Genomic DNA, 503099 nt, shown 5'->3' on the forward strand with positions numbered 1-503099 from the left:
TTATTTTAATTATATAATCATCTCATCTTATTTTTATACTTTTTGTTTTGTTCATTTATATATACATCAAATTATTTATGTATTTATTTTTTTAATTATTTAATTATTTATAAATTTATTCATTCATTTATTTAATAACTGATTCGTTTTGTTTACTTGTTCATTCATTTCTTTATTCATATATACATCTAATTATTTTATGAATAGAGTTTCTTGTAAGCTTCTTTTTATTCTTATTATTCTTTTTATTTTTTTCTTTATTTACTTAATTATTTAATATTTATTCATTCTTTTATTCGTTCATTTATCCATTGATATATTTGTACACTTTTTATTTTGTTCATTTATATATATCATCAAATTACTTATATATTGATATTTTTAGGATTTATTTATATGAATGATGTTTATTCTTTCAATTGTTATAATGATTTATTTCTTGACTTTTTTTATTATAGATTATAAATATTGTTTTATTCATTTATATACATTAATTTACCAACTTATTTATTTTCTATAATACATTTATTTATTAATTTATTCATTCATTCTTTTATTTGATAAGTTTTTGTAAAGTTTCTTATGATTTCTTAATTCATATATGCATATATGTATGCATTCATTATTATTTGTTATATTTATTTGTTCATTCTTATTCTTTCATTTTATTTATTGATGTATTTATTAAGACAAGCATTCTTTTATTTAAAATTATAATATTTTATAAAAATATATATTTGTATCTCATCATATGTATATTTTTTGATTTACATAAAGATCTGAAATGAATGAAGAAATAGATGTAGAAATAAATAAATAAAAAAATAATTGAAAAATTAAATAAATGAAAATATAAATTAAAAAATCAAAAAATAAATATAGAAATAAATAAATAGAAGAATAAATAAATAATTGAAAATATAAATGAAAAATAAATCAAAAAATAAATGTAAAAGTAAATATAAATAACTGAAAATACAAATTAAAAAATAAATCAATAAATTAAAAAATAAATATTTTCATAATAAAAGAAATGATTATGTAAATGATTAAATAAATAAAGAAATAAAGAAATAAAAATTAACTAAAAACGAAGATGAATAAAGAATATATAATATATCACAGTAATATTATAAACATTAATATAGAATAAATTTTATAAGATTGAAAATTATTTATTATGTAAAAAAATTTGAAATTACAAAGTTGTAAAATCGATCTGCTCGCCGACAAAGTTCGATAAGAAATGATCGTTCCGTCGCGACATGTCTTGTATTTATAGGACGCAGAGATTTACGGAATATATACGTCCTTTGCCGATTGTTCTAAATTCATTTTTCGAATATAATAATCAATAATTTGTCAATTTTTACATTTTTTATTGTTAATTTATATATCTAATAATTTATTACAATATTAAATGTAATAATTAATTCATATTTTTACGAACCAAAGTTAAACTTATTGTTTTACGATATTAATTTTTGATTTATAATTGTGTTGAAATATTCTTAGTACTATTTCATATAAAAAATAATTATTATAATAATTTAGAAATTTTTATTATTAATTTATGAATTCTATATTAAAAATAATTATAGAGCAATTATGAATTTCCAGTAATCGAAAATTTAAAAATTTTTATTGTTAATTTATGAATTTAATAATTTTTTTACAATAAAAAATATAAAAATTATATTTTTGCAAATTAAAATTAAATTATTTTCGATTTATAACTATGTAAACATATTATATAATATATCATATAAAAGCCATTTTATGTAAAAAATAGTAACAATATATTAATATGATCAATTGAAAATAATACAATAATACAATTCTAAAAATTTACAACATGAAAAATGAAAAGAAATTTTTGATAAGATATAAATATTTATATAATTAAATTAATTTTAACAAATCGTTAAACTAGATTTTTTAATTTAATAAAAATTATTATTATTTAAAAATGTCGAAATAATTTGTTTCAGAATTTTAATTTTAATTTAATATAAAGTTAGAAATCTTTAAATATAAATGTATGAATTAAAAGTTAGAAATTACATAAAATTAAAAATTAAAGTTTAAAATAAAATAAAAATTAAAATGATAACTAATAAATTAATTAAAAAAAATTAAATTTAGATAAAAATTGAATGCCATGAGTTCTCTGTGAAAATATGATATTATTATTTCAAGATCAGAATTTCTTTTATTTAATATTAATCTTTTAATTGAAGTTAGATTAGGTTCTCTTAGAATGCTTTTATTGATTCATGTTGTGAAAAATAATTTTTCTATTAGAATATATATTATTTAATTATTTATTCGTTTATACATTATTAATTTATTCATTTATCTAATGATTTACATATAAATTTCTTAATTATGTTCATTTATATATTCACCAAATTGTTTCTTTATTTTTTTGTTTATTTAGAAATATATTTATTCATTCATTTGATTTGTTTTGTAGCTATCTTTAATAGTGATCACTTAGATCTGTATCACATTGTTTATTTATTTATCTTTTATTATTTTTTATCTGGTGACTTATTTATAAACATTTTATTTTATCATATATACTTTGTGTTATTATCTTACTTATATATGCATTTATTTATTTATTTTCCTTCATTTATTTAGTTTTTTATATATTTGTTCACTTATTTATCTACTGATTTATTTCTATTTTGTTTTGTTTTATTAATAAATTTATTTACTTACTGTAAATCTGTAAGTACTGTAATATTTGTTAATTATTTATTCATATACATCTGTTTATTTATTTATATATTATTTTGTTACAAATTTATTTATAGACGTTTTTATTTTATTCATTTATGTATGCATCAATTATTTATTTTATTTCTTTTAGTTTTTTAGTTTTTAACATATTAGTATATAATCATCATAATAAGCATATAATATTTTATAATATTTGTAATAAGTGTATAAAAAAAGTAAGTTTTAGTTAAATATATAAATAAATATATAAATAATTACATAAATAAAATAATTACAAAAATATTTTAAGAAATTAATATTAATATAAAAAATTATTAAGATGGTATTAATATAAGCAATAATATATATAAGTAAATAAAATAAAAGAGATTATTAATAAATTAGATAAATGAATGAATAAATATAATGAAATAAATAAAATAAATAATAAAATAACTGAAAGAGTAAATAAAAAATAATTTTATTAATATATAAATGTACAAAATTATGAGATTTATAATTAAATCAGAAAAATAAATCAATAAATATATAAATACATAATTAGATAAAAAACTAAATAATTAAATAAATATAAATAACAAAATAAAAATAAATAAATACTTTAATAGACATATAAATAAGTAAAACAAAGAAAATTATATAAAAATTTAAACTTAGCAAATTATAAAAATTAAAGAAAAAATGTGTATGTAATTAGGTAAATAAAAGAGTAAATAAATAAATGAATAAATAAATTTGCATGTAGATAAACAAAAGAAAAAATTTTAGAATTTAAAGGAATCTACAAGTGAATTACAGAATAAAAAATCTAGATAAATCACTGATCAAAAAAAAAGAATAAATATATAATTTAATTTAAAATTATAAAATTACATATAAAATTATAAATATATAATTTAAAATTTAACAAAATTAAGAAGTCTATAAATCAAATGAATGAATAAGTATATATACAACTAAATCAATCAAATGACAAATAAATAAATAAATAAATTTATAAAATTTAAATAAATAAGATATAAAAGTTTACAAATAACAACAAGTAAGTTATTATCTAATTATATTTAAATCATTAAAGTAATATAAAATAATAAATATATAATAAATAAATAATAAGTAATAAATAATAAATAAATAATAATAAATAAATAAATAAATTTATGAAATATATAAGGAAAGTCTACAATAAAGCCTACAAATTAATCATCACTTAAATAAATTTATAAATAATTACATAAATAGATAAATAATTTGAGATATAATATAAATGAACAAAAGAAATTTAGAAAGAAGATACTACACAAATTAATAAATATGTGAGTAATTAAATTAAGTAATAAAATTATAGAGTAGGGGTATAATAATATTAATTAATTAAATAAATAAACAAATTGAAATATATAATATATTTCAATGAATAAAATGATATCATTTATAAAAAAGTCAAGAAATAAATCATTAAAACAATTAAAAAAATAAATTATATATACAAATAAATAAATCATTTATAAAGATAAATTCTAAAAATATAAATATATAAATAATATGATGTATATATAAGAGAACAAAATAAAAAATATACAAATACATCATTAAATAAATGAATGAATGAAAGAATGAATAAATATTACATAATTAAGTAAAGAAAAAAATACAAAAAAATAATATATATATCAAAGAAACTTTCAAAAAATTCTATATTATTTCATAAAATAATTAGATGTATACATAAGTAAAGAAATGAATGAGCAAGTAAACAAAATGAAGTTATTAAATAAATGAATCAATAAATATATAAATAATTAAATTACAAAAAAAAGTAAATATATAAATAATTTGATGTATATATAAATGAAGAAAACAAATAAATGATACAATAAGTAAATAAATTTATGTATATATAATTAAATAAAACAAAACAAAATAGAAATAAATCAGTAGATAAATAAGTGAACAAATATATAAAAAACTAAATAAATGAAGGAAAATAAATAAATAAATGCATATATAAGTAAGATAATAACACAAAGTATATATGATAAAATAAAATGTTTATAAATAAGTCACCAGATAAAAAATAATAAAAGATAAATAAATAAACAATGTGATACAGATCTAAGTGATCACTATTAAAGATAGCTACAAAACAAATCAAATGAATGAATAAATATATTTCTAAATAAACAAAAAAATAAAGAAACAATTTGGTGAATATATAAATGAACATAATTAAGAAATTTATATGTAAATCATTAGATAAATGAATAAATTAATAATGTATAAACGAATAAATAATTAAATAATATATATTCTAATAGAAAAATTATTTTTCACAACATGAATCAATAAAAGCATTCTAAGAGAACCTAATCTAACTTCAATTAAAAGATTAATATTAAATAAAAGAAATTCTGATCTTGAAATAATAATATCATATTTTCACAGAGAACTCATGGCATTCAATTTTTATCTAAATTTAATTTTTTTTAATTAATTTATTAGTTATCATTTTAATTTTTATTTTATTTTAAACTTTAATTTTTAATTTTATGTAATTTCTAACTTTTAATTCATACATTTATATTTAAAGATTTCTAACTTTATATTAAATTAAAATTAAAATTCTGAAACAAATTATTTCGACATTTTTAAATAATAATAATTTTTATTAAATTAAAAAATCTAGTTTAACGATTTGTTAAAATTAATTTAATTATATAAATATTTATATCTTATCAAAAATTTCTTTTCATTTTTCATGTTGTAAATTTTTAGAATTGTATTATTGTATTATTTTCAATTGATCATATTAATATATTGTTACTATTTTTTACATAAAATGGCTTTTATATGATATATTATATAATATGTTTACATAGTTATAAATCGAAAATAATTTAATTTTAATTTGCAAAAATATAATTTTTATATTTTTTATTGTAAAAAAATTATTAAATTCATAAATTAACAATAAAAATTTTTAAATTTTCGATTACTGGAAATTCATAATTGCTCTATAATTATTTTTAATATAGAATTCATAAATTAATAATAAAAATTTCTAAATTATTATAATAATTATTTTTTATATGAAATAGTACTAAGAATATTTCAACACAATTATAAATCAAAAATTAATATCGTAAAACAATAAGTTTAACTTTGGTTCGTAAAAATATGAATTAATTATTACATTTAATATTGTAATAAATTATTAGATATATAAATTAACAATAAAAAATGTAAAAATTGACAAATTATTGATTATTATATTCGAAAAATGAATTTAGAACAATCGGCAAAGGACGTATATATTCCGTAAATCTCTGCGTCCTATAAATACAAGACATGTCGCGACGGAACGATCATTTCTTATCGAACTTTGTCGGCGAGCAGATCGATTTTACAACTTTGTAATTTCAAATTTTTTTACATAATAAATAATTTTCAATCTTATAAAATTTATTCTATATTAATGTTTATAATATTACTGTGATATATTATATATTCTTTATTCATCTTCGTTTTTAGTTAATTTTTATTTCTTTATTTCTTTATTTATTTAATCATTTACATAATCATTTCTTTTATTATGAAAATATTTATTTTTTAATTTATTGATTTATTTTTTAATTTGTATTTTCAGTTATTTATATTTACTTTTACATTTATTTTTTGATTTATTTTTTCATTTATATTTTCAATTATTTATTTATTCTTCTATTTATTTATTTCTATATTTATTTTTTGATTTTTTAATTTATATTTTCATTTATTTAATTTTTCAATTATTTTTTTATTTATTTATTTCTACATCTATTTCTTCATTCATTTCAGATCTTTATGTAAATCAAAAAATATACATATGATGAGATACAAATATATATTTTTATAAAATATTATAATTTTAAATAAAAGAATGCTTGTCTTAATAAATACATCAATAAATAAAATGAAAGAATAAGAATGAACAAATAAATATAACAAATAATAATGAATGCATACATATATGCATATATGAATTAAGAAATCATAAGAAACTTTACAAAAACTTATCAAATAAAAGAATGAATGAATAAATTAATAAATAAATGTATTATAGAAAATAAATAAGTTGGTAAATTAATGTATATAAATGAATAAAACAATATTTATAATCTATAATAAAAAAAGTCAAGAAATAAATCATTATAACAATTGAAAGAATAAACATCATTCATATAAATAAATCCTAAAAATATCAATATATAAGTAATTTGATGATATATATAAATGAACAAAATAAAAAGTGTACAAATATATCAATGGATAAATGAACGAATAAAAGAATGAATAAATATTAAATAATTAAGTAAATAAAGAAAAAAATAAAAAGAATAATAAGAATAAAAAGAAGCTTACAAGAAACTCTATTCATAAAATAATTAGATGTATATATGAATAAAGAAATGAATGAACAAGTAAACAAAACGAATCAGTTATTAAATAAATGAATGAATAAATTTATAAATAATTAAATAATTAAAAAAATAAATACATAAATAATTTGATGTATATATAAATGAACAAAACAAAAAGTATAAAAATAAGATGAGATGATTATATAATTAAAATAATAAATATATATATAATTCTTAGTTTTTCACTTATGTATGTATCAAATTTTATATATATTTATTACTTTAGTTATATATATATATATAGTTATTGATATATTTATTCATCTATTTGACTAGGTTATTTCTATACATTTTGTTTTATTTATTTACATATTCATCAAATTATTTATATATTTATTCTTTCAGTTATATAATTATATTTATAATTTATTTGTAAATTTTTTGGTCATTTATATACACATTACATAAACTCATTTATTCATTCTTTTAATTGCTTTTATGTTTATTCATTCATTCATCTAATGATTAATTTTTAAATCTTTATATTTTGTGTATTTATGTATTTCACAAATTTATTTATTTATTTGCTCATTGCTTCATTTATTCAATTTTTTTATACATTTATTTAGTGACCTATTTATAGATTTTTTGTTTTATTCATTTATATATTTTTGACATTTATACATGCATCCAATTATTTATTTATTTATCTTTTATTTATTTACTTATTCATATATTTATTCATTCTTTTATATATTAATTTTGTCTGTTGATTTATTTAGATTTGTCCATTTGTTTTATTCATTTATATCTGCAAAATAATCTTCAAATAATGTATATATTTTTTATTTGAATTTAATAATTTATATTTATTTGATTTTAGATTTAAAGACTTTTTTTGTATGTTTCTTTATTTTGTTCACTTATATGTACATCAGCATATTTATATGAATCTTTTCATGTACTTAATTATTTATTCATTTCTTTATTCATTTATGATTTATATTTAGACTTTTATGTAGATTTATTAATTATAAAATATTATAATTAAAATACATGATATATAAATAACTAAATAAATGAAACAAAGAGCAAATAATTTGATGCATTGTACAATTGTATAAAAATGATACTAATAAATCTAAGAAGTCTATAAATAAATTATTAGCAAGTGAATGAATAAATATATGTGTATATATATACATGTATATATATATATATATATATATATATATATATACACATGTATATATAACTAAATCAATAAAGTAATAAATAAATAAATAAATAACTTTATAAAATATATAAATAAACAAAAATCTATATTAAAGTATACAAATAAATGAATGAATAAATCTATAAGTAATTAAATAAATAAATAATTTGAGGTATATTATAAGTGAATAAAAAATTGTTTAAAAAAATTTTTAAACAAGACATTACATAAAATGAATTATTAAATATATGACTAATTGAATAAAAAAAAGATATAGGGTAGAGATATAACAATGTTAATTAAATAAACAAATTGAAATGTATAATATATTTAAATGAATAAAACAAAAAACTTTATTAGGAAAATTGTTAAAGAATGTTATTGAAAAAAGACAAGAATGAATAAAAATATAAATATATATAAATATATAATATATAATATATATTATATATAAATATATATAATATATATTATATATTATATATATTATATATATAATATATATATAATATATATTATATATATATTATATATATAAATATATTATATAATATTATATTATATATTATATATATAAATATATATATATATATATATAAAATATATAATATATAAATATAAATATGTAAATAGATCATAAAAAAATACAAATAAATAAATAATTTCATGTAAAAAAATCCATAAATAAATCATTGTATAAATATATCGATAATAATCGATAAATCGATCAATAAATAAATTATATATTGAAAAATGTACAAATAAAAAAAATAATATAAATAATTAATTAAAATAAATTTAATAATAAATTAATAATATATATTTTTAATATTATTAATTAAAATAATTAAAATATATTGTGCAATATTTTAATTATTTCTATACGATTTCGATTATCGAAATAATCGAAATATCGACTTTCGTCAGCAGCCAATGAGAGAGCTTCTTAGTGAATTTTGGCGCGGAGCGTCAGTCTTTTGTGGAAAGTGAACAAGTGAGGACGTGTGATCGCTGCCGGCTTGGAAAATTCTACTGCGCAGTAAGTAATTTTGATTGAATTTTGCTATCAAATTTATAAATTATTGTTATTTTCGTTTATTTAATCATCCTTTTATTATTTTAAGTATCGAAATTAATTGATTTTTTGAGTTTTTTTTGTATTTTCGATCATTGAATACCGGTAGTTCGTGCTTCGTCCTTCGTCCTTCGTTCTTCAGGCGAGATTCGAATAGACTTGTTGCTTCATTTTGATATAGTTTTTCTACACATTTGTTTTATTTTTGTTGATTTTGATTGCCATTTGAAAAAATTATCAATTTTCGGGATAATTTGAAAGAAAAAATGACTTGTAATATGTATATATTACGATGATTTATGACTAATTTTGATGTTTCATATTTTTTGATTAATAAATTTATTAGAATAAATTAATTTAGAATAGATTTCTATAATTTTTTGATCCATATTGGAAAAAAAACGAAACGAAGGCAATTTTATTTCATATTCATATTCGGTTATTATATATTATATATATTACATATTAGATCATATTTCGTTTCTAAATGCGTCTCTTTGTAATATTTATGTACTTTTTTCTGTTTTGTTATGGTCAAGGGTAATTAGATGTTTTCATAACATAGCTTTTCTAAGAAATTACGTATTCGTATTTTTCCCACGCTCGACATGTTTCGACAGGCTTCGACAGGTTTCGACAGGTTTCGACAGGCGACGCGCGCATCTCTCCCCCCTCCCCCTTCTCCCCCGCGAAAATTCGTTAACCGAAATTGTGCTACGTCATTGTGTATCCATATTTTTCTCTATTCGTTTATTTGACGATTACAGTGCTAATTAATTCACGTTGTACCTTTTCAAGATGAAATTTGTGTTTGATAATTGCTTTATTTTTATTTGTGACCGATTAATTTTATAGATTTCATGTGTATATTTGAAAATTTTCGTTTTCTTTTGTACAGATTATTACTTGATATATTGGTCGGGAAAGCGAGAAAAATTCCAACATGGATGCCATTATACTTCTTCAAAGAGAAGCTTGATTTTCTGCTCGTGTATTGTATGTATTTATTCTATATTTATTCGATCGTTATTGTATGTTATACTTTATCATTACATAAAAGTATATTTTATCCTATATGTATAATGAACATTCACCATAATTATTAATAGTTTTGCATTAATGATATATATTTTAAATCTTTTTATTCATAAAAAATTGATTTATAATCAATTTTTAATAATAATCGATTTATAGTTTTAATAAAATTGTTTCGAAACAATTGTTCGATAGAAAAAAAGAAATATTTTGTTTCTTTTTGCATAGATTTCCCCCCTCCCCAATTACTAATACAGCTTTATTTCCAGAGAATTTTTGTGATCGCGCGCAATGCGATCGGTAGATTCAGTGTTTGCTTCGTAATAGTTTTCTAATATTTAGAGCACAATAGCTCTAATTAATTTATTATAATTATTCGCGAAACTAGAGTCAGTGTTTGTTCGTCGTTTCTATTTGAAATCGACGCGTTAGTAGTTTTTTATTTTTATTTTTTTATTTTTTTAAATATTCGTTTTCGGTACAGGGTAGAGTCAGTGTTCCTTGAGGAATAGAGCGGTCATCCATCACGCGAAGAGGTAATTGTTTATTCATATTAAAATTTTAAATTTAATAGACATTTTTTTTTAACTATTTCAATATTTTTATATCATCAATGTTGTATTCTTAAATACTTTTAATTACATGTAATATTTTATATTTTTTTTTAAAGATGTCAAAGAGTCTTCATTTCTCATGGATTTCTGTGTTAAACAATATTTGTGATCGCGCGCAATGCGATCGATAGATTCAGTGTTTGCTTCGTAATAGTTTTTTAATATTTAGAGCACAATAGCTCTAATTAATTTACTATAATTATTCGCGAAACTAGAATCAGTGTTTATTCGCCGCTTCTATTTGAAATCGACGCGTTAGTAGTTTTTTATTTTTATTTTTTTTATTTTTTTAAATATTCGTTTTCGGTACAGGGTAGAATCAGTGTTCCTTGAGGAATAAGGCGGTCATCCATCACGCGAAGAGGTAATTGTTTTTATATATTTTCTATTTTCTTCAACTTTTTCGAATAATCAGAATTTTAATAGTAGTATTTCATGTTTGGTTACAGTTTTCCCTTCCTCGTGATGACTACTTGGTGATGACATCTTGGACCACGACAATGCAGATTCTTCGCATCTATTGGTGAGTCGCATGCATTTATGTTCCTCCGGTCATTCAATCATGTCGTAGGATGAAAGGTCCGTATCGACACGGATGACTGGTTGTATACGTAGAATTTTGCACGAGCACAGTGACCACGGGTATTTATTATTACTCGTGAATAGTAACATTTTTCTTGTATTTCATTTATTAGATTAGGATAGATCTTCTTGCATATCGCGTTTTTGAAAAGATGATATTGATAATTAATTTTATACTAAATCACACAATAATATATAATTATTAATATATAGAGTTAATATATAATGGTATGAATAATTAATTTGATTAATCTGTGATCGAAATTTATATTTTCTTTATGATTATTTGTAAAATGAATGAATATATTTATGAATATTACAAATATTATTTATGAATAAAAATTAAGATTCAAATAAGTGAGAAATAATGAAATGAATTCAAAATTGTAAAGAAGTCGGATACCCTCCGACTTCACTACAATAAAAATATCAATTATTATAAAATACAATTAATAGTGCATATTATCGATTTGGTATAGTTTTCAATATGGTAATACACAATTTATATAATAATTTTATTTTCCATTTCATCGTAATATTTAATTATTTGATTTTTGTTATAAATTTAAGTATGATTCTAAATATAAAAATATTTATTTTTTCCGTAAAAGAATGTATGTGAAATATTATGTGCAAGAAGATATTTCGCGACAGGTAGATTTCTGAATCTAAACAAGAAATTTTTTATACTAGTTTTATGTTTTCGAAACCATGTTTTGATAAAGAAATCACCTGAGGTTATTTTCATTCAAATTCTTTTTAAAGTCAATTATTTTCTATTATTTCTTAATTGTCATACGTAAATTTAATATAATGAATTCAATAATATATCAAAAATAAATTTCTTCTTTATTATTTCAATATTTTTGCTTTTTAAAATTAATAAGAATTCATAAAATTTACAAAGAGAATTTATTAAAGTTTGAAATAAAATGAGCGAATCTAAAATAAGAAAACATTAGTCCGTTAGATATACTAATAACTTTTTTTAGCTCAGGATTTTCAGGTTTAATCCTTTCCATGTTCTTTGCCAGGATCTCACTCACGTGCCCAGGTGTTACTTGGGTGAGAGAGAGGCGAAGGGCATGATGATTTTAGTTCATAAGCTAATAAAAATTTTTTAGCGATTGACGATGCGTTAGTGTATCGTGCACGATGTATTTTCCACATTTTGTGTGTGTGGTTAGGCTGTGGAATTGCGTCGTTTAATATATTATTCCATATAATTCGAAATATTTAACATATTTATGATTAATCTCGTTACAATTTTCAACAATAACTTATCCACAATATTAGATTTTTTACTTTAAAATTATAACAAATTTGACGACCGTAATATTCTTTTATTAACAAATATTAATAATTAAAATTGAGATATATACATATTTTCATGACATTTCACGCAATGATCGCTAGCCATCGTCAATCGATTTCAGGAAAATGGTACGTAAAGTTAGAGTGTGCAAGTAGTATGCCAAGCTCGGGTGTCGGAGGCGTCCCGGGACGTTTTCCCTAGTGTAGGATTTTGCGCCCGAGTATTATGTGTGAGAATCGTTGAATGAGTGTGTTGGTATGCCTGTTTTGCTATTTTTTAAATATAGGGTTAGGTAGGATAGGTAGTATACTTCTGGTATGTATGTTAATTATAAGTAGGTAGGGCCGGGCAGGTTGTCACAGTCTCTGATCGGGTAGGCGCGCTTTTCGCGTGACAATCTGTTTCAGGAAATAAAATTTGAAGAATCGAGAGTGAAGCCGGTTGAAACGAATGGAGCATGCCACTCGTTTTTGGCTTTGCTCATCGATTTTTCGAATTTCCGCGGTCGTGGTCGCGAAAGATTTCGAAACGAACGTTGAGCTCGAGATTCTGCACGCGTACGATGGACGATCATCAAGATCGTTAATCGTTCATGTGCACTCAGTTTCCGCGATTTAGACTTTTTTTTTTCTTTTTTTTTTCTTTGACTTACGATTAGTGAATCTCGAGCCTAGATTTAAGTTTCAGCGGGCATTGCGCCCGAAGGAGGAAGACCGAAGAGGCCCGACAAACTGTCACGAAGAGGGCTGCAACGAATGGCTTCTCATTTTTTGGTTCTTATTTGGGTTCAAAGAATGGGAAGTCATTGTTACTATTTTGTCACTGTGCTCGTTTTAGTAATATGTAGTAATTGTTGTTGTATCGTCTGGCCGTTTGCATGCCGGTCCATCATTAAGATCCAGTCATCATGGGCATCGCGTTTTTTATTAGTGTTGCGTTAAGATGAGAATCGCGTTTTGCATTAGTGTTGCGTTAAAATGAGAATCGCGTTTGCATTAATGTTGCGTTAAAATGAGAATCGCGTTTGCATTAGTGTTGCGTTAAAATGAGAATCGCGTTTGAATTAGTGTTGCGTTAAGATGAGAATCGTGTTTGCATTAGTGTTGCGTTAAAATGAGAATCGCGTTTGCATTAGTGTTGCGTTAAAATGAGAATCGCGTTTGCATTAGTGTTGCGTTAAGATGAGAATCGCGTTTGCATTAGTGTTGCGTTAAGATGAGAATCGCGTTTGCATTAGTGTTGCGTTAAAATGAGAATCGCGTTTGTATCAGTGTTGCGTTAAAATGAGAATCGCGTTTTTCATTAGTGTTGCGTTAAGATGAGAATCGCGTTTGTTCAAGTAGTGTTGCGAATATTGAATGCCCAAATTTCTTTCACTGGAATTGTGAAAGAGTTCAACGTTCCTGTTCCTGAATCACCTTAAGTAGCTAAAGAAGCTAGCTACAAGGGTGATTATACAATGGTCATTAAGGATCATTGGATTTTTTTTATCATTCTTTATTAGTGTTGCGTTGTTTAAATTTGAGTGCATAGAGTAATGTTGCATAAATAATTGATTATTTCCATATTTTTTTTTATTTATTTATTTTTTTTAAATATAAATTAATTAATATTGCAAGTATAAAAAAGCACTCATCGCGGTTGATTTAAAATATTTTTTATTTCATAAAAAAATATATTATTTTATTAGTGTTGCGGTACAAATTGAATATTCCACTCACGGTTTGTTTGTTGATTCATATCGAGTGGAAAATATTTTCATTTTAGTAGTCCTTTTGGCTACTACATTCTTTTCTTTTTCAGCACCCCTTATAACATTTGCGTTCATTGCAAAAAATATTGCTATAATATTTGTTTTTCTGTTTGATTTAACGACTAGTCATTAAAATTTCGAATTAAAATTGTTTTTATGAAATTTCTCGAAGTCAATAATGATGAATGTTCATTATATTTATCATTTTATACCATTATTTCACGAATTTTTAAGAAATTACAATGTTTGGAATATTTTTTATACTGTTATACTAATCGTTTATTTGAGTTTGTTTCAGATCATATCAATTCTAGGAGAGCAGTTATTTACTTCAAGAAAATTTTGCATCATCGATTAATAAATAATTATGTTACTAATTATTTATAATTTTATTTGTTTCAGGATCTATTATGAAATCAATTAATCATCACTCACCATATTTTACATAATGTTTCTCTTTATTTTTTTCGATTATGTTTATTTTTAAATAGAAGGGGCCCCTAAACAAATCTTTTAGATAGATTTTTCTGTAGATAGGTAGTTCCTTCCTTCCTTCCTTTAGAATAGAGAGAAATGCATTTGGATTCTGTGTTGATAGGAATGATGTGATAAGGTGTGATTCTGTAATGAATTGGAAAAGTATAACTGTATTTTGTTAGATTCTGTGGATAGGTAGGGATGATGTGGTAGGGTGTGAGTCTATTGAATTGGAAAGGTATAACTGTATTTTATAAAATTAAATTCTATGTAGGTAGGGACAGTGTGATAGGGTGTGAGTCTGTAATGAATTGGAAAGGTATAATTGTATTTTATAAAATTTAAATTCTATGGTAGGTAGGGACCATATGAGTCTGTAATGATTGGAAAGAAAGTGTATTTTATAAAATTTTGTACTAATCTTTTATAGTCTTATTTGTTTCAGAGACCAGAGTGTAAATAATCAACAATGGATGTTTATATTTTATATTATCCTTAATCTTAATTGTATTAAGATTTTTATGAAAGTAGTCTTCCTAAATCTTTAAATTAGGAAGGTACTACTTTTAGAGTGAAATGAACGAATGAAAGTGATTGAAATAAGGATTTAGCTAATATATAGGTAGGAACTGAAGAGAACAAGAAGTTTATATGAAACTTGATTTTGAAGATTATGAAAATTTTTATATTGAAAAATTTTAAAAAGTAGTAAGTAGATTGCTTATAAAATTGCTTGTAGAATTGCTTGTAGAATTGCTTGTAGATTTGCTGCTTTAGAAAGTAGAATATATTTGTAAATACATGCTTAATTATAATGCTTAATGGTGGTAATGGTGATACTAAAAATGGTGATGGTTAATAAAATAAGTACAATTCTCTGTGAAATACATTGTACTTTTTTTTTTGCTTTTAAACTTCGTAATATATTAATATATTAATATTTTATATATTTATACTCATAATAATATAAAATATTGATGTATGTACGAAGTAATGTATTTGTGTTTCATGTAGAGTTGTATTAAGATTAAAATTTAATTCAATTTTTACTTTCAGATTTAGCTTTTCGGTTTTCCTTGAGATTCCTTTTGCTGTTTGTTTTGTACAACGATCAAGAATTGAACGTTTTGCAAATTTACATCAAAAGGAATATTTATCATTGATTTTAAATAAATTTTTGCATAATGGAGGGTGGATGGGACCGTGCGGATAGGGTGGGTCTCCAATTCGCAGCAACCTCCAAGTTGGTGAGACCTGGAAATCATTATTATTTACTACATAATTTATTTTTGTATCCTCGATACAAGTATAAAATTTATAGTAAATAATATGAGCTAATTGGCTGCGTTCGCGATTTCAATTTTTAATTTTTTACGTACATATTATATCATAAAATTTCGGTTTTTATTACAAAGATGATTCGAATAGTAGGAAGTATCGAAGTAGGAAGTATTGAAACTTTGAGCATTTGTTCTTCTTTTTAACAAATATTCTAATTTGCTAGAAAAAAATTGTTTCTATACGTAATTCGTTATGCTCTATAGTAATAACATATGTATGCTATGCATCGCATTTTTATTCATGATATCCGAAATTGAACAAATTTACATTTTTGCCATATTGTTCGGAAAATGAGTGTCTCATAACGAACTGTTTAGCTCGCAAATTATACGAAGTGTGCCGCGAGTGTTTGTATATACGCGCGGCGTTTCTAGCTTCCCCATGTTTGCATTTTCAGTCTGAATTATGCGTCGCTTCGTTATCAATTACATTTTACCGCAGTCATGCCTCGAGATACATACAATATCAGTCAAATGGAGAAAACAACGTGAATACCGAATGATCGTGGTCAAATCATTCATCTTAACAAGTTATGATCTTATTTATTACGTTACTATGTATCGAATCTATTGTATTTATTCAAAATTAAATTTGGAATTTATTTACGATATCATAAGCAGCCTACGGAAAGAGGGTATAGGCGTATAATTTTTTGTATTATTATTTCATTTATTCTACATTCTGCTTGTACAATATCAAATACGTTTTACTGAATATGCATTTTCCATAAATATAATAAATTCTTTCCTTTTTTCAATAAGCTTTCCTCTAAAATGGAATGAAAATATATTTTCTTAATTTAATAGAAATATCAAGAAAATTTAATAGAAGAATCAAGAAAATGATTCGAATAAAAATGTAAAACAGTAATAATTAGACAAGCTGTATTCAAATGTGTTGTCATTCTAATCATATGGATTGAAAGTTAATTCTTGTCGAACAAGTAAAATAAGATAATCATCATGAGACGAATGGTAATTTTGACGAGATTAATCATTAATTGGATATTACTTGGATATTATATATATTTGCCACAAACAAGAATAAAATAGTTACCAGTCAAATGAAATAAAGTCCTGATCAGATAGATAGAATAAGAATCATTGTCAGATAAGTAGTACGAGTCAATCATTTCTATCGATCATAAGAGAGGATTAAAAGATATAATGAAACGATATACAATGTGCATAGGAATCGTGTTGTAACATTAAGCATTGTTCATCGCACAAACAACTCAATCCATCAATCGAATTCAACAATTCGGAAATAAAATGCGAATTATTTTAATTTCCCCGTCCACCGATAGTTGCAAAACATTCGACAAAGGGTAAAACGCCAATATAAATCCGGTATCCGAGCGATGCGCGCGTTCTAAATTGCACATAAATCGCATTCATTATTGGGAGAAAACAGAGTATGTTGAATGGTGAGGGGAATGAAGGGCGCGCGAAAAGAAATTTTATCGGTAGTGTTCATCGGTAACCGTTAAACGGCTGACTCGTTGCAACCCGTGTAGCCCGTCATCGAGCCCCTATCGCCCCTTTATCCGTGCCTCATTAACGAGATTCGATGATAGATAAAATTCTGAGGCCGTGTCGTGACTCGTGTCAAAGCACGTGAAACATTTAACGCACGTCGAAATGAAATATCGTTTTCAGCGACTAATATGCTCGGCCCAAAAACCCTTGTTTAATATTCGTATGGGAATATACGATCGTGGTAAAACGGTAATACTGAAACATTGCCATTATTTGGACATTGAATATTATCAACGGTCGAAAAACAAATGGACATGGCATTTTCGTTTCATATTTAAGCAACGTATTGAATGAAATCGTGGAGAAATACGCGTAAAGTATACGGTGGAGGAGAATTTATGTATATTATTCTTTTTTATGATGGTATTTGATATTCGAAAATTGTTTTTATTTTTTTTTTTTTCGTGAATTTTATGCTCGATTCATTCCTTTCAGTAATTTAAAATAATTTAGGACTTAATTTTGAAATATTTTGAATTTATTTTGAATTTATTTGGATGTAACATTATTTTTTCGCGATGTGATTTCGAAATAATTATTCATTGAAATAGGATATATACCGATACGATTGTTTAATATACGTTTTGTGCTTTTCTTAACGATTCCCGTGCGTGTCACATCACTTTTTTGTAGATTGCCGCCATTCGAGCGTCGATTCTTCCGCGCCATTTCTCGATTACAGCTGCTAGTTCGCGTTGGATACATGAGGCGAACATTTTCTCCTCGATACCCCAGGCTTATACATATATTACATGGAAAATTCATTACAGAAACAGTTCGTTGATCAGGAATGGATGGAATATTGGCAGGTACTTTCTCGCATCAACGATTCGATAATTACGTCATAAATAACGTTTCTGTTTCATATTAGACGAAGCGAAACCCGTTTAATATTTTAATAACGAAATAACATCTATGGCTCGTCTACTTGCTCGTTTAATTTAATAATTACAAAAACTGATTTCACAATAACAATATGGTATTCTCTTTTTTTATTTTTATTATTCTTTTTTTCATTTTTTTCCTTTCATAATATCGAGATTATTAATCGTCAAATGTACGGAAGATTAGTAATGATAAATAATTAATCGTTCAATAACGATCTGCGGAATTAAATGTAACACAGGTTATAACAATCATTTCTGAATAGAATTATTGCCGATTCAATTATATGAAATATTGAAGAGGATGATTAACGAATATTCAAATTCAAAATATTCGTATGATTTAACATCCGTGAGAATGTAATTGTGCCATGTATCTGGTACGTGAATCCGGTTTGGTTAACACGATAAATGAATTGATTACAAAATATAGAAAATCTTTCTGATTCGTTCCAACTTTAATTCGTTCCATTAATGGAGATTTACAGATCGAAAAACTGATCCGTAATATAATATTTATTAATACCTGTAATCAGAAATTTTTTAATTCAAGAGTGCAATTTTTAAGAATTCTTTATAAATTTATTAAAATTTATCACACTCGTGATTACACTTGTGTAACGAGTTTGCGGGACATCAATGTTCGAAAGAAACGTCGGTAAAAAAACCCCAGATGGCTCTGATTTGCACGACCTTGGGCAAAATACCATAGACGTATCAGCAGCCGAATATTATTTGCAGCCTAACAGGCTGACGTTGCACGTGCACGTGCTCGAATTATGCCCAGCTGGAGGGCCGCCGCTGTGGATGATATAATGCCGATGATTAATTACATCGATGGAAGTGCGAGCAAAAATAATGGGCTGGCTCATGGGGGAGGATTTGCGTGGCATCGCACTTTCGATGTTGCGCCCTGTGTTCACGTCGATTTTAACGAAAAAAGGGACATTAATAATTATTCAAGTACAGCGTCAGTTGGAGATCTCATTTGATATCAGCGATGAGCTCGATTTTATTGTTCGATTCGATGGAGGAGAAGATATATGTTTCGTTAGTGAAGACGTTTAGTTGAACGGACGATGATGTATAATTAGGTTTATAATTATCGTAGTCGGTGATTATAAGGATGTTATATGGATACGAATTTGTTATTTGGACATTTGGAACGTCTGTTTATTCAAGTATCGCTGAATCGCGTGCACTTAATTGTATCTTTCTTAGATCTATACATGAATATAGAATGAATGGAAGAAACGAGTAGTTCGCGTTTCTGAATTTCTTTTCTTTATTCAGGTTGATTTGGTATTATTATGATTTTAGTCATCCGGATAACGAATAAAATAAATTGCAATGAGAAAATTATATTTTTGGATCGGGAAAAATATTATATAATGATTAACGTAGATTTATTTATCAATAATGGTATTTAATTTATTTTCTAACGACGGAAGAAACAAATTCAAAAAATTTTATCTTGATTGGAGAATAATGATATATTCATCTGAAAAAGGAAACATGTTTTTTCTTAAACATTTAAAAGAAAAAGATTTCTTTAAAAGATGATTTGATTAAGTTAGTATTTTTAGTTGATCTATTCAATTTGTTCTAAAAGCTTGCTAATTTTAAGCAACGATTCTAAATTAAGATATTCTTTCGAAAGAGAAATTTTGATTTTAACGTCAAGCAAATAGAAAATTGACAAATTGTAAATAGTTAGAGATTTGACGTTCGATGAAATATAAAATCATTAATATTTATTTAGTTAGTTGAAAACTAGTTAGATGTACCATATAAATACCATTACAGGCATTATTTTAGAGAGTGAGTATTAACTAGATTGGACAAAGTTAAAATCGATCTATCAAACTGAGATGATAAGTTGATCATGGAAGTCCAGCTTAAATTAATTGTCTCGTAACTTAATTAACCGCTATTGATCTTTCAGCGTAAAACGATTTTCGTTAGCCTATATTTCAACCGATTTGATTGCTTTTAGATTAAACAGTAATTCAGTTTTATTACATCATTTAAGCAGATCTCAAACAATTTTCAGATAAAAGTATTTGAGCGACTCTATCTAATTTTTCCTTATTTCAAATATTTTCTATGCAGTGGATGTGTAATATGATGTACACATATAAATTAAGTTTCTTTTAATTTTCTCAAAAGAAGAAGAAGAAAAAGAAAAAAGGAACGCAGTTTTTACAAGAGCTTTTCTAGAAATTCACAAAAATTAAAATACTTTCCTCGATATTTCTAAGCTACAACAACTTATAAACTAAATTAGTGCCAACTTTTATAAGAAAAATAAAGTTGTGCAATTTATAAGATTAAACTTCCTTGAGATCTTTCCAAACAAAGGAAAAGAGATTCAAACGACAAAAATAAATATATCCACCAAAGTAATAAAATAAAACAATATTCAATAGATATTTAACAATATTCAATAGATATCGCGAGGATAGAAATTTTTAGTGTGATTCATATCTACATACGTCAAAGGATATTTATGATAGAGTATATCAATGCGACCGTGAGCTGATACATAGCCACCGCAACAAGATTGTGCATGGTACGTATAAATCAATCGATTGGAAAATAGAAAATAAATTATAAGAAAATATTTGAACGCCAAGAAAAATAAAAAGAAGTCTTTGATAAGCAAGAAACGTTTGATAAAACTAATAAATAAGTATTTTCATTACAAATCCCTCGATAATATCATTTCTTCTCGACGCATTAACACATTCACTGCCCAACTGTGGAATTATTGTCGAATTGCATGACAAACATATACGAATGTGATTTAATATCGTACTATCTACGCTCTTCGACACAGAGATTCACGCCATAAAAGCGAGTTGAACGAAACTTGGTTTCAATGTATTATAACAGTTTAGTCTAGAAAGCTATAAATGGCGCGCGCCTAACATTTTTTCTGATGGCAGCGAAAATTCTCTCGCGAATTCCATTGTCACGGGCTGCTATTGGGATGTAATTGTACCGGTGTAAATAGCAAGCAAAGGCAATCAATGGACAATTCAACGAACGGTAGCGTGGGCGCATTGACATACGATGTCACCACCGCAGCTATCTGTCGACCTACCAATTCCATCACGCTTAACCAACGATTCGTTGCCCCATACGCTGCGAGTATTTCACTCGGTGGTCAGCTTGGCTAGACACCCATTCCCTCCTCCCAACTCTATTTCCCCACACCTGAAAAGCCCAGGTAATTGTATACACCCTGGTTACCGTGTGATCGTCCCTATTATAACTGCGACGCGTGCTCGTGTTATCAATGCCACCGGTTATCCGACGCACGCACCTGCGCCCTACGAGAGAGATACCACCGAGGATTCTCCTCTAAACGGTTGCAGCGCCCTCCGTTCTTTCCGTCCCCCAACGGTCTTCCATTCTCGAGTTTTCTTCCATCTTATATATTATTTCGCGCGAGGCGTTGTTCGTGTAATTTCCCGTTAAGCGAGGAAACGGAAGTAATCGATCGGGGGATGCATTTTGTCAGTTACGTGATCGATGGTGTAATTTGTGAGGCGTGAAACGAGAATAGGAGATGAATTTGTGAAAGAGGGATACTGCTCTTTTCTTGGCTTTCGATATATTTGAAACGATCGTTTCGAACGATCTTCTTTTGAATAATTGAAACTTTGTAGGTTATTTGAAGATTGCTCGAAGATCGCGCGAAACATGGAGGTGAACGATATTACACGTATTGCAAGTTACATTTATAACTTCGTAAAGTTTATTTACAAAAAATTTAATTCGTTTTAATTTCAGACTTGCCATTACCAGTTTGTAACTTATAATAACAATAAATCGTAAAATTCTGCTTAACTTAAGTCGGTCTGACATGCAATGTCTGATAAATCTATTGTTCAAGCAAGTAACGTAGACCAGCAATTGATCAAAAACCTATAGTATAGATGCCTCATTTATCAGACACGGGGTAGTAGCGTAAGCCGGTCATTGATCACTCGCTGTGAGAAATTGTGAAAACGAAAAGTTGAATAGCTGTCTCTGGATAGGAAACGCGGTAAAGAACTATAATGAACGCAATTCATCTTTTCCTCTATATCCATTCGAATACCTTGGCAATAGGCGCATAGTCGAAAATGCTAGTAGTACACATGTGTCGACAACCTCATAAACAGGCGTCGTGAGTGCGTGGGCATGAAATTCCTTTCTCCTTTCCGGCTCCGGCTAGAGCGTGCTCGGAATAAAAAGGTATACACGGAACGGAAAACACGTGGTAATGGAGAAGTTGAATTATCGCACGTTCGCGGTTCGAATGGATTTCCAATCTGAAAACAGGCTCGCGAGAGGATTTCCCGCGTAATTTTTAAGCAGCAAATGAATTCGAAAAGCCCAGACGAGTGCTATTCGTTCAGAACGGCAGAGATTCTTTCTGTGATGTTCTCGAAAACGTGTTCGTTTCTATTTCTCCAACGTGCCGCACCAGGCCTCATACTCACCATCCACTTCGCTCGAATATTTTCTCTTTCGTTTCGAGACCGTTTCGCTCGCGGCGTGAAATTAAATTCCCCCTCGTCGATGATATTAGCAAAATGTTAGCGAAAAATCGATTCGAGAGCAAGAACACACCGTGCACAACCGCCATCGAGTTTGAATAAACTCGGTTCCTCCCTGTAAATTCCCTTCTTCTTCTTCTTTTCGAAATGAGAATTTATTACGCGATATTAAACTTAATTTTCGAAACAATTTTCAGGGATATTAAATGCACACAGGCGTAGAGTGTACACGTAAGATAGATAAATATCATAAATCGCGGATCTACCGTGGAACGATGTGATAACGATTCGTAATATCGCGGTTCAATCGATCGAAGAAAACGAATCGAGTGATGATCGGAGCGGTGATGATTTATGAAAAGCAACTTTGTAGCGAGTTGTTACTATCGTTTGCTTAAGTGCATCCATGCTTCCGTGAATTGCAATACGAATTGAAGAAAGAGAAGACGATTGAATCGAAGTTCAATCGAGAGAATGGTAATTGTAAATTACATTGTGATATGAAACAAAGCTGAAAAAACTTCATAAAATTATTTCCGTGAACTTTATGAAGAACATGATTGTTGACAATAAACTATTTGCTTCCTGGAGGAATTTGTTCTGATGGAATTATTTTAATGAACTGAGAAAGAAAGATAAGGAGATGTTTGATGTTTCAAAAGATAATAAATAATAATAATACTTTTGAACAAAGTGAAATTTTAGTTGATAAAAATAAACCATTTTAAAGTATTTGCAAAATTTGGAAAACTACAAAGTTGCTTTTTTTCTTAAATAATGAAAAATATTATCGATTGTCGAATTAATTATATTTTAATAATCTAATGAATAATTGATTATTATTCATTAGATTATTAAAATTAATTATTGATATATATATATATTTATTCTTTTATCTTTTTGTACGTGGAATAATTTTCCTTAAATTCTACTATTGGATATAATTAACGGTTTACAAATTTTAAGTGATTTTATTATTATTCTTCGTATCGTGACTATGGTAAAATACCGTAAAATTTAAAACTTAAATTTATTATAACTTAAATTAACAATTTTAGTCACGTTTTATGGGGCTGCATATTAACTTTGTGCATTTAATGAAGCATATTATTTTCATCTGTTTTTTCCAGTGGACAAATATTGCAAGCTTATAGCGTAATCCTATATTTACATGTTTTTTTTTATTACTGCCATTTTTATTACTGTATTTAATTTTGCAAATGCAAATATTAGTTGGTTGCAATTAAATATACAGTTCGTAAAGTTAATTCACGTATATAAAATTTGTAATATTATTTGTAATGAAAATTTTCCATTTGATCAATTTCTTCAAATTTCATCATTTAATGGTTCATATTCATATAAATTAAAAATCGTAATATTATAAATACGCAACGTGTAATATTCTATATCATTTGATATTTCACTTTAATTTCGATAAATCAATAAAAAAAATATATTTTTCTAAAATAATAATTCTCTCTCTAAAAAAAAAAAGAACGAGAACATCTCTTTTTACCATGCAAAAAAACAAACGTTATCTTTATTGAGAAACAAATAGCGACAACTCCGTATAAATAATAATAATTTCTAACCCTGTACTACAAAGAATACTTGAATTCATAGATGTCTGGCACGGAAAAAGAAAAAAAAATATCATTCACGTTACAGCGTACACGGAATAAAGCTTATTTCTTCATTCATCCAAGCGTAACATCAGTTCTCTCGTTCTACTGCTCCTCTTATTTCCCTCTCCGTTCCTCATTCTGTTCCCATTCTTTTCAGTTTCCTTCCTGCAGCTGCGTGGTCGCGGAACACGCAAAACCTCGCATTAAACTAAAGCTTTATGGCCACGATATGGTCGAGGGTTGCATCCTTGACAGTTTAACCACTTTTCAGTACACAGACAGACGGGGGGAGAGAGAAGCCGGAGGCGGAAGCGATGCTTGTTACTACGCAATCGTGGCAAGCGGCTCTTCTTTCCTCGTGCTACGTGTGTAGTTTTGTTCTAGTCTCGGTTAATGCCGCTTTTCAATAGGGAACAAGACTATCGTACTTAGACAGCCAGAGATCTCACTTCAGAGCGCAACAGAAACAGGTCGCGGTCCCTTCTCCATTTTTTTTCTTTCTCTTCTCCCTTCTTTCCTCTTGAAGTATGTTTTACCTGGCTCGTGAAACGACTTTCCTCCTTCGCCTCGCGTCTGGGATGAAAGTTTCCCGATGGGAGCGCACTCCTGCTGCGAAGTTTTTTGCGAGCGCTAGTATGATTATCGCTGCTTGATAACTCGCTGCTTAATTAGAATTTAACACGGATATATGCTCTTTTGGGGATTCTAACGATTTGATTTGTTCTAATTGCTTTGGAATTTGTTTCGAAACGTTCCATATTACGATTGCGTGAGCGAGATAACGATAAATCGAGAAGAATGTAAGATAGAGTTACGTACACGTGTATGTAGAAAGATGATATATATATAAAGGTAATATATGTGATATGTATCTTAACTATAATGATATATAGTGTGCAATACAATCGTGTAATTTTAAAAATATTCGTTCGTTGTATTAAAAAAATAATTAAGCGTTGATAGATATAAATTCGGATATAATTGAGATATAAATTCTTTGTACAATGGGGAAGTAACATCGGCAATTTAAAAAAAAAAGATATAAGTGCAATTAAAATTGATGAGATACCACCAGATTCGGTTTTGGGATAAAGGGATTAAAAAAAGGACAATTTATTATTATTTTTATTAAGCAATTTATGAATGACAATTTAATGAATTAATCATCGAAATTTTTATTTTTTTATTTTTTTTTATTCACGCGTATGCACACTCGTTCGTGACAATTGGTTCAACAGATGCGATCAAAATCTCGAATGAGATGAATTTTGTTTTCCAGTTACCCGTTTCTCATTAAAATATATTGCCACATTAATATCCCTTGCTAAATTGGACACCGATACGAAGTTAATCAAAATCGTTTTTATCGCTTGACCAACCAAAAGCATCATCGACAAGTTAAATGGGAACCGCAGAAAATTTAGTAGGACGTTTCTGGGTTAATGAGCACTTGCATATCTCGCGATCGAGAAACGCTATTTTCTGGGATGCATTATAACGAAATATCCGAAAATAGCTGATGTAAAAGTTAACGCGTGACAAAGTTGTTATTATATCATGCGTGACATTTTAATTAATTTAAAATAGCGCATGCAACAATTTAATACTTATCTTTCGTTTTGAATTATATGCTTAATATAAAATTATATATCATAATATTTTTAACGTAAAATTGTAACATAATAACCACAAGATTTAACGATAGAATAACGAAGTTAAATGGTAACAATTTTTAAAAATTGAATTTAAAAAGTTAACTGAAACTAAGAACAATGAAACAATATGAAGAATCACATATGGCGTATCATCATTAAATCACTATACACGTTCAACTCCACAATTTTGTTTTTAATTTCCAACTCTTTCATGTATAATAAATTAAAAACGCGACATTTTCTACATAAAAATATAAAAAGGAAGAGTAGATCTTAAAGGAGGAACTCGATATTCAAGCAAGACTATCGTCTAACCCTTTGACTCGTCGAACGATAGATAAGTCACGGACAAACGAAAATCCAGCCGAGTACACCGAATGTCGAATAGATTCCGCATCATCGCATTGAAATTCAGCTGTCGTGCCACATCGCGCCACCAAGACTATTGCCCCCCTTCACTTCGCGTCGAGCTTTGAGATTGGAATGCTGGGTGGGAGGGGAGGAAGAAGTCACGACGTTGCAACGAACAAGTAGTTTTTCTCTGTAGCTAGCCAGCCGTGCGCTAAAGAGAGGCCGTTTGAATCTTCTCGTTGAAGAGGGAAGCGAAGCGAAGGCAAAGCGACGTGGACGACGTGGACAGGAAGCGGGGAAACAGGCAGAAAAGGATATCGGTTCCCGTTGAGAACTTCTTAATGCAGTTCTGCCGGATATACTCGAGTGGAGCTACGCCTCGGCAAAACCCAAAAGGTAACCGGAAGTTCTATTTCATCGTAGCTCGTGGAGCGTGCCATGCAAACTTCTTTGCTCAGGCAAAAGCTCTCAAAGTGTTATCGATGGTGCCGTCGGCTCCCGTACTTCTCGCCGGCCAACAGATACAGAAACTGCTGCGATATTCGAGACAAGCATCGATACGCTAAAACAATTTTTCAGGCGCTATAATTCAATGCTTCCATAATGTCACGCTTGCTATGTATTTACCTTACAGATGAGTTGATTCGGGAATTATAGGAAAATTAATTATCCCGAGTTATATCATCTTAATCGACTTATGAAAGTACTGTTCTACTGGATAGGATAGAATGAAACTACGAAGAGTAAGATAGAAATTTGAGATTTTAGTTCAGACTGCATTGCATTGTCTGTTACTTATATCTGTTGAATAGCAAGAAAATTGATCGTATATAATTTTTCTTATGAACGATATTTAATGAGTCAAGTATAGTCTTTTCTTAAAAGAGATACGTAGATACACTATTCTTATTACAAAATACAAAAGATGGCAAAAAGATGCTGGATTCCATTTGCGGGAAAAAAATAATTTAGCAGAAAGAAGATCAATGTTGTTAATAGCTGTTAGTTAATAATGTTAGATCGTTATGTAGTTATCCGATAGAAAGCGAACTTTTTAATATGATTAAAATGCGATTCCTAATCGAACGCTTCAGATCATTTCCTCGATGCGATGCTTCGCTCAGCATGACGTAAATATCGATGGGATTTAGCCCAGTTTTATGCTTCATCTGGCCTATACGAAGATAAGGTGAGAAGTCGATATCCTGGCGATTGGAAGAACATATTTCGGGATCGAATTGGAATTTCGGATCATTCGGAAGAATTTGGAATAACAAATTGCTGTATTAATTTCAAAAATGAGATTTTCAATAGATATTGATTTTTCTTCGTGAAATTGCAATGTTGAAAAATATTATGAAAATCTTTTGCTTTGCTAGAGTAACAAATTGCTAGAATATTTCTGAAATTAAGTTTATTTTATATTTCGTGTATTATTTGTCAAATATAATCAAGAAATTAAAATGACAAAAAAATAGAAAAAACAGAAAAAAAAACTTTGTATGCTTTCGTGTATCTACTTTTCCGTATTTTAAAATTAAGATTGAAAGAAGAATACATATATAATGATCATAAAAGTTTTATTTTTTTCTCTGTAAACGTAATTATTTCATTAATGAACTATGATGAATATTTTTACCGTTTCTTTAAAGAACAATATTAATTTCAATTAAAATCTTTTTTCTGCAAATCTCTTATCTCTTTATCTAACCAAAATATAAATTAGAAAACAATACGGATATAAAGAAATTGATCGATATTCGAATAATAACGAAACTAAAGGAAAGAGAAACAAACTTCCGAATCAATTATCTTTCACGACACTGTAAATACTTGCACACCTCCATTTCACTGAAATCTCTTGAATCACAATTAGAGACAATTCTCGTCGCCTGCAAACAAGGCATGTAGTCATTTATAAGGAAAAAAGAAGGACAACGGGCCGCATTCTACGGTCATTTTCTCGCAATTACATTCAGACCAGTTAGCGGACGGTTGCCGCAGCCATTGTCTGCCGTGTGTTCCGGCATGCCACGCTAGAAAGTTTGAGACAACGTTAAAGGAACCACTCCTCGATGAAAGCGTCGACTTCTTTATTGCTTGTCAACCAAGCGGACTCCCGTTGCTTTTGTCTCCGTAATAAAGTATTAAGAAATGGAAGATCTGATAAGGTCATTTCTACAAAAGTTGTTCCGTCTGACGGTAGATTTTCGAAGACGATGATTGGAAATGGACGATTCGGTGAAAAAAATAAGAATTTGAGAGAAATTACTGAATGAATTTTACCGAAATATAGATATAAAACGTATCGAATTGAAATTTGTAACATTCTTTAATTTAACATTGATTTATAAATTAATACTATTCGTATGCTAGTATTAAAAATTGAATAAGTAGCATTTTTTAATCATATTACATAATAGAATGATGAAACAATAATGTTTCATCAGAAAGAAATTCTATTTAAAAACGTTTTAAAATCGGTGTCGTCGAAGTGGGTGCCTCTCCAGTTGCCATAGAGTAAAATCAGGACGAAGTAACGACCAAATCGGAAGGAGAAACGAAGTTTTCAACAGAAAAGGACTCGATTTAAATGAGATCTTATCCACCGTGATGCTATTGATCACGTGCGGCCAACAGGATTCTTCGGAAGACGATTCGTGATTCCTTTTGATCAAACCGACTTGGCTAAGTTTTAACCACGAATCAAGATACCAACTTCTCCATCTATCGACTAACTCAACTTTTTCCCCCTTACAGTTTATAAATATGTGATCGATAACCGTGGTATCGCGCAATTAAATTTTCTATAGTTCTTGTTCCAAGAATTTTTCTCATTTCTCTCATTCCATCTGTCTCGCCTCTTTCGAATACTAAAAAGAAGGGAAAAAGTCAAATACGCGCCGATGGAATTTCCACTGAAAAATTTGAAACTTTTCCGCATAATTACCGAGAAAAAAGACAATCGTGGAGATTGAACTGCTCGATGTAAATGAAACGACGACGAATTCTAAAAAACATTTGTACCGATAAAATTTCTGGAAATGTTCTTACAAATTGTTAAAAATAATCATTAATCGATATTCAAAGTGCGCCGATATTTTATCATTTTAGGAATGGGAGGAAATATGGTAGAATTAGAATTAAAAAAATTTATTGCTACTTGATTAACTATATAATAATTAACTATAATGAATTATACTGTGAAAGCAATGGCAAATATTATAATCCAATTAATATCAATAGAAAGAGTGAGAAATATTGATTTCTCAACCTGTTATAAAAAATAATAATTGTAGACAAGAAATGAAAAATGATATTTCGTTGGATTTTTTTCGATAACTTTTTTTCTTATCTCTAATAATAACGAAAACAATTTATTTAGATATTTGATATCCTATATACATATCATATTACGTATAAAATAAATTTAACAAAAGTGCATAGGAAAAAAGGAAAAAGGAAAAAGAGGAGCAAAATATTTTCAACAAAGTGTTATTCTCGTATACGCAAAGTCAGCAACAAGAAGAGAAAGAAATAAGAAAGCGTGAAATCCTGGAGCTGTCGCTCGTCCGGAAATAAAACTTATCCGAAAGCAGGAGTGAAGCCATCGAGAGGATCGCTTCGTGAGCGTTTGATAGGAAGGAGCGAGGAGGGTGGGATTAACGAAAAGAAAATCGATGAGACGAGGTTATCGGTGATGGGGAGGATGATGCAAAAACGAAGATTGGTTAGAAGGGAGCAGTGGAGCAAGGCTCGAAAGCTCAGAAGGATTGGAAGCGAGGTGTAACATCGAGGATCTGAGAAAGTTGGATCGCAAGCAACCGGATCAGGTTGGAAAAGTGTTTAGGGTCGCGGGTTATGCTCGGATGCACCGGCAAATGAGATCGAGTGAAAACTCGGCGCGAGCCCCCGTGGATCGAAGCGATCTCTCCCTCCCCCCGAATGTATCACCCCGGTGTAGAAGCGCGTGATTAATGGCCCTCTCATGGAAAAGAATCTCGTTTACGTCGTAGAAAGACGTGATAGAGCCAACCCTGTCGGCTTACAATTGATTCAACCTCTTGGAATACGTGTTTTTCTGATCGACCGCCGGAAGTTCTTTTCTTGAACCTCTTACGCTGGAAAATTGCTGATGCTCGTCAGGAACACAATTGATGGATACATTCGATATTTATTATCTTTTCTTCTTTTTTTTGCTCTTCTTTATATTTTATATAATTTAAGCTAATTTATTACAATTTAAATACATTATTGAAATACATTATTTTCAGCAATTTCATTTCAAAAAATATAATTTATTTTGATTAATACGTTTAAATTTTGAATGGAAAATCTTTCGATCAAGTTTCTATCTCGTTATAAGATATGTTATCAAGGTTAATTAAATGAAAACCATATGCCAAAAACATAATTTAAGCCTATCTCAAATCACAGATATATGATGCATGGGATGAAAAATATTCTTAAAAATTTATACTTTTAAAATTTAAGATAAGATATTAGATAAGAATATATTAATCTCGATTGTATGAGATTATTGAACAATGTTTCTGTAAGCTGTAAGATAATTCCTGTAAAAATTCACTATGACATCTCGCCGCCACAACGACTCATAATAACCATTATCGCGGCTTAATATCTGAAACTTGAGAAACCTCATAGTCTTCATAATCACATCATCAATCTCTCTTCTCTACTTGAACCGAATCAATCTCTTCCCCCTCACTCTCCCTTGAAAAAGAGCTATACACCGTGGAAGGAACTCTTATCAAAATAAATTCCAGCCGGGCTCCATCTTTTCTCGGTGGTGGCGCTTTACAAAATTCAAGGAACACCATCCCCGTTGCAATATTAATCTTTCAATCTCCCGGACGTGGCTGCCGCTGCGGAACCATGCGGCAAAGTGCGCAACTCAATTATCAACCACGCTCCATGCCAAAAAGTTTTCGCCTCGTCATTGATCAAATAAAAGTTTGATGCCGTGAAAACGTTTGATAAAGAGTGCGGACGAAAAATAAGAACGGCCCTTTCGGCTATCCCCAAAAGATGGAACGATGCGCCTGTATCTGTGATAAAAGGGGGATGGAGACAGCGGACGAATCAAGATACCGGTGAACATGATAGAGGAGCGTGTCCCAAAGTAGAAACCGGCAGGGCCACCTCGTTCTTCGTTCAGGAGACGAAGATGAATGGTATCAGGTTGAATCCCGACAGAATCCATCCACCTTCGACTTACCGGCCGCCACCACGAGCCATCTTCTCCTCCCCCTTCTTCCTTTATTTCTCTCTCGTCGTCGACTACTTCTTCTTACTTCTGTCAGGTCGTCCCAACGATTACCTTCGCCAGGCAAATTTTTATCCTCGTTCTTTTTATTTTTCTTATTTTCCCTTGTCGTCCTTATCACGCAGTTCATCGATGAATTAAGAAGATCGAACGTCGAGCAACGTTTCTAGGTTGATTTTTAATTTTTGAATTGATGGTATTATTGGAAGAGGAGGATAAAGGAAGCTTAGATTCAAGATGATAGAAGATTTGATTAAGAGCGTTCGGATTCGAGTAATTTTGGAAATTGATATTTTATAGTATAAAGGATTCAATGGAAAATTGGAGTCCAATCGAAGAAATGAGTATGCGTATAATGGAAATGATACAAAAAGATTATTTTTAAAAATATGGAATATTATAAGGACATTTTTGGAAACTCGTTTCCAAATGGATAAGTTTTAGACAAATTTTATTATGAATTTTTAAATTCTCATGAATACGTATAGTCTCTTCAGTTTAAAATTCGTACTACTTTTTCCTTCTTTGAAGTTTTCAATTATTAAATAAGAGAATAAGTGAAATTATAAGAAGATATAGATCGAAAATAAATATCAAAATATTAAGCTAATATTACAAGAATTTTAATAATATAATAAAATTATTATAGCAAGATATTTGTTACCGAATTTTATACTATAAATGTTTATAGTATCGTCCAACTTATTTTCCATACAATTACGTAGAAACGAGATATCAAGAAGGAATTTCCGTGGAACGTCATCGTGGAATTTACTTACAGGAAAAACTGGAAGGATGTTCAGTTGATCGGGGAATGCAAATCTCGGGGGGCTTTTTAATTAGCTGCCGTCCCCGTTTAAACGCGGCCTAAGTTGTTCCATGACAGGATCCGAGATTCAAGTCGAAATTGAATTTCGCCAAAGAATGAGAAGAGTTCTTCGGGAAATCGAATCAGGGCCAGATCTCCTGACACCTCGTTAGGTGGAAAATTCCATCGAATATCAACGAGAGAATGGAAACGTTCCCTCGATATAACGTTATTTTCGTTGAATGTAATTTAATTTAAATATATCTGATTCTCATATAAATATTATTAGCGAATCAATGATCTTCGAATTCTCTAATTTTAATCTAATTTCAAGCGATATAATTTCGAGCAAATATCGATTTCTTCGACGTGTATCAATTGGTATTATTATAGATCTTGTCAATTTTCTGCTAAGAAAATTTAATAAATTGACAGTGGAAGATTTCATCTTTTGTAATTTTACTTATAATTGATGTATTTCAAAAGCTGTTAAAGAAAAGGTTGTTTTCTAGGAAAAGTTAAAGTTTGTCTTTAAATTTATAAACTTCAACTTTATTTTACATTAGAAATAATCCGAAATTGAAGAATACTCTTTTTTCTACCGCGAATAAATAATTTTGTTACGATTATTGTCGAAAAAATTGATTATTCGCGCCATCTACAAAGAGATAGAACTTGTAAAAATCGTTAGAATAAAAGGAGAATCGAATGAAATGATGGGAAGGGATCGTTTGCTTGTCCACGACAACACGATCGAAACGGAACGAGATGATTCTCGGGGGAGAGACGGTTGGTCAAATCAGTTTTCACTGTCTTTTATTATGTTGGCCTTCAGTACACGGCCAGACACGAGACAATATACTTGATTGCTGAGTTCTACGAACCGGATTTCGAATTGTTTGGCGTTGAAAATTAAATAAGCGAATTCGCGACTACTTGAGAATTTTAGTTCATATGGTAATTTGGTGAATTCTCTAAACTTTTCTTTCCCCTAAGAACGTTCAATCTCAGTGGAATTAATAAATAAATTATTGAAACTGAACAATTTTTATGGAAATAAAATGAATTCGAATAAATTTTGATAATTATTAATGTATTATCTTTCAATCTGGATAACTTTTAACAGTGTTGTGAAAGTTTTATCGAATTTATTATTTTTATATTCTCTTAATAATTCTTTCAGTAAATTAGTTTTAGTTAAACTCAAGTTTTATTTTTGTATAGTTTGATAAATTTATCGCTGTATTGATAATTTTTTTTACATTATCTATAAATGTTTTATTCTAAAAGTGAAGTTTTAAATGAAAGGATTTCCTTCCATTTATATCCAAAATCCTAAATGTTATCAATTTAATGATATATCAACAAGAAACAATCTTCAGTCAGGAAATCGGATATTCAACGTTTTATGCGTGACATCGTCCCATAAAACGAACCGAAATCGATACCTTCAGAAACACCCTACGATATCTCGCCTAGTTCCTTCAAAATCCAATTAAGGTTTAAGAGCTCCCAATCTAACCATTTCAGAGATTGATACAATAACAATTTCAATTCATTTCCGTAAATCTCTAAATCTGTATGTCTATAAATATAATAACCAAATCGTCACGAACCAATCAATGATCGAATTGAGATGCAAATTTTTGTTTTGGAGTTTTTCATTTTGAATTCTTCGATTCCTTTTATGAGATGAAAAATTATGGATATTAATGGATATAACTTTTTAAAATGAAATATTTAATTTATTAATTCCATAATTAATTAATTCTTTCATATATTTGACGTTAAATAAATTTAAATTTTAATTAATTATTAAATAAATTGAATAACAAATATATTTCTTTTCAATGAAAAAAATCTCAAATATATTATATTTTCTTTACAGAAATTTCGCAAAAAAAAAAAAAAAATGTTTACCATAGACAAAATTAATAAAAATAAACTTTTTCTTTATTTGTGAATAAATTTGATGTTGAAATGATTAAAAAGATTAAATAATTACAGAAAGTAATTATTTAAATTGAAATTCAATTCATATTCTTCCGTAATAAAAAATAGAGAAACTACTAATATTAAACAATAAATATACAATTGGAAGAATTTCAAATGAGTTTAAACAGTTCGATTAAAATTTATATACAAGAATATGTGATAAATTAAAATATATAGAAGATGATAATAAAAAAATTATAAAAAACCATAAATAAAACGAAACAATACATGACTTATTTGGTGTAACCATAAAAAAAATCATTTAAGAAATAAAAAGATAAACTTTCACATATTTTATCAATGATATTATCGATGTACATCATAAGAGGAGAGGAGCAACGAAAAGTTCGATAAAATCAGCGGAATCCTTTCCAGAAACGAGGTCATTCGAACGAAATCGAACTTCTATATCTGCTGATTTTCCTATGCGATTTATTTCTTCGATTTCTTGTAAATCGACATATTATCTCCAATAATACCAAATACCGTGAAGTGAGCAAGAAAAGTTGTTATTCGATCTACTTATTTACATTGCTATACATATTTTAAAATATACAAAATAAAGTACAATGAAATAATCATACTATATATTTCACAAAAATTAATGCAACAACAATTGCAAAAAGATAATATAAACGAAATATTCTTTTAATTATTATAATAGAATCACGAAATTCATAAATTTCCGTTTAGATATACGGAAGTTGAAATTGAAATTCATGGTTTACTGCTATCTCTTCTGAGCAATTGCTTCGACACGATATTACGTTTCGCCTGGAGAACTTTGGATTTAAATGACTAGAAATTTCATATATTGATCCTGATTTCCTGCAACTGTCCATGTCGTATATCATATACCTGTTATCTACGTTACAATGTATTATAAAGCAAAAAATTGAGATGAATTAAAAGTCTCTGTGATTTAAATGGTTCCCGTATATCATTTCCTTTAGATAAATTGAGATCGATATTATAGTCTTTATCACCAACAAAAAAAATATTAAATTGTAATAAATTTGTGGTTCTTTGTAAGAATATTAAAATATCGATAATTTAAAAAACGTTTAAACGAAATTATAATTTTTGTTGTATCATTAGAGAATTATTTATTTTCTAAGTGCGACATTTATTTCTTCTTTATAGTTGCTTTTAATTAATTTATTAAAATAATATTTATCCCTATTAAACGTATGATATTATTTCATTTGTTAATAGAAATAGATTACACTAATATAATATTAAATTCGATACTTTTAGATTTAAAGAAAATACATTTTTGTTTTTTAGTAATTTAATTAAAATAAAAACGTAAATAATTCGAAAAATTTTAGCATAAACTAGTAAATGAGTTTTACAACATACATCAACATGTGTTAATACAATAGCTGCATGCATTAAGTAAACGAAGTATTCACTTTCATTGAGCATAATTACACGTGAAAGCTCCATTCATTCGCACATTTGCGAACTGTTTAATTTTTCTGCGCGTTGCTGTTTAGGAAGAAAAATAAGAAGTATTCAAAAAAGAAGATGTGTACATATATGAATAATATTTTCAATGGAAATTGATAAAAAAAAACAAGATAAAAAGATAAATAAAAATAGAAAATCAGATCAACAAGTTTAAAATATATTGAAATCAGAAAGCAATTTAGAAATTTTACGTCATAATAAAATTTAAAGTAATATAAATCTTAAATATAAATTTTTCATCTCGAATAACTCATCTTCAAAGAGTTTCAATCTTCGTAAAAACTTCTTAAACAACTCACAATAATTATAGTTTTATTTCTATTTAAATAGCAGTAAATTTAAAAATCTATCTTCTCTTGGATAAGATTCTTCAAGAAGTGAAATTTTACGATTGTACTTTTTTTAAGAGCACGTAAATAGCATCTCGCGTTTAATCTTGCTTTAAACGTAGACTATAAAGTTTTTGTTATCAAATCTAAAAGGAAACGTCCTAGTAATATGAATAAATAGTGAACGTTGTAAAGAAGTAAAAGATATTCACGCTTGCATTATTTGTTATGAGATCACTTAATTTCATTTTATGAAAATTTTTTCCATCTTTTATTTTACTAAAGTTACTGGATTTATTCTGCAGTATTTGTTCACCGATGAAATTAAATAAATAGAATTCTATATGTATGATATAAATACGTATTTAATTTTAAATAATGATTGTTCGGATATGGGATAATTTAAAAATATTTAACTTCTTTGAAAAATTCAATAGTATGGGCGTGAATCACGAGATTTTATTAAAGTTAAGTTACTCTTAAAGAGTTCGTTTTATCCCATCCTTTTCTTAAGCCCTGTTAAAAGAAGACCCATTAATCAGCACATTCTTTGTCAGCGCCAATTGCTCGTCTTTCTACAATCTTTTGTCAAAAGTTGTATACAATTTCATTGCTTTTAGTATCATTACAATATATTTTAACAAAATTTAAAAAGCCATCGTTAGAAGTTTTTGATTAAAAAATATTAAACATAAATGTAAAATAATACGAATCAATAATAATAATTATTTTTCACTTTATATTCTTATATTCAAATTTAAGAATCATAGTCGTGTAGATTATATACACAAATTCATATTTAAAAGAAAGGATAGCTGTCTTTGTGTATTTTTATATTTTCCAAATATTTCATTCGAAACATATATTCTATTCAAATCATTATATTATAATTCTCATATACAAGTAATATTTCTATTTTAATAATGGAATACGATTTTGGTTATCACAAAATCAACGAAGTCATTGAATGATAATGTTTCTTGGATAAAACCAAGGCATTTATTTTTATTTATTTTTAAAATAATTTAATGATTTATGATATGATATGAAAAACTGATTATGTGAATACTTTTGCCACATACATTCTCATTTATTCACAAATCGACTTTTACGGTGGTTTATTCTTTTCAAGTGAGCCAAAGTGAGCAAACCACTGCGAAACAGTTAATGATCCAAATAAAAGTAAGAAATCGGGACAAAGAGTGGAGAGTTGAAAAAAACAGCATGCCCATCCGGAAATAAAAGAAATGAAATGCCCATGGTACGCGTTACGCGGCAAAAACAAAGGGTCGCAATTTTCACGGGCTCTTTATTAAAACCGCTAAGTCCGTTTCGGTATAATGAAATTAAAAGTAAACGTCGCTCACAATTTATTCTTGCGAGTGTTGCGGCTTTCAGTTTGAATTTTCATGTTCGAAATAGACAGTGATGTATCTATGGAAAAATCGCTTTGACCAATCTGGTTTTATCCGTTCGAAATAATATAACAGCGATAGAATCTCATCGACGACACGATTGATGATTGGAGAATTAGAGAAGTAAGAAAGAAGAGTATATATTTGGAAGAAGAATAGGAAAATTTGAAATAATTTGATCATATTAAGAAAAAAATAATTAGCATTTAAAATTTAATTCAATTGAAATATATTCGAATGTTGTACAATATGAATGAAAATTTTATCTTGGATCAAAAATTGAAATCTATAATAATTATCAACGTAAAAAATGTGCACTCTTTCTATAAACTAATTAAAATAATTAAAAATAAAATAAAAAATGTATATTTTCTAAGGTAGATTGGAAAATAAAGGAAATCAAATATTCGATTTAAATAAAGTGCAAAATAAAAACTCTAAAGCTTTACAATAATTTAAAAAAAAAGATTATTATATATACGAATATAGTATATTAGAAGATTAAATTTTACTTTTATCAAATTCTTCATTATTTTTATCTTATTATATTACTTTTATTTATTAGTTATAATTCAAAGTTTTAAAGTATCGACGTGATATTATGAGCAATAGCAAGGTACACTATGAATATCAACACGATACGTGTACGTCAATAATCGAGGCGCCGAATACATTAAAAGGTCTGCTACCTGTGTCGATTCAGCTAACCATCGAGCTTGCGTGCACGCGTTAAAACTTTGTACGTATAATATTTTGGATCTAATCATAAGATAATTTAGATTTCCATGAGATTATTTTTAAAAAACAGATTTTCATAAACATAATATACAAAAAATTCTGGAAAAATTCTAAGGAAAATTCTAGGAATCTAAAAAAATTTCCAATTTGCTCCAAATCAATCAGCAATTCTCAATTTACATCCATTCCTTTCCTTTTTGTATTTCTTTTTTTTATATTCTTCAAAATTATTGTTATTTTCATTTTCTAAATATAATTTTTCATAATTTGATCGAGTATTTTACAATACTCTGAATTTCATAAATTTCAAAGCTTGAATTAGAATCTTTTTAAGAATCCTCTATCCTAAATTCCACAATTTTTAAACTTGTGGAAATCTCTAATTTGAGAGATAGTTCCTCTCTTAATTCTTAAAATTCTCTAATATCTTCACACGGTGGTCAAATCCTTCCAACGTAACGAAATCCTGCTTAAAATTTAAAATTAATTAAGTCAATTTCCACTAATTCTTTTCATTCTAATTCATCACCTTTTCACCATGTTCCATGGCTGACAATAAAGTTCGAAAAGAAAAGGAATCCTCCGCCACAGACAAGACTTCAAATAGTTTCCCGGGAGTTACATTCCATTCTAAATTTTCAAATTACCGGATTATCTGGATGGAAAGTAGCTGGCGTGGCAGGTATTCGGATCGCTTAACGTCGACTTGCGGTTTTAAGCTCGATTATGTCGACGCCTCCTTCGAAGCGTTGGCTCCTTTTAAATAAAGAAGAAGAAGAATCACGTTCCTAGACAAAACGAATGGCTGAAATTCCATCATGATGGAACCTTGAGCTTCTTCGAGCGATATTTTATTCACCATGAAGAGAATAATCACCGAGAGTTGAACGAGATGAGGTTGTCACTCGCTCGAAATGGAAATCTTTAATAATTTCGCGTTCGTGTGTTTTAGGGATAATTTTACGTTGGATCCGCGATGTGAATGATTACAACTTAGCGTCATACAGTGTGATTTTACATAATGGATTGTATCGTCCCGTAAGTAATGTGATTTTTCATGAATTTAAAACAATGATATCGAATACGACAGGGGTTTTATAAAAAAAGATAATAGAAATATTTTGTATTTTGTAAGTTTTGTTTCAAATACTTTGTCACATTTTCTTTATTTTTTTTTAAAGACATTTAATCGTAATTTTTTAGACAAAGTAAAAATAATATGTTTGTGATAAAGTAATGATCATTTTAAATGATCGTTTTATTTTCTTTATTTTTACAATTACTTATAGTGATATTATAAATTATAACTTGAAATAAATAATTGATTATATGAATTGACAAGAATAATATAATATTTAATGCTTTTAAAGTATTCAAGTTCAAGACATTAATAATTATTTTATATAAAATTTATTCGTTTGTATTATAATTTTATCCATAATTGTTGAAAATCTGATAGATCTAGTGATTTTTATTTCCATTGTATAATTAAAAAAATATCCGCTATGAGACTTTTCCACTTTTCTATTAAAATATGTATTTTATTTTTACTAAAAGGATCAAAAATTTTTTCAAAAAAAAAAAACAAATCATTACAAATTTCAATTAAAATGATCAGTTACACGTTAATTTAACAAAGAAAGATATAAGAAAGATTAGAAAGATTTAACTTTCACAACACTAATTAATCCGAATTCCAATAAAAAAAAAGATAACTACGTCGTTTAAATCAGTTTAAAATAGTAGATATCTCATTAATCATAAACCATTTCAGATAAAACGTTGAATACCGATCGGACCATAAAAGATTAACGTAATCGGATCTCTCTGACGTTCGCTTCGCTTAATACCGCTTACACAATTTCCATCGATCCGGTAAGCCAAGTGGTAAAAAAAAAAAAAAAAAAAAATGCCCAAGAAACGGTCAATCGCGAACAGTAACTTCCATAAACCCTGCGTAACGATCGACTAACTGAAACGTCTCTGTAACAGGCGTGAGATAACGCGGTCGATCGAGAAACGATATCGTCGTAAGAACCCTGGTCAACGTGTAAAAAGCGAAACACTTTCGAGAGAGGGGCGGGGGAGTCAATGTTATGTCATTCGATTGTGCTCAGATCGATACGATCTCGGCACACCACTGAATCGTCGTTTCGTTCCAGTGATCGTGGAAAGCGTGAAATCGTTCGTGCCGCACGTTTCGCGATTTGTTCGACTTATCGATCGAGTTATGCTGAGAATTAAAGAAATTGAAAGAATATTTAATTCTTTGTTAATGATATGGAAGGAAAGAAAATAATTGGGAAATCTTGTCGAGTAACTTTTTTATAGATTTGAGAATAAATTAAATGTGCGTGTGTATATGGTTTTGAAGGGAATGTCCGAAAAAGACGAAGTTGAAAGGATTTTAATTCTAATTATTAATGGAATAAAAAGAAAAACTGGGAAATTCTATTGAATAACTTTTTTTTTTATAATTGGAGGTTATCGTTAGCAACGTGGATTTGGAAAGGAATTCCTCTGGCGTGGTTTTGGTTGCGAAAATTCGTCGGGATTTCTGGGAATTTGCACGTATTAAAATTCGTGGTGAACTGGGTCGCTTATTACAGTTAATGGCCAATTTTAATTACACATTGATGCTTTGTTCGTGGTATAATTGTTAAAAGTGTCGAGTAGAATATTTACGAGCGTGTAATCAATCTACGATTATTTTATTAATTGTGGAATATATTTAAATTGATATATTAATTGCATTTGATTATTAATTTACGATACTTTACTTCTAATTACGATTTGTAATTCGTTTAAAAAGTGATTAATAAAACAAGACATTTAGATCGATTTCGATTTTGAGTTTGTGTAAAAAGAAATATAAATTATTTTTCAAATAACTAAATTTTGCATTAGCCTTTATGATCAAAACATATTAAAATATATAATAATTTCAATTTTCTCTTAAATTATACAGGAGGATTAATATTTTAACACGTAACAAATTTTTTTAAAGATTATTGGAGAAAAAGATTGAACGCTCTTTTTTCGAATTTCTGTAATACATTGAACATGACATTAATTTATAACGTATTTTTGACAACCATTTAACTAAGATTCAATTAACATTCAGCTCTAAAAGCTTGCTTCCACTTCGAATTATGTAGCAACCACGCGACATCAATCAAAAATGTTAAAATGGATCGTTTCATCTCTTCAATTCCTACTCAAAAAGCTTGAAATTAATTCCATTAATAAACTCTCGAGAATTCGCCGCACCTGTGTCTCCTTTTTCCAATGGAAATGCATCGATTTTTCGAAGCAGCCGTACCAAAATCTATTATCTCATAGAAGACTTGGAAATCGTTGCGAAATCCCTTCGATCTCCGGCATCTGCCGCCGATATCCCTTCTGCGGAAGAAAATTCGCAACAGAGCCGAGTGGGAGGAGATGGATAAAGCAGCCTCTGCCCAAGTTTACCAACAAACGACATCGATATCGATATCGAGAGTATCGGAACCATGAGGCGTGGGCCGGTCGTCGCGTTGCTTCTTCTCGTCTGTTGCGGTTCGCTCGAGGCTCGAGGTCGCGACGACACCGGCTTCGTGAATGTTGAATCGATGCGTCGAGATGTCCGCGAAATGGCGTTCCAGGATTTACTCGGCGAGGGAAGCTCGCCGGAAGAACAACAAGTTCCTAAAAAGCGCATGAGAAATGCTTCCGGTATGTTATCTCACGTCGAATTTTGTTATTCACGAATAACAAAGGGGTGCATGTGGATTGCAATTTTTAAATTTTTGAATTGTTAATACTAAAAGATGAGTAGATGAAAAGTTGTATTTCATTGAAAATTATTTATTCAAAGCAGTTGTTGGTTTTGAAATAATATAAATTAATTGCAGGAATTCTTCAAAATCTCGAAATCCAATGTTATTGGTAAGTTGAAAGTATTTGAAGAGTAAAGTGTTCAATTCACGAGTGTTGATATGTACGATATTCGAAAGATTTTTACGATATTTGTAAGAGAATTTTTAAAAATTATACTAAAATTTTTTGAATCGACGATCAAGATTGCATCCTCTTTTGAATTCATAATTAAAGAATATAGATTATTATTAATTTATTTATTTTTATTTTTAGAAATAAAATAATTGTTTCAAGATTTGTGTATTAATAATATAAATATAAAGTAAGATAAATTAAGATTTCTCTTAATTAAAACATTCTAAATAGATACTTAAATATTTAAAACTATTACTTCCATTATTAAGCTAATTTGAGCAATTTAAAATAATTTGAAAGATTTAACGCAAAAAAGATCTCTCGTTTAACAAAAACATCGCTGTTTCTACTTCCAAATTATATTGAATCAGCAGAAGCAAAGAAAGCAAGAGTATTAACAAATTAAAAGAGACAAAAAAGTAAAAGAGATCTCATGAGAACGAGGTTTAAGCAGCCTCTCGAGGCGTTGCAGTGTCATGAACGATAACAAGCACGAATAATACGGTGGTTTTAGGCAAATCAGACGAGGGAGGATACTACAAGACGTACGGTAGCGACGCCGAGGGCGAGAAGGGTTACGAGAAGGCAACCTATAGCAAGGGCAATCATGGCTATAAGACCCTCGACACCTTCCACAAGCAGGACGGCGACAAGTACGCATTCGAGAAGCATGTTGCCTACGGCAAAGCGCATGCTGACAAGAAAAGTAGCCACGACGAGGCAGCCTCTCGTTCCTGGAAAGCGGGTGATCACGAGGGTGCAGGTACGATGAAACTGTACAACCTGAAGCACGTAATTGCGCGAAAACTATAGAGCACAAAGGATGAAGTTAGCTTCTTATCAATTTACCAAACAAGAGGATAGGAATTTGTAACTCTTGATTTTGTAATACATGACGATAATTCACAACGAGGTTTGATCGAACTAATTATGTTGCTCAAATTTAATTCAACAATTTTTTTTATGCCACTGCTGTGAATGATAAGTGGCATGTATATGATAAGACAACACATTTTTCTGTAGGATGTATATAGGAAGTTTATATTATTATATTTTATCGAGAAATTAATTTAGAAAAGAGCTTTTAACAGCTTTTGAATCAATAATAATCAAATTGTAGGAGATAAATACTACTGCTAAATTAGTTCCAAACATGATGGATCTGTGCACAAGATTGAGCAGACTTTATTTGAAATAATAAATTATTTTGTTGTATCAATTTATTATTTTAAAAACAGCATAATATTTCGTTTCAAAATGACTTCTCGAATAAAATAATCTTATAATATATTATGTATATACATGCTTAAATTCTACGTTAAATAATTAAATACGTAAAATAATTAATCAAATGCCATTTAATTAGTCGAAAATCAAGAGATAAAGAGAAACAAACATATTTCAACGATACAATAATGCAATAATTTTATTAACGCGATAATTTGAATCAATTTAGTCATGATAGTACCAAATTGGAATAAATTTCGAGGTCGGAAAACTTTCTTCTTTATCAATAATTTTCATATAAAATATCGATGCCATTAGTCGTACGGCATACTCTAATGAACGTCGATCGCAAGTTTTCCCTCGTAAACTTAGTGGCTCGAGTATCGATCCCCAATAAAGCTACACCATCGAGATAACGATATTAACTGAATGCATTTGTGCGCTCATTTTATCCTAATTTTAACTACGACACCTAACCATTTTGTTGATTACTTCATATAGAAATATATCATTACTTACAGCTATCGATTACTTTGATGCGAATACAAATTTTATTATTTCTACAAATTATTTCCCATTTTATAACGATTATTTCAATTTCAATTTTACAATTATATTAGATGATCAGAAATTTTGGAATTATTTTTCCAATTATAATTCCATTGAATCTTTTAATTTTGTTATTGCTTGAAAAAGCATAGCTAAACATAGTCAATAATCATTTCAACTTAAATATTTATATTTTTCGAGCTCGCAAAAATTCTAAACTTAACTTTCGATTAAATTCGTGGATGTGATAATAATTCTGAAATCTTTTTAAATCACAATTAATTATGGATACATTTTAGTTATAAATAAGATGTAATGTTTATTTTTAAAATTACATCTGTTTTATGTATTCATATTTTTATATTCACTTAGACTCATCTACATTTTACAAGTTTTACAATTCAAAATAGCGAATTAGATTGATCATATTGATTCAACTTATGTTATCCCAAATTTCTATATTAATTGCATTACAAATTATAAATTTTCTTAGGCACTATCGTTGATACTCATTATGCAATCGATGAGGGTGATCACGAGGCCGAAGCCAACGATCACAGCGGTTATACTCGCGAAGATGGCGCTCACTATACGGATCATGAACCAGAATCTTCGAGTTACGGACACAGTGAAAGCTACACGGACGGAGACGGTGAGCATGGTTCTTACGAAAGCCACAGCTCCTACTCGAAAAGCTCTGGTGATGAATACGGAAACGATGGAAGCCATTACTACTAATCCTTTGCCAAATGGTTGGTTAAATCTATCTATCTAGTTATCTGATCTTCTAATACGGATAAAAATTGGATATAAAAATATCCAATTTGAAAACTTAAAATAGTATTAATGAATTATATTTTTATAATTTAAGAATTTGAATGATATGCAATGAACTGTTTTATAATTTAAAAGTTTGATAAAAAGGAAATATTCTTTTCTTTACAATAATATTTCATAGAAATGGCCAGATCTTTTCAATAAATTTCTAAAATTTCATTTATTTTAGAAATTATATCTTCTTAAAGTGCATAAAAATTGACTTTCTTTATTTTGTATCTAATAAGATGCCTAATTTTTTGTATACGTGATAAAGATGATAAGAAACACAAGAAAATACTAAATATAAGTACAAACGTATCGTAATTATATTTTATAAAAATATAATATATTTGTGAAACATTTTCGATTCTAGAAGCCTAAAGGAACGCAAAATTCGGTATGCAAAAATATTGATCGGAAGATTATTTATTCACAAGCAATTGCAGTTTATTTTAGATGAAGAAAGACGGAAATAGAGTAAAACAAATTTGCATTTCTATCACATCTCTGTATCTCTGTCTCGTTTCAACTAACATTAGCTTCGATAATTTTAATAGATAAGTCTCAATCGACATTTTTGTATATCAATTCTTGTTTATTTTAATTTCTAGAATCGATCCTGTTTCGAATATATTAACACTCTGTATACGTGCAATTTTCACGAACGGAAAATTTACAATGATAACAGGGCAAATTAAAGGAAAAATTGAAGCTTGAAATTCAAGGCATGATATTTTAACAGCAATTACGGGCTAAAATTGTTCAACTTGATGAATCGTGAAAGCGAAAAAATTATACAAATTGGACGAACAAAGTACGAACGAGAAAAGGGCAACGCATGTGCAGCGTCCAATCCCGTGTCATCAATTAAAGATTAATCAATTAAATCCGAACGATTACGAGTACAATCAAATCAAAAATGGAACAGTTTTCAACTTCGTTTCAAAAGCATTCGATGACAGCAATATTCATTGTTTTACTTATAAATGAATATTTCATATTTCATACTACAATCGTGTTGCACAATATTGTTATTAAACATTCCGTAACAAATACATATTCGTTTATTTATAACATTATTTAAAAACTATTGGTTTACTTTTATTCGATTAAACGAAGATTTGAAATACATTGTTCAAACAATGAATTTCAACGTTACATATATTTTCTTATAACATGAAAACTATCATTCATTATATATTATATAAGAAACAATTAAAACTTAATAACAAATATCACTGAAAATTAAAAATTATTTACAGTTAAAACATTTCAACGATTTTGAATAAACTTCGTAATCGCGCCACGTTATTACAATGTTGTTATTCGTATATTTTAATTCAGCATCTTGTAAAATTCTTACTTCCTTTCGTGTTTATCGAATGCTTCCAATTGTTGCTTCGCAATACACCGATATCAATTATTATTAGAAGTGCATTGAATGGTTACCCACGCGTTCCCCCTTAATCGTTATGTAACGAACGCTGTGTGTAATTTTGATGGCGTGCGAAGGTGGCGAACTGTTATTACGAAATTTAATGATATTACGCTTGTACTGCATTGATGAGTCGATCTAAATTGCAATTGGTCATCGGTCACTGTTGTTCGTCGGTTGCTCGTTACAATAACGTTGCCGTATCCGGCCTCGATTATGAGCCAGACAATTTGTTCAAGATGTGTATCGTGTTATTAAATGATGGATAGTTACAGGAAAATGAACTAACTAGAAAAGTATTCAACCAAGAAAATATTTTACGTCGTCGGTTAATATTCAACGTTGATAGATGAGGATAAAGTGGAGTGGAAAACAGAAAAATTAATTTTCGAAATGAAAATCAAATATAAAATCAATTCAACGTATGAAATCTTCCGTGTAAATTCTTTTTCTTTTCTCTGGTACGAAGTGGAAGAATATTTTTTTACCGTCCGAATGACGAAATAAAAACTTATACGCAAAATGGCACACTGAAACTGAACATAAAGAATCATTTCTCCATAGAAGTGACATATCAAAAATAGAAGATTTATAAATTAATTATTTGAAATATCAACAAATAAATAATAATAAAATATTCCGATATATCATCCAAAAACATGATTCTTATTTTTCTTTTCAAAACGTTTCAATTTCGATTATTAAAAAAAATTATCTTACGAGTGAACAACAACTCGCTTCCAGAAAGAAATTATCGACGCTCGGACGACTTAACTCGTTCCCTCCAAGTTTAACAAAGTTAAACTCGCGAATTTTATGCGAACGGTAGAGAAAACACGAGGTACAAGTCGGTGGCACGCTATTAGCGTTGTCTGTTTCCTCCCCACGAAGAAGCAACGAGAAGACCCGTTTGTTAAAAATTACGACCGGTCACGCGAGCATCCGGCTGAAGGGGACGAGCGACGTTTGACGCGTGGCTGGTGGCGGGGGGATTCGCGGTGGCCGTGGATTTGCAATTATTTATAACGAGGAAACTTTCGGGACAGCCGGCAATCGGTTCGTTAATTGCGCGAGATAATTATTGTTAAACGCTGCACGCGCGTGACAAAGAATGATTCCCGTTGTTGTCGTGGATTCGGCTAATTCGAAGTATTCGCTCGCGAGGACGATCGAAATTCGTCCAACTTTTAAAGGCTTTAAAAGCCGAGCACGTTCGTTTATTAATTTCTCAATCGAGGATTTCGATGAATATGAAACAAGCGGGGGAAATCAATTTTAAAACGATCATGTCTTACCTTTTGTCTTTAGATGGTAATGAGAATAATTATTGGGAAAGAAGAAATGATTTGTTTTAGTTGAAGTTTTTGAAGCTCGAATATATGTCGTTTCCTGCAATATCTGATTGAGACTATAACTTTGAATATTGAATTCTTATTTGTTAAAATTGTTATTCGACTCATTTTTTTCATTGTATACATAATGAATAGACAGAGAACAGAAATATTCAAACTATAATAAGCATTATGACATTTAAGGAATAAGGGAAATCTCTATTTCAATCGCATCCATAAAAGTTTTATTTTATATAAATATTCGCAAGCTGTCAATCAGAATATCAAATTTTCTGGAACATTTATCAAAGTTGTTCCGATTATTCGCGGATCACGGTTTGTCAATAAATCCCAAAAGTACCATTTAAAATTACCTTTCTCTCTCTTTCTCTCTCATTTCACTCTTCATTAAAATTCACAACTTCGAAAAAGACACAACTTTGGGTATTGCGCTATTCCACGAAAATTCCTATCACGTGTGAAATTCAAGCATCCTTCTCCCGTGCCCAATAAACAAGCCACCCTCTGGTTCAGCTCGTTTTCAAACTGGCACGCAATCCGTGTTCAAGTGCACTTAATCCGAATCGCATCGTGTGCCTCGGGACTCGAATTGTCGAATGTCAATGTTAGTTACCCTTCTTCTCGATCTAGAAAACAAAGAGAGAGGGGGAGAAGAGGGAGGAGGAGAGGGAGAGGGAGAGCATTGTATCCATAGAGAGCGCAAATTAGAAAACAATTTCATTAGCTGTCCAATGGACAACGCGAGTGCCATTGTTCGTGGCCTATAGTTCGATTGGTCGATTGCTCGAATGAAATAGTATCGAAGAATGGTTGCATTGTGGTGGCATTGAGGGAAAAAGAGAGAAAGAATATATCGTGATCGATTCGACTTGAATGCAAAGTAATTTCAGTGAGAGGAATGAAAAGAAAAGAATGGTGGTTACGTTGAGCCATCAACTGATTGCGACAGGGTGGCGCTCTCATCTTACCAGAACAGCTTCAACTCGGTGCAATTAAGTAAATCTATAGGAAAGAAAATTAAAAGCAACGTCATCCCGAACTATTACTTGCGTTTTTTTTTGCCAAAGTTGTTTTCCGCTTGAAAAAGGATTAAGGGCAAAATTTATCAAAGCGAATTTTTTCCTCCAATTATGATGCACAATTTGGAACAATTTTTACACGTCTAAATTATTTCCATAATTCTGTAATAATTTTACAGATAATATGCGCTGTCATCAAAACGAGCATCATTATTTATACCATTTTACACTTTTTCTTTTACAATTTAATACATTAAAAAGTCAAGAATGGATTAAATGCTTGTAATATATTAAATGGATAATTTCGAAGACATTAACGCGAATAATTTTAAAATCAATTCTCATTTCACTTCCCTTAACAAAGAAGGGAAAAAAGGAACTACGAGAGAAATGAAAAATCTGAGCAGCGTGAGAAAGAGAAGCGGAGAGCATCGGGTCGAAATGTTTTCGAGTTAGCTGCGTCACTCGAAGCCTTAATTTAATAGTCAGCGGCCTGTTCTTTTCCAAACGAAGGGAAGGAGAGGGGAAAGTGGATACTCTTCAGCGGCGATCCACCACCGCCGCCCTTGGATCTGCTTACAAAGCAATCTCTCCATCTGGGAAGGTCCAAAGGGAACGCCACCTAATCTAATCTCCGTTACGACGATGCCGAGTCCAAATCGAAGTTGGCAGAGCTTCCGGTATCCGGTTTTCTCCCGATCTCTAAAGGAGCCTTCACGATGGGAGCCTGGGCAGTAACCAATCTTTATCTTGATTATGCAGCGCCAACGCCGGAGGAGCCAATCTCTAGCCGAACAGGCTGCCAAATAAGGTCGTAAAGAGGCCGAATCTATCGATCACCGTTTCAAACTGCAAATTCGGCGCGGCTGATTTGCAATGGAGATTGAGAGAAGCCGAGAACGACGACGATGCGCCCCATTCACGAATAAGTAGCTGAGAAAAGAAACTCGACTCTTGTATCGGGCGTGGAGAGGAAAAACGAACCGTTGACTGATTATTCCTGAACACTTCGCGAGGTGGAATCTTGACAAATCAAATGAACAGATAATGTAAAAGCACGGATTCAAATCGATTCGTTGAAGCGAGAAGTCATTCGTTAATTGCTTCATTGTCGATTAAATTGAGGTGAATTTTAAATTGTTATTTATCTACTCGCGACTTAATACGTCGAATTTTTATTACGTTTAAAAATTTTGAATTGAATGATTTTTGATTGAATCTATTTGTATATTTATATATTCCTGAATATTTCAAACATTTTTCTTTTTCGAATAATTGAGAGAAACATTCAAAGCATTTCTATTATTGATATATTTGATGAAATTATTTCAAAGGATATTTGATATTAAGAAATTAAAGAATAATTGAAAAATGGAATAATTTAGCGATTTCCTTTAAATGAAATTTATAAATCGGTCGAAAAATATTAGTATCAGTTTTTTTCTTTTTTCATTTTATCCAATTTGCATGCACCTTCGAAAACAATTGGAAAAGAAATAGCTTATACGGAGGATAAGTACACATTACAAAATTATACAGCAGTGTGGAGTTTTCTTAACTTGGCGACGACCAACTCGCCAACTTCCAGCAACTTCGTAACCTAGAAATTCTGGAACCGAATAACACCGGCAAAATCTCATCCCTTTCTAACAATAACTTTGTCGATCGATTGAGTAGAATTCGCAAGATTCCTTCGACTTTCAGATATATATCAATTCTAAAGATATGTGCTACGTAGTAGCACGAAGCGAATATCTTAAAGATTCAGTGTCGTCTGGATGAAATTTTACAAGGTCGTACCGTAATAAAATCGTCAGCAAAATTTTATAATAAATGGAAATGGAATAAATGGATTAAATGGAGGAACAGTTGGAAGAACGATCGATGATATATCATGTATAAATCGCCAACGTCTGTGAAATTCCATAAATTGGATTTATAATTTTCATGAATTGGCATGATTCGATTAACAACGATATTAGAAGATTTTATGTGGTGGCAGTAATTATATGTTTGATTGTAATAATGTGGGAGAAATTAATTTAATTTTATTTTGATTTCTGCAATTAGATTTTGCATTTAACCGTTCTTCACGCTATAACTACTGCAAGAAACGATTCAAAGTTGTTACAAATTTCTTTAGAACATAGCAAATTAAAGCTTAATTTTCATAATATGTGTAATGGACATATTCACTATCCAAAAATTCTTATAGAATAGTATATTAACATCCATGCTTTTTCAAGATGATTTAAATGCACAGAGATAGAGATATAATGAATTTATGTATACATAGAAAAAGGAAAGCATGTCCAACAAACAAATTGTACAAGATTTTAATTTTTAAGTCTTCACAAATTTTTCTACTAAAATAACGTGATATCAAGAATTGAAAATTCTGATTTTATTTTCTATAAACCTTATGTAACTTTACTTTCACTTCATACTACGTGCAACAAAAAGATTTTACACGAATTTAAATAAAAATCTTCAAAACAAGCATAATTCTATAGAAAACAGATCGATCATATACCTTCTCAACGAATAAATCCATCACCGACTTACTCCCAATTCTTCGAATTACACACGACATTTAACGCCATTTCCTTCTTCCATCGTTCCCAACTTCTGCATTTAAATTATACTCCTACTTTTATTCTTCGATTCTTTTCTCGATCATTTCCGTGATGTTTGATTGCATCACTTCCAACCATTTTTTCTAACCCCGAAAAACACTGGATCGTTTCATTACGAGTTCGAGAAAGTGTGAAAGGTACGCCCCGCGCGGCGGAAGCGTTGCGGTCGCATGAATGAAAGCGGAATCGAAGGAAACGGTCGGAAACCCCTCGAAGGAGCGATCGAACCGTGGATATTTAAGTGTGACGGTGGCTACGCGATCATCAGTCGAAGCTGGATCTGGAGATGCTGCGTTTCGCGCCAGTAATTCTATTATTGTTTCAAACATGCGTTGCTCGGGAATTGGTCAGCATTCGGGATCGTCGAGACATCCAGGATGCCACCTCGATGCCCATCGCCTCGAACGTCGAGTCGAAGACTGACCTAGTGCCAGCTGCCTCCGGACACCAAGGTCATCGTCACGAGTCCGGAGGGGGGCAGAGCCACCATTCTGATCACCACGAGGAACACGGCGAGGAGGGTGAGAAAGGGTACAAGAGCCATCACCATCACGACAAGATCGACAAGGGTGAGCACGACAAACATCATCATTCGGGTCATCACGAGGAACACGGTGGCCAAAAGAAGGGGCACCACGATGAGCACGAGAAGTACGGGGAACACCACGAAGGTGAGAAAGGGCACAAGGCTGGCAAGTTTGGGGAGAAGAAGGGGCACAAGAAAGGTCACAAGACGAAAGGGTATCACAACAAGTTCCACAAGGACGAGTATCACAAGGAGCACAAGTTTTACGATGATTATCATAAAGGGGGTCATCATAAGAAGCACGGTGACTTCCACGGGCATCACGAGAAGAAGGAAGGGCAGCATAAGAAAGGTGGTCATCATCATTCCGGATATCACGAGGATCATCGTGGTAAAAAGGGTCATCGTGACAAGGGACACATCGATGAGGAGCACAAAGGTCATCATGGGAAACATGGACATGATGAGCATTACAGTCATCATGATTCTTATGGAAAGAAAGGTGATCATCATTCTGGGAAGAAATATGGATACAATAAAGGACACAAAGGTTGAAGAAGAATCGATTAAGAACGATTTTGGATTCTTTCAGATTATCGTCTTGTTTTCAGTTTAAGAATAGACATGTTGTACTCTATTCTTGTGAATCGACGATTTAAAAAAATTGCGATTTGTTAATTAACAGTTTTCATACGAAAAAGGAAGTCAATTTTAGATAAAACGAATTTTATATTATATTACAATATAATATAAAATTATTATATTGTAAAATTTGATATTAAGTTAACTGTCTTCAATGATGATTATTATTACTTTATACATAGCTTATATCTCCGTAATACAATGTGAAATTACACGCTTAACGGAACGTTATTTACGCCATTCGTTATTCATGCTACACTCGTTTAATACCTTAAATATTTCACAGCCGTCAGTCTTAAGTTTTTCCAAAGTGACGGCGAAATAATGTATTGCGATACGATGTATATATATATATATATATATATATATATATATATATATATTGTATTGTGTAAATACATTATGTAAATACGCGCACGGATATAGTGGCTGCACGCGCGAGAAAAAACATCGATATGACGTGCCTCATTGCTCTCTTTTTCACTTTATCCACGGCGTGCTGCGAATAAGTTTCTTCGTTGCACATATTTGTCTCATAATATAGCCATTAATCAAATCGAGAGGATGTGCTCCTTCCTTTAAAAATTTGATCTTTCATCGTATGATTCAATCGAATCGTACTTACACGATGTAATTCTACAAAAATATTACAATGATCAAATTATTATTATGACTATTATAATAGTAATCAATTATATTTATTGAATAAACATAATATATTTTAAATATAAAACATTTAGTTTTTGTATAAAATATAAAAAAATCAATTTAAAAGCAAACGTGTAAATGTAATTATTATTATGAGCACGTTTATACAAACAATCTCATAATAGATATTCGCAATTTTTCATGGAAGTAATTGAAAGTTTTATACAAGATGTCTTTTCTTGATTCATTTGACGATTATATCGAACGAAATAACACAGTGTAATAACTTCAGTTACGAATAACTCCTAAGAGGTTAGCCTTCGTCTAACACATCCTATTGATTTCCCTTCGTTGTTTATTCACGTATATATTCATGTCGAAGACATCGCTGCTCGCGCGAATATTTCCATCGGGAAATTCTTTCTATTTACCCATCCACACGGTCCGTCCCGTATAATCCCACACCTTCGAAAAGTTGATTCACATCGGGACCAATATCGGGTACGGTATGTAACGCGAGTGAGTATGAAACATGCCGTCATCGCGTTGTGTGCTCGCGCAAGGAAGCGCCTACGGTAATAACGAGAACGAAAAACAATGTGCTCGGCTCGAAATTGGACCTACAATCGAAAAAAGCACACCGGAGTGTGTCCGGGCCGTTCGGGATTTTAATCAAACGCGATCGCGCCCGCCTGTAATCCGGACAATTTCGCTATTTATGCGAGCGCGTCCCCGATACGTTGGAAAATTGTTTCATGTAATGCAATAAAGGCTTTTCCATCACGGATCCGTCCCGCACGCTCGAAAAATTTCATTCCGGGCTGTCGCGAGTTTAAATCGCCGATGAAACGAGCCGAGTGGCAAACAATTAAATTGTATCGTAAGGAAATTTCATTGGATTCTGGAAGATAAAAGAATTTTTATTTTTTAATGGATTTTTAAACTTTTGAATATGTGTTTTTGGAGATATATACTTTTGTGTCTTAACAGCATAGCTGTCGTAACTGACAGAATAAAACAGCTATTTTCTTTGTGTTCATTGATATATTAGGTCATTGGATTCATCATGATTTCTATGCTGTGACGATAAAGAATAGATATAGTCTTGAAATTTTTATATTTATATATCATATTATAATTGTAGGTAATGAAGAGAAAATTTAAAATAGTCGAATTCGAATAAGTTATCAGAATTTTTCATCTATATTGAAGTTCCTTTATAAAAATTATTCATATTTCATGATATTAAAAAGATATATAACATATTAAAAGAAGAATCGATTTGTTAATCGATTATACAAAGATAAAAAAATATAGATAGATATTATTCCGTATATCAATTTTATAAATTATGTTTAAATTCAAGAACATTTTTCTTTTTAATTAAACTATTTCTTCCCATACATTGACTGCCCATTGGTCAGACTTTTGAAATAATAAAGGAATGAAAACGTTCGGAGAACATAAATGCTTATCCCGAGCACTTTAATCCGGCTGGCTTATATCGTCAAGGGCTCTCTCCCACGAACCTATCGTGCAATTTTCAATGGAAACAAGAGAGACTTGTAACTATATACGAATTTATTATTTCATCGGATGATGAACATTTTATCAAAGGATTAATCGTCCAATATGGAATTATTTTGTTATTACGCTCCCTATTTCGTGTTCATAATTATTATTTATACGGAACTTCCATTCCATTCCATTCCATTCTCTTCAGAATATCGTATTTCGACGATCGTAACAAGAATCAGAGAGCCGTCCCTCTTTTTAATTTCAAACATTTCACGTGTGCTTTAACTCTGAAACGTATTAAAACGAAAACTGTAATTTTCAGTTAAAATTATATTTTACTCGGAGATTGAACAGGATGGACGTACCAACCGGTTGGTTTTTCAGTAAACGAAACAAATTGCTCGGTAATGTTGATTTTTCGAATGAGAACGAATTCCGACACATCTTTGCCAGACTATCACAAGTGTATTTTAATTTTTGTTCTTTGTTGCTCATACGCGATTTAATTCAATTTTAAGCTCGAGGAAAAGTAAACAGAGAGAGTTGTTGTACTTCGGTTTGTAAATGAAAACACGAATATTCTATGTTTACCGTGGAAAATCTGTGAAATTGAACGATTTAAAGAATTCCCTAAAAAAAAAAAAAAAAAAAAAAAAAGAAGAGGAAACGAGATATATCGGATTTATATTTAAAAATGATTCAAACTACGTATTACACATTTGTATGCAAATAGCTTTTTTATGTATTCCGATTTCTGTACATTCTTGTTGCGCTTAGGAAAAATTTCAAAATTTACTTTACACTTGTCTTTATTGAATCTATATCTACGAGAGTGTATACGATTTTAAATAATGATACTTAAGAATATTTAAAATATTATATGATTTAAAGAAAAAGTACGAAATGAAATAATTATAAGACAAATTTAAGATTTCGTTATTTAAATATTTTCTTATTCAAAACGAAACTTAAATATAAATATTCATTGATTGTTAATACTTAAATTATTTAAAAATTAAAACTTTTAATAATATTCTTTTGTAATAATCATTCTTTTAATAATTAACTTTTGTCTTTTAATTGTATTTTAATGAATAGACTATGAATTTATATTTATACAAATTTAAATTTTTATAAATACATAATACATAATACAGAAATAGAATTGAAATCCAATAATATTGAAATCTTCGTTTCATTATCTAAGTCATTCATCATCGATCTTTTGTATGCCTCGTCATCGATGAGGTCTCCTTTAAAGTCTATGATCTAAATTTTCGTATTCCAGACGTGGCTTTTCATCGTATTCACTTGGAATTTACACGTCCCGTTTAATTTAAACGCTTTTCATTGTCCTCGACTCGCATACTAAGTCCTCGTTACTTGCTACTTGCGTGCCGGTGTAAACTCTATTAACAGCTTCGTTCACGACTCGATTTCATTAAAATAAAACCGGTTACCAGTGAAACGCTACCACGTTTCTAACCATTCCTCTAAGAATTATCCGTTGGCTACTAATTGAACGTATCTATCGTTTGCAATAATAATAGTATCTTAGGGTATCTTGAGGTATCATATGTAAATTTTAGTCTGATGCATTGATAAAATTTTTTGATGAGAAAAAAAATCTTATTTCTTGAATAAAAATATTTAAATCGATGATCAATATATAAAATATTTGCAGTGAAAGTATCAATGGTTTTTTTATTTATCGATTGGGATTATCTTCTGAATTATAGCGATTTAAACTTTTTCTAATTTCAATACCAAGTTTAATCAAATTTTTAAAGTAAGTTTTTCAATCTGATCAACTTTCGCATAAACTAATCATCAATGTATAATAATAACCGGTTTCTATGTTAAATGTAATGTAAATTTAATAGTTTTCATTGGATGCACCCAAATGCATAGTTGATTAATTTTCAATAGCATTTCCTATATGCATGAAAACAAGAATTAGAGTAATTGGAGCTATTACTCTAATAATAACTTCTGCATATATTGATCAACTAAATATGTTACAACGCTACAAAATTCAGGTTAAATTACGCAATTATCAGAAAAGAACTGTAATATATGACACGGCTCAATCTATCCGAATACGTAGAATAATTCAAATAATTGGATTTAAACAGCACATTTACTCGTTAACTGAAATTTGAGGATGAATTGTTTGAAGTGTTCGCATAAACGAAATAATATTATTTTAATAAAATCATTTAGGTGATGATGATGAGAAGCGAGCAAAAGTAAAATATAAACAATCATTATATTAATAAAAAATTTCGTTTCGACAAATGGATCTTATAACGAGCAAGATTATTCGATAATTATTCTTTTATCTTTCTCTGAGTAAAATCTAAAACAAACGGTAAACAAATTTGTGGACATTTTTCACGCATCCCTGGAACATAATTCAATCCGTAATCAGTCGGCAAAGAAAAACTTTTGCGAGGAAAAGCGTAGCATAAATAAAAACTAACTGAAATCAAACAGGACTCTATATATGGGGATAATTCTACTTCCAGTTTTAGAGAAAATGTTTCCGCTTTAACTAACGTTTTATAAATTGAGCGAGAAAGTTATTTCAATTTGATATAAATGAATCGCCAACAACCGCATATAACGAAAATACAGTAGGATTAATAATCCAGCGATATTTATGTCTCCTATTTATGATTTCGTCAGTTATGATGGAATAGTTAATTTAGTTGCCAAAAGTGTTTTGGCAGAACTATCTAAAATTAATTATATTAATTTCAAAATTAATCATGTAACGAACGGCGATGGCTGCTATTAGATATATGAAATTTGTCAAAGCTTTTAGAAACAATTTATATTCATTACTTGTATATATGACTGAAAACTAATAATATGTAAATTTACTAATTAATAATAATACTTAATAACGTATCAAACGTACATAAATGAATTTGATGAAATTCTTAATTAACTTTCACAAGAATTTCTAATAATTAATTCTATAATTTTTCAATCTAATCTAAATTTCAAATATCGGGTCTTCGAATAAGAAATCTTTTAAAGATCTTCGCCACTTAAAAATTCAACTTATTCCCGTGAAATATATTCCGGCAAATATATCTCCTTTCTTGAAGAATTCTCGAAATCCAATCAATTTGGATTCGTGGCCGCGGTCGAGGAGCATCCCGGAAGCGGGGAGGAAATACGAATGACGTCGAGCGACTGTAATTAAATGTAGTAATTTCGCAACGGGAACGTCTTCGTCTTGGTCGAAGAAAAAGATAAATTGCCGATGTGCCGTTGATCGATCCCGTGGAACCGGGGCGAAATCCTTTAAGTGAAAAAGAAAGCTTCTAATCGAATGCGATCGAATTTACTCGAAGAAGAGTCTGTCGTAGTTTCCTTGTTTCCGGTCGGCCAGCAAAAACTCGACTGCACCGCCATCGAAAGAAAACACACAGTGTGAGTTGACAGTGACGTGGAGCGGAACAATGAAACGATACAATAGATCCTGTCCTAGTGAGATATATTTCTTGAATAAGACGTGAATTAAAAGCAAAAAAAAATGTACGGATACAACAATATTTCTTTTCAATAATGCAATAAGCTTTAATGCAATAAGAAAAACGATATTCTTGTTTCAATACGTACAATTTCCTTTATAATTCTTTGCGCATTCTTCGAATCCATACTCCTTAAAGCATGATTCTCTGAATTCTCTCTTGCAATTTAAATATATAAATCAGAATTGCATCATCATCTCGTTAAATTATTACGCATTTACCTTTTACATTTGAACGTTGCTAATTGATGCAACGAGTGGAATAAGCACGAACGGAAATACGAGAAAGGGAGAAAGAAGAGATCAGGGGATAAAATCGAAAAAGGGGGAAAAAGAAAAAAGACGATTTCAATGTCCCTATCGAGAATATTTAACCGGAGAGGAAAACCGATAAATTGCAGGAATCCCGTTGCACCGAATTCGAGAAACGTGGCGGTTGACGATGAAAAATCCTGTCCCGCAGAAATTGCTCCGTACGAGTGGCTCGTTGGCGAGACGCGGATAATTTTTCTTTTTGTTCGTATCATGCCGACAACAGCCTCTCCATGAGGACGAATGAATCGGCGACGCTGCTCGAGAGTGCTCATTAATTTGGTCGAACGACAGGATTATCATGCGATCGATCAAAAAGAGAAAAAAAGAAAAAAAAGAAAAGAAAAAAAGAAAGTACCAGCGCGAAATAGATTCGCTTCTCGCCTCTTTAACAGGCCGCTTCCGCAGCGCGTACATCCTAAGAGAGAGAGAGAGAGAGAAAGAGGAAGATAGAAAGAGAGAGGAGCGTACACGGCATGGCACAGTAGCTCGAGATCCACGACCGTTTCCTCTTTTTCTTTTATGAGTCGCGCGACCACTTCAATTAGATTAATTAAGCCAGCCACGCGTATATGCATCACGGGATAAAACAATGCTCGGCGGTGTTGGTGGCGAAGCGTAGGGCTCACAGTGGCGGAATTGTCACACGCCAGAGAATTTCAAGTAGATCCGCTCGCTTGTATGCAATCTCCGGCCGAGAATGGGCAAGCGTGATCGTGTGGCTTGGTGCAACATCCAGGCCGCCCTAAAAGAAGCGTATAAAGCTTCGTTAATCCGTGTCCGGTGCACCGGAATCCAGTCTAGATAGACCCACAAATGGCCATGGCAATTTCATTTGCAGAGGGTGGAATCGTTAATCAAACCCCGCTGCTAGATGCCTGGCCGACTGTTCTCTTCGTGCGCTCGTCGTCCGCGTTTTTTTTTCTCTCAATGTGTGTGTGTGTGTACGTTTGTGCATACACGTGTACACGTGTTTTAGGTGAGATATGCGTGGCGTGATAAAATGAAAATGCCGCGAAGAAAATGATGAGGGAGGGGGAAATGTGTGTACGTATATGCTTGTTGCGAGCGTGTTGTGTTGTGTGTATAAAGTTTCGCGTTTCAAAGTTGCTTTGAGCATTTATATCTTTATATTTTTATACATTCTCGTCACGCGGAACGTGAAAATTTATTAGGACGCGTTGAAATTTTAAGCATACTTGTGGAATATATACGCGTAAGATGCCGACGTGTTGAATAATTTAATGTCCTGTTCAAGTTTTAATTGAATTTATATTCGTCGTGCTATGTGGTTTTATTATAATCTCTATTTGATATGTTATCAAAAATTCAATGTAAACATTTCAATTGGTTGAACGTTTTATTAGATTGTCTTAAAGCTTGTAACGTATTTTCATGATGAATATTTTCATAAATATTATAAAAACAAATACAAAAGTTGGTATACAAAAAATATTTATTAATAAATAATTTAAGTTTGCATTGTTGTTGTAGCCTATAATAACATACTAATGAAATATCGATTTTTATGAAAAATAATAATAAAGAAAAGAAGAAATCTAATGTTCCATACTATATTCCCACTTGTTTTCATAGTCACGAAAGTCCTTTTCGCCATGACGATAATCCATATAATAATAATCCTCGTGATCCTCGTCGTCACTGGGTCCTTTACGATCTCTATGATGATACCCTTTTTTCGTAATGATCTCTCTTACCATGATCCTGCTTTTGTTCATTATAATCGTGACGATCTTCGTTGTAATATCAACCGTCCTCCCATTCATGATCATAGTGATAACCACCATTGCGTTCTTCGAAGTCAGAATCATAATCCTTATCGTAGAAATCCTTGTATTTTTTTATACTCGTCTAACTTTTTTCACTTCGTGATGACCATGAGTATCGTACCCTTTCCTACAATGGCCATTCTCCTCGAAATTTTCACTCTCCTCGCCTCCCTTTCCTTCGTGATATTCATCGATAATAATTGTCATCGAGATGATCATCCTTTTCTCCACCATCATCTTAGTCGTCATAATATACGTAACGCTTGTCCAAGTCATGGTGGCCTTTGTTAGCTTTCCCATCGCCATACCAGTGTTCGTAATCATTATCGATGTAATTACCAGCATTGTTTTCGTGAACAGTGTAACGATCACTTCCATCATCTTCTCTGTATCGATAGGAACGAAAGGTATCGACCGGTTCGAGGATCTCGTAATTGATACTAGCCGTGAAACTAGGCGCCAAAATAGCCAGTAGTATCAATATCGGTGGAGCTTCACGTACGGCAAACGTATCGGTTTTCTTTAATCTCTTTGGCCGGCTTCCTATTTTTCGAAAAGGGCACAAATGTGTATTTTGTAAAGTTGGATAGCTGATGGGAAAAGTACATATTGATTCGCGATTAGCAGCCTCGTATTTTTCTTACGCGAAGTGATCCATTGTTTGAAACGAAGGAAAGGACTCGTTTCTTCTATTTTATGGATTGAATAAATTTAAGAAACGAAAGAGAGAGAGACTCGATAATATAATAGAAGAATTTTTTACGATTCGACATGAGTTTGAAACTTTGATAAATTACAATGTATTAAATTATTTGTTACTTTTTGTACTTCAATCTTGCTGTTATTCTTGAGGACGAATTAACGTGAAAATAAATAGATATATTGCAAATTGTGACAGATTATAGATTTCTTTTATCGTTTGACAGCTATTTATGGAAGGATCTATATCGATAGATATAAATTAATCTATTAATTCTGGAATCCAAATTGCTTTACACTGTTTCCGTTACTATGTCGTAGTAGTTGTAACTGAAGTATGATTTCATTACGAGGAATGTATAGTCATTGAAACTGTTCACGTACAAATCTATTGATTCCCATATCTTGAAACTTACGTTCTGCAATATATAGAGAGGAATCGAAAGATGATGTAAGCTTCATCTTTCGAAGAAAATCAATTTATGAGAATAAAAGAACACAATTTTCTTTGATAAAATTAAAAAGAATGCAGGATTTCAAAGGTATAAAATTTTCTAAAAAATATAAAAGAATATATTTCAACGAATAAAAATAATATTTAATTATTGGGGGATAATTTTATTATTAAAATAAAACATGACAAACTTTAAATTTCAATGTCTAAAATTAATCAACGATAGAAAAAACAAATTAAGCAACAAAATAAATAAATTTTATTGTGTTTGCTGCATTTAATGGTGATGTCCACCACCTCCACTCGAATATCCATGCTTCTTGCCTCCATGATGCTCTTCCTTTTTGCCATAATCCTCGTGATGCGAATGATGTTCATCGTGCCCATGCTTTCCATGGTAACCCTTATGGTCCTCGTCATAATGTCCCTTATCGAAATGACCTTTCTTTCCATGATGATCTTCATGATGGCCGGAATGGTGATGGCCGCCCTTCTTATGATGGCCTTCTTTACTCTCATGGTGTCCATGGTGATTTCCGTGTTTCTCGTGATGACCACCCTTATGGTAATCATCATAGAACTTGTGCTCTTTATGGTATTCATCCTTGTGAGCTTTATGATGATAGCCATGAGTCTTTTCACCCTTCTTGTGACCCTTTTTATGCCCATACTTTGAACCCTTGTGCCCATCTTCGTGTTCATGATGGTGTCCATGTTCTTCATGCTCGTCAAAATGTCCCTTCTTGTGACCTCCATGTTCTTCATGATGACCTTCATCATGATCCTTACCGTAATGACCATGATCACCCTTGTCGTGATGATGATAATGCTTGTACCTCTTTTCACCCTTTTCCCCATGCTCGTCATGGTGATGTCCATGATTTTCATGGCCACCACCCTCTTCATGATGATGACCATGATGAGTAGCTGCCATATCGAGATCCCTTCTGTTTTTCAACTCCCTAGCTGTGGACTGAGAGACGATTGTGCAAATCACGGCTAGGCCGAGGCACAGCCACAAACTCTTCGCCATATTAGATCCTTTGTATACCAACGAGTGCTATCGTCGACTGATCACGTCGCTTTAAAGCAATGCTTATATACCTACCGTCATAGTGGCGTTTTATACGTAATCGCTTTCGTTCGTTCGCTTGTTGATAGTAAACAGTAGTATCGAGAGTTGCTCAAAATTTTATTCCTTCACTCTTCATTTCTTCGATATCAATTTTATTTATAGTTATTGTTCGTTACTCCATTTTCAATTTTTTATTCGTTTTTATTCTATACTTTTTAGTTTGTACGTTTCCTTTTTATCTATTTATTTATTCTCTATTAATATCTCAATGTAAAACGTTCAATGTTAATACTCTTTTCTTCTTTTATTTTACGTCTATACTTTACTCCTATTTTAGCTCATAATTAATTTATCTTGCTTTTATAAGATTTTTTATGACATTTTTTAGAAAAAGATACTTTAATACGATTTAATAATATTTAAAGAAAAAATTTGTTCTTTTTTATTCAAAAACTTTGTCTCACTAGTGATTCATATAATCATTTTTTGGATTTTAATAAATATAAATGAAGATATTTCTTTCAAAAGAAGAGCTTACGATCAATTACATTTTAATCATTATGTAATATGAATATGATATAAAATTTAGAAGTCTTAAATCTTTGAATATCATCGGGAATATAAAAAATAAAAAATATATTAAATGATTCGTTATTACTTTCGAATAATAATAAAAGATAAGAAATATTTCTTTATTCATATTATTGGTATAAATTCGAGAAAAATAAAGATGTTGAAAGATGAATAAAGATAGGGATACACTTTTTCTAAATAAATAAGAATAATCGGATATTTTCAGCCTACAAAGCAATTAACTGTGAAATAAATTAATGTTATTTGCTCGTAACGTGGAAAGTACAGAGTCAAATCAAGCATCGCTAACGCGGCAATCCCGATAAAAAGCCAATCAATTTGTAGACGGCTGAATAACAGTAGAACGTTTATTACAAAACAGCCGGTAATACGAAAATATTATTTTCACCGTTCACCGAACTTCTTTCTGCAACAATAGTTTCTCGCTTTCGTTCCCGATTCAGTATTGGGCAGAAGTTATTTCAATTAACGAACGGAAAAGATATATGAATCAAATTTAAATCGAAATTTTCCAAACAACCGGATAAATTCCTTTCTTTGAATTTTAAATTTTAAATGTAATAAATTTTATTACCATATAGCATATCTAAATAAAAAGATCAATAGAATGTCCTAGTATAAATTAGTATAAAAAGGATTGACAAGTTTATAAATGCATTAGATTGTATCAATACTATATAAATTCAAACTGTATCCTGATCTCTTAAATATTTTAGAATCTATTACACATTGAAATTGAATATAATAAACGTATGAAATTAGTTCATCAAAATGAAATTTGTTTCAATGGTATTGCTGATCGATTCGACTATTACCTGAACTTTCTTTACCTTCGTTACATTTCTCTTGTTATTAACCATTTTACGTTCTACGAATTGAAAATGAAGGTAACGAGGGAATGAATTTCAGTATAAATTTAAAGTGTTCGGTCAGATATGGCGATTACATTAATCGCGAGATAAAGAGATCAACCGTGTCGAAGAATTTCTTAAAAGGAGCCATAATCGTTCTATCTATTTTGCGGTCGATGAGCAACAAAAGTATGTTCCTGTTAATAAATCCAATTTTATTTATTTTCTTCTACCTCACTGTTAGATTTACGATCATGTATCGATGAATATTTAAAATCAATGAATCGACTTGAGATAAAAATTATTAAATATAACGAAATAATTTTTGTGGCCACAAATATTTAATCTAAAATCCAGATTTCCTTAGAAAATCGATCATTACGAAAAGACACATTGTCTACGCAACAAAAAGCGAAAATGGAAACGAGAAACATAATGTTTACATGGAGATATTTCGCCTGTTAAGTTTGAGCAACCGATTTCGAGCAGGTTGCATAACGGCGTCGGATCGATCGAAATCGACGAATCGCCAAGCCTAAGCGTGTTAAGGAGACGTTACTTTCGCAACTTTCCTAAAGAAGCAGGAACCATTGCTTCCTTAATATCGATTATTCCCCGTTCGATATATAATCCGGGAGTGATGGCCGGATTAATCATACCGAACACAGCGTCTGAGTCGAACGTTTCGATATCACCATCGATCGAATCCCTACCACCCTACCCCCACCACCATGAAGTCTCGACTCGCGATTTCTCTACTGTTGGCGTTTGTCTTCTGTCAGTTCGGCTCGATCGTTGCACGAGAGATCGATAAGAGATCGTACGATGACCTAGCTGTGGCGGCGACTCATCATCATCACGAGGAGGGCGGTGGCGAGGAGCACCACTCCGATCACCATAGCAAGCACGGTGACCACGGTGACAAGGGTTACAAATCGTCTCATCATCACGAGAAAGGGGAGAAGGGACATCACGACAAGGATCATCACAGCGGTCATTACGACGAGGACGAGGGTCACAAGAAGAGCCATCATCACGACGATGGTTATTACGCGGAGCATCATAAGGGGGAGAAGGGGGAGAAGGGTCACAAATTCCACGAGGAGGGGCATTATGGGAAGGGGCACAAAACGAAAGGGCATCATGAGATTCATAAATTGGACGAGTTCAAGAAAGACAAGGAATTCTTCGATGAACACCACGATTCTGGACACCACGAGGATCACGGTGGTCATCATCACGAACACGGGCACAAGAAGGGTGGACATTTCAAGAAAGGGCATCACGATCATGGGGAGCACGAGGATCATTATGGGAAGAAGGGACACTTCGAGAAGGGACACCATCATCACGATGATAAAGGGCATAAGAGCGAAGGTGGACACGAGGAACATCATTCTCATCATTCTCATCATGGCAAGAAAGGGGGGCACGATGATCACAAATCATGGGGATTTAAGAAAGGGCATTAAGGATGATTTTTATCGATTGTTATATTTGTTGAACACACTGTTGAGAGTTAACGTTGATCTTTGTATCTGATCGAAAATAAATGTATTTTTGGAAACAATTTTTTTATGTTTCCTACTTTTGTTTGTTGTTCGATATTTTGGAATCAAATATTTTGTAACAAATCAAATATTATATAAGCAAAATATAAACTAAATATTATGATATCTGAGTCTTTCAGATATTTATTGCAAGATAAATATAAAATAGTTTAATATAAAATATTTACAATACAGTCTAAATAGTTAATGTATTGATAAAATATTTAGATTTCTACGATGAACAAATGAACAGAATATATCAATCAATATCTTTATAAAATATTTTTTTGAAATGTTTCAAAAAAATAGCAAAATATATGACAGATGTTGAAATTGATTATTTCTCAATTTTCTTCTCTACGACGCATTACAAAATATTGTCAGTATTGATTTATAACAATTTTTGCAATTTATTTTTTTGCGTTAGATACATTGCGGTATACTAGTCCTAAAAAAATTAGGTCAATAACACTTTCTGGAAGAGTTACTTCATTCTATTAGGTAACAAAGTTTTCACTTCACAACAATTTAAATTTTCAATTGCTTTTTATTTACCCTTATTAAATAACACTCAGTTTTATCTTAATTATGAAGGAATCAATAATTAATATGAAAACTTCAATTATATACAACTACTAATTATATATATATATATATATATATATATATATGTTATATATGTATGTTAACTATATCAAAGTATACTAATATATAATCAGGATAAGATTAATGAAATTTAAAAATTTAACAGAATTTTCATAAAATTTCAGATGTTACTACGATAATTAACGATTTTTTCTATTAAATTCGTGCGCTTTGTCAGATTTCGAATCTTTTGCGACATTATAATCCTCGTGTTCCTCATAATGGGATTTTTCGCTTTCTTCTGCCTGGTGACCTTGATCCTCGATTACATGGTGTCCCTTATCGTAATGTCCTTTCTTTCCGCGATTCTGATAATCATTCTCAAAAGAATGATGTCCTTCTTTCTTAAAACCACCCTCGTCGATCTTGTAACCTTTGTCGAATTCTTCGTATTCACCGAAATCACCCTTCTTGTGGTCATCGTCGTAGAAGTCCGTTTCCTTCTTGTATTCGTCCTTGTGATAGACATTGTGGAAACCATTAGTTTTGTGCCCCTTCTTATGGTAAGACGAGTGACCGTAATTCTTGCCCTTTTTGCCTTTCCCTGCCTTCTCGTGAGAACCGTGATTTTCAGCTTCGTCGACGTGTCCCTTCTTGTCTTCACTTCTGTTCTTATAGTATCCTGAATAGACATTTAAGAGCAATTGCTCGAGCGTAGATCGATTAAAAGGATACGATATAATTTTACTTCTATAATTTTAGAAAGAAAATTTTATTTTATTAACACGTTACGAAGAAAGTTGAACACTGTTCTCAGATTAACAAGCATTATTCCTACAATTGATCAAAGTAATTATATTAAATGGATAGACGATTCAAAATCATGAATGAAAATAATTTTCCAATAATTATCACGTATTTAAAAAAATCTTACCTTCTCGATGTTCATCATTATTGCTACCACGTCCCCCTTTGCTAAACTCCTTCCAAGCCTCGTATCCCTTCTCCCCTTTCTCTCCATGCTCCGAACACCTCTCCCTCTTTCCAGTCTCGAACGAACCACTCTCATCACCAGAGGAGATTTCACCAACCTCCTCGTCTTCGTAACCCCCAAACAGTTTCACTGATCCACCAGATCCATCGTGAATCTCCTCATCGTCGACACTATCGTCTTCCTCTTCATCCTTCTCCTCATTCCCCTCTTCCTCCTCCTCCTCTTCCGCGTCATCTCTCTCGTTCAAAGTTATTTTTCCATCAACATGATACAAATCCCCCGCTACTCGACGTTCCAACGATTGCTCGTTACCGTAATTGGCAATTCCTTGATAACTCGGAACACCGTTCGCGATCGCATACGGATGCAGAAGCGGATTCGTCTCCGTTACATCGTGTGCAACAGGTGTAGCTGCCTCGACAACGTATTGCACGGCGGCCGGCGCATGATAGTACCGTCCACTTCCGTGATTGGTATACCGCACGTAGTAAACCGGAAGTCCTTGTTGCTGATTGTACACGTAACGAGTAGTCGCTGACCTATCTAGATCCTCGGCGATCATCTTGTTCACCAACGTTGTCATACGTTGCTCCGTGGCTGCGCCACTTTGACGTGAACACAGAAGAAACACGCACGCGAGAAACGTAGCTCTCGAAAACATAGTTACGCAACGGATTTAGAGCTTGGAGGAATTGGTCGCGGTAATCGGTGGTGGATTGGTATGCAAACCGGTGTGTTCGTGAATCGACGGTTTCGCCTTATATATATACCATACACGCGAGAAACGTGATTCGTCGGGAATAAGGGATCGTGGAGCGGAACCGAGAGTATTCCACGGCCGAGCACGATAATTCAAGTACACCGTGTTATTGACGTTTATGCTCGGCCTGTTCACCGACCATTCTAGGGAATCGTGGGTGATTTGCGTAATGCATCACCACGCGGCTGGACCGAGCACTCACCAATTGATCACCGATCCTTTCGGCTGATTTTGATCGCGATTCTCGAGTATGGGAGGTAAGACGAATGTCGAAGGGTAATAATGGGTGTGATTTCAAGAATTTCTAAAGTCAATATTTAGTGTGAGAGATTGTTTTTGAATCATTGATATTCCAAGGATAGGATTTAAAGGATTTAGAGTGTTAATGTTAAATAAATGATAATGGTATGTTTAAATTTATTGATAGTTGGAAATTGAAAACTTGAAAACTTTCGCAGGAAAGATTGTTAAACATAAGTGAACAAAATGTGAAATGTAGTTTATGGAGAGTTTAAGTTTTTACTTGGAGACTGTTTATACACGGTATTTCGTGTAAATTTATTTGATAGGCGTGAAGAGGAAATTGTGGCGATTTCAGCAGCAATTATTTATTACTTGATTGGTATTACAAAGTCGAACGAGGAATTTTAATATATTTTTAATAAAAAGTTGGAACTAATTTTAACGACATACAAAACACGATGAGTCTAATTAAAATTTATATGCCATCCAAGTTTATATACCATAAGAAAGATTATTATTATATAATGAAATTCTAGTAGTATAGCGATACACAGTATTGATCATTTAATTGAAACTTTAACAATAATATTTTACAATTCTAAATAATACTTATTCATAATATTTTATAAATTAAAATTATCTTTAGCTCAAATTAATGAATTTAATTGATGAACTTTTAAAAATCAAGAGCAAAGTTTAAATAATTAAATACCTTTATTAAGCAATAATTTAATATCTATTATTAAATTCGAAGGTTTGTAAAATTAATTTTCAGAGATATTCTAAACGAGAGAAACCACAATTCTTACGAAAGGCAAAGGAAAGTGTCGCGAACACCTATCGTTTCTCAAATCCCACCACACCTGTCAAGGCTAGCTCAGTTTCTCTAAAGTCGCAAAGGAACATCAAATACAAGATTAATCGAGATCTTGGAAGTTTGATCAACGATACGACTACATAAAGCCACGCAAAGTGAAAATTTCATCACGACATTTTCGAGCCTGTCCTTTCAGATATATTACTTCGTCGATAATCCTGGGCGAGAGGCAATCGTGTCCAATCACTAGAGTGGGTCGTATGACGTATAAAAGAGCTCGATTGTGCCGCGATTACAGTAGAATTGAACGCGTTTCTGTGAACCAACATACCTGTGCCTAAAAGTATCTTGCCTATCCGAAATGTGTACAATTTAAATTCAATTTTCAAATTTTGGAAAGGAAAGGAAAGAGATTAAACCATCGGTGTTGTGACGAAGAAAAATGAGAATCTTCAGAAGAGGATGGTACACAGTTCACGCAATATTCTGCGTGTATTTCACAGTTACGATTGCTCGAGCCGACAATCTACATCCAGATAATTGGGAGACACATGAGACGAGACAAGCTTTCACAGAAATAGTTGATGATGAACCATCCGTTGAAATGAACTTCCAGAAGAAGCTGATCCCCATAAAGGAACCTCGAAAGAATCTTCGAATATTTGCACTGCCTTTGGAACCGGATGCTGAAATGTTGCCCCTCTATTATACGAGTGTCAAACCTCCTGGAGTCGATCATATGGAACTGAAATACGCCGAATCTCAAGTTTCTCAAATTGTGCCTAAAGTCGAAAAGGCTGATGATAGTCGACGAGTGGCCAAGAAATCGAAAAGTGAGGGTAACGAAGAAGGATATCGTGAAGTATCTTCGTTTGAAAAGGGTCAGAAAGGGGATAGTTTGAGGAAGAAGACGAGGACTCAGCGCGTTGAAACTGGTGGAAAGAAAGAGGTTCAGCATAATCGAGGAAGCAATTCGGGACAAAAAATAAAACGGACTAAAGGTAAGAAAGGAGATAATTATCGGGTGAAAAGCAATGATCACGTGAATCGTAAAGCGACTGGTTACTTAAACATTTATCACAAAGACGAATACAAGAGAGATCATGATTTTTACGACAATGATGATCAGGGAGGTCATTCGAAGAAACATGGACGATATAACGAGAAGCATGTCGCCATCGAGGGTAGATACAAGAAGGGTGGTGCTCACGATTCTGATGATGTCAATGAAGCGAAACATCAGAAGCAGGGAAACTCCCAGACGAGTGGTAAAACCAGAGATTATGAGATTCACCATGGATAGATAGTTTAAAAACTTTCAGGGATTCAGAAAGCAGAGAAATAAAAATGGTAAAAACTTTGGCTTCGATTAGATGAAAATGTGTTAATTCTTATGTAAGTAATTTGGTAATATAATATGTCTGGAAAGATAATGTATAGTGTATTTATTGTAATAAATTAGAATTATTTTTTAATCAATTATTGTTTCGTGAACAATTTTTTATTTATTATTTCGTTTGTTTAGGCAGTAATTGATATCATGATATCATAATTCTATAAATAGCTGATTTTATAAGAAGAAAATGTGTATTTAATTAGAAAGGTTAAGTATTAATGTAATAATATATAAAAAGTAATATTATTCCAGAAATTTTTATTTCAGAAATTAATATCAGTATAAATGTAATATAAATGTTGATACATTTAATATATATAAAATATTCCTCTTGTTTTATATTATATTTTATATTTCATATTTCGATGATTATTTTAAATTGTTCAGAAATATGTTTCCAGCAATACGCACTTGATGAATATATTTCATTTCATATATTTTATTAATTTTTCCATTTTCTTCATCACATTTTATCCAGGACACTTAAAACGAGACGGATGACATTTATTTTTTACAACAATGTGCAATGTCAAATTAAAAATCAACTTTTCTCGCAATTTTATTTTCCCTTCTTTTCGTTCAATACAAATTTTCTAAGATTATTTAGCAATATCGAGAAACAAATTCTTGGAACTTTTCCATTTCACGTCATAATTAATCACGTACTTATTCAAAATCACTTATTACAACCCCCTTGTATCATACACTAAACAACCGCAGTCTAACATCCATATCACCGTCCAATCGATATCCCATCAACCACATATCCCTCCAAAAACTCTTGAAAGGCGAGATTCATCGTTAAAAATTCCCAATAACAAAAGCCTCGGCACAAATCGTACGATAGATATCAATTTTCTTTCGTTAAACAACATGTACTTCGTCGTCAAAGGAAAAATCAATTCCCTGGTCTACATCTCGTTTATATTCGCTAGCCCCGTGTTTTCGTCCATTTTTCTACACCCCCTACTCGAGCCACGAACCTTTTCATCGTGGTTCAGAATTTTCTCATTTCGAGTGTCATCGATTCGACAAGGAGAAGCGTGAAATCCAAAAATATACTCTCGTATTCGCCTGCAGTTCATCAGAAACGCTATTGTTCCGTTACTTTTTCTCTTTTTTCTTTTTTTTTTTTCTCTTTCCCTTACCGCTTTTATTTATACGATGGGCAACCGATAATTCGACCGTGCACGGGATCGTTTCGCGCGTCAGCAAGCGAAGCCTCCGCTTGATTAATGGATATTAATAATGCTCGGCATTGTTGCGCCGATAAATTGCAATCTTTCAGCGTATCGGGTGAAATGAGAATAAAAGACGGTAATTGATGCAAACACGTCTGCCCGCTTTGTAACGTACGTATACGTGTTCCTCTCGTTATACCCTTATTCGAGCACGACGGTGCATAGCCTTCGTGTATTCGCGTGCGTCTCTAGAACGGATAGAAAAATTTATCTTCCTCCAGCATGTGTGCTTTTATTTATAGTACGGTGAACGTTTTATGGATATTTGTTGGAAATGTAGTTGAATAAATTGTTATACGTATTCTTATGTATATTTATGGTAATATTCGTAATACGTATATTTACAATGAAGAAAATGTAATGCTGATACATTTGCAATTTTTGTGATTCGAAATTTTTAGACAGAGATTAACTTATTTGTATAATTAATCAAAAAAAAATTCATATAAATTCAAATATTTTTTCTTTTTAATGAAACCAAGAATTCAATTGCAACAATCTTTTAAAATTAAACTTAATGTCTTGAATCAACCTGTCTTGAATAAAATTTTGAAAAATTAGAAATATTAGTTATTGATATGTAAAAAAATCGTTAATTATCATGTTTTAAAGTATGTGTCAATATCTTTTAATATATTAATACTTTTAACTTATATTTTATATCAACTTTTGTGATTTTTTTTTTAGTCTTTAGTCCATCACTCCAAATTTTCTGCTTGAATACTCTAGTAGGAACTCAATATATCAGATGAAACTCGGTGTGAGTAATACATAAATCAGTTGGTCTATTAGCTACTATGTCATTTTGTGCAACGATGAATGAATAGAACGGTGTTTGAATTATTATTTTACGTTCTTTCAAAATCTATAGCCTCTTCGCATACATTTACATATATAGATGTTTCATTATATCACGTATTGCAAAGCATACATTCGAAGTAAAGTAGCTAAGTACACGAAAGATTTCATAATGATAATAGATTTCAATCGATAAATTTCTCCTATAATATAATAATACTTCTGTTTCTATATTCCTGTCCAATTAACAAAGTATATAAATTATCTAAGCTTATTATTAATAATAAATGTCAAATATTGAAGAAGAATATTAATTTGGCCTTAGAAAATAATACATATTTGAAACAACTAATCTCGAATGATTTCGAGCGCCCTCTTTGATGCTGCACAATTCACGCTGCCTATTTATTTCGATAATAATCAAACAATTCCAAAGTAATCGAATTAATTTGAGACAAATATTTCATCATGATGTTAACATAGTATTGTGCGGTAACATAGTATTAACTATTGTTTGCGAGAATTTTGTCTCATCGATAATAATAAGTTACACTTGATTTTTTCGGCTGACATTTTAGAACATCGTATGCGAATCTGCGTAACGTAGAGAACACAAGATCGAGAATACGCAAGTAATATAATTTGAATTGATTACAAGTAAGCTAGGGATAATTTTAAAAATAAGCACATTGAAAGAAAATATTATTTTTATCGGGAAAAAAGTATTATTAAACATAATGAAATGGCTGCGACACTGTTAAAAATATACGGAAGTTTGATTCTCAAATATCCGAATCACGTTTCGAAATGCAATACAATTGGAAAAAGAAAAATAAATTTTCATACTACAGCAAAAAATTTCGAAGTGAAATGCGACGTAAGTACATTTTTTGCTACTATAAATTTAATTTGTAATATGTTTGTATTTATAACCTACAGAAAAATGTAATTACATCGTTGACGTTTGGATCTAAAATTGCAAAACGTAATTATTTTTTAAAATCATAATTTAAATGTTTTCAATGTTAAATTGATTATTACTGACAATTTTTATAATTAAACATTTTACTTAAACATCATTTTTATTGAAATATCGATTTTTATGAGATTTTATGCACATAAATTTTAACATATTAATCATAAAAATGAAAATATATTTTGAAATTGATTTTACACGCACTTCTAATAAATAATTTATACATATATTTAAATATAAAGTCATAAATGTTTATAGATTATCTAAAAAGTAAAATCATTTATCTAAAAAATTCTGATTTTAATAAAAATTTATAATATATGCAGAGCATAATGGATTATGAAATCAATCATCGATCCAAATTTTAGCATTATTTTGCATCTTGAATATAATTTTATTAAAAAAAAATATTTTTCATAATAAACAATGATAAAACACTTATCGCTATAATTCAATTTATTTAAATATTCATATATATATATATTTATATATATATATATATATATATACATTTCATATATATTTATTCTATCTTACATTATTACAAAATCGTACTTAAAAAAACGAAGAATTAATGTAAGAATTAAATTTATCTTCTTAAAAATGGTATTCAAAATGAAATAAAAATTGCTCTATATGTCAATACGCTTTATATACGCCAAAATTTTTAGAAAATAGAAAAACAGAATTTTCATTGGTAATAATTAGAAACTTTCATGCACAGATCTATATTCCTCCTATGTAAATTGTTCGATAACATTTTTCCAGGATAGACCATTTTTTAGAACTCGTTTAGCTCTACCACCCGATTACGAGAACGTAGTAGATTTTATGTGCGAAGCGTACTACAAATACGAACCGTTAATCATTAATATCGGTTTGGCGGGCACAGAAGCGCCACCTATTTGGAGAACTATGATGTTTGATCAAGTAAGAGGGGGATACTCGATTATTGCCGAGGATCGAGACAACTGCATCATTGGCGCTGCCTTAAATTGCGTAGTAGATTCTAGCGATGCAGAAAAAATGTACTGTTTAGCAAAATGTTGCTCAGAAGGTCCGATGCGCGATCTCATCGAATTTTTCGGTTTCGTTTCGGAGGCGCCCAAACTTTGGGAACGATTTTGCGTTATGACAATCTTCGAACAAGCTAGTCTAGCAGTAAAGAAAGATTTTCAATCATTGGGGATCGGAAAAAGATTGATCCAGGAAAGTTGGCACTTGGCACGCGATTGTGGTTTCCGGTTATTCAGGATGGATTGTAACAACAGGTGAGTCGAATTTCATGACGCGTTTGAAATTTACGACTGTAATAACGGTCGTGAGTTGAATTTTACTTTCGACACGTTTGAAATTTCATGTATTTCTTCAATTGAAATTGAATTAAAAAAGAAATATTTTATTTTATCGTTTTATAATGTTATTTAATACTTTTATTTTTACTTTTCTTTTTTAGATAATATAACTTAACTGTATTATTGACTTTAAACAGGAAATAAGTCTCGTCTTGTATAATATATTTGGAGTGGAATTAAATGATAACTTAATCTAATAAAATTTTCTCGTGTCTACAGTTTTTGTTCAAGAATATGTCAAGGGTATCGGTGGGAAATGATTTGGCATATACCATTCAGTCAATACACGAAAAACGGTAAAGTTGTATTTAAATGCGTGAAGGAACCGCATACGGTGTGCCGAGTATTTATCGATCGATTACAATATTGTAAAACTTACTGCCCTCCTTATAAAGAATGTAAATCACCTATACCTCCTCCAGAGAAGTTCTAAAAAAAACTGAAATATATATTTATTACATCCTTATAATTTTTCGTTACTAAAATTGTACGTATAAATTAGAGAATAAAAAAAAATATCTTTATACATATAAAAAAGAATATTTTAAATAATATATTATATTTTAGATATTTACTTTAAAAGTACTTTGAATGTTAAACTTCTTCTTAACAAAAATCATACTTATATATTCAATATCCTAAAAATCATTACTTTTTAAACATTTAACAAATTTATCGTTAGATTTTCATTTAAACGAAATTAGTCAACAGATATTTCTTCTCTCAACCATCCATTCAATTACTCAATTATCAGCGCAATTGGTATCGCATATATACTATTCTCCACCTTATACAGTTTCCATCTTCTTACTATTTTTATCCTTCTGCTCTTCAATCGTATTCCATTTCCCTTCCCTTCCCTTGCAAATCGTTGCAAAGCTCGCGAAACTACCGATTACTCTTAAACTCACTTCGCTCATTCTCATTTCAGCCGCAACGAATTCGCCGTTGTTCGACGACCCTTCGTTCGTGCGAAAGTTCGCCAATCGAAGAGGAATGGAAGCGGTGCGGTAACATTCAAATGAAATTCTCGATATTTGACTTGTAAGCTTGGTCTCGTCATGGAACCGGGGGATGAAGGAGGGGAAGGTTTCGACTTTCACGGACGATGGAATTACAAATGCCTAGAGAGGGAGGGAGAGTGGGGAGGGGAAGTGTTTTCCAGTCGGATTCCGGTCGCTCCCTAAGTTCGATTCGCGGGATGGAAACTCGACATCGACTCGAAACGTCAATCGAAACGTCACGACGGCGGAAGTTGAGGAATAATCGTCGTCGAACATGGATGTAACGAGGTTCCGCCGCAGAATGAAACCGATCTCTGCCCCTCGTAAATCCCCGTTTCGTGTATTTTTAGTCGACAGGTTGGAAAGTGGGTGGCAAATTGCCGGTCGAATTGATATATCGCCGGTTGACTTGATTCATTTGTAAAACAATTTTGGACAGACGGCCGATCGTCCATTATCGGTTCTGTTATTGCCAGAATTCGGAAACGAATAAGCAACCGATTCTATGATTTAACTATGGGAATCGATGTGAGATCGTTATTCAATGAGAGATTGCGTGAAATCCTAAAAAAGTTCTAAAGGAGGTAAGATTTATAAAGTTTTCGGGATAAAATTACGCAAGAATGTTTTAGGTAGAAATGTTTCCCTGTTGTCTCATTTTACTTCGATTATTATTAGTGTCACTCTTGTATTTATTTGGAACGAATGGTTTGAATTGAATGAAACTCTGTATCGAAATAGATTTTAGTTACTTGTAAAAATATATTTTTTCACACAATTGGTAATTATTGAATTGAAAGGATCTTTGTTTGGGGAATTTTTTCAATTTTATAAATTTGCACGAAGCAATCGTGAGATTGGTTTTTTTTAAAAATGGTTTTTTAAAAATGGTTCTATAGATTTTTGGAAATTGGTTGTCGATCTATCTGTCCTTAGATGAAAAATCATTGTAGAATACTCCCCATTTCTTCGGTTTAAAAAGTGAAAAAAGAAATAATTTCGTGGACAATTTTTTTATTTTATATATAAAAAGAAATCATACGGAATGAAAGAAAGAAATTTTACATATTGTAAAATACATCCTTCGATGCGAATAACTATCTTTTCCTCCAAACAAAAGCATATAACAGATACATATTGTTTTCGCAGTCGCCTGAATAAACAGAGCACACATCTATTCATAATAAACAAGAACAAAATACCATACAAACATACGCTACGTAGAATCTTATCTCGTAGAGTATTAAGTCCCGTGCGAGCTTCCGGTCGGATGTTAAGCCAATATGTAACCGGAGGCTCTGTATATGTCGAGCGGTTTAAACGGGAGAATCGCTTTTACTCGTTGCAAAATAAAAATATAGAAAGAATTAAACGAAACGTTTCACAAAGGAATAATAACAAAAACATCTTGCTTTGTTGACACGATTAAATCGACAAACACTTTGAAATCTTTGTTAAGCAATCATCGTAGCGCTTCGAGCAGCGAATCTTATCGATGATAAAACAATCTTTTTTAAACAAAGTTTAAACAATTTTGAAAAATTGGTGTAAATTAATCTCATTCACAATCAGAATGTTATTAATTCCGATTAAACATTCCTCTATTTTTATTTTCTACAAAGCCAAGCCAGATAACAATTAATCTATCTATCGCTTTTTTGGCATGAAATTTATTTCTTCGATTCTTGACACGATAACGCGTCCACATTGTGTTTCACATTTTTATAAAGGGATCGACACATATTCAAGATTACTGTTAAAAAAGATTGAAAATATTACATATTTTAAATATTATTTTTAATCTAATTCATCCTTTCTGAAAACACATACGATTATACGATATCTACTAATATTATCAATGATACGCAAGTCTATTATTAAATGTAAAAAATAATTTGTGATAAAAATGATAAAAGATCGAACGTTGATTTTCCAAATTATTATGTCAAGCTGATTAAATAGTTATTAAATATTAAACAGAAATACTCTTTAAACTTAATCGTATGTGAAAATACGATTACATTAGCTATATATATACACATATATATTACACATATTGCACATAACGAGATACATTGTAAATGGATATCGTAATTTATATATAGATCAATTAATTATTTATTATAATTATATATTAGAATATGTTATACATTGAAAGTTCGCGAAGATAATGGCATGGAATTCCGATAAAAAATACACATGATAAATTTCAACGATTAAATTAAATTATTTTTTATCACACTTATCCAATTTTATTTCACTTTACTTAAAATAGATATAATTAATTCTAATTGTATAACATTAAAAAAATCATTATATTTTTTCCTTCATATTGCTTATCTTTCATTTAAATATCCATTTATGACAATTTGAACTTAATTAATGTACTTGCCGCATTTTCTCTTCATAGTCTTCGCACGACGTCTACCACGAAAAGGTAATATGTCAAATCCGTTAATAGTTCCATTAACTTCAATCTACTTCGAATACTGCTTACTCAACTTTTACTCGAGCCATAAAACTTTTCATACTTCGTAACTACCTTATAGATATCACGATTTGCTATGACGAACATATACTGATCAAAAGAATTGATATTGTTTCTCTCACGATTATATTTCGAAACAGATGACGAAAAAATTAAAAATATTCTAAATAGATTCTATATTCCATTCTAAGTACTTTTGCGTTGCATCTCAATAGTTCTTCGCTTACAATTCTCAAAGAGAATTACTATAGCTATTTTCGTCATTCGTTTATTTCAACATCGATCAAATTATCATATTCTATAAGAATTCTTTCTATTCAAGTCAAAATAAGTACGATTACTCGTTTCATAGCGACAAAATCGTAATTTCCATTCCTTTCAATTTCCCTCTTTTATCTTACACGTGGACTTTGAAAATCGCTTAAATGTTATAAAAGATTTTCACGACTTGAAGAAAGCAAGAGAAAAAATCCAATCTTTATATCGTAATCATATATTATGCATTTGATCGGCAAACATTTTTATCAGTAAGATCGAAATAATCGACAAGAAAAAAAATGTGACCATTTATCTGGAAACACTTAGCCAGATGCGTAGAAATTGAAATCCCGTTTAACGTAGGTAAAAATCTCGTCGATGCAGAAGAATGACAAACGTGCTTCGCCGCCTACTCGATATTATCCCGGAGGGAAAATTGCTTCGAAGGAATTCAAAGCGGCGACAAATCGTCGTGTCGACGGCGGGGAGCTTTCGACGGTGTGGAAGTGTGGTTTTTCTAGTCTGGTGTCGAATTCTATCGATTTGATTCAGTCTTGAAGGGTCTTCGGGAGCGCCGCCTCTCCACTCGTCTGGAAAAAATCGCGTTTGCCCCGGGATCCGCTTTAATCTTCTCCTGTTTCGAATGACAATCAAGACTGGTGAAATTTTAGTAAATGTAACTGGAGAAAAATCGTTCTATCAAAGAAATTAAGACAACTGTATCTTCGAGCAATGATTTATTCTCTGTCAATATCGATCGAATTTTTATTTCTTGGATAACAATCTGTTCAATAAAGTGACAGTTGGTCATAAAAATTTACATATATTTATTGCAAGGAAATTTGTTTCAATCTCGAAAAATCTAATTTCAATAGGAAAATTTCTTTGAAAATTAGATTTGTTTATTTCGCGATTCAAATTCAGTTTACGAGTTATATAGTATGAGTAATATGTGTGTCACAAATTACGGATGCAAACAAATCAATTTATTAGTGTTGCTCTATTATACCGCTCTTTTACACAATTTCTGTGCAATTTCTGAATATTCTGTTCGTGGATGAGATGAAATATAGGGTCAAATTTGTGCATATAGAGAATGGATAATGTTCAATTGATCAATTTAATTTTGATAATTCTGATAATATCACTCATAAATATTCAGACATTTTTCGAGATTTTTAAATTTGTGAAAATATTTCGACGTTTTCGAAAGACTTTTAACATTCAGATTATTGAATTATTAGAATATCCTACTTTCCCTAAAAGATGAAAAAAAAAAACACATAAATACAAGTCAAATAATTCACGTCTCTCAATTCACAAGTATAAGTCTGAAGAATTCTCACTTATATTTATTTTATCCAACGATTATTCAAATAATTATATATTAAAATATTATATCCAGTCTCATAAGGAGAACGAGACGTATATCGATGAAGAGAAAGAGAGAAAGAGAGTTGCTCTAAATGCTAACGAATCCAACCGAAGATGTTCCAATCTAATACGAGGGCCGGAATATGATCCACATGGTGTTCATTCTTAGTCGATACACGCGTGCTTGGCACGTAAGCGTATGCATTAAATGCGTTTCCAGTGTATGTCGAATCAAAATCAAATCGAGTTTGGAACGTGGTCGGATGAGTGGTGGAGTTAAGGAGAGACAGGGTGGATCCTCGAACCGAGACGACGACGACGACGACGACGTCGACCCCCTAACTCACCTCGAAGTTTCTCAACTGTAATTCCGACTCGATAGTTGCCACGGTATTACGGAACTGCGCGCACCGCCCTAACTCCATTAATCATTACGGCTTTGAGATCGGCACAAGATCGTTTTTGAGAGGAGGGCACCGTACGAACAGTCGCCACGACTCGAATCCTAATCTATCTTGGATGGTATACTTACTGCCGACGTCGATCTTACTTCTGCGTGGAAATACAGGGACGGTTGTCTTGAGTTACGATCGCAAGCTGGATCCCTCCTTCCGGTTGACTTGAGATGGCGAATCGGGAATAGGGAGCGCTCTAATGTCGATGGCGGTATTTAAAGTTTTATCAGGATCGAATCTTGACAGGGACAATTGACTTTTATCGGCCAGTGTTGAAATGTAGTTTAGAATTAAAAAAAGTACGAATTTTTATTTATTTTTTTCATGCGAGTATATATAGAGAATATAACATAATCTTTTGAAAATTAATTAATATACATATGTATATATTCAGGATGAATTATATTACAAGTATAGAAAAAAAATGACACTAAACATTAAGCAGAAATTTTTATTTCATATTATTTCTTTCATAAACATACGTAACAAAGCTACGAATAGATTCTCAATATGGAAAAAGATATCTCCACAAGATTCTATATCTCTTCTCGAGCATGGAAGAACAGACGCAGTTTGACATTTGTCGAGGAGCTTCCATGCACTTGAGCACACCGAGTGAACGAGCTTAATCTGCATAATTCTAACTACCAGTGTAGCGGGTCGTCCTGTATTTCGAGAAACACGCGCGTCTAGTGTCCATAATTCCACTAATATCGGGAATTGTTTGGCGAATTGAAATAGTTCGCCACCACCGGTTTCTCCTTTAGCCGTGACCATACGTGCAGGCGTCGAGTCGTCGTTGTCGTATTCTCATTTGGGAGAAATTCTACCTTTGAAATTGTTTCACGTAGAATCATCGTTGTCGACATCTTCGTTGTCGAATTAAAAGGTTTCCGGAATGGAATTCGCGTTAATCCCGTTGCATACGTTATTCGCAAAAATTAATTTTCCTTTAACGAACGTTTTAATGCCAATATACATGTTTGTAATTGACGTAGAATAAATGTATGGTTGAAAATTAACGATTTATGTTTTACGTGAAAATTTATTTATTTATTGGTCTGTAAGAGGATTTCCATCGTATCGATAAATGATTAAAATTTTTTGTGAAATAAAAAAAGAAATAATAATTTTTTAAAATCCGTGTAATTTCCAAATGAAATTCTCGTAATTTGTAATTGGTGAATTTATTATAAAAATTATTCGTAACAATTTTTCGTAATAATAATAAATTTAATTTATAGATATTATTTGTTTGTATTTATATATAGATATTTGACATGAATGCAATAACAATTATTATTACTTTGCATTGTAAATAGTTGAATTTGTACACGATACACTTCTCAATTTGTGATTATATAGTATTTATATAGTTTCATTAAACTCGGTTGATACATATCTAATTATTCCAAATCTCTAGCTGCATTTGACTGTAATGTGTTCAAAGATAAATATGTTACAGGATCGCGATGTAAATTGCAAAACGAACATCTGTTAAATGCTTCCTATTGGATATACTGGCAAAATTTCGTCTGTAACAAGAAATATTAACTTTACCAACTGTCAGCTTCCAAAGCCATAACACATTAAATTGTTACAAATTCTATCGCTTAATTTCAATCTATCATTTTCGATATAACGTTTAAACGTTAAACATTACTTTAAAAAAAAAATCTCGTTTTAGATAATTATGGGAGAAAGTTTCAAAAAAGGAGGCGAATCGCGATACGCAAATTATAAAAGTTTAATTATAACGCCACGAACGGTACATTTTCAAATTTCCAAAATGTGTTCCATGCTCCCATTCCGTAATTCAATCACGTAACATTTATCAAAGCTAAAGACCACCGACCACGCGATGAAACATCACATCAACGATGAACGTGCATACCTAGCCCTCGACCACCAGGTTGACTACCACCTATTCCCGCCAATCGAGCGAGCAATATGGCTAACCAGCAATTGGAGAAGTTCGGCCACCGTTTGCTTCAAAAGGCCGTATCGTTGTCGCGTTGAACCAACGTGCTACGAACAGGCCTTGATAATTAGGGTTCTGTTGATGGCAACGTGCACGTCCATTTGGCAGATGAACCTAACTCACCGTGCAAGGATCCATTAACACGTATACTCGAGCCAAGGAACGTAGAGTACTGTCTGGCTAATATATAGAACGCGGGCACACGTGCAATCGGAGGGACATTGCGGGTGAGTCGTATACAGTAAAACGAAGCTACCGAACCCTCTTGTATTCTACGAACGCTACCAGCAACAATTAGGCGAGCCCTTTGCCATCGTGCTGGACACGCATACCTGCATCAATGCATGGTATGCATATGTTGCCCGTTGCAATTGTGATGTGTACATATCTGCGGGCCCAGTAACTCTCTACTGTCCCGGCTTATGTTACGACGGTATGCCACGTATGTTTCGGCTTCGAATCACCACCGTAAATCGCCTTATTTATGCGCCTCGTTATTAATGACCGAGCACGGATTTCCACGATTCTTTAATTGTATCGGTGAATCATGGTGCTCGACGCGGAACTTAAGCAATTGGTTGATCGGATGATTGGTTTGAAGAAATAAAATTATAATGGACAGAGTAGATAAGTATGATGAAAAATAAATTTGGTTCTTCTCTGTGTAATGATTTTATAAATTAAAAAAACGGAATCGTATAAGTAGGATATAATGAGATACGTGAAATTCTGAATAGAAACTCGGTCGACAATAATAAAATTTATACAAAAAATAGTAATTAAATAAGGAATTATGAAAATTGTATCGTTAATGTGGAATTGTTATAAAGTTTAATTTTAGAAAAAAATAAGATAAATAATTATGTCAATTCATTAAAAAATTGCATAATTCATAAAGAAAATTGAAAAAATTGAAATATTTCATTTTACTATAAAAACAGTTAATCAATTCAAGTTTTTTTAGTGAATAGTATTTCGTGTAACAATAATGATAATAGTATGAACAAGAAAAACGTCACTGATACGAGTATTTATCTTAATAAATACACAAACAATTTGATGAAGAAAGATCATGTCTTGAATCATATCTGATCTCATATTGGATGTTGAAAAGCTTACATACTAGTTTTCATTTTAGCTTCGCATATATGATATCTTTCTTCATTCTGTTGACCCAGAAACATCTTTTTCACTTGTTTAGCTACGACACCGCATGAATCTACTCACTGAGTATATTCTTGAATCGAAATATCACGGTTTATGACACTCTAATGATAGTAAATGACAGAAACTGGAATGAAACGACATGTATCCACAATCACCTGTATAATTTTAGATCAACAAATTACATTCAAAATATTTCTGAATGAAAACAAGATCTGGGTTTTCCTTTGAGAGAGAAAATAATGTTTTAAAAATAGGATAAATCGTATATTGATTCTAAATTTTACATTAATACATTTAAATGAAAGATATTTATAATTCTGAAATTTGTAAAATTCTTTATTTGCAACGATTATGATTTTATGATATATTATTAATTAAGAAATGATATATATAAATGATTATTATATTCATTTATTTCTTACTTTTTTCCAAGAAAAGTATATGACGTAATAATCATAGTAAAATGAATCAAACGATATCGAATTCTAAAAATTAGAATTGAGGAAACCACGAATCTTTTAGTCAAGAAAGAACGAACTTTAAAATTTCAGAACTATCGTTACGAATAATTAATGAGATTTTGAAGTCCATTATTTTATAATCGTGAATAAATTTTCGTATCCTAGAATCGTAAATTTTAAAATTTTTTCGTAATAGCATCATAAAAATTTTGTAACATAGAATTCTACAAATGGACAGTGGCTGGTTCTACAGTTTCGTGATTGTGCGATGAAAGATCTCTGATTTAAGATAGTTCTGAACAAGTTCCCCAACTTCACGGTCATAGTGTTTGCAGCCTCAAGGTCTCAACTTTCAAGGAGAAATTCAATAGTATTTCAAGTTCCAGATTCAAAAGCGTAAACTTATATAAAGTATTCATTTTAAACTTCATTCTCGCTTATACGGTACGTTGAATTCTCTTTCTCGAGACGATTTGCTTCTTGAGAAAGCGACCAGGGAAAAATTCGATCCCCCTTATCCATACAATTTCACGCACAATTAATATTTATGTCGCAGCATGGTTTTTCCCTCGTAATTCATCAATCGCGTAAGATTTGAATCGATCAAGTTTCAAAGTAGAAAACGATAAAAATAACTCAGAAACATAACACCTATATTAAAAACTTGATAAAGAAAATACAAAGAAAATGAAGCAAGTAAAGTTGATGTAATAGAATTGATTTATAATCTTTTTCAATTATTTTGAATCTTGATTTTCTTTAAGACAATATATCTTGTAATAATGAGGTATTATGAAAAGAAGAATCCAATGATACTTGTATGAAAACTTTGAATTTAAATTAAATCAGATGATGAATGAAAAATATAACCAAAGATCAACCAAATGTACCAAATTATAATTCATTTAATTGTTAATCATAACGATAGTTTTGTTAATTGAAAACAAATATTCGGACAATTAAAACTTGTTGAAGAAATATTAAACAGAAATTCAGTGATTGAAAAAGTATCGATGCGTTAAATGATATAATCGAATAAATCCATTATTACACATCATCAAAGAAATATAATATTCTCGTGTGAACTTAAATGAAATATAATAGAGAAAATCTGCATAAAATCATCAACATATTTACATTTCTTTCGATGCTCTAACGAATGGTGATCATCTTGCGTATAATTTAGCTCATTCCGATATTTCGTATCAATGGCATCCTCGTTGACGTTCAATCCAGTTATCACTTCCGCGACTTAAGCTTTTGCGCGCTCCACCCGAAAATTGAATCGGAAAATTCGTTTGGTTATCTAGGTGGGAAAACTGAAAATGCTCTATGATGCTTCTTCATGCCAAAGGCACGATACATGACATACGTGACACGTTGTCTCTCATGATACTGTCAATTTCCTAGACAATTTTTCCTCGCCGTCAAACGTCCATCGTGGCCGGTCAAGCTTCGTTTATCCGCATTCAACCAAGTGAAATTTCATTTACCTTTTGCCTCGCGGTCTATGCAATTTGATTTAACGTTTATACTTTCGTGGAGACACTTCCTCGATTGTTTAATGTTTAAAATTGATGATATAATTTTATTTGAACAAGGGAAACATTTATTAATTAATATAATTTCAATTGAAATTTTTTGGGATAATAAATTGATCCGATTTTCTCAGATTCTTTACTTCCTCGAACTACTTTATTTTCAAAATATTTGTAATTTATTTTTTTTATATAATAAAGAATTTATTATTTTAGAAACATATAGGTTTTAAAGTTAATCTTGAAATAGAATATTTATTGATATTTATTTTGGATAAATAAAAACTTCATAACATGGCGTATAAAGTATACAACCATAATGATTTTAATTCAAAATAAATAAATTTACAATAAAATTCAGAACTTTACATAATTGCAATAAAGAAACTAGATATTTTATTTAATTAAACGCTAGTTATGTAATAAAATTATGCACAGTAAGCTAAACGCGGACAAATTGTGAACAGTAAGTAAACTAAACAGTAAGCTAAATATGCGGGCATCTGTTTACTGCCAACAAATTCAACCATCCTCATAGTGTAATTTCTTAAACTTTATCCACCATCAAACAAGATGAAAATACAAAACAAATAAAATTAAATTAATTACATCACACTTTAAAAATATATATATATGTAATATAAATGTATATATATGTAAGTCAACGATAAGAATGATTATTTTAACGAGATCCAATTAAACAAATTGAAATTTAACCAATTATTATTGTATGCTGAAAAGATAAAGATACTTTACTTAACAAGAACGATAGATTAAAATAATTTAAACTTATCCTTTTTATCTATATCCTAAAATAATCATTTATAAAATTACTATATGAATAGAGGAATTATTTGTTTTAATCTATTTTATTTATTTATTGCATTCAAATATAAATTAAATAAATATAATATAAATTATAATGAATATGAAAAAAAATAAAGACAAGCATTCTACGTAAAAAAGATCAGAATAATCCAATCTTGCAATATCACTCTCTTTCAAGACGTATAAATGGTTTTCAAATTTGCTGATGTTAATATACCAATTACAAATGATTGATACAATATAATGATATTTAAACGTATCACGTTCACAATATAATTCATAAGGCAGTGGATATTCTTGGTACACTTCGATTCGCCTCTGGTCGGTTTCCATTAATGTCAACAATGGATGCAGCGTTTATTATATTTGTCCCCGACATTTCTGTCCGTGCACAACCCACCGCTTACGAGTATAATATAATTCAATGTGCAGAGCTTGCTGAAAATTCGCCGAGCCACACTCGCTGACCCTCTCCGTGTATACGGTAAGCATGTCGACATAATGATTGCGGGTTCGTTGAATTTCGACCATGTCAGACATTGTTCAATAGGGATGTTTCGAGAAATTCTGGACGAACTTCGGGAATATTGATATTACAAATGATACGAGCACAATCAACAACGGTTGGATAAATTCTTGTAGAATTGATTTAATAATTAATAAACATTGTAAGAAAGAATGAAGCAAATGTATTGATAATAATACAAATTTAATATACGAATAATATTAATTAAATTATTCGTAAATTGTAAGAAATTTTCGATCATAACGTTATGACGAGATTCTTATCGTTATTTTTTCATCTATGTCTATATTTGTGTATAAATTAGTTTTATTATTTATATAATAAGCTTGCTAAATTTACAAAGAAAACTGTAACAGGAAACATTGATTGCCCCTTTAATGTTTTCACAACATAGTTGAAATACTTGCACATAAATCTAGGAAATGGACGAATACAACGTTACAATCTTTCCTTTATCACCAACAAAAACGCATTTCCATGAACTCAAGTACTTATCCTAAATTTATACCACGTGCTCGTACATTATATATAAGCCAAGTCAGAGATAAGCCAAGGATCACATTATATCGTGCAAATGTCCCCAAACGTAAAAGACAATGGTATCTCGTGGCAGCGGTTTTATATATCGATCTAACAGCACCGCGGAGATTATATGGGCTCTAGCTGCAATTTGCAGATCGATAGATTTTAACGCACTTGGCAGACCTCTCGTCGAAATTGGAATGTTTCCAGCGGAAACGATCCAGGAACGTTAGTCCGCTACGTAATTGGTATTCTTGACGCAGAAATTCATTTACGGAGTCAACGAGCGTGAAAGGGAGTACGGAAAGATATTTTTAATAAAAGAATCCCTGCTCCGCGCTGTGCAAACGATAAATTTCTCGTCGCCCCTTTTTCCTCCCATTTCCTCCCTTTCTTCTGCTTCTTTTTTTCCCCCTCCCCTCCCTCTCCCTTTGTTTTTATTTCAAATTCTCCGCCAACACGTTCATTCCACATTCGCATCTCGCGAAAATGGCGAGGCCACCGATCGTGAAAGGTAATTCAACCGAACGTGCAGAAATTTGCACGCGCGGGAAATCTGCCCGGTTCTTCGCGTAATTACGTTATTCGAAAAGTTCGTATCCGAGTGAAATAAGGATCCACTGCAAATTTGCCCACCGCTCGAGGGTTCCGCTTCACTTTCCCAGTTTGCTTTCCCGGTGGTTGCACTCAAAATAATTTTTAGAAGTGAGGAAAATAAGAGGAAGCGAGGAAAAAGGAGGGGAATACGGTCTACGGTTACCGCTCTCCGGGAATCAAATTGTTTCCTTTGTTCTGCTTTCCGCGTAATATGGAAGCATCGATGGAGGAATATTTTTATAGGCGGGTGTGATCGTTATTGCGAAATTAATTGAAATTTCAAGATGATTGTGGCGCTGGAAAATAATTGATTTTTTTCTAAAGTTGTGCTTTGAATCACGAGTATAAAAAATACTAATATTTCTCATGGATCTTTATATATTATATGAAATAGTGAAATGGTATATATGGTGAGGAAGCGCGGATCCGTTGTATCTATAGATCAGTATTAATTTTATTGATCGCTTCTAAGCTCTTCTCTAACGTGTCATCTATCTGTACGATAATAGGTTTAAAAATTTCTGATAACACTATTTCTAAAACTAACATACACGATATAGGTAGCTATAACTCATCAACACGCGTCAGATTAGATAAACTGAACAGAATTTATTCAAAGTTTCTTCGTGACGTTTATGCATGGCTGTCACTCTAAATCTTTCGTTGTACGTATAAAACTCGGATATAATGTTAGAATAAAAATCTGTATCTATTTGTCACAAAAGTTTTATAAAGTACACGCTATTTTTTGAACTATAAATAAACGATATCGAATGGAATTGTTAAGGATTACAGATTTTTTAAATACTTTAACAATTTATATTCAAACAGAAAAATACTCAACATCATTTGACAAATATTCCAATGACTAAATTAATTCAAAACCGCTATTTTTTTTTATCAGGCGATTAAAAGATGGAACGTAGTTCTAGTTTATATTCCTCGTAAATCAAAGAAAGAATAAATAAAACAAAAATTTCAGCAAGAAATTTGATAACTAGTAGAACCTTAAATGATATGTTCTCCAATAAGGAAATCCAAAGTGGTTGAATAAAGACTAATGACGAATTTGCTCACCACTTCAACGAGATGGAGCCAGGATTTCCCGCCATTTTTCCGCTCGAGTTCACTTTCGGATCGCGGAATACGCCGACAAATAGGTATAATTACAGTTGATATGGGATTTATCTTTGCCTACGCTAATGTAATGGCAAATATTTACGAGTCGTCGGGATTTAGAGTGAATGTTCTTCCGTGGAAGATGCAGAGGGTCTGTCTACGCTTCCTCAAGGCCTATTTATGCACCTTCTCGTTACAGTAGTATTTTAATGAAAATTCTCTGAACTTGTTCGCTCGCCGCAAAAACCGCACTCCATTTATTTTCGCGGCTTTTCCACATCTATTTTTATTCGTTTCATTCCTTTGCTTTTGTGTTTGCCTCTTCTCGTTCGCATCACCCCGCGAAAAAGATGAAGGAAAACCGGGGAAGAAACGCGAAGGTTTATTTATTTTTTTCATCCCGTACCATATTTGCCTTCTTCTCTTCATTTTGATCTCTAAACCTTCGCCTTGAATTTGTTCAGAGATTATAAGATCGCACTGTGTATTTATATAAGATGTTTCATTTAAATCGACTCACCTAAATATCTAAACTATTGATGATATTAAATTGTATGGAGATACAGTTTATTTAGAAAGGAATAAGTAATATCTTTGTCTTTTTTTTTAAATAAAATCGCAATTGTTTTAAATATATATTTAAATAAATATTAAAACTGTCAGTTTACAAATTATTTTTATTTTAATTCTGTAAAAATCCACTTCATTCATGCACAAAGATAAATTTCACAAAGTAAAAACATCCACGAATATTTCTCCAGATATTCATATATATATTTGAATAGAATTTTGAACATTTTGGCGGACAATCCTACTCACTGGTCACAGTTGCCTACGTGGAATCGCAATTGTTCGTGCTACACAGGGCAGAAACGTTTGCGTCTTGGAAATAAGTTGGAATAAATCACGTAGGAAGGATAGAAGGGTATGGGGGAGGAAAGATACGAGGGTTGGGTTAAAAATCTCGCGATCTCGCTTCGCCGACTTGCAAAGGGTGCTTTATAGTCGGCGGAAGGTAAGGGTAAATTTATAGCGCTGTCTGCGTAAACCGGCGCGCCACGTTGCTGTAACACGTGTCGAATTTTCAGGGAGGTCACGGGTGTCGGCGCGTTGATAACGGGCGCCGGCTGGCCCCGTAATTTTCAACAGGTCGCCGATAATGCCGCTATTTAGAACGGTGCGATGTACGTACCCGTTTTAATTTTAAATTCGACTCGGTGCGAAAGCTATTAATCCGGCTTTTTCATTTTATCTGGATAAATTCTTTCGATTTAACGCTTAATGAAAATTATTAGTGAGTAGATAAGCAGCAGAATATCCAAATTCACTTCTATTCTTCTTTCATTCTTATCTCATCGTTATTCATTGAATAAATTCGAATATTCAATCATTCTCACTTGTGCTCTCTCCCCCTATATTCATATTCTATTTCTTTCTTTTCAAGGCACAACGTGATAATGATTAGCGGTGGGGATTCATCCGACTGATTGGAAAGTTTGGCGTTCATCCTCTTCGCTGAATAGTAGTCGGCGAACGTGTAATCAAGAATCCTTTCACGTGAATTGATATAGAGTACTAGGTATCCGATGTTCGTGTTGTATGCAAATCCACCATTGATTATTTCAATTCATCGATTCATGAATTCTCCTTTCCTCGATGACAAATAGAATCCGGGAAGAAGATGGTAATTTATACACAAGTGTGTCCCTCGAATCGAATTATTCGTTATAGATTGCGTAGAAAATCCATAAAGTATACAGAATTGATAGAATTGCTTGTGTAATCTCTAATAATTATCCGAATCTAATTATCACAAGGCAATCCTGTATATTCCAAATCGAAACAAAAATTGTAACAATTCCACAATATTGACAGAAATTGCGTGATATACCGTCCTATTAATCTTGGCAGGGTTGAATTAGCTCCTAAACCTGATTGCTTGTTATCAAGGGAGCATCAAACGGACGATCGTGGAGGTATCGTGATTCGAGTCGTCCTGTTTATCCATGGAAATTGTAAATTGCACCGTTCCGGGAGAATACGGCGCAGATTGGCCGAAGAAGATGGTAATGCACCCGCTGAATTTCCATCGTAGAAGATGAACGTGGATATCTGCGCTAGGAGTGGCCCGTGTGCGTTTCCAACTGGACGTCCATTTCAATTTGACGGCATATTCAGCGAGCTAGTGCTAGGGCAAATGGATCGTTTCCTTTATAGTATCACGCGACTCCGATTCCGCAATTTTCAGTCGGTTTAGCAGAATCTCGTCTCTAACTGCAAATAGATTCTATATAATTTGTCTCGACGTATTGTTGGATTCGATGTAGATTTTTTTAAAGGATTTATTGAACAACGAAAGAGAGATATCTGTATTTTCTTTTCAATTTTTATTGGATTGATAATTATATTGTTTGTATTAATTTTATCAAGCGTTTATTAAGAGGAACGAGTATTGCTTGTTGAAAATTGTTGTGAAACATTTAAATTCGAAGATACTAATATGAAAAAGATAGAAAGCAATGGTTATCTAAATAATCATCTTTGATCAATATTATTTTAATCGAAACTTCGGAGATTCCAAGTTTTCATTAAGAAATCAGCAGCCATTTCGCTTGCAACAATCTAATAAACTTCAAACAAGTATAGAAGAACTTTGGAATAAAAAATTTTACTAACTCTTAAGTTAACACGAACAACTTTCCAATATTAAAATCAAAGATAGAACAAAACGTTAAGAGCAACTACAACACAACTTAACAATTGAACGTTTCCAAAGTTTCCATCCCGTAGTCTTCGTATCCCAAGAAAAATCAACCTCGCCACTCGCTAGTTTCCCCTAGGCTCTACATTACCATTAGATCCATAGTGAAGGCAAGTGATTTTAAATCAACCGGTGTATACTCAGTCGGTAATACACCGGTTGCAGCCTTTCTTGGCGTGCACTTTATCAAATTCTATAGCGTTATAAGCCACGCGGTACACAGCTATGCGTCCTCGGGGAAATAAACTTGGCTCCCCATGAAAGTTCTGCTTTCGGTGGAGAAGAATCTCGAGTTTTAAATAAATTAAGCCTTCGTTTCCAAGGGTTGGACGAGACCGGGACTCGGTTGTTTCAGCTGAGAACCAAGAACCGGACTGAATAATATATGCCGCGAGGCAACCGAAGGGAGGAAAGCTGGATTGCTAGTAGTGGAATATCATGACGGGTGAACATCGAACGGAAAGAAAAAGAAAAAGAAAGAAGAAAGAAGAAAAAAGAGCAGTTAAATGCACTCTTGATAAACGTGCACCGTTCCTCTGCTGCCCTTTCATCACTCTCGAACGTCACGAATCAGACGTTTAGACAAGTTGAGTGGCGGAGAGAAAGCCTCACGGACGGCAAGAAGAAAGAAAAAGGGCGTACGAAACGGAAGAGAAAGCGGACAAGAAGCAAGAATCCAAGCTGTGACGAGGAGGAGAACTCTCTGAACTTTCTCAATTAAAAGTTAATTACCTTTCGGCTAAGACCACAGAATTTCAATCGGTAGGAGAATAATTGTTCCCCGCGTTTGAACTACTACCGAAGTAATTAACAATGTAAACATTTACTTTTGATTCGCGTCCCTTTTTCGTTTTCTTTTTTTTATTTTATTAATTCTTTTCGTTTCTTTCTTCTCTCTCTCTTTCTCTCTCTCTCTCTCTCTCTCTCTCTCTCTTTCTCTCTCTTTTAAGAGAAAGCCGTGTCCTTAGAAAAGAAAAAATTTTTGATGAACGATATTCGTGCCGAAGATATTTATACAATCAATATTTAATTCGATAAGCATATTTTCAATGGAATAAAAAATATACAGAAGATCTCGATGATCATAATATGAAATTCTCTATGAAAAAATTTAAATCGGAGCACATACACAGATAAATCATTCCACATTGGTCGTCTACGGTCGACCACAAAGCCTCTTTTGGATTGAACGCGGTGCACAGGATGTAATTCGGGGACAGACGGTTCTACCAGCGATCATTTTGATGGGAGACATTTAATTAATAGCCACGGGATTCTGAACACCTTAATTATAACGCGATTAATTATGTAATCGTTGGAAAGCGAGGCTGATTCACGCTGGAATTAATCTCCCGTGTAACCCGACCTCGCCTTCTTCGTCTCCCCTTTTATCTTTCCTCCTCTTGTTCCTCTTCCACCCCTATTCGTCTCGATTCCCCTTTCCCTTCCTTCTTTTTCTTTTTTTCTTTTCTTTCTTCTTTTTCTTTTTTTTTTTTTTTTTCGTCAGACGAAAATGGGTCTCTCGAGGGAAACGAGCCCTTTACATTTCTCATTCGACGAGATTTTTCGACCACGGTCCAAGTTTGTACCAGGGGATGACTGGTCGGACATAAAAAAGGAACGCTGGAAAGATTGCGAAATCACGAGGTGTCAGCCGCCACATTGGTTAGATTTCGCGTTCGTATACTTTTTCTATATATTTCCCATCCCTTATTCTTCCACCCCATTTCTGTCACTTGCATCGCGATTCGATGTTGAACGAATATTTGCAAAGCTTCGCCAAGTGAAATTCTATCTGGGCGAGGACGGGTTTAAGGACACGTCTCGTCTGTAATTTTCTGAGAACCGTGTGTGTACGGAATTCCGTATGAGAGTGTAACGCGTGCCACGCTCGTTCCCTTCTTTGGCGATATCCATCCTTCTTTACGTCGCCAAGATTTAAGATCTATAGATTCTATGCTACGTTTTCAAAGCGCTTCCGTGTTCTGCATTCTGTTATTTCGTTGTTTGCGAAAGACACGAATGACACGAGCCATTTTTGTGAAGCGCCATATGAAAAAGTAGTAAAATCGAAGTTTGTTTCTAATTCTAACGCGAGAATTTTATTATGGATAACATGGAAGAATAATTGCAATTATGAGGATGGATTATAAGGCAAATTTCCATCGATCCAATGACAAAAAACCAGACACGGTGCTGCTCTAACGAACTGCATGAATCATAAAAAAAAAAACTTGGTAAAAAGCAAAATTGTTGAAGCGTAAGTTTTATAAGTCACCATTTCCTGTCAAGATTCCAAATCGAACGGAGGGGATGGCGAAGAAAGTTCGATACAGATGGGGAGGGTAAGGCGCCAACAATGGAAAGCTGGGTACACAGACGAGGAAGAAACTGGGTAGGGAAGGTGGAAGAAAAGGGGGAAAAGTCGTAGAGGAAGGCGAGAACGAAGGTTTAAGTAGGATTCTTACGTCAGTCGGATTCCACTTGAAGTAGCAAAGAGAAAAGGTCGAATGGAATCGAGCGGATCGGTGTGGGGAACGACAGAGGGGTGGTTCAGATCCGGTGGGCGGTTAGAGGAAGAGCAAACAAATCGACGTGCAACTGCGTTTCTTGATTTCATCCGGGCTCTTCTCATTGTTGCCCGTCATTCTGTCCTCCTTGTCTGCACTGTTTTCAAGACTGGATTCATAACGTTCTTATTACAGATTTTTCCCAAGGAATGTCATATCTTATATAACATAGATCTTCATTAATGTTGGTAATAATGGTATACGAAGAAACATTTATGAACTATGAATTTTGCATAAAATTGGAAGAAAATTAAGGATTCAAATGTGAAAAAAAAAATTGAAACCTAAATTATAAGTTAAATTATAAATATAAATATAAAAGAATATAATTTATTATTGTTTATCTGATTTTGGATATATTGATATTAATTTAAACGTAAACAGATTAATAAAGATTCTTTTTTATAAAGAATTATCAGCAAAATTAACTAATATAATATATGATTTTATTTTAAAATACGAACTTGATTTTCATATATTCTCATTCAATTACAGGATTATTTTATGTCAAATTATTATCACTTTGAAACTAATTAATATTTATTATTTTCTTTTATATTTATAATTTAAATCATAAAGGAAAATATATTCTTTCGCATGAAATTTGTTTATTTTAATTATTACAAAAAGAATCTTTATCTTATTTTTAGAGTGTAATATGTAACTAAATATAAAGATATATTTAAAAATTAGAATTAAAAATATTAAAAACTCAGGAATTAAAACTTGTTTTAAAATTCATAAGTAAATTATTCTGTTTCTAAATTAAACTTTTAAAGCAAAGAATACCAATGAAGATTTAATTTTCTCATAAATTGTCGAGTTACAAATAAAGCAGCTAAAGGAGTAACTGCTCTTCTGATGCAGTGATGTTGTTTCCAAATTATTCGTCAACATGATTAAATGCAAGGTTGTCATGTACTTGCGCATTACCAATTCATCAGCGTCTCCAGCATTCTGATCCACACATGTGTATCGTAAAAATTGACCTTTCACGTGTCGCTTAAAAATTTCAACTTGCAGAAGCGTGAACATTGAAAAAGGAAAGTTTAATTTTGGAACAATTTACAGGTAGTCAGGCAGAAAGAGAGAAGGTTCTGACATTTTTTTTTATTTATTATTTTTTCTGTTGCAAGTTCCCCACCTGGCAAATTCACTGGATTTGATGTACAACCGACTTTTATTCAAAAAAGGAATCAATGTTCGATATACATTCCGTGCTAGCGAAATTTTAATTAACAAATTCAATAATGATTTTCAAAGAGACAAGGAGAAATTAAATCCATGAATTTAATTAAAAATATTTGGTCACTAAAATAAAATAAGAATGCAAAATAAGAAATACAAGTATTGAATGATTTACAATTAAATAATTAAATAACTTTTATAATTAAAACAACTGAAATTGTTTAAATATCGATTAATGCACGTATAAATTATATTTAATTAAATTAGATATTAAATATCTATATAATAATATTAATAATTGATTATTAAAATATTAACTATTTGAAACTAGAAACAATATCTTCTATATTTACATGACTTAATAGCATTATTATTCTATTGTTCTATTGTTTTTAAAATTGTTTTTCCATGCAATATTTTATACACATTTTTATTGTATACAGTGTATAAATAAAATAAAAAAATTGCTTAGTCAATCATTTTGTAATACATTTTGTAATTGAGATTATATAAACCATAAACAAATATTGATTTTCGAGGCATTATCTAATTATTATATAAATTACACATGGAAAAATTTATCTAGTACATGATCCAGAGGAAATATTTAACTTCTTCCAAGTTATTTACAATTTCATTATCTCTTAAAGACAAATAATCGTTATCTTCAAGTAATACAAATAATTTGAGTCGATGATTATCATTCCATATAAAATCAATAATTGATGATACTTATAGTTATAAATTTCATTAACAAATAACACTTTTTTTTTAACACTCTCAGCCTCAAAATTATAATCTTCATTTCTCACGAACAAACAAAATTTTAATTATCAACGGATTAATGATCGAAGACTGTAATAATATAGATATTCAACGAGCGCCGTTCCAAGAGCAACGAACGTTCGAGATTAGCCATAGAAAAATATGTCGGAATATGGAAAACAGAATGGAAATAATGAAAAACAAAAAAAAATCGGTAGAAAGCAAATCTAGAGGGACTACTCGTAGGTACTATATTCTCACAATTATTCTCCGGTGGTCGGTGAAAATGAGAAAGAAAAAAGGTAAAAATAAGGCAGGTGGGTGGAGAGTAGGGATAAAACTCTATAGGAGAATTCGAAGAGAAACTCCCACTCCCAAGGGGGTGGCCGGTGAATTGGGGTGGCGGCGCGGCTCACGGTGAGCACTTTTGTTAATTAAATGCCGTTGTTCGGTTCAGACCGGCTCTTTTAATCGAGTTATCGTTTAAACAGCGCTCACTGGGCAAAAGAGTCCCTTAAGCGGGTCGTGTTTAAAAAGCAGCCCTTGCGTAAACATATCAAGCTACTGCCGTCTACTCTTAATTAGAGCCAATTCCTTCCGCTATGAAACATCGTTGTTTCGCGTTCGAGGAATTTATATGTTTGTATTAGAGATGTATCAATAGAAAACATCGGTATGACGTTTGAATAAATAAATGATTGAAATAAGGTGTATCAGCGATAAATGTGTTTGAACGAAAATTCTTTTTACATTTAATATCTTCTATTTTAGCTATTTACGCTTCAGAAATATCTGTTAAACACGGATACAAGTTATTTTTAGACACTATATTTCTTAACCTTGCACTTTAAGATTGATTTTTTAATGTTATATCATATCAATATTAATTTTTACATATTATTAGATAAATAAAAATATTTTTTTAATAGATTAAAATAAAACAAAATGTAAATATCTTATTCTTGTTATCTCGATGATTGCTTCAAAAAATATTAAATTAAAATCAAGTAATTATATCATAAATTAATCAAATATTACAAATCTAAATGAATTCTTAATTAACAGTGAGTGTAATTAGTTTGTAGATGGTTGTAACGGTAGAAATCGGGATGAATCATTGACCGATGTTACTGATTTTATAATGACCATTAGGAACGAATATCACAAATGAATATCAGAAACTTTCCATGACATGTAATCACTTGTTAATTAGTTTTCTATAAATTAAAATTTGTTGTAGGAAATCAATTTCATGGTCTAGAGGAAGATAAATTATTATTGCAATCTGTTCATTTATATCGAAAGAGTATGTTATAATTTGAAAATTTATATTTTATTGGCAGTAATTATTTGACAATATTTTGAGAATATTCTGTTACATATTTTAAATTAATTTGTCATTTCATTATCAGTCCAATCATTTATTTTTCAAAAATCCAAGCTTTATATCTTTCCTTTCTTCTTCAATATCTCGGCTTATAGTCTGTAGATTACAAATATAAAAATCTCAACATTTAATCAAAATTACTTCACAAAGTTTCGTAAGCCATTTTCAATTCTTCGGTTTATTCTTTTAAAATAAAAATAACATTTTTTTTTTCTTTTTTTATCTTTCTGTCTATCACATTGCTTTTTCATGAACGATACTGATGTACATCAAGAGAAATATAATGATTCTTATCAGTAGCAATAAATCTTGCTGAAACAACAGAAATATTATCTGAATCTAGTTACTATTATTCAATGAAATAAAGTTCAATCTTTAATAATTAAAATAAAATATAATATAAATTATATAATAAAATAAAATATCATGCTATTAGAATAATAATTATAGAATGTTACAGTATACAGAATATTGTCAATCAAAATTAATAATAATATTAAAAATTTTATTTTCCATATATAAATCTCCAAACAGAAAAATTAATCAAATTTTTCTTACTTTTATTTAATATGAATTAAAATCAAAAATAATAAATATTTTTCATATTTTCTGTTAACAAATGGAATTAATCTGCATTAAAATTTTTCTTACTTCCCGAAACAACGAAGAAATATTAAACTGCTAAAATTTTGTCTTCTCAATTGGAACGATTATCACGTGGAATTTTAATTAATAATTACAAATCGTTCGCGTGCTTCGAGGCCGCGTTTCTAACTATCCCGCCAAGTATTTAGCGATAGAGAGATGTACACCGGTGAATCGCGAACTTCGTGTTTGGAATTTAATTCCGCGACGATTCATTGTGTTTGCTCGAAACGTGTCGCATTATTTATGATATAAAGATGACTCTGCGAAAACCGTGAATATACGATGTGAAATTTATGAACAGTAAAATAATAACACGAGATAATATCGTTAATATATGTAGCTTTTAGTAGATTCCAAGATAATCCTTTTTATAGGAAATACGAGTGTATGATAATTAATTTTATTTTTCAAATATTTGTGATTATATAACACAATCTTTTTCTGAGACAAACAGTATAATAAATAAATATAGGGAGAAAACAAAAATATAAGAACGAACGATAATAATCTTTCTCTTCGAATGTGTTTGCAGAAAAAAAAATAGAGAAATTCCCATATTTTATCCAATTGTTTTATATCTAAATGATCTTACCCCACACCCGTTGTCCATATTTTCTAACAGTTTCTATCTCTGTTTCAGACGAAATCTCGAAACTTTTCTCATTAGGGTGTATATACCGACGAATTACACGTAGAATCGAATTTCGTGTCAGGTTATCTATTAACCTGATTCGACGCTCGGATTAATGCCCCCCGTCGCTCGATGAATTTCGACTTCCGAACAAAAACAGAGCGACGGCGCCTCGAACGTCGTCCAACATCTCGCTCTCCCTTTAGTCGTGTTATAACTAACACGGGAACATCTTGGAAGATGGAAACCGATGCGCTATACAACCTCGGCGAGACCAATGCCGCCCCACGTACGAACTAGGTCAGTACCGACACCTTGAAAGCATTTAAACTTGCTCCTAACAAGGTCTCTCGAGGATCCCCTCCTCCCAACCCACTTGTCCGCTTCCCCGTCCTATATGTCTGATTCGAGAAACTTCGGCCAAGGTGGATACAGGATACCAGACAACGGAACGATGTTTCGAACTGATTGCAAACTAATATCCCGTTCGATTCTGGCAGGGCGTGCGCTACATTGATACGAGGTAACGGACCTAGTGCTATCTAATTTCAACGGCGGCACGCCTGGTCATGCTGAAATATCGAGTATTGGAGTTGTATTGCAGTTGTTCCTCCCTTTATTCCGTCTGTTTTTCCTTTATCGAACCGTGTCTTCCTAAAGATTTAAAGGACAGGATATTGTAAACTATTTGTCTTTGATTCCCTTTTTTTTCTTCCCTTTTTTTATATAATTTTAGATAGAGATGATTTATATTGTCCTCTTGAATTTGCTGGGATAATTATTCTTATAATTCTGCGTTTAATGAGAGGGAAGGATTAATTTCTTTTAAATTATTTGAAAAATAGTCGTAATACTCTAATTGTTTTTTATAATATGATATATTTTCAACGTGTTGCAAAAAGAGTTTAAGATTTATCCAGAATTTAAGACTCTCCATAGCTAATAAATTAACATTAACATCCTGTTAATTAACACGAACATGACTATCGAGTGAAAGAAAAAGAAAATAAATGGAACTCCTATTATACTATATAATATAATTACTTATCTCCCAATTTTCCAACGGAGTTCCACCGTATCCATCGATAACTTATTGAAGAAAATTCCTCCACTTTAACACAATTCAACTCGGTTCTCACCAGCGCGGAAAGTTGGCACTCGACGAGCTCGAAAAATCGGCGGGCCGCTCCCGTTACCGTTAAAAACCAGGCTTTTCTCATTCGGCCACTCGAAGTGAACAATTTGGACGGTTGTAAACGGGCCGCATTCATCGAAAGAAGAACGAAACTCCGTTAACTCGAGCGAATCAACTCGAGCCTCTTAAACTTTGCGCCGGTTTGCCGCGAGATCTCCGTGAAATTACCAGGCCACCGATATTTCTCCCAGGAGAATTTTCCTCAGTGGCTGAAATTGAAGGACCGAGCCAGAGAATCGACCAACCGGTTATGGAGACTGTTCGTCCGTTGATAATCCATATTTATCGGTCTGCGCCGGATCGGACATTGTTACCACGATACTTGATAGAGAGGCTAATTATGGTTTCCGCTATGAGGGCGCTAAATCTTTTAAATCTTGTGATGTCGTTTGAGGAAAGACGTGAATTAAAAAAGAGATCTTCATGCAGGATGAAAAAGATAAGATTATGTGATTTTTTTCTGAATGAATATATTTAAACAGGATTAGGATTATTAATTGAAAAATTTGAAAATGTTAATTTGTAATAATAATACAGAGCAAGTAATACAAAGCAATAATAAATGTGAATAGTTTAATCTTTTGTAAATGAAATATTATTTGCTTTTAATATAAAAAATAGTGATTTTGGTATATTACTTGGTAAAATAAAATATTTCGTTATAGCTATCCAACAGGGAGCACAAGTATAATTATTAGCAGCTTGCAAAATTTCCAAGAGCCAGAAAGAAACAGAACGAGAATTCTATCCTTGAATTGTATCACAAGTCTTGGCACGACCTCCCTCTCATCCCTTTTTTATCTCGTTTACGCTACTTTCTATTCCAGAGGAAGGCAGAAACCTCGAGTTTTCATTTCTCTTCTCTCGACTTTTTGCTCTTTCTTTTAAGACCGATCCCACGCGCAGTCTTTCGCGTTTAATAGCGCGCGCACAGTCATAGAATTCCTGGTTAGATCCATAACACGTGTGTGCATGTGTACGTGCGTGTCTACTACTAGATCACACAAGCCGGCCGAGGCTATTAATTCGATTGCCAATCGACTCGGTCTTGCTTGCCTCTACGAAGAGGGGGGCACACGTCCGGTTCGAGTGGATTTTTCATTTACCAGCACTACTTGCTGGCCACGATGCACCTGCATAATTAATCACCCTGACCAAAGAAGAAATGCCCTCCTCTCTTCCCCTCCCCTGAAGAAAACCACGTGCACAGATGTTACGACGCGATTCTGACGTCGTGACATATCGATCCTGGTTAATTACATTCTTCCGAGCTAAGGTAACCAATGAATCCGAGAAATTTGTTTTTTGGTCGTACTACGTAGGAGGATACATCTGCAGATTGGAATTCTAGGAGTGGATTTCAATAGATGCTTTTTGTTCGTAAAAAAGAAGGAGAGATAGATTGGATGGTTTTGGAAAATCGTTTTTCAATTAATTTGTACAAAGGGATAAATTTTTATGTTATATTGCCTATGTTTGGCTTACGACATCTGGCTACTATAATTATATCATTAGTATCATTAAAGATCAGAAGTAATTTTTTAAGAATTTTTATTAGATCGATGAGAAAGTTACACAAAAGTTAATCAAAAAATTTTCAGTTAACGATAAATTGTTAAAGGAATGAAAATTAACAAAAGATTCTATATTCCACGAAAAATCAAAGGTTAATTTTTTTAAATTTTGTAAATATTCTTTAAAAAAAAAATATCAAAAATCTTATGTGAAAAATTAATTAAAGAATAAAAAGTACTTTTTCTTTAGATCTACGATAGATAGATTGAATAAATCTATATTTAATAAAACAAATAAAGTAAATTTCAAAAGAAAATTGATATGGATACATTCGTGCGTTTATTAATAAAATTTAAACCGAACTTCTGACTAATGAAAACGTTTTTACATATAAAGCTATACACATGGAAAAATATCAGTCGTTAATATTACAGAAGGGAATACGTTCGAACACAGGGCAATAAAGAATCATGTGTTATAGCGAGCCAGTGTTACTTACTTAATGGGTTGTGTGTTAACGAACGTGCCTTCTGTCCAGTGCAAAACCGAATCCGCTTTTCCAGATAATAAATCACCAGAATCGCGACTGTGGCCGCTACTTGCGCCAACAACGCTAAAACGAATGGCGTCCTTTAATAAAGGGAACAACGCTAACATTCAGGGAAGGCAAATGATAACGTTTCGCATGATTTGTATCCAGACCTTCTAAACTTTCGCCCTTTGGCGCAATTGTTTGAAATCGAGTCCACCAGAAAACTCCACCGTTCTATAGATCATGTACTATCGCTGGAAAAAAAATATTATGAATGGAAAAATACGGAAATATTATTCAAAAATACGAATTTCAGAATATAGGAATTACAAATTATAGTATTCTCTTAAGATCTTTTTTGTTACGATTGTAAATTTTACAAGCATTTTGAAAATTTAATTACGAAATATTGCAATTAATTTTTCAAAATCAATTTTTGAAAATTTATAAAAATCTATATATTTTTTATTCGATACACAAAGTATTCCAAATTTTTTCCTACATCAATTTTCAAATACATTTTTAATAAATCAATATAAATTGTACGATTTTGAATTGCTTGAATATAAATATTTTATTTATGAAAATATAATAGTGTATCTAAAATAACATAAAAAAAAGATGTATTAAAATATTTATATTAATATGTAATTATTATAAGAAGCAACAAAAATTTGAAAAAATTTCAGTTTCTCTTGAAGCTTAAAACAAATATTTAAATTCAAATAATGAGAAATAATAAAATATTGATAAAATGATTTCAGCCTTAAACACAAATAACTTAATTTACTATAATAATAGCTGCTCGAGTTAAATAATTCGATTAATCTAAACAAGGCTTTATGATCAAGAGTTACTTGTTTAATCAATAACAAAACAACATTCAATGGACAGTATTAATTTGTTCCAAACACGCATACACATTAACTTAATCGCACAATCGAATTTCACGAACACGTACCCCTGAGAGAATGGCAACTCTTGGTTTGCAGCATTGAAACGGATGTAAATGAGAAAGTTCGTATCTTTAATTATTAAGAACTTTTAGAATAAGCGTGGACAAATACCCGTGCACGATTTTTTCTTCCGGAAATTTGTTTCCACGCGAACGTTTCCGCGAACTTTCATAATCAGATCGGGGAACTTTGTCGAGAAGTTGAAAACGGCATAGACGGACGAGCTTCTTGTCGAACTCCCTTTATCGTCGTGGATGGAAAACGAATTCGTGGATTCTTCTCTACACCACCCATCCACCGTTCTATCCCTTCATTTCCTGTACACCTGTTAGCCCTACGTCTACGTGTGTATATTTCGTTTCAATACCACGCAGCGCACGCAGAGGAACTAATGCCGGCAGCGAAACGCATACTTCCGCCCGCTTTGAAGTTAGATTACGCGTTGCTCGTGGCAAGGTTAACCCGTTTGATCTCCTGAGAACGTAGAATTGCAGCTAATATACAAAAGAGGCAGAAACGATTCTCCGGTAACCATTGTGAGAGGTTCTCTCACCGGTGCCCATACCCTTGTCAGACTTTGCCTCTTTTATTACGTATTCACCGATGCGTTTCGTAATTTTTCGAGCACTGGGTACCATGCTATCGAATGATGTGATATCCACAGTGGTTTTAAAAAGTATTGGCGCATTCCTTAAATAACTTTTTCAAGTTCTCTGATCTCTCAAAAAGATTCGAGTCATTAAATTCAATTTCAAAGTTATCGTGTTTTTTAAAAGATGCGCCGATACTTTTTTGGAGCTATTGTATTTGTATTCTCATACAGATTGTGAGGTAAAGGAAAAATGATGAAATGAGAAATAAATGTGTGGAAATATTATCATATAAATATGGAAGGAGCTGATTGATACGTATTTTTATTTAAAAAAATATATAAGTATTTTTAAGATACATTTAATTAAATTTTTTATGGATTATAATATGAAAAAGAATCCGTTATTCTTTTTTCCATCTGTTTTCTTGTGCATATTTACGGTATAAAATATAATTTTTTATCAAAATAGACGAAAGTGATTTTACGAAATCTTTTGAAATTCTTGGAAATCAACAGGAATTTTATTTGTAACGGATTTTTAATACAGATATTTTTTAAAAAATGGAACATGAAGAATTTCAGCGCAAAAAAGAAGAGAAAGAGAAGAAAAATATACGTTAAATGAATAATACATAAATATATAACTTGTACAAAGTTTGCTCGACGAATCGTGAAATAACGAGTTTCGAAAGTACATCAAAGGAACACGGAAATCGGTCTTTTCGAATGACCTTTAAATTGCATTTCTTCCTAGGTAACTCACATAAAAGGTAGCTTCGAAACTTTGCGACTTCTTTGCTTGGCCTTTTTATCCAGGCATTTCGAAAGAACTATCTCTTTGCAATTTCTACGCACGACTTTCGCATTAATTCTGGCTGTGTCGAAGTTTATATCGTTGGCCATTCATTTTGTAAATCGGTAATCGGCACATAAATGTTCATCAAGTAACCATCTTTCATTTACATTTTTCAAAATGGCTTCTTTTTTAATAAGGATTCGAAGAAATGTACAATTCAAATATTCCATAAGTATTCATGAAAAAATTAATCAAAATTATTTCATCGAATGTTATCTTTATTTTTCTCAATCTACGAATAAAGTATCTTTATTTTGAGATAACGTACCGCCAAGCTATTTGAACTATTTATATAAAAACTCACCTAATCTGAAAATTTTGATTTTAATGAAGATTTACATATATGTTGAACATAATAAGTTATATAGGGTAATTCTTCTTTTAAAAGTATTTCTTTTTTGACAGAAAAATCTCTTTAAGGGGATGAAATTCTTAAAGTTTCAGTAACCTTTTAAAAGTTTGAATGCAAATTCCTTCTGAAAATATTTTGTACAACAAGATTACAGTAAATTTGATTTATATTTCATATTTTTTAAATAATTTTATGCTGCACTTGTTTATATTTTCAAGAATAAAAGTAATGGTTCATTTTAACTTCTCAAACTGATACTTTATTAAAAAAGAAACATTTCTATAATTACTATAATCTCGATATATTATATATTATGATACGTATATATATTGCAATAATATTTTCATAAATTTCGCGATTATTTCGTAATCTCTCCTCATCGTTTCGAATTTCTTATCACTCCTCGCAACAATTTCAAAGGCATTACGACACCACTCTCTAAATTTCAATAACAGTTTTAATCCACGCTAACTTCCTTAGAATTATTTAAAAACAAAAAAAAAACACGAAACGATGCTGTCACTCGAGAAAAATAGGAGATTAAATTAAACCGGAGAACAAATAAGAGCAGGGGGAGGGAAAATGAGAGAAAGAAGCTCGAGAAAATTTCACAGAGAAATGAAGACTTGAATCCTGACGTTACAACCCCGTTCCAAGGAACGAATTAAACTCGAAGATTTACCCGACACTCTTTACCCTTCGCGACCACCTTAACTCCGAGACTCTGGGACCCCCTCTTCTTCTTTTTCTCGAGCGGAAACATCAGTTGGGGAGGCGAAACGTGACAGAAAGGGGCGTTTTATGCGTTCATTAGTCACACGGGGCCAGATTGAATTCCTCGTCAGCCTTTCTTACGAGCTTAAATCGTGGTGCACGCTTAAGGGAAGTTTTTCCATCTGGCGAATTTTTACGATAGGATATCCGTAACGTCTGATATTCTATTTGAAGAGGATTTCGGATCGGTTAGGCTGACCGTGGAGGATCGAACAATGACGAGGTTATCGCGGACAACGCTCGGAGATCATCCATTATCCCGGTGGAGGGTGTGCAACGGCTAGGTTAGAATGAACGAGCGCCGATGGAGAGATAATTTGTCAGTTTAAAGATCTAATTTGTAGCTGGGGTTGGTTTATGAGCTGATTCGGTTCGTGCTGCGCTCAACGTGGCTGACACGAACGTTTTCATTGACGTGGGTGGTGAGGGAATGTTTTCATTCAATATTCCCCGTTTTCAGAATGACGCGTATGTGTGAAAATTGAAAGAATTTTAAACGGTGGATGTTTGTTTTCGAGCAATGGTGAATTAGAGAGAAGTAGGTGGTTTTTAGGTACATACATTAAATTTGATTTTAGATTTAGTCAAACAAAACATTTATTATTTGAAAATTCAATTTTTTTTGTCGAATTATTTATAGATTCATATTTCTGATTTTCAAGTATATCGATAACAGTAATTATCCATGTTTCCATGAATTTAAATATACGCAAATTCATTATATAAATGAATGAGAATTAATTATATTTAAAACTGGCTTTGCATCGACCAAAGAATATGATCATTTACAAATAAAAACCGATTTTATTATTGAATTACGTTTACCTTTACCTTCGCAATAAACAATTCGAATATACAAAATATAAAATAAAAAAACGGTATTTTCATGAGAACTCGGTTTAACATATAATAATCAATATAACGTTTCATCGCGGTATAACTTTTTAACACGAGGAAGAGAACGCATAGCTTCAATTTTCTCTAGAATTCGTAAATATCAAGTTTCGAAGCCGTGTAGCCGAGCGGTGCATGCGAAACGAATCGCGTGCGCCGGACGATTTTTTTTTAATTAAATTCGTTACAAGGCCAGCACGCGGCTATCGTGCGAGGAAAAATTTTTCATCGCGTCACGACGTTCATAAATCATCGGCCGGACGCGTCGACGTGCGATTGTGAAAGGTTAAAATATGTATCGGTACATACACAGGAATCTTAAATTGTTCCATACGCAATGACGTCCCCGACTGAATTCTCTGTCGGTGCTGTACCGCGGCTATGATTTATTATCAAAGCATACGGGTGCTTCGCGTAATTTATGCACGCTGTCCAACCACCACCACTGCCACAGCCCATTCGTTCCACAAATCTGCCAGCAATTTCACGGAACAGTTCGACGCCGACTTGCAAAACGATCGTCCTCTGAGCTCGGCCTGAAGGAAGCATTCAACTTTCAATCCGCGCGGTTCCGGAAACCACGTGCTCCGCTAATTGATTCGTGCATCCCTAGTGCATGCATTTTGATCCTTGTTACTTCTACATCTATATCATGAATGTGGACTATTCATTTATCATAATTCATTATTGGATACTTAACGGAAGAGAACATTTTCATGGTTAGATAAGATTGCACGTAATACTGTATAATATGGATCATAAGCGCGAAATGAAAATTTATTACACATATTCTGTATATATTTATTATCTTTTTGTTTACAAGATTTGGCTTACGGCTAATAATGGATGAAGGTAAGTTTGATTGTAAAACTTGTATATTGCTTTAATCCTTATAAGGCAGAAAAAATACATGTATGAGTCTTGTATAAATTAATATTGATTTTAAATTATTTTTAAAATAGAGAAAAAAAGAGAAAATTACGAAAACTAGAAAAAATCAAATAATAGAAACAATTAACATAATTGTTATAACAAGCATTTGCATATTTTACATATTCCATGTAAATATCTAAATATTTCATTTTTTTTTATATTTTGACACATGTTTAACTACTCGTTAATATCTAATCATGCGTGAAATTATTTCTTTTAATATTCATAAAAAAGAAAGACTGTGATTAAACAATTATTTAAGGTTTTTAAAATTAATTAATCTTATAAGAATAAAAAAATCTAGGATATCAAAAAAAGCGGAGAAGACATAAATATCTCTTTCATTTTTTTTTTTTTTCATTTATCCTATCATCAATTTCGTTATCAACTCGACTCAACTTTAATTTCTCGATATAACTCTCTTCAATTCTTCATTCATCCCACTATCCTTCGAGAGAAAAATAATGTTGCGCAGCATCTTCGCAAATCTCTTTGATTCAAGGCAAACATTCTTAAAACTCTGGACTGATAACAAATCGCTCCCTCCCCCTTTCTCCTGCGAAGCACGAAAGTAAGAATCAACTCCGAGGAGGGGACATTTCGCCCCTTTGCAAATTACCATTCCCCCGGTGTGCCGTGGGGGAAGCTGGTCCGCCCTTTTGTTAAGGATTACAAGCTTTTTGTCCGCGAAAAGGAATCCTCTTTCCCAAATTAACTTCTTCGTCTGGGAGGGCCATTATCGTCGCGGGACTCTGTCTCCTTTATGTCTGCGCGCTCCCTTTCTTTCACCCGGTGGTTTTGGCAACAACCTCGCCGTAAATTCACCGTATAATTCTTCCAGACTCAGCGTTAACCTATATAACGCACGATTTATTATGGCGTATAACGGAGTGTCCTCCGACATTTCGCATGAATTCACCAGTGTGCGTTCTCCAAGGAATCTATTCTCTTGCCAAGTGTGAATTCGGGCTGGAAATTTCAGCAGAGTAGGAGTGGATAAAAGGGTGTTGCACGCAATGATTCCTGGTGTAATGGAAGGTATTATCCTTTGTGACCGGCTATTCGTTATTAGCCGCAGTTTGGCTTTTTCGATGTATACGCATCTATTCCACTGGATAGATTTGTATCAACTTATTCGAAAGGAAGTTTAAGAATAAGAAATAAATTTCTGCTTCGTATGTTGTAATTAATTTTTATATGCTACATAAAAATCTCAAAACTGATCGTGTGTCTAAATTAATTAGAATAAAATTAATTAAATAAAAATTTAGATATATCGCTGATAAAAGAAAGCAGTAATGTTATTATAATTATGTTATTATAATTGTTTGGAATATCACAGAAACAGATTGGAATAAATATTTCAATATTTTAAAGAGAAATGGCCAATTTTAATATACATATATCTGTCACGTATAAATTAAAATGAAATATATGATTGAAATATTTTCTATATATCCACGATATGTATTAAAATTTAATAAAGTGCCAATCACTCAAAAAACTATTTTTACAAATTTTTCAATAAATATTTTAATCGAGATTACAGCATTCAAATATAAAACGCATCACGTGACGAAAATCAACCGATACAAATCTTGAAATATCAAATGATTAAAAAAAAAACCGCAATTTATTTCCTGCCCGCTAATAATAGCACAATTTATCTAGCTTTCGGAGCTTAATATTTGCGCAATATTCACCGCATGATGATTATTTATCCGCGTGTATAATTTGAGCATGGTAATGAAATTTTTTTAAAAACGGTCAAGGGTAGAGGGTCATCGCAACGTTCACACGGCGAAATATAAATCGCGTGAAATTATCACGAATTCCCTGCCCTGTGTAAATTTCGCCCGGCCAAATAACAGGAAACATTAACGGAAATTTATCCACTCATTTACACTCGACGTAACTCATCGACAATTTAAGAGGTCGTTACGGTTTCACCCTCTTTCGGCCCCGACACCGGTGGAAATAAACTAAATGTAGCTTAAACAAACGAACGTGGCCACGATAAAGCCTGCCGCCCTGTAAAAGTGCGATGTGAAACGAGAAGTTGTCGGTTTTTTCCCTTAATTCTGTCTACCAGAGGGGAGAGAGGTTTTCGCGTATTTATCGCGGTTCACCCTCGTTCACCGTCAAATGCACACACGAGCGGGTAGCCGACGACGAGCGACGAGAAACGGCCGACGACGATATATTTTTGACAGTGTCGGCCATTTACCAGTTGTACCACCCCGTATCTCGATTAACAACGGCCGCACACCCCTCGAAAAAGCACCGTGTTCCTTCTGCGTGGGTGTCGCGAAATTTATCGCGTTAGCTGGTGTTAATTTTGAACCTGCGTTTCGTTAGATTTTTTTTTCTTCTTCCGATTTGGGAAGAATAAAAGGGAGGGGCGTGGATCGATTGGAACGGTGATCACTTTGGAACGAAACGATTGGATAGGAGGTAAATCGAGATACGTGAATTGGAATACAGATGGAATGAGTATTTTGCCTATAGTGTGTGGTCATTGGAAGAATGAAAGAAAGTAGTAATGGTAATCTGTAGTTATTATATTATTACTCGTTGTTTCAATTATCAGAGTTTTCGTGGCAAATTCTTGGATAAATTGAAACGAGTGTAGAGAAGTATGATAAGATTTAAAGTCATTTTTAATAAAATAATAGGTAAAATTCATTAGAAGTATCGTTTTTAAAAAGAATATGATAATTATTTGCGTAAATTTTCGTGACAATAAAGGGAGATTTGTCAAGAAGCAATATATTACTTTTATAAAGATCTGAATCATGATGATCCATGATTATATTACTGATAAGAGAATGTAATATTATTTTTTAATTGTTTTCTAAAAATTTATGGGTATAAATTATTACGGAAAACATTGTTCCATAATATTTGAATATCTGATGTTAATTATTTTCGTCCGATAAATTCGTCCGATGTTCTCTTTGTTATTTCTTGCAGAAAAATTTGTGTATAAGATTAATGTTTCTGTTTAGAATTGGAACAAAAGTTTCTTTGTATTCCTCGTATAAATTACTAAAATCGTTGATAAGAATACGTTGCAGTGAATTTGTCGACATTCGGTGGAAACTTCAAGATTCTGGTCAGGTTCGTTTCCCTGATTTGATTTGAAATGCAAATGACAGTAAAACGACGGGTCTCTCATTAGAAGCCTGTACTTTTTTCTTCTTGCCGTAGCAGCGTTTTTCTCAACATGCAGAGGCCACGTTTTCAAGCAAAGGAAAATAGTATACATTGAGTTTTCTCAAATTTCGCTGACGAAGGATGTCTCATTAAGGTCTCGATCAGTAAAATCAAAATGCGCCATGCATATACAGCGAGAATAAATATACGCAGAGTAAATATTGAAATCACGATGAATTAATAAAGAGTCGAATTAAAGGCATTTGGGGGAAAAAATAGGACATTTTAAATGTTTATTCTATCAGAAATCGAAAAATATTTTAATCGTTGCTGTATTTTAAATATTAAAAGAGATTGTAGCAAAATAATATGTTGTATCTTCTCTTTTTTTTTTAAATAATTTAATTCAAATAAATTAATTTAGTTTCGTAATAGAAATTAATACATCTGATTATAAATTACTTTCTGTACATAATTCGTAAATTATAAGTTCTTCTGTAAACTTAAAATTTCATCATTCAATTACATTAATTCGATAATTACCATTTCATACCAATATTATTATTAATTATTAAAATAATCTATTGTCAAAATACAAAGAATTTTTACCTTTAACGGGTGATTCGATTAAAGTTTCATTAATTAGCGTTGCTATTCGACCAAAAGTTCGTTCCTCTCTTGATTTACGTATAATTCAATTTTATAATGAGACATGAACGAGGAATTCGCGAACACGTTCCTCATTAGGCGATCTCCAACCGAATTCTTTGAAGGATTTTTCTTTCTCTCATGAAAATTCGCGAAATTAATTCTTTTTCGTATCTATTGATGTCTAATTTTCTCACAAATGGTAGGTTATGGAAATATTTTATTAATTCCATATTATTCATGCAATGGAATGATTAGCATAAAATATTCATTATTATAAGATTTAAAATAAAAATTTTCTTACATATTATTCGTCTAAAGAAATTTTAAGTTTTATGAAGCTTAAAAATATGTTGAATTACAAATATTTTAAAATTCAAGTTCTGACGAATACTGACAAAAAATTAATTTGATAAATTAAAATATACCTTACTCATAAATCTTGCACTAATATCTTTTCCGCAATAAGTCATTGAATCAAGATGAAAGTTCAAAAATTTGATATATCGAAAGTTGAGGAATAAACTTATCCATGATTCACGAAAATGCGAACATACACAGTTTCTAAAATTCATGAAGTCCTCTTGATACAAGTCCCTCGCAACATCATAGACTATCCAGCTCGTGCCTTAATACGTTCGATCGTGCTTTTCGCGTAAATTTCAACGAAAATCAATCTCGAAGAACACTCGACATAGATGGGAGAAGATCGAATTCAGTCCCGGGATGATCGCTTTTGTTCTGAGCACCAAAATCCTATTTGAGTACGATCTCCTTAATCCGGAATCTCTCGAAAGAGATTACAGGGATAATTTTGTCGAATTGATCTTAATCAGCTTTTCCTCTGCTGCGAACCGATGTCGAGAAACTCGAGGAACCGTCTAACCTCTTCTGGTACGCGTGTCAAGAGGTAGACACACTTTTAATAAAACGTTCCATCTCGTTCGTGGTTTCGCAACCGATCGTTTCTTCTCCAACTTTCGACCAGAGGACGCCAGCTTCGAGCCGCTGTGATAAATCGAAGATTCATGAAATAGGTAAAAATAGAATCTCTGATTTTGAAATTTTCTCGAAATTCCATTCTCGCGATGTTTAACGATAAAAAATCGTAGGGATATGTTAAAAAGTCGAATCGTATTCAGGATGTGAGTTTGATGGCAATGACGGATAATAAACGTCAATGTTTGTTAACATGTTAATATTTATACGAGTGAAATTAATCAAAGATGAAATGGTTAAATCTTTAATGAAAGAATTTTAGTATTTTTAGATTTTTAGATTGAAAATGTTATTGATATTAATGAATATAGATGAAAATATGATTTATTATATTTGATATTTTGTAATAGTTGCAAGAAAAAAAAGAAAGTTAAGATGAGAGGATAAAAAGAACAATATTTAATATCATTAGAATTTAAATGGACAATCAGAGTTTCATTTTTTTAATTTCTCTTCAAAATTTATTTTTTTGTGGATAAATTATATGTACATTTTTAAAAAAATATAAATTATTAGACAAACCATCGTGATTAATTTCATATTTAATAAAAATACAATTGTTTTACGTTTATTTTGAAATAAAAATTTATTATTTTATTCATTCATTATATTTATTACAGAAGTAATATTTGAATTAAATATCGCCATAACTTTTATGATGGCATAACTCTTAAATTCCCTTGAAAACTAAATTCTACCAGATTTTCAAACTTCCTTAGCCTTTCATCTACGTAATCTACATTCCTCTTAAAATATATTTCATTTAGAAAATATTTTACAAAGACAAGATTTTCGTTTCACAAATGAGATTTCTCGCCCATGGAATCATTTATATTGAATTATTTCTTAAATTTCTTTAAATTTAATGACAAATTAAGTAAAATTGATTATATTCATATGTTCTTTTTCATTTCATTTTTTCTCTATTTTCAATACAATTTTATCAATTATTTGTTTAAAATTTATCAAATAGCTGATAGTATTTTTTTTAAATAAAATAACTAACTTTAAAAAGATAAAATTGATTCATACTCTCTCTTTATATCAATAATATCAAACTGCATCTGTCTATCTTGTAATTATTATTATACATTTCTTTTTTTCATAGTAAATATGTAATTTATATATTTTTTGAACCATTGACACGAAAATTTACTGAAATTATAAATAGTCTTCAAAAGTTCTATTATCTATGAATCAATTAGATAAAATTTATTTAAATATTATTATCAATATAGTTATCGAAATGATGACAATTTTTCATAATATCGAATTCCATCCAATCGAAATGATTCTCTCCAAAAAGGTATCGATTTTTACATTTACGTTTTTCTTTTCAACTCTACGATCAATCACTATCGCATAGTCCACTGAAAACAGTATCCACAAACGATACTGTTCCTGAAACCAACTCAATTCTACGTTTCGGCGAATCATCGATTCCGTTCGTTCACGGTAGACGAGCTGATCGAGATTAATCGTATCCCACCTATCTGGATAACCATTCCTTCTCTGATTGACGATACCGATTAATGCAGAAGATCGTCAAATGCTTACAATAAACTGCTCTTGATGCATTCGCATATATGTATGCACGTTCTCGTGCACATTCTTATTAATTGATAATATGGTATATTGACATGTCGTTCTCTTATCGATCCTATGTATCTTCTAATTTGAAATTACATCGAAAATCTTTGGAGTTTTTTGAAAATTCTTCTGGAATAGTGTTATTAATTATAAAATTTCACGATTCAAATGAAATGATAATTAATTTAAAAATAATTGAAAAACTGTTCCAAAGCGAATAGCATCCCTATTATGGATTACATTTTTTTGAATTTTCTTTTGTAGCCATCTGTCACAAAAGTACGTGAACAAGCACCGTGAAACGTACAAATGTTCAGCGTAACAAGTATTATTTTAATTACATCCGGTATTAATAATAGCTAGACCGGATAAAAGAATATTTCACACGGTAATGATCCAACTACGCGTTTACAGATATCATTAAATTTTCATTAACGATTAATGATTCGTGGCACATCTCGTCGTATTCAATTACAAGGGAGTTTTATTCGCGGAACGAAATTCGTAGGATATTATTATATCTTTTGGACACTGACATCGCGGACGAACATTCGACGACAATGTTCCTCACTTAAACGTCCCTATAATGTCTTGATATTTCCCAGACCAGAGAATTTCCCTCGTGAATTTTATTAAAAAACGTTCGTTACGCGAATGGAAGGTAAACGTTCCTCGTGGAATTCTACGTGGAATGCAATGGAAAATTCTATACTTTTAAAGAGCAAAAGCTGATGCTGGCGACTTCACTATGGATAATTTCTGAATCCTTGTAAGGAGATGATACAAATACAGGGAATATTGTGTGTGTTTTTTATTTTATTCTTGGAGAACGAATGAATATTTAAAATTTACACATAATACTAATATTTAAAAATGCACATGATATATAAAAAAATATTCAGAATACGATTCGCATTATATAAAAAATAAAATAAGTTTCTATTTAAGCTATCTTTTTTTAAATCATATTCATTATAAATTTTATTTTGCATAAATATCTATAATCTATTAAAAATCATAATTTATTAAAAATTTTTTTCACTTCTTCAAAAAATATCATCGAAAAGAGTCATATTGAAACAAAATTTTTATAGGATTAAAATTTTATCCATTCGTTTTGAAAAAAACTTTAAAAACTAAAAAAAATGTGTTATTATTATTTGTTCAAAAGTATATTTAGATTTCAGTTAATAAATAATGTTGATTTTTAATTTGTAAAATATTGATTTTTATTATGAAAGTATACTTATGATTATGATATTAATATTTTTAAACATGAAATTTGCAATATTTCTTCAAATATTTAATAATATTAATTCATTTATATAAAGGATTCTTGTTCCTCTTTTCGTGGAATTTCTTTCTCTCTCTCTCTCTCTCTCTCACTCTCATTCTCTACCTTATTTCATATTCTAATTTTCTTTTTTACAATGCTTCAAACTTAATCATACGATTATGTAGGATGTTCCATCAGATCTCAGTTATTTGTAACGAAAGAGAAAAAAATATTATAAAAAGAAAGAGAGAAATATTGTGGGATATATTTATTAGGATTATTCTTTCTGAAATATTTAAAATAACTTATTTTTTTTTAAAAATATATTTTTTCTGTTATGCCCTATAATAATTATTAAAATATATTTAAATATATTTATATTGTACTTAAATTATTTAATAAAGTAGTTTATTTATTTATTTTAAAATACAATAACAAACAAAAGTTAACATTTGTTTTATAAAAAATACAATTATAATTAATAATTTCAATTATTTTTATGAAAAATTTTGATTTTTATTTCGTTATTAATATAATTATAAATTAAATTTATAAAAATAAATTGTCATAATATTTTATTGTAAAATATATTTTTTCAATTTTTCAAATTAGAAAATTAACATAAAATCTCAAAGAAACGCAAAAAAAAAATCGAAGAAAAAAGAAATGAATTTTTTTTTCGTTTAATAATATATTATTACATGAAATTGCAAGTTTAAAATGAGTTACTTATGAAGATAAGGAAAATTTATAAACATCGAACTTTCATAAAGAATGATCGCTAATTATTTCTGATAAAAAAAAATTTTCATATTTTTTTTATATATTTTATTCACATATTCATTTTACATAAAATTCATAATGCAAAATTAAAAACAGAAATAAAAATAAGGACTGATAAATTTATGATTGTTTAAAAATTAATTTTTTTTTAATAAATATAAAGTTCAGAAGAAAAAAAAATATAGAATTTTTGAAAAAAAATATAAAACTTGTATAAAAAAAAATTTGTATATTTGAAATAATATTTTATTGTTATTTTTAAAAATATTCTAAATTTGGCTTATAATTATAATGTAATTAATTAAAATTTCTATAATTAAAATAACTAAAATTATTAATTATTATCGTATTTTTCTTAAGATAAGATTATTTTAGTTTACATTAGATTACTTTAGTATACATTACTTACTAGTTTACGTTTCTGCTTATCACTGTAATTAATTCTTAAGTTTCATGATATTCTGTTTCATTCAACATATTCTGATTGTATGTGTATTTATTGCTTATTATAATGATTGATAAATATTTAATATTTTTCAATATTTATTGGTTATGATAGATTAATTATTTTTACTTTTAATTATTTTTTTCACATTCATAAATCATTTTATGATTATCTTTAAAAAAAGATTAAATCTTTAAAAAAAATTCATAATTAATACTTTCATTAATAAATATTTAATGAAAGATTGATAAAATTGACTTTATAAATTATGTTAAATTTTTAAAGATTGATACAACAAAACGACGATTATTGTATTTATACATTCGTTACTTTATTTATCTGTATCTTTCGTGAAAACATGTTACAGAAGCTCGCATTTTACCATGAAAATATTATTATTTTCCTACGTCTCGCACGACGACGCGACGGTTTTACATAGCTTCCCAGAATTGCCATCAACTCTGCCACGAACGAGTGTCTCGTTTTTACGTTCTTCGTGTACATTTTATGGAGCGACATACCAAGCAAATTAAATTTTTCGGATGCTCCTCGGCATTTTACATTCGACAGTTCTTGACTTCTTATCTTATTTTTTTCCTACAGTTTTTCTTGTAATGAGAGAAATAATAGTTGTTAAAATTATTGGAAAGATTTACACAGACAGAATTAAAATATTTTATAAACAAGAATAATAATAATAATTTGTTCTAAAGTATTGTTCTTTTCCATGAAATCTTTATATACATTAAAATATTATATCATGCTCTTTTTACGAAAGATGTTAATACCTTGATAATGAGAGGTATTAAAATTTTTGTCAGTTTCTTTTTATATATATATAAAAATTCCTATTAAATTTTATATTTTTTTTTGATATTAATATTCCTCTCAAATTGTACATTTTTTCTTGTATTAACATTTCTGTCAAATTATAAAAATTTTGATGGATTTAAAATGTGTTATAAAAGATTATATCTTCAATTACTTTTTACTATTTATTTTACATGTAATATATAGTTAGTTTTTGAGATATTTGTAAAAGATTTTTAATACTATTATGTTGAAATCTATTTATACAAGCGAAAACCATTATCGCCACTTATCAACAATCTAATCAACAATCTAAACATCAAAATAATTCCTAATATAAGGATGAACTGAACAACGGAAAAAATAATAGATTACTAATTGTGAAAATGATATCATAATATATTTCAAATCAATCGAATCAACGAAGGAGCAGCGTATCGACAAAGAAAAAAAGACAAGGGAGAAAGAAAAGGACGTAAGACAAACATAGAAAAGGAAACAAGAATGGGAAAAATTCTAATTCCATTGAATCGTTCTCAGGAATCGTTGCGTTAGCTATCTAGATGTCCGATTTTAATCCGTTAGATGCCATTTCCTTGTACTCACGTCAACTGTGGACCAATGAAGTATGGACGGGATAAATGTTCGCCACTCGGAGCGCCATTCACCGCCACCGGCTAGGCATCTTCAAGGGCCCTCTTAGCCTATTCCGGATTCCATCGAGATTCCTGGTGTGCGTATATACACAGCGACGTGTGTTCCATCCGCGTATTCGATAAACGACACGCCAGAAGCGGTCGATCCGTCGGCCAGATTGCAGCGAATTCCGGCTTCGCGTTGATTCGCATTGATTTATATTCCGTTCTCGTAGATCTCGAAGTTTATCCCTGAAAAAAAAAAAAGAAAAATAGAAATAGAGTGGAAGAGGTGAGAGAAGAAACGGGGAGAAGATGAGAGAAGGAAGAAAGGGATAAAGTGGAAATTCTCAGGGGGGCTGACGGCTCCGTGAAAATGGTGACCGTTCGAGTGTGCATACAACGTGTACATGGGTTCCAACGGCAAGTCGCGCATGAAAATTTCAACGGCGACAATCACCAAGCAAAGCGGCGAAGCACGCTGTCCCCGATCCCCGATAATACACACTTCCGTGCGTATCTCATTAAAGTTGGCGGTGTGAAACACGCGCAGCAGAAAGGAAAAACAGGAATCGAGGCGGGCAACCGTGAAACGCACCGTTGTTGGCCCGACGACGACGCGTAATCGAATTTTTTCTACGCTCTTCTTCTCTTATCCGTTATTTTCTCTCTTTCTCTTGTGATTTTCGTATTTTCTTTCTCTCGTTTCTGGTTACCGTTGCTCTTGTTAATGTTTCTTTTGTTCAAAAGTCGAGACCATCTTATAAAGAGTTAGCTTCTAATGGGTTAAAAATTAAAATTTCAAACAAAATTATATTAAATAATAACTTCGTTTAAAATGCTCGAATAACATTTATTCGTGATTATTATAGTTGGCTCGGAATAATCTTGGCTTTAAATTATTAATGAATTATTCGAGTAGCTTATTGAAGCAACTTTATTCTTAGATTCAACCATTAAAATTTTGTCCATCTCTGCTCCATTCTTATTAGAAGATTAAAAATTCCGTTAAAGAAATTTTGATTCTGATCAATTTTGGATTCAATAAACGATGTATTATAAAGGAGGAAAGAAGTCATAAATAAAAATAAAAAAGATATAACAAAATATATTTAAAAAAAAATATATTTTTCATTGATCGAAACTATATAGAGAGATGACATAAGATTTATTCTATTATGCTTGAGAATTCACTTTTGCTCATGAAATTATTGTAATCTAATTTATTGTAATTAATTCTTTTGGATGAATTGTAAAAAATTTTATATGAGAAAATATAAACGATGCTAATCAATGCAAATAGTTGATAACAATATATAAAGCCTTTATAAATATTCGCTTGACCTTCTCATTTTCATAATTTTTTCAAATAAATGTAAACTAATGTATAAGATTAAGATAATCAAGATTGTAATTTATTTCGCATCATTGCTATGTCTTTCATTCGTTCAAGGCAAAAATTATTCATTCATCGCACAAAATATCTTTTCGTGTCGGAAACACAGACCGACAAATCGACGTACATCTGATCCCTCTCGAATAATTTCGTATTCAACTCTCATATATCGATTTTAACCTTGTACAACGCGAAACAAACGCAATCGAACTTCGCGTATCGGAACAACCAAATTTCAATACGAGTTGCACGAAATCACGTTTGATATAGGACGAGAAAGTTTTTACATGGGCACATAGTTTGTCAATACAAATCGCAGTGTAAATTTGACATACGATTTATGACAAACAGAGAAACGTGAATACATTGTTTCACTGTAACAAATTTGCGAGGGATTAACGTCACAGACTATTGTTCCCTTTGTTATAAACTCGATACAATATCTCGAATCGTTTTAAAGCTTTGATTTTGTCTATCTGGTATCTTGATATATCGATTAATTAATAGGTAAATAATTATAATTAATTTTTGGATTTGATTTAATTTAATGTATAGACTTTAGGTTATTGAAATCATCGTACGATAAATTTTTTTCATTATCATTATACGACAAGAGGATTAATTGGCATTTGGAAAAAATTATTTACGATTGAACGAATATAATATTAGTAAATATTTCAGAAAAGTTTTGCATTTTTTATTTTATATTTTCTCAATTTTTTTTCTTTTTTCCTTAAATTTAAAAAGAGATGTAATTTCGTTCATTTTTATATTTGACTAATTAAACTTGATTAAGTGAAAAATTTAAGCTTTTAAAAAAATTAATAATTATATAGATATAAATATCTTAAACAATTTTAAAAGTTAAAACTCTTAAGAAGTAAACTCGTAAATATTATATAATATTCTAAATAATAAAATTTAATTTACAATAATTTTTTTTCCTAAAATTTGTTTTATTTTAAATTGTTTTAACATTGAAAAATATTATAAAATTAGTATTATAGCAATAAAATAATAAAATTATATTGATATCAGTTTTAAATTTTGCATAATTCTAGAAGAATTTAGCTCTTAAAATTTTTTTTAGAAAATCCTAATTTTATAATAAACATTCATTTGTATTATTTTATTTTTACGTTTATTGATAAAAACTTTTATCATTTTATTATTTTATCATTTTATTAATTTGCCTAATTAATTAATTTATATAATTCTTGTCAGTTGTCAATTAACAAGTATGATTATTGTATTGATTTTTTGTGTTTTGACATGACTCTTCGACGTTTCATTAATCTGTGCAAGTTTATTTTCACGTTCTATATGTTTTCATATAAATTTTCTAAATATTGTGGATGATTAACTGACTACCTAATATAATTTGAACGTATATGAAATATGAAATATGAAACTGTTAATATTTGGTAATTGTGATGGATGATTTATCAAAATATTAAAGAAATAATGTTGAGATTGATAATTAAAAATGAAAACGTCAAATATAACATCATCATTCTATCATCATTCTATATAATCAATAAAATCTAACATGATCATATTTAATACATAATTTTGAAATATTTTACAAGGTTTGAAATGAATTATTTATAATGTTACTTTTATCATATTTATATCATTTTATTTCAATTGAATAATAATTGTAATGAAGAGAAGATAAAAACATATATAATTTATAATTAAATTTAATGTTTAAATTTATCACAATTATCTTTCTCAGTAAATGTCATTTTATTTAAGTAAACAGAAATATCAATATGATATGAATTAATTCCATAACAATTGAATTAATTATATTAATATGTATACTTACACATAATAATAAGTTTCGTACCATATGTTTTATAACAATTACATTATAAATTAATGATGTAACGTAGAGTAGTATACAATTGATTTTATTTATAAAATAGTACAGATTTTTTTTTTGTTTTTTGTTTTTTTGTTTTTTGCACTCGAGTCACACACTATTGATCACGAATCAAATACTCTTTCCAATTAAACATTTATATATTTCAAGCAATCATACAGTGATTACGATATTTTATTTTTATTGGTATAACGATGATTATATAATCAAAAGAGTTGTCAACAATATTATGATTGACTTATTAATCGATAATCAATATTTATTCGATACATACACACATACACACATTCAAATATTCATAGATTTAAGATGAAACTTAAAATTTATTAAAATTTATTTTCAATTAAAAGATTTTCAAATTCGTTAAATGAGAAAATTGCGTTCTATTTAATAATAGAATTTTATATTTTTCATTTAATATGAGAAGATTATTGAAATCAAAAATCGAATGATGATGAAAATTCTGATATAACGATTAACTTGATTGATACAAGAAAAAGAAATCTTCATGACTATCGATGATTTTTTAAAGATAATTTGTATGTCTGGAAATAAGAGTACTGTTATCGAAGTCAACAGAGACAAAGGTTTTTCTTAATTATGGTACCTGCATGAGACAATATGACAGTTATCAGCTCGAACTAATCGAAAACAAGTTACGAATTTATAAAATAATTCCATTCGTAGTATATTCTCTTTGAATTCGCATAGAGAATTTAATATTTCTTGATAATTGATATTATTCATTTTTTTCATTTAGAGATAATATATATTGGAAATAATATATATATATATATATTGTGAGAATTCAAAAGTACGAATATTTAATTTTATATTTCAATTATGTGATAAAATATCATAAATAATTTTATTACTTTTGTGAAAAATTATTGTTGCTTCTTTCCATATTATCATGCTTGAACTGAGAATATTAACGTTGAGAACTTTTAACTTGCCAAATTATATTTTACGCAATTTAATGCTAATTATTTCTATGTCGAAGTTATAAATAATATCCGAAGTTCCTTGTTATTTATTTTTTAAATTTTCGATTAAATTTTATTTTTATGAATGAATGAATTGAATATTTTACATAACTCAATAAAAATGGTTCATTTGATTTGGTAATTATTTGAGATAAAAATGACCTTACTCGATATCCATATGAAATAATCATTGATTTTTAAAAATAGTTGCAAGGGAAAATAATTGAAAAAAATGAAACTTTAATTATAACTAATGTTTCTCTTATAATTCTTTTTCTTTTTGTAAGGCAATTTGAACTTTGTTTTTAAAATTGAGATACATATTTATTAAAAAAAATTTATATTTTATCCTAAATATTTCAAATATCCAGAAATATAAATATTTCTATGCAAATATATCTACAGAATAATACACAATTTAATAAAAACATTTATTTAAAATTACAGAGAAAATATTAGCATGAGATTTGAAGAAATTTCACGGATAATTCATTAATTCGTTAGATGAAAGAAGAATCATATTGTGCCAATCGAGAAAATATCTTTGACAGAATAGCTTTCATACATATTTGAATTGTAATTTCGTGTCGTTTCGTGTTGAACACCAAAGATAATGTCTATACGTCTATCTGGTCGCGTTTACCAATTGTTCCTGTTGATTCGTGAGAGTCACGCAGCTGGCAGTGCCGTTGTGGTACTAGCATTTTTATTGCTACGACTGATAACTTCACCGATATACACTTTAATAAGAAAGGGATTAGAGAGTTCAAGCAATTTCAGAAAACTTTCTTCCAATATTCGACAAGTACAACAATGATAATATCCTTTGCATAAGTAAGAAGAAAATAACATTTTATTAAAATCTTCCTCAAAAAATTTCAAATCTGAGAACTAAAATCTTTCTAAGAATAATTGTTTAAGAACGTTTATCTTTTATTACGAAATTATGCATGATCGTAAAATTATTCACCACAAAATTAAACATATCTTCATTTCGTCTCGATTTTATTTTCGTCACAAGCTCCTTATTCCTTAGAGAGGATTTACCTAAGAACAACAAAGACACAAGAAATATCGAATGCGTACGATTTCTCATAGCAGAGCATCGTTCGTGTGTGCTTCACAGTATACGCGCAAACGTGCAATTTCTTCGACGAGATGGAAGAAATCGATGGCACTTTGGCAACCAAGTCGAGCATTGTGCGATCGTGCAAGACAGGCTTAGCGATGCATTGCACATCTTACGGGTGTATGTGCGTACATAGGGAACGTATACGCAATTTCCTAGCCCTGAATTCAACCAACTGTCTAACAATTCCGCCAAGCGAAAAGAGATAGTATCAGTTTGAGTTCATTGTTATTAAGTGTTTGTCTTCAAAGGATTCGTACGAGCATTTGTTTCTATGTATATATATATATATACATATATACGTATATATGTTATTTCTAGAAATAATATAAAATAGAATTAAAGTTTCTTTTTCTTTTTATTTTATGTGCACTAAACGTTTCTGAGTCTCTTCTTTAAAGCATTCAAAAAGCAAGCAAATTGGAAAGTAATCGAATAGAATCACAGACGAGATATCTTTTTTTGAATAGAATCTGTTCATGAATTGAATCTGAAACGAGATATGACTTTCAATAGCTGCGATCATTAAGAGATATTAAATGATTGATGCCGTTCGTCAAGCATATACAGAATATCCGTTTCAACCACAATTTTTTAAAGTTTTCCATTAATCTTATAAGAAAGTTTGTCCCAAAAAAATTCGATCAATAATCAATTTGTAACAAATTGTACCGATCTTAAATTATAAAAATGTGGAAAAATCAACAACAAACGATATACGTATCGGTAAAAGTAACCAAACCTTTCATCTCTTTCATTTCGCAACGATAGTTAACGATATCCATCGAGGTCCAAGCAAAGAATCGTCGTAGAACTTTCTAGAAACTCGCCGATCGCGAATCGTTTCGCTAAAAAGAATCCAATTTTGGTGTTCCCGCGTGAAAAGCTGTCGAGGTTTCTCGGTCTCTTTCGCGAACTTTGAAGGAAATTGAATTCCAATCCGTGAGCCCGCCTGCTGGGCAATTATCGATGATTTAACCAGAGGCGGGCTGCGCGCCCATGGGGCCGATTAAAGAAACTTGACAAACGTGGACGCAGAAAATTGTTCCGCTTCGAGTTACGTTGCGACAGGCCGTCGTGGGATTTCACACTTTCCTGGTTTTGCGGTGAAACGAAAACCGCCGTTCTGCGGCCTCGTGACCGAGGAAACGGAGGAGAACCGCGTTGAAAAAATAGTAATCGGTGGTTATTTACCGTTGATGAACGTTTTTCACCCGAAACGGTTCATTGCTTGCCACGCGACATTGGTGACTCTTACTTTCGAACGAATTTCACTGTTCCATTGATGGAGAACGACGAAGAAGATAAAATCGAGTAAAACTTATTTAGTCTCGAGAGGAATGTCTTATGATGAATATGAATCTGATCTAGGTAGACTACGTGACTATAGAATTTCAATTTCAATAATCTTTATAAAATTATATACAAAATATATTTAAATGTAATATATGTCTTAAGCTAATTTAACTTAATCCAATTTAAATCAAACAAATCTAGAAGTTTATATTGATGAATAAATTAGAATGAATTTATTAAAGAAATGTTGTAGTTTTTGTACTTTGATGTAATATTATATCTTGGACGTAAATATTCATATAATTTCAGAGCAATATTGGATTATATTTAATTTTAATCGTATTTCAATTTAAAGTCAAATAAAAATTCAATTGCTAGATCGGATCGGATTAAAGTAATATGTACGTGTCTCACTCAAATCTAATCTGAATTTATTTCAAACTCAAGACAATCCGAATTTAATTTTTTATTTTAAATGATTCTATTCTATTCTCTACTCTAATCCAAAACTATCTTAAATCTTAAAAATACGAAATATAGTATCGAAAATATTTATGTATATATGATGTAAAATTATTCATATACCATAATTCCTTTTTTTTACGCAATTTTTTTTTTAAATTTTATATTTCACGTTAAGAACAAAGGTTAATGATTTGCGACCATGATAAGTTGAATTTCATTTTCTCAACAACTTCGATACTCTTAATTGTTTTTCTTTAATGCATTTTCAACAATTTATGAACAGATATTGATAACATATTCCAACTATGAACTCAGTAAAATAATTACATATAAATAATTATACCAATTTAAATTCTAAATATAAGCCGATATCGTTTCAATATTTTACGTAAATTAGTGATAAAATTATATGATATTCTGTGTATAATTGTTGTGCTCCAGAAAACAACTTTAATCAATATTTTCGATGTCAATGATGTCATCATTTTCTGTTGGCCATGAATTCCATATTGTAACTATCAATATTTGTAATTATTAAAGTTCTATTAATTTTCAAATTTATTTTACTTATTATTTATTTATATTCTTCGATTAGTTGCAAGAAAAAATAGTATTTTTTTAATTAAAAAATAGTATTGGCAGTGGTATGTAGATACTTTGAATCTATCTATCTATTATATATGCATCTTCTTTTCTTTTTTCAGTAATTATTCAGTAATAATTCTCATTTTGATAATTTTTAAATTTATTATAAAAAGGATAACAAGAATAACATTATTCTTTACATGCTATTGTCATGCAGCCTTATTTTTCGAGATATTTCTAAATTCTTATATATAGAATTATTTTATATTAATCTTATATTAATAATTCTTATATATAGAATTTTTCTTATATGCATATATGTGTCTGCCTAAGTATCTGCGTAAGAATGTAATTAGCACTTATCGTCTATTTAATATAATCAGCAATATTTAAAAAGAGTAAGATAAAAGTTCAACATACAAGAATTTCATTTATAGTTAATAAAAATAATCTTATATAATATAAAGAAGATACACTAAACATTATTTTTATTTTAAAAATTTCTATCATATATTAAAAAAATATATATATATTATATGATTATATATAAATCAAAGAATAATTTATTTTTACATAATCAATATTAATCTAAATCGCTTTTAATCATTATATAATCTTATTAAAAGTTTAGAAACAGCAACGTACTGAAACAATACGTATTATTTAAAGTTAAATATATTAATAAATCATTAATGATAATTTTTCTCTATAATGTAATGATAATAAGTATTATTTTAACGGTAAAATGTATTGCATATCAATGTTATCAACAACGTATTATGTGTAATATACTTTGTGATATATAGTCCATATCTAATACTTGAAACAGTTTACCTTAAAACAAAAAGCATGATGCGTAACAACGTGTATCTATTTTTCGTTCTATACATCTTCTGTATTGTAAGTTATTCGCAATGTTACAAAATTTTGGCCATTATTTCGACATCATCCTACAGCCATCAGATTCCGTATCGACCATTATGGCTCGAATTGCACGCGCGTGGTCACGAGATTGTATTGGTCACCACGAATCCTATACCTAATATCAACTTACCAAATTTCACTCAGATCGATGTAAGTCAATTTCATACTAATTTAAAAATAATAGATTTCATCAAGTTACGAATTAAAGAAATGGATTGGATAAAAGTTATAGATGATTATTTAATTCCTATATTCGATAACCAGATACTTGAGATATTCGAATCCACAGAAATGAAAAAGTTATATGCTTCGAATAATAATGTAACATTCGATATCTTTTTAACAGAGTTTATTTATGTGTCACCTATATATGCTTTTGCGCATAGATTTAACGCTTCTCTAATAGGTATTTATTTAATATCTTAATTATTTAATAAATTTATAATAAATATAAAAATTTGAATTTGAAAACTAAAAAACAATGATAAACGATTTCGATTGATCACGTCTTGCATGATTGTAGGATTATGTTCGTTAGGATTACATAGCTTTAATGAAATGATACTTGGAGGATTGATTTTACCTTCTCATGAATATACTTGGGAAATGGAAGAAGACACGGGAATAAATTTGCCATTCTTCAAACGATTGTACAATTTTATAAAAATATGGTATTTCCAGTATTATATAACTACCAAAATATCTAAATATCAAAAAATGGCGGAGAAATATCTTGGACCATTACCACCTTTGTTGGACATTATGAGCAACACTAGTATGGTTTTTATTAATCAGGCTGATGTTATAACACCAGCACGACCGAAACTTCCTAATATGATCACTTTCAACTCTTTCCACATAATTAAGAATCTACCTTCTTTGCCAAAGGTACGTCTTCTTCAATAAAAATTTTATTTTATTATATTTGTATAATTAATAGATTTAGAGGATTCATGAAATATAGATTGGAAATACCAAAATTGTAGAATTATCGTATCATATTTTTATATATTCTATATAAATGTACTAAAACTTATTTATTTTTGTAGGATATACAAAAATTTCTAGATGAAGCGAAACAAGGATTTATCTATTTTAGTCTCGGTTCCAACGTAAACAGTTCAACATTGCCAGAAGAAATTAAATGCATATTTCTCGACGTTTTTCGTAAACTGCCATACAAAATTATATGGAAGTATGAACAGAATTTAAACGAGAAATTTAAAAATATTTACACAGGGAAGTGGCTACCTCAGCAAACGATTCTTGGTATAATCCTATCTTTATAAAATAAAAAATATTTTTTAGGCGATACATATCTAATATAATTGTACATATTATTTCGCAGCTCATCCAAATATTAAATTGTTTATTTATCAAGGAGGTGTACAAAGCACCGAGGAAGCTATTGAATACGGAGTGCCAGTTATTGGTTTCCCAATATTCGGGGATCAAACTTATCAAATAAGAAGAATGGAAACTCTTGGCATTGGAAAATATTTAAAAATTGCAACTTTCACGAGAGAACAACTTGAAAACACTATTAATGAAATCATAATTAATAAAGAGTAAGTATACATTAAGTGTGCGAATACATTTGCAAAAGTGGATTTGAAAAACTTGAGAGATGATATTAAAAGAAAGAGAAGTCGATTAATAATGATATAATTCAATGATAAAATTACAATTTAGATGTAACGTATAGGTAAATAAGTAAATAATAAATATAGGTAATAATGTCAAAGATGGGATGATGAAAATGATAAAAAGGAAAAATTCTTCGTTGAGGAATCTCCTCTCCTGATAATTGTTTTCAATATAGTTTTTGATGAAAAATAATCTTAAAAACAAATGTCGAAAATTTTATTTTTAAATGTATAATATTCGTAACCTAAGATCAAGCTATATCTAAATCATGAAAAGAGTTTAAATTACAAGATAATTATTATATTGAATATCATTTAGTTATGTAAGAATTCATTGAAATTATTTCCTGTGATAAAATACTTTCGCTTTCGTAACGTTATTATGTTTCTTTCCAGATATAAAGAGAGAATACTTAATATTCGAAATCAAATTAGGGATATACCTTATGATGGTGTGAAACATCTTGCTTGGTGGACAGAATATGTAGTAAGAACGAAAGGCGCGCCACATCTTCGCTCTACACTAATTCTAGAACCTTGGTATCAACGATTTGACATAGACGTTATAATATTTTTGACAATAATAACATTTATTATCGTTTTAATTGTTCTTAATATAATTATTAAATATTTCATATATTTTTGTAAAATGCTGCAAATTTCTATAAATCAAAAACAGAAAATTAATTAATCAAATATAAAATATATGTTAAATAAATTAATTTTATTATTAGTTCAATTCAATAATCATGAATCATTATGAAACATTTTGATGATAAGATTTTTCTTCTAATCATAATTTAAAAAATTAATTTATTAATTTATCTCTGAAAAGAAGCAACTTATCAAGCGATTCAATTTCGTGAATTATATATATATATTGTTTATTTCCTGCTATAATGATATAGTTTAAAAAGCACAATTTTAGAAAAAACAATTTTAAATTATAATAAATATAATAATTATAAGATAATATAAAAACATCACATCAAAATATTAGATTGAAATTTTACAATTTATAAACTCATTTACAAAATTTTTGCTTTTTTTTTAGTTAAAATTATTATTTAGAAACTTAAATTCTTAAATTGTATCGTGCAGCAAATAAATTATTATGCTAGAAATAAATTTTGCTAGATGATTAATTGAATAAATAAAAAAATATTAATTCAAAATGAATTGTATTGATAAATAAATTTTTAGGAAACTAATTATAAATATAAATATTTATTTATAAGTGAAGAAATAACAATGAAATTAAAAAAAATTCAACAATAAATTTTCTAATAAAGAAATTTCTTGGAAAATATATAAAAAAAGATAGAGTTTAATAATTTCATAGAATTGGATAAACAAATAGATATACTTATCAATGATATTCTATTGTTTTATTTACAGAATTGTTGGTAAAAACATCTGCGAACGATAACTTAGTTTTTTTTAGTTTAATTTTTAAATTTGAAAGCGAATTATATATATATATATATATCACATATTACATTTCAATAATTTTTAACTTTTAGTTTAAATATATTGTGTATATATGTTTTATATATTATTGTTTGTCGATTATACTTACTCTATAATCTTTTATTTTTAAATAAAATTTTGATTATCAAATTATAAGTGCAATAAAATAAATAAATAAAAAATCAATTTTGAAAAAGAATTTTGTTGAGATATGCTGAATATGTAGCGAGTTATATAAATTCTATATGACTTTGTATATGAAACAGACTGCTCATAGCATATAGATTTAAAATTAAAATTCATATTGAATTTATGCAGTTAGATAGATAAATGAATGCATTATCAAATAAACTTTAAAAAATAGTGATAACATATCTAATCGTTCATGTTATTTTAAACCTATTTTAACGTTAAAAATTTAAACGTAATATAATGCTTAATTTTTTTTTCTTTATGTAGTTAGTTTGTTTTAAATCGTTCAACATGAAGTATAAGAACGGGATTATAATATTCACGCTGTGTTTCATAAATATTATAGATCAGTTAAATGGTGCCAGAATCTTAGCTGTATTACATGTACCAATATACAGTCATCATGTTCCATTTCAACCATTATGGAAAGAATTGATCAAACGTGGCCATGAATTGGTGCTTATAACGAATAAACCTATTTCTATAAATTCAACGAATTTCAAACAGATTAAATTTAATTTCGAACTCAATACATACATACCAAATTATATCGAACTACGTATGAATCGCAAATCTTTTATATCATTTATGAAAGACGATGTATTTGTCATATCTCTATATATAGTAACTAAAATATTTGAACATCCGGAAGTTAAAAAACTTTACGCTCCAGATAGTAAAGAAAAGTTCGATTTAATAATGATACAGATGCTTAGTGCACCAGCTTTATATGCGTTTGCTGAGAGATTTAATGCTCCTATTATAGGTAATTCTTTTACATATTTATTAAAGTTATTAAATAAATTGTCTAATAAGATTAGATAAATTTGAATATAATTATTATAGAAAAATTTTAAAAATAAACGCAAAAATTAATATACAAAAATTTATAAATAAGATCAGATAATTCTGTATATCGGGGAATAAAAGTACTTTTTTGACAAATAAATTGTTATCGGTAAATAATAAATAGTTTCTTTTGTAAGTGCAAAAAATTTATGAAGATGAAACTTGTTTTAAATGAAACTCAATCCAATTACAAAAAAAACTGTTCAAAACTGTTCTAAAATTATTATTTAATCGAAGTAGTTTCAATCATCATTTTTTTTCTTATTTTATTCTTATTTTCTCCAATTTACTCTCTTTAATTAATAAATTTTCGATCACGATTAATAATTATCTATAATTATCTATTAAAGAATATAATATCAAAGAACATAAATTTCGCATAATTGTAGGATTAAGCGCATTTAGATTGATGACGATTGAGACTTATATATTAGGAAATTTCGTGTTACCCTCTCACGAGAACACATGGGAAATGGAATCGAACACAGGAACTAATTTGTCATTTTGGCAGAGATTGAAAAATTTTTATATCATATGGAATTTCATTTACACAATGAATTATAAGTGTTTCCCTGCTCATCAACAGTTAGCCGAAAAGTATTTTGGCCCATCTTTATCTTCGGTTAAAGATATTATGAAAAATACCAGTCTTGTATTTGTTAATGAAAATCAAATTATATCGTATGCACGACCAGAACTACCGAACATAATCAAGTTTCATTCAATTCATGTTACTGATCGTTCGGAATCTATACCACAGGTATGATTTTATGAACTTTCATTATGATTTCTTATTACTTGAAATTGGAAATATATTTATAAATATATTTATAAAAATTACAATTAAAATGTACAATTAGTTAAAAGAGTATTCGATCATTTCTATTTCTTTATAATCGATTGATTTCTATTTCTAAAAACTAAATTATTATGCATTCGTATTTTATCTAAAATATCAGTGTAAATTTTTATTAAAAACAGAATTTGCAACCAAATTATTTAAATAGTAATAAAAGAATTAAAAATTTTAATAATAGGTATAATGTACTATTTTATACTTTTTTTTATTATATCATATTCATAATATTCATATATAATGTTATATATAATTTTTACAATGATTATAATGCATTTGATTTTCAATTTTTTTTTCATTCTTTCATTCTTTTTCACATTGCTAAATTTTATTTTAATTAATTTAATCTTCTCACATCTTCTCTTTAAGTCAATTTAAATATATTATTTCATGGTTCTTTAATGATTTAATGAACGCCGCATTGATTTATATCATTTATTTTATTACAAACAATTGATCTTTTGTTACAGGATCTAAAAGAATTTATTGATAATGCAACAAATGGCTTCATCTATTTTTCAATGGGTCACACTGTGAATTTTTCAATTATTTCAAACAATATTCAAGAAATCTTTTACGATGTATTTGAAAAATTGCCTTACAAGATCGTATGGAAATATGAGATAGAACCATTACGAAAAATTAAAAATGCTTATATTACAAAATGGTTGCCTCAAAAAAGTGTGCTCGGTAATATCTTTTATCCATAGAAAAATATTTTATGATCTGAAATATTTTGAATGATCCATATTAGTATAATATTCGTTTTTTCACAGCTCATCCAAATCTCAAGCTTTATATTTATCAAGGAGGATTGCAAAGTACTCAAGAAGCTATACATAATGCAGTACCACTTCTTGGTATACCAATATTTTCCGATCAGGAAAATCAAGTAAAAATAGCAATAAATCATGGTATTGCAAAAGGTTTAAACATTGAAACTTTGACGAGAGATGAATTGGAATCTGCTATTCGAGAAATGATTAATAATAAACAGTAAGTACTAAAAACAAAAAATATTTGAAGAATTAATAATAGATTAAAAATGATTGACAAAAATTGTTTTATCAAATTACAAATTTAAATAATTCAAAATCAACATTTTTACATTAAGACTTGATGCTTATATAATAGATTTGCATTGTATTTGCATTATGTAAAAAACTATGAAATGTAATGTAAAAAAATATGAAAAACTATAAAAAAACTCACTTAAGTAGATATCCTGTAATTAAATAGATATCCTAATCTATTTTAATATATAATATACGTATATTTTTCTAAAATTTAATATTTATATTTTAATATTTTGAATGATGATTTTTTAACTTTTGCAATCAGCAAAAAAAAAATGCAAAAATATTTCAGTTTTACAGAATATATATGAATAGCATATAAATATTTATCGATATATTCATAATTTTTCTATTTCTAAATTCACATTCATTTATTTATAAATTAATAATTCGTTAAAACTGTAATAGACATTTTATTTTATATTTACTATACTTTAAAACTTACTTTACTTTTACTTTAAAACTTATAATTAATTCTTCAATTTTATGGTGGTTGTTTCAGATATAAGAAAAATATAATAAATCTTCGAAAGCTTATGAATGATTTGCCATATGATTCATTGAATATTCTTATTTGGTGGACAGAGTACGTGATTCGACATAAAGGTGCTCCGTATTTTCGGAGCAATTTGGCTTGGCAATCGTGGTATCAATATTGCGATAACGATATTATAGTATTTTTAAGTTTCACAGTATTTTTAATTGTTTATATTATAATTAAAATCATTAGAAAGTTTGTTTTATACATGCATAAACTTTCTATGGATCAGAAGAAGAAGAGAAATTAATTCATTTCTCCATTTGATATAAAATATTAAAATTAAATAAACGATTTCATAATAGTAAATGTATTGTTCGTAACATAATTTTTTTTTGGATTAGGAATATATTTGGATGTTTATTTAACAATCACAAATAATATGTTCAAAGTTTCAAAGTATTAAACAGTATATATAGATTTCGAATATATATATTTAGAAAATTTGAATTTAGTAAATAAAAAAATGAAATGAGAAAAGGAAGATATTTTTGATTTTTTATTTTAAAATGTTATTATACAAAATTGTAAAAGTTTAAAAAGTAATCATTTAATTTCGAATATTAATATATATCAGTGGAATAATATCATATAAATGAAATCGAGTAAGAAATTCCATTTTAATGAATTGATGATTGAAATGAAAAAGAATAATAAAAATCTAAAATTAGCCATTTTTAAATAATTTGAAAATATAAAATATAATATCGAATTCTTAACAAGATTTATAATTTCATTGAAAATAATATTAAAGTAAATTAATGAAATTTCTTTTTTCTCTGGTTTTATATTTTTTAAATTTTTCCACTAAAAATTCTAAAAGAGAAAAATACTAACGTGAAACATTTTTATATTTTATCGCTATCGAACAAAATGAAAGAAACCTCTTCATCGTGGAAAAAAATAATAATCAAAAATCTATGGAGAAGAACATTTTCCTTTCCTCTTCGAGTGCCATCCGCTCATGAAACCTACCTACTTCAAAGAACTTCCTTATTTCTGCGTTTGATAACGCGCTTTTCGAATTTCTCGAAAGGCTGAAAGTAAAGGCAAACGTTAAGAATCGCGATATTGTCGAACAAATGGCTCGAGACTGTTTGTCAGAAAAATGTATCGAAATCAACTCGAGTAACTGTGAAGGAGAGAAAAAAGAAAGAAACGAAAGGAGAAACGTGCAAACTGCTTCGCCATTGTTTCATACGATTTTCTCGCGTATATTGTTTCATTTGTCGCCTCCACGATCTTTTTACAATTACACAATCCTGCCATCTTTCTGATATTTCTCGATTATCGTATATTTTTTATCGATTATCGTTTAGATACGATATGAAAAAAAGTTTAGTTTCCTCTTTTATCGAATCATTGAGTATTGCTATCGATTTTTATTGCAAAGATTTCTTTCTTTTTAGAATTGTCAATTTCAATACTGTACAATACTGTTTAGAAGCGTGAAATATTTTAATAAAATTTGTTAAAAAGTATATATTAAGTATATATTAACGAAAGATGAATAAATTTTTTAGCCAACTGAATTATTTTAGAGAGATTTTAATTTTGACTTTGATTTTGAAGAAATTAATATAATAAAATAATTTTGATTTTAAGAAAGATTTACAGAATATAATAGTTTTAAAAGATTTTGATAAGAAACGAAGCTATGAAAAAATAGTAAAACTTTACAAAAAATGTATTATGTATTATTTATGCATCTATTATAATATCTATCATTTATCAATATGTATTATAATATCAATCATTTTACTATTACCAGAATTAAAATATAATATACATAATATAGTAATATTTATAATAGTAACATAGTAACTTAATAACATATTATTTAATTTAATGACATATAATATAATAATGTATATGTATCATATATATTTGTTTTTTCAACATTAAACTTAATCTCATCATTTCTAAAATGATAATATAAATATAATTGAAAAAAACATACTTTATTTAATTATATAATTATTTTTAAATATTTAAATATAGTATATATAGTATATCATAAAAATTAAATGTAATATATCATAACAATTGAATTAAAGGCAATTAAGATGATGATAATAAATTATTAATATGAAATCATAAAGATATCTATTTTTTTCTATTTATTTATTATATTATTTTTTTTTAATACTTATCTTATATATATAAACAATAAAATTTATCTATTTTATTTGTCTTCGTTTATTTCATAATTTTTTGATAATAAAACAAATAACATAAAAATCTAATATATACTATGTATTAATTAATTACATATATAAAAATATTATTGGAATACAAATCTGCGTCAAAAAAATTAATAGTATATATCAGAATTTTTTTCAATAATCTTTCTTCTTAATTAATTACACAGTACAATAGAAACAGAAGAGAATAAAATAATAATCAATAAATTCTATGAGCTTCAAGAAAGTTCTAAAATAATATATTTTCATAACTCAGCAATAATTTGTTACTATTTGAATATTTAAAATTCGATTTACAAAAATAAAAATATATTATCATCTTAATTGTTAAATCTAATGTATCTAAATACTTATTGTTAAATAATATCTCTAATCATTGTATCTCTATTATACATTATATTCATTGTTATTAATGAACAAAAGATCTTCGTTATTATTTTAAAAAGCATAATTGTTTACATCGTTAAAAACTAGGAAAAACTCACTTCACGAATATTACGAAAAGGATTAATGTGGACGCGTGGAATATTTAACGCCAGCAATCTCTTTTCATCTTCCTACGTACCGTATTCCTTTTATTTTTTTCCTCGCTAATTTCTCTTTATTTTCGTCGGTCCACGCTTCCGTTACCCTTTTTTCGAATCGTTTACCAATTCTTTTTCCTCTTTCTCGTTGATATAATTAACCGGATATAGCACCACTCGTCCCAAGTGCTCTAAATTTTCTCAGTTCCGAATAGACTACGGATAGCTAATCCCTCACGTGGGGATTCAAAAGCACAGATTTCCAGTCTCTCTGCATATATTACACATACATTCTGCTTAATATTTACTCAGGGAACAAGGATTTTCTTGAAGATCCGACTTTAGGCTCGGTTGACTTTATCCTGTCCGATTTTTAAGATTTTTAAAGTAAAGTAAGTATAAAAATGTGCAATAATAAAATAAAAATAAAGTATAAATATTATTTGATAGTATAAATATATTTTTTTTTTCAGATAATCGTTATTTTTAAATGGAGTCATATATAATCCGCCTGAAAATCTTAAAATTTTTATACATTATAATTTATTTATGTGCTCGAAGAAAAAAAAGAAAATTGAAAAAATTAGATAAAAAATATTATTAAATTAATAATAAGAATAAAATTAGATAAAAATTAATATCATAAATAGATATTAATTTTAGACAAGAAAAATATATTAAATATGATTAATGATAAATGATAATATTGATAATTTTACTAAGAATATCAATTAAAATTCATGAATTCATAACAAGAAAAATTGTATAATATAAGTTGTGTTATTAACAGTAACTTTTAAAAATGTTATTAATAATTCATTATAATTATAATTAATTATATTTTATTATTTTTTTGTAGATAAATCAAGATGATTCAGGACGTGTCAATTTTTCCAGCAGCTATAACTTTTTCCCACCAGGAAGCAGACTTTTTCAATATACGTGTCCTATTAGAATCATAGTAGTCGACATATACAATGCCAAAACGTTCTCTAAAAATTAAAATATTATTAATTTTTGTAATTAATTTAATATTTTCTAACAGAACATGCATTTACACGTTAATTTTATTATCAAACAAAGTATCTTAAAATTAAAGAAATATATGACTACCTATCTCTGATTTAGTATCTTCATAAGAAAAAAAACTTTCAAAACTTTAAAAAAATTCTGACTGAATAAACTAAATAATTATTAATTTAATTTCACGATATAAAGTTAATTCTAACAATTCTAAGATATTTTATAATATAAAAATATTCAAATAAGGCATAATTAATATAAAATTACTTACCGATATCCCTTGGACCATTCAAAATTGTCCAAAAGGGACCACAAGAAATATCCTTGTACATTCACTTTATCATCATAAATGGCGAGAAGCATCTGTTTTAAATATTCTCGATAGTAATAGATTCTATCATCATCGTTGAGTGTTCCAAAATCGGAAACACCGTTCTCCGTGATATACATTGGAGGATTTCCATAATATGTTGCCAAATATTTCAGACTAATCCGGAAACCTTCAGGTACAACCTGGAACCAATGATTATTGTAACGTTTGATTAATATAGAGGTCTTTCTATCATCGCAAATATTTTTTTATTTATATATGTTTTTATATTTAAATGTTATAACTCGAATTTGATAAATTTTTCTTCCATTAATTCGTTTGATTTTTTTTTTTAGTATCAATATCATACGTGAATTATGTGAACGATTCAAATTTCAAATATAAAATTTATAAGAATTTATAATGTAAATACATACTTTTAACCAATCTGATGCTGATGACTTCCAAAAATTATCCGTGAACATTTTCACTCCTTGATCATTTTCTTGAGATGGCAATTGTCCCATAGAACCAAATGTAACTAACCTTGAAGTATAATGATTCACAGCCAAGAAGTCAGAAGTTCCTCTGTATAAAAAGAATTAATACACGATTTAAAATATTTTCTTGCATCAAATATCATATTCCTTGCATGATTATCTAAATAGCACATAAAAATATCTTAATGTAGTCTTGCAAATATCTTAAAAATATTATCTTATGTTATAAATCAGAAATTTAAAAAATTTTATTATATATTCGTTATAATTAAAATATTAAATAATTTAAATTAAATTATGGAATTATTGAGTTACTCATAATTATGAAATATATTGATCGTATCTTTTAACAATAAATTATTAGTCACGATTAGTCAATAATGTATCATAAGATATTTTGTATCGTAAGATAAAATCATCATTTTTATGAAAACTTTAACTTTAATAAAATAAATTATTCAATACCGTATGTATTCAATCCAATCTGGTTCAAACGTAGGTAAACGAGATTTCATGAAGCCTTGCTCCAAGCTTTTGTTACCCACCATGTCCTTCATCAATTTTGGGTAATCACCTTCCTTCGAGTAAATTGGATGCAGACACCAGCCGACATTGAACTGGAAAGCAACTTCCACAGCACGCGTATCTGTCAAATTCCTAGGTATGTAACCCATTATATTGATCAAAAAACCAACTTGACCATTATAATTCTTTTTAAATTCTTTTTCATAAATTCTGTAAGCTCTTGCATGCGCCTTGATTATATTATGCATACACAAGTATTCGCCGATACCGTGAAATTTTTTACCAGGCGCGTATATGCCGGACGAATAGCCATTCTGACATACGCTCTTTGGTTCGTTTATCGTAATGAATCGTTTCACTTTCGAACCGAATTCATGAAACACAATTCTCGCATAATCGCCGAACCAATCGACCATATTTGAGTTCAACCAACCACCTGTCTCTTCCAAATTTTGCGGATGATCCCAGTGATAAAGCGTCATCATAGGCTCGATATTATTTGCCAACAATTCATCGATTAGATTATGATAATATTGAATACCATCTTTACTGATATTGTTTGCGAAGCCAGTTGGTAGAATTCGTGGCCAGCTAACAGAGAAACGATACGATTTAAACTGTAAGGTAAGAAGATTTGATTTATTATTGACTTTTATTAATATTTCATGATTAATAGTAATGAATGAGTTTTAAATAATCAATGATTTTTTTTATTAGATTTTCAATGATCAAGATAATTTTTTTAAAATTGAATCGTACAATTCTTAATATAATTAATGATATTGTATATACGAAAGTAGTGCAATTCTTATAAATTTAATTCTTTTATTTGAACAATTCTACTATTCAATTATGTGAGATTACATTGGAAATTGTATATAACTAAGGATTAGAAATATTTAAATCACGCAATCTCTCGATATATTTGAGGAAACTTCGTTATGTATATCAGTCTGTTCTAACATGTCATGCAGGTAAGGAATGACATTTTGACACATGTAATTCTGTGAATTCTTAAATTATTTAAAGCGTATATTTATAGAGATAAAAATCATTTCTCTATATAATATTTGGAAATTAAGAATTAATTAAGTATTTCTATATTATATATAGTTATAATTAATCACAAGAAAAAAGAAGAATAAAGTATAAAATATATTTTTCTAGCAAAAAATCAAACGAAAAAATTATAACAATGAAAGTTTTAAGTTGAGATTTTTTTTAAATTAAATTACCAAGAAAAGAAAAAGAAATTAATTAATAAATGGAATAAAATATTTAACCGATATATTAGTTTCGAAATGATCTGATTGGATTTAAAAATAATTTTAATCAATAAAAACATCAACATATAAAATTATTCTAGATGAAATTAAAATTATTTTCCATATCATGATCTTTTATAAAACTAGGAATTGTTCTGTCAATCATTTCAAGTTAAATAAAATATTCTCTCATATTTTGAATTCTAATTCTCTGCAATAAATATTATCTTTCAATATATTATCTCATAAAGTGGAATTGAATGAAAATCAAATATACTTATCTTATATAATAAAGCTATAGTATCATTAAATTCTATATAACTATTTAAATATTTATAGTTTAGATATTGTTATAGTACGTAAATAATAATATGTTAAAATATATTTACTCCAATTTTCTTCAAAAGAGCGACATCTTCCTTGTATTTATAATAAGAGTTCGCAGCAATATCTCCCGTATCATTATTATAAACACGATGATCCTGATAATGGACGAATCGATCCCAAATACTTTCTCCTTTATCTACATTTTCAAGACAAAATGAGAAATATTAGAAAAACTAACAGATTTAAAAATGAAAATTAAAATTATAATTGCATACCGCTCACATTCCAAGCTCCTTCTATTTGATATGCGGCTGTCGCAGCTCCCAAAAGAAAATTAGGAGGAAATCGTAAATAATCTATATTAATATTATTAGCAACTTCACCACTTGCAGATCTAAAAAGAATCTATCTTTGAAAAATCATTATCATACGTTGAACATATAGAATAATTAAATTTAATTTGCTCTAAGTTTCATATTTTAAAAAAATATACGAAGAAGAAAATTACTTTAAGAAAACAGGAATTGTAATTAATTTTTTCAATATAAGTATTTATATTCTATAACAATTAATATAATTGGAAATTATAAATATTTATTATTTATATTTACATTATTTTTACATTATATAATTGGAATAAAAAATAATCATAATAATGAATTAAGATAAAAATGATCTTAAAATGATAAAATTATAATTAAATTTTTATCACCATTATTGAGATATTTGTTGTTTCAAATATGTAATAAAAAAGATATTTATACATCTTTTAATTTCACTTTATTTTATAATAATGATCAAAAAGAAAAAATTAATCACTTATGATATTAGAAATACAATAATGTATCGAAAGAGTTAATATAAATTATATCAAAAAAAAAATAAAATACTCACATTACAAGTAGAAAAAATATAATTCCTAGTGAAGACGTAGCGAACATATTTGCTTCGAAACTATGATATAAATACACTGATTATAATTAAAATTGTCACATATATATATAATTTTTATATGTTATCAATGTGATAATATAATACCTGGAATATTTCTGTCCTCGAGTTTTTATCAACATGATATTGTCTAAAATTTTAAAAGTAATTAAAAGCTTACAAATTATCGTTATTACGATATTATCAAAATCATTTGTTATCGATTTATTGATTAGTTTAAAACTTTTATAATATTTTTCTATAACGTACATTGTATTAGTACACAATATAGTATTCTAAATGTACAAATATTTTCAAACAAGAAAAGTTAAATATCGTACAAACAAGTATAAGGATGACATATAAGAATAATTTTTATTATTGAAAAAAATAAGAAAAAAAAATAGACTAAAATTTTTTAAAATTTTATTTCAAAATTATTTTTCATCGTATATACGTTTTAACTGATATTAGAGCTACAATCTTACTTCTTCAATTTTCCAAGGATTACGAAACAAAACTTTCTCAATATCCATACCGAATAAGGATTACAAACTTGAAACTATTCGTCTATTCCATATCACAATCTTCATTATTGCTATGCTCTCTGTCGAATAAATTAAAGGTGGAACAATCATAATAAGGACAAATGAAAAGTAGCAATAGATACAAATAAAACGAGCGAATACATTTAAGAAGCCTTCCGCCGAGGTTCGTCGTTTCCGTCTTCAAAATACCTCGGTAAAATCTTTCCAGCGGGAAATTCGTATCCTGACAGGTAATCTCCGCGAAACATTCGGCTCTAAGGTTATATAAGCCGGATAGAAAAATACGCAGAGAGGTACGAAAACTTTGTTGCACCTACCTCCCCTTTTCTCCATTTTGTTTCTTCGATAACCCGATACGAAATACGCTGGTACGCTAGATGTAGCATGGCATACCGGTAAGACGCAGTTTTACGACAGTTTGCGAAGAAAGTGGATCAAAAAGTATTCGCCCTTACAGGATAGGGAACATTATACGACTGAAAATCGAGATTGAGTCGGATATAATTCTATCATGCGAATATACTTTCTAGTGAATGTTGCATGTTACATGTTAAATTGCATATGTTTAGGATATGTTATATATTCAACTAACGTTTTCCAGATCTTTAATTTAAATAAAGATACCGAGATAAAGATAAACAGCAACGGCCACTTTTGCACGCCATGAACCATTGTGGAAGCGAGCGCAAAGACTCTGATTCTGCGATGTGATCTCGCGAGGAGTCATCCTTCGAAACGCGACCATTGATCCCTTCAATTCCCTTTCAGTATGCATTTTCACGAAAAGCAAGGATTGGAGTTGAGTTAGAGAGAAGAAGAGAATAAAAATAGAAGACTAGACAGATAGAATTGACAATACAGTTTACATAAAAAAACAGTTAGAATTATTATAGTTAGCTACAAAAAGTTAAAGTATCATCGTTCGTTCACTTAGAGCCCATAATATAAATGTTCTACGGAAATAAATGGTTCCTCGAACAATAATATCAGTTTAGGCATCACATTTATGCAATATTCAAAGTCGTTTAACACTGTCGTTTAACGCGTTCTTCATTAAAATTTAAAAAAGTAGGATTCTTTGTTTAGTGTTTAATTAACAATTTATTAAAACAATGGATAAGCCCTTCATAAATATGAGTAGAAAACGATCAATTGAAGAAGAGCATCGCACTTTTCAAAAAAATTGGGAATTACAATTTTTATATACATAATATATTATAAAAATATAATATATTATAATATAATATTTTTATATTTATTGTTTTGAAATTAAATACAGATATTGTATAGATTTTTTTTTCTCATACGAAATATTCCAACAAATTAATAATTAAAATCAGTTATTATTAATTGCAAATATAATCAGATAATTACAATGTAGAAAATGATAAAATAAATACATAAAACTAGATAAATAAATTGGATGTTAAGATTGCATTCTAAAAATAAGATACTGTGGTTGAATGATTAAAAGTAAAAATGAATATTTCAATATCACATTACAGTCACAACGAACACGTTCATTGAATATTACGACGATGAATATTTGAAATAACTTTTAAAGTGTAACACAGCTTCCACGTTACTTTCAGTAGAATTCGTAAGACGCAACATTTTTAAGAAGAAAAATTATTAATGCTCTGGTAAGTTTGTCTAAAGTTAGTAAAACGTGAAGTTTTCCAAGTTACGTGAGTTTTTAAAAGGAAATTTCACCGTTAAAACGATTCAAAAGATGCTCTCTTTTTTCATTTGTAAAGATATTTTCAAATATTGTAAAAAAAAAAATTGAATTGAATTTTGATTGATGCATCTTATGTTTAATTCTTTTTTTTATATATATTTATTAATATTATCGTTAACTAATGATTAATTTTTAACCGATGTATTTATCATATATCATAAATATAAATAAATTTAATAACATTAACAAATCATTAAAATTATTTTTAATGTTTTTGAATAAAGTATGCAAAAGTATTTTCTCAATATTTAACAATGATATTTTTAATTTATGTTAAAAACAAATTTAAGTTTGATAATATTTTGGGGGGCAGGAGGAATCTCTTAAATTTCACAACACGATTCATATAAAAAAAATGAATCGACACCATTACTGATTAATCTTTATAAATCATAACACAAATGATAAGAAATTTTTTTAATATCTTATGTAAATATGTTTGCAAATAAAATTCTTAAGAGTTAATATTGAATTTTGTAGAGAATAATTTATGAATATTAAATTTAAATAATTTTATTCTTGGCTTATTAATATAATCTGTGATATCTCACAATCATGATTGTTTTATCTTTTAAGAATAAAATTAATTATTGTTCATGAATACGAATTTAAACAAATATAATTAGTTTGATATAATTAAATATATGTTTACAAGCATCTTGTCTAATAATTGCGTATAAATTGATAACGTAACGATAAAAGTCCATTTAATTTCTATGTTAAAATAAAAAATATTTTTCGTTTGAAATCTCTTTTTATAGTTTCTATTTTAACATTTGATAGCAATCAAGAAACACATATTCATTACATTTGTAATTTGAAATCAAAAAATTTTATTATTAGAAATTAATTTTAAATTATTTGTAATTTTAAATATTTCAATAGACTTACAATTAGTTATGTTATAGTAACTGTTGATGATTGGCTATAGAAACAGAACTGATTAATTTCATCTCGATGATTCCCTTTATATATGTTTTTATATGTATATGTTAATAGATATATTTCTCTAATAATTTTTTATTCAAATACATTCTTAGTTGTTGAATTGTTTTTTATTTCTGCATGATAATAAATTATACTGTGTTTTCTATGTTGTAAAGAATTTAATCTGAAAATAATATATTTTTTTAAGATTATTTTATTTAATTATCAATTATTAAATATAGAGCGATACTTATAATAATGATTTAAAAACAAAAAAAGATTAAATTTAAATTTTTTACATATCTTATTATTGCTTTATACTAATATGCTTAACTAAGTTTGGAACAGAAATCTTGTTCTTTATTAAATATAATATTCAATAACTATATGTGTATCAAGATATAGATTCAGTTGATAACATATATTTCTTTGTCATTGAATTTTTAAATATTTGATATGTTAATCAGTAGTCGAAACATAACTAAAGATAAACTTTGCCATTATAACTCGATTTCGAAAATCTCAAATTTCACATACCGTCTATTCTTTTTTTTTTTTAATAAATCCATAATAATATTTCATGACATTCATTTAAAAAAAAATCTATTTCAAAGGAGTTAACAACAATATCTAGCACCTATTTCGACCCCTGATTTCCATCGAGATAAATCGAAATTCGTTTGAAAAACTCATACCATCCAAGAATCAAAGGACTCGTAACAACTGGTCCGATCGTGACCGGAAGAAACGAGCTGTGGAAAAGAGACGAAGGAAGCATACATCAAAAAGTATATTCCCCTCGACACAACTTTTCGTTCTTTGTCCGCGCCCAACCCAATAGAGGGGGGATACTTATTGGTGTACCAGAGAGTCAAGGATGTGCGTCAGAGGGTGGACAGCAGCACCATGTTACGACGAAAGGGCGGAAAGGCGGGGGCGATGGAACGGAGCGAGAATCTGGTATAACGTGGCCACCTCCTTTATCAAAGAGGTCTTGGCAGTTTGCCACGTCGCACCGCATAATGAAGCAGCACATTGGGCTTTGGTTATAGCGGCGCCGTGGCTTGTGTTTTGCCTTCCGTGGAATGGTTTATTGTGTCGCGGGGACCTAAACCCACCCCAACCAGACTATTCCTCCTCGAGACTGCTCCACGTCCACGATACACTCGCACTGGCATTCGTTGGCCGTTGAACAAACCACGTGGAACAAAGAAGGCACGGTAAGCGGTAATAGGCATTATTACGTTTCTACGAGCATTCGTTCCAATTGAAATCCTATCGAACGGCGGTGTTAATCGCGAGAATACCGTCTCGTGTGCGCTAATTGAAAGGGACCAAATTATAATTTTTCATGATGACATGCGTGCGTATTTAAAGTGTCTATTAAATCGGAAATTAAAGTTAACCTGTCCGGCTATATAAGTTTATTTCTCTTTTTATATATATTTTTTCCATTTTTGGAGCGAGTAATTAATCTTTTTGTATAGTGAATTGAAAAAAATGATATTTTTAATGTGAGTATTTTTATGATAATTCTTGAATGATTATGATAACATATATATATCTATTAATAAGTATTATTGATCAAATTTAAAATTTATATTGCTTCGAAATAGAAGACTATCATAAATTCAACAAATTTTATAAAACCACGGTTCATAAAAAAATTTAATATAATTTAATATAATAAATTTGTCTCGAACTTCATAAAATTATTCTTTTGTATCAGTTATTATGAGTAAGATGTTATCTTAGTAAAGCATTTCCACGATATTTCACAGTGCTCCGTTCCAGGAAATAAGTGGATGCATTTTAATGCTTCGCGTTACATTCTTAATTTTTTAATTCTCCCATAAAACATCGTTCCTTTATTTCTTTGATAATCCGATTGGCCACGACATCGTTAACGAAAGATACATACGATTATTATAACAAGATGTTTTTATAAGGACAAGAGAAAAGGAATATATTTTAACTCAACGGATTTGCTTTAATCATACCTTGTTAGTGAACTACTAACTGCACACGCACGCTTTTCCCAGTACGTTCAATTTAACCGGGGAAATCTGCAATGTCCGCTGAAACTTAACGACTTCTGTTCGGGTATACTCTCGTATCATCTTTACGGAAATTTCAATTTTTAGCTCGTTACATTCTCTCGGCTTTTTGTTCGTGACAATTCCATTTTATCCGTGCCGAACATTCGAACATTGTCAAGCATATCGATTAATCGACATACTTGAAAAATCGAACCGAATATACACGGTGCAACATTTGCAACAATGGAAACATAATGGAATTTTACTTATATCAGTGCTCTTCGACGTTTATCGAATTTTTTATATACAGCCAAATAAACTAGTGTCTCACTCTTTTCTCATAATAATATAAAAATATATTTATATGTTTTTATTCTTAGGAGAAAAAGAAAAGAAAAAAATATTAATGTCTATATTAAGAAATATTGAAAATGCAAAATAGTTCATATTCAATTTTTATTGTCATAAATTATAGAATATTTCTTTGTGTTTTTACAAAATTATATTGAAAGAGCATTTTAATTATTAAAGCATTTTCTATATAAATAATTGTAAATAAAAATAAATTTAAACAACATCTTTTTACAATTTTTATTATATTATTATCAAAAATAAGAAAGAATTGATTTATACGAATCAATCATGTAAGTAGATTTTTCATAATATTTTTGATTTAACGAATTTCTTTTATATTTTATTATATTTTTTGACTGATAAAAATTTAATTTTATTTCTTTTAATTTCTTCTTTTTTATAATGGATATTAAAAACCGTATTTATCAAAGCGAAGAACGCATCTATGATGTTTAACATCTTTAATTTCATCAACATCTTTAAAAGAAAAGATAGTTAAGATACTCTAACTGAAGTCGATGATAAAATAACTGTCTTTTTCAAGGTATCTGAGAGTGAAATTTACGTTCTTTTCTGTTAAAATTCGATGTAGCACATTATTGAAATTTTGACCAACAAAAAATAATTTATTCTGAAAATCTAAATTATTTTTTCTGCAATCTTTTCTTCTATTACTTCAATAAGAAATGATAGTTATATTCTATTTTATCATTGAAAAATATTCATTTTTTTTATAACATTTTATTAAAATATAATATATGAATAAAATGAATGTTATATTATCATTAGACACAAGAAAAAATTCCACGCTTCAGATCAATGCTTTAGATAATCTCATATCTTAATCGAATCAATTGTTTTGAAGATTGTTCAAAGATGTGTTCAAAGATTTCGTTAATTTTAATGATTATTTAGATTTTATATCTATTTTATTATATAATAATAACAATAAATATCAATTATTGTGTTTGTTTTGTTTGCCTTCTAGAATCGATCAATCATTGAAAAGATATATATATTAATATCTTCTATCTCTTACAATTAGATTATACTTCATCCTTCGATATAAAATTCTTTAAATTTATGTGATTCTCCTTATCGGAGAAAATATTTAAGAATAAAAATTTGAAATCAAAGTACAGTTGTTTATTGGCGCCATTGAATAATTTTTGATTAATTTATTACTCTTATTTATAAATTGTGATTAAGAGCTGTCAGTATTGATTGTAAAATATATTATTATTTAGAATAATCTCGAAAATGAAATAATAAGCTTATCGGAAATATGCCGAGTATTAATGATGAGATTAATTATAACGATGAGTCAATATTTTAGTTGGTAAGTGTGTAACATTCAATATTCAAAGTGAAGATAAATTTATTTTACAAATAAAGGTCACAGATATTTAATAACTTAATTCATGATTTTTTCTCAATCGAACGGGCATTTTCCTTTATCGCATTGATCGCATGAATTTAGAATATCGTGTTTCGGTATATTACAAATTGGAATATAGTAACAAACTTTTTAATGAGAATCTACATTTAAACAGCTTGTAATACGAGTACAATATAAATTAACACAGCACGGTGAAATTTCGTTCTAGATAATCTAGAAATAGAATTTTAACTATATTTTCCATGTTCCAATTAGTTTATAACTTCCTTCAACCTAATACGATCGTAATTTCAGATAGTCTTAATCTCTTTATCCTTATCATTTTTTATTAAAAAACGTGTCCTCCTTACGAAAAGTGATTAAAGTTGCGAACACCACAGTAAATTTAGGAAAATAAAATTTCAAACAACGTGTATTACCTTCTACTCTCTTCTGCTGTCACATAATATTCATTTCATATATTTTTTCATATAAATAATTTACATACCATAACTACACTTTATTATTTGCATCTGTCCAACAATTCACTCGAAACTTAATTCGAAAGATTATCCCAATTTATTAAATCTAATTAATCAATAACAAAACGTTAACACTTAAACGCGATTTTATCCACTGCATATAACCTTCACACTTTCTCGGTTGGCATAAATAAAAGCAGAATTCATATTCTCGGCTCACATGTTTCGCGTTGGCTGTTCGGTTATTAGGTTTGCAGTACCGCTACCGCTACTTGTTTAATGGCAGTGTGCAATATGTGAATACCAAATAGGAGGCGTGTAACATAGATTAGCACGCAGCATGCTAATAAATTTAACGATACCAGTTCTACGTACTACCATGCTTGACGTAATTAAACGACGGATATTGCCCACCCGCAATTGATATCGGTTTCCAACCTGATCATCGATCGAAATTTCTGGAGCCTCGTCAAATGTGACGTCCCAAAATAACGAGATTAAAAAATGTACCAACCATGAATTGAATTTTGTTAGAATTACGCATATTTCAAATATATCAACTTACAGAGAAAATTAAATCACTCGAACAATTGTTATTAGTCTTGTTATCTATTATTTATCAGTTTAGTTACATTTTTTATTTCAATCGATTCGCCGAACACTCGTTCATGAGAGAATAACTAAGAATCGGAATATTCGGCCATGAAATTAGGAAGAAATATATTCACGAACGCACTCTCTCTCTCTCTCTCTCTCTCTCTTCCAAATGACAAATCGAGGGAGAATTTCGAGAAATTCTTGACGAAACTCTTGTCTCGCATCGCCAGCATTTTATCGAACTAGACTTTTTTATAAGTTTCTTTTCGTTCCACGAATTTCCTAGTTTTCAACGAAAGCACATGCCGGGGATAAAACCGCGGCTCTCAATGGGAATTTGATTACAAGCGATGAATTATTGATGATCGATAGGGCCGTGGAAAATAAGAACACGGGTTGTTGTTATCGAACTTTCATTCTTTTCTTTGTTGTTGTTTTGCGTTCGGGAAAAAACTTCTGCGTTTTTATGTTTTTTTTTTTTCGTTTCTTTTTTACCCTTTTTTTTGAAACCTGCTCATTTTTTGCTTGCGGTAAAATTTTATCGAAGTTTTAAAAAATTGAATCTTATAGAAATAAAATGATCACCGTTTGGAATAATCAAAGAATTATATATTTCAATGAGATGTATAAAATTTTTATAAATTATTAGAAATTAAGTCGTTTAATTTTTGGTAGATTTGATTATGCATAATTTAACTTTTAAAAAATCAAACAATAATAATATATAATTACAAAAATGCAATATTAAAAACAGTATAAATAAGTTATCGATTATTTTGAAGTTATAAAAATTATAATACATAAAATTCATTATTTAAAAGATATACAAAAGTTATACAAAAGTAAATATAATACAAAAGTTCATTATTTAAAAGATATCTATTATTTTATCATAAATATTCCAATTTTATAGAATTTAAAAAAAAATTATAAAATCTAATTAAAAAAAGAAATAATGAATCTTTAGAATTTTATAGTAATAATATCAAAAATTCGATAATGAAAGAAAAAAAAATTAGAAATAGAATATCGTTTTAATGCAACATTGGCTTTTATTGTTGAAAAGTTATTATTAATATTAATTATTATTTTTATTTTTGGTTCATATATTAACAATAATTGTTATATGCATATATATATATATATTATATTTGAAATTATATTTTCTTTTAGTATCTGTTCAATCAAATAAATTATATTATTATTGCTAATTACAATTATATCTATACTCAAACAAATTGAACCAAATAATGGAAATAAATGAAAGGTTTGAAATGTGAATTTTATCAGTAATTTGTATGATCAAATTTGTATTGGAGATTTATTAATGTTTATTTATACATTGTTTTTCCATTACTAGAAATTATGCAGATGATCAATCATCGATAAGATATAATTTTTTTAACGTACTCGATTAAATATATATAGATATTTATGCCAATTTAAAATACATAAACAAATAAAATTTATAATTTATTATATAATAATAATATTAACAAATGTTTTTTTTATCGAAACGATAACGAAATTCGATTCAAATAGTCTGAAGTTTATCAATAATCCTTGTTATGTAAGTGATAATTACTATGCTTTTTTTTTAAACGAAACAAAATATTCGAATGGATTTTTAAAACATTTATTTTTAATTTTCAACAAATAATAATAAAAAATGAAACAAATAAAAAATAATAAGATTTTATTTGATATATTTTGGAAGATGTTGAAAAATAGTTTTTTCGAATATTTTCTGTATAATGTATTATTAAAGTTTAAATAATGAAATATATTTTTACAGAAAAATAAATATTATAGGGATTTGCAACCGAATCAAAATCGCTTTGTATATATATATATAAATCTATAGCACTTCCAATATCAATTATTGTTGTAGATCATTAAAATTTGGTTGACTAATTATCATTGTATCTCCTATATAATCTTGATTTCGAAATTCAAAGTGAAATTTATATTTTTTAATTTCAAATAATTGATAGTATTTATTATAAATGATATCGAATTAAAAAAAATTTTTTTAATATTATATTTATATATTATAAAATTTAAGAAATGATAAATCAAGATGTTATGATAATAAAGAATTCTCATTGTATGTCAAATGCGTACATTGTATACAATGAATAGACATATCCACAATATGTGAATAAGAGATAATGTTATTGTTTTTCCCGAAGTCTTCCCAGAGATGGATTAGAAACATTTGCCAGTTTGTGTTGAAACATGATAACAACTATTTAAGTATTATTCCATATAATATATCGGGTATGTATAATTGAACTTTCAAATCGTTCTAATAATCTATACAACGATAAGATTTCGTATCTTGAGGGGCATCGACTTTTGTTGTTTTCAATCAAAAGTTAAATGTCATTTTCTATTACCATGTCATAAAAATAAATCGAAATATAAACGATAAAAATGAATTAATATCTTTTTAATGTTAATAATTTTTTTATATTAGAAAATATAGAAAAATATATATATTTTACCATACATATGAAAAATATCTAATTTGCCAAATCGAACGATATTCAATTCTTATGTGATTTTTATTGTGAAAATCTCATTATAATTCGATTTTTATTGGTAATAGAAAATTTATTCAAAAAGTTATTTTTCATAAATATATTTGAAATCAACATTAAAAATAATGTAAAAATATATTTTTTTAGAATGTTTTCTTTAAAATAATTACTGATTTTCATTTGAATATTTTTTTAAAAACAATATTATAGAAATAAATTTACATATTGATTACTTTTCAAAATTATAGAAAAATATTCTCAATCTTCATTTAATAGAAATTTATGTAGAAGCAAATTTGAAAAACACCGATAATAGGATTCTTAGAAAAGAATGATCCATATTTTATATATTTAGAATATATTGTACATTTTTATCCATTTTTATCATTGTTAGAAAAAAAATTCTGAAACAACAATTCTAAGCAGATAAAAATAGATTAAATCTTTCATAGTTGACGTGGATTTCGCTAAGAAGAGCTTCTTACTGGTTGGAAATAAGAACAGGATTTGGACGTAGATTATCTTGAAACGTGACTCGAGTTTTTTGAAACGAGTTTGTAGCGAAAAGAAATAAAGTTCAAAATAGAGCATGGATATTTCTGAAGTAAAACGTTAAAAATATAAAACAGATCAAAATAGAGATTTCTATATAAATAAAAACACTTCCATTGAATATTCTTAATAATTGCATGAAGTTAATTCAACTTAATTCGAAATTATTAGGCAAAGGAATTAAAAATTCTTGTTCTTGTTTTATATTTTCCAGCGATAAATATACACTGATGGGAATAAAATTGGAAAATTTTATCTCTATTTGAAATTTTCAAACAAGATAACATTGTTTCAGCAAAAATATGTCATGCACAAAATTTTATTTGAAGAAGAAACAAATTATTTTTATTATTATTATTTGAAAATTATTCGAATAAGAACCTATTCGAATAGCTTCCAACTCTGATTACAACGAGTCGTTCGAATTCGATCGATATTTCTTTGTTCCATCGTATCGGAATTTATTAAAATGCAAAAAGATTTCAGTAGATAGTATGCGTTCAATGAATACACGAACGTGTTCTATCCATTTTCCACCACTTCCACTTCCCGCCATCTCATCCCGCCCCGGGTCCGAATTGAGGTTGGATTCGCTTTAAGTTTCACAGAGGTAAGTAAGTATACACTGATGGGAATAAAAGTGGAAAACTCTTCCCCTTTCAAAAGCACAAGAGATTATATCAAGAAAGATGTCGATACTTTATTTTTCCAGCGATATTGCGATATCCAGCTTGAGCAACAAAGGAACCGGGTCCCACTGGGACCGAGAATCCTCAGGGATTTCTACACCAGGAACAAAGAACGATCGATCGGCCGGTTTCGCCCTGAGTTTCCGTTTTAGATACAGGAGAGGCCAATATGGAAGACCAATAAGATGGCAGTTACCGCTGCTTTTGGCCACAAATTAAAAACGATCCGGTTTCCCTTGATCTTTTTTCCCTTTTCCCTTCGTTTACTAGGGCTGAGGCTCGTTGGTCACACGTGTCTTTTTCAATTTTCGATCATCCAACCAATCCAGGTTTTTCTCGTTTATGACCAACGACGCTTAATCGAAAATCGATAAAATTAACAATATGTGAGCAATATGTATTTCAAAAGAAAGAGAAATTAAACATATACACGAGATGCAGAAATGTTTGATAAGCTCGTGTCCTTGAATAGATGACTTTACGATGATAAAATGAAATTCAAACAAGAATGCGTAATTTAAAGCTGTTTGCTAGATATGCAATATCATGAAAATAGAAAGAATTAACATTCAAATATTTTAATAAATTTCTACATGTCATTATTACATTGCAAGAAAATGATAAATCATGATTCTAGAAATTGACTATATCACATGATGTGTTACATGGGATAATTGTTTGATAAAAAAATAAAATTATCATAAATTAAATTCTAAATTGCTAAACGAATACACGTGTATTTATGTGTAATGCAACATTTATTTGTTTATGCAATATTATATTTTGCAATATACATGATGTAAATATACTTTTGAATATTATCATCATTTATGATCATTACACTATTAACTTTGTATTTATAAAATTTTTATAATTTCATAGTTTATAGTTTTTAAATATAAAATTAAATTCTGTGCTATACAATACTTAATTATTTAATTTAAATTCAAAATAAAAAATTTCTTTCGTAAATTAATATTAATTTTTTTCATTATGTTCTCAAATTTTGCAAATATTTTATTATTTCACCATTTTTTCTTTGAATCACTCGATTAAAGCATATCCTGTCATTAAAACGTATCGCAAAAATCTACCAGTTAAATTAATTTCCTACGATACAATTGTGTTTCCAATTCTAAAATTCAATAATACCTTTATAACGGAAAATAACCATAAATACGCGACGCGTCTGTCAAATTTTCGCCAAACGAAAATTCACTTACGTATCTCGTCGCAATTCCTACCACGACATACTCAAAATTTACATTTCAAACTTCAATACGGTATAACCCATCCACCGTTGATAATAAGATAAACCAGTCGTCTGACTCGCGGCCATTCATGGCAGACCATCGATTTTCGCAGACTTCCCGGCAAAACGATTAAGTTTCGTGCTTTTGATCGACCATTTGCTGATAGGTTTTTCAAATTTGCCACGCGTATACGTGTGCGTCGAAATCGCCAACCCGCGGGGCAATAAATCTCAACGCACCATTCATCGATTTAACTTTCTTCATATAAAAAGAATTAACTCCCTTAGCCGCTGGCGATTTTTTCAATTTTGCATAAAAAAAATGCAAGCCATTATTTTATAGATTTCTACATATCATTAATATAACGATTTTAATTTTTCAAAGAAAAATCTTTAATCTTTTTTTATTCTTTAAAATTTAATAATATATATTAATAATATATAAAATAATAATAATAATAATAACAAAAGCTTCAAAAAATGAGAATTCTTTTGAAAAATATCTTCTAAAATAAAATAAACGTAATTTAACAGAGTCAAGGACTAAAAGATTAACAAAAGGATTTTTTTTAATAAAAAAGATTTAATTAACTTTATTATAGATAAAAAAAATATGAGATAGAATAGAAATATGAGATATAAAAATTTTGAACTGTATATAATATTGGTAATTTTGACAATTGAATATTAGAAATAATAATTTAATATTTCAAATATTATGAATAAAACACTTTTCCATAGCAAATATTGTTGATAGCTATCTTTTTTTTATTTAATAGTCGTTCGTTTTGATTATAATAGAAAATTTCTATGTATTTTGATTAAAGTTAATTTAATATGTAATTTTTTGAACAAAAACAGAAAAAAATAAATTATAATATAATAATTATAATATGTTTATTTGTTTTAGTATATTAATGAAGATTTGAAGTGTTCGTATATTTTATTATAATATAATAAATGAAATGGCAAATTGATAGAAATATGAGATCATTGACTGATAACAATATAATTAAAATCTTTGAAAAAATTTTGAATATGAATTATGTATCCATTATGATTGTGTAAATCCAAAAATTTATATACAATTTATAAAATTTATTTACAATTTATATAAGCCTTACATATGATTATTACAAACAAAATAAGTTGTTTGTTTAATTGTTTTTTTATATTTATTATGCTTGTAAAAATTAATAAAATCTTTGTATTAATTCCTTAAACTTCATTCATTAATTTCATAATTTATTTTTTTTTTAAATTCTTACAACTCATATTGTTCAAGAATTATAAGCTACATTCGTAATTTAGATTTAAATAGTATAAATATATGGATGGCTATGGATAGACAGACAAAGAAATCATTTGAAATATCATTTATCTATTATGTAATCATTCAACAAATTGCTTTTCGTAATGAACTATTAAAAGAATTATAATTAAAAGAATTATAATTAAAAGAATTATAATATTCATCAATTCTTTAAATATTGAAATAAACATAAAATATAATATATATGATAAAAATGTCAGTTATGATTTATTTGTCAAATTATAAATAGTAAAATATTAACTTAGTTATTAACAATATTATTATATCGTAGTGTCATAACTTTTCTATGATACACAAAGGCCTGTCAATAATAATAATTATTAAATAAAAATTATTATCATCATCGAGAGCATAATAATTTCAATAATTCGACAAAAACGATATAATAATTCTAACTAGTTTTTTATTTATGGAATTATTTGTTTTTTAATATTGACACTAATTTGATATTGTGAAGATAACTTGATTTTAAGTTATCTTTTGTTTTTTATTCGTAGAAATCTGTGATATCTTATAAAGATACACAAGAAGCTTAATAATTATATAAAACAAAATTGAAACAATAATACATGTCACTATCGCCAAGAATACTACAATGTCCATATCAAAACGTTGATACCAAGGTTCTAAAGCTAATGTAGAGCGAAGATGTGGGGCACCTTTTGTTCGTACTACATATTCCGTCCACCAAGCGAGATGTTTCACGGTATCGTAAGGTGTATCTTTAATTTGATCTCGAATAATAAGTATTCTTTCTTTATATCTAAAAAGAAAACATAAAAATATCAAAATTATAATTAATACATTTATAATATTTATATCTAAAAAAATATTCAAAATTTTTTTATAACTTTCATTAATTTAAAATTTTTTCCTTAAGCTTTTAACCGGACAAATACTTTAAATCTCTACAGATCAAAAATGAAATGAGATTATAAATTAAAGACTTAAATATTAAAATTAAAGAAGAATATGTATTTTCTAAAAATTTAATTATTAATAACTGAATATCGTTATTTAATTTAACTTAATTTAATCTCATTTAATTATAATTTTGATTCGTTTAAAAAGTTAATTAAATTAAAAAAAGTTAATTTGTTCAACAATTTCTCATAATGTTAATTTACTTTTTGAATGGATTAATAAAACTTAAAAATTGTGTATAATATTTCTGTAATTGGGATTAAAAAAGAAAGATTAGATAAATATTTGCTAAAACTTGAGAAAATCATTATCAAAAATTTCATTATCATTTCTTCGTTATTAATAATATCTAAAATTGGAATATCATATAATGGAAAAATTACATTTTTAATTTCTTAATTTTTATTTTTAAATTTATATTTTTAAATAATAAGAATAAAAATTCTTAAGCTGAATTCTATTGCTCAGATCTATAACTTAATATTAATATGTACTTACTTCTTATTATTTATTAATTCATAAATAGCATTTTTAAGTTGATCTTCCGTAAATGTCGTAATTTCTAAATATTTTCCAATACCAAGAGCTTCCATTCTTCTTACTTGGTAATCTTGATCTGCTAATATTGGAAAACCAAGAACTGGTACTGCGAAGCGAATAGTTTCTTCACTACTTTGTACGCCTCCTTGATAAATAAATAACTTAATTTTCGGATGAGCTGTAAAACAACAGAGATAGATAAATATTTTCTGTATAGAAATAATATTTAGGGAATAAATATTTTATACTAAATAAAGATTATACCAAGAATACTTTGTTGAGGCAACCATTTTCCGATGTAAACATTTTTTGGTTTCTCAGATAAATCTTCTTCGTATTTCCATATAACTTTGTACGGTAATTTTGCGAAAACATTACAAAATATACGTTTAATTTCTTTTGGCATAGTAGAACTTCTTGCGTTACTACCGAGACTGAAATAGATGAAACCTTCTTTTGCATCGTCTAAAAATTTTTGTAAATTCTGTAATAAAAATAATTCAAATAAAAAACTATATACATTTGTGCAAAAATCTAGATTTTCGATTAATGATAATAATTAACTTTTTTGTAGTTCTGTATCTATACGTATATAGTTGTTAATAATAAATTGTTAATAATTTATGATACAAATGAGATCTTAGGCTTTAAAATACAAAATAATAAATAATTTTTGAAATTTTATTTTCGAATAAATCAAATTTGAAAATTTTTCAAATACAAGTAAAATTAACTAATTTCCCACGTAATTTCTTTCCTCATTATTCTTAATTTTCATAGAATCTCTTTAATTTGTATCATTTGTATCTATTTGTATCATAAATTATTTTATATAAACATTTATGATTTTCTATATATTTCTATATAAGTTATGCTAATTACAATTATATAACTTATCTCATCTATAAATTGTATAATATTTATAAATTAATATATATTATTATAAATTATAAATTCTTATAAATTTTTCAAACATACATATTCAATAATAATCAAATTTCTATTAAATAAAATCTACCTTCGGCAAAGGATCTGGATTTTCAGATACGTGAAAAGAACTGAATCTAACTATATTTGGAAGTATTGGTCGTCCCGGTGTTAAAACATCGGCTTCATTAATAAAAATCATGCTAACATTCTTCATAATATCTATCAAAGGCGGCAAAGGCCCAAAATATTGCTCTGCCAATTTCTGCTCCTTGGGGAATATATTGAAATTCAGATGTAACAGTAAACGCCATGTTTTCACAAAATTATGCAACCTTTTATAAAACGGTAAATTTATGCCTGTATTTCCTTCATTTTCCCATAAGTATTCATGAGAAGGAAGTACTGCTCCTCCAAGTACAAAATCATTTATACTAAGCAATCCTAACGAACTTAACCCTACGATCATGCAAAACATGATTATTTTTTTTAACTTTCAAACCATTCACAATTAATTAAAAAATATTAAATATTGAATAAATACCTATTAACGAAGCGTTAAATCTGTAGGCAAAGGCGTACATAGCCGGCATATAGAGAAATTCCGTTAAGAAGACATCGAATTTTATATTGCTATCCGGTGCATATAGTTTTTGTATTTCTGTGGAATTAAATACTTGAACCTCGAAGGAAGAACACAAAGATAATAAATATTTTTCTAGTGTTTCTATCCAATCAACTTTTTCGAATCGCAGCTTGACAAAGTCTATGGCTCTTAAAGAATTGTAATTCACACTTATATCGATTTGAGTGAAATTCGGCGAGTTAATATTCTCTATAGGATTCGTAGTAACCAACACAATTTCGTGACCACGTGCGTGCAATTCGAGCCATAACGGTTGATACGGAATTTGATGACTGTAAGATGGTGTCGAAATAATGGCCAAGATCTTGTAGCACTCTGATTGATTCACAATGCATAAAATGCACGAAATGAAAAATAGTTTTGTAACGTTGCGTTTCATGCTTCTCGTGTTCGAAGAACAAACTGACTCGTTGAACGGTTACGTGTCTATTAAAACGGATATCACAATATTACCATCAATTTATATAATAGGAACGACAATCATATATCTATATATACTATAATTTGAAACAAAAATAGTGTTATCGTTTAATTATAGTTTAAATTTATTATCTTAAATAACCTTCATTATCTCAAATAATATGTATATGATAAGTTTGTTTGAATATGAATTTGGATATGAAACATATTTCTATATTTTTTACAGGTATAAATATATTTCGTGCTCAAATACTAATAGAGATCGATTCAGTGAATATTATGAATTCTATAGTGAAAAGTAGTAATTTTGAAAATAGAAAAGACAAATTAAAAATATTTTTATTATAGATTTTTTAGAATCACTGTTATTTTCGGGTATTTTTATATTTTTAAACGTGAAAATACTAAATTTTTTGACACGAAAAAGAATAACAGAAATTAGATGTTTAATTAAAGCTTATGAATTTAAAGAGATTAGTTAAGAATTTACTAAAACTATTTATTAAAGTTATAAAGAAAAATCTTTTCATGCATTGCATGTATGATTTGCATCTTTTATAATTAATTTCTCAAATAGAATTTGAAATAAAACTTATAAACTTATATTATAATTTATATTATTATATCTTCGTATTTAATTATTCTTTTTTTTTCATGATTAAATTTATTTTTTTTCTTTTTATCAATTAAAATATTTATTTTTCTTATAATTCTTAGATATTTTTTTAATTCAATTTTCTCCTCAAATATTAATGATGAAATGGCAATATCAAGAAGTATGATAGTGCAAAAAATGATTATGAAATGCGAATGTAATATTAAAGAATTAATTACAGATTATTATAAAGTATAATATATATAATCATTGTGTAATATCCATTACACAATATATATAGTATCTATAGTTATATAATTTTCTTTGTTTAATTTATAAGTCATAATAAAAAATTATTTTATTTTAATTATTTTTCATTTTCACTAATAGATATCATAATATAATGATATATATTATAAGTGACAAAAAAATGTAATAGATAATATGGAGTTTTATTATAATTTTAAAATATTAACATGAGTCATCTTTTTGACATGAAATATGTCATTAAATTCTCATTTATTCATTTCTAAAAGGAAAATAATTATTTTTCATTATTTGATTTATTATAATTCATTTTCGAAAATCGAAAAATAATTAATTACATTGTATTTAAAATTTAATTTTGCAAAATGGCTTGGAAAATAAAGAAATAAGGAAATTTTATTTTTTATTTTCGATTTATTTTTTTTATATGGAATCATTTTCTGCACCATCATTTACAGAATATATATTCTTAATAAAAAATCTTCTAATGTATCTTAATAAAATATTATATTTAATTTGATATTATATTAAAATTTGTATCCATATTTATCAATTTATATTATATCATATATTAGTATCAAATTAATATCTATTCATATTTATTTAGTACTTTTATATATTTATTTATTTAGTATCATTTTTCAGCAAGTACAATAAATATGTATTTTTTTATATTTTAAATTGTTAGCTATATATTTTCTCCAATTATTTTGATTGGAAATAATAACAAAAAGTGATGGAAATAGAGAATGACAATAGATGAAAATTTTTAACTTGGAAAAACAGTTTTGTCCAGATTTAAAAGTGAAAATTTGTTCATATCTGTTCGATATATGATTATATTTCCTTTAAAACATATTTGCCATTAAAAAGTTAGAACTTTTTGACCTTCATGTAATTTAAATATAATTTAAACAATAAGAGATAAATATAATAATTAGAGATAATTATAATAATGTAGGTTTACAACAGTCATTTATTTTAAAAAAAAAATTATTTATTTTTTGTTACATTGTAATTCTAAATGTATATATATATATATATTATACAAAAATTGAATAATACAGATAGTCAATAATAATTTCTTATAAATATGACAATATAAAATAAATATTTTTAATTAAAATAATTTAATAAAATAATTTAAAAAATAATTTAATAAAATATAATTTATGATAAAAAAAAATGAATAATCATTCTCGATATATCTACCCTGAATAAATTATTTTCATGAGAAAAATATATGATCCAGACTTATCCACTAAGTGCACTATCTTGTTCTCCTTATTCTTATCTAAATATAAAATTCTTCTTATGTAAATATAAAATTATTCTTATCTAAAGCCAAAGTATCGTTTCCATTTGCAAGAAGAAAAAAGATACACAGATAATTTATATCTATATAAATTTTTACTGCAAAAATTCGAGATTTATAAATGCAATAGAATGACATTGCTAAAATATTATGTACTGCTAATATGTTAACATTATTTTTTATTAGAGATATTTTTATAACTTATATTATTATCTCTTTTTCATCAAAATATCTTCAAATAATAATTTTTATATAATAAATGAAAATGAAAAATAAATATGAGATAATTTCCAATTTTTTTAATAATATATTTTATTTAAAATTTGTTAGTATTAATGACAAATTAATTTTAATAAAAAAATACATTACAAAATTAAAATCTCTGTTAATATTTTTTTGAAATTGCCATTCAAAATTACATTCAAAAAAATTAAAAAAAGTATTAAAACTTTGATTTCATTGCTTTAAAAAGATTTTTCATCGATAAATAAATTACTCATAGAGAACTCATTATGCATTATATACATAAAAAACATTTGTACATATAATGTATATAATGTTTCGAATTAGATGAATTTCCTTGTAAGATTCATTAGTAATTATAAATCGAATATCGAATGTTTGATCATAATTAAATTTCAAATAAAAATTAAAATAAAATTAGATCAACATTATAATTACATCTCTTCTTTTTTGAACAACAAAAATAATTGAATGGAATTTTTTTATGTTAGAATATTTATTCCATTAAAACAATCAAAATTACAATTGTTCTGTATGATGGCATAGCGCTAAAAAAGAAAGATTATTGGCAAAACTGCGATAAAGGCGAAGACTTTTTCTAAGTTGGCGTATTACAAACGAAAGGAAGTAAGAGTTAGAGGAAGATTTATGTCAATCCAGATACGCGGCAACAAACAACGGGGGACAAGTAATCAAATTTTACCGTAAGATGACGGCAAACACGTCGGGTATTTGTCGAACACTTGACAGAACCTCTCTGGTACGATAGTTTTCCGCGGTTGTATGTCTGTGATACGCGCGTCTCTGATTGTGCCTCGGTTAAAAGTGAGTGACAGTAATCGCCACCCAACTGCACTGACGAGTCTAAACTTTTATAAGATCGACGCTATGAAAACATTCGTTACCCTTTTAGACAGTAAAGGATTCCTGGAGGAAAGGCAACGAGACGACGAATGTTTCATTCGAGCCAAGTTATTCAACACGGTTTGTGGATTTATGATAGTGAAATGGAATAAGGAATGATGATTCACGTAAGAAACGTGAAAATATTGTCAGATTAATAGAATTTTATCGAACGAGTGAAGAATATTTAAGAATAAGAAATATTATTGATAGATATATTTAGATTGGAACTAGTTAACAAATCTATTGCAAAAAATATATTAGTATATTATATGTTATGTTTTTATTCTTATTTTATTATTTTTTTTCTTTGTTTGTAAAAAAGAGATGTAGAAGATTTCAATAACTTTTTATATAATAAATAACAAAATAAAAATAGATCTTACATAATAGATGTCATCAAAGTGAACGTTGCATTGTTTGCATCGATGTAGCATTGGAATTATTGAATTGATTGAATCAATGAAGCTCATGCACTTGTTACTACTTTTAGAAGACTGAATCTCGCGTACTTGTTGCTATTTTATTATTTTTTCACTACAACAAGTCTTTGTTTGATATCTTGTAACGATTTTTCTATATTAATCATTGAACAATGTATGTAGATATTATAATAACATGAAGTCTAATATTGTATGAAATGTTGCATTAATATCATTAAATGATAAAGAATCCCAAGTAGGAAAATAGAATAATGGAAAATGAAAAAGTAAATGATATAAATGTTATAAATGAATGATGAATGATATAAATGATATAAATAATATAAATGTCTCTATTTATTTTTCAGATGATCTTATAAAAAATACAGAAAGTTTCTTCTTTATCGTCACATCGATTAATAAATTTATATATTTCGTATCCGGATCAGAGACAAAAATTTCAAAGTAATAATGCATAATCACTGAATCAAGTTTGAAAGTAACGCGTCCCATCAATTGATATTCTCATAAACCAAAATCCACTCGGATGATCATCATTCCAGTGGCAAATTCACGCGTCGAAAGTACGTCGTTATGTGGATAACGTTATTCGGAACAAGGGCAGGGAGGAGGAGAGGAGCAAGTCGATCGTAAGTTTCAAGCCGGTTCGGCAGTTTTGTATCTGGAATGGATGGTTAATCGCTCATTTTCATAATTTTCATTTGCATTTATATCCCCTTATTATTCCAGGACTGAAGTTTCAACCGCGCGTAATGAGATTATTCTGTTCTGCCGGGATGTCAACGCACGCCTAGCTACCGTTGGGCTGACGTGAAACCTGCGCTGAACTTCCGGTTGAAACTTTTACCGGTTAATATTCAGTAAAAGGGGGAAGAAAGAGAGAGAACGAAAAGAGTTATGCGCGACAATATGACGCGTGATAAAAATATTAACGAAAACGGGAAACAATTCCTTCCTCTATAATTTTATTTCATTTTTTTCACCATTTTGTCCTTTTTGCTCCTCTCGCAAAATAATTTTCCGATTAAACATTTTTAAACGTTTTAAACTATCATAATATATAAATTTATTTATATTATTTTCTTCCTTTGTTTATTTCGTTGTGTTTCGTTAGTGTTTCGCGTTCTTAAATCTTAACTCTATTCACTTTATCACTTTTGTTCAATCTAGTGATACGTATTGTTGTTTTAATTAGAATGAGACATCTAAAAAATCGTAGAAATTTTTTTAAAAGAAATTCTTTGAAACTATATCTTTTTCCTTTTTTTCTTTTATCTAATGTATATGTTCAATAAAAGTCTATATATGCATGTAAATATATCACATGCCTATGCAAAAAATGTGAAAAATTTGTAAAAAAAACAATATTATCTAAATTGTAGTAAAAGATAAAAATAATATGAATTACTATTGATATTAATTGTGTAAAGACATACATATATAGAATTATATAATGCCGAATTATAATAGGTTAGTAAAATAAAAAAAAAAAGAAGTTTTATTGCGAAATCGATTAAGTGTCATCAACGTTTCCGTATCATTACAATGCCAACGACAATGCTTTGACTTTTGACACCGTTCTATTCTCGAGTCATGTCCAATAAAAAAGATTCAATGAAAAGGAAACACGAACCGATACAAAAGCAGAAAACTGTTTGAAGTCAGAGCTCCCTCTACCTATCATCGTGTCTCTCTCACACTCTCTCTCCCTCCCTCTCTCTCTCCCTCTCTCTCTTTCTCGATGAGTTAGGAGCCGGCGGACAAAGCGCAAAGATAGAAGACGAATTTTTTCAGCCTCCTTCGCGTGTCGCACGAATCTCTCCTCTCCCGCCTATCGTCGATTCGTTTTCCTTTTATCACGCCAGCTGTTTATGTTTTCGCAACAGCGCGTTCAACGTAGACTACGTCCTCATTTACTTTGGAAATTTACACAGAGAGGACAAGAAGGGACGTGGGGGAGGGCGTGCGAGTGGTTTTTTATTGGAACGTTCTATAAAGCCATTTTGCATTCTTCTTCCAAGAACAGCTACCGATTTTCCTTCCCTCCGTTCTCGCGTCTACGCAATATACCACTCTCTTTGTCTCTCCTCTTTCTCTATCTCTTTCCCCCATCTTCTATCTCCGCTCCAATCTTTCTATCCCCCTTCGCCACTGCTGTTTCCTTCTTTTTCTTCATCTATGAACGTATCCTGACTGCTTCTACTTACATGGTCCCTCCTGTTCGCCCAAGCATTGAGCAAATTACTTCCCGAGTGGCTTCTCTGACTTGGTTGCAGGCTTCCCCTCCGCGGGAACTGGCACGCCGTTCTTCTTCTCGCTCGACACTCCGCCATCTATTGTTCCAACACGGCGGGAAAACTTCCTCCTTGGAAATCTGGATATATATCGGCCGTTATTAATCTTGACATCTTGACGAGAAGAATTTTCTCGAAGTTTTCATCAACCGGTTATTACCGTGAAAGTTCTTAATAAAATCTTGGCCAGCCAGGAATATCGGAAATGTATTTATTCCTGTCGACGTGAGGGAACGAATATTCGATTCAAGCTCAATGTACAGGTTCCTTCTATTTCCTCGTGTGCCGAGGAAACGCGAAGGAACATCTTGGGGATTGATCGCACGACTGTCGAGCTAATTTTGTCAAACGTGCGACTCGTGAGAAGTTGAGGAACATGGAGGAAGAATAAATTTAGATTCTGAATCGTTATCTATCGTTATAGATCGGAAATACAATTGAAGTAATGAGTGATTCTTGTTTTTTAATGATAGATAAAAATTAAATGCAGAATTAAAAATTAAAGATGGAACTTTGTGTAGGAATCGAAATGTTTTATATGTCGATAATGTGATTCGTTTAATTCGAATGGAGAAAAAAAGAAAGCAGTTTTTGAGTATTTTGAGCAGTTCATTAAAGAGATCGATGGAAAAAATAATAAAAATGTCAGGATTAGAATTATTTATTGAGATTAAAATAATACACAATAGAAATAAATGTATGTCATGCAATATATTTTTCTTAATAAGTTGATATATTTTTAAATAAAGTTGAAATTTGTTTCGTAACTTTTTATTTTACGGTCAATATTTTAAGTAACATGGCCTTCTTTAGCTGTTTTTATTGAACGTCAATCATTAGTCAAAGTGTGAAAAGTTCATACGTCGGTAGTCGTTTGAGAAATACTATATTAATATACGTTGAAACGAAATTAGAAAGAAGGAACGATGTAACAGATATTTTCATGAGACGAAACCAATTTAATTTAATCATCAATTATATTTTTATATATAAATATAAAAATATATAAAAATAATAGAAATTTAAAAAAAAATAATATTACAATTCATTCAAAATTTTTATAAAATACAAAAAATAAAATTGAAGATAGAAATTTAAATTGTTATACCAATACTGTTTGATTAAATAACTAATTAAAATTGTCGAAACAAGAAATTTCTAAAAAAATTCAAAATTAATTGTTTTCAATAAAAGATATCTCTTTCATATTTATTTCAATGTGCAATTTCAAAAATGCAATATTAATTTCAAAAAAAAAAATAAATAACAATTAAAATAACTCCTAAATATAAAAATTCATGTATAACTTTATATTACGTATATATTTAAAATGATTTCTGTTATTATGAAAGTTTATACATAAATCCTCGAGTCGATTATGAACAATCTACTAATAATAATTTTGTCTCCTGAAAGAAAGTCGAACATTATCTAGAAGAATTCCTTGCTCTCACGCAATGTACGTACATATACATCCGTAGATATGAAATTCTTTTTACGTAAGCAGATATGAATATCGATTCTATTATAAATCATTAAGAACAGTCATAACAGCAATATACTTCGAAGATCGATCGTTTTATTCAATCTCTATACGTCTCATAAATAAATATATATCTTTTAGTTGTATAAAAATTTGTCTATTTTAAGAGCTAAAGAAAGAACGTTCCTATTCCATCAATTTCCAAGTTTTCCCTTCCCTAACTATACTGAATGCATGTTCGAATTCTAATTGTTCACAATAATTTAGTTATAGCATTTTCTTTACTACTAATGATTCAATGAAATTCCTTTTATCGTTATCTTTATTAAATTAAATTTTAAATTTTCAATTAAATTAATTTAATCAATTACATTCTTTATCCTTATACTTATACTTCATTCAATGAAATATGTAAATATGTATAAATAAATAATATATTATTAATAAATAATATATATCTATATGAACTTTGATAATTTGATAAATTATTAATTCTTCAATAAAAATAAATATTATTTATTCTTTATATCTTCTTTATATCTATTAATTAGACCAGAATTAGAAAACTACGTTTTCACGATTTCAAGGAACTACGTAATAAACATTCGTTGAAAACGCACATCACCACGTCATAATAAGGGCTATAAGTCTTGTCTAGGAAAAAGGCAATACGACGAACACAATATTGAACGTCGCATAAATATTTGATTCGACAAAGTGGCGTGTATCAAGGAATTCCTTCTATTTCTTCTAAGAACGTATTGATTCGAAAGAGGTCATCTTTTCGAAGGACTCGACCACAACCTATACTTCATGTAAATATAACTCTGTCAGTCAAATCGTTTTCTACTGAATTAAAGATGACAATTTCCCTTTATATGACACCGAAAGATTTTATCCATGGACTTTCGTTTGATTAACAATACGTATCATCAAACTTAATCTCTTTTCGCGGAATTTTACTTGTCTTTAATTATGAATTATATAATATATTTGCGAAGAAAGAGAATGAATTCATCATGAAAATCTAAAATAAGACATTTAGACATGGAAAATATATAATTTCTTACAAATAAATTTTTAAAAAATATTTCAATAATTTTTTAAATTTTGTATTATTTGATATATAAAATCCATCGAAAATTAATATGTATATATATATATATGTATATAACTTTATACATGTATATTTATTTTCTATATTTTTATATATATATATCCATATGTATATATCCATACATATGTGTCCATTATATTTCATATTTAAAAGATACCACTGATTCATGATAAAAAATTGAAATAAACGATATTTGATTTTATCTACAATGAAAAAGATATTTTTTGTATACTTTATAAACAAAAATTAAATTTATTAATTTAAATACAGAATAATATTTTACAGGCATAGATAAATAATTTTTATAAAACATTGATTTTCAAATAAATATAGATTAATATAATATATATTGATAAAATATTATTGATAAATAAAAATTATTTAAAAATTAACAAAAAAGAATTTAGAATTTTTAATTTTTGAGAAAAGTAAATTAACAAATTTGATTTCTGCAAAAATTTTAATTTTTTTTTTGTTCTCTTTTAAAATGAATTCAAATGTATAATAACTTATATAAAATAATTCATTCGCATATATTTTTATTATATCACTCATGATGAAAAATATTGTGAATTAAAAAAATTCTTCAAAAGTTATTAATTCTATCTTTTATTGCTTCAGTAAAAATTTATAATAAAGTTGTAATTTTAATATTAATTTTTATATATTTGAAATTGTAAATGAATAGCATAATAAAGGTAAATTAATATTGGTGATATATAAAATTGTTTTACAAACAGTAACGAAATATTAATGAAAACAATATTACGTTATAAATGATTATTACATGCTTTTATTATCACTCTATATAAATTACAAATATAATAAAAATATATTAATCTATAACTATGAAAATATATATTTTTTTTTAATTTTCTATATGTAAATGTACTGAAATAAAACAATTCCAGCCAACAGTAATCATAAAGCAGTGTCATTTTCGAGATGGCATAATACATATGAAGTAATGGTATGTATTTTCATTCATAATTGTTAAATATTGTTATTTTCTGGCAAATGAAACAGGAAGACCGTAATGACCAACGGAATAACTTTTAGATCAATACAAGGTAATTTTTAAGCTTCTAACGATTTGCTGTTTGTTATTTTATCTTGTAATATATTTTTATACGATTATAAAAGAAAATTACCGTGATTATTTATTTATTTTATTATCAAACAAACTTTATAGCAATTTACAAACATTATTTCTAATTATACGCAAGTACTTGTAAAAAAATAAGCAATTTTTATAGGCAATTAATAAACAACAAATAACTAATCATTATAAAAATGGAATTAAAAATTTTCTCGTTATTTCCAATTTGTTATTAAATTATTTTATTTCATAAATTGAACTTAAAGTAAATTAAAAAATATATATATATTTTTAATAATAAATATCCTATTTTTTGAAATATAAAAATAAAGTGTATATAATGAAAATATTAACTAAATATTTAAAGAAGAATTAAAGATTAATTAATGAAATAATTTGAGATATTCTCTACAAATTCATATTAATACAAAATTTCCATTTCACATATGTATATTATTGTCAAAACGTATATGTATATAAATTATTCAATTTTTTTTTATCGAAAACGTATGCTTTATCTTTAAATATTAACACTTGCTTGTTCGTTTTTCAATTTATTATGTGAAATTGATCGAATGGTAAACATTAAACTCATAGAATATTAAACAAAACACATAATATTAGTTTTCCAATCAGATGGATTATATCATGAAAACGTAAATACTTTTTTTTGCTATAGAAAATTTGTTTAAAGTTAAACGGGAAATGTATAAAAAATTATCAAAAATCATATCTTGCAATATTAAAAATTTTTCAAATATTTCTATAAAAAAAATAATGAGTAATATTTTATAATCAATTAATTGATTTATTCTGTTATGATATTAGAATAACAAATTCTATTATTAGAGTAAATGATTTAAAAAAAAATTCTTGATCTAAATATTGTAAAAATATATCAATTATTATATTTACTATTATAATAATGTTAGATGCATAAATTAAGAATAAAAATTTAAAAATTGTATAAGTTATAATGCATATTATTATATTAAATTAATTTGTGGATTAGTATGTATGATTCATATCATTCTGATATTTCTTAGAAAAGACAGAGTAAAATAAAGTAAAAATTGACAAACTAGCGTCATCTCTTAGTATTAATTTGAATTCTATAAGGATATATTGTCAAAAATACTCAAAAGATAGCACTGATCTTTAATTCTTACTTTTTTATTTTATCTATCTTTTTAGAAATGTTTTTTGTATTCAACAAATGACACTATATTGTTTCAATTCTTATTCTATCTTTATCTTTTTCCTTTATTTACTTTTTTCATTATTTCCTTTGCTTTTTTACTTTCTTTATTTATATTAGTTTTATTTGAGGCACAGAGATGGCTCTAGTTGTTCAATTATTATTCTATTTTTATCTTTCTTCTTTTATTTGTTTTCCTTATTTATATTAGTTTCATTTGCGGTACAGAGATGGCTCTAGTTGTTCAATTCTTATCCTATTTCTATTTTTCTCCTTTATTTACTTTCTTTATTTATATTAGTTTTATTTATGACTCAAAGATGGCTCTAGTTGTTCAATTTCTTTTCCTATTTCTATCTTTTTCCTTTTATTTGCTTTCCTTATTTATATTAGTTTCATTTATTGCTCAGAGATGGCGATAGTTGTTCAATTTTTATTCTATTTCTATCTTTCTCCTTTTATTTGTTTTCCTTATTTATATTAGTTTTATTTATGACTCAGAGATGGCTCTAGTTGTTCAATTTCTTTTCCTGTTTCTATCTTTTTCCTTTTATTTGCTTTCCTTATTTATATTAGTTTCATTTATTGCTCAGAGATGGCGATAGTTGTTCAATTTTTATTCTATTTTTGTCCTTTTCTCATTATTTGCTTTCTTTGTTTATATATAATTTTTAGCACATAACCATAGTCGAGATGTGAATCGATTGTGAATCGATTTATCGAATAAGGACTTGTAGTTTTTATAAAGGGTTACAAAATATTAATTCGTAAATTATTTTTATAACTCAAAAGTGTTTTAATAAAATATATTTAGTGATATTATTTAATGATACTATTTATATTTCATTTTATTTAATTTTTTAATTTGTAGTGACTTCATATATAAATAATATCTTCAAGTATAAGACAAAAAATACATTAATATTAAATTCATTCTATATTCGTTTATCTTATTTAATAAATATTTTATCCAATATTTTTTTATTATTAAAAATTCAGAGAGGAGTTTCATATTTTATTATATCTAACATATATTTTATTATATCTAACCTATATTTCACATTCAATCATCAATTAAAATTTTCCTTTTCAATTTAATAGGTTAATATAGATTAATATTAGGTTAATATCGTTATATATTTTGATTATATTTATTCAAATATTTTATTATAACATTTTATTTTAAAAATAACAATACACATTATACAAATTTTATACTTATTATAAATAGAAAAATAGTGTGTGTAATATTGTACATATTTTATTTATATTTACATACATTGTTTTATTACTTTTTTATTATGAATTTTTTTTGGTAATTGACTTGATTCATTAGTAATATTTTCTATGAAAATAAAATCTTAATATTAGTTATGTATAAATGACATAAAATAAATTCTTATATTTTATTTGTAACAAAATATAAATATTTTACCTTCAACACTTAAGTTTTGAAGTTCCTTTTGAAGTTCATCAACATTAAAACTTAGTTCTGTATTTGGTACAGGAGGGAAAATATTTTCATCATATTTCATTAGTTCTGCCAATTCCTCTTCTAAGTCAACATTTGAATCATTTACCAAAGATTCTGATAACATAACTTGTACATCTTTTTGATCTTCTATAGCCTGTAGTTTACAATAATATAAATATTGCAATATAAAATAAATAATTGTATAGTTGCGACTTACTTCTGCAAGATCATCCATAATATTTTTAACATTAGATTCTGATAAACCACTTTCATTAAGTTTTTTTAATACATGTGATCCTGTTTTGTAAGCTGATAACACAGCATTATTTGTATTTGTAGTTTGAATACTTGTTATAAGACTTTGAATGTTGTCAAGAGTTTGTATTCGATTTTCAATACTTTTTTCTAATTCTTTTTTTTTTCTTAAATATGTTTTTGCTACTTGTCGTAATCCTTTAATTAAATATGATTTAGCTTCATTAATAATATTAATTTTTTCTTTTTCCATAAGTTCTATTTCCTTTATAAGACCATTTTCTTGTTTAATTAATTTGTATAATCCTTCCTCAATTTCAGTTATACCATCTGATGAATGTGTAGCAATTTTAATCAATAATTCATTTTCATTTTCACTACTTTTAAGAACTATTTTTTTTTCACGTCTTAACCACATCAAGATTAACATTACTGTATTATCTGATATATTTTGGTCTATTTCAGATCTGTAACATTTTATCAGCTCAGAAAATGATATAAGAATATTGTCTTTTCTTTTTTCTAAAATAGAAAACAAAATATCTCCAAATTCTTTAATAATTTGTAAGTTTATGTATCTAGTTTCTTTATTAATTTCATTGTTAACAACATAACTTTTAACTTTTGAAAATGACCATGTAAGTGGTTTTTTCACAAGTATGTCAATTGACCATGCTGTCCATGATTCACAAGGTTCTTTCAAAAATTCAGTTTCTAAAATTATTTCATTATTCCTACAATATATATATGTTATAATATTAGAATAATTTTCTTTTATCTATCTTTTTATTATTTATAAGAGTAATATTACCGAAGAAGTTCTTCAACAACAGTTATTAAACAAAGAGGTGTACAACCTTTCCTTTTAAAGGCATTATTTAAGTCTGCAATAGAAAAACTACTTTTCCTAGTATATTTTAACCATTCATATATTAAATTTTGCCAAAATTTATATTTTGATATCCAATCTTGTGAATTTACTGATTTATTTCGAAAAGGAGAAAATAAAGCACTGATTCTTTCTTCTTCATTCCAACATTTAGGCATTTTTTCAGGAGGAAGTGGCAAATTATTATCTACATGTTTAATCTCCATAGTCATTTTTTAAAAATATTTTTGTTATATTTTTATGTTAGATTATATTTTTACATATCACTGAAAACATAATTAAATAATACCATATCTATTATATAAGACTAAAATACTTTTTAGATTTGTTAAATATTGATACTTTTTTAATAAAAGATGTTTTTTTTCAAAGAAATGTCATTACCTTGTTACAAAAATAGCACAAGTAAAATCATTTGCAATTATAGACTTACTCATATACATCAAATTTAAAATTTAAAATATATTTGTATTTTTAAATTACGAAATAAATTTGTTTCAACTTCATTTAAAATAAATTAAAATTAAATATAATGTAATTGTATTTTTACGTCAAAGAAATCGAGTTTATACTGTATACGTAATTATAAATATATAATATACTATAAATATATATATATGTAATTATAATTTATGCAAGATGAATCAAATTTATTTTTTAAATTGATATAAAACTATTTTTTTTAATATTAGTTTTTTGTTAAAAAATATATCAAACTTTTTAAATTAAAATAAAAAAAATTCAATTGATAAATAATTTCTAATACAAAAATTCATAAGTTTCATGAAAATAGACAATTATCGTTGAATGCTGTCTTATTTAAAATGATTTTTTCAGAATATCAATAATTATTTTAAAATTATCAATCAATATCTAAAAAATAATTTTTTAAATTATTAAATTAATACATAACTGATTTGCAAACTGATATTTATTATTATTTGTTAAAATCAAAATTGTATAAATTTATGTAAGCGACACTTTATAATATCGACTTATAGAGATCGCTTTAATAAGAATACTTTAGTCAGGTTTTTGAGATCTTGAACGTTTGAGGTTAAATTTTCCATTTTTAATTATTTATAACACGTGTTATATAAAATTTTAAAAACGTAAGGAATAATATTTACAAATATTTTTAGAAGATATAATATATATATATATAAATTTAATGTAAGTATTATTTGAAAAATTAATTATGTAAAATTTTATCTTTTCTAATATCGTATATTTTTAAATCCTAACCTTTAACGTGATACAAAATTATATTATTATCAAATAATATATATATATATTTTTTAAATTCTATTTATTAAATAATTTAATAATTTTATTTTTAAGACTTAAATTATAATTTTACATTTATATTTTAATATACATATATGTATAGTTATAGAAGATAAGATGGCAAAATCAATCCGAAGTAAATGGAAGAGAAAATGTAGAGCAATTAAAAGGGAACGTTATGGAGCAAAAGAATTAGAAAGATTAAAAAAAACATTGGGTATTAATGAAAATGGAACACAAGATGTTGAAATGTCAGATATATCAAATATTGCTACAGGTAAGATATTTTTTTTCTTAATATATTAATATGTTATTATATTATTAATATATTTTTTAATGTTAATTATTTTATTATTATTATTATTTTTAAGTTGTTGATGCCAAAACAATAAAGGAAAATACAAAAGCAAATGATAATGTAACAAATGTTGAAGAAATGGATACCGACAATGGTGGTAGAATATATAATAAAAAAACAATGCTAGATCAATATGGAAATTATCCAATATGGATGAGTAAACGAAAAATTGCAAAACACAAAAAAGGTAGAGCAAAATCACAGAAAGCAAACTCAAGGTCACACAAAAGATTAACTAGGAAACAAAAAAAAGCAGCAAAACAAAAATCTTCCATGTGAAATTAATTAATTATATCAATCAATATAATTTTTTTATATAAATCATAATTTGGGTTTGTTTTTCATTTTATTATAAAGCTGAATACAAATGATCACAAAAGTTGTTTAAGTTACATTTCAATTGTAAAGTCTACTACATTCTAAAATATCATATAAGCTAAAGAAATGGCAGTGATAGTACAATTTTATTTTCTTACATAAATATTACATCTATGGGCAATGCCCAACATTTTTAACACTCTTCTGTTTCGTTATAGTGATATTAAAAATTCAATAAACCATTGTTCATTGCTGATTTGCAATGTAATCTTAAACGATTTTCCAGTTCCATTACTTTATTCGTTAGATGTTGCATTTTCCTTGTCTCTAATTCATACTCTCTTAATTTGCTTCTCATTTCATATATTTCTTGTTGCATAATTTGCTGTAAAATGTTATAGCTTTAAACAATATATATTTTATAAATTATTATACAAGTATATTTTATATACTAACCACATTTTCAATGGCTCTTTTCATCTCATTAATACTTTCAACAACTGATGCAACTTTGACACTCATTTCTGTTGTTTCAGTATCTCTTTTCCTTCCTGTTGCAAATTGCTAAAAATATAATATAAATTTTATTTATAGTTTGTAAATTTTTAATTAATTAATTAAAAAATTAATTTTAATATGTTAGAAAATCTAGGAATGCATAGAATTATCTATGCATCTTCCTATTCAAAATTATTGAACTATTCAAGAATTTAGATAGTCAATTTATATTCACAATAATTAAAATAAAATTGTAAGATAAGAAAAAACCTGCTACTCCGTCTTTTTATTTTCAAACAAAAATGCTTTTTTTTTACAATTCAAATAATACATGATGATTATACATACTTTTTCGAGCTTGGTGAGCCTTTTTAAAATAAATTCATATTCCTGATCGAGATCTCCATCAACTACTTCATTTTCTATATCTGCAATAAAACACTATTATATTATTGTTTAATTATGAAATATAAAATTCTTGTATTTATGCAAATAATGAAAATAAAAGAAAGGAAAAAATCTGTAATTATGAACCATGTGGTGAGATTAATGGATGTCTTGTTGTTGTTATTCGCGGAAAGTCATTCTCCAAGTCTCGAGCTTCAAATGCAGTATCTTCTGTGTCTAAAAAAAATATATATTTGTGATTAAAGCAATCTGATCCAAGAGTAAACTTAAAGACTAACTATCTTAAAGATAGTTCTTTCAAGTTTCTGTGAAAAATATTTATTACTATATTCAGTAAAGACATCATTGTGATGCATCATTGTGATAAATGGGATTTTATTTGATTTTTCAAAAAAAAAAGTTCTAATAAATTTACTTAATAATTGCTTTGTTGTAAAAGCATTCTTCTCTTATAGTTTTGATTTTATTTTATAAAACTAAATGTTTTATTTTAATTATCTATATTTTACATTCTTTATTCAATGGAAAAAATTATTATTTTCTTATATAAATTTTTAGAACATTCATTAAGTTTAATAATTTCTGATATATATTCATCACATTGACATTCTGAATTTCGCAATATCCTAATCATATTTTAAACTAAAACTCATTCAAGCTTAAAATTTATGTCACTGTACCATGTTTCATTCCGTTTTCCAAGACAATTTTGACCGATGTTGAATTTGAATACCATTGACAGCCATTTTAAATATATCTCAGAGTCGAACTTTGTGTAAATAGCATTGAAACTCAAGATTAATGAGAATAGATGCAACGAAATATTATCGTTTCTTCAATAAAAATAGTATGATTTTTACCTTCTAAAATTCTAAAAACTAGAATTGAGCAAAATAACAAGAAGCTATTAAAAAATTTATTCATTGGTGTTACTAACGTGTATAATAAAATTTCATGGACAGCATTTAAATATTTTCAAAATTGATAATTCTTCTTTTTCTGAATACTCTTATTAGTCACTATCGAGATTTCAAAAACGAATTCATCTTTGGAAGAATAAAACTTCTTCAACTCACCGTTCTTTCGACAAGATTGGCCGTCTTTTTGTAATTGAAAACCAGGTCTGCAATAGCACTCATAAATTCCGGGTAGGTTTCTGCAAAGTTGATCACAGGGCTTCTCTGTCACGCATTCGTCGATATCTGTAACGTTGGTGGACAAGTTATGTTAATTCATGCAAAAATTAATTGCATAAACGTGACAGCTGCATGATAGTAGCTGATCCATCACGAAATCTTTCTGTTTCCAATCAAGAATATTGCGCAAATTCACCACAATGTAACGTTTCATTAATCAAACAAATGTTTCAAAATATATTCGATAATTTTATTATAAAAATTATTATAAGAAATTTATTAGTCATTGAATTAGTGAATGATAAAAGATAAGGATTAGTGATATTATTTAAATAAATTGTTTATTGATTAATATAATAAGTTAATATGAGAAACTGAAAGATTTGCTTTTTTATGAAGCAAGAAGTTTAAAACTCAATATAAATAACTTTTATTTCATTACATGTTTTAATTATAATTTAAAGTATATTTTGGAAAGCGAAATAGAAAAAAATTTTTTTTTATTTATCATATTTAATGTTTCATTTAATCATTGTTTAATTGATATTTATAATTGATATTTTAAATAAATTTTATATATATTAAATATTCCATATATTTTTATAATATAACGAAAAAAACAAAAAATTAATTTTTAACAAGAAATTAATCACTTATCAAATTTCTAATCCTTTAAATCATTCTATTTAAATCATTCTTTCTTTTTTTTTCTTTTTTGGTGTAAAAAAAATATTTTTTAAAGTAGAATATTTCTTAAAGAAATGCATAATTAGCTCGTAAAACCCAGGAAGATCTTATCTTATAATTGAACAACGCGCTATAGCTATTGTAAATTTCAAGGATATCTTCTTGGAAGGGTTAAAACCTCTCGTAAAGGATTTTTTTATTGAATCAAAAACGTTTCACTAACACGACTTACCTCGCCCCGGTAATTAGAACATCCGCATAGCTTAATGAAATCGCTCGTAAATCTATCGAAAGCAGCCCAGCTGCCGGATACCACAATACGTTCGGCATGGTATTCGCACAATGCTATCGACCTGCGTATCGGTCTACGTCAATTTAATTACGCTTAACGATCTCGGCTACGAGGACGTGCTTCTACCTCGAATATCGATCACATATATTTTACGATTTAACGGCGCTCGTTGTTTGCCTCGTTAATTTTGCGGAGGTTCGTTTGCTTCTACAGTATTCGAGCCTAGCCTAGATAAAGAGCAACGAACGAATTGTTGATCACTATTTGAAATTTGGAATTTGAATTTGAGAGTGGAGTGAATAGAAAATGTTTTGTGTCAACGAACTTTAAATTTACAGTACATAAGTTTCTACGCATGATACATTTGAATAGCGATAAGTAAATACAGTCAATAATTGTACTTTTTCTCTAAAAAAAAAAGATGAACGAAGAGAAAAGAAATATTTTTCATTGTTAACAGAAATGTATATTTAAGTATGTATTACTTAACATGATTACTCAAATTCTTAAATTTGTCGTAACGTAAAGAAGAATTTATTTTTTTCATTTTGTTAATAAATCCATAAAAATGATTTCTAATTAAATTTTTCTTTATTTCAGATATATCTATAATAAAAGCACAATAGGATAATTTTTTGTGAATTTTAAAAAATTTTTATGTAATATGTATCTCTTGCAAATTTGAATGCATTTATTATTTGACATTTTATATCGCTGCACGTGATTGAATGATATAATTGAGTTGATATTTACATATTTACATTAAATGTACATTATTACATGAAATTTAATAAAACATAATTATTAAAAAGTCAATGAAGTCATTAATAATATTAAAAAGCGTTAAAATAGCTTTGATTAATTATAAAATTCGAATCGATAATTTAGAATTGACTTTTTTTTTTTATTACATATACCTGTCTGACACTGGTTGCCTGTAAATCCTTTGGGACACGTGCACTTGCCAGGAGAGGTACACACACCTCTGTTTAAGCATGGAGAAGGGCAAATAGCTAAAAGGTAATTAAATTTAGATTACATGATATATAATTATTTATTATTTAATAAATAGATATTTATTATTACAGCACTTTTTACCTTTACCTTTAAAATGTATATATAGTAATATTTTAATAATTATATATTATATATTATATATATTATATATAAAATAAAAGAACTTTATTAATAATAAAAAGAAATTATTGTGCTTATGACAATTTACTTACGTTTATTGCATCCAAAACTCAAGTGAGTTGCCTGTGTCCATCCAGGGCAGCATAAGAAAATGGAAGGTGTCTCAATATTAAATATATTAAGATATCTAAAAACAATTAAATACAATTGTTTAATGTACAATTTTCGGACATTATTATAATAAATAATATTTTTTTTATATTTATTATATTTTATATCTTAAAATTATAAATTTAATTCTTAGAAAAGGGTAACATTCTTATAATTAAATTTACTAGAATAAATTCTGTGTAAAATTTTTTTTCTATTAAATTGTTTAAATGTTTTAATTATTTCAAAATTAAAACATAGTTAATGATTTTAATATAGTTTTAATTATTTTGAGTATATGCAAAATATTAAATTTTAGAAGAAAATTTGGGATTTTAAAAATATTTAATGATAAATATTTCATTTTAAAAAATATTCACGTTACCTAACTTTTCGATGATGATGAGTAACAGAACTGGGGACCGATCTGGTGCAAACTCGTCTTCTAAAACATAAAAAAATGAACAATGTATTGATATGAAAACATATTTTACATACAAAAAGGAAATGCACATTTGTTACTCCACAAAGATCCTCTTTGATATATTTTATATATATTAGGTAAATATTCTCAGCTTTACATTTGTTATTGAAATTTATACCATCTATACACACTCATTGTCAAATGAACATTCGTTGACAAGATGAAATGAATCGATTGTTTTAATAGCAATCACAATCCGAAATCCGAAACTTTATTTACATCGCGTCATATACAGAATATAACATCTACATGAGATCCTAATCCTTAGTATTTATCCTATTTTTTTTTTTTAAAGATACAAAACATATTCTACTACATTAAAAACAAAATTTAATAAAAATATATCAACATATATAGATTAATTATCACATACATATAATTATAATTAATATCTTAATTTTTTTGATTGCTTTTCTTCCCATTCTTTTATTTATTTCAAATTTTTCATTTATATTAACTTCAAAAACATAATATTAATAATTTTCATTAATTTATCATCTCGTTACTCTTATCTTTATTCTTAATCTTCTCATTACATTCGAAACACTGAAGACAAATATTACAACATCGAATCTCTATGAGAAGAAGATCCCAGACGATCCTGTCCATTGAAATCGTTGTTTTCTCTTGGCGATTCAGTGTCTTGGGTAGAAATTGCACAAATGAGAGAAGACGGGTCGATTCATTGCGCATGGACGCGCAAGGATCTCGCATAATTGGGCGACGAGAGGTGATTCCATGCGGTGAAACCACTTCGTCATCGTTGGACTCGCAAGAAAATTGCATCTCGGCCTGTCCCTGTCATGTACGTTGAAACGCGACACGACATTTACTGTCGCAACATCGACCACTTGCTTCTCAACGCGAGACGTTTGCTTTTCTTGCCCTGTGCGCCATTTTGTTCATGGAGAACACATGCCAAGGGCGCGAAGAAATCGTACGAACATAGGTTACTTATTGATATGTGTTAAAATTGTCTTGGAGCGATAAGAAGTCTTAATTCAGAAATGAATATCTTGATTACATATTAATTTTCGTTTTTTTTTATTGGCGATAAATTATGCATTATTTAATTACAGGAAGAAGTAAATTGTGTACATGTTCGAAATATTTATATTGTCAATCAAAACTTAAAAATCAGTTAAATTAGTTTCATGTGTTACTTGAAGATGAAATAAAAAAAATGATTAATGAGATGCTACTTTAAGTTAAGTAAAGAGAAAATAAATTATATTTTTGTTAATATAGCTGCAATTTCTTAGAAAGAATAATATAAAAAAATTTTTAATAATAAATTTTAACAAAGAATATCTAGATTCAGATAGTCATTGATAAAATCTAAAATATAATTATCAAAAAACAATTATTTTCTTTCTCTAAGATTCTTACATTCTTTGTTTTGCAGGTGTGCAGAACAAAATGAGATCTTTAACAAGGACAAGGATACTGGTAAAATCATCTATTAAGGACGAGTGCCGTATTTGCCTACAAATTATCTGTGCCTGTAAAGATTAAAGGGATTAGCGCGACAAGTGATTCAGATTAGTGAATCGTGTGAGTTCCGTCAGACAGGTAGTGTGTCTGACATTATCTCATGCCCCTTGAATCTATTTCACGCAGTAATAGAATAAAATTTGCACATGACATATATTGTTTCTGTTAAAAACATTTCTTCAAAGAATTCATGAAATTCATATATAATTCTACAAAAGTGATTCTAATTTATATAATAAAAGCACAAAGAAAATTTAAAAATTTAAAGGAAAACAAAATAAAAGTTCTTTTATTTCTTAAACTCAATTTAAATTATAAAGAAAATAAAAAAATAAGAAATAATTTATGTCATAAGGAAGATATAAACATACTTTTATTAAATTTTTAGATTTCTCAAGGAAGAAGAAATAGAAATTTCTTCTTCGATATAAATACAAAAATAAACGAATAGAAATACTTTTATATTTTTTTTAAGCTCCTTGAGTTCTTAGAGCATTCGATATTCCAAGATCAAGCTAATAAATTATGGATGCCTTCGAACGCCCACGTGGATAATACTCTATTTAACTTTGGACGACGCGATAAGTTTCCGAGCAACGGTCGATGATCGCGATGTATTCGCGACAGTACAGATCATTGTAATTCGCAAAAATGTATGTTTTCGCTGTCGAGACGAGGTACACATCAAATCGTTTCCATTCTGAGAAAAATACTTTGGAACACGTAGAGACGGAGATTCAGATACGGTTCGGAGGACATTCGCGTGGGAATACTGGTTCGTGTGCTTCGGGTGGCCATACTGAACGTCGTACTGATAACGTCCAACATGGTCGATCCACGACATTGAACGAGAGAAACAAACAAGTTGAATGCACATTCGCGAACGATTTCTGAAAATAACATGTAATAAATGTACGGTTTACGGATTACGTTGATTTTCTGCTAATGAAACGATTGGTACTACTGGTTTCTGAAAATATCACTTCTCTGTCCAGTAACATATTATATGAATTATTTTCTAAAAACTTGTTCAGAACGAAAAAAAAAAGAAAAAAAGAAAAAGAAAAAAATGCAACTTTGAAGTTTTTCTATTATAAATTATAAACATGATATCATAGTATGACTTTTTGTGCATAATAATCACTGTGGTTTAAAATATCTTTAAAAAATAAATTTAAGTTAATATTCTTATGAAATGAATCCAGAATTCAAGATCATTTTATGATCATAACGTAATAAATTATTAAATTCATCTTGACATTATTCTTTCAAATCAAAAATACATGATAATTTAATGAAATTATTTAGTGAAATAATTAATTTTCGTTCAAAATATTTCTTCATAAAATTAGCGAAAAAGTTTGAAAAATTGTGACACCCTATATAACTTTGTAACTCCAAAGCATTTCGCTTTTCATTGCGCAGGTCTTAAGTTCATCTAGTGCGAGTATTTCTAACGTGTTCTAGGAACTTTCTCCGTTAGCGAAGAACCAGCCAAGGAAGAGAAAAATGGTGAAGAAATATACGAAGGAGTCGCGTGTAATAAAATTAACGTCGATTAGCGATGTCGAGCGGACGAAGGCGCCGTCGCGTGATACTGCTCGAAAGCTTCTTCGAGGTGATAAATTTTCAATGAATTACCACATATCGACGGCTCGCGTGTCTGTGACTCTCTCTTTTAGATACACTTCCGAAACCTTAACGATGATCTCGCATGTTTTCTGCATCTAGTTGCACCACAGGAGAATAGAGTTATAGTGGTCATTCGTTATTATCCTTGTTCGATTGATTATCTATTGCTCACGACCGATATTTTCACGAGGATAGGTGAATAACATTCCATGAAATCGATTTTTTTCTACATTATTAATATATTACACAAAATGGTAAAAATATCAAAAGTGAAAGGAAGATTGAAAATATTATATGTAAGATCGAATCTATATATTATCCATAGACATTTTTCTTTTAAATAATCATTTTTGAAATATTAATATAAAAATTAAATATTAACTTTCCATATCTTTAAATTCATTTGAATTCAGATAAAACATTAATATTATTATTTCTATTGTTATTGAAATGAAAAGAGATATTAATAATTAATAATTTTAATTTTTTTTTGAAGATTTAGAACATTGAACTTTAAAATAGATAAAATGAATTTAAGGATATTAAAAATAAGTATATTATATAGTATATATTAAAAATAAACTAAACATTAGATACTAGATATGATACTAGAAAATACAGTAGATTGCACTAATTAAGTTAGTTAATTCACACGTTGTCTTTATAAAACCAATCATAGATACATTATAGATACAATATTGTTAGTTTCGAGAATAAAACAAATAAAATTAATTTTACGAGAATTACGAAAAACACGCCAATAATACATCGGATACATTAATCGGAATGCTATATATATATATATATATATATATATATATATATATACCAAGTTAGTATCAATTAATTTCGTATCTTCGATCGATTTCTAATTGAATCATAAATATTCAGTCCCACTTTCCCCTAGTAATACTCGTAAACTTCGCGCGCAATCACAGATATACAAAGTAAATTTTCAGAGCAAAAAGCGTTATCATCACATGCTAGTAAAATGTCTCGTTGTCGTGCGATGTCGTGATCGTGATGACACGCTTTGCACGTTCATTGTGATGTCACCAACAATGATAAGCATCGGCATTTTATTATACGATCTTATGAACTTTACACTATTCTTGTCGACGGAAGTGTACGACTCATGTTTCACAATTTCAATTTTCAATGAGTACAATAATTGCAACAAGTATATAAACATCCGAGAAAGATTCATTTGTTTGTTTCGAATGAGTAGATTTGAAATCAATTCAATCGATATTCTACATCTACATAGTGAAAGAATATTCCAATGAATATTAGTAAAAAAATTACTTGTTTAGTTTAATTTTTATTAAATAAAACAATATGATTTAAAGATATTTTTAATGAAATTTTATATAATATGATGAATATAAATAAATTGTAATTAATTAATAAGAAATAGATATATATTTCATGATTTTTTGAAAATCGGTATTTTTTTAATATAGACAGATCAATAAGATATACACAATTCGAAAAAAATTTGTTTGAAACAGTTTTCAAAAGAATTTTTCTACAAAATGATAGCCGGTCATTGCCATTTCAAAGAGTAATGATCGATCAAGCAAGTATCACAGTCTCCAAGTTCGCGACACTTTATATTTCATCGTTACTTGCATACGTCATTCACATTATCCAGCCAAGTCTCGTCAATTAATCACGAGGAAATCTGTTCTTGATAGCTTTCTAAAGACTAAAAGACTCGTTATCGTCACTCCTTAATGAATACTCGGCAACTACGTGATTTATTCAGCTTGTTAAATTATTGTTTTACAAAAACGAAATAAAAAAAGAGAACTCTTAATCAAAGTTACCTTTATTTTGATTCAATTTATAAACTTACAGCATGGATGTCTATTCAGATTAAATAGCATGATCGACACATTCCTTCAATATTGATTTTTACATTGATAACAAATATTATCCGCTTGGTTTATGTAAGATTTCATCACAACGATGCAATTTTATCGACAAGTTATTTCAAAATGATCAGTTTCTCAAAAATTCAAGCCATTTCTTAATAGATGAGTGGATAATCATACACGATGCAATAATACCGTTCTTCCGTTTCTTTTGTCTCTTTTTCTGATGGAACACGCGCGCGCAAATCGGAAAAATAAAGCAATATGGAACGTATGTCGTGCCCTGTCCAGCATGCAAATGCGATAATAATTCCACGGTGTCAATTAACATCGTGCGAGAAGTGAATCACAACATACAGATGCCATAGGAAAGGTTACTCGTTGAAGGGGCTCACTTGGCAAACGACGAGTAATGTTACGACTATCCAGTTAATGATTTGCAGTATATATATATATATATATACTTATGATGGCTCTCGCATAGTCAATTCAGTATACATGGCTTCTTGAATTAGATTTTGATTGGTAGATTCATAAATAAATAAATTGAATACCTTTGCATAATTGGATTAATATTATTCTATCATTTACAAGTTTCAAGTTACTTTAATAAATGTATTTGTGCGTAAAAGCAACAAGTTTGATAGTAAAAGAAATGAAGTTTCAAAAGTACATTTTATAAACTATTGATTAATTGAATTATTGATTAATTGTAAAAATATAAAATTGTGATAATTTATAATTTGTCAATAATGTTAAATGTTAGTTGTTAAGTATTTTTTATAAATAATTATATTATTAATTATTGATTATTCAAGTAATTAAATACTTCAATATTTTATTATTATCCCAAAATATAAATTTACATGTATATGTATATATGTATTAACTTATCAGTATTCACTTATTGTTAGATATCTTTTTCAAAATTCATACGTTACATATTGATTCTCAACCCTTCTATGCATCTATAATAACGTCATTCTTGTATTTGCAAATGATGAAGAGAAAGTAATACTGTCGAGCAACGTCATCAGAAAATAATTTCTATTGGACGTGCACATGTGGCCGAAATATTCTTAACAGCTTCTTCTCATCCTCTTTGCTGCACACTCTCGTTGCAGTGTGGAGACGACGATATTTTTTCTCTCGGTTAACTACACCCGCGATGCATAGCGATGGTTTATCATAAAAGCAAAGGAGTTATTTTCGAGGCTGACAAATGGGTTCAATGTCCTCTCGTTGAATATTTTTCCCTGGTCCCCTTCGACGCAGCAGAAAGAAAAGAGAGTAGTCTTTTTATCGGGCAGTCAAATTTTAAGGATATTGAGCGTGGTGCTCGTTAGTAACGGAGTCGTGCCAACCGTTTCTTTTTCCTCTACCATCCGCCATCGGCTAAACAATCTCACTCCCTTGTATATATTAACGAGAGTTTGCGAAGCGTCAATGTTGAGCCTCATCCAAACAATCTTGTTTGATTTATTCACAATGATTTCGAAAATTTATTTTCTCGGAATTGTTCATAAAATAATTTTTGCAATTTGTTTTTTCCTTTCAACTATTTATTATTAATTATATTGTTATATCCCTATAATTTTTTTTCATTTTTATAAATAGTTTATGTTTAAGAATATTTTTTTAAATAGATTGTTTGTTCTTTATCAATTCTTATTTTTTATTTCAGAAAAAAGATTTTAAAGTAATAGAAAATTTGAATCAGAAATCATGTGTAATAATTCTTTTATATTTTTGTAAATTTAAAATATTTTTTAAATGTAGATAGAAAAAAGTGAATCATTAGTCACAAATTTTATATTAAAATTTAAAAATTTACAAAAATAAATGTTTTCTTTTAAATTTTATATTCTATATAAATATATACATATATAACATATGAAAAAACAATAAAAAGAAAAGAAAATATATTATTCTTTAAGTATTATTGATAATTCAATAATATTTTACTATAATGCATTTCTAACATAGATATTTCATTTTAACGTTATAGCACGTTATATAATCTTCATAAAATTTGCAAATCGAATAATGTTTGCAAAATCGAATCGAAAAATTGTACGGTTTGCAACGTGCTAAATTTTCCGCGAAATTCAAGATCACATAGCATTTCGTGACTTCTTGAGCTATGCTTTACATAAATTACCAATGTCTTCGATCGTATCGACATTGCCTTCTTCTAGTAAAATGATCTTATCCTCGATATATGATATAAAATTATCCTAATCGGTCAATCGCCTGTCGTTGTTTGCGATCGATTCCTCCAATTTTTCAACACAGAATACACAATATTGCGACGGAAGCCGCAGGCTAATAGTGCGAACCAACGAGACTTCCAAACTACAAAATTACTTGATGACAGGTTACCAGTTCCCGAAGAAGTAATTACGCGCCTACGCGGTGCCAATAAGTGCCATGCTACCGCTCATCATTCTGCACGTGTATCTCCATCGTTATGCGTCTCTGCAACTTATCATTTTACCACAATGATAAATCTTTTCAAATATAATATTAAAATTATTCAGTTTTGCTATTATATTTCATTCAATTTTTTATTTTAAGTTTTAAAAGTTTAAAAAATTAAAAAGATTCAGAGAAATTAAAATAAATTGATATTTTTGAATCTAGCAATTATAAAGAATAGTAATTATGTATTAAAGCCTTATCTTTAATATGAAATACACACACACACACACACACACACATACACACACACACACACATTAATAATACGTAGCAAATAATGAATAATATTGTTAAAAATATTGAAAAATTACGATATGAATTAAATTGCAATAATATTATTAAACATTTTAGGAAAAAAAAATATAATAAAATCGATTTGCGATTGTGATGAAATCGAATATTTCAATATTTATTGTTAACATGTGTGTTAACATTGTTAAATACAGAAGTTAAATATTTTAAAATTATTATTTAAATATTTTAAGTATTCTTTTAAATTTATTTTCTCATATTTGATATTTATTATATTTTAAATAAATATCAGATTTAAATTTATAGAAATTTATAAAAATTGAAAACATAATCTATGCTTCATAAATAATTTTACAAATATTCTCAGAATATCGTATAATTTTTTTAGTAAATCATTTTCATTTATGGCAGATTACGTAATTGTTATATCTAGCTTTCACTTATTCGATTGTAAAACCCGTATTCACACATCGAATGCTATAAGGTTTTCTTATGTTATGAATTATCTTATGCTTTCGAGGTACTACAATGATATATTACTGGAACTGTCATACTGTGTATAGAATACGAGTACTCTTACTTCGTGGTATATTTTCTCTGACTTTACACAACATTACAAATTTTTCATCATTATTCTATTATCAAATAAAATCTAAATATCTCTATCGTTCGTTAGAATTGTATTTACGTTATGACATATCCTACCATTATTTGCTTTCAATCTATTACTATTTCCTCAATAATATTTTAGAAAAATGGGATAAACTATTCGATTTAGAAAGTCTTGATTATTTATTGACTTATAAGTCATTTTATTGCTTTAACTTTCGAAAATAATATTTGATGTTATTTGCACGTGATAGTCATCTTATAACGAATATAAAATTTAAATATATTTAAATATATTCAAATTTAAAAAGTTCATCAAATTCATCATTGTTAAATAATAAATACAATAATACATAATATAATAAAATTAAATTCAGTCTATAAAAATAATTAATCGAGCATTAATAAAAATTTCTTTCTAATAAATGGATATTAGACTCTTCTCTCCACGATTTTTTCTCAACGAGTAAAATAAGAGGCACCGTTAAACTATCGCGCTGCTATCAATTTCTGCGAATGCGCCGATTGCAAATCGTCAGGCACACACCGCGGAATTATCATTTAATGGGACCTCGCAATAACGCGAACCGTACAGGAAGGAAAGAAAAGGAATCGTCATGAATTATTCAAGCAATCGCAGGAACGTGGAGCAATAGCGCGGTATCGTGCGATCGATACCGCATCGTTCGAACACTTGGCAACGATAAGTCCATTTATGCTGGCTATAAACCGACTCCGGGAATTTTCAAGAAGATCCATCCAAGAAACGACCTTACGGGGCCACGAATTCCTACCGTGCCACCAAACTGCCCAAGCTGCTTTTTTTTTATTTTTTTTTATTTTCCTAATGCCATTTATGGTGGAATAACCATCAGGTTCGACCACCCCAGGGATCAAAGAATACTATTGGCCTCAACCTTGCTACTCGCGTCATCCACGCCCACCATTTCTGCTCGTAGTTCTCACTTCTTCGCTGTGAACAACAACGGACGAAAAAAGTCATCGCTAATGGATTTAAGCGGAGCACCTACCATCCTTCTTCCCGATCGACCCTCCATTCTTTACCTTCTTACAGGAACTTGTTGGGCCTGGTTCATCGGTCACTTTTTATTGGGTATCTTTATCGAGGAATCTTGTACTTTTTGTGACAGGATATAAATCTAAAAAGCTTATTAGAGAAGATCAGGTTTTAGAAGAAGAATTAGAAGTGATATTTAATCTTGGATGAGAATTGATAAGTGTATTTTACTGTTAGTATGGATTTATGATTTAGATTAGACATTGAGACCTATTATCTATTATATCTTTTTTATATTTTATTTTATTTATATTGTTTTGAATATTTTTTAAAAGACAGTATAATTTGCAGTGATTATAATAAAGATTATATATATATATTATAATATATATTATATTATATATATTATAGCAAAAAATGGTGTAAATTATTAAATTTTAAAAGAAAAAATTTATAAAATAAACATATCATTCTATAAACGTCGATTATGCTTCATTTTCTATTAATGAATTTTGTGCTATAATATTGAATGTACCTTGCTTATTTCTTTTACATACCATCTGTCGTTGATCTCCGATAGATCATACAATCGCTATAGAAATTGATGCGAAATGCCAGCACGTTCGCAAAATTGTATGTTCGTGATTGCCTTTTGATCGATGAGCATGTAACGTTCACGATCCACGTACTCTTCTAACTACCGATTATACAATTTTATCATGATAAATTTAAAGGCTTATGAGCTTATTAAACGCTGTAAATTTATTCAAGCATTGAATTTTAATATTAGTAATCGTGCGAATTTTATTTTTTCTTCAATAACCAAAATATATGTTATTTTATGAAGCAAAATCGATCGTTTCATAAACATTTTTATTTAATATTTATTTAATAATGTAGTAGAGTATTCAAATTTTTTCATAATATTGCTTTAATAATACATAATACACATTATTAAAGAAATTGCTATTTTAAATAAAGGTATGAAATAAAATAAATATTGATAATAATATTATCATTATATCTTCAAGTGATTTCAAATAATTTAACAAAATTCTATATTACTATCTCTTATTACTATCTCTACAATTATTTATATAGCTTTTACAAACTTTCTCATACAAAAGTATGTATAATTGTGTGTACTTTTATATAAGTGTATATTTTTATCATCTTGGTGCTAAAAGTTATATTAGTTCTCTCAATCGAAAGTCATAATTCTTAGTCTTCTTAGTTCTTTAAAACATAATTACTTATCTATCTTTGAAACATAATAATTGTATCAATTATTTATACATCATATTATATTGATACAAAAATATTAGTAATTGCAAAAAAAAATCAAATTATTTTAATATAAAAGGATATTCTTCGTATAATTTTAAAAATATTCATCATAATTTTATGCAGATAATTTTGTACTAATTCATATAATATCTTCAATATTACCATAAAATTTTGCATATAAATAAACAATTAAATGATCTAAGCTTTGTTAAACAATTTAAATAACATCAAAGCCTAGTCAGAATCCCTTCGCACGAGTTGAATGGCCGGCGCTGTTATGTTTATCTCAGTTCAGTACGCGCTAACAGAAACGAAAAGAAAGTAAAAGGAGATCCCGCCAGAACGTACGTGTAAAAGACGTGCTCTATTTGCATCCGTGGAATGTCATTTCGCGTTGTTCCTTCTTTCTACTTGTTTTGTGGCGAGTCGCGACACGAAACCCTCCCTGAAGGCATTTAAGAGTCTTGCGATGTTCCATTAAGAGGAATGACTGAATCATTTACGAATTCTTTTTGAAAGAAGGACTTGGGCATCTTATAGATGAATATGTGAAGCTACTTGAAAAAACAGAATAATTAAATAATTTATTAAACATTTTGTTATATATTAATAAATATCTGATTTTTAAAGATCCGGGCTAATGATACAACTTAAAAATTATGATTATAGTGAAAAAAAATTTGAATGTTTTTGGTTTGATCATAAGAATCTCTAATATTTTAATGCTTTTTTTTAAAGATTAAACCAATGTTTTTTTCTGTTTTAATATTTTAGAATTCTAATATACCAAAACTTTAATATTTAAAAATTTCAAGATTCCACTATCGTGAAAATTTTAATTTTTGTTGTGGAATTGTTTCGTTTATGAGTCAAAGAGGAGAAAATGAACCGTGTATTCCTTCATAAAAAAATGAAGCTCGCTCAAGAGGAAGATACATGACAAAATATGGAACATGGAATCGATAAGAACAATGTACTCTGCTTATTTTGACCTTGATTTGAATTCTCTCAAATGGGCCATGCTAAAAGAAGACATTGTTGCTGTCGGGCAGAATGCCACGCAGCTCGGCGACTTCCTTGAGATTAGAAGCTGAATCGCTGGAGGAGCGGTATTTGACATTTCGCTCAGCTTCCTAACCATCAAGTAAGAAAGAATATACCCCCGAGACGTTTCATTTTTAAACCTCGAGGAATGGTTTTCACGCACGTACGGGGCTTGATATTTTTTTGAGAACCAGACCAACTCGGTAATTGAATATGAATTACGTGCAATGCGTGACCATGTGCGAATGTTTCTACTCTCACGTATGATAGATACGAAGTTTTTTCCAATCGAACTTATAACTCTGAATTAAAACTTTCGTGTAGGTGTATGTAATTTTATGTGAAAAATTTTATGGGATATATAGAATAACGTGAGAAAGATATCGAAGAATATAAAAGATGTAATAAATAATTATTAAAGTTAATAAATTAATTTATTTTAAATTAAAATTAATAAAGATATGTATCTTATGATACATATTATAATTGAATATGTATTATTCAATTTATAAAACCATAAATAGGAGAAAATAAAAGAGAATAAAAAGAGAACATAAAGAACAAATAGAAATTAGGATCTACCATTTAAAATACATCACCAATTAAAATTCCATCCGAGAGATCTGATTCAAAACTTTTGTCCAATTACACCGGGATTAAATCGGATACAATTGCACTGTAAATCCAATCTAATGTGTTTAGAAAACATTGAAACGTAAGGATGAAAAACAAGGAAGGAAGTGGACGGAATCAGATACTATCACCTCGTGAATCGCTAGCTGGTAGAATTTATTTCGCGTATGGCGCCGTAAAGCAAGTGAAAATAGTGGCGAAATTCAATAGATAAAGGAGTATTATCGTCGTATGCTATTTATTCTCTCTGATCATTCCTCGGCAAATGACCGTACAGAAAACTTATCGCGTTAAAGTGCCGCGTGATTTTGATATATATAGTATCTTTCATAATTATTTTAAGAGAGATTATAGCAACAGATTGTAAATAGCAATATTTTAGATCTCAAAGAAGGTATTTCTTTAACAATTAATTTAGAATTGTATCAAAAAATCAATATTTTTAAAATTTTATTCCTAGAATTTTTTTGCATTTTAATTAATTCTATTTCTTCCAGGAAATAAAAAATAAAGGTAAATGTTGCTTTAAAAGAATTAATTCTTTGAATCTCTTTTTTCAAAATTCCTTTATAGATATATATTCAATGAAATATATCCAATCTATTATAAATTATTTCCAAAACAAAAAGATAGTGTCACTTTATTTTTAAATAATTGAAGCATCATAAGTTCAATGAGCAGCAATTTCTATATTAATATATTTTCTATCTTATTCATAGTAACATGTAAAAAGAAAAATTGTTGTATCGCAGTCATGTTGCGAATTTATCTTCCGGCTGACGTTCCATTAACTTTTACCACTGCTCTGGTTTCCCTGGCACGCGCCAACCCACGATTTTGTTAAGAATAGAGCCGATTAATTACCAAATATTCGAAATACTAAAGCCGGTTAGTCCACTTAACAAATGCGCCAGGCAGATCGCCAAATGGAACCAAATAACTGAGCTTTTAAAACGAAAATTCTCGTCGTTACTTGGTATACTGGTAACACAAGATTGAAATATATCATTTTTAGTTATTTAAATAGTTTCATGTGAGAAATAATAAATAGAGAAATATTTGAAACAGAAAGGAAAATGATACAAAATTTTTTTTTTTAGAAGAAACTTAAATATTTTTCATTATATTGAAAATTTTAACTTGTTTCAAATAGATAATATTGTATTATTTTTTATTTACTTTTAATTTGGAAAAAATTATACTGTCAGTTTTCATTTTTATTTTTTTCATAAAATTCAGACATCTGTATGAAATGAATTTTGAACCAATATATAATTAAGATAATATAGTTAAGATCTGTCCTCAGAAGAAAATATTTAAGTATAAAAATATTTATATATTTATATTAGTGTCTATAAAAATTTATTAAAATATATTCAAGATTGAAAAAAATTTGATATATAAATTTTTAAATAATTGATTAGATACATGTGTCAAAAATGATTAACCAGCCAGTTTGGCTCACATATTTGTTTGTTTAGTTGCGGTTCAATAACCATGCTAACTATTAATCTCTTCGCCACGAAAGTATCCACAGGGGGAATGTTGCTACGCCAATTGCAGAGTAACGATTATGAAACTGCAAAAGCGGATACGTGACGAATGCAAGCAGTCGTGCATTAACGTTGTAGTCTAGTATATTAGATGCTTTTCTTTTAAAGAAATTTGCACTATATTACATTTGAAATATGATTATAATGATTGTACGACTAGATACAGGATTAGGATTAAAGTGTCTCCTTAACATACAATGTTTTAATCTTGATATATCATTAAATAAACATATTAACTTTTGCTTAATAATTTATGTCAATTTATGTCAACACGATAATTTTCTATTCTAAGCTATTATTCTTCTAATTCAAAATATTTGATTTTTTAGCAAATAAGAATTGAATAATAATAATAAAAATATAAAGACAAATCAAAAAGGACCGATAATTAATAATATTATGATTAAAATTATATTATATGATTGAGTGATTATTAATGCATTTTAAATAATATTTTTATTTATATTTATTATATATTTTCTATAATCATAGTTCTTTTTAATTTCACAAAAATTTCTATCAAACTCCTGTTTTTTCAAAATGATTAAAACTAAATCCTTCTGAAATATGACATAACGTAATATGCTATGAAACTGTGCAACAACAATAATGACTTGACAAACTTTCAGAAGATTCTTTTTAAACCATATCAACTGTTTTTTCTCTGTCACAGTATTGGAAAATGGTAATTTTTGTGTTGCAGAAGAACAGTGTCGATTCGAGGGACAAAACAAATACTCTTCTTGTTTGACAACAACATGCAATGTGTATAACAGTTGCATCTATTTCTGCGGCTCCATCCATTTGTCAATCGATCAATCTGTACGTCGTAAACCAACATAAGAGACGATGGATAATATAGGCAATGTAAACTGTGCAATCATTCCAAGATGTGACATAGCAGGATTATTATCTGGGGTACTTGGAACTGCTCATATATTCATTATTCATATCTCCTCTTATCGACGCCCATCGATCACTCGTGTAAAATGATCAATGCAATGAACGATAGTTTTACAAAGAGTTAGTGAACCTATTTGTGGAAGATGTTCTAACAAATGCCGTTTTCTTTAAAAATATTTCAATCAATTATTCGATAAGGCAATATACTTTTGAAAAGAAAATTCGATTGTGAATAAACGATAATTCAATGCTTACTATATTTACTTATCGATGAATATTTTATTAAATACAATATCTAATGATTATATATCTAATTATAAAAATTATATGCTCTTTTAGATTTATATCTATTTAATTCAAAACGATTAAAAATAAAAGAAGAACAAAAAAATATTAGGAAAAATTTATGAAATAAAATCAATAATTCTTACTGACGTACAATCGTATTCTGTATCCTTCATTCCATTGATTTCAACTTGTATCGTCAATCCAATAAGAAGTCCATCAACAATAATGCTTCGAAGTCAATTCAACTTCGTCTATTCATCAGATTAATGTATCCGACTTCGAATTTTATTTCTGTATTCTCGATCGAATCACACCGTTGATTTTCGTTGTCTGAATTGCGTTTTAAATGTTATTATAGCAACAGAAATGAAAAAATTTCGCTTGATGATAATCGATCGATCGTTGTTTATTTCTTTGATTTGGTAGATAGGTTATACGAAAGTTTTTCGCTCTTCTGACTTCTGGTCTTGTGTCTATATAGATACAATAAAATTCTATTTATTTAAACGTTTAGTTAATTAATCAATTATTAAAACGTTGTTTATAACATTAAAACAATAAGCATTTATAGGATATTTTAATAAATCTTTAAATATAACAATAACTTTAAATATAACAATTAAATAAATATTTTTTTCAAATAATAAGACTTTATATTTTATTGAATGAATTCAATTGATGGGAGTTGATGTAATCAAGTATGAATTAAAATTTCGTTCTAATAAATGATCTTCAGGTAAATGGAGTCCCGCTATAATTCGATTGAGAGAATGCAGCATACAGAGAATAAAAGGAGAAAAATGAAGGAGCATTCAACAGTAAGCGCGTGCTAAATTATCACATTCAGGTTAAATAGTAATGAGGGAACCGGTATACTATTTCTTTTAGCGTGCGTGGAACGAAGGAGTTTTGTTTCGCATGGACAAAGATGCTCGCATTTACGTGAAACCGATGGATCATAAATATTTTCATAAATTTTTATCTTGATGTAGTAATTACTGAAATAATGAGATATTATCAGAGATTTGTAAAATTTTGAAAAAGATTTTTCAATCATGAGATGTTTTTAAATATTTTAGAAATAATTTCAAAAGATTTTCTTAAATTTTTTTCTAAACTAAATGGAATTAATTAATTTATAATATAGAATAAGTTATTAATAAGTAAATAATTAAATATCTATATTATACTTGTTATTATACGAACAAATTTTTATTTTTATTGAAATAAATTTTAAACAAATTTATAAAATCAGATTTACGTAAAATTTCAAAGATATAAGTGATAAAAATAAATTGTGAACTTAAAATATTGATATAATTACAACATTAAGAATAGATTTCAGATCAATTTCTTTTCTAGATCGTGACTTTTAAGAGTAAGAGTCCAATTTTATTAATAGTTATAGAAATTATATTGAAATTAACCAATTTGATATTATAATTTTAATTTATATAAATTAATAATTTTTAAAGTAATGCATTTTAAATTAATTTTTTTATAGTTTCTTTATGCGTTTCAATCATATTAATTAATTTATTTATTAATTACAGTAACATTATTGATATTCTAAGACCTTGTACTACGTTTAAAAAATCTTTTTTTTTGAAATATTATATTTCATTTATTTAATAAGTTCCATTATTTCGTTCTTAAGAAAACAATTTGTGATTATACGCATATCTCCTAATATGGTTGATTCTCATTCAACACTTTTCAGAACTCTCATTACCTTACTAGCAATTTATACCTTACTGAATATATTATTTCTTCAAAAAGATAAAGTTATTTTTCAGGTATGCGTTGCAAATTATTTTTTTGAAAATATCGTCAATTTTTTTATTTTTTTTCTGTATCAAATAGCTTTTTTTAATCATAAAATTAAATTTTTTATTTAACCAAATATTTAGCATTAAAAAATTATCATTATAAAATTTCTTTACATTTTTCAAATATTAAACTTGATTATTTATTTCTTTTGAATCATTATTTAATATTTAACAAATATTTTATATAATATTTAGTAAACTATATGTTAATAAAAAGTCACACTCAAATTTTTTCTTGAGCAAATACAAAAAATCGAATATATATTACTCGCATATGTAACAAAAATATTGTGTCAATATTTTAAGCATCATATATATTTCTCTTTAAACTTCCAAAATCAATATTTAGCAAATACCACCAAACTCTATTCGTATCTAACGGATACATGCAACTTTTCTCTTACCTAAACTAAATTCTAAACTTTCCATATTACCATTAAACACACCAAAAACTGAAATGTAAGTTAGTTCCAGTCAGTGCAGCTTCGAAAATTCATTTATGTCATTTTGAAGGTTAATTCAATTAACAAAGTTACACCAGTTCTCTTGCAAATTCATCCATACGTTAAATCACTTTCGCGTTCACCTCAAAAAGAACCATCGAGATCGTAGCCAGTAAATCACCAAAGTGCATGCACGTTCCGCCATTAACTGCCTCTTAATTTACCAAAAAGTCGAGTTGACGCAACGTTAGTGACGTTAATGATCGCGTTACCGACATTACGGCCAATCTTTCTACGTGTTTTCTGCACGAAACACATAACTGGCATCGATTATTGTTCACGATAAAGATTTCCACAGATGATCGATACGATGATCGTTTTCTTCTAGCGAATATTATGCACGAGTAATCACGCGATTTAATTGGCATTCTTCAGTTTCGCTCGAAGCGACGCGAAACCAATATTATCATGCGGAAACCTTTAAGGCTAGCCGAAGGGGAGCCGCCATCGTCGTATACCAACAATTCCAATAATTGCACGTGACAGAGGAACGCGTTACGCGCGAGATAATTAATCGGCCGATTAATTAAAACCGGTCAACGAGATTGCCGATTCTTTTGATGAAAGATTAGTATCTATGTATGTGTTAGAAATAAATTCAGTAGAGAAAGTAGATCTAGAATTATCTGAGCGAACTTGCAAAGGTTACTTTAGAAATATGAGTTTTCGATTATGATGAAATTTGTAATAATTGGTAATATTGATAAATCTATATATAAAAAGAATAATCGTAATTTAAATTCTTATCATAGATCAGCCAAATATAAATAAAATGTACGTAATGTTTGATACAGTTTGAATAGAAAAGCACAAGTTAGGTTAGATTTTTCGATAAAATCTTTAGCAATATTGCATTCTCTAATTATCATAATTCATAAATTATCATAATTTTTATAATTTTAGAAATTACTTCTCTTGTGAAATTTATCTTTAAAATTGTCGCGTTATGTATCAATATGTTTGAATTCATGAATTTATAATTTATGTATAACACGATTAGGGTGAGAGAATTAACATTAGTGGGGAAAATTGGAATTCTGGTAATTGCGAATCGATATTTAGCAATCAAATTGCATTTAATTAACGATTCTATTAGTTTGATTGCTCAATATCAATATATTATTATGTATTTCATCTTGTTTATCTCAATAATTTGTTAATAAGACAAGAAGTTATTCGAAACTCTTGTAGAAAAGATATCGTATCTAGACAGGTACTATAAAATAATTATTAAAATATGTTAAATTTCAATGCAAATTAAAGTATTACTGGTTTTTATCTCGTAATAGTAGTTCTTTTTATAAAATGCTGACTATAAATTTATTTGATTTCATATGAATTCATACTTTTGTTTTTTTGTCATCTATGAAAAATGTTTGCTCCATTTTCTACTATCTCGAATATTCATAAGATTCTTGAAAAACACTTTTTCAATCGAATTTTATTCAGTTTTGAACAAATTGAACAAATTTAACAAAAAATAGTAATAATTAAATATCTTTCAATGATAATTTCAAATCAATATTTATTGTTTCTCTAATTATTAGTATCTTAATATTATCATTTCTAAATATTTTATTCGTATGTATTTTGTACTTAATAAATTATTTATTTTCCAGAAACTGCAACAATATTTCCAGCAAGGAAACGTATCCTGATATTCCTACTAAATAGATAAGCGCAATAAAAAATCGCCCACTCTCTACTAGCGAATGTACAAAACTGTGTAACCTTCAACCGAAGAAATAATCTCCTGGATGAATCATGGGGAAGATATTTAAGGTGGAAACTGTAGATAAAATACTTGGTATTTTACTTTATACCAAATACAACATCGTAAAAGTAATTTCTGGCTTCTCCTTATGAAATTCTAGGTCCTATTATAAATTAAAACTACATATATCATATGCTATCATATTCTCTTATCACCAACGATACGATTAAAATTTTACGTCCAAAACGATTTGGCAAATAAAACGATCATAAATTAATTAATCTTCCATTCACCATTTTACAGTTTCAACATTCAAAATAACTACAAATTTTGAAATTATACGTTCGAAAGTTCGAAAGAAGTAAAGAAAAGGAAGAACATTTTTTTAATTGATAAGCAATTAAAACGATTAAAAATTGAAACGAAAATCGAGTATGGATCACGAATCGATAATAACCGGACGATAAAATTCCGAGAAAGATTACGGACTGGCACTATAAATTATCGTTCCGCGCGCGTCCACTCATTTAAACGCGTGAGTTGCGCTTTGTCCGCCGGATCGTAAAGTTTTCCGCTCGAATTTAACTCCGATTCTTCTCGCTGGCTCGATGCCGGACACCTACGTCCGCGGGTTCGAGGGTGGCGATACACGGTTTTATGCAAAGAGGTGAGTGAAGTTAGCCTCTCTTGAAGCAGGAAGTAGGTGGATCGAGCGAGAAAATTGATCTCTTTCGATCGATTAAGAGAAAATTTAGCGAACCGTTTTACGTGTGACTTTCGTTTCGTCCGACACAATGGGGAATACAGACCCATTTTATTGCGCAATCCGGTGAAATGTACTTCTTGACCTGCTTCATATTCGCAATACAAAGTACATTTGCTTATGATCGATGCTGACTTCGCATCCATATGCTGATTTTATTATATATTTTAAAACGGAAGCTAGAGAAAGACTTTTTTTTTTCTTGTATCGGAGAAGAATAAATTATGAGTATATATTTTTTACGATTATAAGAATGAATTATTTTTAGACTTTAATTAATTTATTCGAGTTCTCCTTTAACCCAGTTATATTGTACGGATTGTTAACCCTATTATAATTTTAGAATGTTAATATTTTTATAATGAAGATTTGGACGAAGTTTCCATTTATTGCAAGAATAAGTATGATTATGGATTAATATATAATAAATTATTAAATAAAGGTAAATTAAAATAATATTATATAATAAAAATAATGACTTGAAGTAAGTCGTTTTAACGAACGTTTATATTAGAAGAATATTGGAGCACTAATTATGATTTCAAATTATACAAAATAATTATCAATTATCTCAAATTAATCCCTATAATGACAATTATCAATTACAAATCAATCTATCTCAACAAATCTACAATTTAAATATATTCTTTCAGAATTTCTAACATCAATTTGCTGTTTATAATATTTTTCTTATTTAGAATAATGAATGAATCGTAAATACAAAACTATTAAAAACTATTCATCGAAACATGAATAAATTTCTAAAACCTTACTCACCCAGGATGATGCTTGGTATAAGTAGCCGCAGTGGTAGTGCGATGCTGATAGCCCTGAGTGACCGCTTCCCTCTGCTGGTGACGATGATTGTTGTGATAACCGGCATAAACGATGGCCCTGCTGCCACTGTACTCCCCAACCGCGCTGAATTTCTCCGGTTTCGAGGTTCGTTGCTCGTGGATACGCTGTTCCACGCGATTCCTGGATCCACCGATTATCGACGGTGCGATCGTGGAGCTGCTTCTCATGGGAAACATATCGTTCCTACTCCAATTTCTCGCCGCGCTCTGTTGAAAACTCCTATCATCATGACGATCATGACGAGCTCGAACAAATTTTTCGTGGAACCAGACCGGCCAGATGAGTCTATGATTGGTGAGATCTCGATGATCGTTGTTAGATGAGTGCTCGATCGAAAAGATCGCGACGGGTAGAGCGAGAAACGCGCACATCAGAAGGTTTTTCGATATGAAAGCCATCTCTGGGCCAGCCTGTGATTTCTTTGACGATGTCTGATGGTTATAGGTTACAGCCGCGACAAATGGATCACATTCTCGATTATTTTGATCGAGGCTAGGTTCGACTGCAACGTGCCGCAGTGGATACGTCGAACAAGCACGATGGACATCCGGTGCGAAATCGTTCGAAGGCAACCGAGAGCACTACTGAACGAGACACACGGAGTAGGCCCCACGTGCTTGAACAACTCGTACCAACCCCACCATCCTTCTTTCTTTCTCTCTTTCTCCTCGTATCCTCGTTCCGCCCCTCGTCCTCTCTCGCACCCATTTCTCGTTCCTTTCTTGTACTGCTCGGTTAGGCCTCTTTCTTCGTCCCGCTTTGTCCGTTTCCTTTCTACCTGTCTGCTCTCCTGATACACCGCCAACCGCTCGACTAACCACCTACATATCCTTGCACGCGTTCGACAAGAAGGCTTAGAATAGAGAGACAACTGGCCTGTGTTGTTTGTTCCTCAGGATAGATGGGACGACCGGGCGAACCGATTGCGAAACTCGAAGGGTACGCTTGTTGTGATAGCATTTTTCATTTTTTCTTTACTCTTTGTTGATTCATGCTATTGAGTTTTGCGCTAAGACGCTTATTGTAATAATAAAATACGAGATGAGAGGATGATAGCTATGGATGTCAGGATGGATTATACTTACAATTAGAAGAGGATTTTCTAAATATTGATTTAGAAACTAGATTGATCAACTTTATATTTTCTTTGAAAATTTCTTAAATTTAATACTACGTGTTAAATTCTTCAAAAATCAAATTGATAAAGATAATAAATTTGGTTTTTTTTTCGTCATTTTGGAATATCTTGAATAATACAGACCTGTGTAAATTATCTGCAGATGTTGTAGGCGAACTGTTATATCCTATTTTATTATTCGAGATACATACCTGCGCATTATTGTCTCTAAGTCTATTACGATACGTATACGATAAAAATAAGATTTTATAAGGAGACAAAAAAAATTGATTTCAACTTGATTTTATATTTTATTTTATGATAGTTATCTTGAATATTTTTAAATATTCAGATATTTTTTAATATTTCTATGCAACTTCATATTTGAAAAAATACTATGCAAAAATAAATGAAGAAACATTCAAAATCTAAATTTACATAAAAATAGGGATGGAATTGAAATGAAGGTAGCAATATACTTTTATATATATACATACAAGCAGAGTTTTCAGATGCTTTCAGGTTCATGCGGAAGATTGCACGAAATGCTTGCAACATCTACATACTTTGGCGAATCTTAAATACTATACTTGTCTTCTTTACAAAATATCAGAAATTGTACAAATAATTCAGAACTTTGTATACTACTATTCAACGAAGAAATTTTAATTTTAATTTTATGAAGTCATAAAAATTTAATGCGTTAGAATAAAATATAAGTTTTTAAAATATTGTTTATTTTCAATTCATTAATTAATCAATTATTGAAAAAATATTTCTCATACCATTTTTGTTCATTGAGAAGATTCATTTTTCATAATATTTTCTCAACTGTAAGATTTTTATGTGAAATTGTTAATTGAATTTATTTTCTTTCAATACATCCTTATTTAGCATAGCAAAAGCATCAATAACTCCTCTCTCCTTCCTTCCTCGTAAAAACTCTAGACTAAATAAAAGCCAGAGGAAAGATTTACCAAGCATTCAAATCGAATACCAACATATCTTCCTTTGTTCCAGAAGTAGGCGAGCTTCTGCATAGCGTGCAATCAACGCTGCATCGAGCAACGCTGCTAAACCGTTCCCAGCTTGGAACTCATCTGCACAACCATGTTATTTCAACCGTCCAATAAATCAACAATTTCCTCCAACGCCAATTTCCTGAAAACGAAAAATCAAAAGGGTACAGTGAACCGAACGATCGTGTTTCACAAACGTTTATTGCATTCTTCCACTACTGACTCGCGATCGATTTCGAGATCCCAAGAAACTAGAAGTTCTCCTTATTTACGATGTAATAAACGTTAGCTCTCTTGTTTAAAAGGTGTCATAGATTCTTTCGAGACGAATGTAGGTCGTGAGTCACTAATCGCGAACGGTTGAAAATGAGGCGAGGAAAAGCGCGAATCCAGCTGTGATCGTGTATTCAATTTGTCAGCCCAATCGATTTTGTATCCGGATAATAAAGGAACTGAAAGTAATAATACTAAGGTTGATGCACTCTTGTACCGCGTTTACACGCATAATTGCGACATGGTAATGAATAGATGCTCGATTATCTGGCGCATATAGAAGACAATGGTTATAAAGATACTCGTAATTACTTGTGATTTAATGTCAAGCACATTAAACCGGTCTGTTTCTTGATCTTTTACTTGTTAATCTCTTCTACCTGCTTCTGATCCCTGATATCTAGCTGTGCGATGTTGAAAGGATACAGGTTTTTTATCTTCTTTGATATTTGGAAATTAATTTTTTTTTGTGTTTAGGTTTTTTTATATTTTTTCAATATAATTTTTGTATAATTATAAATTAATAAATAATAATAGTTTTGGAAATTAGATCATTGATTATGAATCGTTTTGATTCTCTGTGATAAATGAGTTTTAATAACATAAATTTCATTCTTTCTTCATTAAAATAGATCGTAACATGATATTATTATTGTTTAATTTTTTAAAAATGTTATTCTTAGTAAGTCAAATTCTAAATATATTTGATACAATATTGAATATATAATTAATCTTCGATATATATATATATTATAATAAAAACATTTATTTCTTTTTAATCTTAATAATTTATTAATGAATTATACATTTCCATGTTTGGGAATGCTATAATATATAGAGACAAGTTTAAGAACGATGATTAATATTGAAAAAAAATACGACATTGAAACTCTTAAAGACATGCATATAAATATATGAAATCATCATAACCAAAAATGGACGATCTCGATAAGAACAACTTCAACGTGATATTCTTGTAATTAAAGTTTGTACAAAAAAGAGCAACAGATTATCGACAGAATACAGTGTGAATGCAGGTAGTTAAATCGTCCTTTCTCTATCGTTGCCTGATCGCAATCAAACCTTTATTCCATCGATCAAACTTTTCTCTCAGACTTGATTTAAATTAGACCCACAGTACTGTATGTCGATCTGTCTTTCAACGAAATTGAAATCAGAGATTAGAAACAAACTACTCGAAACTGCTGTGATTCATGATCGTTCTTGGAAAATCAGTTTCATTCCTCAATTCAAGAATTCAATTTCATTTCACTTTATTACGAGATTTTCCACGGATATATCTATTCTATCTAATTTACAGATATGTATAATTCTCTTCAATATTTTCTCTTTAATTATTTGAAATTTCTAAAGCTTTAAATGGAGCAGAACTTTATGTATCTATTTTTCTTTTTAATATTCTATAAATTTAAAATAAAAGGTAAATCAATAATATATTTATATTCATATTATTTTCATGAAAATTATTGAATCTATTTATTTCAGAATAATCTCTAAGCAATGTTTTATAATTAAATATTTTTCCCATATATCTTTATTAATATCTTTATTATTTTTAATCACTACATATAATTATGTATAATATATATGCTTAAGATAAAGATATAAATAATTATCGATAATTGTTAATATTTAAATATAAAATAATATCTAGGAATTATTTTGACAAAAAGAGCAAACATAATCTTATAATCATTCAATAACAAAAAATATTTAAATAATATTTTAATTTATTATAGTAATATCAAAAGAATATTATGTTTTCAGATAACAGTAATATAAAATAGAGTCATTAGAAAAATTTTAAATACAATAATAAAATCAGAGACATATACAAAATTTCTTCATAAAATCTATATCTATACTCTGTTAATGATGAATTAAAAAAAAATTGTACAATTCCAAGACTTTTTACATTTATATTACATTTATAATATATAAAAAAAAATATTTAATATAATAAAATTTCTCTATAAAACTTATTCGAACTTAAGTTAGCTCAAATTCTTTAAGTAATTAAGTTTCCTGATTCGTCAAGAAATTATGCTTAACATCATAACAAATTCATAAGTACACGAAGAATATAAAAAAAACAATTAGTACTTATTCAAATTATAAAAATTTTTGTATAAAAATCACTCTAGAAATAATCATATAATGATTTGTTAAACAATCATTTATTAAACATTATTCCAAATAAAAATAAATGTGATTTAAATTACGATCGAGAAAAAATCCAATCAGCTTATCATAAACATTTGCCACCAGAATAAATTTTAAATAATCATGTCCAAAGAGGGCATAAGCTAGTATTAATATCGAACACGTGCTCCTACGATCCTCCGTTACGGTACAAAGCTCTCGAATTGATACGTTAGAAAAAGCGGATTAGAAAATCGAGCAAAACGATCAGCCTGAACCGGTCGTGTACCCGTTTCCATTTGTCACAATGAATTATTCACAGTTCCAGAAAAATATTCGAACGCAAGGGCATCCGGCATTCACGGAACAAAGGGTTGTGAAACGACGTGTTCTCCTTCTATCCTCGGGCCTCTCTATATTCTCGTTGTCCCGGTGACACTCGGCCCAGCCCGCTTCTTCTTCTTCTTCTTCTTCGTCTCCTCCTATTCCATGTGAGCGAGATGATTTCTTGCGAGTTGGCTCGCAATCGCGTTGTTAAAGGAAGATAGAATCGCTGGATATCTTGCGGTAAAGATAACATCTGCGGGAGCCGCGAGAGATTTGCGGTAGACAGTGGCTTCAGCCTCCAACTGCCTACGCATCTTCCAGCTGCACCGGCTGGTCCACCTGCATTGCAGCATTGCACTGGTTCAATGTCGGTGCTACGTTGACCGCGTGTAACGATCGGAATGTTGCTTGTCGAAAATTCGTGTCCAAGGAACCGTGTGATGGATACAACAAATAACGAGAGAAGTATTCTCGAACGTGATGTATCGAATTTGCAATTTTATCGAATCTCGTAGTTTTGAAAGAATTATATTTAGAAATGAAAAACGATTGAATATCGAGAAATATTTTATCGTTCATTAGATTGGGTTTCGTATGGATTCTGCATATTTCAACGAATCGTTCAGTGTCGATTTTATACTTTGAAAGAATGATATTATGAATTATTGAAAAATTTAAGGAAAAAAATATTTAATATTGAATAATATGATAATTTCGCTGAATTGGAATTTTATATCTCTAAAAAATAAAAAATATCTCTGAAATATTTGAATTTAAAAGAGAATAATTTATCGCATTATATGTTTAATTTTGCCAAGGTTAAAGTTAAGTGATATGCTATAAGAGGTTAGATTTAGAAGAAGAATAGAACGAAACTTTTTAATATCGTACCACGGGTATGTGTTCCTGGAAGTATTAAGTCGAAAAGTTTTCAGACGAGTTGAAACTTTCTTAATTGTAAACCTATTAAGTCAATCTCGTTTAAGTTGCTCTTTAAGTTTTATCCTTATTGGGGAGATTAAAGGTCAAATAAAATCGTTAAAACTGTTACAATAACAGGAGTTTCAAGTGATTCCCTACATGGGGCAGATACTTCATGAAAAATCTTCTCTATGTAATAAATTCTATATAATAAATTTTAAAATTAAAATTGCAATAATAAATACTTGAATAAACTTGAAGAATCAAATTTAGAAGTAAAATAATTGTAGAAATTTAATGATAGAATTTTTCAAAATATTTTTCTTATAAACTACTTAACAAATTTAGAATCAAATAATGTCACAACGATAATTTCCATATTTCATATTCATATCTACATTCATATTCATATTCATAATTCTACAAGAATTTTCATACACAAGAATGGATCGTTTCTTATTCCTCAAAAATAAATCGTTTCGTTTCAAGCCAAACGATTCAGTAGTAGATGACTGGTGTATTACAATTTAACCGAATATTTCGAAGGTGCACATGCGAAAGGGATTCCTGTGCAATTTCTGCATCGACTGCGACTGCACCAAGGTCAGTTGTGGTGCGATCACAGCGAGGTCTGTCACTTTTTTTGTTCCTTGCCAAGTACTTGTCTTCGGAAGCGGCTCACAGCGAGATAATTGCGCGCATCATCGTCGCGTTATTGGCCATTACGAGCACGAGGCACAAAATGCGGGAGCATATCCAAGGCGATAAATCACCATGATAGTGTAATATTCAACCGTGCGACATTTTCATTTCGTTTCCATTTGTGTCGATCGGTGAAGATCCTCTTCGAGTAACAGCATCGAACCCCCTTTTTCCTTGGAATCTGCAATGCAAATCGACTTCCTGGGAAGATGTAATCATCGATGCCTGTTCACTCCTCTCGAGGGAGCAGGTTTTCGAGAGGAATTTTCGAGGTAACAGCGATACCATGAATTTGACTACCTGCATTCGAGCATGGTACTTTCACTGAACAATTCGAAGAGATTATTAAGAGTAATTACCAGCTGTTTTTATGATTGATGAATATGGAGTTTTATTATGTTTTCGGATATTTTGATTGTCCAATAAAGTGAGATTAATGGAAGGGAAAGTTTTGATGAGATAGAATAGCGCTGATAAACATCTGAATTATAGTTATGTTGACACCTCAAAGTGTTACGAATAGAACACAAAGTACATATTTCATGATTTATTATTCGACTAATAGAAGATGAAAACCGGTTGATCATATTTTTTCTTGTTCTATACTTTAATCAAAATTTATATTTGAAATAAAATAATTCATATAAATATTATGTAGTTTTTTTATGAAACTAGATTTTAGGAAAAGTTATACTATCAAAATATAAAAAAATGCTCGTTAAGTGTTATTAACATTTTTAAAAATATAAATCCTTAGTAAATAATAATATTAGTATAAACGATTTAAATCTAAATTTTATTCTATTGAATGAAAATATATAGATTTATACATACATAAAATTATATTTCTATCCTTATATAAACCAATATTTTAAAATTTAACATACATTTTTAATATATTAATAAAAATATTTTTTTAATCAAATAAACATAATTTTTTGAAATTAAAATGATTTTAAATATTTTCAGTATATATAATCTGTATATGTAATCTTCAAAATGAGAATACAATTGTCCAATATTCATAACTTGCGCTCATTTCGTTCATAAAATACAATATTTAAATTCTCTGAGTAATAATGTCGTTAATTCTGAAATCGGTGCTCAAGATGAATGAAATCTGCATGGTACGAGAACGTTAAGAGAACACGTGGCAAGGCCAAAAGTCGATCTGTAAGCCATTCTTTCGTCAGTGCAAAGATCGAACGATAAGCTTCGTTATCGTGTCATCGAATGTTCACTCATTAATCATCGTTTGCATGTATTTTCTTTCACCGCTTATTTTTTCTTCTGACAGCTCGACCGGTTCCATACTTCATCCGAACACAATGAAATTTTTACGAGAATATACGAGCGAATAATATGAAAAATGATCATTAATCGTTGCACGTCAAGATATATTTTTAACAAAGCAATTTTGACATTGGAATATTACTTTAATCAACAATAATATCGATAAATATTTTTTTATTCCTATTTAAATTTATATTTCAATGTAAAAAATTTCTGATATTATTTATCTTTCGATTTTAATAATTTTTGAATAATGAAATTTCGATACTTGATCTATGTATCAATAACAAATGTAACAAATTATGTTACAGTCGAATTTAATAATTTTTTAATTAGAAAATACAAGTTTTAAAAATTTTATTTTAATATTAATATTTGAATAATATTCTCTACTTTGGATCATATTCTCATATAATAATTTCACACTGGAAAATTTTAAAAATCAGATAATATCACTCTAATGATTTCACTTTTATCATTTTCCATTTCTCAGTTGTAATAGTACATGTGTAGAACACAATTTCGAATAATTTACGACCAATTCTCTTATTTTTGAATAATTTGTTGTTCATCTCGTTCATCTCGCGCACCTTTTGGAAAAATCCAACGATCGCTGTAGTATTGTGAAAAATCGATGTTGTCAGCGGGATAACTTGTTCCGTGAGATCTTCAGCCGACTTTATCGCAGAAAATGCAGCGGAAAAATCGGTGATCAAAGGCGCGGTAACATCGTCGCGCGGGATACACAACGACATACATTACGGCTATGGAAAAATTTGTCTTGCACAAGGGAGTAATGTTGTGGAAGAAATTAATGACCGCGGTAAATTGTCGAGGTTGCAAAGACTCGGTAAACTTTAACCTTTATCTTGGAGAAAACGTTGCGTTCGGCAAGGGCGATGCGTAAAAGGGGTTAATCGGACGAATATAATTTTTCGTGCGCATTACATCAGCGACATCGCGTTGATGCGCTCCTCTCTGACATCGTGTATGTACAGCTTTCTTCCATGTTTTATGCCGGGACATATTTAAAAAATCTCGAGTCAATTTTTAATGAGCGGCCGCGTGTGAATACACGCAAGATGTCCGGCAGACGGGTTTCAGTATGTTTAAAAATAAGCAAACGTATCCTGTTGAGTGATATCAAAAACGTGTGTATTCTTCTTGATGGATATCATGTATTTTTGCACGTTTATATATACGTTTATATGCATATTTACATGATGAGTACACTACAAGTTTTATAAATATTAGACAAAGTAAAAATACTTTGATACAAAGAATAAAAATAAGTAATATTATTTTCATTGCAACGATCAGTGACGCGATATTAGCGCCACGTGGCTATTATCTGTTATATCAATATTCTTATATTAATTTATCTATTTATACATTTCTTTAATTATTTGTTATTTTCGTTTTCAAATATCCAAATTATGATATTTTTCTATAAATATGTCAAAAACATATTTTATTAATTTTTAACATAAAAATATCAATTGTTATATTGTTAATTGAGAAATTTTTTGAAAAAAATTTCTTAATTAACTATTCTTTTTTTGTAATGGTATTTTAGGTGTTTCTTTTCTTGTGATAGTATTCATTTTGCTTCCTGGATGACCAAATGATACAAGAACAATGTCTCCATTGCAGCGATGCTTTGAGTGAAATTTCACTGAATCGAGCGACGTCTATTACTATCATTCAAACTGCTTTATTGTGCTGCCAATTCTCTACTGAGATTCCGTTCATCCTTAAATTTAAACTTTTCAATTGTTTTGTTCAACGATTGTTTCTTTTACAATGAGTAAAAAAGAATATGGCTCGTAAGGAACAAAGAATGCTACAAAAATCTTACAAGAGCATGAATTTAAAAATTTTGTAAAAACAATATATTTTACAATTTCCATTAATTTTGTCTTCTTATATTTTCTTCTTTTACGAAACAGAAATTCATTTTTAAATTATTCCAAAAGAAAAAATGTATAAGAATAAAAAGACTTCTCGGATAATTATAATTTTTTTTATAATTCTTGTCAATTCTATCAATATTTTCCTTTTTCTCGAAGCGGAACTAATTTTCCAGATATTATAAAGCTTCGAGTGTGCTTTTGTATTTCGATAATATCTTCGAAACAAACATCATACGAATAATTGTATAAAATTCGGCAAAGTTTCACTCGGATAATGCAATTTGCGAGTAGTACATTGAACAAACAGCCTCGCACACCGACCACATATCAGGTTCTGACCTACTGACACGATCCAGTGACGTCACGGGAGCGCATGGGAAAATTTAGGAAGGAGCGAAAAGATTATAGTCGACTAGAAGTTAACCCATTCTTAGTCGAGAGAATCGTTTTTTGTGTGTGATGTATCGAAATTCCTTACCGTGTCTTCGACAAGCGACAAACGATATCCGTCCAAGCGAGGGAAAGAAAAAAAATCGATGAAATTTACAATTTATTATCAAAACTGTGAAATAATTCGTGTGAATATGCTCTCGTTAGTAATTTGTAGCTATAGGATTTCTTCGATCTATATCGTGTTCTTTTTTTTTCTTTTTTTTTTTTCTTTTGAACTTTTTACTGGTATCGATTTTAGTGTAGCGTATCATGTTTTGCGGTGAAACTCGATGGAAACGAAACGTTCACATACGGATGGGTAAAAATTGGTAACACAAATATTCGGTTACTACTTCATTCCTTGATGAAAAACAAATGTTTTTGCTCTTTGCAAAACATTGCGTACAATATATCAAGATTAACCACACATTTAAAAATACATGTTATATTTAGTTTCTACTCACCTTCGTTACATGAAAATTTCTATTCTATTTAATAATAAACTTCAACCCTTTAAATTGTCCTTTATCAAGTTAAGAATAATTCTTGAATAATTCTTGTCCATCATATTTGCTATAATTATTTACATTATTCACGATACACTTTCCAACGTCAAAATCAATTTTTTTTATAAAATTCTAACCTAAATAATCAATCCAATCATTGCCTGGAAATCGTGTTAAAATTATAACCAGGGATTATCGTTCATTCGAAAAAAAAATTACCTAACCATGAACTGCATCGTCTGAAAAGACACAAGAGTACGTTGCTCGAACAAAAAAAAAAAAGAAAAAAGAAAAAAAACCCGATTGCTCAGTCGAAGCGCGATATAAAGTCCGATATAACGCTTCGACAACGGTTCGAGTATCGACGAGCGACAAATTTTCTTTCGTCTCGCAACGCTCGATCGATTCACGGTTTGATATCGATCGTCGTTCAAATCGTTGCGCCACCACCACCGTTCTGAACGTAAGGCCTCACCCTCGAGGATCGATCGATAGCTTGAATCGAGAATCGGTGAACGTCACCCGGGTCATCCGCGAGCCGCTCCATCCTTTGTCTAAATTTTCTTTTCCCCCCCGGCACCCTTCATCTGTCATTTGACCCCAACATTTTTTTTTTCCGTATCACTTTCTATTAATTTTAAAAAAAGATCGAGCCGCGTGCAAAAGCCACGACCCTGCCGCGTATCCGGAGCTCATTCGCGGCGATCGTTGCATAGGGAAATTCACGGTCAAAGGATATGAAAAGTCGCCGAGCCGGACGTGTCTCCGTCTGCGAGGGTGACGTGTCCCACGAGCTTCTTCTTGGTTAGAAAACGGCGCACGATCAAGATCCCAGGTGGATCCATTCTACCGCCACGAAAACCACGGCCGTACACGACATCCACTGCGTCGGCAGTGGAGGACAGATTCCGCGGTGGAGATCCAGACGGGAAACCCGGTGGAAAGATTGGAGAGACACGTCAAGGTATTTACATGATTTACATTTCGGATTCTGTTTCTGCTTTTATTAATATCGATTAGATTGGGGTTGATAAAGGGTCTATTGATCTCAAAGTTATTGTGAATGTATTGTAAGTTTATTGTGAATAGAAGATTCGTAAGATTTTGTAAAATGTAGTATCAAATTTACGTGAGTTTTATTTTTGGTTTTTGATAATATTAGAAATAATGAAGGTTAGAAAGAAGATGTTCTTGAATTTTTTTTAACCTCTTAAGAGACGGGAAGGATAATTTGTTTTTGTGTGTCGTTTAAAGTATAAAAATGATATTTCAAGAGAATTTGAATTTGTTGAATAAAAATTATGTATAAAAATTGTGATATTTTAGAAGAAAAAAATTGACAAGCCTTCGAATATATTTCATTCAAATACATTCAATAGTATCAAGTAAGATAGAGAATATTGAAATACTTTAAAATGTTTGAAAGATAATATATGATGATTATATCTGTGTATTTTTTGAAATCATTTTCTAACTAAACATATATATGTCAATATTGTATAAAAGGTTAACATAGAGGTTCTTAACCTTTTAATGATCAGAGAACGGTTTTGATTATAAAATAAATTTAAGAAATACGAAAATTCGAAGAATTGTATTAAATAAAAATTATTGTTGAACGTAACAAAGTGCAAGTATATCTGAAAGGAATAAAAAATGCCGAAATTTGTGCATCACTGTTTCCTAGGGAATGTGAAAGTCATGCCTTTAGGTAGAAAGTTTCGAAATGAAGATAAAAAAGAGCGAAAACGCTTCAACTACCAAGGCATGACATAGTTTTACAGCTTTGATCGAGCACTGGCCTTGGTTCAAAATATTTAAGCAGATACGTAGTAAAGTTACTTTATGGATATGCATGTCACTTGCAAAGATATGATAAAAGCAAGAGTTTGAAAAAAACCACCCCTGGACATAACGAATGAATATCGAAAATGACGTGTGATAAATTTGCTTGATTATTCAAAATCAAAGAATACACGTGTAATTCAATCGTAAAAGTATTTTAACATTTTAAATAAGTGTTTACATTATAAAATTATTATAACATGTATTTAAATATATTATGAAAATAATCATATTTCTGTCTGAAGAAAAATTAAAGTTAATTTTGCTAAAAATATCTGCATGTTTTTAATTATAAAAATAAAAATTAATCGTTTTTATTAGTTTTAATATTTAATTAAATAGTATTTAATTTTTAAATATTATTTATTATATAAAATAATTGTAAATAGCATTATTCCATAGGCTACATTTAAATATTTTTTAATATTCAGATTTGAAGAATACATGAATGACTTTTTAATAAGGTTTTATAATTATCTAAAGCAATAATATTTTTTCTGGAATGATATTTTATTTATTTTATTTTAAGATTATAAATAATTTTAAAATTTTAACAAAAATAAATATAAATTAACATAAATATAAATACATTATTAAACAATTATTTATTACATTTGTATACATTGATAAAAATGAATTTTTATTCACACAAAAATTTGATTCATCATTTTTTTTTTAGATATATAAAAATTCACGTATAACGCACCATTAACCTTTCCATCTCATTACTAATATACGACGAACTATATATAATATTTCACAAGAGGTATCCTACTGTTTCCTTTCACTTCTTCACCCACTTCTCTCCATCCATACTGCAATTGCTCCCTCGATATCCCCTACATTTCGAAGCATTCGATCCATTTTGTTCAACATAAACATTACCTAAGTACATACCGGTAATCTCAGTAACCCCGTTCTCATGATCAAAGCCACAGAATCGTGTGCCACGATACCATAAGTGGTGTACCTCTAATAAAACACGAAACTGGCCTCTAAGGTTCCCCAAGCACACGTATTTACCCCCTCCCCCGTTTCCATTTTCCATCGTCGGAACATTAAAAGCCGGCACGATAATGGAAATACCGGACGTTGATGTATCTTAATAAGATAACACCGTTTATGCTCGTTATTTATTGCCTATTAATCGGCGTGGAACCAAAGGACCATAGGCGTGTGCACCATTTAAGGTGTTCCCCTCGAGGCGGCTTGGAGAGGATCGCCGACGTCGCCTCGAAGTCACGTCGTCGTTTCGAGCGCCGATATATCAGCCGATCAAGGAAGCCTCGAGACGTTTCGCTTCGCAATTTACCAGCCGCACCGTATTTTTCCACGCGTCGCTATCGAGACGTGTCTCACGGTAGCCTTGACATCGGCCCGCCGCCTTTATCTCGAATGTATCTACTCGCTGCTACTTGACCTTCCCGTATTTTCAGCTTTCCCTTCGATCCGATATCTCAAATCTTCCACCCTCCGATAGAACGGAAGGTGTCCATTGCAATCGCCTTTCTCTTTCTTCTTTTCTTCTCGTTTCTTGCTTTTTCTACTTCGTTCTTTGGCAATTCTGGAACAGATGTTCACGATTGTTCTTCGCCGAAGAGCAATGAAGGTAGGTATTCGAAAGAAGATCGTAGGGAGAAGATGGTAGGTTTTAGGAATGGAAGTTTTTACGAGCTTTGAGAGAAATTGAATTTGCTAGGGTTGATGGTTTTCAACTCCGCCTTTGCGGTTTATGGCATCTCCGTTTCGTGTTTACAGTCGATACTTTTGATTAAAGCGGAAGCGACAGTAATACTTCGTTTCCAATTTTGTTTTTCTTATCACATATCTTCTTAAATTTTCGTTGAAGTTTTTTTTTAAAAAATTATTAAGAATCTTTGGCTGTAATTGAGATATGTTAATTAAATTAAATAATAATTAATACTTATAATTATATTCTTTAATTTAATTTTTATAACTTAATTTTTAAGAATAATGATTTAGCAAAAACTTTCAAACTGATTATTTTAATTTTAATGTTATGAATATTTTAATTTTAAATGTTTTTTTTTATTAACAAAATATAATAAAAAAAGTTAAATATTATTTTTATGTATATAAATGAAATAATTGAAATTGATTTTTATACAGCAAAGATAAAGGCAAACGATTCATAGATTTAGCTTAAAATTTAAAAATAATCACACGTTTTACGGTTATCGCACTTAAATTCTGCATATTCAATTATACATGCACGGATTATGCACGCGAATTTTTCTTTCCACTGCACTATTCCACCTACAGTCATTTCCAGTTAATCGCTACATGTTTTACACGTGCTTGAACACATAACTGAACACAGTGTACTGATATGTATTCCAGTTGTCCTCCGCATTCTTTATCTCTCGTATTTTCTTAATCCACGAATTATTCTTTTTATCATTCATGCTCCGTCTACGTTCATTTTCAATTAACTACGGCACATTTAATAAATTAACGATCGAGTTACGAATTTAATCGTCATTTGTATCCTTCACGTCTTTAATGTTGCTACTTCATACATATTAATTTATTCTTGGACCTCGACATTCTTTTTCGAATTTTTTTTTTTTTTACCCTTTTCATTCCATTCATTTCTTTTTCCAGTAATTTGAAATATATAGATATACTACAAATGCTGCATTATGAATTATTTTATACTTCATTTTGACTCGAAAACATTCAAATTTTTTCAATCTACTTAATTATTATTTAATCTAAAAATCATTAACACATATTTAAGACATATACAGATATTTATACGCATCGTTAACTAAGAAATTTATTTCTATTCCCATTTCATTCAATTTCATTTCCATATTACATATCAATACTTCTAGTACTCTTTATTCAGCCTGTCATCCACAGCGTTCTAGTACTCTACTAGATTCAGACTACATGTAAGTTAACTGGCACATTGGTGTATGTTAATTTATATCCTGGCCTCGGACATTGCGTTTTTCAAATTTTCCCTCGCTCGTTTCCCTCGACTGTTCCAGACACGTGATATATCTTAGGCTCGCGTAGGCAGTAGGTAGTCACAAAAGCTCCCGATCCAGGCTGTCCTCCGCATCGCCTCGGTTCTTTATGGTCGACCCTTTTCCCGCTCTGAAAGACCGAACTCGTTACGCGGCCGTGTAACGAAACGCAGCCGCTCTTTCATCGCCGTCGACCACTATTTGTCAAGTTCTCCTCGTTGGAAAGGCCATTAACGTTCCTCCTTTTCCTTTCGCAATGCCGGCCCTTTGTTCTTATCTACTTGACTATAACAATAAGAAGTATCTAGTCATATTTAGCCAGTTCGCATTACTAATTCTTATCGACTAGCAACTTTCTTGGTGACTGGTCACTTTCAGCTTTTTAGCTCGTGAAACAATGTCTCCTTTTAAATGATGTGATCTGTAAAACTTGCTCCGTGTCCTGAAGAACTCTTTTCGACGATATATTGCCGTTCCTTCTTTTTACGTAATGGAAAACAATGCCTTCGATAAATTAAATTTTTTCGCGCATTCCATTTACGTCACTCGATCGTGGAACAAAGTTTCCATTGAATCGTTTTTCTCTACGTTGGAATTGAATTTTTATAGATCAACAAATCGATCTAGTTTTTTCGGATATAAATCTTGACTGGTTTATACTTGTTGCAGGCAGAATTATAGTTTCCTTTGATTCTTATAAAATTTGTTCATAAATTTCGTTCTTCTTAAAGATATTATTATCTTTAATTGCATTGAACTGTTAAAAAAATTAAATCAAAATTTCAAATTTTAATAATCAGAAAATTTATTCTACTTAAATTTTTACTTTTCAAGATTCAGATCATGAGTTATTTATGTAATATTAATACATAATAATATAATATAACGTAAAGATGATGAAATAAATTACCATTATTGTAACTAAAATATCCTGTTAATGAACTATAACTTTTAAATTATTTTTTTAACATGGGATATCTTACTTACTCTTTACACTTATTTCAATTCAATCTGTTTAACCAAAACACGTCTTTTTATAGCAGGTTCAACTACCGTTCGCATTAAGTCACCATTCACGGCCATTCTATGTTTCGGCCAGTCGATCGACCCCTAAGTTTCAGGCAGCGCGCCAGCAACTGGATCTATAAGGTCAGTCTTAACGTAAAAACGCGCGGTGGCTGGCTAATGCAGAATTCTCTATGGCGGTAGTCTTTGCCAAATGGGTCAATGTGTGTGTGTGTGTGTATGTATGCGTAGAAGGAAAATAAACGAAGGGAAAACGTGGTAAAACTCTACGTGGACAATGATTTCCACGTCATTCGGGGGAATCGTAGAACTCGGCCTATTATCGCGATTTATACCATTTCTTCTTTCTAAACGAATTATCGTGGATTTAGCAGTGGATAGCCTTGAAGAAGCACGAGGGTCATAGAATCGATCTACTCGTGTTCTTCTTTCTTTTTCTCTTCCTTTCGTAACTTTGCTATTTCTATCTCGACTCTCTTTCTCTCGACATATTTTTTTTTCTTTTTCATCTTGGTCGGAAATTGTTGGTTTGAGAGAAAATAAGAATGGTCAGAGGGGAGAAACGAAAGGTATTGACCTTTACCCCTTTAGTCCTCTTTGCAGTGGTCAGTCGAAGAGTATATATGAACATGTGATTCAGGTTAAAAGAGTATTTAATCGTGTGTCACAATTCTTTTCAACAAAATTTATTTTTATTTTTTATAAAATATTATTATAATTTACAAAAAAAAAGCATTTTTATAAGATATTTTCATGTTTTTGTTTTTGTTCTCAAATTAATTGAGAAAAAATAGAAAAATCTTTAATTTTTTGGTAAATTAATTTTTTAAATTAATCTAATGTTTTTATTTATATTATTATTCTACATCTTAAAAATGAAAGAAACACACATATCAAATTAATGTCTAATTCTGATTACTTTCTTTGTTCTTCTATAGAAATAGCAAAAAGAACGAATTAATTACAATTGACGAAAATTCTTTGGTACATAGATCGTTAGAAAAACAGAAAGAGTTTTTCTCTCTCAGCAGAATGCTTTCCCTCGACGGTTGCAATTTATTCACTAATTGCTGTGCAGCCTGCTGATGTACCAGTAATTTGATTAAGAAAAATTGCGACCCGTCAAATGTTTTTCATTCGGTTTTTCATGGTCGGTTCGGCACTCCCTTCGTTATCGCTCGAATAAATCCGTGACTTCAATTAACGTCGTACACGCCCACGCACCCACTGCTTCTTAATTGGCAAATGATTTTTTGCTACGGAGAACGCCAGCTTGGGCTTAACCCGTAATTCTACATTTTCAGTGGGGATTTTCCATTTATCACGTCCATATAGCAAAAAATTGGTAAAATTTGATAGAATTGAAAAATTGATTTAATGAAATCGAATGCTGATTGCGTTGAATAAAAATTTAAATTAATATTAATTGGAATTAATATGTGGATTGGAAATATATGCACATATATTTTATATAATATGTGGACAGTAAAATATATAGATGGAAAGTCTTTATTTTTTTGAGAGCTTTTAAAGACTTTTTATATTTTTTTTATTATGATATATTTTAATGTAACTGGAATTTCCGGATATAGAATTTGTCCATTGTAAAATATATCGCATCTTAGCTTTACCAAGACTTACTTTAATATTTGTTCAGACACATTATATTGGTAAAATATTAGAGCTTGAAATTCGTAAGAATTATATGATCTCGAATTACAAAAATCTCAAATTCTTTATATATTTTATTTATTTTTATTCGATTATTATAATAAATTCCATTACCGAATTTGTGGCTTATATTAGTAATGTCTTTTTCATTTAAATGATTATTTTTATTATTTCAAAACTAATAAAGAACAATAGTGAAAAATGGCTAATTTCGGATCTGAGTACCAATGTGAAAAAATATATTTCTACAAGTTTTACAAAATATATTTCTACAAGTTTTAATATTGATTATCGTTCGATTTAATATTAATCCCAAGAAATTTTTTACTGGTAATCAGAACCAAAATTGGCCAATTTCTAGCACTATTCTTTCTATTTCCCTAGATGTTATTTCTCTGGTCAAGGGAGCCAGCTCCTGGTCCAAGAGCCGGCCCCTGGTTTGCGTGGTTCGCCACAGCCCTGGTTCTCTGGCGTTGTCGACGAAGCGTTGCCAAAGCGATCCTAGCCGTATCACCGTTAAGATTATTGAAGAAACGAAATCTTCTACCGTTAACGGCCTCAAAAGCCTCGTCCACGGCGACGCTCACGAAGCAACATCAAAGACACAGAACGGAAAATTCTATATTGCAACGGAAACGGATAAGAACGAAAGTAAAACGATTGTGCACCGGTGACGGACCACATGTGACCAGCTCGACGTTTTCGATCCAAAGCCAGCAAATTCATTATAGAATGACCAGAAGCGGCAAAATATACGGGAAATATCCGAACAAGGTCACCACGCCGGTGATCACCGGCCAGGGAAACCATTGAAACGCGACCACTCCATTTTCTCCGATTGTTTAACGCGGACAGTTCTCGTTTTTTGCGCGACCGTGGCCGTTCTCGTGTTAATCGCCGCCGTTTCTCGTGGTCCGAATTTCAACTCGATAAACCACGTGTGCATGTACGAAACGTATCCTGGGTTTGTTGCTATAAAGTCATTTCGTCAAACTCACGTGTATTTTTGTTCGAATGTTTGGCGAGTTGCCGTGTATCGGGGGTCGCTGTAATGGATTTGATGCGGTTGATCAAATTGCTTTTAAAAAAAACGTATATCTTTTGTGAAATACTGTGAAACAAATTGAATCAAAGTGGAAGTTTGGGAATATTTTAGCGTGAAACAATTGTAGAAAGTTTACTTTGATTCGGTGTGAAGTGAACCATGGAATTTTTGTAGAGGTTAGTTTCCGATTTAACTGGCACGATGGTTTCTTCTACGAGCGGGTGATTAAATCAATGGGTCGAAAAGTTTTGCATTGAGTTTGATAGAAAGACAAAAGTGCATTTTAACAAAAGAATAAATGCGAAGTAGGTCAGAAGCAAGTTAAGGAAATTTGTGGGAAGGTAAGTTTTTATAATGGGATATCTCAAATTGCGTTTTTGCTATAATAATATTTTTACAGAACTTATATATTAATCTAGAAATAATCAACAATTAATATTAGATACACAAGAAATTTTCATTTCCACACAATTAATTACCACACAAAACAATCGAAACAAAAATATATAATTTTTTATAGTTATAATATTTTCGGGAAAATATATTAAAACAAATCAAAAATCATGATTATCTGATAGTCTGTGATTAAAATGTAAAATTTTTCTACTTCCAATATCGTTCTGCCGACACTCCTTTTAATTAAGATTTTTATCACCCAGCATTAATCATGAAAACAGAGTGTTCGATTTAAGTCACATCAAAGGATTTAAGCAATGACTATTAGTCTTCTGGCTTCTTCCTGATATCCTCGACACACTTTCAAGTGTCGAGGTCGTTTGACAGAGACCTTCGTCGGGGTCACCATTGTATCCAAGATCCACGACGACCGCGAAGCGTCGTTTTGGACTCATGATCTCTCTCTCTCTCTCTCTCTTTCTTTCTCTCCTCCTCCCAAGAGGAGCAGATCAATAAGTGTTAGGTGCGTTTCAACGGCTTAGGATATCCTTCATATCCCGCGATAAGGTTTACATCTTGCGCAACCGTTCATTGACTGACCGTTCTAGGTCGCTTTACAATTTATAGAAATTCTACTTATACGATTTAAGCAATATGTAGATTTTACGTTTTAATATTCGTAATATCACTTTTTATGAAGTTTAGTGAATGAAATTTTGAATGACAATAGATTGAATTTTGATTAACAATAGATGAAGCTTTAAAATTTTAAATAATAATTTGTCTGCTGAAAAGAAAAGTTCAAATTCTGATAAAAAAAGTTAAAAATATTTATAAGAAAAAAAATTATTTGTATTAAATTCATAAAATTTTAAACCTTTCTTAAATTTAGCTTAATGCAAAAAAAAAATATTTTTATCTAATACTTCTGTATAATGTATCATAAATTACCAATACACAAAACGCAAAATTAAAATAAAATTTTATGACGTTCAATTAATCTTAGGTTTAATGATAAATAAAAGAAATAGTGAAATATAAGTAATAATCAAGATTTCAACATTTTAAATTCATTTTAAATATTATTCGTATTAAAATAAACAATTTTATTGTAATGGATAAATTCTACCATAAATTCCAAGTAATATTTTTCTAATTAAAAATTATATTTTCTCTTCAATAAAATGAAGAAGGAAAAAAATAATTTAATAATTTATGAAATTTCATTGTTCAATTAAAAAAGCATTTAAAGAATCATCTATTTTTTTTAATAATAGTCTTCTTCCACCGACTAGATTTGCGCGCAAAAGTTTCCTCTAAATCGTTCGACTTCGTTGTATCGTTGCATATGAGTTGCCACACAAATTCAAGCAACAATGAAACGGTCGTGCAAGTTTCTAATCAGAGATGTACCAATTTGACACAATGGCCACCGGTTTCAGAATGAGCGTATCGCGTTTCAGAATGAAACGTAACTGTGCCAAATTTAATGATTCAACGCCCTATTGCGTCAGTTAACAACGCCATCTGGCCGTGATGCGTCGCTGCTGAGTTTCGGGGGATCCCCGAGGAACACTTCTTAACCATGTTCTCGATCGACAGAGATGGAATTATAAATAGAACCCGTGTCTGAGGGTAGACAATGGAGGCATCCGCAGAGTGGATGTATATACATGGAAGCTTCTACAAAAATAGAACGATAACACGAATTTAAAGAGTTCCATTCGACGGTGCAGTTGCACCCAGCGCGTCGTCCTTAGATGCTAATCTTCTGAGGTTGCTTAATGAAAAAAATAAGATTATTTTCGTCCATGCACGTATGTTTTAGAAGTGGACGTTTATTTTAATTATAGCAATCTTATGATTTAACGTAATCAAAATTAATATCTTCGAATGATGTTATGAGGTACGTTTTGAAAATGTTTTATATTTAATTAATTTTGTCATATGAGTATTAATTTTTTCGATAAAACAAGATTAATAAATATGGTAGGTCAATTTGTCAAAAGAATGTTTCTTCAATGATTTTGAGATATATTATTTTACATATCCAATTTTTTTTTGTACATCTTAGTCGACACAATATTTTAGTTTTAATTTTCAAAAATTATATAATTATAGTATTAATTTTCAAAAATATTTTAATAATAATTATTTATAAAAAATTCTTTCTTAATAAGATTTATCAAGAAATGATCAATTCATCAAATCTATTTCAATCTAATCATTTTTTTTTACTGTATCTTTATATTTCAATACAGTTTTACAATTTCCATTTCATTTATTTTTATGTAATTTCTTGGATACAATTTTTGAAAGAATTTTTCACAAAAAAAAGTAGAAAATACATTGCCAAGCTCTCATAATCGATCATAAGATGATATTACGTTGATGTCCTTCGCAAACAGGCAAAAAAATATCTGCGTCATGTCAAATAATGTAATTTCATAGATGTTGATTAAAATTTTCGTTCTACGCAAAAAAAACTTCGTTCATCATTATTGCAATATCGCCGAAGGCCTCTTGCGAATCGTGCATGTGAATTTACTGTTTTTTAATCAAGAGCACGAAAATAGCACTAGGGAAGACTTAATCAGCCTGTCTAACGTGAGTGGATGAAAGGAGGTTCTATCTGATTTGAATAGAACGACGCTGGGATGAGGCTTCGGTAAGGTCACCCGGCAAGATCTTGTCTATACTGAATTACACGATCGTCAATTCCACGTCATGAATACACTATATCGACCAAATAATACTGACTCATCGAAAAGTAATTCTCTGTTTATATATTGTTCTATATAACGACGTTAGTAGAATTATCCACTTTTGGCACGTGTACTTAATAAGATTAGATCATCTTAAAATAATTATCTTAAAATAAATATTTCAATCAAATTCAATAATTTCTTTAAAAAATTATATATAAATTATTAATCTCCTAATAAATTAGTAAATATATGCTTGATTTTTTCAGATATTTAAGAATATATATAATATTTCTTATTTTATCTGTATTATTTAATATTTTTAAATATATTTCAAATAAATATAATAAATGAAAGAATAAAATATACAAATATGTAGAATTATATTTTGCATCTCAATAAAAATTAACATTCATTATTTTCAAAAGGATTAAAGGATTAATTAATAATTTTTACAAATTACAAAAATAAAAATCAAATTATAAAAATGAAATTTATCAATTTTAATTTGATAATTCTGATATTGGATAGTGATAAATAAGAATTGAAAAATAAAATCAATGAATATAGTCTTGTCTACCTGGGTGGTTTGCAACATGACAAAAATAATTGAATCAGCATATATCTAGTCCAGTACACGTACCTCGCGTTCCTGTTATCTCGACGAAGTGCATCTTACAAAGTGGTTTCACTTTATCATTGGCTCTCACTCGCGTGTTTCGCATCGGTTATTTATGTCCAACGATGAGCGAAGAGAAACCTTCGTCGAGGTCGCTCTCGCGCGTCGAATTTTCAATTAGATTTGCATAATGACCGTTTAAAAGATACTCTAGCTAGCTTGCTAAGGTGAAAATTGAATTTACACAAGCAGTTACGTTCTCACTTTTGCAAATTGCAATATCTCTCACGATAGAAAATCGATTATATAAAGAATGGGAAGAAATGATTTATTATGATTAAAATATAATAACATTTTCATTTTTTAACAAAAGAAAAAATGATAAAGAAGATATTTAGAAAAATATGTAGTTTTAATGTACGTTTATAAAAAGAGTAATGTATATATAGAATCATTAAAAAATCAGTAATCGATAGCAACTTCATTATTTCCTCTTTCTAATATTGATAACGAATGAATGTTATAAATTATTCATTTGATAGTCAGAAATGCACAATGAACTATAAAATTTCATGAATAGTTTACCAATGTAACAATTTCGAATTTGAAAACTGAAAATGTTTAATCAGAAAGCAAATTTAGTCGAATAAATACTCATAAAACCGTGACAATATTATTAAATAAGTTCGAGTAAATTTATAATGTAAATTTCATCCGTATATGCTCGTTTAAGAATCATTAAAATCAGCCATTATATCATCGATAATAATAAAAATTGAAAACAATAGATTATTTTAATCATAAATATATAGGAAAAGAGATCAGAAGATCCAACTTAAATACTATAATATATAATCAATCAAGTTCCAAATTTTTATCTATATAATAGACTGATAAATCACGCGATCAAAATATTTTAATAGATAGTAGTTTCAAATTTCCTATTATACCATTTTCTTTCACTCTGTTTCGATTTACAGATAGATATGCTCAAAGTACAGATCGTACAAATGGGATTGTTACGTCGTGCAATTGCAGCAGTATTAAATCCTTCGAGATTCCGGATAAAGGTTGTTTTCCATACGATCATCATCATACTACACCAGTCAATAGATTGTTATTTACGGGTTATGGAGTGTTATGTAATACCGACAAGAGTCAGGTTCAGGTGGAAAGGTCGTTTCCATGTACCTCACTTTTCACTCACCGGAACAATTAAATGTAGAATATCGCAGGAATCGCGTTTTCGATTTAAGCTGACATACGACGATATACGGCTTCGATTTTTCGGTGTCCTTTAGAAGTATCCTTTAGTTTCAGTAAGTTAATTAAAATTTCATTATTTTCAATCTTTGATATTGCATCTTACTGTGAATAATTAATTCACATCATTCTATTATGACAATTTATTTCTTTTTATATGAATATATTATTTATAGCAAATTTTTTAAATTGATTTATTTATTTTAATGATATATCTTAGATACTATCGCAGGTAAATGTACAGATGTTCATGTATTAATAGAAAATTTAAATATATAAAACATTTTATAAGATTTGTATATAATATGTAAAAATATAAAAATATTATAAGAAAATCATACATTGTTATTTAATATAGCATAGTATTCAATAAATGAGTGAAATCTCTATTTAAATTCTATTTATTTCAATCATGAGTTTCATATTTATTTGTATATGATACAGATTATTGTAGATAATATCAGATTCAGAGAGAAAATTCAGAATTAAAAGGAATTTTTAATGTGATAAATATAATTATTGAAATAAAAAAAATATATCAAATATCATTTATTAGAGTGATTACGAACTTATTCGTTTTCCTATATTAATTTAGCATATGTACATACATATATTACTTAGATTTATTGCTAAATAAATAAAACGATCTAAGCGAATTCAACATATGTATTTATATCATTCATGGATAATGAACGACAAAATTGATGAATGTTGTGTTCACTAAGTCATTGATATCGCTATCTGGCAGAAATATGTGGAGAAGTTCTCGGTCAGTCGAATGCAAACGAAGTTATTATGGATAATTTGCATAATGGGATTTTAATCTGTAGACATGTCGAGGATCGAGCTTGGTGACACCTTATTGGTGCATAAAAGCATGCAAAGTATTAATCACCTGTTCTCCGAACGGACAGCTGTTCAATGAAAAACATAAATTTCCATTTGCTTCTAATAAATCAAGCTATTATTTCAACTGTACTTATATCGTATTTTCTCGTAAAATAATACCTCTAAATCAACAAGTTTCACTTAAGAATTTTCCTCAAAATTAAATAACATCTTCCAATCATTTTTTCTATGATAGTTGACTCATCACACTTGCAATAAATCTTCATCTTTATTTCTCTTTTCTCTCCCTTATATTAATCTGCTCATTATAGATATTTGAAAATTTCCAAAAATACCCGAGCTGAATGACTCTCGACATCGTTTCCACGTCGTCCACTAGAAAAACGAGATAATAAGCGAGTAAAGATGTATGACGCAGCTGCGACACGAAGCAGTTTTGCGATTGAAATCGTGAAAGGCGGGCGACTTCCCGCTTCGGCGTGGAGTGACGAAACAGCCCCGTTGACCGACATTGCCAGAGCACGTGTCGAGCGCGTCGACAACCGACCAACGTTCCAGGCCAGCGATGAAATTCAAGAAAAAAGGGAAAGTGAGAGGAAAAAAAGCTTCCCAGGAAATCGGGGAAGGGAGAATACGGGGGAGGCGCGAGAATTGGCCGAAAATCGTGTGGATTTTCGGGTGTTTCGGGGATGATGTGCGAGGAGGAACGACTTTGTTCGTGCAGGGCGCCGTGGCGTCGCGCCGACAGGCTTCGAGCCAATGCGCTGTGAAAATGCCCGGGTGGGAAAGGGTGGATCGGGGGTGGCGCGCAAGCGTCGTCGTGGTATCGACGCTTCGACTCCCGGGCCGAGGGAAAGAAGCGGATTCAGACGGTAGTAGTAAAGCCTAGCTCGGGTCGGCCGAGCGCAAATGTGCGCTCTACGTGGTGACAGCCGCGTCTCGTTCGAGCTGCTCTCATCTAAGATCTCGTTGTCAGATCACGAAGAGCGTGGTTCTGAGGTTCAACGTTCGATCGTTGAATAAGGGGGAGAGATGTGTCTGGCGTGATGGGCGAACGAAGAAACCGTGAAGGGTAGAGAAACGTCTCTACCAGAAGTGTGAACATCCCCTTGGTTTCAGTGTGTGCCTCCATCGTTCTGTTTCTATCTCGTTCGTTCGGCCCGTCTCTCTCTCGTTCTGTGCCTCTGCCTGCCTGTTCTCACTGTTCTCTCGCTGTGTTTTCTGTCCTGGTCACACACACACACACATATACATATACACACACAAACGTGTCTGTACTTCTTTTTCACACTTTCTGGTCGTCATCATCTCTGTTTCGAGATTGAGGTGGTAAAAGTGGCGCGAGCACGGGCAGACCCAGCCGAAGACTGGCAGCGTCCAAGGCACTGGCGGAGCTGGTGCACGAGATCAGGATGAAATCGAGGAGGTACGTGGCTCGATGGTCTCTTCAGCCGATTAATGCACAAATATCGGCCAAAGATGGCAGTGGCTAGGTCGCGAATCACGTTATCATTCATATCGCGACAATGTTAAATGGACCAGATATACATTACATTCGCCACTCTCTTTCTCTAACGCTCTTTCTCTCGCTCCTCATTCATGTGCTGCCGCTTCTTCATGTTCCGACTGTTCACCCTGTGCTTGTGCTAGCAGACAGCCTATGTCGCGCGCGTGATACCCTTCTGTCCACAGTGTTCTCGATCGAAGGTTTCGTTTGCTTCAGAATTACACGATTCCGTACTTTTCCTCGCGCTAAATCGTCCAAAATCTCGAAATTGCTCGATAGTGGAACGGCGGGAACGCGGAGAAGGTTAAGTCTCATTTGCATTTTTCAAGATCACCTCACCAATATTCATCCTTTCGATTTCATTATTCAATAGATACGGGGAAAGGAGATGGAATGATCGAATAATGAAATCATTTATCTGTGATCAAACGTGAATGAATATCGAGATAGAGATTCCATAGATACAATGCGTATTTTCTTTTTATGTTCCTCCTCGTTGTTGTTGCGTTTTCATCATGTCTCTCTCTCTCTCTTTCTCTTTCTTTTTAATACTCTTTAACAGTCTTGTTCTATCCCCTCTTACTCCTCTATTTTACTCCTTTCCATCTCTCTTTACACCCGCTTCCTCCACTTCCTCTAACTGAACTCTTTCATCCCCCTTTTCACAGTGTGGGCCACGTTCGGCTTCCTTTGATACATATTCGCACACATTCTTCCATGCACACACACTCACATACACACACAACGCGCGCGCGCACACACATCTGTTCGAAAATTGATGTCACGAGGCGAGGGGAGAGCGGAAAATACATAGATACACGTACATCGACGCCGGATGTACATTGACTCGGCTCCTATCTGTGTGCTCCCGTCAGCTTATCACGACATGCGCATCATTGGGCAAATATTCGGTTAACTAAACAAGGCAAACTACCCACGCCTCCACTCCCTCTCGTTATACACGTATCCATGTACCGTGTGCCATGCTTATATCGCGGTGTGACGCTAGTTACACATAGAAAAGCCAGCATCGCAACACGACCAATGTTTTTGCGAACCCTGGTTTGTTCCTGCTCTGGCGATAATTGAAGAGCATCGCCAGAAATATACCATCGACGCGTTTTTTCCCTTTTCTTTTTTTTTTTCCACTACCTTCCATCCGTTTTCCGTTCATTCGCCCCTTCTCGGTGCTCGTTTTGTCATCCACGTAAACTCGCATCGTTGAACAAGTTCACGAATGAACGATAACTGACAGATTTGACGTTCCTCGAATGTGATCGTTCAACTGGAAATTAAATAATAGGCAAAAAAAAAAAGAGATATTGTGTTGAGCATGATATAGAGCAATTGATATTCGCATGACGATAATTAAATGGCCTTCGAATTCTTAAAAAAATGTTTTCTTGTCGATACGCTTATAATTCTTTGAAAGCATAAAAAGAATTTTAAACAAATCGATTAGTTATTTAAATTTTTCAAGGGAATGAAAAATATTTTATCATATCAGTTGCAATAATTTTTAAACATTTATATTTCAAAGAGTTGAAACAATCGTGATTAGGTTTCATAGGAAGTATTATAGAGAGCTCTCGAAATAATTTGTTTTCTTTGTTTATTTTTCTTTATATTTTCTCATTATTCATTCGTTCTAACCGATATTTGAGATTGAAATGCGACAAAATTGCCGGCACGCGATCAAAAAACAATTATCGAACACTTTTAATTCAATACTTCTTCGTTCATTTAAGTTTTCCTTTCTTTTCTACCTTTATTCTTTTTTCTCGGTTTCTTTCAAACGAACGAAAACGATTCATTCGGTATTTTTATCGCTCGCTAGAGCCAGATACCTGATTATGCGCCGGTTGGAACGCGTCCATAAGAATAAAGAATATCGATGAAGCGAATGAAATCCCTTGGTCCGGAAACTTTTCTCATTAATTGAGCCACTGTGTAAAAGCCGCCCTATGGAGGGCGTAATAACTTTTGCTATATAGAGCAAAATTCAGAAAACGGGACGGTAGCGATAACGTGATTTAAAGGTTTAATAAAGTCAGCCACGTAGATTAATTCGCTTTTGGACGGCGCGTGCACGAAAATGATTTGTGTGGCTTGATCAAAATCGCCTTGGGAATTGATTGGATTTCATTCTGTGTAAATTGTCCATTATCGTACGCCCATTGAATATTTTTCCATTTCGAAACATTCAAAATGTAGAATGTTCGATAAAAATATTCAGAATTTCTGATAAAAAAATTGTTGATTTTTCTTTTTTTCTTTCTTTCTCCTTTATTGAGTTATTAGGTTTGCAACAAAAAAGCGAAAAATTTCCATTTTCTGTTCTTTAAATATTTTTATATCTCTAAATGAAAGATAGTGAGAACATTTATAAGTTTCGAATATAGTACAGTGAAATTGTTTCTTCATCTTTCTTTGTTCGTTTTTCTTATTGTATTTGCAAAACTGCAAAGTTTTCAAACTTGTAGGTCGAAAAGTATCGAGTAAATGGTAAAAATACTTCCTCGCAAATAGTACTACATTTAGTCGATATTATTACCTTCAATGAAAATTAATGGTTTACGTAATTTTCTTGACTTCTTGTTATCTAATCGATCAGTTAATAATATAATCGCAACTTACAATATGATTAGAGAAAATTATAAATTCTATATATAAAGTGTAGATAATAAAATCATGTTAATATATCTTTAATCTTTTCTAAATTTTATTATAAATTTTGTTATTTATATTTTATTCAATATATACTTAATTCATAACATATTTCTTCGCCTTCATTATAATCAATAAACAATTGAAAATAAAATAAAATTGAATCGGTAAGATAGTCTATCAATTTCTATCAAGCTTTAAAAAAACGAAATTTCATATATTTTAATTCAATATAATAAAAATTATTTTGTATTGAGATAATTATCAACTATAATATCAAAAAAATAAAATAAATCCAATTAAATAATTATATTGCATATCTTGTTAACAATCTCCAAAGAAATAGTACCCTTCTACTTAACAACTTGTCCACTGACTTTTGCTTGTCTTTTCTTCTGAGCTATTTTCATTGAGATTCTCATTAATCTTGAAAATCTAAAGCAGTAAGTAAAGAATTCTTTTTACCTGTTCCTTTTAGTTTGCTTTTGTGTACCGTGTTCTATCAGCAAACTGGAAATAATAATTCCTTTGAAAAATAACGTTTGTAATCAAGATAGTGTAAAGATTTTCTAACGATAAGAATAACGTCATAATCAGAAAAATCACGCATAGAAAAAAAATCTAAATTTAATTTATTTTTGAACTTTATATTTAATAATTCTCTCTGTGCAATAAATAATGTATAAAAATATAATGCAATGAAATTTTTCATAATGAGTCGAAATGACAGAATAATTATCTCTTTTTTCTTTTTTGTGTGTATATATCTGTATAGAACTTCGTTTTCCACACGATTTACTTTGAAACGACGTCGAGTGCACACGTACTCGGCCAAGGTATGATTTAAAGAATCTTGCTTCAGAACGAACCAGGTCTCGTTTTTCATTCATCTCGTGGAATTTGTTGAAAAATTCCGCGTCTATTTTTACGTATCAAACTGTATTTATAGAATTTGAAGACGTAATGCAAACGTGGACCGAGTTTTGCAAACGTTCCAACCATTTTCTCTCTTAATTGGGTACACTTTCTTTACTGTTCTCAGTTAAAAGAATACTATTCTTCGCGAGACAAGTTTCGCCATTTCTCGTAACAAGCATGCTCGACAAGTTTTCAAATTTAAATCCCGTCGAAAACGGAACTCTCTTTGCGAAATAACATTATTCTCGGTTTAATTATAGTTTCTATTCATATTTCTTATTTGGAATACTATATAAGATGGAAACAATGTATTTTGGCATTTTCTTTATCACTTTAAGAGATTTTTTTCTATATCTTTTTTTTTCTTCCTTAAATTTTCATGATTTACCTTCAAGTTTTATAAATATCATCTTATAATCCATTTTCAGCGTTATACATAATTTAATATCTCTCATAATTATGCTAATTATTAGATAAAGATTGTAAAAGAGTTGAAGGTAACTTCGAATATCTCATTAAAATGAAATATATGTAGAAAAATCATTATCTCGAAGGTTCTTCAAAATCGATGACACAAATTTTTAATCAGCATATTAACAAAAATAATTAGTAAAAATATTTTCATGTTATTTATTATATATTAAATCAAATTTATGCAATTCTAGAAATTTATTACTATTTATTAAATATTTCTATTATCTTTAATATTAATATATTTTTATTATTAATTAATGGTATTATTTTCGATATTATTATCAATATAGTTCAGATATTTAAATAATATGATACAAAATAATGTGAATAATTAATTTTCCATCTATTATTATCGTTCAAACATAAAAATATGGAAAAAAGATCTTTTCGTGATCGTGTCACGTGCCATTGAAGACCGTTGACGATAAGACATTTACAAGGTAACAAGGGAAACGACAAAAGTAAATCTTTACGTGATTTTTAAATCCGAGGTCGAGACTTCATTAAGCCCTGAATTTTTATATAAGAGACTTGACCATCACCGAATTAATGTGTCAATGCGCAGAAATCTGCTTAACTCGAGCTTTCATCAACAAGATTTTCGTTTGATTCCAATCGCGAATTAATCAATCATTATCTTATTGGCATTTTATCAATAATATTCTATGGATATAGACTGTCTATTTTGAAAATAGCAATAATTTTCATATTCAGGGTTAACTATAGATCATTTTATTTCAGTTCAAAACTAATCTGATAAAGAGCATGATAACAGAATGAAAGAAGCATTGAAAACATGAACTATTTACACTTTTTATTATCGTATAAAATCGTATTTATAGACTTGAATATATTTTATTTAAATTTTTATCAACTTTAATTCTTCGTTAATTAAGCATTAATTGGACAGAATTAAAAAGAATTTTTGTTGGATATAGAATGGATAAAAAATTATTGTTTCTTAATTTCGAGTATTCCATAAAATTGAAATAAAAGAAGAAAGTTAAAAAAAATTAAAATTTAAAAAATTTTGTAATTTTCGAAGAGTTTCGAATTTTTATTACCTTCTATTTTTAGAATTTAAATTAAATAAAATTTTAAATTAAAAACAAAGAAAGATGTAAAGTTTTAATTACTTTTTTTTTTAACTCTTTTTAGTATCTTAGAATTTATAATTATAGATGGGAAATTTCATTTCTAAATATTTTTATTACTATTTCAATTGTTATCGAAAAAATTTAATGGATAAATAAAGAATTTAATGAGAAATGTCTCAAAAGTTTTGGAATTCTAAAATATTTAAAAAACTAGATAAAAAAAAAACCATGAAGAAATATTATATTATAAAGTGTTCATATAAAAATTCATCGTAAATAAATTAACCTTTTAATTTTTTATTCTATATTGACTAATACTACTAATATTGAATTTTACCAATCTTTATTCATAAAACTGACAATTTTGTTAACAAAATATTTGATTGACGTTCACTTTCTACGATCAACATTATGAAATATTATGCAACACGAACGTTTGCTTTACGTCAATTTGATTGACTATATCAGAGAATATTCTGCATAGTGTAGAACGATGCTCGAGGGGATGATTGTCTCGCGAAGAACGCATTCTCGCTATCGCAATGTCTTCTCTGTCTGTATGCACTCATGGTTTACGAGGTGAGGTTAACGATCGTCACGTTAGTACTTGAAACGAAAGATTGCTTTAACGACGTTTATCTTACGATGGGGAATACGAGCAGTGGATACGATGATTTTCTATAGCGTGTATAAGAATAAGGCTTTTAATTGGAACAAGAGTGTCTTCGTTACGTATATTTTTAGAATCTTGCGAAGACTGTAATATCGAGGATAATTTAATGACGTTTATCTTGAGATTGCAGATTGTTAGTATAAACCAGACTTGATAGATTTTAATTGACATAAAGATAATGAATAACGATTTGAGAAAATGGATTGTTTCGATTATATTATGATAATATTTTTATGTCATTTTATATTTATATATTAATATTATGGAAATGATATCCTTGATGAAAGATAAAATATCCTTAAATTGGAGTTAAATATATCAAATAAATATTATATTTCAAATGAATATTTCAAATATTTTATTTCAAAAATTGCAAAAACAGCTTTATTTTAAATGAACGTTATAAATTAAATAATTTTTACATTTGAATTAATTTACTTTGAAATAAAATTTTTAATCTTGTGATTATTTATTCACTATTTATTCACTAATTCTATTATAATTTTTTAAATTACTTTTAAGAATACATAAAAAACATACTAAGATATAAATATACTAAGATAATATGTAAACTTTCCTTGTCAAACATCTGCAAATAACATTCAAACATGCAAATACTCTGCCGTTCTTCAAAATAACAAACACTTCTTTTCGTATTAAATATTTCCAACTCAAGTCACGCGATGATAATTTGAAAAAGAAATTAATACTATACCATTTAAACAAACACCTTCAAACAACAACAACAATATTCTTTCACGATTCTTCTATTCGAATTATTTATTTCGTATTCGATAATTGATCGACCAAATATTCCAAACAAAATATATAGAAGTTCCTCTTTAATTCGGCGATAGTTAGCTACGTGATGCTTCATAAAACAGGCCTCCATTCAGGATCGACTCGGCTGAATTATGAATGACGGTCGATAGCTAGAGGGAGAACGCGTGTACTGGCCATGCGAGTTTCACCTGGCTTATGTGGCTCTTGTAAGAATGTGTATGAAAAAAAGAACGACTATTGATGCCCAACTTTCACTGCTTTTCACCCTTTCTCGTATTCGAACAATCTATTCTCTTGGATTCAATTCATGTGCTACACCTCCAAAATACACCAATTCTATATATTTGAAATCGAGATGTATGCGTATATAAAAAATGGTGAGTGAATAAAATTTTCCAGTGTAAACATGGAAAAGCTGATGTGAGATATGAAACGACATCATGTATCAATGTCCATGATTGTAAAAAGGATTGTAACGCTTTTACTGGTTTGAAAGGGATCGTAAACAGTTTATTTAGTTATACTTGATTTTAGAATCCAAGTCTTTTATATCGTTTGAAATATAGTACGTGATATTTTATAGAGTGATTTCCTTTCTTTTTTTTCAATAAAGAACTCCGTCAAATCTAATTTATTAATGGATTATTGGAATATAATTCGAATATAATCGAAGATTGGAAAGAATTTTTATTTTATTCGTCGTTTATTAAACTTATCGGTTATTCCTACCCCCTTTTTTGCCAGTGTGCTGATTGCCCGATTGTTTTGATTCTGCGATGCTTGAAATACATCGAATAATTACACTTTCTTATGCATTCAATTAATAAACCCGATATCCGATACCGATTTTAACTTCGATGGATTTTATTCGTTTCAAAGAAATTGCCGTATATAAATATTCATTTCTTTTCCTCCTACGTATCCAACTTTCGAAATCAATTTTCTAACTAATCAAATCATTTCATTAAATATATATATTAAGTATATATAAACTACTTCTTTTAATGGTTAAAAAAAAACAAATATAAAAGCATCGAATTTCTTCATCAAAATTCTTCATTCTTCAGCTCCTCGTTTATACCTTTGATTCTTATGCATCGGTCACTTCATCACGCCATCATCGTTCTTGCAGTCATCGTCTGGTCCTCTCACCAGTTCAGCATCTCGTGATACTCCTATAAATTAAAACGAGACGTCAGCGAATTCTACTCTCTGCTTCCAGCAATATAGCTGTATTGATTCTCCATCAAGATCGTCGAAATTACGAGGTCGTTAGAGAAGGTATGTTCGCATAAAGATCTCGGACAAAGTTTATCGTTGCTGGTGGAGGATTGACAGCCTCCGGCAGGGCAAGTCTCGAGGCGAAGGATCTCGAGGAAGTGGAGGAGTGAACCAGGTGCGAGCTACCAGGAGAGCCTGGCACCTGGCTGTTTAGTGGCTGTTGATAAAGGGGGGGTGACGGGTAACAGCACCTAAGGGCGGGTGGGGGGATGCAGCTCGAAAGGGTGGCGGCATGGAGGAGCCCTCGCTGGAGGCTCTCATGCAGGCGGGCCTCATCTTCGTGGTCAGTGTCGCCATCATCCTCTCGAATCTCCTCATCATCGCCACCTACCTTAATTTCCGTGGTAAGTACTTTAACATCTCGATATTCTTGGTAATTTTTCCGAAAATTATTTATTTCTCTTAGATAAAAAGAGATTGCATTCTATTTTTGGAATTTAATTGGAAAATCAATAAATATTCTTAAATTATATATGTTATTATTGATTTTTAACATATATATATGCATCAAGATATAGATAGATTTTCTTTCCATAATTTTCGTTCCTTAAAAAATATTTTTCTTTTTCTTTTATAAACAGTGTATGTAATTTTGTATCTTCGTACTTTTTTCTATTTCATACTTTTCCAAATTATTACATTTTTAATTTCAAAATCTTTTTACAAATTTATATTAATCATTATTATAATTAATATTCATTAATATGATATTCATAATTAATATTCAAATTCATTATCTTGAAATATAATATTATTTTTTTTTTTAATTTCCTGACTCTGTCACCACAGAGCAGTGAAAAAGCAACGAATACTGTAACATTCGGTGAAATGTGGTTCACACTCGAGATAAATACAAATGAGCATCACACCGCACAGGTCCCTCCGAGGTGATAAACTACTACTTGCTGTCTCTCGCGTCGGCGGACCTTCTTTGTGGTCTGCTGGTGGTTCCGCTTTCGGTGTATCCGGCGCTGGTACGAAGATGGGTCTACGGGGACATCGTGTGTCGTCTCGTTGGCTATTTGGAAGTTACTCTCTGGGCGGTATCCGTTTACACCTTCATGTGGATCTCCGTCGATCGATATTTGGCTATCAGGTACGTTTCAATTTCTTTCATTCTTTTTTATAGAAAAGCTATGTTCAAAAGTTTTTGGATATTTATTATATTTTTTCAAGAAAGATGAGAAATAAAATTAAACCGGTTCAAGTAGAATTTGAAAAGAACATTCAATGAACAACATGAATGTAAAACATTTTTGTTTTATTTAAAATACATTAAATAATGTATACGATGATGATAAAATAAACGTTTCTTTAATATTATTTATAATCTAATAACGCCCTATAGCAATATAAAACATCTTATTAATTTAACATATGTTCAACATATAGAGTAATAAAATAAATCCAAGTTGGAGCGATAATCAATATCAAGATATTAGGTAAATCGAAATCTCAACAATCTTCGTCAAACTTTCTAATTCATTCTATATCTTCATCGATCAACAACTTATACATACACACACTCACATATATACACATATATACACATGTATATACATACACGAATGATCCATTATTCACTAGAACTTCAACTCTATATCCTTGACTCTTTATTTCTCCATGTATTATAAACTAAATCATAACCCTCAACTTTTTCCAACGTTCAAGTCCAACGTCAACCAATATACACGACGAATGGAATTAAAATTGAATCTCAATCCTGGAAATTGACTGGAATTTGAATTTTTAAGTCGAGTTCATGATTAAAGTATCGATTCGACAGGAAACCATTGCGTTACGAGACCGTGCAGACGAAGACCCGATGCCAGTGCTGGATGGTCTTCACGTGGATCAGCGTGGCGATGATGTGCTGCCCGCCCCTCCTAGGTTTCCAAAAGCCGATTTTCGACCGGGAGGCGTTCATCTGCATGCTCGACTGGGGCAACATGGCTGCTTACACCATCACACTGTCGATCCTCGTGCTAGGCCCATCGGTCATCACCATCGTCTACACCTACTGCTACATCTTCACTATGATGAGGCGGCTAAGATCCGGCGTACTGATACACGACAAGGAGTACGCGACCGCGCTCTCGGAAAACCTGAGTAATCCGAGTCACATCATGTCCTTTGTCCTGGTGATGGCTTTCTGGGTGTCCTGGGCACCGTATGCCGGTCTCCGGATATACGCTGTGGTTAATGGACCGCCGCAGGTAATTTAAATGTCACGCTCTTTTTGTGAATATGCAAGGAAGTATCTGGGAAAGATCAGTTTTTATATGTTAATACGAGAAATCGTATTTATTCTCTTTGAAAAGTACATTTCGTATAAAAATTTCATAACACATTGGTTCAAAGAATATATTTTCTATTTAAAATCAAAAATCGTATTATTCGTGGATTAAATATGAAAACTTATATATAATCAGATACAAACTTAATATTATTGGTTTCCTTTCTTTATTATAATATTTTTTTAATCAATTATATAGCAAAGAACTTTTTATATATATTGAAATGTAAATATTTAATGATTAATAAGTTATACGTTATCCGATTTGCATTATATCACGACTGAATGCTCATAAAATTTGCACAAATGTCGAGGTAAATCTTGATAAAACATTTATTTGTAATAAATCAATAAATTTAAATATACAATAAAAATAAACTAAAGTAACTTTATTCAACAGTTAAATTAGAGAATGTGAGAATCATTCTTAAATATTAAATATTTTAAAAATATAAATTTTTCAAAATAATGGAACAAATGATAACTACGACATATAATATCATCAAATATTTCAATTTATTCGCATAATATTATCGTCATGTTCCAGGTACCGTTTCTTCATTTCGCGGTAGTATGGCTGGGAGTGACGAACAGTTTCTGGAAGGCGGTAGTCCTCGGAACCCTGAGCCCGCAGTTTCGATTGGCGGCTCGCGTGCTCTGTCTGACGTTGTGCTGCCGGCATAGACGACTTCCGCCCGAGCTGCTCGGCCTCGACGACGACGATTAAACGCCAAACGCCTACGAGAACAAGAGGGGAAACGCTTTCCTTTTGCGCGCGAGCGTTTTACAACACGCGCCTCATTCCTAGAGCATCGCTTTTCATCTCACGGTATTCGAGATCGTTTCTTGCATCCGCCACCGTTCTCTCGGAGTCTTCTTCGAGGGCTGAGACTGAGATTCTTTGTTCCGAAAGGTGCTACCACGACGTCCATGACAAACAAACGATCGATGCAGTAGGATTTCCAAAATGTGGGGTAAATTTTAGGAAAATTATTTATAAAATAGGAATTCTTGTCGACGAATTGTTCGATAAACGAACGATCGAAGATTAAAGAAAGGAATTCCTTTTTTCTTTTTTTGACCGTTGCCATTTGAAAACTTCATCTTCACTCTATCTTCAATACATCTATTATATATCTATAGATTGATGCATATAAAATATCGTTTTTTTTCTTTTTTATTTTTATGTCGAATTTTATATCGAATAGAATAATCAGATAACTGGCAGAATTTTAATTTCGCTTTATTTCCAAAATAATTTGTAAAATGTCAGTTCTAATAATTATGCAAAAGCGTACAAGTTGTTCTAAAATAACTTATTAATTGAAACGATTATCTGATAAAAATAGAGGGTAATAAATAATTTGTAAAAATATTTCCTTCAAATATTTCTATATATATTTCCAGTTTTTTGTTTTAAATTTAAATACAATGATAAAAAAGAAATTAATATATTACTCTGAAGAAGTGATATTTCATATATAAGCATCAATTTAATATTTATCATTTCAATTGAAACTGTTATCATTCTCACTAAATGGAAAACGAATTTTCAGCTAAGCATGATTTCAGCCAAGTATAATAAAATAAATTTCTCTCTAAAATGAATGAACAGTCAGACACCATAATAATAATAAACTTCGAAAAAACTAAAGATTTTTATCAACGGAATTATCTTTTATCATTAAACGTGTTCGATTCAATCCGAATTGTACATTGACGCGTGTTAATAAAAAATCTAATAAAAAGAGAAAAGAAATTAAGAAACCGGACAGAAAAGAGAATTAAAAAGAATAGATTTATCGTTTCTTCAAACTATTCATATCACCTATAAAGAAATCGCGTAATTTTTTTTATACAATTTCAATTTAAATAATCAATTATACGTATATTTATATACAAGCGTTTATTATTAAAAAAAATTACTTTAATTCGATAAAACGCGAAGAAAGAAGCATGAAGTACAGTTCAAAGAAATCGAAGCTCAGCTTGACGAAGATTCTCGATAGGAACACCATCTTCGTTAGCGAATACGTCGATCTAATTCCCTTTCGACGACGTTTTCACTCGACATGAATCGCTATAATTGATTAAATCGCGGCGACGCTCTGTTTATTTCCCTTTTTTTTTTGCTTTTTCTTCTTTTTTCGCGAAACGCTCTCGAGAGAAAAATCGACGAAACGCGGAGAGCTCGCGCGTTCCTCTCCTCTCCGTCGTTTCGTGAGAGCGTTCCCGACGGAAATTGATCGTTGCCTACATTAAATGTATCTACGTGGTAAGATCAAGCTCAAAACAAATATCTTAGCCAGTCGAGATAAAAAAAAAAAAAGAAAGAAAAAGAAAAAAAAGTAACGTATAAATATATAATCGGGGGACGAACGATTTGCTTGCGATCACGTTAATGTGATTACATGGATATCGATCGAAAAAAAAGGTGTATGAAAGAAGAATGATAAAAACAGGACGCAAAAATAATAAGAGAATACTAGGTCAATTAACGGAGATGCCTCTACGGAATGCGACGCCGCGTCTATCTGCGCGCCAGTAGAATGCCCAATGTGAAACTGAGAACTCGAGGATGGGGTTCCGATCGCCATGGTTATACGCTTTTTTTTTTAATAACGCGCTTCCTCCTCTACTCGGCCACTCGATCGGAATTCTTTCCGCTCTCTCTCTTTCTAATTTTTAATCAACAACGAGTGACAGGTTTATTTTGTCTATTTCTTTATTCTAACTTTTTTAACTTTTTGTTTGAGGAATAATGATATTGTGAATAAAATAATGATATTGTGAATAGAATTGCTTGTACATTTATGAAAATTTATATTTGATTGGAAATGTATAATGTTTTTAGTATGCAAAGTATTTGGATTATAGGATCATTCAATGAATGAAAGAAATCTTTAATCTATTTAAATTTCATTTATTTAATTATATTTATAAAAATCCATAGTCTGCTTCTTAGAATTTTTGAAAAGTTAAATAATATTTTTCATAATTATTGTTTTTTTTTAAATTTTATTTATAACACATTAGTTATAACATATTAGTTCTTTAGAAAAAAAGGAAAAATTGAAAGATAGTTACTTCTACAAAGATAAAAGATATTTAAATATTTAATATTTAATATTTGATTTAGATTGCTTAAGATTATAAGCAATTAATTTTCTCTAATTATTTTCCTTATTCATCAAAAAAATTCACATTTTTTTTTTATTAATATTAATCCTAATATTCTTTTGTACAACAAACAGTTTAAATAAATTTATTGAATTTTTCTTTTATAAATTTGTATATAAGTGAATATTTCTATAATTTTATAATGTTTTTCAACAATTTTTCTTTTAATAAAATTACCTCTATTTAAGAGAGAGTAATTTCTCTCTATTAAAAGAAAAACTATGAATCGAAAACATTTTATAATTTAATTCTAGATATGCTTCTAAAAAAAAAAAAATTTATAAATATAAGATTCTATATATTGTTAAATATTAAAGTTAGATACAAATAAAAAATTTTTATCATATAAGATCAAATTCTAATCAAAATAATTATTAAACTTTCACCATTATTGTGTCAAGAAACATCGACCGATAACGATAAAAGCTAATTGAATAAAGATTAATTGAATAAAAAAGTACAAATTCATTTAAGAACTGCTTTCGACATTTATTGTCATTAACTATTTTGAGAGTGAAAGTCACTATCGGACAATCACTTCCAATGCAGTGTCCATTTACGAAAAATATTTTCGAGAGTTTTACTCTCAAATGTATTCGCACTCTAAGAAATTATGAAAGAGCCATAGATGAAAAAAATAATAAATTTCGTTGTAAATTTACTGGACGAAGGATCGCTGATAAAGTCGAATCACTTCGTGATACTCTATTATTCCATAAATTTTCTCTCGAAACTTCGTATCGTATTCGAGATAGGAATTTAATTTAAAGATCTTCTTATTCGAGTTTTTATTCAAATCGACAAGAAACGCGATATAAAACGGGCAAAAACTTGGAGAAAACATTTTCCGTGGGTGGAGAGAAAGCAACGGCTATTAATAAAACGTACGGTTCATTTATAAACCGGACCGTTTCTGTAGCAAATAAACTCAGCTGTTCAAGTAGCGCAGTTACGAATGTTGCATGGCTAACGCTTTTATGTAACGAAACTCTGCATGACGTTTCCGTGACGGAGATATTTATGCCTTGCTCTAAACGTTGTACGCATTCTATGTAATTGTCGATGAAAAGATGCGTGTAATTAAGTGTTCCGTTGGGGAAAATGTCGGTGATTCTGTGACAGCTTCAGTGAAATCAAGTTGTATTATATGAAATGAAGGATTCGTTACAATAACGACTCATGTTGATTTTTGTTTTTTTTCTTTTTTCTGTTCAAAAGAACAAATGATTAAATTAAACTTTAATAACTTTAATTTTTGTTCAAAAGATATAAAATTATATATTATTTCACAATTTTTTAGCGATATTAATTTTAAAAATGAAATGAAAAATATATAAAATTGAAATGAATATTTTTTAAAAATAATATTTCAATGGTAAGTATACTTTAATTAATAAATTCCCCTTTGATAAAAAGTAGAAATTTATTTAAATTGAAAAAGACAAATATTTTATATATTACGGCTTAATAAATGTAACTATTTGATGGATTAAATAATTGGGAAAAAATATAATAAATTGATATAGTCTGGGAAAAATTGATATAGGATACTTGCTTAAAAATAAATAGAATAATTTATCTTAACTATTTATGAGAGATAAATACTTATGCTGTTATTTAATTACATTTATCTGAAATAAATAATAAAATAGATCTAGAAATTTGAAACACTTGTAAAAAATAATGTGTCACGTGAAAGTTAAACTCTTTCATCGATTTGTGTATACGTTGTTCTCAAGGTTTAGAACGTTCTCAGAAGCAGACATAATATTGATTGAAATATAGGTTTTTGTTACGCATTTGATTGTACGACGAAAAAGAAAAAGAATTGTGTGTTGAGCCAGATATTTACATATCGTATATTAAGTACGAAATAATCTAAATTTTTTATAGAAATTTTTCGCAGAAAACAAATTATCTTAAATAATATTTAATATTTTATACATGTACAACACGATCAAATCTTAGAATACTTCTACAATTGTACATATATTATTATTTTTGAAAATTTAAATTAATTGAAAATAAATTCTATCCTGTTTTTTGTAAAATATTACTTTAAAATAATTCTAATAATACAAACAACTTTTGATTCCTCGAACAACGAAAAAAAATATTTAAAAAATGATTTTTTGATAATAGAAAAATTTGAAAAAAGTTTCATTTAGTTAAGAAAGAAAAGAAAAATGAAGAAAAAGAGAGAGAGAGAGAGAGAGAGAGAGAGAGAGAGAGAGAGAGAGAGAAGGATGGAGGAAAAAAGAGAAAGAAAAGTTCAGGAAAATATTGTTCCCGTTACGCTCCAAAATGCAATGCTCATACGCAAGCAGATGAGCGAGATCCTGAGATTTCTTGGATGATGAACATTAACCCTTTAAAAAGAAATCCAATACGCAAATCGGTGTCTAGAAAGTCTCAGCTTCTACTCTATTTTTTACTCTAGACTTCGTGTTTTATTAAACTATAAGGCTCTTCTGATAAAATAAAAAGGACTACGAATACCATTAGATGCGCGACGGTAAATTTATCGTGCCATTTTGATATACCAAGCTATTAAATTAAAGGGTTAAGGTGCCCGGAGGTGCTCTGAAAACGCTGATATTAAGAAACGTCGAAACATTTTCTCGATAATTTATACGAAATGCGAAATATCACGATAGCGGCCATTATTCAATGGAAAAATAAATGGATTTAAAATAACGAGGGAACGGATTTTGTCGATGTTTTGTGATGTTACGATGTTTTAACTATAGAACTGAATCAAAAAAAAGTTTTTTGACTATGTTATAGTTGAAGCATTAGCTATGTAAAACAATACCCCGACTAAAAAAAGAAAAAGCAAAAAAATAAAATCTTTATTGATTGACGACTTGTTATTAAACAATTGTTTGGCAGATTTTAACGACAGTTGTACGATTTTTATCGTATTAATAATTTGCTACGAACGAACAACATGTCGTGCGAATTGTTTGCCAATGCGACGAGCCATGGTATCGATATTTACAATTTTCTTGTGTACATGAAACATTTCTTTTTTTTAATATTAATGACGAGATACAATTTAATAAATAATACTCGTCAAATTCAATCTTTGGAGAAACGAAACTTCGATATTTTTTCTTTTCTTATCGAGAAAAATAATATTTAATTTGAATAATTTAAAGACATAATTAGAAAATATCATTGTTCGTCGTATCGTCCAATAATTCCAATATCTGTTTTCTATATTTTTTCATCTGTATATTAATACTCTCTATAAACAATGTCCTAAATAATAAAAATTTCGCAAGTTTTTTAGCCGGGGTTCATCGTGGCACATAAGTGGATTAAAAAACGAAAAAAAAAAAAATACGCTATGATTTTGCTCCGAATGTCTCTTCATGTGTGTATGTACATATTAGATCGCGTGTGACGCGGTTCTTTCGTCCAAATCCGTCGTTGCAAAACTTTAAACTTTTATGATGCAACGTCTCGGATGCACGCTGACATAAGAGTAACTGCATCAAGCAAGGAAATTGATTTGGATAAATGTTTCGTGGATTAAATAATTCTATTTCCTGCTGAATTCGTTTGAATAGAATGATTTAGTAAAATCAGAATTTTTATATACTTGAATGAGATACGCAACGAGGAAATTATTTCATTCTTGAAAACATGAAGAGGAGTCATTTAATCTTATTTCATTCATAAAAATTATATCGATTGTGCAATAATTGGCCCATTCAGAAATCAAATTGATATCAACTCCGTATTTGTGAAAATTTCTTAATTTTAAAATCATTAAAAATATGAATGATACACGTTTAATTTTTCAAAGGTAAATAAATTAAAATGAATAAGATTGGCCAACTTTTGTTTATACATGATCCAATCGAATAACTTTGATACGATAATTTATCTTTTAGAATCTAGGTACATTTACATTGTCTTCGAAAGTTCAATGCAAAATGTTTAAATTCATTTAAGGATCATCATCCAGCCTTTATTTTTATAATGAAATAATTAAATAATATCTATATTTTCTTTAAACGATATTACATCGATCGAGATAATTCCTTCAGTTATTCTATTTGATGAAAATTATAAAAATAAATTATAGAATCTTCAAAGATTGAAATGATTCTTCTTCGATGTAAACTCGAAATCTAACTTATACTGATATTTTGATTGAAATAATTATTTCAATAACTATATATTCAATCATTTATTCAACATATGTGTACGAAACATTCTTCCATCGTTTTTAAATAACAAACATCTTTTTGAAACGCGAGCTTTCAACAATTTGAAACGCGTCCTTCCCTGCAGCCAGAATTCAATTACTCCGTCACGCCACACAAAAGGCGAAGGAGTGGTCGCTTAAAAGGGAACACCGTTCGAAATACCAGCTTCCGGTCTTGTTCCATCAAAGCGAGAAAGAGAGAGAGAGAGAAAGAGTTCCACTTGTGTCAGCGTGCATCCGCGAAACCGCCAAACCGAGCAGTATTAAATTCCTCAGCGATAACGAGATTCTAAATACTTTAAAGTCGCTCAAGAAAAAAAGAAAAAAAAAATGAAAGAACTGGAACGAAGCAGAAGGAAGAAGGGATAAAGTAAAACGAAATTGAAGCGAAACAAAAGAATGAAAAGAGAAGGTAAAAAGAAAAAGAGAAAAGAATGGTATAACCCAGTACCTGCGTTGAGAAAGAAAAATCGAAGCGTTGCTTCCCTTTGTGTTTTCTTTTCTCGTTGTACACTATATTTATTTTCTCGTCTTGCAGACGCAACGTGGATAAAAATAACACGAAGAAACAAAATGGCAAAGGAAGGGATGGGATTATGATAGGGGATAGGAACGGAGGATACGCGAGATATGGTCCCTGGCAGTTTTCCGGGCGGCCTCCATTATTAACGATTAATTACATTTTTGTACCTAGCTGCTAGTTTTGTACTAGTTTTGTAACGTACCTCACCACCGGACGTGCTGTTATTGCATATTTTAAGCGGTTGTTAAAATGGAAGGTTGATCGATCACCCACATGGATGCCCGGCGTTCATAACGTGGTTGTACACGATCGATGATCGTAGCGATGCTAAACCGGCACGGCCTCGTGTGATAAACACGACATTGAAATTATCGCGAAAAATTTTCGTGGCTCAACGATTTTGACAAGTTTTTTTTTCAAGCGTGGACCATCCGATCGATGCATTCCTTCGAATGGATTTATCCATTCTGAGTACAGGAAGGAAGAGATTGATGAAAATTGTTTTCTCTCATCGAAAATCGTTTTTCGAAATGTAAATTATAATTTCTCTTTCGTTCGAAATAAATTGGAACAGGATATTTTATCGATCTAATCGATATCGTGATTATCACATCAGGCATATGGTTGTAAAGTACAATAGCAATCTCGAGGTTCCACCTGTAAGATCGAGAGTACTTTAAAGAGTTATTTCAGCGCTGCAAATAAAACATCTTTAAAAATAAAAATGAAAAAAAAGATAAAAAAAGGAAAGTCTTGTTAATCAATATCCATATATTATTACGATAATATATATATATTATCGTAAGTAACTATGTTTATCAATACGAGAAATGTTGTATTTGATCGCTGAAATGCTCGAATCGCGCGCAAGCAATCAAAAAAATGAAAAAAAAAAGAAAAAAACAGGAATATAAAACTCGCAAGAAGATCGTTGTTAGGATGCAAGCATGCGTTTTATTCACGCTTTACCTATTGTCTATCGCAATGCTTAGAATTAAGATCGAATCTCCAAACGCGGTGTACCATCGATACGCTCTGAATATACAAAGATTAAAAAAAAAAAGAGAAAAAGATCCCGAAAATTCGTGCGTGGATGTTTGACGAAGCGTTAATCGCGTGCTTTCATCCTGCATGCGTTGAAAAACTTGCAAGAAAAGGGAACTCGGATCATGGTGGACTACGATTCTTGGTTGTCCGAGCGAAATGACGGGTGTACTAGATACGAAATTCGACGATAACGGTACAATATTAACGATTATTGTCCTAGCGCAATAGAATAGTAAGATGATATTCCAATAATAAACGGCGAGATCGTAGATATCGCAAATTTCACTCGATATACGACTCGATACGATGCTTTGTATTCATTTACCTCAAATATCCTTAAACAGATATGATATAATTATTAATATAACTATTAATATATTGTTCCATATGATGGAAATTTGTACACGTTACGTGTTTATACGTTTGTTTCTTTTTGTTCTTTTTTTTAATAAAAATGAAGTGTCAATTGAAATTAATTATTATCTATCTTTTGGATTTAAATGAAATTGCATGATACTATTTATTTCTTCTAATATCTTGTATATATAATTTTAATTTTATAATATATATTATATTTTATAAATGTTACAAATGTGGAGAAAAACAAATTTTAAAAGATTTTGGTTTATTTCCTTTTTATTTTATAATTTTAGAAATAAAATGGTTTTTTACTTTTTATATTTTTTAATAATTTTCTACCATAAAAATACTTATAAAAATATTCAGTAACAGAATCGATCCTATTTGAAGCGATTGTTTATTAAAACAATTGTATTATTCAATAATTTAAATTCTATTTCAATTGATTTTCATAATTGATTTCATAATTGAAATATTCACTTTCTGATATAATGTTAAAGAGATTCTATTTCCATAATTACATACAATCGTTTTCGATTCATTATAAGCATTATATTCCAATAATAAACAAAAGAAAAAGAAGAAGCAAAAATTTAAATAAAAATAAAAGATTTATTAAAATACATTTTCTTAACGTCTTTAATCTTCTATAGAAAACTTGAATTACTGAAGGACAGAAGAAAAAGTTCAGAAATAAAAAAAGATTTCATATAACGATCGTTTAAATTAAATATCCCCATAGATATTTCAAAATTTTTTCAAATTTTTTTCCAAGGGCGATCAAAATTGGGGAAGAGTATTGTTCGCCGAGAGTTAAATATTATTTAACACGGAGCAAAAATAAGTTAGATGCAATTTGCATGAGATCCGCAACAGAAGAATTAAACATTATTGGATACGGTTCTTCTACGAACGCTTGTGACCTCTTTCGCATTCATGACCCCTTTTTTTCCAGACATTAACCAAGAAATGTAGGTCGTGCGATGACGAAGGAGCCTACGTGTTACATAAATGCGCTTTAACCCCTGTATTCGAGGAGAATGCGCGTCGTAAATATGGCCGTGAGTTCTCAAGTGTGTCCGTCCTGACACTGAGTGGTACTACTTGCACAGCGCGCCAGTTATTAGTCAATACGCTGACATTAGTCGATACACACAGCCGGTGGTGGTCCAGAGCCGGCGACGCGAGGCTGGAAAAGGGTCAAAAACCCCTTCCATTGAACGGGTTCCTGGAAACGATACTTGCTGGCAAACTTTTGAATTGTTGCCAGTCTCCTTCATTGTTCTCATGGACCAATCGATAGCATTTTATTGCCAATGTGTGCAAATCTTCGACATCATTCGGTGATTTTCTTCTCGTTGCTTCTTTTTTTTTTCACATTGGGATGCATGTTTAATTCTCTTTAGACGAATTGTTTTATTTCGTATTTTTATTTGTGGTAATGAGAATGGAAATAGAGAGATGAAACGGTACTGATTTTTTGGATGGGTTGAAAATTGATTGATATTTTTTGATTGGGATGTTTTCTTTGAAATTCTACTCGTTTATTAAAACAAGAAAATATTATCAGGATATCAGGATAGTTTTTAGCATACAATGAATTGAAATAAAATTAGCAGAAGATGAGAATTATATGAAGATTCAAACAGTAAAATTTAGAGAAATTGTAATCGATATTTAAAGTTAAATGAAAGATAAAAGAAAAAGAAAAATGATAATTATTAAAAATAACGATACATATCTTTAGAATGAAGAAGATGGTGAAAAAATTTTCAATATAATCGCCTTCAGAATTGTATTATAATTCTAATATAAAGATTGTTCAAGGAAAATTTGGACAAAAAATTTTTTTTCATATTTATAATTTTAAAACAAGAAAATATAATTGGAAAAAAGAATTTTTACCAAGAATTTAAAGAAGAAAAATTTAAAAGCTTATGATGACAGCAAAAATTTTTTATAAAATTTTATATTAGGAGAATATAATTTAAACGAAGGTAATATATTAAAATTTTTGTAGAATTAAATACATTTATTTGTTTCATACTTATTTTTTATATATTTATTTTTTTAAACTATCAAATATTCAATAAGAACTTTTTATATTATAGTTACTTCTGTTTTATATATTAATTTCTTTAAATTGCATTTTTTCCGTTAAAATTATTGAAAAAAACATAAAAGTATACATATATAAAATATATATGATAATAATAATAATAATATAATAATAAATTATAAAAGAATAAACTTTATTTTATTTATTTATTATTTTATTTAGTATTAACTGGTTGCGCCATCTTTTCGGAAAATGCTGAAACTTGTCATAAATTGTTAATAATACTAAAGCGAATTTTTAATTGGTGGCGCCATCTCTCCGAAAAATAACAAACAGAAAGTTCAATATTCTTCGAAGAGATGGCACCACTAATCAAAGCCACTTAATTATAATAAAAGGTAGTGGCGCCATCTCTTCGAAAACTGTTGAACTTCATATTTGGAATTTTCCAAGAGATGGCGCCACAAAATAAAAACACTTAGTAATGATTTAAGGTGGTGGCGCCATCTCTTTGAAAACTGCTGAACTTCATGTTTGAAACTTTCCAAGAGATGGCGCCACAAAACAAAGATACATATGATTTAAAGTGGTGGCGCCATCTCTTCGAAAACTGTTGAACTTTATATTTAGAATTTTCTAAGAGATGGCGCCACAAAACAAAGACACTTAGTAATGATTTAAGGTGGTGGCGCCATCTCTTTGAAAACTGCTGAACTTCATGTTTGAAACTTTCCAAGAGATGGCGCCACAAAACAAAGATACATATGATTTAAAGTGGTGGCGCCATCTCTTCGAAAAACGTTGAACTTTATATTTAGAATTTTCCAAGAGATGGCGCCACAAAACAAAGACACTTAGTAACGGTTTAAGGTGGTGGCGCCATCTCTTTGAAAATCGTTGAACTTCTTATTTAATATTATCCAAGAGATGGCGCCACCAATAAAATAGTGAATAATTGCGCCATCTCTTAGAGAAATGTTGAACTTTGTATTTAGCACTTTCCGAGAGATGGCGCCACGTATCAACGACATTTTGGGATGAGTGTGAGCAGTGGCGCCATCTCTTCGAAAAATGTGAAACCTTCTATTTTGTACGTTCCAAGAGATGGCGCCACAAGTCAAAAACTATGAAAACTTTACTGTCGATAAGTTTTTTCGCAATTTATGATAAGTTTGAGGACTTTTCGAAGAGATGGCGCTAGCAGTTAAATATAATAAAAATTAAAATAATTAAAAAAATACAAGATGGAAAAAAAAGAAAAATAATTTAAATTTGCGCATCCTACATATATTTAATATGTATTTTTGTATTTTTATATGTTATATACCTTATATACTTTGTATATCTTATATATATATATATTATTATGTATAAAGTATATATAAAAGTATATATAAAATATATATAAGTATAAAAATAAAATATAAAAAAATATATATAAGTATATCCTTATATTTTCATATGTTATGTCTATTTTATACTTATTGTTATATTCTTACATGCACGTATTTACATTTATTATATCCATATTATTAAATACATGCATGTGTACGTTTCCTAATCATTATTCCTCTACTTATCATGGTAATAATTCAATAAAATCATTCATTTACAACAAACAGATACATCAGACTCGACCTTCTCTAAATTTTTTCTTTCATTTCTTAATACAACCATACTTATTCTTCTTGGCCAGCAACCAATAGTCCGACATACTTTATGCTTCCCTACTTTATATTTCCCTATTAATACATGCATATAAAAACTAATACATATAAAAACTGCGGGAGGGAGTGGAAACAAAGGGGTAGCGGAGAAGAGAGACAGGGAAGCATTATTGGCCAAAAGACTGGGTAACAGAGTTAATGTCGCATTACGGCATGAACTGTATAAGGACGTGGATTGTTTTAAACGGTACAAGGGAGAAAAATTAGTGGAGAAGGAATTGGTGAAAATGACGGAAACCATACAGGAAGCCAAAGTAAGCAAAAGGATAAACCTTGAATAATCTCAAATAGGACTTTTGAGCAGAATTAATAATCTCTAAAAGTCAGGAACGATTAAACGAATAAGTGATTAATACGATAACGAGTGGTTGCTAAGGAGATGGTAAATAAGGATACCATTTTACACGAACGAATTTACCAAAAGCTGTTCAGGATAACTATCCTTAGATCTTGATTAGATAACGAGCACTATATTCCACGTTTTCTCCAAGTTTTCACCGGTTGCTTCACGCGAGATTCATTTTAAACTTGAAGACTCGTGTGATTTTGACTTTATCGTATCGGCCGATCGATTCTCCGCGTTCTTGCACGTAAGGAATGGTGCACTCTCATATGCAAATGCGGGATAAGCTCGTGTCGTTGTTCGAACAGCGGATGTAACAAATATTCTTAATGTACCTATAAATGTTATTCGAATATCGACACGGCGATAACGATACGGCTTTCTCGATCTTCGTGTTAAGAGGATATTCGCGTGCTCGTTGACTAATACGATACGAATCATATTCAATACCGGTTTAATCGATGTTATGCTTGAATAACCATCAATAAGTTTTATTTTTCTATAACGATATGAATCATTCGATATTTACGTAATCGATGACGTGGTGCATGCATTTTTCATAATTCGTAATATTTAGATCTGGAAGAAAAATGAAATTATTGACAAATGACAGCGATACAGTAAAAGGTATGTATGTATTCGTGATATACAATGATTGATTTATATCTGTGATATTTTTATTGATGTTTTAGAATGCTGGATAGTTTAATGTAATCTAATATAATAGTTGAAAATAATTTTTTAATTTGCAGAGCGTTGTTCTTTGACAAATATATTTTAACAGATGTATTTATGGATATTTATCATAATTTAATAATAATGAATATGTATGTGTCTCGATTTTTCATTATGATGAATGATATGAATGTATTATGACATATTTAAGAGCTGTATATAAAAAATTGATCAGTTCCATTAAAATAGATACATATTGTTATTTAAAACTTGATATTATGAAATATCTGGTTCAATTATATAAAATAAAATTATCTGATGATTCAATTATAAAATAAAATCATGTGTATTACAAGTAGATGCTTACCAAATCAACATTTTACATATATTATTAATTTAATTATTATTTTTTTACAGATCCATACAAAAAATTTAAGTGAATTTTTTTATAATCAAATTTCACACATATCTACGTACATATTTTAAATACAATCTAAAAAGCAAAAGAATAACATGCAACATCGATCGTATACATAAAAAATAATGAACAAAACAAAAAAAAATTATGTAAATCTAACCAAATATTAATTTCGAGTAAAGACAATATTCAGAAATATCAATTATATATCAAACAAGATTATATGTAAAATAATATATAAAAAAAAAATAAATTTTAAATTAAAATATATAATTTCTAATAAGATTTTATTCTTAGTATTATACTTAATAATACTTAATAATAATCTTACAATCTTTATAGAAGATGTTACTTTGGGATGTATTATTAATCTCAAAAATGTTGAATACTTTCACAATCATCAATTCACTTACAATATTATTAGAATAATCAACACTTACAATCACAACATTTTTTTATCGTATAAGCATGAATAACACATTACAAAATTAATGTCGATTTTAAAAAAGAATCACACAGTAAATATAATCTCACTGTCAATCATTTCTGCCAATATTCCATCGATACACCATTATATAACTTGTGAGAACTGATGTTGGAGCTTAATGCTACAACAACGAAAGAAGAATACACACGTTGTGGTATCAATATCGACTACACTGGTGGCAGAATCGCGCGGAAATTCCCACACGACACGAACGATGCATAGAAAGGTGGTGCCAGACACGAATTCGTGGCACTGGATATTCGCTTACTGCTTACAAATCATTTCGAGTCCAATCGTTCCAATCGTTGGTAAAACGTTATTCGTTCGTTTATCGAGAAATTATATCTCTTTCTTTTTCTCTCTCTTTCTCTCTCTCTGTGTCTCGGTTCAATTTGTTCAATCATGTTCGTGCAAGCTCCTGCTCTGATGGTTCAACAAAGATCTGAGAATTCTGAAGAAGATAGTGAGGAAGAAGGAACCGGTGATGTTCTCCAGGTTGATCGTTCTTTCGCTTTTTAAATTTCTTTTATTTTTTTATTATTCGAAGCACTAAGGCAAGTGAATTTTAAAATGGAATGATGCGGTGATGAAAGTGGTAATAAGTAGAATAATGTAATAATAAAAAGAATAATACTAAAAAACATAATAATAATAATTAAGGAAATCTTGTTGTTGCATAAATCGTATCGTACTTTCAATAGACCGGAAAAATATATTCTTAATGTCTGACCAATGATGGCAAAACCACTGAATTCGTTATTACAGCAAAATAATTCAATATCATTGGTAATTTCTTTCATAGAAACGTCGAGAGGAATGCGAAAGGAAGGCGAGACGTGGGGAAATGGACCCCCGATTAGAATTCGCTTTCCAACTTTTGATGGATGCTACACAGCTATCACGTCACGAAGTCATGGATCACGTCTTCGAAGGAGATATGCTCGACGAAATCAATCAACTGTTCTTGCCACACATGAGATCCACTCTTCTCTGGTATTATCAGGAAGTGGAGGAACCTGAAACGTTACGTCCTACAGAAACGGTTCGATTTTCAATCGTTATATTTTTTGAATGAAAATAATAAACTTACTAGATAATAAAATTTACTGATTGAGTAAACTTTCAAAACTAGATACAAAGTAAAGCTTCGAGTTCTAGGCCAAGTCCAAATGCAGTTGTACCAAAAGTGAAAGAACAAAAAGAAACGAAAGAACCAGAAAAAAAGAAATTATTTCTTACCGATGGGTGGCAAGTTCCTTGTACAGGAATATGCATTTATATGTTCAGGTATTTTCTACAGTATTTAAACAGTTGAATGTTAATTGGAAATTATTTACTGCGTGAGAAAATATTTTAAAATTCAATCACTTTGAATTTTTAATTATTCAATAGGTGAACATACATAGTATATATAAAAGTTATGGTAAAAAAATATTAATTTAAAATATATTTTAACAATTAAATTTGAAGTATGAAGAAGAGACAGAATGAAACTTGAAACTTCTTTTAGATTAAACGTGTCGAAACAATTGCCCGAGGAAGGTTTCCAGAAAGATCTTTATACTGGTGTAATAGATACCAAGAAAGTGGAAATAATAACAGCAATACAAAGAATAGTAGAACATGTCTTTATGGATGCACTTGCTCATCCTAGTTCCGACAAAGAGGACGATTGTCCAATGATTAAAAATCTTTTATTACCAGGTTTAAGATCTTTCTGCAGCGCTCTGAAAGGTAATAATAGAATTATAGGTAATTGATGTAAATTATATTTTAAAAATTCTTATAGTATGCGAACAGGTGGCTCAGGAGGGACGTGTATTCGACGATTGCGAAGCTTTAATGGGGGAAGTACATAACTTCGAAGAAGCAAAAGCGTTTATGGCAAAAGATAACGCTATAAATATTGTAGAAAAAAGAGTAAAATCGTGGATTAAATTATTGAAAAATTTCATGGTGGAAAGTAAACAGATGAAACGAGAAAATGACAATTCTGGTCCACAACAGGAATTGGAATATTGGAAAAGAAGAGGTGCTCAGTTTAGTCAATTAGTCAACAAACTTCAGGTTTTATCTTCGTATTCTTGTTTATTATTCTATCAATTTTTATTAACTAAATTTTAATTCGTTCTATTAATATTTAGGATCATGAAATACGAATGTCTCTTCTCTGTTTGCAAGTTGCACGCTCGAAGTTAATAAAAGATTGGGTTGACGTTGAGGACGAAGTCACTTATTGTTACAACGAAGCTAAAGATAATGCAAAATTCATACAGGCATTAGAAAAATGTTGTCATTGTTTATATTTGGACGATCCAGTAAGATAGTATTGTTAATTGTTCAAAAAAAAAAAAATAATTACAACTGAGTCTTTGAACATACATTATATCTTTAATCATATATTTTAATCACATAAAGAACTATAACATTGTTTACTGATTAGTACGAAAGAAAATTATTTATATTAAATAAAACGAATCACGCAATTATATATTTTTCAGGTAAAAATGAGAGATTCTCTCGTGTCATTGTTACAAACAGTCCGTTTAATATACAGCGTTTCAAGATACTATAACACTTCAGAACGAACTAGTTCATTAATGATAAAGATTACAAATCAAATGATTATAGCTTGTCGAGATTACGTCACAAATAGAAGTCGTGAAACTGTTTGGAGTCAAGATCGAGCAGTTGCACGATCAAAGTTGAAGCATTGTTTGAGACTAAACAAGTACATATCTATAATATGTATAATTCACTTATGAAAAGATAAAAAATTATTTTAATTCTTATTATCAAAAAAAAAAAATTATTGGAATTTTATATTTTTTAATTTTCTTTACGAATACGAATTACTTAAGATTATCTTTTAATATTTTGTTTTGATCTGAAATCTGTGCCTTTTTTTAAATATAGAAAATTAATGTTATCATTTTTTCCAGAGCTTACAGAGAAACTTACAGATTAGTTCGATGTTCTCCAGCAATAACCGAAGAAGAATTCTCATTCTCAGAGACTCACGTGTTTGGAAGATTCGATTCCTTTTGCGATAGGATAAGAAAAATTTTAACCATGTTCGAATTGATACAAGATTATAAAAGTCTTTTCGAAAGAAGAATGGAGGGCCTTTTATTAGGAGAAGGTATATCATTTAACGTTAAATACTTTTCCTCTTCTTTTATCCCCAATTTATTTAAATTATCTTTCTTATTTCAATAGCATTAGATGATGCAATAAGAACTTTCGAAGAAGCTGAAAAAGTTGCTACCACCAAAGATTACGATTATCTCGATCCAAGAAATACTGAATTTGACACGGACTACAATGACTTCATGACAAAAACTGATACTTTGAAACAGAACATCGGTAATATCATTGAAAAAAATTATGCAGATGTTTGGGAAACTCTTCAGGGTATACGATTTTTAACTCGATTCGAAAAAGTAAAGTGGCGTATTATAGTTGATTAATAATGCACGAATAATTGTACATACAATATTTGTAAAACGGCACAAGATTTTTTTAATTTTTGAATTCCTAAATTCCTCAATTATTAAATTTTCCTCAATATTCTGGATTCTTGAATTTTCATAATTTAAAATTTTGAATTCTAGAATTCTAGAATTTTGATATTGTTGATCTTTTAAATATTTAATTTTTTTTTCAAATTTATAAATCTCAATTCTAATTTTTAAATTATCAAATTGTCAAACGTATATAATTTTTCCTTATTTAATATTTTTAAGGTTAGTGAAAAAGTACCTTTGACGAAGTTAGATGAAAAATACAACATAGTAGTAAAATACTGCGATAGAGAAGTGGACAGAATATTGAAATTATTCAAAAGACAAAGAGATGATCCACCATTACCAAGGCATATGCCAGCCATTGCTGGAAGATTAACCTGGGCAAATTCTTTAAAGTAAATAAAAAAAAAATTATCTTTATTATAAATCATTTAAATGAAATTTATTCTTTGTGTATTATTTTTTCAAAATATTCTTTACTCAGAATACACTTGGATGAGCTAGCTACATCAGTCTCTAATCACCCAGTATTGAAGACACTTCCACTCAGTATGGAATTAGAAAAAAGATATAATTATGCCATCAGCATATTGAATCAATACAAGTCAGATATATCTGAAGTTTGGACTCATCAAAATTCCTGGGTCATCGAGGATTGTCTAAAACAGTAAATTTATTATTATCCATCTGTATTGAATTTAATCGAAAACTTTATTTTATTTTAATTATCCAGATTTCTGCTGACCATAGACGAAAAGTCCGGAAAAATCAAAGTTAACTTAGAAGAAAGAGTCTCTCTTCTGATTCGAGAAGCTGATTGCTTAGCTAAATTGAATCTCCAAATTCCTATTGTCGCATTAACAATTTTAGCAAAAAAAAACTATTTCACATTGATCACAAATTCTCTTCAATCGATGATCGAGGAGTTGGTTTTCACATCAAGACGCGTGAAATTGGAAGTGAGACCATTGCTATTACCGCATTTGGTGCGAGTTGTATCATTGCTGGAACCTGGTTTAACTTCTTTAAATTGGACCAATCCAAAATGGAAGGAGTTTTATGAGAATACCAAAGAGCAGATTAAGGAATTTGATATACTTATTACAAGAGTTCATGATGTATATGATAATAGGTATCAATTTTTATTTTATTGTATACATTCAATAAAATTAAAGAATATATATTTTTCAACAAAATATTATAATTAATTATTTTACTTGATATCACAAATTTCTAATGATTAACAAATTCTTATGAAATTGAATAAAGATTTTCTTCGTTCCTTCCAAGAATTTTACAGGTGCTAACTGCTATGCAAAAGATTACTTTGCATTCTATATCAGAATCTGATCAACCATGGACGATAGAGGAATTCGTAGAGAAAACCGAAGAAATATGCAGACTCGCAGCGGTAGATTTGTATCGTAAGAGTATGATGGTGGAAGAGGCAGTAGAGGAAGTGCTGGATCTTGTTAAGAATGCCACAGAAAATTTCAAAGACGCCGCTAATTCCAATCAATTAGAGTTTGTTAATATCGAAGGTGAATTATTAATTTCCTGAATCAACGATAATCTACGATTCCTTTTCCTTTTTCAATTAAAATATGACAAACCTCATTTTTCGAATCGTTAATTTTCAATGGAATGAGCTTACAGAAAATGAAGAGATGATCGATCAAACTGTCCAACAAGATTGGTCTTTAGTTTGGAATCTATTTGACAATCCTCATCAATTATTAGCTACCCCTGGTAGCTTGCCAAAGGGAATGCAAGACATGGTCCGAAATGCCGTATCCGAAATGAGAAGATATTACTCCAGAAAAGTCGTAGACGTTCTGATAAAAGTCATCAGAGGTTCGTTAGACGCCATTAGGAAGCGATTCATTCGAGAAATCGATCCAGGTGTTTTTCTATTCGACAAAATGTAGAAACATCTTCAAGTTTAGCGAACGATCGTGTAAATAAATAAATAATTCCTTAAACAGACGAGATACCGAACCCAATATTTCTACTTCATGCAACGTTAATGATACCGGTGGTGACTGTGAAACCTAGCTTAGACGATGTACAGGAAGTTTTAACTTTAATTGGCAAAATCATCGCTGGTGTTGCGAGAGGTGTATCGCAATGGAATTCTAGAGTTAACAAGGTAAGGTTTCTTGAAAATTCTTATCCGATCTTTTTGCTATCGAGAATGAGATATCGAAACAATATCGTTCATAAGACATTATTTAATTCAATTTTTATTCAAATTTGGATCCAGAAATATCCAGAGTTCTAATGAAAAGAATATCTATTAAAAAGAATTATTCGTTGCTTGACAGGTATAAATTAAATCTAACTCGTTACTTTGTTATTGACAATATTTTTTGATAATTCAGAGTACGTGGAATCAAATTTATTCGAAGAAAAATTTCGCAGACATCGTGATGCGTGCTCAAATGCAAGCAGCAAAGAAGAAGCAAGAGCAAGAAGATCCAAGAACGAGAAGGCGAAGATTATTTAAAATCATTTCTGAGGAAAAACCGATTTTTCCTGTCCAAAAGCAGAACTTTCACGCGATGGTAATGGATAATAAAGAAGTGATGAAACTATTATCAATATTGAACACTTGTATGCAAGAATTCAAGCCGGTAAATAAATGAACTTAAATAAAGGATAATGATAAAATTTTATCGAATTATCTTCGTTTCAATGTAAATCCATAGGATCTTGCCGAATTTATCGATAGATGGAAACCATATAAATTTTTATGGAAAAATGAGAAAAGTATGCGAGAATTGTTACAAATTTCTTTGCCTGAGTTTGAAGCTACACTTCGAAAACACAGTGAACTTGAAGATCTCTTAGCCACCGAACCTGATATGATCATTTTTGGAAGATCAATTGCTGTCTCCACGGAGAAACTGAAATATGGCCTTTACACGGAAATTAAAGGTAAAATAAAATTAATTTTAATCACATTGAATTAATAATTATAACAAATAACGATATGCATAATATCTAAATATAAATAATATATAAATAATATAAATAATAATATAAATGTCCACAGCATGTACCCACAAAATTGGCCAAGCCATGAAAAAGAAATATCGCCGAGAAATGGAATACGTTTATGCCTTAATGAACGAAATGGATCGCAAATTAGATCGTCAGATACGCGATCTGGACGATATACGTCTTATCATGGACACATTAAAGAAGATTCGTGAGCAAGAGGTTGACATGGAACTAAAAATCGATCCGATCGAGGAAGCCTTCAATATAGTCACGAGATACGAAGTGCCAGTGGATCAAGAATGTCTCGAGCAGGTCGACAATTTGAGATACACGTGGCAACAATTGCTCGCAAGGGCACAAGAAACTCACGTATTGTTGTTGAAGTTGCAACCACAATTCGAGGAAGATCTTAGAATCAATCTCGAGAATTTTCGTATCGATAACAAGACGTATTGCGAGGAATACAGATCCTCTGGGCCTATGCAACCTGGTCTCAGTCCGAGAGAAGCCTCGGATAGACAGATTTTGTTTCAAAATAGATTTGATGGAATGTGGAGGAAATTACAGACTTATCAGAGCGGGGAAGAACTGTTCGGTCTGCCCACAACTGATTATCCTGAACTTTCGCAAATAAGAAAGGAGTTAAATTTGCTTCAGAAATTGTATAAATTGTACAATGATGTTATTGATAGAGTGAACAGTTACTATGATATTCCATGGAGCGAGGTAAAGCATTTTCCCTCTATTTTTCCTCTAATAAAAATTTCAGTTTCATATTATAGAACATTTATAATGCAATCTAGGTCAATATCGAGGATATAAACAACGAATTAATGGAGTTTCAAAATCGATGTCGCAAGTTACCGAAAGGTCTGAAAGAATGGCCCGCATTCTTTGCATTGAAAAAAACCATCGACGATTTTAACGACATGTGTCCTCTCTTGGAATTAATGGCCAACAAAGCCATGAAACCTCGTCACTGGCACAGAATCATAGAAGTGACGGATTATTCGTTCGATCTTGAAAGCGAGGGTTTCTGCTTGAAAAATATTCTGGAGGCGCCGTTGTTGAAATACAAAGAAGACATCGAGGATATTTGCATCTCTGCTATGAAAGAAAAAGATATCGAGGCCAAATTAAGAACTGTGGTGAACGAATGGTCGTCCCACGAGTTGACGTTTATGACGTTTAACAACAGAGGAGAATTATTATTGAGAGGAGACACCACTGCTGAAACGATCGGCCAACTCGAGGACAGTTTGATGGTGCTTGGTTCGTTGATGTCGAATAGATACAATGCACCGTTTCGTAAGCAAATACAACAATGGCTTACGGATCTATCGAACACGAATGAAATTTTAGAAAGATGGCTATTAGTACAGAATATGTGGGTTTATCTGGAAGCTGTGTTCGTTGGCGGTGATATAGCGAAGCAATTGCCCAAAGAGGCGAAAAGATTTGGTAAGATAGATAAAAGCTGGCAGAAAATCATGCAAAGGGCACACGAGACTCCAGGAGTGGTGCCATGCTGTGTAGGCGATGATTTACTTAAACAGCTTTTACCTCATCTGCAAGAACAGTTGGAATTATGTCAGAAATCTCTTAGTGGGTAAGTTTTTTATTAATGGAATTTAAATTTAATATAATATAATGATTTAATATAAGAAAATATTGTTGCAATAATTAAAACGTGTTTGCAGATACTTAGAAAAGAAACGTATGATGTTTCCAAGATTTTTCTTTGTATCAGATCCCGCTTTATTGGAGATACTTGGTCAAGCATCTGATTCTCACACAATACAGAATCATCTACTATCTATTTTTGATAATACACGTTACGTGAAGTTTCATGATATCGAATATAACAAAATGATCGCCATTATTTCATCCGAAGGTGAAACAATTTTGGTAAGTATTTTAATAGAAAATTAAACGATTAATATTTATTTATCAATGAAATATATTAACAATGAAAAATAATATATTGATCAATATTTAAAATTATAGCTCGAAAAGGCTGTAAGGGCGGAAGGTTCAGTGGAAACATGGCTAATGCAACTCTTGCACACATCGCAACAATCTTTGCACTCGATAATCCGACAGAGTTATTTCATGATTAATGATATGAATTTCAATCTTCTTAGTTATTTGGATAAAATGCCTGCACAGATTGGTTTACTAGGAATACAAATGATCTGGACCAGGGATAGTGAAATGGCTTTGGCTCAAGCTCGTGCGGATAAAAAGATCATGGCAGAAACGAATAACAGATTTCTGGATTTACTGAATACATTAATCGATCAAACTACCAGAGATCTTGCGAAAATTGAAAGAACAAAATTCGAAACTTTGATCACTATTCACGTGCACCAACGTGATATTTTTGATATATTAGTAAGTTAATATTAAAAGAATAATTTTTTTATTAATAATACATAAATTGTATTTTCTTATAATATATAATATATCCATATAGTGCCGTTTGAATGTACGATCGATAAACGATTTCGAATGGTTGAAGCAATGCAGATTTTATTTCAAAGAAGATCTCGATAAAACATCGATCTGTATAACAGATGTAAATTTTACGTATCAAAATGAATATTTAGGATGCACTGAACGACTCGTGATTACTCCGCTAACAGATAGGTAACTGTATCGAGAAAACTTATCTAATTAATGAATCAATATAAACGAATTGTTCTCAAATTTATATGCCATTATTCCACAGATGTTACATAACTTTAGCTCAAGCATTATCTATGTCTATGGGTGGTTCGCCTTGCGGCCCAGCTGGAACAGGCAAAACAGAGACTGTCAAAGATATGGGAAAAACCTTGGCCAAATACGTAGTGGTGTTCAATTGTTCGGATCAAATGGATTATAGAGGATTGGGAAGAATATATAAGGGATTGGCACAAAGTGGTTCTTGGGGTTGTTTTGACGAGTTCAACAGAATCGAATTGCCGGTTTTGTCTGTTGCTGCTCAACAAGTTGCAGTCGTTTTGGCTGCGAAAAAGGAGAAAAAGAAGCAATTTATTTTTACCGATGGAGATCTGATAGACATGTGTCCTGAACTTGGAATATTTATAACAATGGTAAAAGGAACGATATAAGCATTATATATATAATAGTATTATATATATTAATTTTAACAAAATATGCATCAATGCAATTTATTTGATTCTTATACCAAATATTTAATTTAATTTTTATGCGAATTTTTAGTTCTTTTAAATATCAAAAATTATTGAAATTATTTTACTTTTATTACTATACGTTTCAAAATTCTCTAATCTATTAAAATATAAAAATTAAATTTTAATTAAAATGAATGGTTACAGAATCCAGGATACGCTGGCAGGAAAGAACTTCCAGAGAATCTAAAGATACAATTCCGTACCGTCGCCATGATGGTACCTGACAGACAAATCATTATTCGGGTAAAATTGGCCAGTTGTGGTTTCCTGGAAAACATCACGCTTGCTCGCAAATTTTACACTTTGTACAAACTCTGTGAAGAACAACTTACAAAACAGGTAATTATTTATCTGTTTATTATAACATATCTTAATTACTTAAAAATAAATAAATAAATCGAACATATTATTCGTTCTATTTAGGTACACTACGATTTCGGTCTAAGAAATATACTATCTGTTCTAAGAACATTAGGAGCGGCAAAAAGAGTGAATTCGAAAGATTCTGAGAGCACCATTGTTATGCGTGTTTTAAGAGATATGAATCTTTCGAAACTCATAGGTAAATATTTATAATATATGTATATTTTATAGTATTCGTATCTGTTAAAAAACTTACAAAATTTTTCTAATTTCAGATGAGGACGAACCATTATTTATCTCATTGGTAGCTGATCTCTTTCCAAATCAAGCTCTTGAAAAGACTTCTTATCCAGAATTGGAAGCTGCTATTAATCAGCAAGTAGAAGAAGCTGGATTGATATATCATCCACCATGGGTGCTAAAATTGATACAATTATATGAGACACAAAGAGTGAGGCATGGAATAATGACTCTAGGTCCAACTGGTGCAGGAAAAACCACTTGTATACACATTTTGATGAAAGCTCTAACGCAATGCGGTAATTTTCATAGGTAATAAAATAATTTAATACAAATGAAATTCAATTTCTCTTAAATTCAAAAACTCAGTCGCTCAAAAATCGCTTTTCCAGAGAAATGAGAATGAATCCGAAGAGTATAACAGCAGCGCAAATGTTTGGACGATTGGACGTGGCAACCAATGATTGGACAGATGGAATATTTTCAGCTTTGTGGCGTAAAACGTTGAAATTAAAAGAAGGAGAACACGTATGGTTGGTTCTCGATGGACCTGTTGATAGTATCTGGATCGAGAATTTAAATTCCGTATTGGATGACAATAAAACTCTGACTCTTGCAAATGGCGATCGATTATCGATGTCATCTAATTGCAAAATCATCTTCGAGCCTCACAATATCGATAATGCAAGTCCGGCAACAGTATCCCGTAACGGAATGGTGTACATGAGTTCATCAGGACTGGATTGGAATCCTGTGGTGACTGCTTGGTTGAACAATCGAACACCTTTGGAACAAGAAGTGTTCGGTCAGTGTTTCGAGAAATCTTTTGCACAGGTAAAAAGAATTAATTTTTATTTTTTATATATTTTTTCTCAAATACCTTCATTTTAAAAAATTATTTTTATTCAGATTGTTAGTAACGAAACAATTTTTAAAATATCAAATTATAATAATGATATACGATAATATTCATAATAATATATAACATTTTTATAGATCTATTCATGGAGTACTCAAGCATTATTATTGACCATAGATGTTTTACAATGCAATATAGTTCGACAAATGCTGTGCCTTCTTGAAGGTTTAATTCCACCGAAAACAACCATAGAAGAAGAGGAAAATGAGGAAACTGAAGAAGAAAAGAGACAACCGATGACGGTTGAACACCTGAAACGTTTTTACGTTTTCGCTTTAGTATGGGGCATAGGAGCATTATTGGAAACATCAGACAGACAAAAATATGACGTCTATCTCCGACAAAATTTCGAAAGTTTAAATTTGCCAACGTCGGAAGAATATCCTGAAGCTAAGGTATTCGATTTTTATGTCACTGAAAAGGGTAAATGGGATACATGGACAAGTATGGTAACCAATTACGTCTACTCTGAATATTCAACGTTCGATTATAGCAACATATTGGTTCCCATCCCTGATAACGTTAGAATAACATACCTAATCGATTTAATTGGTCGCCAAGATAAAGCAGTTTTGCTTATAGGCGAACAAGGATCGGCTAAAACTGTGATGATGAAGTCTTATATGAAAAAAGCGAATGCTGAAACCACATTGAGTAGATCATTCAATTTCAGCTCGGCCACAAGTCCGTATCAATTTCAGAAAACTATCGAAAGTTACATAGAAAAACGTCTAGGTAACATGTTTGGTCCACCAGGGGGGAAAAAAATGTTGGTCTTCATCGATGACATAAATTTACCGCAAATCAACGAGTGGGGTGATCAAGTCACCAATGAAATCGTTCGACAGACGATGGACATGAAGGGATTTTACTCTCTGGAGAAACCTGGAGACTTCACTGTCGTTGTAGACATAACATTTCTGGCAGCCATGTGTCAACCAGGTGGTGGAAGAAACGATATTCCCCAAAGATTAAAGAGACAATTTTGCATCTTCAATTGTACGTTACCTGATGAAGCTTCCATTGATCGAATTTTTAGCGTACTTTCAGAAGGTCATTATAACTCTAAAAGAGGATTTTCAATGGAAGTTAAGAATCTCGTGAAAAAGATGGTTCCTATAACGAGAATACTTTGGGAGAGAACCAGAACAACATTATTGCCTACACCGGCAAAGTTTCATTATATATTCAATCTAAGAGATTTGTCAAGAGTTTGGCAAGGTATGCTTGGTACGCTATCTACAGTTATCGACAAGGAAAGCGTCCTCATGTTGTTGTGGAAACACGAATGCAATCGCGTATTCGGTGATAGACTCACTTTACAAGCCGATAAAAATTGGTTTAATGAAGAGGTTTTGAAAGTTGTGAATGAAATGTTGGGAGAAGGCTATTGTAAAATGCTTGACAAAGATCCTGCATTTGTGGATTTCATGAGGTAAGTGTAGTATATTAAGAATCAATATGAAATTTTTTTCTACTTCTTTCACGATCAACTTTAGAGACGCTCCAGAACCAACTGGTGAAGAAGGAGAGGATACTGACGTGGAGTTACCGAAAGTGTATGAACCGGTTTATGACGAGCAGATTCTCAGGGAAAGATTAGAAATGTTTCTTTCACAATTCAACGAAATGCAAAGAGGGTCTGGGATGGATTTGGTTTTCTTCCCTGATGCCATGTTACACTTGGTCAAAATTTCCAGAGTCATTAGACATCCGAAAGGGAATGTAATGTTGGTGGGAGTTGGAGGATCTGGCAAGCAAAGTCTTACGAAATTATCATCCTTCATCGCCGGTTATAAAACATTTCAAATCACTTTAACAAGATCTTACAACGTGGCAAACTTCTTAGAAGATCTAAGATATTTATATCGAACGTGTGGAGCTCAAGGAAAGGGTACCACATTTATATTCACCGATTTGGATATTAAAGAGGAAGGCTTCTTGGAATATTTAAACAATATTCTAAGCTCTGGAATTATCAGCAATTTGTTCACTCGTGACGAACAACAAGAAATCATTTCAGAATTGACGCCTATCCTGAGACGTGAAAATCCAAAACGAACAATCAACAACGAACTTGTAATGGATTTCTTCCTTCAGAGAACTTGCCAAAATCTACATGTTGTACTCTGTTTCTCTCCTGTTGGGGAGAAATTTAGAAATCGTGCTCAACGTTTCCCAGCTCTTATATCCGGATGCACCATTGACTGGTTCCAACCATGGCCTAAAGACGCTCTGATCCTAGTCGCTAAACATTTTCTGCACGATTTTAACATAGTTTGTACCAACGAGGTTAAAGTTGAATTGGTGAACGCTTTAGGCTCTATACAAGACATCGTTTCTATGACATCTACGGAATATTTCCAACGATTCCGTCGCGCCACTCATGTCACGCCAAAATCATATTTGAATTTCATCGGTGGTTACAAGAATATTTACCAGAGCAAGCAATACGAATTAGGGGAAGGAGCTAAGAGAATGGATACCGGTTTAGCGAAATTGGAGGAAGCTTCGATATCGGTGGAAATTTTAAAAAGAGATCTCGATGTGATGGAAAAAGAGCTCGTACAAGCATCTGAGAAAGCAGAAACGGTCCTCTTGGAAGTGACAGAAAGAGCAATGCAGGCAGAGGCTTTCAAGAATCAGGTGCAAAAAGTGAAAGAGAAAGCTGAACAATTGGTAGCTTGCATAGCAGAGGAGAAAGCATTAGCTGAACAAAAATTAGAGGCTGCTAAACCAGCATTGGAAGAAGCAGAGGCTGCTTTGAACACTATTAAACCGGCTCATATTGCTACCGTGAGAAAATTGGGCAGGCCTCCTCATCTTATCATGAGAATTATGGATTGTGTGTTAATTCTATTTCAACGCAAAATTGGGCCTGTTATTCCGGATATGGCTGCACCATGCCCAAAACCTTCTTGGGCAGAATCTTTAAAATTAATGGCCAGCACCACGTTTCTACTTCAATTGCAAAATTATCCGAAAGATATAATAAATAACGAGATGGTCGAACTGCTTCAACCTTACTTTAATATGGAAGATTATAATATGGAAACTGCCAGACGAGTTTGCGGTGATGTGGCGGGTTTATTATCTTGGACAAAGGCTATGGCTTTCTTTCATTCGGTGAACAAGGAGGTTCTCCCATTGAAGGCTAATTTAGCATTACAGGAAGTAAGACTCAAGATGGCAATGGAGGATTTGGCGAACGCCGAAAGAGAATTATCTGAAAGAGAAATGGCTCTACAAGCGGTTAAAGAACAATACGACTCGGCTGTTTCAGAGAAACAAAGATTGACAGAAGCTGCAAACGTGTGCCTTAGGAAAATGACAGCCGCGACTGCGTTGATCAATGGGTTAGGTGGTGAGAAGATACGCTGGACCGAACAAAGCAGCGAATTCAAAATTCAATTAGGACGATTGGTTGGGGATGTTTTATTAGCTACGGGTTTCTTGTCTTATTGTGGACCTTACAATCAACAATATAGAGCTAGTTTGGTGTCTTCTTGGATGAACATTTTGGCAACCAAATCTATTCCATTCACTGATAATCTAAATATCACGAATATGCTCGTGGACAGTGGAACAATGTCGGAATGGACGCTTCAAGGATTACCTAATGATGAATTGTCGGTGCAAAACGCGCTTATTGTGACTAAATCATCCTCTTATCCTTTATTAGTAGATCCTCAAAATCAAGGAAAAATGTGGATAAAGAACAAAGAAAGTATGAACGAGTTACAGATCACATCCCTTAATCATAAATATTTCAGAACTCATCTTGAGGACAGTCTCTCTCTAGGCAGACCGTTATTGATAGAAGACATTGCAGAAGAGCTGGATCCAGTTCTCGATAACGTGTTGGAAAAAAATTTCATTAAATCTGGTTCCATCGAGAAGGTGATCGTCGGTGACAAAGAATGCGACGTGATGCCAGGTTTTATGTTATACATCACTACGAAATTACCAAATCCTGCGTACAGTCCAGAAATTTCGGCAAAGACATCGATAATTGATTTTACTGTCACGATGTTAGGGTTAGAAGATCAATTACTCGGCAGAGTGATCCTTATGGAAAAATCAGATCTGGAGGCCGAAAGAGTGGCCTTGTTCGAATCTGTGATGACGAATCAACGATCGATGAAGGAATTGGAAAGTACGTTGTTACATCGTCTCACGTCTTCTGAAGGCTCTCTAGTGGACGACGAAGCACTTATAAATGTGCTCAGGGAAACTAAGGTAACTGCAGAGTCGGTGAACGAGAAATTAAGAGTGTCCGCGTTAACGGAAAAGAAGATCATGTTAGCCCGTGAAGAATTCCGTGCCGTTGCATCAAGAGGATCTATCTTATATTTTCTTATTGTAGAAATGAGCAACGTGAACGTAATGTATCAAAATTCGTTGAAACAATTTTTGACTATATTTGATAATTCCATTACCAAATCTGTGAAGAATTCTATTACTAGCGAACGAATAAACATAATTCTCCGACATCTTACGTACGAAGTATGGGCCTTTACTTTGAGGAGTTTATACGAACGGCACAAATCGTTGTTCACCTTAATGCTAGCGATGAAAATAGACTGTCATCGTGGTACAATTTCTCATACAGAATTCAATGCTTTCATAAAAGGTGGTGCATCCTTGGATTTAAATGCAGTTATCCCGAAACCGTTTAAATGGATTCTCGATATAACTTGGTTAAATTTGGTCGAGATTAGTAAATTGAACATATTTTCGGATATACTGACGAAAATTGAACTTGCTGAAAAAGAATGGCGAATATGGTACGAGAAAGAGAGACCCGAAGAAGAAGAACTTCCTTGTGGATATCAAAAGAAACTTGACGTGTTCAGAAAGTTGCTTTTAATTAGATCATGGAGTCCAGACAGAACATTATCTCAGGCAAAAAAATACGTGACTGAATCATTAGGAAGAGAATATGGGGAAACTAAGATATTGGATCTAGAAGCTACTTGGTTAGAATCTGAAGTTAGAACACCGCTTATATGTATACTTTCGATTGGGTCGGATCCTAGCCCACAGATTACAGTACTTGCAAAACAAAAATCTATTCGTAAGCAAATTAATAAAATATAATTTAATTGAAAATAAAATTGAGTTATTCTCGAAATAATGTAATTTTTATTTAAGAATTACGATCAGTCTCCATGGGTCAAGGCCAAGAATTTCATGCTCGAAAATTTATTTCCGATGCTATGAATACCGGAAATTGGGTATTGCTGCAAAATGTTCATTTGTCTCTTCCATTTTGTACCGAAGTCATGGATGCTTTAGTTGAAACAGAAACTGTGCACGAAGCATTTAGGCTTTGGATGACTACAGAAGTCCATTCGCAATTTCCTATCGGTTTATTACAGGTTCTCATCTATATCTCTTATATCTTGTAATTTATAAAAATATAATCACATGTAATGCCATTATTCCAGATGGCTATTAAATTTACAAACGAACCACCGCAAGGTATTAGAGCCAGCTTAAAGAGAACTTACCAGGGTATGACACAAGATACATTGGATTATAGCACACAATCGCAATGGCCACCTTTATTGTATGCTGTTGCATTTCTACATACAGTAGTACAGGAACGTAGAAAGTTTGGACCTCTTGGCTGGAATATACCTTATGAATTTAATCAGGCTGATTTTTCTGCTTCTGTTCAATTTATACAAAATCACTTGGATGATATGGATCCGAAAAGGGGTGTATCATGGCCAACTGTTTGCTATATGCTAGGAGAGGTTTGATTATTTTATTAATATTATAAACCTTTATTGAAAATGTAATTTATTTTAAATAATATTAAATCTAAAATAACAAATATCATAGGAATAAAATTTAATATTTTAATATTTATTTATAAATATCAGGTTCAATACGGTGGCAGAGTCACCGATGATTTCGATAAACGATTGTTAACTACATTTACTCATGTTTGGTTTTGCGATGTATTATTACGACCTGGTTTCGAGTTTTATCGTGGATACAAAGTACCACAAACCAAGAATCTTCAAGGATACTTGGATTATATTGATGGTTTGCCTGCAATGGATACACCGGAAGTTTTTGGTTTACATCCGAACGCGGACATTACTTATCAAATAAACACGGCAAAAGGAATACTTGACACAATTTTGAGCGTTCAACCCAAAGAAGGAGGTGCGCAAGGAGGTGAAACGAGAGAGAACGTCGTATATAAACTTGCCACAGACATGTTGGCCAAATTACCGAAACAATACAATTCGTTCGAAGTGAAAGAAGCGCTTCAACGAATGGGAGCCCTGTTACCGATGAATATATTTTTAAGACAAGAAATCGACAGGTATAATTTTTCATGGCATTTTTCGTCATCTTTCTTTTAAAGTTTCTTTCTTCATTAATTTTATAAATTTACAGAATAAGTAAAGTTATTAAAGAAGTGCGCAATACTTTAACAGATTTAAAATTAGCTATCGAAGGTACCATTGTGATGAGTCAAGGTTTGCGTAAGTCACTAGATGCAATGTACGATGCTCGTATTCCAGAGAAATGGTTAAAAATATCCTGGGAATCGGCAACATTGGGATTTTGGTATACGGAACTTTTGGAACGAGATTATCAATTCAGATTATGGTGCATTTATGGCAGACCTAAAGTCTTTTGGATGACTGGTTTCTTCAATCCTCAAGGATTTCTAACTGCTATGCGACAAGTTAGATAAATATGTTTCAATTTAATCTATTTTTTCTAATTTAATTTAATTTCTTTAATGTGATATAATATAATGTTTCATTATATAATATTTATCAATTGAAAAGAATATTATTTATATTTTAAATAATAAATTTGAATATTTTGCAGGAAGTGACTCGAGCGCATAAAGGATGGGCTCTTGATTCTGTAGTGTTGCAAAATTTGATCACAAGATTTAATAAAGAAGATATAAAGAATCAACCTCAGGAAGGAGTTTACGTTCATGGTCTATTTTTGGAAGGAGCCTCGCTCGATCGTAAAACAAGCAAATTAGTAGAAAGTAAACCGAAAGTTTTATATGAACAAATGCCAGTAATTTATATTTATGCCATAAATACAACTGCAGGAAAAGATCCAAAACTTTATGAATGTCCTATATATAGAAAACCGCAAAGAACAGATTCGAAATATATCGGATCCATAGATTTCGAAACTGATCATAATCCTCGACATTGGACATTACGAGGTGTAGCTCTTTTGTGTGACATAAAATAAAATAAAATGTCTCAACTATGATATTATTTTTTCTTTTTCTATTATTTTCTTATTTTATCTATTTTATGTATTAAATGACAAAAATGTTATATACAACTAATAGGTTTAATGAGTTCAAACATTTTTTTCTTTTCTAATATGCATATTTATCAATCCTATGATCATTGACATTTTTTTTTAAATTTATTGTGATTTTATGAAAAACATAGCAATTGATTATAATAAAAGATTAATTTTCAATCTTTAAAAATACAAATAGTTCATTTATAGAATAAATATTAATTTATTGACTTTTGATTTTTATCTATATTACATTTTATTACAATACTTTTTCTTCGATTTTATATATAATTTATAAATATTATAAATTTATTGTTATTTTAAAATATAAAATATTCACAGTATGAAAAAGCAAATTAAAAAACGATAATCTTTTTTTAAATTTAATCTAGATTTCTTTATAAATAATTATTTATATATAGAAAAAAAATATTATTTCCTGTAAATAAAAATTAAATTGTTATAAAATATTGAATAAAAATCTATACAATTATAAAAATAATTAATTTTTAAATAATATAAGTAATATGTGATTTTAAAATATTGATCAAATTGAAATTTTAATAAATAAATTATTAAATATTATATATTATAAATATTATATAATATTATATAATATTTTAATAATACATTATATTATATATAGAAATATTACTATAGAAAACAATTTTCGTTTGCTAATAAAAAAGAATATTACCTTTATTTTTTGTTCCATTCTAATATCTTCTATACATAAATATACATTTTCTATACATATCTTCTATACATAAATATAAATATATTAAATAAAAAGAAAAAAAAAATAATATAAAATTTATTTGAAATATCATTATTTTTTACATCTACTTTTTTTTTTTTTGCATTTTTTGTATTGGAATGGAGATTTAAAATTCTGTAACAAAAAAAGCAGAGTACAATAAGTAAACCGATCTTTCATATCTTTCATATTATAATATATTAATCTTAGTAATTTTTCATATTATATTAATTTTAAAATAAAATAAACAATATTTCATGAAAATTATATTAAACACAAATCTATCAAATTTATATGTATATATTTAAAATAAAGTAATTTTATATTATATAAAATTATATTTTTAAAAATTTTTATTATAAAAAATAGAAATCTTTGGATAGAAAAATTTTAAATCTATATTTGAAAAATATGTTTATTTAAAAAAAAAATGTTTGAAAAATAGATATAATATCTAGATGTATTTATATTTTAAAGTTTTTCAGTATAAAGTCAAAGTAAAAAAATAATTAATATTTTCAAATATTTCAGTATAAAACAAAAATTCTGTAATTTTCTCCTAATAAACAAATTTGTTTCAAAATTTGTTTCAAAATATGTAACAAAATATTTTTATTAAATATAATATATGCATAAAATTCATCTGTTTTATTTTTTGACACAGTAATTCTACTATGTCAAAAAAACTACTGTAGTATCTATCATTTTTTGTAATGCACGTAATTTAGTTTCACTTTTTGTTTCTCCTAAAGCAAGTTCTACAATACTAGGACATGTATTTATTCTCATAGCTACAATGATATTTTCTGAAGATGGAATACATAGAGATGTAAAATCTAAACCAATATCTATCAATATATCTTCAAATTTTTTTATTAAATGTTCTATACATTCTTCAGAAACATGATTTTGATTTGATGGAATAACAGATAAAATTCTTTCAATTATTTCTTTACGTGTTTCATCATCATATTGAGACTTAAATTGAATATGATATTCTGATAACTTAACACCTAAATTAACTTTTTTAGCTGCAGGTAATTTTGAAAGTTTAGTATATTGAGCTTTAGCAATTTTATTAGAATTTTCCATTTCCTGATCAATATTTTGTTTTTTTTTGTCAGATATATTATTTAAATCAGGTACTAAATCACTTAATTTATCTAACATTTTTTTAGCAGCTTCCTGTTTAGCTTGCTTTTTTGTTTTTGCAATACCAATTTCTTTAAGAGTTGCTACTTCACACTCAATAGTAAAAATCTTTGCATGTGGAGGTCCAACATCACTAATTTGCTGATACTTAGGATCTTGTAAATTGTTTTCAACACACAAATCCTATAATAATTATTAATATTATTTATATTATTATATATTGATATTATTTTATATTGCAATGAATCAAGAATATTTAGATAGATAAATATGACTTACTTGTAAAGCACCAACTGCATTAACAAATGGTATATCTGGTGGAATTCTTGGTATTTCAGGAATTGTTGGTGGTAAAGGTGTTCTTACAGGTGATTGAGCTGGTGATGCTGGTAATTGTAAATAACCTCTATGTGTTGCAATAATTTCTAGCATTGCTTTTGCAGCTTCATGTTTTGCATCTTTCTTAGAACGTCCAATACCAGAAGCAATAAGATCATCACATTTTACTTGATACGCAAAAACATTCATATGTGAACCTCCTCCATCATGTATAAGTTCATAATTAGGTGTTATCTTATTTTTTATCATCATTTCTTGTAAAATAGATACTGGTGTTTTATTCATTTTAAATACAGATTTCTTAATTTTATCTTTATATCATTAATATCAGTTTTATAATCCTTTTCTTAATTAATATTATTATAATTTTGTATTAAATTAAATTTATAATTTTTACTATTATATTTATGTATACATTATATTATCTGTAAAGAATAAAAAAACTCATAATAAATATATTGATAAATATGTAAAAATAGAAAAATATTTTTTATAAAATATTTAAATTTGTAATATATTTCATCAAAAACGATTATAATTCAAAATAAACAAAATAAACAATCATTTATAATCATTATAATACATATAATGAATATATTAATAATTTAATTATAACAATAACCAATATTGTAAGAAAAACAAATCAAGATTAATTATAAATATATATAAAAATGATATAACTCTTCACAAATTATGTTATATAATTTTATATTTCATAATATATTCTACAATATTTTATTTAATAAATTGTATTTATAAAAATGTTCAATTTTTTTTTTTTTTTCTAATAATATAGAATAATATAGAATATTTACCTCATCTTGGAAAAAGATCTTGGGAAGGAAAGATATCTTTCAGTTAAATTATAAGATTTATTATTATTTCAGAAAATAACTTATCTCAAAAAAAAGTGTTTATTCACTTTATAAATAGGGGAAGAATAGGACAGAAGTCCAAAAGTTCACTTTTGAACTTTATGATTTGTTTACAACATTAAAAAAAAAATTTACTTCAATTCATACTAATAAACATACGAAAAATTCAAAACTAGTTTTTATAAATATTATTATTATATGCATATTTTATTATTTTAAAAATCTACATTTTTAATATAAATTATAAATATTAATATAAAATCTATTAAAATACTTTGTTATAAAACATATAATTGATTATTATTGACATCACTATTTTGTTTCGATACCAAGATATATGAGACAAATTTTAGTGAAATTTAAAATGTTTTTAAAATATTAAAGATAAATATTTTAATAATATTTAAATATTATATTTTTAATATAAATATAAATATATTTTTAATTATAATTAAGATTAATAATTAATATAGATTAATAAATTAGTTTTATTTTAATTTATCTTTATTTAATATTTTTTATAATATAAACTATTATATTTTTATAATATATATTATTATATATTGAAAAATATAAATATATTATATGTACATACGAAATATTAATAACATATTAATAACACATTATATATTCTTTCTTTAAATTTTGATTTAAATTGATATATTATAATTTTACAAAACATATTGCTGTTATTTATTATACTATTGTATGGTATACTATACCGGTTTCTAACCTCGTCAAATTGTGTTAATATGAAACGTTAGTAAGAATTTTTGATCTCATCGTATCGTGTTAATAAACATTAATTTTAACATCGATTGGAGTGAAATTTTATCATTGTTATAATTAATATATATAATTAATATATTTCTATCAAATGTGTACAAATACGTTATAAAGAAGATTACAAAAACAATTTATGTTAAATATTCAAACAATGATAAATTTAAATTTTTCAAGAATTTGGATTATAGAATTTAATGCTTTATATTATTTAAGAAATTATAGAAATGTTTTAATATCATCTAAATTAACAAATATACATAATAATTTTTTATTTAATTTAAATAATGTAAATAAATTTTCTACTGCAAATGTATTATTAAAAAACAAAGATCGTTATAAAGATAAAAAAAAAGTGATACATATTAATCTTGATGAAATACGTAATATTATAAAAGTAGATCATATGATATCACGGTTTGATGGCACAATTGAAAAATATAAAGATCAAATGATAAAAAACCTACCTTTACGCACAAGAATAGGTGCTATAGAAGAATTAACTATAACATTTGAAGATGAAGAACATAATCTTGAAGAGCTTGTAGAAATTAATCGTAAACCTAATATGATAATATTAAATGTATCTGCATTTCCACAAATAATTCCAAATATTTTAGAAACTTTATCAAAATCTCAAATGAATTTAAATCCACAACAAGAGGGTACAATTATTTATATTCCAATACCTAAGTAAGTTTTCTTAATATTAAATATATAATTTATTGTTTTTATTTAATAGTGACTTAATAATTTTGTTTAATATAAAAATATATTAATTTAATATATTAATGTTATAAAATTTAATAGAATTACAAAAGAACATAGAGAAGTTTTAACAAAAATGGCAAAACAATATTTTAATAAATGCAAAGATATTATTAGTGACATAAGAAATGAATATGTTAAAGAATTGAAAAATTATGAAAATGCACCAAAAGATTTAATTTTTAAAGCTGAAGATTATATAAATGCGACACAAAAAGAGTATGTAAAAAAAGCAGAACAATTATTAAAATCAAAACAAAAAGAACTTTTAGGAGAATAATTTTAATTTTAATATTTTGTTTGCATAAACATATATAAATATCAGATCATATTATATAATCATATATTGTTTTGATGTTGCATTTTTTGTTTTGATGAAAACTCTAAAATGTAATATATATATATATATATATAAAATAAATATTATGTATAATATAATAATATTATTATTATTATTGATTGGGTTTTTATTATATTTTACATTATATTAATAATAATTTATATTAATATATTAATATATTAATATAATTAATATAATAATTTATATTATATTAATTAATTAAAATTATATATAATTAATAATTGAATAATTATAAAACAGAAATTCTATAATAACATTTCATAATTATAATTATACATTATATATATAATTAAAAAGAGCTTTGCAAAGAGTTTTTGTAGCAGTTTCTAAAATTTCTTTTTTATGAAAACTTATACTAAGTCGTAGGAAATTATGAGAGTTTTCTAAATATGAAAATCGTATCCCTGGTATGGCAGATACTTTAAATGTTTCTTGACACCATTCAATGAAATTACTACCTTTTATATCTATAAGTTAAAAAAAATTTTCTTTTAATATAAAAAATTTATTTATTTATTAATTAAGTAATTAAGTAATTTAAAAATATGCTACCAAAAGGAAGATGAATCCATACAAAATAACCACCTTTTGGTCTTTTATATGAACAGCCTTGTGGTAAACAATGATCCAATATATTACATAATACAGATAATCGTTCCTATAAAATATAAATTCATTCATTTATCTATTTTTTTTAAATACAAATGTTTAGATTTTTTTTAAATATTTATATTTAGTTTTAGAATTTATTTAAATTTATTAAATATGCATATATATTGATTAATAATCTTTAAATTCTAATTATGAAGTAAAAAATTAACTGTTCAAAGAAATTAATAATAATTTAATTCACTTTATGAAACGTACCTTATATATTTGTATTAATTTATCAAGGTAATTATCTTGCATATTCAATTGTAATAAACTTGTGACAATACCGGATATATAATGATTAACAGCACCACCGCTGCATAAAATTCCTCTATAAAATGTTAATTTATAAAAATCAAATAATATATTAATTCTTAAAAAATTTATCAAATAATATCAAAAATATTTTTTACAATTATAGTTTTCTTAACAGTTTATCAATTAATATTTAACAACTAAATCTTTGTAATGTATTTCTTTATATGTATTTTGAAAATAATGTGATTATAAATCACTTATCATTTTTAAAATCATTTTTAAATTCTAAATAATTAAGTTCTCAATATCTGATTATTAAATTTTAAGTTACTAATCATTGTTAAGTTATCTACATATTTTTCTTCATTCGCATATTTTTCGCAATATAAATAAATATCTGTTATAAATAATTCCTATACTAGATTTAAATTCGCTGTTAATTTAATGGTTCATTTAAATTTCAATATGTTATATATACATCTTAATATTAATAATTAAAGAAATGAAAAGAATAATAGAAAAAAAATATTATATTTACGATTGTCTAAAAATCTTGGCAATTCGTGGACTACATTCCATCCATCCAAAACGAAGACCAGGAGAAAAAATTTTTGAGAATGTCCCATTAGATATAATATTGCCATCTCGATATTCAGAATCTGTTGGTTGGTCATAAAAAAATAATCGATGTGGTGGCAAACCATCTTCATAATACAATAAGTTGTATACATCATCACAGGCGATTATTATAGAATTTTTTCGTGCTATTTCAACGAGACGTTTACAATTTTCTGTTTAAAAAAAAAGTAAATAAAAAGATCTTTTAAATTTTTAACAAAATAGTAAATTATAGAAATTTTTAATTTACCAACAGATAAAGTTGATCCAGTTGGATTATGAAAAGTGGGTATTGTATAAAACATAGCCCAGAATATTTTTTGTTCATTTGTTAAAAAATTATCACATTTCTGTTCCATAACTATTTTTTCAAATGCATTAACATCTACCATATCGTTTTTCATTGGTACTATATTAAAAATGATAAAGATATATATATATAGTATATAAATAATTATTAAAAACTTTAATAAGAATTTCATATAATGCATTTTAAATGTATTTAGTATATAATTAGTATGATTTGAATTACATTTTCTACATTCTATGTATAAATAAAGATTAATAAGATTTATTAACATCAATTAAATTTATAACATAAATGGGAAAAATCTGGAAAACATACCTGTGATTATTTTCATTAATGGAAATTGTTTAAAAGCATCTAAGGCTATCATATAAGTGACTTCCTCTACAAAAATTATTCCATTTGGAGCGATAATAGTATTCAATAGAAGTTGCAGACCATGTGAAGCTCCACATGTTAAAATTAAATTTTCACGTTTCACAGGATCACCATAACGTCTAGTTAAAAATTTTGCTAATTCTTCACGACATTCCCATAAGCCTGCTGTAATGCCATATTGAAACAAATAATATTTTCCTTCTTTCTTTTCTTCTTCCTAAAATGAAATATTTTTTCAATATAACCATTAAAATCATTAGTAATAAATTAACACGTATTGTAATAAAATTATATATTTTTAACTTTTTACCAATCGATGATCTGTTGCTTTTTTCATCATTTCTGCACAATATTGAAGTAGGTCAGGACCGGGAGCACCAACTGATAAATTCGTTGTTTCATCTTTGTAAACATTAAATGTAGAATCGTTGTCAAAAAGATGTCTTCGATATGGATCACTTATTGTTTCCATTGTTAGAAATTGAGTTTTTTGTAATAAATAATTCAATTAAGTTTTATTAAAAGCTTCATATAAATAAGCAAAGAATTAATTTAAAGAATATCTTTTTTTCATCGTTTTATTTATTTAATTTATAAATTCGATTCGTAAATTATTAAATTGTATAAAAACAGACGAAATATAGTTTATGTAAGTCTTATCTGCATGATTGTGCGTAATTGGCGATAATAAACGAAAAGATGGAGAGTGGGAACATTACAACGTAATAAAATCATTCGTCTACGAGGAATTACAAGAATTGTGTCATTGAGTGGGGGAAAAGCGGTCATTTAAACATTTCAAATATTGCTTAACATTAATTTGTTTTAATTTGTTCGCATTACTTCATTGAAATATTTAGCAACTTGATTCGCAAATGAAAATTTGATACATTTTCTTTAAAATTTCCTGAAATAAATAAAAAGCCATAATATAAGACGTTTTATTAATTAATAATTTTTTTCCGCAATTTATTGTAAATTTTAAACAAATTTATTTATTTATATATATCAAAAAAGATATAAAATATAATACATAATAATAATATAATAATAATAAATATGAAATATTGGTGCAAAAAAAGAAACAAACTATGAACTCTCGTAAGAATGATGATGGTTCTTTATTACAATAACTTCTTTACGATATATAATGATATTATAAAGTTTTATAAGTTCTATGTCCACAACCGAATGGCAAATGCAATTCCTTGCAACTATTTTATCCCGGCTATCGAACGGTATTGTACAATTTCAAATTTACGCTTGCAGTTATCACTGCTGATTTTACACAGAATCGTAAGGACAGGAATAATGTCGGGAGAGGCATATGGGAGAAAGACACGTTTTCTCATTCTTTTTTTTTTCTTTTTCTCGCGATACACGTTGATCCGTTCGGCAACACAATTATTGATACAAATATAATATATTACAGGAAAAAAAAGTCAACGTAATCATTAATAATGCTTAACGCAATGTACATTCTTTTTTATTCTATCATTCTTTACGTAAGAGCATGCATTCCGCGTGCGACGAGATTAAAAATTCGTGCAATTTTATTATTATCAAAAATATATCGTAAAATATATAATTAAATAATTTTTTTTTTTAAATTGATCCCAGTTTTATCACAGAATCTCGAGCATTGTTAAAAATTTGATCTTCGCTATACCATCATGAATGAGATCGTAAATCTCGTGCACGCTTAAACATGTTATTTTAACTAATCGAATACAAATGCCTCGATGTATTCATTTTTCGTAGGTTTTTTTTTCTTAAATTTCAAATTTGAACACGATCATATAATACGATTTCTCTAAAAACAAAATGTGTGCGCCATTTTTTATTATTTTTTCTTTCTTTTTTTTTTTTTTCTTTCGCGCGTTCCCTGTACACAACATGGCACATCCTAATCCTATGATTACGCGGCACAGCATAACCCCGTATATAATTCGCATATCGGCGCTGCGCTTAGTTTATTTCGTTTATTTTCTCTTTCGTACATCCCATTTTCGAAATGAAAAAGAAGACATACAGCTTACTTATTTTACTCAAGTACTTTCCGTTTTCTACGTAATGTAGAATATCTTACGCACTAATCACTAATCTATGTACAGACGCGTTTCTACGAATAAAAATCGAGATAATTTCGTGCGCTCACGGCCGAGGCCAATTTCATTGGTCCCATGTATAAAAGGCGATGGCATAAAAAAATATAGAGCATCGTTAAAACATTTTATTAAGTAGAGCCGCAAGACAAGAATCTCGGGAAACAAGCGTCCATTTCTTTCATTGTCCTTTTGAATACTTCTATGAATCCCTGGATTCCGATTGATCTTCGTGTTGCGACTCAAGAAACTCGTTACTATTTAGGCAGTAAATTAGGACAATTCGTTACTCGTACTGTCGTAGCTTACTGCAATATATATATATATATATATATATATATAGAAAAAGAAGAAAAGAGAAAGCAGGAGAGGATAAACGATCGAAATGTTTCTTTTGTCCTCCGAGTAAAGTAGTTCTTTGAGTAATAGTAAAACGTTTCTTATCACAGTCAAGGAGCGAACTGATATTCCGCACCACGAAGAGGCTTTAATTTTCATCAGATCTTTAATTTAATTTCTGAAGAGCCCCGTGTGCAATTTTTGACAGCTCATGCATAATCAATCACGTGAAATATACAATTCAAACAAAAGAACGAAAGAGAAGAATACAGGATACTTGTATGCAATAATTTTATTCTTTCGACAGACAAATATTCACGTCCGCGCGTTTGAAACAATTTTCTATATTTCAACACGTTAATATTATTAAAATAAAAAAAAAAAAACTTCAACAGATATAAAAAGATTAAATAAAGCGAAATCGCGCGAATGTGGTCCATCAAAGTTAATTGAAAATCGAAGACAGAGATAGGAAAGAAACAATTATTTATGCCATTTACTTGCACATCGTTTCCCTAAACTTTTAATAGTCTTATACAAGTGGTAGATAGTACTTTTTCTTTTCTTTATTTACAAGCCACGGTAAATGGCACATTAAGATTATCTTTGCACTACTTGTTCATCGCACGCACGCTTTTTAATAGTTCATAGACGCGCGTTACACGCATCTTTTATTCGCTAGTCAGCTCGTTGAAAAATGAAGTTAGCACAGTTTCATACGTTTTACATCTAATCACAATCAAACACGGCACTTTAGAGTACAAAGTGTCCTTTGTAAGTACACTGTGAAGAAGTTTCCTCAAGAATGAGGAGCCGGATACATTCGTATTTACGCCATTTCATGTATTCATCTGTTACGTTCGAAATCGAGACACTCGATCAACAGACGATTGAACAGTATCCTGGCTTTCGAATTCAAGCCTGATACTATAACGTTACAGTTCATGTCTAACGTCGTTTCACTTGAAATCAAACGGTCGTTTCGTTCTTCCTAAGGGGTTTCAACGGTTGTAGTTCACGTTCCAAGCGATCGAAATCGTTGTAATACTCATGATCGGATTCTTCTTCGGAACTCCTTTGTCTCACTTGAGATCCAAAAGTTCCATTGGTTAAAACCTTTTCCAGATCAGGTGTCGGAATGCCTATCGTTTGCGGAGTTAGTGGTCCTTCGTCCTGAGACATTATGTACTCTGGATTATCCAACGATGTTTTTCCTTGAATGGTGAGGAATTCAGGATACTTTCGGTAACCGTTGTTTACTCGCTTTGGTTCCATTTCTGGAAATGACAACAATAAGAATTATCATTTATATTCTAAGAGTTTTGCATTCGAGATGATTTGAAAAAGATTTCCTGCTTACCCGTAGGTTTCGAGTCCCCTATGAGATCCATGTATTGCGTTGTATTCGTTGGCAATTGCGGCGATGGCATCAAATAATCGTCTTCGTCCAATGGCAAATCGAGCTTTAGATTACCTACTTGAGCTTGCTGATGAGCAGAATTCACTTCACCGTCGAAACAATCATCTGTCACATCGCAATCTATGTACATAATAATAGAATATTTAATATTCCATATATCCCATATTTATTTGTGTCGTTATTTATATCGAAATAATATTAATTCTATTATATTCTTGAAAAATTAATATTTTTAATATTAATTTTAATTATCTATCATTGTATACATCCACAAGTTGCCATTATGTTGTGTAACACATTAGCATTTATAATCGTTGCTCCATAATTTTTAAATTACATAAAAATTAATGATCACAATTCTTTCTGACACAAGAATTTCATTCATGGAGATATTAATTATTAATTCTTATTTGTAAATAATAATATTAACGTTTATACGATGCATTATGACATTAATGAAATATTTAAGAAGAAAATTAAAATTCTAAGTAAATAGTACATCAATTCACCTCTGACATCGATCATTTTCAACGGATCCGAACAATATCTCGAAGCTGTACTATCCGATCCCACGACATGTCCACAATGGCCGTTCGGAGGCGTGTAATGCCCGTGTTGTGCGGAATTTCCTGGTTCGTGCGATGATACATTTCCGTTCCTGTGATTCGCGCCATACCTCAACAACTCCCTGTCCCAATTTTGTTGATTCTGGGGCGTGGGAGAGTCGGCGGCTAATGGTTTTCCATTTGGCCAGCAAGGTTTCACAGGCGTGTTTGGCGGAGAGCCGGAAGTACTGGATGCAGAAAGTCCTGGTGGAATCGGAGCCCTGGATTTTGGCTGCAGATACTCGTCAGCGTCTACTAAAGCCTCGGGGCCGTCCATAGCTGATGCAAGATTTCGTATCATCTCCTTTTCGTCCTAAATAAATTATTGGAACATTAAAAGATTATTTAAAATTAATTTTTCATTTGCAAATTTTATTGTAAAATTAAAGAACAAGTTTTAATATTGTACAATTAAAATTTATCTATCTATGAAGTCACTAACCTGCAGTGTATACGAAGGTAGTCTCATATATTTATCGCCTTTGATAGCAAGATATCGGCCAGGATCTCTAGACATCTTCGCAAAGTCTTCCGCCAATTCTTTAAAACTAGGCCTCGATTCGGCGTCCAACATCCAACATTTGATCATGATCATATACACGTCAATTGTACAAATCGCCGGTTGGGGTAATCTTTCGCCTTTCTCCAATAATTCTGGCACGTTTCGAGCAGGCACGTTTTCGTACGGTCTACCACCATAAGTAAGAACTTCCCAGATAGTCACGCCAAAAGCCCAAACATCCGACTTGTGGGTGAACACCCGGTGTTGAATACACTCCAATGCCAGCCATTTGATTGGCATCTTGCCACCGGCAGCCTTGTATTGTTCCTCGTTGATGTCCAACAATTTGGCCAATCCAAAGTCGGTGATCTTAACGCAATTAGGCGTTTGCACAAGAACGTTTCGAGCTGCAAGATCTCTGTGAACCAATCTTCTCTCTTCCAAATAGGCCATCCCTCTGGCAATCTGTGTACACCAATTTAGCAACGCTTTCGAGCCAATTTTATCTTTGAATCTGCGCACGAAGTCGAGGAGGCAGCCTAAAGGCATCAATTGGGTCACCAACATCATTTGTGACGTCATGCAAACGGCCAGTAATTGAAGTAAGTTCGGATGTTCCACGCTGGCCATGATGTACGCCTCGTCTAAGAATTCTTTCGAAGTGTTCGCTCCCGTACCATCGTGCAAAACTTTTATAGCCACTGGAATCTTCACGTTCTCTCCTTCCGGTACCCAAACACCTTTGTAAACATTTCCAAAAGCACCGTATCCTAAAATCCCACCCTTTCTCATTTCTTCTTCCTTTATTATACGTAATTTGGCTAAATTTGGCTTCACGCCAGTTGGGCGAAGAGGCTCGTTGTCGTCCAAACCAGTTAATGCCATTGTCATTTTCACGGTGTTTTCTTTGGCTTTTGCTCGTACACGCCAGAAATACATGATGATGGCCGCCACCACTAGAAACGCTAAAGCAAATACTGCGACACCTGCCAAGATGGCCGGTTGAAGTTCGTTTTCTATCAAACCAGCGGTTTCAAGCGAACAATATGGTTCGCTGTCTGGATTGAAGATTTTATGAGGATATTCGGGAGTACACGTTTCGGTGCAGTTGAAAGATGTAGTATTCCCATCTGTATCTTCATTCTAAAATAATAAAAAAGAAAATATTTAAACTTAGATAATTAGATTTTAAATATTGTACGATACTTGATGAATATCATTTGCCAAGAAGCAAATAAAAGTCTTAAGATATTTGAAGAATCATTCTATTTTAATTTATTTGAATCAATCTACTGAATATTACTGATATTATCGAATAAATTTTATTTTGTAAATCAAGAATGAAGTATATCGAAGAATGAAGTATACGTACAATATAGATCTTATAATTTCGACATTTATAACATTGATTAGGGCCTGGTCCAAAACACCCTCGACACTCGCTGAAGCACGGTATACAAAGTTTATTGGCGTCTGCAAAATAATCCGCGGGACATTCGTCTTCACACTGTTCACCCCTCTTGTATTTTGTACATTCTTGGCAGACATGTTCGTGGAAACCGTATCCCGTGCACTTCTTACAACGAGAGTGACATTTGCGACAAACAGCCTTGCCTGCTAATGGCTTCAATGGCCCCTGCTCTAGAGGACTCACCCATTCGTAATAATATCCTGTAAAATAAAATTATTACATTATAATTTTCATTCAAGATGTACTGAATTTTATTAGGAGCAAATTTTGAAAAGAAATATTCCATCTTAATTTATATACATTGATATTATACACGTTTATCTCCATTATTCGTAACAACGTGAAAAAATGTTATAAAATAATCAAGAAGTACCTATACTTAGGAACTATTTAATCAATTTTGTCATCCGTTATTCGATGTTCGAAATTCGAGATCGTAATTGAATTGCATAGATTTGAAATAAATTAATAGCAATTCCTTAAAAAATTATGGATTCGAATATTAAAGTACAAGATTCGAAACACATTAATAACGGAATAAGTATAGAAATGACGACAAACCAAACAAACCGATTCTTGAAAATCAAGTTACGATTTGAAGTGTACAGTTAAGTGTACTAGAATTTCAGCTCGATAAGAAGCTTGTCCTCATTGAAATGAAATAAATGCTTGGTCACCTACCGTCAGGACAGGACTCCTTTTTTTGCAGACATCCTTCAGGTACATGGTCGTTGAGGATCGCCTTATCGCAACTGTGGCATCCATTAGGGCCTATGTTGTTTTCAGGTCCCTCGCAACCACCCACGCAGTTCCCGTGACAGCTTTTGCACACACCGTTGTCATTATATTTCGAGGCCGGGCACTCTGGCACGCAAAATGGACCGTCTCGCGCGTGTTTGCATTTCTTACAGTGATCCGTGTTCGGCCCTATGCAAGAACCATCGCACTCCTCGTGGCACACTTTGCAGGTCTTCTCATCCGCCTGGTAGATTCTGGAAAATGGTAATAAAAATGATTGTTTTTCTTTTCGATAAGAGGCCAGGATAATAAAAAGTGTAAAAAGAGAGCAAAAAGCGTGTAGCGAAAGAAATGAAAGTCTTCCCAGGTATTTTGCAGTTTACCTTCGATCCACAATCTGAGGTAGGCAAATTTAACATAGAGAAGTAACCCGTGTTATTTACGTTACGATACAATTGATACCAGTTTCTCGAGTGAATTTTTATTCTTACCCTGGCGCGGTACAATCTTGAAGGCAATCGTTTCCTAAAATAAAGTTCTTGCAGGATAAACACTGTGCCGGGCCGGGCCCCCAACAACCTTCGTCGGAACATTGCTCGTCGCACACCAGCCCATCTTTTACTGTAAAAGGTATTTATATAATATATTGTATTATAAATTTATATAACATCACTATTAACTATATTATTTTTTTAGCTTTATCGTTTTATGTTAACATATATACATATTATTATGCAGATACATAAAAATTTTCATAATACAAATATGAATAATCCATTCACGTATTAAATGTTATTTTTCTTGTTTGATAAGTCGAATAGTTAAAAAAAAAAATTGGAAATTGTCAAATAATGTACTCACTACATTCGTTTTCGTTCCGATTATTGGACAACAAACTCTCGTGTTCCGACGACTTCTTGATCCTGGTCCAATTGATACTTTGCGCGTAGCATAGATTCTTGTTCTCCAGAATGGCTATCGAGCCGGAATAAATTTTCTTGAGTGAGCTAAGCCCGAACGAGACCAACGACGTTTTCACAACGTACAACGACGCAAAGTACTCGGTCAAAGTTCTTCCGCCTATCACCTCCAAATTCCGAAAATACGATAAATTCTTGAAATCCTTGTGATCACCTTGAATATTTAAAAACCCGGTGATCTCCTTCAAGGTACTGAACACCTCCAACTTGTCCGGATGCATTTTCTCGTATCGTTTGCCGAAACTGAAATTCCTATACACGTGTTGGAATCCTTGAAAACTTTGGTCTAGAATTGTGATGGATCCCTCGATGATGGTGCAATCCTTGAAGCTGTCGATATTCCCGGAATGCACTTTCTCGACACCTTTGCAGGTTTTCGGGCAAGGTCCGTCGCAGGGCACGCATTCACCGTTCAACGCCTTCTTTTTGGGTGGGCAAGATCTTACGCAAGCCCCGTTGTCTTTCAGAAGGTGTTCCGGACATCTTCTCACGCAGGTTGCGCCATACGCGTACTTGCCGTCAGGATTAGGCTCCCACGAATACGTCGTAGGATTGTATCTGGAAGAAATGATCGTCGTAATCCTCGAGTCGTAATGTCCAGAATCGTAAAGCTTTGGAGGGGGGCGAGAGTTTTCAACTTTTAACGCGATTTCGCATCCGGGAAATCGGTATTGGTAAGCAGGAAAGATTTATCGATGATAAGGATATTGTTGTAAAACGCGGTATAGTGTTCGAAACGTGCGGTAAACCCGAGTAATGTTCGAATATCAACCGGGTTTCATAGACCATTCTTACGTTTCTAGTTCTTGATTACTCATTCCGATATATAATCCATGAAATATTATATTATTGTGATGTACGATATTGTTAGACTTGCAAAACGATTCTGTGATCTGGAGGTATTGGTTTTTATTAATTGCGTGGGTGTAGCGAGCGAATTTTATTATTTCAATTGTGCAAGGGTGGAATGACATTTATAATCGAACCAACGATTGATCTTTTACGTAGATAAACTTTTTTCATATAAAAATTTATGTGCATTTTCCAATATATTTCTTCATATTTCATCAATATCTGTATATATTGTGAATCGGTAATTGTAACTAAAATTTTAACAAGTTACAAGACAATCCTCGATGTCCTAATTATATATTTTAATTATCTATTACTTTCCCTTAGAATATTTATCACATTCTGTATACGTACCAAAGGATTTATAACGAGTTATTATTACTATTTTAAGAAATTCACGAACGATTTGTCAATCAAAATTGAAACCCGATCGCGACCCAGATTCGAATTCGTGCGTAAGAGGGAGGGGTGCAATGAAATATGGATCATTCTACTTACTTTTGCATGGGCGGGCATTCCTGCGTGCACACACCGTCATCGAAGAAGTTCTTGCAGGCGATACAGTCGCTCTGTTTCGGGCCTGTGCAGCCACCGGCGCAAAAAAGATGGCAACACTCCCGCGGATTGGGCCCGAAGCACCTGCCCTGCCAGCACTGAGGCGAACAGTTTGTCTTCGAGTACTTCTGACAGTTCTCAGGCCCCTCGCCCCAGCAGCCTTGCTCGCAGCTCTTATCGCAGGGTGTACAGGCGCGTTCCGGCGACGTAAAATTGTACACGTAGGAGTACATTGCACTCGGCCCTGTGATTATTTCCTCCCAGTTGATCGTGCGGATGTGGCACAGGTTGTAGTTGTTGTACATGCCCACACTGCCGTTGAGGATATCTGGCAACGACACGCATGATTTAGTTTACGCTCGATCATGAAATTCGAAGTGTATTTTTTTTTAATAACAATGGTAAATAATATTTTGTGAAATTGGTAAAATTGATTGAATTTATTGGAATTAAATAATGCTTATAATTAATCTTGTATGCCTGTACTTATTATATTTTAAAACTTTGGATATTGAGTCTTGTTTATAGAAAATAAGAAATTAATAAAATGAACTTACCTCTGAGGGCTGGCATCTCCAAGTTCTGCATCTGACACATCGTGACGAATAGGGCGAACTCGATGTCATGAATGGTGAGTTTGAACAGTGTTCTTCCTCGTATGATCTGCAATCGCGGCAAAACGATCTTCTTGACGTCCACGTGGCTGATGAGCACGTAACCTGTGACCTCCCGTATATACTGGAGGAAACTGAGGTCGAATGTCTCGTTCTGGAGCCATGTGATCTCCAAATTGCCGTCAACGTAAGTACAGTTGGTGTACCGGTCTCGAAGATTCCGGTAGTGGTGTTGTTTGTTGGACGGAACAGAGAGGCGGCCATTGGTTCCAATGCAAACTGTAACAAAAAAGAAATAAGTATTTAATATATATTTCAATGAGAAAAATATAATTTATGTACACAGTTATAATATTTTTAATCGAAATAGTAAACTCTTTCATTGGAAAATATTATTTTAAGTATTTATCTAAATTAAAAAATTACTTGAAATTAATTATGCCTTTTTATTTAATGAGTATTACAGAGTTTTATTATGTAAACAATTGTAAAAGTGTTTCTCATTTTAACACAAATACTTAATTTCTTTTAAAGAATAAAATATACAAAATAAATTAGATCTATTAAAACATAATTAACACTTTACACATAATTAACACTAATTATTATTTACACTCATTAAATATTTGAAGTGAATTTCTCTGAAGAAAATTCTTCTGTGGAAAAAATATATTCTTTGTTTTCAATTCTTATTTCTTTTTAATTGAACATTCACACAATTTCACAAATCATATCATGTTTAATATTTACGAAATCCTTTTAATCTCAACGTTAAACAGTTAACGTTCTTCACAATTTATACGCGTTTGAACAAGGTACTCAAATGTCATCGTTTGAGAAACACGTGTTTGAAAATATAATAAAACTTACACGGTCCATCGCACTATGTTGTAGAATTATCGACACAACTACGGTGACATTTCGTAAATGACTGAGATATAGAGACTGGTCGCACGACTTCCGTACGTCAACGACCCTCTCCGTTCATAGAATCACGGAGTGGAACGGTGGCTGAGGTCGCCACCCACATCGTCGAAAGCGCTTCCACGATCTATAGATAGCTTTCTAAACTTTGAAACCGTGCCAGTGGGCGAATCACTTCCATAACACGCGTGCACGTTTGATTTCGTTGTGCAACTACCATTACTTGTGAAAGATTCTACTTATGATTAAATAGATATTATATCTGGTATATATATATATACTTTTTTCCACATATTTGTTTTGTCATTGAAATTTTATTTTTTAATTTCAGTGAAATGTGAAGAAACTCGAAAGGATCAAGTGACAACAAACCCCATATAATTTAAAATTCGTGATTTATGTCGAATATAAAAAACTTTCTACAAGATTAAATTAGAAATTATCGATTCTTCAATCATAACACGTATGAATTTTAATTTTTATTTTCTACGCAATTTTAAATCATCCTCAAATATCTTCAATATTCTTAATTCTCAAAAATCCAGGATTATTAACTAACTTCTCTTCGTTATTCAACAGGATCCAAATTAAATACCAAAAATAAATCCAAGAATCAATCCTAAGTTTAATTTTATCCACTCCATTCCAAATTCTCCCTCTAAATAATTTCCCAAACACCCGATCACCAAAAAACCCTAATAACCTTAATTATCAATCGCGCCGCTGATCGCGCGGCCAATTTCCGCCCGATATCATTCATAACTTCGTTAATAAGCGGAACATCGGGAACGGGCCGAGAGCAAGACCGTGGCCGAAACGAGCGTGGCAAAAACCGATCTCCGATCGACAGACGTCCGAACGAAGATCCGCCCTTCCTCTCGAACTTCTTCATCTGTTTACGTCTTTGTCCCGACGTGGCGATGAAATTCGGCCCTGGGAGCCGGGGATGGAATCGCGTCGCCCGCGTCGCGGCGCATACTCGCACGTATCGCCCCCCGTCCTCGGGAATTCGGTTTTGCTGCGTAACGCGGATCGCAAACGAACGCGACGCTGCGTTCCATCGGCGGTCTTAATCTGGCCGGCCGATCGGAATCATGCGAAAATAATTGCGCAACGACATCCTTCTTGCGAATCTCGGTTGGCCACCGCGCGTAGAAGAAGACACGCCGGATACGGGATGGACACGGGGCTAGCTAAAAGAGGGAGAGAGAGGAGAGACATGGAAGAAGCGTCGGAACAACCGGACCCTCGGTATTTCGTAGCGGCCAGATGCTGCGACATTGTGGACGAATGCAGAACGGCGCCACAAACTTTGAGAATGCGGATCGGACGTGGATCTGCATCGCTGCGGGATTCTTGTCGGCCAATAAGCCTCGCGGACCACGCGTTTCCTCCGCCTCGATCGCTTCGAAGATTAATGTCCTAATCGTTGTCCGAGATAAGAAGCGGCAACTTTGTTTCTTGCGAGCGAGGCACGAGGGTTAAGCTACCGATCGCTACGTAAGGAGGAACGTTCTAGCTCGGGCAAGAAGTTCATTAGGGTTATTAAATTAAATTTGTTCGGCACAGGTTTATGCTACTTTGTTCCGTTTCGCGACTCGTTAGAAAATTTTGGGAACGGGTCGGGGTTGTTTTTTATTCGCTGCTCGTAGGAAGATACGTGGGAATCCCTTTTTAGTTATAAGGAATATGTGATTTAACTTTTTAGAAACTTAGATTTAGATGAATCAATTTAATGCTTAAATTTCGAATATTAAGGATCATTGAAATATTTTTCTTAGTATTCTCGATTAAAAAGTCATTCTTTCTAATAATGAAATAGAAATTCGGATTCGAATTCTCTTGATCTAGGGAATGAATTCGCGTTTGCATCTTGAAACATCCTTTTGTTCGCATAATCACGATACTAATTAGCGATCCTCTTCTTCAGATGTCAATTTTATTGACTCGATTGTTAGTCGCAATACTGGTTATATTCGCGGGACTCGCAATCAGTTGCGTGTAAAACTAGTCGGAGGGCGACTTCCGCTAACTGGAGGCGCCGTCGGCTTCCTTTTCAGGCAACGCCACGTTCTGAACTCTCGTAGATCTCCCTGACTCGTCCCTTCCTCTACTCGTTTGCTATTTTACAGCAGAATCCTTCCTTTTCCACTTGTGTTTCCCTTTTATATTCCGCACGACGTGCGCGTCTCTCCTCGTCCCACTTTGCTCCGTGAAACGGCCGTACGATGGAAATTCTTACAGCAGGAGGAATATAAGGAGCACTGGTCCGAACCCTCCGGGGACGTGTCGATCTCTTTTCTTCTCCCTCGTTTCTTCGGAACTTTTCATCGGCGCCGTGCGATCACGTTCTGCGCTCCGAGCCGTAAAATCAACCTGATTTCCGAGAACTTTGCAAACTGTTCGAATCGAGTATTTAAATTTTCTTTACGTAATCTTTTCTTAAATCAGCCAAAAATTGATTTTAAATGATGATTTCTAATGAAACTTATGTTAGAAAAAGAAGAATATATTAAACGTAAAGATTGATTGAAAATGATATCCCCACTAAAAAAGAACAAGTCAAACAAAAATGTGTGAATTATACTTGAGACTAATTATAAATCCTAAACAAACAAACAAGTATCAAATATTCACCTTACATCCTCACACTAAATAATCGACAAATTTTTCCACCATAAAAGTCTCTTTCAACAACCACTTCCAAGGATGCGAAGTACTCTACGAAAAACCTCCAACTCCTCGTAAAAGGTGACTCTTCACACTGTTGCCCACGCAACAGAAGCATGCTCGGGGGAACGAAGATCTTTCACGAGGTTGCAAGGTAACTGAATTACGAGACAGCCGATGCAACCACCGTCGCGTCGGTGGTTCCCGAGCCGCGTCAAACAGAAAGTTACGGCGAGGCCGCGATGAGAGAAAAAAGAAAGAAAGAAGTATTAAAAGAGAGAGGGGAGAGGAAAAGAGCAAAAAAGAGGAGAGATACGCGCGAGATAACCGGGAGAGGCGAATGGTCGAGGTCCCCCGTTCAGTCGGGGAGGAGAAAAGTGGTAGTTGGAGCCGTGAAGAAGTGTCGGTCGAGGTCGGCCAGGCAACACGTTCTCCTTCGTTTTCGGGCCTGGGACCAGGCCACGAAATTCATCGGCGAATTTCGAGCCCCGTGGGGCTGCGGAAACGTGGCAATTATCTTCGACAACGGGGTTACGAAAATTACCGGCCGAACTCCTCTGAGCTGAGATTAAAATTCTCCTAAATTTACGACGCCTGCGCGCTTCTGAAAGACAATGGCGACCCGGTATCGATTATGGGGCGCGAATTCTCCTATGGTTCGTCCAATTATTCCTGCCTGCTTCTAGGAACTATCGTTAGGGTGTCGATTTTCACGCGCCTCTCGTGTATTTAAGTTGACGTTTATGGGAGGAGATGAGGCGAAATTGATAGCGGTTTCCTTTAATTTTACGACGCTGGAACAAGATTCTTAAGTGATAATAATGTAAAAAGTTTCTTTTTTTTTATGTATACAAGGTATTTCCTTTAATTTTGTCATGTTGAAACTTGAATCTTAAGATATTTCATATAAAAAGTATCTAAATTTACGGGTAAAATAAGTAGAAAGATAATTCATAGAATGGAAAAAATCAAAAATCTAGTAAACTGTAGTAAATTGTTATGGCATTTTTTTCATAAATGATCAAATGTACAAGAATATGAGTGTAATTTTAAATCGTATCTCTTTCTCTTTTTTTTTCTTTATGTAATTCGTAATTTATTTCACGATATGAAGATGAAGTCATTTTCAAATAATTAAAAAGAAACACGTAATGTAGAACACGATTTTAATTTTAAAAAGTAATATTTTATCAATCGTGTGATATAGTCCTGTTTTCGTTATTAACTAGGTCATGCGACAAACTCAAAATATAAATCAAATTTTATCGATTTTCCATATATCGCGAAATTAATTACTTCTTTTATCTTTAATACTGCATAAAATTTACATAATTTATTTACTAAAGAGAAATTTCAAAATTGCAACGTTTCATATTACAAATTATTAAAAAAAAGATATTTTATTAACATTAAAATTACCTATAATACGTATTTAAATGATTAAAACAATATTAAATATAAAATATAAAATATATATGTATCCATAAATTTAATTGCATAATGCGATTCGTGAATATCGTAACTCTCAAGCCTCCTATATTTTCGAACACTTTCCACAATTACATTATTACAAAATATCGATACAAACCAATCAACATTATCCATCGAATGATACAAATATCAATATTCCAATCTTTAAAATCAATTCTTCGCCGATCGTTAAAACCTCTCGCTTACAAACTTCTCCGCTGCTAATCGTTCACGACTGGTACACCTCATCCTTGCTCAATTCCTCGCAAGTTTCGCGACCACCCCTCGGCCATTCCCCGACCGAACTCTCGGATCACGCAAACGAGTCTCCCGCGCGATGCATAATGTATCATCGGCGGATCACCACCGTCGACGACCCGCGAGGATCGCCGGCGAAGAAAGCCATCGCCACGTGGACTCGCCAATGAGTGAATCTGTGAGTGAATCGGCAAAAAGCGGCGAGCCACCGGCGGGTACGGGGAGGGAGGGGGCACCACGCGAAGGAAACGAGCCGACGACGTTGAACGGCCACGAAACCGAAATCCCGCGGCGAGATGGTTTCTTTTGCGGGTTTGAAAGAATGGCGCGGCTCCAGCGACCACCTTCTAGGAGGCGAGCGTCGATTTTTATGCGCCACTTTAGGACGCCATTAAACGGGCAAAGTAATACGAAATAACCGCACGCCGATGGCAGCGGCGGCGGCGCCGTCGCCGCCGTTTATTTCGCCTCGTAAACATCGATACGCGCCGTGCAGCCTCTTCTTCTCGATTCTTCCCCGCCGATTCGACTCCCATCCGGCCCCGGCCATGCCCCCTCGAAATAAAGACAGGGTATCGTAAACGCGAGAAATAACCATTGGAGCTTTGGTTCCTTCTGAGACAAAGGGTGGAGGAAGAGAGATGTAGGATGATTTATCTCTAGCTCTATAATAGAAGGATGGTAATGCTATATCGTTATAGAGTAAGTCAAGTGTGTATATTTACGATTTGGTATTACGGGTTTATATTTAGTGGTTTGCTTCAACAATATGTATTGGGGTGTTAATGTGTATTTTGTGGGACAATTTGAAAAAAAAATTTACGATTATTTTTTGACAGAAATAATTAGTCTATAAGAGAAGCTAATAATAATTTTAGACTTTCTAAAAAAGAAAAAATTAACGTTTCCGATCCTGTGGATATCTTTGAACACTCCCTTGAATATTCTAAGGGCTAACAGAGCAAGAAGATCGCCCTGCAGAAGAATAAGTACCACGATTGAGAAGATGGGAGACGGTTGGAAGCTCGAAGGAGAAACAATAATTTAGGAACACCCGTCCAGGCGAGAGGCCGGACGCCGAGGAACAATGGGCTCCTTCCACCTCGAAGGTGAAACTCGTCGTACCGCACCGAACACTGATTCTCTAATAAAAGTCACCGTGTAAACACGAGTTGCCATCCTCAGTCCTGCTCGAGAAGCGTTACGAGCATTGACTCTTGACACCCAGCCATAAGGGTTGAATAAAGAGTATCCCGCTTTGTTGTCGCTTTATTCGAACCTCCATTACTCGAGGATTAATGCATACACCTTTGTGACTTTTCTTTATTCTTCGAATCGCATGAACGCGAGATGAAGCTGTTTTTACTAAAGGTTATATTGCGTATCTTTTTATTAGAAGATGATCGAAATCGTGGATGAGAAATATGACATTAGACTTCTGATTTTACGACATGATTTTTATAAAAACGTCTTCATAATTTTTGAGAGATTTGTATATTTCTTTCAAATGAAAATTACACAGGTTGATAAGATCCTTTAAGCTCTCGATCGATAATTTAGATTATTCTGATTATAATTCCAATCTCTCGACGTAACGCAAAGTAAATTATATCCAATGTAAAGAGATCTTGCATTCATGTAAATCGCAGATTCTGATCTGTAATCGGAGCGCACACTATCAAAGATTTATCGCGCGTTAAAACGGAGCATCGGGGCGAGATTATTCAATAAAACCAACCGCAGAAAATAAACACGTTAACGTGTGACATATGCGTTTAAACTCCTATACGCGATGTTAATTACGACTAAAAAAAAAAAAAAGCTCGTTAGAATTTCCAACGTGGCGTCGCAAAGTTACAAAATAAATGGCGAGATTGAAAGAATCGCTCGGCTCCCGTGGTTTCTTTGCCCGCGACAAAAACGGGTTTGCGTGTAAGCGAAAAGCAATTAATCATCGATACGAGTTCCCGGTTTGCGTGTAATCCGCCGGTTCACCGTGAGCCACACATTCGTAATCGGCCCGCAAAAAGGCAAAGATTTCGCTATGGAAAAAAGGGAGCAAAATGAAACAGGAACAAAAATACTCGAACTTCGTATCCTGGCGCATATTTATGCGGGCCCATTACCTCGACCACACTTCTAAATATCACTTCTCAACAAACACGCCACGCTATGGGAATAATGTAACACGTTGTACGTATATGGCAATACCATTTTGTATTACGGTTCTATTTTCGCGCCGAATTGACCACGATTCAAATAACTTTCGTTCGGATCGGTGCTTCGAACACCGTCGATTGTTCGTTTCGCGATAAGGGAAATAGAATAAAAACCGGTTCGAGATATTCAGTGGTTCCGATAAATTCGACGTTGCTTCTTACGTTGCAGGAATGAAGTATATCGCAAGTAATTGTAAATTATTTCGAGTGAAAGAAAAAAAAAGAAAGAAAAGGAAGGTAATAGTATTGAATAGATTCGAATATATATTTACAGAAAAATATAGATCATATCCTACATTTCATTAGAAGTTTGTAAAAAATATTTTTCAGGGGGAATATCTTGAAAAGAATAAAACGATTAAGTAAAACAGTTATTAATAAATTGGATCAAGGATATCATATTTACATTACAGCAATATAATGTTTCTTTCGAGGGCACATGAAGTTGATCTTATTTAATTACGAAGGATAATCGGTATATCACTCGTCAATTTCAAATGGATAGGAGATTTTCTTTAATTTTCTTTCCTTTGTGCGATCTTTATTAACAATTTTCTTCTTTTTGATTTCTTTCCTCTTTTATTTCTCGATCGTGCCGCGGAAAATTATAGCAAATAGCGTACTAAGTGAACGACGAACCGCTTCGTCATTCTGGATCGAAGTGAAGTTACAGCCACCATGACCTTGCACGAGCCTCGATCCTGGCGCGGAATTGAAGAGCGAAAAGAAGGCCGATGTAGAGTGGCTGTGTTGCGAGTTCGAGCTCCAAGATATACATATAAGTGGTTCGTATACGTTATAAACCGTGGCATAACCATCTTAGGGCGTAACATTAATAGCTTTATGGTTTATTGCTTTCGAGTCTGCGGTTAAGCTCCTCTCCACTCCCTCCTATGTACAGAGAATGCTAAGATGACGCCTTGTTTTTAATCTTGTTGTATTTCTCGATCGAAAATTCGATCCTTGATCTATCGAGGAGTATAGAGATATATTATCAATATTTTAGTACAGTGATTATTGGTAACGACAAGAGAAATAACTCGATTGTTGATTAACTGAGAAGCATAATAAATATTATATGATAATGAGATAAAATAAATTGCTCGTATGTTGAATTAAGAGAGTAAAGAAACTCAGATATTAATTATTTATCAAAAAAATACTCTCAAAGTTCACAAAGTTATTCTTAAAATGCATATATGTTTATTTCTTATGATAAATTTTTCAGTTTCTACTTTTTTTTTAGATACATAAATATAAAATTAAATTAAAAAAAGGTAATATAACTTATCGAGTAATTTGTTCAATAAAATGTTACAATAAAAAAAACTTTATCTATCATTTATTTAAATTTCATTCATTTGCAATTAAAAATATTTCATACTAAAATCTATATAACAAGTAGAATTTTTTCTAATATATCTGTTTGATAAAATATTTAAATTCAATTAATTTCAAGGTTTAATTGTGTCGATAGTCATTGGATATTTTTTTCGATCCTCTGTTTGAATCTCATTTGCAATAATACGCAAAAACAGCTTTTCCTGTTATGATCTTTGCATAATTTAAATACACATCAATTAACTACAAATTGCAAAGATCATTTTAATTGCAAATTTATAGCCATCTTAATTCTCATTTTTCCTCTTTGTTTTTCTGATTCTTGATTTTTAATTTCAATTTTATCAACAGTGTAAAAAAATATTACACACATTGTTAAGTAAATGAGTTTGCATTTAATCTTAACGACGCACGTTATTTTTATTATTTTTAGTTTCACGTGAAGTAAAAGAGATCTAACAGGTGTTTCGCCTCGTGATCTCACATTGTCATTACGTAAATTGCACAAATTGTCAATACTTTTAATTGATATACTTTATTCTTTTACTAAAAATTCTTTAACAAATTCATTATGAATGCAATAATTAGAAATTGAAGAGAATACAAATTTAAATTCTCTAATGATACGTTTTCAATAGCGAAGAGAAATATTTGACGCATAATTCATAATCGATTACATAATTAATTTTTTTTTGTTATGTAAAATTGATTTTAAATTGAATATGTACAATTAGATATAAATTAAATTTTATATAAGATTATAATAAAAAGAAAATTTTATAATACTCTACGGTATTTCTTTAGAAATACTTTAGAAATGCAATTCACTCTTATGTAAACAAAAATTAATTTGAAAGAGCAATTGTGATAATCGTGAAAATAAATTTATGCATATCATCACATTAGTCTTCAAGTCGCAATAACATTGAAGAAGAATTAAATTTCGTAATAAATATTAATTTAGAAAATATATTATTCCATCATTATTAATTTACTTATTAGATGCATTTTTATTATGAGAAAATCAATCTTAATATAGTTTAATATTAATTGTATATTAATTTCATAGCAATTCACGTTTAAAATATTGATAATGAGACTGAACGAACGAGTAGATACAAGATTTCATAAAAGAAATAATACTTTTTTAAACAAATTGAAAATTAAATTCAATCCTTTCACAATAAATTTCTTTGTATTCTAAAATTTTTTCATTTCTCATAAGTTTTATTTCAACTTATACTAAAAAAAAAAAAAATAATTTCAATTAATCAATTTATTAATATTCAATATTATTGATACAAAAATGGAATTTAATCCAACAAATTATTACTTTTACGAGGCATCACTAATCACAGTAAAGCGCGCGAAATTTGAATTCTCTGAAAAACATGGCGGCATCGTTCGAAAAGAAACATCTTCTCTATATCCATCCACAGGATAATACGCCCAGGGCAGAGGCGAGAAAGTAACGACGAATCAAAATGAAGTACGGGGGGCAACAACTTGGACGAGGAACGAACGACTGCATGTGGAATGCGCTTTGTTCGAGTCTCTCTGTTGGATCCGTGGCACGAATGTTCTTCGCCTCTCGTTCCATCGTTTCTCTTCCTTACCTAAGGCGGTGAGGTTGTTTCTCGATCTTTCTCGTTCTCATCTCACCTCGGCAACCTCAGCAGCCGTCATCAGGCAGAACGTTGCACGAGGGCACGCGAACTCGCGTTTGCCCTCTGAGAGTATTAACTTTCAACCTCCACTCGTACATATCATCTTTCCCATCACTGTCTTTCCTCCGTGAATTGAGTCCTTGCTTTTGCTCGTGTCATTGCTGAATATATTATCTTTGACATAGATACTCGAGGAAATGTCCTGATTCTTTCTTACATCATATTTGTAATTTTATATAATAAAATAACTATTTTATATCTTCTTCTTTTCGGTAGAAAAAATTGATGAAAAAGTGAAGACTAAATTTAATGTCGATGACTAAAAGTTTTAAGAGATTTTGTTTTCAGGGGAACTGAAAACAAGGATATAAGGATATATAGGAGATTAATGAATATTTAAATATTGAAGGGGATAGTTATTTTTTCAAAATAATTTTATCGTTAATACTAATAACGTTACATAAATTTTCTTTTGAGATGGAAGATATCGAAGAGAAGTAAAAAGAGAAAAATTGGAAAGAGCTTCAAAAAAACAAAAAACAGATAAGGGAAACTAAATTTGCGATCAATACGTTGAAGTTAAGAACAGTGGCCCGTGTTAACGATAAAAATAGATACATATCTAACTTTATTTCATGGTCGAAGGTCATATATGAACCGCTTGAAATATTATGATTTATGGTCAAGGTCATTGCATTCGATCTTCTTTGAATTGTCGAAAATATAATTGATTTAGGCCCGTAATTTTCATCATCCAAGTAATATAAACGACATGAAAATAAATTTATGCCTTATTCTGTCTTTTTTAGTTGTTAGAAGAACAGCTTTGTTAACTATGACCGCAGGCTTTCGTATTATATGGAATTTTGCGCAATGTTCATAAATCAAGTTTATGTATGTCATATATGTCAGAATATTATAAAAGAATGCTAAGTTATATAACTAAATAATTTATTAACAATATTATTGTGTCGTTTTTCAGAATAGGAAGGGGAACAATAACAATATTACAAATTATTACATATGTACTATAATTCCGTAAATAAATCTTCAAGAACTTCCATCATATATATTTGTTAGACAATCTATTAACTGAACTATTCTATATTGCCTACAGCTATTCATTAGTGGTGTAACGGTAGCATTAATGATTTTGATAATATCCCTTCACTATTGGCTATTTCGCAATAAGCGAGAAACTTTTCTAAAGCATTTAACACATTATTCCCAATAAAAAACGATACATAAATCTCATTTCAAATATATAATATATTCTGTACATATCGAAACAAAAAATTCGGCACGCATAATTTACAATATTTAATATGTAATAATTAAGCATGACTGTTATAAGGGAAAATTAGAGGGAAGATAGACATTTCTATCGTTATCAATTACAATCAAACATCTCTCATTATTGGTCAAGATTAATGGAATATGATTAGATTGTAGGAAATATCCATCCAGCATCGACTGAATAGTGAAAGCAGCTTTCACCCCTTCAAGGATCGTGGAATCCTGAATTATCGATACTCCGGATCGTAAATCATTTCGTTGGCGGTCTGAATCGTGGATTCGTAATGGCCGACGTATAACTCGCGCCTTGGATAACAATCTCTTTTCTCCCTTTCGAGCGGTTTCGCCAGTTGCGACGCGAGGGGAGATTTTAATATACGACCGAGGTTGAGATCGTGGTGTAAACCGACCGACTCGTACCTATGGAATCCCTGAACCGCAGATAAACACGTAGATACGAAAACTCGACACGTTTGCTCTCGGTTCGCTCGCGAAGAACGCGATCCTTCGTATAGGGATTTTCGTCGGGATATTTTAATTGCTATGACGAATGTTTGCTAACAAATCGCATGGAATATATGCCCGTTTCCAACGTAGCTAAACTTCAATTTGCTTCAAGTTATAAATTGATTTTACTTTGTTCCTTTGTAAATACGTAAACATATTAAAAAAATAAATGTTTATTTTGAAAAAGCTATGGTATATTTCATAAGTGTTATTGATTCTAAGGAAGAACGTACATCGACGTAGAACAATTCAATTGTGTGCTGTGCCGCCTGTTACAAATTTTGCTATGAGGAATGTAAAGTAAACGTAAAATTAAACAGCATAAAATGAAAGAGAAATAATCATAAATTGCAAAAAGATGCAATTAACAGTAACAAATAAAATATAAATTACGTAAATTGCTTCACTCTGTTGAATAATTTCAAACATCATTTCTCAAATTCGTGACGAAAAATTTTTCTCGAGGCCTCGATGCGGTCCGAGACGCATCTCGGTCCCGTTACATTATACCATCGCTTTTTCTTCTTGGCCGATCGCGGGGGTATCCGGTTCGCTGCGTTCCTCGATCGAGGCGAACGTTTGACATTTAACACGCGGCGCATCGAGTCGAGGCGCCTACAAAGGGAATCGGTCTGTGGTGGATCCAGAATACGAGGTCTCGCGATCGATCCATCCCGCGTGAATCGCGTCGACCACCCTTGAAGAGACGTAGATCTTCTTCCATCTCTCTCTCTCTCTCCCCCCCTCCTTCATTCTTTCTCAAGAATTCTTTCTCGATATCGCTACGTGCATCGATCTAAACGCGATCGAGGCGCCATTGATGGGCCAACGCGAACTAATTTCTTCCGTATTTCGATCGAGATCGTTCAAGGTTAACCGCGTGTTTTTCCGCGAAACGACGATCGATCGATGATCCTAGCGATTTTGCATGTGGGCGTATATACCTCGCTTCGTTTCTCTCGATCACCGCAATAAGCGAATCGATTTGACCCCGGGCTGATACACTTTAATATCTCTTCTTACCCTTTTGAATCCATAATTCGTATCTCTTGCCCGCTTCGTGATGCATAATATGATACAGTAGGTCCTCGAGTTATGCATCTCGTGATCGTAGATTTCGTTCAGCTTTGGGGCGTTGTTCTAGTTTAATAAAGGTTTCGAGAGGCTTTGCCAGCTTTATGGAATTTTTGAATTAACATCACTGTGGAAATAAGAGTTTTGAATTCAATATGGAAGTTTATTAAGTGTTTATTTTATTTATTTCATTATCGAACGATTTAATGGGAACAATGTTGGTTATCGCTTGTTAATAATGTTGGAAATTGAAAATAACTTGTTTTATTGTAATTATATATATCCACAAACATACAGTAAAGTAGTTCGTAATTGAACGAAGGTGGATAAAGATAAAGTAGGTCTCAAGATTCTCAGATTCATCAAGATTACATTTTACGTAATATTGACGAAGCTTTCTCCAAAGAATCAAACAAAATAGAAAATTTATTCATAGTAAACACCCACGCTTGACACATTTGTTTCTCGAATCCGGTGATAATTGCAACATTAGATGACGAGATGACTATGATTTATCAGTTCAATCATTTGTATTGAAATAATGTTTTTGACACGCGATAGATCTAGATGCTGCGCTTAAATATGTTGTTGATGATGGATGATATTTGTTGTGAAGAAATTATTCTGCCTATTTCGATTTATGCTGCAACAAAATCTTTTATGTTTTCAATATTTTCTAACATTTTTAATTAAATATTTTTTTGAAAATACCCTTTGATAAATAAAAACAAATTTCCAATTAATTTGCCCACCAATCCAAGGCTTATTAAATATTAAAATTCTTTTCTAAAATATAATTATAATATTTAAGTTTCTCTAGTAGAAATATTTTATTCGCAATATATTTTGAAATTTTTTTTAATTGTTATACGAAATTATATTTTCATTATTATCCCATTTTTTTTAGAAATATTATAATTCAAAATCAATGCTCCTTTTTTCGCCACACAAAATATCAAGATCATTATTATTCAAAATGCATGGATAATCATCAAACTTCTTCAATTCTTAAATCAAATAAAAATTGAAAGAAAGAAGTAATATTACAACAATAACAAATGAAACATTAATTAATAACATTTGAAACCAGTCATATCAAACTAAAAAAAAAAAAGAAAACATTGATTTCGAAACTCCACCTTCAACATCTAGCCTCCACCTCCACCTTTACGACATCTAGATATATTCAAATCGGGTCACCACGGTTAAAAATGAGAAGCGAATTAAAAATAGGCATAAGCTAATCAAGCGAAAACTCAATAAACCTCTTTTCAATCCGGAAAACCTAGTTTATTGGAGACTGGTAACCAGCAGGAGCTGAAACGTGGCGAGTTATTGCTCAATTGAATACAGGATCGCGCAATAACAATTCGCTCACATAATGCAACGGCACGACTACCGGCGACGAGATTCTCTTTATCTCTTCGCACGCCTCGTTATCCCCGCGTCATCTGTCGTTAATGCTTTTGCCACTAGCGGGTTGATTGTAAAAACGAATGTACCGTGACTATGCACCTGCCACGTCCGAAGACGATCGACACGACTTTTATCGACACGCTTTATCTCGACACGGTCTCCGACAATCGATTTAAGCTGGAGCACGCTTCGAATCGTGCGTCTCGAGCTAAGCTCCAAAAACTAAAAAAATCGAAAATGATTCGACGTGTGAATTGTGAAGATCTGAGCTAAACCGCAGAAAAAAAAATCGATTCCATACGTATATATATATATGTAGTAGCTAGACAAAGATATCATTATATTTCTTTTTATATCACTTATTTTCATTTTAGAACGTAATTTCACACGTCTATAAAAATTAAATGTGGAAAATAAAGATATCTATTGTAAATAGTTTTTACAATTTATATTTTAATATTTTCACAATTGCGAATCCTTTGTACACCGAGAGAATAAAAATTACTTTTATTCTTAAAAAGTGCATTCTGGAGATGTATTACTTAGAATACTAATCCTGGCAAAAAAGAAGATAAATTCGAAGATATTTGAGTAAAAATATGATAAAATAAGACTCGTTACGAGTATTAATTACGGCAGAATAGAAGAAGATTCGACAAAGCGTTGCAAATAGATTCACCGATTGCGAGGGAACAGGTTTTGAATGCGCAAAGGGCCGCTCGGTGCTATACGCCGGCTATTGTTCGATCCATCGAACTCGACGCCCCACGAATCGTTCTCCATTTCTTCCCGCTGTTCTGGATTTATGTTCGTTTCGATTACCACTGGGTAAAGTATTCTTTTCGCGCTGGAAACGAAGAGATTGCACGCGAGAGATTGCGATCGGCTATTTTCTCGCCTGTGCTTTATTCCTGTTTGCGGCTCATGGGTTCATGGACAGGAGTTCAGAATAGATTTTTTTTTTCATTCATCATCCACGTGATGTTTGAAATCGTTCAATGATATCATTCCTATAATATAATTCTGCATCGTGGAATTCATTTTATTCGTAAACAATTTGTTTCTAAATATCTAAGTTTTAACCAATTATTATCAAAAATACAAAATTATTTATCATAAAATCCTTACTAAATCGATCATTGACGAGTTCCTTCAATAATAATCAAAATTAAGAATAAAATACTCTCATCATCCAAACAGGATACAATTGATTAAACGTCAGAAATAATATTGCAACATTGCCTTCGATGTTATAATAATTGTCAACAAAATTTCCCAAAATTCTCTTCGAGAATCTGCATCAATCGTAAATATAATCCTTCCTCTATATCATCGAACTTCGTCCACAAGGAACGTCCTCTTCTACGAATAAATTTTCTTCTTTCGTTCGTGCCCTGTTTGGCAAAGGAAGGAGAAATAATTTGTCAAATATGTTTCGCGGGCAAGAAGAAAGCGGACCGCCACAGGTATCTCAACTCGTTCGGCGCAAGAAACAACGCCCTGCATCGTGTGAATTCTTGTATCCTAGCGCTGGATGCAAACCCAAACGTTGGAATTCCGTTTCCGCGGTGGAGGACATCTGTCGACCTTGCTGACTTTACTCGCGACCGTTATCCACGGAATGCAAGCGGCGGATTTCAAGCCGCGATTACCCAGCAATTAAAGTCCTCGAGACACGCGAGGATATCGGTGGTAAGAACACGAGATTGATATAAATGGCGTCCATGATGCGACAAGAAAATAGATTTCCCACGTGAGCCATTTTCTTCTACTTTCCCGGCAATCAGGATTTCAAAGTTATGGAATAAACGGAGGGACAGTTTAATAAAATAGAAATTTTCGGGATGATTATTGAACGATTGAATGAGGATTTTTTGGTGTGATTAAAAGTAAAGTGTGAAGAGGAATGTATGGTCAGTTAGGATTTGAAATGGTGGACGTGATTCGTTCGAAGTTAGAGTTAAAAGAGAATGTAAAATAGAAAAAAAAAACGTGAAGTTATTATGATATACCCATTATAATTGTAAAATTATCTATGATTGTATTATTATATCTGTTAATTGTATAAGTTAATAGAATTGTTAAATGTCAACTTTTATATCATGTTTTTTAAATTCACGCGGTATTAAAACTAGAAAGTAAATTTAATCAAGTAAATAATATCCATGCATTTTTAATTTAATCAAATGAATGATGAATATCGAAAATTCGAAAACCAATGCAATCTTCGATCTTACAATTAGCGTAAGAAAGATTAAAAAATCAAAAGGAGATAAATCTATGATATTATGGTCTCTTTTAAACATTCCATACACCACCTACGTACAATATCTCTTTCCCCTTCACCAGCTCAATCTCTTTATGGTTCTTCTCGATCGATGAAAAATCCACCCACTCCAATCTCTCACCCTCACTATCATCCACCCACCCATTTTCGTAGCTAGATCTAAGGGGGGACCCTAATGGATTACCGTGTTCCTCATCCATCAAACGGTCAAATGACTTTTCGAGCTCCCCATTTTTCGATCGTGAATACTCTTCAATGAATAGTCTTCACGAAAAATTTCCAAACGTTCCAAACGTGAAAAAGATGGATCGGTAAATATTAAATTCTACTATAATGTTAAAACTAACCATTAGATATTATACAAAGATAAATGGCGTGAGCATCATAAGTAATTCTAAAAAAATTAAATTGTAACTTTCAAAACTGGTTCAAAAGTGTGTAACAAGAAACACGAACGTGTGTATCTCAAACTAATAATATCTGTACAAAAACATGGAGTGGAATTTATCAAACAAGAAACTTCCTAATTACTTCAACTTCGCGCAAAATAGCAAAAAGGTAATAAGCTCTTGATCGAACATTTCTCAAAAAACAAACTCAATCGTATTATCGTGGAATGAAGCTTTTCAAAGTTTCATAATTTCTTCACGATTCCCTCCCGATCGATCGAAAGGAAACAATATCGTTCCCCGGATTTAATCGTTCCGCTGACATCCGCAGTCCATTTAAAAGGAAAAAGGAAACGAATCGTGACGCGTAACGAATGGGCTATTTTATCCATTATTAGTGCTCGCCTGTGGAAGCACCTGTTACGCGATCCTTCAGGGCTGTCCACCGTTTCGTGCCTTGTTTACCTCCCCCGAGGGGATTGCGAAGAAAAATGATTGATAAAGGCTTGTCTCTCATCCGGGAGACGTGGAATTCAGGTTTAATTGAATCGATATCGTAGAACAGTTTACGCAACAATCGGGCGCGTTCGACATGGCGATTCAATTAGTCGATTCGTCGTCAACTTACGCGTGTCGCGACACCGGTTGAATGGTTTGGATACCAGGAGACGAATAGCGGTTAAATAATGGAGAAATAAGTTACCAGAGCCGCGACGTTTATTACCGCGTACAGAAATACCTCGATCCTGTAATCGATGAGATTAAACTTTGAATGGCATTTATGCGATGGCCGGTTGAAACCGCTCGATGCCGGTTTAAATATAATAGCGATTATCTCCGGCATTTATTGCGCCCGTGAAGCGGTTGGAATTTCTGACGGAGCCTCGATAACCGACTTGACCGGTTGCAAGCCGATGATCTCTGGTCGGCCGATATTGTTTTGAATAGAATTATAAAAAAAAAAAGAGAGACTACGAGATTCAATCCTCTCCTCTCCTCTCGTGATTTTGATTTTTTTTCATTCTCACAATTTTGAGAAATCGTGTAAATTGGAATTAAGTTATTTCACCATGAATATCGTGCTTTGTAAATTTTAAATTTGAAGGACAATTTCTGCGATTTCGTCGCAAATATCCTTCTGAACGGAGCGAAACAATGAGGGATGGATCCTCTAGAATCTCCCTTGAGAACGAGAGAGAGGAAAAAAAAGAAAAAATAAAAGGAACGCTTTCTACTGTCTTCTGAACCTGTCCCGATCTCTTCGAATCCCTACGTCGGGCGCAATCCCACGAGTACATAAATATCTGCCTAGCATATTGAACGGTCATATTTCATGGGGAGGCAAAAAAAGCGAACGTCCCTCGGAAATTCAACGTCTCAATCCGTCTCTGGGATCTCGTCAATATTCCGAGCGGTCAATTAAGGCATGCCTCCCAGATGTCCCTTTCCGATCCAGCACATACACGTCGATAGAGTTGTTGCCCGGTGTAGCAGACATTACACATAGGATAGCGTTTGTGCTAACTGTGACAAGGATAACTCGGGTGAAGCACCCAGAAAGAGATCGGAAAGTAATCGATGAGTTTAGGGGTGAAATTCCTGGAAATGAGAGATTTGGATAAATGTACAAGATGATTAATATGAACAGGATGGTGATCCAAATAAATGGTATAGAAGGAAGTGATCACGTGATTTGGTAATTAAGAGAGAAACTTGTTTTTATCGTGTGAGAAATCTATTTAGGAATGAAGCTTTTAAGTTAAAAAAAAAACGAACGTGGTAGAGATAATTTTGGCATCTATAATTAAAAGTGACAAAATAAGTGTTCCAGAGAAATACTGATTAAACTAACAAGTGGTAACTGATAAAAGAGGAACTTGTTTTAAATGAGATAGACATTCAGGGATGAAGATGTTCGAATGAGAAATAAAATTAAATTAAATATGATTTGAAAAAAAATGAAAGTAGGGTAAATTCTCGATTGAACAAGGAAGCGAGTCAATTTTTAAAAAATATACAGTGATAATTTATCACGAAAATTTCATCGATATGAAGCTATTCTTTCTCAACGATCGATCTCTCGTGAAATTTATCGCTCTTTCTGCCAACGTTTTTTTTTTTCGAAGAATTCAATTTCGACAAATTACTTATATAAGCAGTAATCTCTCACGAGAGATTAAATTAAACAAAGTTATTCATTCTTATCTAAACATCACAACTTTATAAAAACAAGAAAACGAATGAATTACGATATAAAATACGGTAACGTCCGCAATAAAAGCCTCTCAAACAAAACTTATCTACACGAAATTCTAATAGGTAATTCACGCAACGGGAAGGGTCATAAATCGACAGATATAAAATACGTAAATCCGAATATCGAGTCTCTCGATAGCTCTCTATAATGTATATACATAAGTAACGTGGTGAAGTAGCGTGGCATCGTTAGCAAACACATGTTTCTTCTTCCAAAAACGATATGCGGTTTCAAGCGGGTAATCCGGAAGATCGGAGATACGTACGAAGGCGACTACTTAAAGGGAAAGTCGTGTGGCTCGAACTGATAGAATTAATCCTTGCCGATCAAAGACGGGCCGCCATTATAAAAAAGGCCACGAATTTCGTTAATGTAAAAGCGAACGTGACCGAAAGCGCACGAAATCGGCACTGTTCGCAAAAAGATTCCGATCAGCGTGACCGTGACTGCTTTTTATCGAACGATGTCCAAAACGACGTCTTCGTTAACTTCCAAAATTGCATTCATGGGGGGAAGAGGAAAAAGAGCGGATGGTTTGGAGTAAGATTTCGCTCGTTGTTTGTATTACACGTTATAACGGATTCACTAGACTGAATATAAATATTTGGGGTACAAAATAAAATCGCGTATTCGATATATTATTTAACTCTCTTAAATGCTAATAACTATCATTATAAGTTCACGAATAATTTATGTCCTATTTCCATTTTCTCGTATCGAGGATTATAAATATCTCAGTGTTATTTGTAATTATTGTTTCCTTTCGTAGATAAATAATATTGTTATACATTAGGGTAAACAGATAATGGGATACCCCAGAAATAAAATAAATAATAGCGGGAATACAAATTAAAAATTTTGGTAACCGTACCATAACATAAAAAAGAAATCTTTGAAATTCTGAATGAGAATAAGCAACACGAAACTTCAATTAAATAATCAGCAGTTTTGTAATTCCAAATATATTTGACAGGTTATATGATAACTCATCCACGTCAATCGGTGTGAACATTTCAATTTGCTAGAAACCCTGTTCCCACACTCGTCAGAAGATGAACGGTGAGTCCGCCATGTTAATTGACACTTTATTTCTCGGTTGTGATTCGCGCTAAAAGCTTGCAACGATAAAGTGGAACGATTAACTCTGCACGGAATACAATCTGACGAAAAATGCCCCGAGTCGTTCGAATATCGTACGGCAATAACATGTCGAACGTATCTTCTCGGCCGAAATAAAAAATGATTAAAGAAAATCGAGGGGAGGCTGCACACTAGCGACACCACGTAAGTTATCGTCCCCTAATGGTCACCGAGCGTATCAACCTTGCCTTATCATGTTAATGGAAACCTTTATGGAGACCACTTTAGGTGATATCTCTCAAAATTGCGGCACACCGAGGGATCTTGGGTGGTTATCTTTGTAAAGAGTTGCGTCTTTACGTTCTGGGCCGAGCACCGATTTTTTTCTTTTTTTTTTTTTTAATTCAAGCATTCGACACGTCCAATGGAAATCAGTATTTATTGCTTTTTCACCGTGCTTAACTAATTATGATGTTAAACGGAGAAAGCATATTATGATTCTATTAATCTGTGTTGTTGCAGGTGATTAAGTTGGTATTAGTTGCTAATGCTATTTTGGAGGAGAAATTACGTTTACATATGCTATTATAAGAAGAATGGAAAATGTAAATTTCTATAATTAATCCTCTTTATAACATTTCATAATAAAGAAGATCCTCGTTAATTTTTGTTCTTTTATGGAGAAGAAGAGAAAGATTCTTGTCTTATTAAATATCTTTTTTTTTTTTTTTTTTTTTAATAGTTCAATGATTCATTATTCACTATTGCACACAATTTGTATGGATATTATATTATAGAAAAAATATACTCACTAATCATGTTGAAATTTATAATAAGAATTAAACAAGTGCGCGTTGTTATGATTGTTATACTCTTTAATTTCTAACTCCTAAAATATCTTCACATTTAAATTTTATTCTCTACGACATGAAAGTCACTTATAATTTATATTACAAACAGGTAATCAACTATATTACGAACAAATAACAATATACGTGTAATCAGATTTATATCTCATTAATATTAAAAAATATTTGTCAAGCTTGTCTGTTTTTAATAGTCAGAAAAACAAAAAATTTAAATAACCGATTGTTATAAAATATATAACCGTATAAATTTATTTTTCTCGTACTAAGATCTTTCTTCTTCGTTAAATCCAACAATCATTTCATAAACGACATTTCTCAACGTTACAAAGCATCCTCAACGTCGAGACTCCGTTCCCGTTCATAAATTCGGTCGTATATCACGCGAAGAGGATCACACGTGTGGTCCAGAAAAGTGTGCAGTCAATAACTAGAGGGGCGCAATAAAATTAAAGGGAAAAAAATATCTTGTCAAGACTTGGGTCGCAAGTGGGTCAAGCATCGACACCTCGAAGAATCGAGGGGGAGGAATCAAGAGGAATCTCTTGTTACACGCGCCGGTGCACCTACACGTCCCCAAAAGCGGTATAAATATTTCCTAGTGGAGGCCATGCTAGAACGGCGGGATTTAAAGAGTTTTCTCCTGGTCGAGTGGGAAGAACGGTACTTTCCAGGTACTTCGAGTAAAAGGGGCCCTTCGACCGGCCGAGCAGCCACCCACGCGGCTGTAAACCTGGCGTAACTTTACTTTCTACTTTTCTAGCCGGCCTCGGTGATGTACACGCGACTAGGAAGAGTTACACGCCAGGATTCAATTCGAAAAGGCATCGTGTACACGCGTCTTCATTTTATTTCGATACGATCGGTGTTCCCAGGATAATATTTACGATAATTTTATTATCGATATTATATTTGTATATAAGATACGTAATATAAAACCATATTTCTAAAGTTTGATAATACAATAACGATTGTTGATGAATTATATTTAAATAAAATTGGATGTTCGATTTTTTCTTTTAACAGCGTTTCAATTTATTCGAAAATCAATAAAGTAATCTCTAGGAAAGTTAGACAAACTAATTAATTACGAACATAGAGAATGTTTCTGATTACTGATTCTTAATTATGCAAATGAGTTGAATGGAAAAAACACTTTGTATAAATTATTTCTGAATTATACCCACTTTGCATTTCACATTACGTATACATATATTTTAATACAATTCTCCTTTCAAAAATTATTCATCCAATATTATTATATATATTTTCTAATATAATTAAAAAATAACGTGTGTTTAATTCTCTTCTTATATTTTTTTAACGTCAACCAAGTATACGTATACTTGAAAATATACACGAAACGATGTATAATGATTTTTTTTTTATATATATAAATCTGCGAGCAGCTATTTAAGGAGCGAACAACAGTTCTGAAAGAGGTGAAACTCACTTTTTCCTTTGACAAATTCGGAGTTGAGATCCGCTGACACATCGTAGCTACCGGCGACGATCAATAGAAGAAATGTCACGCCGAGGAGGTTGCAGGTCGACAGCGTTCGCGGCCTGTGTCGGTGTTCGAACATGATGAGCTCTCATGCCCTCTACGAACCCATGGACCTTGCCAAGGTGATCTCGACAATGATTCCCACTTCTTCGTCCTCTCTTCGATAGTAACGAGCAACGAGAAGATCGGAAGAGTCTCGAGGTAGCGTTTCCGCTGCTGCCATCGCTGTCTCTTCACCGCCTTACTTGCATGGCTCGTCTCACAGCACCGTTTCACGTCTATAATTTAAATAACATATCATTAGAATTACATAAGCTTTTAACATGCTGATGCATTAATCAAAGAAGGACTTAATTCGAACTATCATACTATCATACTATTTCTTTACATGCTACTTTTGTCACAGACATTTAGGCCATTTTCCAATTCGACGTCCTCTCGATTAAAACGAAACCGTTGCCATTGCATATTCGTACATCACGATTTTCCCGCGCCGTGTTCAGCTTCCCAAGATCGATTCCCATAATCGGGCAGCGTTCCTCGATTTGGAAATAGAGCATACCGATCACGAAAAAAAAAAAAAAAAGAAAAAAGAAAAACGTCAATTCGCCTTTTACGCTACCAATTGTTTTGTCGTCGCCTCGGCCAAAGGGTTCACCTTCTTCCTCGGCCAAAGGGTCTCGCGGATTGTTTCAAACAGATCGAGGGAGGAAAGAGAGCAACAAGAGAGGAAGAAAACAGGAATGAGACGAGGAGGAAGAAACGCAGAAGGATAAAGAAGAGGAAGGAGAAGAGAGACAATGCGGCAAACAGCAGGTGTCTGCTCTTCCCTCGCCCCTTTCCCTACCACTATTTCCCTCTTCCTTCATCTTCCTACCGGCCATGACACGATCTCATCCCGGAGACCCATCTCACGGCTCCTTCTTTGTTCTTTCGCACTCCCCGCGGAGTGGCGAACACGGGTTGCCTTATTCGGCCGCGACGACCAACGATCAACTTAAACAAATGACGTCGACTAGGGTTTCGTCGAGTTCCACCTTCCAACCAGCAGCCTGATTACCCTCCCCCATCCTCCTCGCTCCTCGCCTACTCTCACCCCTTTCTGTCGCTCGCCTATTAATTACGGTTCATCCTCGGACGAGCGTGTCGATCGTGATTGTCGAGCATTCCTCGTGCTTATTGCCTCGCTCTTCGTTTCTTGCAGCGAGCTTCTCCCCTTTCTAACTCCCCGCCCCCTTTGTCTCCCCCTCTGGTGAACGCGACTGTCGATCGTGGTACCAGGCTGTCTGCCGGTGAGAAAAGACGTGGGACGCCTTCGAAGCTCAGGTCTCGAAACACGAGTTGGTAACGAAGTTAAGTTGGAAAAAATCTGGTGTGATGTATTTAATATTCATCAGGGAGATCGTGACACACGATCTAGATTCATTGGCGAGTGTAACGAACGAGGAATTAAATTTAAAAAGAGGTAAATTAATTTTAAGACTGAATAATCTGGATGATAGATTTAAAATTTTTAAGTTTCGGAGAAAGTTCAATCGATCGTCCTGTGATTGAAGAACCGTGGTCTTTTTCTCTCCACGTCGAAGCAAGAATAATGATATAATCGTAAAAATGAATTGCAATTGTATCGTTCATATAACACTTTTAACGAGATATCTTTTCGATATCTTTATTATTTGATGAAATTCTAATCGTAAAGAATGGAAATAATAAATTGGCCGTAACTATAGCTACAGAATGCATCCTCTTCTATACGTATATACATAGAAATTTTAGCCTAAGGCTCGTGAAAGCGGATCGTATCGATCAAACATCTGCGATCATCACCTATCTCTCAAGATCAGGGTTAAAGACTTATGTCAATTTCATCTTTGTGAAACGTACATACATTTTTACAAACATTTTCAATCTCTTCTTTTCTTCATCGAAACAGGTTCGTTATGTTCGATAAACTTATCGAACCTCAATACCGCCCTCTTTGTAACAACGTTTGAGCCAGCCATTACGAAATAATCGTAACAATACGCCACGGAGAAAGGATTAAGGACTCCCTGTACACCGTCCATTGAATTAATAATATAACAGGATCTTTGTGGCTCTTTGAGAAGAATGTTTCGTCCATTCACCGCGATACCGTTCGAATTGTTAATACGTGTCCATTTTGGTAAAAATCGCGCGAACAAATTACGTGGAACGAACCGGTTTTGTCCGCTGGTTGGACAGAATAACTCTGCGGTTAATAGACGGACACGTTATTACCGACTAATTGCACGTTTTGTCCCGATTGTTAATGAGTTCGAGAGCATTTTGATTGATCGCTCGTTGAACTTCGACTGCTTTCCTACCATTATATGCAACGCCACGTTCCATTGTTTGCTCCTCCCTGAGAAAACTTTTCGCATTGAATGCAAGCAAGGCTTATTGGATAGGCCCTTCTTTTTAAGGAGTCTCCTTCGTTTAGAGCCATACAAAAACTTAAGCAGAAATCCGTGGTGTTCTTGTTCTTATTGGTCCGTTTGAAAGGGTTACACTTGGTGCAACCTCGGAGTTGTCTCGTTAAGTAAGGAGATCTGGAAACTCGTTGGTGAACGAGATTGAGGATAAAGCGAGTTCGTAACGATGCGTTCTTTGCCAAAGTTCGAAGAAGGAAGAGAAAGTTTGAGCAATTATGCCTCTCCAAGATTTGTATCCCGAAGATTCATGCTTGGTTCGCAATTGAGTTCAAAGGTTTCACACGAGAACTTTCCTTATACGAGCATTTAATCTTTAACTAATAGGAAATACGTTTTTAAAATTGCGTTATTAAATCATCGTTTAGTCAATTTTTGTGTTGCATTAAAATTTATATATTTTTAACTTCTTCCATATACTTATTTATAATAATTTCATAAATTGATTTATGTAATGTGATTTATGTAACGATGATTATTCTTTACATTTCTGGTTTGTTTGTACACTCGATATATAATTATTCTTGATTTTTGATAACTTATTTATCCGATCAGTTTGCTCTTATTGATTGTTATCGATTTGTTCGATCATTTTCATATATCCAACTGTTTATGATCACATTTTTAATTATTTACTTGATTTTGTTGTAGCTTTACATTCCAAATTTTCACGTCTCATCCCCTCTTCCATATCCTCTTCAAATTCATATCAATAGTATCTAATATTAAATCATATAAATATAGATAAAAAAAAATTAAAGTACTAAATCTCTAATATATTTAAAATTATCTTTACGCAAAATACAGACACAAAGGGATTTCGATTCTGTATTTCGTTACACTCTTCAAATATACGTTATCTCCACAAAGTGTCTCGGCTCAAGTCTCAAGTGAAGAGAAATAAAAAAAATCAACAGTGCAACGGTTCGACATGTTCGATCGCCGTTATCATAGATTGACATCGAAAGAATCGATAAAAATTTCTCCTCCTTTTTTTCCGGCCAGCTTGAGCAAAGTGCATTTGTCACTGTTACATCGACCGAATTGACACGTCGATCCTTTTCACGGTGACTAATCAACGGGGTGTGTCTCCTTGGCTTAGTCTCTCGATTCGCGGGTGCATATCGCAAATGGAAATGCACGTGGCCGTTTATCGCGATACCGTGAGCCTTTCTCTTGTAATTACTCGAAAGAGAAAAGGCTTTGATATACGCGTCCCGAATTTTAGCGTTTCTGTTCTCTCCGCGAGAAATTGCTCGTTTTAACGAGGCAATTCGACTCTCGACTGATCGATGAAAGTAAAAAAAACACGCTCTCGATATTTTTCTTTTTGTTCAACAGAGATTACGAGCACCTCTCAATACAGCCAATGGATGTACCGATACGTTATCATTTGATTTATCCAGGCTATTTCTCTTGATATTTTTTACAGATAAAAAAATGTATTACAACAAATATATGATAGTTGTTCCGCTTAAGAAATTTTAAATATTTAAAACAAACCCATAAACATTGATAAATTACAAATTGATATGAATGTCACGATCCATCAAGATGGCAAGCTGGATTAATATCAACAAGAAATGATATCACGAGGAAAATAAACCATTCGTACCGAATTTCCCATCCAAACTTTAAAATCTTCAAATCGCAGTATTCGAAATATTATCTATCTACTCCATCATCCCGATATTCTAAGCTTCATTTCCTTCGCACGGCAAATACCATCCGGACAAATGTTATTGACGAATGGATGCAAGTTGGACGCACCATTCGATAATAAACGCCGATAAGGCACGAGCGTAGGGCGTAGGCGGCGATAACGCGCTCCCCTACAATACGAGATCGCCGATAGAAGGAAGATCGCGTATCCCAAGAGTAAAAAAGAGAAAAAAAAAGTTGTGAAATTTTCTCCAAGTGGCGGGGAGAAAGAAGAACCCTCCGGAGAAGTTCAGTGGAATACCGAGTGCCGCGGATGCCGGAGCTGGGTTGGCAAAATGACGACGGGGGGGAGAGAGAAAAAAAAGAAAAAAAGAAAGAAAGAAAGGAAGGAAGGAAAGGGGAGGAAGAGTCGAAGGCAGGGCCCGGCATACGGCCAACGTCGGTTGTATTTATCGACGCAAGTCGTCCACCTATGTTTCTCTCGAGGCTGCTCCTCGGTCGTCCTCCTTTATCTAAAGCCTGGACCCTCGGCCTTTCTTCCCTCGGTCGCGAGAGGTAGAGTGAAACCGGGCCGAGAGCAGCATAAAAGCGGCGTCTTTTGAGGGGAGGAATCGTGGCAAAAAAAGGGCCGGGGAACACGGCGAGCAACCGTGTTAACTGCGCTGCTTATGCATTCATATCCTTGTCTCGCGACAACCTGCTGATTGTTTCCACAAAACGCGACAAACCCCCTTGTGTACCCGTGTCCAGGCCGGTTTTTCGGTGGCTGGCCACGCTGGACACGCTAGCTGCCGCCCCAGACGCGACGCTGCGCCGGCAAAAAGGATCAATTTGTATGCGGGTGAACGCTTCGACACTCGCTTTCTCTTCCCCCCTCGCTCTCTCTCTCTCTCTCTTTCTCTCTTCCTATTTCTCTTTTTCGATGCATTGTCGAAGAGAGTCGTGTAACGTCTGTATGACAATGGGCTGGTCATGGAGAGCAACGGCTACTCGAGAAACGAAAGATCGATGAGGAAATGGCGACACCGAGCGAAATGATGATATTAGAATGATCGTAGAAGGAATCGTATATTTGAAATATTTGAAACTTTTGTTCTTAAGAGTCTGTGCCAATTGTATCCTATTTACAAATCAGGAAAAAAGGATTCATTTCTAACACGTATTACGGATTAAAGAGCTACTATCTAACAGACAGAAGATAAAGTTTAAGATATCTGTTTTCAATACAACTATTTCCCGGACCAAGATGTACCAATTCATTTTTGAACGATCAAAGGCGAAAGGATAAATCAAAGATGGTCATTACATCGTTAAAAATTAATCATTGGCTCGATTTGATCAATAGCGACTTTAAGATCTTCTACGTGACGCGATTAAATAGAAGAAAGAAAGAAAAAAACTAATCGTGTTGTTTCTATGTCGCCTTTAATGGGGCAAAAGCGTGGAATACCAAGGGTGTATGTACCGTGACGTTTGTCGAAACGTCGAGCGGACAGGGACCGCGGCGCCAGCCGTGGCAATAAACGAGCGTAAAGTACGGCCAAGCGATTAACATAAATTAACGTTATTTACCCGCGTGTAATATTTCTTCGTGAGCGTATCGCGTGCGTGATTTATCGTAACGAGGGATCGCGCGTTGCCGGGAGAGCTGGCTCCCTTCTCGCACGAAGAAAACAAAGAGAAAAGGTAGAAAACTGCCAGATGAAATATGGCGGCAGCCTCTACCCGCGTTAGAATCTCTCCGTAAAGCCAGAGCTAACGGTACAACTACTCCTTTCCACTCTGCTCCATTCCGAGTCTATCGTTTCTTTAAAAATTGCAGCGCCAAGTATACAAATTGGTCCACTTTGGGGAGGATGGCGAGCAGAAAAGTATTGGGTTCGCTTCTATCTCTTCCTATTTATCGCATCGAATCGAAACGTTGGTTTATCCCATTTTCTCGAATGGACGATTAACACGCGATTAACAATATGGAAGAGATTCTTCCGATCGCAGACGAACACCAGATAAACGACGAAAAATTTAATCCCCCGTGGGATCCGCCAAGTTCTGACGGTAGAAGACACGACGAGGAGAACGAGGCGGCAACTCGAAACGCGACACCGTGGAGGACCCCACCCAGGTGTGCAACGAAATGGATTGCGCCGGTCGAAGGTAGTCGAATCGATCGTCAATCAAGTCCCGAGACGGAGCCGATAATTGACCGAAGAAGAGGGAGCACGCGGCCCAGAAGAAACGATCGGAAAAAATTAAGGAGACGCGAATAACAGACGGGCGGCGAGGATGATGAAGAAGAATAAAGTGAGCCGGATCGGGGAAAAAGAGGTGGAAGAAGAGGAGGGAGGTCCTCTGGGTTGAAGAAAGAAAAAGAGAAGGAATAAAAGTAGCGGAGTAACGGTATAGATGGACGTGAGCGCGATTCCGATTCTTTCGACCAACGTGGTTAAGGTATCTCGACGATGCCCAATCCGAGATACCTTCCACCGTCCACCTCCCCCATGGATGGGGGATCCCATCGGCGCACAACCCCCCTCCCCCGTTTCTCTTTCTCTTTCTCCTCGGTGTACACGTCTTTCGTGGTATCTGGCCGCGAAACGAGCTTTGATTTAGAACACGGGGCACAGTTTGCCGCGGTCGGCCTCTGTTGTCCCGGCAAAAACGGTCTCTGCTTAACCAACTGAGAGGGAACCGCCGGTCCCAGCTCCGGCTCACTTTCCCACTGGGCCGTATATGGCTCAACATTTTATCTTCTATGGCCCTCGTAGCGAGGGATTGCATGATCAAACGCCATAAAGGCGAACCCCGACCGGACTCACGACCCTCCCCCTTGTATCGCGATCCATCGCGGGCCCGACGGCCCACCAAAGCTTTTCGATGCAAATCCGTGCACCACCACCACCACCACTACCATCGAGCAATTGCGCGTTATGCAATTTATGCTAACTCGAGATAGCCGAGATTTATAATGCTGTCGGCTATTTACGGATTGGAAGGTTTTTGCTCTGATAATAGCGTGGAAAGTTGAAAAAGAGTTGCCTTTGGAAACCGAAGAGAAAATTCTCGAAGAGAGAAAACCGAAGAAAACTCGAAATTGAACTAATTCAATACTATTTGACAATTTTCGATTAAAGAATCACGAAGACAATCTGCATTTCGAGCATATTTTAATATTCAACGAGTTTCGACCAGTTTCCATCCGAGATAATAATAAGGTAAGGATCGTAATGTCACGTCAGGAAACCGTGAAACCATTTGTTAAAAATTTGCAAACTTCTTATTTGTCGGAATTGTCCTGTTCCTGTTGAATTGGATCGTGACTTCGTGACGATTTTCTACGAATCGAGATGGCACGGGATGGAGAGTCGGAGGAAAGCTAAGAAAGGGAAGAAAAGGAAGGATTGAAAATTCTCTGGTGGATCACGATTACAGCCTCGTTCCTCTTAGGGAGACCTGGTTGCTTGCCTCTGCATCGCGATGGAATTTCAAGGCACGAAGTGAGTTCTCCTCCTTGCGCTTCGACCTCTGCACCTCGTGCAAGCCCCAGATCGTGACTTCGACCGTTCACGATGCCGTGGCCCTTCGTGTTGCACGTATCTTCCATCGCGAATCTTCGCGAGAACCGGTCAATCTCGAAGAAAGACTTTCGAATTTTCGAAAATCATCGAACGGAATTGAATTCTCTTCCCGGTTGGAGGCAACAGCGAGTGATCGAGAAATCGACGAATCTTTGATTTCAGGAACATTACCATGCATCAATAATTTTCTTTGAATCAGTTGCTTTGATTTTTATTGTTTTTAAATTAATATGTGAACATTCCTGAAATACGTATTTTTATTCTTCAGAAAATTAGTAAATTATTTCTAATCTTCCTAAAGACATTGATTTATTAATTGTTTTCTTCGTAAATGCATTATTTTTTTTAAATTAAGAATAAAATTGCGAATTTAATATTCATAGAGTTAGGTTTTTTTTCATAGTTTTATTTTTTTCTATCTGGAATGAGATTATACATTATCGTATAAATATAAATTCTACTTGTAAATTATCAATTATTTAATCAAATAATTGTATTCTACCAAATATGGATACTTTTAATTCTCTTTAATTATTCAATATAAGAAAAAGATGGTATGCGTGGCAATAAGTTATATAAATACCACAACGTGAAGGTTATTCAAAATGATCTGTGAAGAATGGCGAAGGAACATCTCAGACTGAGGACCGGTAATTAGTCAAATGAGCAAACGTTCCGACCACCTGTAGCGAAGAACTTGGAGTTCGAATGATTGCTCGACTTGTGAAACAGCACGCGATAAAGTAACGTAATGATAGTAATCATTATTACTTCGTCGCAGGTAAGATATATATAAATTGCTTTCCTGAAAAAAATTTATCATGACTAATTATTAGGTTGCGATTAAATTATTGAAATTTTATAATTGGAGATCGTTAAGAATTTTTTTTTGTCAATCTTAAACAATATTCTCATAAGAAATTTATTATAAAATAAATTAATTCTATTCAAAATTAAATTCGTAAACTGAATTTCGCGTCGTTCGTGTCGAACTGTTACAGTGATGTAACATGAACTATTTCATACGATAAAAATTTATGATTGATTTGTCGTTGTAACCTTCTTTCGTTCTTATCAATGTGAAATATAAACACTTAAAAAACGTCAAACGTTATATATTTGGATTTTTAGTACAAGAATTATCGAAAGCAATAATTTTATGAAATTTTGTCGAAAGATATAAAATATTAATTTTACAGCAAATATATATTTTTATGATAATAATATTATTCTTATTAAAAAAATTTTTTAATTAAAAAAGAATAAATAGATTAATTTAAAAAGAATCGCAAAAATTACTTTATTTTTTTGATGGATTATAAATCTTCATCTTCGTAATAAATTTTATGGTATTTAATTCGGTAAAAGATCGATGAATTGACAAATTTGTATTGAAAAATCGATTCTTTCTTTTCCTCCTATATCTGAAATATTTAACTAATTTTAATAAAATTTTCCATTTCTGTGTCACTTATTTATTTTACAAAAATCGAGAAAAGAAAAGAATGATTTATCATGGATTATTTATTACGTGATTTGCTTGTCAGGATTAAGGTAAATATTCGCGAGAATTTTTTTAGTGCGATTTTTATGCTGAAAAGTGCAAATATGTAACGTGCGATGGTGGATTTTTACGTCAACATATGAATCAGTTGACTTTGCGATAACTTTCAGACAAGCTCTGTTATATATAATACAAGGGTTCTGAAACGCTCACGTAGTTTGCCTGTTTTGCTTGTGAATTGTTTTATGGGAATCAGAAAAAATGTACAGTTTGATTTCCCAAATATTCTGCAATTTTGAAAATGATATATCTAACACTAAATAAAATAATTCGAAAATTTAAAGATTGCTACTAATAACTCTTTCAAATTTGAAAAAAATTATCACATATCATGCATACAAAACAAAAAGTTAAAATTAAATTATCCATTTGAGATTTTTTTATTTCTTTACATTAAAAGATTAAAATGAAATAATTTTTTGTACGTACAGTTATATAAAATTTTATATAATATTGTCATATTATCATGACAAAATGACAATATTGATAAATATATGAAGAAAAATATTCTACGTATTCATATGTTTATTCGCGCCAATAAAATCATTCTCTTTTTAAGTGATCAATATCATAGACCTATCATAACCTACTTCCCTCAATTTTTTATCCTTTTATCTTCAAAAAACAATATACAATATATAAAAATATAAAATAACAATATATATATATAAAATCATTTTAAAATCAGTTTTAACGGATCGTTTCAATCGTTTCAAATCGATCTCTGCGACTTGAACCACGAAATACGTAGAAGCGACGAAAATGAAAGGGTAGAGAAGATCGTGAAGATAAAGCAGACATCGAGATTCGTTGCATTGTACCACGTGGAAGATGTCGGCGTGACTTCCAATACCAATCCTCAAGATTCTTATCCGAGCGATCTACTCCCAAGGGTTGAATTAAAAGTGCCGCCAGTGCCATTTTTCGAACCTTATTTACTGTGTTTCAGTTGCAAACAAAAGGGTTGCCAGTACCGTGTTATCCCTCGTTTTCGTAAATATTTAAAAAAAAAAAATAGATTTCGCATCGAAGAAAAATATATTATTATGGTATATTTATAGATAACCGCTTAATCTCTGTATCCTCTGTACTAAAGTATTTAAATTATTTCTAACCGAGAATCGGCAAATTGGCAAATTCGTATATTGGGGATAAAAAAAAGGTGATGTTCGTATTACAAAAATAATATCTCTATAATATTATTTTAATATGATGTAATAATATGAATGTACATAATTACTTGACTTGAAGTGATTCGAGAAACAAGATCGAGATGTAAATTCCTTTGTTTGATAGGATTATCCGTATAACCCATTTGACATTTTAACATGGTATGTCGTGACTGCTAGGAAGATCACATCAACATTTCTAATTTTTGTCTTGATTCTTTCTCAAAATTACGAGTAATTATTTTAATTTCACCAACCAGATCCTGAATTTTTGAAAAATCGAAATTATATTAATAAACTGAACTATATAAAATATTATTAACGTTTAAACATAATCATTACATGAACAAAATGAATCGTTTGAAATATGTATTTGGTATTAACGTTACCCGACGTATTCCATCCAGTAAGATTTCCATAATTATTACTATTACTCTAAGATTATACAAATTTAAAAAAAGAAAAATTATTTATTGGAGATTCGTTTGCAAGATTATTAAAATTTTTTTCAAAATCTTCAATAAATAATTTTCCACGAATTTCTCTCATATTTTTAAATTATTCTCCTTTGTTTCAATTATATATATATATATATATCTGCATTAACACGAAATTATTACGTTCATAGATGTCCCGATGTTAATCGAACGAGACGCCGGAATATGCAAGAGGCAACGTTCAGAAATTTGTTATTTGAAATCTCGAAGTCGTTTGTTACAATTCCGATCGAAAAAGATCACCGAATCCATCAGAAACCTTCATTACCTGGACCGTACAAAGACCGGAACAATGCCTATGCAACAATATAAAAAAATATCTGAGAGAATCTTTCCGATGGAATCGATTCAGAAACGGCAGAGCTCGATGTGCCGAATAAAGAAATCCTTCAAACGTAACAACATCCTGCGAAGCATCGAAAAACAGATAACGAAAGACGGAAAAATTGTGAAAGCCCAATTTCAAAATGAAATCGACGAATTGAACGACAGAGAAGCTCGATCGTACGCGCAGATGATAGCCAACTACAACGAAGTTATTTACGGATCGAACTCGAGGCTCCAGAAGGACAATATAAACTCAATGGGAATGATTATCCACAGAAGTCCATTCAGTACCGCGTCCGTAGTTTTATTAAAATTGAAAACGAAACAGGACGAGGGCAAGAGAGAGAAGATCTCCTCCACTTGTTTGAACGGCTCTTGCTCCAGCCACAGCAATATTGGCAAATTGATCAAAGAATCGACCAGTTCTCGTCACTATTCTCAATACAATAACAACAAGAATTCGATGAGTCACGGCAACGAGCTTCAACGATCTTCCTCGTACGCGGCTATGATCGAAAGATACAGCAACGCGATGAAAATTGGGAACGATTATTACGGCTGGATTGGGAATTTGATGCCTAAGCGAACCGTGTCCACGAATCTCGAGGAAATTCCTGTTTCGATCGAAGCGAAGAAAACCGATAAGCCCGAATTCCCGATAATAGACGAAAAGACAAAGATAAAGGACGAACAGGATCAGTGGTTGTCGAAAGTGGACGACGTGATAAGGAACCTGAAACGAATCACCGAAAAGACGGAGTCGATGGACGAGAAGTTGAAGAAGAAAGAGATGACAACGCAGGTGAACGAGCGCGCCAAGTGGTTGGACAGGGTGATGGACGCGCACAAGAAGAGCATCGAGGAGAGAAAATCGATGGAGGAGAAAGATTCGATAATAACGAGTTCGAACGAGACGAATCGCCACAACGAAATGCTCGAGAACGGTAACACGTGGAAGACCGTGTTGACGAAAAATTCGTCGAAGCAACCCCCGAGATTTCCATTCGAGAAACCTTCCTCCACCCCCATAGTGGATTACATCAAACGGGGGCCGGTGAGCTCGGGAAGCCCGACGAATACGACGGGGAGCACATCGAAAACACCGTCCCAAACCCCGACATCGGTTATAACGGGCACGACCAAAGAGCCCCAAATCGAACTGAGAATGACGCCTTCGCAGAACGAGTCTGTCGTGTCCATCAACGTCGACGAGCAGGCGGCAAAAACTGTGGGGAGTAGCGCCAAGGAGCAACTCTCGGTTGTAATATTGTCGAAGAAGAATACAGCCGGGAAGATGGAGATGAGCAACACGAGCCAGCAGAACACCGATTTCGGCTCGATGCAAATATCTATCAGCGAGAACACGATCCCCGTCAAGCAAATCGAATTTTCCATCAACGGGAAACCTGTTTCGGAGTTGAAGAGTATCGTTGCAAGGGCGGACAAGCTTGACGTTTTCAGCTCGATGGACAAGGTCGAGATAAGAATCCCGTCGAAAGATCGGGCGACCGTGTTGAAGGAGCAATCGAGAACGATCGCGGCGACATCGAAACCAGTGCTGAACCTGCAGATAGCCGCGAAATTTAACGATCCACGGGTCCAACAGCCCAGAGGCGCGGATATAAAGAAGGACACCCCGTCACCGGTCTCGCCGGCCAACCCTTCCCCACCCTTGCCGCCCCCCGTCAAACCGCCTAGACCGCAGAATCTTTTCGACACTATTGACATTAAGAAAGGTGGGACGATGAAAGAGGAGGCGAGGAAGGACGAACCTTCGATAAAAGGATTGGAAACGTTAGATATCATGGATGTTAATAAGAGCGAAAATATCAGCACGCCGCCACCGACCCACCAACAAATCGAAACATTATCCGTGCCCGGTATTCATGGTTCAGTAGCAAAAGAAGAAAATGTTTTAACCGTGAGAAATATTCCATTAAATTTAAATCCTAACGAGGCTATCTTTCAGAAAGGATCCGTACCGCAAGAAAATTGCCCCTCGCAACTCCCCCCTTCGATGAATAAGGAGAATTTGAGCAACAAAGCACAGCAAGAAAATAAAATCCCTTCAAGTGTCATTCCCTGGTGGTCCTCGGAGGATTCGTTCAAGAACATCAAGAAGAAGGATAATAACCCGAGTAGGAAGACTGCTGTGTCTTTGGAGGGTACGTTGCCATTGGTGCAGACAGAGGAGGATCACGCGTTGCAAAAGGAGAGTATAAGCAGCGACGTTACATCGAGGGACAAGCACGATTCCATCGATTCGAAAAGAATCAACAATCCAGGCGACGATACGAAGAAACCGTCCATCATCGAAACCGAGCCGATAGTTAATTATCTCGAGGAGGGTGGCAAGAGGTGCGCGCCGATCAAGCTCGAGGGTGCAAAGGCATCGCCAAGGAATGCCAAGAACAGCGGGAGGATAGTAAAGAGATCGAAGCTTCGCGTCAAGCATAAGAATTATCGCAGGAAAGCGCCGTTGCCGGTGAAAAAAGAATCGGAGGCTTCGAGTTCGATGTGTTCGGTGTGCTCGCCGAAAATCCTTAAATACGTCCAGGTCGTCCCGCGGGAGGCGAAGATGGAGAAGAAATCCGAGACGAAAACGAATTTAATCGATCAGAAAACTGGCCACGAGGTGGATAAATTGAAGTTGAACGAAGAGAAGAAAACAGAGACGAAAATCGTGAAGTCTATAATACTCGTGGGGGACGATACCCACGTTGAAAAGGCAAATGTACAGAATTCAAACACGGTATTCAAAAAGGAGAACGCATTAGGCAAAAGTAGCGCTAACAAATCTGCTGATGTTTCAGCAAAATCATCGTCGCCTGCAGGCAAAGTCGATTATGATGGGAAGAAAGAAGGCCGCCAAGGGACGGAGGGAACAACAGCAAAGGACCAAGCGGACAAATTGGTCAACGAAGACCAGCGTATTAAAGAGATTCTGAAGTCCATGAAACCGATAGAGAAGAGGAAGGACGGCACGTTGATTGATTATGGCGTGACAGTGCCGTCGAGGAAGCCGTCGTCGAACGCAACGAGCACCAAAATTGACCTGTTATCGAAACAATCGGTGTCATCCTCGGAGAAGATCATCGAACCGACGAAAATTTTTTCCACCAAGAAGCAGGCAACATTGATAGAATCGACCAATTTAGGGGAGCAGCTGAAAATCATGGAGGCAGAAAGGACACATTCGGTAAAGAAAATAACAAAATTAGACGATTCTAAAGTTGAAATAAAAAAACCTGAATTAAAGGTGGAAGCTGAGGTTGCAGCGAATCAAAATAAGGCAAAAGAATCATTGGTTAATGCGAAGAGAGATGATAATTTTGAGGCACAAAAGAATGCCACTGCGAATCTTCATAATTTAAAACAAGCCGGCAACACCTCTGCTACGGATCTGTTCATGGAACCACAAAAAATAAGGATAACAGGGGCAGCACCTTTGAAAGGGACTCTTTCCAATCACGAATTAGAAAATTTTAAGAAAGTTAACGATCCAACGAATGTTAAATCGGAGAACGTATTCCCTGCAAGTTCCATCGCGTCGAAAAATAGCGAGAAAAAAGAGTCGAAAGATGTTTTAAAATTAATAGATGAGAAGAAAATGTCGATAGAATTATTGAACATGACCGCATCCTCTTCCCCTAATAAAGTCGAGAATACAACAACGAACAAGGTCGATATTTTCCCATTAATGGGAACCATTAATCCTGTTCCAGAAACGAAATCAAGCAACGAAACAGTGAAAAATGATTCGCTTATAAAAGAATACGCCATTCCATTGAAAAAGAATGCGGATAAAACTGGCGCCGCGCCGTTAGAAGGCACTATTCAACATTCGAACAACTTTGCCAACATGAACGAGAAGAAAGCAAATTCGAACGAGGGAAAGAACGATTTGCCCAAAATGGATATATTAAAGAAATCCTCAGACGGAGGAGGAGGTAACGCGGGATCAAATCCTGTCCCCGTAGGGCCTGCTGGATTTGTGCAATCGAGTATATATACACCTACGACGTGTAAGCAAAGAAATTGGGATTATAATAATAAATATAACCAAGAATACATGACATATAACGAAATGAAGAGACCAGAAAAAGATATGCTGTATTCATCGTGGTTACAACGTTTTAAGGATCGATTTAACAATAAAATAATTTGAAGTTCGGTATCATTTACCAATCAGTTTCAAAATTGTTCATTCGGCGAAGTTTCTAAATCGTTTAGTCTCGAAACCATTTTAGTCTAAAAAAAAGAAAAAAGTTTAAAACATTGCGATATTTGATACAGTATACGTTTTCGCTTTTTATTTTGTACTTGCTTGTATTTTTGAGTTCATATTATTTTGTGATACGCAATATTTAATAACAATCATTATTATTACTACTGAAACACTGTAAATGTAAAAGTAATGAAATTGAAAATATCAAAGAAAGATCTATCACTTCTATTGTATTAATTCCTTCATTTCCAAAAGAAATAAGCGAACCACCCACGAGCGAATCGTTTGATCTCTCCAAAGAAAAAAAAAAAAAACTAACGCATCGCCTCTCTTGCTTGATCAAAGATAACCATAAAAAAGAAAAAGAAAGCATCGAGAATACCATCGCGCGTATATTCCATCGATCACTTTTACTCGCCAGTCAGCTCGAGTCAGCTCGAATGTCGTTCAACACGCGAAGAACATATGTGCTCGATCTCGTGCTCGATCCACGTGCAATTTAACCGTATGTATTACTCGCGTAAACAACTCCCTTGGATGGTTAACGGATAGTGACATGGCATGAGTTTTCAATGCTGAGTTGCGCAACAGTGATCGGCCAGGGCTGTCCGTTTTACAAGAGAGAGAGAGAGAGAGAGTCGCAGGATTGGGTAATTAAAATTCTCATTAAAGGCAGCGGCGGCATCTTGAAACGCAGCACGGACAATGGGGGCCTGGATCGAGGCCGCGGGCCCTAAGGGTAAAATGGAGCCGTGGCCGGAGGAGTGGAGAAAGGGGAGGGTCAAGAGGGAGCGGGCCGGTGAGAGGCAGAATGGAACGGAGCTAACAGGCCATGAAGAAAGAGGAAACCCGTGCCGAAGTCTCGTTTACAATCGAGGTATCTGGAGGAGCCGAAACGCGGAGCAGCCCCTTCGGATTGGGCTTGTTCTTCTGCACCTCATAAAATACCTGACGCGTTCGCGCACGTATGTAGCGGATGTTGTTTCGTGGATTCGTGATGTTTCTTCAACAGGTGCGTTTAAATTTCAACCGTGTGTTTCGTCCATTATTTTCCACGACGATTGTTCCGCCTAAGTCGACGAGAGGAATCGAATTATCATTGGGACGTTTCTAACTTATTTTCTAATTTTGATTCGATTAAAAATTGTAGGCTGATTATCTTTTACTATTACCTCACGTATGATGCTTAAGATGAATAACTACGTTTTCAAATAAATAATTATTTCTTGGCTCGATACAAGTAAATAGATAGTTGAATGCAATTGAAAAAGAATGATTACGAGCTAACCTTGCAAACTACTCCAAACCACGCGTTGCAAACGCAATTCGTCCGCCTCTGATCGTTCAATATCGTTCATCCCATAATTGCAAAATCTGCAAAGTTTCCACACACGGTATTCCGCGATCGAATTCCAGCCTGGGGCAGGAATGATTGGAAAGGTAGGGCCTGCAATCAGTCGAGGGCCACGTACGTATGCGCGTTGTTTCGCGTTTGATTAAAGCACACCATTGCCATTTCAATCGCCGGCTGTTCGAAGCAATCGGCGCATCGGGCGCGATACCGGTCATTATTCGAATCGGCCGCCCAATTTTGGCCGTGCAACGCCACGAATCGCATTGGGTGGAGCAGCCATCATCGAGGGCGCCGTTGGTCCGTGCCACGTCCTGAAACCCGTCATTACACACGCGTTTACTGCGCGCATAATCCCGTTCTGGCAGGTTGCCAGTCATTCGATGTAATGCGCCCGGACAGGCCGAGGTTGAGCCGAAGCTTTATCGATGCTTACACACCCGTGTGCGCCCGGTTCAAACGGTGGTTTCGTGCCCGTTCACGATCAACGACAACGCGATCCTCCTCGACGTTCAACGGATAGAGACGAGCATTCCTCACCGTGTACGTGAAATCGAATCAATTCTCCCTGCAGCTTCTTGAGTAGCTGTCACGATAACGCGAGGGATACGGGCCAATGGAGAAGCATTTTTATCATTCATTCGAGTTGCGGTTGGACGAAGATTGGCCTGGCTTGCGGTCGGAACAGAATGAAGTTCGGCCAGAGATCTAAACGCTTAGATACCGATCTAAGACCAAATAATCGTTAATGATAAACACGAACTTTTACGAATAAAATTTCATTACGATTCAATACTGGAGACGTATTAAAATCCCAGAAGAAGAGAATTAACACCTGCAGAATCGTTCTTTTTCTTCTTCTTCCATTATTCAAACGGTCCAATCACGCGGGATGCGCCGCCACTTAACAGTAATGACAAAGCTCGGTTAATAACAATAGCGAATGCTCGCCAGTCGAGTCATGTACGAGTATATTCACCTCTTGTTCGGTATTCACAAATGAATCCCTATTGCGAAACGTATGGTTGGCCATCAACAATAAGAGGTCCAAAGTCACAGACGATAAGGCGTGCTGATTATCAAGAGCAGCCCGGCATCGTACATTCAGGAATGTAGATGAGGTCCAGCCTCCTTTCGCCCCGTATTCATCACGGCCCTGAGCGTCCTTCTCCCTCCTACTCCCTCTTCCTCTCTTCCCCGATCCTCTTCCCCCTCCCACCTATTCTTATCCCTCTCCTTTCGCGTCGCAACGAAAACTGATCCGACCCCACCAGCAGCCCCGAGTTCATCCCTGGGGGAACTGTTTTTTGATTTATCGCGGCGTTGCTCGTGGCCTGTTATAAATATCCGGGAACAACTTTCCCCTCTTCTCTCCTCTCCAGAGGAAGAGATGCCCCGCTGACTTTTCCCGCACGCCCTTGAGCATATCCTCGAAAGGTAAAGCTTCCAGGTTCGCCTCGTATTCAAAGAATCGCGCCGGTAGAAAGGAAGATCGATCATCCGACGTCGAGCTTTTTCGGGCAAGCGTTTGAATTCCTCGAGCGACGAGGGTCGTTGGAAAGTGATCGTTCGACCCGTCTGAGAAACTGAGATAGTTCGAATTTCAACGTGGAAACAACGAATGTAAAATTTTCCTTCTTTTGGAATTATGAGAAAGGGAAGAATCGTTAATCTTTAATCTCTGTTTAATCTTGTTGTTTAATCTTTGATTCTTTTAATTTTCTTTTTCTTCGCGAAACCACGATTTCAATTAAATCCGTTATCTCTCGCCTCAAAAGGCGATCATTCTCAACAACGTTTCCTTTCTTTCAGACAATTCAGGAACGTGTGTATACATGCTCATTAATTTCTTTCAGGTAAAAAACATCAGTCTCGTTCCACGTGTCGATGCCGTTCCCTTCGATTATTTTAGTCAAGAGAGGAAACCGCACGCTCAACGGTTTCCACGCGAGAGAATCCGCGCGCACGAGATTCAGAGAGCTCGAGTTGCAAGGTCGACAAGGCCTCCCCACCACCGACTCGATTCTGCGCTTCCAACCATTCTTTGTTTGTTTTAATTATGCACCGTGCCACCTCGTCAGCTTTTGTTTTATTCAATTTTCATCCTTTGTCGACCCTTTCTTGTCTTCTCGCAATACCCAGCTTCCAAGTTTCATCGAAATTTATCATTTCTGACGTTCTCTCGCATTCTCATTTTTTTTTTCTATCTAATCCGTCAATCGGAATCCGGTAGCGCATCGTTTCCCCGTGAAGAAAATGTCTCCAGACACACATCGTTCCATAAATTATTAACGAGGATATCGACTCAGCCTTGAAGAATCGTCAGGGACTTTCCTTATTACCACGTGTATGTTGCCGATTTAATAAATTGGATCTGACGTTCCTCGAATATTTATCTCGCATCGATTATTCTTGTTACAACGAATTATTGCGAAATAAAATTCTTTGAGGATAGTAACGATATAATATATATAATAAAGTAATTTCTATTTACAATAAGACTTAATAATATTTATTCGAACAATATTCTCCACAGATCTATCTTCCATCCACACACAACACACTTCTAATCAATCATTTCTCGTATAAGAAAAAAATTCCAAAAGAAACAAAGCGAAAAAAGAGTCAGATTTTCAAGCGAAGCTTATTACGTCGTTTACTTTCCAAGAATCATTGGCAAGAAACAGGCGGCGAGATCCATATGCCGTGTATCGAGAAAGCAATGCGACAAATAATATAATACCTCGCCAATATTTGCACGTACTGTGCAAACAACACGAAGCAGGTCGTATTCCACGATCTTCCACGAGCTCGAACAACCGATCGATCACGCGTGCTTTTTACGAGGCTTTTATTAATCGAAGATTATAATCCTGCTCGACGGTCTGGCGAGATTTCTTCAATCTCCCCCTCCCCTTTCTCGCGTCTTTTCTCCCCAACCCTTCCCTCTCCCCCTGCCTCGTCCTTAATCCTCTCCCATTTCTGCGGCACGGGATTAATTATTTTTCTGCGTTCCAACTTGGTGGGATCGAGATGAGTTCACGGTCGTCCCCGTCGATCTTTCAGCGATACCTGCTCCCTCCACACGAGTAAATAATCCCCTTGGCATTCTCGAAACGCGAATATTCAGCCACGAAGAGGGACATCTCGGGACGTGCCTCGTGTTATTTCGCGGTCCAGCAGAGTGCTCGGCAAATCCCCGCCCGATTTCCGTGTATCCTCCTCCGAGAATTTAATCCGATTGAACGGATACTCGAGGGGGAAGGTATGCGACGAGAAGGTGAATAAAAATGGCACGGTCGTGAAGGGCGATACTGGGGGAATAATGTCGCGAAATCGCGAGACTCCGTAAGTAGGAATAATCCTCTTACGATCCGTGGAATGCCGGATCTTCTCCCTTCCTTTTTTCTTTCTCGCAAACACGAGAACGTTCCAACGTTTTTAAGACGGAAAATTATAGAAACATCAAATTGCCGTAACGCTGATCGCTATCTGTGGAACGAGCTTAATCCAGAAAGGGAGAGGGAGGGCTGTGCTCGTTCTTTAATGGGTTGGATGGCGGGTTTGTTGTTAAGATGAAATTGTTATCGGGCAAAGGGAAACGGGAAAGTTGCGCGGATTTAATGGCCGATGTTTGCGTGGAACCGATTATTCACGGGGTTTTAATGAGCGTGCGCCGCGGCTGAGTTGGGATTGTTTGGCCGCTGTTGGGCGAAAGCGGATGATAATTTAAGCAATAAACGGGGGAGGGGAAAGATGCCATGATTGCGGAATGCAGCGAACTATAGAATTATGCACGTTCATGAGCGTATAAAAAAGAATTTAATCCGTGGAACGGATTTTATTGAAGGCATGAGAGATATAAAAGTTTAATTTTTGTTGATTTGTTTCTATTTACATATTCTTATTATTATTCTATTTAAAGATTCTATATGTAGATACGAATTCTCTTTTACTTGTATTTATTTCCTTGAATTGTAAGAAATCGTAAATATAACGAACTTTCACCAATGAAGATTGAATTATAAGATCCTCGGATATAATGTTTCAGCACTACTTTAAGTCATCCTATTCGTTGATTAAAAACAAAAATCAATCAAATCAAATCAATTTTCTAAATCGCGGAACCCTTATTCATTAAGCAATCTCGAAACTGGAAGAAACTGGAAGGCGCACATCTTCGACAAGTCGATTCAAATGCGCTAATTGAGCACGCATTGATACGTCGCCTCTCGGTAAATCGATTACTTTATTGCAAGAATACACGAACCTCCCTCGCTTCTCTGGTGTACGAAGAGAGGGGGAGGCTGTTGCGCATCGTGTCGTCGATATATTAGCGTAATTCGCCCCGTTCACCACGGGGTAATGGGGTAATTGCTTTGTAAGCCTTGGAGACCGCCTGTGTCCCGCTTGTCTCGACCTGTTTATACGTTTTGCGGCCTCTACTCGCCGCAAACCGACGACAAGCATCGATAGATACTGCTCGAAATGCTTTACACCCGGTAGTCACGATAAAAGCCGCTCCAGTTTTTCCTCGTTGCTCCCTTTGCTTCGTTAAGCAAGCAGGGGAAACCTGATAGGACGTGTAAGTCGTGTATCTAAACCGGCTCGAACATCTTCGAAAAATAAATTTTTAATCGGACTTTTAATCGCGCGGAAACATTTCCGATAAAAAGGAGGGAATTTTGCCCGATGACTTTATGTTTGCCGTCGATGGAACTTGAGTTTAAACGGTTTCAGATAAGATTCGATAGGTTTTCAAGAATTTTTCGAGAATGATTCAGATAAACATTGAATCGGAGAAGTTGCTATCTTTTAAAATATATAAGTATGAACGTATCTTTCGTATAATATATAAACTTCGTTCCCTCTAATATTTATACTGCACAAATGATTCTAAATTAAAAATTCGGCTCCCTCACAGAAAAACCAGTAAAATAACGACCAATTATCCAAAAACCATATAATTTCAATTATTTTACATCGCAACGAATGAACGACAATTCCTCGTTCTTATTAAAATACGATAAAGTTTAAAAGCAACAAGGGCTGTCCTTTCCAATCCTAGAACCAGATCCTATCATTCTCAAAACCACAAAAATCCGGTTACAACGATGCCTCGAATAAACCTGACGTAGGCCAGAAATGGCGCTCATTTTTCCACGGTTCGTTTGTCCGACACGGAGAACCGTTCGCCGAAGTGGCGGCGGCCGCTTCTACGGAGACAAATGGAGCGAGTAAAGGGTCCGTTTCCGACTTGGCTCGAGATTCCACGGTGTCCAGCGTGTCTCTGCTGGAGGCTGCCGAGTGCGAAGTAACGAATCGACTATTGTCGCGTCACGTGCAGTCGCGCTGTCTGTCCGCACCGCGTTTCTCGCCGTGGACGAGGCTGATGCCGCGTGATCTCGCCGACAGGAACGGACAGGAGAATACTGAAATTGGCAAGCTAGTTTCCTAGGCTTTAAGGAGAGCTTTACCCTGGGGAGAGTCGCGTGAGAAATTCTCGTGTTCCTCCCATTTTTTTCGTGTATCGAGGATGGGGACGAATATGGTTCGATACGTCGAGGATGCACGAAGAACCAAACATTTTTGGATCTTTGTACGACTTAATTTGTGCATCTTTCAATCATTTTTCGTATAAGTAACGTATATATAAATAAATATTAGGATATTATTATAGATTCAGAGGATTATTAATTACATTAATATGATCTTGGTTCCATCTATTTAACTTTTTTTATTAGAATTTAAATAAACATATATATGTATCCATATTTTCAAGTTTTTAAAAAAGTCTATATTTATAATATAAAAATAATAATTCATTAATTTCAATAAAGAAATACAGTTATATATATATTAATTTTTGAACGAGTTGCAATGTATCTACAGATACAATTCCCCCATAAGGAGAGATGTATTTTTATAAAAGTAGATGGTAAAAAATATAACCATATAAATAATACAACAGTATTATCTCAAACATGAACTACAGACCGGTTTGAAAGGTTGGCCGGTAAACTATATCGATCTTCTCGAGGGGTTAATAGGGGCAATAATTATGATCGATTCTCGCCTCGCAGTGTTCGCGATGGTATCGATCATCACTTGTTTTTACCGTGATGCTCTTTCTATCGTCGGTTCCCCTTACCTTGCTCGATTCTTTTTTTCACACTCGTTCTGCGTTTACACGCGTTCCTCTACGTCAAAATATAATCAAACCTCCATTAAAGTTCCAATCGTCCCGTTCAGGGATCCCGTATCTGTAATGAGAATCGAAATTCCTTCCCTTTCCGCTCTTTTTCTTCCTTCCCTTCCCTCGTAGAACGCGTGATCGTCGATTAATAACGCGCCAACGTCTATTTATCAATCGTACATCGATGTTCCATCCATGTTTTCAAACATCAAACTCTTCTCTTCGATACTCTTTTCTTTCGTCGATCATTTTCAGATCGTCTGAATATTTGTTTTCTTAGATTTTAATTTAGATTTGATTTTTTTTAGATTTTTTAATACAGATTATGCTATATTGACGAGACCAATTGATAAAACGAGGAGAATACTCGACAGCATAATCGAATAGAAAATTGACTGCGTCGAAAATGCAATTTCCAATTGCATTCGATCAACCGTGATCCGTTCAAAGATCGATCAATCTTTTTTTTTGATCGAAGAGTGAAAGGTAATAAGAAATCATTGTGACAAAAGTATCTCTTCCTTTTTTTTTAAACGATATTATTATGTCCATGCTTGGATACACTTGATGTCGCGCATAAAGAACAAAGTACCATTGTTCAGTAATAATAAATTGCGGCTTGTTCAATCAAAATTTCATGCACTCATCCTGAAAATTGTATTTTAACAAAAAATTTAACTAAAACTATTATTTTCTTTTTCTTTTCTTCTTTTAATATCTATTCATTATTCATTTTATCGTTCGACGACCATAAAGAAAAAGAGAAAATGTGATATAAAATGTATCAATCATTTTCATTGGACGGATATCGATTAAATATCTTGTCGATACGCATATTCAGATTTCCTGTCCTACGAATATATCCTCTATCGTGGATTCTAACCTCGAATTGCTTCATTAACGCTCTCCATTCAAGGCAGATCGATCAGGATTCGCAGCGTGAGAACTCACAATCAACTGCGATCCCTCGTTCCACGACATGCAAAAACCTTGATTCGATATTTCTAATTATTATTCACTGCATTCGTCGTTTTAAATGAGCCATAATTAACGAGAGTATCTCGTATCTAGTATCTCTTACTGTTACTAGAGTTTTATTCGACTTAAAATTACGAATAGAAACTATGTTAAGTTTCACTTGCTCGTTTCTTCGTTATTTCAACGACTGATATTTTCTGTGCGTAATTTTTGTACGTAATTTTTCCTTTTATTGTTTTGGTACACCGCATTCATCGTTGGCCAATATTAATTAATTTGATCTAATATCGTCTAATTGGTAGTTATTTCATCATCGGATCGTTTTCTCTTTCGAATTCCTCTTTCGTTACTCACCACAATTAAATACCATCGACAAGAGTATTGAAAATATTTCCGAAAATTCTTTATACCTGCATCACACATTGCTACAATTCCCGATAATTCAACGTTACTCAACGCTTGACACGATCCTTCAACAACGTTCAATTCCAGCGAATCGTCCGTCAATTAACCGAACGAAAAAAAGAAACGCAATCCGATTCAAAACTGCAATCCACGGAGTTGGAAAGATCAATGGAACGCGGAATATCGGCGAGCGTAATCACAGAAGCAGAGGAAAAAGAAATGTCAGACGCTCTCGGTCCCCTGATTAGATCATCAAGAATCGTCCGTCGAGGAGTCGGCAAATGGCGACGCAGCGGGCAATGAAATGCAATTTATTCAGGTTAGGGATCACTCCCCGCGAAGATACAATTCGCCTGACGCGTAGAACACCCAGAAGCAACTGTGGACCGATGGGAAGAGAGAGGGGGAGGCTGGATGCGCGCGCCCCGAGAGCTCGTTATACGAGGGCAATGAGAATGCGACGGAACTGCGAGCGCAGCTCCACCGCCGGACCACCCTGTTCGATACCGGAGAAGAGGGATCGAAGGACAATGTTTCACTTGAATTTACTATCGACCCTGTATTCCGCGTACCCGGTCGGCTTTCTTGCGACGAACGTTTAACCCGTGGTCAGCTGGAATAATCGAGGTCGAAGGGACAGAGGGCCGCATCGGCCCGTTTCGCGGTCGAAAGATGGTTTCGAAGTTTAAGCAGTTTCACGGTGATTTTGGTGTTTGTGTGAAAAGTGATCGTGCTTTGATTAGAAAAGTCGAGAAGAGGTTAAAAAGTGAATTTTTGAGGTTAGGTCGAGGTCTCGATCTGAAGCAAATACGCGTTGAAAAGCTGTTTGTTCTTCAGAATAGTGTATTATTAATTTTGCATTGTAATACAGATGTTAATGCGCCACTGCGATGGTGAAGAGAGAGTAGAGAAAGTTTTCAATGTTGGAGGAGGATTGGTGGGAGAGTTCCGGTGAACTGTTCCGTCATCTCAGCGTTAAGAAAGTGCCTACTAATACAAATATATTGCACTTGGTTAAGTTAAACGTACTTTTGAAAGTCGTTTTAGTATACGTAATGAAGTTTGTAATATACCTCGTTGGAATTTTCCTTGGAAGAACTAAAAATACTTTCCACACTACAATAATAACCTCATTTGTAACCAAGTATGGTACTGAAGGTCGTGTATCGTCATGTATAGCCTATAGATTTTCAACAAAGAAACATCAACTTCCTATAATTTCTCTTCAATCTCAGTCAATGTAACTTCGATCGGAAAATCTGCACGTACAACATACTTGGTGCAACGTACTTGGCATTAAAACGAGTCGCGCGTAGAGCCATGTGCAATAGCCGACGTGTGTCGTTTACGTTAAAAGCACAAATGACGTAATACTTTGCATACATAGATCCGCTTTTCGATTTTCACTGTTAACATCCCCTTTATCACGAAGTATCGCACTTTCTTTCGCACTTTCTTTCCTATAAACTTACTGTCCCTTTGTCAAAACTCTTGCGTCACTTCACATCCCATTCCACCAACGCACTTCCGATCGGTGGAAAAAGAAAAAGAAAAGAAAAAGAACACGTCAATCGGGGTGGGGAATGCATCAAAGCCGTAACGATTGCGTTAAAGCCGATATCCGTTCTATTATCGAGGTCATGTCCGCGCGGATAGAGACGATAATAGTAGTTACGCGGACAACGATAATTATGCACCGGACTTTTCTCCGTTCTTTCGCTCCATCTAAGTCGAGTCAGCTGACTGCGTGACCGATGATGTCACCGTTGCAGCGTACTCTCCTCGACGAGTTCTCCAGAGGAGCGACACCCACTTGGCCTAACACCTACTTGCAGTGCAACGTCACGACTCGAGTACTCCTCTCTTCTTTTTGCAATCTTGTCTCTCCCATCTTTCCTCTTCCTCCGTCGTTTCCTCTTCTGCTCTGCCGTTTCCCTCTCTTCCTCTCTTTTCCCCACCCCGTCTTTCCACGCGCGTCTTTCTCTTTCTCCCACGCGTAAAAACGGTCGTGAGCCTCTCTGCGGTTGTACACCCGACGAGAGCTTATTAGAACACCACGTAGCTAGGATCCGTAAACGGCAGGATTCGCCCACGTGGCCAGCGCCTTGAAAGGCATATCTGTCTGTCTGTTTTCAAGTCTCCTCGAGTCATTAGCGGGGTTCCCTCTCCCCCGGGTATCGGAGCCAGCGGGGAAGACAGGCCTCTTTGTTCTGGGGGGGGGATCAAAGTGACGAGCGACATATCCCTCCACGCAATGAAGTCGTAGATACCCGCTGCGATTTAGGATGGTTCAACGGGATCGATCGTTCAAATTTATATCGCTCTGCCTTCCGTGACTCGTTTTATTATCCCCCGTCCAATTGTAAAATTCAACGACTTGTAACGGTCTAGCGACGATTGATCTCGCCCACTTGATACATCGATGTATACATGCTCAATATTTGGAGCAGAGAGATCGTCTCGAATTTTTAATTCTTCCTACGATAATTGCGTTTTATTATTGCTCCTAAGATCGTTAAAGAAGATTAGAAGTTCAAAAAATTAGCCCTCCCCTCCGACCTCGAAAGACTCCCTACACTTATTCCACCATTTTCGCGGGGGCAAAAAGCAACACGGCTACAAATCCCGACACATTCGGCGCCGCGTCCGGCTGCGAGAAGACGAAGAAGAGAATAAGGAGGAAACGGTGGGCGACGATCGTTTTCTTCTCAACTCCGTTGAAATATATCGCGACGAAGGTTCGCCACTTTTTCCCCGGATGGATTTCGTCCCCGAGCCGATTTGCCGCGGCATTTGCCGCGATCCGCCGAAATATATCGGGGTGTCCAACGTATAATAAGACACGGTTGAACGTCGCCGCGAACACCTTGGACACATGTCACACGGGCAAACCCGGCTCCTTGTTGCTCGTTCCACGGGCCGCGTCTACGTCCGCCACTCGTCAATTAGAAGCGACATCGTTCCCGACACGAAAAACCTGGCCGGGCTAGTACCTCGAATCGGGGCCGTGGGGATTCGGGAGAATGACATTAACATACCGATCATACGGGCGAGTGGGAGAGAGACGGAGGGAACGGATAGGAGGCGGGCGGCAAGAAACGAGCCTCTGGGGCCCGAGACCTATCCAGCGCCGCCAGCTTTCGAGAAAACCGGTGAATTCCGTGCGGTTCCCCAGAATCGATCGAACTTCGCGCCTCGGGCCACGACGACGGGCCTTTGGAAGTAATTAAGGAAGACGACTTGATCCTGATTTGTCGTCTTCATTCAGGGGAGCCCCTTGATTACCCCCTCGAAATCTGTCCATCGGATTTTTTACGCTTCAGGGACACTCGACGCGTTCCGCGACGGAGGAAATCGAGTTTTATATGGATGGATGGAGAACAAGGATATTCGATACGAGGATAATCTGGAGTGTCCGAGTTGGAATTTATTTATTTGTTATTTCGTTTGTGAATGAAGGGAGTTGAATGAATGGGAGAGTCGAAACGCAGTGGGCATTATTATGCGAAGTGGTTATGGTATTATGAATCGTAAATAACACCGTGAATGTCGTGAGTCTAATTATATATCGCTGGATAATATTCGTACGTAATGGTAATACTTCTTTGACTTCTCTAAAAATCCTCAATCTCTAAATTATCTCGCACTGAGTATAATCACAAACACACTCTTAACCGAACCAACAATTAAACATATCGCGTGTAATTATATTAATCACGATAAATATAATATTCATCCTACGACGGGTGTGCCTTTGCATGTCAATTTCGATAACCGTTTACTATCGAATACCACACTTTGGTAAATTTCAAAAATTAAAACAAGTTAAATAGTCGTCCACTACCCCTAAATAGATGCAACAACAGCACTGGAAAGTGGTGCGAACGAGGGAGTAACCTTCGATCTTGTCGATGACCCGCGACATGTCTAGGAGAGCGTACTCGGAACAATGGACCGGTGACAGAGTCTGGGACCACTTGGAAGGGTGAAAAACGTCGGTCAATTATGCAAGGCGCCGCGACTGTTTCCCCGTACAATAGAGGCTTGCAGCGTCGGGGAAGCAGGACGTCGAATGTCGTGGGATACACGAGGAACTGTACATACAGGGTGGGCGTCAAGGACTCTCGAGGAGAGACGATGGACCGGTACTGCGACCATATGTGGACACCGTGTAGAGAGGAACACGCTCACACACTTCTAGACGCGGCTAATAATGATTTACGAAGTCGAAATGCCAATTTTTTCCATCCTGCTATCGCGTGCGATGGTAAAAGAGATACGAAATTTTTGTTAATTTAAATTTATTCTTCGTCAAGAGGAAGAAATGGTCTTTTTTTATCTAGCAACAACTCCTTAATTTATAAAAAGGATCTAAAATGAGGGTCTCGATGAAATACTGTATAAAGTATTTGAAAGAAAGAAAAAACATTTTAGAAGCCGCGTATTATTACAATAGCAATAATAATAATCCGACAAATATCTCGACTAATCCCATCCCAAAGATTTTACAACCACTTCCTCCTTACTTATTCTAGACATATCGCTTCGCCTACCCTTGATTAATGCAGCCAACGTATCAGAAGCGATCGCTTCTCGAAACCCGTGCTCGTAAAATCCCGTATTTTCCAACATACGTATTCGTGGAAACCGAGGTTGGCCAACGTTAACAGTGAGATTCCAACAAACTCTCTTTTCCTCCTCCTCCTCCTCCTCCGTTCTGCTAATTGATCGTAACTGGAACCGTGCTCGCGATGGTGCGCGATCTAGCTGGCACATCGAGCGCGAATAGGAAAATAAAGAGGAGGAAAATTAAAAAGTGGCGCGCGTATGGCGGGGGTATGCGTGTAGACGTTCGAATACTCGTTTGTCGAGTCCGTGTCCCGGCTGGCAAGACGGATACCGTGTTCCTAGGGAGTTCAGGTTCCCCGGTGCAGCGCGTGCCAATGTAAGCGACTGTTTCGCGGCCCTGCACCGATCAATCGTCGGGTTTTACACTGTTGGGAGGCAAACTGGTTTCGCAGGGACGTATTTGCGTTAATAGGACGCCCGTGCCTACTACCACCACGTTACGCGACACGCTAAACGAAAAATTCGTTCTGGAAAAATCGGACTGTTGTGGCGTAATTTTTTTCTCTCTTCTTTTTAGGAGCAGCTTGTCGTTTCTCGAACGTCTTCTAGATATTTGAAATGTTCGCTTGGATTATTCTGAGAATCGGCGCTGTTGATAAATATAATTGGATCGTGATTGCGAGAAAAAAAAACATGTCGAACAGGTTGGTGGTTTCATATACATAAATCTTGTATTTATTTTTAATTAAGTATTTTCTTTTTGTACCTCCTTTGATATTTATAAGTTGTATCGATGCTCCAAGTATCCTATATTTCTTCTTTTCCTTCTTATTTTTCTTTATACGTGGAGGAGAAAACGTAAGATATTTTACCAAATTACACGTAACCAATCACATAACGCTGTTGCATGACGATCCACTCTAAAAATCCATTCTTGTCCTCCTCATTATCTTAAAAATATTGACGGTAACGTTACTCCAAAAAAACCTGCTTCACCCTTTAAATTCAATGTAAGAAAGAATGCAGAACTTCCAATCGAAGCGTCAAATATATTATCAAGTAAGTAATCGCACCCTAATTTATGGAGCAAAAAGCACACGATAAATACGTGTACTGGGCAGGAACAAAGTGTTAATCGACTACGTCACAAATCACTCCGCCAGAATTAAACCATTCGCGTGCACCGACTTAATAATCGAATTAATAATAACAATCTCGATAAAACAGCGTGGGTGTCCGAAAGGGCGATGTCGATGGCATCGATTAGCGACGAGACGAGCGTATCACGAGGTTAACGTAATCGTCTAATAACAGTTTCACCGGATTGCTACCGCAATCACGTTGCAACGACACGCAAGATCAATTATCGGATGATCGAACACGCCGGGTATATTTTGCATTGGTTCCCTTCTCGTGTCTCATTTGCGTAAGCGAGCGTGGCACGTAGGCCTGTGGGCTCGCGTTGCAATCATAAAAACCGAGTATAATCGGCGTAATTACCAGCCAATGAACGGTTCGTAGCTCCTAGCTGGTGGGTAATATCTGTACCTACCCATCGGCCCCCTCTGGCTCGCCTTTCATTTCGACCGACCCACGTAAGCTACGCACGCGTTCTCGCAAAAAAAAGAAAAAAATAAATAAAAAGTGAAACGATTTTCTCGATCGATCGTCACGAAACGTATCGAGGTTCACGTACACGCGCGCGTGTAATTGCGCGCACGAAATCGAGTCGTGGTTGGAGATATTTCGAGAAAGATCCGGTTGGGGAATAACGAGTATTTGGAAGGGAAAGTGTCGTCTTTCCAGGAAATTCCCAATTTTCTGCGCGATGATTTCGATTTAGATATTTTTATTATTATTATCGTAAAGATATACTCGATATAGTGTTTCACTTTCAAACGATTCTTCGTTCCAAAAGGCGAGAATATTGAAATTCCTGTAAGAATTGCTCGTTTGAAAAATCACAGGTGAATTATTTGGAAAAAATTGGAAATAGGATCAATTACGGTACATCGTTGCCGATCCTCTGAAATACTCGTATATCGAATTCCATTTTTTTTTCTGGATCAGAATTGCCTTCAATTGCGAGAAAATTACGAAAGCAAGAAAAAGAAAGCAACCGATCATCAGGCATGAATAAGGGAGGCATGTAAACTGGAGCGGAGTGTATATCGTGCTCCGATAGAGCCACATTAGCGGAAAAATACTCGGACGTATAAGATTCTTCTCTGCAACCGGACTTGGGCGCGCGTCCTCCAAGGCTGGAATCGCGGTCTACGTGCATGCAACTCGTCCAGAGGTTGGGGATTCTAGTCGTGGCGAGCCCTCGTAATCTTTAGCCCCCGAGGTCAGCACGAGCTCGTCCGGAGATCCTCCGTAGATAGAGAAGCCCCCCCTGAGAAACTCGTGTCGGTATGTTGCACGAAGCCAACCCCTCTGCTATATTGGTGGATAGATAGCCGACAGTGGCTGGTCCAGAGGCCGCATATTATGCGGCCAAAGTCGTGCTCCGGCTAAAGACAAAAGCCCTGAATGCTGCGTCGTGATATCAACGAATAGCACGAGACCAGTTCTATAATTTTCGAAGTGGAATTCTTTCCTTCTGGAGAAAAGTATGGCGAGAATTTTTAAAGAGGCTCTCAATTTTATTATCATTCGATCGAAAGAACGAACGGTTGGATAATTTTAGAATATCGTAAGTTTTTAAAAACTTGTTTGGTTGTTCAACTTTTTCCAACTCTGAATCAGAATTGCTTTTGTCATGCTGATAAAGAAATGGAGGATGGAAAAAAAACTTTGAAAGCAAACTTACTGTCACGATCAAGGTTTTTTAATTACCCTTAACTTTAATTGCTTCGAGAGCAACATATTGGTTCGCGCGGATTTATAAACGTTCCGTCCGATCTCAGATATACTTCGAACCTTTCGTTTCGTTACAAGTTGCGTGTTTATCCAAGCCTCTCGTTGAAGATTAACATTTAGATGGTGACAGTGGAAGTGAAGCACTCGTGTACGTACTCGTAACATCCGTGATAACAGATAAGAACGTTGTCCAACAAAGGCTCGTGAGTTTTACCAGGCGCGAATATCAACTAATAAAAATTCTTCTCGATATCTTACGTCATACGTTCCTCAACGTACGAACGAGATATCTTCTTGCAAACATTTCCAAATTTCACGTCAAACAAAAACACCGGATTCCTTCCCCTCCTCTTTCTTACTCTCTCTCTCTCTTTCTGAGACCGCAATTACACAGAATTGTTTCCCGCTTACGTAAAACGTAATCCTCTCCGTCACGATCGAACGCAATCGGCCAACAATCTCCGTTCCAAAAGCGAATCCACCGTTCGAAATCGTGGAAGAAACCTGGTCTAAGCTCGATTATCTCGCGCCCATCTCAGAGGATCGGTACGATACGAATGGAGGCGCAACATATTTGTGATGCAATCACGGATCTCCATAATCCTCTCCACAAGAGAACTTGCACAGCTCGCGGGAAACCGCGTGTACACTTTTCGCAGGATCATGCAACTCGCGTGCATCCTGTGCCGCGTATCGGTATAGGCTCCGTCCAACCGCGACTTTAGCATTGGTTTAACCTCATTCCTGCGACGGTGACGTCACATTTGCCTTTCCCTCGACTGCTGGACCTTCCAGCATCTCCCGTGATGTGCAATCACCCATCTATCGACTATTATAGACGCGCGCAGTGATTTATTCGTCCCGGTGAACGATCTGCGAGCGAGAAACGTTTCGAACTCTGTTTAAACGCACACGATGCTCCTCCCCCTCTCCACCTTTGCCCTGCTAACTGAGCGAGAAACACGAAAACCGATCACGAACGAGCGAGTTTGCCGCGGTATGTGGCCGCCGTGAAAGTAAAGCCGATTGTGAAATTTAATGGGCTATGATTCGACTCGCGATTTTCGAGTAAGGTGCAATTATATTTTGATCCTTTTGCTTCTGTAAAATTAATAATATTGCTACACAGATTGTTTCCCTTGTATTGAAATTTGATTACTTGCATTTGATTCGATCTTTGAGTAGAAAAATGAATTTTTGTTATTTAAATAATCGTTGAACAATATTCTACGAGAATGTAAAACTTGTAACGAAACGCATAATTGGAAATGTATAGATTGAGCTTGGGAAAAAGAGAAGAGTGAGAATCTTTGTCCTTCGACAGGATATTTTTGTAATTTGTAATAATAATTATTGTAATTTTGAAGTAATTTTGATTAATTAGAAATATCGCAATTTTTTTCCAGTAGTTATACGAGAGAAGGATCATCAATTGGCTTGTTTCCCTTTCTTGTCAACGATAATCCGTCTTCGACGCCGCGGAATTATTAATAATTGCTCTATCAAACAGTCATTGGGATGAGCGATGATCGTCACTAGTTGATTTCGTAATTGCAAGGAACAATGCTATTGCATTCAAGAAATTTATTTCATTCGATGGAAATTGTAAAAATTATACGTTTTCGCTTCGTCGAACGAACCAATAATTCCATCAATTTATATCTCTATTTAAGGTTTCCAACATAATATTAGATTTAACAATCTTGCAGATTGCGAAAGAATAAAAACGTGATGCCTTTAATAAACTTTTATTTTTTAGCCGTCATTAATGCTCGATAAATTACTCATCTTATTTATTATTAAATTACATCTATAAGAAAATATTAAACATTTCATACACAAAATTTCATCGCTGTGAATTATCGATCAATATATTGTTTCGTTGATATAACGAAAATTTTTATTTCTCTTACAAATAGATTTAAACATTTAGTTGTATAATAAATTGAAGACTACAATAAATGCTTCAGAATTATTTCAGATTTTTTTTAAAGTGCAAAACGATGAGAAATCATGAATGAATGATCCACAGTTATTATGTTAACTATAAAAACTATAAGAATAGAGAATAGAAGCTTCGAACGAAAAGAAAAAGCAAAGCTTATTTCTTTAAAGCAATATACGCGTGCATGCATGTACGTATTCTCTTCTTTCTTCCAAGTAAAGCAGGGTATTCCTCAGGCATCCCCCTTCTTTACCCTTTAACTAAGATGTTAAGACCCTTTGTATGGGCTTTAAACTGTCCCATCGATGTTTCAAAGGCTACAAGCTGCTCTCGACTCTTGCACATTGTATCTATTGGAAAATGTATATCCCCGATCATAAGCCTTCTTCAAACATTCGATTGTCTATTCTCAAAAGTACAGTTTCGAGTTCTAACCTAACCTAACTCACTTCAAACTTACAACCACTTATTTACTTTTCACGGAATATCGCGTAATCACTACCGATATTTGTTAAAACTTTTGAATTTTTAAACCCGATTATATTTCTTCAAAAAATAAAATATCCTATTAAAGATAGGGATGTATTGTGTTAAACAGATTTTTCCCAGCGTCAATACTGATAAACTTGTCATTATCAATTTACAACCGCGTAAAATTATGCAAGCGTAATTACGATAATGTTTATCGAACAATCAGCTCGCGCGCAAACAGTAAACTGTAGAAATATTTGAGCCAGATTCGCCGCGATAACGCGGCCATTATCGCGCCTACGAAGCGCGACGTAATGCGTTACGGTTAGGGCACTGCGTCCTAACTGGAAACTGTCCGCTGGAAACTGGTCGATGTGACAAATTACACGATATCAAAGGATCGAGGCGGGCTGGAAAAGAGGTATGGGCTTGCGCAATATATTTATCACCGACAGTAAGCCCTGTCTTTCCGTAGAAAGTAATGGGTGACGGTGGCGCGCGAAAACCCTCAACTAACAATGGCACGTCGCATCGATTATTCAAACAATCGGCTGCCACGGAAACGCGAATTCAGAAAAGAAAAAAGAGGAGGGAATTTCGTGTGGGCAGTCTAGGATCTCATTCCAAGTTTTCTTAGCATATATATTCAAAGACTTTTTTTTATAATATTTCTTTTGAAAAAATATAGGTTCAAGTAGAATCGTCCGTGCAATTTTTGAAATAATAATTTTAGATCGTGCGATGATTTATACTAGAAGTTTATCTAATTCTTAAAAACAGTTTCTCGATAGCGTCACGTAACGATCTTTTCGTCAATAGAATGTAAGAGAAGGAACGCTGCAGAAATAGATAATTAAATCGAGGAACAATTCCTTAAAAAAAGGAATACGTGTAATCTATTCCATGTATCGTTATGCGCCCAAAAGTTTGAAGATTTCTTTCCATTAATCGTAATTCAATTATGAAAAGAATGCTGTTTCGATATTAGACGATAGTCCACTGCATTAGAGATACGTTTAATCCTATTCTGATTATATGGATGACATTCTAATGTCATTCCTCGTCATGTCTTCCCCTTTCTCATTTTTCTTTTTTTCTTTCTTTGAAACGACACGACCGGATTATCGTGAACCTCTGTTTCAAGAGTAGGCGCGTCCTTAGAGGAGGATACGTATAATATATATATATTTTTTTCTCTCTCTCGCTCTTTCACGGGAACGTTGAACGCATCCTACATCATACTCGGCCGAGTGGACTTATCCATATGTACGCATAACCATAAAGCGACATCCCAAACGTGGTATTCCGACATCGAATGATGCGGGGAAGTCGAAGGCATTCGTTATCGTGACGAACGTTCGCACACCGGCAACCTAATCCGGCTTCGTTTAGTCCATTTCAACAAATTATGCGGCTGCTTTTCTTCACTTTGTCCAGGATGGAATAAATTTGTAACGGATAAAACATGGAAATCATCCCTATTTTATGATTTCCAAACGAACCGGAATACATTTGTGCGTCTCTGGGAAAACGAACTCTATCGATGTTTACATCGATCCGTAACTGTAGTTGAATTATCGATACACATATCCTCGAGTTTAACGAACTCTGTCATTTATTATTGGTATTGTACACTTGCACTGTTCGAGCAATTCGATATATGCGAACAATTTTGAAAAAGAATTTTACTTTTCTACATCTTTTTGCACAGAGCTACGAGCAGAGTTACTTTACGTACGATTTATTGATTTATTCGATGCGAACGGATGTCAAAGCAAGGATGATTCGAAAAGTGACAAACAGTCGGGGGAGGGGGAGGATGAAAAAGTTGGGTCCAAGATTTCCCCGTGGCTTTGAAAACGTAAGCCACCTTAATGGTGGTTACGGTGCAGTGGCAGATGTCACATGCTCGCCAGCCGGATGTTTTTCAAACGGGCGTTTTGCCGCCAACGCAAGCCGACAGCTTCTTACCCCGGCGTTCAAGTCTCTCCGACTTACTAACGATCCCGCAAACATTAGGCGGCCGAGATCCCGGCAAGACCGCGAAGAAGAAATTCCAGGCTTGTGCAATCCGCGTGCTAGTGGGCTGGATATCGATACACAGTTTCTTACCAATCATCGATCGATTGAATATGTACCTAAAGTACGCGGTGTGTGCAACGACGACTACACGCGAAGCAATTGGAACGCGGTATTACACCGAGAGGAACGAAACGGTGCTTGGATAACGAAAAGAGAAATTTATCGAGTCCAAGTGGCTCGAAAGATATGCGCAAATAGAAAATCCAAACGGTGGAACGAAGGTATGACCAAGGCCAAACGTGTTTATCGAAACACGTCGTCCATCGAGACGTGTGTTAGTTATCCCAAGGTGTGTCCTGATCGGATCGCCGAAAGATCGCGACGCGTAATCGGAGCTCGAGTGTTAATTCGGATCAAAGGGAAGACCGATTTCGATCGCGGCCTATCGAAGCGCGAGGGATCGTGCTTTTTCCCGGCCACGGTGTCAAAATGATCAAGAGCGATCGGTCGAGTTGGGCCGGCAAAAACCTATATATCTGGTCACGTAGCGATCCGCGACAAGGTACAAATGGTTTCGCGGATCTGTTTACGTTCATGGCCAGAATTTATGGGACGAACGTGCGTAGCGGCGCGTACGTGAAAGTCTAAACTCGCGTGATTTCGTGGAAGAAACACGGGGTCGGTTCGCCCCTTTATAAATCTTTTGCCTGAAAAGCGGACCCCCGGTATGTGACAGTTTTTACAGAAAACGCGCGCGCGTCTCGTTGTCGCCGCGTTTTCGGCGGCGGCGCGTTTCGATTGACGTCGCTCGAGGATCAACCGGCCGTGTTGCACGAGGGAAGAATGTACACAAGAAACGTTAAGGCGTGTCGATCTACCGAGGAGAGACCGTCTCTCGACGTTTCTCCACAAACTTTCGCCGCTGCCGCGTGAACGCGCGATGGAGCTACGAGTCGGAATAGACAACTCGTGCTCCCCGTCCGATAGAATTGAAGAGACGACTCGAACCCAACGAAAATGGTTAAAGGAAGATGATATTCAACGCGCAAAAAAGATCGAGATGCCTTTTGCATGCGTACAGAGCCTTGTATTTCGGTATCGGTCGAACAATTCGGGGATTTCCCTTCCTCGATTATGCGTAGTAACTCTATGTATGTTGTAAAGTCACTCACCGTCTACTACTTGTCAGTTCATCGTTCGACGAAATAAAATCCAAGGCGAGGAACATTCGAAACGTTGCGCGTTTCGAAACGAAACGTTCACTTTTCGAAGCGAGTAAACTCGTGTCTTGCAAGTTTTCGTCGACCATATGTACCGGTGAAAACACACTCAACATCTGAAGCTAATTCGTTCCGTAACGTATTTCGCACTTTCTTCCTCGTATCTCGGCGATCTTCAGGGGGAAAGGAAAACTCGCGCGTCCTCATCCACGTGGTGATCCTGTTTGCGATCGAGGCGAAACGAACGATTTCGGCCGACAGCCAGGTAACTGGCGGAGGCAGAGATCGAAACGTGCCCAAACGATCATCGACTTAACGTCACGCGAGACGTTCCGACACGCGTGAGGGTACGCAACGGGCGTCTCCAGACAGGCGCGTCCGTGAGATCAACTGATCGAGCAGGCACGCGAGATCGAGTTTACGCAGCTGATAAGAGGTGCACGCGCGCACGCGTTATCACTGTCAAACACGTTGACGACGCATTCTGCGCCGTTCTGGCATCGTTTTCTTCCACGAACTCCGTTCTCCCCTCCCCCTCCCTCGTTGCTCTTGCCTCGTTGCCGAGATCGGGCGGGGAAACGGATTCCTTCGTCCACATAAAATCCGAAAGTTTATCGTCACCGTTCCGGCCAACCTGTTTCCACTGACAACAATACTCCTCCCCTCCCCTGTCAACCTTCTCCCCCTGTCAACGTGTCCAACACTCCGTCCGTTTCGAGGCGACCACGCGATTCCTTCCTTCGCTCCGAGGAGGAATCCACCCACGAGCGATGATATCCCTCGCGCGAAAATCGTCCAATTGCGCAAGCAGCCGAGAACCGATTCGATTTTCACGATTTTACGGATCACACGCTTGTTTCACGGGTCACTCGCGGTTCCACGATACATCACATAAGCACACAAGCACACACACATCGAGAGAGAGAAAGAGCGCACGCGCTGAATAACACGAGAAAGGAAGAGGCGGCTTTCACGAGAATTCCTGCCGATCTTTCGAGGCCTCCTCTTCGGTCCGCGCGTCTCACCTTGCGGAGAGCGAGTCTCCAGGTCGGCCATGCAACGACGCACAGGTCCACGCTGGGCATGAGCCTCTCCTTGCCTCTCCTGCACCTTCGGGCCTCTCCCTTTCCACCTTCTACCACCACCACCGGCCACGTTGCTCGGTACCGCCACTACCACCGTCGGGCACCGGAGTCGCCACCACCGGAGTGCCACTCCACCTTCTCCTTCGCTGCCGTCAGACTTCCTCGCCTCTCTCGCCACCCCTCTCCACCCGACCAGAAGACAACTCTCGTGCCCTCTCCTCGCCCCTCTCTCTCGCTCTTTCTCGTCCTCTCTCCGCGGCCCCTCGCCGCTTCTCTCGCCATGCCTTACCTTGCCTCGCCACTCGCCTTCCTTCTTCCTTCACCTCCTCCAACTTTTCGTCCTTCTTCGTGGATCATTCGGTTTCTCTACTTTACTCCTCTAGCCAGGTAGAGCGGCTGCTAGAGGTATCTCTACGCGCGCACGTACCTCTCTCTCGGCCCCCTTTGTCCAGCTACGCTGGAACGCTTCTTCGTTCCAGGATCTCCCCCTCGTTGTGCACCTGAGGGTTGCTCGCGCAATACGCGAGGGAAAAAAACATGTGTTTCCCAAACAACGAGTGAGAGAGAAAGAGATAGCTTTTAGAAAGCCACGGTGTGACAAAATTGGAGCGCGCCGGATATCGCGGCGATTTATTTAGATCTCGTAAAAAGTGGATTTAGCACGCGAGTGTTCCTTTTGTGCTGTACGTCCGTAGGGATTCAAGGGGAATTTCAGAAGTGGTATCTTATCGGCTATCGTAGATAATGTAAAGTTTTTAAAACTCGGGAAGTAGCGGGAATCGGGAAGAAATTGCATCGGGAATTCCACGAACTATTACGATTGATTAATCGGAAACATTTAATATGGGCATTGTGAAATATGTCACGTCGTTCTAGGTTTTGTTAATTTCAGGCTAAATTGAACGTGAAACGTTCGAGATATCGTTTATGTGGTTTGGAGATTTGGTGAGAATGTATGTTATATCTTTTATAATAAGGTTATAAAGATTACGATCAGAGTAAAGTGGAAAACGTGTAAATCAATACCTTCGTTCACAAAAACTGTATACATAAATATTATGGAGTATGCTATTGATCCTTTCCTGTAATTTGATCAAATGCGTTTGTTGCCGATATGTAAACATTTCTAAGGTAAGATCGTTTGAAAGAACATGGATCGTTATAATATATCTCGATTGCTTAACTTAATAATAAAATATTCACAATTTTATAAAAATATAAATTTTAATATATGTGTCTCTCGCGTATTACGCTTTGTAAAAAACTTTATATCCAAGCATCAAGCATATACACTTGTATACAAAGATATCGATTGAAGTTTACTTTTATTCAAATTACAAATAATTTAAAATTCCTTTCAATCCTTTTATAAACACACACGGAGAAATCTTGGATACAATACAAAAATTACAAAATCGAATAGGCGATCGAAAAAGTGATTTAAAAAATTTCTTTACCTTCGACGAACCATTAGAACGTAATAGAAATAATCAACCGTTTAATCGAGATTGCCGAAGTGAAAAGATTTATATCCTTGTTGGACAAAGTGAGTTTTCACCGTTTGTTTGTATAATAAACACGAAAACACTCGCTCCTGCTATACCAAATGAAGCAGCATTGGCGGTAAGCACTCGCAAGAATGTGGAATCTCGTTACGTAAAAGCCACCTTAGCCAGGCGTGAAAATACATCGCGTTCGGTTTCCAAGAAGAATCCACGATTGCCACCGGTTTCCAGGGAACCGGAGGGATTTTTTTTTTAAAAAATTTGCGTTCATTTGTTCCACGAACCACGCGAAAACGTTTTACCATAAATATGTAATAATGCAAGTACTTTGACGATGGAGGAACGATGGGTCCAACGCCGCTTCTTCTGCAGAGGTTATGCCTTTAAGCGTAAACGCTTTGTGCCGGTAAATGGCGAAAAAAAAAAAGGGACGTTTCGCGGAACCAAAGGTCGAACTGACACGCCAGATCGACGCGAGTGTAACGGAAATTTGTCGAGGCGGGAAACGTTAAATGTATGTTTGCCTCTTGCAATTATTATTACACATGTTTTGCAGTTCTCTTTAATAATATTATATAAATATTGGACGCTCTTGTTATGATGCGTAATATAATTATATATTATCATTGTGTAATTCATTGATCCTCGATTTTAAAAATAGGAAATGATCCACTTGCAATTAATTCCATGTATACTCGGAAAGTAACGAATTATCATTAACAGGATTACCTTAATGCGTTATCGCGAACGTATTAAAGTCTCAATTGTCTGTTTGAACAACTCTAGATAAAATTCTCGTTTAAGCCAGACACTTCAACTAAACGTTAATCACTCGTATCTATCGAAGACGATCTTTCGTTCTCACGAGTATCTTTCAAAATCACCCCTGCATTGAATTCTTTTTCCAAGAAAAACTTGGAAAAAAATCGCTTTAGATCGTCTAGATAGAGAAAGCCACGATGATACAGCTACGCTTCTCCCCACAGACTTTTCGAACACAGAGGTCTTTTGGCAGGTGTTTGTCGATGCTTCGTTTCGATCCTTCGATGCCTGACCCACGAACAACAACCATCTCGAATTCATCCTAAACATTTTTTCCTCGTACACTGACAGGACCTCGTCGCATTGTTCTCTTCTCTAGTGGTTTGACTATCACCGTGCTATTGTTTGCCGTTCTTCGACCTCACCCCCTGCGCCAAGGATCCCCGTTGTGAAACACGGCCAGTAACACTCGTAAGAACAATAATGTGAAAATTTGGTTTGGACGTGTCCATTTCGATCCCATTTGTCATTGTTCGAAAGTCGTTTGTCCGGATGAAAGGCGACTCAAGCCTTTTCCTTAAATAATAATTTTGGGATTAATGAATTTGGAATTAACGACAGTAGGATTAGTAACCCTCTTAATTTTTATGCTAATAAGAAAAATGGGATCTTTCGAGGTATCGCGATATTTTAAATTTTAAAAGCAATAGCTTTCTCGAAGAAGAAAAATGGGAAAGGCAATTAGGATTAATTGTTATCATAGAATGGATTATATATTTAAATATAGATATAGTTTAGAATAGAATTTGGGGATGAATTTTAAGTAGTTTTCCACATCGATGTAATGATGCATTTTATTTTAAATTTTTTTCTTAAAATTTTATATTTGGAGAATATTAAACAGATTGTGTTAAGAATAGTAAAAAGCTGTATATACAGCTGGTAGTCTATTATCAGGTCGTTAAAATATAAAATCAATTATTGTTATTTTAATATTTAATTATTATTGTATTATAATAATCAATGTTTTATAAAAGTTCTTTTTAAATTCAAGAAATTTATTGTTAAATATGATATTACATATGTGTAAAGATATTTTTGAAAAAAATGGAAATGAATGGAGATTTCTTTATTTCTTAAAATCGACCAAATTTTTCTCGAATCGAAAGTACTTTCAAATATAAATAAATGAATTCATAGTCTGATCATATTCCTTTTTTAACAAAATAATTTAGATTTATCTATAATCTTTAGATTTTAAAAAAGATTTGAAAAAAACAACCAATCGTTTCAAACTTGCAAGCAATTCACTTTTCACGTTCATGCTAATTGTCAAACGCTCATCTCAGAATAATAATGGCACAGGTAACAACAGGTGGCTTCATGAGCGCGTGGGCCTAAATTTAGCCGCGACATAACCTCTCCTACTCTCTTTCCATGTGACTTCCCCTCTCTGGTCATCGAATTTGTTCTCTTTCTGTCCAACTCTCTTTTACTCTCTCTCTCTCTTTCTCTCTCATTTCGCTTAAACCAACTCGCTCGAGCATGACAATATGATGACGAAATTATATGACATGGATAGAAAAATTCGCTCCAATTGACACGGACGAACTAATTTAACTTGGAATTTAATTTCGTCCAGAGTCTTGTTACTTTAATAAATACAACGCCCTATATAAATCTGTGATCGATCGATCGATCGATGTATATTAAAAACGAGAGAAGAAAATATTCGATATTATCTCTCCAATCGCATCTTTAAATATATCCAAGAATCCACGTTTTTAATTTCTAGTAATCGTCGAATCCCTTGTCCAAACGCGTGCGTACATAAAATTGCAAAAAAAAAAAAAAAAAATACCACAGGATCGGGTCAACGAAGAAAGTGGCCCGAGGGTAGAGATCGTTTCGTGGAATTTCAGGGATATCCGCAACGAGGATCAGGGCCATAATTCCGATGGTAAGGACGACGATGACGGCCATAAGGAAGCGCGAGATCAATCTCTATGGCCGGCGTATGCGGACCTCAAGCGAGACAGGGCCAAGCTCGTATCTCGCGCTTCGACGCGCGATTTACAGCTGCCGCGTTGCTTTATTCGCCAACCTGTTCCCTCTTCTCGCTTCTCTTCACTCCTTGCTCGAACCCGAACGAACCAACGAACGAACGAAGGAAGGCTCTCTCGCATTCCTGCCGCAACGTCGACCGCGTTGCCGGTACGCGAATCAGATAAAAGTGGCACTGGAAAGTATATACGCCGCGACCTCCGCCGCGACTTTGAAGAATCGTCCTGCATCCCGGGAGGAATCGTGCGGCTGTGCTCGCGTGACCATCACCTCTGGTGCATTATGGATGGCTCGAATTTTTTTTTTTAGAGTTTCGATCACGGGGTTTTTAATTTTTCTTTTTTTAGAATTTCAATCGATATCTCTGTCGACGATCTGGATTGTTCAGAGCCGAAAAAGAAAGGTTTGGGAAGGCGGGCTAGAATCTTCGAGCTTCGTTATTAATTGGAATAGGCGAGATTTAAAGGCGTGGTGGTTAATAACCAAGTTCTTCTTTCTTGTATATTCTTCTTTTTGATTGCTTTTTTTTCATTTTTTTAATTTATCGATCGAATTAATTATGAGAATATTATATGATTTATGTTGGCACAATCTTTTATTTTTGTTGATACGTAGATATTTTTTTTTTTAAATTTACAAATTCTTCGTTTAATATAGTGATGTTTTTAACATTTTCATCGAAAGACGCGTAATTTTTTGTTACTTTATTGCCAGTCAATCACCTAATGTCAATTAGATATGTGATGTGATTCAAGAATTTTCAGAATTCACATTTATTTCTCGCGTATTTATCATTAGTATTTTAGAGGTATTAAGAGGTAAGGCTCTTAAATACCAGACAACGAATGTATTATGAATTTACATATCAAATTGCTAGCATAGATATCAAAAGTTTCTCGTTCAACTCTCTAATCGCATAACTCTTAAGAAAGCGAATAACTTTTACCAATAGCAAGTATTGTATCAAGCGTAATCATATCTCAATAGTTAGAAAATTTCGAACAAACATAGAACTACACGGAAATTATTCAATTCAATCAGTAAAAAAATCAATTTCCTTACAACATAAAATATTCACGATTAATCTCCATTATCAAGAATCAAGATCAACGTTCTTCCTTAAAATTCGTCCGTAACTAAATAATCAAACTTTTCTCTCTCTCTCTCCCTTTATAGAAAAAAACAAATCTCTCGTTGCAGCCTATCAGATTCCAGCATCGTTCCTTCCATTAGAAAAAAATACCGCTTCTCTCATTACAATCCTGACGTTTACTCATCGTCGAGGCACCACGACGCGACGCAAGGGAACGAAAAAGTGGCGAAGCACCCTCGAGCACAATCTCGCACCATGAACCTCTCTCCGTTCGTGCGGCCAACTCTCCCCATGAGAGTTCCGAGTATACCACGGGCAGAGAGTGTCGACCATAACGCTGGCCAGAAGAGAATACCGGTTCGGAAAGCACAGTGGCGCCGCTACCCGAGGAATTCGCGTTTGGAAAAAATCGCGGCGCACGACGAGATTTGAATAAGTAGTCCCTTGCAATCTTATGTCACAGAACTCATACCTCGCTCCCCGTTTCGTTCCTCGAATTCCCAACAGCCACGCGAATTTTTCTTCTCTGTTACATACGCGGCCATACGCTTCCTCTTTTGCTCGATTTCTTCCGAGGGATCCTCGATGATTCAGATAGCGTTCAGAAAAAAAAAGAAAACGTTCACACGAGAAATGTTCGTTCGTGAAAGGAAGTTAACGAACTATTAATAAGCTGCAAGTATTTTCTTGATTTTTAATCTTAGATTTTCATTTGCAATTAAGATTAAAAATTTTCCTATATTTATCGGACAAAGTTTTATATTTTTTCAATATTCATCAAATATTCCTCACCAAGAATTTCTTATTATTCGGTAATTCTTATGGAAAAATTTGATTGATTTTTCAGGAATAGATCAAAAATGAACACCCTTTTTACGCGACTTCAAAGTTGAACCACTTGAGTCGTAGAAACGCTATATCTAACGTACGGAAAGAGCGATCCAAAGGACCGATCGATAAGGAGGAACTCGGCTCGTTCGCGAAGATGGAGCGTCGGTTCCAAGAACTCGTTAATAATAATCCTCGGCGAAATTATTTATTTAGTCCATTTGCGGATTCGCGTCTGTCTTGGTACTACGTGACCACGCCACGATAATGAATCCCTGGTATACGTAAGTTGAGTTACAACAGCTTACGAATATACCTGGCTACAGGGTTGTGCAAAAGATGCGCCGCGAGGATAACGCGGGATCCTTTTATTTTCTACGCTTCGTTCCCTCTTCCGTACGTTTCGTTCGTTCCTCCGCCAATAACGCGCTCGCGCGACCGCCTTCTTGTTCTTCCTCTCCTGTCTATACCACCCTTTTGTCCCAGCCTTCGTATTTTACTTTCGTGCTAGCTGGAAGAGCCATTGTTCATCGCGTAGAGAATCGAACGAACACGTTGTCCTTCGCCAAGAGTCTCCTCGAAGGGAGTTTCCTCGAACATTTCGTGGTCACCCCTAATGAGGGGCGAGAGAACGACGTTCAAGTCGAGACAACGTACTTTTCTTTAATGATTTTCTATTTTTTTTTCTTTTTCTTTTTTTTTTAGACACGCGGCAGATGAGTTTTGTAATAATTTCCGTTTCTCTGTTGCGGTTTTAAAAAGGAAAGAGTGACGAGAATGATTGAGAATCATGAGAATATATAATTTTGGATATTACTATTCTTCGAGGAATCCTTTCGATCTATTTTATTTAACTGAAATTTTGTAGTAATTCTGAAAACATTTAGAATCATAAATAAAATCCTTGTTTCGTTATTTAATGTACGTTTTTAAATTAATTATCAATAAACTCGAGGATATTAGAGTTAAATGATATTTTTTTTTTAAATGTAATTTATGTAATTACATTTTACCATTTATAAGTTCAGAATTGGAAATAAAAAAATACGTGACAAATTATCCTCTTTTTCTGTCGCGAAGAATAATTTAAAATTATAAGAGTAACGGTGTTCCACGATACTTCCAAGAACCGTCGAGGCGTTATTAAAGCATTTCTAGGAAATATCGAGCTATAATTTCAATTTTTAGCGCCATTCTTCGTGTCAGCTGCGTCGATGCATGTCAGCGATGGCGCTCGCCAATGTTCAAGGATGATGGAAAATGAGGCGAGTAGCCGTCGACCCGTCAAACTCGTCAACAAGAAAAGACCTTGCGGCACGACAAATCCTTCTTTGCCTCGTCCTCTGCCATACGCCTCCTACGAATCGTCCCACGGTCGCCAATATTTGCGGAAACGTAAAGAAATCGGTAAACACGAGCGTCTGTTCTCTCTGTCGGCCCCCTGGCCATTCGAGCAAGGAAACAAATCGTATTGGCTGGTTAAATGCACCAACTTGTGATGGCTCAATATTTTAATCACGATTCATAACTATCTGACGTTTTACTTGAATTACTTTTTTAATCTTATTAATAAAATTACTAGAAAATGATCGAAATTTAAATAAATCTACATAAATACGAATATATCGTATTCACATATTTATTATCAACAGATGATTATTCAATTATCCATGTAAAATATTCATGAAGTTTACTTAGTTTCGTGTGAAAAATACATGCACGTAATAACGTGCTATTATTTAAATCGTGACAAAAAGTATCGTGTCGTTCTCAATTTAATCACTGCATGAAAGTACGAGAGAGAGGAAGCAACCATTACAAAAGATCGTTGACTAATCGGTGCAGAAGCTGGAAGAGTAGCAGATACAGGGATTAGACGGCGCGTTTAAGAATGTGGATGTGGTTAACGGGTCGATAAGAAGCGCGACTCTTTTCAATTACGCCTGCGGAATCGACATTCCGCGGACCAAGCTTCAGCCATATTGTCGGCCAAGGATTTAAAAATCAGCTGGAACTTGAATAAGCCGACCGATAATAGCTGGCATTCCTCTGAAAATCGCACGGCTCTTTCGTCGAGCGTAAAGAAATAAAAATAAGGGAAAAGAGGGGAAGAAGATGAAAAAGAAAAGGAGCCGGTGCCGTGCCACGTTAACTTTAAGATTTTAACTATTATTCGTTGACACGTGTCAATAAACATTCTATGTTATTATGCGTTGATAAAGCGATTTCACGATGCTTCGAATGGGTGGTGTTTAAAATAACGCGGAGAAATATCCGTCGCCTTGGAAGAATGTTGATCTTGAAGAGAGAGAAAGAGAGAGAAAGAAAAAAAGACGGTCTGAATAGATTGAAAAGAATATACATGTGTACACGTATCTACAATGTATTTTCTGAAGAACTGTTGCAGCGGTTGACTGGAGGAGGTTAAAAAGGAATATGCAAATATGTACATCTACCGCATATCTAAAATGTGTTTCTGATTTCCCTAACAAACTATTGTATCGAAGATCGAAGAGAAAAAGAGTACATGCGAGGTATATTTAACGTATAATGTGGAAGTGTGAAATTTTTTGTACCGTTAACTTAACGAGAAAAGTATTTTTTAAAAACTTTTCTTCCCCGTTTTTGTATTCTCCTCTTAATCCCATTTCCAAATTCGAGAGACAGTTTCCTTTATTCACGTCAGGAAGAAAGCCAGAAAGCTAAATCGGATCAAATAGCGAAAAATATCGAATGAGACCTATCGAATGATTTCCAGACGAGAATATCTTACGTTAAACGTAAGATAAAGAAAGTTATCGAACCGGCACCGTCTCTCGATTAATTAGCAGCGCGAATCCACGAAATAATAACGAATATCATTGATTCTCTCTACGTTTATTTATTTATTTATTTCCCCCCCCTCATCGCTATTTCGAGGTTGGTATATATACGCCCAGCCTCTGTCGATCTCGATCCGTTTTTTCGCCGATCCGGCCAATTTCTTGACACATGTTCGGCCGTGCAACGCTGAATCACAGGGAGCAGCTTTTTATGGGAAAGCCGCGAGCTCGGTTTAAAAGTCAGCGAGCTAGCTACTTTCACCCGGTTCGCGTTGAAAAACAGCCGGGGCCCGAATTTTTTTGGGAATTAACCGGAGCAAAAGTCAGCATACGTCTCGAGATTACGACGTGCGGCGAGTAAAATCCGCTCTGGATCAAAACATTAGCCTTTCTTCTGTCCCCTCGCTCCATTCGCAAGAACCGAATCGCAGGAATAACAGGTTGGTACACCTGCCATCCTAACCAGGAATTCGTGTAATTTTTTATCCATCCACCTCGTCCATCGTATCCTTATCGCGTCTATTAAATCCGTCACAGTGATTTCACTTCTCCGCTCTCTCTCTCTCTCTCTCTCTCTCTCTCTCTCTCTCTCTCTCTCTCTCTCTCCTTTTTTTCGACCTACGTCTTTCTTCCCTGCTCTCGTTTCGGTTCCATCATTCCCAATCGATACGATCGAAAAGCGACACTACATGTTGAGCAAACTCGACGTCTCGTGGGTTCCACGGTTTCCGCCACGGTGGCTCGATCCGCTGACTTTTCAGGAACCGTCACTCCACATCCCTGGAGGAGTCTCGGCACTTTTGTAGTGACGAAGAGAGGCACGGAGGGTACATCACCTTCGCGTGTTTACCTCTTCGCCAACCGGTTCTTTCCCTCCCTCTTCCCCCGCCCCTCCCCCTCGTGTCGACTATCCTTCCTCTCCCTTCCACACGGCCGCCTGTGTATATACCTGTGTACAACCTCGCGTAGAATCTATCCTTCCCTCCCTTTCCCTCCTACACCTTTTCTCCACCTATCTTCGCTCCGTTTTCTCGCTCCTTCTCAAACTTCGTTCCACGAACGTTTCTCCCTCCTCGTCCATCCTCGGTGATCAGACTCCTCTCCTCTCCTCGTTCTCCTCGCTTGTTCTTCAGAACCGCGGTATTCAAATGACCTCGGATGATGAATATCCCCGTCTCTCTCGGCCTGCCGGTAATTGCCGCTATTCCTGTCCTTATTTTTGCCCGCGGTTGCGTTACTCCTCGAAGGTGCAGAGGAGCGTACACGCTCACGCAGTGGTCGGCTCCTTTCTTCCCTCTTCTTTCGCGTGTACACCTCTTCTTACCTTTTTACCTCCGCTCGGTGCCCCGCTTGCACAATGCCTCGTGCCTCTCGGCATATAAGCCGGCTCTCTTATCTTAGGGAATTTCGTAAGGGGTATGCGGGATAAATTGCGCGGGAACCGATCCTCTGCGAACCGAGTCGACCCTTCCTCCCCTTCCTCCTTCTTCAGGGATCGTGGAGGTGTGAAGGATCGAGAACTGTAATCTGCTGATTATGTATTATGTTTCTTGTTTATTGCTGTTCCGTCCATCCTCACAATGGATTTTTGGAGAGGGTTAATCCGGGAAAAAATTGTACGATTGGTTTTATATTATTCATGTTGTTTTCTTTCTTTTTTTTTCTTAATTTTATTTTTGAAAACTGTTTCATCGTTGAATCGAGGATATTTATGTATTTATTAAGAGATTTATAAGACGAAGAAATGAGATATTTGAATATAATATTTGAATTATATTATATCAAATATATGAAGATATAAATTTTAACGTCGAGGAATTATTAATCTTTTGATTCTTAACGCCTAAAATATCGCACTGAAACCTAATTTTCATCAATTCCAGAACCTTAGAACCAAGGTCTTCGCGAAATAACGTAATAGGAGTGCGATTAAGCTAATTAGAATGTCTCAACGCGGAAGATCCTTGATGAAAACGCATATTGGGATTACACGTATCGTTTTTAAATAGAAAAATTGGTATTATTCTATTATAATCTTGATCTTAAAATATATTTCTTCAAATATGTGCAATTTTAATAAAAATGGTTCGATATGATCGTTACGTACGGGGAATAACGTAACAATTAGAGTTTTTAGAAAATTATTCTCAGTGTTTTTCCTCTACAATTCTCGTATTAATCTTTTCTAATCGGCCATGTTCCCCACTTAGCGCAATAATTAATGTTTTCGCGCGTTATTACGCAAGTGTACACTATATACAACGGAATATGCGGCTTGAAATCGAAGAAACTAAAAATAAAGAAACTATAAATTTCTATCCACGAATCTGGTTACGTAAACAATTAATGAAGCGTGTAGTTGAAATAATATCGTATCTCTTGATGAATTTATGATTAGGAAACGCCCGTAATGAAATGTAAATTAGAAAAATTTTTAGTAGGAGATTGATCTGCAATTCCAAATGAAATTTATCTATATCGTTTGTCGAAATGAATTTTCTGAATTCTTTTTCACTGAATTTAACCAATATAAAATTGTTAAACGGTTTAATTTTAAAACGATATTTTACAATTTTCCATTTTCCCGTGTTAAATTTTCTCCTCGAAATAAAGATGCAAATGTACGTATAGATTATTAGCTTTTCACGTAAATGATAAAAATAAATAACGCAATCTCCTGACATTTTAATATAACAACGCACATGCAATTTTTTTTATTAATATTTGCAATATTCTTTCACGGATCGAATGTGCTTTTTAATTTTCTCGAGAGGAACTCTTTCCCCTTTCAAACTGTACATTTTCTTTTAATAATACTTGTATCAGAATGTACCAATACAACTTTTTCGTTGTGTCTCTTCAGTTTCAAGAGAATGAAAGTTCACTTGCTCGATTCCAGAGTGCAAGTGGCACGTATAAACGTTTAACCTTTTCGTTGTCGAGAATGTTATCAAGATTCCTTCGTATCGTCGTATCGTCTATCGAAGTAAAGTTCGATTCACTTCCCTATTGCATTCTCATGAGGTGAATACTCGAGAACACTCGAGTATGCATTTTCGAATGCATCGCCAACCATGCACTTTCGCTGACTATCTTCTTAATAACTCTTGAATCGAATAATTATCCAACAAATTTCTTCCAGGAACGGAAATGAAGAATGAACGAAATGTAATTAAATGAAATTTTACCTCTAAATGGCTGTAATTAAATCTCTCTCTCTCTCTTTTTTTTTATAAAAGAGAAACAATATATTCCTTTCGACAAACTATATCGAATCACACATTTATCAGCTTTATTAAAAGCTCACGATTTCGATCAAAGGACGAACATTCGCCTTTAATCAATTCGTGTTTTATCGACTCGTGTTTCTCTCGTTTGCATACTCATATTATAGAACGTGGCGTAGCATCACTTTTGAAACGACTTGTAGCATACATGTAGGAACATGCACGAGTAGCTACGGGGCAAACAGCAATCATACCCATAAAGTTCCCGTGATCCCTTCGTGCCAGGGCCTCGCATGCTGAATAACAGCAACTATTAGTGGTCTGTCGGTCATTACAATCTGTCAGTCGAGCGTACACTCGTGTAAGCGCTTGCAGGTAACCTTGACGAATGAAACTATCGGCCAGCACGTGCACTTTTATCCTACGGAGCCGTAAATACCTTGGATCGGGGGAGGGAAAGAAAGAAAAAATTGGTTTCCCTGTTAGCCGAGGAGAAAACCGTATCGAATTCTCAACGATTTGATATATCATAGCTTGCTTAATATTTTACGAGTTCTTGCCGAGGGAAAGAACGTTTTAAGCATAATTTACCAAGTTAATAGAGGTTGGGCATGACTTATGTTGACTTCTGTTATTCCTGGAACTGATACTTTACAGCTCTTATTTCGCGCACCACGCTCTCCAATAATAATCCAGCTTACGGATTTAAATCATCCCCTGCAAAAAGTTGAATAAGTTGTCAGATAAGTTTAGAATTCGGTATTCTCAAATCTTAATACATCTTCGACAATCTTCAGAGTCTTTGAGAGGTCTTCAGCCTCGAACTTTGAATCGAGCAACACTATTCCACGGCGTAAGTGGCATTGCCACGATGAGATGAATCTTGATACGAGGCAGCTTCCAGCGAATCGGTTTTGCGCCAGGAACCGCTGACTCAACTCTCTGGCTGGGAGAGGTCTAGCCGAGTTCGCCCACATGAGACCCGGTTCTCTCGTGTGCCTAGGCGTACAATTGGCCGGCAACGCGCCACACAACCATCCACAACGATTAGGCAATAGTCGCCGTTTTATAATTGTTCCTCCATCGGCATGCGCCGATACAAGGCCCGCAGTTTCGACACGCATTCGTCTTATATACCTACGTTCGCGCGGCTCACCGATAAATCTCGCTATAATTTTGCTCCAAACGATTGATACCGTTCAAGGATCTCGCTATCGTTAATTCGAGATTGGAATTACTTAGATCGAATTAGGAGTTAGAATATGCAGAAGGAATAAACTGTTTTGAAAGTTTATTCATAACTCCATAAATTTCGAAGCTCGAAATTTGTATTATTTGTGCAACGATTAATAACTCGCTCCCATATCCTTATTCCCAATGTTCGAATAATAATAAAAAATTAAGGGAGATATTTATTTAAATATCGAATAAAAATTTAGCGAGTAAACCCGTTGTTGAAACAAAATACGGAGATAGCATAAATCAGAGGGGGGGGTCGATATCGTAGCTTCGTGCTCACGTTTTCTACATTCCTGCACCATAGTGGAGAGTAAACTACGCGCGTATCGGGGAAGACGCGTGTATGTACGCTATCCAAATATATATGGGGGACGATAGGTGATATAAAGTGGTAATGTCGCGAGCAACGTGAAACATAGGCCGATTGGGCCGGTTTAAACCGCGCCTTATCGCTGCCTGCACTCGGCATACATCCACAATGCGACACCCTATTCTCGTTCGTCGTTCCTCTCTACGGGCTTCTCTACGGTTTCTGCGGGATTAAGTTTATATATCCTTCGCTCGCGTATATAGAATACATGTATGTATATATATCGAGACTTATTCCTCGAGCTGGCGTAGAAGAATGACTGATCTCGTGACCAATGTCATCGAGACGTTACCGTCAACCGTTGGATTTATAGTCGGGTTCTCCCTGTTCGATGGCGCTATCGGGAGCACGGCAAATCGTGGGCTTACACGATTGTGGCTGGTGACGGTGTGGCGTTGTACGCGGTTCGACTCGATATGGAAATATTATTCTTGTAGCCGGTTGAAATACTTGCTTTTGAAATATTATTGTTTTGATTTGTAGAACTGTCCTAAACGGAGTATTATTGTTTACACTTTCCGAAGAGCAATTAATTTCGTTGATGTATTTCGTTGAACGAGATGTGCGAATGATTGGTGTAAAATAAAAATTATTCTACAGAGTTTTTTTTATATTTGCTCCGAATTTTCGCAACGATTTATCGTAAATATTGTAAATAATTCTGAGAAACGAGTTTCCAAATTCTAGACAAGTTTGAAGAGAATTTTGATCGAAAGGAGACAAAGGTTTCCTTAGCATGTCATTTTTGTGTCTCGAGAATAAAATATTAAGATGTTGTAACGAAGGTTGAATCTCTTTTTTTTATTATATATGTGGAATTTATGGTATATCGATTTCATAAAAAATATCTCTTTATTAATATTTCCTCGAACTTACTTTCACATCCGATAACTTTTTTACAAGTGTGTTATTTACTCGTGCGATAGTTTAGCCCGTTATTGCTGTTTTTCGAACGCAATCGGAAAATAACTGTCTGGAGGTAACGAAGCTGTCTGTTCTGCGATAGGCAGCACGTGGGCGGCCTTTCCATTCAATGATGTTTTACGTTCGGCCCATTATCTTTTCGCTTTCTAAATTTTTACTCGATAATGCACTCCATCTTTTCACACGTTGAAAACTCTGCTCATTATTTCCATTTTTATTTCTTAATTTCTACATGAACATCTCGAGTTTTCATCTTGTAATAATTGTAGCAATAAACTTGTATATTTTTTAAGCAATAAATTAAGCGAATATCTCTGTTCGTGCAAGAAATTCTAGAACGAAAATCGTATTTGTATAACAAATTAATTTGTATGAATGAAAGAGATGGATGTTTAGTAAAGATTTCTTAAACTCGTAGAAATAAACGTGATCGTATCGAGTTTTCCTCACTCCGATATCAATACACACATCAATATTTGATCTTGATAAAACGCATAGCCAAGATAATGCGTTATTTTAATGCGCAATCTAGAAACCTGAAATCCTTCACGAATCGATTATCTCAAAACTATAGATTTATTCGTGATCTCATTCAAATATATATATAAAATTTTCTTAAATTTCCTTTCTCAATAAACGACGCGTAGTATTATCGTACTGCAATTGACTTGCCTTTTATACCATCAAGAAAAAAAGCTGTTTTACGCTTCATTTGTTCAAAAATTTAAACACTTTACTAATTAATCTTAAGAAAAATATCCAGGAATCATAGAATTATCCCGAAGAATGCATATCTCTCTCTCTCTCTTCAGAGAAGTATAATAATAAAAAAGAAAAGAGACAAATCAAAAACCTCGACCAATATCCCCACGAAATGTCAAGGTGGAGGACGAATCTTCCCCTATCGCTTCCTCGCACGATTTACATATTTCCGGCGCCTGCGGATCGAACGTGACGAATATCAGTGAGCCGATTTACGCCGCAGTTCGCGGGAATAATGCGGCCCGCTACACCTGGCGATAAACCATTTGTGTGTAATTCGATTATCTGCGACGGTTATTGCATGGGGTTGTGAGCGGACCAATCGGGCTCCCACCGCTCCTTATCGCGCCGGTTATCGATGTTTCCAACCGTATGCTCAACTCAAATATTGCGAATCGCTGGTACGCCAGAGTCAATAGCAGGCCGTTTACCTCGAGAGCCGTGGCGTAAATCGCTCGAATCGCGTTTTCCCCGGTAAACAAGATCCGGTGGAGACTGGCCATTACGCAGTTGCGATCGTATAACGCGAATCGAGATTATGGTTATCGTGGCGAGTCCTTGAGCTAGTATCGAAGCTTGACCTCGATTCCGGAAAAAAAAATCTGAGCGCGATGATAGAGGAGAGTTTGAGAGATTCGTGGATTCTTTTTTCAGGATGATCACAGGTTTCGTGTGTACGTTTCCACGAACGAGATTCGGAGAAGAGAAGAATAAGTATAATTTCATGGTATGTTTGCTTCTTCGGTGTTTCTTGGTTATCCGAGTTATTATCGGTTCTTGAGCGAGATCTGGAAAATATTTTGCAACGAAAGGTCTACGATCGATAGGATTTGCTTTTTTTATTCGTGATGAAAGAATTATTATTCTCTATTCTGCGGGAATTTTATTCGAGTTAATTAAAATTCTGAACCGAATATACATCCAATTTCTTCTTTTTTCTTTTTTGAAAGTAATAAGTTGTTACCGTTCTTGTCTAAAATTCGATCCGCTGATTCAAAATAGTCTCTAAATATTTTTCAAATTTTATTTATTTTATTTCAATCAGTCTTTCGAGATTATCAAGATTTTTATTTAATTGTAACTTCTTCGAATATAAGAGTGATATTTTTATCATATCTTTAGCTTTATGAAGTGACGAGTTTTTCTGAATTTAGAACGGTCAGAGTGAGTTATCGTCGAAATTTAAGATACTTTATCTAAAACTAGACGGTTAATAAAGTGACTCCAGCAGCTATTTGCTCTTGCCATTAATTCAAAGTTCTATCTTTAACATAGGGACGGCGAAAAACCATGGCAAACAAAACTCGTTTCTTCAAGATACAACGTTTCAAATTATCAAGTTCAGCTAAATAAAGTCGACAAGCTCAGCGTCCCTGCTTATAATTTGATATTTTTGTTGCTCCAACCAGTGTTCTTCAAACAGAGCAAATCCACGGAAGGAATCTCATAGAACGAATAAAAAACAAATAGACAAACCTTAATAAATGGTAAACTTTACACATTTACTAGAGAAAGAAACTGAAATAATGTGCCTGTTTAATTCCTTTACGACTTAATTATTTAATCGTAATAAATAAATAAATATGCAAATAATTTACAATAAGAGCAATAACGCTATATATATCTCATTTCTGAAAACATTCTTCTCCAACAATCCATGAAAAACTCTCTGCATCGAGCGAAATAATTAGATCAAACTAAAATTTTCACGTCCCAAATACAATGAATCGGATAACTAAAAAAAGCCAAAAAAATTAACAACCCTTAATAAGAAACATCGAGAACAACCTTCTTCCTTCTCAACCAACCAGTATCACGATAATGTAATTAAAAAAAAGGAAAAGAGTTGATAAATTTCTACAAAACATCACACCTTTCCTCGAATAACGAATCCTTACGCAACGTACAGGCCGCTCTCTTTCCCCGATCCCCTACACAAACGTTCACGAACCAGTTTACACCCGTTCCCCCTATTCATCCTAATCTCCGTGGACAGTGGTTTCAACGCGAATCAACGCGACGGAGACATGGAAAAGGCAACGGCGAGCGAGCGTATAGGTGAACGCGCATAGGTAGGAACACCGTAGGTAATTTAAAAATGAGAATTACGAGGCATAGCGCCGCTCGTAACCCTCGAGCCATGGAATGTCAACGGTAACTACCGTCGTACGTAGGAATAATATCGACTTCTTTACGGGTCGTTGTAACAGTACAAGGGCCCCGTGAGCTTCGCTCCCCGCCGTGAATCGTCGTGAAGAGAATGTCGGCTCTCCCCTCCTCCCCCTCCCCCGGGCCTGTCCCGCGGTATATACCTACGCAACCGTGCCAGATGGAGAAAACAAATATAGTGTGATCGCTTAACTGTTGCTGTCTAAAGTGACTTTCGTCGGGGCACGGCCGAGTCACGTGTTCGAATATTGTGTAAGGGTGGGGAGGGGAAGGGGAGGATTGTTCGGGGAACGGGGCCACGGACAAGTCGCGAGGGTGTCGGGGATGATGTATACGTAATAATAATTTCAGCGATGTGAATTTGGGCTGAATATTTTCGAGGCGCGTTTACGGTTCGTAAATAATATCCTTTTTATGGACGATAGTCTTCTAGAGATTTGACATACGGTACACGGATTTTAAATAGTTCGGTTTTGGTATAAATATTTAAAAGAAAGAGTATTTTGCGATAAATAATAAATCGAGGAGATGGAGACTGTGCTACTGCAGAGTTAAGATGGAATTAATTATGAAGGAGAAGATATGTTTTAGACTTTTTTTTTTAGAAAATATGCTGAAAAGATTTTTTCGAGTATTATTTCATATACGTGTAATGTAATATGATCTTATATGATGGTGCTTTTTTTTATTTTAAAAGGTTTAAAAAGGAATCGTTTACTTTACTAGAAATCTACAATTTTAATAATGTTATTATAAGTATATTCTTAGCAAAGCATTATCCGTAAGAATTTTAATTTGTCTTGTACATTATTACATTTGTCATGATAACAAGTTATAAAAAAATACAAAAAATTATTTAGCAATTTCTTCTATTTATCGAGAAATTTCACGGTAAAATTTATGCTTTGCGATTTTAACGATAATAGCCATTTAAAGATTAATAAGAAGGCAATCTGAAACGATTGTTTATTCGATGCAAATCGATTCGATATGAGTGTAATTCAAACGTATTTTCTTATCATTACGTATTCAAATATATAATGAAATTACTTAATTTTTATTTAAACTTACTTCGGAATTGTGATTCGATCGAGCGAAATAAAATTCGAATTGGTCCAATAATTTTGCATAAATCGTTCGATTGAGTAACCTTTCGTTACGAAATCATATATTTGTAACGAAGAGCGATAAATTATTCGAGGAATCGTGCGTGCTACGCGAACCGTATTCTTTATAGCGAGAATGTTTATATCGATCTTCTACACCCCGACCAACATTTATTCATTGAAATATTCCCTTGCCCAAGATTGTTTTAACGTTCCGGCCTCGACGTTTTGTTTACAGCTTGTTAAGCTCGGTAATAGCGATTACGATCCACGTGGTAGTGAAAAAGCGCATACAAAGCAGGGATACACACTCCGCCACGATTACTTCAGCGTGAACGATACGTGAGACTCATGAAAACATAACCTTAGAGCTCATTCATGGCTTTCGTTGAATTCGCAGCCCAAACAGTCGAATGTACGACTGCCATTCATCATGCTCACTCAATTCGGCTTACGATTTTGATCGTCTATAAACCTTGTACGTAGGAATGTTTGTACGCAGAGAATTCGACTGCGAATCAACCATTAAAAACTGCTTCGCCTCTTTCGCGTTCTATCACACGTTCCTCAAAAATTAAAACGCTCAATTTTTAAGGGGGATTTGAGTGAATTTTCACAATTATTCCTTTAATAGCAATTGGAAGAATGATCGTATATAGATATTAAAATCAGTGAAATATCGAGAATTGGGATCACGTTATATTTTTACTCTTCATATTCCATTGTCTTGTAAAGATTAAAATATCCAACTTTGACCCTCGATCGGTATCGCGACAAAAGTAATTACGAAGAGGCGCGGGTCTGCATAACAATAATATCTCCGATCGAGCGATTCAACGTGAAGAATACAGTAGCCTTTGAATAATAATTTGCATGACTGCATCAGTCTTGCATTATTACCCTATCGAGTTACGTATCCTTGTATAACGCAACCGAGTTGAACCGCACGGGATAAGGGGATTCATGGCCGAGCATTAAAATTGCAAATTACGTACAAGGGTGTTGACAGAGTGTTCCTGCTTTTTAGCGTCCCTTTCTTCTTCGCGTCTCGTCTCCTCCTTTTTTTTTCGCGACAGTTCGCGGTAAGACGTTGCCCGGACAGAATCGGCGATCGCCTTTAAAATTATGTAACGTTTGCAGGAAACGAAATCCATTTACCGATAAATGGACGCGATTACAAATCCATGGAAATGAATAAATTAATTTCGCTTTTGCAATCGAATTAATCGAGTCTCCTTATATTATTGTTGCTATTATTGCTATTATATATATGTTAAATAAATGGTGATTCGAAACGACAAATTTGAAATTTAAATTTAATTCGATGGCATAGGAAGTATTAACAGGATTATTAAAATTTAATGTTTCCTCTCTTAACTATATTTAACGAGACGATCAGATTATGAATTTTGAAATCTTCCATAGTGTAAGCCCGTTTCGACTTGAGCAAAATTTCACTTTTCAATATTTTCGATACTGTGATTCAAAAAATCTTGTATGTCTATTTTTGGATTTTAAAATAGTGATATCAGTTAATCGATTTCTTTCGAGGTTAAATAAAATCGATACTTTTTTCTTAAATGATGAAACTGTGATGTTCATATCTTTCAGATTCTTTTCACAGAGATCCATCCCCTTCCCAAGATCCCCTTCTCCAAAGAGGACTTAGCATTCCTCTAACTAAATCCATTGCAACGTGGACGTAATTCGAGTTCGAAGAAGCGGGGGTTTCGCACGTGCAAAACTTTTTCACAGTTCGCACGTCTCAAACTCTTGGCTTCGAATCCAGCAACTTTTAGCGGGCGTCGACTAATCATTGAGCGCTGCACTCGCGACTTTGACAGTTGCCAGCATTGTTAGCCGGCGCAGAACGATAATTACCAAGCTCCGTAACGATCGGTATAGGCCAGCCATTATCGTTTCAAAACGGATTCTCGCTCCTCTCGCTTTTCTTTCGCCTCGACGTTCTTGGCACGAACAACTCTTTCAGTTTCTCTTCCTTTCTATATATATATATATCTTCTTCTTTTGTTGGGTTGAACCGTTTCGAGCTGCCAGTTTGCGTGGTGGTTCTCACCTTGACTTGTAGCCGTTCTTGGAAAAACAACGAGACCAACGATCACGGGGATCTGCTCGTACGGAGGAGGAATACTGAATATTTTTGCAAATACCAGGGGCAATCTGGCTGTGTTCGATTTATTGCCGGGGAATAATTCAGGAGTCAGGCTGACATTTCGTGATTGACTGAGTTTCAACTGATCGTTCCGCGAAACCTTTGAGATCGTAAAGCGGATATTCATGAGCTTCTTGAGAGCAATCGATGAGAAGATACGACTGTTTTGCCAGGTTTTTGCCGCCAATACGCTTTCTAAAAGGCGAAAATCGCTTTCTTTCACATACGAAATCGCGGTTAAACAGTGGGTTTTTTTTTTTATATTAAATCGAGACTTATCTTTGAATTATAAATATGGCGATAAAAGTCGTTGTCTCGTAAATTTCATAAAGAAGAAATTCTTTTTTGACCTAAAAATTCGTATGATTGTGCGTCCTGGTTACTTAATTATTCAAACTGTACCAAGATTGTACGATATTTTATGTTTATCCGCGGAATAAATTCAAAATGATCGAATTAAAGCGATTGGAGAGATACTTTGAAAGAAAGGATTTTCAAAGTATGGAGTTACGTAAAAAAATTTCATGATTATCAAGCGTTACTGAAAAAATATCGACGAAACGATAAAATGCTAGCAGGATGAACGATTATGTTTGTCTTTCATCAAATCGATTTTCCAAATAAACAATAAATCATTGAAAAAAAAGGAAACAACGAAATGTATTGTTTCTTCTTATAAGATAAGATACGTAATATAAAAACGAAAAGAAATCTAAATACGAATCAAACTTTTCATTGTTGTATCGTGTATAAATAGTATGATATCGAAGAATTTTCAAGATATTTTCAAGATATTTTTCATTCAATTCTTCTTTATGCATGCCTTTTTTTCAAAATAAATTATCAATTATTTCACGAACGAATATTTTATATAATAAGTTTTGATATGTATTCTGGAAATTCTAAATTCTAGAAAGACAAGACAAATGCAAAAATCTCGATTAAAATTTATTTGTTAAATTATAACTCAAAATTTGCATTGAATAAAGGATATTCTCTCACTTTATAATAAATGTTTCGATCGACATTTTGTATACTAATTTTTGTGTTTGTTACATCTTGTAGAATACACTACTATCTTGTAACAATTAAAATTACAGATACATAGATAGATAGAGTGAAAGAAAAAAAGATTTAACGTAATATCATGTAGATATCGTATCATAAATAAAAGATATTTTGAATTGAGGACTTTGAAGTAAAAAAACGGCACATTATTTTTCACAAATTTTGAGTTATTGAGTGTAATGTATCGTAAAAAAATATTCTGCATCATTTGAGTTGTAAGTTTTATGCAGATCGGATAAAAAATGAGTGATTTATTGCAGATTTTCAACCTGCTTCTATTTATACTGTTTTGTATAATATAAATACGAAGAATAACGTTGTTTTTTTCGATGTAATAACGCCTACTCAAGCACAACTAACAATCACAGAATATATCTGGGACATAAAACATTCAACATTTCTATCGTTTTAACTATCAAGTAGAAAGGATTATTATCCCACTTTAGATTCGTGGCAAGCGAACCTAGAATACAAAAACTTAAAGAGAAAACAGTGTAGCAGACAACAATTCTAGTATAAAATTGATCTCTGATATATGTAATCGAATTTATTCGAACTTACGACAACGTAAAAGCAATCACGAAAAACATATGCAGGATGTTTCATACATTTCTACAACAAAAATGCAAAAGTGAAACTAAGTGAACACAATAAAAGAAAATATTTTGTTTTAATAAATGCTTCATTATTAAATTACAAACAAATTTTATACAACCGAATATATACATATGTAATATTGAATTACGAATATTTAATTAAATTTCTCCTCAAAAAAGTGTTGTAAAATGAGATTTCATATTCTTTAATATAAAATTTGTTGCATTGATGTCTAGCTATAATTTAATTTTATCAACAAACTAGGATTTTTTTCATTTCTATTTAAATATAATTAAATGCCTCTGATATTTTGCCGAAATATATATCCTGTATTTTTTCCATCAGCAAAGTAACGAAACAAAATTCGAATATGGATAATCGTCCGCGTAACGATCAATCGTGATCGTAAATCAGGTGACAGACAGCGTTTGCCAAGATTCCGGATCTGTTTGGGATATGGGATCGACAAAAGTGCCCCGTGAAACGAGGTCGATCCGATAAATCGTTCGCTCGAGAAGAACAATACGCGAAATTGGTGTTGTGAATCAAGGAAGCATCGAGCGAATGGATTAGTGAAACTTTCCATATTGCCAAATACCTCACGAGTGATCTCATAAATTGCGATATTCTGAATTAGTAACGTTTTTTGATTTTGAAATTAAAAAAAAAATTATTGATAATATAAAATATCATGGTGCATAATAATATATTCAAATACGAAGCAATTTTATGAGATATGTGAAGACTTTTCTGAATTGTTATAATAGATAGAGGATGGTTAATGTATTCGTGGAGAGTAAATAATATATTCTTTACAAGATAAATTCTAAAAGTATAAAAATTATTTATTAAATTATAAGCAATCGAAGTTTCCTTGCTTCATCTAAATATCATTTCTAAATATAACTTCGTATAAATTTAATAATATAATAATAATTTCCAGAATAACGTTGTTTCTTTTTTACCCGGAATTGATATTCGATCTAAAATCTTCTATCTATCGTGCATATATGCGATACTCTATTATTTACTACGACGTTATTTTTTATTTTTCTTATCAATTATAGTCTTTTATCACGACGAACGTACGTATTCGTGTTTAATTTGTTGATATTCTCAATAATCGATAGAATCTCTAAACATTGGCCATTAAACTGCGCACATACTCGCTTCTTATCAACAACCATTCGAATAAAAACCACTCGTGAAAACTTTACAGCGAACGAAATAAATTTTCATGCAGCTACAAATACAAAACAAATAAGCTGAAGAAATAATAGAGAAGGAGAGAAAGAAGAAAAAAGATCTTCACTCACCGGTAGTCGCCGTCTCATCCATCTTCGTTTTCTTCGAAATCTTTCCTCCTCCCAATTCGTTTCCCGGATTGGTGAAATTTAATTTCTCAGGCGGTGCACGAGAGAAAAGGCGGATTTCCTTTCTTTTTGATCGTGACAGTGTCCTCGAGGATAAATTGCGCGCTCGTCTCGTCACGGATAGACAATAGGGCCAGAGGCGTGGAACGTGTGTCGCGAGTAAAATGCCTGAAAATTGCTCCCCCGGGGTGACATTAGACTCGAGCCGCCACGAATGTGCGTGACAGGGCACGTCGTTTAACGTGTAATTTGTTTGGCTGATCGAGGACAAACGGGCCCAGAGGGATTGCAGTTACATCACGCGTAATTCCAATTTTTCCACAATTATTATTTTTAATTTAAAATTTTTTTCGTCAAGACTATGGTATGAAACATTGCGAAAGCGTTACTTGACGTGGTAATGATTTTTATATTGTTCGAAAAATATTGAATATTTATAAAACTTTAAAAAACTTTTCTCGTATGATCTACGATAAAGAGATAATTTTTATATTACGATTCGCTCGAAGAATTTATCGGGAAGAAATAGGAAATTTTGTTTTCATCAGAAAGAAAAAAGTTAAGATATAAAATTGTTCGCCTCGCAACGATCATACCGATTTCAATAATAACAGGTAAAGCAAAATATCTCACTGTCACGATCAATCTCATCTCTCTCGTCGATCTGAAATCAAGCTTCGAGTATAGTACGTTCCAAAACAGATCGCTTCTCACGACCCGTATCCTTAAAACGAAATCAAGCTGCTCGCAGTTCAATTACGCGCGAGCCATAAAACCGTTCCTTATCGGGTTCGTTCACGCTAAAAAAGGAAACCGTGTTCACAACAATACCCCGCAATCGCTTGATTCCGCCGGTGAGATTGCACCGTTAAAAGATTACTTCTGAAAATTGCCACTTTCCTTCTACGTGACGATTATCGAGATAAAAACGCACGAACAGACGTAAACATTGGAAAATAAATCCGGAATAACATATTGGGGAGGTAATCGTCCTCGTTAAATTATGAAATTCGTCGATATTTCGACGATGAAATACAATAGAAGCTTGAAACCAGGATTTAGAAAAAGTCTGATCATTGGAAGAGCGAGAGAAAGTGAGGCACTTTGAAACGAAGGAGAAGGGAATGACAGGTGTTCGATTTTATTGTATCGTTTGCCTCATCTCTGCTTCACCCTCGCAATAAGATCCATCAAAATTCGGAATTTCGAGAATTTTGACAAACGCTGGTCCAAATGTTCATTTCCAAATAAATACTCAAACAATTTTTTCAAAAATGTACTCGAAATATTTCCAATCGTTACCGAGATCCCCGATTAAAATAAAAGGGGTGGACACACACTAAACGCCGCTTAATCACTTTGATCCTTTCCAAAACTCCAGTTTCTTCCTTCCCAAATATCCAGAATATTTCGAACCGCGGTGAATCGTTCCGAGATCCACGATTAAAATGAAAATCCCCGAGCGCGGTTCGAACGCGGGGCATCTGCAGCCTCTCCAGGATAATTATTTACGTCAGATAGGATCTCGACTGGGGTTCCGCGGCGGGAAACAAAAGAATCCAAACGTAGGGAAAGGATAGGAGAGAGGGAGAGGGAGAGAAGGGGTTGGGGAGGGAGAGAATTCCGAGGACAGGGCCCACGCCGCGTTTCACGTTTCCCCGTGGACGACGGAGGATCCAAAGGATCCTCAGAGCCTAGAACGTTCGACAGACGCACTTTTTTTACCCCCCTCCCTCGATACGGTTTTAGAGATATGAGACAATAGCCAAGAGAATCCTCTCTATGACGGCGAACACGAACCCGACCACGACTTTTATGGCTCGCGCTCATCTCTCGTTATTATTCCTCCTTCTGATAATACGTTATGGAGTTTATATTATACACGGTTGAAATATAAACACTCGACCAGGTTGACGCGAATATTCGCTCGAAATCGCCAACGAAATCATCTGTAAGAGCAGAAATTATTATTAGGTATTATTTAATGAAATATTAGCCTGGGAATGAGGCGCATCCTCGAAGGGAGGAATGTGAACCGCGCATGCGATCGCAATTAATGAAGAATTATTCCTTCGAGAGGGGCACGCGCGTGCTTTTATACTCCGCGATGCGTGGATGGGCTGTAAAATCGCGTCCTGGATATATAAGCTGGTGGATATAAATGCTTGGCAGGGGCCAGACGCTGTAAACAACGTTGATACAAACGAGCTTGATAATTGAGGCGGCTCTTCCTTCCATTACTCTGTGTACATGTATACACCGCGTCGTAATTCCTCGAGTAACCTATTCCTAGAACCAGGGATAACCTCGAATGTTGATTATGTTCTTCGTAAAACGTGTTTATGGATCGTGTGCATCGAAAATGAATTGAATGCATCGTTAGTTTGGGACATATCGTTGCTCGAGATTCCTCTCAAGTGAAATTTGATGGGTTCATTGAAATCATCGACACAGATTTCGACAGAATATATCATATTAACGTTAGTTTCGATAATATTGATCCAATATCCATGATGATTAATACTATTGATTAATCTAATCTATTTTATCAATATATTCGTACATTAAAAATAGTATGAATTATGATGTATTGAAATCCACACGATGATCTCAATTTCTTTCAAACGATTATTGACAACGAAAATTTATAAAATACGTTATCTTCTTAATATTCTGAAATACTCTTATCTTATAAGTTGTAAAAGAGAAGAGGGAGGAGGACGTTGAAAGGAAGACTCGATTCGTTTGTTCGACGATTACCTCAAGATAGAACGATATCCATAACAGGATCGAGTTTGTTTCTTAAATTTGCTGGTCGAACGGTCGCGATGCTTCTAGGCCGATAACCGGTGTGCAGTTTTATCGGTGAGGAACGTTAGCCTACTACGGAAAGAGTGTCGACATGCAAAGTGAGAGTGCTCTTATTCCGGAATATCCAGTATTTCCAGTATCAACCACTGGCGCCGTTCGATCGATTATAAATTCTGAACGTGGCAGATTATATATATATAAACTTTTTGATCGCTTAATTACTTCTAATATCCAAAGTTTAACGAGCAAAGCATTCCAGTTGCGATAAAAGAAAGGAAAATTTATATTTTCTTGGTAATTGTCGTATAATATTTGTTTTGAATTTTAATGATTCTTGATTTTGAAAAATAACCGACCGTGTAAGGGAAATCAAAAGATAATTGAGGATAGGATTCGAGTTAAATCTCTGATAAGAGAATGTGATAGGTTTATATAATATCGTAATTATATAGTAAAGGAAAATGCGTGAAATGAAGCTGAGGTAGATTATAAAAGTAAACAAAAGAAATTATTCTTTTCCTATTCGTAATTATTATATTAGAAAATTCAACATACATTTAGATTAGAATTAATAGAAATCAAGCCAGTTCATAATATCTAGTGAATTAATATAAAATACTTTATAATAAAAGATTCCATTGGAATATAAATAGAAAAATTAATCTAAATTCACGGTTGAATCGTATAAGAAAAATTAAGGTAAAAGAATTCTCTCTTTCGACTTATCCTCTCTTCGTAACAATTCTTTTCCATTCACAAGAAGCTTCATCAGCGAATCGACAGATAGATATACACTTTTCTCGCACAATTTCTCAAATTTCTCAAAACAAACATACGTGACGGAAAGAAAAATCGTTGTGCAAAACTGTCCATCAGGCGCGAACACGTCGTGAAGGGAAGGTGTCGACAGGAGGAGGTTTCAAAGCGAAGGAACCTGGTCGAAAAGTAGAATCCGTGTCCAGGACAAAGGAGAGCGGCGGCTATCGCGAGGAGAGGGAGAGGTCCTCGAGTTCTCAGCGTGTGGCGTTGTATCCTCGGGTTGTAAAACAACTTGTAAAACGTGCGCTCGAGATGCGTTCTGTCAGCTCTGGTTCTGACCCTATCTACACGGCAAATCTATAGAAGAGTCGGTGAAAAACACGACAAATCGCGCCACCAATTCGAATTATGACACCAAGCCACGCGTAAATTATGTACAAACAAAGAAGATTTGCATGAATTATCCTCGTCTCGAAGGAAACTTCGGATAAAATTGTTTCGAATCGATTTATCATTTATTTTTTTCAAAAAATCGTTAATTATATGTCGTATACCTGCGTGAAATAAACGTTCTTACTTTACACAAATTTCTTTACACTCTATATTCTTGTGTTTTCGCATATCACCAGAATGCTAGAATGTTATCACAAAAAGAATATCGAAGAGAAATTATGAAAAAAGTTTCTAAAATTCCACGAAGGCGATAGAGTTCAAAAACCTTTTAAAGACCGAGGGTAATTTTATACAATTAAAAAATAGCGAAGAAGAAGAAGAATCGTTCGTCGAAGTTGCTACGTATTATCTATCCGCGTCCAATGTATCGATCAATCTTCGCGCTTGTAACCATCGGCCGAGGCCAGGGACGTGCTATTAAAATTATACAAACTCATTTTTCAAGGGGTCCCTCGACGGCCGCGGGCAATCGCTCGCTTCGAGCGGTATTCACTTAAGAATCGGGCCGTTTAACAACGTGGTATAAAATTGCCGGGAGAAAAATGAATTAAGTGCAGACGCATGTCGCGCCTGACGGTGGACAGTTTTCCATTTACATAAATGCGAAGCGGAGCGCGTTATTTTAACGCGCTCTATAAACCGGCATGCAAATTGATTTACAGAGTCTCGAAGCCTTTCGTAGAAACGTTGATATTCAACCGTTGCTAAGTTGAACCGTGCTAAGATCGCTGAATCACCCGTTACTTTTGATTTAGATAGCATTGTAACCTTTAAAGTCTCTCAATCTATGAATTCTAACTGTCCGCGATAAGACTAACTTGGAACGTTTTGTGTAGGTAATACAGTTCCCCATAACAGATATACCGTGGAAAATTAAGTTGAATCAAATACGACAAAATTTATATATTTTATCCCCTTTTACTACGTATTTTTACACGAAATTTAGAGCTCAAGTTTCAAACGCCAAGAATCCGCAATAAAAATAAAGATTTTTATTATATCTCTAATAAAATATAAATCTTTTATCCTCGACAGTATCATTGGGCGTCGCAACCTTCCGATAAATTATTTGAAAAAATGTATATCTATATTAACAGATATCCTCTAGTTTCTTTAACAATCTATAATTTTGAAAGAAACTCGAGATAATAATTTGACGACGACGAAACTTAAAAAAAGAAGAAAGAAAAGTCACCGAAACGAAACACTGGACAAATTATCATCCCTCCCCATCTTCGTCCAAAAATCGTATCTCTCTCTTTCCCCCGGCCAAAGAGAAGCGCCTATCAAACATACAGCTCCACGAAGGAGTAGAAAAACGACACCCCCTCCATCCTGCTACCCCGACAGGGTCAAGATAATTCGTTAAAATGGAATCGCGTCAATCTGAGCCTGACACGTGTATCCCCCTGTTAATCTACCCTCCCGATCTAAGCCCCCTCCCCCTCCCTATTACACAGGCAAACGGACCACTCTTCTCCTGCCCCGAGTAGACTCGTTCCAACCATTTATACATACGCGGAGGCACAGCCGTTCCACGAAACGGCGCGACGACCACCGGCCCGTTTTGTTTTTAAGCGCCGGATTTTTGGGGCCCGGGCTAACGAACACCCGATCCTTATCTCGCGGGCCTCTCGAGCCTTGTGCATTACCGTCCTTCCTTGAGGTCAGTCTCTCGGGATCCGGTCCGAGTTGGACGCGTGAACTTACCTGGAACAAAAGAAGAAAAAGATAGAAGGAGCGAGTTTAGCCGAGGAATAATCGCGAGGGCACCCGTGGCCTAATTTAATTGCTTGTTAGCAAGCTCGTTTTCGGGCGAAAGTACGAGTGATAATAGGGCTACTTGTGTTTTTTTGGAAGGAAGGGGGAAATTAATGGTCACTAACATAAGTGAAAATGTAAATATCAGCCAAAAATTTAGAAAAATTTCTTTTATCTTTTTCGTGCACGTGACCTATTGATTTTTGATTTTTCAAGTGCTGGTGCAGACATTAGTTATTATAACTGTTTGATCGCAATTTCATCGAAATTACACAGAGCGCTCCATTAAAATCCTATCTCGTTAAATTCAAACCGTCTTAGACATCCAATTGATCTTAGATTGTTATGCATCGATCAATGGCCCATTCTCCTCTCAGGTGTCTACACGAGACATTAACATTTACATTAACCATTCATTTATCTGCCCACAAACTTTGGTTACATTAATTTTCGTCCCACCCATCAGGACGTCCCAACCAACCCCTCGGATTAGCGAAATAATTTATTGCACTTTCTCTGTACGATGCCACCTACACTGAACCTCTCTCGATCGAGGAAACTCAAATCGCATTCCTCGGTTTATTCGCTATCTACCTTCATGACGCGTGATAATATTTATTATCTCGGAATTTTGCTTGAATTACGATGGAGGAGATTGACGAAAATTCCATTCTTTCTTCTTCTTCTTCTTTTTTTCACTCATCAATTTGGTTCGATTGCACGGCGTCAATGTAGCATCCATGCGCGATATTCATACCGTTAATGATTTAATATTATCGAGAAAAATAATATCACAGCCTGGTAAATAATTGCTTGAACGTTGATATTCCGTGTACTGGCCATAAAATTTAAGACGGCACGTGGTGATAAATCTTTGCTGTTAAGTATACGAAGTGCAGCCTGTCCGACAGCTTCTCTTGGCTGCAATATTTTATTCAAATTTTAAGTTATTGCCCGCAAGAAAGCCGTACGCTATATTTCCCGATCTTCTTCGTTCGATCGTCAATGTTTCGTTCGAAAAATGACTCCTCTTCCTCCTCCTCCTCCTCTTTGGGAGAAGTCAGCATAAAATTCAACGACCATCCAAAACGTCGAAAAATCCAAAATCTTTAGGAATATCGAATGAATATCCGTGGCTAAATCCGTGGAAAAAATTAAAAAACTCTACAAATTCTTCGGCTAATTTTTTTTCAAAATCCTTCTTAATCTTCTGAAAGATTATACGTGGTCAAAAAGAAAAGAAAATCCAAGGATCCCTCGAATGAGTTTGAGTGGAGGATAATGCTCGATTCGCGGTCACGCTCATCCTTGGGACGTAGGATCGTATTTCTAAGTGTTTAAGGCGAGTTTAGAAACGCTTGTTTCGCGCTACAGTCTGGACATTAAAGATATTAACTATCGTAAGGACCTCCTGCTAGCGGCCGTGAGCGAAAGATTCCGGATATTTCGGTCACTGCCTTTTTTTACGTCCTTGCTATCTCCTTTTGCTAATGGATCCTAAATGCGCACTCTGGCGCAGCCTCTTCTTCCAATTTGCACGGCCACGCTATTCGTTCCTATGCTTCTAGACAGATATACTTGGAAATGATTGGTCGAATCGATAAATAAAATTTTGGCCATCGTAACTGAGATAAAATTAAGTTTATGAAAAGATTTATAATTATAATGATTTTGATAATCTATTTCTAGAGAGGATTGTTTTATATTGTATAAAAATCGAAATATTTTTAAATAATTTCGAGAAGATACGAAGATATCTAAACTTTTCAAACTTTTCGACCACATATAAGGTAGTGGTAATAAAACAATTTGCAAATATAAAACCGCTATTATTCTAAACGTAAAAGTTTATCTTTACGTCTCGTGCCTTGGGTTAAGATCTCTTTAAATTCGAAATATGGAGCCCTTTCACGCGATATCGCGGAAGGATGTTCACGATGAAAGGGACATTGCGATTAACAGTTCAAATAATTTAAAAGGATTATTGATCGGTCAAAGATTATTTTAGAGTCGAGCGATAAATATCGCGAAGTTTATTTAAATGCTTTTACGAGCGCATCGATGTTTTGCTGATTTTTCGAACGGCACCGAGCCGATAACGAGTGAAAGGAAGGATTTCAATACTGCACTCGTAAGAACAGTTTAGAAATTCGAGATCGAGTAAAGGAAAAAAATTCCAGCGGATAATTACGCGAGGATATTATCTGGAACAGTTAATATTATGATACGAAGATATTTGTAACGGGGTTGAAAAATTTTCCAGAAATTTATCGTCCGTATAGAGTATATTTTTCCTAACATTTTTATTACGGTATTTCCAACGATATCCATTTCATATTTTTAATTAAGAAATCTTTATAACGCGAAGAATTCTTCTACCGAATACGTAATCCGGCTGGAATTATTAAAACGCGATGTCGTAACGCGATCGATCGCAGAAAATCATTTCATCGGAAATGATATTTGATTGTAATTAAGAGATTATTTCGATCAATATTCCAACTAGTGGAAAAATTCATTTCCACTATCGAACGTAAACATAAATGTTTATCAACGAAAATGTTCCTCTTATCAGAGAGACGCCACGCCACCAGTAGAAATACAACTTTCGTCGAAGTTTTGTTATCGAAAACGCGGAGAGGACAACTATTAATCGTGATGAACACTTACTACCTATCTACTATCGTTCTCGTAAAAACCATCGCTCTTCTGCCCTTCCTCTGTCCCCCTTCTCTTTGTCCACCTCTGCCTCCCCAGCCAAAGTGCATCAGATCGAGACGTGGAGTTATAATTGCCTACTCGGCAAGTCCGACATTCCACGTGCGTTAAAGTTATCGCGATTGAATCGCCGCGTACGCCATAATGCTCCTTCTTCTTGGCCCTTCTTCTTCTTTCTTTTCCTTCTCCGCTCGTTCTTCCTCTCTCGCGCGTTCCTCTCTACCCTTCAACCGTTTTCTTGGTCTTCTTTTTTTTGAACGGTGTATTGCCTGAATCCGTGGCACCAACGAAAAGAAACTGGCGATATCGAGGAAGATCTGGATCGGGACGATCTATCGCTGAGAAACTCGGTGCATACACCCTGGTATTATATCCTCGTGCTACGTCCTCGAGCTTGCGTGATGTAAGGTGCGCAGGATCGATAAGAAAGGCGCTTACTTAATTTCAGAATTATCGCACGGCGCATCCATCTTCGCCCGGTTGACATAATTTGAGGTTTAAACGTTGCCTTATTCGGAATTGGAGAGTAACAGGTTTTTAGATTGTCGTTCAAGATTTAACATTTATGGAAAATATTCCTCATTCTTCGCGGCAATCTTTATATTTTCTCACTGCTTTTTCATTTTCACGAATATAACTCTTTGCATATCTTTTCCAACATTTGTTACTTAATCGTGTTATTTCTCGCGATTCGAAGAATACCAATGGTCGTCGAGCGAATTTTTTTACAAATTATTCCAAGTTACATGAGCTTTGGTTGTGAATGAACGCAATCCTATTTATATTTATTCCTATTGAAAGCAACGTTTAAAAATAACCACTTTCCTATTTCAATTTCAAATAAAATTTATCTGGTCAAATCTACGAGGTTTCTCGCTATCTCACACGGATCGCCGTGCGATTCGAATTCGCTTCGTGCGAATACACTTGGAATCGAGCACCCACGACGAGGAGGGTCGTCGAAAGGCCAGGCCTCTAATTAGAATAATTAACGAAGCGGCTCGTCGCGGATGATCGTTCGGCGACCATTACCCCCGTTCCGTGGTCCCCTTCGTCGTCGGTATTTTCATAAGCACGCGCCTCGACCTTGCTGGAATCCATCCGTGGTCGTCGAAATATCACTTTAAAAGGATTCCTCGGCCGGTTTCAGCTGCGGCGGATAAATAAACGCCGCGAGGGGGAAAAGGATTAAAAGGAAGGAACGGAAAGGGAATCGGTGTCGAGGAGCGAGCAGTGCCGCATTCTGGCATCGTGTCGCATGCAAATATCCTCCGAGAACTGTTTGTTCCAGGTGGCACGCACGCCGATTGCCTTTCCTTTTCGCCTCGTCTTCTTTTTTTCGTTTCACGCGAGGGGTAGGTCGAGCTTAAAGTATTAACAGACGTCCCTTGAGCGACAGAAATTAGCCTCGTAGCCCCTTCCTCCCTTCGGATGAGTTTACGACTCGGATCCAGCGCTCGAGGATCCACGGTCTTTTTTTCTTTTCCTTTTTATCGAAATTACGTAAGTAATGGGTATCGCGATTGACATTTTCGTTGCGTGACAAAGTGATAAATGTGTTATAGAAATATTTAAAAGAACGACCATGAATGCATTAAAACATATCGTTTTTTCGGAGTGTCGACTGGCACGATGAAACGAAAATTTAAGCATCGTCTGCTGAATGCATAAACATAGTTCGACCGAACGATCCTGGATCATCTACGTAAAAATCCGATTTATACGCGGCTTCTCCCCTTCTGACAAATACGAGATCAGAATCGATCACATGCAAATCGCCTTATGCTTTCCTCGAAAAACGATTTCATTGTGAATTCACTCTCACGCATCCTTTTCAATATTTTTAAATTCGTTAACCATTTCGAATTTATCCCAGGGGATATATAACTTGAGACAAAATAGAATTACTCGTCGAACGTAACAAATTCAATAGCGAGATGCGGTTGCTAATAATATACGAATCGTTGAAATTGATCGAAAACCAACTTGGATAGACCAGAGAAGATCTCGGTAATAATTCGATGGCGTGCAAGCAAGCCGAGATATCGCGTGACTCAGCCATTGTCCTGAAAAGTACGGATCGTATTGACCTGCCATCGGCCACCGCTGACCTTCGCTGAGCATCGACAGCCATTAGATTGCATCCCGCGCAAAAAGAAAAATCCATCTCTTAAAAGCAATGCTTCTTCTCGTGATTAGCGCTTTTGTCGGTATCCTTTGTATCGTTGCAATCGATCTTCCGAGGGGATAATAAAACATTCATACGAATCCAATGAGTTGGCCGAATTCGATGATTAATATACGGATCTTAATTAAAATTCTTGCCCTGAGTTAACTTATTACGAATCCCTTAACTCTGAGGTGCTAATGAAAGAAAGGGGGGAAAGGATTTGATAAGATTTTGGGTCGTTATATCTTATAGTTATGCTCGATTGTCAAACTATTCTAAAAGCGGAATAGTATCGTTATATTGGGCTCAATAACGAGTAACATTCCCCGGTGATATCGCCTTAAGGCTTCACGTGCATAAAACCGTGCAGTTTTCCAATAGTATTTATAGGAAAGTGCATAAATTATACGGCAGTCGGCGATATTCGTGTGCGGTATGTTATGCGAGCTTGTTGAGACGTATTGGTAGTTGAAGAGTGAATAACTCGAATTGCTTCGTTTCATTAGACACAGATACGCTTGTCCTTTGAGTTATATTGACCGTATTGTGCGTTATAAATTTGTAACTTCTAATTACATGTTCAATTATAGGGAATAACTGGGATAATTTCCGCATTGATCATAAATTTCAGGGATATAAAACTTGGGTTTAATTATATTAAGTGTGAACGAATTATCAGGGTTTCTAAATTCCTAATATTTATTACAGTGTTTGAAAATTGTGCATAGGGGAGAATTGCGAAAGAAGGATTTATTTTTCAAACAGGCAGAATCGTAAGCTAAAAACGTCTATTAGCTAAGAGTCTCATATGTTTTGAATGTTAATTTTTCGATTCCAAATTATTAATACGTAGTTCAATTTAAAATTATTATTTTATTTATCAAGCGGCCAATAATTTTTCAACGCAAACATTCATTTAATTATCTTCTCTTACAAATTCATTTATTTTACGATGTTTAATACGTGACTTTCAGACGATCTTCATTTTTATCTTCCTCTTATTTTTTTTTCTCTCATTTTCCTCAATACAATAATTCTACTCTATTTTTTCCCGATGATTACATCTAACCTACGCTATATAGTATATATATATATATATATATATATATATATATATATATATATATATATATATATATAATAGAATTTCTAAGAAAAATATTTTTCCTAGCCGCACAAAGAATCCAAATTTCCATTATATTATCCAAACAACATGAAAACTGTTATATACGTATCGTGTATGCAAATCAAAACCTCTCGCCATGCAATTTTCCCAGCACAATCGCGGGGCTTAACCTTATCAAATGGTAATACGACCACGCGAGAGATTAACCGTGTGCTTGTGTATCCGCTCGAGAGATTGCGCGGCGGCGGCGGCGGCAACAGCAGCGGCAGCTCGTAAGCTTTTCTTTCGACCGCAACAACAATGGCTATGGATCACCCGGTATAGCAGCTGTGGCTCGCGAGCGTCTCGGACAGCCTTGGGCCCGTGGTTATGATGTTCTTGTTATTAATTTGTTTTGCGCGCTACCCGCAACACGTCGTGCGGAAACCAGTTTCTCAAGACGTATAGGATTACCAAACGGCACGACCTGAAGAACCCAACGACAGCTTTCGGAGGAGGAGGAGTGACGTTACCACGACGAAAGCTCGTGAAGTCGGTTTTAAACTCGTCTCGGATCGATCGAGAAGTCGGTTCCGAATTTTCGAACGCGAATTTCATTCGGAATAAAAAAAGGAAGGAGGAATTATAGAGATATATGAACGTATTAGCATTCTGTGTCAAACAAGCGGATGGATCCTTTCTTGGAAGGGAAGAGTAGAAAAGGGAAAAAAGGAGGAGAGCGTTAATTCGACGAATCGGAAAGAATAGTTCCGCGTGTCACGGCGGCCATGTTGGCGATAATGGCGGCGCGAATTTCGAGCGAACCTTATTGACGTAACCGTAACTAATTTGTGAATTGACATTTCTAAGCGAAAGAACGGTTGGACAAATGCGTCTTTTAATACGAAAGATTTCCAACTTGAGATTCTTTTTTTCTCTCTCTATGCGGCGTGTGTGACGGGTATAGATGCGCCGTTTCGACGCGGTTCTTATTTAAAATGGAATATAGAGCGTTGTGAGAGAAGGATAGAGAGAGGAAGAGCCGAGAGAGGTACGAAAGAAATAGCTGTCAGCTTTGTCAGTCGCCGATACCGTTATCTCTCTAGGTCTACCTGTTCTTACTTAGTCATATACACAATACGCAGCCACAGGCACGTGAAAAGGGGGAATGGAGGAGTGGAGGGGGAGAAAGGAAATTATTTAGACTTAAGGTAATGCGGGAGACAACGGGAGATGTTAGAAAGTCTGTCACGGGTCGAGGTAGGAGTTTTGACGCGGCGAACGTGTTGCTTTGATTCCTTTCGAAAGAGGAGGAAGAAATTTCGTCGGTCGTTACGTAAAACGTAGCGTAACTGCCGTTTAATAGAATGCATAACGAATCTGATTATACATGCCATGCTTTTTGTAACAGAGCAGGCATTGTGCGAGAAAAATGATCGTTTGTGAAAGAAAAGATTTTTGAGGAAGAGGAATAAGCTTCGCCTTTCCTGTGCGTCCTAAAACAAAAATTAATTGCAAAACTTTATTTTTTAATTGTTGCAATTTTTTTCATAAAATACGTACCGTTATGACGAATATTATAATTTCACGCGAACGATACAACGTTTTGTAACGTTTCATGAATAGAAATCGCGATTAATAACGAAAAAAGAAACCGCGATCGATTAAGAACAGAAATCGACAAATGGAAATAAGTACCGAATGAAATACAATTTTGTCGTGAAATAAAAAGTAATTGGCAAGTTTTCCTAGAAAGTTGATTATCGATGCACAATTTTACTTTGACAAAAATTTCGATCGAAACGTTTACCACGAAAAAGGTAATTCAACGGTTTCAAAGAAACAAGGAATCAAGAACGGTACCCAACCTCGTTTCGAAAAGTGTTATTCGCGGCTGGCTGGCCGAGTGCCACCACTTGCGTCAAGGAATGCGTTCACCTGGAGGTCACTGATCGGCCGAATCGCGTCTCGATCTTTCTAGCCGACTGCTGGCGATCAGAAGAGTAGTCTCTCTCTCTACGAGGCGATTATAAGGAGGGGGGAGGAGGAGAGAGGCGCGCCGATCGCAAAAACCTTAAAAGGTTTAAAGACTACAAATTCAGGCCGTGATACACGAGGGAGGGCCCGGTCTTGAGTCATTATTTATGAATTTGGTGCGCCGAAAAAGGCTGCCCCGAAGGAGATCCCTTGGCCTGGGTACGGGCACCAGGCCGAGATACGAGAAAGCCAAGAGAGGCGCTCTACGGATTTCAAATCGATCCGCAAACCGGATAAAATATTTTATGGAGAACGTGCTTTAATGGCCCTTACGACGAAGGGGCCTCCGTGCCCGCATTGATTTGTGGTTACGGAGGACGACAGACCTTATCGATTGGCCCCGTGTCCCTCGTCAGCCGATCCGTTTCCACAGAGATTGCGATATCGCGGAGCTCCGGCCGTGAAACTTGCAAGAATTTCGGAATTTCAACCGCTCGTTGAATCGCGGTATCGGGCGAGTGTATAATGCTTTAACGAGATTAAAATACTTTTTTGGACTTATTTTGCATCGCAACGATACAATTTTCATTCGTAATTGGATACTTGCGCGAATTCAATTTTGAATTATTTGGATTGAATATTTTTTTCATCTTATTTCTCATAGAAATGTACAAAGATTATAAGCTCTCTTTAAACGTTTTTCTCTTTGTTCCAATCTTGAAAAAAATTTAGACACTTTTACTATAAGAGTGCAATGATCTCCTTGCTTTCAGATCTTGCATACCTTCTTACGAATTAATTTATCGCGGTGTTCGATAATTGTTAATTGCAGAAAAGAGCGGAATTATTTATTAATTGAAATTCTGTGGAGTGCAATCTGGGCGCGAAGGAAGGAATATTATGGATCGTCGTTTATACTTATTCGACCAAGTGGCGACGGCAACACGGCCATTCTACGTATTACGTATGCTCGATCTGAATTATGAAAGCAATTAATATGGACCAGTAGCCGATACAACGCGGAGAACCGGTACGTTGTCGTAGATATGCGAGAGCCTTGTTTCCCGCCCAACGATACACGCGACCAGCCTATGTGCATACGTGGCGACCTCTCGATGGATAGACTCTCCGAGAGCCGTGCTTTTCTCGTGGTAGGTGTCGTTTCGTTCAAAAAAGAGAAACGCCCTCTATATCCCGTATTTATGAAGAAGGATCGAGCGTTAACAACACCCGCTTGAAATCGCGCCTTGTTCCTCCTCGACACACAATAAGTGGAGTTGAGGTTATATGGATTTTATAATACGTTCAACGAGTCGAATCGAGTAGGATTGGTCACGTGGTGTGTATGCTGGAGATTCGAGTTATTGGTTGGCGATTATAAATTAACGATTTTTAATTACTGGTTCTGGAAAAACGGTAATGGTAGAATTTTAGTTTAACAAACAGATTTGATCTTTTTATTTAGAAGGTAATTGCTAGTAGTGTTAAAGACTTTTTCTTTTTCGATATTTCGTCTAGTTTCTCCTAGATTTTGATTCCATTCGAGATCCAATGCTATTTTTACATCGAGCTTATTAACTTTTTTTATGGATTTATCAATACACACTTTTTATCTAATTAGATTACATAGTTCTATCTAAAGATTAATCTAAAATTACGAAACTCCTGTAACGTGATTAAAAGACTTAACATTTGACATGTTTTTACATTAAAGACTATAGCTCACGATGTGTCCCTCAAAAACGATTAACAAAATATTCAGAATATTTTTTTTCCACAAAAGACTGGATAAATTAATTCCACGACACGCCATCGATCGGTCGAATTAACATATGCTTTCCCCGCCAGTGTTTAACCACGCATGAGATAATTGACACAGGATAAAAGACAGACATCCCGTAGACCTGTCACTTGGAAATTAAGTGTCATTCTATTTGGACTCGAACCTATATCTTGCTCATCTACGACCCGGCCTCCTGGATTGATTAATTTCAGATTAAATCGTTTCCCGACGTGTTTCGAAAAAGAAAAAAAAAATTCGAATATCGTGGCTAACAAGAAAGGTTAGCCTCTCGAAAGTGTCACACAAGGTTTATACAAAACGCGTCGGTAACACCCCGTCGATCGTAGGAAACGGGCAGCACGCGTTCGACGCCCACGTAAAAAGGCGGAGGAACGTTACGGTGCACCTTAAATTAAATCGAGAGCCTGTGGCGTTACGGTGGCGTAATATCATCCGCCTCGCGAGTGTCTCGTAAACTATTATTGCCGTGGACAAAATGATACCGTAACGACCAGAGACTGGCTTCCGGTTAAATCTCTATACCTTCCGGAGGAGGAGTTATCTTACCGAATGAAAGTTCAATCTGTTTCTTCAGAGATTGACAAGAGTTTTGATATTTTAATATTTTATGAATATTATTAAAAGGAATATCGCTTAATTTATTTGCGATAATCGTATAATCATTTGCTACGAAGTTTTAATTGTTAAATGATTTTCAATTAATACCATGAAATACTCAGATTTAAAAATAGATTATCGATCCAGCCATATTAGGCTTTACGGAGCCTGGTGCATTAACGCAATTGCAACTGTCACTTCTAATTACTTGTTTATCGGATAATTCCTATTAGGGAAAATGGAATTTCTAATTCGATACGCTGAAGAATGTTAATTTCTTGTGTCCCAGAATGTTGGTTAATATTGTTTAAGAACACATCTTTGTAATCGGTATAATGAATTCTACGATATATGCCATAGAAATTTTGTCTTGTTTTATATTGAAAAAAAAAAAGGAATAAACGAAGAAAAAAAAAATAATGTTAAAACTAATTAAAGAACAAAAACTTATATTTGACAACTCGCAAATATTCCATATTCTTTCATCTAATACTAATACGTAATACGTATCTGTGTATGTATGTTAATGATAATAAAATGGTAATAAGTATGTAAGTTAATATCGAAGTTTGTAGAGCAAATAATATTTCAATTAAATAAATTTAAACAAGAATACAGCGCAAAAAATTCCAGCCATATGAAATATTTCGAGCACTCTTTTTGAGAAACGATAAATTTTCGATATTTTGTCGATTAATCGAACCGCCATTCCAGAAGTAAAGCCAGATAATATCTGGATCGGAATGAATTTCGCATCTAGCTCGTTAGTCCAGACGTCTGTCGAGAACACCGGACCCTGTTCGAGGTCAATGGACTTTCGATGATTCTTCAGAGGTCTCTAATGGAGATTTATTATTCTTCGAAGATCGTGAACGTTTCGGTAAAACGTTGATGATACATATTGCTCCAGATCTTTTAAATTGCGAAGAAATTCCATCATTTGGTATTTAAATAAAAAGCGATCCAATAATGTCTTAATAATTAATTATATTTAAAATATACGTACCGACGAATCTTTAAATTTTGATTTCGAATTCAACGCGACTATTTTTTTTTCTTTTTTAAAGAAATTTCATCTTCATATATTTAATATTATTTAAATAATTGGAAAACTTCAAGTTCATTGTGAATATCTCGTGTCTTCATTCTTTCGAGGATAGATCTTACGAGAGAAGACATATTTCAAAATTTGTGAGATTACCTTGCAGTTATCTTTCGAGACTCGAGGTGTCTGCCAAATATTAGCACAGCCGGTGCAGCTGTCTTATGTCGGATCACGCTAATATTTTTTTTCTTTCTTTCCGATCAATGCGATTTTTAAAATTTCAAAAAACGACTTGAGCGATCCAGTATTTTCGAAATACAATAATATAATTTATTTGATTCAATGTGATTTGTGAAAGGGTCCAAAAAAAAATTTGAAGACACGTTGATAACATGGCGCCGAAAGAAGAAGAGAAAGAAGATTAGATAAACTTAACATTTTTAACTTATGTAACCCGGAAAAGTAGAAGAAAATATTCAATAACTAATATCGTGGATTTACTTTGATTATCTTACTTATTTATCACTTCACTGCTTTCGATATACAAACACAAATTCTGAAGAGAAATATTACCTCTCTAGATTTAATCTGGTATTTCGTAAAATTTATATTTATATACGTAATTCATTTTATAAAAATTTCTACTTTTTTATAAACTAAAGCAGAATCTCTTACGAACGTATATCCAGTAAAATCTTATTATTGAATATATAAAATGCACATAAAATGGTATATAAAATTTCTAACATGAATGCGGATGAAACGTACACTCGCATTAAAATGAAAAGTGTACAGTAATTAAATTTGAGCTGACGGTAAACACGATCGGTTATGTATCTGGGCGTAATTAATCGATGAGCTGGAACGTCGAGATAAAAATCTCGATGAAAAACCAAAGGAGGTTTGATGCAGAGAATTTCGAAAGAGTTTGGTACCGTTAGAAGGCATTAATTTGCCGGTGAAATCGATTACAGTTGGGAAATCCATATCGTGGCAGCGTCAATCAAACAGCCCTGCTTTTATCGTCTTTATGAACCCACGCGTAGCTAGCTTGTCCCTTTCTATCACAAATTAAAATGTTCCTAAGATCGTGCTCCATCGTGCTTCGTTCTTTACAATCGAAAGCGTTAAGCGTTTATATATCCTATGATGCAAATGATACCGTATCTTGCTTCTTCCATTTGGATAATAATAATTGAATGTGCTCGATTGTCATTTGTAGATGTCCACAGTGATAAATATTTATATACGTTTTGAGAGACGGAATATTAATCTTAAAATTTTTAATCAAAATTAAATTATATAACATAAATTATACAAAGATACGATAAATAAAAGATCAAATTTATATTTTTAATACATTTAAGTTAAAAAATCTTTTAGAAATTGGAAGTGGAATTTGATATCTAGATTGAAATAAAATTTTTAAAATTCGTTTCCTATTCGTAATAATAAAAATGAGCGATTTAATTGAATCGATGTTTATCTCAAGATGAAAAATATAATATAAAAATCAAAGGAATTTTAAATGATTTATTCTCATCTATCCAATAAGATACCAAACGAATAAATTTGCTTTTTCGTATCAACATGATATTAAATCAAAATTACGATATAGATCAGAGATTATACGTGGTATTTATGCCAATTAGCTTGCCACTCGTGCAAATAGCGAACAAGTTTAAATATTAAACTACAAATATTAGCTCAAATAGAAAATTAACTGATTTTTAAATTATTCTCTACAAATCTGATAAATAATAAAACTTAACAAGCTTGTATACTTATAGAGCGTGTAATATGTGTAAAATATTTACTCGTAACAACTAAAAATAAGGAAAACTATTTCTATAATAATATCTTTTTTTTTTAATTCGTTTAAAAGAAGGTTTTGCATCGTATAATTTTATTACTTCTTTCATCATTCAATTTCTAAAATATAATAAACGAAATAAAACAAAACTTTCGTATTTTTCCTACATTCCTACATCTTCCAAAAGAAATTTATTTTTTTTTTTTTGCATTTATTTAATTTGCATAACGCGACAATCGAATCGAATCAAAGACCATTGTTTGCTACATTCTTTTAAATTTTTTTTTTTTTACTCTGGCACAATAAACGCCGCCTCGATTTGCATGGAGCCGCTACAACACGGAAATTGTGCAAGTGCAATTTAATAGAAACGCTATCGGTCGTGGACAGGGAAAAGTGGACGGCTATTAGTCGGCGAAACCGGACACTGGACCGATCGTTTTCTGCCCGAGAGACCGAATGCGCACACCGATCTTCGAGAGACGAAGAAAACAGAAATCGAATCAAGTCACGTTTCGTGGGGCCAATAAACACCGTTCGCGTATCGTACGTGGAGAGAAACTGGGAACAATGTGCATAGGTGCAACGATAATCCAGTTTCGTTGTCCACCACGTCGTAATTAATTGTCTTTCGAGACCGTTATTCCTCCCGTGTTTCCTCCGTGCGTGGCGCGTGCCCCGGAAATTGGGGATTAATTGCTCGAGAAGCGTTCAGCTTCGTGGTACACATCGATAATACGACGCCGCACTGGTCGTCGATCAAAATTGATTCTGGGCCCGGGTTCCCAGATTCCCCAATTCCCATCTCCCACCCTGTAATTTGCACGGTGCACACGGCTACTGCTTCCGGTTGTATGCATGATGCATGCATGCCGATCCGACGTAGTTAAAGGCCTTCGATGCGTGTCCTTAACGGTATAATTTTAGGGCGCGTTACGCGGTAAATTCGAAGTATTTTATAAATGTATGGATATTTATAATGCTTTAAGCGAGTGGTTGGTTAAATCATCGAACAAGTTTCTTCAAGAACGCGTAACATTCTGAATTTGCGATGCGTACGAAGATATTACATAGGTATTCGATCAATTATGATAATAATTAAGTGATTCCAATAATGATTATAACGCTCCAAATTTGTAAAAGAGTCGAGATCAAAATTAATCTATCGCGAAGATTAAATTTAACGCAAATTATGATTTATTATTTATGATTATCCGAATCAATTATTATAGAATTTTAATATTCCACGTTTGCATTATATTTCCGCGTTAAAATCAAACCAAAATTTTCTTTCCTGCGAACATCCACCAAATGTCGATGTCGATAGATTCACATTTTTTCGCGAACGGTGAATTTCTGGGGCATTTGTGATTCTTGCACTTCGTTAGGAGGGCCCAGGGGCCGGCAGCCGTGCCAAGAATAATACATTAATGCGGTGTACCGACCGCGTAGGGGCCTTAAAAGTCCAAATTCGGCCGTAATGCCGCAGTTTGGAGTTTAAAGATCACAGGGGCCCCCCGAAATTCTCCTGGAAATGCATGGAAACATTCGACGCCGAGGACGAAGGAAGGAAGGGGTCGTGACATGGCCGATTCCGAGCTGTGATATGCTCGCGGCGCTTTCGGCGGCTCGCTAAATTTGGTAAGACGACTTGCTAATCGCGAGCGATACTTCTTGCACGCTGGTTTTCAGGTAGCCTAATTTGCGTCGTATACATAGCCCTGTCTCCTTCCAACCACCGTTTCGTCTCGTTCCCTCGCCCAGATTGAATTACACGGGCCCGGGACTCGTCCATTTTTGGACGGTCAACGACGATTCGTAATGGACGTGTAACATAGATTAGTGGTGATGTACGGCTTCTCGGTGAAATATTTATATCTCTCTTTAAAAGACGTCCACTCGTCTCTCCGGTTCATCGTATATATTCTTGTGGACAGTATGACAGTAGTGGCTTCTGGATGGATCTCGCATACCGATACAAGAGATGGTGGATTATTAGCGAATATTAATTTTGAAGATTCGCGGATGGATAAGGGATACGAAGATTCGAAGTAGCTGATGATTAGGTATTTTTATTTATTTTTTTTTTTTTTTCCATAATATTTGGAATCTGAAACCTCTTTTTAAAAGTTCGTAAGAGTATTTTGGGATAATTAATAGCCATAAAAGTGGACTTTATGCTTGTTTTCTTTTTTTTTCGACTCTTTTTAAAAGAAATATCGATTAAGAGAATAATAATAATTGAAAAACACACGGATTTCTCGGCGAAATGAAAAATGACCGATAATTAAATACAATTTAAAAAACAAATCTCAAGAACTTAAGAATAATTTGCTTATCTAATCTCTTTTCTTTTTTTCAACAGCATCAAATTTGGACTCGAAAAATAAAAATATTTAATAAGGGAATATTAATTAAATTCGTCGGAAAGATATGGATATTGGCATTAAAACGTTGAATCGTGACACTATTTCAAGAAAGGTTTCTAGGTTGAATCGAGAAAATAATTTTTCTAGTAGAAAAAGATTGGAATCGATCGTTCCTTGGGCAAACTCGTCAGGCAGGAACATTCCAGTTTCGCAGCACAGGATAGCTAGGTACATACAATGTGCAAACATTCTGTGCGGCTTGCCACGTTTCTACGAAAGCATTTCCCTCCTCTGTATCCCGGCCTCTTGTTCAGGTAAGAGGTAAGTAAACGAGTTCCATTGCCCGGTCGGCTTTTCAAGAGGGAGTAACGAACAGGAGAGCCTCTTTTACACCCCGAGTCGTAAAACTTTGGGCCTGTCGGCTCACGAATCGTTAATCGAGCCGACTGGCGTCCTCTGTTAACGCTTACGTCCGACAAATTGTTAACGTTGTCGAGGAATGTAAATTTAGAGAAACAATCGACGATAAATAAATTTGGAACGCGGTTTCATTAGGGACTGAACGCAACATTGATTTTTATGTGAAAAGTAATAGGTAAAGGAATGCCCATTTCTCAGAAATTGTAAATTGAAATTTGAAATATAGAAAAATTTTTCTCTTTCACGAAGATGAATAGCTATATCCCATACAAAAGAAATTTATTAAATTTATAATTTACGATAATGTATATATATATACACATTCGTTTTCCGTTGTGAAAAACATTGTCGTATAATTCGCAATAATCCTTTATAAACGATATCAAGAAATATCAATTTTTAAAACTTTCCTCTTCTTTTCACGATTCTAAACATCGTTCGCTTTTATTGTTAAAAAATAATTGTAAAGAGCAATTTTAACTCACATATATACATACATATATATCACATATATACATATATATATCTCAATTTAAAAAAAAAAAAGAATCCCTTTCAACAAAGAACCTCACGAAATTCCACAGACACATGGACGAGCCAACGAGCGCCCAGCTCGTCAGAAAAACGAAAATCTCGCAAAAGATGGGCGACAAGCCGACCGATTGATTTCTCCTAACGAGGATCGGTACGAGTTTTGCCGATTTACGAAGTGTTGGGGCTCGGCTCAGTTATCATCATAAATAGTCCTGTCCGGATACGAATCGTCGTTGTTCCGGCGCGACTTCTGCGCCTTAACGAGCACACACTGTGAAACTGGAAAGAAATCTCGACGAGGAACGACGAAGAGGCATTTCGAGGAGGAGGAAGTGCGAGGAAGATCGAGGGATACGATCTCGAAAGAGAGGAGGAGGAGACGGAGAGGATTCTTCTTCGTTGTTCGAGTTGCGCACGCGACTTAACCGGGCAAAGAGAGAAAAGGGCCCAAGACACGCGGATATATGCGATCCATGACAGCTAAGCGGATAACTAACAACTCCAATTCCAACCGTCCATCGTGGACGAGGTAGCCGTTTCGCTCCCCTCTCGTTTCGTTGTTGTCCGATTTTCTGGTTTCGCGCGAGTACGGTTAACAGCACGGACGAGGCTTTCGAAAACTGGCCATTAGAGGCAATTAGGCATGCATCATAGGCTGTGACGTCGGATGGCCTTACATGGCCAGAAGTCATTGGCTGTCGTAATGGTATACGAGCTGGGGGAGCTACATCCTCGTCGGGCGTTGATACGCATCCTGGTCGAGCGAGAAGGAATCGATGTTCTATCGATGATTGCTGTTACTGTTTTCTCTCTTCTCTTTTTAGTATTCGTTTTTTAATTTCTTTTTTCTTCCTTTCGTTGAGATACAAGAGACAGATCTCCTTTTCATTGTATAGAATATTCTATTTGGTACAATGATGTTGGTCAATGATGATAGAGAAAAATTGTTTTATTTAAGATTTGAAGGAAGAAAAAAAAATAATTGTAAGGATAAATACCGCAGGTATATAAATTGAGCAGGTTGTATCGAGTGATTAATGGAAGGCTAAGTCATGCAATGTTTCGCTCAAGGATACCTCTTTTTCAAATTTCCGCAGCGAACAAATGTTTGAAATTCCTGGCATTTTGATGTCGCAAACGTGTGATATGATCGTTCAAATTTCTCTTTTCACGCACAGCATATTTCTTTCTATTTCTTTTCAATTACCGTATTTGTCCCTTGAAACGAAATATACGACCTTGGGCAAAGTGTCGAGAGATTCGTCAGAAACTTTCACTCGTTCTTCGACTGTCCCCTCACCACATTATTTTTCTACAGAACACCTTCACGATCTGCACCTTTCCGTCCAAACCGATCCAAACCTCTTTGAACCTCCTCTTCAAATAAAACGTTACACTCTTCTTCCAATCCATATCACGAAGAAATTCCAATTTCGTGCATACTTTTCCTTATACATATATAATAATCCGTCCGTAATAAAAAGTCAGAAAAGTCAGGGCGAAACAAAGATGAAATTTACCCGATTCCATCCATTTTCCAAGAACTTTCAATTATTCTACAAAACGAGCGACCATTAGACAAGATGGTTGAAAAGGAAAAGGACAGTGAAATGTCGCTGCATCCCAACTGACATTTGAAAGTTAATTATCTCGTCCGTGTGCCGGCAGCAACAGCATCCGTATCCTCGTTTCGCGACGCTATCAGCATCGTCGCGGTGTCGGCAAGAAACAGCCGTATAATTAATTCGAAGGATTGTTCATAAATCGAATACATTATTTAAGAGTGGCATCGGTTGGAAACGGCCGAGGTGGCCATAGATACCGCTAACGGGTCTCCCCGTTCTCGTAGAATGCGGAGTACCAAGTTTCCCTCTCCGTCCGATAGGTGATGCTGGACCTGGAGCCCGATCCTCAGGAAGGCCGTCGACCCCATGCCGGTTGTAGTAGACGCGCGCAACGGACGCGTGCGGAGAGGCCATGCACCAACAGAATAAGCAGTAAAAAGATTCCTCTCTCTCTCCCTCTTTCTTCGCCTTTCCTCGCTCCGTGTTTGAACTCTTCTCGTTCACTCGGATAGCCATAAATCTAATATAGATCCAGATGATTTTAAGGAATCAAGTCTCACTCGTGATCACGTCGAAGAATCAAATTAAAGCTTCGTCGAATCGTTTAATATATTCGTTTATTGAGAAGTTTATGAAATCTTGTTTATAATAATGATCTCGTTCATTTTTTTTTTTTTCAATATTTGTAGGTATCTTGGAAATTTTATCTTGTCTTTCGAGGAATTCTTGGTATATTGTGAAACAGGTAGGTAACGATTGTTTTTTATATTACAAATTCTTTTGTTAAGGTATATTTTATGTGTGTATAATAATACGTCGTCGTCTCATTTATCTAGAAAGATATTTCTTAGATATAATTTATATGGAATTTAGATATTTTCGTTGGGATATATTTTTTTTATAATGAATTTTTATTATTTCTGGAGATAGTTCAATATTTGCCTCAATCGAAGTAAAACGGTCGAAGCAAAACGAGGCATCCGTCTGGTAATATATTGGAATGTGAAGTGTCTGTTTGCGAACGTGGATTAAATCAAATAAAGTAGAAATTAATGAGCTATTGTTTACTTCGAAGACTTGTCAAATATTTGAACAACGTTCAAAACCCCGGAAATATTCATAGCTCATATTCTGTTATTTATTAGACTCGTCAGAAATATCCGTTACTTTGTCTCATTTCGTAAATATGGAGAATAGTGTTATTTCTTGGATAAAAAAATTTCTTCGTGTCTTTTAAGTATCATGGTGAAATTTCTGTATAGGCAATTGTTATTTCGAAATTTTTCTTTTTTTACTAAAAACATTAATTCACGCTTACAGTACCGATTTGAACCTTGGACATTTTGCTTGATTGGTCATGGGTAATAAAATGAATATTTCTGTTTGTCCCGATTTTTACGACACAAAAGCGTAATAATTTTTTTAGTTACGTCAGATAATTCATACTCGCAAAAAAAGACGTCATTTTACCAAAGATAAATATTGTACAGTTTCGGCCTAAAATGTTTTAAACTAATTTTCGAAAGTATACAAGAGAACTTAAAATTAAATTTATTAAAATCAAATCTTTAACATATTCTCCGGAAAGAATATATAATCTAAAAATTTGAAACGATAATAATAATTTCATAAATAATATCATTAAACGTTATACGATTTCATGAATTTTATTTATAAAAATCCTTTTTTTTACGTGTTCTTTATAAATAAAAAATAGTTATAATTTATATTTTTATGATTTTTTCCGATTCGTTTTATCGATCTTCTTCGAGAACTAATTCGTATCCCTCTATTGTCGAAGGTAAGAACTTCTTTAACGATGAAGAAATCGTTATAGTCGATGCAACTCCCTCTACTTATCGATTGTTAATAGAGTTACCGAGCACAGGTTTCTACTTTACCATACGAAAGGGTTATCCACAGAATTTCTAGTGAATTTTTTAAGAATTCTTGGATCTTGTACCTGTTTTACCGACAAACCGAAAAAAGGATCTACAGTAGTGAAGTAGGGTGTATCTCAAGGAGGTGAAAGTGAAAGGTCCATTGCTCAATTATTTTCGAGCCCGGTATACTCGGAATATCAATGAAAAATAACCGTTAAAGCGTAAAACTAATATCATACAAATTACTTTAAGTAAAAAATAAAATTGAAACCGCACGACACTCCTTATGTTTAGAAACTTACGATATCTTTCCTGATCGAAAGTTTTCCTTATCTTATCGATCAAAATTTGTTGAGAAAACGTGCTTTTATCATTACTTAACTTAACAAATTCATCGATAAATTGGATCTCTCAAAAATCGATCAAAAAAAGTCTTTTAAATTATCCGTTTATCTCCGTATCCGATTCTGAATTTTAATTGTTGATTATAAATCATTGATCCAGAAGGAACAGTGGTAAGAGTTCCAAGTCTTACGTTTATGCGAGCGAAGGTAGGGCGTCACGGATGAGGGAGTACGACTAGAAGGAAGAAAGGCGACGAACATACACGGCGCCGAGTTTCAGAGTTCGTTTCGGTCGTCATGCGAGGACATAAGAAAAACATGGCGACCTCATTGTCTTGGACTCATAAAGGCGACGATCGAGTCCCGTTCTTGGATAAGATACGGCCGTCTTGAACGGGTTAACTTTATCAGCGTTGCTCGCATAAACAAAGTGGAATGTTGTTACAGCACGTCAAATAGACGAATAGACGTTTCGTGTATCATATTTGTGCGCCAAAACACGATGGAACCTATTTCCCAAACGAACCGTGTCAAGAACAAGTCAATTCTGAATGACAAAATTAGGAGCACGATGATATGTGAAATAAGGATTGTTCTTTATGTCGTAACTCGATGATGTAATTGTAAAGTTTCATTGATAAATATCGAGCAATTTCATTCATTCCTAGTTATCATAAACCATATGTTAATCGATTTCACATTCTCCATTATTTTCTCTTGAAAATTGTTTGAAAATTTACAAGATGATTTAGGAATCATATAATAGAAGCACTTGTAAGGAAAAAAGTCAAACGTGCGTGAAATATTATCTCTAAAATACGATCTAAAATACAAAAATGATGTACAGCACGTCGTACAATAATCACTGGAAATTCGATTAACTTCTACGCGTTGGTAATTCGAATATTTCCAACGAGATAACTAATGCTAACTCGGCGCATTTAATCGAAACCGACACCTGTTTATCAATTAAACACCGCAGCAAAATATGATCAGCAGTTGGCTATGGATTGTCCAGAAAAATCGGCGAATATATTCGTCTCTGTACGTGTATCTTTTTTTTTTTCCAACAATTTTTCGACGCAACAGTAGGTAATTCGATGCCGATGAATGAGAAAATCTTTCACACTTTTATGTACGGTCGTTCATTTCGTTATTTCCACGTTCTAGCTGGCTCGTTTCGTTCACGATCCCGCTTTCGAGAGCGAGGCTCGTTCTCGCCATTGTTCCAACAAATTATGCATATTAATTCCCCGCATCTTGTACACCGAACTACTGTATAAGCGTGAAATGTTCTCAGGATCGACCCAGATGTCTCGATAGATGATCGCCAATACCCGTTAAGATGTATTTAATAATTCAGAAGGAATCCGTTTGCGCATGAGAAATTCGAACGCGTTCCTGGCACGAATATACTAATTTCGTTCCATCAGTTACACACACGTTGTTGCATTACAACGTTACTGTTATCTCTTGCACGATTGAACGGATAATAAACTCACGCATCGCCAAACTTGAGCATCACGATCAAAGAATTCATAATAAAAAGAAAAATGAACTTAGATAAATATCAAACATAAGAGATCCACAATTTCGCGATTTAATTATATATAGATCTTTTATAAATATGTAATATCGTATAATGAACATTCCAAAAACTAATTAAAACACTATGTAGCGTATTATTTCTTTGTTCGGTCAGAAACAAAAGAAAAGATCGATACGTTTTATCATTTTTTAAAATTGTCTCGTTCTTTTACTTTGACTCAGATCTTACCTACGTTAATAATAAACTAGAAACAACTCTTATATCGCAACTTTCCACCTACAAAACACCTTTCCATCTTATAAAACACAAGGTGAAGTTATTCGGGGCGAAGCGAACCAGTATTCTCGAAAAAGGAGAAGAAAGGGGAAATTACCGGATGGTACGCTAGTTAAACTCTGCAAAGAGACACATTTTATGTGGAGCACGCTCGCGTGTTCTAAAATCTCCGATATCTCCAAAGAGAAGAGCGGGCAGGAAACGATTTCGATCCCCGAAGGCTGCAACCCGACAAGAGAAAACATCCGTGCCCTCCTTTAAACGGATCGTGCATTTTCCGGCCTCGAAAAATCTTCCAACTAGTTTTTTTTCCCAGGAGACGACTCTTAGCTGTCTGTCTCGCGTCGCCTCCTCCTCGTCCTTCGTGTTTCGCACGACCAAAACCTACCGATCGACGAAATACGCGTGTATACCTCGAGGGCCATCTGCTCGTCCCATACACGCGGCAGGTTCGCTCAGAAAGTGGGCGTGCTTCCTTTCCACCTCCCCCCTTCGCATCTTACGAATAATAATGAACGAAAAAAAAGAAGAAGAAGAAGAAGAAGAAAGAAAAAAAAGGAAGGAAAGGGGAAAAAACTGCACGTTACCGGGTTCGACGAGGTTGCAAAGCTTCTCGTGCGAGAGAATTACCTACCAAGACCCTTGTTTCGCGAGGCCTGATATCGAATGACACTTTCTTCCCATGCAAGTGTCGCTCATTCATCCAGAAGATCGACAACGGAAGCAGAATCCTTTCTCCGATAACTACTCCCCTTCCCAAACACCTTCCCTTCCTTCCGTATCCTCTGCTGCAACGAGGGCCGATTCGAACGACTAGATAAGATTTCCGCTCGATTATCCGCACGCGCCAATCGGAAATTGCACGGAACCGAAAGAGATTAGGGAGGGGGGATGCTCTCGAGTCACGTGAGAGAAAACGGAGAGGAGGCGCAGATCGGATCGCAGGTTTTTTTTCTCCCGGGTGCAGGAAATCTCGAGAATGTTTCATCGAACGATTATTTTGTATTTCGTGTTGCTACGGGAGGATGCAGATTAAATGGCGAGTAATACAGTTTCGATGTCGCGTGATTCAATGGGGTATCGGTTTTACGAGTGGATACGAACAAATGATAAGAAATACGAGGAATTAATCGATTATTCGCAATCCCTGATTCGATTAAATTCGTTCGAATCGGTTATGGGTCGATTGTGTCGGACTTGGTAGACGTCGGGTGTCGAATCTCGTGCGCAGCGCGTCGTGTTCACCAGGGTAGAACGGAGTACAATTTTTTTCTCTTTGTGCTATTTATAACTCTTGACAAAAGTTTCAAGTTTAAATCGTTCAAATTCGATCGATAAAATTTTTCTTTCGCGTTATTATTTATTTTCATCCGCTCAAAATAAACAATATTCCTTTCTATTTAACGTTAAATTTGATTAAAAAATTCCTAAAGATTCACTCGGAATATTCTTTATCTGTTTATTTTATTATATATTTACTTTAGGATAACGATGTAAAAAATCAAGTTTCTTTCACTATTACGAAATAAACTCCACTTGCGATGCTTACAGCCATCTTGTCGATTGATAATCGAATGATCGGTTAATATTTTCACCCTTATCGGATCGAGCAGAATGTTGCGTTATTTCCAGAATTGTCGTACGAATTTGTGTTACAATTTCGACGGTCGAAACGTAACGTAACGTTGTATATTGTTAATTAATTCGACGACGAGTCACGATTTTATGTTTATTAATGGTGGAAACATTTCGAAACTGAGAGTGCTCCCCGCACTACACGCTGCACCAACGTTTCCTTTCGACTAGCCTTGTATTTTACGCGTTCCTCTTTTAACCCTGATCGATACCGCGATCGATACTGTAAATACACATTGTCTTGGCTCTGGTAAACCGTGAGATGTTTGGAAAATACAGTTAACTTTGCTAACTGTCGAACGTTGCACGAGCAGAGGGAACGATCTCGTATAAAAACTGATAGGAATCACGATCGGGATCCGATCGTCGAACGAAGTTGTTTTGAAACTTTCCACCGCATAATATAATGTAAAGTTAAACAAAGTCGATGAAAATTTAGGCGAGAGGCTTGAAATGGCCGCTCGGATGATTTAAATAATTTAAATATTTATTCATGAATTAATACTCTTACGGAACGTGAACACGAATATATTTGGTAAAAAAGAGTTTAGCAAGGAAATCGAAGAGACTTTGGTTCAAAATTCAAAGGGCGAAATTCCTTGGTAATCGCACATTCTTCGATTTACCTTAATAAGTCTCCCATCTAATTGAACGTGATGGAATCTACTGCGCCTACGATCTTTGTCTACGATATTTGAATTTCTATCATTTTTCCTAGTAGAAAAAAAATTGTTTTCTATGAGTTTAACGTATAATTAAAGTTATTTTGAGAGAAAGCGAAAAATAATCGTATCAAGATATAAAGATTGAATATATCGACAGAAAAATGACCGATTCATGCCGATGGGAATAAATTAACATAGATGAATAAGAACCAATATTAATTTTATTAAAAATAGAATCTGCATACTTTCAATCGTTTCAAAATGTTTGTAGTCGACGAGAAGAATTTCGAAGCCCTTCTTTTCTTATTCCCCGTTATTTAATTTTCAATTACAAATTTAAACAAATAAATCTGATATAACCACTTCAATTACAATCGCACAAACTATAAAACTATTCTATAAAATAATAATGACTTGTCAAATCTTTCTTTTTTTTACGATCTCCATTTTATTTCAATTCTTCACCATACCTTAATACGAAACCAAAGAATTCCCCGTTCAATTAAATCCACGATTGCATTTTGCCATCGAGAGAGCAATCACACCTTTCTTGCAGAGATTACACGGTATTTAAAAAAAAACAAATGAGCGATGCCGAGATTCACTACGGTTTAAACGGATTTAAACGCGAAATCGCGTCGTTATATTTCTCACCCGGTTTTCTCTCGATTCAATCGATTCTCGACATCCCGTGTCCCTCTTTCTTCTCCTTCTTCTTTTCTTTTCTTCTCTCTTTTTTTTTTTTTCTCCTCCAACTCGCACCGCGCGAATGTATACATAAAGTCGCGGTTCATAGCGCATCTGGTTTGAATTACGGTTCATACTTTTTATGGGTCGCAGGATGATATCCTACGTTCGTCTACAGATCGTTACGCTATGGTAACGCGGTTGTATATATCCAGAAGTTTATGTACTCTTCTCCCTCTAACGCTTCCTCGGCTTGCCGTCATCATCATCATCATCATCGCCATTATCGAGCAACACGTAAAATTTCGTCGATGGAATCGTTACTATTTCGATTTATTACATCTTGGAGATTACGCTTTCTTGGCAACGCGGAGAGAAATTGAATATTTTAAGCGCGTGGTTATTTTTCTGCAACATTTAAAACGTAAAAATCATTATGAAACGATGAGAAATTGTTTGTCGAAGTGGCGAGGTACTTGGTTATTCTTGTGATGATTTCTTTCGATGCGATGCGCAACGTTACTGAAATTGTTTCAAGGACATTATAATTGTTCCATTTACGTACGATTCTTGTTTCACGGTTGATAAAATGAATTTTTTTTATATAGAATAAGTAATTCTTGATTCTTTTTATATGTATATATATAAGTATAAATTCATAATATATTTTTCATATTATATATGTGTTGTTTGATTTAATTTGATTTAAACTCTTGATTTCTAATCGATCTTTTTCTCCTACACACGTACATCTTATGATCAATTGTATTTATTATATTAAATTCAAACGAAAATTCAAACGATTATTGTTCAATAAAGTTTCTCTTATTACAATTTACTCTTCTGTTTATTAAATACGAAGCAATCACATTCTACAGCGTTTCACATTGTGGAATGCAGCAAACAAGCGGCTATAATTACACTATGCCTGCAACCGTTCACGAGTAATTGCTCCTTGTTTGCATATTGAACAATGCTTAATAATCATTTTAAGGTGCCACTAAATTCTTTGATTGTGTCATCGAGGCTAAACGAAATAAACTAGGAAGAACTCTAAGAACGTATACTTTTACAGAAATGTAAACGAGCACCTTGTTATAATAAAATATTCTTATAACAAAATTTATTACAAGAAAAAAATCTCACATAAGAGATACTTTGTTTCCACGATTATTAAAAAACACATAGATCCTTTCGATAAAATTAATAATGATCCTTCTATCCGCGTAGAAACAATTTATTCATAAATAATTTTCAAAATTCTTCTTCTTCGTCGATCGATACAACAATGGAAACGTTAAACGTTGGAAATTGGGGGAAGAATAATCGCTTCTTATAACCGATAATCGAATAATCCCGGAGATAAATAGTCGGATTGACGCACGACAAAGAGGGGGGAAATGGAGGATACGTTTTTTGGTCGGGGCGTAGCAAAGCGAAACCAGTTAAAACCAGAAGGGTCAGTGTCGGGAAGGAGAAGAAGTCGATCAATCGGAGCGTGCGTGGCGCGAATTCACGGAATCTTTTGAATTCTTTGTCGGCTCTCTGGGAACTCGAGACCCTCGAGCCATCAAGGCAGCTTTGTGAGAAGGACGAAGGAAACGACGACGACGGCGACGGCTCCACCAGAAAGGAGAAGAAGGAGGACGAGGACGTGAAACGCGAGATGGCATGAGAACACCTTCGTGAAAGAAGGAGTCTGGGACCAATAAAGGATCATCATCACGCGTTCCTGTTGCTTCTTTCATATTTATTCCACTTCTCGCGAAAGCACTGTAATTGCTGTTTCGTGCGAAATCGAATTGAATTGGTTTCGCTTGAAATTGATCCTGAACGAAGATTTTATATATATATATTTAAAACTACGAATAATTGATTAAAATAGCACAATGAAAATTTAAGTTTTAATTTTATTGAAGATAGAAAATATGAAAGAAACATAAATTTTCTTGGATTATTTCCATTATAACATTGCATTCATTTATATTATAACTTATACTTTCAAATCATTGTAATGATATACCTATTCCTTTGTCATAAATCATTCATATGCAACACTTTGTCCATTAAAGGCAAACTCATTCGCTTCTACGAAAAAGCTAGCATCATCCTTGGCGTCTATCAATCTGCATTCATTATATTGTAAATGCGTTTACATCTAATATCAAAAGTATCGATATACTTTTATCAATCGAAAGATTATTGTTTTAACAATTACGATCCTTACGAAAGAATCATAGATCACGTTCTAAAATAATATTTATGATAATAAACAGCACGATCCTTTGTTACCGTCGAATCAAACTCGTCACTCCGTCATCGTTAAAATTCAAATTTCGTTATTATAAAACGTAAACACAGTCCGTAAGCAGCATCGATTTTTTTCGCAACGCACTCTCAGCATCTGCGATCGAATACACTCCACTTTACGCAACCCCGATTCGTCCAGATGTTATCTGGATGGCTGCGATTGTGCGCAAAATTGAAAACTCGGGGTCGAGAGAGAAATGTCATCGCATTAGAACGGACACTCGCGTTTAACGGTGTTGATTGAACGACAAAGACACCGGTGGCGAGCACGTTCTACCCTCGCTTTTATGCTAATTGCGCCTGGCCCCGGAAAAAGGCAACGAGACTGCAACCGTCGGGATTCGATTGCGTGGACCTCGACTGATTTACGTATCCTTGAACAAAGTGAAACAGCGTGGTGCTTTCACGAGACACCTGGTAACTCGTTCTATCGTGTCACTGCTATTTTTCCAATTATAAAATAAATATCGATTGTACCGATCAGTGACTATGCTACATTCAAAAATTATTATATCGTTGAAATTATTAATTAAAATTTCAAAAGCCTTCAAAATTATATTATTAATAAATCTCTTTTAAACGGATATATCTTGATAATTTGTTTTCCCTTGGAATAATAAAATTCCAAATAATAAATATTTACCAAGTATAATACCTATAAATTATTTAATCATTGGACGAAGAGAAAACTTAAAATTTCTACGTTACATTAACGACTAAAAAGATCGGCGTACTTACTTATTATTACTTTAGATTAATTGATTAATAAGAATTAAAAGAAAGGTGGCGATAAATTAATCGCTGTATAGTTTCCCATTGTCCAACTCCATAAATTTTTAACTAGCTAAAACAGCTACTATTTACAACGTAATATCGTAATGAAAAAAAGGTTAATTTCACATGTACAGGGCGGTTCACAAAAGACTCCGATAATGAACGAATCGCTTTATAGCATTTTACCATTCTACACTGATAATACTGTGAAATTGCGCTTGTACATAAATTCCTCTTTCAAATTTACCGCGAACTCATCGCGCAATCGTGTCTCGCGCGTAAACGTTATATCGAACCTTAATGGCGTAGCGTGTAAATACACGCCTCGACTTTCTATGATTGCCGTTTCCTCTTCAAACATTCCCCCGATCGTTACATGCTCCCGGATAATATAAACTTTTCCAACTCCAACATCACGAGATGAATCGCGCATTATGGACAATCGGTCCATTAGCGCCATCCAGCGTTCACGATTTAATTCTCGATCGTTCGTTTCCACTTGCTCGGTCGGAAATTCGCTTCGAGAAAGACAGGAGAATACGAATTCGCCGCAGAACCTGTTCACTCGACGCGGAATATGTCTTAGACACTGTCGGAATATCGCAAGAGAGGATGTCGTTACGTAAGGGACGGAGCTCGTGCCTTGTAAAACACTTCTTATACGAAGGAAAAAGAAACGTAATGGATTCTCGTAACGGAACGCGGACAGAGTGGATCGTGAAAATACAGCGTGACTCGTCCCTTCGATTTTTGCTTATTACCTGACGCACTTGGGGAATTGGATTATCATCGTGCACGAGAAATTGATTTTGCAAAGAAGTTGTGTTCTTTTGTATATGTGTGTGTATGCAAGTCGAATATCTGTGTATTTTTACAAATGATAACACGATGACTCGAGAAAATAAAGTTTTATGAGCGAAGAAAGAGTTTTTATCTTTTTTCGAAAGTGTAATTTACGATGAATAGATTTAAATTTTCCTTTGTGAAATATTTATCGTGTATAATTATACGATATAATTGTTACGTGTAATTATAGTGCAGAAAAATTATCTTTTTTATCATTATTATTATTATTATTTGTATAAAATATTTATACAAAATTTTGGTAAGGATATATATGAATATTTCTTGCTTATAATTCTCGATTCATTGTCGATGATTAGATCTATTTCTTTTTTAATTCTAATTTTTCTCTTCCTTTAATTAATAAACTTCATATAAATTTATAAAATATAATTGAATAATGAAAATTATATCGTAATGGTTAATTTACTATTTATAAATACACGTGATCCATATCAATCTTCTTTGGAACATAATTAATTACAACGTATTATTACACGTAGATTAATTTCTTTCAATTTGCGCGATTAAAAATTTATTCAAAGTTATTTCAAAGTTGCAAAAGAAATATAATACGGGGGTAATCTCATCGATCTCATCTGTGAGCAGAAACTTTACGACGGAGGAATAACGAGTAATAGGGCAATAAACTATCCATCTCGTATCTCGTTCCATCGTCGTTCCTTAAATCGTCTCGCAATGGCGGTTGTCGTGGTTCCATTTGCTTAAATTCCGACAGTATTATTTTTTTCCAGAATTATTTTCTTCCAATTTTCGCCTTCACGCTTTTACGTTTACACGTTTACGAGCAATGGTTAATTGAAGGCCGGCAAAACTTGCTGGCAATGATTATGACGCACGTCCGCGAAAACATGCTAATGACACCGTGATGACAATTAAAATCCACGGAAGATAGTTCCGTAAAACGTAGCGTGCCTCGTTAACGCGAACATATGTCCTCTTCGGGGTAGTATAGGAGTTATAGTCGAACGTATACAGGAGAATCATTAGATTTATGGCCGAGAACTTTGGCACAAGATTAAGTTAATAACACTAGGAATAGTTGATTGTACTGTTGATTGTCTACTACTGCACGTGAGGACACGGGTCCGAGATGATTTGATACCGCGTTTGCGACGATGTAATGCGATTTGGTTTATAACTTAGTAGTACAGCAGGATGTAATAAAATCTAAAATTGTAATCTAAATTTTTGTACTATTATATTTAAAAATAGGATTGAAAAATGCAGTGAATAATTTTTTAAATAATTTAAATAAATCGTCCAGAGAAAAAAATTGCTTCGTTATGTTCTACGTATTTATAAAGTTTCGAAGAAGGAAATTGTTAATTTTTCGAACAAATTTTTTACTTTTATGAGTACGTTTCAACTCAATCGCGTGACACGTGTAAAATGACGATCCTGCATTTCGTTGGTTCGTTCAGAATCGACTGGAATCGAAGGATTTCAAACATCTGCATCCTGCAGGAGATTGTGAATGATCTGAGAACGGTCTCGACGACTTTCACTTCGATTCTGGTTCGAAGTGGAGCGGACGTAGCAAGTGGTTTCGCGTGTACAGATATTAGCCTTTGATTTCCTATATTTTCAGTCACGTTATTGCTTTCGAATATTACTTTTGCGCACTTATTATTGTCAAGGCAAGGACTGGAAGAAAATTTTTCACTTGTAAAAAAAAATTTATGGACGTCGGTTAATTATTAAGCCATTTTTCACTTCTAAATTATATTTGTGTAATTACTTTGCTATATTAAAATATATACACACACACACATATATATATATAATTTTATTTCCTGAAGTAATTGCATATATACAGTTACAAATTTTATTCAAAAAATTATATATATATATATATATATATATATATATATATATATATATATATATATATAATTATTATATTATTATATTTTTATTATTGAAATACGAAATTATATAAAATAATAACTACTATGGAAAGTATAGAATTATAAAACTAGAAGAAAATTATGAAATATGTTTTACGTAATAAAAATGCTATATAATTATTGTAATAAATATATCGGATAAATTGATAAGTATAAAATAGAATTTATTAATTTTATTATCCTGCTTCCTTTATTATCTCAAGCTCGAAATGAAGCATAGCCAGCCAAAGGCTATTAAATTAACCCCAGGAAATATAATTAATTATCCAACACAATTTCTACTTACAATCGATTTTATCGTAAGTCAAAAAAATATCCAAAGTCTGTCTCATTAATTACAGAGTAAAATGTTTCGAGAGATGTTTCGTAAAAAAAAAAAAAAAAACGGAACGACGAGTCGAAACGAAATCTACTAATTTTCAACTGGCGTGTACGATTCACGGTCGAGGATCTCAGGTATTCTCAGGTTCGGCAGATATACCTACACGAAATATATGTGTATAGAAATCCCTTCCCATCTAAGTCGTACGATCGTGGTTAACCGGTCGGTTTACATGTGTACAGGTTATTCGAGGCGTGGGCGAGCCAGAACGGAGTGAGCAAAAAAAAAAAGAAAAAGAAAAAGAAAGGAAGAACCCTGAACGGGTTAAAAGATATCAATCGGAGGGGGAGGCAACCCGATGGCGTTTCGTGAAACGCGAACGTCACGTGCAATTAAACCCCCATAAAGCTAAATTATTTATTCATTACTCGCTCTTTATTCTCTTTGCAATGAAGGATTTCTAATGCGCCATCGACGTAAATAGCGAAATAGAATTATTTAATCAGAAAAAATAATAAATATTTTTTTTAATAAAGCTGTGTCTCTTAAATAAAAATTTAAATTTAAGCTTAACGAATTATTAATTACAAAATTCTCTTATTATTCAATAATAATTAAGATACATAAAATAATATACTCGATACCCTATTTATACTTGTTTTGATTTACTAAAATATTACAAGACTTATGCTTAAAAGACATTGCACAATACCTATTAACGATTTATCAAACTGGATTATCTCCCGATATTTATTGCCAACAACGAACGTTTTCCTGCTCTAAATCAATCACGTAACACAATCAAGACTCCTTAGAATTTCTCAGAGTGGAAAAAATACCGTCACGAAACATTATGGAATACAGTAAGGTACAAAAGTTGGAATATTGATGAAGGAGAAGACGAATCGAATTCGATCGCACGCTATCGATGCGTTTGATAACGCAAACGTGTTTCAAATAACGTAAATGTAAAAAAAGAAAAAAAGAAAAGAAATTATACAAGCATAGAAAAATTCGATGTTAAGGACAGGCGTTATTTTCTCGGAATCCTTGTCTCTCGCTTGCCAACCGATCGTTTCTTGATCTCGACACGTTTACTTGCCAGTACGACTCCGATCGTAGTAGCGTGTATTTTCAGTAGCACGCGAGAATACTAAGTACTTGTGCATCGAGAATTCCTGATATAGAGACCGAACGTTTAAACGTGTATCGCCTTCGTTGTCGATTTCCAGAAAAAACGGCGGCAAACACGGTCTTTGCTAACGTTTCGCACGACTCAACCTATCTGAAGGATTCTTTGCAACGCGCCAAGATACGTACAGGTGATAAATCCGACGGAGGAAGCTTGGTTTTCTCGTAAATATCGAACGTTTTTAAAATGGATTATTTCTTAGAGAATATTCTCTACTTTGTTCTTTCTTCCTTTCTTTCGATCGATGGATTTGTTTCAGTTGAGAGTTTTATTTTATATAGTAGGAACTTTTAAGAAAATGAAGGAAATTTTTATACGGGATGATGAAATGGATTGTCTGAAAATAGATCACAGTAACCGCAGAATTTATATCTTGATTACGTATATAAAATAGGAAGTTTATGCGTTTGCAAAATGTTTATTTTAATCGTATTATTAGATATGAGATGATTGATGTTTTCGAATACGATATATAAACTTGCAAAACATAAAAATCATTTGAACTTTAAACCTGATTGATTCTGATAAGTCGAATTTTTTACTCGAATTGTTATCGATATGCATTTTAAAAGAACGAAAGAATAAAACCAATATCGAATGTACATGGATTGTAGGATTAATAAAATAATCTTCGTAACATAATTTCAAAACGATACTTGGAAAAGAAACAATTATATTAGATATATCGAGAGAGCCAGGGTGGAATTTCGTAAGCGGCTTGAAACACGGTATGAATCGGCCAGTGAGAACATGTTGAAGGACGCACGCTGGACATACCCAGAGCAATATATCTCGTGGAACATCATTATGGAAACGGAAACAGTTTTATCTTCTCGGGAAGAATCGTATAAAGCGGGTCGTGTATGCGGTGCGGTTTTTATCATCAATGGAAAACAATCAAGAATGAGAGAGGGCTGAGGAAACTACGTCAGCAAAATAATCCGTTGAACAATCCGTTTATAACTCTTCGAACGCCTAATTGCTTGATATTTAAAAAAATTAAATCTCAAAATAATCGATCAGAAGCTTAATAATTTAAAAAAAGCAACACCAAAAAGATTCATTTTCTACTTTTATACCAAAATACTTGATGTAATAATAAATAGAATATATTCGTCATACCACGATAAAAACAAGTGTTAACGAAGATACGAAGTAACATCTTACTTACGTAGCAAAACATCGGTTCGCAATTTTATTCGATACGCTCGAACAGAAGTGAAACGATAAAACACAGGACCGTTTAAGAGTCCAATAAATTAAGATAAATACACGCAGGAGCGAAAAAAAGAACGTAAGATCGATCCCCGATCAATCGAACGATTGGGGGCACGGTTGGGGTCGGTGTGAGAAAAAAATCCGATATGCTTCGACGAAGACCCGCATCTCTGGACAATCTCGCGTCAACTATATGGGCCACTTATGGAATTCTGAACGGCAATTAAGATACTTCCTTAATTAACGGCCAACACTGGCCGCGGTCAGTTACTTGGAGTAAGGACGACGATTGAATTAGTACCGCTGCTCGGTTATGCTCCGTAAAGTGCAACGTTGAAAAAAAAAAAAAAAATAAAAGATAACGGGGGGCCAAGCGGCGAGGAAATAATTAGCTGAAATCCATGCGGTTTACTCTGCGGTTTAGATTTACGATCAACGATTTACGTGCGATTGAAAATTATCTTTAACAAGCGCGAATAATAAAGTTTGAACGTTTCTATCGTACGTTACAATTTCCTCCATTTTTTCGTATATATATGTAGATTTGTTTATAAGTTTTCAGTCTTCTTCTCAGTGAGCATGTGAAGTTAAAGACTTCAATCCGGCGGATTGCTGAAACGAATGATGCCAACGTCGAAATTACATAGAAATCGACTCGCGTGCGCGGTTATGCAATGAGGTAAGAGTGAAAATGCATCGACACAAAACGATTTCAGTTTCTGATATAGAAACCTCGTATTGTCTTCTGAAAAATTTACCAACTTGTTCGCGCGAGAATTTCCGTACAACGAGGTAATTAGGTACCGATAATGATTAAACGAATTTTACATCTCGGCGTAATATATAATCGTGCAGCTAATGAATATAAAATAAGCGGAAAAAAAAGAAAAAAATACAGATTTAAATCGAAAATAATATAAAAAAAAACGCGTTAGTCATGGTCCGTAGTTGGAAAGATTCGAAAGAATCACGTGTACATATATATACCGTTATTGACTATTGTTTCGGATAAAATCGAATTTTAACGAGATTCTGAAAATTAATTACAATTCGTTGCCTCTAATAAAGATGGGGGTTTCATGTGATCGCGGGTGGTATCGAAGATTATCTTTGATCGAACACCGCGCGCCCGATTAAGAAATACTCGAGGATATATAATAGCTTTGCCCACGACCCCTATAAATCACGAAGATTGTCAATTAACAACCTGTAATGAACGTAGAAATCGGAGAGCCATCATTTTATTTAACGATTTCAATGTGAATGATTATTTACGAAACTGGACTACCTCGTTAATGAAACGACCAAGTTCGTAACGTGAAATATATATATACGAATGGCATTAATATTCCCTTCTTCTTTTCGTGAAATTTCATCTCAATCCTTAATTCAACGCATATAATACGAGATGATCGATTAATTAAAATCTTGTATCGAAACTTTTGATTCTGAAAAATGAAGATACACGATATATTTATCAAGTACGAAGATTTGATAATTTCTAATTTTATTATACATTCATCGGTATTATTAATCCAAGACTACGAATTAAAAAACTGTTTACAAATCATTCGTATCGTAGATAATATTTATCTCGAGAAATGTGTAATGTAAAAGTGTCTAATTCGACCATAAGATAACCATGATAAACGAATAGAATTGTTTTATCGATCCATTGTCGGGCGTTTTACAACAAACAAATAATCGTATTTATCTTGGAAAAGTGATTCGACAAGCCGAGAAAGATGGAGAAGAAATGCTTCGACTGTCGTTGACATTCAAGGAAAGTGCCTCGAAGCACGTTACCCCCGTAATATCGTGTCATTAATTTCATCGCTACAGTTTGGGCCATAATGTGTACCTGTCCTCGTTAAGTATGCGTAAAGAGTGCGTGGGTCGTGTACCGGCTAAAGCGTCTCGCGCATGACAATCAATGTGTAAAGCGAGCTTAATGGATTCGTGTACCCCGTTTAAATCGTCTTCCACGTCCACGTGAACTTTCGAGCTTCTCACCGACTCCAGCTCATCTTACAGATTAGATTCTCTCTATCGGCGAAAAAACTCATTAACAATATAAAAAAGAAGAAAGGAATACTTTATAATTAATTTTTCCATCGCTCGAAAGAAAGATACTTGACCTTTAACATCTACGTCACGGGTAATAAGCGGCAAGGAAAATGCATTTGGTACAAACAATGTTAACGAACTAAGCAATTTTCTCACACGGCTCTACTGGATTTTCCAGCCACGTTCCAGGGTAAAACTCTTCTTCTTTGCATTCCTTGACATGCAAGATAACTTCAGGCTCGACTATTGAATATCACGATCTTTCTTCTAATATCATTCTACACGATATATTTCTCGATTTTATAATTTATCATTCGCGTTCCAAATATCATTGCGATTATTGAAAATCACATTTCACAAGAAAACAGTTTCTCATCCGACTGGACGATTATAGTGGCAACTTTGAAATTACCATCCGTCACCGTGTGAACAAGGCCTAAGGTGAGCTAGCGGCAATCGCTCGGTTCCCAACGAGCAAGAAATTCCGTTACAGGGCCGTATCCATCCAGGAGTTGTCGCTTCCGTTTTCAGGTCGGCGTGCATATACGAAACGTGTTCCACCGTCGAAAATGCGATACGTATGCACTTCCGTCTTATTCAGAAAAAGGCCGGTTTATTTCGTCCCGAGTAATTATCCGCACGCGATTTTCGGGTTACGCCTTTATGACACTTTAATTTCGATTATGGTACACCCTTCTTTGTCACGGGCACGTACGGTCGTTGCTTCTGAAAAATATCATTATCTTCTTCGGATTGTTAACGATAACGATGACACGAATACGTGACTGAAATGGGAGTAACAAGGAAGAAGAGTAATTTTAAACGAGCGCATAAGCGGTGAATATGAAATGGCCTCTTCTTTAGCTCGTAAAAGGTATAGAATTGCGACCTCTCCTCTTTTCCAATCTGGGTAATCGAATACTCGTTCTTTTTTCCTTTTTTTTTCCACCCCGAAACGAGCCCTTTTTCGATTACGTAAAATACGAGATGTCGATGGAAACTTGTTACATCGAAATTGTGTAAACCCCGGTGGTTGCTGATTTCTCTTTCGAGGTTTGGCGTATACCTCGTGGATCGTGCTCTTTTCTTTCTCAGAAACCTTCAGGACGTGGGAAGCGAAAGGCAGGGGCTTCGAAGTATGTTGCACATGTGCCAAGAAATGGGTGGCGCCCAACCATGTGGCGAGAAGAGCATTGTAAAGAGGAGACGTGACATTTCGAAAGGATAATTAGAGAATATTTGCAAGAAGAATCGTATCTATCTGTGAAATTAATTTTAAAATTTCTCGCTCGTCATGAAAAAATTCATTGTCGTGATATCTCTTTTTCTTGCACCGTTTAATTATAAGGTTAATTATGTGTACGGCATCGCGGACAATGTTGCAATAATATTTTTCCCCATTAACATTCCGCTACGAGTTAAACTGCATACTTAATGGCCGCTACCCTATTCAGAATTTTTTTCGTCCAGCCTTCATCATCAGTTTATCCTTTTTCATTCTATTCCACGACCAACTTCCCACTGCTCGAATATAATACTTTGCTCACTTCCCACACGAGATGCACACAATGTGCTTTTTACATGTGCATGTATGATGTTGAAAAAAAAATTGCTTTGCCTTCTACTTTGTCTCGATAATGACAAGCAACGCGCAATATTTTAAAAAGTAATCGCTATTTTTCAATCTTCCGCGTATCTCTGCGAGGAAAGATACTCGAGGAAAATAACAGGATTAGCTTCCCTCCGCAAAAGTATCCATTTTCCTTCCAGGCCAGGTACTGCACTAATTAACGTTTCTTTGAAATGGGATAATAATTTTCATGCTCGGCTTTTCTTTCCTCGGCCTGGGTCTCCCCTCAAACGATCATCGCGCGGAACACGGTGATTGTCAAGGATTTTCCCGACGCCAGTATCCACTGTTCTTTATTCTGCAACAGTCGATCTCGTTGCATGCAACATTTATCGAGCGCGGCTTCATCGGGCGAGGAATTTCAATCGATTTAATTTTAAAACAAGAGAGGCGCAATAAGAGAGAAATCTTGAAGTTTAAACGATAAACGTGAAGGGAATAATTTGAATAATTTGAAGTTGAATCCGTATTTGCATCCTTGTGCATCCGTAAGATCAAAGATTTAATTCAGACAACGAAGTTGAGAAATCCTCCGAGGAGAAATAAATTATTCAACGTGTATGTACATGTTTATGTACGGTGAGAGAGAGTGAAAAAAGAACGGTATATATAACACGATAGGTAGTAAACTAATAGAATGTAAAGAAGGGACTAGAACTTTACACATGTCGATTTTGTCGTTCCCTACAAAGGCGCGTGACCCGTAACTGATTAGTGTTACGCATGGTTACTCTTGGTATTTCGTCTGGCCTCTGTACGCATCTATAATCGAGGCAAATTCATCACTCGCACTTCCAATGTTTTACGAAAAAGCTGCGTAAATATTGACTATACAATAAAAGAAGAATTGATAATTTTTCTCTGCACACAATTTCCAAAATTACACTCGAATCGTCACGATAATTCTAAAAATAAAACAAAAATTCCCATTCTCGAACGAACAAAGATCTTTATAAGAAAATTTACGAGATTAGAAATAGAAATGAAAAGAAATAATTTTATTAATTAAATATTCTGCTTCTATTTAAACAACGTGTACATCTCGTCCTGACCTATACCTCATTTCCCCTAAACCTTGCAAACGAAAACGATAACTGATTTTAAGAAATGGTATTAAGTAAATGAGGGACCGCACTCCGTCTGGAGTTATAATTTGGGAGGAGTGGCGAAGATAAAGAGGGGAAGGGGAAGGATCAGATCAGAAGGTCAGGATCGTCCTCGTGGTTCGCAAAGAAGGCGCACCACTCTTCCACGAACTCTCGACAAGCGAAATGTTCACTGTCTTCTTCACGCTGTAGTCTCGGTTGGTGGAGCGCAAAACAACTTCAAGCGCTCGCCAACTTCGTTCAACCATCTCGCTCGAATAACGGAGAACGGTACTTGGATCGAGCATTGGAATTATCGTCCTGCCCTCGCCACGTTCTTGGCCGACTTGGTCTTCGAATCAGACGGAGGAAAAAGAATCCTGCCAGGAACTTTTTTTTGCCACAGTATATAGCCGGGATAACGATCGATTGTCCGCCATTGCAACGAAGAAATTGCATTCACTGTAGCGAGTTTCTTGTCGCTGATATTTGCCATCGTGGAATACCTGATCTCGAGTAAAGTCCGCTTTGCGGAGTAACAGGCTTCTATCATTGAGGGTGCAATGGAAAATACAGATGGAACGAATAATATCGAAATCATAAAAAGAAACGTTATAGATGGATGTGATTTTGTAAGGAGAATGATATTCCTAGATGCTTCAGCGTGGAATAGACTTGAAAATTTGTTGCATGAATATCTTATTTCATGCAAAATAAAATTGAGAGAAATCAAATAAATGTATGGCTCGAATGAACGATTCTCTTGTAATTTCTTTAAAATTAGACAATATTTAAAAGATGAAACATTTGAAAATTATATATTGAATGAATCAAGTCAATCATAGATCTATATCTCTATTCCAATATCCTTCAAAAGTTTTTTAAAATAAGATTCGCATCATGGAACTCTCCATATGGAGCCACGCCTCAATTTTTCACGTTGATTATTCCACAACTGTTCCAAGCTCGATCGGTGTACCAGAATGAAACGAAAACTTCACTTGTTGCTCAAAAATGTTGCGCAGCGCCAAGCTGAAAGAGAAATACGAGGATCGTTTTCAATTAAAGAATTCCTCTGGCGGATCCAACGATTACGTACAGTGGATCGTTTTGCCAACATCGTACAATTCCAAAGGGAATCGACTCCTTTTGCTCCCGTGCCACAGTTGTTCGAAGGTAAGCACGACTGTCAACTTTGCGATCACGAGGCAAATGATTAATGCACCACGAACAAAGGAACGAACAGAGAAAGCCAGGTTGTTCGTCACCGTGTTTGCCGCGGTTGTTATCTACCGATAGAATGCCAGACCGCCTACCATTGATTTTCCTCCGCAGAATTATCAGCCGAGAGTGATTACACTATCGTGGGTGGTCGTCCAAGGTGCGAGTAGTCTTAGTCTCATTATAATTCTTTCATATTCAGAAAGAGAGAGCGAAAGAGGAAGCGAATAGATTCGATTCGCTTAATTAATTAAAGACGATAAATTATTCCGAGTTCCTTTTTTCCCTTTTCTTCCCTCAATTACGAGTTACTATCTCTCCAATGAAACGTTCGTTTAAATCAATTCCCTTGGAGATTGATTTGACAGTTTAGTTCCGATTTAATTACCACACCACCTTCCCGAGAAGAGGGAACGGACGAGTTTCGGAGAGTTATCGTGTTGCGAGATCGGCGTCCAAAGTCCTGGCCGTAAATTACACAGCAGAAAATTAATGAGAGACGGCCGTCGGGGCGATACAGGCAGATGCGAGGTGTATCGGGGAGCAGCTTGAAATCGGAAATCTTGACCTAGGCCACCGGTGGAAAAGTCGGGAAGAATACGGCACAACCTGGTGGCAAGCATGGTCCATATTTCAAGAGTTTACCCAAGTTGGGGATGGGGATGCTGTTGGTTCATCACCTGCTCATCATCATCATTGAGCGTGGGATGATGCACCCAGGTCCAAAGGGCGTCCAAAAGAAATGGGCGAGTGAAAAGGGAGAGGATAACACGACGGACGGTTCCCTCTCCTTTATTAACGAATGGATGTGTGAATATAAAGATCGTGCGTCGTTTCTCTCGTTCTATCTCGCCAAGTATCTATCGTTGATGTGCGTTCACCGCTGCGATTCACCAGATTTTCACGTCCTTTGACGCGAGGGGGTGGTTCAAGATTCAATGGTTCGTTCGACTGCAGACAGTGTGTTTGAGTTGCGGATAGATACACGTCGACATCTGCGCAATTTTTCTTCACGGATTAGATATCCGAGCGATGCCTATCACATTTGGCGGATTCGAATTTCCAAACATGCATGTCAGTTCTGAAAATTAACCGTCGAGTCGAGACTTTGTTTTTGCGATTACGTTATAGAACGAATTGTTACTCGAATTTTGTTATTCGTAGCCTCGCCTACGACGTACGATAACGTTATCTCGTAATCTTATTTGTTTGCTTTGATACAATACTTCAAATTACGCTGCGAAATGTACTCCAAGTATTGTTAAGAAGAAGCTCGATTGTACGAGAGAAAAAAAATGACATCTATTATTCATCGAATAATTAATAATTAATTCCGATCAGATTCGAGCGAATAATTGAATTGGAAGAATCGTAGAGAATAATATTATTTTCGTTCGATCGAACGATCATAATTTTCGATAAGATTGAAAACTAACTCTTTACGATCTTTATGAAATAAAAAATTTTTACTTCTCACATTCCCGATTTATTTTCCCACTTTATTAAAATATATTCTCGTCTGTGCAATAATTACGGATTATGTATAATTCACGGATTATCACAAACTCTTTCCCATTTTTCTTATCGCGCCATTACTATGAATATAACATGGTATCCGTGATGCAATTACTTCGGTATGTTATATCGTTTACTACAGTACTCACGTAAGAAGTTAAATAGCGGTATAAGCAGGGAAGTAGTTAATCTTTCGCCGTGGTACGTACAACAGTTCGAACACGGATCGCGTTAAAACGAATCTCTCCAGCTCCCATGGATCACGACACGAGGAAGTAATCGAAGACGCTGGCAAGCTGGCGAGATGGCTTTTTTCTCAGACTCTTTCTGGGCCATACGCGTCATAAGTTTCCTTAAAACATCGGGAAGAAGCGAGTTGGCCAGCTGCCGGTGTGTCCATGGGACGCCACGCGGGCATGTGAAAAAAGAGGAGGAGAGGCGAAATCCTTAGAACAGGACGTGCTCCTCTCGAGAAAGCCTCCGCTTCCGGGTTCACCTCTGTATTAGATATTCATGCTCATTTCCTACGGGGCAGCTGCCACTTTTTCTCTCCCCCTCTCGAACGAGAAGGGAACTTAATTTTTAAGACAACCAACGTGCGCGCCAACGTCCGTCCAGCCGCAACAACAACCTGCTCCAACACCCACCCGTATGCCTGTGCCGTTTATCGTTGATTCGTATATCTATCCGTGGTCATAGGGAAAGTGGCGAAACAGGTTCGACAGAGGTGGAAGGGTTACGCGTGCTGGTGTTGATCGATAATGAACATCGACTCGTGAGAAATTCGAGTTCGAACAACTTGAAAAGAAATCTACCTTGTTTCAGCGTTTATTATACGGCTAGTGTTTTTATGAGTAACAGTAATGTACGTATGAAATAACGAGGGAAAGGGGAATTTGTCGTGGGAAAAAAAGAAGAATTTTGGGATATTTGTGAATTTTTCCTCTTTGTAAGATGGATAAATTTAATTTTTCTTCCACGTAAAAGTATGCACTCGTGTGCTATATGTTGTATAGTTGTGAATAGTCGTGGTGATTAATAATAGGGAGAAATGTTATGTTAAGTTGAATTATGGATCTGATTGTAACGAATCTTACGTTTGAAATTGGACGAGGATCGTTTTTCACGAGCTCCTCGATTGTTCCCGACGAAACGTTATAGGGAAAATTTTGTTGATTTTTATTAAAGCGCCAACGATAAAATGACTCGAAACACGAGATTTACAATCGCAAAACAATCCGAATGTTCTTTATGACATGTGTCAGATAAGAGCAGAAAAGAAACGCGTTGAATTTCAATACATGCTTTATCGTAGCCCCAACTGCATAACGTAAAGGTGAACGATGTTAAGTAAATTGATATATCAATGAAGAATCAATGAATCGTAATTATGAATGAACACGCGTGTTTCTCGTATTCTTCAGTGTAGTATTTCCCTTTTTTGTTAAATAATATCGATACGATATAATCGAAACATCGTATTTCTCTTTTATATAAGAATAACCAGAAAACGGATCTTCAGGAACGAAATGATCCCATTAGAAATGAAATTCTTCAACGTGGAGATTTTTCACGTGAGTTTTTAGGGAGAGGCTGGTGTTCCCATGATAGAAAGGGTGCTGTGTAAATCGTCGAGGGAGGTTGAATATCTCGGTAGACCTGTCCTAATATTTACGAAACTGAAGTGCCCTTTCACTTTGCTCCCTCGTCTTTCCCCAAACAGGACACCGCGAAGAAGAAGCTGGAGACCATTTTGACTGTGTACGCGCCTTTTGTATTCGTTGTACATCGCTAGACAACCACTTAGCCTGTTAGGAGCAGCAATTTGTGGGGATTTTTGGAACGGTGCCCTTAAATGGCGCTTGGAATTGGAAACCGGGCTTAAACCGTTCGATGGATAAAGATACTTGCAAGCAAAGTAAAATATTGGTGGTAGTTGATGGATAAATATTTTTTAACTCTATTTCTCAATATTGCTGACTGATTATTAATAATAATAATAATAAGTATTTACTTGGTTTAAAATTTAATATTTTTACATGCCGTGTGTTCGTGCAAGTGAAAAAATAAATTCACTTTTTTCTTATTATCAATTAATTCGAATAACCATCAATTACAGACCGGAATTTTGATAGTTGATGAAATTAAAGCGATGTAATTCGCTAACGAACAACATCGGATTTTAAATACTAAAGGGGCGAAATGTGATTAAATCTTGTTCCCACCGACGATACAAAGCTACCACAAAAGGTGCAAACTACATCGGTAGCGTTATAAGCTACCGTGATATGTAAACTGATATTTATAAATCCTTACTATACAGCATCGGATAAATAATCGGTTTAAGAAATTAAAAAATATCAGTTTCTTTCAAAAAATATCGCCAAGCGAATTAGATGAAAATAATTTCAAAGATTTGAAATAATAACGATGATAATCGAAGGTAATTAGATCTCTTTTTTCTTATTTTTATTAACGCAAAATTTCAGACTAATGCAGCCAATTTTCGAGAATATGCGCGTATCGTTCTGAAACGCGAGGTAAATAATTATTCATTACATATATATACATATATCTGTGTATACGACCGACAAACACGTATAGATAATATTACACCAATACTAATCGAGAGAGTAGTGTGAACGAGGCATTCCAACAACGCTTACGTTTATGGCATGCTATTCTATTAGTATCAAACGACCATTGCAAACTACCTCTATTATTGGAAATTGCGGTAGAACGAGAAATTTCCTCAATGAATTTTTTTAAGAATATTGAATTACGAGCGCAACAAGTGCGCACACCGCAATTATTTTCCAATCTTAAAACTAGAAATATTAAAATTATCAAAATAGCAGGTTTCGTTATTTTTGTTTTTTTTTTTTTTGCAATATACTGAAAATATATGCTGCCGACAAAATTAATATTAATTTTTTTTGTCGAGTCATAATTACACGAATTCGTTTAATTGTAATTATGTTTTCAAGTATCAAACTCGATAGATTCATGATCGTCTTGTTGGAATAATTTATCGAAAACAATGGATGTACGTGCATCACGAAGGGGTAAGTATAATTCTTCTCTTTTTTTCTTCTTCTCCTTTTATCCTAGACTTTGTATTTTCGTAGCACTTTGTGTACTCGAAGTATAGGAATATCAGAGTGACGAGTACCATTAGTCAATATACACGATAGGCAACGAGTCAAGGGAATACATGAATACTTTATCCAGTACGTGCTGCTTTTCCAATCTACCTCTCTTCTTTCTTTCTTTCTTTCTTTCTTTCTTTCTAGACACGAACCGTTCGCCTGTTCGTGGAACTCGTCAAGTTCCATCGGCAACATGCGTGCTGCGTGTGCGGGGATTTTTTGAACGGAGCCTTGATATACGCACTCTAGAAAGCATCTTGTCTCAAGGGGACACGAGGAAGCGAGAAGAAACCGCGAAATGGATCGTAAAAGTGCACAAAAAAAAAATGATACAAGGTCTACGGTTCGCTCTCAAGGTCTCTTATCATTTGCCAATTAACGATCGTGCTTTTTTTAAAGAAAATTTCTAATCATAAATTAATTCAACAAGAAATTAATAATTTTAAGATATAATCGAGTTTTATAAAAACATTCAATTTAAAATTTTAATTCAATTTAAATATAAAATCGAAGTAGTGGTGTAAAATTTTTTTTACATTCACAATGTTCTCAAGAGGGGTGTATTACGTACATCCTGGCTGAAAAAGGTTCTTTACGCGAACCAACAAACCATTTGGCTTGTCGGCATTCACTAGCAGCCGTTCTGACTTGAAGTGGTCCATGCATGCCTTTTTCTACGGGGCCAAGTTGCCGGTGCAGGACAATTCAACACTCTTTTGTTCGTTCTTGTGTACAAAGCAGCCTCGATACTACGCAGATTGCATTGACCGTGTGCCTATCTTTCGTCTGGAGGAGAAATCTCTCGTGTCATCGTGATCGAAGGAAGAGGGAACGAGAATTTCGAGGGTGGAAGAATGCCTCGTAACTATAATAGGCATCGAGGAGGTGATCGTTGCGTGTCACGCGCTTCTTCCACCTTTCTTCCATCTACTCTTTTCATCGCGAACGATGATGGTCTGTTCGAAAGAAACAGACTCGTTCCATCAAACGATTATTATTCAAAACTTTCTTTTTTTCCTTTAGGAAAAAATATTTTAATACTTTCCCACGAGCAGAATAAATAAATTAATTCGAAACTATTTAAAAATAGGACCGCTCAAATCGATGAGTCAAATAATTCAACAAAAGTTTCTTCAACTTTTTTTAAGGTTACATAGATCAACCGAGGTTTCGTGTACCCTTTTTTTCCCCCTTCCCCCGTGGTCGTTAATGGCATTTTAGATTTTAAAAGGGGGAGGAGGAAGGGTACGATATATTACGTACCGGCAGAGATGGATAAAGAAGCGCGAGAAAAGAAAGATCGGAGAAAAACAGAGCGTAAACGTGACGGGAAGACACGGGATGTCAGCGTGTCTTTCTTTTCCCATAACGGGATCGGTAAGAAGAGGTTTGGATTGATTTACGCATTCAACGCCTCCGTCTACCTTATCCCATGTGTCTAATTAAGAATCGTGCCATATAACTGGCGAGAATATTTTATCATCTTCATATATTATAACGTAAAATAATTACTTCCATATTCGACTCACTACACAGAGTATCTAAAATTCATTAATATATACAGGCGAAACGCCAATAACATTCTGATCGACTTTGCCACGTTATTACACAGCCAATTTTCCGCTGCCGTATCTCGAACAGGCAATCAAGTTCGATGTAATTTCACGCATGTTCACATGGCACATTACCGAGCCGCGCGCGTCAAAAAGGAAGGTTATAGGCGTCTCTGAACTTGTATACACCCGCGAAAAAATGCTCGACAAGAAGCTCGACATATGCCTCTACACAGTGCGCGGCTACCAAGTGTGCCAACCATACGCACATGGCCGGCGAAACTAACTTTTTTCCTTCTTTTACGACACGATGTCCTCTCCTGCGGCGCGAAACGAGCTTTGCATGCGGTTGCGTTTTCGCTAAGCCGTGTGTCAGGGGTCAGTAAAGAAAAAAAGAAAGAAAGAAAAAAAAAATTAAATTACTCAATCAAAGGAAGTCGTGGAAAAGATCCTTTCCATCCTTCTTGATCCGTCATCAATCTTATCAAAAGGAAATTCTTGTAAAATTTAACGTCGATCGCCAATGGAACTCGTGTAATTCGCTCGTGTATTTACCGCATATCGCAGAGTCGTATAAAGCAGAGGTAAAGGTATCCCGTAGAAACGAAACCGAAGAGTATCTTATTCCTCGCGCATACACGACGTTGAGCCAACACGGTGTTCCTTAACCGCGATTGTGTCGACGAGAAGCAAGTGTATATATATCGCCGCTTCTTCTGCCACTTCCATCTCAGTGGCGTTCCCACACCAAGACCGCTACCAGAGTGTAACGTTATATCTTCGCCGCGCTATGGTGGTTCTTTCACTATGGCGAACCAACTCGTATCTCGCACGCGCACTACTCTATACCGTATGGGTGGTCGAAGTGTCACAATCCCGCCGCTCCTTTCTTCAACTGCTCAAGGTGATTTGCGACGAGGAATAAAGGGAAATAATTTGCTAGAAGCTAATAACGAAACAACATTCCATTCCCAAAATCGAGAAATTATCCATCAAAATTTTCTCTCCTTTTGAGACACACGACTTCAATGTTGCCAAAAAAGATGTTTTTCTCGGTAGAGAACAAGATTCCTCCTCCGAAGATTGTTCATCTTATCTTTTTACGACCCTCAAAGTTTCTAAAACACGAAACGTAAGGTGCATGCAAACTAACTATATAACCGGCGATCTAGCCCTCCTTCTTTCTTTCTTTCTTTCTTTTTTTCCTCTCCTCGTGTCTCTTGAAGGCGAGTCCCCGTCTCAAGTTCAGTGCCACCTACAAACAGGCTCGCAGGTTAGTCTCGGTTCTCCTGCTGCTTGCCTCTCCACCTCCATCAGCCGCGCAGCAGGGCCACGCCGATTCGTACCACGACTACGACGCAACAATGCGGTACCTGAGTGTCGTGGACCCTCGGGTAACTTAACCCCCGGTGCCTTTCATCCCTCCTGGACCCCCTGTCTCGCCTACCGCCGCCACACCATCCGAGATTCTCTGAAGTCCAGATAACAATGGCCAGCCAGATTTTCTTTATACTCATTCTTCGTAGGATGCGCCATTTTCTTCGTGCACATGCCGTATCATACCGGTGTATGGGGATGTCCCGAAGGTGCAAAAGAGACTCTCGTCGCCAAGTTTCGGAGAGGAAGTGGGATTCTTGTTCTTCCAACCATGTGACTTTTCGAATATTTCTTTATTTTGGAAGAGAATATTACCGGATCGAAAATATTGTACAGAAAATATGGAAATTGATGTTTAAATTTATTATCATATACGAATGTTTCGTTTCTATATCGCCTATCAAAGCTTAAACGATTAAATAAGTTCGAAATTAAATGTCGAATTACTTTAATTATTTTCACGAAACGATATTTTTCCTCGATGCTCGGATCTATAATTTATAATTTGCTTCCTCGACCACAATCGGAGCAATCTTAAGCTCACGAGGATCGTTGAGAAAAACTAAAAGATTTCTATCGATCTGCAAAGAACAGAAGAAAAATATACATGCACGATTCGCTCGATCGAATGCGATCGATATCGATTGGCTGGCGATCCGAAGACTGTACACGAAGGCGAAGATGCGAAGGAATGGGAGCTCGAGTTCACTTGTTCATCCAGTCTGACCGACGGGGGACGGTTGGACGTTCACCCCGAGCGAAGGGAACGCGAGTTCGCGAGATATCGAGTCCCGGTTTGGAGCAGCGCTAAGTCCCCGGAGACATATCTGGGCTGTTTTCTTCGGGACTGGTTGCCTCATTTGGTATAGAAGAGAGCCACTTTGCGAGCGCGGCCTCGTCTTACGGCGTATCGAAGCCGCGGGACGAGCGGATGTGACTCGTTCTTCATCCTTTCGGTACAAGTCGCAATTTTACACGAGCTTGTCGACCGACAGGAAAACATCACCTTACATGGCCGAGCAATACGATTCTTTTGTCGATTGCGATCCCCAGGAGCCAAGGGCTCGTGGAAGAGTCCAAGTATTTCATACCGATCCCTATACAGTTATTATTATAACTAACGGATGATTGCTGATCCCGAGGAAGTTGGATCGAAGAGGAATTCTACTGTTATTTTTCAATTATTCCTTTTTTAAGTTTTAATTCCTTTTGTATATTAGTTCTTTCTTTTGCACTTTGATTCTTGAACTTTTCTTCTGGATTGTCAATTGTATACTTAATTGCATTACTTTACTTATTTATAATTAATTTTTCTTACTGTCGTTTATAATAAACTTCACCTCTGCCCCGACGAATTACTAATTACTAATTATCGTTGGATTTTTACAACGAACAATCGATAGAACACAGTGAAACGTTTAACCGTAAATGTTAAAACATAATATAAATTTAGGTGAAAGCCCGTCACTTTTCCCTTCGAGAAACTTTTTCCTCTCGTTTTCATTAGCACGCAATAAAGTACAATATGGTATATGACAAGAACCGTTTGAATTGCAAATAAACGAAAGCTGTTGAGGGAAAATTTAAAGAGAGATCTGGTCGACTATGTTCCCCCCCCATGTTTCATCTATCACGAGAGAAACTCACGATCATCGATTTCTGGAATATATTCCGTTTATACGAATGTGAGAAAAAGGCGAAGAAACGGAAAAATAAAGAAGATACGCTCCCCGTTCTATCGTAACGCTACGATACCCCTTTCCTACTGGGAATCGGATGTCGCCTTTACTCGCGTGACGAGAAACTAGAAGAACACGTGAGAAAAACGCGAAACCACGATTTATTCCCTCGTATTACCCTTGCGACTTTTTTCTATTATAACAAAAGACACATTCTATTCCATACACACGAACATTCGTTTCCACGAATAAAATATCCACGAAATAAACGAAACAAAAAGCTAGAGATCGATAAATAATTTCTCACAGAATCCTCCATTCTATTCCAATCTGATTCGCGGAATAGACAGACCTGAAAATAAAAAAGAAAGCTATATTATTCCGAGCTATATTGATCCTCGAAGATCGGAGGAATAAATTGGAAAGAAAGAGGAAGGGAGGCGAAAGCGGAGAGGAGAAAAGAAAAAAATGGGAAGAAGTGGAAGAAGAGACGAAAGAGAGGAAGAGGACCGGGGGGCCTCGTAGCGTGCAATCTTCGCCCATTGAAGACGCGCTGGGAAACTGCACGGTTATTATGCCTGAATGGAACAGGGGACGGGATGCGAAGGACGGGAAGGAATGTCGAAGGTAGCAGAGAGGATGGACGCGAAACGTACGCGTTGCTCCTGCCCAAGGGGGAGGTTCTTGCTTCGCGACCGCGGCACGCAACCTGGAGCCGTGTGGTGGGGTTGTCCACGACCGAGTTCCCCACCACGAGCTGCTCGAAAACGTTTCAGGAACACCGTGTTTGAAGATCGGGTGACGGTTTCTCGGTGGCGCGAGATGGTCGTTGCGATTTTACGAACGCGCCATCTCGATATCCTTGCCTCGCCGGTTTTATGAACTCACTCAACAGGTTGCTCTTTGATAACTGGTTGCCCGAGGTGTCGTTATTCAGGCTTTCACAGGCCCTATTAAACGTTGTTTCGAGAGGTAATTCCGTCGCTAAATAGTATTATTTCGAGAAATAATCCTTCAGAGAGAAAGAGAGGAACAATGACGACGGAGCAAGTTTGAACATTTATTGCAATTCATTGTTTTATCTTATCGCTCTCGATTTTGCCACGCGTTCGTTCGAGCTTATCAATGATAAAGAGTTTAGAAAAGTTATGAAATTCGCAGAAGGATTTATTATTTGGTTAATTTTTTTTCTTTCGTGTAACGTTTTATCGAGGCCAGCGCCACGATTTCGTTTCGAGCGCATACGTGAAAGAAGTTTTCTTAGGCTTCAGGATCTTGCTCTTCCATCCGCGACCGTGTGTGCGCATGTATGTACTTATATGTGCGTATCTGGAGACAGGATGCTGTCGAGTCGATCGTCGAAGCAGCTGGAACGCCTCCATTCAGAGAGACAGTATCGTACGAGCCGCGTACAAAACACGCTTGATAAGAAGCACCTATACACGGTTATAAGACGTTTAAAGAACCGCTCCGAATGTCATGAAAGATATCTTAGGTATACGATAGAAATGGAGTAATAATTCGATAATGTATCTGATGTTATCCGATACGAACAACTATTTTTCGAATCGATAAACAAAGATCGATTACAGACGTGTTGTTTGATAACACTTGCCGATTATTTTACGTTTTCCAAGTTATTTTCGATTTACGACGCGAACATCATAATAATACAATACATCAAATACGAATTAATACGTGGATGTAACAAAATTTATTCGTTTTTCCGTTATTAAATCATACAAATTTTTTACTTCGTTAAATTATCCTGTTTGCGATATTATTATTATTTCTTCTTTTTTTATTATGTACAAAATATGATAAACAGTTTCATTAGAATGATAGATATGAAACTTCGCTTCGTATCGTGTTACAAAATTCACGTTTTAAAAAATTCCATTACCGAGCAATCTTAACACGATCCCGAACACCCGATCGAAGAATTAGACGAGTTTATCGATTTTTCTGACGCATTCTCTCCAAGACAACGTCTTGCTACAAGCAAGAAACATCATCGCGGCATTGAATTCCGGGCCAATACGAGCGCCCCCCTCATCAACCTCAATTAAACTCCACCGTCTCGCACTTATACTCACTTCGCACCCGAGACGCACTGAGTGTTGCTGGTGTTAAGTCACTATGTATTATTGGTCGAGCCGAGTTCGCCTCAACAAGGTTGTTCTGCAGACTTGGAATCGTCAAAGGAATCCTTGTTACGGCACAGTTTTCTTTTTCCTCGCAAAAAATTCGTTACGAATAAGGGAACAATCGTTCGTCCTTGATTCCACGTGCTTAAGTTATTTAAAACAATTGATTCAAGCTTGATCTTATATTATCGCCAAATATACGTACTTTCTTCATCTCCTTCCCAACACGCGATCCACTGAACTTTAATACACGCTTGTATACGGCTGCGTGGAGTAGAAAGTTTCTTGTTTACATTTCGTACGTTGTAATTATAAAATCGCGAGCTATTGTACCGTCGACACCGCAAATTTCTCAACACGGCCTCCTCGATCTAACAGTACCTGTTAAACGACGGTCACTCGATTCCCGGCACCAAGAACAAAGGCGACATGGCATTTCAGTTTTATAAATCTTCCACGAAACGACTAACGTTTCCCAAGCCTTTTTCTTCCTTCAGTTCGAAATAAGAGGAGAGTTAGAAAAAGGAAAGAAAGAAAGAAAAAAGATGCGAGTTAGCATCTCCCATTCTCTCGGTGATTACGAGAATGTGCACCGTGATTGATCCCTTTAGCCTCGTCGAGTGGCGACATTTAAACTGTCACGATCAGCGACCAACTAAGAATCCGTTGTAAGATCTTTTCCTGTTAGTGACCCTCAGCAGTGTGACCATGAGACTCCTCGAGGCTCGTATGATTCAAATTTCACGCCGGGCATGACGTTGAATATCCCCGTTAGGATTATACCATCGATAAAAGCAATGTCGTTGAACTTCAATGCTCTCGATCGTGAAAAAAAAAAAAGAAAAGAAAAGAAAAGAAAAGAGAAAAAATGGTTGGATCCTCGATTCGACGTGGACCGTTTCAAAACGTTGCACGATGAATGCACGAAGCGGCGTGCGCAGGTCTTTGAACTTGCTCCTTACGAGCAACGAGAGAGTCGATTTCGAGCGTGTACCAACGTTCCTTTGCACGGCGAGCGTGCGTTTCGGAAGAGGCTTTATATCATTTTCTCACGTCCCGAGCGCAACACAGAAAAGAAGATAAGATCTGACAGCGAGCGAGTATCGAAAACCGCAAAATCTTTCACGCAAGATTGAATATCGAATGACGACGTAAGTAAAAGCAGCTGAGGGGAGAGAGGAGAGAGAGAGAGAAAAAATAAAAGATCTTTTTTTGCAGTATGATACGTTACGAGCGAATTTATGATATTTTCAATTATTTTTCTCAACCAAAGATTATGGTAATCGAGTATATTTTTAATATTTTTTTCGTTTGACAATTTCATTCGTGACTCGAAATAAAATAAAAGTTTTTTCTCGATAACCGAATAAAATAAATACGTGTTTCGTCGTTGAAGCATGAAATTTATAACGAAATTTTTTAACCTGATTATATACGGTGTGCGTATTCACTGAATGAGGAAATTTTTCATCGAACAGGAAAATTGTGTTTTTTTTTTATGCAACGGATGACGCATATTCCAATATAATTACAACGAAAACAGAAAATATTAAGACGTTAATAGGATTTACTTGGAAAGAAAACCGGAAATCAATTAGAAATCTCAGTCATTCTACTTACAATCCGTGATAATAACTGAGCGAAAGGCTACAATTTTGCGCTATTTCTCAATATTCTTAATTTTATTACGGACGTTATATATTGAAAAACACACGAAATGAATGAATTTCACCAAACGTTAATATCGTTTTTGAAATATTTAATTTGAGAATACAGACAGTTCGAAACGTTACATTGAGAAAACGATTTTGCGAACAAGACGATACAAGAGGTTTTTTCTTTTTTCCATTCATAAACCGGAATGCGAAGGAAATTTCTCATTTGCATCACTCTTTAACACGGTACAAATCACGGTTCTCGTAATATTAAACTCAACAACATCGTAACTTTCACGTATAGTTGCAGTAGTCAGGTCGTTTCGAGATTCCTACGTAGAACGAAAAGCAATATGAATGGATGAGAGGTAGGCAGTCACCGTTAAAACCCTCGCAGCAGGATGCATCTTTTGCCCGTAAGCTAAATAGACTGCATTTCACCGGGAATTTCTCAACCGTGTTGCCAGATTTTCGTATCCATCCATTTTGAAATATTAAAATTTACAAATTTTGAAATAATCACCCACAGAGATTACGAAATTAAGGATTCCCTCTCTACGCGAATATTAAATTTTCCTGCGAACAAATAATTATTTACAATACTTTTGTTACACGCGTAACAAAATGGTGGCGTTTATGAATATATTCATAGAGTCAGAGACGAACACGAAGTCAGAATAATCGTGGAATGTCGATGGAGCACAATTGGCTTTTTGTGCGCGCTTAGATTCGGCGGGTGTATCATTTCATTAACCCATTAAACAATTACGGTTAAGCCCAGTACACTTAGGCTCGTGTCTACAACCAACTGTGAATGCGTTCCTTGTAATTGAACTACGTTAGTTCGGTCTCTTTCTTGGTTTACCAGACACGTGGGTCTGATGCCCTTACCAGAGATTGATAATGGAGTTCCCACTGATTCTAAACAACCATTCCATGCGATCTGCCTATATAATTAACACATTATTTTTAATGCTTTCTGATTAGATATATGTATATATATACGTACAGACGATAATATCCTTATACTTCATCGTTTAATCCATTCCACATTCTGATTGTTGATTGAAATATGTAAAAATATGTATACCGATCATCGAAGGATGATAATAATTTTATATAATAAGCCTGTTCTCACGTTGGTTTTAATAGCAATGAAATTTCTGGTAAAGCAACGGTAATAAATTTGCAATAACGTTCGTTACGAAATGATTACGATTGTATATGTGTATAGCGGAAATGCGGCTTGGCTAGCACGAAGTAACATAGAGAAACAAGTATATCGTTAGAACGCGAGACAGTGTACTAAGTAAAGCGTGGTTGATGCACGAGGTGAATGCATTGTCGCTCGACCCTGATTGCTTCTGCTGCCGCCGCAGCACCAGCAGAGATAGCTCAATTGTTGAACATCCATTGCTACTAAAGTTCATTCACAGTAAGTCAAGACCGTTACTGTTTTTCAAGGAATGTAATATAGGCCGGATCAATTAACGCGAGCCTGGAGCAATTGATTCTTTACAAGTTATCGAAGCCAAACGTGCAACGATCAACGCACACTTTTACATCGATCATAATTCATACGATATAATATTGAAATTTTTCTCAGCGTAAGAAAATAACCAAGATATTTATTGCAAAATCAATGGAACATGCATCGATTGATTCGTCAACAAGAATGATTCTTGTCTAATTACAATCACCAAATCATGACTATACAATCGAATTGATTATCTCATGGAATATAATTACATATAACGTCTGTAAAAGCCATGGAATGAAGATTTGGAACAAAAACGAATCACGTTTGGATTATTTTTTTTATCCTGAGAAAAAAGTCGAAAATCATTTGGAAATCTTTAATGAAAACTCTTCTTTTTCGAGATAATGGAATCACAGGGGACGTATTGCAAGCATCACGATGGTCGAATCACTTGGAAACATCATCGCGCAAGATGATTCGCGAGGTGATGCGTCATCGGTTGCGATCGTCATCGACATCGGTTCAAGTGGTATTGACCCGAACTCGTTCCCTTGCATCCAGGCGACTCGTTACCAATTCGTGGGAACGCCATGGGTATCCAGTACTAATTTTCCACCCGGCGATCCCGTTCACGTGAACGTTTGGCAGAATAATTATTTCCCCGAGGAGACACGCGTAAAAAAGTTCCGTGTAAACGAGTTTAACAAGTGTGAACCGCACTCGGCTAAACCGAAGGAGAAAAATTTCATCTCGAGTATTAGTTGGAAACATGAATTGGCAATGTTGCTAAATGGTAGAGTGAAAGGATATTTGTCGTATCCGGTTAAAACGCGCGAGTAATCGAAATAAGATTCCTTTTAGAATTTTACGAGTCAAATCAAGAGATAAGACAATTTGAATTCAATGAGCTAATGTTAAATCGAAAGAGAACAAATTTTACTGCAAAAGATATTAAAATAGTCGGAATATTTTTAATAAAATTAATAAAATTAATTGTTAGTCAATAGATATGATATGATATGATATGATATTTCGAGAAAACGTTTTTTCCTATTTTATATAGAATATTAATAACAATTACTCGCTCGAGCGTTATTGATTCTAAAACTAGAAAGAAGAGAAAACGAAAAGAAAAACTTGAAGCATTAAAACGTCAATACGTTATTTAAAATGTATGAAAATGAAAAGAGAATTTTGCCAACGTTCGTTACTTTTTCACCGAATGCAAAACATTAACCAGAATATTTTTCTCGATCGCCTCGTGATCGATTGCATATTTCTGATTCGCGATCATTTCATAGCTGCCGCGAAATTGTAGCGTTCGATTCGAGTCTCGACTTCATGGTTGGCTGGCTACCGCTCCTCTATGTCTTTCTTTCGCATGCTAAAGAGAGAAAAGAGAGGAGAAACGTTGCGTCAAAAACGCGAGGGAACGCGTTCTTGCCTCTTCCGCAGGTTGCTACTCGGCTTTTTTACTCGACCAATACTCGACCGAAGAATTCAATGAGGAATCGGCGCATCACGTTTGATTTTCCCGCCATATTTGGTTATTCCACGTTGTATTCCACGTTATTCCTTTATCTGATTATATTATCGTTTTCTACAGTATCGTCGATTGATCGATATAATAGCATATCGAGAGAGATAAAAATTAATCGAAAGATAAATATCATCGTATATAATAATCTATTTCAATAACAGCGAATCTTTGATTAAATGATTTTAATTACACGCTTGAATTAAACGAACATAAAAATCAGTGATATCTGAAAGAAACGAAGAGTAATAATCAAATCTATGAATATGACGAATAAACGTTTCACGATAAATTTTTAATCATGTGATGTGTAAGCGAAATCATGACGTTATTGATACACATTGATCGAAAAATCAATTCTTAACTCTTAGATAGTCGCCCAAGAATTTTTTTATTCGTTAAATAACTTGTTTTAAATAGTTATTTTTTTTAAATAACCTACTACTTATATAACACATAATTTTAGTAAAAAAAAATTCTAAAATATAATATGGATAAAAGATCCAATATTCGCCATCGATCACCGTTTAAGAGTTAATTAAAATCTATAATGTGGACTCACTGGACATTATACGAATGGATAAGAAATAAATCGTTTGATACGACAAAGAGTCTTGAGAAAGCACCTGGCAATAAGTTCGCGATTCTTAAGGAATGGTATTCACGGTTTAACAAAAGTTCCAAACGAGACACGTCGTACCATTGGCCTCATTCTTGGCCGAGCGCTCTGGGTGAACCGATCTTATTAAGGTTTAATTAGCCATTTAACAAGATATATTTAACTCACGGTTTACACAGCGGCTACATGACGAAAAGTGAAAGAATCTGAGGTCATTAAATGGTCGATGCATTAATTACGATACAGTTTATGGAGAAACAAAACGTTCACTTTTTTCCCCTTGTTGTTGTATTTTTAATTATCAATTAAAAAGCATATTTATTATGCTAGAGAATGTGAAAGAAAGAGAGGAAAAATTAGAACAAATTAGAAAAAAAATCACTTCTAAATGTTCTTACTACAGATTTCGTATTTGCTTATTTGTGAAGTTAAATTTGATGTTTTGCTTACATAAAGAATTTATCTTCTTTTTTATGTTTATGTAAGACAGTTTCAGGTGAAACAAGTAATCTAATTAATGTTGATTTTAAAACGGAAATAAATTTTATTTTTGCTAATAAAAAATAATTTAAAACATACCTAAAGTTTTAATTTTGAATCATTTATATGAATTATTTATAATATAAAAATAATAAAATCTGTCATAATAATTTTCTATATATCTCCAAATAATTATTGATTGCAAGTGATTTGTAATAAGAAAGTTAAGTTAAAAGTTATGTTTTATCTATCTATAAATAAAAATTCGCATTGCAGAATCATAAATTAGTGATTATAACATTTTATATTCATTAAATATAATTCAACTATAAATTATATTATAATGATTCAACTGAATAATTAATTTAATATAATTTATAAATTTATAAAACATATATAAATTAAAATGATTTATTAAGTAATAGTCATGTATATTAAAATTAAATAAAACATGCAATTATTTAAAGTTTCCTTTATCGTGTATTCGATAGAAAATATTCTCACGATATAACAATCAATTCTCATTTCGAAATTTCATTTTTTCTCAGTTTAAAGAAAAATAAACAATTGACTAACCTCTTTCCTCGATGACGTCTGCCTCGACGATGTATATCAGCATGAGGAGTATGCAAACCCCAAGGATCTTGGCTGGTCCCATCTTTTATCCAGGGCCTTTCAATCCAGGGAGAATTCCTCAGGCACCTTCACAATAAAGATCGACGCATATCCACTACACCAACACCGCACACTTTATAATATCGCACTATATATCACTTAAAATTTTTTTGGAAGCCCCTGAACGTTTAACGATTAACAGGGCGGTTGAATATAGTTTCACATCGAGAACGAAGTGTCACCAAGTCGTAGCAAGTTCCTTATTGCGATATCAAAGGTTTAAAATTTCACTAGAATCTACTCGTCAGGCCTCTGTATCAGTCCATTTGAGACGATTCAGTCTACATTATATTACAGATATTTTCAATTTCGCGAATTCCACAGAATTTCAATTCACGGGAGAATCAGAAAAGCACGAGCCATTAATTCAAATGTTTCGAACGCATGCGCGCGTTGCCACTCCGTTTTCACTCAATTTGTTTTGCAACAATGCCGGTTACACATCGAAGAAAAAGAATATCTTGAATTCTGTGATTTCACTGATTTAATGTACCAAATTCACTCGCGATTTGTTCGATAAAAATACACCAATTCGATAAGAATTAACGACAATACACGACAAACTTGGAGTCAATGTAAGAAGGCGATCGACCACCTTCTCAGGCGTCTCTCGGTGGACAGCCTTACTCCCACGCTGGCCGAATCAAGAATACGCGCGCCTTGTCAAAGACGAGTTATAATTCCGTTCGATGTCGACAGGTGGCAGTAACATTGAGACTCGACGAACGTTTACGAACATTGCCGATGATCAACGAAGCGATAAGCGGCATCACCGAAGCTATCTGATTAAATTTTTAAATATAAAATTACAAAAAAAAAAAAAAACAATATTTCATAAAATCGTTGTCATGTGTCTATAGGAATCATAATTATAAATATACATATCAGATTTATATTATTTGATGAACGATAAAATTAATGTAGAATTAATTGTATAAGATTTATTATTTATACTTGAAATTATTTAAAAACCATAAATTATCTCTTAAGAGATAAATGCAGGTCATTGTCCATTGAAACAGGTAAGATATGTCGGCATATACGGCCCTATCGATTCTTTGAAAACAGTAGTCGTTTGATCGTCGCAAAAATCATCGAGAGACTGGTTTCTGTCGCCGAGGCACGCACTTAGAGTACGTGCGCAAATGCAACTGCGTATCGAAGAGAAAACTTGATACAGAAAAGATGCGATCAGCAATGAAAAGAAGAAATATATTATTAAATATTATAATTTTTTATCGATTAATTTAAAATAATACATTCTTTTTTTATAAAAATAAGCAGCAAGAAATAATTTTTGTAATATAAATTTTTGTATATATTTCTCCTTTATATACACATCCATACACGTACATAACCTCCTCCCTCCCTCCAATATATTTCAAATATTATCAAAAATATTATATTATATACTCTTGAATTATTAATCGATTTATTAAAAAAAAAAAAATAGTTTTTTCAAATTTATCATGTTAAGTATATTTACTGAAAAGTTTAAATTTAAATTATTCTATAAAAATAAAAAAATTTCGATTATCGTCATGATTTATATCGAACAATATTCGATAGATTCGATTTTTGTAAATTTCGATAATTAGTAGGATGTTTGGCAGCACTATCCAAACAATCATTTATGAAAGAAACGTATCGTATATATGTATTATGTACAAGTGAATTTACATAATTTTGTGCATATTTATATTAAATTTATGTTTAGCAGATATAAATTTAATGATTTTAAAAAACATCAAATGTAAGTTCTATAATTTTATATTCTATAATTGTAATATATCAGTTTGAATTCCAACCACAAAATTGTAAACGAAATTTATATCCAGAACGAATAGAAAATATATTTTTTGATGAAAGAAGAAACAAATTATATATGGGAGTGTTTTTACTCATGCATCTTTCAACTGATGTAAATACAAATAAAGTACTCCTGTAACAAGTTCTTACCGATATATATATATTATATATATAACACGATGCAAATAAGTTTAACATTTATATGTAACATAATTTTGACAATTGAAAAACGTATATGTAGACATATCTTTCATTTTTTTTGTTTATATCATATATGTCACATAATAGCATCTTATTATTCAAATATTTATTACAATAATTCAAATATAATTTGTTAACCTTTAAATTGTGACATGTATATTATTTTTATTGATGTAATTTTTTATGAACTATCAATATTTATCATCATCAATATCATTTTTATGATTTAATTCGATTTCAATATTTATCATCATTAATATCTTTATGATATCTTTATGGATGACTTTAAATATATTTAATTTATGATTTTTATTATGACATAACATAAGAAAAACAAACAAATTCATTTTATTTGATTGTGATTGAACTTACTTCATTATAATTGAAGTATTTATATTAGTTATATCATAATTATATTTATATTAATTATTTTGTAGATTTTAACTTTATAAAATTATTCGCAAATGTCTTTATCGTGAATTTCTTTTTCTATAAACTTTTTTTCTGATAAATCGTTATACCAGATCTTTCTGACGCACTGGTTTCCAGATGAGATCCGGGAGTCATAATGCGTGTTTTTTTGACAGTTTTTTTCTTGTATAAAAGAAGCTCAAAGGAATATGTTTATTGTCAAAGATATATGATGATAGCAAAAGGTATACCTATAAAAAAAAATTGTTTTCGTTCTTTGCATCCAAGTGAAATATTTTTCATTAATTTTTATATATTCATGTTACATAATAATGATTTCAAAGTAATAAGAAATGGATTTTATGATCTAGTCACCGTATGATCACCATATGTTTTAGTTCTTACAGAACTAAATTTTATATCCAATTCACTAAATTTTCAAAACATTTATAAATGTTACAAACACATATTAATAAAGAAATAATTCATTTTTTTTCTAATTTTTTATAATTACAAAAATCATTAATTTTTTAAAATAAAACAATAATTTTTCAAACAATAACTGAAATTAAAAATAAAGTAAATTAATTTTTATAATGTAATTACAAAATTAAATATTAATTTTTTTATCAATTAATTACAATAAAAAATTTTGTAAAGGAGAAATTAATCGGTTCGAAGAATGAAAAAGGATTATTTTATAAGAAAATTTTCATTTTCTTTTTTTATATTTGTTTATTATAAATAACAAGATGTATATTCGGTGCGCACGTGTTGTTTAACCTGTATATTTATATATATATACTCAAGCTCCGTCTAAGTTTATTTCGCTTACTGTACTATACCTTGTTTTACTTTGAGTTTTTGTTAATTATATATTTTTTTTCGCTACAATCTATCTGATGATACGACGCGAGGAATTTTTTTTTTGGAAATTTGCTTCGGAGACGAAAATTCCACGTAGCACCTCAAGGAAAAACATATCGTTATCCTTCTGCGAGATTGTAGTAGCGTTTTGATACCGATTATTTGTGATCGATCGTGTGCAAAATGAATTTTTTTTAAGCCCTTCGTAACCAACAATCATGTTTTGTACCCCTTTATAGACATTCAATCACCGTTAGCATTTCAATTAAAATACAGACACGATATCATTCTCGAACAATCGATAATTTATCTTTTCTTTTCCTCTTTTTTTTTCCCCTTCCATCGATCATAACGAATATAATACAATTTGTAAATTAATTCTTACTAATGATATGCGTCTCATGAACATCTTCAATGAAAGATCAAAGGTTACGATTAGATCTTGTTGAACGGCTTGTACAATGCAATGGTATCACACTTTTCCACGATATGTTCAATCAAATACAATTAATGGGGGAAACACGTTGTGGGATTCGAACGTTGTGGATCTAATCCGTTCTTGAATGTTTCTATAATGCAGTTCCAACAGAGACGTGGAAACGAAGGGATTAATGGATAATGTGTTTGGTGGTCCTTAGAAGCTACGATTACTCTTATAGCATTCGCGTTTTAGCAATGATTAATGCGTGCATTCCTTTTTTTTTTTTTTGTCTCCTTCAATCCTCTCGAAGAATCGAGTTTCAAATTTCTACAACATACTAAGCTGTCGACTACAGATCTGTCTTCAATTCGCCAGCCTAAATAACGCGTCATATGTATACATCTATAATATATTCGCTCTTTTTTTTATAAACTCTCTTTTACATGAAACGATTAAACCTTTCTTCCCTCGATACGTCCTTTGTCTTGACTTTCGTCGTGTTTTCGCGCATCTCCTTCGTCTTTACGAGTTTCATGTTAAAATACCATTTCTTTCGTGTTATTTTCTCTTCATTGATCGAGAAACGATACCGTATCATTCCGACGTGCACAGTACACGCCATTGATGGTTGTAAATGCCGTACTACGAAAATTTTGCTAGAATGTAGAATTTTTAAAGAAACTTTTATAATTCTTTATACATTTTTTGATCCATAGCATTTCCATAATTTTTTGGAGAATTTTTTTTTTCACGCATGCAAAGATCCTTTTTTCCAGAAATTGTGAACAAAACTAGTCAGACGATCGGGAACAAATTTCATTCGGTATTTTGAAATTTCGAGGATATGTGAGAAATTTCGAGCGTCCGCTCCAAAACATAGTATTCAACGTAATTTCCAATTGGCGATTATTACCATAAATGTAGCGTATTGCACGCTTCGTTCTAAAAAGGACGCGCGAAAATTGGGGAAAATCCGGGACGTACGGGAATCGTGATAAAAAACTAAAGGCGTTGAAACTTTCAAAAGCTACGTACGACATCATGTAGCAGGCACGTCTTATCATATCACGCTAGAGGCTTTTAAGAAGCCTGGTAGAACCGTATTAAGGTACCGAACCAGATACTCCTTTTTTTTTTTTCTAATTTTTCGAATTCTTTATTCCTTTTTTTTTTTTAATTTTTCTCTTTTTTTTCTTGAACGATTATCTATGTATCCTCGTTCCTATGTGTATATCACTCAGACGCATGCCCTCACATATTCGTTTCCCTTTTTCTCTGTTCCACGTACACGTACATACTCGCATACATACACATATCCTCCCTTCTAATTATTTGCTAAACGCTTGAAACTAGGAAAGGGTGCGAACGGTGCGCGAGCGCAAACAAACGAACGTTTCAGTTCCGTTGCCGGGCAAGGAAACGTTATTGTTCCATGGAATTCAATCGTTCGAGGATGTTGAAACGCGCGAATATCCCCGAATAGATTCCCTGTTCTTTTTTAACACGAAGCACATATACGTGCAGGCCTACGAGAATTTTTCTTTACCAAAAGAACACGAACAATCGCTCGTCGCGACCGATTGCTTTTAGGCTTTTCTTTTCTTTTCTCTTTTCCTTTTTTTTCTTGCATTCCAGCACTTCGAAAAAGTGTCCGTGGATAACGAACGAACCGACATCATCGAAGACACTTCGATCAATGTCTAATTTATCGATACCTACCTTTGTTATCTCGTTTTCATAACTTTCTCTCTCTCTCTCTCTCTCACTCTCTCTATACATTAATGTTAGCGAAATATTTGGATTCATAACCGTGTAACTTGTCGTATTGTTCGAGCATTGATTTATCGCGAGTAATATAGTCAACTCGTCGAATTCGATAAGAATGCTACAAGCTAATCGACGAGGCTCAACGATTTACTCATGATTCACGAAAACTTAGTAGGCGCGGGAGGACGGATTCAAATTTATAAAAAGATCATCATGCGCTTGTTATTTATCCCATCGTAATAATATACGTAATCCTCTTTCTACAAACTTGACTCCTTTGTGTTCTGCACCTACCAGTCGTACTCGTCCCTCCTTATGAACACGGAAAGCAATAGTGCGCGCTTCTCTACGATGCAGTGCTACCACACATGTTCGTCTTTAATATGATTCGATTTTTTTTTTTTTTTTGCGCATTGTTTCGAATAATAATTATCTTTAGAATAGTCGATCGAATCGTTCAATCATTGCAATAATCGATCTATCGTTATGTACTCGAGAATAAATTTACTTCGTACGCATTTCGACGAGTACCTCCTTTTGAATTTTGCATTTTCGTCGTTACGTCACTCTTTTCGTTTCGTTCTTTCTCATCTTGCTCCTCTGTAAAAGTTACAGTTAAGTAAAATCATGGTTTTCGTTGTTTCTGATGTTGTACGAGAATCGTATTTGCGAGTATTTGCGATGAATGCGATGGATTATTGGATTATATATCGCGCCAGATGTAATTTATAATCGCACACTTTTTTTAATTTGAGATTTCATTATTAAAAAAACGACCGTCGACGAGGACGAGTGTAACGTTGTTCGTTGAGACTTTAAAAAAATACGTTTCGTTGAACAAAGATACCATAGATAACAGTAAAAATCGTCATATCGTTCGATAATAACTGTTTTCGATTTTTAAAAGTGAATCCATGTTTAATTCTGAATTATAATGAACGATAACCGGGTTTAATGTGTGAATAAACGATAAAATTCTTATTGCGTTTAAAATAAAAACTAACAACTAATTTGAACTATTACTAATATATAAAATGAGAAAAACGTGTAGTACAGGCGGTACAAAAAATATTTCGTACCATCCAAAACTGTTAATTCTAATTATCTTAACGTTAATATAAATAAAAGAAATAGGAGCAACTTAAAATAAATCGATAAAAATAAGAATATTCTTAAAACTAAAATTCGAATACGATGTTAGTTTGTTAAACGAAAATTAAAAGTTAGAGCCACGTCCTTGCTCCAACAAAATTTTAAAAAATATCGATGTTCGATTCGCGTGATTTTCTTTTCCTTCTTCTTCTTTTTCTTCTTTTTTTTTCTTTTTTTCTCTTTAAGTTCTTGCATGCTTTGTCATTCGAAAACAATCAATGGCAATTTTTTCAAGAAAAATTTAACAAACGACTGCCTCCGATATGGGATTCTCGGTGATGTGTATAGTCGCGGTGGGCCAGTCGATTTTCTTACTGCAAACATGATTCAATCCCTCGAGAGAAGCCAGTCTGTAGTCAGCCATTTTCAACGGTGATAATGGTGCCACTGTAAAGAAAAATAAACGAAAATTCCAGGTCAGAGTAATTTGAGTGCTGAATAACATTTTTTCATCCTCGCATCTAGGTTGTTAACACGAAAGTACCCATATGTAGTATGTTCCGTACATTTGAAAAAAGTAATTTGTATCATAATTAGAGGAAAAATACGGAACATAGAAACATGAAAAAACGAATAGATTCAAACATCGACTTAGTTTCGATCATCGAAAGAAAAAAATAAAAATAAAATTAAAACAATTAAGACTAAAAGAATAGAGATAGAAAGGCTTGCATGCAAAACGAGAAACAAAAAATTAGAATTATGTGTGTGTTAGAGTGAAACTGTTTTATGTGCAAAGCGTGTGAATCGGAATCGGCACAATCTGTTGTTCGCTATTCTACTGCCCAGTAATGTGCGGAGTTTTTCTTTCGTTGCATGTTTTCATAAACTATCTGTTAATGTCCCACACATGAATAAATGCTGCTACAAGAAAATAGATTAAATACTCTTGCATTTGGAAATAGCCTGTGCATACGTTCATCAAAAGATCAATTTCTACGAGGAAATGATATAAAGCTCTAGAAAGATTTCTGATTTATCGTTGATTGATAAGGTTATTTCATACCAACTATCGATAAAAAAAAATTAAGAACTCAGTCGATAAAACTTTACCATGATCTTGTAATCCTAGTAAATGAATCCTCTTTTCGTAGTGAAAATATCGAGAAATTCATTAAATAAAAAGTTAGTTAAACAAATGTATGAATGTGCAATGCAATTTTGAGCTAATCCTCTCGCTGTAAATAACGATATACTCGATAAATTTTAATTACAAATGCTAAAATTGTGCCATCAATTTCTCTGTGTACAAAAAAAATTTCATTCACCATGTATAATTTTACTTGAAAATTGTATTTTATTCCAAGAAAAACATAACAGCGAGAAGGATAATGATTCTAAGATAATGATCTAAGATCTGAGATATGAAATGCGAGTTTAAAACGAGAGTTTAGTAAGTCCGAAGAGATAAACCCACAACATTTGCACCCCGGAAGAATTAGCATCGTTTAAAAAAAAAAAATGTACAATCAATTAGTTGCCTTTTGGTAATCCTTCAGAGATATAGATAGAGAGAATATGCCCGAGGTCGTCCAAGATTATGTTAGTCGTGATACATCATCGTCGGTTAATACTTCCCGATAAAAGTTTGAATTCCGACTTACTTAACATATAGACGTGGCCTAACTGACCAACTGCGCGCTTGACTCCTTGCGGCCTTCAATTCCTAATTACAATTACCTTCGGGTGTTGTCGGCGTCACGGGCTTCCGCGGGGATCTCACCACTAAAAGGCACAAAGAAAAACAAATTTTCTTTAAAACATTCAAAAAACAAACAATGGATCATAACGTAGCGTAGCGGCCGTAGCGAACGTTCTCATAATTCTCTCTTCTTTCTTTTTCTCTTTTTCTCTCTCTCTCTCTCTTCATCGAAAAAAAAATCATTCTCGGGTGCGATGCATCGCTAGGCCGTTTCTCGTGTAATTAATATATTTAAATAATAAAAATTAAGCAACGATTTTCGATCGTGACTGTCGTCCATGTTCATGATTTTTCGTGCAAAGCAATGAGAAATTATATTTTTTATTTGGAATAAAATGGACGAGTGAATCGTAAAAACGAAAAAAAAAAAAAAAAAGGGAAAAGGAATGCTTTGGCTGTTCATACAGCAAATAAATTTTCGAATAATTTTGATCAAAAATTCTAATGCTATATATTAAACAGCTAAAGCGTAAATTTTCCTGATGTTTATTATGAACGAAATTTGAGAACAAGACACGTCTACGTTATAAACTTTTGTCTAAACTACTTAAACAATAGCGTGATCCTTAGCACTAGCAATAAGTAATTGAGAAGCAAAACAAAATAGCCAAAAAGCCGATACTACTTTACTGACTACTTCAGTTGATAGCACTAGATATTAATATATACGTACCACTCGATCGATCCGAGACGCGTGGGAAATAAAGGCGCAAGTCGGTGAACATTATTTTTTCTCATTTTTGCCTTTGATAATCATGTATATCATATATATATATATTTTTTAAAGCTCTCATATAAATGATAAATGGTGGTGAGACTAAAGTGATGAATTCAACGTAATCCTTTTTCAAACCTCTTTTTATTTATCAAGTCGAGCCAGTGGCTTTCCAACGAAGGAAAGTACATGATCAAAGATGTTGTTAAAAATCTCAATGTATCAAGGATACTAAGTCGATATTTATTAGAAATAAATTAAACGATTTATTTTATATTATGATTCAAAAAAAAGAAAAAAAGAAAAAGAAAAAGAAGAAGAATAATTTTTTTTAAAACGAAATTTAAAGTGTCGATCCTTAATGCATCAAGGGTTAACAACATCTTGGCATCGCGCCATTTGTACAACATGAAAACTCTATTCGTATAACAGAGACGATCGTAACAACAACAATTAATATAACGATAATCATCACGATAGGAACAGTAAATTTAATTAGAACAACTTGGGCAATACTTGGATAATATTCGCAGATATCTACCGCGTAAAAAATAATTAATAAAATGCGTTATCTGTTCGTTTTTTAAAGCGAGTCGAATGGAGAAAAGAGATCGATAATAATTACTTAAGAGGAATTAAGCAAAACGTTGTTGTAATCATCGATGAAATATTGTACTCGCGCGATAAATACACCGCTTTTTTTTTCTTCTTTTGTTATTTGCGTTATTAACTGGGCGATAGTGGTAAAGCGTTGTGTTATGTGATAAGTGCTATCGTGTTTCTGTGACCAAGAAGCCAAAAAGAATAATAAACTTCAATCAGTCGCGAAATTAGCGTTAATCGTTCAAAAGAGCGTTTCACCTCTTCGTATCCGCTCTTAATATATATATATATTCAATGAAGCGATAAGAATAAATCTGTATCAGGATATAAAGAGTAAATAAATAATTGGCGAACGTCAAGTCATACTTCGAATATGATTGCACGATAGATAGACGGCTACGTCACAGAGAAGAGATCTGCAATAAAATCGTTTCTATATTTAATGGCGAGAGGGGGGAAGGGAGGTGTAGCAGAAACAACATTTGCTCCCTACAGCTAAATGCAGCTTAAACCGACTTTCGCACCGGATTCTAGCGAGTTCGAAGGCAAAGTGATCGAGGATGACTTAATTTACAAGCGTTATACTTGGTTATTCGGATCGCATATCAAACGGATTCGAATACGACACGATGAAAAATTACGTGTTAAGGTCGGCTCGACGTGAAATAATTTTCCTTTTATGTTGCCGTTTTTAACACGTGTGTTTGACGTTGATCCGGTTAAATGTGTATATAAGGCCAAAAAATACCGTTACTTGTCAAATGTAGCATTCGAACTTAAGCCTACGAGTAAGTCACGATTTATACGACACGTTATGCGTTCTCGTGTCCGTATATCTTGTTACGTAAGAGAGCACGCGAAACGTCTTTGTGAAATCATTAACACCTGATTCATTGTCCGTGACCAACTACGTTGCAGGCTATTCAATGATATCAAAAATCTATCCAGTTTGGTTGAATTTTTATTTAACTCGTGTCGGTTCTCTTTCGGTGAGATCAATGAGAATCATAATTTTTGCATCGCGTGCTCTTTCACGAGGCAGCATGGCGCGAGTCGAGTTTCGTTTATACCAATGAGAATCGATGAGAATAGTCGTTTGACGATTCGATAATTAATGTCTAAAGCGTGGTTCGCCAGCGCGCTCACTTACCATATCCTTCGCCCTGCAGAAATAGTCGAAAGGCCTCGCTTACTTTGCCCGGTTGCTCCTCCAGTACCATTCCGCAATCAGAAATCTGTGAATAGAGATGAAGATGAATTAGATTAAATCGATAATTTTTATTATTACACCTGTGTAGTCATAACATAACATTCAAATATATCGTAACAACGAAGATATAATAAAATAAATTACAATATTTGCTATTGAACGGTTTACGTTTGATTAAAATTTTAATCAACTTGAAACGGGGAGGGAAAAATTACAATTATTTTGATTGCTCTCCGAAAATACAATTCGCAATTAAAATTCCATTCCAAATGGGTCGATCAAGAATTCCAAAATTCACGAAATATTTAAGAGTCTCCCCACGGAATTAAACGATTCGAAATACAGTCTTTTAGCGGTTGGAGCCAAACCTTTAAAGTTTTTGATTAATGTTTCAAGAGTTTCGTACCTTCATCCAAGAGCTATTCATCGGATCTAATCGTCCATTTAGCGTGACGGTATCGTCGACATGTGGGCTCAGAGCTCCTGTGATATTCATCACAGGTACACCAAGCGTGAGACCTTCCTTCTTACGCGTAGGATCTAATTCTCTTGTGATGTTCAGGTCTGTACGACGAACGTAGCTGTCGATTAATAATGCCAGATTCGTTGGATTCACTCGACGCTCAAAATAATTCTTGTACACTTGTACAAGATCGTGATTCCTTTCCTCCGTGCCCTGGAAAATACGTATTCCAAATATGTGATATTTTCTTGAATTCTCTTGAATTCCATGTTAATTCTAATGATTGAAATGATCAAATTGACAAAATTGAAAAACCAATACATTAGAATTATTTTTAATATGTCAAATATAGGATCGTTCTACAATATATGATGAAACTAATGATGAAACTAAGATCATGGAATCAAGAAAAAAAAAATTAATCAAGGCCCTTGTCCGTCTTCTGAATAGCGCAAGTTGATGGAAAAATTCCAAGGTCTCGAATATCTTCGTTTCGTTTTTACGGTCCAATTTCTTTGGTCAATGCGCAGAGGTAAAATAATCGCCAAGGCTCGCCATTAGCGTTGAACAGGAACAAATTTGAAATATAATAGTATAAAAAAGGAAGGAAAAATAAAGCGCTAAGGTACAATTTTCGTACCTTATTACGTCAAAGGATATTTATACCATAAACCTGACCTGCTTTTTTTTTATTTTCCTTTTTTTTTCTTTTTTTGTTTTTTTCTCTCACGATATCTACGCAGTAACTCTATCAAAGAGCTACGTGTTGCATAATAAGAGCGAAGGAATTGTTGTTGATGGCCCGATCCAATTTTCCACGTTGCTTGGAAATACTCGACGGCACAAGCCTTCATTAAACTCGGTTCAACTTGTCAATAATTTATCAGTCTATATTTCCGTGTCTATGAACGTTGCTTAGATTAACTTGTCTTGATAAAAGTTTGTGGATCATACAGACTATTGTCTGTCTCTTTGCATGCATGTCTCTTTACGGCATAAATTACAATAGCTCTTCTTCTTTTTGCTGGTGTCAATTTATTAAATAATATCAAAATAAATAAGTCTTATTAGCTATCGATTATTTAATTTTAATTTATGGTTGTTATTTCTATTTATTTTTATCTGTAATTCGAAATGTCAGTAGAAATTATTATGAGTATAAAAAAAATATTGATATTATTGGATTAATGAAAAATATTGAATTCCTTATTTGTATATTTGTTAATTAATTAACAAACCTGTTTTATCGTTTGAATTATTCTCCATGAAATCATGCTTATAAATAGTTAAAAAATTTCTTACACGTGAAAACAATATAAAAAAATAGCATAATTGAAACTTACAAATTCTAGTAGCAATATAAGTTCAAAAATATTAAATCTCTTATTATTGAAATAAAAAAAAGTAAACGAAGAACTTGATCAAAATTATATATTTACTGGAACAATGACACAACAAAGTTTTAAAAAATACCTACAAGTTAGAATACAAGTTTTAAATAAATTTTAGAAAAAGAATATTGATTGTTTTCAAGTGATTTTTCCAAGATATTAATATAAATACATAATCTCACCCTGCCGAAGTGATGCCACATCAGATAATCCAATACACCTTGAGTCATCCCCTGCGATCTCAAGTGGCGAACGTTCAGTTTCTGATATCCCCATTCGATCCAACCAGCTTGTGTCGACACGCAATTTATCAAGCACAGAGCATTGACCTTCTCGGGATGAGCAAGTGCGAATCTCGCTAGTATGTTGGCCCCTGCACCGACTCCAAAACCGATTACGGATTTCAGGCCAAAATGGCTCAATACGAAGAGCAGGTGTTCAGCCAGCTCGTCCATGGACGGATAAATGTAGCTGGAATATAATGTTACACAGATTTACATTCCGATTTAACGCCGAGATATCGCTATCAATTCTCTTCAACATCATTTACGAATCTACGATATTAGAAAGAAGGAATTTTAATGGTTATTATATTGTATCGTGTGCCAATGTTTAAATTGTATTAAGGAAACTAGACTTTATACAACTTTAATACCTCAATTTGAAATGGAATTGATGGGCAACCAATTTTCCACCGAGTCTTAGATAGGTATATACGTATGTCAATATTTATCAATTTAATAGAGATGAAATGTATCTCTCCCTCGACGATACATGGAGATTTATTTACGGTTTCCTCAGTACGATATATTGAAAATGATAAACGCGGAGTATATTTGATTTCGTATTAATTGTTATGTTGATTAAAGTTCCGAATTTTTTTCGTCCTCTCCATTTGATAATAAATAAACATACATAAGTAGACATTTGAATTATTCTTATTATCGCTAAATCTATCAGTTTGTTTGACACGAGTAACGTGATTTTCAAATCCTCAGTCTTTTTTTAAATAATTTTTCTTCCCTTGTCAATCGATAAGACACCGAGGAAAATTTAATTAACCTTGAAAACTGCGTAAAATGTTATAGAATGAAGATAATTTTGAAAAGAAAATTTTCAGAAAGAAAGACATAATTAGTAAAAATAATAAGGAAAATAATTCGTCGACATAAGTTTTGAAATACGGAGTTCACGATTAAACACAATATCGGATTCCTGGTTTCCCTGACCAATTACGTAACAAGTTGCAAGCCACCGATAGAAATCATCAAGTATCACCAAGATCGAATAAAAACAAATATACTTGAACAGACACTCGTCATGATACTTTTACGATTTTGGCACGCGAGCAAAAATAATGTTTCTTAACTATTTAGGTTGCATGAAAATCTGCAATGCAGTCTAAATTATTCCGTAACACTCTATTTAGTTACATATGCGTCTGTCGAGGTGAGCCTCGATCGTTTGAGGTCAGGTTAATCGGATGTCGTAGGTAGACACCGTCAATCTTCTAATTCCACGACGTGAACGATTCTCAACGATCCACTACCACGGTCCACTGTCATTCATTCCGAACGTCCAAATCTGTCCATATCCTCCTCCTCCTCCTCTTTCGAAACGATAAATAAAAATATTCTCATCGATACTCTCCGTTACCTTTTACGTCCGATGGTAACGGAAGCTTTTAACGGTTCTCGGCCAGTTTTTGGAACGTCACGAGTTCACCAGCACGTTGCTCCAGCCATTTCTCGATTTCACGAGAGATTAGACAAAGGAAAGGGGTAACTGCGCATCAACCGGTAAGATCGAATCCGTATAAGTGCGCAAACGGTGATAGTGGAGAAAGCGCAAGAAAGAATTCCGCGAAGAGGCATGAGGTAAAGGTAAAGAGAATCGCTCTTAAGGCGCGAAGAATCCGTCGTAAACGCGAAAGTAGGGACATACTCGGGGCTTCGACTAATTAGAATGTTAATTAGGTCATTGATTTGCACTAATTGAATTCACTGTCGCTTAAGTGAGGCGCGTGCACGATACTCTTGAATGGGATCTTGATTATATGTGCACGTATGAGGAACGTAGGGAAATCAGTTTCTCTCTCTCTCTTTTTTTTGTTTCGTCAACGGTTGTACCCAGCGTTAATTAGCGAACTCGTTACTGGACTTTGATGGGAACGTGCACTCGAACACGATTGGCAATTGATACTCGTTTATCAATTTTATACTTGGTTGCTTTGATTAATGCACTCGTTTGTTCATATTCGCAAATGGAGAATTGCTACTTTCCATTAATCGTTCGTTGTTAATCACTTTGTATTCCGTAACTCAAATTATGAAATGATTATAATGTAAAATTGATAATATCGGTATTCATTAGTCAGATATATATAAGTTAATGTAATTTCTTAATTGTACGAATCGTTAAAGGTATCTGAGGGAAAGATAAAAGATTAGAATATCAATTTCGTAATAAATATTTAATAAGAAAGTATACTTACTCCTCAGGCAGCGTGGGTGCACCTTCTTCTTGGCCAGGTGCATTCACGTGATAAACGCAGAAATTCTCCAGTAAAACTCTCATGTCGATATAATTGAAGAACGCCTGGAAGCTCGATATATCTGGAAATAACGATCCATGTTTCCTTTCGTATCTTAAATATTGAGAAACATATCATTAATTGCTATATAGATCAATATAGCAATCATCGATTTCTTGATATAAAAAAGAATTTGACTGGTGAAACAAATAATTAATCAATTCGCACGATAATTTATAATCAATGCGAAAGTATATAAAAAAATTAGCTGTAATATAATCGTTATTCTAATATTTAATCTATTAAAAAGAAAAGAATCTATAAATGAATATCCTTTTTTTCCAAAACCACTTTTCTCCTTTACCTTTGGCCCTTCCCTAATTCGTGCAATCTGAAATCTAAAAAAGGTAGGAAATAATTCTGAAATCGTATGATTAACACGACCGATGCTGGAATCACGAGAATTCATTGAATTATGATTGGATTTACGATCCAATTTTTACATGGTATTATAAGATAAACGGTTAAAAAAAAAAAAGTGGATTACTTACAGTTAAGGCCTAAGTCGTGATAAGTGAGAATGGCAGGTTTCGCTCGATTCCCTTGCACAGCCACCAAAATACTTCCTTTGTCGGTTTCAACCCTCTCCTCTCGCACGGAACTGTCATCTCTCGATAGACATCTCAGCGGTGGAAATTGGAGTTGAATATTTTTCAGTTCGATGTCATCCATACTATCTGAGGGCATCGTGCTGCGCATGGAAATGAATTCCTTAATCTCACGATACGAGCATGTAAATCAATTCAGACGTTCTTGGCGAACATGCAAACGAATAACGAAATGTTCAAGGTTTGCACAGTCAGGTCAGATTTATTTCACTTGCGTTTCTCGAGTCAAATAGAATGTAGAAATATCGTCCATAGAAAAATATTAAAACTTGTTCGTTTAATTTTATAAATTATCCTCCTTCTAGTTCTATATCGAATGTAAAAATGTTTTAATAAAGAGAAAAGTATAGATAATCCTCTTGCAATATATATTATTGAATAAAATTTGAAAATTATAAATATCTAATCTTCTTGCCTAACGATAAAGGATTCTATAATAAAACAAATTTCACAAGTAGATATATTTCTATCCGATGTATAATTTTGAAATTATAAAGAAAAGTTTACTTGTTGCAATTCATTATTATTATAAATTATCAACCTAATTATTATAAAGAAAATTCAAACAAATTTAATAATTTTCATATATCTAATTTCTTTTTAACTTTCTCTTTTTATGAATTCACATAATCACATCAAGTCGATTTAATTAGAAAGTATTAATGTTTGTTTTACATTGTTTAATTGTAAGACTATTAAGTTAAATGAAGAAAGTGTTACATTTTAATAATAAAATGTGTTAATTCTCAGACTGTTGGACGTACAAAAGTCAATAGAAAAAATCAGTGAAGCGAGAAGCATTATTTTTTGGCATTGTTCTCTTTTCATTCGCACTATAGACAAAGTATCATCAAATATTCGCTACGTCAACATCAGAATATAAAATGTGCCAAACTGATGCTTTTAGGGTTTATATAGCTAGTTCTGCACATTTTTGTTCTTTTGAGAGCGTTCGTCATAAATATTTTGCGAATAAACATTTTGTTTCTTTTTTCTTTTTTTTCTTCTTTTATTTCTCTTTTAATTTCAAATTTTCCTTTAAATTAAAATCGTATTAAAAGTCAAGTAATTACATTGTAAATAATTAAATACTATTCTTTCATAATCTCAGATCTTACAACAAGATCTTAAAATCTTCTTATTCTTATTATTTATTAAAAGTAAATATATCTTCATTGTGCATACTTATAAAAATAATAATTAAAAAAAAAATAAAAATAGAATAAATAAAGAGATAAAATCTTGTTTTTTTAAAATAAAAAATGCAATATCAGGACAATATGTAATATTATATTCGTCAGTTGCATCATAAATCATATTCAGTTTTCATTTAGATTTAAAGAAGAACAAATTAATGATATCTTCGTATATTTAAAATCAATTACAATGAATGTAATTGATACGATAATTAATTTAAATAATTTCGAGAAAAGCGAGAAAATTAAAATTTTATAATTGTATTAAGAATTTCATTTTAATCTATCACAAGGGAAAATGTTGTTGTTGTTGTTTTCTAATTAATTCTCTGTCTGATTGCATTATAATTTACAGAAATGATGTGCGATTATTTGAAGTTAATTAATTCATATTCATTTGACCCATAAATACATACAACAGATTATATAGGAACAATTTTCCAATGCACGCTTAATGAATTGAGCAATTAAGCCGAATCTATATCACTTCATGAATATGTTAAAATCCATACATGTCATATGTAATAAACAATTTGTACTACAAATGTAGTCCTCTATATAATCATCGATATACATAAATATTTAAACGATGTAAATAAAATTTTCAACAATAAAAATGTGTGTCTTTAATACTTTTCTTTTTCAGTACTTTTTCTTTTTTTTAAAAATATTAATTTTCCAATTAAAATAAAACGAAATTTCGAATGTTCAAATTTTAACGAAGAAAATATCGACGAACACATATACATAAAAATTTTAATTAAGATATAAAAGAATACTAGAAGTTTGAAGATAGAGATTTCACCTTCTCGAAGAGATTTCTCGTTAAAAAAAATTGCTCCGCGTGGGTAGATAAAATCTCTTATACTCTCATACGTACGAAAACTTTCATCAAAATCTAAATTTTCGGGCTATACGAATTTCGCCGAATATATTTCCACACTGTCCCAATCTCCTTGCCGATGTGCCAAAGAAAATTATTCCTTCGTGAATTTTAAAGTATGGAATATTTTTTAACGCAATATTCCAATATTCCTCCACATTGTTATTACATGTATTTTTCATCAGCTTCACCGGTGACAAACGACCGCCAATGCCCGTGACGTTACCGGTGTGCGTGATGACGTGCGTTATCGGGCGCGCGCGCCCACGGAAGTCGAGGATGATTTGCATAAAACGCTGTGGCAACGTTTAATAAACGAACGCGTACGCGCAAACTTGCCCACTTTATCAAAGAAGTTGAAGGTGCAGTGAGCTTTTTATGGTATCGATCCCATCGAGGGGCCACGCCCTATCGACGAACGTGGCGTGGCTATCGTGGGATCGCGTGTTTTCTCTTAAGGTGTCACCGAATCCCCGCACGGTACGCCACGTGCTTTCATTCTATGCGGCAATCTTCGCAATTCGTGTGCGCAATTTCCCTTTGACGCCTGCAATTCTATTCAGCTGTAGACACATAAAGAGGAAACACGTAGCGCCGCGTTCTTCTTCGTTCCCTTAACGTTCAAAAGTGCATTTCACTCTCCGACGAAATGGCCGTTTAACGTCTGTTTAAAGTGCACGTTTGTCATGTGAAACGAACGATGAATCACAGCCTTGCTTATTTTTCTTCTTCCTTTTTCTTCTTTTTTTCGTGTATAGGTATGAAAAATTGACAATGTCTCGTCGGTTTTTATTTTTCTTGGAAGATATATTAAAAAAAAGTAGTTCATCTTTTATAATTCTTTTTATTGTATTTTATAAATTTCGAAATCGAAATTGAAACGTTATATCAGGCAACATATGATTTAAATCTTTTAATAATAAACGTCATTTCAAGTTTACGATTAGTTTCAAATATTATCGAGTTTAGCGAAACATTTTCTAATTAAAATCATTCCTGCATGCAATTACTCTTGATTGATTAATTCGATCGTGTTAACCGTCCAATCAGCAATTTCGCCTTTCTTCGTCTAATGTTCCAAGAATTTGCTCTGACCTGTATTCCTCAGGATTTACCGCGCGACCCAATTTACCAGGAAAATGTCAGAAACTCTGGTTGACCTGTTCCCTACAAGCTTGTGCAAGTTGAAGCGAGATAAAGGAACGTTACCCTTCTGTAAAAATATCAGTGAAAATACCATTCATCCACCTCGTGAAGTTACTTTCTTCGTCAGTTTCCCCGGAGGTGATCCTTTTGTTGAACGTTTCTTTTCTTCGCTTTATCATTCTAGAAAGGCGCTGTTGCGCAAATTGATTTTCCAATAATTCCATTATTGCACGTATTATTTACCATATAAGATATAATTTTATACATTTAATATACCGCTTCTTGTTTTCATTACACACACTTCGAGCATCGAAGTATTTCAACAATTTGTTGAATTAATAAAATTCTGAACATGAGATGTGAATCTAATGACGTGAATCTAATCTTCGGATTTGAAAAAATTTCCAATCAAAAAGTTGGAAGTTTCATTATAAGATGAAAGGATATTCTTAAGCGAATTAATTTCTGTAACCGTGAGTTTATCACTCGTTTTTGTTTCATCTCTCTCATTTACTTCGAGCATCGAAGTATTTCAACAATTTGTTGAATTAATAAAATTCTGAACATGAGATGTGAATCTAATGACGTGAATCTAATCTTCGGATTTGAAAAAATTTCCAATCAAAAAGTTGGAAGTTTCATTATAAGATGAAAGGATATTCTTAAGCGAATTAATTTCTGTAACCGTGAGTTTATCACTCGTTTTTGTTTCATCTCTCTCATTTACTTTTCAATGGAACAATGATCTCGGTGAAAGAAGATATGAAACGGGGGATTCTCTCTTAAAAGCGTTTGGCATTCGCCAGGAGGGAATATCTCTCTGGAAACTATTTCATTAAATCTCTACTCAAGATTTATGGTCGCGGTCGTGTGGCGCCGGATTAACTTCACTCGTTCAAATCAATAAGTTATCTTTCACGGCAAACGTATTACAATTAAAATAACATAACACAGCCAAAAGTTCGTCGTTTCTCAAAAAAAATTTGGAACAGCGTAATAGTTGCAAGTATTGGTAGATAAATGCGACCTATTTGCACACGATCAATAGCATTAAAGACAAGGTATTTTACTCGAGAAGCCATAATCGAACACTTAAATGTCGAAAGACATTAATGGATTTAATCATCTTCAAAGTGAAAACGATTTCTCACGTTGTGGAATCTGATGATAAATAGATAAACTCGCATATTTAGATATACAGTAGCATTCCATTGGCTCTGATAGAACTTTCAATTATATTTCACTGATAATATATAATTCGAGATAACGCGAAGAAAAAATACAAACGTGAAATCTAAGAGGAAAAATTTTTATTTTTTAAGTTTTATTTTTTCCCAATCGTAAAACAAAAATAGTTAAATTCATCTTTCCTCTTTAAAAATATTTATTTAATTTATTCACGATATATCTTCGATGTATGAATCGGAATAATAATTGCCATAATCTTATAAAATGTTTCAATAAAATTTCATCAAAGTTTTTTCATCTTGCTCTTTTACATTTTAAATCAAGGAGTATAACAATAAAGTAATCGCCGTTCGAAATGATTGCATACGGAAATTCTGATAAAAAAAAAAAAAAAGAAAAGAAATCGAATCACCGAGGAAATTAATCGGCCATTTATTACTATCGATCATTACGAAACTTTAAAGATATCGAGATGCTTCATCTTATCTTAATTGTTTCTAATTATGATACTACAATGGGAATATACATTAACAATTACTATTATTTTTACGATGAAGTAAAATGTATGAAACGTGACGAAATACAGAATGGATAAGAAAACTTTTCATACAAGTTTATCTTCTTTTTATAGTTTAATTTATTTCCCATAAATATTTTATAACTCACTTTATCTCTCATAAAGACAATATTAGGTCATATTCGTTATTAGTTATTAATTTCTATTGAGTATTACTAATTTGAACGAATAACACAACATTCTTTCTTCTTGTATTATTCTTGTATCATTTTTTTTTTTCATACGTTACGTTTATGTTTATTTTGACACGTGTAATGTGAAAAACGAGTCTAAATAATATTCTGCCTTTATAATACATTTTCCTTTTTTTACACGAAACGTTTTTAGCGTATTAACTCTTTTACGAAGATATACGAAGAATGAAATGAAATTTCACGTTTTCATCCCGTTTTTCGATACCGTTTTCATTAAAATTTTCTTTGAAACACAGTACTGAAACACCGTGTTTGAAGAATTCACGTATAAAGAACAAATTGAAATTCCACATCTTAACTCCATCCTTCTTTCATTTTCTTTTATTATTTCCTTTCAAAAACGACTAACGACATCTCTTATTGTTTAATTTAATTTATTATATAACATCTTGTAACATTCGACAAATCGAATTTCGCCGTTTGATTCATTTATTCTTTAACTTTAAAATAATACCGTTTGCCAAAACTTCTTCATTCGTAAATGTAATTGGATCTTTTGCTTATATACTTCAAATTATTGTTTCCAATTACTTATTATACGTTAATACAATAATCTCGTTAATCCTCTGCCCGTTCTATTTCCCAGCTAAAGATTAAACGGTACTTGTAGTGGTTCGAATATATGGTATGAGGTTCGCTTCATTGAATTTCCAAGCACGGCAAATCTGTCTGCGTGTGGTTTTCCGTATCTCTAGCACGTCGCGCTATCATTTCCGGTTCAAGTTAAATCCGGTTGTGTTCCTGTCTCAAGTTGTCGATGAAGGCAGTAACGATAAACGCACGCTGTTAACATGTTCCAAGAGGTCCTTGCCTCTTTCGTTTGCGTTTATTTAATGAATTATATACCGAAGGTTGTTCAAACCTTATTTGTAGTAACGATGTTGTAAAATAATAATAATTCGCCAAAGCATTAATAAAATGGAATCTCTTCTTCAATGACGAGTGCATTAATGAAGTGCAATAAAGAAACATAATGGGACGTAGATTAAACGAGGGACAAACAAAATCCGATAAATCCAAGGTCTTGTACAAATTGTTTTCTTTTCTTCGTTTTTATTTTATTTTAAATATTCCCTTGTGATTAAATCTAATATTTATCAGTTATAATGATTATTTGAATTATCGATTATTAATTTGAGAGTAAAGCTGTCGAAGAATTATTATCGCGATATCCTTTAAAAGGAAAAATAAATCCCAAGTTTTATTCTCAAACGTTATTCGTATCATGGATAATCATGAATCGATATAACGAATGTCGGTATAAGCGCAGTCGATTTTCTGTAATTCGAATGACTTAAAATTATAATTTTGTCCGTTCATTCTATAAAACACACTAATTTAATTCGAATTATTTAATATATGCTCTTTAACCTCTATGAATTAAAATTTATCTTTACAAATCAATCGTCAAACTCGATAACTCGAATTTTAAGAGTAGATTAGAATTTTAAAGTTTTTGAGTTATCAAATATAAATATTAATAACCAATTTTCTTATTATATTTAGAATTATGAATTTCTTATATTATATTACAATCATAAACATTTTAGTTGCCATTAAAAATCAGCATTAATATTTATGACATGACACGAAAAGGTTATACATAAAGGCTTTCGAAATACTCGATAAGTTACACTGATTACAAAAACAAGTTGAAATAAAGACAACTATACATTTAACAAGTTATCCAACTCGTCGAATCGATTGTTTTAAAACTTCCAACGTCCAAGGAAACATTAAAAATTCATTATTCAAAGGTACGGGACGAAGATGCAGGAATATCGGTTATGCAAATCCCCGTTTGCCTTTCAAAGTATCTTCGCTTTAAAAATCTTCATCGATTGAACGAATGATACGAAAATGGATTTTTGAAGTCAAAAGACTGGCATGACAATCGAGCGGTAATAGACCGAGAATAAAAAAACTCCATTTAAAACTGAAAAATCCGCTATTTCTTTTTTCTTTCGAAATTACTTAGTATAATTCTTTCTAGGAAAAGAAAAAGTATTCTTTGCAAGAGGTGTTAGCGAAAATTGCGAAAAAAGAAATGCGTGAAAAGCTGTTGAATAGACACAATATCTGTGAAAAGGAGGATTTAACCAGTGACCAGTTTCAACGACTCGACGGGCAGAAAAACGGCACAATTTTCGAGGTATTCGCATTCATGAGAAGTCAGAGAGTTTTAAGCCGGGCTGCAAACCCGTTTGAAACTGTTGCAAATTAATCGTGGATACTAGAGTGGATTTTCAAAAGGTAATTCGAAATTTAAAATCTGAAGATTTAAATATGGAGCAAGATAAACAGGCAACGAATGCTTGAAACTGAAGTGTTTAAATCTAGATAACGGATTCGTTAAAACGTGAGCGTAATTATGATTGTATTTTATTACGGTTGAATATCTGCCACAATGTGTATAAACTTGACGTATGCATAAATAATATTAACGAGTTTTATCGGTTATGCACTCCCACGTTTTATAAAATTGTCACGAAATTTATGGAAAATGAATTTAACAAGTCGTTGATTGAAAACTACAAATATTACAATTTTAATAAAATTCTCGTAAACAAATATATAATATCATAAAATAATATTTTGCGTGTAACGATATTAATTTGCATAAACGAATCAAAATCGTATTTTTCTTTGACCGACCACGCAAAAGAAAAAAATTAAGCTCTTCTAAATTTTTTCCGCACGTCTCACACAACGTTTCGTTACACAACGTGAACACAAAGTTCGATCACATTGATCATTCCCTCCTCTTCTATTAAATCATGATATCTTTATGAGCGAATATAAATAATAATATAATAAGAAATACACTAAATATACGAAGATTAAACGCAACGTTCATAAATAATTCAACGTTAGAGCGATAGGATAAAATTGATACGACATAAATTTACAGAAGCAAAAGCTGAGATACGAAATAAAATTGCTGTGGGTAGAAACAGGTACATATATATGTACGGTACCTGACGAGTACATAACACTTGGCAAAGAAAAAGAAAATGTTGGATACCCAAGAAACCCATTCGATCGATTGTCGCTAGGAGCCAGGCTAACCACCGCCGAAGGAACATTCGATATCCACGTCATTCGATATCTCGTTCATATCCTTTTTACCGATCGATTAACCGAGCTGCACACGAGATTTTTTTTTTTTATTAGCAAGTAACCTGTTCACCGTTGGAGCAGAGATGCGTGTAAGACGAGGCTGTCGAGATTAGATCGATTTACATCTTTCCCTTACAGGTTTATGGGATCAGGCTTTCTTTTTTGAAAACAAAAGCGAGCTCGAGTGATTATTAGCAGAAATTAGATCTGGCCGAATTTTATTCAAGATCGAAATAAGAAAAGAAAGTTTTTGATATAGAAAATATGGATTTTTGGAAATAGTGATATCAAGTAAATAATTTTGTCGTTTCTTAATAATTTCAAAATTATAATTCTTATAATTTATGATTCCTTTAAAAAGCAAATTCATATGCAGGTTCATTCTTTAATTTCATTCGTGAAAGTATTCGTATTTTTCGCATAAACATCTAGAATCTAGAAATAAATGAAGTAATGCATATATATCATATTATTAAGTATGGAAATGTTTACAACATGAAATAACATGACAACATTTCTAATAATATCATTTTAACATAAACAATCAAGTCTGACCAAGAGATCTATGCAGAATATAGATCATTTGCCAAAGCGATTCTATCTAATGAAAAATAAATTCAAATTGTATTTCAAAGATGGGAAAAAACAGCTCGATGCCCAATATCAACGAAAAAATGCATCCTAAAAAGTAATATGATATAATGGAAGAATATAAAGAATTTAAATATTCTATTCATTCCATGCATTAACTGCAATTGCACAACAATTCGTTACCTTTCGTTCGCCTCTGATCCTGGACGAGTTGTTGTCGTGTTTTTGTTCTAATTTACCTTGTATATTTCGTGGCCATTTGTCTACACTCATGTTAGCAATTATGAAACACGAGTACATCTGCTATTGAAATTTGACAGTTTATAAAGGACGCTGGGTTTGCATGACAGTTGACACGAATTTTGTCTTCTGTTCTTGTTAATTAGTCATAATTATGATCGGGATATAGTAGAGCGTGGGTGTCTCTATATAATGAGAATATTTCGTTGAAGTTGTTAATTAGAGTTAAAATTACGTTCACTCTTCCATTGCGTCATAATATTAAAATATTTTTCCTAAAAATGGATAATGACGTACAAAGTTTTTTTTCTTAGAAATATAAACTTTTATGGAACCAGGAATTAATATGTAAATATCGCAATAAGTAAGTTTATTTTCGAATAAATTATATCTTTTAGCATATTATATGTGCGTGCTATAAAAGTGACTTTCATGACATTCCTAATATACGAAAGAAGAAAACGTGAAGAGATATTAAAGATTACATAAGGCGTTGTCTTGAAAATTTCGATTTCACGCAAGATGGTATAGAATTTTCCAATGTTTCGATCAACGTTTCTGACTCAATATTCCCCTAAACTATTTGAAACTGGAAAAAGAGAGAGGGAAATTGGCCATTGTTTCTATCGAGTTGGAAATTGAGCTAAATCCCGAGGATCCTGCAATTCAGGTGAATCCGGCATGTTGCCAAGTGGCACGAAAACGAATTTTTCAGCGAAAGTAGAACAAAATGACGTATGAATTCGCGGCGTCATAAGAAATTTCTTACATTTTAATGTCCCGTTAACACCATTCGTCATCACGTACAACTTATATAACTGTAACACAAAAAAATGAATAGGAATCAATGAAAAGTAATTAGATTATTTCCTTGATATATACGAAAAAAAAAGAAAAAAAACTAAAACGTTCTCCTTTTAAATTAAAAACAAAATTTTTTGAAGATTAATAATTAATAATTGAAACGTAACGCCATTATCTATCAGTCATGAAAGATTCAAATTTGTAAAATGTATTTTCTACGTCTTGACTTTGAAAACATTCTTGATACGATATATTCTCTATATTTATTTCGAAAGACCATTTTGAATTTTCCACTTTAATTTTATTCCATTTTAATTTTATTGTAAAAAAAAAAAAAAGAGTAAAAAGAAAAAAAAATGAAACGTGAAACTCAACTTCACTTATCCATCGTTATTTTTTAAGTTATACGCGGCACTGTCAACTATCACAAGCTTGTGACACAAATACCACGTAGATCGATAATCCTCAACTTCTTTATTCTCTCCATGTAACACGGAAACGCGTATTCTATTTCGAGTAAATATTTTTAAACCGAGAAAATCAATGTTGTTGAACAATTGACTCGTTGTTTTCTGCTTTAATGGACCGTAATTAATCCTAATTTCACCGTTAATTGCTCTGCAACGAAGATCGATTAGGAAGAAGTACAGAAGCGGTTCCGATTGCAAGTAGGGCGCCAGTCTGTCTGATTATCCAATTTTGATACAAGAGGAAAGTGCACGGTGATTCACACGCTTTAAAATCGTCGATACTGATCAACGTTTCTCAGAATTTATCATATTCGAAAGGGAAAATCTTCAACGATTCACAATTGGCATGATTGCTTCGAATAGATGGATAGACGGATAGGTTTCGAAATTAGCCACGGTAACGAACGAGTTGGCCACACGTATATAAATAAAGTGGAGACAGGGAATTCGCGTGGAAATGGAGTTAATTACGATACAACACGATAAGTCGATCGGTACGATAAATTGCGAGACGTGTTACAATTGCGACGTATTTGACAAAGGAATTATTTACGACGTGGACTCGTTCGAATCGAGCGAGCAATCAGATAAAAGTGTAATTCTCGAGTTTTAATTACGTGGGAACAATACGACGCGTCCACAAAATTAGAAATTTAATGTCGCGCGTCAAAGCTGCTCTTTGCTTGTGGTCGGCTCGAATTGGCTCGTCGTGCACACGCGAGTGAAACGTATTCGAGACGGTTACATAACGCAAATTTCATTAAAATCCCCCGTCTTGTTGGAAACTGCGTTCAACTTCGTGGCTCGTATCCATTCCTCCTACCGTGTCCAACCATCCTTTCATCCCGTTGAAAAAAAAAAAGAATTGAGGACAAGAAATGAACGAAGAAATTCGCGCGTAATTGTTAATTCGTAGACAGATGTTAATCGTTGATCCGAAGGAAGGTTTTAAAAAAGATCATCGGCTCCCCGACGAAGAAAGGAACCTTGAAACTCGAGATATAATAATATTTGAGAATTCGAATCATGCTTGAAATTTACATTTAAAATGGAGACGCGATGGCGTGAAACTTTCCAAGAACTTTTTCGTTCCGACAAAGAATGGAGCGAAGGGTTCGTTTCGAGTTCGTTCGAAATAATCGGCTACAAGAGTTCCATTCCATCCCTTATGGAAAATCGAGGGAATAACCTCTCGTTTCGCGGGGAACGATGATAATTTCCAGATAAAACTTTTAAAACTTCGTCCTTTAATCGAAAAATATATTTTCCACGGTGAACGGCGGAAACGATCATTCGATAAACCGTTGGGAGAAATAGGTCGCACGCAATACCTCTCGCCATTACAATTTCATTTTCACCGAGTTCGAGTTAATGCATCCTATCGATTCGCTCTTGCGTTAGAACTTGTGGGAATTGCGATAACTTCGAATGGAAAAAAAAAAAAAAAAGAAAAAAAAGAAAAAAAGGAAAACAAAAAATACACGTATAAAATATGACACCACGTCGTTCCAGATTTTTATATCAGAGATGTGTGTACGTTACGTGTGCCGTACGTTTGATATTAACGGTTTATCGGAAGCAAACCTTGACTTGTCTTTTGTACTTTTGAAAAGAAATAATATAGTTGCCACTCTTAATAATATAGCTGCCAATTATCTTGACGATCATTCGGCTTTATTGATATCGGGGTCAATGCCAATTCTCTCTTTACAAGCCTCGGACAACAACAAAAATCCCTATGGAACGGATGTCGTATTATTACAGGGTATATACAACAGCTTGGTTCGATTATCTACCTACGAGTTTCTTTTCCATTGTACATCTATCACGAAATGCATAAATACAATCGGTATATATCCGTATATATATCTACAGGTGTTGTCTTTGTATTGTTATTCAACGAAACTTACCCCAAAAGAGCTGATTTCTCGGGTGTGGCGGCGGTCGGCATCCTGTTTCTTTCCCTAGAACAAAATGGCGGGGAATAATAACAACGCCCGGCCCTAGCGGCTTACAACGCGGCCCTCTACCCGGCTGTCAGAAACAAACAAACATTATAGCAAGCAATACCATTTTACTACATTCTCCAAAAAAAAAAAGAAAAAAAAATATCCAAAATTAGCAATACAAATCTCTAAGTAATTCGTTAGCACGAGTTTCCATTCTAATTATTGCTTTTTCCGGTCGACGATCGAGCAAACCGCATCCCGTGAATAATGTCACGCGATCATTTTTGCCGCGTTCACGATCAGTCATCAGAAAGGGGAGAGAAGATTCGAAGAATAATAATAAAAGTGAACCAGAGCGGTGGAACGTTCGTCTGGTAACACATTCGCGACAACAAAGACGGTTCGACCGTTCCGCGCGAAGGAAATCGAGGATCCGTGCGGTCGAGAGAGACGTGTCGTGGTGAATATATATACAATGTTGTGCGGAGGATCGACCTCGCAGGAGGATCTTTCGAACCGAGAAGCCGGTTCCGCAACGCACGCGTTGTCGTCGCGCGCCACGAACCACACGCCGATGCAACTCGAGCGTTGCGAGGACAAAGAAACACACATCCGACACATCGTGCATGCGAAAAAAAAAGATTGGTGATAATAATAAACGTAACACTGGTGATAGCTTCACGAGAGAAGACACGAGATCGCGCGTTCTTGGGATTTGATTTTTGTACTTATTCATAGTTCGTTCGGTTTTTTCTGTTTTTCTTTGAAGTTGGTTCTATCAATTTTATATAGATATTGTTTGTAGACAATGGTATATTTTTTTGGACAAAGGAATTTACGAATTCATAAATATTATCATTCTATTCATTTGGCATCGAGACGAATGGAGGTTGGAGAGATTTGTATAACTGGTAATTTAGATGATAAAGGAAAAGATCTGTGTAAATTTAAACGTGTATTTAGAATTAAGATGTAAATAATTTGCTGAAAATAACAAGTTAAATATCGCGTAGACGTAGCGATCTCTTTATAAGAGTTACTTATAAAAAAGTTAATCAATCTTCATATATCAAAGTAAACTTTTCCTCTGAATTACATTTTTACCTTACCATTTTATTATCGATATTGAACCTTTTTTCTTCCCCGATATTACACAAATATTACAGAATAACAAATCATACTACAGAATAACGATAACGCATATCCTATAAAACTACAATCATTATCTATAATTAAACAAATTAAAAACCAACTTCAAAGAACCTCCTCCCGCATATCTAACTTAAACATAGATTAATCGTCGAATAAAAACATAAAAATTTCCCGATAAGATATTAAACTCTTCCTTTTCCTTAAAAAAAAAGAAAAAACATCAATTAAACCTCCCGAGGTTCCGATATCTTTACCAATGATTAAAATTTCGTATATAATTTGCGAACACTTATCACCGGTGTCGAGTTTTGCAAGCGCAGCCAACGGCTCGAAATCAGCATAGATAACAGTCGAAGTAACGAGCACACACACAAACGAGCAAAACAGGAAAGCGTAGGAAGTCGAAAAGTCATGCAACGATGGTAATACGCGCGGTGGAAGTGCGAGGAAAGGAGTGACGTTCAGGTCGCATGATGCGGCTTACCTCGTGGCCTGCTTTTGTGCCCAGGCCGATCAATAGTCGCACCACCAACTTCCGGTCCTAAAGTCCGTCCGTGCTTAAGGTTAAACCAGTCTTTGATTATTCTGATAACAGGGACACGTTTGTGCCTCATTCTATTTCATCGTCAGCCTCGAAGGAGCGTATACTATACGTAGAAGAAGCGGTCGCAGGATTGAGATCATCGGGAGGGGCCATATTGGCGTGGTCGTGTTAATCGATTTCTCGATTAAGTGTCACGCGTAAATAGAAATGCATTCAAAAAAAAGAAAAGAAAAGAAAAAATGACCGCGATTGATATTCGAAATGCAAGAGCGATCGTGAAAGCAATCGATTTCTTTTGTCTCCGGATAATACTCCTAGATCACTAGCGCCTTTGCCTCCAAAGGCTTTTTTCTTCGTTCGAATGTTCTAGAAACGATGTTAGAAATCGTTCACTTTGTCGTTTATTTGGTAGAAACTTAGAGACACAATTTCGAATTGGAACGCGGGCGAGAAAAATAGAGAAAAAGGGTGTGGAGATCCGTAATGTGCAAAATATGACCCCTTAAATTCAATATTTAAAGCATCGGCGCGATGTATTTTATTAGATGCATTAAGAAACTTCGTCTTTACGAGTTCTTTTCATTTTTTTTTTTATTCGAGTTAAAAAGCAAGCTGTTAGTAAGTTAGATGTTTGTAGGAGCGGTGAATTCTAAGTAATTGAAACGCGACTCTCGTTATTTTCACGTCGTCATTTCTCAAAATCACACCAACGTTTCTTGTTAATTTTAGTGCTGGTTATAAAAAAAAAGGTAGGAAACTGTAACGATCGATTCCTCGACGCCAGTTCACCACCGTGACCAATAGTAAAAGCACTCTAACCATACCATCGACATTTTCGACCTCGAACCGATCATTCGACGACCTCCTTAGCCTCTGCCCAAGTTACCTCCTTCATTGATCGCGTTTGTCTTTCAATTCGAAATCTTTCTTTGATACGAACAATGATATCTTAAAAAAAAAAAAAAGATTCGATAGAAAAGCTCTAAAGTGCTTCTTTTTTATAAAATAACGATACAATTTCAATTCAATTATTAACAAATTTGAATTTCTTTTTATCGTCGAATTATTAATAAAATCATAGATGTTCAATCTCAATATGAAAAGATTACTTCGTCAAATATAATAAATTTCATTGAAGAATAGAATGAAATAAAAGAAAAGCAATAGCATTTCAAAAATTGCTAGAGTGAAATTGAAAATAAGATTGAAAATAAAAATTAAGGATAATAGAATGAAATCGACGCATTATTTTGAAAAAATTTTAAAAACTTATTAAATATATATAAACTCGATCGATTTTCTATTAATTAAAATTTAATATCTTGATAACTAAATTTCACAAACAAGTTTTTTACTTCGAAACTTGACAATCTCAAGAACGATATTTCCATTAATAATTCAATTTGCCATTTGCTTTGAGATACCATTATTCCAACGATTCTCCTTGACTCCAGTTGCATATTAAAATTATGCTAAAAATATGATTCGACCATCGTATCAATCGTGCATCGAATCTATCCAACAATATTACTTAACCCCTTAACACAATGGAACAAGTATCTAAGTAAGAAAGGTCCGAGGTCGATAAACGGCGAAAAGACGAAGCGAAACAGCGTGTCCCGCGACCATCACCCCTACCTGCCGACCGGTTTTTCCCCTGTACACGCAGACAATATCGTATAAGGCATTACCTTGAGACGATCGAGACGCTCTCACGGCGGTCCACGATCAGAGGGTCCTTTTTCCTCAGCTCGACCTTGGGCGAGGCGAAACTGAAAGCCTTCTTGACACTCTCGAGGACGCTTTGTCCGGTGGTCTGTGTTTGGTCGACGATCGTCGTGCTTTTGTACACGTCTTCGCCCAGGTCGCCTAGCGACCTGTACGAAGCGCCAATACCTGCCGGCATGGCGACCCTTTTCCCTCTGCTGTTACTCGCCCACGATGACAAACCCCGATGCTCGACGACCTGTACGGACGTCTTCGACAAGGATGATCCTGTCCACCGTTAAAGGTGGATCTATCTTTCTTACTTCGCCGTTCCTCACCCGACACTCTCGTCCCTCGTTTGCCGCCCCTTCGGCCGCTGGTGTAGCCGAGTTGATGATGCTGATACGCGTGCCCGAAGCCGAGATACGCCAATATCGTGCGTCAACAAGGCAAACGAACGGGCAAACGGGCAAATAAAGAAAATCCAAGATAAGGAGATTCCATGTGAACAAGCTCGGAGCTATCGATCGAGGTATTGGCAAACGATTTTCTGATATGAAAGGGTTGTCGTTTTAGTAAATAATGGTGGGGATAATCGTTCTATCGTCTCGAATCGACCCGATCTCTGGCCAGGAAATTGTAAACGTTTCGATAAAACGGATCAGCGTTTAATTATTTGAGATATTCGGGTAATTCGATGTTCGAAATTATTCTTTTAATCAACATTATATTCGATAAATTATTATTACGTGAGATGTTCATTTGTTTTCAAGTATCCAAAAACGTGTCTTCTTTATGCTGAATTAGGAACATTTTGATTTTTATCCTTTTCAATATGAAGAATAGAAATATCGAAGTTTTAAAACTTTCCTCTGTGATAAGAATTTTTATATAAAAGTTTAAATCATATTCAAAAATAGAAGTGTTTCAAAGTTTGCACTATTATATAGCTAAGTCAGATACTGATAATTATATAATTATATAATATGTTTATATTTGAAAGTTTGCAATTTAATTATTTTGATTATCTTGTATTTCAATCCCAAGTTTGAGTCTGATTTAAAGTTCGGAATTTAATGATTTAGTATGAAACAAGAATTGCTTATAATTCATGTTTCGTTGAAATATGTAGAGAAGAGAGAGAAGGAACATTTTCAGTGGAATTTCACGAAAAAGTCAGTTTTACATCAAGTATACCATTCGTTGTTATTTTTTCTCTCGTTCTCATCCGATTTTATTAATGCTCCAATAATTTTCTTAATTAAACAGTTCGTTTCTCTGGTCAGTTCAATTTCTCTCGGTAACTGAATCGAAGCCATTCGAATATTAATGAAAATGTGCACGATACGATCTTTTATATAATTCAACATTATTTGTGATTCGTCACGAGTTTCATACATACACCTGTGTCCACAGCGTTCTCCTCTTAATTTATTCAAAACCAAAAGCGGTCGAAAGGCATGGATAACACTACAGTCACTCATTATTGCTGTGCATCAAGGATACGAAGCTACGTTTTATTCATGACGTCATTATGGTAGAAAGGACAGCTACACCTGTCGTTGCTCAGATACAATTGCAATTATTGTTTTCGCCGGCCGATGATTTACCTCAAATATCACGATATATTGACTTAAAGACTTGAAGTCAAATCGTTTTCATTATTACTCGACATTTCTTCAAGTAGGAATGATAGAAAATTTTAATCCACACGTCTACGCGTATATCTTTTTCGTCTATATTCTTGTTTTATTCCGAGATGAATATCTTTTTATAAGGTAATCGCTTTAATTCGAGAAATTACAGGCAGGCCACGAGACCACGATCTTATCTAAGTGCACCTGTCTATCCTAGGTTGATGTTTCTTAATTGGTTCCTGGCTGAAGAAAGGGACAGATGTTACGGTTTCAGAACTAATAGGACGTTTCCTGTGCACGCCCTTCCTCGATTCCAGATCTCGATCCGCTTCTCGAGATTATGGATCTCGTGTCTAAATCGACCAAAGCGATATCTTTATCCTCTCCCGGCCGTTCGACCTTTCCATTAACTCAGAAATGGAACTCCTTTTGCCAATACCTCGTCGATTGGTCCTCGCGAAACAAAACAAGAAAAATAAGGAGAGAAGAGAGATAGAAAGGGGGAAACAGAGATAGAATAGGCTAGGAGAAACATGGCGTTAACATGCACAAAAATTCCATGATTCAATTATGATCATTACACATCGAGACAATCATGCGTGGCTTCATGCCAACTGCGAGGTGCAACTGCTGTGCGCCTTTGTAAAAACAGATGCTAAACGGTGATCGGTGTCTATCCGAAATGCGCCATCGAAATTGTTCGAATCTCTGTGAAAATTTTGTGAACGTTCGTTAAAATTTCGATGACCAACGAATGATTCACCGATTACACGTTTTGTTTATGGTGTAGATACTATTTGAATGAATATATTCGGAAAAAAAAGACACGTGCATACAAAAATTATGGATAAACAAAGGCGAGCCAATTGATGATCCTTTTGTACAATAATTTATTGGTTAATAATAACTGAAGCGTTATTCTTTTTAATTTTTACAATTAATTTTGAATAAAATAATTCACAAATTTATTTACTTCTTTATTAATATTATGAGACAGAATTTGTGAATGTAAATCAGTGCAATTATATTTTAAAAATTATATTTTTATTTAGTAATAATTTAATATTTTTATATTATATAATATGATAATAATTTATGAATTATCACATGTAAAACTTTGCTAATGATATTAATGCAATTAGCTATTGTGCAAAAGAATCATGAATTGATCGTTTTGTATTTCGATACGTATTTGGCTTCTTGATGAGCTTGATGTCAAAACGACAACGATAACGATCGATAAATGTACCCGGCCTGGCTGTCACGAAGAAAATAACGCCTCGTAACGCAAGCGTTTCCGGTTCAATCCGGTCGACGCGACCCGTTTCGACGAAAGCAAATTTCTTTTCTACAGTATCCCGTTATCGACTATAAAAACGAAAGCGTAAATCACTTTTTACGGACACAACCCTCTTCAGTGCATCAAGGGGTATTATCGCAAAGACTGATGGTCTTCCTGTCAATTAAAACCTTCACTGACCAAGAAAATTTGTTTTTCAACTCTAAAGTTGCTAGACGTTCTTCATACTCATGATTATTAACTTCTTCTCGTAATAGAAAAAGATATGAAAATAAAATAACGATGCACCGAATAAAATTATAAATCTAGTTTAAACATAATGATTGCTTTTTAATCTCGTTTTTAAAAGTTCTATAAATTTTAATCAAAAAACGGACAATTGAAAATCCAAGAAAATTTGTTGTTCTAATTAATTTATTAAACGCAATTGATCTTAAACAAGATTCTAAAAAGTTTGACGCACACATATTCACGCACGGAAATAAACCGATTTCCGTATTAGCCGATGTTCCCTCTGTCTCTGGACAGTCATTAATTTGATATTCGATCGTAACCGAATCGCATTAAATCTTTATTGCGAATCAGCAAAAAAAAAAATTGTAGAAATAAAATTATTGATGATATTATTCAATAATTTTCAATGATATTTCTAATTATTTATTCGAGTAATTGTTGTAAAATTAATTCATAAATACGCACGGTGCATCGCTTAACCTCGCAATAAATTCTATAGACACGACTAGTACGTATAGGGATCAGCTGCTGCTACTCGTATAGTCAGCTATGCCTACGTATGTATGCACGTACACAGAGAAAATCTTTCTAAAGACTCAACGGTGTCGTTTTTCTCAAAGGGTGATTCCTCGAATTCGAGAAATATATCCGCGCGCGTCTGAATCCTGGCCCAGGAGGGTCGTGTATTGATTTTTCGCGTGGATAGCCGCGTGTGTAACGTCTAACCTCATTTCCCGTCGAGTAATCGTATACCCGGGCTGGTATTGTGACGTATCGAGCTCTCGATCGTATCGCTGACGCTTCGCACGATGGTGAACGCGAAATCCCGCCTAATGGCGGGAGTTCGTTTAAAAAACGTATCACAGATAGAATCGAGATCGATTGCGCGAGGCGAACTCTTCGACTTTCGTTACAACATCGAATGCCTCGCGTCGAACAGCGTGTCGTGGACGATCATAACCGCAATTTCATCAACGGAAAAATCGTGATGAAAATCCGACAAAGAAACGGACGCGCGCATTGATCACGAACACACGTACGCGCGTAGAAACATCGACGGAGATAGTGACGACGACGACGACGATGACGAAGATAACGACATTCTACTACCACGGAATCGTCATCGATCGAAATGTTATACATGCCGTATTAGGGAATTTTTTTCTGTTACCTTTTCGATTCTCGAAATGGTTCTCAACACGGGGAATGCGCGTGGATGGTGCACGAGAACTGTGACTCACCTCGTCTTGCGCGGCTCCCGCTGCGGAATCCTGGTACCGAAAAAGAGTTGCAGCTTCTCTGCGACTTTCGAACACGATAGCACGGAAACAGAGACGCGATAGACGAGTACGAGACGCAAGGAATTTTGTCCGAACTTGTTACGGACTTCTATTCCTCGCGACAATTCTGACGACTAATTTGTTTCGACTTGTTTTTATCTCTTAACCGACACGACGTAACTTTCGTTGTTCCCTTCTTTTCTTCGTTTGCCCTTCTCGCTTCCGACGTGACGTGTGAAAACGCACCACGAGAGACGAGACTAACGAGAGACCGTACCGTGTTCTCAAAGGCACCGCACGATTACTATTGGCCCGAATACACGACTCAGACTACAGACTGGTCAATGGGAATGCGCACCGCTTCATGCGCGGTATACAGCGGATCGAACCGGTTATGGACGGTCTACCGACATCTATCTTCGAAATCCTGATATAAAAAGTTTATGGTCGAACAACCTTTGATCGACCTTGGATAAAACCAACTTTCACTTTATCGAGCGAGTTTCGTCACGTTTCAGACCTTCCTAACCTTAAGGGTTTGTTCTATCGGTTCTGCAGGGATTCACGATATCTATCGTATCGTTACCAGTTGTCTAGTTACTTTATCAAAGTAGAGTTACATATGGATTTATGCGATATAGATAATTTTTATCTGATATGTTGCTATTTACTTTATTTCTTTTTAAAATTTTATATAACATTAATGATATTTTCATAAAAAATATTAACATATGTAATGTATAGTAGTAAAGTATGCAATTTCTAATATGTAAATATATAAATATTACTAGGTAATGTAGATTTGATGAAAATGTTTGCTATTTGTGACGTTAATAAAATGCGAGATGAAACCGGTCTTGTAATCGAATGACGCTTCTACAATGATTATCACGAGGCTTAACAGGAACGATCCAGCTAGATCTAGTTTGAACAGCATGAAACGATACAAAAAGAAAGTTTCGAACTCCGAAAAAGAGATTTATGCAAATCACTGTGCATAACATCGTATTTTGTACATTTATTTTCTTTAATACAATTTTATTCGACAACTATTAAACGTAATGTAATATATAACTGTACTTAATGTATGTGATCGATCCAATATATCGATCGATAATACCTCATTAAAGTACATATAATCTCTCTCATCTCTTGATTTCGATCATCAGATAATCACTACGTTATTATTGTCGAACGAATTGATGTTTATAGAATAATTAGAATAATTAATATATAATATACGAATTATAACGCGATATATATCGTTATAAATAACAATTTTAAACTTAATACTTTAATTATTTAGATTAAAACTTTTTCAAACACTTTACAATTCGGACGACGAATCGAATTTTAGTCAAGGATACGATTGCATTCAGAAACCCTACCATCAGCGTCACTTTAAAAGTAAATTAACGATCAAAAAGACGAAGAAGCTCTCTCGGATGTTCTTTTGTAACCATCAAAGTGTGCAGCAGTCTATATCTACATCACTACGATTCAAGGTAATTCCGAGTTGCATTACGTTGTCGGGCGTAAATCTGAAATTCAATTGCATTCTGGACCGTCACGTCCCACTTTCATTCCCTTCCCTCGTTGATCAGTTACCATTTACCTCGTTCCCGAGATTAGTCTGCAAGAATCCCAGATCGGTTCGAACACGCTTCTCTCCTCTCCTATTCTCCATTCCTCGATCCGATCGATGCCATTTCCCCCCACCCCATAATCGAGTCAAATATGAGAAGAATGGAACAACGAAACGGAGGTGCTCTCGAGAGAGCTTCGAGAGGAATGGTCTGTTTTATGAAATTCACTTTGACGCGAATGAGAGAGATTAAATTTACGAGGAGGCGGGCGTACGAATTGCAACGAAATCTTTGAAATGGGAGGGACGTTTTGACTTGGCGGAGGATGGGATGAAATCGCGAGCTATCGTCTCTGACAGCATCCATCCTACCGTTTGACGACATCAAGGTAAACGAAAATCTTTTTCCTCCCGTCTTGCCAACGCCCGAGTAATCCTCCCCGGAGATTACCCGGCCGAGCGTGCCTTTATTTATGTCTGGTTAAAAGGATTTTAATACACGTCGAGCGTCGGACGTTGCACCCGTATTCTGCTGTAGTAATTCAAAAAGACGCGAACCATATTTCTTAACGGTATCATGGCCCATGACGAGGCCTCAGCGGGATATTTCCGTAAATGCTAAATGCGGGATAACATCCGCATTTATCGCGATATCATACTTAACTTTTATCACTTCATTTATTAATCGTTGAGAAATCTTCGAATCTTTTTTGATTGAAAAGATTTTTTCGATTTATTTGGGGTAAGGTAAGCGTTATTAAATATATAATTATACTTCGATTGCCAAAATTATTTCTCCTTTCCGATCATGTTCCGCTGAATTTTTAAAATTGAGACACATTATTAATTAAAAGATAATTTAAAAGATAATTTAAACACTTTGGAAAGTTTCCGATAGAAGAGTTCTCTGAAACGATTTGCATTATATTTAAGATGGTTTCTTTGAGTGATGAATAATAATCAGATACAAAATGGTTAGCTTTTAGAATACATAATCACGAAACTTGTTAAAAGTGAATTACTTCTCGCTTTTGCTGAAAAACTTACTTGAATAAATAATAATTAAAATATAAAAATTGTTTAAACGTATTTAATAATTTTCAAGTATTATAGGAAACATTTACCATTTCCTCGTTAAAATTTTAATTAAGACTTATTAAAAGTCAGTCGCGAGATGTAGAAATTGATTCTAATTGAAATTGATTGATTTTTATAACGATGCAAATTAAAACACAAATTAAATTAATTATGAAATATTAACAACACGGACGCAAAATACGAAAATATAAAAGCGGTGGAAGTCAGAGTGTGAAATATTACCAGACTTGACATTCTTTCTCGTTATATCTCGTTTACGAGTTTCTCTGATACGATACGTTGCATCTGAATCTATCCCCCCTATCCTCCTGCTCCACTATTCGTCTTTGGAATCTTCGTGAAAAGATATATATCTCCTTTAGTATATTCATCATAAAAATGTATATTTATGTATATTTTCACCGGTTTGCTACGTGGAATACGTATTGTTACGACGCACTCCTCCCTCCACACTCGTTCCTACCCCCTCGATTACATCGGATTTGCAGGAAGTGGCATACGCGAGCTTGTTCATTCGTACGTGGGGAAATACGTGGTTTGTAATATGCGTGCAACGTCGGGAGCATATTTTTTCTTACGTTTCTACTCCACCTTACATCCACCCCTATATAGTAGTCGATGTTTTTTACGTTGGAAATTTTTCGCTTTGAAGGAAGGCTTTTATACAAAAAAAAAAAAAAAAAATTATGAAGGAACGATATTTAGTCTGTCAACCGTTATGAAGAATCGTTGTAAACGTTGCAGAGGGGACAGGCTTAAAGCTATTTTATGTAATTTTTTTTGTATAGAAAACTCGAGTGCTGATCGATATCACTCTCGTTGATGTTTCTCTGTGTATTCCACTTGTTTCGTCTCGTTTGTTTTGTAATTTCCTTTTCTTTGTTGTTCAACATTTTTCTACAAAATTTATATCTGTTTTTTAATCATGATCTATTCGAATATATCGAAAGATGGCTTACACTGATATATTGGTATATTTGTCAAAGACATCTTTAGAGAATTGACTTGAAAAGATCAAAACGAAGGTAAAAATTGATATACGAACGATTTAGATTTATTTATTAAACAGTTTAAGTTCGATGGAACTGGAAGAAAAAGCGATGATAGAAAGCTGTATTATTGTCTCACCTTGTTTATAACGTAAACTTAAGCAGCTTGTAATTTAATAAATAAATCTCTAACGATATATTTGTTTTCTTCTCCAGACTAGATTCCTCAAACAAATATTAAATCTTTGCACAATTCATGCATGCCTTCTTATATTATTTAAACATATTTAAACATAAATTACAACAATGGATCAATGTAAAATAAATCAGGAACAATACAATTCTATAAAACAGCGAAAATTTTGTTTCATTATTAGAATTGCATCGGTCGGTTGTTAATCTTCCTGATGGATAAAAAAATTGAATCGAGGCAGGCAACTTTTAAATGAATACGTATGCAACGTATTAAACGGGAATGAGCTTCGAACGAAGTTCGCGTCAAGGATAAGATTAATGTACATTTTTTAACTCGGTCGGAAATTGGATAAGTTCGTGCAATGTTGCAAACATTATTCATGATGAAAACGTTCCCCTGTTTCAAATGATCGCTACCTTGAAGCGATGATGTTTCTTCCTCGTGCAACTCGTTATTATAAATTCGTGAGCTATGCGTTCTTCAAACTCGAAGAATATTGAATTCGATAAACCTGTTTCAATAAGCGTGCTACAAAAATAGATACAATATTCAATCGTACATCATTTTCTTCGTAAATTATATATATTTAGCATGATATTCATGAGATTTTCTTTCTCTCTCTTTATTTTGCATAGGAAAGTCCTGCAAGCGAGAATGCCCGATTTTACGAAAGAAATCGTTAAACCAAGTTTCTTGAATCAGTACACGTCCCTCGAGTATTTTTTACACGTTCATCGATGATCCTGGTACTGGGCTGCACTGCAGAAATCTCACGGAGTAAAAGATATAGCAATGAGACACTGGGGTGTGCTTCGATCGAGTATAAGGGAGGTTGGTTGTTACCTCGTTGTATCGTCCCCCACACTGGCAATGCTTTCGACGCCAATTCTATTCTTACATGTGTATACAGATGTGTATATATATATTTATATATATGAAAAGAAAAGAAATAAGCACGTTGTGCTCATTTGTATCCTTGGCAAGTGATCGCATAAATAATACACATTCCAGAAATATGCTCCCGGTAGCGCTTACAAGACAGTGACCGAAATTGTGTATTAATATTAAATTCCCACGAAGCTTTGCAATGTTATGAATCCGCTGTCGTGTCCAATAACAAGGTTTTTGATGCACGAGTTTTTAAAACAACCATTGAAATGATTGAATTTCTTTTTTTTTTTTTTTTTTTTGATCCAGGAAAATTTTTCATCAATATTGTGAATTGTACAAAAAAGAAATCATATACAAAGTGAGTAATAATATATACGTGAGACATTTTTGGAGGATAGATCTTTTTATAGGCAAAAATTGCTATAAAAAAATATCGAATCGATCGAGGTTCATTTATTGAGTTGTAAACGATTAAAGATTAGAAGAAGAAGATTTAATTAAGATTATTAATTTAAAGTTATTACGATCAGAGAAATTTTAATATATAATCTACAAGATTTATTTGAAAATATATTAAATGTGGTATTCGGTTTCCATACATATTCATGATTAAAATATCACGTGAAATTACCTAGGAAAATTTACTCGTAGAACGGCTACTGTAGAACCGCGATTTTTCCTCGGGTATAATATGCGTATTAATAAAAATCTTCATAAAAAGAATCGTTTTACATAGGTTTTAAATATATAAGACGTGAGGGACGCGTTTTAAATCATCACAATTGTTCGACATTTTATGCATATTCGTTTGCAACATCTATGTTATAAGTGTTCGTATTATCGTATAATTTTCAATAAATGAATATTTGAGCTTTTGAAAAATGTAGAGAAATCCTTGCATTTAAAAACTCTTGTTATTCCATCATTTTATTATTCTTTTTATTATTCAAATTTCAACTTTTGTCTCGAATGTCGAATCTTGTAATTGATTGATCATGCATCGATATATCTTCGGATAATTGATCACTTTTCATCGGTTTTTTAATTACTTTTTACACGTAAATAAACAGTTTAAAATTACGTTCTATTATTCAATCATTCTAATACCTCGCAATAATAATAGAATAGTTAATTTTGAAAATCTAATGAATCATAAATCATTATTTGAATCATAAATGATCCAATGATTATTAACTATTCACATCGGTAATAGCCGATTTATCGTACGAGGATTAATTGCAAATTGAAATCATAGGGAAAACAATGCGCGAAAATATATTAAAATTAATATTTACACGCACGAGTGTTTAACAAAATTTTATTAACCAGCAAAACGTAAAACTCGTAATAAAGTGAATTATACTATATACTTTTTTCTCTTTTTCACCCAATTCTCACTTATATCGTCATAACGCATCGGCCACGAGTATGAATTAAGGTAAAACATTTCACTGGGCCAGGGCGAGCTTGCGCACTTCCCCGGGGCGAAATGCAAACACGATGGAAACCCCCAGAAGCCGGAAATTACAGCCGCGTTTTAAAATGGCGCGTATTCGCATAAATAATTCATTCGGATAGAATTCGGAATCTGCGAACGAGGAAGCGCAGCGTGCAACATTGGCGTAGACACAGCTCACGATGAGCCAACCAAATCCTTCTGGCAAAGTTCGAAATTTGTACGCACAATTATGCAAATGCATCGGTATTCTCGGTAGCCGAGTTTCGCGCCCGCGTGCAACCAACGCCCCCTCGCGACAACTGTGAAACTGTACAACGGCTGCACGTGACACTCTCTGCTATATACGTATATATATATATTTTCCTCGAACCTCGGAGAACGCTCGATTCGCTCGCGTAATCTTGACAAATCGAGCGGTACGAATAAATATACGCGGTTGAATAAATATTCAGCACCGATTCGGGATCGCCATCTATTCGAGCGTCTAAAGTCTTGGAAGGATCTCGGTGAATCTTGGCGGGAAGTTCGAACGCACCTGTGCATTAACGTAAAAGGAATTCGAGTTTAATTGGCGTTTTCTCCCTCACGATCGAGCCCCATATCGTTTCTTGCCTCCCAATTTCGCCACTGTTCGCGAGTTCACCGCTCGTTCATTCCGGCAAAAACGGCAGTCGATTAAACGTTAATTGCTCGGTGATTTTCCTCCGGGCTTATTTAATTAATCGGAATGCCATTCTTAATGGGGAAGGGGAAGGAAATGGAGTTGTAAGCGAGTTGGAAGTAAACCTGCTGACTGAAACAGCCGAGTTTTTAGTTGGATACGATATTAAGGTGGATCAGGTAAACGATCCATTCGTCGATTAATCGTTGGCTCAAGATTGATGATCTTGAAGCGTTCGAACAACAGTGTGGAAAGTACCGAAATGATATACGTAATAGATAGAGGTAAGTTTTTAACGAAATTTTAAATTACAAAATGTTCGGGATTTATTTCTCTATCTTATAATACGCTGAAATTTTGGAGAGGGATTGATTTCATTCTCTCAAAATGAGATTCTTTCTCAACGAGAATAATATTACGTAATCAAAATTTTTGAATCACGTGATTTTTTGATGTTCGTTAGAAATTCGTTCTTTAATTCTTAATTAATCCGCGTTTAATACGAATATTAAGTTCGAATTGGGGATCGAATGCAGCCGATTATTCGATTTATTTGCATAGATACGAATGGAATCTGTTTATCAAATCCGTTTACCACGAAATTCTTGGATATAATAAGAACAGGGATGTAGACTGCTGCTTTAGAGTTACGCTTCCGTAAACGCGAGCATTCACGGGGATGCAGCTTCATCCCCAAACCCCTGGCCCCTGGCTGTAAATATTTAATAGCGAAACCGATGGGATTTACCGATCAATGTAAAGCCCCTTTTGGTCGTCTAGCTTCTGAACAGCCATAGGGCAGTTCCTCCTCTTTTAAGGTATCTCGAAAGGAGAGAGAGAGAGAGAAATAGACGATTGAGAACGATGCAGAGAGGAGGTAGGGTGGAACAGTCTTCTCCTTGCAATTTATTTTCGGCCAAATGGAGAGAGAGAGCTTCGACTTTTGGGGTCGTCACCGTATCCTGATGCCTTTTTCAACGTTAAGAACGGAAGACCGAGTTTATACGTTGATAGAAAACCCATCGTCGTGGCTCCTTTTGATATCACGGTTGGCTTCGAATCTTCCTGTCCTCGAATTTATTGCGGTTTTGATGAAACCATCCTTCGAATTATTTGCCTTCGATAAAATTTAAATTTTCGTTTAACGAGAATTTCATATAATGTATCCATTAGATTAGTGGATGGCTTCGTTAGTTAGAAATTCGTGGATTATTTTTTTTGCCTCGTATAATATAAATGAGAAGAAATGCGTGTAATATTTGAAGTTCCAATAGAAATCTGGAAACGATTCTTCTTTATTCTAAGAAATAATAAAAATTATCATATATCAATATTTCTTTGAATCCAAAGATTTCAATATAATTTCAATATAATATGATAATTTTCTTCTAACATTATTACAAAATTAATATTTTTTTCTCTAAGAAATAGACACAATACTTTTAAAAATTCTAATGAAAATAATATAATAAAAATTCGTAAATTTTTTTGAATTTATCCTTGCTTCTCATTCTTAATAATCCTCTGATTAATACAATCCGATTTCTTATAATCGTTTATGGCCATTTTTAAGAATTTAATTTCCTCTTCATCAGAATTTTCTCCGGTATTTCTCGTATAAATATCTCTATTAATCACGATTAATTTTCTCTATCCAACAAATATCGTTTCTAAAAGCTACCACCATTACGTATTAAACTTTCCAACTGCTCGATAAATCCTCTAACGAACATATATTAAAGCATAAGCCTTGGAGAGAGGGGAACTGTTAAGATCGTTAAAAATTAAAGCAAGGGCATTTGTTTATGCGTTTTCGCGGAACGTTATCCAATCGAGAAATAACGAGAATACGATATACGTTTATTCAACACAACAGCGTATATCACGTATATCACGTGCACGGCAAGAATTGCATCCGCGGTCGGCAGTTCCTCTGCAATTGCAAGTCGCCACTTCACCTCCTTGCACCTGTACCCTATCTATCCTTTTCGCAGGCAGGGGGGTCCGAACGAATGGCACGCACGTGCACGCGTTTGCAAATTCCATGCAACAAGGTTTGCAAGAAGGTAAACGTGAACGTCTTCCAGAATGGAAGTCGAGTACCAACAGATGCTACCCCGTTATTTTTTCCAACTGCATATTCCAAATGCATTCGAATAGTTTCACATGCACGAGATACTCTGCCTGTCCAATTCAATTTTCCTCGTTTCGATCGTTTGATTCTTTATCGTTTATCCCTTCGAAATCAAATTATCTTTTAGTGGAACACACGTGTGCGTTCAGTTTTGTTCAAACTATTGTTCCAGTCTTTTTTTCTTTTTTCGAATAAATTTTTTTTCCTCGAATATTTAATCCGTTTAATAATTGTCCATTAATCTCCTGTAACGAAGACCTTTTTTCTCTTTCTATTTTATTATTATCAATCGGATCGATAATAATGATTTTTTTCGAATAATTTTGTAATTATTATTTCAATAATGATTCAAACAAATAATTCTTTGTTTGCACGACTGTCTTTTTATAATATTTATTTCTTGACTCGTATCATGAGCTGTCTGGATAGGATTTTTTCATTTCAATATTTATTAATAAAAGTTATATATTCTCATCTGCAACATCTGCAACATTTGCATCTCTCACAAAAAATTTTTGAAATGCAAATATGATATAGATGAAAAATTTATAAAAATGTCAAATAGATCTATGAAATAAAACATTTTTTATATTTTCTTAATTAGTAATAATTGATAATTCCATTTTTGTTATAATAAATACGTTAAACATTTTCCTCGATACGAAAATAATTGTAACATCAAAAATGCCAAATGTTTCTCGTATCTTGATAAATTTGAATTTTATGTACATAGATTAAAACGATCTCGAACGGAACAGTGTTTGTATAAGTTTGTGGAAGTTAAAAAAAAAATGAAAGACAAAAAATAAAATATGAAATCACACAGCATTTTGTCTGAAAATATTTGTTTTTCCAAATTTACGTAGGCATAATTTATATTCAAGTATCCACATTTTACGCAGTTAAATGTATCAGACGTTCCACTTCAAAATATATCATTAGATACACCTTTAACCTTTAGAGTAAAATCACTTTAATGTTTCGATCCTCGACATGAAACTTTGTGTAACACGTACCTCTTATCTGTTTATTCTCCGTACAAATTTAATAACTTATAATATCCCATTTGTCGTTAGGATAAACGAAACTCAAACATTCGAAGAATAATGTAATATCAATATAACATTATTTCGTAAATTCTCGATATTTATAAACTTTCTCGTCTCGTCAAAACACTTGAATATTATTCGAAATAAATTTATAATCAGATTAAGTAGAATTAGATAAAAATAAACGTGATTCGCGATAAAATCTATACCTGGGATGTTTAGAATCGACGACGGCCATCCTCGAGGGTTCCAAGACGAAGAGGTCTCCTTGTCGTATCACTCTGGTACCCAGATACACCATGCCTTCGATTTCCTTACTGCCCTTACAACTCCACGAACCAGAAGTCGCAGACATCGAGATACCATCGCCATCCTTCAACCCGTAATCCTCGTTCGAACACCATGTCTTCGGCCTCGTACTTCCTCGTATATTTTTTATCATATCTCCCCGTCCTTTGATTGGGGATCAAACAAACCAACCGCCACGAGAAAATTCAAAACGCTCTCACTTCAATCCCTCCTGTACAACCACTCCGATATGGATATTCTCCGTCGATCACGTTTTGTTCATGGAATATATTCAGCCTCGACTGAGTTCGCCTTCCGCACACAGCCTCTCCCGCTAAATGACACGCGTTTAACCAACAAATGCCGCGATTACGTTATCGTTGGGAGGGTCTGGCAGAAACAGGTTAATGATTTCGTTACGGCGAGGTGAGCTCGAATGTACGCGTGCACGTAACCTATGGCATTATTGGCATGTTCGATCCACCTTAAAAACAGGTTTGAAATGATGGGGAGAAGAGAGGGAGAGAGGGAGAGAGTGTGTGTGTGTGTGTAAGAGAGAGAGAGAGAGAGACAAGAAATGCGTTATATAACCTTTTGTGACGCGGTAGCCCCAATGGCTCTTTGGAAAAGGAAATTCTTCGCTCGAGAAGACTTCTCCACGAGTGAGGTGCACACCGGTGAAAGGAAACCGCGAGGACGGTTTCTTGTCCGAAAGCATTTACTGCGAGGGGACTGTGAGGAGATGGCGGACGTGTGCGCGAGTAAGACACGTTTTCCTTTTACTTTGGGTTTTTCTACCCTGGGAAAAATTGGACGCGGAATAGTGCCTCTTGTTGATATACTTTCGTTCGTATCGAAGCAGATAAGTAATAGGATAGTAAACGAATGAATTTTGATTGATTTGAGAATAATTTTTTTCCAGAAGAACAAAACATTTTTACCCCTCCAGTTATTTTTTCAGAAATAATAATAATAATAATAATAACAATAAATAATTTTTCTATGCGAAAAATCGAGGGAGCATCGTTTTAAAAGTTTAATTGCTGCTCGAGAGATATTAAATATACAATCATTTAAAGCAAATTTTCACGCTTCTTTCTAATAAATTATCTAGAATTAATCGAAGAATTGATCAATGCTTTTGTTCCATCAATTCTTTCTATCTTCAGATCTCAAGTGTTGCCATTATTTATACTTTAAAAACACGATCGTTTTGAATATTAATCGAAGAAAACAGAATCTCCTGTCCTCGTCTTTCGCAACAATAATTTCCACCTTCCTTTAACGTTATCAAGCTTTCTACGAATTTCGTCCTTTCTAATTCTCCGTTTCAAGGATGAAAGGAATGCAGACGCACATCGTATCGGCTAGAGATTCGTGCAAGTATGCGGAGATAACGGCATCAGATCTCTCTCTTTCGGTGTGCACACGCGCCGCCGACGCCGGGAATTGCAAATTCTCGAATTGTACCGAGTGAGATTGGGGGTGAGACTTTTGAAAGTATAACCAAACGCATAAAAGCAACCAATTGAAATGCTCTGTCTGTTCACCGTTCCACGATCGCCTCGTTGCTTCAAAACGTGGAAAAGGAAGGGAGATACAACGCTGGGTCTCGAATTGGGATTAGCATAAAATAGAGGATGTGGGGAGGGAAGGAAAGTAGAGTATATTTTGTTATCTTTGTGCCGTGTCTTTCATCCCTTCCCACTTACAACGCCATCACTCGATTCTTTACGGAATTTTTCATGCATTTATTCCTTTCTTTGTTTGCGATCTTGAATGATATCGACCGTTGGCCTCCATTATTGAAAACTCAAGTGTATTGGGAGGTATATTTTTTTTTTTACGTCTTTAGATATCCACTATGAATCTTTGAATTGTTTATGTATTAAAGGGCTTGTATTTTATCGATGATGGTATATAAAAATTTTACTTTATATTTTTAACACGCTTCGATGTCTTCGAGATAATTCAGCGATATTAATATTTATGGATATTGAGAATATTTATTAATAATGTAATCTTTATTTTTGCCTGTCTTTTTTATTTTGATTTAATGCTACTTTGTTTCATAAAAACTCATACAATTTTGATAGGCAACTAAATTTCTAACTAGTTAATTCTTTTCTTGGCAAGGATTGAGAATTTATACGAAAATTTTAAATTAAGACTTGAAGATTAAATATGAATTTTGTATTTTTGCAAAGGTAAGATAGATGGTATGTGCAAACAGCCTATTAACGGATACGTGTTATCGTGCATCATCAGAGTGTCAGTCTATCAACGAAATAACATGTTTCCAATAAACTTGTCTCTCTATCTGTCGACAAGGCTTTTGTTAGCAATATTAATAGGTGGCCATTGGCATCAATCATTCGTCCTTCCTATTGATTGCTCTATTTCTGCATGAATTGCTTTCTGTATTTTCGTGGAAAAGACATATTGCTTTATAAATTATAAAATGCACAATTATATTTGAAAAATATTTCACATTCAATAAAAAAGTTTCACGTGTTCTTCTCTTGTGACTTATAGAATTTCATTAATATCTATTATATTTTAATCATACAAGATAACAATTACAAAATTCTGTGCTTTACAATTTGTCGATGTTATTTTTACGAATTATTGCGCAAAATGTGTGAAGTGAACAATCGAACAATGCTAAAGATGATCAATTTTTTTTGCGTTTTTACAAAACTGTTCTACGATATTTCAATTTAATAGCACTACCGGTGTTTAACGTTACGCTTGAATGCAATTTGCGCGCTTCTAATTTTGTTACACGGACACGTATACACCGTGATACTCGTATAAACGTTCCTTTTATTTTCCTCGTGTAAATATCAAATTCGTAATTGCGATTACGCATTTGGATTACGCGCACAGGTTCGTCGAAATATTAGAAAATAAAGAGGAAAAATAACAACGCAGGTAAAATGCGACCGTGTCATTTATATTTCTAATAGTGGCGTAATTCTCTTTTGAAATACATTTACATATTATTACGTCCATTTTCTCGTACGCATTCGTTTTCCTGGACAGTACCGGGAATTTCGCTTTGTATCTCTTGACTTTTACATCCATCATCGTATATTTCTTCCGGCGTATGGCCACGGAGCACAGTATTCTCGGGAAAAGATGCACGAGCGACAATTAAATTATGACGTTTAACTTTTATATCTGTTCCATCCTCATCTTTTGCAAGCGAAACGTTCGTTTTTTTTTTTTTTTTTTTAATATCCACATACGCTTTACTTTAACAAGGATTTAAACGTGATAAATTAAAGCGGATTATATAATATAAATGCGTTTTTCGTATCGAGAATTGAACCAGAATAACGATCTTATTTATGAATTTTCTTGATAAAAATTTAAAGAAATAAAAGGAAAGAAAAAGTTCTTGTACTTTTTTTTTATAGAAATATATCATTGTTTAATTTTTCTGATATCAAGATATAATGATTGATTTTATATTTAATTTTTCTGAATCGACTATCCTAGATGATCTTCGATTTCCTACGAATTTCGAGATTGGTTATAATATTTTTCCTCACTCAATATTGAATACTGAATATAATACATGAAATATTTACATGTATTGAATATATTGAATATAAAATATAATTGTCTTATATCATCATAACGTACATTGGATAATGTATAAATAATTAGAATGTACATAGTATTAACTATAAAAAAAAATAAAGTTAGATTAATAAAATTAATCTGATATTAATTTATTATATCTATTTTCAAATCTTTATAATAATGCGACTCGTTCTTCCATTCATTTTCAAATCTCTATTATATCATACTTTTGAAAGTTATTGAAATTCAAGAAATTAATTAAGAAAAAGTAACATCAATAAGAGTGTAGTAATTATATGTATACTTTTCCGCAAACATGGCTATGCATAGACATTCGTGTAGCTCATTTGCTTTGGCCTATGTGTTAACGCGAGGTAGTTAGAGGTTGGACACGAATGCGTCTGATATTCATGAGCTTCAACGCGAGATCTCGTTTGACAAAGATAGAATAGGAACGCTGTTGGTTTCTCAACATCCCTTCCTCTGGTTTAGAGATAGCTCTATGAAAACTCTGGTTTATTCAAGCGGTTTACTCTCTCCTTCTCCTCCTATCTTTCAATTTACTTCTAAATCCAATGCTTTTTATTTTCCTATCGCAATTTTTATTCTGCTTGAAAACTGTCCAGATAACGATAGTTAATTCTTCGTCGATAATTTTTTACTGATTTTCTACGAAAAATTTTCTATAAAAATAAAAATAATCCGATTCCAAATATAATATATAATAATTACCATTATCATTGGATCATATAATGTCGAATATAATAAGTTAGTAATAATATAACGAGCATCTCAGAATACTTGAAAAAAGTATTATTCTGCAATGTTACTCCAAAGTATCGTCAGGACATAAAGGGTTACTGTTATCCATTTAACGTTAGATCGAGATGAGGCTACTTGTACACTTGTATGTATCTACACACACACATATACACACGCTCGAAACTAGACCTGAGCCAAGAGGAAACGTAACGAGAGGCAAGCTTTACACTCGGCCACGAGAGAGTGAATCAGTCTTGAAATGGTAAGAAGTTCGTCCGAGGTTGGTCATCTCTTCGAATCTTGGCCATAGCCTCGGGAGTTCTGTTTTGGTTTGGTACTTCTCTCAGGAGTTCTCTCTTGTTGCCTTTGTTACAACAAACGCAAGAACGGTTCTTGAGACAACTAGGGGAAATTATGGAAATTTTGTTGTCCCTTTTGCTTCATCGAGTTACCCTCGATTACCGTGCACCCAAGAGGGGCGAAAAATGAAATCGAACGAGAATTGTTAAGGGGACGATATGGATATTAGAAGAAAATGATATGGATATTATCGTCGGCAGAGAGGGGAGGATCATCGTTTTGCGAATGAAGAGAAAGATTCGTGCACGATGAGGAGCAATGAATACAGAGAAATTCTTCTTATAATGTTACGACTGGGATGGAAGGATAGAAATAATGAGATGAATCTATGAAATATTATGAGACCTGATCTATCTGATTTTATATTCGAATACTTTTTTTTAGAATTGGTTTAATTTTGATTATTTATCAATTCTTTTTACAATGAATGCATTTACATAATCTTTCGAATTAAATGGAATCTATTACGAATTCTATTACGAATTGTACATGTTTATTAAACGAGTGAGTTAAAGCGATTCAAACTTTGAATTTCAGAGAAAATTACGAAATTATTATCTAGGATAATAATATTTCCTAATGTACTTGTATTAAATTCACAAAAGATCGATCGATCAATTGAATAACGCGATAACAATTTGATAATATATATGTAAAACTCGATATTATATCCACTTTCGCACTATCATTACCAAAAAAAATTAAAAAGATTATAAACGCCTGTAATAAATATTATTCGTATCTTTACAAAATTACAAAAATTATTTATTTACTTTTAAAGATTATCATCCCTCACGAATACAAATGGAACCCATTACCAATTCACCCATTACTTTTGACGCATTATAATTAGAAGGTAGTCCATTTACTCGGGTCGTTTTATGACCGCTTCATAAAGTAAATTGCGTTTTTATAAGCATCTGGAGCATAGCGGGAAGATTGAATTATGTTGTACCAGAAGCCGGTTAATCGTACCTTTTTGTGGTTTAATGGGTTTTTACGGGGTGCGGGCGACGTTAAACACGAGTAAGCACTCGAATTCTGCCGCGACACGAGTCACTTAAACATGAAAATTTCCCTTTGAATAAAACACTAAAATACTTTTTTTTTTTTTTACGATAATGTCGAGTACATCCATCTTTCTGATCGTCTGTCGCTCGTACGTAAGAATGAACTTAGACCATTTAGCACGTATGGAAGAGAAAGAGGGAGGAAACTTTGAGAGAGTTTCTGTAACAATAAACTCTCGATTATCTATGGGTAAATTATCCAGACTGTGGATAGCCGCGAAACTTGTTAAAACCACAATATTACGCATTTGTATTCAGCGTGATGTATAATAAATTATGTTTAAACGTTATTGCTTGAACTGGGAGGCAATAATCATGAAAATTATTGTTGACGTTCGAAGTTCGTTTACTCGTATATCGTTGCTGTTTGATTACGATTTTTATTACCATTTGTATAAAATTGACGCTGCTTTCAGTTTTGACAATGATCTTGTTCTTGTATGCCTCGATCCTTTCGTCCAAATTTTAGATAGATATTCTATTTATAATTTGGTTGTTTATTCTAGCTTATTTCGATTATATTCAAAAATATATTTTAACGAATATTTTGGTCTATAAATGTTTTGTGTCGTAACATTTGTCGTATTCGGATATTTTTAGCGTATTCTCGAGATTCGCAAGGAAGACAGGCAAAAAGCAAGAAAGAGAAAGAATCTGAAATCGTTTCGATGAAACGTTCCCGTATATAAAAAGATCGTATATCGGAAGAAGAGGTCTGAAAAACGTTGACGAGATGGATAGGGACGCGTCAATCGTGTCACTTTCAGTGAACCGAAAATAGGAAACTCGATATGATATCAAATGTTTAAGATGAATGATCGAAAAAGGATGAAGGGTACAAAATCGAATGTTATCCTGAACTTCGATATGAAATATAATACATTAAATATGTATTTAGAGAGTAAGCTTGAAAGAAGTATTAATATATATTCCGTCATATAAATTTTCATATACATTATGCAAATATTCAATTATACTCGGTTAATAAATTGAATAATTAAAACCGATCAAAAATTCTGCTTTCAACGTAATTTTATAAGTATGTACGATATAATGGATTGATATTATTTTATGGAAGTTGAAATCAATTCTTAAAATTTTTTAAAATATAATTTCTCAATCGAAGCAAAACTTTTTAAAATATTTAAATGAATTTCCATCAAAAGATAATTCCCTTACATCCACTAACTTTTATTTGAAATAAAAATTTTCGAATTGATAAATCAATTTCTTTGATTAAACTAATGTATACGAAAATTCATATGACTGACTTTACATCATGTATTATGTATCAAAGATATACATAATTCTAAATATCTCTATAGAATTTCTATAAATCATTACTTACTTTTCCATCACAAAAGTAAATGAATCTTTTCTTTCTGATAACCTGATAAAATTACGATCCAAACAAGGATAGATTTTTTTCTATATTAAAAATATCGAGAACAACACGAGACGTTCTCGCGGAAATATTCTCGCGCAAGGAAGAAACGGAAACGGAACGCAGATGGCGTTGACACAAGGATGGGAGAAATGATCTACGCGATTCGTCCAGTGATAGATGGTTAGAAATCTGGCTAAGGATGAAATTGATAGGAGGAATGGAAAATTATGTGTTAGCCGGTCAAATATCTGACGCGATTATAACTTGATCTAAGTTGAACCCGTGGCACATGATCTCCGTGGCAACCAACGCAGGCTGACGAATCTGCACGGCCGTGCTTCCGTTTCGTGGGAGACAATTTGATCCAACTTGGAGAAATCCCTTCCCTGAATACACCACGCTCTCACTGGCTATCTGGCTGTATTATTAATTACAAGCAGATAGGGTTAAGTTGAATTGTCTCCATTTCCATTCGCGGTTACTGAGAACCGGCTAATTACCAGCAAGTTACATCCCTCGCAGCCGACACCTTCTTAGTACCAATTATTAACACATCGTGATTTTAGACGATAACCGTTTTAGAGGAATTGTTGTATAGCTTTCATAAAAAGGAAATTATTATACTATTTGAAAATCCATCACTTATAAATTAAATTTATTTCGTATATATTGTATTGTAGAATTTTTAATTAGGGGAAAATTAAAAAAAAATTTGATCAAATTTGATCTTTTCATGAAACTTTAGAAAAATAAAAATTCGATATTCTAACACGAGAAAAGGAAATTTTTTAATAAAATTGCAGCAGAAATTTTGAGACTTTTATAAAGAAATGAGATAATTTCTTTTATTTTTTATACTTCACTTGTTATGATTTCCTACATTTTTAAATAATATTAAAATTATTATTATTCTTTTATTTTTTCCTTCCCCAAGTCTAGTCGTTCGCTATTAACTGAGATTGCATGACAGATTAATTGAGCTTAAAATCGGTCTTGCCATCGACCAGTGTTGGGAGCACTTTTGCCGGCCGGTACATATTTTGTTGGCTCGTTATCTCGTGCCGCTATATTTTTCCGGGGACATGACTATGGAAATAACACGCGTGAAATTCATTGCGGCCGGGGCACAAATTACCGAAATTTATTATGACACGCACGTGAAAATTCCGAGGATGCACGAACTATCAAGTATCAAGTATTGAATGAATTTAACAAAATTTTTATAAATGGATAAAGTAAAAGTAACGTTCGTAATTTTATTGCGTAATTTTTATCATCACCGTAGTCATACACGACGAACAATCAAAATTTCTTACTTCTTTTACTATATTTACCACATATACACGAAACAATATTAAAGAACAAAATCAAACGCTTTAAAAATCCCTCTAAAAATCATCGCGTAACTCATCGAATTAAAAATTTAACTTCTCCATTCTCTATCCCAACTATAAAAACAAAAGATGAAACACAAGACTTCCTTCTTAACCGATAAAAAAAAAAAGAAGAAAAAGAAGAAGATCAATATATACCAATCGAGCGTCTGTATCACAGACGCATCCCACATAAAATTTTCATCATCGACCCGATCGGTGCATAAAGTACATAAAGTAACCCTTGCTAATGTCTCTATCCACGAAGGCCCGACACGTGCACCGTATCCTCCCCCACCCAGAGAGCGAACCGAATTCATTCGGTGGTTTCGAGTCGGCTACTACTTTACTACGCTGAACAGGTCAAGTAGCGTCGGCTTTACACGAATCAATGTGGCAGTACCATAAATACCGATCCCTTTACGTACGACCGGAGCTTCGATGCAATGAGCAGAGGAGGAGAGTCGTTACCGGGGTGCACTTCTCTCTCTACCCCCTATCCTCTTTCCATTTCTCCCGCTCTCGCGTTTCCATCTCGAACCGCACGACCAGGTCGAAGTCTTTATTGCGGTCTTGCGATCGCCGCATTTTACGAGCGCGTGGTGCCCGTTTACCGGCCACCGGTTTACCGAGCCGAGCGTGTAACCGCGTAGGCGCTCAGCCTACGGCTGGAAAATAAGCCGGGGTTACCTCCTCGAGATACGAGTTACGAGGCGAGGAAAGGTGGAACGGAGGAAGCTGGAAGATGCTCGATGGATATGCTGCGCGGGGAATACGTGTACACGGAAACGCTTAGTTGATTTACCGCGGCTCGAGGTAACGCGGCTAAAGTAAAACGTGACCGTCTTACGAATAAATGGGATAGGCGTGTGAAGCCTTGGCCGGAGATGAACACGCGTTTTCAAACGAGACTATGAACGCGTGTTTTTCGAGCTAGCTGTAATATAATATATAAGGGTGTTTTGGATGAATTTTGATAGAATTTTATGCGTGGAAATTGACAATGAAATGACGGATTAAGATTTTTTTATATGTAAATGCGTATTCTTGTTTGCTAAAGAAACTTGAGAAGCACGAAATGAAACGAAGGTAAGAATTTTTGTTTCAACAAAAACTCTGAAAGTAATGGGCACTACTAGTAAGAGAGTACACACAGAAGTTGCGATTGCACGAAGCGGACGTAATCTTGTTACGCAACGGAAATCTATTTTTTCCTCGGGAGCCTGAACCGTAATAAGCAACAATTATTACCTTTCATCGCTTTTATTTTAGGGGATGAAACTCGTTATTCGCAGGTAGGAATTGAAATGCTTACTCACTCGCCGCAGAACGAAAAAAAAAGACATTGGAAATATAAGAGGGGTGGTTCGAATTCCGATATCTTTTCATCCTGTTGAATCTCGCGGTTTTTATGCGGGGAAAAAACAGGGGATGAAAGCGACGCCGAGGCCGTAAGAAAATACAGGTCGGAGGATGTTCCATCGTTGAAATCATAACGAAACGTGTAAAAGTTTCCGTGGACGGAAACGGAATTTCTTCTCGTTTTTACGCGGGAATATCTGCGGCTGGTCGGATGGTTGAGAGGAACAAGCTTGTTGGCGGTTAATACCTGAAATTACGTTTGCCGGGAACACCGGCTAACGGCGTTTTCCATCCCTCCCTCTTATCCCTTAGACCTTCCTTTCAACATGGAGCCTCAACATCGTGAAACCGTCTTAACGACATTCGAGAATTTTAACCAAGGAAATATGCAGATTTGAGGAGGGGCGTGAAACACTGGCTGTAAACTTGTATTATTTCGAACTCACGATGAGAGTGTTAATACGTGGAATAAAAATTCTTGCTGCGTACAAAGAAGGGGTTCAACTGTTCGATCTTGGAATAAATTAATACGCGAAGTGGAAAGAAACAATCGTAAAAGTGGAATGCAAAAATTCAGAATGATTGTGGCACTGATAGTAACATTTCTATTAATTTCATTTTTTTCTTGAAAAAACTATCAACCAATGCAATAAGTAAACTTTATTGCAAATTTTTATGCAATCCGAAGACATTAAATTATTCGTAATTGATTTTTCGTTTCGTCAGATATATTTGGTATCATCGACAAAGAACATATACAAAAAAATTTGAGACAATGTTGAGAAGTTCCTATTATATATGCGTAGAAAAGATATGAGAAATAAAATCACTCTTCACGATTTCTAGCCAACAATTCTACAATTTCACACCCGAGTTTTCGTCATCTTATCTCTTCTACACATGCTTGCCAAATGTCTGAATTTCGATTCAGTTTCATCATGAAAAATATCAATTCTCGGCTGGTGCATGGAATAATCTTTTTCCTGAGATTCTACAGAGAAACCATTTTTCTTTCCCCTGATATGACGCGTTATCATTTTTCACGACACGTGAAACGAAAAGCGAAAGTTCTAATCGTTACCTCGAAATGCGTGCAATCTCTTATTCTCGAGTAAGGGAGAAAAAAAGAGCGAGAGGAAAATGTGTGGAGCTTAAAAAGAGAGAGACATGAGTGAGAAAAGTCTGTTATAAAACGGCGATAACACGGAAAGAACATTACGGTATAGGAAAGAGAGAGAGAGAGAGAGAAAAAAAAGGTGGCGATGCAGAGAGAATCCGACTGATGTGTGTATTATTAAATTAGCATCTTGACGGTGTCGACTAGAGATTTCGCCACCTGGAATCGGTGAACCTATTATTCCATCTGACTGACGCTCTTTTTCAGCTGCATTTTCTCGCTCGTTTTCACCTCCACTTTTTCTTATTCTGGCATGTCTTCGTCCTTACGAGCCTCGCGCGGACGTTAAAAATGTAATAAACACGCGCGAGGGTTCATTAAATATTTGAAGATGAACCTTCAAGAGGCTGGATGGCAACCTTTCTCGATTTCCTGCAAGGGTAACCGTGCGTGCAGTACGGTTGTTCGTGCGAAATGTTGGCATTCGCATGTGCACTTTAGGCCTCTGACTAAACTTTACTACGTTAGGGCATTACGAGCAATCCAATTTATTATCTCATTGCTCGGTAAACAGCTTTTTCGTTTATTCCACATACACGTTTCTTATGGAATTTTTATCGATTGTCAAACTTGCGATTGTTTTCAGTGATCCTGGATGAAGGCATGTGTCCGATGCTTATGAGATTGAAATTTTATTAGGCTCGTGTAATTTTTTTGTTGTTAATAAGTATCATAATATTTTCTGACACATATACTTTGATGCTTATCACGAATAAAAAAAATATTTTTGTACTTTATGTATTTTATCTTTAATGTAAATATAATTTCAAAAAAAATGCGTACAAAGATAAAATATTTACATATTATACGCTCTCTCGCGTGTTGACAAAGATATGACAAATGCCACGTTGTATACTGTTATGCAACCATTTATAATCAAAAAATTTAAATAAAAAATTGTGTATGAATAAAAAATTAATGACTTGTATAATGTAAAAAAAATGTTGAATTTTTATTAGAAATAAATATTTGAAATAACGAAAATGCAAATATAAGATATACGAAATGTATATCTTACGAGAACTTTAAGAGAAACATTCGTCGCAATTCAAATAAATATTAACGCGAAAAACAGGAATGATGAGAACGTTCTGCGAAACGTTTAAAATATAAATCCCAGGAAATTAAAGGAGCATCTGTAAAATTCACACGTTTTACACCGGTTGAAACGTAATCGTTTCTATAATTACAATGAAAAATGTGTTTGAATGTGTTCGAATTCCGTATACGGGGAAAATTTACGCGTATCGTTCTCTATAACAATTATATTTATATTTAATTACCTTATATAAGTTTTTCTTTTCGTTGGGAATATGAATTCATCATAAAACACTTATTCGCAAAACACGTTTAATTTAAACTCCATTGTTTCGTATATTCGTATAATTGGATGGAGAATTTTTCTTTTCTAATTTGACGCATGAAGTATCTTGTAGAATATGTTTGAGCATCGAGAAACGGAAAAAGGGATACAAAACCTTCTACAATGTGGCGATGAGTCGTATTCCAGTTGTAAATTCATTCGATATATATACAGGATATTTTGATTAAAAATACGTTTTATTTTCAACAAAAGATAACTAAAGTTTTAAATTGTCTTTAAATCCCAATTTGTAGACACCATTTCTTTCAGCGAAGATTGATCTTTTAAAATGGTATACATTTTAAATATTATACCATTTTAGTATATATATATTTACTTGATATTATAATCGATATTAAGACGAGATTTTGGGATAATAATTATTTTGAGATATGAATTCAGAAATGTGAAATCAATGAATGGAAATGTTTTCCTGAAAAATCAAAGAGTTCACATCAAAAACAATTCTCGTCAATTTTCGTCTTTTTCTAGAAAAACGTACGTAATATTCAAAAAGTGTTTAATTTTTCTTCAAAAAATATTTTAAAAATTCATTGTATTATATCGTGCCATTACACGAAATATTGTAAATATTATATTTAATTAAATCACAAAGATGTAAATCTTATTATGATTTGACAAGACATGTTTTTATTTTTTTTTTTTTTTTTTTGATTTGTTCGATATGTTATTATTGATATTTTCGTTCATATTCAGATCCGTGTTTCGGCCGTGTTTTTAATATTTTTCATTAATAGTTGAAAGAACAGAGAATGAAAAATAAATAAATACTGATGCAAGAAGGGCGCAGCTGGATCCGTCTCGGCAATAGTCGTTTCTGTGATGAACTAATACATAAGTAAAACCCTTCTCTAAGTTCGTAAACTTTCAAATACATTCCTGAGTCTCTTGGCCATTGCCACACGGACGAGAAAGTTCCTTCTTTTCCGCTTTTGCCCCGATCTTCAATTCTTTTCTTATTTTTCCTCCTTTGTCTCGTTCAGGGGATTCTTGAATTTTTCCAACTGTAATTTTTTTCTTAAATAATATACACTTTCACGACAAGTGAAAGGTAACAAATGTTAAATATACATTATTAAAAAGATATCTCTAAAATTTTTCTTTCTCGTTATATATTTCTCGTTATTATTTATTTACGAGAACTGAACGAAACCTGAGAAATTATTAGAAAACTGATCTTGTATATTATAACATATAATATACGTATTATAATAAAAATCTTGTATATCAATTGTATATAAAATAAAATTTTCTTTTCGAGGGTATCCATAGTGTCTCTTAATTATTGTTTCATTTAATTTTACGCTCCAACTATGAATTATTTTATCGTATCATGCATATTAAATTCAGATTTTGGATAAATTTCTTCGATTTTTTCATTGTATTTCATGTATCTCTTGAAAGAAGTATCTATGCATCGTTGTCTATTCAGGATATGGATTTGGTTGTTATTTTTAAATAAGAATTAATAATGAAAGAGAAAGTTACAAATGAATCTAGAAAATATGCTAATTAATACATCAGATACGAAATAAACATCGAAAATATTGGAGCGTAAGAGAGTGCAAGTTTGAAACACAAGGCAACAGATGTCGAAGTTCAAATTTGCACAAGATGAAAAAGGGTAGATACGTACTTGACGTATGCAAATCTAACGTAATAAATTTGAAGAGAATACATGCATAGATATGACTTCCTGCGTGTAAAGGAGGTGTGATACGAGATTACAAACCGTATTAGTGGCGGATTATAGTGTACAGGACTTGGTGTAACTAAAGATACTATATCTTAGCAAGCATTAAAGTCTTGTACGTACATATGAATGCATGTGAATCGAAAAGCAAGATGCAATTATTGCGCAGATAAGCCGGATACAAAGACTGTAATACTATTGTGCATTGGTCCGCATAAAAGTAAAAGTAATTCGCAATGCTCATTTCCTCTTCCTTATACTCGAATATTCCATTTGGATCTAATTTAATTTCCATAATTATATGTAATAATTACATTTATCGCGTTTACGAAATATATTCATAAATATAGACATCTTTAAATAATCGATTATAAAGAAACACACAAAAATTTATGTACAAAAATATTGATTGATGCTAGTATAGTCTCTCGCAAACTCTTATAATTTATGTATATTTTCCCAGAGGAAAATAATTGCTAAAGAACAGATAAATCGATAAACGTTCATTTAGAAATTTAATTAATATCCTTTAGCCACACCCCTCTGTCGAAGGATCCTGTTAGACGATTTCCACTCGACCTGGCGATAAAATTAATTTCTCCGGATCATTCGAAATTCTCTTAAATCCCTTTCCCCCGGCTAGAAGAACCAAACAACAGTGGACCAAACAATGGTGCCCACCGTCCAATCTCTAAAGTCGGGCCAAACGGACCTCTTAAATCGGAAGTCTCGCAAAGAAGTCTCGAAGCGAAAGAACCAATTACAACAAATTACAACCTCGCCTCCTTTCTCTTTGCCTCATCCTGCCAGAAACAAGATGGTATCGGGCCGAATCGATAGATCCCTCGCGAGGCCGATTCAATCGCCCGTGATTGTTGCCCCGCATCGTCTAAATCTCGTTCTTGACCGCACGATCCTTCGCCACGATTCTCTCCATAATCCCTCTTCTTCCTCCTCACTCCTCCACCATCAAACGATGATTGCATCCAGGGGACGAGAATTGGGTCACGTCCCAAAATCCTTTAACGCGACCGCACCATCGTGAAATTTCTCCGTGGAGGACGATCGGTTTGATTCGGGGAATCGGAGAAGATCAAGAAAATCAACATGCCGACTTGGATTTGATTTAATTCTTCGCTAGTTGAATGTTTATTATCCCTCCGTTTATGGGATGATATTTTCATCTCCCTGATGCAAAGAATTTCCTCGGAAAGTTGAGATTGGATTGGATTGGATTGGAATTATCGAATATAATCTAAAAAATGGAGAAATGTAAAATGTTAGATACGTGCAAAGTTTAGTGAATTATTTATCTTCAGATATGATGCTTAAAAAAATTCATTGTTCGTCTCTCGATCGAATTTTTTAGTTGGATTAATAATTCCATTATTCTATATGAATATCAACATACTCTTCTATAAATAGATAAAGTGAAAATAAGATCGTTTTGAATGCGTTATCAAAGTAATAATCCATTTCAGAAGAAACTTTCTCTTTGTCTGAAGCTTCAACTAACATTATAAGAAAATGTATCTCGAGATTTTCGTATCTTTTTTAGAATCCTTAAGTCTTTTCTCTCGCACAGCACGTACTATACTTTCCACTTTTCGTCGAAGAGAATTAAGTTGTCAAGATTTTTAACTCTTGATTCCATGTATTCAAGATGTATGTCATAATAATTCACAAGCTTAATAAAGCTTAGATTATGTTGCGTGAAACTGAGCACGAAATTTTAATTTTTATCCGATAGAAAAATAAAAATAAATCACACGAGAGTTTTAAGAAAGTGTGAGCAGCTGTTAGGAGTGTAGTTTTCATTTGATTCGATGAAGTGATTCGGTGAGAAAGTGAATAAAACTGGTTGATACTTCGATTCTATCGCATTGTCGTTAGAAGAGACACTACGCCAGCTAAAGATGAAACCGTGTAAGTTCATTGATAACTGTAGGGCTTGGAAAAATCGATGGGGGAGAGACGCGAGCATACGGATTTGCGAGGAGGTATTCGCGTTTATGGGCGCAGTAAAATTTCACGAGAATCTCCTTTTCTCCTATCTTCTGACTCCAGTTCACGAATATCAATAGAAATTGAGAGCATCAGCGTAAAAAGTTGATTTTTCCCTCGTTTCGAGGCAAGATCAGCAAATTATAAAAATTATGAATTTTTCATCTAAAGAAATGATTTAAATACTTTATGACATGTTTCTGATACTTGTTCACAATTGTTCGGAAAAAATATGTGAACAATTGTAATTTGATCTTTATCCAAGACGAAATTAATAAAAATAACAAAATTGATTATAAAATTAACGAAAGGAATAAATTCCTCGAAAATTTTCTTCTAAAATTTCACATAGGTATACGTTGATATCATTCAAAGATTATTCTTCATAAAATAAAAAATCGAGAGACGAACTTAATTTCTCGAAACAAATATCTTATATATCTTTTTTATCCTTAAAAATCCTTTCTATTTGCATAATGAAATATTGCAAAAGATCTTAAATATCAAGGCTACATATCTTATTATCATCAAACTTCTTAAAAATATCGAGAAAACGTTGAGAGCACGATAGAAACTTTTCTCAGCTCACCTTCGAGCTCCGAGAGATCCACTTTCTTTGTATCCAAAAGCATTCTCGTGCGGAACGCGACTTCGCGTTTGATTTGACAGTGAATTCTGGAAAAACATAACGCGAGCAAATTATGTAAGTTTAATGTGGCATCGTCTCCGGGGATCGAGACTATGAGGAAGATCGCGTCTTGAATACCGCGTGCCCCGTTTCCGTATTCTCCGCAGGGAGACGAAACCATTCGATACATATTGTACGGAGTGTCACGTACCTTTTCCAGTTACTGTCGCATTTTAGATTCAAAGGGACCATTTTCGTGTTGGATACAGCTTTGCCGCGTATACGTTTCGTCCAACGCTTTCGAAATCGTGCCCTCTCAACTTCTCCCCCCTTTTTTTCTTCTTCTTCAGATTTTTCACGGGGCAATGAACAATATTCACAACAGTGTTGGCGCGCCAATCGTCGTTTTTATGACGATTATGGTGACAACGGTTGCGAAAAAAAAAAAGAAAAAAAAGAAGTTCGAAGAAACACCTGTACGTTCAGAATAATACGTCACTCGCAGACATGCAAACAACGCCGAAATACCTGTTGCTGCAAATTTCCCTGTGAATTCCCTCAACGTGAACTCACTCGACTATTTTCATACGTCATGAGTCTTGTATGGACTTTTGATACGACAGTTTGATTTCGATAGCGGCACCGATGACAACTCTTGAATAAATATGAACTGTAGCACATCGGTGATTTAAAATATTCGAATTTGTGGGTATGGTATTAAATTATTTATAAAATTATAAATTAAAAAGAAATCGTGAGAGAGGTATTATATTTATAATCGCAACGACAGAAGTTAATAAATCTTGAACTGTGGCTTTTTCTCCTTTCTCTACAAAAGAACAAGTGGCTCGCACGTATCTAAAAACTTTCGGTCAGTTTTGAATCTGGAATTAAAATTCTAGACGCGAATAATAATAAATATTCTCGTACACATTCCTCATAAATAAATTATCATGAAACATGCACCAAAGTGACTTCCATCCTTAATGAAGTTAATTTCTCCATTTGAATTTTTCTTTGTAATGAGATTCGTGAGATCGTGCGAGTTATAAATACTTAATTTTCCATTTGTCTGATGAAATAGTATTGCTTTCCAATTAAATATAATTATCCAGAAATGTGCAGGATTTGTAGCATCGACAAGAAAAGAAAACTTCTATAGACATTTATAAGCATCGATTATCATCACTTTAAATACAAGATTCGAGTGGGATCAACAATTGATCTGATTTATCAAATGATATATACGCGCGATTCGAACATCCTCGAGCTAATTAGATTCTCTCCAGAGTCGAGCACCTCGTTGCAATCTATGAATCTCGGATTTCCTTAAACCGGAAACGTATTTTCTAACCGGGTTCATTCTCGACACAATTGACACGCTTTCATCCGCTTTCATATCCCGTGCATAATCTCCCTGACTTCTCAAGACATCCTTCGCTGTAATTACGCTTCCGAGTTGATCCCTTTTAATAGGAATAGCTCGTGAAAGACCTTCAAGCAAACCCTTTGAGTCATTATTTTCACCGACGGCCGCCTCTTCGATCCGATTCAATGATTTTGTTTCCCAACGATCCCGATCTATACTCTCTATTCTTCTTCTATCACGATTTAAAGCGATGTGCACGATTGATCGATATCCGTTGCGATGAAACGTGATAATTGAAGTACATCCTCGTGTATCTGGTCCTCAGTTCAGATTATTTGAATATGGTTGACTACGTGTGTGTGTGTATATGTGTCTACGAAAAATATGATACGTTATAAGACTGTTCCATTGTTCCTTTATTAAGCGTACGAGGTCAGTGAATGGGTTTTAAGATTAAGATTTGCGGTCATGTAGACGTTTGTTTTAATCCTGTGGTCGTTGGATAATATGCTCGAGGTTTCTGCTTCGGTTGTTACATTAACTCAATTATGTATTTAGACAGGTTATATCAAGATAGAACGGTATTAATAAATTAAATTTATGTTTGAAAGCGATTTGTTGAATATAATATAATAATCTATTCGTTGTATGTGTGTTTCTACACGAGGAAATAGGAAATGAATATAAACCGAAAGCTA

The 503099-nt window shown here is 32.9% G+C and overlaps 21 protein-coding genes and 8 long non-coding RNA genes across 50 annotated transcripts; 15 read left to right on the forward strand and 14 right to left on the reverse strand.

The window, feature by feature from the left end:
• Positions 1 to 40695: 40695 nt before the first annotated feature.
• Positions 40696 to 46021, forward strand: LOC107995453 (uncharacterized). The gene is made up of 3 exons (XM_017052976.3): positions 40696 to 42921; positions 43715 to 43963; positions 45470 to 46021. Exons 1-3 carry the CDS (start codon positions 42720 to 42722, stop codon positions 45712 to 45714), a joined length of 696 nt encoding a protein of 231 aa, XP_016908465.3. The 5' UTR covers positions 40696 to 42719; the 3' UTR covers positions 45715 to 46021.
• A 1785-nt stretch (positions 46022 to 47806) lies between these two features.
• Positions 47807 to 54138, forward strand: LOC107995450 (histidine-rich glycoprotein-like). The gene has a single exon (XM_062075861.1). The coding sequence runs from the start codon at positions 52524 to 52526 to the stop codon at positions 53316 to 53318; it is 795 nt and encodes a 264-aa protein (XP_061931845.1). The 5' UTR covers positions 47807 to 52523; the 3' UTR covers positions 53319 to 54138.
• An 8354-nt stretch (positions 54139 to 62492) lies between these two features.
• Positions 62493 to 63502, reverse strand: LOC107995451 (histidine-rich glycoprotein-like). Its single transcript, XM_017052974.3, has one exon. It carries the CDS (start codon positions 63401 to 63403, stop codon positions 62648 to 62650), a length of 756 nt encoding a protein of 251 aa, XP_016908463.2. The 5' UTR covers positions 63404 to 63502; the 3' UTR covers positions 62493 to 62647.
• Positions 63503 to 65017: 1515 nt separating this feature from the next.
• On the forward strand, positions 65018 to 66460 carry LOC107995452 (histidine-rich glycoprotein-like). The gene has a single exon (XM_062076889.1). The coding sequence runs from the start codon at positions 65622 to 65624 to the stop codon at positions 66360 to 66362; it is 741 nt and encodes a 246-aa protein (XP_061932873.1). The 5' UTR covers positions 65018 to 65621; the 3' UTR covers positions 66363 to 66460.
• A 734-nt stretch (positions 66461 to 67194) lies between these two features.
• Positions 67195 to 68738, reverse strand: LOC107995448 (cilia- and flagella-associated protein 251-like). Its single transcript, XM_017052970.3, has 2 exons — positions 67960 to 68738; positions 67195 to 67707 (listed from the first exon to the last, which is right to left on the reverse strand). The coding sequence occupies exons 1-2, from the start codon at positions 68678 to 68680 to the stop codon at positions 67226 to 67228; spliced, it is 1203 nt and encodes a 400-aa protein (XP_016908459.1). The 5' UTR covers positions 68681 to 68738; the 3' UTR covers positions 67195 to 67225.
• A 1070-nt stretch (positions 68739 to 69808) lies between these two features.
• LOC107995449 (uncharacterized) lies at positions 69809 to 71359 on the forward strand. Its single transcript, XM_028665556.2, has one exon. It carries the CDS (start codon positions 70282 to 70284, stop codon positions 71140 to 71142), a length of 861 nt encoding a protein of 286 aa, XP_028521357.1. The 5' UTR covers positions 69809 to 70281; the 3' UTR covers positions 71143 to 71359.
• A 1706-nt stretch (positions 71360 to 73065) lies between these two features.
• LOC107995443 (uncharacterized) lies at positions 73066 to 78659 on the forward strand. The gene is made up of 3 exons (XM_062075862.1): positions 73066 to 74151; positions 75019 to 75521; positions 75825 to 78659. The coding sequence occupies exons 1-3, from the start codon at positions 74017 to 74019 to the stop codon at positions 76036 to 76038; spliced, it is 852 nt and encodes a 283-aa protein (XP_061931846.1). The 5' UTR covers positions 73066 to 74016; the 3' UTR covers positions 76039 to 78659.
• A 37622-nt stretch (positions 78660 to 116281) lies between these two features.
• LOC133666206 (uncharacterized) lies at positions 116282 to 122531 on the reverse strand. Its single transcript, XR_009830003.1, has 2 exons — positions 122042 to 122531; positions 116282 to 119066 (listed from the first exon to the last, which is right to left on the reverse strand). It is a non-coding gene; the product is annotated as an uncharacterized LOC133666206 (long non-coding RNA).
• Positions 122532 to 127372: 4841 nt separating this feature from the next.
• On the forward strand, positions 127373 to 134419 carry LOC107995442 (uncharacterized). The gene is made up of 10 exons (XM_062075865.1): positions 127373 to 127889; positions 128007 to 128371; positions 128533 to 128752; positions 128832 to 129051; positions 129526 to 129817; positions 131059 to 131557; positions 132030 to 132400; positions 132967 to 133186; positions 133273 to 133492; positions 134075 to 134419. Exons 1-10 carry the CDS (start codon positions 127409 to 127411, stop codon positions 134358 to 134360), a joined length of 3174 nt encoding a protein of 1057 aa, XP_061931849.1. The 5' UTR covers positions 127373 to 127408; the 3' UTR covers positions 134361 to 134419.
• Positions 134420 to 137678: 3259 nt separating this feature from the next.
• LOC107995445 (myrosinase 1) lies at positions 137679 to 149253 on the reverse strand. 3 transcript variants are annotated; one of them, XM_062076020.1, is made up of 10 exons: positions 144899 to 144948; positions 142584 to 142742; positions 141827 to 141869; positions 141683 to 141742; positions 141064 to 141182; positions 140851 to 140984; positions 139137 to 139813; positions 138609 to 138759; positions 138133 to 138374; positions 137679 to 137830 (listed from the first exon to the last, which is right to left on the reverse strand). In XM_062076020.1, the coding sequence occupies exons 2-10, from the start codon at positions 142597 to 142599 to the stop codon at positions 137713 to 137715; spliced, it is 1560 nt and encodes a 519-aa protein (XP_061932004.1). In that variant the 5' UTR covers positions 142600 to 142742; positions 144899 to 144948; the 3' UTR covers positions 137679 to 137712. The 3 variants fall into 3 exon arrangements, with proteins under 3 accessions (XP_061932004.1, XP_016908455.1, XP_016908457.1); XM_017052966.3 differs by lacking the exons at positions 142584 to 142742; positions 144899 to 144948 and adding an exon at positions 149214 to 149253; XM_017052968.3 differs by lacking the exon at positions 142584 to 142742 and having other exon boundaries at positions 144899 to 144958.
• A 7083-nt stretch (positions 149254 to 156336) lies between these two features.
• LOC108000060 (UDP-glycosyltransferase UGT5) lies at positions 156337 to 163400 on the reverse strand. Of its 2 annotated transcripts, none has more exons than XM_062076019.1 (6): positions 163320 to 163400; positions 159089 to 159616; positions 158636 to 159003; positions 157882 to 158101; positions 157576 to 157795; positions 156337 to 156916 (listed from the first exon to the last, which is right to left on the reverse strand). In XM_062076019.1, exons 2-6 carry the CDS (start codon positions 159567 to 159569, stop codon positions 156622 to 156624), a joined length of 1584 nt encoding a protein of 527 aa, XP_061932003.1. In that variant the 5' UTR covers positions 159570 to 159616; positions 163320 to 163400; the 3' UTR covers positions 156337 to 156621. The 2 variants fall into 2 exon arrangements, with proteins under 2 accessions (XP_061932003.1, XP_016915699.2); XM_017060210.2 differs by lacking the exon at positions 163320 to 163400 and adding an exon at positions 162734 to 162871.
• On the forward strand, positions 162874 to 164885 carry LOC114577820 (uncharacterized). Its single transcript, XR_003698167.2, has 3 exons — positions 162874 to 163014; positions 163724 to 164005; positions 164106 to 164885. It is a non-coding gene; the product is annotated as an uncharacterized LOC114577820 (long non-coding RNA).
• A 6814-nt stretch (positions 164886 to 171699) lies between these two features.
• LOC107999810 (charged multivesicular body protein 7) lies at positions 171700 to 174074 on the reverse strand. 2 transcript variants are annotated; one of them, XM_017059834.2, is made up of 5 exons: positions 173570 to 174074; positions 173108 to 173451; positions 172259 to 173030; positions 172003 to 172195; positions 171700 to 171912 (listed from the first exon to the last, which is right to left on the reverse strand). In XM_017059834.2, the coding sequence occupies exons 2-5, from the start codon at positions 173395 to 173397 to the stop codon at positions 171839 to 171841; spliced, it is 1329 nt and encodes a 442-aa protein (XP_016915323.1). In that variant the 5' UTR covers positions 173398 to 173451; positions 173570 to 174074; the 3' UTR covers positions 171700 to 171838. The 2 variants fall into 2 exon arrangements, with proteins under 2 accessions (XP_016915323.1, XP_061932005.1); XM_062076021.1 differs by having other exon boundaries at positions 173619 to 173772.
• A 119-nt stretch (positions 174075 to 174193) lies between these two features.
• Positions 174194 to 175157, forward strand: LOC107993436 (protein LLP homolog). Of its 2 annotated transcripts, none has more exons than XM_062076023.1 (3): positions 174194 to 174297; positions 174576 to 174749; positions 174844 to 175157. In XM_062076023.1, exons 2-3 carry the CDS (start codon positions 174590 to 174592, stop codon positions 175107 to 175109), a joined length of 426 nt encoding a protein of 141 aa, XP_061932007.1. In that variant the 5' UTR covers positions 174194 to 174297; positions 174576 to 174589; the 3' UTR covers positions 175110 to 175157. The 2 variants fall into 2 exon arrangements, with proteins under 2 accessions (XP_061932007.1, XP_061932006.1); XM_062076022.1 differs by having other exon boundaries at positions 174197 to 174358.
• LOC107993435 (uncharacterized) lies at positions 175158 to 201423 on the reverse strand. Its single transcript, XM_017049843.3, is given in 10 exon segments — positions 175158 to 175533; positions 175605 to 175712; positions 175995 to 176074; positions 176181 to 176270; positions 177131 to 177256; positions 179087 to 179182; positions 179399 to 179493; positions 179842 to 179901; positions 200598 to 201176; positions 201178 to 201423. Coding segments are annotated over 10 exon segments (1605 nt in total). The 5' UTR covers positions 201387 to 201423; the 3' UTR covers positions 175158 to 175371.
• On the forward strand, positions 197680 to 203525 carry LOC133666207 (uncharacterized). Its single transcript, XR_009830004.1, has 3 exons — positions 197680 to 197922; positions 198963 to 199724; positions 202816 to 203525. It is a non-coding gene; the product is annotated as an uncharacterized LOC133666207 (long non-coding RNA).
• A 12441-nt stretch (positions 203526 to 215966) lies between these two features.
• On the reverse strand, positions 215967 to 217329 carry LOC133666209 (uncharacterized). Its single transcript, XR_009830006.1, has 2 exons — positions 217173 to 217329; positions 215967 to 216942 (listed from the first exon to the last, which is right to left on the reverse strand). It is a non-coding gene; the product is annotated as an uncharacterized LOC133666209 (long non-coding RNA).
• A 2573-nt stretch (positions 217330 to 219902) lies between these two features.
• On the forward strand, positions 219903 to 246714 carry LOC107993430 (G-protein coupled receptor 52). 2 transcript variants are annotated; one of them, XM_028664625.2, is made up of 5 exons: positions 219903 to 220268; positions 235101 to 235503; positions 236036 to 236255; positions 236946 to 237375; positions 238003 to 246714. In XM_028664625.2, exons 2-5 carry the CDS (start codon positions 235392 to 235394, stop codon positions 238180 to 238182), a joined length of 942 nt encoding a protein of 313 aa, XP_028520426.2. In that variant the 5' UTR covers positions 219903 to 220268; positions 235101 to 235391; the 3' UTR covers positions 238183 to 246714. The 2 variants fall into 2 exon arrangements, with proteins under 2 accessions (XP_028520426.2, XP_016905328.2); XM_017049839.3 differs by lacking the exon at positions 219903 to 220268 and adding an exon at positions 227044 to 227185.
• Positions 225091 to 227128, reverse strand: LOC133666208 (uncharacterized). Its single transcript, XR_009830005.1, has 2 exons — positions 225919 to 227128; positions 225091 to 225824 (listed from the first exon to the last, which is right to left on the reverse strand). It is a non-coding gene; the product is annotated as an uncharacterized LOC133666208 (long non-coding RNA).
• Positions 246715 to 250687: 3973 nt separating the features above from the next.
• On the forward strand, positions 250688 to 252279 carry LOC133666210 (uncharacterized). The gene is made up of 2 exons (XR_009830007.1): positions 250688 to 251540; positions 251666 to 252279. It is a non-coding gene; the product is annotated as an uncharacterized LOC133666210 (long non-coding RNA).
• Positions 252280 to 252606: 327 nt separating this feature from the next.
• LOC107993434 (dynein axonemal heavy chain 5) lies at positions 252607 to 271011 on the forward strand. Of its 2 annotated transcripts, XM_017049842.3 has the most exons (34): positions 252607 to 252988; positions 253296 to 253535; positions 253626 to 253780; positions 254004 to 254227; positions 254283 to 254560; positions 254638 to 254811; positions 254995 to 255224; positions 255436 to 255635; positions 255713 to 255936; positions 256240 to 256415; positions 256505 to 256687; positions 256754 to 257152; positions 257311 to 257561; positions 257677 to 257922; positions 258006 to 258169; positions 258402 to 258653; positions 258729 to 258957; positions 259076 to 259749; positions 259827 to 260632; positions 260724 to 260931; positions 261031 to 261417; positions 261500 to 261672; positions 261755 to 262121; positions 262368 to 262562; positions 262647 to 262785; positions 262862 to 263138; positions 263219 to 263660; positions 263823 to 265180; positions 265245 to 268822; positions 268900 to 269126; positions 269196 to 269507; positions 269637 to 270088; positions 270163 to 270457; positions 270607 to 271011. In XM_017049842.3, the coding sequence occupies exons 1-34, from the start codon at positions 252896 to 252898 to the stop codon at positions 270991 to 270993; spliced, it is 13995 nt and encodes a 4664-aa protein (XP_016905331.2). In that variant the 5' UTR covers positions 252607 to 252895; the 3' UTR covers positions 270994 to 271011. The 2 variants fall into 2 exon arrangements, with proteins under 2 accessions (XP_016905331.2, XP_028520424.2); XM_028664623.2 differs by lacking the exons at positions 252607 to 252988; positions 253296 to 253535; positions 253626 to 253780; ... (5 more) ...; positions 255713 to 255936; positions 270607 to 271011 and having other exon boundaries at positions 256245 to 256415; positions 270204 to 270395.
• Positions 271012 to 272252: 1241 nt separating this feature from the next.
• Positions 272253 to 274297, reverse strand: LOC107993432 (interferon-inducible double-stranded RNA-dependent protein kinase activator A homolog). Its single transcript, XM_062076034.1, has 3 exons — positions 274117 to 274297; positions 273242 to 273726; positions 272253 to 273145 (listed from the first exon to the last, which is right to left on the reverse strand). Exons 2-3 carry the CDS (start codon positions 273584 to 273586, stop codon positions 272483 to 272485), a joined length of 1008 nt encoding a protein of 335 aa, XP_061932018.1. The 5' UTR covers positions 273587 to 273726; positions 274117 to 274297; the 3' UTR covers positions 272253 to 272482.
• A 475-nt stretch (positions 274298 to 274772) lies between these two features.
• LOC107993426 (ribosome-recycling factor, mitochondrial) lies at positions 274773 to 276170 on the forward strand. The gene is made up of 2 exons (XM_028664624.2): positions 274773 to 275652; positions 275770 to 276170. The coding sequence occupies exons 1-2, from the start codon at positions 275096 to 275098 to the stop codon at positions 276005 to 276007; spliced, it is 795 nt and encodes a 264-aa protein (XP_028520425.1). The 5' UTR covers positions 274773 to 275095; the 3' UTR covers positions 276008 to 276170.
• LOC107993425 (uncharacterized) lies at positions 276151 to 278863 on the reverse strand. Of its 2 annotated transcripts, none has more exons than XM_062076033.1 (7): positions 278611 to 278863; positions 278241 to 278517; positions 277866 to 278024; positions 277536 to 277788; positions 276956 to 277070; positions 276674 to 276746; positions 276151 to 276555 (listed from the first exon to the last, which is right to left on the reverse strand). In XM_062076033.1, exons 1-7 carry the CDS (start codon positions 278770 to 278772, stop codon positions 276359 to 276361), a joined length of 1236 nt encoding a protein of 411 aa, XP_061932017.1. In that variant the 5' UTR covers positions 278773 to 278863; the 3' UTR covers positions 276151 to 276358. The 2 variants fall into 2 exon arrangements, with proteins under 2 accessions (XP_061932017.1, XP_061932016.1); XM_062076032.1 differs by having other exon boundaries at positions 276641 to 276746.
• Positions 278864 to 279397: 534 nt separating this feature from the next.
• Positions 279398 to 438432, reverse strand: LOC107993429 (epidermal growth factor receptor). 5 transcript variants are annotated; one of them, XM_062076024.1, is made up of 13 exons: positions 437668 to 437809; positions 374311 to 376656; positions 311656 to 311987; positions 288425 to 288760; positions 287811 to 288195; positions 286342 to 287018; positions 285972 to 286101; positions 285424 to 285734; positions 284644 to 284942; positions 283212 to 284414; positions 282674 to 283082; positions 282105 to 282284; positions 279398 to 282021 (listed from the first exon to the last, which is right to left on the reverse strand). In XM_062076024.1, the coding sequence occupies exons 3-13, from the start codon at positions 311786 to 311788 to the stop codon at positions 281714 to 281716; spliced, it is 4371 nt and encodes a 1456-aa protein (XP_061932008.1). In that variant the 5' UTR covers positions 311789 to 311987; positions 374311 to 376656; positions 437668 to 437809; the 3' UTR covers positions 279398 to 281713. The 5 variants fall into 5 exon arrangements, with proteins under 5 accessions (XP_061932008.1, XP_028520432.1, XP_016905325.1 ...); XM_028664631.2 differs by having other exon boundaries at positions 374311 to 376316; positions 437668 to 437807; XM_017049836.3 differs by lacking the exons at positions 374311 to 376656; positions 437668 to 437809 and adding an exon at positions 349153 to 350281.
• LOC114576924 (uncharacterized) lies at positions 320020 to 328426 on the forward strand. Its single transcript, XM_062076025.1, has 2 exons — positions 320020 to 320177; positions 322758 to 328426. Exon 2 carries the CDS (start codon positions 322766 to 322768, stop codon positions 327119 to 327121), a length of 4356 nt encoding a protein of 1451 aa, XP_061932009.1. The 5' UTR covers positions 320020 to 320177; positions 322758 to 322765; the 3' UTR covers positions 327122 to 328426.
• On the forward strand, positions 395279 to 396417 carry LOC114576926 (uncharacterized). Its single transcript, XR_003696474.2, has 2 exons — positions 395279 to 395446; positions 395746 to 396417. It is a non-coding gene; the product is annotated as an uncharacterized LOC114576926 (long non-coding RNA).
• LOC133666211 (uncharacterized) lies at positions 424283 to 437169 on the reverse strand. The gene is made up of 2 exons (XR_009830008.1): positions 429830 to 437169; positions 424283 to 429525 (listed from the first exon to the last, which is right to left on the reverse strand). It is a non-coding gene; the product is annotated as an uncharacterized LOC133666211 (long non-coding RNA).
• Positions 438433 to 440902: 2470 nt separating the features above from the next.
• LOC107993428 (protein NDRG3) lies at positions 440903 to 484642 on the reverse strand. 10 transcript variants are annotated; one of them, XM_062076031.1, is made up of 10 exons: positions 473853 to 474216; positions 469425 to 469839; positions 465999 to 466052; positions 453563 to 453762; positions 452973 to 453093; positions 450661 to 450949; positions 449031 to 449300; positions 448565 to 448649; positions 446075 to 446119; positions 440903 to 444781 (listed from the first exon to the last, which is right to left on the reverse strand). In XM_062076031.1, exons 2-10 carry the CDS (start codon positions 469637 to 469639, stop codon positions 444636 to 444638), a joined length of 1425 nt encoding a protein of 474 aa, XP_061932015.1. In that variant the 5' UTR covers positions 469640 to 469839; positions 473853 to 474216; the 3' UTR covers positions 440903 to 444635. The 10 variants fall into 10 exon arrangements, 9 of the variants coding, with proteins under 9 accessions (XP_061932015.1, XP_016905319.1, XP_016905320.1 ...); XR_001765099.3 differs by having other exon boundaries at positions 444673 to 444781; positions 445999 to 446119; XM_017049830.3 differs by lacking the exon at positions 446075 to 446119.
• Between the last annotated feature and the right edge of the window lie 18457 nt (positions 484643 to 503099).

This window comes from Apis cerana, linkage group LG6 (genome assembly GCF_029169275.1).
Source record: "Apis cerana isolate GH-2021 linkage group LG6, AcerK_1.0, whole genome shotgun sequence".
Lineage (NCBI taxonomy): Eukaryota > Metazoa > Arthropoda > Insecta > Hymenoptera > Apidae > Apis > Apis cerana.

What these genes read in the sequence shown, in the direction of transcription:
- LOC107999810 (XM_017059834.2), bottom strand. Translation starts at nt 173,397, where the DNA reads ATGACTATGGAGATTAAACATGTAGATAATAATTTGCCACTTCCTCCT. An exon ending in TTATGGATGATCTTGCAGAA is followed by an intron (nt 172,196 to 172,258) that starts GTAAGTCGCAAC and finishes TGTAAACTACAG; the next exon opens with GCTATAGAAGATCAAAAAGA. An exon ending in TCAAAACTTAAGTGTTGAAG is followed by an intron (nt 171,913 to 172,002) that starts GTAAAATATTTA and finishes TTATTTTCATAG; the next exon opens with AAAATATTACTAATGAATCA.
- LOC107993426 (XM_028664624.2), top strand. Translation starts at nt 275,096, where the DNA reads ATGTTAAATATTCAAACAATGATAAATTTAAATTTTTCAAGAATTTGG. An exon ending in ATTTATATTCCAATACCTAA is followed by an intron (nt 275,653 to 275,769) that starts GTAAGTTTTCTT and finishes AAAATTTAATAG; the next exon opens with AATTACAAAAGAACATAGAG.
- LOC107993434 (XM_017049842.3), top strand. Translation starts at nt 252,896, where the DNA reads ATGTTCGTGCAAGCTCCTGCTCTGATGGTTCAACAAAGATCTGAGAAT. An exon ending in CAATGCGGTAATTTTCATAG is followed by an intron (nt 263,139 to 263,218) that starts GTAATAAAATAA and finishes TCGCTTTTCCAG; the next exon opens with AGAAATGAGAATGAATCCGA. An exon ending in TTTGCTATATGCTAGGAGAG is followed by an intron (nt 269,508 to 269,636) that starts GTTTGATTATTT and finishes TATAAATATCAG; the next exon opens with GTTCAATACGGTGGCAGAGT.
- LOC107995448 (XM_017052970.3), bottom strand. Translation starts at nt 68,680, where the DNA reads ATGTTTTCGAGAGCTACGTTTCTCGCGTGCGTGTTTCTTCTGTGTTCA. An exon ending in TAATGATGAACATCGAGAAG is followed by an intron (nt 67,708 to 67,959) that starts GTAAGATTTTTT and finishes ATGTCTATTCAG; the next exon opens with GATACTATAAGAACAGAAGT.
- LOC107995449 (XM_028665556.2), top strand. Translation starts at nt 70,282, where the DNA reads ATGAGAATCTTCAGAAGAGGATGGTACACAGTTCACGCAATATTCTGC.
- LOC107995452 (XM_062076889.1), top strand. Translation starts at nt 65,622, where the DNA reads ATGAAGTCTCGACTCGCGATTTCTCTACTGTTGGCGTTTGTCTTCTGT.
- LOC107995450 (XM_062075861.1), top strand. Translation starts at nt 52,524, where the DNA reads ATGCTGCGTTTCGCGCCAGTAATTCTATTATTGTTTCAAACATGCGTT.
- LOC107993436 (XM_062076023.1), top strand. Translation starts at nt 174,590, where the DNA reads ATGGCAAAATCAATCCGAAGTAAATGGAAGAGAAAATGTAGAGCAATT. An exon ending in TATATCAAATATTGCTACAG is followed by an intron (nt 174,750 to 174,843) that starts GTAAGATATTTT and finishes ATTATTTTTAAG; the next exon opens with TTGTTGATGCCAAAACAATA.
- LOC107995443 (XM_062075862.1), top strand. Translation starts at nt 74,017, where the DNA reads ATGGCTGCGACACTGTTAAAAATATACGGAAGTTTGATTCTCAAATAT. An exon ending in ATTTCGAAGTGAAATGCGAC is followed by an intron (nt 74,152 to 75,018) that starts GTAAGTACATTT and finishes ACATTTTTCCAG; the next exon opens with GATAGACCATTTTTTAGAAC. An exon ending in AGGATGGATTGTAACAACAG is followed by an intron (nt 75,522 to 75,824) that starts GTGAGTCGAATT and finishes TCGTGTCTACAG; the next exon opens with TTTTTGTTCAAGAATATGTC.
- LOC107993430 (XM_028664625.2), top strand. Translation starts at nt 235,392, where the DNA reads ATGGAGGAGCCCTCGCTGGAGGCTCTCATGCAGGCGGGCCTCATCTTC. An exon ending in CACCTACCTTAATTTCCGTG is followed by an intron (nt 235,504 to 236,035) that starts GTAAGTACTTTA and finishes CACACCGCACAG; the next exon opens with GTCCCTCCGAGGTGATAAAC. An exon ending in TGGTTAATGGACCGCCGCAG is followed by an intron (nt 237,376 to 238,002) that starts GTAATTTAAATG and finishes GTCATGTTCCAG; the next exon opens with GTACCGTTTCTTCATTTCGC.
- LOC107995445 (XM_017052966.3), bottom strand. Translation starts at nt 149,238, where the DNA reads ATGCAAATAATAAAGTGTAGTTATG. An exon ending in AGGAGCTTGGAATGTGAGCG is followed by an intron (nt 140,985 to 141,063) that starts GTATGCAATTAT and finishes TTGAAAATGTAG; the next exon opens with ATAAAGGAGAAAGTATTTGG. An exon ending in CTCTTTTGAAGAAAATTGGA is followed by an intron (nt 139,814 to 140,850) that starts GTAAATATATTT and finishes CTTACCTTACAG; the next exon opens with TTTAAATCGTATCGTTTCTC.
- LOC107993432 (XM_062076034.1), bottom strand. Translation starts at nt 273,586, where the DNA reads ATGAATAAAACACCAGTATCTATTTTACAAGAAATGATGATAAAAAAT. An exon ending in ATGCAGTTGGTGCTTTACAA is followed by an intron (nt 273,146 to 273,241) that starts GTAAGTCATATT and finishes TAATTATTATAG; the next exon opens with GATTTGTGTGTTGAAAACAA.
- LOC107995453 (XM_017052976.3), top strand. Translation starts at nt 42,720, where the DNA reads ATGAGGCGTGGGCCGGTCGTCGCGTTGCTTCTTCTCGTCTGTTGCGGT. An exon ending in GCGCATGAGAAATGCTTCCG is followed by an intron (nt 42,922 to 43,714) that starts GTATGTTATCTC and finishes CGGTGGTTTTAG; the next exon opens with GCAAATCAGACGAGGGAGGA. An exon ending in GGGTGATCACGAGGGTGCAG is followed by an intron (nt 43,964 to 45,469) that starts GTACGATGAAAC and finishes AAATTTTCTTAG; the next exon opens with GCACTATCGTTGATACTCAT.
- LOC107993428 (XM_062076031.1), bottom strand. Translation starts at nt 469,639, where the DNA reads ATGCCGGCAGGTATTGGCGCTTCGTACAGGTCGCTAGGCGACCTGGGC. An exon ending in TGTGGCATCACTTCGGCAGG is followed by an intron (nt 449,301 to 450,660) that starts GTGAGATTATGT and finishes CGTATTTTCCAG; the next exon opens with GGCACGGAGGAAAGGAATCA. An exon ending in TGAATAGCTCTTGGATGAAG is followed by an intron (nt 448,650 to 449,030) that starts GTACGAAACTCT and finishes CTCTATTCACAG; the next exon opens with ATTTCTGATTGCGGAATGGT.
- LOC107993425 (XM_062076032.1), bottom strand. Translation starts at nt 278,772, where the DNA reads ATGGAAACAATAAGTGATCCATATCGAAGACATCTTTTTGACAACGAT. An exon ending in ATTAATGAAAATAATCACAG is followed by an intron (nt 278,025 to 278,240) that starts GTATGTTTTCCA and finishes TTTTTAATATAG; the next exon opens with TACCAATGAAAAACGATATG. An exon ending in GCCAAGATTTTTAGACAATC is followed by an intron (nt 277,071 to 277,535) that starts GTAAATATAATA and finishes AACATTTTATAG; the next exon opens with AGGAATTTTATGCAGCGGTG.
- LOC114576924 (XM_062076025.1), top strand. Translation starts at nt 322,766, where the DNA reads ATGTTAATCGAACGAGACGCCGGAATATGCAAGAGGCAACGTTCAGAA.
- LOC107993429 (XM_062076024.1), bottom strand. Translation starts at nt 311,788, where the DNA reads ATGTTCGAACACCGACACAGGCCGCGAACGCTGTCGACCTGCAACCTC. An exon ending in CGAATTTGTCAAAGGAAAAA is followed by an intron (nt 288,761 to 311,655) that starts GTGAGTTTCACC and finishes TTTTTGTTACAG; the next exon opens with TTTGCATTGGAACCAATGGC. An exon ending in TCGGAACGAAAACGAATGTA is followed by an intron (nt 286,102 to 286,341) that starts GTGAGTACATTA and finishes TACCTTTTACAG; the next exon opens with TAAAAGATGGGCTGGTGTGC.
- LOC108000060 (XM_062076019.1), bottom strand. Translation starts at nt 159,569, where the DNA reads ATGAAACGCAACGTTACAAAACTATTTTTCATTTCGTGCATTTTATGC. An exon ending in ATTTAACGCTTCGTTAATAG is followed by an intron (nt 159,004 to 159,088) that starts GTATTTATTCAA and finishes GCATGATCGTAG; the next exon opens with GGTTAAGTTCGTTAGGATTG. An exon ending in GAATTAATAAATAATAAGAA is followed by an intron (nt 156,917 to 157,575) that starts GTAAGTACATAT and finishes TTTTCTTTTTAG; the next exon opens with ATATAAAGAAAGAATACTTA.
- LOC107995442 (XM_062075865.1), top strand. Translation starts at nt 127,409, where the DNA reads ATGATGCGTAACAACGTGTATCTATTTTTCGTTCTATACATCTTCTGT. An exon ending in GAAATCATAATTAATAAAGA is followed by an intron (nt 129,052 to 129,525) that starts GTAAGTATACAT and finishes GTTTCTTTCCAG; the next exon opens with ATATAAAGAGAGAATACTTA. An exon ending in GCCTCAAAAAAGTGTGCTCG is followed by an intron (nt 133,187 to 133,272) that starts GTAATATCTTTT and finishes GTTTTTTCACAG; the next exon opens with CTCATCCAAATCTCAAGCTT.
- LOC107995451 (XM_017052974.3), bottom strand. Translation starts at nt 63,403, where the DNA reads ATGGCGAAGAGTTTGTGGCTGTGCCTCGGCCTAGCCGTGATTTGCACA.